At 38.5% G+C, this 576716-nt stretch overlaps 6 protein-coding genes across 7 annotated transcripts; 3 read left to right on the top strand and 3 right to left on the bottom strand.

Moving 5' to 3' along the window:
* Nucleotides 1–402: 402 nt before the first annotated feature.
* Nucleotides 403–5984, top strand: LOC131679668 (uncharacterized). The gene is made up of 2 exons (XM_058960401.1): nt 403–5879; nt 5939–5984. Exons 1-2 carry the CDS (start codon nt 403–405, stop codon nt 5982–5984), a joined length of 5523 nt encoding a protein of 1840 aa, XP_058816384.1.
* Nucleotides 5985–9928: 3944 nt separating this feature from the next.
* LOC131679184 (sphingosine-1-phosphate phosphatase 2-like) lies at nt 9929–11785 on the top strand. Its single transcript, XM_058959835.1, has 5 exons — nt 9929–10476; nt 10541–10694; nt 10751–10847; nt 10906–11078; nt 11134–11785. The coding sequence occupies exons 1-5, from the start codon at nt 10053–10055 to the stop codon at nt 11549–11551; spliced, it is 1266 nt and encodes a 421-aa protein (XP_058815818.1). The 5' UTR covers nt 9929–10052; the 3' UTR covers nt 11552–11785.
* Nucleotides 11786–11958: 173 nt separating this feature from the next.
* On the bottom strand, nt 11959–13613 carry LOC131679186 (glutaminyl-peptide cyclotransferase). The gene is made up of 2 exons (XM_058959837.1): nt 13308–13613; nt 11959–13224 (listed from the first exon to the last, which is right to left on the bottom strand). The coding sequence occupies exons 1-2, from the start codon at nt 13404–13406 to the stop codon at nt 12283–12285; spliced, it is 1041 nt and encodes a 346-aa protein (XP_058815820.1). The 5' UTR covers nt 13407–13613; the 3' UTR covers nt 11959–12282.
* Nucleotides 13614–18330: 4717 nt separating this feature from the next.
* Nucleotides 18331–356635, top strand: LOC131679175 (histone acetyltransferase KAT7). Of its 2 annotated transcripts, none has more exons than XM_058959821.1 (9): nt 18331–18630; nt 18692–18857; nt 18913–19656; nt 19722–20944; nt 21014–21208; nt 102114–102207; nt 302099–302256; nt 314985–315080; nt 355856–356635. In XM_058959821.1, the coding sequence occupies exons 1-9, from the start codon at nt 18613–18615 to the stop codon at nt 355973–355975; spliced, it is 2814 nt and encodes a 937-aa protein (XP_058815804.1). In that variant the 5' UTR covers nt 18331–18612; the 3' UTR covers nt 355976–356635. The 2 variants fall into 2 exon arrangements, with proteins under 2 accessions (XP_058815804.1, XP_058815805.1); XM_058959822.1 differs by having other exon boundaries at nt 18922–19656.
* LOC131679192 (uncharacterized) lies at nt 341036–342227 on the bottom strand. Its single transcript, XM_058959846.1, has 3 exons — nt 342109–342227; nt 341360–341574; nt 341036–341239 (listed from the first exon to the last, which is right to left on the bottom strand). The coding sequence occupies exons 1-3, from the start codon at nt 342202–342204 to the stop codon at nt 341071–341073; spliced, it is 480 nt and encodes a 159-aa protein (XP_058815829.1). The 5' UTR covers nt 342205–342227; the 3' UTR covers nt 341036–341070.
* Nucleotides 356636–362187: 5552 nt separating the features above from the next.
* On the bottom strand, nt 362188–362877 carry LOC131679669 (uncharacterized). Its single transcript, XM_058960402.1, has one exon. It carries the CDS (start codon nt 362875–362877, stop codon nt 362188–362190), a length of 690 nt encoding a protein of 229 aa, XP_058816385.1.
* Nucleotides 362878–576716: the final 213839 nt, after the last annotated feature.

Raw genomic sequence — 576716 nt, forward strand, 5'->3', positions numbered from 1 at the left:
GGCTGAGCAATCACGTTGCAAACCTTTAACTGCATTTTCAACTATTAAATCGCCGGCGTGCGACCAATTATTATTACTAATTACTACTGTTAGGAAATTTGTAAGTACCTCACAGCGAATTTACGAACTAGAATTGAATTTACTTACTTTATTAATAGGCCTAAAAGGGCGTACTGTGAAGCTTTATTGTTGTCGGAGATTAGAAGAAGTTTCGCACTGATTTTGTGAGTAGGATGTGAGTCACTTACTTTAACCGGTTAATCTTACTAATAAAATTCCAGCTTGAAGCTGTGTCCAACTGCTAACAGGACTCTGCGTTTTAACTTCGACTCCGGAACAATTCTTCAAGAAAATCACCCCATAACCTCACTTTCTACTGGTGTGCTGAATCACGGTAGCACGATGGCGGATGAATCAACAGCGACATGTGGTGAAGGTTTCAATTGTGTAGCATGTGACCGTCCCGATGCTTGGTGTGACCTCGTGCAGTGTGAAGATTGCCTAAATTGGTGGCACCAGCGATGCGCCGGAGTCACCGGGTCGATCAAAGATCATCCCTGGTCATGCCGTAATTGTATCCCAGCTAGCAGTGCTGCGTCCAAAAGCACCACCGGTAGTGCAAAAGCAAGAGCACTTACCTTGCAACTAGCCAAGTTGAATGAGATGCGTGACGCGGAGAGGAAGAATCTGGAACTCAAATCGCAATCCGACCTCGCCTACATCCAGCAGAAATACAGTATTTTGGAAGAGAAGCTGGAGCTGGATGCGGAAGACGATCTTCCCAGCGGGAGAAGCCGTATCAGTCGCAAAAATGCCCAGGCGAATGTTGTAGAATGGGTTCGGAAACAAACAGGGCAAGAAGATGGCGCTGTAGGTGTAGAGGATCAACAAGCGGCCGCTCTGCCCGATGAGATGCAATCCTGTAAAGCAAATGAAATGAATCAGTCGCACGACAAGGGCGCGATTCCCAAACACAGTCCGAAGCCACCGCTGTTGGAACGATCGGCAGCGGACAGGCAGAAATCAAATCCGATGCCCTTGATTCCAGAGCTGACGACGCCAAAATTACCGTCTTCGAAACAACTGTTGTTGAAGGGAAATTTGTTTATTCCAAAACCACAGTTAATGGGACAACCTAAACCGCGGTTTCCTCCAACGAAGCTACATCTGCTGGTTCGGGATTCTGTACCTTCAGGTACTCCAAATGTGGCTAAAACTCCACGGGCATCGGGTAAATCCTTGCTAACCACGCCAGGAGAGTCCGATAGCATCGACATCAATGAGGACCAAGATGAAATTCAGCCTTGCCTAAGTGAAGATGGGAACCTTCAGTCGCTAGTACAACAACTTGGACTTGGCCCAGCTGACATTCCCAATATAAAACAACAATATATTCATTGTGCACCCTCTTCCTCGCAATTGGCTGCGAGACAGGTAATGCCCCGTGACCTGCCATCCTTCTCCGGAAATCCTGCCGATTGGCCGGTCTTTATTAGTAACTTTACCACAACTACTCTTGCCTGTGGATACAGTCCCGCGGAAAACCTCATTCGATTGCAAAGATGCCTAAAAGGCCCGGCATTGGAAACCGTTCGCAGCCGTTTACTTCTCCCGGAGTCAGTCCCACACATCATAGAAACCCTTCGTTTACTATACGGTCGTCCTGAACTATTGATAAACGCACTTTTGGCGAAAGTACGATCTGTTCCTGCACCGAAAGCAGAGAAGTTGGAATCCCTGATCGATTTCGGAATAGCGGTTCAAGGCTTGTGCGATCACTTGGAAGCAGCCAATCAACGCGCTCACCTCTCAAACCCATCGTTGCTGCTCGAACTGGTCGACAAGCTGCCCGTACACGTGAGGCTTGATTGGGCCGCATACACACGAGAGGTCGCGGAGGTCAACCTGCAGGACTTTGGGGAGTTTATGTCCGAAGTAGTAAGGAATGCTAGTCGTGTTACACTCTATTCCGGAGTGGTAAAAATATGCGAGGAAAACAGCAAATCAAGGCGAGGGACGCTGAACGTACATACCGACAGTGAGCATCCAAGCAATTCCAGTGTACCGGAGAAGTCGTGCCCAGCGTGCAGTGGTAAAGACCATCGCCTAAAGGATTGCGATCGCTTCAAGTCATACAACGTGGACGGTCGGTGGAAGTTGCTGCAAAATACAGGCATTTGTCGTAATTGTTTAAATTTCCACGGCAGGAGAGCGTGTCGATTGAACAGCGTTTGCGGTGTAGGCGGATGTCATTTTCGTCACCATCCCCTATTACACTCAGGCCCTCGCTCCAACGAACTAATGCAAGGAGAACAATCCACAATACAGTCAGCGAACGCTGAGAATCATGTCCATCGTTGTTCGGAGCAAGCCATTCTCTTCAGAATTGTCCCGATCACACTTCACGGACCTGAAGTGGACATAGAAACTTTCGCGTTTCTGGATGATGGTTCTTCTTTAACACTGATCGAAAGCGCTCTGGTGGAACAGCTAGGGGTAGGTGGTGATCCACAACCACTCTGCCTCAAGTGGACCGGAAACATGTCACGCCTAGAAAAAGCGTCGATGATCGTCCAACTGGCGGTATCGGGCTGCAACACACAACAGTTAGAAATGAAAGACGTGCGCACGGTGAAAAATCTCAACCTTCCACGTCAAACCCTGGACATCGAGCAACTGTCGAGTAAGCATCAACACCTGCGAAACCTACCAATATTCAGTTATTACGACGCGGAGCCACGTATCCTAATAGGAATCAATAATCTAAGGTTGATGGTCCCTCTTCAGGTAAAAGAAGGTGACGTCGGGGAGCCAGTTGCTGTACGCACCAGGTTGGGATGGAGTGTATACGGTGGAACGAAATCTCGCGAAACTATCCCTTCATTGAACTACCATGATTGCCAGTGTTCAACCGACGAAACACTGCACAACATCGTCAAAGACTATTTTGCCAAGGAGGACGTGGGAACTCATCCTCACCATGCGCTAGAGTCGGATGAAGAAAAAAGAGCCCGATACATAATGGAACATAGTACAGTTCGCGTTGGTGATAGGTTCGAGACAGGCTTGATCTGGAGATATGATAACTTCGAATTCCCAGATAGCTTTTCGATGGCGCTGAAGAGACTGGAATGTTTGGAGCGCCGGATGGCCAGAAACCCAGTGCTGAAGGCGAATCTGTTTCGACAAATTAAGGAGTACGAAGACAAAGGTTACTCCAATCGTGTCAGCGAAGCAGAACTGCTAGAAGCCGACCCGAGAAGAGTGTGGTATTTACCACTTGGAGCAATCATACATCCAAGGAAACCGGAAAAGGTCCGGATGATATGGGACGCCTCAGCCAAGGTCGACGGCATATCGTTGAATGAAATGTTGCTGAAAGGTCCTGATCAACTTACTGTGTTACCCGCTGTCCTGTTTCGGTTTCGTCAGTTTTCAATAGCCGTCTCAGCCGATATCGAGGAAATGTTTCACAGAGTCCTAATCCGTCGAGAAGACCGGCACGCTCAACGTTACCTATTCCGCAGCGATCCTTCGAAGCCTCCAGAAGTTTACATTATGAACGTGGCGACGTTCGGTTCGGCATGCTCACCCGCATCCGCCCAATATGTAAAAAACTTGAACGCGTCGGAGTTCGCAGAGTCTCACCCCAGAGCTGTAGAAGGGGTTCTCAAAAGCCACTATGTCGATGACTATCTTGATAGTTTCCCCAATGAACACGAGGCCAAACAAGTTTCCGCGGACGTGCGGATGATCCACACAGCGGGTGGTTTCAACATACGCGGGTGGCGTTCCAATAGTAAGGTAGTTCTCGAACACTTGGATGAACATACTTTGTCGCAGCCTAAATACCTGAACATGGATGGAGCTGTAAACTACACGCGTGTACTCGGTTTACTCTGGCTACCGGAAGAGGACTTGCTTAGTTTTTCGGTGGTACTTCACAAAGATCTGCAGAATCTGATCGATAAAAAAGAATATCCAACGAAACGACTGGTTCTTAGAGTTCTAATGTCATTTTTTGATCCTCTCGGAATGCTGGCTCCTTTCATAATTCAGGGTAAAATCCTACTGCAGCAAATCTGGCGATCAGGAGTTAAGTGGGATGAGCGAATCGATAGCGAAGCGTTCATGCGCTGGCGACAGTGGACTGGGTTATTTCCATTAGTCAACAATGTTCGTATCCCCAGATGTTACTTCGATAGTTCAACCGCGGATCACTACAATCGTATGGAGCTACATATCTTCGTAGACGCGAGTGAAGAAGCCTATGCAGCTGTAGCTTACTTTCGAATCGTGCCGCCGGATGGTGATATCAAGGTGGCATTGGTCGCCGCCAAGACAAAGGTAGCCCCGCTTAAACCAATGTCGATACCACGGCTGGAATTACAGGCTGCAGTACTTGGAATAAGACTGATGAAGTTCATTCTAGAAAGTCATCCGGTGAAAATCGCTAGAAGAGTTCTACATTCAGACTCTAGCACGTTTCTGTCCTGGATCCGGTGCGATCCCCGTCGCTATAAACAGTACGTTGCACTCCGTGTCGCAGAAGTACTCAGCGAGTCTGAGGTCGACGAGTGGCGATGGGTACCGTCGAAAATGAATCCTGCTGACATCGCTACTAAGTGGGGCCACGGACCACCCCTCGATCCAGACCACGAATGGTACCGTGGGTACAAGTTCATGAAACTGCCGGAAACTACGTGGCCGCCGCAACGTGTAGCCATCCCAATAACCGAGGAAGAGATTCGTTCATGCTATACGCATCATGGGATCTCTATTCCAACACCAGTAGTTAACTTCAACAGATTCTCAAGGTGGCCCACGCTGTTGAGAGGACTGGCGTATGTCTTTCGATACGTAAGCAACCTACACCGGCGGATAAAGAAACAAGACACCACTGCAGGATACCTTACGCAGGAAGAGTTGAGGAAGGCAGAAACGCACCTGATTCGCATGACACAGTGGGAAGTCTATTCTGATGAAATGGTGACGCTGCACGGCAATCAACATCTGTCGCCTGAACGCAGGCAGCCATTGGAAAAGAATAGTACATTAAACAAACTTACTCCGGTTTTGGACGAGAACGGCATCCTCCGAGTTGACAGTCGCCTCAATACTGCCAAGAATATCGCCATGGAGACGAAATTCCCGATTATTCTACCGAAAAAGCATCCGCTTGCATACTTGATCGTCGACCACTTTCATCGCCAATATCGGCATGCCAACAGTGAAACCGTTGTCAACGAGGTACGACAGCTGTATAATATCCCGCAACTTCGTCCATTGGTCAAGAACGTTGCTCGAAATTGCCAGGAATGTAAGATAGCAAAATCTATGCCAAGAATACCGCGAATGGCTCCTCTTCCGAATGCACGTCTGGCTTTGTTCACTCGACCCTTCACCTACGTCGGGGTTGACCTGTTCGGTCCGCTGCTGGTAAAACTAGGAAGAAGCAACGTGAAACGGTGGGTGGCATTATATACTTGCTTAACGACAAGAGCTGTACACGTGGAAGTTGTATATAATCTCTCTACTGAGGCGTTCGTGATGAGTATGCGTCGATTTGTGGCTCGTCGCGGAAGCCCTGTTGAGGTATACTCGGATAATGGGACGAACTTCCAAGGTGCGAATCGATTGCTTCAAGAACAGATTCAGAAAATCGCCGAAGGTATGGCAGCCACTTTTACCAATACAACAACCAGATGGGTGTTCAATCCTCCGGGCGCTCCCCACATGGGCGGTGCATGGGAACGTTTGGTGCGATCGATCAAGGTAGCGATGGCGGCGGTCAATTCGTCGGGGCGAAAGCTGGACGACGAAGGACTCCTCACACTTATAGTCGAGGCAGAAAGCATCGTCAATTCGCGTCCGCTGACGTATATGCCGCTAGACTCTGAAGAACAGGAGGCGATCACTCCCAATCACTTTCTGTTAGGCAGCAGCAATGGTGTTCGTCAGCCGGTAGTTGCCACAACAGATGAAGTATCGGCCTTGCGTAATTCGTGGAAACAGATACAATATCAGCTGGACGTCTTCTGGCAGCGTTGGGTACGCGAGTTTCTACCAACACTCACTCGTCGTACGAAATGGTTCGGTGATGTAAAACCAATCGAAGTTGGGGATTTGGTATTCGTTGTCGATGGGACTAGAAGGAATGGTTGGATCAGAGGCCGGGTGCAAGAGGTGCATGCCGGGAAGGATGGACGAATTAGGAAGGCGATTGTTCAAACTCGAAGTGGGCTCATGCGTCGGTCGGTCTCCAACTTAGCAGTTCTCGACGTGAGAAAGGATAGTAAAACTGGTTCAGGAACTGCCGGTGACCAGTATTACGGGGAGGAGACTGTTACGAACCGGGTGCACTGCCCCGGTCAGAGAGAAGCGCCACAGGGGTTCGCTAAACGACCGAGTATGACAGCTGCCAACAATATTCACCGTGATGAGAACAATCTTGAACGTTAAGAAGGAATCAGTCATTCTTCCAATCGCTATTGGCTGAGCAATCACGTTGCAAACCTTTAACTGCATTTTCAACTATTAAATCGCCGGCGTGCGACCAATTATTATTACTAATTACTACTGTTAGGAAATTTGTAAGTACCTCACAGCGAATTTACGAACTAGAATTGAATTTACTTACTTTATTAATAGGCCTAAAAGGGCGTACTGTGAAGCTTTATTGTTGTCGGAGATTAGAAGAAGTTTCGCACTGATTTTGTGAGTAGGATGTGAGTCACTTACTTTAACCGGTTAATCTTACTAATAAAATTCCAGCTTGAAGCTGTGTCCAACTGCTAACAGGACTCTGCGTTTTAACTTCGACTCCGGAACAACAGGACTCTGCGTTTTAACTTCGACTCCGGAACAGATGTGGTTATTACAAAGGACAAATCTGCGGCTAAGGTAGCAGATCCTTTGGATAATCTGATGGCAGGAGATGAGGTGTGGTACAAAAACCACAATCCTCATAACTTTGCTCGATGGATAAAAGCGACGTTTCTAAGACAGATTTCTAAAAATATTTTACAGGTGGAAATTGGAAACGTGCAGGTCAACCCATCGAAGTCAACTTAGGGCGACTAATGCTGACTTACTGGTCCGGCCGAACATCCATTTTCCTGCTTGAACGACAGGAACAGCATATGCTAGCGACGATGAAGACGAAGGTTTTCGAGGATTCCCCGAAAATGAAGATAAAAGAGGGGAGAAAAGGAAAAGTGAAAATGAATTACCGCCAGTTAGGCGATCGAAGAGAATTAGAAAAAGTAAAATAGATCAGAATTGTATACAAATATACAAATAATTTAAATTTTTTGATAGTTGAATAGATTAATGTCAATTCATTTATGTAGAATGGATTAATGTCTGTTCGTTCAAGTAGAATTGATTATTATCAATTCAATCGTGTTTCGTTTAGATTAAATATTTATCTGAAGGGGGAAGAGCTGTTGTATAACGGTATCTTTCTATCCCACTTAGGGAATAAAAAGAATAACAGTGCAATGTTCGAAATCGAGCATTATTAACTTATACATAGGATAATAAATACTTAGTGTGTATTGATCGATTAATCGATCAATACTAGAGATAAAACTAAAAATATATCGAGGCTGGTCCTCTTTTAACGCTGACAGTGAACAAGTGTAGTTCGTCATCCGAAATCCTGTGCCTAGTGAAGTGTAAGTAGGGAATTAGTCCGCTCCGGTTTAGTTAGGTATATAAAACATCGGATCCGTTTTGAGTTCAAAAACTCGAAAGAAAAACTATGCTGAGTGTATGTTTCAACAATAGAAATGTTTCAACAATAGAACTTAAACTCATATCTTGTCGGATTAATAAAACACGTTTAAGAGTTAGGTTGGTAACCAAATTTGTGATATTGGAACGCAGGATTGCAAACAAACAATGCAGCTACAATTTCAAACTTTATTTCTTTTTGTAAAGGTCATCACTTCGCCACTAGTTCCAATATTTCTCGATTCTGTCTAAATTTTACGCCTCCACAATCCCTGCAGATGATTTGGGAATCCGCCGGCAGCCCTATACAGCACACTAATGGCTTATAGGTTTGGATAGCCCAGTACATAGCAAAACGGTGGATGAAAAAAATGCTCTCGTACTAACCACCGGTTTGTTAGAGATACTACAATCGCATAATGGTAGATCATATACTAATCGTGTAATTGATAAGCTTTTTGCTAAGATTAAAACCAATCGGCTTTCAATGGTGTCATCTATGTACTATGCCACTGAGTGGCGAAGAAACCTCTTCATCCCATGGTACATGACGAAAGGCCCGTCGCAAGTACTGTTGTTCCATAGACGTTATTCACCGTGATCGAAGATGGAGGTAGATCATGCCTTTTTAGGATTTTGGACATTCATTGAGTGGAACCCAGTGGTGAATTTTACTAGGGTTTTGACAGCATGTTGATCTAAATTAATGAAGAGATTAATTTATGTTGCTGCTAATGTGACTGAAATAAAAAGACGATACTTTGAGGATACTAACCAAAATTTAACAGTGGACTGGGATAGCAACAAGAGGTTTTCCGCGTACCATCCGGAGATCAGTACAGTATACTGAATGGTTTCTGTATGGATTCCAGTTCAAGAACACCAAGCTATCCTGGCTTAGAGTTGGAATCCATAGAGCAATTATTTAGAATTTCGAACAGATATCCGAATGGTTTGATCATTCTTTTATACTTTATTTTTGATAGATAACATCTTTTATGTGAATTTGTAGAAAATATTCTAGCGCTGGAAAAAACATATAATTTTGTTGTGGCAACCTACGGCACACTTGGATTGAGTGATGATGCCAGTTTAATTTTTTTCGACCTGTTCTACCTGTCACCTGGGACGGAACATGCGAAGACGGTCTTCTTTTCCCTCCCGATATTGATGTTATTTTGCAGGGAAACCCCGCATGTAAAATAATTTCAAGCAAATGCCGATGATAGTGTTGTGCCGATGCGGCATAGATTTCTGCCGATGAGGTATTGATTCGCGCCGAAAATAATAGAGCTCGAACATGACATGAATTATGTTACCATTGTCTGAACTGTGTAAAACAACATTAACCATAACTGTTGTGCAGAATAATAAAATTGCACGTGTCTTCGGTGCAGTTAGCATATTTGTTTGCGTGCATCTACACGCATCTAAGCAACATGTAAAATATGTTTTCTAAATACACCTTGTATACAGCCAGGATATTACGACACTACCCAGACACTGTCCATTCCAAGAAAATAAAAATCGTCAAGAAAGGTCCGGTTCGCATTGACAGGCCATTGCCGGTTCGCGGTGACAGTTACTTTTTTCACTTTGCACGTCCCGTCCCAGCCTGTCACCAGGCAACAGGCAAATTGGGTAGTAAAACTTGTTTTTTCGGTGAGTCAAAAAATGATCACCCGTTTGTATGGTATACCTCGGCGTCAAATACATTTTTTCAAGTTGATGCAAATTTATTATACATTCATAGAGTGATCTACCCCTAGTATCGTACTAAATAAGCTAGCCATGAGTAGCAGATTAGCGTAATACCTGTTATGAGGCAGACGCGAATTATATTGTGTTTGCGCAGAATCAGGTTGATCAAGTACTAGCCATTTTCAGTTCCGAAATCCCGTTATTACATTAATTTGTAATTTGTAATTTATTTATCAGCAGAACGAAAACTTAATAAGTGCGAAAGCGATGCAAAACTCAAAAGTACCCAAATTCAAGTGAGAAGGAGTTATTCTTTGGGTTGTTTTTTCTGTATAGGCCACAAGGTTAACATTTCTTAATTAACTTTTACATTCGACGAGTTTTGAATCGAGCCACAAGCACTAGCCCATCCTACCAATAATCGATATCACATGCTATCGACCAAACTCCCAAAACCTTTTTTGTCTCGAGAACTGTCATGAATGTTGTTTTCGTACGTTTTGATAGGAGTGATCCAGTTTTTCTTGGGATGGTTCGATAAAATTTTGCAGTTCGAGAGTAATCTCAATAAAATTTTAATTCACAAAATTTAAACATAAATCAGAACTTACGCGATGACCGCAACCATCGAGTATCTGAAAAGTCCAGACCTGGTAGTTAAAGTCCAGGAATTTTTTGGTATTGACTATCTGGGACGAACAGGAAAAATCGATCCCGTGAAACACAACGGTTGCGAACAGGAACACATTAAGCAATCGCTGAACACGCATCGTCCAAACAAAACCGTGAATGGGTCAACGGTGACGAAAAATGATGATAGCAGCGCTAGTACTAATTGCGATAAGAAATCACCGGAAGATAGCGGCAAAAGTGAACCTTATCGGGTGACTAACAAATTTTGGTATTACCTGTTCATTATCGGGACCGAACTGGGAGATGAGATCTTTTATGCGACCTTCATTCCGTTATGGTTCTGGAATGTCGACAGTGCTGTTGGGCGAAGGGTCGTTATGGTTTGGTCAGCCATTATGTATGTCGGTAAGAGTTGTTGGGAAGGGAACCGGGTACAGCGGACTACTGATATCCTACCGTCCGTTTGTAGGTCAAACGCTGAAGGATGTGATTAGATGGCCTCGTCCGAGCTATCCTGTCAGTCGGTTGCAGAAAAAGTGGGCCCTCGAATATGGTATGCCTTCTACCCATGCAATGGTATCGGTGGCCATACCATTTTCCGTACTGATTTATACTTACGATAGGTTTGGAGAGTTTGGGATTCCGTGAATGTATCGTAACTAACGTGATTTCGTTCTAGGTACATTTACTCCATGTCAGCTGGGCTGACGTTCGCACTGGTCTGGTGTACCGTCATTTGCGTCAGTAGAGTGTATCTAGGAATGCACAGTGTGCTGGTAAGGCTGTCGATTTATTTTTTTCTTATAAGTTTTATTAAATTTTAACTGATTGCAGGACATCATTGCCGGTTTAGTATTAGTAACAACGCTGATGATACCATTGATTCCAATCGTGGACAAACTAGATTATATCATAGTTACTAGTCACTGGTCGCCAGTTTTTGTGCTGGCCGTTTCAATTATGCTTATAGTATTTTATCCGGACTCCGGCATTTGGACGCCAACTAGGTAATGCATATTATATTTGATCAGAACCCATTCAAAACGAAACATTTCGTTTCAGAGGTGACACCACCCTCACGGTGAGCGTCTGCGCAGGCATTGAAATCGGTGCGTGGTTGCACTATATGCTCGGTGATATTAGTTCGCCGGTCAATCCGCCACCATACGAAATCATTTGGCCTTCCTACGCCATGCTTGGAATGCTGTTGCTTCGTACCGTACTGGGACTATGCTGCATTGTGGCCACCCGTGCCTTTGGAAAATCGATTTCCTACGCATTCGTGTGCTTCCTTCTAGGCCGTGACAAGAACGAACTTCGTCGTTCGGAAAACACGTTGGAAAATAAGAACAAAATTATCGTTGAGCTGTCGTACAAATTCTTCACGTACGGAATGATCGGATTCAACACGCAATACCTGCTGCCGAAAGTGTTCAAACTGCTAAAAATAGGACGACCGGATTTCTACACTGAAGTTTGATTCCGTTCAACAAATAGTACAGTGCGTCGCGGGGAATGACCCTGACTGACTAACATTCCGTAGGATATCAATTTTAGAAACAATTGTCTTAGCAACTGCAGCGAATTGGCTTTGTCAACTCCTGAGAATCTTTGTAGCAGTTCATTCGACCTCCACTCGAACTAAAAGCACAACAACGAATCTAATGATAATCTGTTTGAATAAATGCTTCGCCTCATGTTTCTTATGCGAAAAAAGAAACAAATTTTCTTTGTAATGTTACTTTTAGCGCAATAGTTCGTATGTTTCCTGGTGACTTACCCTTCTTAGACCAGCGGTTTTGAGTGTCGCACTAAGGCCCCTAATCCTTATTTCCCATGTCCATTGTGAGCAAACTTCAAAACATTACAGAACTTACAAGGACCAACTACAAGTAGGACTTAAGAATTTTTATTGCCATGATTTCCAGATGTAAATTTTTATAACATGTTGTCTTGCTTTAAAAATATTAAATTTAATTGCTTAGTTTTAAGTAAAATGGTACATCTGCAGCTTTTTCTCTTTTATAGCACAATCACTTTTTACACTGTACAAAATTGCGTCCATTGCGATAAAAAATAACAAATCCTTTATTTACAAATGGCTGAAGAAATTAAGCACGTCCGTCGCCGATTTAATAGAAGTACTGTACATATTCGCAATCAAACAGCCCATTACAGCTCTCCTCGTTCGATCGCACCATTCCCCCTTAGTCACATATCCAGATGCAAATATTCCGCGATGAACACGCGGAAAACCTTGATCAGGTTCTGCACCGTACTTATATCAACGGCAGTGCCGTCGTCGGACAGCTTGTGCCACACATCGGGAAAGGGAGTGGGGATCAAGTGCAGAATCGGTACATTACGCCGTAGGAATGGGATGTGGTCATCCTCAATGTAGGCGTAGTATGAACGTGGCTGGAAGTAGCGTACCGTTCGTTGGTTTGGCGCTACGCTGCTATACGTGTAGCGATCCATGTGTCCTGCCCGATCCAGACGCTCCTCCACCGAAAGCAACTGAGCATACCAACTTTCGGTGTTTTGGAAGTAACTGTAAAAATTTGGATCCGGCGTTCCGAGTAAATCAAGCAACACCAACATATCAATTCGCTTGAGTTTATCCTCTGCCTCCCAACGCTCTGCCAGATGACGGGCTCCGTAAATAGAGTCCTTTGGACCCCACTGCTGGAATGCTTCTTCACCATCGAAAAAGACCAACTGAAGACTTAGACTGTTATCGGACTTCTTGGCGTTTAGCAGTGACTGCATCGACGAGGCCAAATCCAACATCATGGCACACGGAACCGCCGAGTCGGTTGCCCCAATAAACACTTGATTCTTAAAATATTTGCTGTCGTAGTGACACGCAAGTACCAAAAACCGTTCCGCATTCGGGTTCAAAGTGGCAACAATATTTGAAAATTTTAGCTTTCCGAAAATTGGGGTTTCATCCTCGAATTCATCCAGCTCTACCTGCCAAGCAAGTTTTCGCAAATATTCTACAATAAAGTTCCGTACCTCTTCGTGACCAGCAGTTCCCACAACTCGCTCGACCAGAAGGCGCTTCAGAACATCATTTAAGTTGCTAGTCTTGGAAAGGCTCGATAGCTTTTCAATTGCTGCCAGCGAGATCTCTTTCGGTCGGTGGTTCTCCTGCGGAAAAAAAACGTAAAACAAAATCGTTTCAAGGTTCATCTTTAACCTTCAATGCCGAAAATGTACGAGTAAATACTCACCCTTGCCTGCTTCAAATTGCCATCCGCAAACTTGACTTGGGCTGAAGCCTGCAGAATAATCACCGCTAGAAGAACGCAAACACAGTGTAGTCGTGGCATTTCTGCTTGTTTCGAGCCCTATAACTTATGATACGACTAGTCAAACAATGAAGCGTACTGTTTGGTGATAAAAAATGCTGAATTTCGCAGGTGAGAACTAATGACATTGACTGGTTATTTACATGGGTATGTTTTGATTAGCTAGAGTATAGAAACTCCCTACCACATCTACCACCTGCTGATGAATGAATGACGATGCGAAGAAGAATGATTAAAGTAACGGATGATTTGGGTGGGGAGTGGGCGGTAAACAAAACCATGAATGACAGACCTCTGAAAACAAAGTCCCGTTACTGAAAAACTTTGACTGCGGTTTTCTGTTGAAAAATGGTTCAGTGTTGCCAAGTATTTGGAATCAAAATCTGCCACTTTCGTCCAAAAAAGTTTGAAAAAATCTGGCGTACGTACCCTACAAAATATATATATATTATGGTTATTACTGTTTCTACATCGTTTGTCTCAGAAGTCTTCCAGTAGATTTACAATCAAAGTTCTTGCATCAATTAATATTATTAATCTCTTTGGGATGAGACCAGCACCGTGAAAACTGTTTGCTGCCTGAAGCTACCACCCAGTTAAGGTTGGACAGAGAAAGGGTAAAATTCGCAAACGAAAAAAGCACTTTTTTCCACACCGTATGTCAGATCTTCATAAAAATCAATCAGCAGTACTGTAACAACATTCTACATACGCTGATTGATTTTTATGAAGATCTGACATACGGTGTGGAAAAAACTGCTTTTTTCGTTTGCGAATTTTGCGCATTCTCTGTCCAACCTTAAACTCATTCCGGAACCGGTTCGGATAGAAAAACTCTAGAAAGAGAACTGCGGAGACTCCATTTTGGGTCGATTGGATTCGCGTTTAGCTGTCAAAAAACGAATCCAATCGAACATTGCCTATCCTTATAACATTGGACGTGCTGCCATACAATGCCGGGGCATACGTTGCCAAAAGTGCTGTTTTTTTTCTCCGCAGTTCTCTTACTATGAGTTTTTCTAGGTTCGGATTTCTGAATGGAGTCATTATGGATTCCAAATCAAATGCAACAACCGATTCCGACTCAATCGGTTTCAGAATCGGTTGTTGCATTTGATTTGGAATCCATACTGACTCCATTCAGGATTCCGAATGGTTTGAGCGGGCAGTAGCGCTAGCTACACGCTGAAAAAAAATTAGTAAAAATAAATAAATTTTGGTTTTAAATAACAATTTTCCCGTTTGATATAGTGACAAATAAGATTCAGGTTTGATTTAATCAATTCAGCTTTTTGTTGGTGGCTGCGTCCCCAAATGCGCACCCCACTTTGACAAGTCGTCCGTCCAATGTCAATTTTGACAAATCATCAGTCTTGTCAAATTTGACAAACCGTCCTTCAGATTCAATTTTTTGATCGTGGTAGGCGTTCACTTCTGCTCTCAACTAAAATTGAACGTCAAATATAAATAGTTTTTCAGTTGAAAAACTAAACTGATTTCGGTACGGATCCGCACAATCAACTGCACACTTAATTTAAATTACTGGGTACAGTAAAATTTTGCTGGGGTTTTGAACAGCAAACCGTTCGGTAATCAATTCAGTAAAACAATTTGGTACCGAACTCACCGCAATCCGTTCTATCCAAACGTCAAAAAACACTGGTCAGTCAGCAGTTTCCTCTGATAATGGCGACTTGCCAGATGATTTACTGTACCTGTTTTGTAAGTTTTTGACGAGGTTCGGTAACGTTGGTACAATTTTGCCGAACAATCAGTCAGTATTTTACTGGATAATGTTTATGTACCGACAAAACAGAAGAGCTGATAAATTCAGTGAAAAATATTGCGGGTTTCAGTAAATTATTCGAAAAATTACTGAAAATCGCTAAAAAATGAAAACTATTCCGCAAATTTTTAAACAATTTGCTGACAGCTCCTTAAAAATATCACTTTACTGAGCAAGTCGTCAAAATAAATTACTGAACAAGTTTGGGCTGGATTAGTGTGTGTAGTCCCATTCAACAGCGGCACTTAACTCGAAATGTGGATACAGAACATCTGCTATTCAAAACTATTCGCTACTCGCAATCGGCATACAAAAATCGGTCGACCAATACGGCAATTAATCAGTCTTATCATGTAATTGGGTGATTAGCAAACTGAGTAAAACCAATCAGCGATACTCAATCTGAATAGTGGAGAAAATTTAAAAAAAAACAAGAAATCATCCCACATGAAATGACTAATAATAGCACACGAAACTTGCTTTTAAACTACCCGGAAAAGCATCTTCTAACGATACAGTACCTAAACCTAGACCTAAATAATGTTTGTTCACACCTGATTTTGAATACAAATTTGTAGCAAAATTTAGCACCAAGAATTGACAATTGTCAGCTACAGCTGCATCTGCATTTACCGAAGAAATCGGTAAATGCAGATGCAGCTGCTTTTGCCAAAACAAAAATTATGTGCTTAACATTATGATCATTTATTTTAGCAACCGCAAAGTTAAAAACCATTTGACATAAAGGGCGAACACGAAATTATTGCGACACCGAAAATGTCATGCCAATTTTCTTATAATGTTTAAAATCAAACCTAAATTTTAGGGTAGTTTTATACATATATTTACCTCAAAAATCAAAAGAAAAGTTAATCAATGGAGCCTTGAGTGTAAAATTGAACGCATTTTCGCTTGATGCCCTCCATCAAAGTCTTTACAGTGTCATCCGGTACCAGTTTCTCAGTTTTTTTCCATTTTCTTAACATGTCCTTCTCGTCTTTGACTGTCTTCTTGCTCTTCCGAAGTTCCTGCTTCATCATTGCCCAGTACTGCTCCACCGGGCGCAGCTCCGGACAGCTTGGCGGATTCATGTCCTTTGGAACAAAATGGACAGAATTGGCCTCATACCACTCCAGGACACTTTTAGAATAGTGGCATGATGCCAAATCTGGTCAAAATAGCGGAGCTTCGTCGTGCTGCTGCAAGAACGGCAAAAGGCGCTTCTCGAGGCACTCAGATTTGTAGATCTCGCCATTTACTGTGCCCTTTATCACGAGCACGTCCGCAAGAGCAGATGGGCTGCCAAATGAGATATTTGGAGGCGAAAGTCGACATTTTCTTCTTCTTAAATTTGTCGTCCACATAGAACTTGCTCTTGCCAGCGAAAAACTCCAACCCCGGAATTTGCTTAAAATCGGCTTTTATATACGTTTCGTCGTCCATCACACAGCAGCCATATTTTGTCAGCATCTTCTCATAGAGCTTCCGAGGAATTCCACGAAGATCCGTCCGAAAATCTTTAAAATCGTGACCATATTTGTATTTGGTTAAACTATAGTAAAACCTTATCCAGTATCATCTGTGATATTGTACATGTTGATGGCCATGTTAATTGTTCGAATGTTAAACAGACAATATTTGATATGGTTTCACTAGTAAACAAAACAGTAAATAGACATTATGTGGGATTGTTGAAATATATTATAATGTACAATGACATCCTCTCATGTAAATATTTAGAACATAAAGCTTATTATTTCTATTGCTATCATTTACATAAGGTTGGCCGAAATATTTTTGCAAATTGAGTGAACTACGTGTTACCTGGGATTGAACTATTCTCTGATATTGTAAATATTTACGGCCAATTTCTTCACTGGATGAAAACCGGTTTTCGCTGAAAACCAGTTTTCGGATAGCTGGAGAGCAATTAGTCGAAAACCGGTTTTCAGCGAAAACTTTTCATCCAAGTGAAGAAATTGGCTGTTGGAGTACTTATGCAAATGGTTGCAATAGACATAATAAATTTATGTTCTAAATATTTACAAGAGAAGGGTTCCTAACACATTACAATATATTGCAACAATTTCACATAAAGTCTATGTACTGTATTGTTGATACGCTAAACCATTTCAGATATTGTTTGTTTAACATTCGAACCATTAAAATCCCGAATAGAAATGCACAACAGTATTACAGCATTTTTTATTGTTACATTACAACGAAAAACAATGTTATTCTGGAAAATTTACAATGGAAATATAATCACATTTGTTGTTTCTACATCCAATTTCATTGTAAACCCGATTTTTACATGGAAAAAGGGGGGTCGTTAAGGGATGTAACAATGAAAAAATTGATCTTTTCCCATACATTCTGAAATCAATAACATCGATTTACACTGTTTTTCCGTTGTAGATTTTGGAGGGATGAGGGGCAGCATCATAAGTATATTGATGTTACAACAAAAGTTGTTGTTAACAAATAAAACTGTTGTAAATTCAACGTTTCTACGATCAATTTCGATATTACTTTCTGTTCGGGATGACCATCAACATATACAATATCACATATTGTTACAGTGCTGCACATTGTTCTTTTATAATCCAACCATTCAATTCGTCGTTACTATTCAGCGATGTTGTAGAACCATTGTTATATTCATTGAATTAAATCAAAGTTCAAATTGTAGGAACAATACAAAAGTATTAGCTCTAATGGTTACTATATCCCATAATATAGGTTAATTCTCGACAAACGTATGATTACGGTTTAAAAACCAACTGTCAAAACTCTCTTTGAAAGGAAATTCCGGACAAACCGTTACTGGCTAAACATGGTTCATAGCAGTTAATGAAAGAGAAAACTTTTCTCTTTTGTTTACTACCAACATCTGTGATTGGTGAGTAACGGTTTGTCCGGAATTTCCCTTCAAAGAGAATTTTGACAGTTGGCTTTTAAGCCGTAATCATATGTTTGTCGAGAATTGTTCGGACTATGTGACAAATGGTTTTTAACTATGCGGGAGGTAAGTTCACACTTGGAGAATGTGGTCACCTTTCCATTATTAACTTAGCAATCGTCTTTGAAATTTTCAGTAGCGGGAATTTGTTTACCTGCGCTATAGCCGTCAAATTGTTCGTTTTTGACAGTCTTTCGAGGACGCGTAAACAGAAAAATTGTTTTCGTGCGAGAATTTTGTAAAAGTTGTGTAAAATCGTGAATTTTTATTTTTAATTGTTCTTTTGACTATCAGTATAAAGTGTCGTTGTTCCAGTAAACAACGGTGATTTTGTTTTTTAGAGACAAGGTGTTTAGATAGCGTTTGTATTTTCTCCCGGTTTGTCGGTTCATGTATTGCCTTGTTTTCGGTACTTTTCTCGGTTTTCGTTAGTGTATTTCGTGATTTAGTGTTTGATATTTGTTTAAGCAACAAACAAAATGCCACCTCGTAAAAAGGTAATGTTTCGGAATGATTCAAAATGTCTCTACAATCGATTTCACTTACCTTTTTTTGCAGTCCACAAGCAGCACGGAATCAAGTAGTGCCAGTTCATCGGACTCTAGTTCTAGCGATAGCAGCTCGAGTAACAGCGATTCCGGAAGCTCCAGTAGTGAAAGTGATTCATCTAGTTCGCAGGAGGCACCTACCACACGAACGAGCAACAACAGTTCAAATGCTAATGGTAAGTTGGCGCCAAATGTCGGTCAATTTATAATCTGATCTGCGACTATTTTTAGCTTCTAAAGCGAACGAGAAAGTGATTCGTCGAAGAAATTCGGAAACAGTGGGATCGGCTTCGAAAGCACTCGTTGCTGCTGCTACAGCAGCAGCAAAAGACACAGATAAATCGGGTGCTGTGAAGACAGGTAATCCAAAGCATCACAAAGGTTCCAAACCTTCCGTTTCGTCGAGTGATGAAGATTCCTCGGCTGAAAACAAACCCGCACCGCCTCCCATTGTACAAAAGAAAGTACAGCAGGCTGAAGCAGCCAAGCGCAGAGCACAGGAAAAACAAGCAGCAGTGCATGGAAACATCCCACAAGCGATCGTCCCTCCGATAACCGGTGGCAAGGTTCCCCCTTCGGTCATCAAGCAACAACAGCAGCAGCAACAACACCAGCATGCTCAGGCAAAACAGGTTCCGATCACCAAAGCGGCTGCTAAGGCAAGCCTCGCTGCAAAGGAACCACCACCACCACCGAAATTAAATCCTCCCATTGCCAAAAAAGGACCCAGCCCAGCCCTGACGGCTACGGCTACGAAAGCCAAGAAAAAGAGTATTTTTTCACCGGTTAATTCTTCCGAGTCGGATGACGATAAGGAAAAGGTGGATCAGAAAGATCGGCGCACTTCCAGTTCCAGCTCTATTGGTGTGACCATGGGTGGATCAGCTGGTGGTGGCGGCGGTTCACATGCGAATAAGGATCAGATTACTTCGGCTGGCAAAACGACGAATGCTAATGCAACTCAACAACAAAGAAGTTTGTATTTTGATAATGTGATAAGTTGTTAATATTTTTTGTTCTAACAAAACGAATTTTTTTAGCTCGGGGTCGCCCTCGTAAGACACCTCTAGTAAAGCCACAGGTGAATACTACCGGACCAGTGACCAAACCGGTGGCACAGGTTAAGCCTCAAGTTACCGCCAGTCCAGTGAAAGCGCAACCATCATCAAACAACACTCCACAAAAACCGACCAAGCAGGAAGACGGATCCTCTGCTACGTCTACGTCAACAGATTCATCTTCCTCTGGATCGTCAGATTCAGATTCGGACTCGTCGGAGGATTCGTCGCCATCGGCAGCAGCCGCACAACAGTTAAAGAAAAGCAACAGTACCATGAAGCGCCCGCTGGAACGAACTCCCCAGAAGGTAGACGGTAAAGAAGGTGGCACAGAATCCGAAGGAGAGACTGGGAAGCAAACACGAAAGTTGACCCGATCGTCGAGCACCCGGAAGTCAAAGCATCTGCTTGGGAAAAATGCCTCCGAAACGGAATCGGACGCGGAAAGCGTAAAGCGTTCGGCCTCCAAGAGTCCTGTCAAGAAGGCTCCAATTATTCCGACAAAGGGAAAAGCTAAAAACAGTAGTAAAAAGAAAGATGCCGTGATTAAAGAAGCTCAGATGGAAGAGCCGGAACCGGTAGAGAACCGCTGTCCGTTGATACATTGTGCTACGACTGGTCATCTTGGCGGTCAGTTTGAGAGGCACTTCATTCTGGAAGCTTGTCCTATGTATCACAATATGACATCCCAGCAGACAACGGAATTTTTGTTGGAACGGAAGCGTAAAGAAGAGGAACGGAAGAAAGCCATGCCGGTATACGAGAATTCTAAGAAAATTCAAACGCCGGAGCAGAAAAACTATCTGCAGAAGATTCGGGACATGCGGGTACGGTTCAAACCGAATCCTCCGCCGGTGGGAAAACCGAGACCAATGGCTGAGCGGGATGAAAATGAAATCGATCTGGAACCAATGTTGGAGGGGATAGTGCCGGATTACGACCTACAGCTATTTCGAGAGGCACAAGCGGCGGCAAGTGAGAGTATGGAAACAGAGCTGAAAGAAATGGTGACCGGCAAGGGGACGCGGTTTATTTCGATGGGTCGCCATTGCATGCAGGTGTGGTACCAAAGTCCCTATCCGGATGACGTTGCTCGTTTACCGAAGCTGTATTTGTGTGAATTTTGCCTGAGATATCAAAAGTCCGAAGTGGGAATGAAACGGCATGCTACCAAGTGCGTCTGGCGCCATCCCCCGGGGGATGAGGTAAGTTGCAGTTGCGGAAAATTCCTGACTGATCGGGGAGAGTTTGACGAATTGTATTTCTTTGAATAGATATATCGAAAAGGAAAACTCGGTGTCTGGCAGGTGGACGGTAAACGACACAAACAGTACTGCCAGAATCTTTGTTTGCTGGCCAAATTTTTCCTCGATCATAAAACGTTGTACTACGATGTGGAACCGTTTCTGTTCTACGTCATGACTTTGGCGGACAGCGATGGATGTCATACGGTGGGATACTTCAGTAAGGTAGGTGAAATTTGGATATTTAAAGAGGGATTAACACTGGGAATGATTTTTCAAATTCTGTTTGCTTCTCCACTATGGAGGCGGTTTCAAATGACCAGTGAAATTGACTTCCATAGAAGACATTATAAACGCGTCGTGCTAGGGTCTCAAACCCGTTGCCCATATTTTCGAAAATCTTCGAAAGTGATTTTATCGCTAGAAGCGATAACTTTACAAGCTGATGTAGAAGAGATCTGTTTCGAAATAGCTTATTTTTTCTTTGTGAATTTTTCCCGTGGCCAAAATCCTTATGATGGTCCTAACATGCGTCATAAATACACTAAGGTTTTTTTACACGGGGGATACGTGCCGTGTAAAAAAACCGTGTAAAGACCGCGTTAATTCCGAAAACCGTGTAAAAAAAACCGCGGTAATTCCGGAATCCGTGCAAAAAAACGCGTTAATTTCAAAAACCGTGTAAAAAAATACTGCGTTACGAATCTTGAAGATTGAAGTCGGCACTTCAAGGATATGGGTGTTTTCAGAACAGGATTAACGCCTAGACGCTAAATGTCGATGCCTGACATCATTTTGAAAACTAAGATGGCACCTTTCGGTTAAGTGAAATTCTCTAAAACCCAATCAATATGCTGCCGTTCTACGCATAATTGTCCCATGTTGCTTTTTGGTCATTTTCACTTTTTTTAACCAAACAGTCCTTTTTGATGTATATTTTCAGAAAACACATCCAAATCATAAAGTTTGTTCGAAGACTTCGTGAAAAAATACCAAGTCTGTTTGTCCCATTGTTGATATTCTACGCATAATTGTCCCACTAACAAAAATCCCAAAAAAGTGCGCAATAAAAAAATAATTACGTAGCGTTTAGTTAAGAAGTACATTACGCTAGATGTCGGGCACTGAAAAAATTAATGGAAAAAAAGGATCATTAAAAATGGCAGTGGCAATATTAATCACAGCAGTGAGAACAATCCTGTAAAGCTCTTCATTACTATCGTCGCTTGCATAACATGGCGAACGCATCTAGGATAATGAGCTTATTTTCGCAATGTTTCTATTATCACGCTACCCATTTGAAGCCATTGGTTAGTGCAGCGTTTGCTATCTTTGTTCAACAAACTGGATCAAATGGTAGGGCGACAATTGGAGCACTCGATTGGAACTTTAGTTGCGATCAAACACTAGCATTTCATCGTTTTTAGGCCATTTGTGTTATTAGATTGGTTCTTAAGAACGAAGCAAGGTTGTGAATGCCAAATTAATGCACTCCAACGAGTGTAGGCAGAGTAATTAATGATCTTGTGAGGTACCCTTCTAAATAGTGTAAAAATAGGTACTTTACCCTATGTCCAATTTTGATAAAGCAACAAATCTCCCGAGTAACAGAAAAACTCACGACATACACTTTTGTAAAAAAAAATGAGTTATGAGCATCATTTACATAGATCGTTATGGGACTGATATGCGTAGAACTTTCCGGTTTCCGCTCGATTTCTCGGCATAACAGTCCCACTTAACATTTTTCTTAAAAACTAACGTTAATTGAATCTCTATAATAAAAAACTGGACTGATTATAATGAAAACGATTGCCATGAACGTAATTTTGGACAATAAAGCTTTATTTGTTACACCGTATCCCTCCAGATGGCTAATACAATTTTCATCTTCAATCGCGTTTTTCTCAGTTGCCAGTTTTGCAACATGGGACAATTGGGCGTAGAACGGCAGTATGGGTATTGTCGGAACGGGCTTGATGAGTGTATAATAGAGATCAATGCCCGAAAATATTTTGTAATACATGACTACTTCCGGCATAGGAAAATTTTATATAGCTCAGACAATATGGAATGTGTTGGGACCGGATGACTAAGCAGTTTCCAGATGTCTACATCTGAAGCCATTTTAACATCCAAGATTTCAACTTACCGAAAATACATTTACACTAGCTTTTTTTTACACGGGTGATACATATTGTATAAAAAGTGCAAATCACCGCGATAATTGCGGACTCCGTGTAAAAACCAGTGTTAATGCAACTACAAAATGCGCAATAAACAACGGTTTTGGCGGAAACAATCTATATTCTTTTGAAAGTAAAGAACTTAGAAATTTACAGAATGAGGGATAACGACTGGTCTTGGAGATTCCTTTTGAAAATCAAAATGGCGACTTCAGGTTCAGCGGAATTCTCAATAATCCAGTCAATATTAGTGCTTTCGGAACGGGATTGGCACGTAGATGCCAGAGATCGAAGTCAGATGGCATTTTGAAACCAAAGATGACGATTTCCGATTTTGTGGATAATAAAAAAAACCTATGAGAATTTTCGAAATGGGATTAGGGCGATGTCTGGCCCACAAACCATTGTTTCTTAAACCAAATAATAATTATTTGATCAATTCTAATGGATTGGATTTAGCCCGGTCTGATTAAGTCAAATTCTTGGGTCTAAATTATGACTGAAATCTTACTTTTATGCATAAACACTAAAGAAATTCTGGCAAAACGTAAAAAATATTTGAAAATGGCGAAAGTTATTACGAAAACCACCACCACTGGACCGTTCCAACACCGTTTAGAAAAGAAAAACCAAGTTATTCCACCTAGCAGAGAGATGAGACATTTCTTACACATATCACTGTTGGAGCATTTATTAGTTTGCAGAATTTACGCGAAGTAGGCACACAACAGTTTCTTGTCTGCACGAATAAAACCTTGAATAAACTGAATAAACTATCAAAAATCAATAAAACAAACAAAATAAAAAAGGAAGCGAAAAACGAAAAAAAAAGCTTTAAAATTCATAAAATGAATAAAAAGATTAAAATAAATAAAATTAATGAAATACATAAATCAAATTAGATAAGCGCATTAAATGGAAAATTAGGCAATATTTAAAAATAGTTATAAAACTAATAGAATAAATTAAATTGACTCAAACTAACAAATTGAATAAAATAAATTATCATGAAATGATTCAAATGAATCAAACGAATCAAATGAATCAAACGAATCAAATGAATCAAATGAATCAAATGAATCAAATGAATCAAATAAATCAAATGAATCAAATGAATCAAATGAATCAAATGAATCAAATTAATCAAATTAATCAAATTAATCAAATTAATCAAATTAATCAAATTAATCAAATTAATCAAATTAATCAAATTAATCAAATTAATCAAATTAATCAAATTAATCAAATTAATCAAATTAATCAAATTAATCAAATTAATCAAATTAATCAAATTAATCAAATTAATCACATTAATCAAATTAATCAAATTAATCAAATTAATCAAATTAATCAAATTAATGAAATTAATGAAATTAATCAAATTAATCAAATGAATCAATTGAATCAAATGAATCAAATGAATCAAATGAATCAAATAAATCAAAGGAATCAAGTGGGTCGAATGAATTCAATGAATCCAGTGAATACAATGAATCAAACAAATGAAATGGATAAAATGAATATAATGATTGGAATGAATGAATTGAATAAAATTAATAAAACAAAAAATTAATGAATTGAATAAGATGAAAACAAAGGAATCAAATAAACAAAACGAATAGAATTGGTAAAATGCAGGACAAAATGAATTAAATAAAATTAAGCGATGTTAAAAAGTTATAAATTTATAGAAAAAAATAAATTGTGTGAAATAAATAATTTCGATGAAATCAATAAAACTGAAAAATAGTCAGATTACTAAAATGAAGAAACTGAAACATACATGTTGAACTGGAATAAAAACGAATAGAATGCATAGAATGAAAACAGTGAATAAAATAAGTTACATGAATGACATAAATAAAATGCACGAAAAAGATAAACTGATCAGAAAGAATCCAAATAATGAAACGAATAAAATAGTTAACATGAACCCAAATGAACAAAATTAATAACAATGCTGAATGAAATAAATAATTAACAAGCAATGATCATACACTTAAATTATTCAAATATTCAAAATGAATAAAATAAACAATACGAATGACTTCCATGAAATGAAGAAACTGAAAAAATTGACTATTTAGAATGAAATTAAAAATCATTTTGAATGAAGTAAATGAATAAATAGAATTGTACGAATTTGAGAACCATTGTATCAGAAAGTTATGAATTATTTTTGAAAATCCCATTATCTGAAAAATGGCTAAATAATATAAAATGGACTTTCTAGGGTTTCCATTCTTTTTTGTTTTCATCTTTTCGTTTTCGTTCTTCTTTTCTTGACGGCGTCGTTTAAGATTATCTGGTGATTCTACTTCATTGATCAACCTTAATTAGGCATCAGGAACCTGGAACGTTCAATTTGTTTTGGAATTCAAAGTTTTCTTTTTCGTCACATATTGCACATATATGTATTGCTAAAACTAAGCCCGACCTTAAGCTTACGGATTTATTCTGAAGCTTACATTTTCATTTTTGGCGTTTTTTCGTGCATTGATTTGGTTATTGAGAATTTCACTAAATCGGATGTCGCCATATCGGATTTCAAAACGGCGCCAAACATCGATCTCTAGCACCTACTCATGAAATCCATTCCGGAATTAACCATATTGGTTGAGTTTTAAAGAATTCCGCCAAAGCGAAAGTTACCTACTTGGTTTTCAAAATGGCCACATACATCGATATCTGACGTCCACTCATCAATCCCGTTCCAAAAATACCCATATTGATAGTTTTAGAGAATTCCACTGAAAAGGAAGTCGCCATCTTGGTTTTCAAAATGGCCTTAAACATCGATATCTGACGTCTACTTATCAATCCCGTTCCAAAAATACCCATGTTGATGGGGTTTTAGAGAATTCCATTGAACCGGAAGTCACCATCTTGGTTTTAAAAATAGCCCTAAACATCTATATCTGACGTCCACTCTTCAATCCCGTTCCAAAAATACCCATATTGATGGGGTTTTAGAGAATTTCACTGAACCGGAAGTCGCCATCTTGGTTTTCAAAATGGCCTTAAACATCGATACCTGACGTCTACTTATCAATCCCGTTCCAAAAATACCCATGTTGATGGGGTTTAGAGAATTTCTTTGAACCGGAAGTCGTCATCTTGGTTTTCAAAATGGCCTCAGACACGGCGTCTACTCGTTAATACTGTTCCAAAAGAAACCAAATTGTTGACGTGCTAGAAGGAACCCTTTTCCACTTTTTCAAAAATCTTTAGTCTTTGAATAAAAGCAAAATCTGCGCTAAAAAACTTGATTAAAAATCGTCTAAGACATTTGCCTTCAATAGGACTGCGAATAACCGTGTTAATTGCAAAATCCGTGCAAAAAAAACTTGATCAAAAAACGTCTAAGTCTTTTGCCTTTAAAAGGACTTAGAACATTTTTGCGAAATCCGTGCAAAAAACTTGTTGAGAAATCGTCTAAGTCTTTTGCCTTTAAAAGGACTTAGAATATTTTTGCGAAAAACCGTGCAAAAAAAACCGTACTAATTGCGAAAACCGTGTAAAAAAAGCCGTGTAAAAAAAACCGTGTAATAACAAACCTTAGTGTACTACAATTTTGGCACATTTTGGGATCTTATATAAAGGACCCCGTGATACATTTCTGCGGTTTTTTCGCGTTGGGTCATCATTTTCGTAATCTGTTTGGAAACGGAATAATAAGCTTTAAAAATTTCAGTTCACCTTGTCTGAGCAGCATGGAACCCCGAATAACAGTAATAGAGCTGTGTTGCGTTTCAAAACCCGAACTCCGATGATAACCTTGTTCTTTTGGCAAATGACCTGGCCCGATCAGAAACACATAACAGGAATATTTCAAAACTATAACTCGCATTGTTACTTGTTATAAATTTCTGTTATTTTAACTACTAACGAGACCTAATTTATAACACAATATATTACAAAAAATGTGTTCTGTTATAATCTTGTTATTTCATTCTGATCGGGGGCTGGTGGCATTTCTCGTCTGTCGGCGTTACAGACTCCGAAAAATAAGTTAAATGGTGCCGACATTGCTTGCCAAAAACAGCAAATTCAGCTTCTGTCGCCTCGTCAGGTTCTTCTTTTAGAGGTTGGTTTTGAGCTAAACGTGAAGCGCCTGGAGAAGCAAAGAGTGCCAGATAAGAAGCAAATGGAACTAGAGTAAGAAAAAAAATATCAGCTGTTGAAGTAAACTTTGCGAGAAGAAATCGAAGCTCGAAGTAATAGATACCTGGTTGGCGGAATTGAATCCCGTGCGAAGCAAACATTGCAATGGCTAGAGGATCAATCGGCAGTACAATCGGTTGGTAACAAACAATATGCTGCAGTAGGAGTACTGAATCTGGCAGAGGGTGTTTGTTAGATCACTTGGGTCCAGTTTATCTAATCGCGGGTACGGAAGAGGGAGCAGTAGGATAAATCGATGGCGAGATTAGATAGCCGTAAATCACGCCAGAAAATACTAGTTATAGAAAGTTCTAGCAAAAGTTGCAAAATTACGAGCAAGATGGCAAGTTGGTTAACTTTTCCGCTATTACAAAAGTTTCAAGTGCAACTGCAACTGTGTCAGATTCAACTGCTGCACTACCGTTTTAAGCTTAATTTTCCCATGTTCTGTGGGATTCCTTATATACATGTGACAATTATGCGTAGAACGGCAGTGCACGAATCGACACCTGTTTCTTCTCAACTTCCGAGTGTTTCAGGAAGAGCCGAACCGCAAATGATATGCAATTTACGATCATACGCATACCTGACTCTTCAAGAATCTAAACCAGATTGCTAACTTTGTGCCACCACGTCAGAATTAATGGACCTGTGGCGTAGCCTTGCTGTGAAACTGGTAGCACGGAACGATAAATGTAGGGACAGAGAGAAATGAATCGGCATTCAGAAATAAACAGTCATACAACTAACCCGCGCTTTTATTCGTCCCCGGAAATATTCCGTCCGAAACGTATCAATCCCACAATTGGTGACCCCGACGGTCCCTCGCGAATAATAATTCGACCCGGAAACGACGCGTAACGATAAATAGTAGTTACGATGCAGAACGATCAACAAGAGGCGGCTGCAAATCCCCCGTTACAGTCAAGTTGCCCGATTTTTGCAAATAGGATCCAAGTATGTGGTTCGCCCAGGCCGAATCTCAGTTTGCCCTGGTCGGAGTTGTACTGGATGTGACAAAATTCCATCATATTGTCGCTAAACTCGATCAGTCGGTAATTTGCCACATTGCCGACTAAATCAATGCTCCACCAGCAGAAGATAAATATGACGCGGTTAGAAAGCGTCTAATCTCACGATTCGAGTTGACTGCACAGTCGAAACTGGAAAAATTGCTGGGTTCGTGCGATCTAGACGAGTAGGTAGCGAGTTCGTGCAACTTCCATGCATGCAGGTGCAACAGCGACCGTAATCTACACGAGCTGGTGAAGGATTATTTCACACTCGAGGATTTTGGAACGAAACCAGCGGTCGAACTCGTATCTGCGGAAGACCAACGAGCACTGCTGATATTGCAGCAGACCACAGTACGTTCGGATGAGAGATATGAAACGGAGTTACTGTGGAAGTACGACGATATCGAGTTTCCAGAAAGCTATGGAATGGCACTGCGCAGGCTTGAATGCCTGGAACGTCGGATGGCAAGGAATCCGTCTCTAAGGGAGAATTTAAACCGAGGAGTACCAGGAAAAGGGTTATGCGCACGAAGTTACCGGCGAGAAATTGAAAACAGCTGATCTCAAGCGCGTCTGGTACCTGCCACTGGGAGCAGTAGTAAACCCGAAAAAGCCGGAAAAGGTGCGGCCAATTTGGGATGCGGCAGCTACGGTCAACGGGATTTCGTTCAACTCTATGCTGCTCAAGGGACCAGATCAGTTGGCATCTTTAGCGGGTGTTCTTTCTCGGTTCCGCCAATTTGCCGTGGCGCTTTCAGCAGACTTCAAGGAGATGTTTCACCAAATAAGAATCCGTGAAGTAGACCGACATTCGCAAAGGTTCCTATGGCGTGATGATCCCTCGACTCTTCCTAAGATTTTCGTCATGGATGTAGCCACATTTGGGTCGACCTGTTCCCCAGCGTCAGCGCAGTACGGGAAAAACCGGAATGCAACAGATTTCACGAATGACTTCCCGAAGGCTGCTGAAGATATTGTCGACAACACTTACGTGGATGACTATTTGACCAGCTATGGGACGGAAGCTGAAGCTTGACAGCGGCACAGGTGAAAGCGACAGGTAACAAGCACTTGTTTCTTGACAAGACTAAGCAATACGAGCGTGTATTGGGAATGCTCTGGCTGACTGATGAAGACGCACTCAGTTTCTGCACTCAGCTGAAGGACGACGTTCAGCAGATCATTTACAGCGACTCACGTCCAACGAAAAGGCAAGTTCTACGATGCCTTATGAGCTACTTCGATCCTCTGGGATTGTTGAGCTTTCTTCTGGTACATGGCAAAATATTGCTGCAATACATCTGGCGTGCAGGAATCCAGTGGGATCAGAAGGTGGATGAATCGTACCTGCAACGATGGCTTACCTGGACTACTCTGCTGCAACGGATATCAGACATAAGTATTCCCAGATGTTATTTCCCACGAGCCACGACTGAACACTATCATCGTTTGCAATTACATGTGTTCGTCGATGCGAGCGAAGCCGCATATGCAGCGGTCGCGTACTTCCGTATAATCGACGCGGATGACACTCCCAGATGCACTCTGGTAACTGCGAAAACCAAGGTTGCACCGTTGAAACCTTTGACGATACCGCGATTAGAGCTGCAGGCGGCGGTTCTCGGCGTACGATTGATGCGTTTTGTTCTGGAGTCCCGTACAGTACCAGTAACGGAGCGGTATTTGTGGTCTGATTCATCTACGGTACTGGGGTGGCTAAGAGCGGATCCTCGGAAATACTCCCAGTTCGTGGCTTGTAGAGTCGGAGAGATTTTGACGGCGACCGATGTGAACGAGTGGCGATGGGTGCCATCGAAGCTGAATCCGGCAGATTTAGTGGTTCAAGGGACCTGCGTTTCTGCTGCTATTCGATGACGAGTGGCCGAAGCTGAGAGTGGCTCGGCAGATTGTTAAGGAAGAGTTACGCGCTTGTCACGTTCACTTTCTGCACTACCATCGATGATCGACTATGACCGGTTTTCGAAATGGGAACGAATGCACAGAGCTACCGCGTACGTTTACCGTTACGTCTTCAACTTAAAGCACAAAGTTTACGGCGGCGTGATGAACATAGGGCATCTAACACAAGATGAGCTGCGAAAAGTGAAAGCATTCCTGGTAAGACTAGCACAACAGCAAGCCTACCCGGTGGAACTCGCGGTTCTTTCTCACAACCGTAACGTGTCACAAGCAGAACAGAAAGCTTTAGATAAAAGCAGCCCGTTGTACCGGTTGACGCCGCTCGTTGACAGTGCCGACGTTCTTCGAGTAGATGGGCGAATTGGAGTGGCCAAGCATGTGAGTAAAGATCTCAAATTTCCAGTTATCCTACCGGCAAATCATCGGGTGACGAGTTTGATAGTGGATGCATATCACTGAAAGTTTCAGCATGCAAATTCAGAAAAAGTGGTGAACGAGTTGCGGCAATTTTATTATGTGCCTCGACTCAGAGCGGTTGTTCGGAAGGTTGTGTATCGATGCATCGTTTGCAAGCTACGAAGAGCAGTCCCTAGAATTCCACGGATGGCGTCGCTGCCTCCAGCCCGGCTAGCCAAGTATACCAGGCCATTTACCTATGTCGGACTGGATCTGCTCGGGCCATTGATGGTGAAGATAGGGCGGAGTATCGCCAAACGGAGGATCGCACTGTTTACCTGTCTCACTATTCGAGCGGTACATTGCGAAGTAGTCTACAGCCTTTCGACAGACGCATGCATTAAATCTATTCGACGTTTTGTATGCCGTCGTGGTGCTCCGGCAGAAATACACACAGACAACGGCACCAACTTTCAGGGCGCTAAACGGATACTGATGCAGGAGATCCAGCAGGATATTGCCGCAACATTCACCAGTACGGTAACCTAGTGGATGTTCATCCCTCCTTCGTCGCCCCACATGGGTGGAGCGTGGGAACGCATGGTGCGATCGGTGAAACCGGCGATGATGGGCTCGTACAACTTAGACCGGAAATTGGACGACGAATCACTTCTTACGTTCGTCACAGAAGCCGAAAGCATCGCCAACAGCCGACCGCTAACCTATCTGCCTTTGGATGCGGAAGAAAGTGAAGCGTTGACCCCGAACCACTTTCTGTTGGGGTGCTCAAGCGGTATTCGTAACTCTGCTGTTGAGAATACTAGTAGTGTGCAAGCTGTGAGAAGTTCTTGGCACATGATCAAGCACGAGTTGGATTGTTTCTGGAAGCGGTGGATCAGGCGACATTGACGAAAAGGACGAAGTGGTTCGATGAGGTGAAGGTGGTAGCAGTTGGAGATCTGGTACTATTCGTGGATGATGGAAAGAGGAATAGTTGGATTAGGGGGCGTGTGTTGGAGCTCGTACCTGGGAGCGACGGACAGATCCGGCAAGCCATTGTGATGGTAAAACTGGGACCGGTGGCCAGTGTTACGGGGGGGGGGAGGATGTTACTGCTGGGCCACTGTCTAAAATCTGAGGTCTGCGCATTTAGCGTGTAGGCCGGCGAGGATGTTGCTGCTGCGCGCACTTACCAAAATCTGGGTTATGCGCGTTTAGCGTGTAGGCCGGCTATAAATGTTTCTGCTGGGCGCACTGCCCAAGATCTGGTGTGTGCGCGTTTAGTGTGTAGGCTGGCTAGAAACGTCAAACGTCAGAGAATCTGAAGACACATTGCGAGTTCGGTCGAGAAGATAATAGCTAAATTTATTAGTGCTAATTAAAATATCCTAATTCTACTTAAGTGAGAAAACTAAAATAAAAGCTAAATTTGTTATTCTAGTTTAAAAGCGTAAGTAAAAAATAGTGAATTCATAAAGTTAAAACCTAATGTGTTATTCTAATTAAAACACTTACAGAACTAAAAGTTTGGTTAGGATTTATACCCTGAATTCTCCACGTGAAAAATACCGAAAGTATAGGTAAATTATAAGAGAAATTGTATAACCTAACTAAATTTAATATATTTGCAGTATAAAGCTGCACTGCTCTACACAGACGAAAAGTGCCGCTATTAACCAGTATTTTATTTCCATTCCGCCCCAACAATTATATTGCAGTCGAAGAAAGTGATGTGCCAAAGACGGCTGTCATCACTCCGTTCGGCCTGTTCGAGTTTACTAGGATGCAATTTGGGCTGTACAATGCCAGGCAGACATTCCAGCGTTTCATGCATCGTCTCTTCAGTGATTTGGACTTTGTCGTCGTCTTCGTCGATGACATTTGTATAGCTTCAGCGACAGAAAAAGAGCATCAAGAACACGTGCGAATCGTTTTTCAACGTCTCAGGGAAAACGGACTAGTGCTCAATTTGGATAAGTGTAAGTTCGCCCAAAAAAATGTCGATTTTCTAGGCTATGACATCAGCGAACACGGCATTGAACCTCAAGCGGAACGCGTTCAAGCAGTTGTCGAATATAAACAACCGGAAACGGTGAAAAAGCTTCGTAGATTTCTGGCCTTGTTAAATGGATACAAACGCTTTTTACCCCAAGCGACAACGTTGCAGAAACCTTCTTCAAGATTTAATTCCAGGTAATCGTAAAACTGACACCAGAAAGCTCCTGTGGAACCCGGACGCCATACATTCCTTCTCGCAATGTAAGAAAAACTTGACGCATCAGATTCCGCAGCGGGGGCGGTTTTGCAACAGTATGTAAACAAAGTTTGAAGGCCGTTGGGATTTTATTCGCAAAAACTTTCACCAACAACGGAAATATTCGGTGTTCGGTCGCGAGCTGACGGCCATTAAGCTCGCCGTGAAGTACTTCAGACATCTCGTCGAAGGCAGGAGATTTGTGATATATACCGATCATCGTCCATTAACATACGCTTTGGATTCAAACTCGAATCATCTACCACCGCTATTTGGAATACAGTAGTAGCTTTACCAAAGATATCAGGCATATCAGCGGATAGGATAATTTTGCAGCCGATGCGTTATCCAGAGTAAACACAGTCGGAGCCCCTTCGCCCGTCGATTTCGACCAGATGGCAAAAAATCAAGAAAATGATACCGAATTACATCGCCTCCTGAAAGAAAAAAATCATTCATTAAAGCTAGAGTTAAGACCTGCTTACGGAAGAAAATTAATATACTGTGATGTTTCAGACAATCATCGTATTCGACCCTTCGTGCCGAAACAGCTCTGTTTCCAGGTGCTCCAAAGTATCCACGGGCTCTCTCATCCTGGCATAAGAGCAACGAGAAAACTATTTGCGGAAAGGTACGTATGGCCAGCCATGAATCGAGACGTGACACGTTTCGTGAAAGGTTGCACAAACTGTCAACTGTGGAAGACCTATCGGCACACTACATCAGTCTTCAAGGAATTTGAACTGCCTAAAAGTTGTTTTAAGCACGTGCGTATAGATCTAGTTGGGCCTCTGCCAATCTGCGAAGGAAACCGATATCTACTAACAATGGTAGACCGCTACAGTCGGTGGCCCGAGGCAGTTCACAAGATTGTTTGGGATACTACGCATTCGTACCACTGCCTATCATCCCCAGGCAAAAAGATTCCATCGTACCCTCAAGGCTGCAATCATGTGCATAGACTCCAAGCATTGGAGCACTAAATTACCATTGATTTTGCTGGGTTTACGATCTGCTACTAGAGAAGATGTTAATTGTTCTGTCGCCGAGATGATCTATGGGCAGCCATTACGCATACCAGGAAAATTCCTAGACCCGACGGAGAAGGATGTCTGCCAATCGGAGTATCTGAATATACTACGACGAACGATGCAGCAACTCATGCCAATTAAAACCGACCGCCATTCGAACCATCGTGTCTTCATCCCCAAAGATCTACGGACCTGTAAAAGTGTTTACGTCAGAGTGGATACGGTCAAGCGTTCGCTACAGCGATCTTATGAAGGTCTGTTCGACGTACTCGAGCGCCACGATAAATTTATGGATCTTTTAATCAATGGAAAAAGCAACGAATTTCTATCGACAGAATCAAACCTGACTATGACTAGTTCATCCGTCAAGATTCCTCATCCGAGCAGCTTGTTGCCAAATAAGTTATGTCCCGTGATTTGACGGAATTCTCTGGCGATCCAAAGGAATGGTCGATGTTTCCCAGCAGCTACAGTAACACAAAGAATGCTTGCGGGTTCAACAATGCTGATAATCTTTCCAGACTGCGGCGATGCCTTAAATTTTCTGTACTCATGTCAGTCAGGTATTACCTAATGTTTGTGAAACTCCAGCACCGAGGCCGGAAAAGTTAGAAACGCTGATTGCATTTGGGTTGGCCATTCGATATTTGACTCAGCACCTCATTGTCGCTGCTCAACAATCACATCTTGCCAAACCAGCAAATAGTGGACAAACTTTCAGCTGGCGTCAAGTTTCAATGGTCTCAACACCTACAACACCATCCTGTTGCATCTTTGCAAATTAGGAGCTCAAGGACAAACTTCTCCAATGTGTTCTGGACGGCAAATATGTCTCGGTTAGAATCCAAAATGCTAGTAGTTTCATTGGATGTTTCTGGAATAGAAACTTCGATTCCTAACACAGAACCGAACATGCCAGTCTTCATATCTGCAAATGCAACAAAAATGAAAATCTCAAGACAATGATGAGCGAGTACTTCAATGCGAATTACATGGGAGGAGCGACTAAAACGTCTGGAGCGATGAATGCAGAAGGACGCAACTTTGAGGGATAATCTTCATCGCCAGATCCGCGAGTATCAAAAGAAGGGATATGCCCATCAACTTGCGAATGAAGAACAACTCACGGTCGATGCTAAACGTATGTGGTATCTCCCCGTCAGCGCAGTAACGAACCCCAACAAACCGGGAAAAGTGCACCTCGTGTGGGATGCTGCGGCCCAAGTGGCCGGTATCTCGTTGAATAGCCTTCTTTCACCAGGACCAGATTTGTTAACACATTTGCCTCATGTTTTGTTAGGTTCCCGTCAATAGGCGGTTGCTCTCTTTGGTAACATCAAGGAAATGCACCGCCAGATTGGTAGCATTCAAGTCGACCGCTTTAAATGCAAAGGAGTTTGCGTCACAGTATTCCGAGGCAGCGAACGACATATCAGAATCAGGAATCAGAATATATTGGCCTAAATGGAACTGGATAAGGAACTTCAGTATGCTTCTGAGTTTCAGTCGTCTATGTAAGGAAAGCCTGAAATCGAAATCGCAATTGCGCTACTGCTGGGCAGTTGCATAGTAGATGATATAAGGTTCCATAGTCGGATTCACAAAGATCACATGAAAAAGACTCAGCGCGCTGAATAGTTGCCATGTGATAGTTGAGTTTGCAATGGCCGGTTAAAGCCCTGGTCGGCAGTCAACAACCGTAACGAAGTGCGACGTTGCAATTATTGCAGAGCAGTATCGTGTTCCTCCTGATAACGGCAACTGGGTGGTGGATAGTGCAAAGATGGCGGCAATCCAAGCGATGGGCGGTTTTCCTTTACAAGAAGCCAGAGCAGCAGGATGCTGGACGCATTAACTGACTCGTTAGTCGGGCGAACGCCGCCGGTTGTTATAGAAGGAGATTTTAACGCTTGGGCCGTGGAGTGGGGTAGCAGGCTGACCAAAGCAAGAGGTTACAGCCTATTTGAAGCACTGGCGAAGCTGGACGTAAAGCTCTGCAACGAAGGTTCCGCTAGCACATCCCGTAAAGACTGCCGGGAATCCATCATCGACGTAACATTCTGAAGCGCGTCGCTGATAGATAACATGAATTGGTGAGTTAGTGAGCAGTACACACATAGTGACCACCAAGCGATCCACTACACCATTGGTCGGCGAAATCGTACGGTAACGCCGAGAGTGAGGACTGGCGATCGGAAGTAGAAATTAAAGGACTTCGACAAGGACCTTTTTGTGGAAGCACTTCGTGCTGACAGCGTCACTCTAATTCCGAGTGCCGATGAGCTGTCGGAAACAGTGGCTAGGGCATGCGATGTAACAATGCCGAGGAAAATGGAACCGAGGAACTATCGGCGTCCGGCGTACTGGTGGAATGAAAGGCTAGCACCCTCCGGGCTGTCTGCCTAAAAGCCAGAAGACGCGTTCAGAGAGCAAGATTTTAGGCAGTCAGAGAAGAGTGTAAGGTAACATTCCGGGCGGGCAGGGCCGCTTTCAAACGCACTATCTCGCTAAGCAAGTCCACCTGCTACAAGGAGCTATGCAGAGAAGCAGAGACTAACCTCTGGGGTAATGCTTACTGTGTCGTTATGGTCAGGATCAATGGTAAAATGACGCCAGTCGAAATGTACACCGACAAACTGAAAATTATCGAGACGGGCCTTTTACCGAAGCACGACCCAACCGCATGGCCGCCTACAGCGTACGTTGAACGTGCAAATGGTGCAAATACTGGTGACAATCGAGTTTCCAATGACGAGCTCATTATTGTGGCAAAAGGGCTGAAAGCGAAGAAAGCTGCCGGACCGGAAAGCGAAGAATGCTGACGTTGGGATGGTATCTCCAACGTGGCACTGAAGACTGCGATCCTGGCGTTTCCGGACATGTTCAGGATAGTCCTACAGCAATACCTAGACGATGGCTATTTCCCGCATAGATTGAAGATCCAGAAGCAGGTGTTGCAGCTAAAACCAGGGAAACCACAAGGATATCCAGCATCGTATCGGCTTATATGCCTGCTGCATACTCTCGGTAAGCTCCTGGAAAGGGTCATCCTCAACAGACTGACGACCTACGCTGAAAGTGTGAACGGACTATCGCAGGGGCAGTTCGGGTTACGGAAAGGGATATCGACGGTGGATGCCATCTGCACAGTCATCGCGAACGCGGAGAAAGCATTGAAGCAAAAGAGAAGGGGTAATCGCTACTGCGCCGTGGTAACGATAGACGTGAAGAACGCGTTCAAAAGTGCTACCTGGGGGTGCGATCGCCGTAGCGCTGCACAGAATGTGGGTTCCGGACTATCTGTGCAAGGTTCTGAAAAGTTACTTCCAGATCCGAGTACTGGCCTACGAAACGAACATTGGGCAGAGGTCGATTAGGGTCAGGGCGGAAGTACCCCATGACTCCATACTCGGACCAATGCTCTAGAATATAATATACAACGGAGTGTTAACACTGGAACTGCCCAGGGGAGTTGACATCGTCGGCTTCGCAGATGATGTTGTCCTGACAATAACCGGCGAGACCCTTGTGGAGGTGGAGATGTTGACGGCAGAGACAATAGGCATCATGGAAACCTGGATGGCTAACGTCAAGTTGCAGCTGACACACCACAAAACCGAGGTAGTGCTGGTCAGCAACTGTAAAAAAATCCAGCGTGTCGAGATCAGGGTCCTGGGACAATCAATCCCATCGATGCGTGCACTGAAGCACCTGGGTGTGATAGTCGACGATCGGTTAAATTACGAGGACAACTAACGCATTGACAAGGAATCACGGAGGACCAAGAGGTAACACGAGATATCTCCTGGCGGGTGTCTCATCCTCAATGCTGAGGTATGGCGTACCGGCCTGGGCTGCTGCGCTGAACTCAAAGCGGAACCGGACGAAGTTGACAAGCACGTTTCGCTTAATGGCTATTCGTGTTTCGAGTGCGTACAGAACGATATCGTTGGAGGCGGTATGCGTAATTGCCGGGGCAAAGTGTCCAAACCGATGCAGATACTTCCGGAAGCCCGTGCCCGGACAAAAACTGCATCAAACAGAAGTTCACCTCTCCATGTTTCCTTTGTACTCAAGCAGTTACATTTAGGATGAGTCGGTGGGTTCACCTTCCTTTCTCAGTGTTGTCCCACTCTTAGTGCCACTTAGCCAACGAGTCAGCTCGGACCAATCTCCTTGCATTACGCTGGTTGCATTCCACGTCCTCAGCCAGAGTGATGCAGTAGGGAATGATTCCCTACTGCATCACTCTGGCTGAGGACGTGGAATGCAACCAGCGTAATGCAAGGAGATCGGTCCGAGCTGACTCGTTGGCTAAGTGGCACTAAGAGTGGGACAACACTGAGAAAGGAAGGTGAACCCACCGACTCATCCTAAATGTATCTGCTTGAGTACAAAGGAAACATGGAGAGGTGAACTTCTGTTTAATGCAGTTTTTGTCCGGGCACGGGCTTCCGGAAGTATCTGCATCGGTTTGGACACTTTGCCCGGAGTGTGTGAACGTGCAAGAGACACCGGAACACGTGGTCTTCGAATGCCCTAGGTTCATGGAAGTCCGAAGGGGTATGTCTGATATAACAATGGATAATATCATCGAAGAGATGTGCCACGACGTGCATATCTGGGACGCTGTCAACGGAGTGGTTACGAGTATACTCTCCGAGCTGCGGAGCAAGTGACGAACGGACCAACAAAGTAGCGTCATTGTCTAGAACGTCTCCGTGGAACCACAAATTGGGTCTCGGTAGAAATTCCGCCGCCGGGGAACTCTCCGACGGTGTAGACTGGGTCCACCGCCGGGAATTACTTGAGTAGTACGCGACGTAGCATTGGGTTCGAGTCGTCGGGGCGACAGTGAACCGGACGTCAGGCTTCACCGGAATCGCCGGACCGATCTCGACACACTAGTTTTTTTTTGAAAAAAAATATCAAAATATGCAAAAACGGAGTTTATTATTATGTCGGTCTAAAAAGATTCTGAGAGACAGGGATAATTTCTCAACTATCACAAAAAAAGGTTATGTGGTTTTTGAGGTCACTGATTACGATTCTGATAATAGATTTTGAAAATTCAAAATGGCGGCTACACAATGGCAGCTATTTTTTACGACATTTATGAATTTTGTTTAAATGAGTATAAAACTCGATTTAGAAGAGTTTTTGGGGTCGCTGATTACGATTCTGATGTCAGAATCAGAATCAGCCATCTCGAAAACCCAGTGTAAGACGTTTTAGGCCAATATAAAAAAACATGAAATTTAGCCAAGCACAGTCGCCATATTTGATCCATCATTTTGAATTTTACATTTTCGACGTCAGAATCAGAATCAGCGACCCCGAAAATCTATATAAAGCTAAAAATAACAGTATTACCAGTGAAAAACAAAATCGCGTCGCAAAGGGTTAAACGCTTTCACTTCACGCTTAAGATCCCCAATAGAACATCCATTCTGACCGCATTCATCCGTCCGTTCGATGCTCATAGTAACTGTACGCTTCCGAGCTGTTTTTCAATGTCCCGATGATAGGGTTTTTCAGGTGTTTGCGCCAACTCAATTCGCGACTTTGCTTTTCGGATAACGCCATTTTTTTCCAGTTTTCGAAACACTGACAGCGACAACAATACAGTATAAACAATACACTCTAATCTACTTCTTTCCAAATTTTTTTCAAGAGAATATAGCCACTGGGTTATTTTCTACAGAGTTTTTTGTGATTCAATTTGATGGTGGACAACCTTTAAATCCGAAGTGTACACTCAAAATCGTGGCCCGTGCGAGCATTGAAAAGCCCAACGAATTCATATGCATGCAGTTACATACGCGGGAGACACACATACTCATGTTACCGAACCTTTTAACATACAAACGCTTGAGCTCTGCGCGATAATACAACCCTGCACACAAATGCGAACGTGGAATTGCAATAATCCACGCAAACCTACTCCCGCGATTCCACAAACGTGAACGTTTTACACCTATGAAATTATAAATGCGGTCTTAACTTTGAGGCGCGTTCACATGCGATCCTGAGTCGGTTTCGTCTGGAAGCTCCTACCCTCGGTCCTTGCCTTTTTAGATCGTTTTAAAAAAAACGCTCATATGCGCTAGACAACAAGTTTCAGTGCGACACTCTTCTATAGCGTACACTTAGAATTAAACATCCGACTGATGGTCCCGACGAACATTCAAAAACACTGGCGAATATGGAAATTACCACACGCTTACATAATTGAATTTATATACGCGAAGTGGCATACACATTAGCACACGCGCCAGAATTATGCCCACGCGTTTAAACACGTTAATATACAAACGCTCGAATCCTGCGCGATTGTCGATGCACAATTACCCCCGCTATCTAGAAAACATGAAAACGCTCCGGAGATTAAGGGGTTATATACAAAGTTAAAAGACAATGTATCTAAACTAGTACCGAAGTTAGCACTAGTCAGACTCAAAAAAATTCCAGAAAGTTCACACGGCATATGTGAACGTCTAAGCAACTGATTTATCCTGGATGATGTCCCGGGAAGCAAAAAGCTCTGGTTTTCTGACGGGAGAGCGAAAATGAACTCTTGTCTTATGGCTAGGGAGCCAAACGCCTGGCATTATGCAATATTAATCCCCAAAATGGAAAATTGGATTAAACCAATTTGCGCATTCAGGCCACAAATCCCAACTAAAATTAAGTTATATTTTTTGTGTGCTCCTTAGCCAAAAGACAATCAACAAACCAGAGCTTTTGTTTTTGCTTCCCGAGACATCACTCAGGATAAGTCTGTTGCTTAGACCCCAGCCAACCTTTTTGATGGTATATCTAAGGTGCAACTGAATAATACGTGTTTATATTCTACTAAAAAAGTCGCACAAAAGGCAGAAAATTGGCATATGCGTACCAAGCTGGAGGCGATATACGTACATAGCTATTGAAAATGACGATTTCTGAAAACAATATACACGTAAAGCGCGATAATTTCTAGTATGAAAGTGATTCTAGATATTGTACTAACGATTGGATATGTCAAACAATATCAAATTATACGCGATATCCATAACTAGTATACGATTCCGGAACACGATATACGATTAACTCTGATTCGTCGGTAAAGAAGATTAAAAACTAGAAACAGTTAATAGGCACATCAATCATAGCATAACAAAATACTAGCGAGGTTTGGGGGGGGGGAAACGAATGCTGATTGTGAACCGGTGGATTGCTAAACCCAACCCATAGAGAGGTTCTTCTCGTGTTAAGATGGGATTCGAACTTACGACATTTGGATTGTAGGACAGGACTTACTACACTGAACTATTTTAATTATTATAAGCATGGCAATATTTCATAATCCCCCCTTCCCATAGGTTGACGGGTTTGACAGTATTGCAAACATCATCAAGCAGCACCTGGCAGACAACTGCTTTAAGATGGTTATTGCATTACGCCTCGATAGTGGTGCATCGAGGAGACCGAGAGGGCTTATGGGCCTTTTTTATGTTTTGTGTTTTACTCCGCATCAGCCCAAACTAACAGTTCGCCCACAGCCTGTGCACATTGGCAAGGCAGGCTGATGGATCGCCGTGGATTGGCCTTTTCTGTGGGCTGTGTTTGCAAACATTGTTCAACAGCTTAATGGTAGTGTTTTTTGTTATAGCTCGCAGTAGGGGTCATTGCGTGTTGATTTAAAGGGCGAACACGAAAGTATTGCGACACATTCAACAGGGCATAACTTTTTTACCATTGGGTAAAAATCAACCAAATTTTGCACACTTTCTCATTGATGTGTATTGTTTACATGCTATCAAACTCGAAGTCGTGTTTTTCGATTCAACAAAAATGGAGGTGAACCAACGCGAGTCGAGAGAACAAATTCTTTCCAAACACCTGGAATTTCCTGACCTGTCGCACCGGCAGTTGGGAAAAATGTTGAACATTCAGCATTCAACCGTCTCCAGAGTGTTGAAGCGGTTCCAGGAGCGGTTGACGTTGGACCATGGCAAAGAAGCTGCAAGAAAACCGGGATCGGAGAACAAAAAGACGGAGGGATAGGTGAACCGGATGATTAAAGCAAATCCCAACGTCTCAAGCCATGATTTGGCTAAAAAGATTGGCATGTCGCAGAGCTACATCCAGAATGCAAAGAAGAGAGCTGGACTACATACATACAAGGTACAGAACTTCCCAAACCGCGATGAGCGGCAACAATCGACGGCTAAAACTCGGGCACGGAAGCTCTACGAAAAGATGCTGACAAAATATGGCTGCTGTGTGATGGACGACGAAACGTATATAAAAGCCGATTTTAAGCAAATTCCTGGGTTGGAGTTTTTCACCGGCAAGAGCAAGTTCTATGTGGACGACAAATTTAAGAAGAAAAAAATGTCGAAGTTCGCCTCCAAATATCTCATTTGATAGGCCATCTGCTCTTGCGGACTGAGGAGTGAACCTTTCGTGACAAAGGGCACAGTAAATGGCGAGATCTACAAATCTGAGTGCCTCGAGAAGCGCCTTTTGCCGTTCTTGCAGCAGCACGACGAAGCTCCGCTATTTTGGCCAAATTTGGCATCATACCACTATTCCAAAAGTGTCCTGGAGTGGTATGAGGCCAATTCTGTCCATTTTGTTCCAAAGGACATGAATCCGCCAAACTGTCCGGAGCTGCGCCCGGTGGAGCAGTACTGGGCAATGATGAAGCGGGAACTTCGTAAGAGCAAGAAGACAGTCAAAGACGAGAAGGACATGTTAAGAAAATGGAAAAAAACTGAGAAACTGGTACCGGATGACACTGTAAAGCCTTTGATGGAGGGCATCAAGCGAAAATGCGTTCAATTTTACACTCAAGGCTCCATCGATTAACTTTTCTTTTGATTTTTGAAGTAAATATATGTATAAAACTACCCTAAAATTTTGGTTTGATTTTAAACATTATAAGAAAATTGGTATGACATTTTCGGTGTCGCAATAATTTCGTGTTCGCCCTTTATTGGTCAGCTTCGTCATCGTGCACAGGTCAATAAAATAAATAAAGAAATGTAGAAGTAGAAACCTATTAGTTAGTTTTTAGTACTAGTGTACAATGGTTATGTGCTAGTCGTTTGTCTATCTGTGTGTGTTCGTCTGAGAATTTGTGACAGCTGGATCAGGGAATGGACGTAGAACTGGCACATATGACAGAATAGTTGGTAAATTCAGTGTTCAATATGTACATTCGATTCTATTCATTCGGGAAGGTTGAATTGGTAAATTAAGGTACAATTAGTTTACCGAGGCACGTGAATCATCCATTCCCGGTCAGCATAACATGATGAAATCCTGTTTTTGTTGTAGTTCTATTAGTTTGTTTTTCCTCTACTAACGTATACCAAAAATAATATCGGTCAATTTATACATTCCTAGTTAATCTCTTTGCATCTTATTTCTTTATTCAGCATGTTATGAACCCTTTTATTACTATATCCTGAATTAGATTCATATTAACACTCACTAACACAATTAAATGCATATTCTCTCATATACACTCACAATCTCTCCCATTCCAAACGTACAAACGCTCGTTTGCTTCGCGATAACACAAATCTGGGCACAAACGCGAACATGCAATTGCAATGATCTACACATATTAAAGCAAACCTACCACTCGCGCAATCATGAATCGGTCACGTCCGGAAGTATACCTTCGGTTATAGAAGCCTAGACTCATACCTTTAGTTGGACCAATCAAACAATGTCGCTCATACTCACTAGACAAAACGTTCCACGGCGACATGACCGGGAAATCCAGTGATATGGGGAAACTGACTCTTCTAGCATATAGCACTAAAAATTAAAGGGCGAACACGAAATTATTGCGTCACCGAAAATGTCATGCCAATTTTCTTATAATGTTTAAAATCAAACCAAAATTTTAGGGTAGTTTTATTCATATATTTACTTCAAAAATCAAAAGAAAAGTTAATCGATGGAGCTTTGAGTGTAAAATTGAACGCATTTTCGCTTGATGCCCTCCATCAAAGTCTTTACAGTGTCATCCGGTACCAGTTTCTCAGTTTTTTCCATTTTCTTAACATGTCCTTCTCGTCTTTGACTGTCTTCTTGCTCTTCCGAAGTTCCCGCTTCATCATTGCCCAGTACTGCTCCATCGGGCGCAGCTCCGGACAGTTTGGCGGATCCATGTCCTTTGGAACAAAATGGATAGAATTGGCCTCATACCACTCCAGGACACTTTTAGAATAGTGGCATGATGCCAAATCTGGCCAAAATAGCGGAGCTCCGTCGTGCTGCTGCAAGAACGGCAAAAGGCGCTTCTCGAGGCACTCAGATTTGTAGATCTCGCCATTTACTGTGCCCTTTGTCACGAAAGGCTCACTCCTCAGTCCGCAAGAGCAGATGGCCTGCCAAATGAGATATTTGGAGGCGAACTTCTACATTTTCTTCTTCTTAAATTTGTCGTCCACATAGAACTTGCTCTTGCCGGTGAAAAACTCCAACCCTGGAATTTGCTTAAAATCGGCTTTTATATACGTTTCGTCGTCCATCACACAGCAGCCATATTTTGTCAGCATCTTCTCATAGAGCTTTCGTGCCCGAGTTTTAGCCGTCGATTGTTGCCGCTCATCGCGGTTTGGGAAGTTCTGTACATTGTATGTATGTAGTCCAGCTCTCTTCTTTGCATTCTGGACGTAGCTCTGCGACATGCCGATCTTTTTAGCCAAATCACGGCTTGAGACGTTGGGATTTGCTTTAATCATCCGCTTCACCTTTCCCTCCGTCTTTTTGTTCTCCGGTCCCGGTTTTCTTCCAGCTCCTTTGCCGTGGTCCAACGTCAACCGCTCCTGGAACCGCTTCAACATTCTGGAGATGGTTGAATGGTGAATGTTCAACATTTTTCCCAACTGCCGGTGCGACAGGTCAGGAAATTCCAGGTGTTTGGAAAGAATTTGTTCTCTCGACTCGCGTTGGTTCACCTGCATTTTCGTTGAATCGAAAAACACGACTTCGAGTTTGACAGTACGTAAACAATACACATCACACAGAAAGTGTGCAAAATTTGGTTGATTTTTACCTAATGGTAAAAAAGTTATGCCCTGTTGAATGTGTCGCAATAATTTCGTGTTCGCCCTTTAAGCATCAGACTCACGTTCCGCGAGCAATCATTTTAGACAACATGAGAATATGCGAATGGCTACGCGATTATAACATCGAATTTATGCACGCGAAGATACACACACGCTATCATATAAACACGTTAACATATAAACGCTCGAGCCCTTCGCGATCACACTATCCACGCCAACAAACTGGACTCATGATTAGACTTTACACACAATGTCACACGCAATAATTACAGGTTTTCGTCTGGCAACCGGGGGGAAGTACATCTCAAACGCAGAACTTATCATTTCAATGATGGCCTTGGATCTGCGTTGCCTGTGTCCACCACCCTCGGCCCTAGTTGCCCATAAAGGGATAAAAAAAAATTCGTAATCATATCTTATCTTCATGCAGAGAAACCCTATTCCGATAAACATTCGCCATCTATGCAGCTGACTCATTGCAAAGATATGAGATAAGTCGTAAGTAATTTCGCGAAATCGTTTTGCTTATATGTTGTGATATATTAAGTCGTATCTAACTTTTTTTTAAGTCATTTTGATGTATATTGAAGTCGTACATACGTTTGTGTTGCTTGCTGACTATTCCTGCACATAAGAAAAACCACAATGACTTTATTATGTTGTTATTCAGTCATTGATCGAAGTAAAATACGATCAAATATGAGCAAAAATACGATTTTTAATGATTTAAATATTTGCAGCTATATGAATATAAGTTTTCAGTGCTCTACGACCAACTCCGATCGAACACGATTTAACTAGAACATCAATGCGATTCTAAATCAAATGTTGTATTTAAATCATGTTTCTAGTAATATGCGGTTACAAATCAATTTCTGTGGACTAAATTCGACTGTTGTAACGATTTTGACTCTTTGTAGACATCATTACGAGTCTTTTTGTACATTGTTGTACGATTTGTGGTTTGCTGGGACGTTCACACGTTTGTGCCTTGAATGTGCAAATTGGTTTAATCCGAATTTCCCTTTTGAGAATTAATATTGCACACATGTAGGCTTCTCGGCTTTGTGCGGTCACAGAAACAAAACATTGAACATTGCTATACATATTTTCAACAAAATGGCTAAAAAATTGATTATTTCTATTAATTTGAATGTACAACAAAATATATAAAAGTTCTAAAACTTATACGACTGTTTATCCAAAAGTTAGTTAATGGCAAACCGCCCATCTAAAATAAAAAACGTGTTTAATCCACCTAACAGTGTGATGAGACATTTCTTATAACTCTTATCACTCTCTTCGGATATTATATCGTTTGAGAACATTTAGAGCTTGATGCTTCGCGATGTTTTTGATTACACATACTACATGGGATAGTGGCAGGACTCAGAGAATCGCTCAAATCAGTGCTAGAAATCTCAAACCAAATCAATGGGAAAGCGAAAAAATGGCCCATAAAATAGACATACCAACAAATTATTGTTAATGCTCTGTTAATAAAATATCTATATTGTGGTGGGAAAACTGAATTTTCCTAAAGGGGTTATATATTGTACTGAGCCAAAAAAATCGTTGTTGAATCGATTTGAAGTTTATACTTTACTCATATTTCCAACGCGACTGAGAACTAAGAAATCAACGCTTTTTCTTGAAAAGGGCGATACTAGCAGTGATACCATTCAAAGAAAATCAACAGTGAATATTTCCAGACTTGGTTTTATTTCCTATTTAATAACTATTGTGTTTTTTACATCCTAGATTGCATGATTCAGTGACCGAAACCCAAAACTTCTTAAAGTATTAGAAATTATTAAATTAAAATTTGTTTTTGCTATTGAAATTGACAAAATGATAGTATCGCCCCTTTGGCGATTGTTTACTTTTTCGGTCTCACCTATCATCATTGAAGTATCGCGTGCGAAACTTTAAATAAACAAACAAAAATACAGTTTCGCCCGTTGTATTTTTTGCTGTAGTTTAAGAAAGCAATATCGTAGAATCAAAATTTTTAGGTTAATTTGTTGCGTTTCAAAGCCCTAATTCGCATGTATGAAAAAAGCCTTATGTTTACATTTGTAAGTATCGCCCTTTTCATAAAAAAAGCGTTGAAATGAAATCGCAGCTCCTGATATCACGCTATCTCTGAAGTGCATGCGTGCATAGTTTCAAATTTTACTTCGACATCGACTTTTTCTAAAGGTGACTTCCCAGTAGTATCCTTGATTTGAATTATTATCGCTAATCCTAAAACGAACCGTTTGGGAAAATCATCATCATTACTGGAATTTTCATTTTCACGAAACTTTTCGATAACCTTCCGTCACTTGCGTTAATGCACTGGGTGCACAGTGCTCTGAAAATCTAGCGAAATCGTTTTAGGGCACCAGCGGGTCTGTAAAGAATACTAAAAATTAATTTCTATTCCATAATTTTCAGTTCAGCAATTCGAGAGATCGTGCTCACCGCAAGCCATGAAAAATAGACTACGTTGTGAAGCGATGGTCACTATTTATTAAAAAATCACGTTAAATAAAAAATTAAGCTATTAAAAAATTTCAAATAGTTTATAATTTTCACAAACTTATTAGGAAAAATTGTTTAATAAGCTTTCGTAATATTGTGGACAAAAAAAGCTGAAAATATCAGTATTTTCTCTATCTGCAAACTATAAACCCTTAAGTATACCAATTAATTGGTATACGAATTGGAATAGGTTCGCCAAATTTTGGAAGATGTCTATAAAATAACCCCTTGAAAACTACCTAAAAATTGTTGTAGTTCGATGCAATAAAAAAATCTCCAAAAAAGAATGTACCTATTAATGTGAAACATAGCGAATAACACATACAATAAAGACCCATTTTTATCAATCTCATGGTGTATTTTAGGCTGACAAAATGGGGACATTGACTAAATCGGGCAATTTTTTTCTTTATAATAAACTGAAGCTGTTAAAATATTCTTCTCGTCCCTTGATGTAGTCTGATAACTATTTCTGATTATGATGAACTTTTTATTTTCGCATATTTCGCGATTTACTCGAATTCAGTCTTGTTCGTCTGCTAAAGCCCATCAAGCATATGTTCATATTTGGCTGATAAAATCGGGGTTTCAATGTGTTATAATAGATATTCAGCATTCGAAGAAGTTTCTTGTGAATGAGTGTAGAACGACTTTGTTTCTACTTACTTGAAGTCAGCGGCGTAGCCAGAAATTCGGTTTGGTGAAAATCGATCATACTGTCCAAACGGCATAATTCCGAAACCCCAATTTTCGAAGCTTTAAAATCATGCAGAATTAATTTTTCAGAAAATAGTAACAGAGTTCGTGTCTTTAGCGAATTTGTTGAGACTTTATTGTAGTCATGAATATTAACCTGAGAAAATTCACCATAAATACTTCTTGGACGATATACCGTCAAAATTATTTTATCAAATGATGCGCTGTTTAACGTTTGTAAGACTCATCGAAGATACTAAACCTCCGAAATCGGCGGTTTCAAAATGATGCTATCTTGACCTTAAATTACTGTTTTTGAACATTTGACCTACACATATAATTGGTCATACAACAAAAATCAAATGCTCATCAAAATCGATCAGAACCTGCTAGAATCGAATGGAAATCGTCATTTTTCATAAATTTCTCTCTGCATTTGGAAAGTGTTATACTCGTTTTTAATCATATTACGTTTTCGTCTCAACTCGACGCATTCCCAAAATAAAAACCTGTTTTAATCCACCTAGTGGTGCAATTGTGCTTGTCTCATTTGTCCAGACTACGATGGTTATGTTCAATAAAAGGTGGAAATGAATATTACATGTTCAGTACGATTTGCACATATATACAATGGATCGACAGCCACGATCTTGAGATACTATGTGATACTGAAACATCGCTTGAAACCAGCGGCGGTTCATGGAGAAAGATTCGGGAGGTCCAGGTCCTGCCGAAAATTTTCAACTTGTTAAGATATTTTAAACTAGTTTTAATTTTAAAGTAGCAACCCCTCACTGCATACTCCCTCCGGGCCGGTATGATTGACGATTTTTGGAGTGATTGCATAACCTTTCTATATGAGAAAGGCAAAAATGTACCAAAGTCCAAAGAAGTCAATTTTTGTCAAACATCTCAATGTTTCATGCATTTTAAAATCATTTGGCATCAAAAATACAAATTTGATTTTGAAAATTTTTCATTTCAGTTTATATGGGAATTTGCTGCTAAACTCTTCAACTCGTAACTCCGGAACCGGAAGTCCAATCAATAAAAAAAATTCAATAGCAGCCGATGGGAAGGTTGTACCTTTCATTTGAGACTAACTTTGTGCAAATCGGTTCAGCCATCTCTGAGAAACAGAGGTCACATTTTTTCCACATACACACACATACATACACACACAGACATTTTCCGATCTCGACGAACTCAGTCGATTGGCATATGACACACGGCTCTCCGGGTCGGGATTAGATTGACGAATTTTAGAGTTAATGAGAAAGGCAAAAACATTTTTAGCAAATGTTGAAAGTTATGCATTTTTTTGGTGAGCAGTACTATGTTTCATAGACATTAAATCAATTTTAATTTCGCTTCCTATTAAATAAAGACCCCTATTACAGTACATTTCTACAAAAACGAGCTCAATTTGAAAACAAATCTGAGGATTATGATTGATTACAGAACTCTGGAATTTTCTATTGGAATGTTTTCAGGCAGGAATTTGATATTGATGCTATTAGACAACTGTGAAATCAAGACCAATAGATCAGTTACATATCAGGACCCCATTCCGACAATTTATCAAAAGTCCTCATGATGTTTACAACAACAGGTTATCAATCTACGGATCAGATAATTGTTATTGTAATATTGAATTAAATCAGTCTGCATCAATAAATTTTCAACTTCAATCCAATTTTTTTTGGGTGCGGTGGGAGGGGGGGGGTTGTATGGTGTTAAACCCCAAAACCTTCTCTTGGCTACGCCGTTGCTTGGAGTTATTTATTTCGCTTTTCATTTTCCGATATGTTTCAGATCGATCCGATGGTTGTAAGTTAGAAAAATTGCAGTCAGAAGGTTCGTACAAATCAACATTTTTGCACTGATAAGTTATCAAGTTCCTTCCAGACAACTTGGAAGTGTTCGGTGATTATTTCTAGCGGATGTAGATAGAAAAATGAAATACAAAATTCGTTTTATCGAAATAATGTTTGGCTTATTTAAATGGATTTTTACTATATTGAACAATAAATAGGCGACAAAGAGTAACCCACAAACAACAAGCCATAACTTTTAAAGTATTCAAAATAGATATTTGAAGTCTTCAGTAAAGTTTTTCGCAAAAGTAAGAGCTACAAATTTGCTGAAGACATTTTGATATAATCACTTCCAAGAAAATTTGTGAAAATATCTCACTCATAGGGCGATTAATCAGCAAAAGCACAATACCAAAAGAAAGGGCATTTTACTTCCATTAAATTCTTCGATATACTATTGACCTAAAATAAGCCGTTTTGGCGTTAATAATAGATTACATGTTTTTGGTCATATTTCTGGCAATGGGAAATGATAAAAATCTTTCGTCGGCATTTAATGTTAAATATCTCTTTTGATAATCCTCCGATTTCAACAATCTATAGCTTGTTCGAAAGGTATTCGTTAAAGCTGTCTAAAAACATATAAATTGGCTATCTTGTCAATTTCGGCAGATAATTTAAAAAAAACTGCAAAAAACGCCATTTTTACGCATTCAAACATTCATATCTTAGAAACTAAACATCAGAATCAAAAACAAATTAATAGCGTTCATACTGTTTTTTAGTTCTTTCATTTAAAATTGGTTTGGATAAGATCGGTTCAGCCATTGCTGAGAAACACGAATGAGAATTTGTCCGTTACATACACACACAGACACAGACACACACACACACACACACACACACACACACAGACATTGTCCCAAATCGTCGAGCTGAGTCGATTGGTATATAAGACTCGGCCCTCCAGGCCTCGGAAAAAATCTTGAAAGTTTGAGCGAATTCTATACATTTCTTTTATAAGAAATGTAAAAAGTAAAAAAAAAATAATTAAGTAATATTTATTGATCGGTTTGATTTCACAAAAAAATATTTTCCGTTGGAAAACCCATGTTGACAAAAAAATAATTTTTTGGGGTGTTTAAATTTTTAAACAAGTTTTCTAGATATCACGTTCACCGGAAAAGTAGTTTTAAAAAATTCCATTCCGACATAATCGTGTTTAAAGTTTTGTTCGTCAAGCGCTTATAAATGGAACCACCGCGTTGTGAACGGCTGTGACTTGCAAACTAATGCTCCGATCTCGATGAAATGTCGCTCAGATATTATCGAAGGTATGAAATTTCAGAATATGTAATCAAAGCGATTTTCACGTTTTTGAGCCCCAACTGTGGATATAACCCCTTTCGATCGTTTTTGCACTTATAAGTTTAAAAACGCGGACTCAAGCGCCGCCATATAAACGCTCATTCCCACGCGATCATGAAATATTCACGTACCAACATCTGAACTGTACACTCAATATCGCAATTAGAATGACAGCTCACTGCAATTGGTCTTAAGCAGTTTTTGAGTGGGTGACATTTCCCGTCTCGTTTGCAACTGTAGGGACTGATTCTGACTGGGAGTCTAAAAAGTAAAACATGTCATACTTCGGAAACGATATATGTTTAATGCTCTAGTACAATATATGAGAAAGTCATATTTTTATGTAAAAGTTCTCATGACTCTGAATCGAAAATAGTTTGTTAGTTGGTACGGTATTAATCTAAGGTCTAGTGTTTGCTACCGAAACTTGGATTAAATGAGATGTTTTAAAAATAGTTTAAAACGTTGTAGAGGTAAACCTTCCGGAAGTGCTAAATTCAGTCGAAACCGCCTTAGAGTCGCAGATGGTCACCTAAATGTAGATAATGGCGCGACTGCCGAAGAGTTAACAAAATAACTAATTTTTTCAATTTTACGCGAATGTATCTTTCAAACAACAAAAAAATTAAAGGGTTGTGTACAGGACACGACCACGGTGACATTAAAAATATAGCTTTTTTATCTATCACACATATCGACACACGTTCTTGTTCACTCGCCTGTTTTCATATGTTACAATTTGCTATATACCCTCCCCATTAAAACATAATTTATTGAAGGTCTTTTAACGGTAATCTATTAATTAATCAAGTATCTCACTAGGTGATTGGCATTATTTGGCTGATCCATCTAGTAAAAATAGGCTGGTCTGTCCAGAAAATATATTCAAAAGAAAAGTTCCATATTGAGAGCTGTGATGAGGAAACCCACGCCCGCCAACGGAAATATACAGATTCTCCATAAAATATGAAATTTCATTTTCCATTTAAATTTTCAATAATGTACTAATGAACTTAAGTAAACAATCTTAAGTGTAAGTATTTCTTGATCGATTAGTGGTGGAAAAATGAAATTATTTGATAAATTACATTGTTAGGCAACGTTCGCACTACCAGTTAAAACGGGTTTTTATGCTATCTTGGTGACATTTTTCTTGTTGCTAATTATTAAAACGTGTTATAACTCTCTAGTGTAAACATTGTATTATTAAACCAATTCTGCAGCGTTTTATGTTATATAGGTGTTTTATGTGGTAATAGGACTGACATAATTATATCTTCAGTACAGCGGTTTGTTTCATAATTTAAAACAGATTTATTTTAAAATTTAAATTAGTATACCCAACCGTATTTGTTGTATACCTTAAAACGCAATTAGAACTGTGTTTTAAATACATAGGGTAGGACAGATATTCTGACTGGTTAAACTGGGAAAACAATTTTAAGTCCAGTAACGCTTAAGACATGGCTTGAATTTGAATCGAAAAAGAACACCCGCTTCAACTGCTGCTGGGACGGTAAGTTCTGTTTTAAAATTTTCCGTTGTGTTCAGTACGAAACAAAAGTGTATGAAATTAGAAAACAAAAAGTTCTGCTGGGAATGTGATTGTTTCCGATGCAATTACACTCAGATTTTTCACGCAGGGGATACAGGCCGTGTAAATGAAAACCGCGTAAATTTAAAAAAAAACGCGTTAATGAAAACCGCGTAAATTTCAAAATCCGCGTAAAAAACCTGAGTGTACTCTCCTATATAAAATACTACGCTGCTGAACAGTGCAATAACTACAGAAGCACGTTGTCAGATGCCTTACTGATAAAAAACATATAACCGAAATATGAAACATGAAAACCAATTGGCTCTTTACCCTACGCAGCTACAAAGCGCCGTAAACATGGATTAACAAGTTACAACGCACACGCATGCATAAAAATAAATATATTTTTTTTCAAACGCAACACTCTTAAGCAGCACACACCGTATTGAATTAAATCCAAACCACCCCGCCCACCCACTTTGCAAATCATTCTGTGACACCGTGCTGGTACCCGAAAAATCCGCACACGGCCACCGCTGCCGAAAATGCATAGCGTCTACCGCTTATTGTAGTGCCCAGACGCTGCAGCCATGATCTTACCCGTTCAACATAAGAACAAAAACTGATTCAAACGGGTACGCGTCACCTGTATTTATAAACTAACAGTATATGGTTTAGTCACTTAGGTGCGAGTGTGTGCAAACAGGGTTACCACATATACAGATTATTCTGTATTTTACAGATTTTTCTCGATAATTTACAACCAAGATTCTATATGTACAGATTACAGATTTTTGGCTAAAATACAGATTTTACAGATTTTCAGTGTAGATATGTAGTACTCAGCCTATCAGAAGTTCGGATTCCACTTAAAAGGCACCCTATATAGTTCAGATCTTAAGAAACTACTAAGCCGTGGAACCAAAGTGCCAAATTTTGATATCATTTGTTCTTCAGATAAAGATTAACTAATTTTTCATTGTCAAAATATTATTTTTTTGGAAGCTTCTAGTTAATTTTCGAATACAGATTTTCGGTACAGAATTTTTCTCCCGTGATGCAGATTTCCAGATTTTTTCTCGAAAAAATACAGATTTCAATGTGGCAACCCTGTGTGCAAATGCCAACGTTACCGAAAATCGAAAGCGCTTATTGCATCGCCCGGGGACGATGTTGCTCGTTTGGGATAAGAGCAACAACTGATTTAAACGGACATGCGTTGCTTCTATTTATGACTTTTCGTGTTTCATTGAGCAACTAAGCTGCCCTCTTTTGACGGCTGTGTCTGAGAAATCTGCCTCACGAATGGTATTTTTCCCGTTTTTTGTGAACTTTTTAATTTTACCAATTTCCAAAAGTCTACTTTTATTGGGGAGATATTAAATTATTACCAATATTTAAGTTAGGTGTTTCTGAATCGGTTGGTGTATGAATGATTAAAATCCATCTAGTAATATCGGAGTTATAAGCGTGCAAACCTTACATAGTTTCGTTACATGGGAGATAGTTTAGATTTTAGAATGACACCTAGCCCCAGATAGTGGAGTAAGACATTTTTAATGTCAAAAGATCCGGTGTGTAGAGTTCAATTCACCTGACACGAAATCACATTAACCAGCTAGCTCGTTCCGACCGAGCGAAAAACCGACTGTAGTTTTCGTTATCCTCTTCAAAGTGCACCCCAGTCACACCCATCGAAACATTCTCAGCCAGACCCGAACAGGGGAGCCGTGCATTCAAAAACGTTCCCTGTTCTTATCTACTGAAGAAGGAACCGAAAAATAAATTACATCAAAGCCGACGAGGTCAACGACAAAGCCAGCATCCTTCTGCGAGCAGGGTAGAAGGGAAGGGGAAGGGGGTGTCGAAAAAGCTGTTTCCGCTAGCAGCAAAGAGATGCCTGTTCTGTTCCGTATCTGCGGGGTGGTTGGGTTGGTAGCCCAGCGTAGGAAGGTGTAATAAAAGTCCCGGAACCAGGAAATGGCTTCACACATTGCTGCTTCCTTATGTAGCCAGCGAGCCTCGCCAATGACGGTTGCTCATTCCATCCCGAAAGCCCTGCTACGGAGGTCTTGTGTGTGGCGGCCGCGCGTTACGCAAGATGGGAAAAGCTTAGGCGAGAGGACAGACGGGGAATAGCATTCCAGGATTCGGGTATTGGTTTGCAGCCAGCAAGTTTTCCCGGGCTGACGCGAGGTCGTTGCCAGTTCAGTTCCGTGCGGTTCACCGGATGCTGCTTGCCGCCGGATGCTGGATGTCTTCGGTACTGTGGAGTGCACTGCACTTCCTTCATCCTGGCCTGGGCTGCCGAGAGTAACGTGTGGCGAACGTTGAAGGCTTCCTACAACCGTAGGGGGTTGTTGGGGGGACGGGGGTGAACTGCAGCATGCCATTTACCTTGTGTCGGTTCCTGTATGTTCGATTGGTAGCTGATTGTGACTGAGGCTGTGAGCGTCGATGTTAGTTACCTTTATGTGTACAATGACGCGGTGATGAAATATACCTGTTTCTCGCTAGTTCAGGGTTAGGGGCTTTGAAATTTAATTTTGGAAAGAGACGTTTGGAGCCAAAAACCGGAAATATTGTTTCCTGGTGGATTTGTTTTTACTGAGTTATTTTTTCTTCAAAAAGCTCGAAAAATGGTAAAATTCTATTGGAAACTTTGGAATTTTTATGGTGTCTAGTCTACCATTATTACAATTATTAAATCAAAAATGTTGTAGGTACTCTTCCAAGCACATCAATTTTTAAAATACAAAAGTTTGTATTCGTAAATAAAAAACCCTATTCTATTGAAACTTTCAACTGATTTAAACGGATTTTCCCTATTTTTATCTTATTCGTCCAAACTCCCATTCTAGATCATTGCGATAATTTTGAAATGTTCACGAAGTGCTGTCTGGCCAAATTTTGATGAGGTCTCAGTGGGAGCCGTTCATATTGTTAGTTGTGGAGAAAATCGGGGTTTTCTTCTGCTGGATCACCAGTTTACCACTTTTGCGCAAAAAATACATTTTGAACAAATCTTCGCGATAACTGGAAAAAATTCTGTCACTAAAACTGTTTGACGACGCATTTTGCCGTAGTGTTTTACTTTGCGGCTCAGTTCGATTGCTTAATAAACCGATACGTGAGGAAACCTTCGCGAGTATATTTTGAACTCTACTGCAAGCCGGTCCTAGTTGTGCGGCCAACTCTTTGACACCTTGATGGCACCTTCGGAGAAACAGACGAACGGTTTTTGAACTATTTCAGCAATGCTCACTAAAAAAACTTTAATGATATCGAGTTGATTTGTTCGAGGATTGTAAGGGTTATATTTCTATAACCCTTTATGATTTGATAGAATGATTTTTTCTATACTGTTCGGCCACTTGAAACATATATTTCTGTTAAATTGAGTCTCCGTAGGATTTATTGTTGAAATGGGAAATTTGCTTTACGCCTCGCGGCTCACAGGCGGTCACAGAATCTAGTGCATACACGCTAGCACACGCGAAAAACACGTCAACATACAAACGCTTGAGCTCCTCGCGACCACTCACGCACATCTTCGCTCGCGATCTAGCAAACATTATTACACATCGGTGATAGCGAACACACGCAAATATGTTAGAAAAGCACGTTAGCATACAAACGCTTGAGCCCCTCGCGATTATCCAAGCAACCTACGCCCACGATCTCGCAAACATGATAACACCCCGATGATAACGGGTGTTCAACAAAAAATGCGAATTTTTTCAGTCATGTAGTTAAAAAACAAAAAAATACGAATTCAGTATTTTTTATTGAAAACATAACGTTTATTCTTCAAAAATGAATATTGGAGAAGGGGCCTTGTTCAACCGTACTACGCAACTTAATCGCGCTGCTCTCACAACTGACGTCCATCTTCCGGATTCTGGTGGTCAACTGCTTCGTACCCTTGGCCCGCAAATTATTTTTGCACACTAGGGCACTGAGGGAGCCGAAAAAATCCACAATGGGACGACAAGTTGGTCGGGTTCCTTTGTTTCGGTACGTGCGGTATCTTTTTCTGGTCAAGATACGCCAGCGTCTTCTTGGCGTAATGGGAAGACGCCTTGTCTGGTAAAAAGACGTACTTCCCATCCGTATGATGCTCTTTTAAGAACTGCAGAAGAATTTTCTCTAGACACGCTTCCTTGTACACTTGTTAATTGATGGCCAGACCACTCGGCCTTATCCACGGCTTTAAAATCCCTCTGTCCGATATGGCGTTGTACAGCATATTTTTTTTTCAAATTTATGCTTAAACTTATATTTTACTTCGGGGAAAAATAGTAGCTGGCATTTCCTGGAATTCCGACAGATGATGTCCTGTATCTTGAGGATTCGGTGAATCAAGGTATGGGAGCAGTGATATTTTCGGCCGGCAGCACGCAAACTCGTTCCGTCCTTGTTGTCGAACTGCTCTTTTAACGCTTCCTTCTTCTTCTTCGTCATTATCCTCATTGGACGGCCGCTATCGGCCTTCTGCTGCACGCCAGGATGCCAGGATCCGGTAAACTGTACTCACGGTCACATTCTTGTCTCGAAAGTGGTCTACCGTAAACTTTTTTCCACAATGACCATGCGTTTCGTAAAACACGTTCGCGGAGTGCTTGCTGTAGTATTTGTACAAAGGCTTCTAGTATTTGTAGTGACCACTGGAAATATGGATTGTCCAGATCTACTCCCGTCAGTAAAATTTTATGTCCCACCCACGAAGATTTCGGAACTAGTCTCCTCTTTGAATTCTCCAGCATAGAACTGTATATGGATAGAGTAACCCGATCGACAGATGCTGTCTTAACGAAACATTCTGTGTTTTCTATTTTAATTAGGCATCAGTTTTGAATTAGGTATAATAAACAAAGAGTTTTAAGGTTAGTAAGGTAATCTTTTTTCATAAAATCGTTGGTCGCCGTGATTCCGGCCGAACTGGTTATTGTCCTTATCACGGATATATTTTTTTATTAATTATTGGCAATATTATATCAAAAATTGGGTGTTAAAAATGTTGATAACCATGTACTCTAAGAAACGATAAGGTTTTTCTGTTTTAGATGATCCAAACATGAGAAATCGTTGCGGCCAGAAAAAAAGAACTCCATTTGCTGTACCATTTTTGTCATTAAACTTGGAACAAAATTTCAAATATCTCGAAAACTATCGCATTTTAGAAGATTTTTGTCAAATACATTTTGATTTAAAATGAGAGTTAGAATTATATTCTGTAATAAAATTATAGTTTTGTATGTCAATTAGCATGAAATTTGAAAACATGTATAAAGTTATTGTTAGAAAAACTTTTTTACCGATAAGTTCTCCATCATACAATCACTTTCAAAATGTTTCTTTTCTCGTGAGGTTTTTATTGACAAAATATAAAAAATTAGATTTTTACAATTTAAATTTTTAACACAAATTTTTATTTTTGTGAGAAATGACACAACATTTTTTCCAGTGTATATTTTTTATCGCACATAAATATTTATTCTCTGAAACTCGTCCTCAGAAAGGTTTGCTGTATAAAATACAGTAATCGAAAAAAAAAAATTGAAATTAATGCTCGTAGAAATTTCCACGCCCTTTTAAAAAATTTCTCTTGAGTCAAAATAATCTTATCGATTGTGGAAAATGTTTAGTCTTCCATGCCGATGAAATGTGTAAAGTTTCATAGGAATCTAAAATGGTCGGTCAGGATTTTAATTATTTTCGGACGGATCTTCGTGGAATTCCTCATACAGTAAGATTCCGTTTTTGGCACGTTCCGTTTTTGGCATGCTCCCATTTTGGCACACTCCGATTTTGGCAACAAATGGATTCCGTTTTGGCAACATTCTTGTTGTACATAATAAGTCTCTTAAAACTGCGCAATAAATATTTTTTTATATCAATTGACATCACATTTTACTTTATTTCCAATCATGGAAGTCATATTAACCCTCAAAGGGGCAAATCATTTTTTTTAAATTTTGTTAAAATTGTCTCATAGTTTCAATTCATTACTGTGATAATTTTGAGATGTTTTTCGCAATGTTGTTTTGAAACAGTGTTATGCATTTAAGGGTTAACTATATTGTACACTATACGTGTTGTGTTTAATGATCACAATAAGTATAAAAATGTATTATTTATGTATTATAACTGGTAACAGTGTAACTAGTGTCTGAAGGAATCAATTTTTATAGTAAGACCCAGAGCACTTTAAGAGTCAAGTACAGAGGAATGTACTACACTGCATAATAAGACTAGTTCTGGAGAAAATTTTCAATAGAACCTTAATAACATTGCGAGCCTCTTTCTCTCTGGATTATTACGACGTCAATACAAAACTTGGCACTAAATTTTCAGTACATATCGAAAGCTGACCATGGTGCGTCCCAAAGCCGTATTTGAGAATACAAAACTGATGGCCCCCAAATAGTTTGGTTTAGCTTTGGAACATTTGTTAGTTTTTTGGCGATTTTTTTCAAATGAATGGAATTAGGGTGGTCCTAGTGGTTGAGGTGTTCACAGTATCGACTGTTTAGATGTGTGAATTTTACCTGCGAAATGCCCTACAATATAATAACACAAATTAATTGAAGCAAGTTCGCTAAATAAACAAGGCTATTTATAATGGTTAATCTGTTATGATTTTTTTTTTTTAAAGATTTAAGGTAGGGTGGCTCTTGAAAAATAGGGTTGCTTATATTATCTTTTGATGTGTTAATTTCTCGCAAATGCATTGTTCTAGAGATTTTTTGGAAATTTTATTGGAGCACATTTTCACAGTAGCACTGATGTTTCAATCCCTTTTGTTTGGATAGTTGCAAGTGATTTATACAGGTTTTCTTTAAACCTAACTATCTTCAAACATTGCAATTTGATTTTCAATCTATCAATTCCGACTGGAATATCGACGATTGGTTAGTTATAGAGAATAGAGATGGTCGGGTTTCAATTTTTTCAAACCCGAACCCGACCCGAACCCGAGAGCATGAAAATTTAGAAACCCGAACCCGACCGGAGCCCGAAATTATAAAATTTGAAAAACCCGAACCCGACCCGAGCCCGAACATTTTAAAGCTTAAAAACCCGAACCCGACACGTACCCGAGAATGAAAATTTTGTAAAACCCGAACCCGACCCGACCCGAGAATTTTAAAATTTGAAAACCCGAACCCGACCCGAACCCGAAAGTTTAAAATTTGAGAAGCCCGATCCGAATCCAACTTGCTACGGAGAATCAACCAAAGATCTCGAAGATTTTTAATTCTAGGCACCCGATCTGGACCCTAGGCTCATCAAGTAGAATCACTCGAATCTGAAGTAGCAACATAGGCATTGAGTTATATCTGCATACGGCAAAACAAATCACTGCCGAGTAGAATCCGCATTTATATTTACTATTATTGAACGTCGAATTTGTAATGTTCTGAGAAACTTATAAATCGTCGATATCTTAACCGGAAATTAAGTTAAATCGGTGGCTAACTCATGGGGAAACAGAAAGCTTGTTCACAGTTTCCAACAACCTTGTCCGTCGTCCTTAACCAAAATTTCTGATTTTTTATCAGAAACCATACATTAAGCTATGGCAATTGGCAATTCGTATTCTACAGTTTACATGACGTCATCCACGTTACTGGTTGGTAGGATCAAACCTGTATCCCATCATTAGCGTTAGGACGATCTATGGTGGGGTATCTAAGTTATTTTATGCTTCAGATTATACGGTAAGCGCGCCAGTAAAGATGCTTCGACTTCTCCAATGGAGCTCTTGGAACGACTCCAAACTTTTAAAAATCCGTTAATTGCTTCAACAGAACACACAAAATTTTTGCGATCAATTCCTTAAGTTCGTGGAAATTCATGTATTTTCATGAAGGAATCCGGATCATGCAAACAGCTCATCCCGGGAACAGACAGAAAGTGCTTGTTTCATATATGTACCACTGATTTGATAGTGATGCTATTATACCATCACCATATGAGTGTCATGAACAACGGAACCTGGCGGAAGTGAAGCTAGGTTTAGGTCTGATGGAACAAAGACAGTCTCTAGAAAATAAATTTGGCCTAAACTATCCGCTTTTAAAAAAAATAATGTGCCCTTTTTAAATTTGAGCCTCCATAATGACACCAAAGTACCACCAAATCCTTAATTTTCCGTTATAGTTAATTTAAATTGCAAGCAATCTTTATCATAAACCAATTTGATTATTAAACTTCCGTTAAAGCAGGTACAACCTATTTGTTTCATTTGACCAACTTAACAGTGCTCGCTTAAAGTTTGTTTGGGGTACAAATGTACCACACAAACCCGTTTGCGTTAGTATTTTGTCATGTGTACATAATTAAAATAAATTATTTTATCTCTTTTTCAAAGCAAAATATCGATACATAGAAAGCGAGAAACTTGTGTAAAATTGTATAAGTTCCAGCTCTGCCGAATAATAGTATCTGTTATTTGCAGGCATTGCATTTATCGCTCATATGAGTAAATGCGCCCAAATAGTTTGCTACTGCGACAATAAAAACTCACATTTTCACACGAAAAGTTATTGGCACACACACAACTTCTCCGGATAAATACAACGTGTTATTTCTCCGGATAAATAAAACAGCCGGAGAATGAGTGAATGAGTTTTTCACGGTATCTTTTCTTCGCTCGCTGCTTTCCTGCCGTTATTCCAAAACACGAAAAAACAAGTCTATCATTTTTCTTTGCCGCTTTTCTTTGTAATTAAGTGTATTTTTTAAGTTTTTATTGATTTCCACGAAATTAAAATTTTATCACCTTCTCCGGTGAGAAGGAAAAAGTCAAATAAATTTTATCCGGAAAATCATTCTCATGCTATTTGTGCAGACGGAGAATTTTGCGACTTATCTTATCTCGGAAAAGTTGGACATCGGATAAGCTTCTTTTCGCGTGAGTGAGAGAGAATTACAATGCCTGGTTATTTGATATACAAAGCACTATACCAAAGTAACTAGAAAATGCGCTTGGATTGGTATCGTAATTTTTGCTTTTGCGGATTAAAGAGGCAAAACACATTCATGAATATGATTTGTATATAGTATGCAAAACGCATCATTCGATTTGTTATCTTCTGCAGTCCAGGCTCTGGAACATACTTACTTATATACACGTATAATGCACCGGCTCTACCTGTTCCTTCGACGCCTTCCTGTTTTATCTCCGTTACTGCATATTGCTGTATTTTGAACGTTTGTATTGGCGTTTGGTTTTCAAAAAAGCATCGGAATAAATACGCTTTTTGAGCGGTTTTTGAAAAAAATGTTCAAAAGGAAATTTAAAAGTCTTTACAAGATCGTATAAATGGTCGAAATCGATTTGAAACTACCGGAGTTATAGCAATATGAAGAAAAAGGGAATTTTGACGTATTTTAAAGACTTACTCTATACAAAATGAAATATTACATAATTAAATAGTCAAAACGCGAATATTTTTAAACAGGTTACTTTACGATTGATTTTAGAATAAGACTACCAAATTTATTTATTTATTTATTTATTTATTTATTTATTTATTTATTTATTTATTTATTTATTTATTTATTACTACAAAAAAGACTGTCATGAAATGGTTGGGTTGTTTTGTTCAAAACCCGAACCCGACCCGACCCCGATAATTTGTAATTTGAAAAACCCGAACCCGACCCGAGCCCGAAAGTTCAAAATTTCAAAAACCCGACCCGACCCGAACCCGAGAATTTCAAATTTGAACACCCGGAACCCGACCCGAACCCGAGAAGCTTTAATTTACAGAACCCGAACCCGACCCGAAACCCGTCGGGTTCGGGTCGGGTCCGGGTTTCGGGTCCAAAAACCCGAACCCGACCATCTCTAATAGAGAACAAAATTTATGTTTTTTAACAAAATTGTTCATTAATCTTCACGAAAGAAAAGATAACAATCCCAGGAGCGAATGTCATGATAACATTTATCACACTTTGAAGCTTTTTTTTATTATTGTATATTTTTGAAGATTTAGGAATAAAAAGTTTATTTCTAGATATATTTTTCATAAAAAAATTGTTAAATTCATTTTCTCAAGTATTTTTTAACGTCATGTAGCGCCATCTACATAAGTTATTAAGTATAAATGTCTTCAGTACATGTGTTAAAAATATCAAACAAACAACTTTGCCGAAGAAAGTTTTTTGATAGAACACCTCTGTCAAAAGATAGAACTGATCTAGATCAGTTCCTACTTATCTAGATCAAAACCAAAAGTGTCAAAATAATTATCATTTCCATCTAAGATACTTTTCTAAAGACACCAATCCTCCAGGATATATACCCAAGGCGCTAGAGGTTTTGAGCGTCGAAAGTAGCACGAGCCCCACCGTACGACGTCTGAATTTGATAAAGACATGAATAAAATTGAATTTGCTTATTTTTTCTTTCATCTCATTCCATTTAACATATGATTAAAAATCCTTGAATCATTTTTGAAATCGTGAATTGAAAATCTAAAGTTTAAAAATAGGTTCCATTTTTGGCACGATTCCGGTTTTGGCAACTGAAAAAAATAAAATTGTTGCCAAAAACGGAATCCTACTGTATCTTGAAAACGACAACGTTCTGGAAAATTTTTGGTTGTGAGCATTTTGGTTTGTATTGGCTATTTAGAATCATATTCCATAAGAAAATTGTGCTTTTTGACTGCATATAAAATAAATTATAAAAAATACGTTAGAAGTTTATTGCTTGAAAAACATTTTATTGATAGCTTTTCCATGATACACTAAAATGATCTTTTCATGTTTATAACGATTAAAATTTGATTGTTTATGGAGGTTGAGAAATGCGTATAACTTATGAAAAATGTGCAATTTCACGTATTAAAAAAAAACATAAAATATCTGGAAAACTATAATATTTTTAAACATTTTGATTAAAATCATTTTGATTTGAAATGACATTTAGAATCATTATGCGATAAAATTACAGTTTTGTCAATTAGCATTGAATTTAAAAACATATGAAGTTATAATTAGAAAAAATTGTTTACTGATAGTTTCTTCATTATGCAATTACATTTAAAATGTTTCGTTTCTCTTTAGGCTTTTGTTGACAAACATGGGAAAACATGGGTTTTACTGTACTATAACAGATTTTTTTGTTTTTGTGAAAAATGTCACAAGTTTTTAATTCAGTGTATATTTTTTTCACACAGAAGTTTTCATTTCCTATAACTCTTTCTCGGACACTTTTGCTGTACAAAAGACGGTAATGGAACATTTTTTTTCAAAAATGTTCATGCAAAAACTACTAAGTCCTTTTAAAAAATTGCTGTTGAATTAAATTGATCTGATTGACTGTGAATATTTGGTCGTATAATGTTTTTCAGAGCATTGATACATTTGTATTCATTTTCAACTCCGTAAAATATTTTTTTTTAGATTTTTGATTATCACGATGAGTATGTATTTAAATTTTAAAACCCTTCAACAGAATTTTAAAAATACTAAGTTTTCTAAGGCCAGGCAGGAATATGTTCGAACTTATTCTGCACGACGCACAGAGGAGTAACTGGGGTCAAATCCTGGTCAAAATTATTTGTTGCTGCTTTTGCTATTATTATGCCTTGATATGAACAAAAAAATAGACAATAATTAGTTTTTGGAAAAATTTGGCATCAATCCACCTGCCAGTGCAGAAGTCAATTTTCTATATCCTTTCGAAAACTGGTAGTTATGAGGTGATCTTGGGAAAACATTTGTTTTTTCCAGTTGCACAAGCAATTGATCAGTGGAAAAGGGAGAATAAAAGGGACGCTTGTGCATATTTTCATAGAGATACATTTTGAAAAACATAGTATTTGGCCCTACAGCATTTCGGTGTACCTCAAATTACTTAAAATTTCAATATTTTCAAATCGCTTTGAATTTGTGGATCGGACAAGATTGGAAGAGTTCGAATGTTTTTCGGATAGCTGGAATCTGGTTTTGTAATACTGATTCAGCAACTTTGCCGGATCTCGCTGTATAATGTTACTTTTGACGAATTTCGCGCCAACTCGAACAAATGTTGGCAGCACCCTCTCAGATTTTATCAAAACTTTCTGTACATTAGAACTTTGTCACAAAAAGCCACTTTGCATACTTTGTTTTTCCAAAAATGATTTAGACTGTCTTTTGAAAATGGTCCAGCTTTTTTACCAATTTTTTTTCAAATGGCTGTAGTCTAAAAATGAAAAATCCTACAAAAAAAAATATTGTAGGAGTGATTTTCACAAAATTAGTCACATTTTTGAATAAAAATATTGAAAAAATTCTTCATCGACTCCACCACTGAAAAAAATCGCTTTAAAAAATTTAAAGTCGATTTACAAAAAAACCCATCTTTGATTTGGATGAAATTTTGTTCCAAGATAGGTAATTATTTTCCCTACCTACCGTCAAAAATCAAAGCTGGGCACTTTTAAGGAAAAACGTTAGTTGAAAAAACTTTTCCTTGTCCAAACTGATTTTTTTTGGCGCATTTTTATCGAAAACTTCAAAAGTCATAATTATCTCAAAACCCAATTTCGCAACTGCTAGTTTCCTGATACATGCAAAAAGTATCAGTAACGAATTTGGTATAGACTGGACTGGAACGAAGGGATTCGTTTAACGAATACTTAGCGCACGACCAGACAACATGTTTAATATCGCGATAACCGCCACCACAAGTGCAGAGACCGCTCTCCACGATCTCAATACGCTGTAGATGGGCCTTCTACTTATAATGATTGTACATGACCCGAGATATCACCCGAATGAAGTCATGACCCTTATCCATTCTCTTGGACCAAGGTTTTTTGATACCTTTGGGATAAAATTCTATCGCTCCACGAAATTTGCCAAATTTCGAGTGTCCTCTGAGAAGAAATATTTAAAAACTCGTTGAAGCTATGCGATCTTTCATAAATATAACCTTCTAATGCCTAAATGTCCACGTTCTCATTATCATTCTAATCCAAGTGTCCACCTTCTCATTACCCGGAATGGAGCACTGCGAAATTCAAACTAAGGTAATCTGCTATAATTTTTCAGATAAAGTACTCGAAAACTTCCATGTTTTCCCCAAGAAATACAGAGTGCTTTTCATGCTCCATCAAGTGGGGAGTCTCCTTTAACAGTAACGATGTGGACATGGTCGTTGATAGGTAAATATAAAACCATCAATGTTGGCAGGACAGCCTCTTTTATGATTGCATTCAACACTACTGTCATAATAATTAGCATAACAGCGATGTATAGCTGCCATCATATGACGAACGTTCCGTGTATTACAATCACAGGATGAATCGAATACACAACTTAGGCCTTAGCCACCAGACGAAACATTGTTTCTCTGATGATCTGTCCGTTAATCCGTTGACGGACCGGTGCCAATAATCGCGTTTTTCAGCTTTCTTCAAGTTTTTCATTTGCGTTTGAGCATCGCGTATATTGGAAAAAAAATTCGGGCGATCCGACGTTCAAAAGTTCCTTTCGCGTATAATTCTAAGCAGTCTCTGCCCTCCACAAAGTAGGAGACTGTTCACGGTTATTCTCGTCTGGTACTTGTTTCGTCTGACCTTTAATCGTATAGCAAATGCATTGTGTAAAACCTGGGGGAAAATGTAGGTACTGAAACATAGGGACACTTGGGGTTTTGGATGTACCATATAGAAATTCCTGCGAGTTTCTAAGATTACCGAGACCAGGAACCACTTACTTCGGTTTTATAACAGCACCCTTCAAAGGACACTCTCAGGCCTTTACGAGGAAGCTTAGCAGAGAAAACTGATTTTCCTCTGTCGGGAATTTATAGGATGGCGAACCAGAATTTTCACTGACTGAAGCAAAGGGTTCTTGAAGGAGTGAGTTAAATCTCGCATATAACGATGATGTTAAATGGATTATCTTTGCCCTCATTCAAGTTGATTATGAATATATACCAAATTCGTTACTGACACTTTTTGCATGTATCAGGCAACTAGCAGTTCAGAAATTGGATTCTGAGATGATTATGACTTTCATTGGTTTAGTTTTTGATATAAATACACTGAAAAAACAAATACAGTTTGGACGAGGATTTTTTTTCATATAACTTTTTTTTCCTTAAAAGTGCCCAACTTGAATTTTTGACGGTAGGTAGAAAACATAATTACCTATCTTGGAACAAAATTTCATCCAAATCAAAGATGGTTTTTTTTTGCGGATCGACTTTAAATTTTTAAAATCGATTTTTTCAGTGCAGTCAATGAAGAATTTTTTCAATATTTTCATTAAAAAATTTAACTAATTTTGTGCAAATCACACCTACAACACTTTTTTGTAGGATTTGTCATTTTTAGACTAAAGCCGTTTCAATTAAATTGGTAAAAAAAGTTTGACCCTTTTCAAAAGACAGTCTAGATCATTTTTGGAAAACGAAGTATGCAAAGTCGCTTTTTGTGACAAAGTTCGTATGGACAGAAAGTTTCATTAAAATCTGAGAGGGTGCTGGCAATTCTGAATACGATTTAAGTTCGCGAAGTTCGTCGTTTTTATCATAAATGGAATAAAATGTTAAAAAATGTATTTTTTAAAGTTGGTTCAATACACAGCAACACTACTATTTTCAGTTGGTTTTAGCCTAAAGTTATACAAATGACTGTGTTCAACTACGTTTGTAATAATATTGTCATACTTAAAACAGCCATCATCACTAGAAAACGATATTTCTGGATACATAATTAAAATGATTAAAAAACACTTAAAATATCACAATTTTACGTCCATTCAAAAAAAAATTAACGGTTTTTTAACATGCTCTTAATTTTGCCACGTTATTTAGCAGGCTTTAGAGTATGTAAAAAAAATAACAAAATAGAAAATCGGAAAAAAAGTAAAGGAATTTGTTCTAGCATTTAATTAGCAAGGGACTGGAAGGTGAAGTATATTTTTCAATATTTAGAGCCATAGTACTCAAGGGAGAGCAAGGAGTTGAAGGGAGAAAGTTTTAGAAAAGCGTGGAAGGATCATATATGCAAGCTTAGAGCTCACCGGCGACTTAACCTTTTGTCTGCTACCGTAGGAGTCAGGGTCTTTTGGCATTAGAAATGCGAATCACCTGACTCTACGGCATGTCCGGACAAGCGTAAAGTAACCGACTTGAGTACTATGGCTCTAAATATTGAAAAATATACTTCACCTTCCAGTCCCTTGCTAATTAAATGCCGTAACAACTGTTGACAAATTGACTCAATAGGTCGTTAACAAAAATGGTTAACAAAAAAAATGGTAAAAAAATAGAATTTGTTCTAGTTACTCCTCTGTGCTGCGTGTGATGTGTGATGACTAATCTTATCTCACTCTACATGACTTTTCTCAACCAATTTTGAAAGTCGACTAGGGTTAGGTGAGATGCTCTATTGCCATTAAATGGGAAACTCACGTCATCCCAAGTGACTCTTCCTAGTCGACTGAAAAACGTCACGTAGAGCGAGGTGAGATTAGTCATTTGACGCTACACGCCGTACAGGATAAGGCCGGTTGTGGTTCTGTCCATGGGAAAATCTCGTCTGGATGATTATGATAATATATTTTTATAACAAAGAATCCCAAACCACACTTTCCACGAAAACAGTACAATTCATGGTTAAGATATTTATAAAATACCATCCAACCCCAAAGCATGAAGAATTTTATGGAGACGGAATATGTAGTTTTCTTTGCAAAACACTAAGCGTTTCTTCTAAAAGTTATATTTTATATCAAGTGTTGTCTGAGACTCTCCATGAAAAAATGAATTGAATAAAATCGATGTTTTTAATAATATTTTAACCATAAAATTGAAAGAATATAAATATTTACCAACCAATCTTAAGAAAATTAAAGACATATATAATAAAACGGTCAGTTAACTAAACTTAGAACAAATTGAGCTTCTTATCATTTATCAAATCATTATCTTTTTTCGAAACTCAATTCAATAAACGTAATGGACTCTAAAAATGTTCAAACCCAAAAAGGTTACGGAACCAACCAGACAACTGTACGACCCATCCCAAACAAACACTTGCCGGGGTGAGCCTTCCTGATTCGGTGGAGCCACCCGGTCATTTCATCATGTTGCTCTACTACATCGGTCATCTGCTGAATGAACTCTACCGTGGCGTCGGGGGCACGAGATTGTGACGGTTTCGTTCGGTTGATGGGGGACGTGATTGAGGTGGTGTCGAGATTCGCCTGGACCATTCAACTTGATTTATTTACCGATGGCGTGCCGGTTGTCATTGCATTGGCGTGGAACCGTCAATGCAGTGAGGGCTAAAAAGGGTACTTGTACTGCCACAATTCTCCGGCTAACAGGGTACGGTCGGTGCGCGATGCGAGGCGATGGTAACGAACGGGAGTTCTCGCTCCCGTGACTCGTTGTCGATGTCTGCGTATTCGCACAGACTCATCGTCGACGGGCGCCGGTGTTTTGGTCATTGAACTTTGGTCGGCAGCCAGCATCCCTCCGCGGAACGGTGCTCTCGCTCTCTACGATCAGGTGTGGGGGTCCGACGGGGACGCTAGACAACGGCAAGCGCCACGACAGGACAGATTTCCTAGTTAACGTGGAATTAGGGAGGAGAAACGAATTGTTTGTGTAAAACATTTGCAATTTGGGGAAAGTTTATCGCTTTTTGAAGATAAATTTTGTCACGGGGAGACGTGTGAAATAAAGTTTGTTTTTGTCGCTTGTACTAAATTAGTCTACTCTAGCTAGGGTTAGAGGACATACTTTCTGCGTTTACGATCGGGGAAAATTTATGGACCATTGGCGCGTCTCGCCGAAATGAAAATTTCAATGACCCCAAATGTATATACAACAATAATGTGAATCGGTAACAAATTGTTGACTGTCTTTCTACTTATGTTCTCGAAGGGTGATAGTTTTACGCCAGGGGGGGAGGGGGGGGGGTAGGGAAGATGACTAGACAACGTCACAGAACCCACTAGGGACGGGTTTTGCCAAAGTACGTTTGCGCTCTCACGCATACACATGTCCTGGCATTGCGAAATGAGAGCCAAAATCCTCTTATAGCCACTGTTGTTACAGCAAGGACGTTGGGCAAGGATGAGTTTGGCAAAAAACACAAGGATTCCAGACAGGTCTCCGCGGGGTGCGGTGGAAGCAGCCCGCGACGTCGCGGAAGAATGAATGGGAGAAAGTGCTGCACAGATGAGAGCAAACCAGATGATGGCTAGTGTGTATACATCCTGGAAGGAGTTGTTTGTGTACACTGTACATAACTCCTGCATTATGTAGCATTACGAACACGTTTGCGATTTGATTTTGCTTGTATTGCCAGCCAGCCAGCCAGCCAACAGCCGTGGTAAATTTTTGGCGAGAATGAGAGCAGACGGCCAGACACGCCAACCATAACCATGCATCACGGAACCCGAATGGTGTCGTTGACGTCTGGCGCTAGTTGCGAAGGGAGATGAGAATCAGGATCAGCAGGAGATGATTACGTTTTGATGGTGCGCACGTGGAACTTCGGCAATAGTGTGAGCGCCAATGTAGGTAAACAGCAGTAACACGACGTGGTGTTTTTGTTGCTGATGTCAGTGAGTTCTGTGGCGCGGTTTGTTTATGGGGTGGACATACCCTTCGTAGAGTAGAATTGAGAATGCTCTTTGGTAAATTTGAAAAATCGTCATCAATGTTAGAGCAGTTGAGTAATGCATGTTATCATAACTTACAAGGCTTAATATTCTTCATTCTAAAAATTCAGGTTATAAATAATGGAAGGTTGTTTTTGACCTACATTCTTGATGTTTCACTCCTGTCATTGTTTTATTTTATTCAATGGAAATCTTTCTTGATTTACTTGATGTTCATTGTCCCTTTTTAATCATTTATACGAGACCTCGCAAAAATCTTTTCCAAAACAGCCAAGTAATCAAAACAGTTACATTTTCCGGATCTTGAGTGAGATTTGATTTTAAGGATTTTCCCCTGTTTTTCCGTCTATGGTGTTTGTTTCTGACAACATTCAATGAGCTATTTGTTGCTTAATAGGGCAAGTAGTAGTACTCAAGTTCGAATATACTTCCTGTTTCAAATAAATCGCTTATGGTAACCATAAATTGTTATCTAGTTGTACATCTAATTACACTTTCTTATCATTGGGTCTTACTTCCTATGGGCAGTGTACGTTGATGATGCTGTAGTTGAAGAAAATACCGTTAGTGCATATTACCCAGTAATATGATACTGGTTCCCAGCTTGTTCGTCGTGTCGCCCCTGTCATAGAAGACCCGTCTGGCCTGCCCAGGAATGTTTCAGCAACTCTGTGATCTCCAAGCCGTAACTTTTCAATTAATCTATCCACGGATTCAATTGCTTACTTTCAATTCTATATTCTTATTTTCTAATCGTGAAAGATTCGCGTAGGTTATTGACGATATTTCCTCTTTGAATAATGTCAATACCGAGATAATCTAGCATTTTATCAAGTAACAGCTTCTTAAAATGTTATACTGCAGTAGAATTAAAAAAAATATTATTCGTCTAAAATATGCTATAGGGTCTTGACAATGATATACTAAAAATGGAAGGTGATAATAATATCTAATAGTTCAAATTTTTAATTCTGCCGTAACGCCTCTCACGTTTTTCTCAAAAATGTTACTCGAACGAATTATTTTTGATCGTTTTGATGGAAATTCCTATTACACATTCAGTACGATTAAAACTTATATACAATGGATCGACAGCCACAAACTTAAGGAGCTACGTGTTGACGCTGAAACATTTGAAACCAAGGGCGGATCCAGGGGAGGATCCTGGGTGTCTGGGCCCCACTCCTCTCGTAAAATATAAACTTGTTAAGAAATTTTAAATTAGTTTCAATTCTAAATTAGTTTCAGATTCAAAATCAATTCATATTAAATTTTTCACAGGTTTTTATTAAATTCCATTATTGCGTATTACGTACTGTACAATGTTCATTTCAAAATCGAAATTTCAGACTCCCTACGAAATTTTGTTCAGGATCCGCCCCGCTTGAAACAAAAAAATACAATATTTAATTAATTTAATCAGCATTAGTTCAATGTTGTATTCCGGTCAACGGTTATTTTATTATGCGGAGGTGAGTATGTGAAGGGAATAAATAATGCACAAGCGAACCACCCTACCTTTCAGCGTTTTTTCAGTTACTGCTTATATGGAATCAAGAACCGTCATAGGTGGTCAATGTGGTCAAAGTGTCGTTGGTTAGTCATCATTGATCTAAACTTGCAAATACAAGTAATTTTGACCGATTTTAAAAAGTTTTGCTTCCTTTTGATACCGTCGTGGTACAAGTTTTTGTTGAAAATTGCTCTCTGATGCGCTCTTGAACCCGTAACTCCGGAACTAGAGTTCTGATCGATAAAATTTAATGGAAGCCGATGGGAAGGTTGTAGCTTTAATTTGTGACTAAGTTTTTGCAAATCGGTCCAGCCGACAGTGACATTATAAAATACATACGCACACACATTGTCACTGATATCGCCCGCATACGCTTATTCTACAAACAATCCGATATGAAGAATAGGAAATACTTTCCTTGACGTAAAACATTTCGCACTATCGTAACTAATTGTCCATATTACATGTTATCATTCGGTGGTCTCCAATTCAACAAATACATCGTAGAGCTGAAATAACGAAATCTAGACTAGACTGTTTAATGTTCAAATTGCTTTTGTTCGGAAAACATAGATTACTCTCGGTAGCCGGCTGCCCAGAGTTTAAAAATAAACTCAAAACCTAAACAAGATCTTTTCTTTTTTGAGTGAACGTATACTCAAACACTAACTCAAACAAAGTCTAATGAGGTGTTCGTCCTACCCTTTCCTTTATTCTTTCCCGTGAACGATGGAGATCGGGGTGGCCGGCAATGGGGGCTATCGTGCTGTTGAGGTTTTAATATGGGTTGGATTGGTATGAAATTCTACCTACCATTTCCTTAGCAAGTTTTATTACATAATCAGCAGTCAAACATGATGAAGTTAGTATGTCATCCACCAAAATAAACGTCACGACGGAACTTTCATTTTGGAAAATATTATTTTAAAATGTAATTGAATTTTTCTTTCTTTTGTCATAGCCCGTTTTAAGCAACTTTGCTGTAGACATGTAGTTTATTTTGTCGGAGAGAATCATTGCAAAAAAAAAAAATAATCTATACCATGAATAGCAATTTTTTATTTCGTGATCTAGTGTGCTATACTGCCGTTATAAGCATATTTGTCCCTTGTTCTATGGGATTCCCTATATACATGGGACAATTATGCTTAGAGCGGCAGCATATTATTCAGGAAATTTGAACGTATTAATGTTTTGAATCATTTGGAAAAACAATTCAACCTAGTAGAAGTTCGAAGAAAATAATTGTAAAGTTGAGTCTTCTTTTAGAATTTTTCCATGAAAAATGTTTTCATATTTCAATCAGAAGACGAAAAAGGCAGTTAGTGTCTTCAGTAATGTTTTCTGATGTGAGATTTTCTAAAACTTTGTGGAAGTCATCGACCCTGAATACGAACTTTTTGCAAAAACTTAATAAAAAAATTATAAACGAGCTTTAACCCATATAGTGCAACGATTCTACATATTGTTTGGACGATACCCTGAATAGATCGTTAGGCTATACGATGATTATTAGGGTAGCTCTTTTTTTACAATTTTGTGCGGATTTTTATGATATTTCAGCGGCTTATTAAAAAGTGTGCCATTTCTCTAAAAATTAAAATATCGCAACATACGTCGTTTGCTTGGTTTCTGAAACTCGGCTAAAATTAAAGATTTCCGGCCATGGATCATTGTTTAAAAAAAGCGCCGGTGATAAAATACTGCACAGGTACCTTCTTATAATAAAATAACGTGAAAAAATATTTTTTGGTTCGCAGTTAGTACTATAAATTCTGTTTTACAGAATTGCCTCTTTATTTCATTCACAAAAAATCATGTAGTAAGCCTACGTTTTCGTGCTCCTTGATGATTTTTTCATAAAAAGTATCACTAAAAAACCTACAGAAATGTAAATTTGGGGGAGTGACCAAAGCTTCCAAAGAGAAAAAAGTAGAAATTAAAAAAAACGTATTAAAAATATATAAAAATAAATCTATAAAAAAATTTAAATGACAAGAAAAATATTCAAAAAATAACTATACATTTAAAAATATATATATAAAAATATAAAAAAATCTATAAATATATGAAAAAATGTACGAAAAGCATAAAAAGTGTAAAAAATATTTAAAAATATTAAAAAGATGGAAATGATATTGAAAAAACGGAAGGAATATTAAAAGAATGGAAAGAATATTAAAAAGATGGAAAAAATATTAAAAAGATGGAAAGAATTTTAAAAATATGGAAAGAATATTGAAGGATGTAAATTATATTGAAAAGATGGAAAGAATGTTGAAAAGAAATAGAAAAAATACAAAAAAATTAAAAAAATATCAAAGCCGTGGGAAAAAATATTGAAAATTATGGTGAACATATTAAAAAGATGAAAAAATAACAAAATACAAAAAATAGGAAAAAAATTAGGGAAAAATAAAAAAATAGGAAAAAATTAGGAAAAATTTAGGAAAAAATTAGTAAAAAATTAGAAAAGCATTTGAAAAAAATAAGAAAAAACTTAGGAAATAAAATAATGAAAAAAATTGAGGATAAGATTAGGAAAAAAATAGGAGGATTAGGAAAAAATTAGAAAAAAGTGAGGAAAAAATTGGGAAAAAAGGAAAAAATGAAAAAAAAAACGAGTTTAATCCACCTAACAGTGTGATGAGACATTTCTTATAACACTTAACACTCTCTTAGGATATTATAACGATTGAGAATATTTACAACATGATGTTTCGCGATGTTTTTGATAACACATACTACATGGGGACAGGGACGGATCCAGAATTTTTTTTTTCGGGAGGGGTCTGAAATTTATATTTTGGAATGAATATTGTACATTTCGTAATACGTAATAACCGTATTTAATGAATATCAGTTTTGGTGATCAAATTTGGTTTGGTATGATTTTGAGTCTTAAAACTAATATAAAATTTAAACTAATTTAAAATTTATCAACAATTAAAAAATTTCGGAGGGGGTCCGGACCCCAGAACCCTTGCCCCTGGATCTGCCACTGACATGGGACAGTGGTGGGCCTCTAGAACTGAAATTGCAGCTCTTGAAAATACGCTACCTCAACGCGATTATTTCTATATCGACCTTTTCTGAAAGTGACCTCGTGGTGAGCGCCATATTTCGACTCACAATAGTTAGTAGTTGAAAAAAGGATTTTGATTGGAGTCATTATCACTAATCCTAATGCCTAAGTCTTTGATAATATTTACAAGTACTTTGTAATATTCACACCCTTATTAACAAAAGTGGAATTTTTAAAAGGATCTAATTTTTATTCATGTGCATAAAATATGCATTAGGATCTTAAAAGTTATATGTCCAAATATGAAAGGCGGCAATAACATATGAATACACAAATTTTCAATTTTGCCGCAGCGCTTTTTCTGTATACCCTGAGCTTTAATTGTGTTTTTGTCTAAACCCCATTTTTGCGGTGACCGAAAATAAAACTCAAACAAATATTTTTTCATCGTTCTAAAATTTTCATTGTGTTTTCGAAATTGCTTTCTCCAGCGTCGTACGTAGGATTTCATTTTAATGCACTTTTTTTACAAAAGGAATTTTGTAACGATTTTTATGAAATGTTCAGCGTTGCCATTTTGCGAAAAATCAAACTATTGTCGCTTTCAATCGTTCTAAGGAATCTAAAAAACACACACACACATACACACACACATACATACACACACAGACATTTTCCGATCTCGACGAACTGAGTCGATTGGCATATGATACTCGGCCCTCCCGGTCGGGATTAGATTGACGAATTTTAGAGTGAATGAGAAAGGCAAAAACATTTTAGCAAATGTTGAAAGTTATGCATTTTTTTGGTGAGCTGTTCTATGTTTCATAGACATTAAATCAATTTTAACTTCGCTTCCTATTAAATAAAGACCCTTATTACAGTACATCTCTACAAAAACGAGCTCAATTTGAAAAGAAATCTGAGGATTATGATTGATTACAGAACTCTGGAATTTTCTATTGGAATGTTTTCAGGCAGGATTTTGATATTGATGCAATTAGACAACTGTGAAATCAAGACCAATAGATCAGTTACATATCAGGACCCCATTCCGACAATTTATCAAAAGTCCTCATGATGTTTACAACAACAGGATATCAATGTACGGATCAGATAATTGTTATTGTAGTATTGAATTGAATCAGTCTGCATCAATAAATTTTCAACTTCAATCCAATTTTTTTTGGGTGTGGTGGGGGGGGGGGGCGTTGTATGGTGTTAAACCCCAAAACCTTCTCTTGGCAACGCCATTGCTTGGAGTTATTTATTTCGCTTTTCATTTTCCGATATGTTTCAGATCGATCCGATGGTCATGAGTTAGAAAAATTGCAGTCAGAAGGTTCGCACAAATGAACATTTTTGCACTGATAAGTTATCAAGTTCCTTCCAGACAACTTGGAAGTTTTGGGTGATTATTTCTAGCGGTTGTAGATAGAAAAATGAAATACAAAATTCGTTTTATCGAAATAATGTTTGGCTTATTTCAATGGATTATTGCTATATTGAACAATAAATAGGCGACAAAGAGTAATCCACATACAAGAAGCCATAACTTTTAAAGTATTCAAAATAGATATTTAAAGTCTTCAGTAAAGTTATTCGCAAAAGTAAGAGCTTCAAATTTGCTGAAGACATCGTTTCGATATAATCACTTCCAAGAAAATTTGTGAAAATATCTCACTCATAGGGGGATTAATCAGCAAAAGCACAATACCAAAAGAAAGGGCATATTACCTCCATTAAATTCTCCGAAGATACTATTGACCTAAAATAAGCCGTTTTGGCGTTAAAAATAGATTACATGTTTTTGGTCATATTTCTGGCAATGGGAAATGATAAAAATCTTTCGTCCGCATTTAATGTTAAATATCTCTTTTGATAATAGTCCGATTTCAACAATCTATAGCTTGTTCGAAAGGTATTTGTTAAAGCTATCTAAAAACATATAAATTGTTAATCTATATTGTCAACTTCGGCAAATAATTCCAAGAAACCGCAAAAAACGCCATTTTTACACATTCAAACATTCATATCTTGGAAACTAAACATCAGAATCAAAAACAAATTAATAGCGTTCATACTGTTTTTTAGTTCTTTCATTTACAATTGGTTTGGATAAGATCGGTTCAGCCATTGCTGAGAAACACGAATGAGAATTTGTCCGTTACATACACACACACAGACATTGTCCCAAATCGTCGAGCTGAGTCGATTGGTATATAAGACTCGGCCCTCCGGGCCTCGGAAAAAATCTTGAAAGTTTGAGCGAATTCTATACATTTCTTTTATAAGAAATGTAAAAAAATAAAATACAGCGAAAACCCGTTTTTATCAGTAGCCTTTGTTTATGTTGGGTTGACAAAATGGGGACAATGGCAAAACATATTTGTTTATTTCTTTTTAATAAACCGAAGCTCTAAAAATATTCTTCTTTGATCCCTAGACATAGCCTCATAATACTGGTTGGTCGATAAAATAGGGTAAAAAAACTGATAAAATAGGGTCAAAAAAGGCTGATAAAAATGTTTTCAATTTAAAAGAAAAAAAAGAAAAGAAAAAAAGGAAATGAAATCAAAACAAAAGATAAAAGAAAAGAAAAAAAGAAAAGTATAAAAAAATGAAAAATAAAGAAAAAGAGAGAAAAAAGAGAGAAAAAGAAAAAAGGGAAAAAATCAGGAAAAATTATGAAAAAATTTGGAAGAAAGTAGAAAAAATAAGAAAAAGAATTGAAAAGAATTTGGAGAAAATAAGGAAAAAATTAGGAAAAACATAGGAAATTAATTAGGAAAAAAATAAGGACAAGATAAGGAAAAAATTAGGAGAACATTAGGAAAATGTATGAAAAAAATTGGAAAAATTAGGAAAAAATTGAGAAAAAATAAGGAAAAATGAAAAAAGAAAAAAATTAAAAAAAGAAGAACAGAAATAAATAAAACAAAATTAAAAAAAACAAGCAAGAAAAAAATAAAACAAGAAAAAATAATAAAGCAAGAAAATTTGAAAAATTGAAATAAAAAATGAAATATAAAAAGGAAAAAAATAAAAAAAGGAAAATCAAATTAAAAAAAATGCAAAAAAATAAAAAAAGAATTAAAAAAATCACGAAGAAAAAGAATATACAAAAATGAAAAACTATGAAAAAAGTTATAAGAAAGAAAAAAAAATTAAATAGAAAAAAAAAAAACAAACCAAAAATAGAAAAGACAAAACAAACTGTAAAACTAAAATGCATTAAAAAACAAAAAAAATGAATAAAATATAAAATATATACAATATAAAAAGTATTATCAAACAAAATTTAGAAAATATGTACAGTATCATTGCAAAAAAATAAAATACACATTTAGCTCGACGTCAATCTGTTAGGTTTATTTTTAAAAACATCTATAGGTATAGAATTGTCAAAAGATCAACCATGCGGTGCGCTGGAAATCGAGTCCCAAAAAGATCCGTGATATCAAGCTGAGGGGAATCATAATGTTAATTTGTGGGACATAGACTCAATATTTCGGTTCTGTTTTACCGTTGAATCTTAAATAAAGTATTGGTACTTACATCAAATCAGAGCTATTCTTATAATGAGGCGAGGCTTCTATTCGTCTTTGTTATGGTATAGGAATAGTGAAAAATGAAAGACAATTACATGTCTAGAATGACACCAGGGCTCTGACGATTGACCCTCCCTCTTTCGAGCGATTCCCCAGAAATACTCTAACTCCATATTCTTGGTATTTTTCTGTGTGTAAAAGAAATCACAGAGCATTTTGATACACTAAGAGTCAGCAAATTGTGATAACACCAATCACAGAAACCATCTAGGTGTTGCTATAGAACAATTCAATTTGCTGTGAACTGAACAATAAGAAAAAGTTTGAGATCGTCTGCAATTATAAGTATGCAACTTGGTGGGATCACAAAAATCGTCATTGAAAAACAGCAAAAACAACGAAGGACCTATATTGCTTCCTTGAGAAACACTCTACACGTTGATGAATTTGTATGATACATTATTCCCCGGTTAAACATATAGTGAGCGTTCTACGAGATACGATTTAAGCCGTCAGGTAAAATCAGACGAAGCGCTCAATCGTTCAATCTTTGCCAGTAGGATAGAGTGATCTATTCGGTAAAATGTAACTTTGAGACCCGTATATACGCAATTCATTTTCAATATGTTTAATTCATTGTGCAGTAAATTAGACTAAATTAGTAGTTGTTGATCTTCCAGAGAAAAAACCTGCTTTCTGTGAGAGCAGGAGTCTAGAAGGGTACATTCTAAAACTTACATCACTCATCATATGTTTGTGAATTTCACGTCAGCGTACGATCCGGTGAAACGCAATGAACTGTGACAGTTAAATCTTGAACATGGCTTTCCGATAAAACTGATTAAACTTATTCTTTTGACGCTGGATGGGTCAAAATCAAGCGTCATGTAGCCGGAGAGACATCCGGCTCGTTTGTGACGTTAGATGGATGGAAGCTGGGCGACGCACTCTCTAATTTATTGTTTAATATAGCGTTTGAATGTGCGTAGAAAGATCTGATGTGCGAAGGAACGGAACCATTATCAAGAGATCTCACACGCTTTTTGGATTCGAGTACGACATCGACACCTTTGGCGTTGATCGCAGCGAAATTGAAGAGCCACTTGTTGGTTCAGTGGAAATCGATGGAGTACGGTACATATATACTGAAGCACTAGTGACATGTCATACCGATGTTAGTCGAGAGGTCAAACGGAGTGCTGCGAATAAGGCTCACTATGGTTTGCGTAGTCAGTCCTACAGACGTTTGCGTCCCGTAGCCTACAGACGCACACAAAACTTGTTCCATGCAAATCACTGATACTTCCTATTGCTCTTTACGGTCATGATACATAGCGCTGAAGCAAGCAGGTTATTGAGTGCCCGCTGTGTTTGAGAGAAGAACTCGGCGACACAATAAAAAATGGTGAATTGCACAAAGACGCTGACCACAAGTATACAAACATGTTGACGTTAGAATACTGATTAAACACGCCAGACTTCAGTGGGCTGGACATGTAGTGCGAATGCCGAAAGAGAAATGAGCTAAAGTTAAGCTATATAAAGAATCTGGAAGAGGTCGTCGACTTCGGGGCAGGCGCCGTCCTCGCTGTGAGCAATGGAGATGCGTGCCCATTCAAGGAGACTGGAGAATGGCGGCCCAAGATCGAGTAACCTAGAGATCTAAAATTATGGTTCGGAGTGTTCGGAAAAATATTAGAATATAAAAATCGGAAATAAATTTCAAGCGTAAAAGTCGGACTGAGATTTTTTAGCATAGGAATCGTTTAAAAAGTTCTGAACCATAAAACTCGGACAGGATAAACCTATAAGAACCGGATAAAAATAAATAATTCGTGCGCGGAAGCTTCCGTATATCGCGACGTTCAAGATTAAAAGTCTGCTAAACAAATCTGCTACACTTTTTAGCTCTTTTTATACTGAAGATTTTTCTTATCTGGTTCTTACATGGAAGAGCTCTAGTTCAATTTTTCTGCTTGATGTTTATATCTGATTTTTTTTTATTTTAATATATTTGAGGCGGGTTTTACGAAGTATGTTCTATACGTGTGACTTTTGTTTTCAACCGGCGATATAATGGAATAATTGAAAATTTTAAGACTTTAATGTGTAGTAAATATTACGTCTTTAAATGTAAATAAATTAAAATTATCAAATGTTGTTTTCCTAAAATAAAGCTACAATAGTTGAAAAATTGTATCAGTTTTCTCAGATTTAGTTAATATAAATACAATAAACAGGAGAATATAACAAATGTAATGAATAGGGTGAAAAGAAGATATGGAATCAATAGAATAAATAGGATAAAGTGAATAAATAGAATTAATAGAACAAATAGAATAACTAGAATAATTAAAATAAATCAAATATATAGAATAAATAGAATAAACAGAATAAATAGAATAAATAAACGGAATAAAATTAATAGAATAATGGAATAAATAAAATAAATAGAATAAAAAGACTAAATAAAATTTTGGGGGCGGGTATAGCGCAGTCGATTGTGTTGTATGCAGCTCACCTGGGTTCGATTCCCACCCCGCACAGAGATTTTTATAAATTGATTTTTCTAACCCGAGGGAAATGACCCTATGGTTAAAAAAGCTACAATTAAAAATGAATAGAATGAATGGAATAAATAAGACCATTAAGCATGTATAGAATAAGTAGAATAAAAAGAACAAGTAGAATAAATACAATCAACAGAATAAATAGTATAAATTGCCTAAAAAGAATAAATAGTGTAAATATAATACAATGCAATTAATACAATGTTTACAGTAAAAACAATAAATACATAAACAAAAAATAGAAATAGCATGCAATATATACAATAAAACACAGATTACGCTGTGTTGGAAAGAAATTCAGATTGCCACGTGTTAGTCCTGTAAGCAGACTTCATTCTACGAAAAGAAGACACCGCAAAACAATCACAGTCTACACAAGAGTCCCACTACACACACTAGTAAGTTACGTGCATATGATTTCATTGATCTGCGTCATTTTTTGTGTGGTTTTTTCGTGTTTCTAAACTGCATAAACAAAATAATTTGATTTTTAATACAAATAGTAGCAGCTCAATGTCGACTATTTTTGGACCTCCCATTGAAGTCCATTTCCATTATCCTAAGATAAATCTGACAAATTTTCTCACATTAAATGCTTGCCTAGCATCGCTCAAGGGGTGTCCTACTACCACTCAGCAGTCGACGAGTGCGAATTTAACGAGAGTGAGTGGCCTCCCACTCTGCGATTTCCCTCTCCTTATATACCGACCGACGATTCTACGGTGATGCTGTCATGTCAGCCAGCGCCACCACCTCACCAGTGTTGGTTCGTTGCAAATTTAAAATCCTTCGCTCTCGTCCTTGCTGTTGCGCTTTGCATGTGTGCACCGCCGTCGGGCGGTGTGTCTGGATAGGAGATGTTCAGCGTTTGGTGGCTGATGTTTTCCCACCGCACCGAAAACTCCCTTTCGGCGCTTCCACTAGCTTGAGTTTCGGGTAGGTTCTGCAATGCCATCGTACGCTAGACGTCGTCGTACCTTGTAGCTTCACACGAGGCCCTACCGCGCCCGCCCGCCCCGTTTGCGATTTTGGTTTGCCCATGCCACGTCGTAGTATCGGAAGAGTTATCTTTCTTTTCACCCCATTGAAAAAGGCTACAATGATCCCGGGACGGGGCGCGTCGTTAGTTGGGTTAGTTGCTCTCTGCACTGCCATAGCTACGAGCTGCCCGGGTGTGGCAAGGAGTCAGCGGGTTCGTGGTGGCTTCGGTGAGGTTGATGATGACGACGGCGACGACTACGAGGACGATGACGGCTGTTTGAAATTCGGTCATTGCCCTTTTAATGTGTCGGCCGTCTGCCGCTGGTCCAGGGTCTGGAGAGGACGTCGACGCTTGCCTGCCTCAACCGCCTGCCATGCCGCCGAACCGATTTTTGCCGGCTTCCAGACGGCAGGAGTTTGGGTCACGAAGACATTTCGAGGATGAGGAAGCGTTCGTTTTTCGGCTGTTCCCCGGGAACGTTTCTCGGCGTTTCTATGGTCTCAGGATCCCAGATCCGGGAATGCGTACGCATGTGTCTATGAACCAGGAAATCTAGGCACGGATATATATGTTGCTGTAAATATATATATTTAATAAACGTTGTTGGCTACATGGATAGATTGCCGGGTCCAACCACCATGGAAGCTGTGTTCGTTCGGTTGGATGCTGTGTTCCCGGCTGTTGTGGACCATGGCGCGAGGCAAGGCGAGGAAAAACAGGAACAGAATAATAAAATTTGATGCCGGTTTTTTCCTTCTTCCTTGTGTTTATCCCTGTTCGATTTGGACCCTTCTAACCATAGTTGTTGACGGTGGCGGCACCGGCAACAGCAGCGGCAGCAGCAGCGACCGCTGAGTCTTTCTTTATTGTGAACTCGGGAGTTCTATGCTCTGTGGGTGCGGTGCTCATTCTACTACTGTCTGGCCGGGCTGAGACTATTGCTTCGGCCGGGAAGCTGCAATTCTGGGAGTTTGAGTTATCCTGTCTGGAATCGAATACTCGAATGAAAGATGTACCGCATCTACTTACAACTTCAGATTCCGGGCTTGCCGCTGGAAACCAATCTAACCTCTCTCAAGTGTCTCATTCTGTAATGGCCATTGCGATATAATTGATTGCAATGTCATAATGGATTAAAAGATGCCGGATAGTAGTCGAACGATGGCACCAAGTGGGTAGACTGATTTGATCAAAGTCAAAGGGAGAGTTTTGCGTTGTGCAACAACTCGGATCGCGAGTCCGGTTGTTTAATGTTGTTATTAATGCTGAGGGAGGGAAGTGATAATAATGAATTGGATGGAATCTTTACCACGTTTTGAGCAGATTGTATTCAGATAGTTGGCTGTCAGTAAAGTAGCGAGATGGGGTGGGGGACGGGAGACGGTGACGGTGAACCATGCAAACAATCCAAATTATTTTCGTTTAAGAAAAAGGAAAACTCATTATGAGTAATACCTAACAAATATTTCGACAGCATATTAATTTAAGCATCATATGAATTCTGGAAAATTGCAAGAATAAATTAATCTTCAAGTTGTTGTAATGCCATAATTAATCCATTTTAGCTGTGAAAAGAGATAACGACTGTGATGTAGAAGTTCCGGGTCTATATTTTGGCTTAGCAGTCTACAAGGGGGAGGGGGTAGTTAGGACGAAAAACGTTTTTCCGAGAATTTTAAATGAGCAACTTGAGCTCCGGACTGCCGGTGTTACTTGCTATTTGCACGTCAATGACCGTTTCCAGATTTTTTTGGTTTCGTTAGGCTTGAGTGATAAAATGTCATATTTTATCATGTCATAGTCGATATTTTTTAAAATATTTTTTACATAAGTAAAACTAGCAAAGAAAAAGAATGAAAAGTCACGAAAAAACAAATCGAAGGTAGTAAACAAACCGAAGCTACCACAGAAAACTCGATTTTAGTTGTGAAGAGAATATGAAATAATTCTAAGCGGCCTAAAATGCGCAATAACTGTACCGAAAGCTTTGCTTTGTGTGATGGATACATTAACAGTTCCACACGCGCGTCGTTTGTAGGAGTTCTGTTTCAGAAGTGAATGGCGACGTGGTTTGGCCTCATGTTGTACAACAATATAGCTTTGCCAACCAATGGGTCTCCCGTAACGGCTTTACCGAAAATTAAGTCGACCACATCTTTATCAGCCTAAAATGGAAACGAAGCCTGCTTGATGTGCGCAGTAAACGTAGTGCCGTCATAGCGTCTGATCGGGTCATCGGCGAAAGGAAAGTTGGACGACGGTTCAAGCGCAGAAATCTTTTCATTTGTTTACAGTTGAACATTGTACGCTTTTATCTTAGATCACTATCTCTGAAGTCACTGGTCACTGGTATTAAAGTTTTTAAATAGGATTAATCAGTAATTGAACAAATGTTTATATTTATACCTACTATTTGTACTATTATACTAATGTCACCCTAATTCAAGGCTTTTATTTAATAATTTAATAATGAAAAACCTTTTTATTATCTCGTTATATTGCGGCTGTTTAATGGCCAGCGATTTTCCTTGATCTACCGGTTCAGAGTGTACAGCACTGGTCTCATATGCCTGTCGTCGTTTGGTCGAGTCCCAATCGTAAAAGGTTTCCTAATGTAAGTAGAATCGTAGCACTAGCTCTGCAATGTCCTATAATCGGATGCGAAGTCGTGACTGCACTGAAAGCTGTCAGGAATTAGTTTATTGAAACTATATTCTCAGTAAACTGCTCTTGATGTTCAGTCTCCTGAACAGAGGCTCCGTCGCCTTCAAAAACCTAACTCCGGAAGATGTTAAAGACAAATATTTAGTTGAATAGATTCGCATGCAGTTAGTGGCAGTCTATTACAAAATAGTAATAAGTTACATACTTTACGAAAAACTGTGGTCTCTTGAAACGAGAATACTAAAAAGTTGGCTTTTCTATATTAATTTTCATACACATTTAAATGCAGTGCATAACCAATTGAAGCCAAATTTTGGAAAGGAACCATATATGTTTTTTTTAATGACCTGCTTAATTGAACTAAGATTAACTTTTTCACATACTACTACTATGAATGAGTTTATCCACGTATGTACGACCTCCTTTAAAATGTTGGAAAATACCCATAGAACCTATTTTCCGGAGCTTCATAGATTTCGGATTACGTTAAGTGATGGTCGATATACAACGAAACGTATTAATGATCAGATAACGACGGATATTTAAAACTCGTGAGGCATATGACGGTTCACCAATGTTTCATACTGTCGGAGCAGAGAGTCATATCTAATACCTATTCATCCCAGAACGTGTAAATGTTGAACGATTTTTTTGCATTGCGCATATGTATTTGTTTATGCAATTGGAGATTTAACCTTTAAGCTCATTCACCCTTTGAGCATATGTAGATTCGTGCTACCGTAAACCGGGGTGACTTTGTTCATCGGGGTGACTTTGATCACTCTAAACCTTTTTCGTAGATCGCTTATTAAACCAGAATAGTTTACCGATTCATTTTAATTTGAAACGATTTTTACTTTTAACTTATAAAATACAAAATTGTTATACTTTTTGAGTATATTACAAAGTAGTACAAAAACTACGAAAAACCGAAATTTGACTTTACCTAATTTTTACGAAGCTTCGTAAAGTGTCTATTTTTTATAAAACAAATAATTCTCAGATTTGAGCAAGAGTAATAAATTACAAGCGTTTTTATTTTCCTTTAGATTGGGATGTGCCAAATTTAGTTTTAAGAATTTGTTTATTTAAAATCTTTTTTTTTGTGGAACTAGTTGGCAATTATTTAAAAAAAATTTAAGCTAAAATTCGCATTATTTTTTTAATGTTCAATATTCCAACGTGTTAAAATGGATGAAACTTTTTGTACACTGATAAAGCACTGAAATAAAACATATTTACAGGTTTTAAGGGTTTCCAGAATCTTTTATTCTAGTTGGACACAAATTTTACGAATTCTGGTTACTCTAGTTTTATAGTACCGTAAACCGGGGTGACTTTGATCATCGGGGTGGCTTTGATCACTCGAAACTTTTTTCGTAAATCGCTTATTAAACCAGAATAGTCTACCGAACCATTTTAGCTTGAAATGATTTTTACTCTAAACTTATGAAATACTGGTTTGTTATAATTTTTGAGTATTTTGTTCGGTTTTTGGGTACAAAAACTACAAAAAACCGAAATTTGACTTTATCTTATTTTTACGAAGCTTCATAAAGTGTCTATTTTTATAAAACAAATAAATCTCAGATTTGAGCAAGAGTAATAAATTACAAACGAGATTTTATTTTCCTTTAGATTGGGATGTACCAAATTTACTTTTAAGAGTTTGTTTATTTTAAATACAATTTTTTGTGAAACTAGTTGGCAATTATTTCAAAAATTTTTAAGCTAAAACTCGCAACTTTTTTATTGTTCAATATTCCAACGTGTTAAAATGGATGAAACATTTTGTACATTGATAAAGCACTGAAATAAAACAATTTTTTAAAGGTTTTCAGAATCTTTTATTCTAGTTGGACAGGAATTATACGAATTTTACTTACTCGAATTTTACAGTACATTGAAATACTTTGCATAATACCAATTAACATCTATTTAACAATGAATATCTTTCCAGAATAAGTTTAAACAAACATTTCAATGAAAAACATTCACAACTATAACTTAATGTGGGTGAACATGCAGGTTATCAAAGTCACCCCGGAATACGAAAACGGACTTCAACTTGAAATCATTTTTGGAAAATAGCTGTAAGCGGACAATTTTAGGTAAAATCATCCAATCTTGTTCTCCATACATCAGTACATGGTTTAAAAATATTAAACTTGAAAAAATGTGTTGCGTCTAAAAATAAATAATGATTACTTCGAAAAGTGATCAAGGTCACCTGGGTTTACGGTACTTGAGTATTCAATCAATTCAGAACCTTTCGAAATAACTGCTTCAAATGGTAGGGTGAGCATTTAAATCAGTTCGTTTAACATAATTAGAGGAAATGGATGTTTAATTATGCGTCAAATGTGCCGAAAAATGGACAACTATCATGTCGGTAATATAAATACTCAGATTGGCTTTGATAGCCAAAACATTGTGAGCTGTGAGTTTGGATATAAGGCAAACGGCCCTGTTCGGCCAAACGGCCTTGTTCAGCCAAACGGCCCTGTTCGGCTAAACGGCCCTGTTCGGCCAAATGGCCCTGTTCGACCAAATGGCCCTCTCCAGCTAAATGGCCCTCTCCGGCCAAATGGCCTTTTTCGACCAAATGGCCATGTTCAGCCAAATGGCCCTGTTCGGCCAAATAGCCCTGTTCGGCCAAATGGTCCTTTCCGGCAAAATGGCCCTGTTCGGCCAAATGACCCTGTTCGGCCAAATGGCCCTGTTCGGTCAAATGGCCCTGTTCGGCCAATTGAGTTGGAATCTATTAAAACGGTTACAGTGGGGATGAAATATCAGGTAGAGTGCTTCGATAGATTTTCGGTTGAACGATTTTTTGCATCCTTTTAACGCCTGGTTTGCTGAAAGCCACGAAAGAGTGTAAGTATCTCTTCAGCATCGAATACTGACACCTCTATAAAATTTCGGTGTCCTATTTATTCTCAATATTAACGTCGCTGCCCTAGATATCCTGAATATTTTCACTTATTTCGCTTCGTTTTCGAAAGATTTTTTTTAGAATAACATTTTATATTAGTTATACAATTCTAAATCTACTTTAAAATTGATCAGCATTGTTCATTTGATCAAAGTAAAAATTGTGAAATTCAACAAAATACAATGAAAGATACTACCGTTGAATTCGTCTCAACTTGTTTTGAAAATGTCGAATCGGGGTCCCTATACTGAACGGTTGATTGTTAGTCATGGCAAAAACATTGTCTTGAACGTATATTTTCATAAAACCTTCCTTCAAGTATTATGACACATGGTGGTTTTTATATTTCAAAATATCCTTTCAATTCCGATTCAGTGCTCGTGAAAACAATATTCATACGATTTATTTCCTGAATCTAATAAAATATAAAGATGGTGGAGGTTCCCCATTCAACTAAAACGTATCGCGTGGCTAAGCACCCATCATAAATCACACTTTGCTATTGGCCGATCAGTCGAAGTATATGTAAGTGTAAATTCCAACTATCGCATGTTGAGGAAATAATGAGCTTCCTCTGTCTAAGTGATTCAGTAGAAATCTATATATGACCGAAAATTATTACATTGATACCTCAGACGTGCACCTGAATAGTTATACAAAACCAAATGTAACGACCTCACCTCGCCATTATTGGGTCTAATCCAATTCACACGCAGCCGGCCATCATCAACCTAGATCTTTCTGCACCAGCACTCTGCCGCCATTAGCCGGCTACGACGAGACGATGTCCGTTAGAAGGGCACAGGGCAACAGTCAGTGGCGATGTGCAACTAGCTGAACTAAATAGCACCTTTCACAGCAAGTCAATGGCTTTGAAAACATTTTGAATTATTTATTTCTGAAAAGCTGAGAACCTGTACCTGCTGTGTGTTCTGTGGCCTTCGCGCGAGACTGAGCCCGATTGCGCCCAAATTTACGATCTTCCGCTGGATTTATGGTACAGTCTTGTTGAGATTTTGTAAACTTGTAATTTTGTCTGGTTCAATTTTATCAGTCTGTGTCATTCATAGTTGTAGGTTTAGCTGAACATTGGAATGCTAAACAATAAATGACTTTTTGAAAATTATTGAACAATTCTGATGAGACGAAGTCGAAACTATAATTCCGTAATGTTGTTCTTGTATGCTCCTCTGTATTTTTGCTCTATCTCATAAGCTGCAATCAACTTGCAATTATATGTGCGTAGAAGAAACCAAATTTGCAATGGTTTATAGAATTATAGGATTAAGTGTAAAACGTCTTAGAAATAAATTGCTCAGTTCAAGACCGATTTCGGCCATGGGCGGACCCGTTTACTCGCTGTTTTATTTGGAAGTTTTGACAGCATTCTTTCTACTTCAGGAGTACACAAGAGGTACTAATCAATCACGATCAATAGGTTTTGTGCACTTCACGCACGAAAGTGGTTAGAGCATCAATCTGGCGCTAGCTTAGTCCTGGCACTAATTTATTGTCGGATTCTGATGAGACACACTCGAAACGCAAATTTCATAACTAATATAATTGAACAATTTCTTTCGGCTGATAAAATCGGAACATCACTATGAAGTTGCGTTTGATGCCTAAGCCGAATGTGGTTCTGCTACCTGATTGGCTCATTCTTATATGACAGATGCCTCTAAAGTGAACACAACAACAACTGTAAATTTCGATCTAACAAATGTTGAAATCCAGCGAGATTCAATATGTGTTGTTCCGTGTTAATCCACTCGAACAAACAATCTCCAACTGCTGCCTTCATATGTCACGAGCAATACAGGATTAATATTTATGACCGGTCCGCTATGTTGAAACAATTGAACTCTTCGCAACGTTTTCATTTTTATGAATGAAGCTCACAAATCTTATGAATGAATGCGGGTGGTTTGTCCGACGGGCTGTGACCTACAGCTTGCTATGTATAGTTTTAGTAATTCGTCAGCAAAAACAGTTTCGCTATTTAAGTAGGAGATATGTGAAAGCACTATCTAATTCTGAATTATCTATTCGCGAAAAAAGATCTGAGAAAAAAATATTTTCTTTGCGGTTACTGTATCACATCATTAAGAACATCGTTTTTTTCGGTTTAACTTTAGTAGTGGGTCCGTTATGGTTTAGGCAACACGTATCGGAATTGGGGAGCGTTCATATCTCACTAAATGAACAGTTTTTTAGGCAGTGCTACAGGAATATTAGATTGGTTCGACATATAAAATTTTCCAGCACGACGTTTTTTGAATTCCTTTTGGTGTCCCAAATAACTGTAACTTTTGAAGGCGATTGGTTGATTAAAAATGTGTTTTTTCTCCTACTTTATTAGTTTGTATTTGCTGTACTTCTAGTAGTTTGCAGTTGGTTAGTTCCTAAAATAATATCGGCTGATCTATACGCTTTTACTTAATATGTTTGCATTTTTTATTCTACATTTATTTTTTATTCGGAATGTTATTCTTCCTTTTATTACTATATCTTACATTAGATTTATACTAACGCTAATTCTTAACACAATCAATTGCATATCCTCTCATATACACTCACAATCTCTCTCATTCAAAACATACAAGCGCTCGTGGCTTTCGCAATAACACGAACCTGGTCACAAACGTGAACATGTAATTGAAATCATCCACACATACTTGCGCTCGCGATTTCGCCAACATCAAACACCCCGATGATCAACATAAACACGGTCTCAAGCGCCTATGTTCGCGCGATAATGCATCAATCACGTCCGGAAATCTTAGCAGTCTAGGTCCATGGCGACTTGACTGGGAAGTCTAGTGATATGAAGAAACTACTTCTCTTCTGGCATGTACCTACTATCATTTAAGTATCAGATTCCGCGCTTGATCATTCAAGAATAAACGCGAATATGCGAATGGCCACTATGTTATATAATCTAATTTACCCACGCGAAGTTACATACACGCTAGCGTAAGCGAAAAACACGTTAACATTCAAACGCTTGAGTCCTTCGCGATCATCCACGCACACCTACGCCCGCGATTTCGCAAACAGGATAATACCGAGGTCACTAAGTGAACGTTTTAGCACGTATAAATTTACAAACGCTGTGCCAAGAGTGAGCCTTCAAACGCCCGTGTTTGCGCGATCATGGATCGGTTACGTTTGGAAGTCCCTGCTCTCGGCCCTAACAGCGTAGGTCCATGCCCGAGATGCATTATAGTATAGGTGTGCACATTCGTCATGTTTGAGTGTTTTGGTATGTTGCTAGTGAAATTAATCATGGCGGCCCAGGACCGCGAAGCACATAATCAACAAACCGACCAATCGAAACGAAGCTTGTAAGCACGTGGTAAAAATAAGTATGGCGTCTGGGATCGCAAAAGAGCAAATGTTTACATCACTAACCAATCAGAATGAAGTTTGGGACCACGTGCTTCTGTTTTCTTCTTCATTTCTTCTTGTTTGCCCGAAAAAAGTGACAGCTGATGCACACACAGAAAAAATGTGTACACCTGTATACACCTCGGTCCATGCCTTCAGTTGGACCAATAGAAAGATGACGCTCATATCCACTAGACACCACGTTCCATGGCGACATGACCAGGAACTCTAGTGATATAGAAAAACTCACTCTCTTCTAGCATCTGAACCGTACACCGAAAATTACGCACCAGATTCACGGTCCGCACGCGGTCATCCAAGAACATGAGAATATGCGAATGAACGCACGGTTATAAAATCGAAATTTTACACGCGTTACACAGTTACAAACACGCTAGCACACTCGACATACAGACGCACACGCGATCGAAACACGTTAACGCACAAACGCTCGAGCACTTCGCGATGATACACGCGATTGTGTAGTCCTGAACCGAATCACATTCGAAATTTCGAACCCCTGCAATTGGCCTTAAACAGTGTTTTAGTGGTTGACAGTTCCCGTCTTGTCTGCAATTGTAGTGAGTGATTCTGATGGGGAGCCCCTCCGAGACCCTAGCTCTACAGCTCCAGTAGGACAACTCTAAAATATTACAAAGATCGGTTGACTATATTGAAAGTTTTTGCTAGAAATATAAACAAAAGTCACACTCACACGTGTCATAAGTGAATATTGTTGACAAAATTTGTATTTGTATCGGCGAGATCGAAGGAAAATGAAATTGGTCACGGAATCTAGAAAAAAATCTCAGTAACAAAGCAGAAATTCAAAATTCAGAAAATGTTACTTTGTAGAGTGTAGGTATTTCTATCCTGTTCAGATTGTATGCAGTACTGACAAATGGGAGACTGATTGTCATAAGTACACAGCGTGGTCTGAGCACAGGTAGAGCCAGGTCGCAGGATCACGAAGAAAGGAATACGGTTCTTCCGCCGTATTTTAAGCACTCGAACACCGTTGTTGATGCCTTATAAGAAGTTCCTTTATTTATGATCTCTAATGGAAAGAACTTCTCCGTATTGCGACATGAACTGGCAAATAGTGCTATCCAGTGCTACGAAATTTTAAAATCAGTTACCAATTTCTGCTTGCATTTACCGAAACCGACATTCCGATTCAACGCCTCCCTCATTCATTCACTTTTCAACTGACTGAAATTTCATGCAGAATCGGATGCTTGAGTGCAGAGTAAATATAAATTCATTCACCAACCAAAGCATTCATTTGTTATTATGTCGACAGTTTGATGGCAGAAATTAGCATCTTCTACATTTTAGAGCATAAGTGACCTGCGTAATCTATATCTGGTGCACTTTTGCTCAATAATCTCTTAGAGTTAGCATAGAAACAAAGTTCACTTAGATTCTGAAACCGAACATGTCCGAACCTGAACACGCTGCGTCGGGAGAACGAATGACGAGGGAAACGAATCAAAAATATCATTCATCGCAGCGGATATGAATTGAATTTCGTTTTCTTTCAAGTTCTCGCAGGGATGTCAATTTTTTAAGCTCTGGTGCTATCGAGTGTACGCGACAAACAGATCATATAGTCGTACCTCGATTACGTTATCTTTACAATACACGGGGATCATGACCCTAACATAATCAAACTCTACATAAAGGCGTGTATTGTTAATGGTAATTAATCGTTCGGCTAAGAAATCATTTTTGATGATTTCTATCAGTACACCATCACACACATGGTGAAACTGAATAGAAAGAACATCAGTTTTCTTGAGGCACATTCTATCTCTCAGGAAACGCTCCATTTCTCGTATGGGTGGTTCAACTTTGGAACCACGAAAATCCACTACGGCAGTGCAATGACGCCGCAAAGAAACCACCTCATAACTTTCTCGAAGATACTAAATTTCATAACATGAGAACAATACTACTAACTTTATAATCCTCCAGGTGGTCTCGGGGCATAGGTGCACCGAAAATGCAAATTGGAACGAAACATTATTTACGGCTTTTGTGTCAACCCAGTGAAACGTGCCGTACCGGGAAGAAAAAGTGTCGGGAAGCTGTCAGGTTAATTATGAAAAAAAAATATTCTTTTTATTTGATCCGGCGTTCTTATTATTCACGATTCAGGCAAGCACTTCGAAGTGTGCGGGTTTTTCGAAGGCAAAGGTCCACTCGCGATTTATGTTCCTGATGGGAATGTCGCACCGTTGTTGCTCCATTTGGTCATTGTGATGGCGTACAACCGTGAAATAATAATCCATTAGTGGACTACGAGAAAAAAGCAAAGCTGAACTGGTAGACAACTTGTGGTTCACCCACGACGATATGAGCGGACGAAGAAAAAATGCATGTAAATCAACGGAACAAAAAGACTGCGTGTGTGTAGGAAGCTGACCGAAAGTCATGCACCCAGGGACAAATTGGGAATCATATTTTTTATGTGCTTAAGCAACAGACGAAAACAAGATGAATTATGTTGGCCTCAAGGTGCGACATTTGCGCGACGTGATAGGGTATGATTTACGGCGCGGCCAGCTCGGCTGCGTAGTAGTGTCGTTTCAGGTTTCAGTTTTGTTTTTGGAATCGTGATATATTTATAAATTATAAAATGTGACTCATTTCGAAATAACTAAAAAAAACCCTAAATAATAGGGTAATGTGTCCAGGTCCACCTTTTACAGATACAGTAAATTGAAAAAAATGGCAGAATGGCAGATTGCGTATACCACTTGGTTGGTTTTAATCGCCGAGCAACTTCGCCTTAGCTACTGTCCTAGTAAGAAATTAGGAACTTGAGATGCAATAGGTTTGACGATAGGTTTTGATCTCCTCAAACTACTTTGATGAGACAAAGATATGCTAAAAATCAGTTATGCTAGAATCTTCTCGTGTTGAAGTGAGGGGTCCTTGAAACAGCCAACCCACAGTGGCACCTTTCCATACACGAGTTGTGATAAAATTATAAAAATTGGTATATATTGCTAAAACTTCTTTAGGTTTTATCTAATTTAGGGTCACTGGATTCATTTCAGTTATTAATTTTGAAATTCCATAATTATTTATTTTATTCTTTTTATGTAAACTTATTTGAAGGTAATGGTCGTTAAAATCACGTCATCTGTCAGTAGACATGGTTGTCTAAACTAGTAAAAATCACTATTTTTTCAACAGTATGAAGTTGTTTAGGTGACTTATTTGTAAGAAGATTTCGTCACTGTTCTACTATCTTATGACAAACGCCATTTTGTGGTAAACTAAGTTAGATATGCTACTTGTCTAAAAAAAGGTACAAAGTGGCGTTTACAGAATATTAATATTCTGCTTGGTTACTGAGATATAGCGAGAAAGGCGCTGAGAAATTTTTAATTTTTTTCTTTAAATAACTGTGTCTGGGGATTGGCTTAAATTACCTTGATGTATAAGATATTTTTATATGTGAAACATTCTGAGAAACACAATGGCATAATCATCTTTAAAACAAACATGCACGAATTGTGAGAAAAATGCAATTTATGTTTTGAACTGGAAATATAGCATATTTGGCAACACTGTAACCAAAAATAACATTTTTATATAGCTTTCCTGACTCATTTCCTTCAAAATGCATCTTACCGATTGCTTATAGACCAAATGAAGCCAAAGATATGAATAAAAGTTAATAATTGATGATTTTTATATGGAAAATTTTCCATGCACGATTATGACACGCCATACAAATTTTGTCATCTATACACACCTATGACACGTGTGAGTGCGACTTTTGTTTACATTTATAGTAAAAACTCTCAACATAGTCAACTGATCTTCGTAATATTTGAGGGATTAATACAGAATATATAGAAGCATCAATTGTCTTCCTTGAATTGTTTATACTATTTATAAGTTTCAAGATATTCAACCTCAAACTTTAAAAATCGGTTTTCTCGAAATGTGCAAAATGGCGCTTGTCATAAGATAGCACAACAGCGACGATTTATAATGTATAGGGCGTCTCCATAATGGTATTTTTAGAAATATGCATTTGAATTCTTTGGCGCAAAAATGCGCAAGACGAGGCTTTTATATCTTGAAACTATACTAAATTTTGAGTCAGATTTATGTTGAGTGACCCATGGGCGGCCATCTCAAAAGTTGTAAAGCGTTCAAAGATAAATTAACTAGAGTACGGGCATAGCATAGTTGGTAAATCGATTGCCTTGTACGCAGCTCACCTGGGATCGATTCCCAACCCCACATATAGAGTTAGAGGTATTTCCGAAAGAGATTTCTCTATCACGAAAAGAGGCGAATGATCCTAAGGCTAAAACCTCTATAATCAAAATAAAAAAAAATAATCACTAATATAACATTCAAATTCTTAATTGCGAAAAGCATAAATCTAACACAATCATTATTCTTTCCAAATAAATTAAAACTACTGCAATCGGTAGTATAGTTCTTGAGATAGCGCCATTTAAAGTTGGAAGGGATGGATAAATCATATGTACTGAATTGAATATAAATCCTCGACATCACATGCTTCGACGACATGTTGAAAATCCATTTTCATCCGATTATTGCAAAATTTTGAGATAATTTTATTCGTACTTAGAGAAAAATTAAATAATTATTTGCAAAACATTTACAAGACATTAATTTTTGGTGTTTTGTCACACGTCGTGCCACTGTGCGACCCCATCGATCTCCACTGCTATAGCAGGTACATATACTCTAAATTGCTTCGTAAAACGCTCGCAGCAAGCAATCTGGTTTGCCCGGTCGAGACCACTCACTATAACACGTATCTTAGAAGCTTGTGTCTTTAAAGATATGCTTCGGTCGAAAGCTTAACCTTCCGGCAGTCGCGCTAGTGCACTGAGTGCACGCTGCTCCGAAAATCTAGCGAAACTTTCTTAGAGCAGCAGCAGGTGCTCGTTCAGAAAGCCATTTGCGCGACTTCCAGAGGGTTAAATTCAAACAACTTCAGGATGCAGTTTAAAGCCAACAGCTCCGGAGTACCTTTCAAATTGCAAAACTTGAAACTGTATTTGAAGAGCTTGTATATGCACATAATTCTATCCCCCAGGATAGATGAGCGATTGGTCGATCTTTGTAAAACAGCCATTCGAAAAGTATTAGAGATACGTTACGTCTTTGAAAATTTCCCAGGATGTTTTTAAAAGTTTAGACTCAGTTCGTCGAGATCGGAAAAAGTCTGTATGTGTGTGAATGTGTGTATGTATGTGCGTATGTGTCAAAAAATGTCACTCATTTTTCTCAGAGATGGCTGGACCGGTTTGCCCAAACTCAAATCAAAGGTGCAACCTTCCCATCGGCTGCTATTGATTTTTGTATCGATCGAAATTCTGGTTCCGGAATTACGGGTTTAAGAGTGCGGCCACACAGAAATTTCCCATATAAACTTTAGGAAAAATCAAAAATTGATTTTTTTTGATGCCAAATGTCTTTAAGGGGCATAAAACGTCGAGATTTGATATAAACTCGAATTAAAAATTTGACGAAAATTCACTTTTTTGGATTTTGACGCATTTTTGCCTTTCTCATATAGAAAGGTTATGCAATCACTCTGAAAACCGTCAAGCTAATTTTTTTTTGACAGGCATAAGGTTTCTTTATATAAACAGGGGCGTTCTACTGTTCAAATCCCTTTAAATCACCCCTCAGACCACCACCCCATCTAGTCCACATAGCCCCCCTCCCCCAGTCAACCCCATCATTTTTAAACCACCACTATATCACAAAGCATACCAAATAAGGCTGGGGAGTCGTTCGTTCGTGGGATTTTCGCCCTCCTCACACACCCACCCCCTCATGACAAAATGAGTTAGCAAGCCGATAACATTGAGTTAATACTGATTAGGCTAATTAATTATGATATTTTTTTGCTTCAAGTTTTTCACCGTTGACACGTAGTAGAAAATTATGCTTGGGAGTATCGAAACATCTTTCAATGTGCAACTCCTGATAATTCCAAAGTGTTTATTGATCAATACCGGTGCCGACCAGGACCGAATGTGAATCGCGCAAGGAAAAGAAAGGAATGTTAGTCCGATAAAGGGGACTCCCGGATCGAATTGCAACACGGAAAAAACGCTGTAGTAAATAACCCATTGGATATTCTCTTTTTAAAATTTGGGTAGAAGTAGTGTAGTAGTTGAGCATCGAACGGAAGCAGAAATGTGTTGAGCATGCATTTTCTATTAATGATCAGAATTGTATTGTATGTGTATTGAAAGCGTTTAAGCAGAATCTCAATACTTCGCTCACCGATGTGGCCAAAAAGTTGAATCTGTCCAAGTCTTTCGTTCGGAGAGCCAAGGACCTGAAGGGACTGCATATGTATAAAGTGCAGAAGGCTGCAAATCATGGCGAACGGCAAAATACGGTGGGAAAGTTACGGGTCCGGAAACGGTACACCAAGATGCTGACGAAACCTCATTGTCTCATTATGGATGATGATATATACGTGAAGGCGGACTTCCGGCGGTTTCCGGAACTATTGTTTCTCACCGTCCAGTACAAGTTTGATGTTCCGAAGGAAGTATGGAAGCAGCAACTTTCAATGTTAGTCATTAAATACATGATTTGGCAAGCGATCTACTCTTGTGGCAAGCGGAGTGTGCCGTTCATGGCTACCGGGACTGTAAACGGGGAGATCTACCTCAAGAAATGCTACAGAAGCGTCTGCTTCCTCTTTTGAAGCAGTTGAACCCAAGGACATGAATACCGCCCCCCCCACCCCAATACACCGGAACTAAAATCCATCGAAAAATACTGGGCAATTTTGAAGCATGCACTACGGAAGCATCCCAAGGAGGTCAAATGTGAGAAAGACATGAAGAAAAAGTAGGTTTCCGTACAGAAGAAGCTACAGCCAAATGTTGTAGAGAATTAGTGGATTTAATGGTCAGGTGCGAGCGTACGAGCGAGTTTTTTCCGTGATGGAATTCGATGTGGGACACCTTAGTTACGGAATTTGCGTTTCGTCTTCGTCTCATCAGAATCCGACACTAATTTAGTGACAGGAGTAAGCTAGCGCCGCACAGTGGGGCAGAATGCTATTTTCTACTCTCAAAACCTCTATGGGTATGTATCTTGGATGATTGGTGTGTTCAGAAAAGTATCGTGGATACAAATAAGCATTATTTTGACAACTTTGGTTTTGATCTAGATAAGTAGAAAGTGATCTAGATCAGTTCTATCTTCTGGCACAAGGGTCCTATCGAAAAGTTTTCTTCGGTAAAGTTGTTTGTTTTGATATGCTAAACATATGTTTCAAGGACACTTATACTCTATAATCTTTGTAAATGGCGCTACATGACATTTAAAAAAAATATTCGAAAAAATTATTTTTTGCATTTTTTTTATGAAAAAAATTCCGGAAAATTTTGGTTATTCCTAAATCTTTGAAAACATCCTATAATGAAAAAGTTGTGAAGAGTGATAAATGCTATCATGACATTTAAAGGGTGTTTTCATCATAAATATTGAAAAAATATGGCCCCCCAAAATTTTAATTACCCAGGAAGCGGCAGATAGCGGCAGCTGACATTTTGTTTGTGACTAGTAGAGACCTTTAACTTTATAACCACGAAGAGAAAAATGTGGGGCAATGTGTGGCTTTTTATCTATAGACATTGGAAATAAGGAAAAAATATATAATTCGTATATGAAAGAGTTCCTAGTTTACTTGAGTAGTTTTGAGTGCTCTTAAATATATGTAAATATTTTCTTGTTTTTGAATCCAAATATAATATTTCGGATTTAGAAAAAAATAAAGTAATTCATATAGTAATTTTGTTCTAATATCTGATGTATCTCGTGCTTTCTGCAGTTTGCAAATTGTAGTTCAGACATAAACCAGTGCTTATTCTTTGCAAGAAATGTTTTGTATGAACGATTTAAGTTAATCCAGTTCCGCTACCGTTTTCTTTTAGCATTACCTTTAAGGTTGAACTTTTTCAAAATCTGACCTTTCACCCCAAGATTCGATGTTATGTTCGTTAAGCATTTCAAAAATGGCTTTTATGTTCGTGCGCAACATTTCGTACATTTGACAATTTAACCTGTTTAGAATATATGAACTTGTTCTTATTATTGTTCTTTATCTTATAGTTTATTTCACATAATATTAAACTAGCTCTTGACGTCTACAAAGATTAGTTTTGAACTAGTCACACATAAAATTTCAGCTGCCGCCGCACATTGAGTAATGATGGCGGAATTCGGAAATTGGTAATTTCACCTAACCTAAGTGTCTGTAGATAAAATGCCCCATCTTGCCCCACTTTTTTCTTTTCGTTATTATAAAGTTAAAAGTCTCTACTAAACACGAACAAAATTTCAACTGCCGCCATCTGCCGCTTCGTGGGTAATTAAAATTTTTGTGGGTTACATATATTTATGATAAAAACACCCTTTAAATGTCATGATAACATTTATCACTGTTTACAACTTTTTTAAATATTGTATGTTTTCGAAGATTTAGTAATAACCAAAATTTTGCAGAGATGTTTTCATTCATAATTCGAATATTTGTTTTTTAAATGTCATGTAGAGCCAACTACATAGGTAATAGAATATAAGTGTCTTTGAAACATATGTTTAGCATATCAAAACAAACAACTTTACCGAAGAAAACTTTTTGATAGGACGCCTGTATCAAAAGATAGAACTAATCTAGATCAGTTTCTACTTATCTAGATCAAAACCAAGGTTGTCAAAATAATGCTTATTTTTATCCACGATACTTTGCTGGACACACCAATCATCCAAGATACATACCCAGGGCGCTAGAGGTTTTGAGCGTCGAAAGTAGCATTCTGCCCCACTGTGCGCCAGATTGACGGTAGTTCCAGAAAAAATGAGATGCGTCGAAGTCAAAACGCAAATTTCATAACTAGCTTAGTTATCGATGTTGTGCGCTTCACGTGCAAAGATGGCTTCAAACAATGTTCTTCTTAATGAAGAAAAAGTTGTTTTTGCCTAAATGTTTCTCGACTAAGGGACCATCCATAAATGACGTAGCATTATATGGCAGAGGGGGGGCGTTAGGTATTTTGCGATGATGGGTGACGACAGGGGGGGGGGGGGGCGCAGGGGGTCATGTCATGCGCTACGTAGCTTTTTTAAAGGGGAATAGGGGTTGACCTGATGTCACGACAATCTTACCCGTTTCGCCTAACATTTTTTTTTTTGCGGGTCAAAGGGGGGGGGGCGGGTTACCGTCAAGCTACGTAATTACTAGGGGGTATTTTGAGGTTTGTGACGAAATGCTACGATGGGGGAGGGATGTTTTAAAAATCACTCAAAAATGCTACGTCATGTATGGATGGTCCCTAAGGAGAAACATGCCATAGTGCATATTGCATTGGCCTGCTAAGCCAAACCAGGTTTCGATTTCATCCATTCTCATCAGCTTAACCTTCTGCTACCCAAATTTTTGTTTTACTTAAAAAAGCTATTACAGATTGTTTTTGTAACAAGAAAGTCGAAAAATATATTGCCAGCTCACAAAAGCTACGGATTTTTCAGTTATCCCTCAAAAATGTTCAACATGGCCATTTTACGAGTCAAGATTTTATTGCTAATAATTTTTACTTCTCGATCGTTCACAACATAATTTCACAGCTACAGTAGAGTACTACAAGCTAGCAACTTAAAAATATTTATTTGATTTCTCTAAAAATATAAAAAAGCACAAACATTTTTTAACTAAATTACGCTGCCGTACACATAAAAGTTATTTTTTCTCGTTTTCCTCAAATTTTCAACTTTCAACGTTCAATGTATTCAACATAGTGATTTCAAATTGCAAACAATGTATTTGAATGATTGATGGGGTTGTAGTAAAGGGGTTTTCATAGAAATGACAACATACAATCGTGTTTTGAATATTCTGTAGCGATTTTCCCGTAATCCGCCAAAAGGTGGGGTTCGGCAGCAGAGGGTTAATCAGAACTATTTTTCTTGCCGAACATTGCACAGAACTAGGGGTATACTTAGAAACATCAATAGTGTTCTCTTTTTTTGGGAGCTAGCGTCAATCTGGCGCTAGCTAAGTTCTGTCACTAAGTTAGTGTCGGATTCTGATGAGACGAAGTCGTAAATTCCATAATTTAAGATATTAGTTGGTTTTGATGTCTATTTCCCTTAAGCTGTAATTTTTGAAATGGTTCCAGCAAAATCACTTTTTTCTCAATAACAAAAACAGAAACAAATTACTTCCATGAAATGTTCTAAGTAAAAACACGTCTTAACCCATACGATGTTGCGTTTCGGCTTCGCCTCATCAGAAACCGACACTAACTTATTGTCGGAATAGATTAGCGCCGGCTTGACGCAAATCCCTTAAAACTAAAACACACTATGTGTTTCAATCGAACGACTGATCAAACGTGATGTCCCGTTCGAGCAGAAGTTCTGTTTATGCCGATGAGACAGTGAAGCCGAAACTCATCGGCATAAAAAGAACTTCTGCTCGAACGGGACATCACATTTGATCAGTCGTTCGATTGAAACACATAATGTGTTTTAGTTTTAAGGGATTTGCGTCAAGCCGGCGCTAATCTATTCCGACAATAAGTTAGTGTCGGTTTCTGATAAGGCGAAGCCGAAACCCTCCTGTACAAAGACTGGTTTTTACCAACAAATTTTCACCCTAGTGAGAAATTTTGGTTTTTACCAAATTTTCCTCCTTAGGGTGAAATATAGCATAACGTCTTAACCCGCCGTCCACTATAGTACAACAGAAGAATGACGCGACCAATATTAATCTTAATAATTACACCTCACAGTCTCTTTTAACCAATCTATTTCTATTTTCTTCCCCACAGGAGAAAAATTCCTTCCTGAACTACAACGTGTCCTGCATTCTCACCCTGCCGCCCTATCAGCGGAAAGGCTACGGTCGGCTGTTAATAGATTTCAGTAAGTACATATTGCGAAACGTGTCATTTTAATTTTCTCAATTATGGGCACCACTATGTATGTGTATGTGTGTATGTGTGTGCACGCTGTACCGGGCCCGTCCAATGCCAATTAGAAGCCGATCTACATTGTCGATAAAGATTGTTGATAACTATATAAGTGATCATTTGCAGCACCCTCGTCCCGGATCCTTCTTGCGTGGCTTTTGGTTGCCAATTCGTCGACTCGTAAGGAGATGATGGGCAGGGTAGAGGAACAGGTGCCGTAGCTAAGTGCGTTATGCTGACGAGTAGTTATGGTTTCGAAGAAGGGGCTCGGCTCGTCGTCCAGTGGCAAATTATACACCTGCACTGGTTTCATGCGGTAGAAAAGCATCGAAATCGGAGAAACCGGTTTGCTATCCGGTTGGCTGCCAAAAAAAAAAACTGCGCAGAATTCCAGTGTCCTGTTCGACTGGTCGTGTTGTCATTAAAAAGGGGTTGTTTGCAAACTAGGAATATATAATACACATGTTCGGTTGGTCAGGGGGGCTAATTTATTCAAATGTAAAACATACCTGTCGGTTGGGAGCTTATCATCCATTTTGGGAAGGGCTGGAGTCGTCAATAGGGGTAAAATTGCGTCCCCCTCAGGGGTTGATGACCCAAAAACAACAATCGAAAAAGTAATGCAAATAGTTATCTAACCCTTCAAATCTAAAACAACAGCACGCATGGCCACAAATTTACCATCAGCTACACCGTTGCTAACCCGGCGGTCTTTCACCCGGACAGCGTCGTAGCAATCAAATCTTGCCCGATTCCGAGGGTTGGTTCGTTCCCTTCGCCCGCCCACCCGGGTGTCCCCCGGTCGACAGGATAGGTCTTATTTTGAAATGAAACGCAATTTCTTTCCATCGACACTGTGCTATTTTGCCACGTTCATGTTTGGCCATGCTTCGGAGTCAATTGAGTGCAGATCCTCGGGGCACTCCACTTCTGTCGGTTTGCTAAGATTATTTGGCCAGCTTTACACCGCGCGGCTACCTCGTTTGCATATAAACACAATCACCACCAGCGGAGCAGCGTAGGGTACGTTATTTTCTTTTATCAGTGTCGATGGTTTTGGGTCGTTTTATGTGCGATGAGTCAGTAGCCCTAGTGTATGTGTCGTTGGTTGGGTGAACAAGTTCTGAGGGGCCATGACATCTTCTAGTTCACTGCGTTGGAAGATAAATAGATATTGGACAAGCTGTTTGTTGAGTGGTCGGTTATAACTTTTCCAATTATTAGGGATGTGTATGATTTCATGCTGGTCTGGAGGTTCAGAGGGAAAGATGTTGGTTTCATAAGACACTCGTCGTATGTTCAAGCACCAGTTCGGAAAGGGTAGAATCGTATAACTAACCCTGAAATTGTCCTGTATTGGCCCGACGAGAGGGGGAGGGGTCAGGGGTGGTGGGCAACTGCCCGGGTGCCCAGGTCTATTTCAGGGGCCCGTCTGTTTATCTGATTATAAAATTAGATATGGGTGGAGATTGAAGAAAAATATGAAAACCTCATGCGATAAAAACAGTAATTGTAACATAATTAAATTAATTTCTCTCATTGAAAAAATTAAGCATCAAGAATTTAAAAAATCCTGAAATTTGAACTAACTTTGTGAATACCTTTAACTTTATGTTCATCGCAGAGACTTGGGGTCTTCATAGGAATTTTCCAGAATAATTTTCTGAATCGATTGGACGTAGTGTAAAAAAATCGCCTTACAGTGAGATTGAATCATTCTGGTATAATTTATTACAAATGTTTTATTGCATTTACTCAATCAAGTGGCTGGTAAAGAAGCTGTGATTTATTCGAATCTCCATAAAAAATATTTTAAGTATTAGCAGGAGCATTTAAAGCTTGCATAAAAATGATTAGTCTGTTAATTATTTTAGGTTCCTTCTTAAAATTTTGTTGTAATTGTATTTTTTCGGATAACTTTTTCACTTCTCAGATTTTTTATTTCGATTATAGAGGTTTTAACCTTAAGGTCATTCGCCTCTTCGGGTTAGGAAAATCTCTTATGAAAAATTTCTAACCCTATGTACGGGGTCAGAACTCGAACCCAGGTGCGTTGCGTACAAGGCAACAGATTTATCAACTACGCTAAGCCCACCCCTTATTTCCCAGATTATTTTGAAACAAGCTTTGGGCCACAACAAGGTTAATACAATGCAACACTTCTGCGGAAACTGAGAATAATTTCTGATCAGAACTCGAACAAATAACGACCTATTCATGGGACAATTCATAGGTCAAATGGAAGTAACATACGTGATGAATAGTATCAGAGTGGTTAGATCTTCCTGTCAGGTGAAGTAGATGAGTTTTGACATTGAAAATGTCTTACTGTACTATCTGGGGCTGGGTATTATTCTACACTCTAAAATTAAACGTTTTCACTTCAATAGGACGAATTTCGCGCCAAATCGTATTTAGAGTTGGCAGCATCCTCTTAGATTTTAATGAAACTTTCTGTACATAAAGACATTGTCACAAAAAGCCACTTTGCATACTTTGTTTTTTACCAAAAATAATCTTGACTGTCCTTTGAAAAGGGCCAAACTTTTTTACCTTTTTTCAAATGGCTATAGTCTAAAAATGACAAATCCTACAAAAAATGTTATAGGAGTGATTTTCACAAAATTAGTCAAATTTTCGAATAAAAATATTGAAAAAATTCTTCATTGACTCCTACACTGAAAAACATCGATTTTAAAAATTTAAAGTCGATTTACGAAAAACCCCATTTTTGATTTGAATTAAATTTTGCTCCAAGATAGGTAATTATGTTCCCTACCTACCGTCAAAGATTCAAGTTGGGCACTTTTAAAGAAAAAAAGTTATTTGAAAAAAACTTTTCCTTGTCCAAACTATTTTTTTCTTCAGTGTATTTTTATTGAAAACTAAACCAATGAATGTCATAATCATCTCAGACTCCATTAAAACTTGGTTTGTGAGCAGGGATACCAGGTATATTTTTCAAATGTCTTCCCATTTAAAAAAAATGTCTTCATTTGTCTTCAACGGCAAGGATTCTGTATCGGTTATTGATTTTGAGCCAGAATTCTGCCAGAGATCAATCAGACATCCGAAAAAATTGCCTTCAAAATGAAAAACACGTCTTCACAACATTTGAAATGTCTTCAAAATGAAGACAAATCTTCAAATCTGGCATCTCTGTTTGTGAGAAGATGTTGTCTAATTTAGCAACAAAGCATATTTTTATTAAGGGGTTAACTACTTTTTCATTTTTCATGAAATCGAATTTTTTTATTACTTTATCTGAAAGTACAACTCCTTGAGACTGCTTTTCCAAATTTTTATAGAGATCCGAAGAGATGATTATGACTTTCATTGGTTTAATTTTCGATAAAAATACACTGAAAAAAACTTCAGTTCAAGGAAAAGTTTTTTTTCAAATAACTTTTTTTTTTGTTGAAAGTGCCCAACTTGAATTTTTGACGGTAGGTAGGGAACATAATTACCTATCTTGGAACAAAATTTCATCCAAATCAAAAATGGTTTTTTTTTGTAAATCGACTTTAAATTTTTAAAATCGATTTTTTCAGTGTAGGAGTCAATGAAGAATTTTTTCAATATTTTTATTCAAAAATTTGACTAATTTTGTGAAAATCACACCTACAACATTTTTTGTAGGACTTGTCATTTCTAGACTATAGCCACTATAAAAAAATAGTTTAAAAAAAATTTGGCCCTTTTCAAAAGACTGTCTGGATCATTTTTGGAAAAACAAAGTATGCAAAGTGGCTTGTTGTGACAAAGTCTTCATGTACAGAAAGTTTCATTAAAATTTGAGAGGGTGCTGCCAACATTTGTTCGAGTTGGCGCGAAATTTGTCATAGGGGGCACTAGCGACTCAATTAAATACCACGAGATTATATAGAGGTTCCCCGGTTCTGTTTGAGTCAGTCGATGCTAGCATTCCAATCGAGCAACATTATGGTTGTATCGTCCGGACAGTACAATAAGTGGTAGACGCTATGGCTTTTCTGTAATCCGTACACAGTTAAACCGTGTACAACTTGCACCCGTTTCCTTGCTGTTTATCGTGTTCACGAAAATGGAAATGCGGCCGATTCTAGTCGTGTACACACTGATTAGCATTATGAGTGGGAAAGGTAGGTTGGTAGGGTGATTTTGGATTGAGTTCAACACTGCAGGATGCGACGTGTGTATGCTGCTTGTGAGTTTGAGAAATGGGATAAATTAATTTATTTTTATGTGTGTGTTTTAGGTTGACGGTATGTTTTCGGAGATTTGTAGGTACGTATTAACACACATACGTTACATATTTCGAATATACGTGTTGCGGACTTATCTTGATTAGCATGTTCTGAGAGGCGAGGACTTGTTGGAGATTTATTACTATTAATTCGTGAATTTGCACGCTTTTGAAAAATGCAGCATTCAGAAAATTATTAAGAAAAGTTCTTTCAGAAATTTCAAGTCTTTGCACTTATAGATGATAATTTATTACAGAAATACTAATTTTGAATTCAGACGGCACATTTCAGAAAAGGATGTTCAGACACCGCTAAGAAAAACTCGTTCAGGCGATAATAACCACAAACGCCGCATCCAGTATCTCAAAATGAACAGCATGCATAATAATCGAGGGATCATTTGTACAACTGTACGAGTTCAAACAATTAATGCTATATGAGCGTTAAGACAGCAATAACGATAGCGATAACGAGTTCACGGCAGTTTGGTGGGTTCATGGCATAAAATCCACCGAATTATCCTCATACCACTCCTGTACGGTTTTGGAATAGTGGTAGGACGCCAAATTAGGCCAACACAACTGGTTTTGATCGTGCTGTCTTTATAACGGTAAAAGCTGTAGTAGCGTCGTGTAGAGATCTTGGTCGCGTGTTTTGGCAATACTTTGCTGGTGTTCGTCCAGGTTTGGGAATTTCTACATCTTATACGTTTTCAATCAGGTTCTTTTCTTGGTCCACTAGACGAAACTTTGCGAAACATCTGGTTCCCTAGCAAGTACCGTGTTGAAATATTCGGATTCCGTTTAAAATGAGCAATCAATGCTATGTTGGTTTTCTACATGTTTTTCCTGGTTTTCGTCCAGTTCTTGACTTGTGGTCCACTGTAATCCATTTCAGAAACCTTAGGACCTTTGAAACGGTCGAATGATATATATATATATATATATATATATATATATATATATATATATATATATATATATATATATATATATATATATATATATATATATATATATATATATATATATATATATATATATATATATATATATATATATATATATATATATATATATATATATATATATATATATATATATATATATATATATATATATATATATATATATATATATATATATATATATATATATATATATATATATATATATATATATATATATATATATATATATATATATATATATATATATATATATATATATATATATATATATATATATATATATATATATATATATATATATATATATATATATATATATATCCATCAGTGTTCCTATTCGCTTATTTTTTATTTTATCTATCTCAAATTTATAAAATACCCAAGGTTCAATTAACGCATTAAGCTATATCAAATAAACCATTTGTATAAAAAATGGAATGATTTGAAAGGATGAAACCGTACAATTGTCCTAATCGATATTCAAATAATATCTACCCTTGAGGCCCGTCAGTATTTCAAGTCCCGGGGCCCGTCGCGGCTCTCGACGGCCCTGGTATACTAGGAATTCACTGCGTGGTCTGTCATACAGAATGTCAAGTTTCGCAACGGAATGTAGTACCGAAACCTTGCTTTTCATGATTGTCCATATTTAAGAGTATTTTTGGTTTTTTATTCATATTTACATTCCATCGGTTCCTCTCCAATCTTAGCGCCTGACTGATGCCATCGCGATAACTACACCATCCTAGTTATTAAGCCTTAAGCTACGGACCGCGACTAATGGTATTTTTCCATCTTTTTCTGATCGGCATCGGACTGGGATCGAACCCAGACCGGCTACTGTGATGACGAACAATCACACTTACCACTGAACTACCGGCACCATTTATTATCTCCCAAAGTTTCCAAATTCAATACGTGGTGGCATCCAGCTCTATTAGAGCGGCAATCGATAAACAGTTAGTCTTTGGTATCTTCATCAGACATCACTAGACCATGCTACACCTGGATAAGGCGAACATAATGGAAGGCACTCTTTTTCCCAGGAGAATATTTTTGAAGACGTCTTATTTTCTAAGAACTATCACAAGGATTGGGATGGGCGAAAAATAAATCAAAGGCGTGGAAGAAAATCCTGCCAATTCCAACCACAAGGCAAAAAATTGCCCACCAGTGACGACGAACTACGCTTTTCTGTGGTTTTGTTCCGCTATAAAAAAAACCTTAATATATTTTCCATTTCAATAAGTGGCTCAATTTTTTTTTCAAGCTGTAATCTCAGATTAGCTCGAACTTTTTCTAATTGCCTATGTAGGTGTAGCGAACGCTCACTGCTACTTCGATTATCATGAAAACCGTTTTGATCCAGTCAATGAATACTACAGCTGTTAATGTGGGCTGCATAAATTTTCCTAGATCTTGAACTCTCCAGACATGGACCTTGGGACGCCTTGGAAAACTTTCCCGATGTGTGGCTTGAGTGATGAAAAATAAACAACATTCAAATCGAACAAGTCTCGTGGATGTGTTCTGAAGAAAAAAGCCACTAATTGTAGTACGCGGGGAACAACCCACATACCCATTACGAACACTCTCACTCCGATGGACGGGAAAAAAAGAAGCAAACAAGCACCAGCGAACCACCTAAAGATGATTTCATAATTCATTTAACAGGGCTTACATTAAGCTAGTTAATTAGATAAATAAACACACAAGCACGCAAATTTGCCTGGCCGTTGTCTGTCGGTTTTTGTGTGCAGGCGGGCTTTCACGGGAGCCTTCCACCAGTGTAGTGTGGAGCGCGCATTTGCTTAACGCTGCGATTCCGCAACATATTGGATTCTGATTCCAGACAGTCGGCACCACCTATGCGTACCACCGCCGAGCGTCAACCAACCGTAGCCTCCGTCCGGTAACCGAACATCTCGAGATGCATGGGGCGGGAGTCCACCTTCGTCTTCGACCCGGATGTATGCGGATGTATGATGGGTGCCAGTTTGGTTGAAATAAGTTTATTTGAAAATCGGAAATTGTCGATCCCACGCAGTTTGCGATTCTGAAGAGTCGTGGGGTTATTTTTAATGTCCTATGTATTGAAATTAAAAGGTTTCATTGGGCAAGAAATAGTACGATCCAAAAGTTTCATAACTGCTATAAGCTAGATTGCCTATTTTGTTTCCACAGTTCGCTTTCATCTTATGAACTAGATGGGTGCCTCTAACTCGCATGGTGCACAGTACTTATCCACATAATTTCCCAGGTAATTATCGAAACGTCGAAGTAGAAAATGTTTACCTTGAAGAACAGCTCATGAAATAAAGAATGAAGGAAATTCTAACCCATCCGCTATGAAGCTTCAAAATTATAGTTTGTCAATTTTTTTCAATTGCAATATTTTTTGTGTAATGTGGAGAGTACGCTGATTTCACAACAAATTCATTGATTAATCTGATTTTTTCTCTGGAGTTTTTTTTATCATATAGTTTATTATCTTTATGTCGATATTGATGGGATCATCGAGATAGGGATTAATCGAGATATAGAACAAATTGGTTTTTAGGGACACCTTTCCTTTCCGGACATCATACTGCAGGTTTTGTAGGCGGGGTGAAATACGCTTCCGTGGAAAAACGTTTCGGAAGAAAAAACAAAGTCTGGGGTTAAAATTGCTTACTTAGGGCCGATTTTTTCACCCTCGCTTAACGTTTAAGCCAGGTTTAAACGTACTGGTTTAAAAGTTACGTTAAAAGTTACGCGTGGGTGAAGAAATCGGCTTTTACGGTACATTCTGTCACTTATTCTTGTGTGTTTTATCGTTACGCTGCGCAATTATTATAAATAAGTCCTCGTATTGTTTCAGACACTTAAACACGATCACAGTTCTATGGTGTCCTCAGTAAAGTTGTTTAATAAAATATTTTACATTTTGTAGAGATTTCAGATTGGATCACCCTTAAAGATGAGAAGCAAGTTTTCATTTATACATAAAATATTATCTTTTTCGACAAAGTTGTTGTAAATGTACAAAACCCTTTGCTTTGGACGCCATTGTCTCAATCTGCATTACGGCGGATTGATTTTTCGAACGAATGTGGTTCGATTGAAAATTGCTCACATATATTTTGTAACTCGTTTATTTGACTCGACTCATTGCCGTAACTTAACAGAGCCGCGAGTCTTTTATATATTTACAATATGTAAAAAAAAATGAAAATAAAAAATTAAAAATCTGTTTGAATCCACCTAGTGGTGCAATTGTGCCTTTCTCATTTGTCCAAACTACGATTCCATAGCTGGTTATGTTCAGTTTAATGGTGGAAATGTATATTACATATTCAGTACGATTTGCACATAGTACATACAATGGATCCAGGGCCGGCGGAACACGTGGGTAGTATGGGTAGTACTACCCACTCGAAAATTAGCGAGGGGGGAATTACCCACTCGAAAGTTTGGAACATACCAAAACCTGAGATTAACCACGTGTGTTCTCTATGTACAACAATTTCATATTTTTACTTAGATGCAAATTTTTTTGCTTTGCAATTTAAATTTATTGAAAATATGGGATAACAGTCAGGATTTGTTCGTAATTTGGGATTATTTTTTATATTTATTCTTGGGAAATACATTCTGACACAGCTACATCTTAAAGCAAGGAGTTCGGATCGATCTACAAAAATATTTGCAACTTTATTCAGGTTGTAGTTTGAAATATTTTTAAAGACTAGATATACAATTTGTATGCTTGAACAAAAACAATTATTGGATTAAAAATTGAAACGAGACGAAACACTAGTAGGCATTTTACAGGGAAGACAAAAGACAGACAGAAGGGATTGATTCGAACTTCTGTAGCAAAGACCGTATCAGGGAAAGTGAGGAGAGGGAAAAAACAATGATGAAAAAGAAACTAAACTTGCAGCCTTTCGGCAAGTGGAAGATCATTGTCAAGACAACATTATCCGGATCGCAGACTGGCCTCCTTCGATCCACTTAGGATCAGATTTCCATTTAGTTGTTAGGATGTCAATCAAAGGAGAAGAGGTAACTGCATTTGGATATCTATCGTGTTTAAAAATATGTATATGAGAGACATATAGGAGAGATCGAGGATAGCCAGCACATCTCGGACTGGACCGAGGCCGAAGGGATTCATTTAACGAAGATCTTGAGCTAGAACACTAGGTGCACGACCAGACAACATGTTTAATGTCGCGACAACCGTCACCATAAGCGCAGAGATCTCCCTCCATAACCTCAATACGCTGGAGATGCGTATTCAACGTACAATGATTGGATATGACCAGATAAATCAACCGAAGGAAGCCACGTCTTTCATTCATCCCCTTTAACCAAAGTTTGTTTATATCTTTGAGATTCCTAAACTTCCATTGTCCCGCAAAATTTGCCAATTTTGAGCGTCCTATAACAAGCAATACTCAAAAACTCGTTGAAGCTATGCGATATTTAATAAATATCATATGAAAATTCTCTGCTTACTGGGGACTCTTACAATCAATGTAGTGATGTCGAGTACAATGATAAATCTATCGCGCTTGGCCGTGCTGGTGGAGTAGGCCTTCCTGTCATTTCCACTGTATTCATGATGGTTATATTGAAATTGTTGCGAATATTATGCAGTAAGATAGATCGATTATCATCGTGAAGACAACCCCATGGCATACTGTGAAAGTTGAAGTCTTCTAGAACCAGCTGAGGAGGGGCGATGTGTATGGAAACAATGTCAATAAGTTGTTGCCTTTGATTTGGATTTGACAAGCGACAACTTCAATATCTGATACCGCGCAAAGGCTAATTCGATTGAAATAATAACACATTTTGATCCACGAAAATGCTCCTCCATAGTGTTTTCTGAGCCCTAGCGTTAAAATTGTGGAGAATCTACGTCGGAAGTGAACCAGGTTTTACACAAGGCTTGTCCCATGTGGAATTTTGGAGACCAGGTGCCACTTATTTTGGTTTTGTAACGGCACCCATCGAGGGACATTCTCAGGCCTTCACGAGGAAGGTTAAGGGAGGAAGCTCTTATGAAAATGTATAGGAACATTAAAAGATGTTTCCTCAATGAGGTTGTCAGAATCTTACTCTTTAGTGAACAAGGGAGCGGATCAGGTAGACGAGCCCCGTTAAAAAACAAGTTTAGAAGAACAGATCCGTCGAAAAGCTCGATGAGGCTCATGGAAAATTAGTTGTTTTCTTAAACTCCTCGATTTATGCTGAACGCAATTGCTTGCATAACAGAATTTTGAATGATTGAAGCAAAGGGTTCTGGAAGGAGCCAACCCCATATTTCGCAAAAGGCCCCTCTTGATGACTACACCATGAATCTCTACTTCCCGGGCGGGTAAGCAGACTAAATACTTCTTCGTACGAAAACGTTTTACCGCAGGGAACTGAAAATTAATGCAACGAAATTTAAAAGAATGGAGTAATTGGTACTTAGATGTGGAACACTTGTAGTATCAGTAATCAACGAACACATTTTTGCTCAGCCGCTGATCAAACAGCACGTTAAGGATGTTTCCAAATGGTCACCAGTTATTATCAGAGAATTTTCATTTTGACTTACACACGCCATGTCTGAACTTTCGCCAGTGCGGGTAGAAATTACTCCAAATCTTACTGCCCACTCGGGGAAAAAATGTTCCGCCGGCCCTGAATGGATCGACAGCCACGATTTTGAGATACTATGTGCCGACACTGAAACATCGCTTGAAACCAGCGGCGGATCAAGGAGGAAGATTTGTTAAGAAATTTTAAACTAGTTATAATTTTAAAGTAGCAACCCCTTACTGCATACTCCTACCTAAGCCTATACAAGCCGGGATTAGGTTGACGATTTTTAGAGCGATTGTATAACCTTTCTATATGAAAAAGGCAAAAAATATATTTGAATGTCCTTCGGAATTTTACACACCACTTTCTATTGTGCGTGGAGACCTTTTTCTCGGCAGGAAAACATTTGTCTTCTCGTCTACTGCACCATTAGGTTTATTTACTTTTCTCTTGTCGTTTGCGTCAACGTCATCATCGTTAATGCTGTCTTGATGTTCACATTCAGATGTTTTTTCGTGCCTGTTACACTTACCAGTGATGGTATTGAGAGCTGTGGTTTGGATTGATTTTCCGTAGATGAGTAGCCAGTCGATGCATTCTTCTCAGAAACGAGGTTTTCCGTGGTGTGCCGTCTGGCTACAGTACAGGCTTGTAGAAATCTGCCGCTCGTGGGTGTATAGCGGGGTTTGTTTAATTTTAGTTCCGTTATGTTTGAATTTATAGTCAAGTGGGAGGGAATGGGCCTTTTGATCCACATCCTCACCACAAGGGCACCGTTAAGAATACCCGGGAAGAAGCGTCTCCAAGTGTCAGGTGAAACGAAATGTACACTCAGGTTTTTTCGTGTTTTTTTCTTGCACGGTATTTTTTACGCGGAATTTTGAATTTACGCGGTTTTCATTTACGCGCATTTTTTTGTTTACGCGGTAATCATTAACGAGGTTTCCATCAATGCGGATTCTTAAATTTACGCGTCCATTTTTTACGCAGATTTTGGAATTTACGCGGATTTTGAAATTAACGCGGTTTTAATTTACGCGATATCCATTAACGAGGCTTCCATCAATGCGGATTTTTAAATTTACGCTGTCTTCATTTACGCAGATTTTGAAATTTACGCGGTTTTCATTTACGCGGATTTTTGAATTAACGCGGTATACATTAACGAGGTTTCCACCAACGCGGATTCTTAAATTTACGCGGTCTTCATTTACGTAGTCTGTATCACCCGCGTAAAAAACCTGAGTGTACTTTTCCGAAAACGTAAAAACATAAAAATATGAAATTGAAAAAGGAACCTTGAATGCTTTATATGTTTTTCTACCATTTAATTCCACTATGTTGTGGAAGTAAAAGATAGAAAAACATATAAAGTACGTTCATTCGGCTAAGACTTCCGTTCGCGTATAGATTGTGAACATTAAATGCATAAAAACATGATAAATGTAAAAACACGAAGTATATAAAGAACATAAAAGTCATGGAAACACGAAAAACATAAAAACGCAAAAACACGAAGAACATGAAAAACTAAAAAATATAAAGAACACGGAGAATCCAAAAAATAAAAAAAAACATAGAAAGCATAAACGCCCGAAAAACGTGAATTTCCTGAAAAGACATGAAGAACATTCAAAATATTTAAAACGTTAGAGGCATGAAAACCGTGAAACTTTTCAAAAACATAAAAAAAACTTGAAAAGTATTTGAGGAATTCCACGAAGATCCGTCCGAAAATCTTTAAAATCGTGACCGACCATCTTAGATTCCAATGAAACTTTACACGTTTCACCGTCATGCAAGACTAAATATTTTCCACAGGTAATAAGATTATTTTGACTCAAGAGCAACTTTTCAAAAGGGCGTAAACGTTTCTACGTGTATCAATTTCAATTTTTTTTGTTCGATTACTGTATTTTATACAGCAAAACTATCTGAGAACGAGTTACAGGGAATGAATACTTCTGTCTGAAAAAATATACACTGAAAAAAATGTTGTGTCATTTTTCAATAAAACAAAAATTTATGATAAAAATTTAAATTGCGAAAAAACCCATCTTTTTAAATTTTTTATATTTTGTTACCAAAAACCTAAAGAGAAAAACATTTTGAATGTGATTGCATGATGGAGAAAAAATCGGTAAAAAAGTTTTCCTAACAATAACTTCGTACATGTTTTTAAATTTCATACTAATAGACATACAAAATTGTAATTCTATTACAGAATATAATTCTAAGCACCATTTAAAATCAAAATCCATTTAACAAAAATCTTCCAAAATGCGATAGTTTTCGAGATATTTGAAATTTTGCTCCTTCAAAAACAATTAATTCGTGTAATTATGCTCTTTTTAAAAGTTATTTGCGTTACCCCATCAAAAAATGTCAAAAATTTAATGTTTATCGTTTTAAAGACGTAAAAGCAACTTTTTTAGTGTATTTGGATCCTGGAGAAGCTTTCAATAAAAAAGTTCCTAACAACAACTTTTGACATTTTTTTATAATTCTTACTATTTGCAGTCAAAAATACAATTTTCTTTTTGAATATGATTCTAAACGTCATTTTAAATCGAAATGCTCTTAACAAAATTTTTCTAAAATGTTGTAGTTCTCGAGATATTTTAACTTTTGTTTTAACAACACAATTATTTTGTTTTATTACGACTTTTTCATAAGTTAGTTGCGTTTCTCCATCAACAATAATAGGTTTTTCAAAAGGCCCGTAAACTTTCCTGCAATTTTCTCTTTGACATCAAGGCGATATTGTGAAACATTTTATAGTTACATGAAAACAACCAACATATGATTCAGCTATATAGTTTAATCAACAGACCCTATGGTTGAAATATATTTTGGTTGCTTTCATGTAACTTTCAAATGGTTTACAATATCGCCTTGATGTCAAAGAGAAAGTTGCACGAAAGTTTACGGGCCTTTTGAAAAACCTATTATTGTTGATGGAGAAACGCGACTAACTTATGAAAAGGTCGTAATAAAACAAAATAATTGTGTTGTTAAAACAAAAGTTAAAATATCTCGAGAACTACTACATTTTAGAAAAATTTTGTTAAGAGCATTTCGATTTAAAATGGCGTTTAGAATCATATTCAAAAAGAAAATTGTATTTTTGACTGCAAATAGTAAGAATTATAAAAAAAATGTCAAAAGTTGTTGTTAGGAAAACTTTTTTATTGAAAGCTTCTCCATGATCCAAATACACTAAAAAGGTTGCTTTTACGTCTTTAAAACGATAAACATTAAATTTTTGACATTTTTTGATGGGGTAACGCGAATAACTTTTAAAAAGAGCATAATTACACGAATTAATTGTTTTTGAAGTAGCAAAATTTTAAATATCTCGCAAACTATCGCATTTTGGAAGATTTTTGTTAAATGCATTTTGATTTTAAATGGTGCTTCGAATTATATTCTGTAATAAATTACAATTTTGTATGTCAATTAGTATGAAATTTAAAAACATGTACGAAGTTATTGTTAGAAAAACTTTTTTACAGATTTTTTCTCCATCATGCAATCACAATCAAAATGTTTCTTTTCTCTTTAGGTTTTTGGTAATAAAATATAAAAAATTTAAAAAAATAGGTTTTTTCGCAATTTAAATTTTTATCATAAATTTTTGTTTTTTTGAAAAATGACACATTTTTTTCAGTGTATATTTTTTTCGGACAGAAGTATTCATTCCCTGTAACTTGTTCTCAGATAGTTTTGCTGTATAAAATACAGTAATCGAACAAAAAAATTTTGAAAATCATACACGCAGAAACGTTTACGCCCTTTTGAAAAATTACTCTTGTATCAAAATATTCCAATTGCAAGAGAATATCATGGAGATTCATACAGCGAACACACCTGCAAAGTTTCGTTCGAATCGACGATGGTCATATTTTGCGGTCGGCCGGTTTCTCAAGGAATCCCGAACCGCAAAAAACACGAAAAACATGAATAACATTTAAAACACAAAAAACATGAAAAGCATAGTACACATAGAAACATGACAAAACACAAGAAAGAACATAAACAACATGGGTAACTTGAAACACTTGAAATATATAAAACATGGAAAACACGAAAACATATAAAATACACGTAAAACAAAGAAAACACGTAAAACAACAAAACAAGAAGATCGAAAAAACACGTATATCATAAAACATGGAAATCGTGAAAAACACGAGAAACATAAAATACGTAAAAACATCAAAACTTGAAAGCATAAAAAACAAGAAACACATGATAAACATGAAATCGTAAAAGAACATAAACGAACCAGATGGAAAGCTTGCAAAACACGAAATTCATAAAGAATGCGAAAACCCGAAAAACACAAAAACGTCAAAAACATGAAACACGTGAGAAACATAAAAACATGAAAACGTAAAAAACAGGAATAAAAAAATCATGAATGAGTAAAAATGCGAAAAACAAAAAACATGAAGACATAAAAAACAGGAAAACATGAGAACTACGAAAACACGATGTTTATCGTGAAACACGTAAAATACATTAAACATGAAAACCACGAAAACTTAAAAAACTCGAAAAATAAATAAAAACGAAAAACGTGGATTTGAAGCAACATAAAAAGCATAAAAAAATATAAATCATTTAAGACATTGCAAACATAAAAACCACAAAACACATAAAAAATATGAAACTCGGAAAACATAAAAAACAGGATTAACTTGAAAAACTTCATGGAGCACTTTAAACATGAAAAAACGAAGACATGAAGAACACGAAAAACAACAAAAACATGAAAAAGCATGAAACAGTAAAAACACGAAAACACAAAAGACATAAAAACGCGAAGAACATGAAAAAACACGAAAACGAGAAAAACAGGTAAACGTCAAAACATAAAACGCGTGAAAAAGCTGAAAAACTTGAACTTGCTGCGATTTACTTTTCATTTCATTGTTAACAAATTACTTCAGATGACTCCTAAAATAAGGGCCATTAGCTCAAATTTAGCCAGGTACGACCGATAGATATATCCTTTTCCAGCATATACCAAAGCGGGTCTCGTGTATGACGATCAACGATGAAAATTTGGGAATACAATCTGTAAAATCATGTGTTAATGGAATTTAAGGATTTTTTTTTATATTGTATGGTTAAAGAGTCTTACAAGTCAACTAATGTGTAGCGAATAGAACAAATTTACAAGTATTCGTGGAAAAAAACCTGTTTTAGTCCACCTAGTGGTGCAATAGTGCAATTTATTAAAAGTATGGAAATGTCTATTACGTTCTTACTACATTAAATAAGCATATATAGTTGCACGACTGTCACGAACCTGATAAGAAACATGTTGACGCTGACACAATTAAAACAAACAAAAATATGATATTTAAATAAAGGTTAATCAGCGTGAGTTCAATGTTGTATTCATGTTAACATCTTTTGAAATTCGGGGTAGTTGGGAAGGGAAGGGGTATAATTAGTGGGAGGGGGATCGGGAACCACCTAAACGATTGGTATACGGGGTGGATGAAGGGAATGCAGGTGTGAGGTTGGTCAGAGAGGGGGGGGGGAGAGGTGGATGGGGTTGAAAGGAAGGAGGGTGACGTGTAGAGGGTTCCAATACCGAACTGCATATTATACCTTCCATTTGAGACTAGGTTATTGAAAATTGGTTCAGTCATCATCGAAGTGGCTTTAGTTCTGAAATATGTCCGGAACTAGGGACTTCTGGAATTATCGATAATGGACAATGTGTTCCAATAATCTTTGATTCGCCATCAGTGATCTAGGTCCGCTTCGAAATAATTTGATGTTCATTTCAGTAGACTTTGAACTTATGAGGTATTACGATTGTGCCGGTTTATATGAGAAATTCCTATGTGACCCCCAATAACCAACCTGTAACTCCGAAACCAGATATCAGAACTGAATGAAATTCAACAGCAGTCAATAATTGTATTATACCTTTCATTTCAAGTTTGTAAAAATCGGTTATGAGTTTGCTAGAAAATATGTGCGACATTAGCTTGGAGGAATTCCTCGGGGGCATCAATAACTGTCATAGGTGTCCATTGTGATCAATGCTACTTTGATTGGTCATTAGTGATCAAGACTCGCAAATCCAAGTAATGTTGAACGTATTTGAATATGTACTACATCATTCGGACATCATAGGGTTACCAGTTTATTTGGTCGCACTCTTCACCCCGTAACTCCGGAACCGGAAGTCCGATCAACTAAAAATTCCAAATTTGTGCAAATCGGTTCAGCCATCTCTGAGAAAATTGAGTAACTTTATTCGACACACACATAAATACACACATACATACGCTCGCACACAAACATTTTGCGATCTTGACGAACTGAATCGAATGGTATATGACACTCGGCCTTCCGGGCCTCGATTTTTTGAGTGATTACATAGCCTTTCTTTATATGAGAAAGGCAAAAACTATGAGAATATAATAAAAATTGCAGAATTGAAATGACGTTTTGGAGCAATGGTCGTAGCTTTGTCATTTTTCATTATTTTATGATTTTTTTTGGCAAGCACATAACAATTTGTTTCGACTTAGCTGATTTTTATGAGACTTGGTATACCGTATACTTGATGTAAATTTCAAAACAAATACATTTCACTGAGGAGAAGACCTTTACGTCCTAGCCCAGTACACGTGCTATTGGTAGGGTCCAATCTACCACACGGGGTGCACTGGGGGCGTGTCGGGCTCGAATGGTGACCAGCCATTAATACCGACTAAACTCCATTGGGCTCCGCCATCATTCCTCCCAGGAACTACCTCTCGGTATTACTTCTGGGGGGATGGCTGTACTAAATGTACTCATTCACTCTCACTCACGCGTTTATACGTCCTGTATGAGGCTTACTTGGGTGCTCTCTCAATCGCACTTTGATTCACTCTCAAACACTCCCACATGAGGCTGACTTTTGTGCTCACCTTTTTCGTTCCTTGCGAGGCTGACTTTTGTGCTAGCCTCTACCATACCATGTGAGGCTAACTTTTGTGCTCACCCTTAACATGCCGTGTGAGACTGACTTGGATGCTCACCCTTTCACTCCTCTACCACGCCATGAGGTATCGATAGCTAAGTCCCAACATACTACGCTACGACCCTCCCGTCTTGGCATGAGGCAGTCCACTTATACGCCTATACACTCACTCTTCTGTCTTGCTTCGGGGTGGCTGGGTTTACCCCTTACGCGGTTGCCATTCGCTGCGCCAAACCTGCCTCGGCATGAACAGACCATTCACTCCCTTTTTTGCGCTTGGCCTTTTTCGCTCCAGCTAACCAATCACTAGTTAGCCGTGCCCGTCGTCTGTTGCTCGGTTCGCCAGATTACCTGTAGCCTACTGGCAATCTGGATGGCAGCAGCCGAGACTGCGTTCCACTTCTCCACCGATTGACACATCCGCTGAATAAGGGTATCAGGGGTTGTGTCCCAGCCACAGACGTCAAGCATTGCTCTTCTTTCGACGTCGAACCGATGACATACGAACAGTATGTGTTCGGCAGTTTCGTCTACACCTGGGCAGTCCGGGCAGACTGGGACCTTCGCGTGCCCGAATCAATGGAGGTACTGTCGGAAACAGCCATGGCCTGACAGGAATTGTGTCAGGTGGAAGTGAACTTCCCCATGGGGTCTTCCCACCCAGCTCGATATGCTAGGTATCAGCCGGTGGGTCCACCTTCCTTTCGAGGAGTTGTCCCACTCACGCTGCCATCTGGCGACCGAGGTCACCCTGGTGCGCTCGCGGGTTCCCCTATTTCCACGTAGCTCAAAGCACTCCTCATCTTCCCGAATGACCAGCCCGACTGGCATCATGCTCGCTATCACGCAGGATGCATCGTGTGATACCGTGCGGTAGGCAGATATCACTCTGAGGCACATCACGCGGTAGGTGCTCTCCAGTTTCTGTAGGTAACTGGTTACCCTCAGTGCTCTTGACCATGACGGGCCGCCGTACCTGAGGATAGATACGGCAACGCCTGCCAGTAACCTACGTCTACTGGCGTACACCTTTGAGCTGTTGGACATCATTCTCGATAGAGCCGCAACAGCAGTCGACGCTCTCTTGCATATATAGTCGACATGACTGCCGAAGGTCAGCTTGTCGTCTATAATGACTCCGAGAGACTTCAGACTTCGCTGTGAAGTGATCGCGACATGCATGTTGTGCCGACTTGCGGTTTTTTTTTTTTTTCCAATTCGTTTATTTGATAAGGCAGGTTTGCGTTAGCTTAAAGGTGCCAATTTTGTTTTGTTTTACATTTAAAAATAACTTAAAACTAGGGGATTACATATTGATTAGCTATACATATACACAAGGGGGTAATATAATTTTCGTAAGATTAGGGGGTAATTTAGTTTTTATGGCAATATGGTTTGACGTTTTTAGCAATGAGATTATTGGAGCAAATAATGTTTAACTAAGGGGGAAAATTTATACGACTATCTTAAAAGTAGAAATAATTAGAGGGCGTGATTAAATTTTGTAAAGATTCGGAGACATTAATTAGAGTTATTTTATGTGGTAGTAGAGTTGGGCATTTTCAACGAGATCATATAATATAATAGTTAAAACTAGAAAAGGCAAGAAGAGCTAAATGCTTCATGAAGATATTTGGGGGGGGGGGGGGGGGGGGAGGGGTGTTAATTCTGTGTATAAGAGTCAGGGGAAGTAGGGTGGACAAACATGGCAGGGGGAGAACATTATTTCAGTTTCAGACTTCGGGAGATCAACGGATGGATTACAGAATCAGGGTGGCCTTCATCAGGAAGAATCATGTACTGGGACGCCGGGTGGTCGTTCTTAAGATGGCAGGGGTTTCTCCAGACGATTTCGTAGTGCGGCTCAGATGTTGATCGGCTACATTTCGAGTTGTGCGTGTGATGTTCGTGCTTTAGGTCCCGTGTTTGTTGGCTCATTTGACAGGGATGTTTTGTGTCGCCTTGGAGTCGCATCAAACCATCGTGGGTGTATGGTACAGGTGGAAGAGAGCGTTTCTGAGAATGATAAGGAAAAAGGGGCAGTTAAAGTTGGATATTGATGGTTTTTATGAAGGTGTATATAAGGGACATATAGAGGACATCGCGGCTTGCCAACACATCTCGAACCGGGACGTTGGGTGGTCTTCCTCGGGCCCGGAGGGTGTCCATAAGCCGAGACCTGGCGAAACTGTACTCGGTGCACGCCCAGACTATGTGCTCTATATCGTGATAACCGTCGCCACAAGCGCAGATACCACTCTCCACGAGCCCAATACGTCGGAGATGTGCATCCAGCGTGTAATGGTTCGCCATGAGTCGAGACATCACACGAATGAAGTCACGACCCACATCCAACCCCTTGAACCAAGGTTTCGTCGATACCTTAGGGACTATCGAATGTAGCCACCTTCCTAGCTCCCCATTGCTCCACGAGGTTTGCCAACTTTCGAGGGTTCTCTGATGAGTAATAGTGAAAAATTCGTGGAAGCAAATTGGTCTTTCAAAAACGTCACCTTCAATGGCACCCACCTTAGCTAAGGAGTCCGCCTTCTCATTGCCCGGAATGGAGCAATGAGAAGGGACCCACACCAAGGTAATCTGGAAAGATTTGTCAGATAAAGCACTCAGTAGCTCCCGTATTTTCCCCAAAAAATACGAGGAATGCTTTCCATGTTTCATCGAGCGAATAGCGTCAATAGAACTCAGACTATCCGAGACGATGAAGTAATGGTCTGCGGGTAATGTGTCAATGACTCCAAGGGTATACTGAATAGCAGCTAGTTCTGCGGCGTAAACTGAAGCAGGGTCACTGAGTTTGTAGGAGGCGGTGAACTTTTGATTGAAAATACCGAAGCCAGTGGACCCTTCGAGGTTTGATCCGTCAGTATAAAACATTTTAGAACAGTCGACTTCTCGGAATTTATTATAAAAAATATTTGGAACCACTTGTGGGCGTATGTGGTCCGGAATTCCAATAATCTCATCTTTCATGGATGTGTCGAAGAAAACAGTAGATCCAGAAGTATTTATGAAATGCACACGGTTGGGATTGTAAGAAGAAGGATTAATATTTTGCGCCATGTAGTCAAAGTACAGGGACATAAAACGGGTTTGAGAATTGAGCTCAACAAGCCTTTCGAAATTTTCAATCACCAACGGGTTCAAGATATCGCATCGAATGAGCAATCGATATGAGAGTTCCCAAAATCGATTTTTCAGCGGGAGAACGCCCGACAGGACTTCGAGACTCATCGTATGGGTCGACTGCATGCACCCTAAGGCGATACGCAAACAACGATACTGAATTCTTTCGAGTTTGATGAAATGTATGTTCGCGGCGGATCGAAAGCAGAAGCATCCGTATTCCAGTACCGACAGTATCGTTGTTTGATACAACCTAATTAGGTCTCCTGGGTGGGCACCCCACCACGTTCCGGTTATTGTACGAAGAAAGTTGATCCTTTGTTGGCATTTCTGTTTCAGATACCGAATATGGCATCCCCAAGTACCTTTCGAGTCGAACCAGACCCCTAGATATTTTACTGTGAAGACCTGAGCTATAGTTTGACCCATTAATAGAAGCTGTAGTTGTGCTGGTTCACGCTTCCTAGAAAATACAACTAGCTCAGTTTTCTCCGTGGAGAATTCGATACCCAGCTTAATAGCCCATGCAGACAAATTGTCCAAGGTATTCTGTAATGGTCCTTGTAGATCGACAGCTTTGGGTCCCGTAACAGACACCACGCCATCGTCTGCAAGTTGTCTTAACGTGCAGGAATTGTCAAGACATTCATCAATGTCGTTGACGTAGAAATTGTATAACAGGGGGCTTAGACATGAGCCCTGGGGAAGGCCCATGTAGCTAAATCGTGATGTCGATAAGTCACCATGCGAAAAATGCATGTGCTTTTCCGACAACAAGTTTAGTAAAAAGTTGTTTAAAGTCGCTGAAAGACCATGCTGGTGCAGCTTCTCTGAAAGAATGTTGATAGAAACTGAATCAAAAGCCCCCTTAATATCTAGGAACACTGATGCCATCTGCTCTTTACTAGCATAGGCCATTTGAATTTCGGTTGAGAGCAACGCAAGACAATCATTCGTCCCTTTGCCTTTGCGAAAGCCAAATTGTGTATCTGACAGTAAGCCATTTGCTTCGACCCAATTGTCGAGGCGGGATAGGATCATTTTCTCGAACAACTTTCGGATACAAGATAGCATTGCGATCGGTCGATACGAATTGTGGTCGGAGGCTGGTTTTCCTGGTTTTTGGATGGCGATGACCTTCACTTGCCTCCAATCGTGTGGGACAATGTTAGCCTCAAGAAACTTATTAAATAAGTTCAACAAGCGTCTCTTGGCAGAGTCTGGCAGATTCTTCAACAAGTTGAATTTGATTCTGTCTGGCCCTGGAGATTTATTGTTACACGACAAGAGAGCAAGTGAGAACTCCACCATCGAAAAAGGTGTTTCGTTCGCGTTATCGTGACGGGACGCGGCGCGGTAGATCTTCTGTGCCGGGGCGGAATCCGGACAAACCTTCTTGGCGAAATCGAATATCCAACGGTTTGAATATTCCACGCTCTCATTAGTACTGTTTCGATTTCGCATACGTCGGGCTGTTCCCCAAAGAGTGCTCATCGATGTTTCTCTCGTTAATCCGTCGACGAACCGGCGCCAATAACCGCGTTTTTTGGCTTTCATCAAACTCTTCATTCGCTTGTCTAACGTCGCGTACTGTCGAAAACTAGCGGGTAACCCGTCGTTCCGGAAGGTCTTAAACGCGGCGGCCTTCTCTGCGTACACGTCTGAGCACTCTTTATCCCACCAGGGATTGGGAGAACGTTTTTGTATGTTCGCGCCGGGTACTGGCTTAGTCTGAGCTTGATTCGCGCTGTCGAGAATCAAGCCAGCCAAAAAGCTGTACTCTTCCTCCGGAGGAAGTTCTTGAGTAGATTCGATGTTGTCGGATATCGCGGCAGCATAGCTCTTCCAATCGATATTTCGTGTGAGGTCATACGAAATATTGATTGTTTCCAATGGCCTTGAGCCGTTATTGATTGAGACTACGATCGGCAGATGGTCGCTACCGTGGGGATCAGGGATTACCTTCCACGCGCATTCTAACTTTAGCGAGGTCGAGCAAAGGGATAAATCTAATGCGCTTGGGCGCGCTGGTGGGGGAGGAATCCGTGTCATTTCACCCGTGTTTAGAATTGTCATGTTGAAGTTGTCGCAAATATTGTGAATTAAAGAGGAACGGTTATCATCATAAAGGCAACCCCATTCCGTACCGTGAGAGTTAAAGTCGCCTAAGACTAGTCGCGGTGCAGGCAGGGATTCTATGATGTCATGTAGCCGGCGATGCCCAATCGCGGTGTTGGGGGGAATATATATGGAAGCTATGCAAAGATCTTTGCCTTTGGTTGTTACTTGACAAGCGACAACTTCAATACCTGTTATCGAGGGAAGGTTAATTCTGTAGAAGGAATAGCACTTTTTGATCCCCAAAAGCACTCCTCCATAGGGGGTGTCTCGATCCAGGCGAATAATATTAAAGTCGTGGAAGTTGAGATCTATGTCGGAAGTTAACCAAGTTTCACATAATGCAAATGCATCGCAACTCAAATTATTTATTAAAATTTTGAAGGAATCGATTTTCGGGATGATACTTCTGCAATTCCACTGTAGGACAGTGATCAAATCCGTGACCTCGTTCGATGAGTTAGCCATCGAAGGATACAATCGCTGAAAGGAGGGGCCATTTAGCAGTCAACTGCTTCAAAAATGTTCTTACTGTAGGGAGAAAAGCTAACATAAGACTTTTAATTGGATCAGTTATATTGAAAGTTTTTATTATCCAGTCCACAATGTCCGAGAGTTTGATAATTCCCGTGCCGCGATTATTCTCGAACTGAAACAGAGGAACACTTGGGATTTTTGATGTTCCGGGAAGTGCTGGGAACTCCTTCTCTGAGTTTAATCCTCCGAGACCAGGAGCTAATTGCTTCGGTTTGGTTGCAACACTTCCAATAGATGTGACTTTCTGAGTCCCGTCAAGGAATACCTTCTGGCCTTTACAACGAACTTTAGGAGAGGAAATGTTCCTCCTCTTCCTATAACTTCTAGGCGCCCTAGTAGATGTTCCCTCTTGTGGGTCATCAGCCTCGCCCTCGTTAGGAGGCAAGTGAGCATAGATGTTTGTTGAGGTTGGTGGTGTAGCTTTCTTTAGCATTTCTGCGAAAGAACGTTCGGATCGTCCCGCAAGGGAACGTTTTAGTTTATCCCCGCGTAGTTTGTACGCGGGACATGCCGAGATATCATGCAGATTCTCTGCACAGTAAGGACACTTCTCAGCATTCTTACTGCACGAATCATCTAGATGATTCTCCCCGCATTTTCCACAGCGGGCCTTATTGCTACAATGGGTGGCTGTGTGACCCAATTGTTTACACTTTGTGCAATTCATGACCCGCGGCACAAACAGACGCACAGGCAGACGAACCTTGTGCAAGAGGACGTAATTTGGCAAAGCGGTACCAGCGAAGGTCAACCGATAAGAGTTTGATTGGGGGTACGTTTTTGAACCATCCCCCGCAACTACTACTGAGTGCAAACGCTTGCACTCGAGTATTTTCACTGGCTGAAGTATGCGGTCTCTAAAACGGCCAACCCCGTACTGCAGCAGATCCTCGCATGTCAAACTGTCATCGGTGACAACGCCTTCAGACTGTACTTTTACAGCTGGAATATACACGTGATAGTCCTTCGTAAAGTGCTCGCAGCAAGCAATATCGTTTGCCTGCTTTGAGTTAGTCAGCACGACCCTCAGCCTGTCTGAGCGGACCTTTTTTATTTCGGTCACAGCCGAGAACCGTTCCGTCAGGTCTTTTGAAATCTGTAATAGATTCAGCGATTTTGTTTTGGGCCGAAAGAAGACCACAAAGGGACCGGTCGAGAGCTCTGGATATTGTTTGGGTCGGGGGAGAGCCTTAGGAGTCGACTCGATCTCCATTTGGCCATCCGGGGAGGAAGCCATCGACACCGTCAATGCACGGGGTCAGCACCCGCGCAGACGGGAAAAAGCCGTAAATGTATCAAAAAGGTAGATTTCACTTATCTGTATACTCGTTTCCCACGACGCACCAGTCCAGCTTAAATAGCTGGTTATTGTTCAATCCTCGCTTTACGAACAAAAGGTTGAGGAATGTGGCCTAACGGTTAACACACGCACAAAAGAATAAAAGTCCAAACCTCGAAGAGGCAGAGAATGGCAAAATAACCTTGAACGCGGATTACTGCACTGTTCTTTTTCCAACAGACCGAAAACAAAACACTTCTATCTCGATCGAGCGATGCGTAGAGACTGTGCCGACTTGCGGTTGTTGACGATAACTACCTCCGTCTTATGATGAGCGAGCTCCAGGCCTCTCGCGCTCATCCATTCCTCCACCGTGCTGATCGCGTGTTCTGCGGTTAGTTCTACCTCAGGAATTGACTCCCCGTAGACCTCCAAGGTTACGTCGTCGGCAAAGCCGACGATCTTGACTCCAGGAGGGAACTTCAGTCTCAGAACCCCGTCATACATGAGGTTCCATAGCACCGGGCCTAGGATCGAGCCCTGCGGGACTCCGGCGGTAATCGGAACCCTTTTCTGAGGTGTATAACTCTAAACTGATTCGTTTGATGCTGGTTAGACCAAAGTTCGTCAGAGAAAAATTCGTTTAATCTGTGACAGATCGATTGATGTGCGAAGAAACTGAATGTTTTCTCTCGGTTTAAAAAAGTCCGTGGTTTTATTCACCCGTTTCGTGTAGTGTATCTTAACCATCGGTTTTGAACAACTGTTATAAGACAGGCTTAGTACAGTCAAAACATTCAATTCAACTACAAACTATGAATCAGTTAACGGTTTTTCCATGTAAACCGTGTTATTTTATGACTCAGGTTAGGTTATTCATTTCGTTCGCTTTGAATCTTCTCGTAAACAGTTCCAAATTCAAAGAACACGCCAAGAATTAATATCTATCAAATTGAAAGTTTGGCAACAATTTCTGCGAACGCTTCCTCGAACAAATCGCAGCAATTTGCCAATACGGTCATGCCATTTGGGCAAAAAGTGGCCGGCCGGTTTGGCACGCGAGAAAAATCATGCGGACGTGAAAAGTACCGACCAGAGAAGAAAGTAACATATATCTAGCGGCCGCATAAACTACACGGCGCCCGTCTCCGCGGCCACCACGACATCGATCGGCGAGATTCCCGGATGGTCTGATTATTACTAAAAGGTATATACATATACGGATCCATTGCCTGCTGTAGAGTTGCTTGACTGACTGACTGATTGCATGGCTGCCAATACCTATATGTATGAATGTATGTGCGAGTGCCTTCTGCTAGACGGGATGGAGGGTAGTTGACGTGCAGAGTGCATGCATGAGGTATGGCAAACAATTTTAAGACGAGCCCAGCTCAAACCCAACGCGGTCATTGACTGCTACCGGCCGGCAACATTATTAGCCATCACTATAGTCATCATCATATCATCATCATCATTATCATCATCGGCAGCAGAAACAACGGCAAATCAGAAACAGACGGTCGGGGCTTTTCGACCAAAGGCGCTGGCAAGCTGCTTTCCACTCCAGGCAGGAGGGAATTTCAGTTTTCTCCGCACGTTTCCACGTGCCGACGTCGCATTTTAACGGGAAATTTAAAAATCCAGAATCAAGGCAGAGTAATGGCTATCTGCTGAGACTCTGCGTTCCGCTTTTTTTTGCAAACGTTGATGCAAAACATGCGAAAATTACACAGTCCGGGCTTGCTTAATGAGCTGAGACCGTTTAAAGTGGGCAACAGTTGCTGTTGCTACGGTACCGACAAGAGTTGGTTGGGTTGAAATTACACCGTGGTCTTTAAATGCGAAATAGGTAAACTTTGAAAAAACTGGAAATTGGAGTTATGGCAAATACTTCGGTTTACAGCTCTTTTTGCATCAGTATTAATTATATTTTCTGAGCACTTTCATATTCTACATCGCCTGTTACTCAGAGCAATCGATAAATTTGCCACTAGTTCCGACATTTGCCTTCCTATTCTAATATATACTGACATAGGTCAGCTCCAACATTATCATTGTAGTAAAAAATCCTTGATGAATTCCAAGTGACAACTGTAGTCATTATACAAACACGAAACATGCCATCCTATCCCTTGCCACCGGACTACGATTAAAAGCCAATAACTCAGCTCCCACAATCCGCATCTCTCATTGCGGGCTTGTTGCCGCCCAAGGGCAAAACACTGCCGTGCATCAACGGGTGGCACCGAGCTTCTTCCGCGACCCATCCCAGTCCCAGGTGGGATTTAATGTATAATTAAAATTCAATTTATCGTTCAAGCACTTAATGAAAATTTGTTTTCCCACTCTCGAGTTAAAATTCGTATACCAATTCGACCAATAGGAAATACGTATCGTTCGGCTGTGGTTCTTAGGGCAAGTGGCCAGCAACCCTTCTGCTGGCCATGGCTGCTCTGCGCCACGGACACTGCATAAAGCATAAAGGAAGTGCACGTCATCTGTTGCAAGGCAGGTAGGCTGTATCGTAATAAAAGATAACAGCCCATCCGAGTGCATATTGCAGTGGAAGTTGGCTCCCGCCCGAAAATTCACCTGAACGGCTTTATTCGCCCATATTATCTCGGAAGCTCTTTCATCTAGAAACAACCCATTCGGACCATAGAATCGGGTCTGGGTTGGCTGACGCGACGTCCAGCGTAAAGTTTATTGAACTCTCGGCCAGCTTCGGTTGTCAGCTCGTCCGGTCTGTTGCAAGTTTACACATTCATGCAGGAACAACAAGCAGTAGATATACGTATGTACATACATAGATGCCTAATTGAATTTGCACATTAACTCGTACCCTCCCGGTCCGGCAAAGTTTAACATCACAGAGATGCACCGCCTCACGAAAACGCAGTAATCGGTTCAAAATGGCCAATATAACACACTACTGTTGGCACTGGATATGCGAAATAAGGAGGGACGGGAGAAAGGTGGATAAATTATCGTTATCGTAATCGTCATAAAAGTGGCAACTGGGACGAGGCGTCTTCTGCTGTCTAATTCTCAAATTTCGCCATTCCAGGAATCTCATTGCTATGTATGCACCGACCGACCTGTCGGCGGGTCAGGTAGTGAGATTGTTGTCGGAAGTTTGCTTCAATTCTGGGTACGCTTTATTGCTTTGTTTTCACGATGCCTGGATTCGGATGAAGGCGGTCTGGTAAGAGGTTCGGAGATGGGGCAAAATGGCAGCTGGGCTTTGATGTCACTATGTGTGTGCAAGCATTTTTTCGTAAATTCGTTAGCTGAAGTTTGACAAAAGAGTGGCAAGATGTGTGTTTCCAGAGCTATATGTTATTTAAGTGAATACCTACTAATTCATAATTCTTTAACTTTAGGTTGTTTGACCACCCCTGGTTGCAGCTGCAATTACATAGAAAGTCAATGCAAGACAATATCTGCGAATACGACATTACATGGCTATTGTTACGATCCTACAGACACTAAGAATCTTTTCTGATTGGGACTCTATTTGCTGGAGACCGCCGATTTGTTAATACTAGTGCATTATGTAATGAACAGACCATCATCACAGTGTTAATACTGTAAATGAAATGGCGGTCATAAAAAATAGGAGCGAGAATTTTTTAACGTGAGCAACTTAAGTTTCAATTGCACCATGTTTGCACTCATGAGTTAAAAAAGTGTTCCCTAATTTTGTAGTCAACTTCGAAGTTTGTAGGACTTTCATAAACACGCAAAAACTGATTTGTAGAAGATCTTTTGAAAGTGAAACGGGAAACCGAAATTTCCCAGTATATTTTAGGCAGAACCAATTTGGATCACTTAATAGACCTAATCAAATTTTGGGAAGTTATCTATGTCCTGTATGTATTTTTGTGCTTTATTCATCGTTTGCTGGTCGAATGAGAAGCATGTGGATGCGCGGTCAGACGATGCGTTACGATGGAGGCACTTTGGATTTTCGTCTCCTAGGGGAACATGGGCAGACTTGACCAAGCGCAAAATTCTATTTTCGGCTATGGCGTCTTCTATTCGATTCTTAATTTTTTTTCAAAAATATTTTTATACTTGTTTCGATCCCTTAAGGTAATTTTAAAAGTTTGGAGTGAAAAATCCTTTCCTTGCAAAAAATATTACGTGATTAATAAATTTGCATTAAATAATGCAATTTTTTATCAAACTTTGTATGGACATATCTACTCGACTACTAATTACTATTATTGTACTAATATACCATCTTAATCCTTGTGAAGCAATGAAATGATTTTACATAAACTGGAACATTGGAATAGTTATTACTAGAATTAGCATGACATTGAACGCGATAACTAATGTTGGGGAGACTTGACCAAGATTTTATGGGGAGACTTGACCAAGTGGCGATCAGCTGAAGAAAGATACAAAATTCCTAATATTTATTATGCTTTGGTATCTACTGTTACTGTTAATCACGCCATATAAAAAATCCCACCCCAAACATAAGCCTTTATATTTTAATATTTGTAAACAAAGTTATCAATAGTAGGACTGATTTCGTGACGTGTGAACATGCAATGCAAGCAGTACAGTTAATCCTTAAAAAGAAATGCTTTAAAAAAACAAAATTTATCAAATGCAACTCTTTTATATTTTTACTGCTACCTAAGGATCTCGACAATAGGGGAAAAAATAATTACAGTATGTTTTATGTCATTATTTTTTGTTATGATTTTTCAAAATTCTCTTGGTCAAGACTCCCCGCAATGGGGAGACTCGACCAGAAAAAATGATCACAGAAAAACTTTGGTAACTTTTCAAAAATTAAATTAAAAATTCTGCAAAAAATCATGAACACGCGCAATAACTTCGCGCATTATATCTGAATGACTTTTTTGGGAGATTTATGCAGTTTTAGCTGAAAACCTGGTCAAGTCTCCCCATGTTCCCCTATATATTGTTGTTCACGCTATGTTTGTTAATCAGTCTTATTCTGCATTATGATGAATCGATTTTTAGAATGTATGTGATTTGTATTCTCAATAATGACAACATAATAAATCGGGTGTCAGATTTGATTGCACCACATTCCTTCGAAAAATCACTGTAGAGGAATTCTACGAAGATGCGTCCTTTCAGATTTTCATCTTTAAAATCATGACCGGCCATCTTAGATTCTCATGAAACTTTACACGTTTCATCGGCATGAAAGTCTAAACATTTTCCACAGGCAATGAGATTATTTTGACTCAAGAGCAACTTTTGAAAAGGGCGTAGACGTTTCTACGTGCATTGATTTCAAAATTTGTTTTGCTCGATTACCCTATTTATACAGCAAAACTATCTGAGATGGAGTTACAGAGAATTAATACTTCTGTTCGAAAAAAATATGCACTGAAAAAAAAATTATATTAAAAATTTAAATTGCAAAAACTATTTTTTTATTTTATTATATTTTGTCAACAAAAACCTAAAGAGAAAAGAAACATTGTGAATGTGATTGCATGATTGAGAACTTATCGGCAAAAAGTTTTTCTAACAATAACTTCATACATGTTTCTAAATTTCATACTAATTGACTTACAAAACTGTAATTTTATTGCAGAACATAATTCTAAGCATCATTTAAACTCAAAATGCAATTAATAAAACTCATCCAAAATGCGATAGTTGTCGAAATATTCGGAATTTTGCTCCAACAAAAACAATAAATTCGTGTAATTATGCTCTGTTCAAAAGATATTCGCGTTACCCCATCATAAAATGTCAACAATCTAATGATTATCGTTTTAAAGACATAACCAAAACTTTTTTAGTGTATTTGGATCATGGATAAGCTCTCAATAAAGAAGTTTTCCTAGCAACAACTTTTGGCATATTTTTATAATTAATGTTGTTGTTGGAAATGTTATTGGTATTTTGAAAAATCTATTGTTGTTGATAGAGAAACGCGAATTATTTGTGAAAAGGAAGTAATAGAACAAAACAAGTGTGTTGTTAAAACAAAATTTAAAATATCTCGAGAACTACTACATTTCAGAAATTTTTTGTTATGAGCATTTTGATATAAAATGGCGTTTAGAATCATATTCAAAAATAAAACTGTATTTTTGACTGCAAATGGTATCAATTATAAAAATATATCAAAAGTTGTTGTTTGGAAAACTTTTTTACTTCTCCAAAAGTTTTGAAAAGAGCAATTGCAATTACACAATTTTAATTACACGAATTAATTTTTTTGTTGGAGCAAAATTTCAAATATCTCGACAACTTTCGCATTTTGGAAGATTATGTTATATGCATTTTGATTTTAAATAATGCTTAGAATTAAATTCTGCAATAAGATTACAGTTTTGTATGCCAGTTTGCATAAAATTTAAAAATATATTCGATAGGAAAAGATTTTTTCCTGATAATGCCTTCAGCGTACAACACATTTAATTTTTTTCTTTAAATTTATGCTGACAAAACATAAACAATTTTAAAAATGGTTGTTTTCGCAATTTGGACTTTTAATTGAAATTTTTGGTTTTTTTTTGAAAAAAAAAATTTCAGTTCATATTTTTTTCGGATAGAAATATTCATTCACTGTATCTCGTTCTCAGATAGTTTTACTGTATAAAATACAGTAAACATTCCAAAAAAAAATTGAAATTCATGTACGTAGAACCGTCTTCGCCCGTTTGAAAAAATGCTCTTGTTTCAAAATTTTCCAATTGCCAGAGAAAATCATTAAGATTCATAAACCGAATACACCTGCAAAGTTTCGTTCGAATCGACGAAGGTCATATTGTGCGGTCGGGCGGTTTCTCGTGGAAGCCCTCTGTAGAATAAGGGTTCATTCAAATGCATTCACGACACACTGGTTATGTCCCAGACATTGATGCTGCGTCATTAGGTCGCAAGCCGTTAGTCATTCGGCTGGAAGACATTAGGCCAAATAGTTGTTAGGCCGAATGGTCACTAGGCTGAATTGTCATTAGACCGTGTGGTCATTAGGCCAAATGACCAATATGCCGTCTGGAGAAGTGTGCGTGAGGGCGATGACGAGGTAGACTTTTTTTCTCTCGTTTATTTGACACGGCTTAATGCGTTAGCATAACTGAGCCATGGGTCATTTAAGATTTTTACAATTAATAAAAATTAAAATTAAGTTTCAACTATCCATCGGGCCTTGTTGACGCAGCTTGCTGCTGCGTGTTGAGATCCTCTTCCTTGGGGGTGAAACATTAGGTGCGTTGTTTGCCTCGCCTTGGGAGTCATTTGATCCGCCTTCTCTCGCATTTTCGTTCACGTTCATGTCGTCCATTTGTACTGCATTCATGATACTCACGGTCGGATGTTCTTGATTGGTGGTGTTAGTTGCTGGTTTGGGACATTTGGTGTAATCGTTGTTACTTTGATGTTGGTAATGGCAGTTGGTTTAGTGGTACTGGGTCCGATCGTTGTTGTACTGGTGTTTGTTACTGCCCGGTCCGCAGTCGTTTGCTTACCAACCGGTTGTGGTTTAGCATACGACGACTGTAGACTGGTTTTGGTCGTATCAGGTGGAATTTCTTTAGCAGTCTGTGCGCAAGGTTTTCCGTGGTTGAATCTGCCCAGGGTACGTGACTAGTGTTCGTTGAGAATATTCAATATCTTGAGGTGATTTGCATGTGAAGGTCAAGTAGGAGAGAATAGGTTTTGTCGGATGCATTCTCACCACACGAACGTTGTTGTGGAGTCCTGGGAAGAAGTTCCTCTAAGTATCTTACTTAATACTATTCACCTCTCCGTATTTTGACATGAGTTGTTTGATAGCGCAGGAACTAGTACGTGGTACCAGGTCATGTAGCTTTATTTCAATACTGTCAACATTTAGGGGAACTGCGTCGAAGACGGATACTGTAAGTAAGATGGACAAATTCTGTTTCCTACAAAATGAAAAATTCAGTTGAATGGTACCGTTACTATATGATCCGTCTTGAGCACAGTTCCCCTATAGACGTTGGGATACTGTATAAAATATCATTACATTCGACGACGTGTTGTGAGTTGTTCTGCGAAGCGAATGAGTCTACTTGCCTAATGTATGTATATGGTGGATTTGCACCGCATTAACTTCTGCTACGTTGAGCTTCATGTTAACCTTCAACATTTGCTCCACTCCACGAGTTGATGGTCTTACCGGACATTTCGAATAGTCAACAGCAACACTTTTTTTAATTCACTTAATGTGTTCCAATTGTATCATTCGTATTAAACGTTTTAATGGTATTATGCATATTTTAAATTTTATTGATTCAACCTTTCTCATATGGAAAGGTTATGCAATCGCTCTGATTTTGATTTTTTAACGGAGGCCTGGAGTGCCGAGTCTCTTATACTATTCAACTCAGTTCGTCGACATCGAAAAATATAGGTATGTGTGTGAGCGTATATGTGTATGTGTAAAATAAACTCACATATTTTGCTTAGAGATGGCTAGGTCGATTTGAACAATATTATATTAAAATGAAAGGTATAACTTCGCCATAGGCTATCGTTGAATTTTATTTGGATCAGAGCTCTGGCTCCGGAGTTACTGTTTGAATAGTGCGGTCACACATGAAATTTCCGTATGAACCTGTATCACCTAGCTATTTCAACGACGCAAAGATTAATAAAAATTTCAAATTGGTGGGATTTGTGATTCTGGCACACTGGATGTCTAATTAAACCCTCTTTGAAGACTTTGACTACTTACGATGGAAACGGAAGTTTTAAGGAAGGGACAAAGCCTCTGAATTAAATATAGGGTGAATGTACCAATAGTCGCATACTTAAGGAAAACTTTTGATAAAAAATCGATGAATAGACCTATGTTAATACATTAAACGAAAGCTTTCAGTCCCTTCTTCAGAGGAAAAATATAAAGATGGTTTAGTAACCAATTTATGTATTCAAAATCGCTTGTACCACTATAGGAAAACATGAACCAATAGTAGCGCAATCGCTAATTTTGGTTCCTATTGTTGCAAATCCAATTGCTTTCTTATGGGACTTGCAACTGTTGGTACACTATATCAACTATAGGTGCAAGGGAGCTATTTGAGCAAATTTCAAGGATAACAGTTTTATTGTCGCATAATTTTAGTGCGATGAATCGATAAAATATTTGTTGATGGTTGGTACCTTAGTTAGGCGTATAACCCACTACTGCAACTATTGGTACACCTCAACTATAGGAGCACCCACCCTACACCTTTTTCTCCGGAATGACTAACTTGATGTTTCAAATTTAGTTTCAACTGAAAGGTATAGGTATAGTATCCTTATCATTTGCTGTCGAATTTTATTTAGATCGAAGTTTTGGTCCCGGAGTTATGAGTTAAAGAGTGCAGTTACACATGAAAGAGTACGCTTACACATGAAATTAAATTACTGTACACAATCTCGATTTTGACTACATTCTGATAGTATTTGAACCCATAAGATTTTAAGTATTTGAATCCATGACTTTTCTATTGTCAAATAACAGACCTGAATTGTCAGTTTAAAACTTTGATGTTATGGAGCGCTATACATTCGGGTGCAAACGTTTGTAAAATCGGGGAAAAAACACAAATAGTCTTAGTTTTTTGGAGCTAGCGTCAATCACTAGAATAGTCCTGTCACTATGTTTGCGTCGGATTCTGATGTGACGAAGTTGAAACGGAAATTTCATAACAAATTTACTTTAAGCCGTCCATACGTAGTACATTATTTACTTAATCGGATTAAAATCTTAAATTCGCTCTTGTTCGTATTGAGACTTTTTTGCAGGATGTATGTTTCTGCCAGTTTGCTATTCAAGCGTACCGTAAACCGGGGTGACTTTGATCATCGGGGTGACTTTGATCATCGGGGTGACTTTGATCATCGGGGTGACTTTGATCATCGGGGTGACTTTGATCATCGGGGTGACTTTGATCACTCGAAAAGAATTTCGTAGATCGCCAGAATAGTCACCGGATCATTTTAATTTGAAATGATTTTTACTCTAAACTTATAAAATACTGATTTGTTATACTTTTTGAGTCAGTGCAAATTATTTAAGCTAAAATTCGCAAAAATTTTTTATTGTTCAATATTTCAACGTGTAAAAATGAATGAAACTTTTTGTACATGGATAAAGCACTGAAATAAAGCAATTTTAGCAGCTTTAAAGGTTTCCAGAATCTTTTATTCTAGTTAGACACAAATTATGCGAATTTTGGTTACTCGAATTTTACAGCACATTGAAATACTTTGTATAATACAATAACATCTATTTAACAATGAGTATCTTTCCAGAATTAGTTTAAACAAACATTTGAATGAAAAACATTGACATCAATAACTTAATGTGGGTGAACATGCAGGTTATCAAAGTCACCCCGGAATACGAAAACGGACTTCAACTTCAAATCATTTTTGGAAAAATAGCGTAAGTAAGAGGACAATTTTAGACAAAACCATCCAGTCTTGTTCTCCATACAACAGTAGATGGTTTAAAAATATTAAACTTGAAAAAAAATGTCACCCCGGTTTACGGTACCTAAAAAGTTTAATTGCTTGTTCGGCATGCTGTTTTGTGCCTTTTGTGAAGAAGGCTGAAGGGAGAAACTAGTTCGTTTAAAATGACCACAATATTAGTAGTACGAAATTACTAATTTCGTAGATGCAGCAAACTGTTTCACTGAACATATCAATCCATAGAATCATAGTTAGGATAAGAGAGACATACTTAATTGCATCATTAGGTGGATTAGAACAGGTTTTTTATTTCATTTAATTATTAAATTCAATAATTTATTTCAATTGTTTACTGTAATATTTTATTACTATTGAGTATTAATTTTGTTTATTTTATTTATTTACTCTTCTTTTCTTTTCTTGTACTTATTTTAGTTGTGTTTATCATTGTCTGCATTTCATGCTTTTCATTTATTGGATACATTTGGGGCGTTGTATGCATTTTTCATAATATTCATTTTATTTGTTTATTTATTTAATTCATCTTATTAGTCATTTTATTGGTCTTAATCAATATACGGAAATCTAATTATAAAAGCGAAGATCGCGATATTTGCTGTGCGAATTTGTGCTACAGTTCTCCAAAAGCGAACAGATCCTCAACTGTGGAGAAAGTTCGTGTACATGCTGATATCGGTTCGTTGTATCCAACCACCATACGATGAAACCTTGGTTGAAGCAAGCCAGTAAAGCGTAGAGGTCGTTGCGAAGCGCGGAAGTCAATAAGTGACAGAATCTTCGGAGAGTCGATTTCGGCGTTGATCATCAGCGTAAACCAGTTTGCATCCAAAACCAAGAAGCAAAGTAGCGTCGTTGAAGAATACCACAAACAGTAGTGGCCCCATGTTGCTGCCTTGTGGGACCCTAGATTTGCTCGTAAACTGAGAAGAGACACAAGATCCAAGCTGCACACGTAGGACTCTATCACATAAGTAAGAGCTCAGCCATTTAACAAACCTGCGCTGGGTGCGGACATTTTATTTAGAAATATTCGATGGTCTATTCGGTCAAATGCTGCTTTTAAGTCGGTATACACTGCATCAATTTCTGCCTTTTCCTCCATCTGCGAAATGCAAGTTGACGTGAAGTCCAAAAGGTTAGTGCTTACGGATCGTCCTGGCATAAATCCATGTTGGTCGGTAGAGATGTAGTTTTTGGTGCCCGAAAGTACAACGGTGCTTGTTGTAGTCATTAAACACATTTATTCGTTTAATTTTTATAACTAATTCAGTTCATTTTGCTGATTTGGTCCGTTTCACTATTTTTTTATCAATTTTACGCTTTTGTTTATTTCATTCATGGATTGTATTTTTTTTATTTGATACAAATAAATCATTTAGATCGTCATTCGCTTTTTATTGAATTTATTCAGAATATTCATTTATCAATTTTATTCATTTTACTCATATTAATCTTTCATTCAATTGAAGGTTTTGGTCATATAATTGCTTTAATGTTGTTATTTTAGTCATTTGATTAGTCTAATTCGTATTTTAGTTATATTATTAGTCTTATTCATTATATTACTCTACCCTAGGTTGGTGGGTTTGATACAATGAAAACATCTTCAAGCATATTTGAACATCAGTTTTAAGAACATCTGACAGACAATAGCTTTAAAATGGTTATTGCATTACGCTTCGATAGTGGTGCATCGAGGAAACCGAGAGGGCTTATGGGTTTTATTATTTTTTATATGTGTTTTTATACTTTGCACCACGATCAACCATTGGTCTGTGCACAGAATGCGATTATCGTTAATGGTAAATAAATATCATTTGCTAGCATTTACACGAGTTCAAGTAGTTTAAATTCATGTTACATGTGTTCTTTTCTTCTACTTCATTAGTTCTACTTCTAGTAGATTGTTTTTCCGCTACTCATGTATATTAGCAATGATATCGGTTAATGTATACGCTTCTACTTAATCTGTTTTTCTTTATTCGGCATGTTACATTTCCTTTTTTTACTATATCTTAAATTGGATTTATACTAATACTAACAAACACCATAAATTGGATATATACTCACCATCTTTCTCATTCCAAACGTACAAACGCTGGTGGCCTTCACGACAGCAAAAACTTTGCCACAAACGTGAACATCCAATTGCAATTATTCACACATACTTACACCCGCGATCTCACTTAGAATAAAACACCGCGGCAATTAAGTGAACGTTTGAATACTTTTAAATTTACAAATGCGGATTTAATCATCAATCCACCGCTCTCGACATCATGAATCTGTCACGTCCGGAAGTCTCTACCCTCAGCCCTAGCAATATAGACTGATGTCTCCAAACAAAAAAAAATTCGCTCACACACATTATTCAACGCGCTCCATGGCAACATGACTGGAAACTTACTCTCTTCTAGCATCTGAATTATACACTAAAAATATGTATCATATTCACGGTCCGCGCGATCATCCAAGAATACAGGCGAATATGGAAATGGACACACGGTTATAAAATCGAATGTATACACGCGAAGTTATACACGCGATATAGAAACGCTCACGCGATCGAACATCTTAACATACAAACCCCCGAGCTCTTCGCGATGATGCACAAAGATGAATATATAATCGCGATCATCTACGCGCAAGATTTCGCAAACTCAAAAACGCTTCGATGATTTCGTGAACGCTGTAGCACTTACAATCTGATTAACGCGGTCTCAAGCGCGCACAAATGAACGCTCATTCCCACGCGATCGTAATATCCCTACGCCTGAACATCTGAACCGCATACACTCAAGTTTTTTTTTACGCGGTTTTTTTTTTGCGCGGTATTTTTTTACGCGGTTTTTTTTACGCGGATTTTGAAATTTACGCGGTTTTCATTTACGCGGATTTTGAAATTTACGCGGTTTTCATTTACGCGGTTTTTGAAATTTACGCGGTTTTCATTTACGCGGTTTTTGAAATTTACGCGGTTTTCATTTACGCGGATTTTGGAATTTACGCGGTTTTCATTTACGCGGATTTTGAAATTTACGCGGTTTTCATTTACGCGAATTTTGAAATTTACGCGGTTTTCATTTACGCGGTTTTCATTTACGCGGATTTTGAAATTTACGCGGATTTTGAAATTTACGCGGTTTTCATTTACGCGGATTTTGAAATTTACGCGGTTTTCATTTACGCGGTTTTCATTTACGCGGCTCGTATCCCCCGCGTAAAAAAAAACCTGAGTGTACTCAATATCACGATCAGAATCACGGCCCGCTGTGTTTTAGTGGGCGACTTTTCCCGTCTCGTCGGCAAATGTAGTGAGTAAGTCCTTCCGAGAACCCAGCTTATTTATTTTATTCATTATGTTAATAATTATTATTTTATTTATTTCATTAATGTTGTCCAATTGATTCATTTTTGTCCTGTTCATTTTGTTATTTCATTCATTTTATTAATTTTAATTCTTTTCCTATTAATAAGCATAGGGCGGGTATAGCGTTGTTGGTAAATCGATTGCTTTGTACGCAGCTCACCATTCGATTCGATTCCCAATACCACACATAGGGTTAGTGATTTTTCTAAAGAGATTTTTCTAAATCGAAAATGGGCGAATGGCTGGAAAGTTAAATCTATCAAAATAGAAAAGAAATGTATACATTTTATCCATTTAATTAATTTTAATAATTATTGATTTCATTTATTTTTAAATATTGATTTAATTTATGATACTTTAATTCATTTTATTTTCGCATTCACTTTATTTATTTTATTAGTTTGATTTATGTTAATCATTATAGTCATTTCATGGTTTTAATTACTTTTTCCATTTGTTTTCATTTTCGCATTATTCATTTCGTAATTTTTTTTCTAAATTATTGAATTTAATTCATGTTATTTATTTTCTAGAATGCTAACAACTCTAATACGTAAAACAGCCGTTATGTTTACCTGAGATCTTCTTTCCATTCCATTAAACAACTGCAGTTTCGTGATATGACGACTGTTGGTTTAATTTCATTTAGACCGCATATAACTGTTTGTCCCACGTTATTATTCGTTGTTACGATGAACGATTTCCCCTTCACCAACTTTCTCGCGTTTTTTTGACAATCATCTGTGCGCGAAAACCAATAAAAAAAACTTCAGCAGCAGCAGCAGCAATCGCCATCCATATTTATGAAATGGCCAAAAAATGTGCGCTTTCTTGAATGGAAACTACGCCAATTTCGCAACAGTCATCAACGAACAACTAGTTCCGGAGTTGGGTTCTGATTTGTTGGTTGAATTGATTCCATCAAGCGGCGCGGTCAATGTTTCTTGTCGGTTCCCAATCAAAATTTGCCAGGGTAGTATATAAACGGGCAGGTGGGCAAGCAAGACAAAAAAAATGAGAACAAACCAGAAATGAGTTGTGTAGCGCTCGAGATGCGAGCGAAGCCAAATCTTGATGCGCGGTTAACGTTTTTTTTGTGCAGGAAAAAAAATTGATCGGTTGATTTTCATTACGTTTCTGGGAATATCCGGTTTGAATAGGTAATTCGAAAGAACGAAACATTTTCGAAGGCGATGAATACCGGTCTCCCTGTTCACTGCTAGGTAGATCCGTTCGTTCTGAACTAGGAAGTAGTGCGTAAAACTAAGAAAACTTCGCGAATTTTTTTCGTACAAGTTTTCAATTGTGCTACACCCGAGCGAATCGGGGCCAATAAACTCTGCGAGATGTATAACGAAATAATAGGTTAGTTCAGTGCGCCGCGGTTCATTTTTTTTGCTCTCTCTCCATATTGCTATTGGCATAGCTTAGATTTAGAAGGATTTGCTGCTCGACCGTTGCGATGTGTTCGATGGTTGCTAGCGTGAAATTAGGGATCCATCAGAGAGGTTCCCATCCAGCGTTGGTGATTGGGCCGGGTGCTGCTAGTCGCGAGGCGTGCAGTAGGTAATGGTAGATCAGGTTCGTGTGCTGTTTGGAATTTCCTGCTAAGGTCATGGCGTTGCTGCAGTAAGCCGTTGATTTTTTTGGCGAGTTCTTCGACACTGCTGGTCCGACAATGACCGAAATGTGTGTAACACACACAATCTGCAAAGCAGTGCGAAGAGTGGAGTGAGTTGGATAATGTTGAAGATGCATGAATGTTCTTGAGCAGAGGCCCGTAGTTATTTAAATTTTGGCGGAAAGCATTGACGTCATAAGTGATATTGTGGCTCGTTTCCTCCAGTTTGCGGGTTTTCGTGATTGTTGGTTTTTTTTGCAAACTTCCATAGAAATGGAAGAGGTCAGGGGGCATTGACTGGGGAACGAATTTAAACAAGGTGGTCCAACGGTTAGTTTCACATATGTATGTGTGTTGTACTGCCATTAGCGTTTCCTATGTTATGCTTGGTTCGTTTTATTTGTTTCTTACGATTATTCATTAAGGCTCAAGTTACCTCAAGGCTTGGTAGTATGCGTAAGAAAAATTGTGTTCAGCTTTGCCACCAGATTATCCATTTAAACCTTTTCAAAACTCTAAAAGAAGAATATCAGTCGATTTATTAGATCATCACGATTCAATTCATGCAAAATACCTGCTGGAAAAACCATCGGCATAGCTGGATGGTGCTTTTGAAAAAGTGGCTGTGATTTTTTATCACACTACCACACCGAGCTGGGGTACGCAACACAACTGCGCAATGAAAAAACCACAGCCACTTTTTCAAAAGCACCATTTAGCTAAGCCGATGGTTTTTTCAGCAGGTATTTTGCATGAATTGAATCGTGATGATCTAATAAATCGACTGATATTCTTCTTTTAGAGTTTTAAAAAGGTTTAAATGGATAATCCGGTGGCAAAGCTGAACACAAATTTTCCTACGCACACTACCAAGCGTTCAATTCTAACACATGCTTAAAAAAGGTAACTTGAACCTTAAGAGAAAAGTACGATGTTTAATGTGACGGCTGTGAATAGTAGTGGTAACTCTCGATGTATTTCTTTAGTTTGATAGTGTATTGCACTTTCAATCAATTTCTTGTATTATTATTTTAGCTGTTTGTAATTTTTAGTTTACAATACAATTCTAATTAAATATACGGAGTGTTTGGCATTTCATCCCTTTTTTCATGATTTGATAATTTTCTATTAAGATAGGGTCTTCTATTGCAATTAAGTGACTTTGGCTGCAGAGAAGACTTTAAACATACTTACCAAGTAAATCAATGGAGCTAAACAGATTTTAGAACTATTCACAAACTATGAAGATACCTAATACCTAATGTTTGCGCTGATTTTTCGGAAATCGTTTGTAACACAATTCGCTATAATATTTCGAATCGTGATTTTCTTGGTAACATAACAACCGCTCTAAATATTTGGTTGTAAATTAACAATGTATTCTTTAGGCAGAGGTACGTAGACATACACCGCCTATGATCGCATATCAGTCCCATAAAGATAGGAAATCCCATGGAAAACGGGACAAATATGCGATCAGGGGCAGTATACGGCAAAAGTAGTAAATCATTATGATTGTTAATTTACATTACTTTAGACGAACATTTGTTTGAAAATTATTTGGCATCTTTTACATTTTTGAACATAAGTAAACTGAGTAATGTATGTCTGCTGAATTTTTGCTCGATTATTCCACACATAGTCATCATAGAAACTGACTGCAACTGAAGTTGAATTTGATCCAAAAGTAATTGCATGGCTGCACTCTCTTTCTCTCTCTCTCTCTCTCTGTCTGTGTTCGTATTCGTAGCAACTGTCACGGATGAAACCTATCTTGCCTTTTTATATTCATTTATTATTTGTATCACAAGATCTGAAATTTATCTCAATGACCATCTAATTTGAAGAGCGTGGTGAAATTTTGTAAGTTTTGGAAGATAAAACCATTTTTTTTGGGTTTGAGCTGTCTTCGTATAAATAGTTTGGGCCTTTTAGTGTAGAGTGTAGTGTAGAATCAGATGTAAAAATTTGTTGTCGTGAGAAATTGTATCAATTAATTAGAGGAATTCATCCGTCCGTCCGAAAATCTTTAAAATCGTGTCCAACCATCTTAGATTTCGATTAAACTTTACATGTTCATCGGCAAAAAAGGCTAAACATTTTCCACAGTCAATAAGATTATTTTGCCTCAGGAGTAATTTTTTATAATGGTGTAAAAGTTTTTTCATGAAGCATTTTCGAAAAAAAGTTCTATTACCGTATTTTATACATCAAAACTATCTGAGAGCGAGTTACAGGGAAAAAATACTTCTGTACGAAAAAAATACACACTGAAAATTTTTTTTCACAAAAACAAAAATTCATGTCAAAAATTTAAATTAAAAAAAAATTATATTGTTTGTAAAAGAGAAAAGAAACATTTTGAATGTGATTGCATGATGGAGAACTTATCAACAACAAAGTTTTTCTAACGACAACTTTATATATGTTATTATATGTCATATTAATTGACATACAAAACTGTAATTTTATTAAAGAATATCATTCTAAATATTAATAAAAATGCATTTAACAAAAATATTCCAAAATGCGATAATTGAAATAGTGCTTCAACAAAAACATTTAATTCGTGAAATTACACTCTTCTTAAAAGTTATTCGCGTTACACCATCATAAAATGCCAACAATCGTTTATCGTTTTAAAGACGTAAAAGCAACTTACATGTTGGAAGAGGGGGTTGGTCTATTCCGCATAACGATGTGTTTTGAAAGCATCTACAACTTTCTAGAACATCGAAAAACTGTAAAAAATCGAATAAAAAAGTTACAATAAAAAACACGTTTTAAGGGGGTATTCCAACATGTACTTCAATTTCACCCAACAACTTTTTTCGCTTAACAGATAGCCATTTCGCTACTTCAATAAAGTTTCATAAAATCATTTCGTGTACAAACTTTCCATACATGACTATCAATTTTGGCAACAAATTGCAAAGTTATTTTTTTTACCCTTAAATCAAAATTTACCAACATTATATTAAACTACTTAAAAAATAAAGAAACCTTTCCGAAGATATCAAAGTGCCATAAGCAATAGTTTCGTCGCAAATATCAATGTCCGGCTTTTTTTGAATCCGTCCCACTGTGCGCCGTTTTTGAAAACCAAGATGGCGACTGTCGGTTTGGCGGAATCGGAATCAATACGGGCATTTTAGCGGGGCTGGAGCAGGGTGGCCAGATAGAATTCCTTAATATCGGTAGGGTCATTAAAAGTTTATCGGTAGTTATCGGTAGGCCGGGTTGTTGTCCCAAAAACGTAGTGTTGACATCGTTGACATAGAATTGTAAAATACTGAAAACACAGATCTCAGACCAAATCCTAATCCAACCCAAAAAAAAGGAAAGTTGAGTAGGATATGTCTAAAATCAATAAAAATCGGTAGTTTTCGGTAGGTATAACAAAATATCGGTAGTTTGGTCGTCTGTGAATTGGTAGGGAAGACCAAAATCGGTAGGACTACCGATAAATCGGTAGGTCTGGCCACCCTGGCTGGAGGAATCTACGACAAATATTGATGTCCAAAGCCATTTTCTAATCATCATAGGGACTTCCCGTTTAGCAAAATTCTCGAAAATGAGACCAATGTAGGTATTTTTGAACCGGGCTTGACGAATAAACGCCAAATATCGATGTCTGAGGTCATTTTGAAAAACAAGATTCCGACTAGCAGTGTAGCAAAATCTATCTATATATTATATATATATATATATATATATATATATATATATATATATATATATATATATATATATATATATATATATATATATATATATATATATATATATATATATATATATATATATATATATATATATATATATATATATATATATATATATATATATATATATATATATATATATATATATATATATATATATATATATATATATATATATATATATATATATATATTAAAGTTAATACATATTTATTGCGACTTGTTCAGAAATCCCTTTCCAACGCACAGTGGTTTTTTCGCCAATATAATGCGATCTATTATTTACGCCCAAATCGTTAGATTTGGGTCAATGCACTATGGTCCCAAAGCTGTATTTAAGAAGACAAAACTGTTTGCGCCTAAACCGTTGGTTTTAGATATATAGTATATTCGGCAAACTTTCTTGCCGATTTTTTTATATTAGTTGAATTAGGGTGGTCCTTGTGGTTAGGGTGTTCAAAGTATCAACTTCTTAGATATGTAAAATTCAGCTACAAAGCGTTCTACAAAGTTATAAATCAATCAAATTGAAGCAACTTTTCTGAGGAAACTATGTGGCTATCTCTAATGGTTCATGTGCTGATTTTTGCAATATTTAAGGTAGGGTGGCTCTTTAAAAATTGGTTTTCTATTAATATCTTTTTATGTGTTAAATCGTCGCTAATACTTTGTTCTAGAGGTTTTTAGAACTTTTGTAAATACACATTTTTGCCGAAGCAATGAAGTTTCTATCTCTTTTATTTGCATAGTTACAGGCGATTTTCAAAACAAAAATGGTTTTTTTCAAAGCTATATATCTTTAAACATTGCAAATGGATTTTCAATCTTTTAATTTCATTTGAAAGATCGGAGCTTTTGTAGCTTTTGGTGAAAAAACTGCGGGAGCGTTATTTCTGTAAAATAAATAATTAATTTTTGAAAATAGTGTTTTTTTTCAACAAAAATCGTTCATAACTTTTCAAATAGACGAGATAATAACTTTGTTACTTCAGCAAAAATATTCGTTATACAAAGTTCTAAAAGTGCTGCAAACAAACTATTTACGATAAATCAAAGTATGAAGTGACAAATGAGAAATAGTGATTTTAAGGGATCACGTTTTCAACGTTCAATCTCTTATGGTGAAATCAACTGAGAAATAGTCAATGAGTGTGATAATACCGAATGTCATGGCAATTCTATTGGATTTGTAAACGTTTTTGAAAGAACAATCTACCGTACATCTAAATAGCACAGTGGATTTACAGTAGTGTTAGCTGCAAACTATCGTTAATTCTAAATCGGCCAACAAAAGTTATGTATGCTCACTTAAGTAAATCCTTTTTGGTTTGAACTAGTGCTCAAAATGAGTGCTAGAAAGAAAATGTTTTAGTTCACGTCTTGTTATCTTAATATAAAATCTTGAAACGAGTTTGTTATTCATAGCAGCGGAAATTATTGTATGCTTTTCCAACATTTATGCAATGTTTGATAGAATTAATTATCGACTATAATGACGGCTGTGGGTAAGTTAAGGAAAGATTCACAATTTTTTGTTACTTCAAAAGAAATAAAAGTAAGAGGTCTGAAAATCGCTAACCGCGAACTGATAAAATAAATTCCCTAGCATCTATATAATGCATGATGACGGTACTTGATTTATTGGCCCCGTAATAGATAACTTTTATTTAGAGTTTACTATAGTACGCTATTAACACTATTGTGAATTCACGCTAACATGTAGTTGTTCGGTAAAATGTTGTGTTTTCAAACAGTGTCACATATTCAATAGATTTTCATTATAACACACATTGACTATTTCTCAGTAGATTTTACCATAAGAGATTGAGCGATGTAAACGTGACCTCTTAAAATCACTATTTTTCATTTGTCACTTCATACATTGATTTGTCGTAAATAGTTTGTTTGCAGCACTTTTAGAACTTTGTGTAACGAATATTTTTGCTGAAGTAACAAAGTTATTATCTCGTCTATTTGAAAAGTTATAAACGATTTTTGTTGAAAAATACACCATTTTCAAAAATTAATTATTTATTTTACAGAAATAACGCTCCCGCAGTTTTTTCACCAAAAACTACAAAAGTTTCGATCTTTCAAATGAAATTAAAAGATTGAAAATCCATTTGCAATGTTGGAAGATATAGCTTTGAAAAAAACCATTTTTGTTTTGAAAATCGCCTGTAACTATGCAAACAAAAGAGATAGAAACTTCATTGCTTCGGCAAAAATGTGTATTTACAAAAGTTCTAAAAACCTCTAGAACAAAGTATTAGCGATAAATTAACACATAAAAAGATATTAATAGAAAACCAATTTTCAAAGAGCCACCCCACCTTAAATATTGCAAAAATCATAGCACATGAACCATTAGAGATAGCCACATAGTTTCTTAAGAAAAGTTGCTTCAATTTGATTGATTTATAACTTTGTAGAACATTTTGTAGCTGAATTTTACATATCTAAGAAGTTTATACTTTGAACACCCTAACCACAAGGACCACCCTAATTCAACTAATATAAAAAATTGGTAAGAAAGTACTAACAAAGTTTGCCGAAGATACTATATATCTAAAACCAACGGTTTAGGCGCAAACAGTTTTGTCTTCCTAAATACAGCTTTGGGACCATATTGCAATGATGTCTTCAGAGGAATTTGTGAAGATTACAAGCTCTTTCATATGATGTTATTGTTTTGATGATTAATCTCCCTAAAAGTGAGATATATATATACCAACTTTCTTGCAAGTGAATATATTAAAATTATGTCTTTGGCAAAGTTGTAGAGCACGCTTTTGTCAACAATTTTACTGAAGACACTAAGTCTTCATCTTGAATATCTTCAACATTATTGCTAGTTGTTTGTGAATGAACGCGAATTCATTACTATAACTTTTAAACATCATTCTGACAAGTTCGGTATGTTCTGTAAAAAGATTTAAATTATCAAAATGGACAACTTTCTATATTACAACAACGGCTTATCTCGTGTATATTCTAAATTATGTTGTAATTTTTAAAAAATATTTTTTTTTCAAATGGTGATTGGTTGTTAGCGTGAAAGCGGCTGGGTTGACGTCAATAGTGTTTTCGGACTTTCGGACTTTCGGTCTGTCATTTGCTGCTAAGGTTTTCGTGATTAATCCTCTTATAAGTGAGATTTTTCAACTCATTTTTTTTGGTAAAAAAATAGCTAACGTTTTTGGAAGAGTTATGGAGATTGCTTTCATGAATATTTTTTCTGAATATATGAAGTCTCTTCATGTAATGCCTATGAAGTTATAGCTCGTTATATTTGGATAGCAACAAAAAATATATTTTTTTAAATATCTTTCAATTATCATTCCACAATTTTTATTGACGCATAATTTTTCATATCTCGAGTATTTGCGAATATATTGGACATTTTTTTTTAAAACGACAGTTTTCTTCAAATCGTCTGAAGACAACGAGGGACAAGTGAATTATTTTAAGTTTTATAGTGTTAATGCAGCATTTCTAATTGCAGCTAGAGTTGGCTGCCTGTTTTTGCCCCTTTGAAAGCAATTATTTTTAAAAACTTTGCAAATTTAACCTAAAATTACCCAATAACTTCTAAATCGCAAGAGATAGATCTCTTCTAGAAAATAGGTATCTTGACAAGACGAACAACTTTCTGGAACATGCTGAAGCTTTATCTACGATATTTAAGAAGTTATGTTGAAATAAAGTTTTTAAGGGGCCATTCATAAGCAACAGTCAATAACTTCGAGTGTACTATAAATAGAGATTTTGGGTCTACAGTAGATTTTCGCAAAAACAACTTCTTCAAGGATTTTTATGAACGTGTCCACTGGAAAACAAACTGAGAAAGAATGACCGGAACGGTGAGAATGAAGAAACGGTGAAAATTCACCTTTTAATTGGAAACACTGAGAAAAGATATGTCCTCAAGCAGGAATCGAACCTGCGATCTCCCAGTCTCTAGTTGGGCGCGTTAAGCACTCCGCCATCGAGGAACTGTGATGATGTATCACATATTCAATGTCTCCTATAAGCAGATCGTCACCTCTCCCTCTCATCGATCGGGCCAAATCTCTCTCGTTACCTATTTTTAGGTTACCTAACTCAGTCGCCGCCAGACTTTGGCAGTGGGTAGAAGCTATGGAGAGGGCATGCTGATGTCTGCCTCAAAGCCTATCGGCAGATGCTAACGACAAATCCAGTCGTTGATGGAATTTATACATTCCTTGTTTTGACGTGAGGCTTTGTTTTTTTCCTTTTTCAAGGATTTTTATGAACGCGTCCACTGGAAAACAGACAGAGAAAGAATGACCGTCATTCTTTCTCTGTCTGTTTTCCTGTGGACACGTTCATAAAAATCCTTGAAAAAGGAAAAAAAAACAAAGACTCACGTCAAAACAAGGAATGTATAACTTCTTCAACATTCCTTAAGACTTCATCTTATTTTTCTTACCTTGAAAAAAAAATGTGGCAAATATCTCACTTCAAGAGAAATTAATTACTTTAACTATATCATCAAAATGTAGGTCTTGAATCTTCATAGAACATCCTCGAAGACATCATTGTTGTACGCTTTACCGTTTTCGCGTGAATTTTTTTTGCACGTTTTTGACGAAGAAAACAACTGTGCATCGGTGAAGAAAGTTTTAAAAATCGATCAGATAACTGCTAAAATATAACCGATCAAAGTTGGCGTTTCCCACTTTTTCGGACCCTTTGGTAGTTCGCTTAGGTGACTAAGCTCATTAACTGAAAAATTATTTTTCGTTCAGTAGGAACCCAATCGCATATTATACCTTCCATTTGCGTCTAGGGTAGTAGAAATTGGCCTAGTCATCACCGAAAAACAGATGTGACTTTAGTTTTGGAATGTGTCCGGAATCTCCGGATTTTTTTTAATTCGTTTATTTGACACGGCTTATAGCGGTAGCTTAACGGAGCCGTGGATCTTTCATGTGTTCACAATATGTAAAGAATAAAAATAATATCATCTACTATTGATTATTCGGTGGATCTCGTTCGTACAACTTTTTATTGTGCGTGGAGACCTTCTTTCGCGGCGGGAAAACATTAGTCTGCTCGCCTACTGCGTCATTGGGATTATTTAATTCTTTCCTGCCCTTCACATCACATAGATAAAAGTGTCTTGATACTTGCGATCTGATGTTCTTTCCTGCTTATTGCCCTTACGGGTGACCAGTGTAAATTCGTCGTTATTATTATTAACTTCGTTGGTAGTGGTGCTGGATGCTGATTTGCAGTTATCATTATGGCTTGAATAGCTGCTATAAATTTGGCAACCTCTTGTGGTTCAGGTATTGGTATTGAGAACTCTGTTTTTTGGTTGTTTTGTCGTGCATGCATTCTTCTCTGTATCTTCCGCGCAAGGTTGTCATGATGTGCTGCCTGATCACAATACTTAGGACTTAGGCCCCTCATGCTGTCTGATCACAATACTTCGGACTTAGGCCCTCATTACGTAGCGTAGTTTGCTTAATTGTAGTTCCATGAGTTTTGGATTTTATAGTCAAGTAAGAGGGTACAGACCTTTCAACCCGCATCCCTACAAAAACGCCATTAGGAGTATCCGGGAAGAAATTTCTCCACGTACCAAGTGTAATGGATTCTACTTCTCCGTATTACGACATGCATTCTGCAATTAGCTCTGGTGGGGTACTTGGTGAAAGGACATGTAGTCTTACATCTGTATAATCTTTCTTTTATGTATGGGGGAATTCAAATTCCAACTTTATCACTTTCAGACACGCCAAGTTATTCTGCAAAACGAAACGTTCGGTTTGAGCTACCGTGTCGAATGATATCAATACTGCATTGCGAAGATGATGATACTGAAGATAGGTAACCTCCTTAAGCCTAAGCTCTATCTTCAGAAGATATTCTACTTCACGAAAACTCGGTCGTATTTAACAAAATTTGAAGTCAACGAGCAGAGCAGAGCACCTCAGCTTTCCTCATGATGGGAAAAATAAATGAAATGTTGCCTTTGTTCTCAAGACAATGCACACTAAATCGAGAGGTTGCTAGGTGCTGTTCACTTGTTTCGATTGTACGTTAGACACAGGCGTAAGTAGAAAGTAGACTGACTTCCGGAATTATCGTTAGTGGACTATTTAAAGAATATTTGATTGTGTGATCTAGATCTGCAAATCGAAGTAATTGGATGTCCATTTTATTAGATTTTTAACCCTAGAACGTTGCACATGCGTTTTCCATCCTAGAACGTTGCACTGGGGTACAAATGTACCCCACGGGTTTGATCGCAGTTTTCGCAGGTAAAAATGCAAACAAAAGAAATGTATAATACATCATTTTCTTCGTTTTTTTAATTGCGAGAACAGCTGTGTGAGTGAAAGCACGGAATTTATTGAATCAATGATAGGGTGATGAGCCTTTCTACGCCATGTTTATATTATCACCCTACCCATTTGAAGCAATTGGTTAGAGCAGCGTCTGCCATCTTTGTTCAACGCATTGAGTCAAATGGTAGCGCAGCAATTGGGGCACTCGATTCGAGTTTTCATTGTGCTCAAACAGGAAAATTTCACTGTTTTCAACGCATTTGTGTTATCATCTTGGTTGTTAACAACGAAGCAAAACTATTGACACCAATTTGTACGCATTGCATTGATTGTTGACCGAATGAATTAGTGAAGAACCTTGCTTGGTATGGTGAAAATAGGCACTTTACCCTACATAAATCGATTTGAACAAAATAAAAAGTGAAACGCGGTTTTGACTTTTTCACAAAAATTACTATAACTTTGCGAATTTTTAACCGATTTGAAAAAAATCAAATGATTCTAAAAGTTGAAAGAATGGTCTTGAAACGGTATAAAATGGAATTTTGATATTTTTGAAAAAGTGCAATTATTTTGAAGAGAGTAAGTTTAAAAATCGGGTTTGGAAAAATACCACGAAATGGGGTGGAAATTGAAATGAAAAAAATATTTCTGACCAATAATACATTGGCAACACGCAATGTTACTGTTACAGCAGTTATTGTGCGCAAATTATACTTGCGAGCCATTGCTTTGAAAAACTATAAAAAATAAACAATAAAAATCAGCAAAAATGAGAACGATTTTTTTGTTCCGCTTCAAAATTAAATTAAATTAATTAAATAAATGATTAAAAACCGATTATATAATACTGTTACTTACGTAGTAAAACAACCAGTATTTAAACTGGTATTGTCACGAATCACATTTCCACTGATAGCACGAAACCTGACGAAACACTAACGGCAACCGTACACTGGGGTACAAATGTACCCCACGCCAACTTTGACACCTGCTTCCACGAAGGCTATAAGCAAGCTGGCTATACCATCTTTTCCTACTCTTACTAGGAACTCTAAATTGAATTATGGTTAGGGCCCCATGTCGGTAAATTGCGAAATCTCATTTTCACACAGCTCCAAAGAAGGCGTGGGGTACATTTGTACCCCAGTGCAACGTTCTAGGGTTAACCTCCAAGATAGTGCCTACAATTGTACAGTAGAGCGACAGGAAAAAATGACCCCTATCGGCCCACCCCTGATTCGATTCCTAGTCCCACCAGGAGTATTTGCACCATATTTGAAGCAAATCGGACAAGTCTAGTTACCGGACCAACGTGCTTGAAGTTTGTATGGGATTTTTCGACAATTTACATGGAGAAAACCCACTAATTCGCATTTTTACCGCTATGTGGCACTGTATGTATCGCATTATCACTGTAAGTCATACGTCTCCCAACCTTTGAACGGAACGGATCGTTATATTTCACAGTGGTGTTCGGTGTGTAAATTTTAGTGAGTCAAGGTCATCCTTTGTTCGTTCGTTAGCTGTCGTTCTGCTGGTGCCGAAAGTAAATCCAGCACATTGTTTTCGCTGGTGCGGAACAATCGACGTTGTTTGCAGATAAGTTTTGCTTTATTTTTTTCCCTCGTTTGCTTTCTTTCCTTTTCCCTACTTTTACTCTACCTTGTAATCAAATAATAAGACACATTCCCGTTTATATAACGCTCTGCCCTCGTGCTTAAATGGCCGAGGGCGAAATACCATCTGATGTAATCATGGAAGTCCCTGATCCCCCTAATACTCGCATTGCTCCCCGTATAAAGCAGTACCCAGAAGGTTCCTCTGGGCCATGGGTGGTATATTTTCGGACCGGAGAGAAACCGGTTAATATATTAAAACTTTCTCGAGACCTGACTGCTAATTACCCGGCAGTAGCTCAGATAACACGTGTTCGGGCAAACAAGATACGTGTTCTAGTGAATGATCTCGGCCAGGCAAACGCGATTGCTTGCTGTGAGCGCTTTACACGGGAATTTAAAGCGTACGTGCCTTGTGTGGCCTGTGAAATCGATGGGGTAGTGTCCGAACCGGGCCTGAAATGCGAAGAACTGTTGGAGCACGGGGTTGGCTGCTTTAAGGACCCCTCTCTTGAACAGATTAAGATCTTAGAATGCAAACAATTGTATACCGCAAACACCGAGGGAGGTAAGACTACCTACTCTCTATCAGGCTCGCTTTGGGTGACATTCGCCGGGTCCTCTCTTCCCAACTACATCCTCCTTGACAGGGTTCGCCTACCAGTTCGCCTGTTTGTACCGCGGGTCATGAGCTGCAGCAAATGCAAGCAGTTGGGCCACACAGCCACATATTGTGGAAATAAGAAACGATGCGGCAAATGCGAAGGAGAGCATGAGGATGACTCTTGCGACAAAGAAACTGAAAAGTGTATTTGCTGCGGGGGCCCTTCACATGCTCTTAAATCATGCCCTGCGTACAAGCAGCGCGGGGATAAAATTAAGCGCTCCCTTAAGGAACGCTCAAGGCGTTCTTATGCAGAAATGCTAAAGAATGCTTCGCCATCTGTCCCTTCCGAAAATTCCTTTGCTCTTTTGGCTGGCGTTGAGCAAGAATCTGACGACCCACGAGAGGGAACATCTTTGGTTAACCCAGGGGAATCCAGGAAGAGGAGAAATCCAGCCTCCCCTACATTGCCCCGTAAGGGTGCCAAGGTGTCGTCCACTCAGAGTGCGCCATCTACAACCAATAAATCCAACGGAAGTGATGCACAAAAGCCGAAGCAATTTGCTCCAGGACTTGGAAATATTAATTCTAACAAGGAGTACCCACCACTTCCAGGGACACCAAAAACCCCAAGTGTCCCCTTTTTCAAACAGATACTCAGTCCAGTAGCGGACTAATGAAATTTTCTGACATAGTGGACTTAATTTTCACAGCTTTCAATGTTACTGATCCTCTTAAAAGCCTTCTGATACGTTTTCTCCCTATAGTGCAAACATTTTTGAAGCAATTGACTACTAAATGGCCCCTCCTTGCAGCGATCGTATCCTTCGATGGCTAAGTCATCGAACGAGGTCACCGATTCGATCACTGTTCTACAGTGGAACAGCAGAAGTATCCTCCCGAAAATCGATTCCTTTAAATTTTTACTAAATAGTTTAAAATGTGATGCTTTCGCATTATGTGAAACTTGGTTAACTTCCGATATAAATCTCAACTTCCACGACTTTAATATAATTCGTCTGGATCGAGAAAACCCCTATGGAGGAGTACTTTTGGGGATCAAAAAGTGCTATTCTTTCAACCGAATTAACCTCCCTTCGACACCAGGCATTGAAATTGTCGCTTGTCAAGTTTTAATCAAAGGTAAAGACCTTTGCATTGCTTCCATCTACATTCCTCCTAGAGCCTCGGTAGGGCACCGAACGCTTTGTAATATCACGGAATCCTTACCGGCACCGCGGCTAGTTCTGGGAGACTTTAACTCGCACGGTACGGTATGGGGCTGTCTTCATGATGATAATAGATCAACATTAATCCAAGATCTTTGCGATAATTTCAACATGACCATCTTAAACACGGGAGAAATGACGCGGATTCCTACACCACCAGCACGCGCAAGCGCGTTGGATTTATCGCTTTGCTCGACATCGCTACAGTTAGATTGCATGTGGAAGGTGATCCCTGATCCCCACGGTAGCGATCATTTGCCTATCGTGATTTCAATTGCTAACGGTTCAAGACCATCGAAAACAATCAATGTCTCGTATGACCTCACACGGAACATTGATTGGAAGAGTTACGCGACCGCGATATCCGTTAAAATCGAATCCACTCAAGAACTTCCTCCGGAGGAAGAGTACAGGTTTTTGGCTGGCTTGATTCTCGACAGTGCGAATCAAGCTCAGACTAAACCAGTACCCAGCGCGAATACCCATGGACGGTCTCTCACCCTGTGGTGGGATAAAGAGTGCTCAGAGCTGTACGCGGAAAAGTCCACTGCATATAAGGCCTTCCGGGAAGACGGGTTACTCGCTAGCTATCAACAGTACGCGTCGTTAGAAAGGCGAATGAAGAGTCTAATGAAAGCCAAAAAACGCAGTTATTGGCGCCGGTTCGTCGACGGGTTAACGAGAGAAACAGCGATGAGCACTCTTTGGGGTACGGCTCGACGTATGCGTAATCATAATAGTACCAACGAGAACGTGGAATATTCAAACCGTTGGATATTCGCTTTCGCCAAGAAGATCTGTCCGGACTCTGTCCCGGTACAGAAAACCCGCCGCGTCTTCTCACGATACCGCGAACGAAACACCGTTTTCGATGGTGGAGTTCTCACTTGCTCTCTTATCGTGCAACAATAACGCCCCAGGGTTAGACAGAATCAAATTCAACTTGCTGAAGAATCTGCCTGACACTGCAAAAAGGCGCCTGTTGAATTTATTTAACAAGTTTCTTGAGGGTAACATTGTCCCTTATGAATGGAGGCAAGTGAAGGTCATCGCCATCCAAAAACCAGGAAAACCAGCCTCCGACCACAACTCGTATCGGCCGATTGCAATGCTGTCCTGTATTCGGAAGTTGTTCGAGAAAATGATCATGTTTCGCCTCGACAATTGGGTTGAAGCAAATGGCTTACTGTCAGATACACAATTTGGCTTCCGCAAAGGCAAAGGGACGAACGATTGCCTTGCGTTGCTTTCTACAGAAATCCAAATGGCATATGCTAACAGAGAGCAGATGGCATCAGTCTTCTTGGATATTAAGGGGGCTTTTGACTCAGTTTCTATCAACATTCTGTCAGAGAAGCTGCACCAGCATGGTCTTTCACCAATTTTAAATAACTTTTTGCTAAACCTGTTGTCTGAAAAGCACATGCACTTTTCGCATGGCGATTTAACAACATCGCGATTTAGCTACATGGGTCTTCCCCAGGGCTCATGTCTAAGTCCCCTGCTCTACAATTTTTACGTGAATGACATTGACGATTGTCTTGCCAATTCATGCACCCTAAGGCAACTTGCAGACGACGGGGTGGTCTCTGTTACAGGGCCCAAAGCTGCCGACTTGCAAGGATCATTACAAAATACCTTGGACAATTTGTCTGCTTGGGCTCTTCAGCTGGGTATTGAGTTCTCCACGGAGAAAACTGAGTTGGTTGTTTTTTCTAGGAAGCGTGAGCCGGCGCAACTCCAGCTCCTATTAATGGGTGCAACGATCAACCAGGTTTTCACATTTAAATATCTCGGGGTCTGGTTCGACTCTAAAGGTACCTGGGGATGTCACATTAGGTATCTGAAACAGAAATGCCAACAAAGGATCAATTTTCTCCGAACAATAACTGGAACATGGTGGGGTGCTCACCCAGGAGACCTGATCAGGTTGTACCAAACAACGATATTGTCGGTGATGGAGTACGGGTGTTTCTGTTTCCGCTCCGCTGCGAACATACACTGCATCAAACTGGAGAGAATCCAGTATCGTTGCTTGCGCATTGCCTTGGGTTGCATGCACTCGACCCATACGATGAGTCTTGAAGTGCTGGCGGGCGTTCTTCCGCTAAAAAATCGATTTTGGGAACTCTCATATCGATTGCTCATCCGATGTGACATTCTGAACCCGTTGGTAATTGAAAACTTCGAGAGACTCGTCGAGCTTAATTCTCAAACCCGTTTTATGTCCTTGTACTTCGACTACATGGCACAGAGCATCAATCCTTCTTCGTACAATCCCAACCGTGTCCGTTTCCTAGATACTTCTGATTCTACTGTATTCTTCGACACATCCATGAAGGAAGAGATTCGTGGAATTCCGGACCATATACGCCCGCAGGTGATCCCCAATATATTTTATAATAAATTCCGAGAAGTCGACTGCGACAAAATGTTTTACACTGACGGATCAAATCTCGATGGGTCCACTGGCTTCGGTATCTTCAACAATACTATCACCGCTTCATTCAAGCTCAATGATCCCGCTTCAGTTTACGTCGCAGAGTTAGCTGCAATTCAGTACACCCTTGGGATCATCGACACTCTGCCCACAGATCACTACTTCATCGTTTCGGACAGCCTCAGCTCTATCGAGGCTCTTCGTGCGGTGAAGCCTAAAAAGCAATTACCGTATTTTCTGGGGAAGATACAGGAGTCCTTGTGTACGTTATCTGAAAAATCTTATCAGATTACCTTTGTTTGGGTCCCCTCTCATTGTTCTATCCCGGGCAATGAAAAGGCCGACTCATTAGCAAAGGCGGGCGCATTAAATGGTGACATATACGAAAGACCAGTCTGCTTCAACGAATTTTTTAGTATTTGTCGTCAGAGGACGCTCAACAGTTGGCAAACCTCGTGGAGCAATGGGGAACTTGGACGATGGCTACATTCGATTATCCCAAAGGTATCAACGAAGCCTTGGTTCGGGGGGATGGATGTGGGTCGGGATTTTATTCGTGTAATGTCCCGACTTATGTCCAATCACTACACCATGGATGCGCATTTGCGGCGTATTGGGCTTGCGGAGAGTAGTCTGTGCGCTTGTGACGAGGGCTATCACGACATCGAACACGTTGTCTGGGTGTGCGCCGGGTATTGTGACGCCAGGTCTCAGTTAAAGGAATCCCTTCGGGCCCGAGGTAGACCACCCAATGTACCAGTCCGAGATATGCTGGCAACTCGTGATTTCCCCTATATGTCCCTTATTTATACCTTCATAAAAACGATAAATATCCCAATTTAGCCCCTCTCTTTTATTTCTCGTTTTTAGAGTTTCCTCCTGCCTTGTGGAACCGATCAGCTCCAGAGTGCCACTATGTAACCGCCATCGCCCTTACCACTACGCCTGCATAGAAGGAAACTGAAGCGAGAGCGACTCGAGGTCCGATGACTTTTGAAGGATTCCCCGCGGGTCCGAAGAATACCATCCGCCAATCCGGTACTCGACGACTTACTAGACTGAGGCGCAAATTTGATACGCTGATCTACCCCCCCGCCGTTCGAGCGAAAGTTGCAAGTTTTGCTCTTCTTTCCCTGTCTCTCCCCTGTCCTTGATACAACTGCTGCTACACTGATGCGGAAATAAGCCACCCTTTGAATATCTTGACCAAGCATAAGTTTTAGTTAAAAAATTCAAATTAGTATTCTGTATTCCTAGTTTTAAGATAGCTATAATTTTTACTCTTTATTGAAACTCTTGTCCTCCATCTTGTAAATAGAATTGAATCCCTAGTTTTAAGATTTCTGTGAAATTTCTCATAAATATTTGTTCCCCCCTTTTGTGTACTAAACTATATTGTTAGCTTTAAGATAACCGTAAAATATTTCGTAAAATACTATTACTCCCCCTCTTGTATATCAAAGTGAATCCCTTGTTTTAAATTTTTTCATAAAAAAATCTTTTGGCCCTCTTTTGTATATTGAATCTTATTTCTAGTCTTAAGATAGCTGTAAACTTTCTTTTCCTTTGTAAAAAAAAAAATATTTCAACATTGTAACCTCCTAGTTTTAAGATATCCAAATGTAAAAACAAAAGCATTTGGCACCGCCAAGCTAACGCATTTGTGCCTATCAAATAAACGAAATGAATAAAAAAAATAAATCACTGTAAGTGAAAATAAGAAAGACATTTTAATTGTCTACAACTTTGCCGAAGACTGCTAGTGAATTCGGCTTTGTTTAAGCTTTTAGTGAAGTGATGTCTGAGTCAGTTTTGCATGGGGCCTAGCAGTGCATGGTTGTGTATCAGTACTCGATTTGCGCGAACTAAACATTTTTGTGAAATAACCGTAAGATTTAGCTCTATGGTATATTCTGAAGAATTGTAGTAAATAATACGAGCCATGTTTTGGTTACAACATTTTAGTTCCACATTTCACTATGTAGAGGACGCCAACACTAACTTTTCAACGGAAAGAGATAGAAATTAGGTGTCTTTCACAAAGTTGTAGAACAGGCATTTTCCAATAATTCTTCTGAACATATTGATAGTCTATCTCTTTTCTATGAAAAGTTAGTGTTGGCGCCCTCTATGCGGTCATAGTTGGAACTAAAATCTTCCAACCAAAACATAACTCACATATCAACAATTTCATTTATTTCTTAAAAATGCATAGTATGTGGGAATCGGTTACAGATACACAACCATGCACTGCTAGGCCCCATGCAAAACTGACTAATACATCACTTTGTTAAAAGTTTAATAATTTAATTTAACAAAGCCGGATTCACTAGCATTCTTTGGCAAAGTTGTAGACAATTAAATTATCTTTCTTATTTTCACTTATAGTGATAATACGATACATGCACGGCCACCTAGCGGCAAAAATGAGAGTTAGTGGGTTTTCTCCATGTAAATTGTCGAAAAATCCCATACAAACTTCAGGCACGTTGGTCCGATAGCTAGACTTGTCCGATTTGCTTCAAATTTGGTGCAAGTACTCCTGGTGGGACTAGAAATCGAATCAGGGGTGGGCCGATTGCGTTTTCAAAAATTCATTATTTTCCTGGGCAGTCTATTGTACAGGTTTATATGGGAAAATCCTATATAAGAGTAGTAACCAATCCGTATCTCCAGAACCAAAAGTCAGATCTGAATGATAAAAGAAATTCAATAGCAGTCAACAGAAATATCGTATCTTTCATTTGAGATGAAGATTGTAAAAATTTATCAAGAATTCGATGAGTAAGAAGTATGACATTAACTTAGGAACTTCGCAAGTTTCTTGGGACCATCAAGAACCGTCATATTTGGTGAATGTGGTCAAAACTACTTTGATTGGTCAATAATGAGCTGACCTACTCTGACGAAAAAATCCGGACACCTTTCAACAACGAAGCTTAATTGTTCACCACACTCAGGTAGATGGTTCGCGTAGTGTACGGATTTTTTCGGCACTATTGGTCAGTGTAGTCATAAGTTGCAATCCAAATAATGTTGCTTAAATTTTAATATGTATTGCATCATGATGATGTCAGCATATAAGGGAATTTTCTGTGCGACCGCACTCTTCAACCCGTAACTCGGGAACCGGAAGTCCGATCAACATTCACACACACACACATACACACTGACATTTTGTAATCTCGACGAACTGAACCGGCCCTCCTCGCCTCGGTTAGAAAGGTCAATTTTAGGAGTGATTGCTTAGCTTTTCTTTATATTATGAGAAAAGCAAAAACATCACGCTGTAACAACGTGCTATCTTAAGACTCGGCAAAATCAGCCGCCTTCCGTAGATGGTTGTCGCAGTTGGTTTCAGCTGTTCCCACCTTTGTGCTGCACAGTCATTATTTAGGACTTTATTTTCCGTTTCGCGGATCGCGCAGACATTGTTGCTGGATTCGCGGTACAATCATTTCCCCGGTGGGGGAACAACAGTAATAATCAGTTTAAATAAACAGATAATATTAACGATGTCATTAGCGGATCTGCTTCGCGGCTGGGCACACGCGGTCATTTCACGGTAGTGTCGTTTCTTTTATATTCCAGCTGTAATCAGACTTCGTTACGGAAGCTTTTGTACCTACTGATGTAGGCTGCTTTGTCAGGATGAATGGGCCATGGATCATTGGTTGTTTGAATGGGGCGACCTGCTCGTTTCGTTGTAGTTGCCGGCGGGACAGGGGTCGGACGGTTTTGGAGTATGCTCTGGCGACGAACGGGTGGATCAAAGTCATTGTGTTCATCAATCACTTTCGTTCGGGCGGGCAGCCAACGAGCACAGGCCAGGCTGTACATTATGCGCCCAGCAGCAAAGTGCTCTCCTGGGAGGTGCGATAATGTAGGAGGGTTCTTCCCGCAAATTCTTTGCACCGAAAGAGGTATGCAATTTTGTGCCGGAAAGGTATGTGCATAGACTGCTGGACGGGCGTCGGTTGAAGGTTGATTGATTATATTCTGATGATAAATTATTCGCTTGCATGTTTCACTTTATGATTGAGCGTGAACTTTATCAACTTTGCTTCATTGCAACAACACTGTAGCGATGGAATTAGTTCGTTTATTCACGGTAGTGTTTCAAATAGGGATGATTTTTGATGAACTTCGAGGGTATAATTTGGTCACGAAAATTGACTGCTCACTGTAGTATGTGACACAATACGACGATATTGGAAATAAAAATTCATGTTATTTTTGAAAAAATAGTGGTTAAATTGTCCATAAAATTTTAGATTACCTTGATTTCATAATTCATTTTGATCTGCGCTAAGATTCAATAAAGCCTTGCAAGGGTGCTAAAATTGTGTTAAATAATACTCCCCAAAAAATTTTACATCGAGCGATTAGGAAGTACCATTAACATACGTCTTTCAAAATACTCAAAATTCATTTCCGAAAAATCTCTTGATGACTGAAATTCGTCAACGTGATGTTATTTACAACTAAATATCTAAACATTCAGGTTAATGCAGTTATTACTTGCAATTATTTGCAGCAAAAAAAAACGAAATGCAACTTTAAACTGCAGTAGCAGAGAATCCTTACCAATTTCGCCATATCCCGACACACCCACTAACAACCGTCCGACAATTCTCACACTACCATGCCCCGTGCAACTCATTGTTCCTCGATACATCTACGCTGCACTACTTGAGCGCATGCAGTTGACTAATTGCAAAACTACCCTTCCCCAACGCATTTACGATAGTTCCTCGCAAGTGTGCCACGGACTTGAATGGAACAAAAAAAAACTTCCCACTTTTTTTTAGGTTTTGTTTGGTTTAAGCTGTCATTCACTCACTCACTCACTCGCTATACCACCGCCGAACCGAATTATCCTCGCTGTCACGCGGTCTGGGCGAAAATATGGAAGCGAAAGGAGTGACACATTTGTCGCACCTAAAAGATAGCGCTTGTACAGTTGATGTTTTGCATAATAGTAGTAATCAGGGAGAAAGGTTCAATATAAAAATGCAGTCCCAGTAGCGACCGACCGACGGTAGACATGTTAATGACGAAAGAGGGTAATTATCCCGGGCCTGCTTTGTGGTCGTCCTCGTTCTCATTCTCGTCCTCGTGTCAGCGTCATCATCGCGGCAGCCGAGACGTCTCGTTCTCATTTTTTTGCACTGAATGGCTCTTTTCGAATGATGAATGACACAATTTTCATGTCAAAATTATGTCAATTGAAGATGCTTTAAACACACAGTAGCGATTTTTTGTGGTTTCTTTTGTCAATGTCGGTGGGAAGCGTGTGAATTCGTGCTGCTGGTAGGTCTGCTGATTTTTTTTTGAAATTATTTTTTTTTGTATGAGGCGAACCACTGCGACCAGTATGAGTGAAAATATTGAAATTTTTACTAATTTGAGGTACACCGAAATACTGTAGGGCCAAATACTATGTTTGGAAAAATGTATCCCTATGAAAACCTACACAGTCGTCCCTTCTCCTCTCCCTTTTTCATTGATCATTTATTTATACAAATAGAAAAATAAACGTTTTCACAAAGATCTTCTCGAAATTACTAGTATTCGAAAGGATATTTCTTTATTTGTTTGGTATAATTTCACCTGACATAGATTGTCTTAATGAAAACTTAAAACTAAGGGTTAAAACTAGTCAAAAATTTTAACATTACGAACAACACGAAAATTATCAAGTACTCGTTGACGAAACAAATTAGTCGACACAAGAAATCAGCAAGTTCGTTGAATCGCGAGCAAACGAATCGAAGCGGATCGTGCTGTCCGTACTGTGTATTTCGTGACTCCAGGAACAAGAAGTTACGACGACGAAGTTGTCTCTCAGGAGCGTACAAATTCAGCTGAGTAAGCAGAGCAGAGCTGTCAATATTGCCTGTGAGTAGCTTTGCAGCGAATAATCCCTATGAGGCGATCCTTCGTACCTCCAGCGGCTCGATGTCTAACAGACGACAGCGTTCCTCGTATGGCGGCAAGCTAATTGGGTTTCGCTACGGCAGAAACCGCAAAGCGTACTTTACGAATTTACGTTGAACGCCTTCAATCCTGGCGATCCAGTTTGCATGGTAAGGGCTCCATATTCCACCGAACATCAGCTACATATTAATCTTCGGAGGATTGACAGTTCAAAGGGCCCAGGGTCCGACGGGCTACAACCATCGTTCATCAAGAATTGCTCTTCATCTTTGGCGTTATCAGCGTCTCTATTGTTCAATCGATCTCTTGTTGAAAATGTTTTCCCCACGAAGTGGAAGAAAGCTTTGATAACTCCAATCCACAAAACTGGCAACGTACATGATGTCACCAATTATAGAGGAATTTCAATCTTAAGCTGCCTCCCTAAAATCTTCGAGTGTATGCTGTTAGATGTTATCTACCCCGCGTTAAAACACATCATCACTTTGGACCAGCATGGTTTTGTAAGAAAGCGCTCGACAACTACAAATCTGATGAGCTACGTGTCGTCGCTGATTGATAAATTGGAAAAACGACAACAGATCGATGCGGTGTACATCGACTTCTCGAAACCTTTCGACCGTGTTCCTCATCAGCTTGCTGTGGAAAAGCTAAGGCGGACTGGACTGCCGGACTGGCTGACTAATTGGATCTCCTCGTACCTTGCGAACCATAGCGCCTCGGTGCGACTTGGAACTACACTCTCGGATCCTTTCCACATTTCATCGAGCGTTCCTCAAGGGAGTCATCTCGGACCTCTTCTAATTGTGCTCTTCGTGAATTACCTCTGTAGTGAATTATCGTCTTCTAAAGTCATGTATGCTGATGATCTGAAAATTTACCGGGTAATAACAACTATGGTAGACTGTTGTGCATTGCAAATGGACGTCGATAGGATCATTGACTGGAGCGACAGAAACGGAATGAGTGTGAATATTAAAAAATGCAGCACAATCACTTTTACACGAGTACATACTCCAATTAAGTTCGAATACTCAATGTGTTCTGCTCCTGTAGAACGAGTCGTATTCGTCAAGGTCCTTGGTGTCATTCTCGACTGTAATCTACGCTTTACCGCACATTACTCTTCCGTTACAGCTAAAGCCTACGTTGTACTTGGACTCATCAAACGCAACACTCGTGATTTCAATGATGTGTATTGTCTAAAAACACTATACATTACACTGGTACGCAGTATTCTAGAATATGGCGTTACTATTTGGGCTCCGTATCACACCATACACATTAATCGAATCGAAAGGGTACAGAAGAACTTTATCAGATTTGTACTTCGTCGGTTTCCCTGGCAAAATCGTCACCAGCTTCCTCCATATGAAGATCGCTGTATCCTCATCAATCTCCCTATGCTGCAAAACAGACGGATCTTTCTGCAACGACTTTTCATTTTCGACCTTCTGACAGACAACATAGACTCTCCTGCGCTTCTAGCAAAACTTGACCTGAACGTTCCGGGAAGATCTTTCCAGAGAATTGATTTTTTCCGACGCTCAACACATCGCACGCAGCACGGCCAGAACAATCCTTTGGATGTTTGCTGTCAACGCTTCAACAGTGTCTATCATTTGTTTGATTTTCATATTAGTAAAGAATCGTTTAAATTAAAAATAGGTTTAAGTTAGTATTTAGTCTAAGTCTATGCGATGTAACTTTTTTTAATCGAAGACAATACAATACAATACAATACAAATATTACAGCATTGGGTTCCAGCAATGAACGTACAAGCGAGCAGTACAATGGTTTTAGGCAAAACGGATTACGAAACTCCCTAGCAATTCTACAAATTTTAAAACAGTTTAAGCATTGTCCCATAGAAAATTTCCATGTTATTAATAAAAAACTCCAAATGGCAAATCCGACTTACCCCAACGCAATCCGGAATAACTCCGGTATTTTTGGACCATGGCGGACGATGTTCCAGTAGCATAAACTAGAGGAATATCCGGTTCTTTTGACATATAAATCATCAAAATTAGTCAACTCTGTCAAGAGTTATGAATTTTTGAAAAAAAAAATTCTGCTAAAATCTCAACCCGAGCGTTTAGGTGTTAAAGATGAAACCCAATTGTCGGTTGGCTTTTGACAGGATATCGTCGTAGTGGAGTCTGAAGGTCATTTCACGATCTAAAGAAACGCCAATATCCTTAACGCGTTCTGTCCTTGTAAGAGAGCAGCCACAAATTTGGTAATCATAAATAAAGGGCAGAGTTTTCCGATGGAAGGAAATTATGCTGCATTTTGCAATGCTTAAGCCTATAAAGTTCTTTGTGCACCATTCCTCAAACAGATGCAACATTCTTTGTAACTCCAGGCAGTCGAGAAGGCATTTAATTATTTTGAAACTTTTCGTATCGTCTGCATAAAACAGACGACAGTCCGTTGGTAGTAGCGATGCGACATCGTTTATACAAATTGAAAACTGTAGCGGACCGAGGTTGCTGCCTTGTGGAACTCCGGACCGGTTTGTGAAAGATTCCGAAGTTATCGAACCGATTTGGACCTGTACAGAACGGTTTGTCAGATATGATCTGAACCAAGCAACACCCAACGCTGAGACACCGAGTCGCTGCAATTTTCCTAAGAGTATTCTATGATCCACTCGATCGAATGCTGCTCTGAGATCCATATACGCCGTATCTATCTATCCATGTTCCGTAAACAGTTCGAGCTAAACTGCATATGGTTGGTGGATACAGAGCGCTTTTGGCAAAAGCCATGTTGTTCACTGCCAATATAACTTTTACAGCTGGCGAACAGAGTGTCCTTCACGATTATTTCGAATAACTTGGAGCAGGCACACAGAGAAGTAATTCCACGATAATTAGAGACATTGCGTTTGTCACCTTTTTTTAGAACTGGAAATAAGTGGGGAAAATTTCCAGCGTGCGGGGAACTCACATTGCTGAACCGAGAGTTTAAACAGCCTAGCCAGCGGATTACAGAGAGTGAGTGCACATCACTTTAGCACGGATGACGGTATACCATCAGGGCCAGCAGCAAGGGATAACTTCAATTTTTGCATGGCAGTCGCTACCATGCTTTCAGTTATATGCGGAATACTGTAGTCGAACACGTCACGTGGCATTTCACGAATAGCTTCTTCTATCTGCATCGAAGTGGCGGAACTATCGTGGAATACCTGCTTAAAATGTTCTACGAACAAATTGCACTTCTCGCTTTCGTTGCAGGCAGTTGTATTTTCCAAAAACATGGAGCGAGGCAGGCCAGTTTCCTTTCGCTTTGAGTTGACGAACGAGCAAAAAAGTTTGGGGTTACGACGAAGGTTGTCTTCTGTGCGCTTCACATGTCGATTGTAGAGGTAGTGGTTGTGTGACGATACCGGTTGCTTGTGATGTTCAACTGTTGTTTAAAATAGGACGAACGAGAACAGCAATATTTCCGAAGGGCAGCCGATCGTGCTCGCTTGAGCGCACGTAATCGTTGATTCGACCACGGTGGTTTTTGCGGGGGTGGTTTAGTTGGAACAACACTTAAGACAGCATTCTCCACAATGGCGTTGAAATGCAGGTGGACGATTCAATGAAGTGCCAATTGATGATAGATAACATAGCATTCAATGTGGCGTAATGGGCTCGGCGAAAGTCCAAAGAATTCGTAACAGTAGGCTCTTCATAAACAATTTGAGTGGACATACTAAAGGTAACAGTAAGAGCAGGGGGATCAGCATCGAGATAAATTAAAGGTTCGATGGGCGATGACACGGTAGTGACTGGTAAAGCAGTATCATTTGCAAGAACAAGATCCACTGGCGTTCGTTCCGATTCAATATGGTGCTAATCTGGGTGAATGCTTGTAGGTTGAACCTGTCGATAAGAGCGCAGCTGCCGGCCGGCATAATCGAGAGCAGTGGGTCAATGAACGGTAAATCTCTCTCAGGAAAACGCCATTGCAGTTTTGACTGGTTATAGTCGCCAAATAGAATGGCGGGGGTATGGATACCAAATCGGGATGACACTGACCTCAACGATTCTAACTGATCATTAATACTCACCGCGTCGAATCTTCGGTCTGGTGGCAGGTATATAACGCCGATGCTGAGTGTATTTTGCGGCAAATCAACAATAACCCACAGCTGTTCAAGGCTATTAGAAATGGTTGCGGGATTAATGTAGGAATTCAATTTCAGTGATACTGCCACCAAAACGCCTCCGCCGCGAGTCTTACCGCTGTTCAAGTGGGACTGATCAGTTCTGAATACGGCGTACTGATGTCCAAAAAGTTGCGCAGAAACGATTTGCTTATTCAGCAACGTTTCCGTTAGAACAATTATGTCGTACTTAGCTTCCGAAACGGCCAAAAAGAATAGGTCGATCTTGCTCCTTAATCCGCGCACATTCTGATAATATATGCGGAGGTTGTTAGAAGCAGCACGACTGGAATGCGAGAAATAGTCAGAAACAGCAGGTTCAAAAATATGATTATACTCGCCTGGGATAGCAGGCTGGAAGTCCCCGCTTCCATCTCCGATATAGAAAATTGATCTTTGCACTGGTAGGTGGATATATGCTAAATTGTTCCAAGATCTAGTTAGTGTCTACTTTTAATTCATATTAAGGCATAATTAACAGCAATAGCAGCAGAAAATAATTTTGGCCAGGCTTCAACCCCTGTTACTCCTCTGTGCGCCATTTGCGAATTATCGGGCATTACGTTTCATACTTTCTATCAGATTTTTTACCGCAATTTTCTGAGTTTCGCTAAGCGATTGCCCAATATTAGATGCAATTCTGGCAAAATAAGATGCTATTCTGGCAAGTTTGGAACAAAATTTAAGTAGTTATTTATTGTTCCACCGTTTAGCGAATTTAAAAACGAGCTAGAATACATGACATACAAACGCCCACGCGATAAAAAGAGAGCGCACAATAACATACAGACGCTCAAGCTTTTTGCGATAACACAAACCAGGTCGCATACGCGATCATTCACGTATACCTACGTCCACGATCTCGCAATCATAAAAAAGTACTGGCTTAAGTCAATCATGCGCCAACATCCAAACGCGCATTCATAAGTCATACTCGTCCGGGAGCTCCCACTCTGAAATTAGGAGCCTATGTAGTATACCGGCACAAAATAAAGTTTTTTTTGCAGTTGTGATCATCACAACAAACCTATGTGCGCGATCTTGCAAATATAAGATAATATAAGTCCCTGCGGTTAAGTGAATATTTTAACACCTAAAAATTTATAAACGAAGTCTCAAATGCGATTATACAAACACGCTTACCCATGCGAACCAGAATCGGTCACTTCTGGAAGCCCTTACCCTAGGTGCTAGCAGCCTACTGGAGTAACAATTGAAGTTTTATAGCACGCTACAAGTGCAATCTAAGTTTTACTGGTGTCTATAAAACTAACATAAAACCTCGATTGTTACCCTATGCCTACAATTGGAACATTTCCAAAATAATACGCTGTCTCAAACGTCAACTTACAAACGCTCGTTCTCATGCGATCATAAGTTTTCATGACCCCACCTCGGAACCGTATCACGATTATAATCACGACAATTGGCATTAAGCAGTATTTTAGTGGGTACCCTTCCGAGGCCCAAGCTTTGATTCGTTGGAACGATGGCAAGTGACGTACGTAGGTTTTCACGATAGGTATTTTGATTTTATCGCGAAATGGCATAGATAGTTTTTAACACCTGCATGCCCATGTTTATACTCAACGTTTTCAAACAGCTATGACTTTCTGATTAAATAAGATTTGAACACAAAAATAAGTAAGGCTGATAACTGTGACTATTACCTTTCATTTGAGCATTAACAGTTATTAGAATTATCCACAGAACTGAAGTTATTGCATTTGATCTGATTGGATTCCATTGGAGCAGTGCTGCCAGGAACAGTTTCAGTTAACGTTGAACCATAAAATTTTGTTATACCATCGTTATCTTGAAATATTTTTAAAAAATTTTAAAATCGATTTAGATTGTCTTTGATTACATTTTCATGCAATTGGAACATCTTTCGAACATGCCATAGATTATCCAAATCCGTTCACGAACGACAGAGATATTAAACATTTTATATTTTTATTTCTCACTTAACAAATATTCATAACTAAAACTGAGATTGTTACGTAAAGAGTATTGCTTTACTGGTGTTTTAGGGGCAAAACTAAATCGATTTTAAATATCGTGGTACGAAAACACGTCTACGTGATTCAATTCCGAAATAAATTGGCAATTAACTCAATAATTAAATGAACTATTTCTCAAAACTTAATATATTGTGTCACTTCAAAATCAAAGCATTGTGTAAGTTCACTTCAAAGTTAAAATTTGTCCAAAGTTGATGTATGTCATTGCGTTAAGTCGTGAGGGAGTTGGGGTGGTATATGAATACACAGACCACGACATAATTTACCTTGTAGTGAGATAATAGATTTCTCATATAATTTATTTTCATTTTATACTGGTGTCATCTCTGAGAGAAACTGTGTTTTTAAATTGCAAAACTTCTAATGAAAATTTGACTTCTTTTGCAAGATTTAGGTTATACTGGTCATGTTGCAAAAGTTACCAGTTGCAGTATTTATAATAGGGCTGTAAGGTATCAAAATATCGCATAATATATAAAAATAGTGTCACGACTTTAACCATCATTTACCATATCTCACACATCCCTCCTCATCGCTCCCTTTTCATTTTTTCTCTCTTTCTCTTCATGTTCGTTGTAATTGTAACGACTTACATCTATCTTGCCTTTTCTCTTTCTCTTAGTTGTGTTATAAGACCTTCTACTAATCTAAAATATTTGTCCAAGGTTTTGGAAGACACAACTATTTTTGTCTACTATTCCCGTGTAAATAGTTTCTGAATTTTAGTGAAAAGCAAAGCTAATCGCGGAAACAAATCTAATATTAATATATTATCCCACTTGACAAAGAAAATATTTTTAGTTCTGAGAAAATTTGCAAAATGTTTGTATTATGAGAAAACTATAACTAATTTGTGTTCAAACCCTACTTTTCCCTGACGATGAAAGATTATGCCTTCGAAACGTTGCTCTATGGGAAGGCATTTGACCAAAAATTACATCAACTCCAATTTAATTAATTTCTATACTGAGCGTTTATATACGCTATGATTAAGGAAATCCTTAGATATCTCAGCGAAATATTAGAGTTAACTGGATGGTTGAACATTTCGATAAGAGACATTCGACGAGTGTTTTCTTTTGCTCTAACCATATTCCCGCGTAAATAGTGACTCGAGTGTAGCTAGAAGAGATTAGCTTTTCTGTTTTGGTACTGCAGAAGCAAACAGAACTTCAAAATTTCTGTCTTACTAATTTCCACAATGCCTTCGAAATAGTTCCAAATTTTCTGCATCGTTTTCTCACCAATCGCCGAACTGACTGCAATCCTGCTCAATTCACCTGCCTGTGCGAATGGAAAGCTAACATCCGGCATGCGACCGTGAAGCCAACCCGGTCAGGTTCAGAACCTGCTGCTACTACTGCTGTCTGCGGTACGATGCGATGATGGTGATGATGCTGATGATGTTCATGTTGATGACTGGTGGGTGGCAGGCGGAGTAGGTGCGTTTGACTTGGACTGTTTACTATTTGCAGCCGTAATGCCGCCGCCCGCTGCGCTGCTGACTGTTGTGTGTGCAACAAATTACAAGCACAGTCTTCACATAATAATGCAATGCACAATCGCAACCACTCGCAGTGGTGTTTGTGTATTTACTAGAATAACAAAATCCGATATTTAACTTATGCTTGCCTGCCTGCCGATGGTCGGTGGGGTAGGATCGTGTGTGAGTAAGGAAATGGCAGTGGCTTGATGGTTTTTGCGTGATGCATTCCCTTTCTTCACCCGTTTCCCAGGGACGGGGCAATGTTGTTGAATATATTCCGAAAACTATTTGCAGAATGTTGGTTTTGGTTGTGCATCGAGACGATAATATCGATCGGTTCCAACGGCGAGCGGCAGTGGCAGTGGCAGTCATAGCGGCAACCCTGGGGGCGATGTCCTGACTGTGACCTGGCTTGACCTCGGATTTCCATGTGTACACGAACGGATACACAAACGCATTCCAAGCTGCTTCCTTTGCCGGGTTCAGGGATTCTCCAGTGCACACATACTCGGGATACTCCCATTCAGCGCGGCTAGTGCTCGTTCGCCGTAGTAGTTGTGCACGCAGCCGACGCCGCACGGCGGCGTCGACAATGGCAGCGTCGAGTGCGGCTGCCACCCAAAATTGAGGTTGAGGTTTTAAACGGGGCATCATCCTGCCTGCCTGGCTGTGGTCCTTGCCCTAGCCCGGTTGCTGTGCTACCCAGGCTGTCACTTTTTGTTGCACCAATAGCAAGCTCGTAATGCGATTATGGCTGCTGGAGAGACCATCCATTGTATGCGCTTCTGTTATTTTATGCAAGATTACCATATTTTCCGGGAAAAGATTTACTTTGCATAGTTGGTATTAATATGTGTGGTTAATTTTCTTAGTCTATGCTTTTCGCATTTATTAGACATGTTTGTTCAGCGGTTGAATTGGGCATATTCTCATGGATTCTTAAATAGTCGATTGATTTTTTCGTTAAATGGTTATGAACCTGATCAATTCCATATTTCATCTAGAACATCGTGTCGATTGTAATTTCAACACTTACTTGAATTATATCCAAAATAATAGAGTATAGATTACAGGTTTTAGCTCTGTAATGTCTTCGGGAATTTTACCAGTTGTTTAATCTTTTTTGTATTTTGGTAGTTAAGGTGGTCCCTACGATTTGCGAGTTCATTATAACAGTCAACGATTTCTTACCTCCAGAAAGTTAATCGCGATAATTTAAGGTGTTATATTCCTCACTTTCATCACAATAATAATGCTCTGCGGAATATTCAAATACAGTAAGGGTTCAATTTTCGCATGGTCCAGGTTTGGAGCCATATTTTCTACCAGCTAAATTTAATAGTTACGGAGCATTTAAAGAATTCATTTAATGCTAGCAATGAAATAATTGAAAATAGTTTTTTTAAGAAAGAATCGTAACTTCAGATCAAAAATAGCTATTGAACGGGTTAAAGTCTCGCCTTTTTTATGAAATTTTATGAACGAATGATAATGGGAATTGAACTTTTTTCCTTTTTTTATTTTGATTATAGAGTCATTTGCTTTCCTTGATCTTTCCGGGTTAGAGAAATCTCTTTTGGAAAATTTTCAACCTCATGTGCGAGGATGCGAATCGAACCCAGCTGAGCTGCGTACAAAGCAATCGTTTTACCAACTACGCTACGTCCGTCCCTGGAATTGAACTTACTTAGGTCCGATTTCTTCACTCACCCTAAACTATTCAATTAGGTTTAACGTTCTGTTACATCTGGTTTAAGAGATGAGCGTAACCGAAGACAAGCATAAAATATAAATTAAACCAAAAACAATGGCAAAGCAAAAATTAAAATTCCATTGGTTAGCTAAAGCATCCTATGTTGTTGTAGACACCCAGGATGTAACATGCATTTTGAATAGACTATTTTCTGTCTGTCACGTTTGAAAGCTTTAAGTTTCAAAATCGTTGTATATAGTACTGACACATGGGAGACTGATTGCCATAAGAGCACAGTGTGGTCTGAGAATAGGCAGATCCGGGATTCAGGGAAACAAAAGAAGGAATGGAGAGTTTCAACAGCTTTCATACTACCCCGAACACAGTTTAAAATGCCTTTTTGCGAGAATAAATTGATTTTTAAAAGTTATATAGCAATGATTTTATTACATCAAAGTTATAGTTTTTTTTACTAGTATATCCCTCAGTAAAAAAAGAAGGCGCGAATAATTATAACATAAAAATCAGTCGTCCGCGGCGAAAGAAACCAATACATAATTGTCAATAATAATACTACCAAAGATCATACACGATAAATAATGCTTCCAATTGGTCGATGTTAAGTCAGACCGGACTAAGTCACAAAACAACAAAAAATGAGATAATGATACCACTGGACAAAGAATTTAGTCAGCTACATTCGAATTTTGCTAAATATGAAGTATGTAACAATAAACAAGAAATATGGCAAAAATTAATTTCTAATCATAATGTAAAGGATGTTGCGATTCAAACTTTAAACTCGTTTTTCTCGAAATAAATATTTTGTCACTTATTCCGGTCTGACTTAACACCGACCAATTAGATAAGTATATCGACAAATGTTTACAGACACTAAAAATAGTCGCCTTGCATTATATTGTATTATTTTTGGAATGCTGTGTTTCGCCGGAATAAAGAAAGAAGGAATAATAAAATCGTTCACATGCCGTTTGATTCAATTAAACATAAACTGTCTGTCGGCAGTCCGGAGCTGAAGCTGCTTTTTTACAAACCGAGAATTTTCAAATTAATTCATTAAATTAAATTAGATCAATTCTCGGCAGCCGGCTGCCCAGAGCAACAAATACATGATAACACTTCTGATCACTTATCAAGGTGAATTTAGATTTGTGTAACTCTTTACCCCATCCTACTAACAAAAACTCCTTCCCGTGGCAAACGTGGAGATGTAGGTAGAGGTATACACGGTCTCCATAACAACGTTTGTTACACTAACATTCCTTTCCTTCCCCGGTAATTGTAAGGACGTGGCAGTGGCACCGTTAGTGGCATATCAAAGTATAGAACTCTCGAAATGTGCACATTGAGAATGGATAACTGCTCCCAGGCCCCATTCGTTGATTTTCTGTGCAATTTCGCTTGTACTGGACAATCACGGAGTAGCAACTACGAATTGTACGATCATCATGCTCGTGCAATAAATAACATTTGCTGGCATATATGCGAATTCAACAAGTTTGGTTGCTTGTTACATGTGTTCTTTTCTTCTATTTCATTAGTCTGCTTTGGTTGTACTTCTATTAGCTTGCTTATCCACTGTTCATGTATGCCAAAATAATATCGGTCAAGTTATACTCCTTTACTTAGTCATTTTACACCTTTTTCTATTACCCGGCGTGTTATTTTTCTTTTTTGTACTATATCTTAAATTAGATTCATGCTAACATAATAACTTGCATATTCTCTCATATACATTCACAATTTGTCTCATTTCAAACGTACAAACGCTCGTGACATTCGCGATAACACACACTTGGTCACAAACGCGAACATGCAATCGTAATCATCTACAAATACTTACGCCTGCGATTTCGCCAACCAACATTAAAACACTCCGGTAATTAAGTGAACGTTTTAGCACCTATATATTTACAAACGCGGACTCAAGCATTAACCCACCGCTGACGTGATCATGAATCGATCACGTCCGGAAATTTCTACCCTCGGTCCTAGCATCCAAGGCTCATACCTTCAGGTGGACCAATCAAAAAAATGACACCCATATTACCTATAGACAATACGTTCCATGGCGACATGACCGGGAACTCTAGTTACATGGGGGAACTCTCTTCTAGTTTCTGAACCGTACACTGAATATTAAGCATCAGAATCACGGTTCGCGCTATCATTCAAGAACACACACGAATATGCGAATGGCCACACGGTTATAAAATCGAATTTATCCACGCGAAGTTGCATACACACTAGTAGACGCGACAAACACGTCTCACAAACATGAAAACACCCCGTTGATTGAGTGAACGTTTCAGTACTTATAAACTCATAAACGCGGCGTCAAGCGTGTTCGCGCGATCATGAATCGATTACGTCCGAAAGTTTCTAACTAAATCCACTAAACAAAACATTCTTTAACGACATGTCCGGGAACTTTAGTGATATGGGGAATCTCACTCATCCAGTACGTCAACATACAAACGCTTAAGACCTTCGCGATCATTCACGCACACCAAAGGCCACGGACTCAAAAACACGAAAACACCCCAATGATTAAGCGAAAGATTTAGCACTAATAAACTTATAAACGCTGTCTCAAGCGGGAACCTACAAACGCTTATGTACGCGCGATAATGCATCGGTCACGTCGGGAAATTTCTTCCTTTGCTCTTAGCAGTTTAGCTCCATGCCTTCAGTTGGACCGATAAAAAACGACGCTCGCATGGCGACATGATCAAAAACTCTAGTGATATGGGGAAACTTTGCCCCTTCTAGCATCTGTACCATACACTAAAAATAAACCATCAGATTCACGGTCCGCGCGCGATCATTCAAGAATACATGCGAATATGCGAATGGCCACACGAATATAAAATAGAATTTATGCACGCGAAGTTACAGACACGGTAGCGCAAGCGACGAACACATTACCATTCAAACGCTCGAGACTTTCGCGATCATCCGCGCATCTTGCAAACAGGATAACACCCCAGTGACTAAGTGAACGTTTTTGCAATTATAATTTAACAAATGCGGTCTCAAGAGTGAGCTATTCACGTCCGGAAATTTCTACCCTTGGTCCTAGCCCCATGCCTTCAGTTGAACCAATTTGAAAATGACGCTCATATCCGGGTACTCTAGTGATGTGAATGAACTCACTAGCTCCTAGCATGTGAACCGTAAAGGGGAATTGTGGGAAAAACCGACACTGTGGGTAAAACCGACACCCCACAACTTTTCCTAGAAATCAAATTTTTGTTCATTTCATAATGATACATTATTATTAGTACGTTTATGTAGAGCATTTGAAAAAAAATTGGATTTACGTTAGTGCGCCGAATGTCATAAAAATAAACAAAACGCAGCGTTCATACTCGTCTGGATGTAAAATTTCGTTGGTAGATTTTAAGGTTTTAACCGAACAAAAGCTTTTCAAACCACCCCATTTTTAAGTACCTATTATTATCGGCCTTTCCTATGATCAACTAGGTGCATTGAAGACGAGTTTGAGAAATTCAATATTTTTAATTGCTTTTATAAAAAAATGTGCGCTGTTGAGGTAAAACCGACACCCTTTGGTTAGGGTAAAACCGACACACTGTTAAGATGGTTGTGTTTACTTGCGATTCATTACAATAGGCTGGGGATCTTTGTGACACTTCAATTACACTATTAGCACACTATAGTAACAGCTGAAATACACAGAAATACTTTTATTGTGTTTATTTCTTATAAGTCTCTTTAAAAATCAAAAATTGGAATTTTTGCTTATCGGATTCTATCGAGCTTTTGCTATTTCTGCAAAAAGCTCATCAAACCGAATTTCTAGTGTTCTCGTGGTTTGTCATAGACGAACTTTATCACAATGAGACAATGATATTATGTATACCCCAATAGATCGTTGATAATCAGAGTCCGAAAAATCAAATCTGAAAAAGATAGTTTTACTAAGAAGTGTGTGTGTCACTTATAAGTGAATGAATCCAATTAGCAGAACGTAGAACGCTTGCAACTCTTCTCTTACGAAATAAAATGACGCTGGAGGTTGGAATGATGTGCGCAAGGATTATTTGGAAATACTCATATCAATAAATAATCCTATAACATAAAATACTCTTATTTATAGTACTACGCTTTCGAACTTTCTTCCCCTCACTACATGATGAAGCAATAAAAAGCACATATTTGCATCATACATACTCACACTTTATTAATCACGCATATATCTAATTTTTAATAAAGATAAAGATTTTAATAAAGTGGAGAGAAAATAAATTAAAGGGGGTGTCGATCTTACCCCTATAGGGTGTCGGTTTTACCCGCAGTGCCTACAAAAAGTCACTTTGTTTTCCAAGTTTTACAACCAATAATTTTTAATGAAATAAATTTTTCGAAGCGCTGAAAAAATTAAGTATTGTTAAGAATTTTCTGAATAAGAATTGTGCATTAAAATTATAATTTTATTGGTTTTGTGGCAACTTAGAAAAAGTGTTAAGCTTAAGGTGTCGGTTTTAACCGTAATTCCCCTACTGAAAATTATATATCACACACAATGGCCACACGATTATAAAATAGAACTTATCTACACGTTCTATTTTATAATCGTGTGATCTGACGTTAATCCGACATATGTCTGAGATTCCATCTTATAGCCACCATCAACTTTCACTTTTCTTCGTTTTCCAGACTTTCAAAACAATTCGGCTCACTATCATTCAGTAAGTGAAATGAATGCGGATATATTATTTCAAATACACTCACATTCTCTCCTATTCCAAACGTACAAACACTCGTGGCTTTCGCGATAACACAAACCTGGTCACAAACGCAAACAGTTGACTAGTCCATGTTAGTGTTGAATTGAACTTGGTTCTAAAAAGCAGTCTTCCCAGATGAACATCGTACACAATGTTCGCTCTAGTTATGTGCTCATAATAAACCCACATTTTGTGTACGATCTCGAACACGTTATTTCGTACCAAAACACGTGCACATATTCGCATGCACAACTGAGCCCCATGTACGTACACGGTGTGCGTACACATAGGTTCGTGGCAGCAATTTTCTCACTCTCATCATCACTAGCGTTGACTCTTTTTGTCTTGTGCGAATCATTCTCGTGTACGCACCCGGTGTACGTACACGAATGTTTGAACTAGATTTTGTACATCGTTCATTTGGGTTCGATGTTCGAGGTGAACCTGTACATCGCGACGAAACATGTTCGAGGTTGAACGCGTGCACGAAATTTTGTACACAAGTACAAATTTGACGATGTGCATGGGATGTCTGCTAAAAAGTGATAGCTCTTGATGAGAGAATATCAGCTACCACTGACACTACTGAAATTGTTCAGCTTTGTTTCAAAGTCCTAATAGTTTTCTTATGTATACAGATTGTACCTATTACTGGTAGCTAGCATCTGGACACAACTAAATTATATTTCAACAAGACAAGTTCGTGGGACAAAAATGATTTCATGAATAAAATTCCCAATTATGTGAAATAGTTCACATGGAAATTTCACAACCATGCGCATAGTTGCATGTTAATTGAAATAATTAGGGATACCTTCTAAATAGCACGTAATATAGAATAATATTCTATGAATCAATAATTAGTTCACAAATCCAGGAATACCATGAACCATGAATTAAATCGCAAGAATTGAATGGATTCATGAATAATATTTCGAATTTCGTGAAATTGTCCACGAGAAAATATCCATACTATTTGATTTTGTTAATTTATTCACAACCCCGAAAACCAGATCATGATCAAGATGCAATAAATCAGTTTACGTCCTATAAATGGACTCCGAATGGTGTTCCTAAATCAATGAATAAAATTACGACCCTACCTTTGGTTTATAAATATTTTTTTTTAAGTTGTGAACAAGTTCACGTACAGAAAATCATGTTCATAATGACATAGCGGAAACCGTGACTGAAGTTCACGAATCAAAAACAGATATCCCCACTAATCAGCCGTTAATCAAGTACACCGTGCTGAAGACAAGTATGTCATATCCAAGCAAACTGCACCCTGAACCCCAACAGATATAGTATAGGTTATTACAACCAAAAATTTCAAACTGATGCATATTTTTTTCATAGTGATTTTTAAAAATCTGTGCATCCCACATTTTAAAAATGTGTGTGTGTAGAATTGTGCCTGCTGTTTGATTTTAACATTCACTCTTCAGTTGTGATTATGGCATCTATGCAAGGGGAACAACGCACAGTGGTTCCACTCCTTAAGCTAGACGGTCATAAATATATACAGCGCAAATCATGAATTTTCTTTCAAATTCTCCATTTGCAGGGTTTATTTGTTGTTCGACTGTGATTTCTGCTTAATTATTGGCCTTCTATGTCTTGTATATATAAATCAAATGACTTGGTTTTGAATTATCTGACGACAGACAGATATTTTTCTTGAAAAAGGTTGCCAAAAACGGCCGAAACGTCGGATAATTCAAAACCAAGTCGTTTGATTTATATATACAAGACTTAGAAAGCCAATTATTAAGCTCCATTTGCATATACAAATATACCCATTCGTCTGCACCCTATATTCTTCAAAACCCGATAATTATCATTGAATACACAGGTACTTGTAATATGAATAATTACAGTTCGACATTGTTTTTTTTTTCGGATGGCCGATAGAGTATCGATTTTAACGAAGCACCATATGCATTCTTCTATATACTAAAAAATCAGTACATTATTGACCAAATCAACTATGAAATATTCATACAGAACGATGTAATCGCGAGATAAAAATACGCGTTCGCCGAAATATTTTATTTGCCCATAGGGGCACTGTGCAGCGGAGCAAACTTTTGCTCGCGCATCGCGAAAATCCGAACTACAAGCTAGCGAAATTGTCACCAACATAATAAAAGTGTTCGAAAACCATTCGTCAACAGCCAGGAAGACTGTAGCTTGAGTGAATGCTCTTTCTTAATTCTGTATGAATTGAACTTGCAAAAAAATGGATTTTTTTTTAATAAACTGTTGAACCGGTTTGCACACTTTCTTGTTTGACCATTTTTTAATCGTAACTCGCTTTAGTAGTATTACATGTAAAATATTAGGAAGAAAATTATATAAAAACCATTTTGCGCCTTAAGAGCACGATACGCAAGATCTAGTAAGTGGTGGGACTTCGCCTCATGAGTATCTAACTTAGCACCAGATGTAGGCTAAATCAAATGGCTTAGCAAAACTCGTGTCTGCTAAGAGAACAACTGACCCAGAGTGAGGTGTTTGCTTCACGAACACAGATCGTGTTACGCTTTTGAATTAGGCGTCTATATGGTGTTAAGTCAGTGTCAGATACTGATCAGACAGATTCGATTCGCAATCCATGGCTTGCTAATTGATGTGATGGTTATGAAAGTTATTCCAAATCAAAATAATCTATGTTATATACTTACCCGGTTTTACATTTTGTTTTCTTTTTTAGCCAAATTTATTTGTGTTAATTTTAGTTATAGAAAAACTAGAAAAACTAAATAGAATAGAAAAATAGAAAAACTAGCAGTGAAATGGACATATTAGGCAACTTTTCTATATTCTAATGAATAGGTAATTGAATAACTAAAACCGCATAATAGGTTCAAGTCAGACGTACTTTGAACACAAATGGTGATAGTATTATGGCAAAAAACTCAAATTTTTAACATTATTCGTGACTTCAAAAGTTTCCCAAAAATTAAACAAGTTTATGGCGTCTGGGTAAATAAACACCTTCTGAAAGTTGAAACTCGAGACACGGAAGCTCATTTTATCACTATTTATATTAGTACTAAAACGCAATAACATTAACTATAATCCATAAACACATGACTCGGTTTATCGTGTGTGTGTTGTGTTTTTTACCACCGTTACGATTGCTTTCCAAGGTGATAATGAAGAAATAAATTGCCATTCAAGTTGTTTCCACGAATGACGACGAGGCCTGATAAGCGTGGATTCCGGAAGCCGAAAATTTAATAGTAATTAGAGGCAACAGGCATTAAAACTAGCGTGGCTGGCTATGAGGTAACTCTGCTAACGATCCTAAAGAAGCTTCACGCACTGCAACAAGAAAGCGAATCCCCCTTCGTCTCGTCTCGTTGAGTCATAAACACCACTTGAAGTTCGTCACTGTTTCCCATTTTCTTTCTCGAATTAATGACCCCTCAAAGTCAGCTGCATTAATTGATTTACTGCAGTGGATTACGGTGGAATACTTGACCCAAGGTAACCCCGCAAAATGGTTCGAATTAACGATAACTGTCAAATATCACCGTAAACAGCTCAGCAAGCTCGTAAATTTAGAGCCCGTTCCTTTGGAAGGCTCTAATTAACCACGTAAGAGTGGCCCTTGGTCCGACTGGCGCGAAAACGGGGTTGTACCTGCACGTAGAGATCTGTTTGGGCTCATTCGAATTAAATGGGAGCAGCGAAAACGAGAGAGAGAGAGAAAGAATAAAAAACCGTTCCGTGCAGTGCTTTTATGTATTTTGTTTTTTTTTCTTCCTCATACAATTTCTTGGGCATTTATTTTGGGTCAGCGCTTATTAGCAAGTGCCCGCGGTTAGTTGCCGGTGGTGTAGTTTTTGATACATACAGTGCAGGAGTTGTGAACTTCAGCGGAATTCTAAATTTAAAGGAAGTAAGAGATTAGTGTTCATTCCCATCATTTCTAAGGAAATGTCATTGGAGACTTGAAAATAAGTTGGGTTAGGTAGGATATGGCTTCATCTTTCTAAAGCATGGTTTTTAGTGTTTCGAATTCTTCTCGCCAGTAACTAAGATCGACTTAATACTAACTAGATAAGTTCAATTTGGTGCTGGCATGGTCTTATCTAAATAGCATTAAGTTGGTGTTAGTTACTGACGAGACGAACCCGAAACACTAAAAAAACCAGCTGTTACTTTGTTTTAATTGCCACAAGTTTCTATTTTATCGACTTAGTTGGCTAAGACTAAGGCTCGGTAAATTTAAGACTGAGAGAAGCTACAGCGATGAAATTGAAAGATGGATAGGTATTCTAAAGGGCGAACACGAAATTATTGCGATACCGAAAATGTCATGCCAATTTTCTTATGATGTTTAAAATCAAACCAAAATTTTAGGGTAGTTTTTTACATATATTTACTTCAAAAATCAAAAGAAAAGTTAATCGATGGAGCCTTGAGTGTAAAATTGAACGCATTTTCGCTTGATGCCCTCCATCAAAGTCTTTACAGTGTCATCCGGTACCACGTTTCTCAGTTTTTTTTTCCATTTTCTTAACATGTCCTTCTCGTCTTTGACTGTCTTCTTGCTCTTCCGAAGTTCCCGCTTCATCATTGCCCAGTACTGCTCCACCGGGCGCAGCTCCGGACAGTTTGGCGGATTCATGTCCTTTGGAACAAAATGGACAGAATTGGCCTCATACCACTCCAGGACACTTTTAGAATAGTGGCATGATGCCAAATCTGGCCAAAATAGCGGAGCTTCGTCGTGTTGCTGCAAGAACGGCAAAAGGCGCTTCTAGAGGCACTCAGATTTGTAGATCTCATCATTTACTGTGCCCTTTGTCACGAAAGGCTCACTCCTCAGTCCGCAAGAGCAGATGGCCTGCCAAATGAGATATTTGGAGGCGAACTTCGACTTTTTCTTCTTCTTAAATTTCTCGTCCACATAGAACTTGCTCTTGTCGGTGAAAAACTCCAACCCCGGAATTTGCTTAAAACCGGCTTTTATATACGTTTCGTCGTCCATCACACAGCAGCCATATTTTGTCAGCATCTTCTCGTAGAGCTTCCGTGCCCGAGTTTTAGCCGTCGATTGTTGCCGCTCATCGCGGTTTGGGAAGTTCTGTAGCTTGTATGTATGTAGTCCAGCTCTCTTTGCATTCTGGACGTAGCTCTGCGACATGCCGATCTTTTTAGCCAAATCACGGCTTGAGACGTTGGGATTTGCTTTAATCATCCGCTTCACCTTTCCCTACGTCTTTTTGTTCTCCGGTCCGGTTTTCTTCTAGCTCCTTTGCCGTGGTCCAACGTCAACCGCTCCTGGAACTGCTTCAACACTCTGGAGACGGTTGAATGGTGAATGTTCAACATTTTTCCCAACTGCCGGTGCAACAGGTCAGGAAATTCCAGGTGTTTGGAAAGAATTTGTTCTCTCGACTCGCGTTGGTTCACCTCCATTTTCGTTGAATCGAAAAACAAGTTTGTTGATTGCTGAGTGAACGTCGATTTTTTCCCGTTTCGCTTTGTGCTGTGATTATGCACACGTCGAATCTCATAATAGTTTGTTCATCCCCCTCTTTCTGTTCATGCGATGAATACAATGCCTGATGAGTGGCGTAGTTGAGTAGAGGCTGGCACAATCTAGCTTAGAATTGCTCACACAGCATTTCGTTCGATGGATGAAGCAAATTCTTCCGAAAGCCACGCTCACTGAATCTGGAGGCAGCATTTTCATGCGAATGTGATTTTCGCCACTCGTGAGAATTTTTTTTGAAAGAATGTGTGTTGTGTTTGGCTGCCGGATAAAGAGTCAGTAGATAAAAAGGCTACCAGATGCATAGCGTTCGAACGTGTGCAGATGCCCAGTGATTTGCAAAGAAATTATCGCGCTTCCAATGATGTGTGTGTATTAGACCTCTCCACATTTTGAAAAAGTTTTAAAATTGGCATTGGTCAGCTCAAAATCTTGTTCTAGTTATGAATTTGGATGTTCCTGCCAAAAATTGCTCAAATCGGACATGGTTAGGAGGTGTCTCCAAGCAAAAAACGTATTTTGGCTGTGAATTCATAGTAAGTTTACTAATACTTCAATTTAAAGCATCGTATATCAAAACAAATCAATAGAAATTGTTCCTTGAACATTTCTCCACAGGTTTTATCAGATCAACATAGTGGTTTTCGCAACAATAACACTATTTAGAAGCTTTGTAACAGAAAATTATTCAGCAAAACTATGAAAAAATGCGACAAATTGGCATGTAATTCCCATGAAAACAAATATATCAGAAAACTGAATTGCTGAAAAGATTCATAAATGTATTATATACATTTCGTCCATACATCATATGTACTTATGATCAACGATTTTCTTAGTTTTTGCATATTTAGTAGCTCAATCTCCTGAAATAGTTGCTATCTCGCGTTGGGGTAAATCGACCACGATTTGCACTATTCATCTAAACTTACATCAAATAGATTAGGATTCGACCACTATGATCGGTGGTTGTATCATATTTATCTCAATAACTATTCGGTTCCAGTAGTAGCGTTCATGACTACTAATTGCGAAGTCGTGAGTTCAAGTCTCATCGATTTTTTTTTAATTATTTTTTGTAGTTATATAAACTACAAGAGGACTAAAAATAATGCTTTTTCATTTCTTTACGGCATTACACTGGACTTAAAAATAAAGCAAAAGTCATTAATTTTGTAGCTAATGAAGCCGATAAATGCGATTCAAATGAAAATGTAAATCATAGCAGTCACATTCAAAACGTATGACAATTTTGAAAATGGATGAATCGAACCAATACGTGTGGGCAGTTGGTACCTGTCGGAAAACGTTTCCAAGGGGTCAGTTACCTACAATAAAAAACGTCCTCCTAGTTTTCTTCAATTATCACCGTTTATTAAAAAAAGTGTTATCGAGTCGAGTGTGAAAATAGCAGAGGAAATAGAAGAAATATGGATAAAAATGGGTTATGAAACACAGAGAAATTGGCCAATAAGGAAAAAAATTAAGGATCTATTCGGAATATGGCGTAAGTTATTAAAAAACAAGACAAAAAATGGTACAGGATATGAACTTACCCGATTGCATTGGAATCAGAAGCTCGGTAGAGTGTTTGATGTGTCTAAAAGAACAAACCCAAATACAATGCTGAGTTCAAGCAGCGGTCAAAAAACATTGGAACGAAAACGTAATTAGTAATATATTTCATTGAATGAAGATATATCATATTATTACTGTTCGTAGGAAGTTGTACTTCAATTGCTCAACCCATTGAGCAAGACGACAGCAGCGCAGAGGATTCGACAGACACTGATTTTTGTTGCCAGCCACCCATGAAAAAGAAGTGCTTTCCTTGAAGTTCCACGACACTCGGTTTACTAGACAGGACGATGGTCACCAATAATGCTGCAGCAGCGATTTTGACGGCTAGTGTGGCTGAAATAGGCCTTAAGAACGAGGAGATCTCCTCTAGTGCGTCTACTTTGCGCCGCCATCGAGAAAAAGTATGGTTCTTACTGAGCTGTCGTGATCTCTAAATCTGTTCACTTTAGAACTAATTAGAGAGACCACAGCAGTATGCTAAAGAAGTTGAATATTGATTTTAGTTTTATGTAGTTTCGAGTCCAACATCAGGCGAAAAATAGAAAGGAATTTGTACACCAGGACGCTATTGTCTTGAACATAGACACTAAGCTGATGGCAAGAGGACCGGCCCAAAAAGCAGAAGAAAGGTTGGCAATAACGGTGACAGGAAACGGCAACGAGCAGCTTCTCGGAATTCCCGCAATTCCCAGTGGGTCTGGAAAACATACTGCTGAAGGCGCAGTAAAAAGCCTCGAGGAGTTTGGAGTGGCTGCAAAGATAAAAGCGATTGGCTACGACACAACCGCAGCAAATTCAGGAGTTCATAATGGAGCTGTTAATTTAGAAGAACAGGAGATCGGAAGAAAATTGCTCCATTTCCCCTGCCGGCATCATATATTTGAACTTGTTTTGGAGGCTGTCTTTAGAGAAGCTTTTCATGAAAAACCACACGGTCCAGAAATCGAAATTTTCAGGAGGTTTCAAAAACACTGGCACAACATCACACCCAGCACATTTAGGCCATTATTGAATACCAAGAATGTCGTAAAGTTGAAAGCTCGAATTATTCAGACAGCGGAACAATATCTTCGAACGTTAGTAGTTCGCGCAGATTATAAAGAACTCCTTGAATTAGCCTTGATGGCCATTGGGATTAAGGAATTTAACGGTCGCGTGTTGAAGATCAAAGCTCCCAACCATTGCAGCAGGTCCACCGCCCATAGCACTGGGCTGTCCTCTCATTATAAATTGATCAAGCATTCCCACTAACCATAATCATGAGCCATTGCATGAAGAGTCAAAAAGGATATGGGTGATAGGAATGAAATTGTCGCCATCTTTCGGTCTATAACAGTATAAGGAAATATTTTGCATTCTCTGCAAACTTATGACTAAACGATACTATAGTCACTAGGGTGGGGCAAAATGATCGTTTTTTCAGCACAGCACTTTTTTGGTTCCTTTTGGGGTCCCAAACAACTGTGCAAAATTTGGGGTCGATTGGTGTTGACCCGGCGTAGCGCATTGCGTTTGAAATTTGTATGGAGATTAGTATGGGAAAACCTACATTTTTGCATTTTTAATTCTACAGACTACAATTCTTCCTTTAGTATGCAAACAAATAGATAGAAGTGTAGTCCAGGATATGCTGAACAACTTTGCCGAAGGATGCATGGTGTTAGAATGTCTCTAAGCCAAGTTATAGCTGTTCAAAGTTCGATACATCGAATTAAATGCCAAAAATCATTTTAATTGCCAACACTGCCGGTGTACCAATGGTATTTCATATAGCATTCCAAAATAACATTATATATTTTAGTTTTACCACATTGATATGTTTGGATGAATTATTCAAAAGTCTTAGCTCAATTTCATGAGCGTAGGTAGTTGAGCAATAGGGCGTAGTGAGGGGAGGGACTTTAATATGTAGAAATTCGAACTGAAATGTTGTCAAGTTGGAATGTTCAGATGAATTATTTCAAAACAATTACACAACGTCCTACGCATAATAGTAACGATGAAATAAAACATACTGTATCCCTTTGCCTTGATTTTTATCAATAGAAGTGAACAGCTATAACTTGGCTTAGAGACATTCTAACACCATACATCCTTCGGCAAAGTTGTTCAGCATATCCTGGACTATACTTCTATCTATTTGTTGGCACACTACAGGAAGAATTGTAGTCTGTAGAATTAAAAATGCAAAAATGTAGGTTTTCCCATACTAATCTCCATACAAATTTCAATCGCAATGCGCTACGCCGGGTCAACACCAATCGACCCCAAATTTTGCACAGTTGTTTGGGACCCCAAAAGGAACCAAAAAAGTGCTGTGCTCGGTTGATGTGGCTATGATTACATTTTTCCATATAACAATGCCCCACCCTATTAGTCTTTGTGCTATAGTGTTTTTAAACTGTTCATCAAAACTTTTTTCTTTTTCATATATTTGGCATAGTGTATTGCGTAAGACAGAGTTATTCGGAAATTGAGTCTACAGGTCCAATGCAAACTATCCTAGCAAGTGCAGAGTCGGAAACAGAAATTGAATGTCAAAAAAATATACATTACCGCCATCATCAGTAAAAATTTTTGTAGAACAAAATAACGATGGGGTTATTTTCAATTTCGTAAGCAAATTATAGGTAATTATGGTATGCAACTTTTTTCAACACTAACATATAAATTCTACGTTGCAATACGGGTTCTACAAGGTAGAAGAACCATATTTTAGAATGAATTGATTTTGATGAACCGTATAATTTGAAATATTATAAATTGTATTTAAACTGACATTTTAATGATTTTCACTTAATGTATATGTATTCTATCCAGAGCTGCAAATTTTCACCAGGTTGTTTTGAACTTGAAGGAAGAACAAATCTCAAATCATGCCCTACTATGTTCAATTCGCAGTTATTCGTTTACATCATTCATTCAAACGGCCGAGCTACTCAATCATTTTCCATTCATTTTCGATTTCATTTACCCTGTGAATATCTCTGTACTGGGATATTGATTAGGTTTTTCAAGCAAAACTACTCTGAACATGCTTCTTACTGTTCATGTAGGCTTGTAAACGCAAATTATGTCAACATTTAACCTAAACTGGCCTCTACAGAGCAGATGACAACTTTGATTGGTGAATGAAAAAGCATCAATTTGAAATGAAGACGTACGGTTTGGTTAGGGAAATCCCGCCAACTTGAAAGTGAATGATTAAGGGAGGCTTTGAATTTTGAATCATGGTTGGGTTTGATTGAGTTGAAAGTTGGCATTTGAAAATGAAAATTTGCGCCACTGATTCTATCATTGTAAGCTATTTTGTTAGTGCTTCCATCAAATAGGTCATATATAATCACAGTTCACTATATTACATTAAGTTTAACATTTACAAGTTTTTCTACACATATCCGATCAAAATGAAATAACAGAATTTTATTGCAATGCTATTTTCGTAACAAGTTGAGTTGTAAATGTAGCAAACTTATCGAAAAAGATTTGCATATAAGAGCAATATTGTATCCAATCGGTCCTTGAGAAAGGCCTAGGGGACCTGGGTTAATTCGGACCTAGTAAGCGTTCAATGGCGAATCCAGGGAAAGGGTCCTGGGGGTCCGGACCCCTCCCGAAATTTTTCAACTTGTTGAGAAATTTTAAAATAGTTTCCATTTTTAATTCATTTTAAACTCAAATTCGTTCCGAATTAAATTAGACCACCAAAAATGATTTTAATTAAATGAGGTTATTGTTCAAAGAACATTTCAAAATCGAAGTTTCGAACCCACTCCGATTTTTTTTGATCCAACGGTAATGGTTTATGAGCTATTGATCTGAAATGTGTTCACCGACTTGCTGGACTTATTTTTTGCTGGAAAACCTCATCAATTATCAGATTGTTTCTGACCACTAAAACTTTTCTTTCTTATCGATATGTTAAACATGCATTATAACTGATTAGTCTTTAAACGAGAGAAAGATTGTAATAATCGATTTAGCTGTCTGCGACAACGATATATGTTAAGTAATGTACATATACGAGTAACCACAGATATTTTCTGAATTTTAATGAGGTATTAATTTTATAATATTTATTTTATGGCTGTACGTGTAAAAGATTTTGTCTGAATTTGCAGACTGAATTGGCTGTTCTTTATCTTTTGGATGAAAATAAAAAAAAATGGTTTTTCATTCTTTTTTGTGAGAACGGGTAGTTGGTTAATTGATTACCTTGTACGCAGCTCCCCGCACATAGGGTTAGAGATTTTTCCAAATGAGATTTCTCTAACTCGAAAAGAGGCGAATGACTCTATAATCAAAAAATTAAAAACAATTGTTTTTGTGGAATACATTGAAGACCCGATTGATAGTTGGTAGTTTGATGGGCTTTAGCAGACGAACCGAGCTGATTTCGAGTAAATCCTTACTTGAGTATATTTTTCATTTATTAGAGATCCGAAATTAAATTAAGAAATTATGGACTTTTAACCCTAGAACGGTTTTGTGGGGTACATTTGAACCCCATGGCTATTTGCAATCCCTGTAATTCTGTTACGGTTTATTTTAACTGCAAGTAATCTTTGTCATAAATCATTTTTATTATTAAACTTCTATTATAGCAGGCGATACCTATTCGTTTCACTTGATCAGCTTAACAGTGCCCGTTTAGAGTTTGTCTGGGGTACAAATGTACCCCACAAAACCGTTTACGTTAGTGTTTTGTCATGCGTACATAATTCGGAAAACTGATTATATCTTTTTCTGTAAGCAAAATATCGATACATAGTAAGCGAGAAACTTGTATAAAATAGTGTAAGCTTCAACATTGCTGAACAATAGAATTTGTTATTTAATAAAATAAAGCTACTACAGCAAAGTAACTATAAAATGCGCTTGGATCATTATCGTAATTTTTGCTTTAGCGGATGAAAGAGGCAAAACTCATTCGTAAATATGATTTGTATTTAATACGTATCACGCACTACTCATCATCTTCTGTATCCCAGGGTCTGGAGCGCACTTACTTTATATACACTACAATGCACTGGCTCTACCTATTCCTTTGACGCCTTCCTGTTTTATCACCGTTACTGCATATTGCTGTATCTTTACTGTTTGTGTTAGCGTTTGATGTTCAAAAAATCATCGGAATAAATACACTTCTTGGTTTTGGAACTATTCACTTTTAGTTCAAAAGACAATTTAATAATCTTCACAACGCAGTGTAGAAGGTTAAAATCGGTTATAAACTACCGGAGTTATAGAAATATTTAGGGAAAAATGGGAATTTTGGCATATTTTAAAGATTTATTCTATAAAAATTTTAATATTACATAATAAAATAGACCAAACACAAATATTTTTAAACAGGCTGGTTTACGATTGATTTTAGAACAAAACTATCCAATTTATTTATAAATTGAATAAAAATTCACTTTTAGTTCAAAAGACAATTTAATAATCTTCACAACGCAGTGTAGAAGGTTAAAATCGGTTATAAACTACCGGAGTTATAGAAATATTTAGGGAAAAATGGGAATTTTGGCATATTTTAAAGATTTATTCTATAAAAATTTTAATATTACATAATAAAATAGACCAAACACAAATATTTTTAAACAGGCTGGTTTACGATTGATTTTAGAACAAAACTATCCAATTTATTTATAAATTGAATAAAAATTCACTTTTAGTTCAAAAGACAATTTAATAATCTTCACAACGCAGTGTAGAAGGTTAAAATCGGTTATAAACTACCGGAGTTATAGAAATATTTAGGGAAAAATGGGAATTTTGGCATATTTTAAAGATTTATTCTATAAAAATTTTAATATTACATAATAAAATAGACCAAACACAAATATTTTTAAACAGGCTGGTTTACGATTGATTTTAGAACAAAACTATCCAATTTATTTATAAATTGAATAAAAATTAGACATATTAGAGCGATTTTAGTGCTGGGGTATGAATGTACCCCACAAAACCGTTTACGTATAGAAAACGTCACGAAACCGTTGTAGGGTTAATAAATTGTAATGATCTTTGTTTTCAGTTTACTTCAGGCTCGTAGTTTTCGGACCATGCTTCGCGCGGATTCTCAGACGGAAATCGCCGAAAGTTCTTACGTCTTTTAATTATTCCACAAACAATTTCAAACTTACCTAATTCACGTCCAAAAGAAAAAATAACCTCCCCTTTAGAAGTTTATTCTCCACAACACTATATATAGATTTTTTTCACAGATCGACTTCGACAAATCAAGTTTTTATGAGAAACAAAATTCAGATTACCCAATTGTTGTCACTTTAGCTACTTTATGCTCCATGCGAGACGCTTTTCTTAAATAGACATTGTTGATGGAAAGTATATATAATTTGCATACTTTGAGAAAATTTAATATGGATCCAATCTATTTTTTGTTATTAATTACACCATGATGATTGCCTAAAATGTGCTTTTTGCAAATTTCGTATCTAATGATATCCCAATAAATAGAAGACGAAAGCAATATATAAATCTTCAAATATTCAATTCCGCCGTAACGTCTCTTATGTACACTTCGAGTGTACTGAAAACTTAAACCGCGTTTTTCTCGAAACCATTTTTTAGCTGATCGAAATGTAACTAGAGCAAATGATTTTTTATCGTTTTGAAATTTTCACAGTGCAGTAGGATTTCGTTTTTGGCAACAATTTTATTTTATTCAGTTACCAAAACCGGAACCGTGCCAAAAATAGAACCTTATTTTTAAAGTGTGGATTTTCAATTTACGACTTCTAAAATGTTTCAAGGATGTTTAATATTATGTGAAATGAAATGAGATGAAAGAAAAAATAGCAAATTCAATGTTATTCATGTTTAATCAAATTCAGCCGTCATCCAGTAGAATTCTCGAGATAACGGGCATAGCTCAATCAGTAAATCGATTGCCTTGAGATTTTTCAAAAAAAAAAAAAACCTGTTTTAATCCACCTAGAGGTGCAATTGTGCCTTTCTCATTTCTCCAAACTATGATTTAATAGCTGGTTCATACAATATAACATTATGGAAATGTCTTTCATTCTTATTACACTTGGTAAGTATATATAAGAGCACCTTTTTGCATTCATCGCGGTATCGGTTTGAATCGGAGTTTTCTATGTGATAGCACTCCACAACCCGTTACTCCGGAGCTGGAAGTCGGATGGAGATGGAATTTAATATCAGTTTCCGACAACGCAACACCTTTCATTTGAGACTAAGTTGATCAAATCGTTCTAGACATTTTCGAGAAACCAATATAACAGTTATTCTGAATTTGGATACTTCCGGATCCGTCGATGGTGGCCAGTGTGGCCAAAAAGACTTTGAATGACTGTTGGTGACCTAGATCTACAAATTCAACAGTTGTGTTTACATTTTGGAAAAAATTCACCTTTTTGCATTCATCGCAGAATTCGTTAGAATAGGGATTTGCTGCGTGATCGTACGTATCACCCTGTAATTCAGGAACCAGAACTTGGATCCACACAAAATTCATCAGCAGCTGATGGACCTTTCATTTAAAATCAAGTTTGTCAAAATCGGTTCAGAAAATTCCGAAAAACCGATGTGGACAAATCAACAAATTTTGTTTTGTAACCATACTCTTCAACTCGTAATCCGGAAGAAGATGTCGGTTGAAAATGAAATTCAATAGCAACCTATGGGAATATTATACCTTTCTTTTGAATTTTAGTTTGTAAAAATCGGTTCAGCCATCTCCGAGAAACCGATGTGGACATTTTGTTAACAAATCCGCACATACACACACATACATACATACATACATACATACATACACACAGATATTTTGCGATCTCGGCGAACTGAGTCGAATGTTATATGAGACTCGGCCCTCCGGGCCTCGGTTAGAAAGTCGGTTTTTGGAGCAATTGCATAACCTTTCTATATGAGAAAGGCAAAAGAATAATATTTAATTAGCTTAATCAGCATGAGTTCAATATTATCTTCATGTGATTATATTTTGAAATGTTGGTGGAATGGGTTTGAAAGTGGAGCGAATGGGGAGTTAGTAGAGTGGGAGTGGAGGATGCGTCAGAAATCCTTCATCTTATTTCGGTATACGGGGTGGATGAAGGAAATGCGGGCGTGAGGGAGATCCAAGGGGAGGGGAGTGATGAAGGAGGGAGGTGTAAGGGCAAGGCGGGGGGGGGGGAAGGGCGGCGACGCAATACTGAACTGCATATTTTGCCTTCCATTTGAGACTTGGTTTGAGAAAATCGGTTCAGTCATCACCGAAGAACCGATGTGACTTTAATTGTGGAATATGCCCGGAATTCCGGACTTCCGGAATCGTCGATAGTGGACAATATATTCAAAGAATATTTGATTGGCAATCAGTGATCTAGATCTGCGATTAGAAGTAATTTGGTGACCATTTCAATTGTTTTTAGCCTCTGAGGTATTACGATTGTACCGATTTATATGGGAAATTCCAGTGTATCCTTACTAACACCCCTGTAACTCCGGAAGCAAGAGTCAGAACCGAATGAAATTCAGCAGCAGTCAACGGTATTACTGTATCTTTCATTTGAAATCAAGTTTGTAAAAATCGGTAAAGAATTCGTTGGCGAATGGGTGTGATATTAGCTTAGGAACATGGCGGGTTCCCCGGGGGCGTCATGAACCGTCATAGGTGGCCAATGTGGTCAAAGCTGCTTTGATTGATCATTAGTGATCCAGACCCGCAAACTAGAGTAATGTTACATCAATTTTAATATGTTTTACATCATTTGAACATCACTGTGGTTCCAGTTTATATGGGAATTTGCTGTGTGACCGCACTCTTCAACCCGTAACTCCGGAACCGGAAGTCGGATCAACTAAAAATTCAATAGCAGCTTATGGGAGCGTTAGACCTTTCAGATGAAATTAAGTTTGTGAAAATCGGTTCAGCCATCTCTGAGAAAATTGTGTGAGTTTAAATGACACACACACACATACACACACACACACACATACATACACACACACAGACATTTGCCGATCTCGACGAACTGAATCGAATGGTGTATGACACTCGGCCCTCCGGGCCTCGGTTAAAGAGTCGATTTTTACAGTGATTGCATAGCCTTTCTTTATATGAGAAAGGCAAAAACATTTCTCTAACCCAAAAAGAGGCAAATGGCCTTAAGGTTAAAATATCTACAACCAAAATAAAAAAGTAAAATTCTCACAAACTTCGCGCACTTCTCGGGCGCAATGCCCCTTGTTACGGAGGTGTAACATATCATTTAATCCCAATTGCTTTTATTCGGTCCACTGAACGTCAAAACTCAAACGATTCACTGCATGGTAGTGTTGATTTCACTCTTGGGGCTGTTATCTCTTCTTTCTGAAAATTAATGAACAACTTTGTTTAAAAAACACAGCTCTTTTAAAAAATAATTACATTTATTGATTCTCCATAACAAACCAATCGTTGATCTTTCAAATGCAACTGATAGATTGAAAATCGAATTGCAATGCTTGAAGATATGTAGGCTTGCAAAACAAAACATTCTTGTTGTAAAAATCACTTGCAACTGTTCAAACAAAATGGATTGAAACATCAGTGCTACGGTAAAAATATGCGCCAATGAAAGTTCCAAAAATCTCTAGAACAATGCATTTGAGAGATAAACAACCCGATTTTTCAAGAGCCACCCTACCTCAAATCTTTTTAAAAAAATTATAACAAATTAACCATTATACATCGCCCTGTTTATTCAGCAAACTTGCTCCCATTTAATTGTGTTATTATGGTGTAGGGCATTGTGCAGGTAAACTTCACACATCTAAACATTCGATACTTTGAACACCCTAACCACAAGGACCACCCTAATTCCATTCATTTAAAAAAATCACCAAAAAACTAACAAATTTGCCAAAGACATAAAGATAAAGCTAAAACAAACTATTTGGGTGTTATTAGTTTTGTATTCCTAAATACGGCTTTGGAACGCACTATGGTCCGCTTTCGATATGTAATGAAAATTAAGTGCCAAGTTTTGTAGAGAAGTCGTAATAATCGAAAGAGAAAGAGGCTCGCAATGTTGCTAAGGTTCTATTGAAAATTTTCTCCAGAACTAGTCTTATTATGCATGCATGCGCATTCCTCTGTTCTAGACTCTCAAATTCCAAAGACTCTGGGTCTTATTATAAAAATTGATTCCGTCAGACACTAAATAATTCAGTTATATACTTATTGTAATCATTAAATACAACACGTATAGTGTAAAATTTAGTTAACCCTTAAATGCATAACGCTGCTTTAAAACAACATTGCGAAAACCATCTCAAAATTATCACAGTAATGTATTGAAGCTATGAGACAATTTTCACAAATTTTATAAAAAATTTATTTGCGCCTTTAAGGGTTAATATGACTCCAATCTTTGGAAATAAAGTCAAATGTGATATCAATTGATACAAAAAATATCTATTGTAAATTTTTAAAAGACTTATTAAGTACAACAAGACTGTTTCCAACAACGGAACCCAATTGTTGCCAAAATCGGAGTGTACCAAAAAGGGAGCATGCCAAAAACGGAACGTGCCAAAAACGGAATCATACTGTATTTTCGAAATTGATTTCTCCATCTTGTGATGAAATTACTCGATTAAATTTGTTGTGTTATAAATTCCATTTAACAAGATCTCAATTCATCTATTTATTGCATATTGGTAATCTCTTGCCTTACAATCAATGGAATGCATAAAAATTGACATCAACTGCTTTGCTTCGTTGTTAAGAACCAATATAATAACACAAATGCGTTGAAAACAGTAAAATTCTCGTGTTTGAGCACAATGAAAACTCGAATCGAGTGCCCCTATTGTTGCGCTACCATTTGACTCAATGCGTTGAACAAAGATGGCAGACACTGCTCTAACCAACGGCTTCAAATGGGTGATAATAGAAACATGGCGCAAATAGGCTCATCACGCTACCTCTTTTTTCGCGCTTTATAGTGGTGTAACCCCTTAATTTACAAACCATTGATTTACTTGCGATGTTTTTTCCGCCAAATTAATTCATGATTTATGTTATTGGAATGCCTTGAACACTGCGCTCCATTTCACGACAGACGTGCGCGCTTTCATTTAGTATATCAGGTAATTTTTCACGCAATATTTTGATTCCCGAAGACGGCAGCAGCCCATTAAAATCAGTTCCTTCCTAATCAGGGAAGCGAGGCAGAACACTTTATAGCCACCAGCCGCTAGCAGTATTCCGATGTTCGTTTTCCAAGAGAATCAAGTACGTAGATACTTATAACCAACGCGCACAAGAACAGCAACAGCGCCGGCATCGAAATGGCGTTCACGAATGGCATTCACGCGAAAGCGATTCATTCAATTATTGCGAATTTCATTCTCATGATTCTTAGCTCCGAAAATTCGTGCGAGTGTGGACTCACAGCCTACACGAAAATGGTCTGAGGAGAATGGCATATGAATGAACCTATGCTGTGAGTTAGTTTAGTCTGTCTCCCGTCGCTCTCACTCTCTCGAGCTTGATTTCGGCTCTCGTTTTCAATCTGTTCGATGGTTCTTTCAAGTATTGCCTTTCGATAAATCTAGCACGGAAAGCCATTCGGCCGATGAGTTTAATTCGCATTCAGGCGAATGAAAATTATACAACCTTGGAAAAACACGACTTCGAGTTTGACAGCATGTAAACAATACACATCAATGAGAAAGTATGCAAAATTTGGTTGATTTTTACCCAATGGTAAAAAAGTTATGGCCTGTTGAATGTGTCGCAATAATTTCGTGTTTGCCCTTTAGAGCGAATCAGTTATAGACTTAGAACGGAAAACTAGGACTAGGCTGGCTCATATGGACGTGATCGAAAGGAAATGTGAAGTATCCTCTTCTGCTGGTAGGAGTTGGGACAAGTCTACCGCATGGTCGTTGACAGAACGTAACTCATAATCATGTTGCACCTCCGACACGAGTCTTGTCCATAATTTTTCCTGTTTTGGAATTTTGCAAATATCTTTTAGCTGAAGTACTGGAATAAAAAATCCAGTAAAAAATTATAGCTCAAAAGTAGATATTTTGTTAAATCTATTAATGTTCAACCATTCTTCGAAAAGACTTTGAAATACTGTTTTATGATATTGCTTTTTTAAAATTTGTTTATGTAGCACGACTCGAGATGGACGCTTGTTTACAGTGTATGAATAAAGAAACGATTGGAGTTCTTCAGTTTACTCTCCTCAAATTCTTCCTCAATACGTTCGTCGGTGCTGGTGTTTTATGGTTTACAGTTGGTTGTTCGATGCCGGTGTTTTTTTCATCTTACGAGTTACGGTTGTGAATGTCTTCAATGTTATTTGTTTCTTTCTGGCATGTTGGTTCATAATGACTGGGTACAATAGTTATTTATTGAACATTGGATGATAGTGATGTATGTAGTTGTTGCTGGCGGATCAGTAGGTTGTGGTTTAACTAGAGACGTTGAAGTCGGTGTGTTTTGATTTTATTTAGAGGTCTATCCATTGTGAGCAATTTGTTTACACAATTGCAAAGCCGCTATCTGGTTCTCATAAGTACGCTGCGTTGTCTGAGCATTGGTACGATTCAATGTCGCTGACGATGGCATAGCGAATAGCAATACAGCAACTTTATTGTCAACTGCAGTGATCAATACACCGCCACCTCGATTTGTTTTTCAGCACTGCTTGACTCAGTTGGCGAAGTCAGAGTTTCATTCATTGGATTCATGTTCTGCAGCTCATTTTGGGCAGTAATTGAATGAATTACATTTAATTAATTTAATTCATTTAATTTATTCAATGCATTCTATTCTTTTTATTAGTATTATTCATTTTATTCGTATTATTTATTTTATTCATTTCGTTCATTCATTTTTTTTCAGTTAATATATTTTAGTCTGCTTGTTCTTTTTTCATTATTATTAATTTTGTTCAATCATTTTTTTTATTAATTTCATCCAATTTGTTAATTGGAATCAATTTAATTCACTTTGAACTTTGTAACTTTTTTAATATTCCTAATTTTTCATTTAATGAGCAGAACTAATTTGATTAATTTATTTTTTAATTCAATTTAAATTAATCATTCTACACATTTTATGAGTATGAAAAAAATGAATTTTCATTTTTTGCTCTATTATTTTTTTTATTCGTTGTATTGATTTTTCATAATTTATTCCATTTAGTCGAGATTTTTCTTCGTGTAGGACTAAACACTTATGTTCATGATACCTCTAGTTGGGTGTCTACTTTGCATGAGTTCTGCAAACTAATGGATAATCTAATAGTGATAAGTGTAAAAAATGTCTTATCTCACTTATCTCTTTTAAGTGGATTAAGCCGGTTTTAACATAAATAATTGTATTTGTGAAAAATGTCCAACTTTTTTATTCTATTGTACATTTTTTCACGTAGAATCATTCATTTCCTCTAACTCTTTCTCGGACAGTTTTGCAAGCAAGGTCCAGAACGTTACGCGGAAACGTTCTTCTGAGAGTGCCGTTTCGACGAACTATTCAAACAGCTAATGCCGCTATCACGGGACTACAACGCCTCTTCAATCGTGTGTCGCACTTGTTCGACTTTCATTTGTCTCGAATATCATTGAGAAATCGATTCCTGCAGTTTTTTAGATGTAATTAGTTTAAGTTTCCATCATTGGGGCCGAGTACGGCCTGTTGATGTGCGTGATAAATAAATATCGTACACTTGTACAAAATATGGCAATCGAACTTTTTTTAAAAAAATGCTGCAAGGAAAATCTTCTTTGCCCCTCATTCTCTTGAGTCAAAACGACCTGGCTCTCTGTGGAAAATATTTATTGTTATTGTTTATTAATACATTAACCACAATAAAAAGTAATTGAATATTATTGCAGTCGTCTATCCTGGGCGCACTTTTTCCGCTCCCTGTGCTAATATCCTTTCTCGTTGGTTAGAAATGGTCAGGTTTAACCTCTCCTGGTGTTCCATTTGCCATCTCCTCGCTGGTAATTGTGTCCATGTCGTTCTCGCTAGGGTAGCTTTGATTTTCGCTGTTAGATGTTTGGTGCTTTTTGTGGTTTCGAATGGCTCTGGTGGAGCCGTCTTCTTTTTTGTTTTTTTTTCTCCTAGGTATGTTATCTATTGTCTTTAGAATTTCGTGTAATATTGTTTGTCCGACATTTGTTCTTAGACTGGCTATCTGTGACGTACAGTTGATGTCAAAGGTTGTTTGCTAGTGTTGGTAGTAGTAGACTAATTTCTTTAGTTGTTTCGGCGCATAGCTCACCGTAGTGTACCGTCTGGTTACATAATTGGCACGTGGGCGGCTGCCCAGGGTGTGTATAGAGGAATTCCACGAAGGTCCATCCGAAAATCTCCAAAATCGTGACCGATTAGATTCCGATAAAACTTTACATGTTCAACCGGCATGGAAGACTAAACATTTTCCACAGTCAATAAGATTATTTTGACTCAAGCATAATTTTTTGAAAGGGCGTAAACGTTTCTACGTGCAATAATTTCATTTTTTTTGTTCGATTACACTATTTTATACAGTAAAACTATTTGAGAACGAAATACAGGTAATGAATACTTCTGCACGAAAAAAATATAGACTGAAAAAAATGTTGTGTCATTTTTCACAAAAACAAAATATCATAAAAATTTGTTAGGAAAACTTTTTTATTAAAAGCTTCTCCGTGATCCAAATACACTGAAAAAGCTTCTTTTATGTCTTTAAAACGATAAACATAAGACTTTTGACAATTTATGATGGGGTAACGCGAATAACTTTTAAAAAGAACATAATTACATGAATTAATTGTTTTTGTTGGAGCAAAATTCCAAATATCTCGAAAACTATCGCATTTTGGAAGATATTTGTTAAATGCATTTTGATTTAAAATGATATTTAGAATTATATTCTGTAATAAAATTACAGTTTTGTATGTCAATTAGTATGAAAGTTAAAAACATGTATAAAATTATTGCTAGAAAAACTTTTTTGCTGATAATTTCTCCATCATGAAATTACATTCAAAATGTTTCTTTTCTCTTTAGATTTTTGTTGCCAAAATATAAAAATTAGAAAAAATGGGTTTTTTGCAATTTGAATTTCTGTTTTTGTGAAAATTGTCACATTTTTTTCAGTATATATTTTTTCGTGCAGAAGTATTAATTTCCTGTATTTCGTTCTCCGATAATTTTACTGTATAAAATAGTGTAATCGAACCATTTTTTTTGAAATTATTGCATGTACGCCCTTTTGAAAAAATGCTCTTGTATCAGAATATTGGAATTGACAGAAAAAATCTTGGAGATTCATAAACCGAACACAAATGTAAGGTTTCGTTCGAATCGACGATGGTCATATTTTGCGGTCGGCCGGTTTCTCATGGAATCCCTCTATAGCTTTCGTTTAATGTGGTTAACACCTTGAAATAATCTGCCCTCGAAAGTGAAGTAAAAAGGTATAGGTTGGTTCAACCGCATTCGCACCACCAGAACACCATTGGGAATGCGGAGGAAAAAGTTTCACCAAGTATCATTTGTGATGGATTCCACTTCTTCATACCTCGACATGAATCTTTTATTATAATCCTTACCAGTGCGCGGTGCCAAATCGTGGATGCGAATTTCCGTAAGATCATTGTCCATATACACGGGGATCATGGTTTTGACGTTTTTGCAATCGACATCGTGTTGCATTTTGTTCTTCGCTACGTAGCATTGTGCCTCGGCTAGGAGTTGAACGTTATTAGTACAACATTCCGATCAGAATGAAATAACAAGATTATAACAGAATGCAATTTTCGTAACGTATCGTGTTATAAATTTGGTCTCGTTAGTAGTTAAAATAACAGAAAATTATAACAAGTAACAACGGGAGATATAGTATTGAAATATTCTTGTTATGTGTTTCTGATCGGGATGTCTCGTATGATGTAGTTGTATGTGTGACACTTCTGTAAGCACAAAATGTAGATACATATTTAACCCTCAAACAGGCAAGCTGAAATTGTGGCTTCAAGAAGGCCTAATGAAACCAAAAGACTCTTTTTTGTCGTTTAATCGGTGAGGGAATCGAGAACCCTCGATCGCTGTACTCCATAGATTTGTATTTAAAATTACAAAGTTCATTGAAACTAGAGAACTATTAATAGCCGAGTCTCTGAGACCCCTCGCCTTTTTGAGGGTTAAGTGCAATCCAATCACTGTAAGCCAAGTTATCGGCGAAATAGGGTAACATCGTGACTAATGAGATGAATAAGGTCTCGTCTACCCTATTTAGAACAGAAAGAGAAAAATTACTAAATGAATGCTTGAAACAACGAGAACGCCCTAATAACCATTCAATGAAATCTCATTTTCCGATCAAAGTCAAATTTAACATTTAAATTAAAGCAAATAGAAATCATACAGTTTTGACAGTTGTATCAGGGAATGGATGCAGAACTGGCGTATACGATAGAGTTGTGGCTAATACTTCGGGTGTCCAATTTGTGCATTCTATTCATTCGGGAAGTTCGGATTGGATAAATTAAGGTACAGTTAATTTATAGATGCACGTGAATTATCCATACCTGGTTAGCATAGCATGATGAAACTCTAATAGATTGCAATGGTCATTCATGGTAAATAAACAACATTTGCTGCATTTAGACAAATTAAAGTACTATGCTATATTTCACCCTAAGGAGGAAAATTTGGTAAAAAACCAAAATTTCACTAGGGTGAAAATTTGTTGGTAAAAACCAGTCTTTGTACAGGAGGGCACAAATCCTTATTTCATACTATGTTGTCGGTTTCTGATGAGGCGAAGCCGAAACGCAACATAGTATGAAGTTAAAGTAGTTTAATTGCATGTTACGTGTGTTTTTCTATTCTAATTGATTAGTCGTTTTTTTTTGTATGTACCTCTATTAGTTTGCTTTTCCATTGCTGATGTATACCAAAATACTATCGGTCACTTTATACACTTCTAATCAATCCCTCTGCATCTTTTTTATATTCGGCATGTTATGATTCCTTTTATTACTATATTTTATACTATACTCATATATTCATATAGGTACAAATGTACAAACGCTCGCGACCTTCGCGATAACACACCTGGTCTCAAACGCGATCATGCAATTGCAATCATCTACACATACTTACGCCCGCAATTTCGCCAACATTAAAACACCCCGGTAGTTAAGTAAACGTTGTAGCACTTATAAACTTATAAATGCGGTCTTAAGCATTAACCCACAACTCGCGCGATAATGAAACGGTCACGTCCGGAAGTCTAACCTCGATCCTAGCAGCCTAGACTCATGCGTTCAGCTGGATCAATAAAAAAATTTACTAGACAACACGTTCCATGGTGACATGACCGGGAACTCTAGTGATATGGGGAAACTGACTCTATTCTACCATATGTACCATAAACTAAAAATTAATCATCAGAGCCACGGTCCACGTGCGATCTTTCAAGAATACACACCACATGACTATAAAATCGAAATTATACACGCGAAGTCACATACACGTGACAAACACGTTAACATACAAATGCTTGAGTCTTTCGCGATCATCCAGGGCACCTATACACGCGATCTCGCAAACATGATGACATCCCGGACCCGGTGATAAGGTGAATGTCTCGGATTTTAAAAATTTGCAAGCGCGGTCTCAAGCGTGAACTTAAAAACTCCCGCGCTCGCACGATCATGAATCGGTCACTTTCGGAAGTTTTTTTCTTGGTATCAGCCGACTAGGTTCCATACCTTCAATTGGACCAATTAAAAATAGAATGCTCTCATATCCACAGAACAACACTTTCCATGGCGACGTGAACAGGGGACTCTAGTGATATGGGGTAACTCCCCATATCACTCCCTGTCAGAATGTGATTTGTACATCGAAAACTAAATATCAGAATGACGGTCCGCGAGACCATCGAAGAACGCACGCGATTACAAAATCGAGTTTTGTACGCGCGACAAACCCGTTAACATATGAACTTGAGCCCTTCGCGATCAGCAACGCACACCTACGCCCGCGATCACGTAAACTTGAGAACACCCTGGTAATAAGGTGAACGCTTTAGCACTTACGAAGTTTCAAACGCAGTCTCAAACGTGAACCTACAAACGTCCGTGTTTGCGCGATCATGAATCGGTCAGGTCCGGAAATCATTTCCCTCCGACTTAGCAACTTAGGTCGATACATTCAGTTGGACTAATCAAAAAATGAAGCTCATATCCACTAGACAACACCTTCCACCGCGGCATATCCGGAAGTTTTAGTGATATGAAGATCTCACTTTCTTCTAGCATCTGAACCGTACATCAAAAATTAAGTATTAGATTCACGTTCCGCGCGCGATAATCCAAGAATACATGCGAGTATGCGAAAGGCACACGGTTATAGAATAGAATTTATACACACGAAGTTACATACACGCTTGCACACGTGATATAAAAACGCACACGCGATCGAACACGTTAACGTACAAATGCTCGAGCCCTTCACGATGACACACGCGATCGTAAAGTCTCATATCTGAACCGTACAATGAATATCACATTCAGAATCACGGCTCGCTGCAATTGGTCTTAGGCAGTGTTTTAGTGGGCGACGTTGTCTGTCTCGTCTTCAATTGTAGTGTGTGATTCTGACGGGGAGCCCTTCCGAGAACTTAGCTCAACAGTTCCAGTAGGACAACTAACGAAAAAAGACAACAAATCAAAATCCTATTTTGATCTCAATTGGAGCTTGTAGGCGTAAGTTTCTTTGTTTTATATTTTAAATTTCTTCAAACTAGACGCCGGGGTGTTCGAACCGGCTGGGGTGTCTCCAGACGACTTTATCGTACAATTCAGATACGGATCGGCAACACACAGGGTTGCGCGCATGATGTTTGTACTGCAGGCCCCGGATTGTTTAACATATACGACAAAGTAGTTTCTTATCACCCCCCCTTGAAGTCGCAATAAACCATCGACGGTGTACGGTAGAAACGAAAGAGGGCACTTCCGAGAATAATAAGAAAAAAGGGCTATTAAATCTGTATATTGATGGTTTTTAATAGATTTGGGTCTTGTACTCTGTTTAAGAATATATAATTAGAATAAGGGACAGAGTAAATAAGATCATATTCATTGTAACAATTTCAATACTAATATTTGGTTTCGATTCAAAATTCAAATAGGCATTCAAACATGATTGTTGAATAAATTAGTTATGGAATTTGTGTTTCAACTTCGTCTCATCAGAATCCAACACTAACTTAGCTACAGAACTAAGCTAGCGTAGGATTGATGCTAGCCCCAAAAACAAAAAAAAACAAAATTTTTGTGTTTCTGAGCAACCCCTAGTCCTGCGTGATATCTTGCAAGAAAACAAGTTCTAATTAAGCTAATGAAAATTAATGAAATCGAAATTTGTTTGCTAATGAGATGAAATCGAAATTCAAACTCCATAACTAATTTAGTTAAAGGTTTTGTGCCCTTGAAACGCAAATGTGGTTTATCGCAATTTTCTCCTTAGCGAGAAAAAATAATTTTTACCTTATTTTTTCCACTAAGGAGAAATATAGCATAGTTAACTGAAAAAATATTTACTTAGGATACTGCTGCAATTTGTTTATGTGAAATGTCTTTCTCTTTCTGTCTATCTATCTATCTATTTCAGTGCTACCGCCAAGTCCACGGGCACCCAGAACATACCTCAAAATTAATTGCCGATATCATTATTAAAAGGCATCGGAAGGAATCATGTAATTAATTAATTACCACGATATCTTCTCGCTTTTTACGCGTACGCACAGACCTTTACATTGCGCGTAGACACGGGTCAGACAAGTTTTTTCCCTCTTCGTCGAGCCCTGTTGATACTTTTTTCCCGTTGGGCTCGTTTGATCTTGCCAGCGCTGTAGCGAAGTTGATCCCCCTTAACCCTGAAATGGCTTAAATCCTTTTAATTTAAATTGCATGACAATTTAATATTTTCCGTATCTAATCTTGTTATTCAAACTTTAAAAGAATCGAAACCTTTCAAAAACTAGAAGACCACGTGGCATTCAGCTACGTTCGGTTAAATATGGACACCAAGGGTTAATAAAACGCGCCAGCTCGAAGAAAAAAAACGTCTTCGCGTTTTTTTATGTTCAACCCGCTCCCGGAACGATTCGCGCGAGATAATATAAACATAATAAAAAAAAAACAAGTAACCGTGGAGTATTATTTCCCCGTTGAATGTACCTTAATTAGGTACAAATGTGATTTATAGATTTTTCCCCTCCGAACTGGGAAGTAAGCTTTAATTAATTAGTCATTTGGTTCTGTTCGCATGGCCAACTCTTTCGGCGGTTTGGGGGCCCCGTGATGATCTTTCGACAGGAGGCGCGAGACGGGCTAGGTTGAGTATGTGCCGCCAGCGAAGTTTTGAAGCACCAAAACGTATCCAATCGGTTGATCTCGGGTAACGAATTTCGCTGATTTGGACTGAACAAGCGACTGGTTGAGCTTGCGTCCATTGTTGATCGCTAGCTTGCAGACATTATATTGAGATTTTATGGCACCTCAGGACCAATTAAGAGGCTATCGGCCGTGGTATCAGCAATTATTGCTGATTTTGTTTTCTTTTTTTTGTGTATTTATCTTTCGGGTATTTTGTCCGGGTTGAAGGCTTGTTTGAACATATGAATAGCATTACCGTTTCTTGAAGTGCAGTGAAAATGCACCGTGGTACTAAATATGATGAATAAAAGTTTACTAATTGTGTTTTGTATTTCTTCTACTTGCAGGTAAGCTTCTTCTTAGTATTTTATTCTGGTCCAAAGATTTAATATTCCAAAACTGGTAAATACTACTATCCAGGTAACATGAAAATACAATTTTTAATGTTGGTATATGAGTTCTGTATAGTAAACGAAGTTAGTACGAAGTATAATATCATCATTTGAACTGTTACACGGACTGCGGTTGAACCCACGAAGCATTGATAAAGGAGCTTCCCTGGTACCAATGAGGTTTCATGGTAGTTTTATGGCCACTCATAAAACTTAAAATACACTTGTAGCGTTCTACAGAACTTCAATTGTTAGTTGCGCCTTAAGCTAATAGTTGTCAGTTTTCGGATCCAGAACAGATTTATATTGTTCAATGGGAAGCTTTTTCAACGAGCAGTTAATTATGCTCAACTATTCTTCTTTGTTGAGCAGGTAGCCATTTTTCCCCTCACAAGAAACTGTGAAGAGTTATAGCTAGTGTGATATGGAGCGCGATATTATCGTATTATTAATTATCGTGTCGATAAAGTTCTTGGGATAATTTCAATTTGATTACTCTTCAGTAATTGCATTTTCATTTTCCTGAATTAATTTCTTTTGACTAATGCTCTTCAATTGGTGTCACGCCATAACTAGGGTGACGCGTAGATTTCCAAACAGCATTTCAAATCAAAGCGATTGCTCTATTATACTTTGGATCGCTTTCATCGATTTTCATTACTATTTATTTAATGAGTTTAACAGAAACAAGTATGTACCTCTTCAGGGAAACAATCTAACATTAGGTGGAAAATTCTCTAATTTCATTCACGTTCACCGTAGAGTGTAATGTTGTGACAAAGCACAATGCTCACCACTGCTCTGTGTGAACGGTTTCGTCGATTTAGTTGGGTATAGACTTTTGCATCCTCTACTAAACGCAAAGAATCCTAAAGGACCAGCCATTCTTGCTGTGGAGGATTAGTCGAACTGGCGTTGCACCTCACCATATCAGTAGTATCAATGGGAAGCAAACCGGCGATACGTCGTTGGCCAAAATACAAATTACGTAGTTGTCCGAAATACAAATTTAGCTGGAATTTTAACATTTTATTCAAACTAAACCACTTCACATTATTATGTCTTCCGGAGAGTGTTTATGGTTTGTGGAGCCTATTTATTTTGTTTGAACAGTAGTTAGAGTGGTTTTAATTTGATCAAGATTACAAAATTATCCTTTTGATCATTCTAACTCTACTAGCTATCTTCAGCGAACTATTAATTTTAGAAACGTTTGCTGACGACATGTAAATTTCGTCTTTCATACTTTCATTTTAAAAGATATTTATAATCAAGCCTTAGGGTGTTTTTTCGAAAAACGGTTTTATTTATATAACTTTTGAGGTATTGAAGTGGAATTTGAGTAATCTTTTGATAACCTTAAGATTCTTTTAGCGCTAACCTCACTTGCACTTTTTCGAAAAAAAAACCTATTCTAATCCAATTGTGCCTTTCTCATTTGTCCAAACTACGATTCCATGGCTAATTTTGTTCAATACAATGGTGGAAATGTATATTACATATTCAGTATAATTTGCACATAAATACAATGGTTCGACAGTCACGATTTTGAGATACTATGTGTCGACACCGAAACATCGCTTGAAACCAGCGGCGAATCAACGAGGAAAATCCTGGGAATCCGGACCCTGCCGAAAATTTTCAACTTGTTAAGAAATTTTAAACCCCTCACTGCATACTCCTACCTTAGTTTGTAATAGCTGGTGCAGAGTCCCTAATTTTCTCCTCTTTGGATTTGAAATCCGGATTTTATCAGGTGCCAATTCACCCACGGGATGCCGCTAAGACGGCATTCTCAACCCACAGAGGTAATTTTGAATTCACTAGAATGCCAATGGGACTTAAGAATAGCCCAGCAACATTCCAAAAACTAATGGACACAATTTTATATGGTTTAAAGGGTATCAAAGCCTTCGTATATTTGGACGATGTCATTGTGTTCGGTCGAACAGTAAAGGAACACAACGAAAACTTGGAGAGAATTTTGAAAGCTCTGAGGGAGCACAACCTCAAATTGGAGCCTGGGAAGTGTCATCTTTTCATGGAGAGATTGCAGTATCTTGGACATGTTATCTCAAAGGACGGAATCCGCCCCAATGGAGACAATTTGGAGGCAATCAAGAACATGAATAGACCAAAAACGGCGAAGGAAGTTAGATTCTTTCTTGGAACTGTAAATTTTTATGGCAAATTCATTCGAGATATTGACGCAAAGAGGAAACCTCTAAATGATTTACTTAAGAAGGAAGCAAAGTTTGTGTGGAGTCCGGAATGTGAAAACGCATTCAACGAATTAAGATTACACTTAACCGAGTATAGAATAAACGGCAATTAGGTGGCAGTTACTAGCAAAGCAACAGTATTAATTGATTGATTAATAATAAAAGTGCTCTTAAGTTGCTGCCTTGCGGAATTGCAAATTGTGGTTTCTAGTCGGAAGCAAGCAAAAAACATTGCTGGAAACAAGATCCTTATGAAGGAGTATTGTGTCTACATACCCGCCTACACAGTTGAGATGAATGGCGTAGTCACCGATTGGAATTTGACCTGCGTGGATCGGCTGGAGTGCAGGGTAGGCTGTTCCGGTCCGAGATGGCAATGGCAAACCGCAATTTCAAATTTCACGTCACCACCGTGTTGTGGTAGTGACTCTCACCATAGTCCATGTTTGTTTTCATCATCACCACTGGAGATCTTAAGTTTCAAATTAGACATTTGAAACCAAGAGCGGCTCGAAATCTGGCCCTTTTTGGTAGAGTTGGTACACCCGGCGTCCCGGTTTGTGATGTCTTGACAGTCTGAGGCTGTTTTTGGTGTCGTTGATCTTTTCCATAAAGCTGCGAATTTGATGTTCTTTTTTCACTGTGAGAGTAGTTCGCGCTCTCTCTCTCTCCTGTCCTTGCTACTGTTGCTACCACTGATGTTTGAACAATACCCCCTTACAATGTCTTTTCTTGGGCATAATAGGCACCTCTCACAAAAAAACAAATTTGGATGTGTCTCCCCTAGTTTTAATTCAATTTAATAATTCTATTGATACACTGAATGCTGTGTTTATTGTTTTTTAGAATGTTTGTAATGGCACACCCTTAATTTTAACAAAATGAAATTAATGTCCTCTTGTATATCAAATTGTAGAAGAGTGCCCCAGGTTGGTAATCAAAAAAGCTATGTGCGACTTTTTAGATATTTTTTGACTAGCACATTTTTTCTGGGTTGTGAACCACCGAACAAATTCCACTAAAATACATTAATGTGAAGTAAATTCAATGCAGATTCATAAATTGAGAACCTTACTCCGAGCTTCCAACAAGCAGTAATGTGGTATTAGATGATGAATCCAACATTTTAATTATCCGACACATTCAGGTGAGAGTCAAAATAAATACTCATGAAGTAACTTAAAAATAACATTTAAAATGCACTGACCGCTTTCATGTGTTACAGGCAATGCTGGATCCTTAGGCCGAATTATCATTAGTCCGATTGACCTATAGATTGAAGAGCACATGGCCGAATGAACCATATACAGTAGTTTGATCCAAACACAAGACTTAAACCAATGATCAGTTTTTAATGAAGAGTGAATTTTTCGATATATTTTAAACTTTGAAACTAGATGTTTAGCATTTTTACGTTATCTTTGTATTTGTATTTATATTTGTATAAAAAAGTCCAACTGACAATTTGTCTAAATGAACTAAACTAAACTAAGTTAAACTAAACACAATTAAACTAGTGACAATACACGACGACGAAACAGCGAAGAATTCACGACGAAGTCGAAAATTTCAGCAAACTCGTTGAAGCGACGACTCATTGCTAAAATCGGACTATTGGCAGCGTAGTTAGTGCTGCGCATTTCAGAATGCAGCAGGGCTCGTGGGCGAAGAGAACGGGTAGGCGCGTAGAGGCTGATTTGCGCTAGTAGCTCCGGGTCATCATATTCAGCCAGCAGAATCTTTGACACGAAAGTAGCCTGCGCTGCATGTCTCCGATGCGTTAAAGTATTAAGTCCTAAAAGACGACAACGGTCCTCGTACGGTGGCAGGTTTAACGGATCGTTCTACGGCAATCCACGTAACGCATATCGTATGAATTTACGCTGGACTGCTTCGATCCTAACCCGATCAGAAATTCACATCAAAATATATCAAAATTAGATATTATATCACGAGAAAATATATATCTCAGTTTGATATAAAATATAGCTGGATAGTTGTTAAAATATCAAGTTTTTATACCAAGAAAATGTATCAGTTATATCATATTATATCTCAATCTATTTTAGTATAAAGTATGTTGGTTATATCTTGGTTTGATAAAATAATTATATCACACAGACGGATATTTAAGATATTTTATATCTAAATGAGTAAATATATCTGAAAATATCAGAATTATATCACAAAAATCCATTTTTTAAAATTATTTTTAATTAATAAATCAAATATTTTCTTGTGAAAAATAATTCATTATTCTCAGCGAGCAATTTTGCAAAACGTACATTTTCTTATGTATTTACATTCAAACATATTACAAGACAAGACCACTAGTAATGCGATTTGGAGCACTGTTATAGCTCTGCCAAACTGTCTTGGAAAGATAATATTTTATTGTGCATACTATGTTGAAAAGACACGATATGGTTGATATAAATATGATATATTATTTGACATCATTATTGACGAATCACAACATGATATAATTTTAATTTAATTTTAATTCGTTCCAAACGACATATATCAAAATTATATGGTTATTTGATATAAATATCAAATCGAGAAATAATTTTGATATATTCTTGATATGGTTTTCTGATCGGGAAGGCTCCGCGTTGCTTGATAGGGGCACCAAACGACGTTTGCAAATTCCAACTGCGGGCGCACCAATGAGCAATAAAGAGCCTTGAAACACAGAGGATCCCGAAATTTACAGGAAATTTTGAAAATAAATCCCAGTAATCGATTGGCTTTGTCGATGGACGCAGAGACGTGATGAGTATACGTTAGCTTTTCATCAAAAATGACTCCTAGATCCTTCACGTGGTCAACGCGTTGCAGCTGAGTTCCTGCGATGTTATAGTTGAAGGTAAGCATATTTCTCGTTCGAAAATAGCTGATGACAAAACATTTTGCAACACTAAGGACCATCATGTTTCTTACACACCAGCTATAAAAGGTGTCGATAAGATGCTGTAGCTCACGGCAATCGGCTTCATTTCGTATAACAAGAAAAAATTTTAAGTCGTCGGCAATAAACAGCTTTCCTCCACGCCTTAGAACGAAAACTGCATCATTCACGAACAGTGAAAAAAGCAGTGGACCCAGCGTACTACCTTGAGGAACTCCGGAAGTGTTGATAAAGGATTCTGAAACAATATCGCCAATTTGAACAACGACTTCACGGTGTACAAGGTAGGATCGAAGCCAATGGCAGAATCTAGTAGAACACCCTAGCTTATCAAGCTTTGTTATCAGTATCTCATGATTAACTCTATCAAAAGCTGCCTTTAGATCAGTGTAGATAGTATCCACCTGCAATTTCTTAGACAATTGTTCCGTGCAAAATGACGTGAAGCAGACGAGATTCGTCTCGACCGAACGTCCGGGGAAAAATCCGTGCTGGGATGTACTGATGTAGTGTCGACAAGCAGAAAATAACGCTTCGTTGATGATTGATTCAAATACTTTAGATTCGACTCCAAGCGAAGTGACTCCGCGATAGCTCTCCATGTTGCATCTGTCACCCTTCTTGAATACCGGGAACATTACTTAGCGTTTCCAATCCTCAGGAAACGTTTGCTGCTGAAGCGATAGGTTAAAAATATATGCAAGTGGTGTTATAAGTAAGTCCGAACATTTTTTCAATACAGTTGAAGGTATAGCACTGAAGCCAGGTGCATAAGATGACTTGGTTTTCCGGATTGCAGATATAACCATTTGTTCGGAGACAGTAAACACATCCATATCAACAGCACAAGCAGGAACGTCACGAGAAGCATTTTCGAGTTCGATTGCAGTTGGCGAGTCAGCTGAAAAACACTTGAGAAGAAACTGGCAAACAGCGTACAGTTGTCGTAGCTTCTTCGCCGTCGTAAAGCATCCTTGATGGAAGTCCAGTTTCTTTTCGCTTCGTGTTGACAAATGACCAAAAGCCCTTCGGGTTTCGGCGTAGATTATTCTGCATGCGGTTTACATAGCGTTTATACAGAAACTTGTTGCAACAACGATACTCATCACTGGCAAAAGTGAACATGCGCTTAGAAAGAGGACACCGTCGATTTGTGTACGCACGTAGAGTTTTTGCTCGAGTACGTTTTAGCTTTCGAAGAGTGCTGTTTGACCAGGGCGGCTTGCTAGGAGGCTGACATTTAGGCACTGAGGTCTCAACACAGTTCAGTAGTAGTCGCTTGTAGAGGGCAACTGCAGCATTAATACTCCTTTGGGCATACAGTACACTCCAATTAATTTGCGACAGAGAACTGCGTAGGTTTACAAGATCAGTTTTGCGAAAGTTGAGACGGTTGACAGAAACAGTTTCTACGTACTGAACTGAGTGAATAGTGTCAATTGAGATTTCAAGCGCGGGATGAAAGTTGTCAAGTGGAACAATCACGCTGGATGCTTCATTGACGGAACATACAGGTATAATAGTCTCACTAACAAAGACGAGATCCAGAAAGCGTGACTGGTGATTGGGAATCATGCTTACTTGACTTAATCCGTTGAAAGCAAATCCGTCCAGTAGCATACGACTGGCGATGTTGGTTGTCGCAGCAATCGGGTCAGGGTAAGCGTATCCGTGTCGTGACGGCACCCAAATGAGCCCTGGCTGATTGAAATCACCAAGGACAATCATTACGCCATCCGCGTCAGCTTGTGAAGAAGCGTTATTCACAGCATCAATGTGAAGTTGCATGACATTGCAGTCGAGTCGCTTTTCAGGAGGAATATAGACAGCACCAATATAAAAGTTCCTCGATGGAGTTGTAATTCTAACCCAAACAGCCTCAACACTGGTTAAACTACCTACATCAATCTCACATGAGGCAAATGCGGTGGAAACAGCAATCAAAACTCCTCCTCCACAACCGCGAATACTGTTGCCATTATTTCGGTCCGCGCGGTACACGGTGTAAGCATCGCCGAAAAGCTGCACCGATGTTATCCTCGCATCAAGCCATGTTTCGGTGAAGACGCAACATCGTAGTCACCGTCCACGTCATCAATTTTCGTCTTAAGCCCTCTCGCGTTCTGATAGTAGATCCGCAAACCATCAGCGTCATGTGAGAGGTGTCGTGCTGCATACCAATTTTCAGGACTGCGAGTTCGATGATCAGCATAACCGCGAGTGACGCGGGGAGAGCAGGATGTACTGTTGTCCAGAAGGGGAGCAAGCATATATTCAATAAATTGTCGTTTTTATTATTTCGTTACATCCCGAAATAAAAAAGCTGTTAATTATCTAACAGGGCTGGCTGGATAGAATGTTTCACATTATACACATTTTGAAAAACAGATCATGATAAAAAGAAGGATAATAAGCGACTAATTTTAGTTATTGAAATGCTTTCGAAAAACGCTTTAACTCATTAGTGAAAAGGTTCGGATGAGTGGAGAAATGTGTTTTGAGACGTTTTCATGACGTCGTGACATTTGTTTAGCTTTTTCCGACACTGTTGCGAAACCGCTATCACGGCGCATAATATTGCAGTTGTGGTTGCAGGGGTTGAAGGAAGTCGACAAAAACCTTGGTCTTTATACGATGCAGCGCAAGCAGTCACGATCAGGCCGAAATGGAAAATGTTGCCGAGTTTACCCCCCGAGGTATGCAAATTTTATTCAAACCGAGAAGCTTCAAAAGCTCCGCAGGATAAGCTTCGACTTTTTTCCCACTCTCTGTTAAACATTCGCCTTTTTAGCCTTCGACCTAATGTACATTCGGCATAATGTCCATTGCGCCTATTATCCTGAGGCCAAGTGATCTTCGCTCTAACGGCATTCGATCTAATAGCCGGACACCGTTTCAGGCTATGTTACTGTTACTGGTAAGATCACAGAACGGGCGGAAAAACCGATCACATCGTCCCTTAGGTGCGCATTGGACAATGTTTAATCGTACGTCAAGTTAAGTTTCCTAAAGAAGCTCAATATGTAGGATGAAAATGTCTCTAATCTCTTCGGGATCCTTTTCCGAAGATTATTGAACTTATTCTGGTTCTGGTGAGAGCTGAACAGTCGCATAGTATTTTGTTGGATGTTTCCTCCGACACTATATTGAGCCTTTCCTACCCGATCAGAAAGAAATAACAAAATTATTACAGACTGAGTTACTTTGTTACGATAACAAGTTGTGTTATAACTTTGGTCTCGTTAGTTGGTAAAATAACAGAAAACATAACAGAAATTCTTCTAGTATATATCAAAAATATGACAACCTGTGATAGGCTTCTATCAGAATTATAACAAATTTTGTTAGGTTCTCCCACTGCCAATATAGGTTTTATTACCTATTGTATAGTATCAACGAATTTAGCGTGCAAGTCTAAAAATAGAATAGAATTTAGTTTGCTTGCCTTGCTGATTGGGATATCACAAAAATAACACAGTGAGTAATAAATATCAACATGAGATATAAATTTGATAGCTTTCTGTTATGTCGTTCTGATCGGGTAACTTGATCAAATCAGCTCTCAGAGAGCAATGGACTTTTCATAGAGCTCTAAACACGGCCTGGCTATCTGACAAAATGACGAATTCCTTGTCACTTCCCGATCAGAAACACATAACAGAAATATTTCAAAACTATATCTCGAATTGTTACTTGTTATAACTTTCTGTTATTTTAACTACTAACGAGACCTACTTTATAACACAATATGTTACAAAAAATGCGTTCTGTTATAATCTTGTTATTTCATTCTGCGCCTATTATCCTGAGGCCAAGTGATCTTCGCTCTAACGGCATTCGATCTAATAGCCGGACACCGTTTCAGGCTATGTTACTGTTACTGGTAAGATCACAGAACGGGCGGAAAAACCGATCACATCGTCCCTTAGGTGCGCATTGGACAATGTTTAATCGTACGTCAAGTTAAGTTTCCTAAAGAAGCTCAATATGTAGGATGAAAATGTCTCTAATCTCTTCGGGATCCTTTTCCGAAGATTATTGAACTTATTCTGGTTCTGGCGAGAGCTGAACAGTCGCATAGTATTTTGTTGGATGTTTCCTCCGACACTATATTGAGCCTTTCCTAACTTGATCAAATCAGCTCTCAGAGAGCAATGGACTTTTCATAGAGCTCTAAACACGGCCTGGCTATCTGACAAAATGACGAATTCCTTGTCACTTCCCGATCAGGAACACATAACAGAAATATTTCAAAACTATATCTCGAATTGTTACTTGTTATAACTTTCTGTTATTTTAACTACTAACGAGACCTACTTTATAACACAATATGTTACAAAAAATGCGTTCTGTTATAATCTTGTTATTTCATTCTGATCGGGTTAGGACGCTTCTGAGCAGACGCTGTCTGGCACAGATCCCACTTGCATATACCTCCGCTCAAAAGACTGACAGTGTAGAACTAAGAACTTTGTAGAACCTAAGGTAAGGACCATAGTCCACCGCAGTCTCTTCTCGACCCATCACTATAATATTGTAGGATGTCTTCCGCAAATCAGATGGTACTCGTTTATCCATTACCGATTTGGTCAGGTATTACAACCTCGAATGGAAGATCAAAAACTTGCTTTATCGGCATACTGTTAGCAAATCTATTTACGTGCAACAGTTACGAGACATGGTCTAGGATCCCTGCGGTAAATAATGATAGTGATTATGTATCCATAAGGTATTACGCTTCGCATCCTTTTTAAAATGGACATGCTTGGTTCAAAATTACTTCCAAGGCAATCTTCGGGGACGCTTTCATTGTCCCTGTGATTGCTAGACAAGCCACTCTTTCTACGTTTGATAGTTCCAGATTATCCTTTTTGTGTCCTACACTGGGTCAGCATACACTTGGAGCGTATGCAACTGTAAGTGTAATGGCAGGGCGTCATTTTTGGTTTCAAGACATATTTTTACCCCATGAAAGATCGTTGATTCAGTCTGGCCGCTAATAGTAATGATAGTGTCGTCTCCGTAATCCGTCTCATCAAATCCCAGACCGTCCAGTTCATTCAGCAGTCCGTGTACTACCAGGGACCACAGAAGGGGTGACAGCACTCCTCCTTGAGGTTAACCTACAGTGGTTCTCATGGTTATAGCGACGCTGTCACAGTTTGGTAATACATCATTTCAGTAATCTATTCACCAGTGGAACGCTTGATCTTCTTTGATTCAGTAGCATACTGGATCGGTTCTCACAAATGTCTGTGAAGAGCGATATTAGTTATTGTTTATTTTGCGGGGCATTTTCAACCGTTTTGACGAGATTATGCCATTTCAGGCTACAGGCGAGGATTTTTATTAAATCATTCTATCCATGCAAATGATATAAAAATCATATTCATCGGATAATGAATTTCTCTCTGATGATTTTTGTTTGTTCGTTTTGTTGGTGGTGTTGTTGGCGTTTCCTTCAAGATTTTATTTAGCTCTCTTGCTCCCTTTGTTGCCTTTAGATTGACAATGTTCTCGTAAGAAGTTAGAGTACTTCCATAGCTCTCTCAATAGTTTCATTTCGAATTTAATGGCTTTGATAGCTAGCAGAACGACTTCAGGATTGATTTCTTTTTCCGCTAGTTTTTTACTGCCTGGCGTGGTCACAATAAAAAAATTCTGAAACCAACGTGATAACCACAAAAATAGATGAACTGAAAATAAATACACTTGAATGCAACAAATCTAATCTTATTCCGTTGCACAAATGCGCAATGTCCACAACTGGGTATGATGACATTTTGTCAATTACATGTTGAATGATTTTGCATACATTTTTTGTGCGATGAACGGCATTTTTACCCACCGTCTTCAAGACGCAGTTGGCAAGGGGAAAAATCCCAGCCTCGTGATCAGAACTCCATGCGCACTGGCCGGTGAATCGTGCGAGATCTTCCGGACTACGGCTCCGTTTAGCTGAAGCATTGAACCGAATCAAATAAATGAATTACGGAATTTGCTGGGAACGAGGTAGCCGAGAAAACTTATTTTATTTTCGCGTCATTTTAACGAAGTAGCGTTTTTCTACTTACCTAATTTAAATTTTATCCGAGGAATACATTCCGTATTAAAACATTTTATGCAAGATTTTTAATTTTAAAAAAATAAGATAATGATTGCACTGGATAAACAATTTCTTCAACTATATTCGACTTTTGTCAGATTTAAAATATTTTAAAATAAGCAAGAATAATGGAAAAAAATAGGTTCGAATTATAACGTAAAGGATGCTGCGATTTAAATTTTGAACTCGTTTTTCTCGAAATCAATACAATGTCACTTAGTCCGGTCTAATTTATTACCGACCAACTGAATGTTGTAGCATTTTAGTCGCAAACAGACATCAACAAACAGTCACGGAGAGCGACTAAAATGTTGTGACTGATTGAATCTATAAGGCATTAAATTGGAATTAATGGTTTCGATTACCTGTCTTCCGCAACTCTTTGTTCATGAATTTATGATCGGATTTTTTTCCGTGCAATTATTTCATAAAGTAGTTCTAGGCGGGGTGAACCTGGCCAACCGCACGCTACGGGCCTGCATATTTTTTGGATTTTTAGTTTTTATTATCATTATTCTTCACTTTTTTAAACCCCTTCTGAAATAAAATCTTGGCTACGGGTTTGGGTTGGAGCCTGTGAAATTAAACCGGTTCTGTATTAGAAAAAAAGACCCCTGTTCGGCGCAGGATCCTGACACTAATCCAGTCATAAATATAATACACATTATATCGTTACAAGTATAAAAGTCGTTCGGCAAATATTTTGCCATTCCAATTCTTATTAGAAAAATGTCTGTTTGAAAATGTTCTGTCATCAATTCGCAACATCATCAATTGATATCCGATTCCAAACAAACTATGCTCATTTTCATCAATCGACTTCAATCAGCAACCGCTCGATACAAGTTCGACGAACGAAGGCAACCCATCATCATTTGCCGTGCATAGCCACCCTACCCTCAGAACGTATCTACTCTCTATCTGTCTGTCTACCCCGAAGAATGCTATAAAACTGCGATCTTAATAATAACGATAATAACAATGCATAAATTTACTATATATTATTATTTTTTTCTCACAAAACACTCGATAGTCATTCAAATGACGACCCCTTTTTTGCTCCCTTCTCTGTTCAAGCAACGCTGCTGTACACCATCGCCGTCGAGTCCGAGACCCACAGCCAGACGGTCGCGGTCGTTTGGTTTGGTGACTCTTCGGATAGCTGACTGCTGGTTTCTTCGGCAGTCGGTCGGTGCGATGGGGCTGCTACGTACACTGCGCGGACGCGACGTAGGGCACGCTGTTGATGGTGGCGTAGCTGATTGCGGCTCGACTTTCGCCTGATGGCCAAACGGTCTAGCTAGTCTGTAAGAGCTGTGTGTGTGTGTCCCATCGCATCGTCGCTCGTCAGCCGTGGTTGTCCTAGAGGGTGAGTGCGTAGGAGGGCTGGCTGGCTGTCTGTCGTCGATTACTTTTCCACAAGGGTGTAAGCGATTCCCGCGGCAGCGAGCCGAAACAGTCTCGCCCTCTCCGAGATTCCGTCGGTCGGTGGATCCGCGGATTGGCTGGCAGGATGTCACACTCCAGTATGGCATCGGACCGAAACACTTAAGCTGCGGGTGGTTGCTTTCTTTGATGGTAAATTTGTTGTTTTTCGAACCATTAGGTGATGGAATGGTACGAATTTGGTTTGGAAATATTCTAATAGTAACCAGATCAACGCAAGCAAAACAACAGCAACAATTCTAACGCTCGACATTGTTAGACTGGTTTTATTTGCACCTTGGTTATTGCCCAGACGACAATGTATCAGCTGGTTACATTGGAACCAACGCTTCAGATCAAGCGATTAACCCGCATCACTGCACGACTGAGTGTTAACCTGAAGGATATTTTCGCTTTGTAAAACTAAATAGTGGGTGTAGACGGCCACCAGATATGTACATGTGTAATGCCACCGAAAAAAGGGGTGGCTTTTTGTTAGCCGTGGGCCACACCGCCATGTCGTCCATGTCCCGGCTCTCGCTCAATCGGTATGAATTTATCCGTCTAGACAGCGTGCAGATCTATAATCTGGAAAGTCTCGATTTTCTTTCTTGCTCTCACTCCGAGTGTTGTAATTTGCTTTATATGCTATCGACGGAAGTGTTTTGTATTCTTCGTGCTATGCGAAATGAAATCTAACAAAAGTTAGTTTATGCGTCCTGAAGATGCATCGTCGGTAATCAATTAGCATACGTAAGGGTCATTTAAATCATAGATTGATAAATCGACAGCATGCTTTATGGCATAGACAATTTCGACATTGGGACATGGTCTAACCTTTTAATGTAGAACACCATTTCAGTACTTTGGTAGGAAAACAGTGTGAGATTTTGTACATCAAAAATAATGTCGGTTAATTTATATACTTCTACTTAATCTTCTTGCATCTTTTTTAGTTTAATTAGGCATATTATTTTGTCCTTGTTTTTCTATGTTTACAATTAAATTCATATTAACACTCACTAACACAATCAATTGTGTATTCTCTCTTATATACTTACAATCTCTTCTAAATGTACAAAAGCTCGTAACCTTCGCGATAACACAAGCCTTGTTACGAACGCGAAAACGTAAGTGAAATCATCCACACATACTTACGTCTGCGATCTCGCCAACATTTAAATACCCCGGTTATTAAATGAACGTTTTAGCACATATATATATTTACAAACGCGCTCTCAAGAATTACCCTGCCGTTCGGGCCATCATGACTCGGTTACATCTGGAAACCGCTATCCACGGTCTTTTTAGCCTAGACTCATTCCATCATTTAGACCAATCAAAATGTTACTCATATCTACTAGACAAAACGTTCCATGGTGACAAGACCGTGAACTCTAGTGATATGGGGAACTCTCTTCTAGTATATGAACCTTACACTGAAAATTAAACATCAGATTCTTAGTCCGCACGATCACCCAAGAACGCACACAAATATTCGAATGGACACACGGTTATAAGTTCGAATTCATTCACTGAAAGTTTTATACGCGCTAGTTCACAAACGCCCATGCAACATACAAATGCCCACGTGATCGAACACGTTGACTTACAAACGCCTAAGCCGTTCGCGATGATACACAAAGACGAACATGCAATCGCGATCATCGCACAATCACGCTAGGATAAAAATGCCCCGACAGTTAGGTGATCGCTGTAGCACTTATAATCTGATTATTGCGGTCACATGCACAGTGGGACGAGCTCGGACTTAAGTCCATATATGAATGTTATGCGATATTCTCGGTAGCATTTTTTTCCTATCAGCTGAGCCATTAGAGACATTTTTGCGAGTTTTTAAGTGATTTGAACGTAAAATGAATTTTTGGCAGCTTTTTTAAGGGCGTAATTCAAGTGTTTTTTGCATAAGTTGACCATAGGAACTACATCCACAGTTGGCATCAAGACACGAAGGCGATCGGTCGCATTGCGCGCTAGCAGTTTTCGTTTAGTACGAATTATAAGTTGAAGTTGAGTTGATTAAGGTTTAAGAAGAATAGCCTAGATTGGTGATTAAGCGGTGATAGGAGTATCATTGGATACCAATAGAATAGATATAGATAGTGGAAGAAAGCAAATGATGAAAAAATCATATTGGTCAGGAAGCGAAGCGCCGGACCCGACAGCGAAATGAAAATGGTGGTCGAATGAGAGTGTCGATAGGAGAGAGTGCAAAACGAGAGAGTGGACGGTCTGCCATAAAGAGGGGAAGGGGTGAATGAACTGTCCTGTTGCGACAGACAAGCGAAGAGCGTGATTGTATTAGTGCCGGTTGATGATCGGAGCTGGAAAGAAGTTCGTGCTTATGGTTTGCGTTGTCGAATGAACGACAGCCAGCTGGATAGGAGCAAAGAGAGAAGCAAAAATTAACAGCAGCATATAGAGAGAACCTCAGAGTGGCAAGTTTACGGTGGTGGAAAAAAAAAGTTAACAGCCTTGTGCAGCTGCGTGTATTGATATAGGCTGATCGAAACGGTAAAAATGAAACAGCCTTTTGGCTGTATTAGTGCTAATCTATGAGTGGTGTGTGGTTGATTACGAGGCGGTATGAATGGCAGCAATATGAACTAAATAGAGAGAGAGAGAAGGAAAAAGTGGCAGCAGCATAAGTGTGGAGCAATGCAATGGGTAAGGTATGGTGATAGGAAAAAAAACTGACAGCATTGAGATGCACAGAGTAGTGGAAGCTGTTGACACGAAAAAAAAAGGAACAGGCAGCTGGCTGTATTGGTGACAGTTTATGAGTGAAGTAGAAATGCATTGTGGGTGGCTAGGTATAGGAAGTGAAAAAAACAATTGCAATGAGGTGGAAAGGTGGTGCGTGAGAGAAAAGAGTGGAAAAGTGTGACTGGAAAATATTTAGGAAAATATTTTATAACGATCTCGAATTGATGAAGAAGAAATGGGGATAAATGGAATAAAAGAGAGTTGTCGAGTACATATTAAGGCGATTGACAATTGCAGCAACTAGTAAGGCAACTAAGGTAAGGTTAGCATTAAGTTTCGAAACTAATTATAAACTAAGATATCAAAGACGGAAAAAATGGATAGCCTAAAGGCGAAAATGAATGATTGTCAAACTGTAGCGATGCAATCAATGGACAAGTTTTCGTTTATGGATGCAATGATACATCAATTAAAGACAGTAAACACAGAATTTAATAAAGCTAATTTAAATGTAAATGAATTTTGTTGCTTGATGGGAGATTTTATAGAACGAAATTTAGATCTTTTTTCAAATATTTGGGGAGAAGAACTCACAGACAATGTACATAAAATTTACTCGAGACAAAATGGAATGGAGGTTCAAATAGCTCAAGTAGTTACTGAGTTATTTCGGGTCAAAATTATGTTTTTCTAACAGGATGGTGGGTTGGAAATTTTGCACCCACAATTTTGTAGTAAGACGGACAGATTATTGACGATAAAAATTCTGATTACAAATACGGATGGTAAAGATAAATTTTATAGCATGGTGAGTATGGAGGAAAGCAACGAGGAAAATGTAAAAGAGCAAGAATGGGCAGTAGAGAAAGAAACGACAGGCTCAGTATACAAAGTAAAGGAGTACGGAACGCAAAGGATACTGCAAGTCAAAAGGATATTAGGAGATGGAAACTGTTTAATTAGAGCGGTAATGGATCAAATCAATAAACACAAGGGAGAATACAGATGCGATATGGAAGATATTTTGAAATTCCGGGCTATGATAGCAAATTATATGCTGAGAAATAAAGAAAGATTTGAAATGTACCTAACAGAAAGTTTGCAGGAAGGAGGATTCTTGAACTTCATTGAGCATATCAAACAAGCGGGAATTCATCTTGGACATGAAAGCATGGTAGCTGTTTCGGAAATATTGGATAAACAACTCATTTTGTACCAAACAGATAATCCAACTTTGGCGATAGGCGAGGAGAAGGGCAGGGAAGAAGATATCATGCGAATTTTGTATACAGGAGAAGGGGCTAATAAAAATCACTTCGACAGTATAATTGGCATAGAAGAAGAAAGTGCTAGAGATGAGCGAAATCGTAAGAGAATAAATAAGGAAAATAGAACAAACGAAAAGGGAATTGGAAAGGAGTTCGAAGAGGAAACACTAAACATGGATACACAGGGAAACGGCAGTGAAATCAACCAGGGCAAAATTACAGAAAAAACGATGGAGTCAAATAATAGCGAAGAAGGAAATGGAAGACTGATATTGATAGCATCACTGAATATAAGAGGATGTGCAAAACTGAAGAAGCGTCAAGAGATCGATAATATACTAATCTCCTATAATGTAGACATAGCGGCATTGCAGGAAGTAAATGTTAAAGCCGAAGCGATTTCAACAAAGAACTATGAATGGATGATAGGAGCAAAGGGGCAAAATAAATCTAGAGGACTAGCGATATTGATAAGAAAGGGATCATGTATCGAAATGAAGGAATGGAAAAAGATAGGATTTCAGGGTATATCAGTAAGTCTGTTCGTAAATGGGAAAAAATTATTCTGATAAATGTTCACGGTCCAAATAAGAAAGGATATTTATTTTACTCAAAACTAGGAAAGATAATTGATCAAGCAAATATTAGACCCAATCTCATACTAGTAGGTGATTGGAATGCACAGATAGGGAGAGATTTTGTTACAGCTGAAGATAGTGAGACTGTAGGCACAAAGTTGGAATGTGAAGCGAATAACGAGAACGGAGAGGAATTTAAAATGTTTTTGACGATGCATAAATTAAAGAATATATCTTCAGAGATAGGAATAAACACAGAAATAACATGGAAAAGTGGTAAAAGAGAAAGTCAAATTGATCATATAGTAAAACCAAGAGAAAGCAGCATTAAAATAAGATTTATCAAAGGATATTGGACTAGGTTAGAGACGGACCACAAAATGATAGTAATGGGAATAAGAGCAATCGAGAGATATAATGAACAAAAGAGTAAGAAGAAGATCCAGCTAGATGCGTCAGCACTGAAATACGATAGCATAAAGGAAAAATATCATACAGCATTAAAGAAATATAATGAAAACATGGAAAAAGGGACCAGTGTTAATGTTGATTTCAACACAATAACAGCGAAAATGAAAAAAGCAGCAAATGAGGTTCTAAAATCAGCAAGAGCACCACTAACACCCACAAGGAAAAACGCGCTGAATAGGCTGAGGAGAGCTGTAAATTTAGCAAAAAAACATCCACATATACTGCCATATAGGTGGAAATTGAGAGACAAGAGGATGGAATTTGAAACTGCAGTAAGAAGTCACAATGAAAGGAAAATAAAAAAATTTTACAAAGAGCTTAAAGATTTTGATGTAACAGTAAGAATTAGAAAATCCTACCAGTTTTTAAAGGGGTTCATGAATAGAACGAGATACAGGAAAAATCACATACCTATGAGTCATTGGAATGAAGCGGTGAAAGATAGTCAAGGACCTGAGATCAAGTTGATGGAAGAACAGGATACGTGTCCGATGACGGAACACCAAAAGAGGAAGATATGTTACGTATTATGCAACAGCAATGTAACGGGAAATCAGCAGGAGCAGACGGTATAAGAATGGAGCATCTAAAATACGCAGACGAAGAGACACAGAAAGAAATGGCGGAGGTCTGGAGAAGAGTTTGGATTGAGAATGAACTGCCAGAAGAAATGAAGAAAACTATTCAAGTTCCAATACCTAAGAAACCCTCGGCAAAAGCAGTACAGGATTACAGAAGGATTAGCTTGTGTAATAGTGGATATAAACCATATGCTAAATGGTTAAAGAATCGACTGAGAGACTTTACAGGAGATCCTGACATTAACCAAGCAGCTTTTACAGAAGGAAGGTCAACCGATGATCACATGTTTGTAACGAGAAGGATATTGGAGGAATACTGGAATGCTGGGAGATCGGTAATTGTAGCAGCACTGGACATAAGTAAAGCTTTTGACAATGTTAGCTTGCTAGAGCTAAGGAATATTTTGGCTAAGCTAGATGTACCCTCGCATCTAATCGATAGAGTATTGCAGTGTATCAGAAAAGAAAAAACAAGAGTGCGATGGCAAAGTCAGTATACTGCAGAATGTGAAAGAGGAAAAGGAGTCAAGCAAGGATGCCCACTTTCACCTTTTCTTTTTAACATTGTTATGCAGGATGTGTTGAGAAAAGTCAAGGAACAGATACCAGAACTGAACATGATGGATAAAGGGTCCTTGAAACTACCATTGATTTTGGTTTTTGCGGACGACATTTTAATAATAACTAAAGACAAGAATGAATTAGAGAAGATTCTAAGAGCGATGGAGACACGTCTAAGCGAAGTGGGATTGGAAATAAACAACAACAAGAGCCAAATACTGATGCGACTTCCAAATTCAACAATAACAACACCAGAAACAGTAGTACTAAACGGAAGAATATATGAAGTTAAAACATCCTTGAGATATCTTGGGACATGGTTGACCGACACACTAAATAGGCCTGCGACGACTAAACAAAGATGCGTGAATGCAGCGAAAGTATCCAAAACAGTGATAGAATTCTGCAAGAAATTTAAACCTTCGTGGGAAATCGGAAAACTTATATATAATTCAGTAATAGCACCATCCATTCTGTACGGAACTAAACATTGACCAAAAGAAGCAGAATACAGTTAGGAAGGTATGAGAAACAAATATTAAAGGATATTTGGAACCATTGCAGGAAAACGGACGGTCGAAAATTCAATGTGCGACAAGAACTAAAAGGAAAAACTGTAAATCGTAGAGTACGAGTCAACAGGATAAGTTATTTCGGACACATTCAAAGAAGAACAGAAGGACACCCAATAAAAATGGCGATGAAACTGAAATTCAATCACAAAAAGCATGGTCGGCCGAGTTTTACATGGAAGGATTCATTGGAACAGGATTTTAACAGATATGATGGAATGAACGAAGAAAACTGGAGACAACTAGCAAACGACAGGGAAAAAATTAAAAAAGTAGCGGAAGAAATATATAAGCAGACCGACAGTGAAATTTCGGAAGGAGAGGACAGTACGGAAGAATAATAGTAAGATAACTAACAGACCATTATTATAAAAAGCGGCAATTACGTAAATAGGGAGTTGGCAATTGTCAATCGTCCATTAAAGAGGAATATCAAACTAGAATGAATGAGTTAAAGACCTAAAGGATCAGAAAAATTATAGAAAAGTTTCAAAATCCACCAGGTGGATCGAATTATTAAAAAGTAGTAATGTCACAATATTAAGAAGAGCAGGTTACTAAAAATTTAGTAAATTAGGAATAGAGAAAAATCTTAATCAACTGCATAGCAACCAACACACAGGTAACGAGAAATGCCGATAAAGTCTTGATGTCGGCCAAACTAAATTATAACAATCCTCGGCCACCTGAAGGTAATGAACTAAGTAGCATATTTTCAAATACTATAAAAATGATAACGATGGCCGATGGTTGATATAATAATTAAATAAAAAAAAAAAATTAAAAGATATTAAAAAATAAATAAATATATAAAAATAATGAATGAGAAAAGGGCCAATATAAACAGGGAAACATATTTGAATAAGAACTAAGTAACTAATTTCTTATCCATTTATAAAAAAAAAAAATTAACCAACATAACGATTATAATAATGTTAATAATAATAATAATAATAATAATAATAATAATAATAATAATAATAATAATAATAATAATAATAATAATAATAATAATAATAATAATAATAATAATAATAATAATAATAATAATAATAATAATAATAATAATAATAATAATAATAATAATAATAATAATAATAATAATAATAATAATAATAATAATAATAATATTAATACGAAGAAAGAACGAAAATGATAGTAACGAGAAAGTAGTTAAACATTGAATGATTACTGTGCGGCATAAAATAAAAGTAGAATTTAAATTGAAGTTAGCCAGTAATATCAGCAGACTCGATTGACAATTCGATAATACAACTTAGAAAAATACTTTTTTTTGAAACATTATTGATACTTTTTTTTTTTTTTTGAAACATGATTTTCGGTAGTAGATTAACACAAAAAAATTGAAGTGAGGGAGGTAGGGAGGACGTTACTCTCGTTACTATCATTTTAATACATTAGAATAAATCATGGTCGAGTGGTACACAATTACGAGATCTGAAAAATACATGGACATCGGGTTGGTTCATGGGAGTGATTGGGCTACGATGACAAGCATGATGGATGGAAGCAGCTCTGGAATAAGATAGTACATATTCTATATTCGAAATACTCCATAATAATTTCAAAGTCGGAATTAATACACTGAAATTGTAGAATGTAAATACGATAAATAAGAGGTGAATCTTAAGACACACAACATTACTAGACTTTATTACATAAATTGCTATTAGCGTCCTTTCAATGTTTTACTCATATTACAACAAATTTTGAAATCTCCTTTCCGGTATGCTTGTAATGATATCTATTAACATACTATATGATTATTATTAAAGAATTGAATTATTCAATTATTTATTTTTTTTTCTTCTTTCACTAATTATATATTTATTTCGTTAATTATTCATTTATCGATTATTTAGTTAATTATTGGCTTAACCCAATAAGATAATGAGGAGGGTGCATCAGGACATCATAAAAGTAACTAAAGTGTGAATTATCTATTCGAGTATGACCGTATTGAAATCTGTGAATTATTCATATAACAATTAGGTGATTATTCATGTATTTAATTATTTAATTATTCATTTATTGAATCATTTATTTATCTAACTATTTATCACTTATTTATTTTTGAAGCTTTCTATGTATTTTTTATTTATTCATATAATTATCTATTTTTTTATTCACATATTTATTTATCTATTTGATGATCTGTTAGTTTATTATATTATTTACTTATTTAATAGTTGATATAATACACCTATGTAATATTAGAATATTGATATCATATGAATATCATTTACAGGATCAGGAGGGTATATGAGGACATCATAAAAGCAAATAAACTCCGAACTCCATATTCCTGTATGCCCGTTGTGATATCTTGACAATCCGTTGATTATTTATTTATGTAATCATTTAATTTTTTATTTATTCAGACATTTATTTATTTAACTATGTATGTATTTACTTTTTAATCCACCTATGGTTTTTTTTCGTTATCATTCATGTATTTATTTATTTATTCACATAATTATTTAATTATCTAATTATTTATTAGTTTACTATAGGGTAAGGTGGGGAAAATCCGACCGTGGTTCATAATTATAAACGAAAGACACAAAAACGTGATGAATATAGTATTTGTCGAGTAATTGCTTCGATGCAAATGGGAATATCTTTACGTGCTGCTGCTCATGATTTTGACATGAAAAAATTGACACTGAATTCCATTCTCTTCATGCTAACATTCAAGAACATAACATTCATTGGTTTATGATTGAAAAATCATAAAATTTGGATAATATCTGTACTAAATCAACCAAAAATGTAGGCGGGCGAGTTTACCCCACCATTTTTGAAAACAGCAAAAATGAACGTTTTCGTAAAACGCTTGAATCCCAAAGTTTCCCTGGATGCAAATAAAAAGTTATACATAGAAAGTTGCTTAGAAGTCTAACCTTTAATTTGCTATATAAAACGACTTGATCCGATGTAAAATGAACATTTTACAGCAAAACCATTTATTAGTTCGGATTTGCCCCACCTTACCCTACTATTTAATCATATAATAGTATATTTAATCTATCCATACAGTATTATAATATTGACATCATATGTGTATCGTTTGCAGGGTGAGGAGGGTACATCAGGACATCAGAACAGCAACTAAATTCCGAATTCCTTATTCCTGTAAGACATCTAGAATTCTGTTAATTATCCTTATAACAATTCGTTGATTATTTAATTAATTATTGAATAATTAAATAATTAATTCAACTATTTATTCATTTTTTTTTCTTTTTTATTATTTCTTTTTTTCATTTACTTATTTATTTATTGATTCATATAATTATTAATTGTTTAATGATTACTTATTATTTATTGAACTGTTTATTTAATTTATCCATACAATATTATAATATTGGTATTATATATATGTATATCATTTACGGGACGAGGAGGGTGCATCAGGACATCATTGAAGTTACAACTGGACAATGAAGTGGCAGCCAATCGGAGTCAAGGAGGAAAGGTGGTTGTCGCACGCGACGGCCACAGTTCTCTCCAACAGTTGTAAACAATTTGACGCGTCCTTCTTCAAACAAACCATCCCGTGGAAAGCTTGACAAGTATCGCGAATTTCGTTATTCAATCTGTTGGATCATATTGTTGGAAGGAGACTCTTTGATCCCCGCGGATACTGAGTAGGTGTAATTGCCTACGGGTCCGCCACCCCCCTTTTGGCCCTTTATACAGCGGTATGCTGAACGCAGAATGGTAACGAAATTTGAGAGTACTGTAAAGTGGAGCCGCATGCAGAGCAAGGCTCAAGCTAGGATGGTGGCTACCTACATACATACATACAAGTTGACCATAGGAACTACATCCGGTTATTTTCGTTTTTCAAAGAAATGGTTGATTTTATGCATTGCATTACTTCACCAAAATTATCGGTGTGATAAAATTACATCATAAAATCGCCAAAAATAAGCCACTAGTTACTTTTGTTAGTGTTTAGATAACAGTTTGTCATGAACTTTTATTGAATTCAAACTTCAAATGCGATAACAACAACTACGCCCGTGAATGCCCGCGATCACACTATACTCATTCGAAAGCTTTTAATTTTCCCTTTCAAATGAGTATATGCTAGTTTTGCGAAAACTTGCGATAAGCAGTCATAATTAAAAAAAAATACTGTGAATGGAGACGCATGGTTATTACTGATATTGAATTTTATTAATCACTTTATAGCTAGAATAATGACACGAATACATGCACAACTTTCAAATAGCATTGAGAGCATGATCTACAAGGGTTGTACTAGTGATCAGGACTAAGGAGCTGAGTGGGAAGTATGTTTTTTTAGATGGTAGAGGTATTAAGACTGATTGAAAATCAGCAAATATTTTCAACCATCTGAATTAGATTATAAAAAGTTTCTGGAACTATTTCTTGCTAACTTGCGCAATAACTGTCAAACAGAGTGAACACAGTTGAGTTCTAGTCATTTGGTGAGATTCTTTTGATCTGAATTTGCATAGAACTGATATAGCTTAAGGGTATGCGATATTATCCAAATAAAATAAGACCATTTTTAAATGAACCATATACACGAAAAAAGGGTGTTGGATTTATTTTCATTTATGATATGAAATAAGCAATCCAAGTAATTTAAAACACACCTACGAAAAAAATCGCTAATAATCTTGTTGATTAGTGAATGTAATTACACATTCCACTAAGATGCTCAAAATGTTTGTTTCGAAAATGATAGAAAATGTAGCTTTCATATCAAATAACCCACTAACGAAATAAATATTCCAAAATTAGTCGAACACATCTTATTTGATTCGTAAAAACAAAATAGTCATTTCTGAAGCCCCATAATGAGTTGTCAATTAATTCATTTCAATATGGAAAATAAATTCCAAAATTACTATTGAAAAAAAAAAATCATTATGAAAGACAAAATACTTACCTTTGAGCCACTCTAATAAGTAGTAAAGCTAATTTCTATTTTTATAATTAAAATAGAAATTTAGCGCACAAAAACTTTTTTAATTTTTTTTGCATCTTCACTACAAAATAATTCTTTGAGCCACCCTAACGTATAATGAAAATTTTGTTTACATGTGTTAATATTAAAAACGATTTAGTACACGAAAATTAATATACACAAATTTTAAGAACGACTTCAGAAAAAAAAATATATTTGAGACACTCTAATGAATAGTAAACGCTTATTTTAGAAATGTTTTAATATCAAAAACGAATTCAGCGTACCAAAATTACATAAAATCGTCCTATTTAAACCGATACGGCAAAGTTTGGACTTTAGTCACCCAGTCGTTCCACTGTGATATGGGGTCGTAGTATTCAGACCGTATTTTCGCTGCCGTTAGGTCCGATTCGATGCTGGGCCAACAGTCCTGTCATCGCAATGGTTCGGAGGTTCAATGAGTTTTCAGAACTATTTGATTTCAATCTCACCGCATGTGGATTTAGAAGACGAATTCAATCACACTGGTTTTAGGAAATTTCATTGAGACATTAAATGTTAGATGAATAAATTTTTACAAATGCAAATGCAAATTAGGCCCAAGGCTAAGAAGCCAAATGTTCAACAGTGAGGAGGAAAAGAATCCTGCTGAGCTTTTGGGGAAGCTCGGATATTATTTACTTTGATTGCTTCTCAATTATATAATATTATTGCTTATATCCTTCTTTTAATCATGAGCTGTTCTTTCGAATTATATATATATATATATATATATATATATATATATATATATATATATATATATATATATATATATATATATATATATATATATATATATATATATATATATATATATATATATATATATATATATATATATATATATATATATATATATATATATATAATAAAACATTCTATTCAACCCTATTAGATAATTATCAGCATTATTATTTCGAGATGTAACAAAGTTTAAAAGGCGACAACTTATTGAATATCTGTACATGTACACGTACCATCAGTTTCTACACCACTCTAGTTTTTGTGGAGAAGCTAGTGTAATGCGTCTTTGCCACATAAACAGGGCCAAGGATCCGAAGCAGCGCAAAACCGATATTGGACAGCACACGACTTCAAGCGATGTGACGTAGTAAACTAATTAGTTTTGGCTTGCTTGCAGCCTAAATATAAATAAATATTAATAATGAACAAACTATTTATATTATTTAATTACGCAGCGAAAAAGAGGACGAAAGTATGGTAAACATCTAGTTTCAAAAATCGTTCAAAAAATCGCATAAGTTCACCATTTAAAACTGATCATTGTTTTAAATTTTGTGTTCAATTTCGACTACTTTATTTGGTTCTCTCTTTGGTTTATTCGGCCTTGTGTCTCGGCCTATTGCCCGTTCGACCTAATGACCATTCGACCTAACGACCATTCGACCTAATGACATTCGGCCAAACGCCAATCGGCCTGATGTCCATTCGGCCTAGTGTCCATTCGACCTAATGTCCATTCGGCTAATGTCCTCCGGCCTAGTGACCTTCTGTCAAATGGCTTTCGATCTAATGGCCGGACACTGTCCGAGTTGAGACACACAGTCACCTATTGTGGCAATAAGAAACGGTGTGGCAAATATGGCGGAAAACATGAGGATGATTCCTGCGGTAAAGGATCTGAAAATCTTCCGGTGAACTCCGCATAATCTTCCGGCACGCTCATGCGACGGGATAAACTTAAGCGCTTCCTCCCTTTGCGGAAGCCAAATTGTTTATCTGACAGTAATCCATAATGCTTCCACCCAATTGTCGGGGCTATACCAGATCGTTTTTTCAAACAACTTCCAGATAGAGGTCAGCATTACAATCGGGCGATACGAGCTGTGAACGGAGATTGATTTTCCTGGTTTTTGGATGGCGATCGCAATCGCTTGTATCCAATCGTGTGGGACAATGTTACTCTCAAAAAATGTAATAAATAAATTGGTAGAGTCTGGCAGATTCTTCAACTATTTCCCCTAAGGAGAAAAAATGCCAAAATGTCTACAAAGGGCGAATTTTTGTGATGAATTCACTCTTTGTACGTGAAGGACACAAATCTTAACTTAACAAAATCATGGGTGCGTTTCGACTTCGTCTCCTCAGAAACCGATACTAAAATATTGTCGAAATAGATTAGCGCCGGCTTGACGCTAAATCCCTAAAACGGAAACACAATTCTTTTTTATTTTTTTATTTTGATTATAGAGGTTATAACCTTAGTGCATTCGCCTCTTTGTCGGGTTAGAGAAATCTCTTGAGAAAAATCTCTCGATCAGCTATTCGTTAGTTATTCGGTTTTCTTCTACAAAATCATCCTGCTCACTGAACAGTGGAAGCGGTAACATCGTTGGTTTATGCTTCGGTAAAAGCCTTTCGATAGTGACCATCATCATCTCAGGACACTTTCCAGGTGGTACAATTAGGCCTTTTATCTTCACCATGGCAACTTTGTAGGCGCCTCCCCAAGGATTCGCTTTGGCTTTATGGCAAAGCTCCCCAATGTAGACTTTTTGCTCAGCTTGATTACTTTGTTGAGACAAGTTCTTGAAGCACGTTCCCTTCCTTCAGAGTCATTAGGAGCCCTCTGACTTCTTCTTCAAGCTCGGAGGAAATTTATACTTAGATCTGCTTTCGTTGTATAGCACCATTCGACCATTTTTCGGTTTCCCATTCCTCGGCATAGCATCGCACGCCCTCGTTAGTACTGCCGTTAACTCGCTCGTACTAAGCTGGAAGAGGATGCCCTCATATTTAAGTCCTTCGACGAACACGTCTTTGTGAAAGATCGCCGGTTTCCATCTTCAATCGTATATCTGCTTCCTACGTGATTCAAACTTTTTTCTGTTACCAATGCTGCACCGGATCGCTTGATGGTCGCTATGGGTATCTGCTCACACACTCCCCAGTTCATGTTTCCTATCAGTCCAACGCTGTAGAAAGTGACGTCGATGATGGACTTCCGGTTCTCCCTGCGCGATAAGTGCTGATGGTACCGTCATTCAGCCTACCTTGATCCCTGATGACCTTTGAATACAGTGTCCATCCCGACAATTCTGTTAGTTCCTAGTTCCGGGAACATTTCAAAATTAAAATCTCTTCTGTTCCTTGGAAAAAGCTTATTGGGTTTTCACAAACAGAGTCTGAAATGAAAGATATAGTAGCTTCAAATATTGGTGAAATTTATATGAATCAGTTGAGAATTGATGATGTCCATGACCTGCAGTACAAACAGCTATGCGAACCTTGTCGAACATTGTTAGGAAGAGAATTAGTTTCACTTTTCTCGATTTTTATTGAAAGTATTTGATTGCATTCGAAAATCTTCACCTGTTGAAGTGAAAGTTCCTTGAGGCTGCCAATCGCGTACTTCAACAGATCTTCACACTTCAGACGCTACTCGGAGATAACACCATCGATCTCCGCAGCACTTGCAGGAACGTAGACGCAATAGTTTCGCGTAGAATGCTAGCAGCAAACAATCTGGTTCGCCTGGTTGAGGAATCAGAGGCGGAAGTATCCGTGATTTACACATTATTATCAAGAGCTTCACCATCCTCGATCATTTATACAATAAATAAATATCAAATTCAAAAGTTGGTAAGAGAATAGAATGGAAAGAAAACTGCACCTTATATTGGCTAGCGGCGATCCCTATACTGAAGCGAGGACAACGGACTTCATCCATAGCAATTACCAATCGACGGCGGTGGTCTTTCGTTCACAATATTTCCATGTTTTTGGACACGCTGCAAAAATAATTATACTTATTCTGGGAATAACATTTTTTTGTATACCAATCTAATTTAATTTTTTTTTTCGATAAAATATAGTTATAAGAATATTGTAGCTTTTATTTTAAAAACTGTCTTGAAGGTTGCACATATATGCGAACATTTCGATATCATAATATGTCATTACGGTAAATTTCAAGATAATTTAACGGAAATTTGTTAGATTCCGTCTTATTTCGATCGGTGAGCTCTCGCCTCATCGCATCTACTCATCAATCAATATTCACTCCAAGCAATTCCGAAAAAGTATTGCACACCCTGCTGGAAGGATGAATCATTTACCGTGCCCATTCTATCCTCAAAGTTTTCGATCTATCACCGAATCCTGTATGTGGCTGCGTGAGTCCTCGTAGCTGTAACAGAGAAAGTAGGTACTTTTTCGAGCACCAGCACGAAGAACCGGTGAAATATGTCTGTTTAGCGGTGGTGGTGGGCTGAGTGATACAACATATGAACTAGGATCAACGCTGGCATGGTAGTGGGGCTCGGTAGGAGATGGGGATGGGGCGGATGAATGCCGATGAAAATCATTTGCTAGGGAAAATAGAAATCCTTCCCGGTCGGTTCTGTATTCGACAGGTACACCAAAGGCAAAGCAGCGATCGGAACGGATGATATTGGCATTGTTTGTAACGGTTGGATTGACAAATTTGAATTCGATTTTGTTCGCGTCATGTTTGAAACAGGGTAGAGCCAGGATAATAATTCGAAGGGATGTTTCCTCACGATGTAAAAAGCCGAAATCTGCTTTACGTGAGTGAATGTTGTAGTGAGTGGCATCAATCATGTGAAGCTTATTATTTTGATTGCAAATAGACATTCCTTTGTTCAGTAACTAATTTTCGGCTACAAAGATCGCACCTCACACCATCGGTTGCGCCGGAAACAACATAAACGTTAATTAATCCAAAATCCGTCACCGCGTGTATAACAAGGGGCACTTCCAACCATACGTTACTCATCCTAGCACCTCCGCCAGCATCACGAATCTTCTGCCGAAATAAGCGCCGACGTCTGTAATGATGATACATAATTTATGCTGTACGGCATTGTTATTGTTATGACTAGCGTCGCGGAACTCGACTTTGCAATCAGTCGTCGCTACAGATTAGCGCAGCAATTCGGCCCGTTCCGCATAGGCAAGCGTCTTTCTCGTTCCGACAACGAAGCGACTCTTTCCATAGTCTGGGGAGACTGATTTGTTACAAGGGCAACAATGGAAATTTACGCCCTTAGGTTAGTCCAGCGGAAGATTACATCGGAACGGTAGTTAAATAGAAGGTCCCTCTTCTGCATTCAGGCTGTGCTTTAAATCAGTCGACGCAGTTATAATTTATTATTATCGTGCAAGTTATGATTAATTATTAAAAAAAATCCCTAAAGATGACGAGAGTATCGCTTCGAAACGTTGGTCGCTGATGAGAAGCATTGTTATTGCACAATTTAATTAAGGATAGGTGCCAGCAATTAGTGATAAAAAATTTATTTTGTTGTTTTTACTAATTTTGCCTTTCTGGTGTGTTTAATACATGTGGGTATTAATATATACTCTCATTCAAGCATCTTGTATACGTATGTGTAAACACGTTTTATGTTTTAAACCGTCCTACATGAACGTTTACTCGAGTCCTCTACTTTAGTCTTACCAAAAAATATTCTATCTACAAAGTTTCAGAATAATATTGTGTACAAATCCTACGAAAAAATGCTAGTTCTAAAAGGACGTCTAAGGCCTTAAAAGGGTTTTGTCCTTTTTTGGATTGGTCCCACTGTGCGTTGGCTTCTAATCGCCTATAACGAGCCGCAATAGGTTGATAGGGTCATGCCCATCATTTGGATCCACTTTGTTAGAGATTCACTTGACACAGCGAGGGCCACGCCCTTTACACTCGGTTCGCGGTTAACATATTTTAGTCCCCCCATCCATTCAATTTTTGCCACGAAGCTACACATTGACTTATGGGTTTCTGTTTTTGTCACCTTTTGCCACACGGTTCGAATTTCTAGTAGCGACCTTTTTTTATAGGAGAACTGGTACCGCGGTACTAGGGTCCACATTCAGGCAGATTTTTTTTTTTGGAATACGGTACCTTCTTTGATTCCGAGGTCGGCCACACTTTAGGAATTAATTACTTTCTAGTGGTGTGACTTTTTTATTTCGATTATAGAGGTTGTAACCTTAAGGTCATTCGCCTCTTCAGGTTAGGAAAATCTCTTATGAAAAATTTCTAACCCTATGTGCGGGGTCGGGACTCGAACCCAGGTGCGCTGCGTACAAGGCAATCGATTTACCAACTACGCTACGCCCACCCCAAGTGGTGTGACTTTCTTCGAATTCGATAGTCGATACTAGAAATCATATTTTCAACAATAAATAAACACGGTATTCTTAGTTTGCTAAATTGGATTCTCGCATCTGCACATCTCGAGAACACAATACACTGCACAGCGGCCTGATGCAACCAGTACGGTTTGGCTGTTGCTCTCCTTTGCACTCCGTGGTTTCTTCCTGTTATGTACACAATGTCTTTTGATTACTATTGCCTATTCCGTCCGCGATTCATGTGCCTACTGAATCCAATGTTATTGTGAACTACTTCAGTGTACGTTCTTTTCTAGATAAAGATTGAACAAAACATCGAAAACAGACGTGAATTAGGCCGCAAACTAATTATGTCGGCGCACGGCGAATATCGCGAACTAATTAGAAGTGTAGAGTAGAGTTGCGTTAAGTAGGTTAGTTTTTTTGGCAAGCTTATATGATGATATTTTTGCACCGATTTTGACAAAAAAGCATTCGTTGGAAAGGTTATAGGGTGATGAACACATTTTCGCTATGTTTCTATTCGTTCTACCCATTTGAAGCCGCTGCACTGTGATCCAGAATGCAAATTTGGCAGGAATTTTGAGATATTACTAAAACTAATCAACTTAGCCTTATTAAGAAGTTTTCGTAATTTGTGAGCCCCTTCTTTTTGTTAAAACAACAGTTAGGGTGGTTCTAATTTTACCAAGTTCAAATAAAAACTTTTTAATCATTCTAGCTAGAGCCAAATGACCTTCAGCGAAGTTTTAGAATGACAAATTTTGGACAAGTTTGCCGAAAATATGTAAGATCTATCTGCTATACTTTATCTTTTCCAACAAATTTAAAATCGAAGGTAGGGTGTTTCTTAGAAAAACTGTTTTATATAAACTTTTGCGGTATTGATTTGAAACCGAAGTAATCTTCGGACTACTTTAATATAGTTTTATGGCGAATAATTTTTTTTTTTGGCACGACATATCTAACTAATTTCGTTCAACAGTTATGAGCACTTTTTCGCCAAAACTGGTCTTTTTTTTGAATAACAATATCATTCATTGGGGCAAACAAAAGATAATTCTTTTTCATTTATAAATAAGGTCATGATTAGATTTTTAACTGAGCAAAAAATGGCGAATGCTATATTTTGTAAAATTTCACAAAAGTAATTTAAATTAATCTATTTTTGATATTTTAATTCCTTTATCTTTAGAATAGAAGTTAGAGTTTTGATGTGTTAGAAGAAAATGTTCGTCTTCAAAAACTGTGGAAAACATCTGAAGGCCAGGTTGAAAAAAAAAATGAAAACTGAAAAAGTTATATTAAAAATTTGGTTTTTCATTAAATGACCTTTGTAATATGTTCAAATTATTTTCACGGTGGACAATATAAAAAATATAGTTTCGTTTTCATGATAAAATATTGCTTTTTTCAATTTTTTTTAATTCGATTATAGAGGTTTTAACCTTAAGGTCATTCGCCTCTTCGGGTTAGAAAAATCTCTTATGAAAAATTTCTAACCCTATGTGCGGGGTCGGGACTCGAGCCCAGGTGCGCTGCGTACAAGGCAATCGATTTACCAATACGCTACGCCCACCCCTCTACTTTTCAATTGTTTTAAATAGTGGTTAGGGTAGTTCTATTTTTTTAAATCAGAAAATTAACGTTTTAATGATTCGAGATGCAGTTTCGCTGTCTTCCACAAAATTGAAGAAAATAAAATTTAAAAAAAAAACTTTGTCGAAAACACTCAAACTCTACTTTTAATTTTATAAGAAATTTACCAATTTAATTTATTTAGGGTGTTTCTTAAAAAAACGATTTTTTGTATAACTTTTGCAGTTTTGATTTTTTATTCAAATCACTTTGGAAAAACTTTCAGATAATTTGAAGCAGAGCAATTTGTCTTAATATACGAAGCTCTAGCTTCTCTCGTTAGAAAATTATATATACTTTTTACTAAAAATAAACTATTGTTTGAGTAAATATTGCAAGATATAAAAAATATCCTATTTGCCATTTTTGGTGATACTACAAAACATGCTATTTCATATGACAGTAACGGTATTTAATGTTAAGTGCCCTAATCGAAGATAATGATATCTGAAAAAGTTGTATTTTTATATAAAAGTTCTCATAACTTTGAAACGAAAAAAGCTTAGTAGTTGATGTTTTAACGCAAATTGTGCTCCGCAAAATAATCTTCAAGTTGTCGATAAGGTACTTCAGTGTAAAATAAAAACTACAAAAGTGATAGAAATAAAACCGTTTTTTAGGGAACACCCTAAGGCTTACATTTGGATTTCTCGTGCAATGAAAAATATAAAAGCTACAGCTTGCATGTCTTCAGCAAATTTGTCTAAACTGTGTTGCTCCACAACTTCATCGAAAATAGTAATGCTCTATTTCGAACCGTAAAAAAGTTCAATTTTAAATATTGCAAATATAGAATCAGCCTAGCATCTGTTTAAACAAAAAGAAGGGCATTGCAAAGAACAACAACTTTGCCAAACATATTGCAGGGCCAAGTCTTTCAATTTTACCGAAAAGTTAAAATTCCCGTTAAATTCACATTCTGGACCACTGTGCGTTGGTTAGAGCAACGTCTGCCATCTTCGTTCTACGCATTGAGCCAAATGGTAGCGTAACAATACTCGATTCGAGATTCCGTTGCGCTCAAACACAAGAATTTCGCCGTTTTCAGCGCATTTGTATTGTTATCTTGGTTCTAAACAACGAAGCTAATCTATCGATACCAATTTGTACGCATATCATTGACTGCAGGCCGAGTAATTAATGAAATAGTGAGGCACCCTTCTAAGTATGGTGAAAATATGCACTTTACCCAAGGGCAACGTTTTGGCTGTAATGATTTTATGCCTGGCTAATTTTTTTTTATCTAAATCAAATAAAGCGTAGGTACTTCTTTCGACGTTTTTAAAATCTGGGGGTAAATAAAACAATGTTTACACCTAGAAAATCAGCGCTTCAACTTTTATTTGAAGAGTATGAATACCGCAGATTATTTAAAAATTAGCAACACAATTAATTAATGTAATCCATTGACGTCATTCAAATAAGAAAAAGAGTAAGGGGCACGTTTAAAAATTCATGAAACCGCGCAAGCAAATGTCGAAAAAACATGTTTTGTTCCTGCAAATGACTTCTACGGTGCCCTCGTCGTCACCAGAGTGTGGAATTGAAGTTGTGCACGTTGTGACATGGTTGCTTAGCTGTGCGACGATTATGTTTGCGCTTCGAAGCAGTTTTTTGGATTCCTTTTCCGTCTCTCGATAATTTTTTTTCGATTATCTACTTCAACAATAAATTATTATATTGTTAACTCACGCGCCGCGCTTTCATTGATGACGAGCACTTTCCTTTCACACGAGCACGTAACGTTTCGAACGGAACCCCTTGAATTGTTTAAAGGTTGATCGTATACTGGCGCAATCTTGAACAGATGCAATTGCGTTCTTCATGTCCTCCTCACTTCGTTTTGACGTTTTTCGCACGAAATCACGCACAGTTTTCCTGATCCACGGTAACTGTCGAAATGACAGTCCTCAACGATGTTTTTTTACCGTGTATCTAATTCACGAAACACGAGTGACCTCTGCAATAACATAATAAAGACAATGCCCTATACCTATTGAACCCTCATATCTATTTGACCCCATTCAACTCTACTACAGGTAGCTTTATCCTACACATGGCCTATAGACTGACTTAGTACGAATAAAGACAACATACTGTTTTGAACTGCCTAGTGGATAAGATAGTTCCGACCCTTTTTGGTGAGAAACGGTTCCCTGGTATTGTATCTCTCATTACCGACAGTATCGATAAAATACCGGTACTGGAATGTTTTTACCCAAAAAAGCTACAAAAACCCAGAGCGCCATGAAATATAAGCATGCTTTTGTAAGTTTTTATATGCTCCAATCTACCTTCTTATCTCGCCCAGAGCCATTAATCTCTTATAGCTATCAATAAACCAATCAATCAGTTTCTACTGCTTTGTTGCTTGTCAACTGCACAAACAGTACTGTATTGTTTCTCCGGCTAAGCAATGAAATCAGAAACCCACAGAAATGTGCCTCTACTACGAGAATCACTATTGCGACTAGCTTTTAACAAATTCGTATCAGACCAAATGTGCGCTTGGTGGAACAGTTCTTAAAGGTGATAACGGCGATAATCCTCAACGGAGGTGGCTACATCGTGGGCGTAATGTGGTACTGCCATCGAAGAATTTGTGTGTGAAGAATTTCATGCAACACAAAACTTTCCTTAAAAAAATGTAAAGCTGTTGGTGCCGCTTGATGTGTTGATGGACCGATATAAAGCTCTGGAGTATTGGGGACTCCATACTCAAGATAGATTTGATCATTCGAGTCATCTGCACTGATAGCGCCACAAAACTACAATAAATGAGCGACTCCATTTTATTTGTTGTGGAATATTGTTTTGTTAGCATTCTTGGATTATCGGGAAGTCACAATTAATATATCCGTAACACAAGCAGTACATTTTTGTCCTGCTGAAAAGTAGCTTTATTAATTCAGATTATTCTAATTAATTTGGAAACAAATACAAAGTGTGTTTAGGGCAAAAATGAATTCTTGTAGCGCAAATTCCCGGTTGAAGTGCCGATTGTACGCCACACAGAATTACGAAGATTTCTGCTTGGGATACGGTACACTATCTACCATGCGAATAGAATAGGTTTAATCTCATTTCATGACAATAGACCGGCTCGGTCCTTCAACAAAGAACCGTCAGTGTACCAAACTACGTATTCTTCAAGTTGCCGCTTCATGCAGCCATTCCACGCGAGGAGTATTGGTCTAATAATTGTTGTGTAGATCCACTGAATGTGCTTAGGTTTGAGTCCCCAAGATTTGCCGAAAACCTGCCTACCCTGTCCGAAGGTCATGCAAGTTCCCTTGATTCTGAAATCGAAGAGAGCTGACCAATTTAGTTTTGAGTCAAGAATTACCCCAACGTATATATCTTGATCTGCGGTAATAATTTTAGAGTCAAAAAACTGCAACGGATGAGCTCCGGTTGTAATCCTTCTTTGCGTGAAAAGCAGCATCGATGTTTTATTTGGATTATGAACGTGATTAACATGAAGACACCATTTCTCAACAACACATAAGGCTTGCGGCAGCAAATCAAAAAGTGTGTTAACGCAAATACCGGTGATCATTATATGATGATCAGTGGCGAAACCATATGTCGGAAACCCTAGCTTGGTATGTCATCTCAACAAGCCATCGGCGACAAGGTTCCTTAGAAGTGGTGATAGCCCAACTACGGGCACTCAGTTTCCTTATCTCTACACGTCTTAACGATGAGCACAGATGTCGGATGCTAAGTATTGCGTGTATCCAGTTTGTGCCCTCGATTTTGCTACATGAACAGTTTATTGACAAACTTTGAAAGTTTCTGCTTCCTTACTTTCTCCGGACGGACGGCTGAGTAATAAATATTAAAAAGAACGTGCAGAGTAACATACAAATCCTCGAGTCTTTCGCGATTATACAAACCCAATCGCATACGCGATCATTCATGCATATCTACGCCCACGATTTCACAATCCTAAAAATGTCCCGACGAGTAAGTCAACGTGTTAGAACTTACGAATTCCTAAACTCGATCTCAAGCGCCAATATACAAACGCCCACTCTCGTACGATCATGAATCGTACTTTCTCCGGAACATCAAACTTGTACTAGGCCGTGAAGAACAGTAACCCCGAAAGCTGCCGGAAGTCCCCCTTAACGTAAGTCCATGATGAGACAATAAGGGTTCGTCAGCATATGGAAACATAGTTTTCGGGTCCGTGACTTTCCCACCGTATTTTACCGTTTTTCGTCACGATTTAGAGCCTTCTGCGCTTAGTACGTATGCAGTCCCTCCTGTTTCTTAGCTCTCTGAACGAAAGTCTTGGACAGATTCAACTTTTTGGTCACATCCCTGACCGAAGCATTGGGATTTCGTTTAAACTCTTGTGATCCTGATCACTAAAATAACATCCATCTGTCTGTATATGTTCTTCCGTTCGATGCTCAGACTTTGATAGATCACACACTGTACGATTCCGAGTTGTTTTCCGATGGCCCGATGAGAGAGTTGAGGATTTTCCAGGTGCTTGCGCAAAATCAATTCGCGATGGTGCCATTTTATTCAATTTTTGAAAAACTGACGGCGTCAAAAAAAACAGTGTAAACAATACACTCTACGCTGCTTTCACTCAAATGTTCAAGAGAATATGCCCAATTGGTTGTTTTCTACAGTGTTTCTTCAGTGATGAAATTTGATGTGGGATCCCCACTATTGTAAGGGGTGAATTATGCGAGACAAATTTTAACTTTAGCATTCCCGTCGGAAGTTTGTGTTTATATATTGTTTTACTGTGTTAATAATTAAGATGCTTATTGAAAGTGCAAAGGAACAGATTTCTGATTGTAAAAATATGGTTTTCATCTAATTGAAAATCATTTTTGTTCGGACAGAGTAATGATGGTAAAAAAATTCCGGAAAGCGGTACATCCTAGAGATCAATATTCGGAAAGGAATACATGGAACGAAAAAGGTTGGAAACCACTGGTCTAAAGCTCTGTTATATTTTACGATAATTCCCGCCACGATAATGGATTGTATCCTGTTGCAATACTACAAGTAAGAACTTTTTTCAAGAAGTAGAACTGATGTGATTTCATCTTTTCCTGGAGATTTATACGTAGTGCAACTTTCAATCGCCCATTTTATCGATTCTACGAGCAAGTGCCTAACAATCAGAACTACCTGAAGAGAGCTATCGGGAGCAGTTGTAGGCGATGGCTCCGCACAGCTTGGAAAATGTGTGTCAGAAAGCCAGTTGAGTAACAAATATTATAAAGAACGTGCAGAGTAACATACAAATGCTCGAGTCTTTCTACGCCCACGATTTCACAATCATAAAAATGTCCCGACGATTAAGTCAACGTGTTAGAACTTACGAATTTATAAACTCGATCTCAAGCACCAACATACAAACGCCCACTCTCGCACGATCATGAATCGTGCTTGTCTGGGAGCTCCCACGCTAAAATAAGAACTTTTATACACTAGACAACAAGTCTCAGCGCGCCATCGTTGGAGATACCAGTAAGGATGGGAAAACTCGCTTTTTGCCTTCATCTGAACCGTACACTCAAAATTAAACATCAGCAAATTCAATGAATATGCAAACGACCATACAGTTATATTTACGAATTCAAACACGTGAAGTTATATAAACGCTAACATACGTGACATGGAAATGCCCACGCGATCGACAACATTACCATAGAATCGCTTGTACTCTTCACGATAGTACAAATTCGGCGACGTATGTGTACATGCAATCGCGATATTTCGCGCACACATACACCCACGATCTCGCATTCATAAAAACACTTCCGTGATCAGGATTTTATGTGCAATTATACCAACGCTCGTTTCCATGCGATCATGAATCGGTTACGTCCGGAAACCCCACACTTCGGCTCAGTAGCCTAGCTCGCAACCTTTTACGTATCATGGACTTCTTCGATATCGCCGAAACTTTACATTTGTGTTCGGTTTATGAATCTCCATGATTTTTTTTTTTTTTCAAATTTCAATATTCTGATACCAGAGCAATTTTTCAAAAGGTCGTAGACGTTTCTACGTGCAATAATTTCAATTTTTTTGTTCGATTACACTATTTTATACAGTAAAACTACCTGAGAATGAAATACAGGTAATGAATACTTCTGCACGAAAAAATATATACTGAAAAAAAATGTTGTGTCATTTTTCACAAAAACAAAAATTTATGTTCAAAATTCAAATTGCAAAAACCTCTTTTTTCTTAATTTTTATATTTTGTCAACAAAAATCTAAAGAGAAAAGAAACATTTTGAATGTAATTTCATGATGGAGAAATCATCAGCAAAAAACTTTTTCTAACAATAACTTTATTCCTGTTTCTAAATTTCTTACTAATTGACATACAAAACAGTAATTTTTTTACAGAATATAATTCTAAGTATCATTTTAAATCAAAATAAATTTAACAAATATCTTACAAAATGTGATAGTTTTCGAGATATTTGGAATTTTGCTCCAACAAAAACAATTAATTCATGTAAAAGTTATTCGCGTTACCCTATCACAATTTGTCAAAAGTCTAATGTTTATCGTTTTAAGGACATAAAAGAAGCTTTTTCAGTGTATTTGGATCATGGAGAAGCTTTTAATAAAAAAGTTTTCCTAACAACAACTTTTGACAAATTTGTATAATTCATACTATATGCAGTCAAAAGTGCAATTTTATTTTTGAATATGATTCTAAACGCCATTTTAAATTAAAATGCTCATAACAAAAAATTTCTGAAATGTAGTAGTTCTCGAGATATTTTAAATTAAATTTAAACATGTATAAAGTTATTGTTAGAAATACTTTTTGCTGATAATTTCTTCATCATGAAACCACATTAAAAATGTTTCATTTCATTTTAGATTCCTGTTGAAAAAATATAAAAATTTAGAAAAAATGGTATTCATTATTTGTAACTCGTTCTCAGATAGTTTTGCTGTATAAAATAGTGCAACCGAACAAAAAAAAATTGAAATTGATTCACGTAGAAACGTTTACGCCCTTTTAAAAAATTACGTTTGAGTCAAAATAATCTTATTGACTGTGGAAAATGTTTAGTCTTTCATGCCGGTTGAACCTGTAAAGTTTTATCGGAATCTAAGATGGTCGGTCACGATTTTTGAAGTTTTCGGACGAACCTTGGTGGAATTCCTCATATTTCACACGACTCAATGTGTTAGTATAACTGAGCCGGGGGTCTTTCAGATTTTTACACTATGTAAAAATAAAAGAATAACGCAAAGTTATTGCGCACAGTAGGATCTTGTGGATGCAACTTGCAGCCACGTGTTGAGAACCTTTCTCTTGGCGGTAATGCATTAGCTCTGCTGTCAACCACAACTTGGAATTCAATTTTGTCTCGCTTTATCGTCCATTTCTTGATCGGTTTAGCTCTCATGATGTTCGAAGCCGGAAGTTCGCATTTGTTTCTTGCTCTTACGGGTAGCTGTTGTAAATCCGACTTTATTGACATTTATTGTGCTGGTTGTTTGTTTGGAGACACTAGACCAATCGTTATTTAATAGTTGGCACAGTAATTTAGGTTTGATATACAAAGCGCATCAGTGATTGTTTGGCTCATTGACTGTGCTTAATCAACATCTGTTGAGAAATATTTTTTTTGGTATTGGTTGTCGTAGATTGATTTTACTTAGCGACAACACAACACCTTTGTGTAAGCCGCAGAAAATGTTTTCTCAAGTAGTATTTGTGACGGATTCCACTTCTCCGTATTTTGACATAAATCTTTTATTGTGTACTGATCTAATATCCGGCGCTAGGTTGAGTAGGTACACTTCAATTTTATCGTCATCCATATATTTAGGATCTTAGGATCTTTGCATATTGTTCGAAATGAAGTTTTCTGGCTGGGCTAAACTTTTAAAAGTTATTCATAAACTCACGTGGTGTAACGTGGTGCGATGAAGATTCGTTTTCACTTTTAATAACAGTTCAACGTCGTGTACTGTAGATTTTTTTTTAAAGTCATTCGAAATTATATTGTTCCGCTTAACAGGCGCTTTTATTTTCTGTGTCTGACTCATTTCACTACGCCACCGAGGGCGACTATATAATACCGCATGTTAAGATCAACTTTGTGTGCTATCAATATCTTAATTTCAGTTAGTCGTTAAAAAACTTTAAATTACGATATTCAAGCGGAAAAGCTATTCATCTTAGCGGTCCCCGGTACCTTTTAACGGCCCCTTAAGTGCCCGCAGGTCCCATGTTGAGAATCATTGGCCTAGGTTTATGTTTTCAATTTATGACTCGAAAAAAGCAAACTCATGAAAACATGAAAGTCTCAGGGTGCCATGGCAAAATATTGTAGTCATATGAGAGAACGTACCCTCTCCTTGATCTGAATCACAACCCCTTGCTATCAAATTTAGGTTTAGACAAGGCTCTAGCACCCAAACTGCTATAATTGAATTAGTTGATCTAATAATGAGCGAAGTGGATCGTAAAAACATTGTTGGTGCTCTATTCCTAGACCTTAAAAAAGCATTTGACACTTTGGACCACACAATACTGCTGGCCAAGCTTGAATGTTACGGTATCAGGGGCATTGCTCATTCTGTTATTCATAGTTACCAGACGAATAGAAAGCAATTTGTATCTGTGGATGGTGAACGTAGTAGCTTTGCTCCCATTGGAATCGGTGTCCCTCAAGGTAGTAATATAGGACCTTTGTTATTTCTGTTGTATATTAATGACCTAGGTAACTTGAGGCTTACTGGAACTCCTAGACTGTTTGCTGATGACACAGCTCTGTTTTATCCCAACAATGATGTCAATACTATTATTAACTCGATCGATAACGATCTAAGTGTTCTCGACCAATATTTCAAAGCAAATTTATTATCACTAAACCTTTCCAAAACTAAGTACATGATCTTCCGATCCATACGGAAAACTTTACCAACACATCATCATCCCAAACTTAGAGATTGTACAATTGAAAATGTGAACTGTTTCAAATATTTGGGTATACACTTAGATCCTACGTTATCCTGGACACACCATATAAAATTTGTCGAAAAGCGTGTGGCATCCTCCTGTGGTATTTTGTGGAGAGTTAAAGCGTTTGTTCCCCAGCGAGCTCTGTTGAACTACTACTTTGCATACATTCATTCACAACTTAACTACTTAGTATCGGTATGGGGGCGAGCAGCGAGCTCTCACCTTAAAAAGCTACAAACACTACAAAACAGATCCCTGAAAATTATATTTAATAAACCACTTTTATATTCGACTTTTTTGTTATACTCTGAAAGTGTCCACAATATTTTACCCATAGCCCACTTATGTGACGTACAAACATTATTATTCATACACGACAATCTACATAACTCCATCGCGCAGCATAATATACATTTTACAACTTTAACACATTCTCGTTCAACACGTCGAAGTAGTAACTTGCAACGCATTCGAGCAGCCACAAACCTTGGCCAAAAGCGCATTCTTTTTATTGGCCCTACCAAATTTAATGCACTTCCACTTGACATGCAGAGAATCGACAATCGTACCATCTTCAAGGCTAGATTGAAACAGTACTTTAAACATAGGCTTAACGAAATATTTAATTAATGATATTGTTTTGTAATTTAATGTAAACATCCGTCAGCAGTATTTAACTTTAATTTAATTTATAATGTGGATCCCTTAACAGGAAATCTATTTCCACTGGGATTCCACCTTAGTTAATTATCTTAAACTAATTGCACATCAATAAATGTGTGTCTCAGCTCAGTTTGTTTTATTTGTTTTGTTTGTTTTTGTTGCCATTGCCCATGGGCTGAGACAAGTTGCGTCCACTACCAGGGGGCTCTTGTATGAGTTCTTTGGTGTGAGGGAGTGTGGTGGGCAATTAAAAAAAAAGATAAAAAAAAGATTAAAAAAAAATCGTTTACATACAAACGCTCGAACTTTGCGCGATTATACAACCCTGATTTTTGCCGTTTTTTCCTTACCTTTCAAGAGCTACGAAAAAAATGTTAACACAGGGAACACTTCTCGTAGCAACTTTAAGAATTATTCAAAATTTCAAAAGATTTTGAAAAATTTCGGATAATATGGTCCCCTTCGCAACCCTCTTAATGCAAATTTCTTAAAAATTCCAGGTTTTTACGTGCCACATTAAATCTCCCAAAACTAATTGATTTTACAGGTTTTTTGAGGAGTTGAGGCCCTATTTACGAGTGTGCCAATGAGATAAGACTAGTTATTATCAACTAACCCCAATAAAAGATTTTTTTGAAACCAAAAGACAATTTTTCCGCAGTTCAACATTACATTCTCTAATAAAATCCTTAATTCCTTCGTCAAACGGAGCCATGTTGGTTTAGAGAGACCTTGCTACATCCCCGATTCAATACAATAAGATTACAAGCATCGTGCGGTTTCAATATTGTATCGATTCCATTCACTCCGTCCAATCTCGTTATGCTCGCTATCGGGAACGTTTCTCTAAGCCCCGCAACACTCGTCAGTGTTTTTGTACCCGACCCTTCTCGGTTCGTATCAACCATCGGTCATCCCTCCGTCCGTCCGTCCGTCAACTGTCGGGTTTGTCGGACCGTTATCCTTTGTCACTGACCGCGACTGTGGTGTCTGTGCCTCTCGCGTGTGCCTTCCTGCTGCTGGGCCTCGCTAGATCTATTTTCCGTTCATTACAACTATGTACCGGTTGTTGTCGTTGCTGCTGCCGGGATGCTGCAGTGAACTCTCTACGCTCACCGTGCAGTCACAGTACGATTAAAAATAAAATATTACGAAATTGTGGAGTAATGCAAACACAAAGCGTTACATCGAGAGGAAGGGAATTGGCCATCCGACATTCAACACGATGATGGTGTGTTAATTTCTATTTCTGCATCATTGTATTGGTTTGGGACCGGTTCGTTGTGCCCTGGCAATTTTATTATATTCCGTCCGGACGAAGTTCCACAGCTGTCACCCTCCCGAGCCACGGGACTAGTTTTTGAGGAAGTAGCGAAAAAAAAGTGGACAGTACATAGGAAGTAGCGAGCATCAACCGCTTGTGTGTTCGTACACGTTCCTAGAGGGGAGTCTGCTTCTCAACCCGCAGTTTGGCAAAGTTTGGAGCAAGAATCCTGGAATCGGCGGGAACGAACCGGGAAAGTTCCTAGTTCCGGACCGTATCGCAGCTGGGAGGGTATCGAGTTCAATGAACTGCTCTGGGGTTCGCTCATACCATCCTGTCTGCTATATCGTCTGGTTGACTTTTTGCCTCTCGCTTGATTCAATTTTCCCTCCGCTTTTGCTCTGCCGGCGGACGGATGCTGGCTGGTTGCTAGCACGGAATTCAGAACGGGCCATGGCCGGAAAGGGAGGAACTCGTCGACATGGCGTTGCTTTCTCTTCGCAGTAGAAAACATTGGTTGGGATGATGATGGGGCTGCCTTCGGGCTCTGGTTCCGCCTTCATCAGCTGGCTGCGCTGGGATCCGTGGTGGCCATGTGCTGTGCGATGCCTGGTAGTGCCGATCGTTCGTGGGCCCATTGTTTGGCAGCACTTTCTCACAAAGAAGACATTGCACTGGTGGTGGTTGCAATATTTGTTAAATTTCGATACCAGGCAGGCAGACAACGTATTCAATGGAAATTTTCGGGATGCTGCTAGGAATAGAGGGCTGGTGGATCAATAAACGATGGCTGGTTTCCAAAAAAAAATAGTTTCAATCTTGGAATGGCTAAAGTTTTCCAATGGCAGCCGGAGGAACAGTATCAGGGCATTGACACCGCAGTAAATGTGCTCTTTCCAGTCATGGGTGTTGACGTGTGTAAGCTGGGAAGGCTGTATGTAGAGCCTGGAAACCCGATTGTTTTGGGTAGGGGAGGGAGGAGTGATTTGGTTGTGGTGACGGCGAAGGGAAGGGTTGCGGGAACTGGTATCAGGTATTTTGTGCATCGACTACATTGATGATAGATTGGGGGCATGGCATGGTACTAAATTGTGAGGTTTTCTGTGGCGTTGCCGAGTACCGAGATTTGATTGGCGATTTTTTTGCAGTAGAAGTATTAATTAACTTCGCCGACTAGAAATCAGAATAAATTTACTTTTGGGTCTGAGCATGTAGCATTGCAACAGACTTTTTTGAAATAATGTAATTTTTTTAAATAATGGTTTATAGAAATATTATTTTTATTTGACCATTTATTTTACTAGCTACATTAAACAAATTAAAACATATTCCATCTAGGCAAAAGGACATGCGCCGGAAAATATTTATTTTGTTATTTAGCAGAAAAGAATATTTTCGATAATGGTTATTTCCTTTTCTTAGTTCGTTGATAAATTACATAAATATATAGGTTTACCTCGACGTATACTTGCGCTTCGGTTACCGTACGTACTACCGAATCACTAAATTAAATTTATAACAAAAAATTAATCTTTAATATTTGATGAAGTAATGAAACAATTTTATTAGTCACTTATTAACTCCACATATTAGTGAAACCGACATATACCCGGGTTTTTTTATGCCGCGGATACGTACAGCGTACAAAACTGCGGTAATTGCAAAAACCACGTTAATTTGGAAATCCGCATAAAAAATCGCGTTAATTCGAAAATCCGCGTAAAAAACCGTGTCAAAACCATGTTAATTGGAAAATCCGTGTTGAAAAATCCGCATCAAAAGGTTTGGAACACACTATGCTTTATGTCTCCTTAGTGAAAATAGTTTTGGCAAAAAATTATTTTTTTTTCACCATTAAAGAGAAAATTGTTTTAAAACATCTTTGCGCGTGAAGAGCACAAACCTATAACTAAATTTATTAGGGAATTTGCGTTGCGACTTCGTCTCATCAGAAAACGCTTTTCACGCGCAAAAATTGTTTTAAACAAATTTCTCCTTAATGGAGAAAAAAAAGTTTTTACCAAAATTGTTCACCATTAAGGAGAACTATAGCAGGTTGGTTAACCTTGCATTGGGCCGCTCAGCCAAACCAAATGTTTCGATTTCATTGGTTTTCTTGGGTAGGTTTCGGTAATGCAGTCACAAACGAACTGCGTTGATTGTTTGTTATCTTCACCAACGTTTCAACCCCTGGTTTGGGTCTTTTTCAGGGCCTATTTTATTAAATGACATAGATAGCATATAAACATAAAAAATACCAACACGAAAATCCTACTTAATCGACAAAAATCAACAGTCACAGAACGTTTGGTGTACGGGTACACCAAACGTCCATAGACTTGTAATATTTTTGGAAGTTTTTTTGTAGCACGTATTTCGCAATTAACAAGGTTTTTGCAAAAATATTCAAGTCCTTTTGAATGCAAAAGACAAAAGATTTTCGGAAAGATGGATGAGACGGGTCTGAATTCCTTATGGCCCGCACCTCAACAATATGGGTATTTTCGGAATGAACTTCGAATAGGTCCCAGAAATTGATTTTTGACACCATTTTGGTTTAGCATAGCTCTTTATAACCCATTCAAAATGGATGTCGATGTTTGATGTCATTTTGAAATTCAAGATGGTGGCTTCTGCTTCACCGAAACTCTGTAAGAGCTAATCAATATGGGTCATTCCACGCGAAGTGATCAAAAAAAGATGCAAACATGAAATCGACCTTCACGGATTTGAACCAAATTTGGTGGAATTGTTCATCTAGGGCCAATATATAAAAATCCAAATTTTTGTGTCAATTGAACCACCCCTCGGGTCATGGGAACATCCCCCGTTTTGACAAATTGCAAAAACCCCTGATTTTCTTTTGATCATATCTCCGGTTCTATTGACTCTAGAATCAAACCGCTAGAAGGTTTTTGAAGAAAATGATTCAAAAAATATTATTTTTTGGCTGCCAACTATGCGATTTTTTCAGTTAAATATTAAAAATTAATTTTTCTCTCAATACATATATTTTAATTTTGAAAATTCTAATGCCATCGTATTCCTCAGACATTTTTACATAAGAAACGCTTATAATCTCAATATAATTTGAGCGCATCCTGAGATACACAGTTTTGAAGAGAAAAACTCGCATATTCTCATATTTTTATTGGCTGAAATTGAGAAAATTTTCAAACTGTCATAAAAATCGACCCTGATCTGCTAGAAGCAAACCAAAAAGGTAGTTTTTCATTATTTCTCGTCTACTTCACGAAAAATCATGTTTGAACTCAGAATACTCAAGTTAGTTTTTTTGTGCTGTGCGCTTGCGATTTTATATGGGAAATTACGATTTTTTCCCTTCAAAACGGTGTATCTCAGGATCCGCTCAAATTATATTGAGATTATAAGTGTTTCTTATGTAAAAATGTCTGAGGAACACGATGGTATTAGAATTTTCAAAATTAAAATATATGTATTGAGAAAAAAATTAATTTATAATATTTAACAGAAAAAATCGCATAGTTGACAGCACTGCCGCCAAAAATTAATATTTTTTCTAGACTCCTTGAATCATTTTCTTCAAAAGCCATAGTGTGGTTTGATTCTAGAGTCAATAGAACCGGAGATATGATCAAAAGAAAACTTCCACTTCCGAAAATACTCATATTGATTGGGTTATACAGAATTTTGCTAAACCAGAAGTCGCCATCTTGGATTTCAAAATGGCGTCAAAAATTAATCTCTGGCACGGTTAATCGTCAAGACCGTTCCGAAAATACCCATATTGTTGAGGTGCGGGCCATAAGGAGTCTTTCAGACACGTCTATTCCATCTTTCTGAACATTTTCAAAGTATTTTGCATTCAAAAGGATGTTTTTTTCCGCAAAAATCGTGTTAATTGAGAAATCCATGCGAAAAAAAACTGACACAATTCTTTAAAGTTCTTTGCATTTAAAAGGACTTACAATACGTACTTTTTTCAGAAAAAAGTAAGTCTTTTGCATGTATTCAGAGCATCTGTTATTTACGAAAAAATATTTTAAAACGAAGTGTTACAAAACTACTGTTTATGGAACCAGTTTTTTATTCATGTTTATTTTCCGTCGGCCTCTGTCCGCACTAAGTACCTATCACCGACGCCAGAGAGTTTCAAAAATGATTCCCAACAGCTTTGCTCTAAAATATGTCTCTTAAATTTTTTTTTGCAGAGTTAACTTTGCATTATCACTTTCAGGGGAAATATTCACCAAAATTATATTTTTCTTTATTTTTCAAAAAAAAGGAATGTACGTACTATGGGGGTATACCTGGACCGTAAAATTGCGTAGCTATGGTTATGTTACACTTATACCAGTATACACTGGACGAGACGACGAGTCTTTCTAACGAATCACTGAAACAAAAAAAATAAAGGGTTGCATGTAGAACACGACCACGGTGACATTAAAAATATAGCTTTTTTCACAATCGTGCAATATAATTCGCGAATGAATTTCAATCTATCAAAACTTTCGACTCATTTCAGGGCTGGAGATTTTATAGTCTTCATTAGAAACATGCTACGTCACGTTATAGCTTCTTCTCCTGTTCCCATATGTTACAGATTGGTATAAACAAAATTAAAACCTAGTATATCACCATGCTTTACATTTTTATTATTACAATTAATCAATTATCTCCTCCTCTTGGCATTATTCGATTATAATTAGCAACTCTGTGAAAAATATGCATACTCAGACTGGATAAACTGGGGAAAAATAATTGTGAGTCCAGTAACGTTGAAGACATGACGTGGCATGAATTGAATTACTTAAAACAATATGTTCTAGTTTTAAAATTTATAGTTTCATGTTATGGAAAAAATATGCGTAAAGAAAAATTATGTATCTAAAATTAAACCACACCAGAACATGTCTACGTCGTTACTGGACTCGAAATTATTTTCGCCAATTTCTCGAATCGGAGTTATGCGGAAACGCTATTTATATTCAAACCACATTTTTAAACGCAACGCAAAAAAGCAACAAAGGGAGGGTCAGCGTACACCAGTTTTGAAGTTCGAAGCAAAATTGTTTATAATAGAAAATCTAAATCCTCTGATTGTTTCTGTTCCAATTCCACTTTTAAACTCTTATATTAAACACTACGCTGCTGAATATGCCCTAGGGAATTAGATTGATATAAAATTCTAATGCTTACAAACCTGTTATAATAATAAGAAACCAATCAGTGCTTTATCCTGGTCAGATGGCATTACTTTTGGATTGACTATTAGGAACCGCTATAGATTGGTTTCACCACTTTTTGAATCATACTGAAAATGCTCTTGCATAACTTAATTCCCTCGCTCTTCAAAATCTAACTAACACTTGTCTTTCAGTGGGCGCAAATACAGTTAAGTCCGACCGTGCTTTAGAAATACCTACAGATGCATGTTGTCAGATGCCTTAGTGATAAAAACGCATCACGTACATTCGAAATATGAAAACTGTATGTGTCAACAGGCTCATTACCCTACCCGTATCAACCCGATGCACATATACAATTGGAAAAATAAATTAATTTATGTCATGGCATCTAACACACGTTGAGACTGTGTTGAACTAAATCCAAAAACAAACGCACATTGAAAATCTTCGTGTGTACACGACTCGAAACTATCGCATATCCGTACGCGTAGGATGAAGAGCGCACAATAAAATTTGTACACAGCAACGAAACGGCTGCAAGTTTTAAACGGTTTAACTGTGTGCGAGTTAAAGCCAATGCTGCCGAAAATCCATAGTGTCTACTATGAATTGTCGGCAGTGATGGTATTAACTCGCACATAGTTAAACCTTGTAAAACTTGCACCTATGTCCTTCTGTGTGCAAAGTTTACCGTGCGCTCATCACCCTGCCCGATTTAAAAATTTGCATGTACACGAACGATTATACCGTCCTGACGATATAATGATCATGTTTTTCGTTTTGAAAGCATGCGACGAATTAAGTTTGATTTTTGGTGTTTCGAATTCATCTCGTCAGTAACTAGTACCAACTGGGTGTCTAGTTAGAAGATGTATCTCAACTAGTACCCAAATTAGCACTAGTTAGACACAAAAAATCTAAACAGTTCACACGACACACGTGAACGTCTAAAGCAACTGGCCCCTAGTCCCTAAAGCGACGAATGATTGAAATGGACACACGATAGGGGAGACTGAGGAGACTTGATCCCCGGGGAGATTTGATCCCATCATTGTAACTCAAAGGCGAATCAGAATACATTAATCGAATATACTAGAAAGTTGCGTAGTTTTATCTAAACATAAGTTTCTTTAACACAAAAAAATAAATTGGACATGTGTTACCGATTTTTTACCGATTTAAAGAAAAAATCTCAAAAAGAACTGAGGAAGATTTATTTTCCAAATTTTCAAACTTTTATACAATTGATAAAGTCACCCACTGCATACTATACTTTTGCATACAGAAATACAGGAGAATGTCAATTATATGAATACGCTATGATTGAGCTCATTTTTTTGTTCAACTATATTTGTACTAAAGTTTGCTGAAATATATGCTATGGGTTCACTTGATCCCTTCAAATTCGTGGAGATTTGATCCCCTTCTCCATGCTTCATACACACTACTGAAAATAACCAAATTCACACCAGAACAAGTAGTCATTGTTGCCATAAAATAACAAAAAAAATGTCAAAAATGAACGCTTCATCATACAAAAACTTAACTGCAAATGTTTACTACAGCATACGTAGCAACCATGTATCCCACATTTGACGTTCCTCAACCATAATAACGACAGCTTTCAAATCATTGCACAGAGATTTGGGGAATTCGTAATAAAAATCAGGTAAGAGATGAGTAATATGTAGTAACAAAAATAGTAATATCTAATCACAACAATTCAATCAATACCACAATACATTTATAACATTGAATGGGGTTAGGTACCTATTTGTGCCCTATTAGGGAGGGTACCACATTATTTCATGATTAATTTTATTATTTCAGCTTCTTTGCTTTGTTATTAGGAGCCATTTTTTATTTTTATTTGGATTATGGAGGTTTTAGCCTTAAGGTCATTCGCCTTTTATTAGGAGCCAATATGATAACAAAATTGTCTTGAGAATAGTGAAAATCTTCTGTTTGAGCGCAGCAAAAACTCTAATCGAGTATCCCAATTATCGCAACACCATTTGAGCCAATGAGTTGAGCAAAGATGGCAGACGCTGTTCTAACCAAAGGCTTCAGATTGGTAGGATGATAATAGAAACAGGGTAAAAATAAGCTTATTACCCTACATGCTCTTTTAAACACGTTTTCAAAAAATAATCAAGTGTCCCCAAATTAGGGTCCAGTATAATATTTCCATGTAATTTTTTTATGATTATCAGTCAACCCTAGAAACAAGAAAAAACTACAAAAAATACATTGTTTTTTTATCATTCCACGGAGTAGGATTGAAAAATAAAAACGTGTTTAATCCACCTAACAGTGTGATGAGACATTTCTTATAACTCTTACCACTCTTCGGATATTATATCGTTTGAGAGCATTTAGAACTTGATGCTTCGCGATGTTTTTGATAACACATACTACATGGGATAGTGGCAGGACTCAGAGAATCGCTCAAATCAGCATAGGACAACATCAGTGCTAGAAATCTCAAACCAAATCAATGGGAAAGCGAAAAAATGACCCATAAAATAGACATAGCTACGAATTATTGTTAATGCTCTGTTAATAAGATATCTAAATTGTGGTGGGAAAACTGAATTTTCCTAAAGGGGTTATATATTGTACCGAAACAAAAAAACGAATTTTTTTTTGAATCGATTTGAATTTTATATTTTACTCAAATTTCCAACGCGACTGAGAACTAAGAAATCAACGCTTTTTCTTGAAAAGGGCGATACTGGCAGTGATACCATTCAAAGAAAATCAACAGTGAATATTTCCAGACTTGGTTTTATTTCCTATTTAAGAACTATTGTGTTTTTTGGCATCCTAGATTGCATGATTCAGTGATCGAAACCCAAAACTTCATAAAGTATTTGAAATTATTAAATTAGAATTTGTTGTCCCATCTATCAGCATTGAAGTATTGCCCTTACGTTTTTTTTACAATAACTACCGTTTTACACCACCGATTTCGTCCGGGTTTTTTCAATAGAGATCATTGTTACTATTTACAGCTGGTATCATTTTGATAATCCTAAAAAATACGAAAATAACAGTTTCGCCTCTAAACTGCTAGCAAAAAAAGTATCGCCCTGTTTGTTTGCATGGAGCGTGGAGGACGAAACTTTAACTAAACAAACAAAAATACAGTTTCGCCCGTTGTATTTTTTGCTGTAGTTTAAGAAAGCAATATCGTAGAATCAAAATTTTTAGGTTAATTTGTTGCGTTTCAAAGCCCTCATTCGCATGTAAGAAAAAAGCCCTATATTTACATTTGTAAGTATCGCCCTTTTCACAAAAAAAGCGTTGAAATGAAATCGCAGCTCCTGATATCACGCTATCTCTGAAGTGCATGCGTGCATAGTTTCAAATTTTACTTCGACATCGACTTTTTTTTAAAGGTGACTTCCCAGCAGTATTCTTGATTTGAATTATTATCGCTAATCCTAATGCCAAAGAACAAATAAAAACCTCACGAAAACGAACCGTTTGGGAAAATCATCATCATTACTGGAACTTTCATTTTCACGAAACTTTTCGATAACCTTCCGTCACTTGCGTTAATGCACTGGGTGCACAGTAGGGTGACAGGAAAAAATGACCCCTATCGGCCCACCTCTCCGTCGATTCCTAGTCCCACCAAGAGTACTTGCACCAAATTTGAAGCAAATCGGACAAGTCTAACTACCGGACCAACGGGCCTGAAGTTTGTATGGGAATTTTCAACAATTTACATGGAGAAAACCCACCAGCACGCATTTTCGCCGCTAGGTGGCACTGTATGCATCGTATTATCACTGTAAGTGAAAATAAGAAGGATAATTGAATTGTCTACAACTTAGTCGAAGACTGCAAGTAAATCCGACTTTGTTAAAAGAAGTTATTAAACTTTTAACGAAGGGATGTCTGAGTCAGTTTTGCATGGGGCCTAATAGTGCATGGTTGTGTATCAGTACTCGATTCACACGAACTAAACATTTTTGTGAAATAATCGTTAGGTTTAGCTCAATGGTATGTTGAAAAGAATTATAGTAAATAATACGAGTCATGCTTTGATTAGAAAATTTTAGTTCCACCTGTTACCGCATAGAGGGCGCCAACACAAACTTTTCAACGGAGAGAGATAGAAATTTGGTGTCTTCTACAAAGTTATAGAACAGGCATTTTTCAGTATTTCTTCTGAACATCTTGATACTCTATCTCTCTTCTATGAAAAGTTAGTAGTGGCGCCCTCTATGCTGTTTTCAGGCAGGAATTTGATATTGATGCTATTAGACAACTGTGAAATCAAGACCAATAGATCAGTTACATATCAGGATCCCATTCCGACAATTTATCAAAAGTCCTCATGATGTTTACAACAACAGGTTATCAATCTACGGATCAGATAATTGTTATTGTAATATTGAATTAAATCAGTCTGCATCAATAAATTTTCAACTTCAATCCAATATTTTTTTTGGGTGTGGTGGAGGGGGGAGGGGGGTTGTATGGTGTTAAACCCCAAAACCTACTCTTGGCTACGCCGTTGCTTGGAGTTATTTATTTCGCTTTTCATTTTCCGAAAGGTCTCAGATCGATCCGATGATCATAAGTTAGAAAAATTGCAGTCAGAAGGTTCGCACAAATGAACATTTTTGCACTGATAAGTTATCAAGTTCCTTCCAGACAACTTGGAAGTGTTCGGTGACTATTTCTATCGGTTGTAGATAGAAAAATGAAATACAAAATTCGATTTATCGAAATAATGTTTGGCTTATTTCAATGGATTATTACTATATTGAACAATAAATAGGCGACGACGAGTAATCCACAAACAACAAGCCATAACTTTTAAAGTATTCAAAATAGATATTTGAAGTCTTCAGTAAAGTTATTCGCAAAAGTAAGAGCTACAAATTTGCTGAAGGCATCATTTCGTTATAATCACTTCCAAGAAAATTTTAGAAAATATCTCACTCATAGGGGGATTAATCAGCAAAAGCACAATACCAAAAGAAAGGCCATATTACCTCCATTAAATTCTCCGAAGATACTATTGACCTAAAATAAGCCGTTTTGGCGTTAATAATAGATTATATGTTTTTGGTCATATTTCTGGCAATGGGAAATGATAAAAATCTTTCGTCCGCATTTAAAGTTAAATATCTCTTTTGATAATAGTCCGATTTCAACAATCTATAGCTTGTTCGAAAGGTATTCGTTAAAGCTGTCTAAAAACATATAAATTGTTAATCTATATTGTCAATTCCGGCAGATAATTTAAAAAAACTGCATAAAACGCCATTTTTACGCATTCAAACATTCATATCTTAAAAACTAAACATCAGAATCAAAAACAAATTAATAGCGTTCATACTGTTTTTTCATTCTTTCATTTAAAATTGGTTTGGATAAGATCGGTTCAGCCATTGCTGAGAAACACGAATGAGAATTTGTCCGTTACATACACACACACACACACAGACACACACACACACACACACACACACACAGACATTGTCCCAAATCGTCGAGCTGAGTCGATTGGTATATAAGACTCGGCCCTCCGGGCCTCGGAAAAAATCTTGAAAGTTTGAGCGAATTCTATACATTTCTTTTATAAGAAATGTAAAAAGGGGATCAAGTCTCCTCAGTCTCCCCTAGCTCTATTTATAAACTACTCGTATTTGATTTAGTCATTTAGGTGTGAGTGTGTGCAAATTCCGTCGTTGCCGAAAAACCATAGCGTGTACCGTTTATTGTACCGTATTGTACATCATAGTCATGATGTTGCACGTTTGGAATAAGAGTAATTTTTATTCACGTTTTCTTGATATTTTAGTCATGAGTAGATTAATTTGTGTTCTTGATTTTAAGACGTCTTAGTCACGATTTTCGTAGTTTATTTGCACGTTTTCATGATATTTTATTGTAGAGCTTACTTTCGAAGCTAGTTCACGAACCTATGAATAATATTTCATGATCTTGTCAAATATTTTACTAGCACGAATTCTCAGTCGTGGCTATTGTGCTAGGAATCATTAACCAGTTCACGAGTACATGAAAAATATTTGATGATTTCGTGAATTATTTCACGACCACGTATGGTAAATCGTGGCTGTTTATTATACTAGGAATCATGAACCAGTTCACGAATACATGAATAATATTTGTTGATTTTGTGAACTATTTCTCGAGCACGGATATTGGATCGTGATTAATATACAGGGTGTTTGTTTCATGATTAAGAACCTCTCGAGGGGTGATTGACTGTCATATTTGGAGAAAAAAAATCGTTCCACGCATACCATCAAATCTCAGCCGTCACAGAGTTATTGAACTTTTTGTGTAAAAAACTTATTTATCTTAAAATACCTCTAACTCAAAAAGTATACTTTGTATTTTAAATCTTTTAGTTCCATTGGAAAGGTGAGAATTTCCTATTGAATGGTTTTCCCATATCTTTCAATTAATTAGTTTTAATTGTCTTTTAGTTGTAAAGTAGTTAAAAGTTTATACTGTGTTGCGTTTCGGCTTCGCCTCATCAGAAACCAACACTAACTTATTGTCGGAATAGATTAGCGCCGGCTTGACGCAAATCCCTTAAAACTAAAACACACTTTGTGTTTCAATCGAACGACTGATCAAACGTGATGTCCCGTTCGAGCAGAAGTTCTGTTTATGCCGATGAGACACAGTGAAACCGAAACTTGTCTTGGCTTAGCAGGTCTATGCGAAAGCTAGCATTTCACCCTAAGGAGGAAAATTTGGTAAAAACCAAAATTTCTCGCTAGGGTGAAAATTTGTTGGTAAAAACCAGTCTTTGTACAGCAGGGCACAAATCCTTATTTCATACTGTGTTGCGTTTCGGCTTCGCCTCATCAGAAACCAACACTAACTTATTGTCGGAATAGATTAGCGCCGGCTTGACGCAAATCCCTTAAAACTAAATATAGCAAAAAAATATAGCATAGTAAAAGTTTATGCTTTTTATGAGGTTTTTGTTAATTTTCTCAAAATACATAATGAATTATGATTATAGCAATATCTATTGCCCAAAAGGGCGATTAGGATGATTTATAATTTGTTCTTCAACCTCATATTCCTATTTCTTCCCGTTTCTTTGTAATTTCATTACAAAACTTTTCCTGTAAACGGATTTCAAGTGCTTGAAAGACTAATATAAAAAAATTGCTTTATATAGTTATTTCCAAGGCTTCGTTGGAAAGCTGAGAAAAGTTCTTTTCGATGTATGTATAAATATCTTTTAGTTAAGTGTATTAAATGACTTTTTACTAGAAAAATTACTCAAAATGAATGTTTTACATTTCTTACAAAAGAAATGTATAGGATTCGCTCAAACTTTGAAAACTTTTTCCGAGGCCCGGAGGGCCGAGTCTCATATACCAATCGACTCAGCTCGACAATTTGAGACAATGTCTGTATGTGTGTGTGTGTGTGTATGTACAAAATGTCATGTAATTATCTCAGCAATGGCTGAACCGATCCTAATGAAATTAGTTTCAAATGAAAGGCCTAACGTTGCCATTTGACACCATTATTTTTTATTTTCGACATGTTGTTTACTTTCTGAGATATGGGCGATTTTGTCAAAACACAGCAGGTTTTTTGCAAATAACTTTCGAACAGTACAATATTGTTCCACAAACTGCACATAAATAGAAAGCCTTTCTAACAAGCTATAGATTGTTCAAATCCGTGCACGAGCGGCGGAGATATTAAACATTTTGTATTTTTAGTCCTCGCTTGCCAATTTCTACTAACTAAAAATGAGATTGTTTCATACAGAGTATTGCTTTACTGGTGTTTTAGGGGCAAAACTAAACCGATTTTGAATTTCGGGGTATGAAAACACATCTACGTGATTCAAGGAATTCGATGTTGAGAACATTTTGTGAATTACCTTTATAATAAATTAACTATTTCTCAAAAATCAATATATAAGTTCACTTCAAAGACAAAACAATGTGTTGATAAAGAAACAGTGAGTTCTAGTATTTATTCCTTGGATTAGGCATTGCGTTCAATCATGAGGTAAATGTTGGATGGTATATCAATACACAGATCAACAAGTAATTCACCTAGTAGTGAGATAAAAGATTTCTAATATAATTATACTTGCGGCGTCACCGAAAGCAACTGTATGTTTGAAGCCCAAAAATCTAGCGAAAATTTAGCTCTTTTGCAAGATTTAGGTTGTTGTGGTTATGGCGCAAAAAATACTACTTACATTATTTATGATAAGAATGTAAGAATCAATATATCATAATAATATACCTATAAAAATAATGTCACTGCATTAACCATCATTTGCCATTCCTCACACGCCCCCCCCCCCTCCTCATCTCTCTCGCTCTATCTCTCTCTTTCTTTCTTTCTCTCTCTGTCTCTCTTCTATCGCATCTATCTAGCTATTTCTGTATCCATTTCTAAGTTGTGTGATAAGATCGTCTGCCAATCTGAAATATTTATTAATTGTAATTGCGAAGGTTTGAGAAAACAAAACTATTTTTTGTCTGCTGCTACATCAACTCAAATTGTATTCAGTTGTATTCAAAGCCTGTATCTATACTATAATTAAGGAAATTCATGGCTATATCAGAAAAATATTTGGCTTAACGGGGTAATATGAAAGTTTGACGATGAAAATTTTCAAAAGACATTCCACGTGCGATATTTAAACTATTCGTATCTCTATTGAATTTTGAATGAAACATATGCTCAAAGACTGAAAGCTGAAGCCAACAGGATTGGAATTGCCATCAACGTTTCGAAGACAAAATACATGAGAGTTCTAGAGACGACAATGTGAACCTCCCATCCCGAGTTCGGATTGACGGTGACGAAATCGAGATGTTCGACGAATTCATGTATTTGGGCTCACTGGTAACCGACGACAATGATAACAGCAGAGAAATTCAGAGACGGATCTTAGCGGGAAATCGTGCCTACTTTGGACTCCAGAGGACGCTCCGGTCGAACAAAATTCGCCGCCGCACGAAATTGATTATCTTCAAGACGCTGATTAGATCGGTGGTCCTCTACGGCCACGAGACCTGGGCTATGCTCGTGGAGGACCAACGCGCCCTTGGAGTTTTCAAACGAAAGGTGTTGCGTACCATCTATGGTGGCGTGCAGATGGGAGACGGAACGTTGCGCAGGCGAATGAACTATGAGTTGTATCAGCTGCACATTCGTTGTATTGGTATGAACTTTCATGAAAAATAACGGATCAAAGACCAAAAATATCCACAAATTAGATCCAGGAAAAGAAGTCTCCCAAAGTACCCACTCTCGATGGGGTATGCAACTACAATGTGTCTTCTAACTTATCGTCGTCCATATTTGGATATACTGAGTAGTTTGAACCATTTCTTTTTCACAGTATTGGTCTGTATAGGACTTATTTATCCATATTTTCTGCACGAGAATTCCGAACGAAACAATATGAAAGCTATAAGGATGAATGGAAAGAGACTGCATTGCAATCAACTGAATGTACGGCTTTTATGCTATCGACATAGCCTAGACATTTCACACTATTTACTTCAATGCAAATAAAAACTTTGAAAAATCTACCTGTCTCATTCACGAATCGCATTCTCCCTGTCGTGCTCTGTTCAAGGGGCTTGAAAGCGCATATGACCTTGTCTCACTTATATTCAATTGCGCGTTATAATACTGGACTAGTAAATTCTATTCTGTACATAAATCTTTTTTTCGGGAATATGTGACCAAAAAGTAAACTTCGAATTCCAAAGCAAATTGAACGTTCCAGGTTCCTGATAACTAATTAAGGTCCAACAATAAAGTAGAAACACCAGATAATCTTAAAACGACGCCGTCAAGTAAAGAAGCATGAAAACAAAAAGAATAAAACCAAAAAAAGATGGAAGCCCTAGAAAATCCATTGCATATTTATTAGCCTTTTCTCAGAAGATGGGATTTTTAAAAACATTTCAAAACTTTCTGATGCAATGGTTCTCAAATTTGTACAATCCGGTTTATTCATTTTCTTTATTCAAAAATGTTTTTAGCTTCAAATATATGACCATTTCATTTTAATTAATTATTTCATTCCGCATCTTTTTATTCGTTTTGTTCATCTGCGTTCATTTTACTTATTTTATTCGTTTTATTCTTTGGATTCACTCTGATCAGTTTATTCATTTTGTGCATTTTACTCATATCATTCATTTAACTTATTTCATTCATTGTTCTCATTGTATGCATTTTATTCATTTTTTCCAGTTTATTCATTTTGTTCAGTTTCTTCATTTTAATAATCTGACTACTTTTTCAGTTTTAATAATTTCATCCAAATAATTTATTTGATTCAATTTATTTCTTTATATTAATTTATAACATTTTATCATTGTGCAATTTTTCATTTTAATCAATGCGTTTAATTCTGCTCATTTTCTTCTTTTTATTCATTTTATCACTTCAGCTCATTTTATTTATTTGATTCGTTTGTTTTATTTATGCATTTCATTTATTTTTTTACTTTATTCATTTTGTTCATCCATTCTTTTTACTCATTTGATCCATTTCATTAATTTGATTCATTGTATTCACTGGATGAATTAAATCAATTTGATTCATTTGATTCATTTGATTCATTTGATTCATTTGATTCATTTGATTCATTTGATTCATTTGATTCATTTGATTCATTTGATTCATTTGATTCATTTGATTCATTTGATTCATTTGATTCATTTGATTCATTTGATTCATTTGATTCATTTGATTCATTTGATTCATTTGATTCATTTGATTCATTTGATTCATTTTATTCATATCTTTAATTTTATGCATTTCATGTTCAGTCTTTCGTTTTATTTCATTCAATTTGTTAGTATGAGTCAATTTATTCTATTAATCTTTTAACTATTTCTAAATATAATCTCAATTTTTATGCAATAACCTAATCTAATTTGATTCGTGTAAATTATAATTTTGATTTACATTAATTTTTCTACTCATTTTATGAATTTAAAAACCTATTGTTTCATTTTTTGCTTTACTTTTTTATTTCGATCGTTTTGTTGATTTCTATAATTTATTCAGTTTATTTGAGATTTTATTCGTGCAAGACTAGAAACTGTTTTCATCCCACCTCTAGTTGGGTGCCTACTTCTCGTGAGTTCTGCAAACTTATCCAATAGTGAAATGTGTAAGAAATGTCTCATATCACTGCTTGGTGGATTAAATCGGTTTTTTTTAAGAATTTTGTAATTATTCTAATTATTAATCAACTAAATTTATCATTACTATTGTTACATTTGGTGCCTCTTAACATTTTCTATAACTTGTTATTTGACACTTTATACGCTTTTCATTTCGCTGCAATTTAATAGTTAACACAGCATGACCTCACCACAAATGTAGTGGGTTCGAAATCGTTTTTGCATATGAAACGATAAAAATGATTTTGCTTCGAAACTAAAAGAGATAATTGAATGGAGTCAAAGAAAAAGTTGTAGAACTTGCTGAGATGCATTAATTCCAGGATAATAATGGAGATGTTTATTATTTACTATTTTAAGGAAATAACGAAAATGATAATCTAATTAACTTCTGAAAGAATACTAAATTCACTTAACTGAAAGGTATTATTACATTTTTCTCTGTACAATTTTCCTGGCTATCAAATAAAAATAAGAAAAGGTACAATATATGCCACACTTTTTCAATAAGAGCTAGTATTAGTGAAAATGAGATAAAAACATCCTAGTTCAATAACCCAAATACATGAAAACAAGAAACGATAAGTGTATCATGTCAAAGAACAAATTATGCAGCTCTTCAAGCCTAACAATCTGAATTATTAAAATGGTGATATAAACTATTAAGACTTTCGCGAAATGAACGAAAAATCGATCAAAATTGGTAAATTTTAAATAAATTATTGTGAAAAAGTTCCTTAACCTCATTAGCTGAAACATGTGAGGACATTCAATTCAATGGGAAATTTTTTCACCTATTCAATGGATCTAAAAGATTTGAAATACATAGTATACTTTTTGAGCTAGAGCTATTTTAAGGCAACTAAGTTTTTAACACAGTTTAGTGGTAACGGTTAAGATTTGATGGTATGTGTAGAACGATTTTTTTCTCCAAATATGACAGTCAATCATCCCTCGAGAGGTTCTTAACTATGAACCAAACCTGTATTAAGAATCATGAATTAGTTCACGAGGATTGTACGGATTCATGAATAAAATTCCGAGTTTCGTGAAATAGTTCACGAGAAAGATTTTGTGAACTAATTTTCCTAAATCTATGAATAACTTCATAAGTCAATATTTGGTTTTATTAATAATGTTCTTAAAGTCGTGTACTAGTTTACGTAAAGGAAATCGATTTGGTATTGACATGGCAGAAAACATGGCTTAAGTTCACAAAACAAAAACAATTATTTCCACTAATAAAAGCTTTATGCGGGCGTTACTGAAAGGAAATTGAACATTATTATAAAAGCTAAGATTTTTATTCATGGTCCTGCTTTCGGAGCGTAAAAACGTGGTAGTTCCAGAATTCATGGAACTTTATTTACGATTTTGGGGCCATTTTTTCCGTGTGGTACAACTGTTTATACCTGTTCAGTTATTGGAGTCCATTAGCTGAATAGTCCCATTCTATTGCATTCTATTAAGTACAACGCAAGTGATTACCGATCAAAATCTCGAGCAACTTTTTTCTTGAAACGTATTTAGTAAATGTGTGTGGAAAGTTTTTCTATGTAAAAGATTACCCTGAACGATCCGACGACAATGGAATGCCTAATGTCTGCTAATCGCACCTGAACTCACTGACCTGACTGCATGCATTCTATCAACCTGTCTCGTGTTTTTTTTTCTCGTCTGCCGCTGCCCCCAAGAGGCGATTGAGTGATTAATTAGTCCGATTTTAATCAACTCTTTAAAGAATTATGCAATTTGCATAATTTTTTCATTCCGAGCAAAATTTCTCACAGCACGTTTTTGTTTCGTTCTACTCTCCCTCGCACGCTGCTGGCACCGCCGGCGACGGACATTCGTATTACGTGCCCGAGCCACCGATAGATTGTTGGCTCCGAAAACGGAGCCGACTTCCTGGCATCAAAGCGAACGTGGTTGAACGGATGTGATACTGCATCGTGACCACGAATGTTCAAATTTGCCCGAAATCGATTTCCTTAGGAGTTTGAATGGCTCTTTTTACCCCTCTGTTCATGTGAGACAGGTACTCAGCAGCGCATTTGAATGGTACAATGTATGCGTACCGGTTGAATGGCAACAATGTTTCACCGGATGAGAAAGAACGGCAAAATCGACACCACATTTTGGCCGCTGGCTGGGTTATCGATGACGTGTGTATGCAAATCGCAATCGAAGCGCGCCAATTAAAGCGAGTAGGAAAGCTTTCCGGAATGGCATTAAATAAAATGTTGAGCGTTGAACTCATTAAGATGATCTGAACATGAAGGAAATTTAATTATTTTGACAACTTGCGGTTGGCTTTTCGTTCCCCCGGGAACCATGAGAATGGATAGCGTGTTTCTTTCAATGTCAACTTAATGGATGTCGTGGCCATCGTTTGCCAGGTGTTTTGAATGCTTGTTGCAATCGTAATATTGAAATTAAAGCAATATTGGACTTCTATTTCTTTGTTCTGTTTTGTGTTACAGGTGGAAAAGTTGCATGTCAGATCAGCTCAGCACCGGGGAGGTTTTGGTAATTTTCGATGGAAAATTGAACCTTTCATATCGTATTAAAGTACACGATAAACCATGAGGAATATTTCGAGCAGTTGGATTGTGTAACAGTTTTCCTTTCAAATTGTTTTCGAGTTTTGGCTATTTTTTTCTAATTTAATGGACGTAAAAATTTCCCGAATTTTACAAGTTTTGCTTTTTAAAATTTGTACAATTAATGATCCGAAGCTATATGTTTAACTATTTGATATTTTTTTTATGAAAACGCGTTGACGACATGTTGACCAGTAACGAACACAAAGAGCTCTGCCAGGTCATTCACCCAGAGCAGGTCGGAAATATTCCCACCAGAAGTGTCTTTCATCGACCGATGTGACGGCAATCACTATACCACAACACACCACCAAGAACCCTAGGAAAAATTTCACATCGCGTAGATATCTAAACTTTTGCTGCCATAGTGTAGCTGCTTCTATCCACCTTCCACAAGGCTCGAATTCGACGAAACGCTATTCCCAATTACCGCTGAGTTTTCCATCCATGTTATTGAACTTCAGCAACGAATGTGCATTAGTAAGCGTAAACCCCATTTCGTTAATGCATGTAAAAACATTCGACCTCCACGGGCAAGCAAACTCTTGAGCACATCGGGGGCACAAGTGGAAGCACGGAACATCCGACCGGAACATTCACCGCGTACCCCATTATGTTCAACACGTTTCCCCTTATGGTGGCAGGCCGGGCACCTACCATCATCGTTCCGATGCCAGCGAACGGCATTGGTGTTCGCCAATATTGCACACTCCCCGGACTGGGTAGAGGATGGGAAGAGTTTATTTCAACTATCTTACGACACTATCGCTCGTACCCCGAAAATGTCCTGGATGATTCAAGAGTTTTTTGAACTTTCGATTTCGCTGCATTTGTGATAGTTTCTCTCGGTCGGCGCGCCGGTTCGGTTCTACGACATGCATTGCTGTGTTGGTATGAATGCTGATGACCACAGAGTTTCGCCACTCATACCAGCCAGTGACGCGGAAGTCCTTTAGTGACCCCCAGGAAAAGCTGAGCTGACTAGCGGTAGTTTTGCACCAACGCGTACCTTGATGCAGCAGTGTGGTATGTAGTGCGGAAAATGATGGTATTGGTGTATGTGTGTGTCCCGAATGTCGCACATAGACACACCGGAAGAGTCACTCACCGCAAGAACCTACCCCATCCAGAAATTGGTGCGGTGCGCTAGGAATGGTAGACAGTGTTGGCAGATAGGATGCTGATCAATTCTTTTGGGACATGGAGAATCAGCAAAGAGGCAAGAAATTGTTTTTAGGGTACATACGCCAGAAAATATGAATTTTAGCATTGTGGTTACGACATTTCGCAATAACCGAATTGATAATAGTTTTATGTGGACAACTTTTAAGGGAACCTACAGCTACCCGACGGGGATAAATAGAAGTCATGCAATCGGATAATTTATCCACCTGGATAGTGAAATCAACATTGTTTTTACATTATATAATGAATTTTGGGATCATTTATTGCAAATAAAATGTTTGAAGCAAACTTTCCAGTTTTTAGCAAATTCTTAAATTTTGGAATCGGGGGCTAGCTTTCTGGAATCCAAAGTTCGATTTTTTCTGCATTTGGTTTTCATATACCTATTTGAATTTTAAGTGTTTTTATTTAGAGGAGTAGAAGCTCGATTTTCAAGTTGGACTCTTAGAATGTCGAAAAATTAACCTATTTCTCGAAATCCACATAAAATTATTCTAAGGCAGATTTTTGGAAACAAAAAAAAGTTCTTTGGGGTTTTTTTCATACCATTATTAATAAAATAGGGTAAGGTGGGGCAAATCCGACCGTTGGGTAAACCCGACCCCCCTCTGTTACCGAAAATCAGAAGCACTACGCGAACTAATATCAATGTTGTCGTGTAGAGCATCGAAAATAATCATAATGGTGGTATGACAGCATTTCATCAGTCTACATTGAGATGCTCAAACGGCAAAAGGTGTGTTTTTAGAACTTTTGATTTGACTTTTGTGCATCATTGACTACAGGATATTTCTGATTGTTAAAGTGATTGCATAATAAATGTAAGTGGATTTAAATTCTTTGATTAAAGTCCTACAAAGTGCATAGAAGAATTTAGTTCAACCTTTTTCATATTTTTTTTAATTGCATCGTAATGAAAAATGACGCGGTGGGGCAAATCCGACCACTAAATAGTGGGGTAAATCCGACCGCTTTTTTACTAAGAAAATTTTTATTTTTCAGATTGGAATATATTTTTATTGCTATTATTTATTATTTTTATGTAAAATGGTTCATAATTACAAACGAAAGACACAAAAACATAATGATTGTAGTATTCGTCGAGCAATTGCTCCGATGCAAATGGGAATATCATTACGTGCTAATGCTCGTGATTTTCGCATTCCAAGATTGAAATTGAACTCCATTTTCTTCATGTTACAATTTAATAACACAACATTCATTGATTTATCATTGAAAAACCATAAATTTTGGATAATAGCTGCACTAAATCAACCAAAAACATAGGGGGTCGGGTTTACCCCACCATTTTTGAAAACAGCAAAAATGAGCATTTTTGTAAAAAGCTTGTATCACAAGATATTCCCAAGATCCAAAGGAAATACTGTATATAGAAAGTTGCCCAGGAGTCTAACCTTTAATTTGATATATAAAACGACTTGATCCGATGTAAAATGAGCATTTTACAGCCAAAACCATTTACTAGGTCGGATTTGCCCCACCTTACCCTATGTTTCAATGCAATCTTAGGGCAACTGCGAGCGATTTTGAATATGCAATGAAGATAACTCTCTGCGAACTTTTTATTAAAAGGTATTGTATCTACGTACCAGCTAAGGAAATAGAGATGCATGGCGTAGTCTCCGACACGGGGTTTAATTACGAAGATTTTTTGTCCTTTTTGACCCGAATGCCAGGCTTATTATTAGAATCTTTTTAGGATATTTTAAATGTTATAAAAAAGAAAAACTACTGGTCGTAGTAACCTAGATCAAATCAAATGGTTAGACCGTCCTAACAGAGGTTGGACACTTGACACCATCATAATCCGATTGCTCTGAACGCCTAAAATCGTTTGCCATTTTTTTTTCGAAGCAGCCGCTTAACAATCCCAATATGGTTCTAATACTAATATGACTCAGCGGTTGTAATCCATCTAACGGGGTAATGAGATTTTTCAAATATTACTTAAATGTATTTATTATCCGCATTTGTAGAAACTCTCTTCATGTATGATCTTCAAATCAATCTTTTTTGTCTTTTTGCTTTTTCATACTTTGCACCAGTCCAAACTAACGATCAATTATCAAAGAAGTGTAAAGTAGATGTCTATTAGTGTTAGTGTAGTACTAATTGTAGTTCTTTGTACTGGCGTATAATTTTTATATGCTAGTCATATGTCTATCTATGTATGTGTTCGTCTGAGAGATTGTGGCAGTTGGGTCAGGGAATGGATGCAGAACTGGCGTATATGATAGAATTGTGGGTATTTTATCATCGAACGTGCAATTTTATCCTTCCTAGTTATTCACACACTTTCCGGTGTTCAATTCGAGCATTCGATTCGATTGTTTCGGGAAGATCGGATTGGATAAATTGGGATACGATTCATTTACCGACGCCCGTGAATCATCCTTTCTCGGTCAGTATAGTACGAGAAAACATCTGATGGTAAGCAATAGCATTTCGTTAATGGTAAATAAATATCATTTGCCGGCATTTAGATTAGTTCAAGTGGTGTTACATGTATTATTTCTACATGTTTTGTTCTACTTCACTGATCTACTTTTGTTGTATCAGTTTGCTTTTCCATTACTCATGCACCGTAAACCGGGGTGACATTGATCACTTTTCGAAGTAATCATTGCATATTTTTTGATGCAAAACATTTTTTTCAAGTTTAATATTTTTTAAACCATGTACTGATGTAAGGAGAACAAGATTGGTTGGTTTTACCTAAAATTGTCCGCTTACGGCTATTTTTCGAAAAATGATTTCAAGTTGAAGTCCGTTTTCGTATACCAGGGTGACTTTCATAACCTGCATGTTCACCCACATTAAGTTATTGATGTCAATGTTTTTCATTCAAATGTTTGTTTAAACTAATTTTGGAAAGATACTCATTGTTAAATAGATGTTAATTGGTATTATACAAAGTATTCAATGTACTGTAAAATTCGAGTAATTAAAATTCGTATAATTTGTGTCCAACTAGAATAAAAGATTCTGAAAACCTTTAAAACTGCTAAATTGTTTTATTTCAGTGCTTTATCAATGTACAAAATGTTTCATCCATTTTAACACGTTGAAATATTGAACAATAAAAAAAGTTTTGATTTTAGCTTAAAATAATTTGAAATAATTGCTAACTAGTTTCACAAAAAAATGTATCTAAAATAAACAAACTCTTAAAAGTAAATTTGGTACATCCCACTCTAAAGGAAAATGAAAACTCACTTGTAATTTATTACTCTTGCTCAAATCTGAGATTTATTTGTTTTATAAAAAATAGACACTTTACGAAGCTTTGTAAAAATAAGGTAAATTCAAGTTTCGGTTTTTTGTAGTTTATGTACCTAAAAACCGAACAAAAAACTCAAAAAGTATGACAAACCAGTATTTCATAAGTTTAGAGTAAAAATCATTTCAAATTAAAATGATTCGGTAGACTATTCTGGTTTAATAAGCGAAAAAAGTTTCGAGTGATCAAAGTCACCCCGGTTTACGGTATACCAAAAATAATATCGGACAATTTATTCGCTTCTGCTTAATCTATTTGCATATTTTTATCTTTATTTGGTATGTTGTGTTTCCTTATTTACTATATCTTAAATTAGACTCATACTAACGCTCAATAACACAATCGATTGAATATTCTCATATATACACTAAAAAGCTCTCTCTTTCCAAACGTACACACGCTCGTGGCCTTCGCGATAACACAAACGTAGTCACAAACACGAACATGCAATTGCAATCATCAACACATGCTAACGCCCGCGATCTCGCCAACATCCCTGGTTCATAACGGAACGGCTTAGCAATAATAAATTCACAAACGCGATCTCACGAATCAACACATCGCTCGTGCTGTCATGATTTGATCACGCCCGGAAGTTTTTGCTCTCGGTTCTAGTAGCCTAGACATATGCCTTCAGTAGGACCAATAAAATAATGTTGCTTATATCCACTAGACAACACGTCCCATGGCGACATAACCGGCCACATGATTTACACTGAAAATTAAGAGTGAACCAACAAACGACCGTGTTCGCGCGATCATGAATCGGTTATGTCCGCATGTTCCTACTCTCGGCCCTAGGAGACTAGGTCCATGCCTTCAGTTGAACCAGTAAAAAATTGTCGCTCATAGCCACTAAACAACACGTGAAATGACCGGGAACTCAAGTGATATGAAAGAACTCACTCTCTTCTAGCATATGAATTGTAAAACGAAAATTAGGTATCAGATTCACGGTCTGCGCCCGATCGTCCAAGAGCACACTCGAATAGGCGACTGGACACGCGGTTACAAAATCCAATTTATACACGTTAGCACACGCGGCATACAAACTCATACGCGATCGGACACGTGAACGTACCAACGCTCGAGCCCTTCGCGATAATACACGCGATCGCGAATTCTCTGCGCCAGCACATATCTGGACCGTACATTGAATATCACATTTAGAATCACGACCCGCTGCAATTGGCTTTTAGCAGTGTTTTATTTTGTGACATTTCCTGTCTCGTCTGTAAGTGTAGTGAGTGATTCTGACGGGGAGCCCCTCCGAGAATTTAGCTCTACAGCTTCAGTAGGACAACTATACAAAATGGACGCAATTTTTGAATTTCAAAGTACACTTGAACTTCCAATTGGTTTTCTTATATTTGTGTGTTTTTAATTAGAGCAGTAGAGAAAGCCGATTTTTAAATCGGTTTTAAATATTTTTGAATCCTCTAGAATTGCAAAAAAATGGTCCTATACCGATTATTCGATATCGCTTGAAATAATTCTAAGACCGATTTTTAGAAACGAAAAAAATTCTTTTGATGTTTTAAAAATAATATTGATAAAATAAGATATGTTTTAATTCAAACTTATGGTAGCGTTCTTGAGCAGGTAAGAAAGATTGCGCTCCACGATTTGTTTTGAACATGTGTCATATCCACGTACCAGTCAGGGAAGTAGAGATAGATGACGTAGTCTCCAACATGGGGTTTAGTTACGAAGAATTGCTATCATTGTAAAACCCGACTGTCAGGCTTTACAATATTTTCCAATCTTCAAATTTTTATAAAATTGGTAAATATTGTAAATGAGAAAAACTGATTACCATAGATCTTTCTTATTTCACTTAATGTATTCATTATCTGCAAGTGTAGATGTTCTATTAATTTATGATCTCCAAAAAATTGCGCGTAAGGGGCACAACACCTATAACCCAATTAGTTATGAAATTTGCATTTCGACTTCGTCTCATCAAAACACGACACTAACCTAGTGACATAACTAATCTAGTGCCGGCCTGACGCTAGCTCAAAAAAAAGTAGACACAACTTATGGTTTTGTGTCCTTTACGTGCAAATGTGGCTTTACTCAATTTTCTCCTCGGATTTCACCCAAAATTTTCTCATTAGCGGGACATATTTCATAGTGCACCTTGCAATGGCTTGCTAAGTCAAACTAAATGTTTCGATTTCACCAGTTTTCATCAGCTTAAAATGACCTCCTTTTTTGCGGTATATCGCGCTTGACTAGGGGTTTTCTCAGGAACACAAGATGCGCCTCAATCCGGCACTAGCTTAGTCCTCTCGCTAAGTTAGTGTCGGATTCTGGTTAGACGAAGTCGAAAAGTCGAATTTCCATAACTAATTCCGATTAAAGTGTGAACTAGGAAAATAGCCATTCATATTCCATTGAACAGTTTTTCATAATGACCTCTAACAGAAAGATGCTTTAAGATGTTGGTTGCAATATAGGATAGGGCCTTTTTTATGTTGCATGACATTTCCTACTCTTATCAGCCCAATGGTGTTACTGAATATTACTAATATTCTTTTTCTATATGGTGTATGTTTTTGCCTTTCTTATTTTTTGTTTCAATTATTTTTTTCCGTTTTAGTCACAATATCTAAGGCCTTTCTCGAATATGTACTGTACTTAGTATATGAATCGTACGTTCATCTATCATTTACTGAATGAATGTTTAATTATTGTATTGTTCCTTCCTTCGCTGTTTCTTTCTCAGCAACACTTAAAATAGCTCGAGAATACGCGACATTCAAACGCCTACGCGATAAACAGAACGCGCACAATAACATGCAAACGCTCAATACTTTCGCGATAATACAAATTTGTAATAGCGATCATTCTTGCATACCTACGCCTATGATCTCGCTATCATGAAATCCTCTCGGTGAATAAGTCAACGTGATAGTAATTAAAAATGTATAAACGCTGTCTCAAGCGCCATTATACCCCGCTGTCATGATATCATGAATCGTGCTTGTCCGGGAGCTCCGACTCTAAAATACGGAACTTATATACAACAAACATCCAGTTCCAGGGCGCCACAACTGAGGTCTCCAGCGAGAACGGGGAGCTCACTTTTCCCTTAATCTGGACCGTACACTCAAAATTAAACACCAGAATGACGGTCCGTGCTAACATTCAAGCCCACACGAGTATTCAAACTATTACATGGTTATATAAATGAAATAAAAACCCCTAAGTTATTCCCACGATAGTATCGACGGAATGAAAACGTCTACGCGATCGAACACGCTTGTGCCTTTCGCGATAACACAAATCTGGTCACGCATGTGAATATTGCGTCGCGGTCATCAACGCAAACCAGTGCCCATGATCTCGCAAACAAAGCGTTCCGGTGATCAAGTCATTATGTTTGCATTTACGAATGCATGAACGCAGTCTCAAATACGATTATATCAACGCCCATGCTCACTTCATCATGAATCCGTCACGTCTCATCTAAAAAAACTCAAAATACACTCGAACATACAATTCCAATCATTCACGCAAACCAGCGTCCCTGATCTCGCAAACACCTCTGTGATAAGGTGAATCTTTTAATAACTATGAGTCCATAAACGTACAATTATAGAAACGCACGTTTCCATGCGATCATGAATCCGTCATGTCCAGTCCTAGCGTCGCTCCTAGTGGTTTAAATTCATGCCTTCCGTAGGACCATCGTCAAAAAAACATTTCGCTCATATACACTATACAAGAAGATTCAGGGCGACATGACCGGGAATTCTAGTGATATGGAAGAACTCACTCTCTTCTATCTGAACTGTATACCGAAAATTAAGTATCGAATTCACGGTCCGCGCGCGATCATCCAAGAATATATGCGAATATGCGAAGGGACACACCGTTAACACGTTAACGCATAAACGCTAGATCCCTTCGCGATGATACACGCGATCGTGAAGTCTCTACACCCGCACATATCTGAGCCGTGCAATGAATATCACACTCAGATTCACTGCCCACTGCAATTGTTCTTAAGCGCTGTTTTAGTGGGTGATATTGATTCTGACGTTCTACCATTGGTTAGTGTTTCTACTATTTATGTGGTGTTCGGAGTACTAATGTTTTTTTTCACGCTATAACTCAAACCCAGTCGTAAAAGCCATCATTCACATATCCTTATGCCCACGATCTCGCAATCATATAAACGCCCTGGCGATTGAATCGACGTGGCAGCACTTATGAATTTATAAACGCGGTTCCATGTATCAACCAACAAAAGAGTGCTCACTTTCTACATTCATTTGAACCGTGCATTCAAAATTAAACATGAATGAATGATGGCTTGCGTGAATATTTAAAAAAAACCCACGCGAATATGCGAACGGCTATTAACAAATTTAAGCCCGGGAAGTTACAAATACGCGACATAAAAACACCCACGCGATCAAACACGTTATCATAGAAACGCTTGTGTCCTTAGCGATAATACAATGCTGGTCACGCATGTGATCATGTAACCGCGATCATCTGCTCTCAAGCACGCTCGCAATCTCGCATATATAGAAACGCCTCGGTGATTAAGTCAATATGTTAGCACGTTCGAATTTATAAACTCCATCTGAAGTGCGATTCTCCTAACCCCCTTCTCACGCGAATATAAATCGGTCATGTCCGAATGCCTCTACTTCTGGTCCTAGCAGCCTATATCCATGCCTTCAATCTTGATCTCAAAAAGAAAAAAAAAAAATAAACCCATGTACACTAGAAGTCTTAGGGCGCCAAGCCCGGATATTCTAATCATATGGTCAAGGCTTCTGTCTGTTACGTTACATTTTTACGCATAAGATAAGTCAGCAAAAACAATAAAACCATATTCTATCACAACTGCACATTATTAAGGTCACTAAGCCGCACATTTTTTCTAGAGAAAGTTTTTTCCTATCATGAACCGTTTTCACTTTATTGTCATTTTGATACGTCTGTCACGTTACACAATTTTCGCAGTTAGTTTGGAGGTTACCCGACTAAATAGAAAAAATCTGTTCCGTTGGCCCCCAAATTTGCATGAAAACAGTTTTAAGTTGAAGCTTAGAAAACAAGCAAGAGTTTGAAATATAGTTTTCCTGAAGAAAAATTTTGTTTTCGTTTTTATGGAGTATTCTCAATGATCTGTCACGTTACAGCCAGAATCTGTCACGTTACAGCCAGAATCTGTCACGTTACAGTTCTGCATTTTCATTGAAGCAAGGATATCAAGACAATTGTACACAAATCATCCTTAATCTAGAAACTGAGTATTAACGGGAAATTTCATGTTTATTTTAAAAAAAACATACTGGTTTTGATGAACAAACGTGAAAAACTTTTGAAAAGGTCGTAATTTCACGAAGTAACATATTAAGTCGAAAGATAATCCAAAATAACTTGAAAACATTTGCATTTTGAAGGATAATTTTTCGTGAGCATTTTGAATTGAAAACCCATTCTGAAATACATTCTATAACTGAATTATTTAAAGAAAAAAAAATAAATGAACATTCAAAATTAAAAGAATTATTGAAATATGTTAAAACTTTTTATTGTTATTTTCTTTATGATGTAATTATATTGTTCAGTTTTTTTATTTGCAAATAAATTTTAAACGTGTTATGTTTTTGCGTTTGGCATTTGTGAGCAATTTATTAAAAGGGCGTATTCACTACTAGATATTTTTGTTGAAAAAAAATCAAAATATTTCGAAAAAATTTTCTTGAGAGCATTTTGCTTCGAAGTTATATTTATTATTAATATTGTATAAGAAAACTATATTTATTACTGGCAAATACTAAGAATTTTAGAGAATACTTGAAGTTATAAATGCTTTCTTACTAATAACTTCCTAATAGTGCAATTATAGTTTCATCAGTTTATAGGCTTTCGTTAACAAAAAAAAACATTGTTTTTCTGTAATTGTATTTTCATTTTTTTTGTTTTTTCAGCAATGTATCTGAATTTTTAATTTTTTTTTGAAAAATTTCTCCAAAATATATTCACACAGAACAACTAATTCTCTAGAACTCGCTATCATATAGTTTTGCTGCACAAAAGGCGATTTTCGAACTATATATATTGAAAGTAGTGCATTCAAGATCTCATACGCCCTTTTTAAATATTACTCTTGAATAAAAATTGTTTGTTTAATATTGAAAAATACTTAGTCTCCCATATACATGAAACGTAAAAGGTTTCATCAAAACCAAAGATGGTCACCAATATTGACGCAATTGAATCAAACTTGATAGAATTGCTTTACAGCAGAAAAATTCTGTCACGTTACATAAGATAAACTGTGTTTTCTTAAAAATTAATAAAACTTTAAAGTTTTCACAATACAGTTTCAAAAAGTAGACTCAAAGTAGTAAGAAAAAATGCAGGTTAGACATTGTATGCATGCTGCTGGTGTGGTCCACAAAACTTTTTTGAATTTTTGATCTGTCACGTTACAAGTTATTTGGTTTCCATTACTTCACAACTGAAAATAAGCAATAATCCATATTCATCAAAATTCATTAAGCAATATCATCAAATTTAAATTAGACTACGATAGAAAAATGTGGTTGCAAGCAAAAATTGAAAATATGGATTTTGTTTACCTTTTTATCTCCTTAGGGTCTTTTAGTCATTTTCAGGTCATGCAAGTAGCATCAACAAACTTTCATAAATGACAGACATAATTTTTTTTCTGGGATTACCATTCATATTTTCAAATATTAGAGGTTATATACATACGGAAAACAAACAGTTTGGTTGCCATTTTCGGAGCCTTGACCATATGTGTAAACTCGCTCTCTTCTAGATCTGAACCGTACACTCAATTTCACGGTTCGCGCGTATATTCAATGCGAATATATATATACAATGTATATACAACACGGGTGTACAAGCGAAGTTACATACACACGCATACATGCCCACATTATCAAATCCGTTAACATACAAACGCTCGAGTATTACGCGGTTATAAGGTCCTGGTCACAAACTTGGACATACAATTGCGATCAACCATGCAAAGCTACACTCGCGATTAAGTAAACACAAAAACGCTCTTGTGATCCAGCGAACTTGTTAACACATACAATTTAAAAACGTGATCTCAGGTGCGATTATACAAATGAGTGTCCGTACTATGGAATAATACCATTTCGATTGACGTTAAGAAAGTTCTAGACCTGCAGTGCAGGATGTGTGGCTGCTAGTAAATGTGTAAGGCAATTTAATCTCGAGGAAGTGATGTATATACAACTACACCACGTGCGAAACTGTGTTCTGATAAGGTTTAGAAGCTATAGCTTAACCCTTTATAAGGCAGGGGCATCCATATTGCCACCTTTTCATTGCGTTCATAATGCAGGAATATGAAGTGAGAAGTGAAGGAACAAATAACAAGAGAGAAGGCTATACTGTAGTAATTCCCAAACCAGAACAGCAACAGAAAACTGCCGACGATGGAACTTAACCTAATCACTATACTGCCCAGAAAAATGATGAATTTTTGAAAACTCAATCTGCCCACCCTTGAGTCGATTCCTAGTCCCAACAGGAGTACTTGCACCAAATTTGAAGCAAATCGGACAAGTCTAACTACCGGACCAACGTGCCTGAAGTTTGTATGGGATTTTTCAACAATTTACATGGTGAAAACTCACTAGTTCGCATTTTCGCCAATAGGTGGCACTGTATGCATCGTATTATCACTGTAAGTGAAAATAAGAAAGATAATTTAATTGTCTACAACTTTGTCGAAGACTGCTAGTAAATCCGGCTTTGTTAAAAGAAGTTATTAAACTTTTAACGAAGTGATGTCTGAGTCAGTTTTGCATGGGGCCTAACAGTGCATGGTTGTGAATCAGTACTCGAGTCCCGCGAACTATACATTTTTGTAAAATAATGGTTAGATTTAGCTGAATAGTATGTTCACAAGAATTGTCGTAAATAATACGAGCTATGTTTTGATTAGAAAACTTTAGTTCCACCTGTGACCGCATAGAGGGCGCCACCACTAACTTTTCATAGAATAGAGATAGAGTATCAAGATGTTCGGATGAAATACTGAAAAATGCCTGCTCTATATCTTTGTAGAAGATACCAAATTTCTATCTCTCTCCGTTGAAAAGTTAGTGTTGGCGCGCTCTATGCGGTAACAGGAGGAACTAAAATTTTCTAACCATAGCATGACTCGTATTATTTACTATAATTCTTGTAAACATACCATTGAGCTAAACCTAACGATTATTTCACAAAAATGTTTAGTTCGTGTGAATCCAGTACTGATAGACAACCATGCACTGTTAGGCCCCATGCAAAACTGACTCAGACATCACTTCGTTAAAAGTTTAATAACTTATTTTAACAAATCCAAATTGACCAGCAGTCTTCGACAAAGTTGTAGATAATTAAATTATCTTTCTTATTTTTACTTACAGTGATAATGCGATGTATACAGTGTCACCTAGCGGTGAAAATGCGAGCTGATGGGTGTTCTCCATGTAAATTGTTGAAAATTCCCATACAAACTTCAGGTCCGGTAGTTAGACTTGTCCGATTTGCTTCAAATTTGGTGCAAGTACTCCTGGTGGGACTGGGAATCGACTCAGAGGTGGGCCGATAGGGGTCATTTTTTCCTGTCACTCTACTAATCACGTTATTAAATTCAGCAAACCATGAATAACTACACTCGACCTGCTTTTTTAATTGTTTTATATTTACTTTTTCACTTGATACCTTTATAGGCGAAAATAAATTATTGAAAAAAATCCTCTCAAATACCGATGCGGACCTGCTATAAATAAATAGATAATGTCATTTTTTCATAATTTTTCTTACACATTCTAAAAACCAAATGCGACCTCAGCACACTCAAGTTGTTTTTTGCCAACTGAGTTTACTATTGTGTGCCACATTGGCAACACTGTTCGAAAACCCGCGATATGTGGTACGGGAGGAAATAAACTACCCATGCGAAAGGACCGATTGCAGGGAAACCCCGTACTCTAAAACTGTATGTGCATCCCATCCCCAAAAAGCTGCAGCCGGAACGGCCACGGAAGTATCCATTTTATTAGTGGTGAGAACCGATCTGTCGAAACGTATCCAGGAACAGGAAAAGTCTCTCTCACCAACACCGACAGACGCGATGCGTTTTCAATCTACTCATAGGGAAGGCCATTTATATATGCAAGGATAATAATTTTATTGGTGGGAGAATCGTTTCGCATGTGTACTTCAACACCAACACTGCAGCGAATGGGAGACATATTGAAGTAGTCGTACACAGTCTGTATGTGCTGTGCACACCACAAGCAGCTTGGAGTTGGGGAGTGCCATCGGCTTTCCAGGAAAATCGTGGCGACGCATTAAGGGCGCCACACCAACGCTGCGCATTGTTGCCGTAGGTTAGGGTTTTCCCTGGCTGGTGTCTGGCATTTTCCGCCACCGAAAAAGGCACAACAAAAAAAAGCTCAGCTCGGCTCGGCTGTAGTCGTTCATCACCCTTGTGCACCTTCCCCTGTTCCACCCGGTTTTCCATCATCCCGTCGTCTGTCTGTCTCGATTTTTCCATCCTCTTGTCCTCCTGTTTGCATTGCCTCGTCGCGTCGCGTCGGTCTCGTTTGCCGTGCGCTCCGGGTGATGATCTGGAGGGTCTCTTCAACAGCTCGATGCTCTTTTTGTACAACGACCGGAAAAATCCATAACAGGAATCATCTTCACCCTGACGACAGCCGCTCGGTGCACAGTGGGAACAAATCGGAGAATGGACAAAACTTTTACAATAACCAGTGCAGTGAAATATCCTAAAAGGTCATATTCTAGCAATCTACATGTTATAGAATCAATCTTCCTTCTGTACCGCTGTGCCGAACGATAGGATTTTTTGCTGTAGTCATTCCTTACTCCTCAAACATGGTGCCATCGCCGCACAGAACGCACGCACAATGTGCCCCATTCTTTGTGTGGGGATCTATTAAATTAATGGTCGTTGGCGCGAGGATTCAAGCAGGGGTGACCTGCAGTCGCACTCGCCAAATGTTCGTCTGTGTGATGTAGGCATCTGTCTAGCGAGTCTAGTCTTACTCTTCCACCGACAACTCGTTTTTCTTCTTCTTATTCTTCTTAGCAACCCAATTAGCAGAGCGAGCGTGTCGAGACAGATGTCTGTGAAAATCTTTTTAATTCACGCGTGGTGGGAAAATGTGCTTCCAAGTGGAGAGAATTTATGTGCGTTGGTTCTTCGCTGCAGTAGAACTGATGGGGTACGCCTGGTTGTTTGTTGACATCACACTTGGTGAGGATGTGTAGAGCGATCCATATGTTACTATTCTGTGATATGTGCTGTTTTTTTAAATTAGTTTTATTACTGGCTCATGGGAAAGAGCATGCAAGTGGAATTTTGAATGCTCTATACTTTTAACTTTTTTCGTCCTTTGTAAGTGAATTGGAAAGATCTCACTGTCGTTGATATTACACCTTGTTCAATATTTTCGAAAATTTCCCTCGTGAATTTATAGCTCTCAAATGTCGTGGATATGTTTAGATGGTCTTCAGTGTCAGCTTTTTCTTCGTGTATGCTATAAGGAATGCGCGTCAAGTTGATATACTGTTGCCAGAATTTTTTTTAAGCCAATATATTCTGATTCCTGAATACGTTCATGTGGAATATGGAAATTTCTCTGAACCTTTCTAATGGATTTGTGTACGATATTCTAAGATTTGATATTGTATGATAAGTTTATGATAACAATACTGCACTAGTGTGCTTCGGATCCATTCTAGAGACATTGGTTATTTAGATACAAATGCAAAGCGGTACAGATTCCAAATATATTTTCTCCAATGGAAATATGTTCGCCCTGAAGCTGTCTCACAATATACACTTTCAACTTTATTACTTATTCATAATGCGTGATTACTAGACTGCCCAGAAAAATAATGAATTTTTGAAAACTCAATCGACCCACCCCTGATTCGATTCCTAGTCCCACAAGGAGTACTTGCTCCAAATTTGAAGCAAATCGGACAAGTCTAGCTACCGGACCAACGTGCCTGAAGTTTGTATGGGATTTTTCGAGAATTTACATGGAGAAAACCGACAAACTCGAATTTTTGCCGCTAGGTGACACTGTATGCATCGTATTATCAGTGTAAGTGAAAATAAGAAAGATATTTTAATTATCTACAACTTTGTTGAAGACTGCTAGTGCATCTGGCTTTGTTGAAAGAAGTTATTAAACTTTTAACGAAGTGATGTCTGAGTCAGTTTTGCATGGGGTCTAGAAGTGCATGGTTGTGTATTAGTACTCGATTCCCACGAACTATGCATTTTTGTGAAATAATCGATAGGTTCAACCCAATAGTATGTTCAGAAGAATTATAACACAAAATACGAGTTATGTTTTGGTTGGAAAATCGTAGTTCCAACTGTTACCGAATAGAGGGCGCAAACACTAACTTTTCATAGAAGAGAGATAGAATATCAAGATGTTCGGAAGATTTATTGCAAAATGCCAGTTCTACAACTTTGTGGAAGACACCTAATTTCTATCTCTTTCCGTTAACAAGTTAGTGTTGGCGCCCTCTACGTGGTGAAATAAGGAACTAAAATGTTTTAACCAAAACTTGGCTTGTAATATTTATTACAGTTCTTCTGAACATACAGTTATTTCTCAAAAATGTTTTGTTTGCGCGAATTGAGTACTGATACACAACCATGCACTGATAGGCCCCTTGCAAAACTGACTTAGACATCGCTTCGTTAAAAGTTTAATGACTTCTTTCAACAAATCCGTATGCACTATCAGTCTTCAACAAAGTTGTAGATAATTAAAATATCTTTCTTATTTTCACTTACACTGATAATACGATACATACAGTGCCACCTAGCGGTAAAAATGCGAGTTAGTCGGTTTTCTCCATGTAAATTCTCGAAAAATCCCATACAAACTTCAGGCACGTTATTCCGGTAGCTAGACTTGTCTGATTTGCTTCAAATTTGGAGCAAGTACTCCTGGCGGGACTAGGAATCGACTCAGGGGTGCGCCGATAGGGGTCATTTTTTCCTGTCACTCTAGTGATTACTTATCTTACTTCTTTTCTCTATACATTGATTAAAGTTTCCGATAAAGTCGCATAGAAATTAGAAAGTCATATGATATTTGGTACTTGAAAAACAAAAATTTGGCGCCTTCTACGTGAGTTATTTAAAAAAAATAAAGAAACCATTTCACTACGCTGCAGCATACAGCTGCTAAAAATAAACTTATGAGATTGACGTTATTTTTCAATGCATAGTCGTAGACAATTACTCAACGGTTAGCAATCTTAGAAATTGACTGGTCCAGTCATCTGAACAAACATGTCATCGATATCACGTGTTTCGTTAAAACAAAAATCTCAGAAAAAATCGACTACTCATATCGCATAAATAAATCTGGTCCCATTGTATACTGCACCGAAAATTCTGTGCCGAATGATTTTGTGAGTTGTTGTTCGTTTGGGCTAAATATAAATCGCTATTTGTAAGCACCGTTAACTATGTTGGGTTTGTCCTCATACCTCAGGCCATTACTGTTCGCAGATACGGTCAAATATTTATGTATTTTGGTTTGTCTGCCACGAATTGCTAGACGATGAAATAACATAATTTTGGGTTACCGCTATGCGATCTATGCATGTCGCGTTCGAAAAATGTTTCGAGAAACTGAATGCTCTGAATTAATTTTGATTAGGGGAGCCCGGGGTTAGTTGGCGGTTGGCGTAAGTTGGCGGAATCCCTTTTTCTCTGTTTCTATTAGATATATAGCGCTGCCTCTTCTTATGTAGGTCAAGTTATGTGAAACCCATTATCCAATGTGTTTTGATTTGTTTCGTGGAAGTTGTGGGTGATATTGTGTTTTCGAGCATACCAAGTAAATTTTCTAAATTTTAAATATTTCGCGTTATTTAGGGTGATTTTCAATATATTTCCCGAATGATCATATTTTTCGATAGCGCGTGAAAAGAGTTTTCAGTATCCGTATAGATATTACATCTATCCACAAACCGAAGTTATTTTTTAAATAGTTTTTAATAAAATATGCGGTTGGGGTAAGTTGGCGGTGCCGCACGCGGGGCAAGTTGGCAGTACTATTTACAGCCCAAAAAAGTCATCAAAAATTTTATTTCTGGAATTCACTCCAAAGTAAGAAAATCTTTTTCTTGTGTATCTCGTCATTGCAGGAGGTATTTATTCCGGCTAATCGCATAAAGAATTTCGAAAATTTGCTTTTGAATAGGGAGTACGCGTCAATGTCAAAATACCGGGGTATTGAAACTGAAATATAATAACAGTTGTCGGTTAATATACAGTTTTCCTGAAAATACATTCAGCACGTTCCAAAAGGACCCATCATGTAATCGAATCTCCATTTAATTGCTTAGTTTTTGGAGTATCCACACATACCACAAACTTACCCCGGGGTCGGGGTAAGTTGGCGGGTTTTCCGCGTCACATATTTTTGTCTCTAAAAATGGAGACAATGCATCAAACATTTAAAAAAAAAATCAGGGTTGTTGCCAACAGTCTGCTCTTTCATGCCGCGTGTTCTATTTTGCGAGATTTACCTACATGAAAGCAGTAAAAATTGAAAACTGAAAACACCGCCAACTAGCTCCGGTCTCCCATACATTACTAGCAGACGCGGCTCCTAGGAGGAACGAGGGGCACGTGCGGGCTGATCCCGCCAGAAGTCATCAAATAATAAGTGTTTGTGCTTCACACCACAAAAAATCTTATTTTTCAGATTTGAATGATTCCGTATCCGATTGGTGCTGAATAAACCAAAGAATATTGGTCTTAAGTGTATTTCTTGAGGGACACCAGAAAAAGTTGTAAAATATTTCGAGTGCTTCAACCGTGAATTTGTTCTGTAGAAATACTTATGGTTCCTTTTCGTTACATTTTACGTTTTGTGAATTGATAAAAAAACACTAACAGTAGTGTGTCACTCCTCGAATGAAAGAAATGAAAAGGCGAATCTGCTTCTGTTATGATCCTTGAATTTTGTATTGGACCAGAACACAGTGTTTTAAAACGTTGTTTTCGTGTTGAAAATTAATAGTCTCTGAACGGTTAACTTTAGGAGTTTTGTTTGTTCAGAGAAGTTCTTGCCAATATGATTGCGTATCTACAGGAATATATTGTTCAGTGATTAGTTCACTTATAAGTTATTTATGACATTTGTGTCTTCCGCAAAGTTGTAGAAATGATTACTACGAATGATGTACACAGCGCACCTGGGTTCGGGTCCCGACCCCGCACATAGGGTTAGAAATTTTTCATAAGTTTTTTCTAACCCGAAGAGGCGAATGACCTTAAGGTTAAAACCTCTATAATCGAAATAAAAAAAAATACTACGAATGAAATTGCTGAAGACACCATTTATCCCACTTTAATAGTTTTCGAGTTATGGAACATGTTATATGGGAGACCCCTTAAAACTAGTTTTTTCATGATAACTTTTTTAGTTATTTTGCCACATTCTTGAAATCTTCCACAAAGTTGTTTACAGTGTCGAATCACATATTTTTGCGGAACAAAGTAACTTCCTATCTGTTGTATTTAAAAAAAAATATTCCAAATTTTGCGATATTTTTAGAGTAACTTCCACCTTAAATAAACCATTGAGGAGTAAAAAGAAGCAAACAACATCATAAGGTGCTGAAAGTTATATGCTTTTTACTTTCATATAGTGGCTGACTTGTTTGTCAACTCGATTCTCCCCGAGTGTTATATGTTTAAAACAATATGCCATCGCAGGAGAAAAAAATGAAACATTCAAGTGCACTGCGACAAGCTGCTTCATCTCCTCATGGTGAATACCGTAGGACACATTCATCGTTGGTATACTATGTGCAAAATAAGAAAAGGGATTTTTGATGACATACAAGATCTTAATACGGAACGTGGCCAATCGGGTGTTTGAGAAGCGTGTGTAGTGAAACTTAACTAATCAGTGGATACTGAGAATATGGAAAAAATGACGGAAATTCCACCAGCAGGCTTGTAACAATTTTAATAAGTATTTTGGAATTTATGTATGTCCTTCGTAACATTTATAAAAAAGAAAATATTAACATTTTTAAGGGGGTGAGGTGGGGAAAGGGTTTCAACAAGAAAGGAAATCACACTTTTTGCGATTTTTTTAGAACTTTGCGTGAAGCGATATTTACCAAAACTTTTGTGTATTATAGTGTACACTTCAATAACATTCTGTAATTATTTTATCCAAAAATATCGACAAGCGACTCGGTGATGAAATTTTTTGTAGAACGTCTCTGGAAAAAACACGATTTGCGGTGTTAACTGCCATTCAAAAACTACTTAACCGGTTTATTTCAAATTTTGCATACACATTCTATGTAAAAAATACCTAATACGTTGAGTTCTACAAAAAGCTTCGTCGCCGAGTCGCTTGTAGATATTTTAGCATGAAAAAATTAAAGAATGTTATTGAAAGGTACATTATAGTGCACAAAAACTTTGAATAATTCGCTTTACCCAAATTCGTAAAAAAACGCGAAAAAGTGTCTTTTTCACGCTGAAACTAGGGTTCGCAGTACCGACCCTTTTTGGCGAGACCCGGTACTACGGCACAGAAGCCCTCAGTACCGGTAAAGTACCGGTACTCGAATATTTTTTTTTAAAAAATTCGAAAAAAGCTTCAAAGTGAAATTGAATGCTCAAACTGATGACCTTATTCTCAGATGATTGATTTGTGTTGATCAAAAAACATGTTTATTGTTTTAGTTGATTCGGAATGGCGTGACTCACTTCAGCAGAAAATATTTTTCGAATGCGGCACCTTCTTTTATTTCGAAATCTAGGCCACTTTAAAATTTGCGGTGCGACTTTTGTCGACTGAAGGCAGATGGTAAATGTAAGAAACACTATTAACAACAGTAAATCAAAGCGAGAATGGCAGTAAGTCCGAGCAGGTTGTCGGCATTTCCTCTCTTGATTTTCTGTAAATTGGTTTCGACCTGCATACCAAAGCTCCTTGCTTACCTGTAAACTATGGAGTTTTGCTGAATTTACCGATCACCAATAATTACAAATCGCCCCATTTGGAGTAGTTCGCCAAGTCTAAAATTGTTGGCTATTAAATCGCTGCTCGTTCTTTTATAAATAAAGGTTTAAGAGCAAATCAAAGACATGACTTAGACCATAGTTATATTACGCGCCACCCAGTGAATAATGGAAACCAATCAGAATGTCGCTAATAAAAAAAAATCATAGCAAATTTTTACGACTCTTACGCTAGATGTGAATATGTTGAAATTTAGTACAAGATCGTTAACATTTAATTTGGACAAAATAAAGCAGGAATTTAAACATACCGTTCAGTTCAACGGGAGCTAGTAATGTTTAACTTTTAGAAGCTAATTAATATAATTAAAAGTCATCTTGCAGACCGATATTTTTAAACAGGTCCAGCAAGCGAGTCCAAATATTTTCATAAAAAAATTGTATGGTACCGAAAATACCAGTATTGGTTTTTGTTCAGTACCGGTTTTACGGTACCAAAAATGGGTCGGTATTCCCGGGATTTTCGGTACCGGTACCACAACCCTAGCTGAAACCCTTACCCCCCTTAAACACATTTAAATCTATACGTCGATTCTTGAAAAGAAAACCTTATACATTGCATGTTATCGATGAATGTGTTCTATGTAAGATACATTCCTGCATGCTTAATCCGTAAGATCGTTCAATATTTCTTTAATTTGGGTCACCTTGCATTGATCCATCCCAGGTAATGAAGAAACGAACTCTCTAGCCAAGTCGAGCGCTTTTGAAGGTGGCATCTACGAAAGACCAATCTACTTCAATGAATTTTTCAACATCTCTCGTCAGAGGACGCTAGACAGTTGGCAGACATCGTGGAGCAATGGAGAGTTAGGACGGTGACAAGTTTATTATTCCAAAGATATCAACGAAAACTTGGTTTAGAGAAATGTTAATGGATACGAGTCGTGTGTGTCGTCTCATGTCCAATCACTACGTACTTAACACTCAATCTCTGCGAATAGCGGTATCTGCGCTTGTGGCGACAGTTATCATGATATCGAACATATTGTCTGGGCGTGCGTTGAGTTCTGGTCTGCCAGATGTCAACTATTGGATTTCCTTCGGGCTCGATGAAGATCATTTATTTGGTTTGATTTCATTGTGCGTTGGGAATACGCATGGTCTTGTTTGAGTGGAATGATGACTGTTGAACCATGTATGAGGGCTGGGAATTGACAATTCACAAGAAGAATCGATTACCAGTTACCAGTTTATGGCAGTCATATCAGCACGAAGAATATTAATAATATTAATTGTTCTCATTGTGTTGACCGCTTTCATATACTTTAGAGTAATACATGCACTCTATATTATTGATTATTATGTTAACCTTATTTTTTCCTGAGTTTGACTATTGGATGATATAACCAGGAGTCCCTTCTTTTTTGCATTTGCTGCATTTTCTGGGCACATTATTTTAAATTAAATTCTTTTCATTTCGTTCTTATTGTCTTCAATCTTGTTTTAGTAATTAGCATGAAAAGCCCGTTCGTATGTTATCGATTATTTATTCGACATACAAAGTTAGTCGTAGCACATATCTCAATAGTGCTTGTTTTATACTGTTAAAATGTGCTTCAGTTAACCAAAAAACCAATATATGATTGTCATTGCATATATTTTAATAATAGCAAAGAGTATATACGATAATTCGCTGGGCTTTGGTGATGAGCCTAATGGGCGCGTACTCTTGCTTGGTCGATAAGAGTGGGAGATCCAAGCGAGTGCTGGTTCATTGATCTCTGAATCTCATGACTAATAATCATTCGATCGAGTGCTTTGGCGGACGGCTGATATGGATGTTTCTACTTTCAAATGGGGGAACATGCTGGTTCGGTTGTTCGGGGACTCATTTGATCTTGAGCATAGTGATCGAGTCATTCGATTCGGATCGATGGACTGTCATCTATAAGAGATGATCAGACTGAAGGTGGGTGTTTTTATCTCTTAAATCGCTCTGTCGCTCTGGCTCGTGAAGATGGCGAGTAACACTCGTTTATAACGAATCGGATTCGCTGTTTTCAGAAACAGAGATGACAATCTCTTATGGATGGAACCTTCTCTTAAACATACTGTTCAGCCACTAGTTAATGCTCAACTAGATCAACTTAATAAACTGAAACACGTAGTTTTTGAAGAAATCCAATCCGCGTGAACCACATCACCAAACACCTAAAAGTAGTTTAGATGCATGTAATATCTATTTCTGTGTTATCTATTATCTTATCTATTCTATTATCTATTAATATCTATTTCTTTATCCCTCTCGCAGGAGGATTGACGGTATTGTAAACATCATCAAGCCACAATAGACTCAATAGAAATATCTAAATATAAGGACCCTTCGCTCTTTTTGGTTTCTATTTGCACCAAGCGCTACTACTAGAGGTTAATTAGTTTTTATGTTAATAATCCACCAATCATTATGACGCAAGATTTTATTTATATAAGAAGCCCGCTTCAAGATGTTGATTACAATACGCCTCGATAGTGGTGTATCGAGAAGGCCGGGAGGGCTGATAGGAGCCTTTTTTCTGTTCTTTACCTTTCTTCTATTCATCCGCTCATAAACAACAATCAACTAGTTCATCATTCGTTATCGAGCACTCAGTCGAGATAGAAGTCTTTTGTCATCGGTCCGTACACTCTATAGCGACAGATAGTGTTAATCCGCGTTCAAGGTTATTTACACGCTCTGCGCCTAGTTGAGGTTTCAGTATTTTTTCCCTTCTTTTGTGTTTCTGTTTCTGAGTACCGTTAGCCGGTCAGTGAAGTGAAACAGTGTTCTTCTAGTAAGCCGTCTGGATACCGTTACATACACAAGCTAAGTATTAGTTTTCGTTTCCCCTTCTTGGTTGTCTTAATAACGTGCACTGGGCAATAGGCCCGTGCAAAAATGACTTCCCCTGACGGCGGTTCATCTCAAGGTGAGATGGACGTCGAAATAAAATCGGCTCCCCGGCTCAAGGTATATCCGAGCTCGGCCACCGGGCCATTTGTGATCTTCTTTCGAACCAAAGAAAAAAAGTGTTTGAATCTGTTGCAGATTTCTCGAGTTCTGACGGATCGGTATTCGGCCGTGACAGAAATATCGAAAATTCGGCCTGATAAGCTTCGGGTGGTGGTTAACAGTTCAACTCAGGCAAACGATATTGCTGGATACGAGCCCTTTACGAGGGAGTACAGGGTGTATATTCCAGCTAGCAGGGTTGAAGTCAGTGGGGTCGTTTCCGATTCGAGTCTGAATTGCGAGGACCTGCTAAAATATGGGACTGGCTGTTTCAAAGACCCCATGCTTAAGCCAGTGAAGATACTGGAATGCAAACGTTTGCATTCAGCATCAGTCGCAGCTGACGGGAAGAAAACATACGTCAACTCAGACTCTTATCGGGTGACCTTCGCCGGCTCTGCCCTGCCTAATTACCTCCTTTTTGACAAGGTTCGTCTACCTGTTCGCCTCTTTGTGCCGCGGGTCATGAACTGTACTAATTGCAAACAATTGGGACACACAGCCTCCCATTGTAGCAATAAAGCCCGCTGTGGGAAATGCGGTGGGAATCATGCGGATGATTCCTGTGGTAGAGATGTCGAAAAGTGCCTCTACTGTGGGGGAAACCCACATGATCTCCCTTCATGTCCCGCGTACAAACAGCGCGAGGAAAATCTTAAGCGTTCCCTTCAGGGACGCTCTAAGCGATCTTTTGCAGAAATGCTTAAGATAGCTACGCCACCTGTCTCTACGAACATCTTTACCAACTTGTCTACTGACGAAGGCGACTGTGATGAACCCCAGGAGGGAACATCTTCTGCTGTGCCTAGAAGTAGTAGAAAAAGGAAGAACATTTCCTCTTCCAAGCTTCGTCGTAAAGGCCAGAAGGTGTCTCTTCATGGTCCCCCTAAAATAACTACTCAAGGAAGTACTGGTGCAAAACCGAAGCAAGTCGCTCCCGGTCTCAGTAACCTGAGCTCAGAAAAGGAGTTCCCAGCACTTCCAGGAACATCAAAAACCCCAAGTGTTCCCATATCTCAGCCAGAGAAAGAAAACAGTGCTGGCTTAATAAATTTCTCTGACATTGTGGACCGTATTCTTACAGCGTTAAACATTTTTGACCCCCTTAAAAGTATCTTGATAAGCTTTCTCCCCGCAGTAAAAACATTCTTGATGCAGTTCACTGCGAAATGGCCCCTCCTTTCAGCGATTGTATCCTTCGATGGCTAATTCATCGAACGAGGTCAAGGATTTAATCACTGTTCTACAGTGGAATTGCAGAAGCATTATCCCGAAAATCGATTCGTTTAAAATCTTACTAAATAATTTGAAATGCGATGCATTTGCCCTATGCGAGACATGGCTCACTTCAGAAATAACCCTACACTTCCACGATTTTAATATTATTCGCTTGGATCGAGAAGACTCTTACGGAGGAGTACTTTTGGGGATCAAAAAGTGCTATTCTTTCAATCGGATCGACCTCCCCTCGACACCAGGCATTGAAGTTGTCGCTTGCCAAACCAGAATTAAAGGCAAAGACCTTTGCATTGCTTCCACCTACATCCCCCCTAGAGCCTCAGTTAGCCACCGACGGCTTTGCGATATTGCAGATCTCCTCCCCGCACCGAGGCTAGTTTTAGGTGACTTCAACTCCCACGGCACAGCATGGGGTTGCCTTTATGACGATAATCGATCTACCCTACTCCATGAGCTTTGCGACAACTGCAATATGACCATTTTGAATACGGGTGAAATGACACGGATTCCTGTCCCTCCAGCGCGACCGAGCGCCTTAGATCTGTCCCTCTGCTCCACATCGCTGCGGTTAGATTGCATGTGGAAGGTAGTCTCTGATCCCCACGGCAGCGACCATCTGCCAATCGTAATTAATATTGCTAACGGTTCAGGGCCACCGAATACAATCAATGTTTCGTATGACCTCACACGAAATATTGATTGGAAGAGCTACGCGTCCGCGATATCCGAAAAAGTAGAATCGACACAAGAGCTTCCTCCGGAGGAAGAGTACGGGTTCCTGGCTGGCTTGATTCTCGATACCGCGATTCAAGCTCAGACTAAACGCGTACCAGACGCGAATTCACGCGGGCGTCCTCCCAATCCATGGTGGGACAAAGAGTGCTCAGACGTGTACGCGGAGAAGGCCGCTGCGTATAAGACCTTCCGGGACGACGGGCTGCCAGCTAGCTACCGACAGTACGCGATGGCGGAAACGCTCATGAAGAGTTTGATAAAAGCCAAAAAACGTAGCTACTGGCGCCGGTTCGTCGACGGACTAACGAGAGAAACATCGATGAGCACTCTTTGGAGTACGGCCCGGCGCTTACGAAACCGAAACAGTACCAATGAGAGCGTGGAATATTCAAACCGTTCGATATTCGATTTTGCCAAGAAGGTTTGTCCGGATTCCGCCCCGGCACAGAAGATCTACCGCGCCGCGTCCCCTCACAATAACGCGAACGAAACACCGTTTTCGATGGTGGAGTTCTCACTTGCTCTCTTATCATGTAACAATAAAGCCCCAGGGCCAGACAGAATCAAATTTAACTTGTTAAAGAATCTGCCAGACTCTGCCAAGAGACGCTTGTTGAATTTATTTAATAAGTTTCTTGAGGGTAATATTGTCCCTCATGACTGGAGGCAAGTGAAGGTCATTGCCATTCAAAAACCAGGAAAACCAGCCTCCGACCACAACTCGTATCGACCGATTGCGATGCTGTCCTGTATCCGAAAGTTGTTCGAGAAAATGATCTTGTTTCGCCTCGATAATTGGGTTGAAGCAAATGGCTTACTGTCAGATACACAATTTGGTTTCCGCAAAGGCAAAGGGACGAACGATTGTCTTGCGTTGCTCTCAACAGAAATTCAAATGGCTTATGCTAGCAAAGAGCAGATGGCATCAGTTTTCCTAGATATAAAGGGGGCTTTTGACTCAGTTTCTATCAAAATTCTTTCTGAGAAGCTGCACCAGCATGGTCTTTCACCGACTCTAAACAACTTTTTGCTAAACTTGCTGTCTGAAAAACATATGCATTTTTCGCATGGTGATTTATCGACATCACGAATTAGCTACATGGGTCTTCCCCAGGGCTCATGTCTAAGCCCCCTTCTCTATAACTTTTACGTGAATGACATTGACGAATGTCTTGTCAATTCCTGCACGCTAAGGCAGCTTGCAGATGACGGTGTGGTCTCTATTACAGGTCCCAAAGCCGTCGATCTGCAAGGACCATTGCAAGATACCTTGGACAATTTGTCTGCTTGGGCCCTCCAGCTAGGTATCGAGTTCTCCACGGAGAAAACTGAGCTAGTCGTATTTTCAAGGAAGCGTGAACCAGCGCAACTACAGCTTCAATTAATGGGTCAAACTATTGCTCAGGTTTCAACTTTCAAATATCTCGGGGTCTGGTTCGACTCTAAAGGAACCTGGGGATGTCACATTAGGTATCTGAAACAGAAGTGCCAGCAAAGGATCAACTTTCTCCGTACAATAACCGGAACATGGTGGGGTGCCCACCCAGGAGACCTGATCAGGCTGTACCAAACAACAATATTGTCGGTGATGGAGTACGGGAGTTTCTGTTTCCGCTCCGCTGCGAACATACATTTCATCAAACTAGAGCGAATCCAATATTGTTGTTTGCGTATTGCTTTGGGTTGTATGCACTCGACACATACGATGAGTTTAGAAGTGCTGGCGGGCGTCCTTCCGCTGAAAAATCGATTTTGGGAACTCTCATATCGATTGCTCATCCGATGCGATATCTTGAACCCGTTAGTAATTGCAAATTTCGAAAGGCTTATCGAGCTCAATTCTCAAACCCGATTTATGTCCTTGTACTTCGATTACATGGCACAAAATATCAATCCTTCTTCATACTATCCCAACCGTGTCAATCTCTTTCATGCTTCTGATTCAACTGTTTTCTTCGACACATCCATGAAAGAAGAGATTCGTGGAATCCCGGATCACATACGCCCGCAAGTGATCCCAAGCATCTTTCATAGTAAATTTCGAGAAGTCGACTGCAACAAGATGTTTTACACCGACGGGTCAAGCCTCGACGGCTCCACTGGCTTCGGTATATTCAATCAAAACCTCACCGCCTCATTCAAACTCAATGATCCTGCTTCAGTTTACGTCGCAGAACTTGCTGCTATTCAGTATACCCTTGGGATCATTGATACTTTGCCCACCGATCATTACTTTATTGTCTCGGATAGCCTCAGCTCAATCGAGGCTCTCCGTTCAATGAAACCTAGAAAGCACATTCCATATTTTCTGGGGAAAATCTGGGAGCGCCTGCGTGCTTTGTCTGCAAGATCGTACAAGATTACCTTAGTTTGGGTTCCCTCGCATTGCTCCATTCCAGGTAATGAAGAAGCGGACTCTTTAGCTAAGGCGGGCGCTTTGCGAGGTGACATATATGAAAGACCAATTAGCTTCAGCGAATTTTTCAGTATTACTCATCAGAGAACCCTCGAAAGTTGGCAAACATCATGGAGCAATGGTGAACTGGGAAGGTGGCTACATTCGATAATCCCTAAGGTATCGACGAAACCTTGGTTCAGAGGGATGGATGTGGGTCGGGATTTCATTCGCGTGATGTCTCGGCTCATGTCCAATCACTACACGCTGGACGCACATCTCCGGCGTATTGGGCTCGTGGATAGCGGTATCTGCGCTTGTGGCAACGGTTATCACGAAATCGAACATGTTGTCTGGGCATGTGCCGAGTACTGTTCTGCCAGATCTCAACTATTCGATTCCCTTCGGGCCCGAGGAAGATCACCCAATGTCCCGGTTCGAGATGTACTAGCAAGCCGCGATATTCTCTACATGTCCCTTATATACACGTTCCTCAAAACCATCAATATCCAAATTTAAATGCCCCTATCTTTTCTCTTATCATTCCCAGAAGTGCCCTCTTCCGCCTACCGTACCCCAACGATGGTTTGATACGACTCCAAGACGAGACAAAACATCTGTCGAATGAACCAACAACACGAGATCTACAGTACAACATCACACGCGCAGCGCGGTGTGTTCCCGATCCGTATCTGAGCCGTACTACGAAATCGTCTGGAGGAACCCCTGCCGGCTCGAGGAAAACCGCCCGGCGTCCCAATACTTGATACATCCGTTCGAATCTGTAATCCTGGCCGTTGATTCCTGATGCCGGAAACTGAAGTTTATATCCCCCCCCGTTCAGTCTTGTCCACCCTCTCTCCCATGTCTCTGATACACAGATGTATGTCTTCACCCCCTTCTCCCCTTGAATATCTTCCCAAAACTTATGTGCCCCCCTATCTTCTAGTGTTAGTTGATCAATCCATTCGAATCTGTAATCCTGGCCGTTAATTCCTGATGCCGGAAACTGAAAGTTTATATCTCACCCCCCCCCCCCCCCCCTTCAGCCTTGTCCACCCACCCTCCCATGTCTCTGATACACAGATGTATGACTTCACCCCCTTCTCCCCTGAATATCTTCCCAAAATTTATGTGCCCCCCTATCTTCTAGTTTTAGTTGAACAATATTTAATCTCGTTAAGAAATGCGCAACAGTACCACTACTTTAAAATAGTCCTAATTAATTCCCCTTAATCTTGAACCACTCTTTCTAGTTATCTCTAGTTAATAAGCTTGTAAAATGTTCCGCTTAGTTAATAATTATTTTTTCTACAATCTCCCTTCTAAAAATCATAAAGTGAATTACTATACAAAGAACACACAAATGACCCGTCCCCCAAATCTTACGAATATTATATTATACCCTCTTTTATATGTATAAGTTAGCTGTAGTTTTTTTTTAGTTTTATTATATAAAACAAAATAATATTGAAATGTGTATCCCCCTAGTTTTAAGAAATTCAAAATGTAAAACAATGAAAAAATGGCACCTTTAAGCTAACGCATACGTGCCTTATCAAATAAACAAATTGAAAAAAAAAAAAAAAAACAATCAACTAGTAACAAATAGATAATTGAGAAAGGATGTGCTATGTGTGGTGGTTGGCTATTCAAGTATTAGCAGTGTTTGAAGTACTAATGTGTGTCTTTCATGTGATGATCATAACTTTAGCTGTATCTTGTACCTGTCTAATCTATTGCGTCTCTCATATATTGTCTTTTATCTTTTCTTTTCAAATCCTATACTGCCATTCTACTCCCGCCTTCAGCTGGGTCAGCAAAGATGGTGATAGTGAACGTCTTAACACTCACACATTCTCAAACGCGGTCTCAAGCGGGAACCTACAAAAATGCCCTCGCGCACGCGATTGCGAATCGGTCACGTCCGGAGGTCTACCCTTGATCCCAGAAACTTGGGTCCATGCCTTCAGCTGGACCAATTGGGCAAATACGCATATACCTATTGGGCGGCATGTCTCATGGCGACATGACCGGTAACCTTATCGATATAAGGGATATCACTTTCTGCCAGAATTCTGGCCGCACACCGAAAATTTAATATCAGACTCACGGTTCGCGCGACCATTCAAGAACACACAACACACGCAAATATGTTACAAGTCTCTATCCTCGGTACTAACAGTCTAGGTCCATGTTAATTTAAAAAGAAATAAATAAAATTGAAAAATTAAAAAAAATCGCTCCCATATCCACTAGACAAAACGTTCCATGGCGACATGACCGGGAACTCTAGTGAAATGGGATAACTCACTCCCTGTCAGAATGTGATCCGTACACCGAACTAAATATCAGACTGACGGTCCGCGAATATATCAATGGCCGCAGGGTTTCAAAATCGAATTTATACACGCGAAGTCACATACACGCGAGCACACGCGACAAACACGTCAACATACGAACGCTTAAGCCCTTCGCGATCATCTACGCACACCTATGCCCGCGATCGCGCAAACTTGATAACACTCCGGTAATTATGTGAACGTGTTAGTACTTACAAAGTTACGAACGCGAAACCGCGAACGCGTGCTATCTTGAATCGGTCACGTCCGGAAATCTTTAGCCTTCATTCTAGTAATTTAGGTCCATACATTCAGTTGGACCAATCAAAAAAATAAAGCTCATATCCACTAGACCACACGCTCTACGGCGACATCGCCGGGAACTCGTGATATGGAAGATCTCACTTTCATTTAGCATCTGAGCCGTACACCAAATATAAAGTATTAGATTCACGGTCCGCGCACGATTATCCAAAGAACACACGCGAATATGCGAAATGCACACGGTTATAAAATAGATTTTATGCACGCGAAGTTACATACACGTTAGCACATGCGACATACAAACGTACACGCGATCGAACACGTTAACGTACAAATACTCGAACCCTTCGCGATGATACATGCGATCGCGAGTCCCTACGTCCGTACATACCTGAACCGTACAATGAATATCACATTCAGAATCACAGCCCGCTACAATTGGCCTAATGCAGTGTTTTATTGGGCGACATTGCCTGTCTCGTCTGCAAATTGTAGTATGTGATTCTGACGGGGAGCCCTTCCGAGAACCTAGCTCTACAGCTCCAGTAGGACAACCCTCGGAAAAAAAGCAAAGAGTATATACGATAATAATACTTGTATTACGAAATCTTCAATTCCATAGGTATTATCATATCTATATCAAAAAATATTTCGAGACAGTAAATGTCATCGCTTTTTATTATATAGTATTGTTCTTGGAATATTGTGTCTCGCCAGAATAACGGAACGTGGAACAATAAAATTGTTCACATACTGCTTGATTCAGTTAAACATAAGCAACACTCCCTACTGTCGACTGCCCGGAGCTGAAGTTTCCGTTTTTTACAAACCGAGCATTTCCAAATTAATTCAATAAACGATAAGTCATAAGTTCTCGGCAGCCGGCTGCCCAGAGCAAAAAATACATGATAAAACTGCTGAGAGTTGCATAGATCCTATCACTTATCAAGGTGAATCCAGATTTGTGTAACTCTTTACGCCATTCCACTAACAAAAACTCCTTCCCGTGACAAACGTGGAGATGCAGAAGTATACACAGTCCCCATAATAACGTTTGCTACACTAACATTCCTTTCTTTCCACTAACACTGTAAGGACGTGGCTAGCGCCGTTATTGGCATTTTAAAGTATAGAACTCTCGGACGGATAGCTACTCCCAGGCCCCGTTCGTTGTTTCTCTGTGCAATTTCGCTTGTTCTGGTCAATCACGTAGTAGCAACTACGAATTATACAGTCATTATGCTCATGCGCATGTTCAACATGATTGGTAGTAATGGGGTTTTTCATTGGAAAACTTCGGGGCAGTGGTGTTGCATTTTCTAGCAGAAGAGCAGGCCACTAGACGTGTTTCATTCCCATTTCTGCTAGAAAGCGCAAAAACAGTTCAATCCACTACCCCGGTGTTTTTCAATGAAAAACGACATAAGAAATTTGGAATTACAACACAGCAACAAGATATGTTACTTGGAAAACACTGATGTCAGCTGAGAATGGAAAAATTAAGGGTTAAAACATGTTAGGGGCCATGCACTAATTACGTAAGGCTTTTTTAGAACTCACCTCACCCTTCCCCCCTGATAAGAGTTTGTAAAATTTTGGTGAACTCCCCCTCCCCCCTACGTAAGATCTTATCATGATTTTCGTAATTAAAAAAGCATATAATTAATTAAATAAAAAGATAGCGAAAACGGTACTTAAAGAATTATTACAAGAAAATTAATGACAAAATTCAACTGTAATCATCAGCAATAATTTTATTAGGACCTTAATTTTGCCCAGTAGAAATTTCAGAATAACTGCTGGGAGATATTCAGAAACCCCGCTATATTCGGAAATAGTTCCTTGTGATGTAAAATCTCTCCTGGTGGGAATTAATTCTGAGTTCCAACTGTGACGCTTATCGTACGCGTAGCTCCGATCTTTGACAATCGCATGGCAGAACATTTTCCGGCTACTTTGCGGAAGCGAAAATTTGGAAAAAGGATGTTAGCCTAATAACACGGTAGGGTGTGGAGACTATTGTCGTCCTATTTTTATTATCGCCCTACCCATTTGAAGCCGTTAGTTAGAGCAGCGTCTGCCATCTTTGTTCAGCGCATTGGCTCAAATGGTAGTGCAAAAATAGAAGCATTCAATTCGAGTTTTAGTGGCACTCAAACAGAAGTATTTCCCCATTTTCAGGACATTTTTGTTATTATATTGGTTCTTGGGAACGAAGCAAGGATACTGATGCCAATTTATGCGCATTTCAACGAATATAGGCTGCGTAATTAATAGAATAGTGTGGCACTCTCCCTAATGGGGCCAAAATTAGGTCTTTACCCTATCAACACTTCCAAACTTGTAAGGTATATGGTGACTCGAGTTCCTGAACAGAACAATGTACCATCAAGAGTCAAGAAATTGTTGTAACTGCTCCAACACCATCGACAATTAAGTCGCTCTTCACGCTGCCAGCAATCAATAATATTCCATAACTAATTTAGGAATCATATCCTGCCGGAAAATACTTTTATTCGAGGTCCGCCCTTCCTTGATCATGATGTACAATATATGCTCGTTTTGTGTAATATACATGTTCATAGCAGAAATAAGAAATAGTACCCTTTTCTTATGAAAATAATATTTTCCATATTGATTTCATTTTTCATACTTGTTTTATGATATTACGTAAGAGAGGACAAACCCTCCCTCCCCCTTAGATAAGAATTCGTAAGATGAATTGTAACTCCCCCTCCCCCCCTATTCCCTTACGTAATTAGTGTATGGCCTCTTATAATAATTTGCAACTAGAAAATTGTCATCAAGATAGCGTTAAATCACGTTTTAACTCGTGGTGTCAACCCTTTCCGGAAACGCAGCGATTTTCTAATATATTTGAAATCCATGGTAACGTAATCGTTTTTTTTAATTTCTTCCACTACAGGTTACCTGCTGACCCGAGTGGAGGGTAAAATCGGTTCTCCGGAAAAACCGTTATCCGACCTCGGGCTGATATCGTACCGATCCTACTGGAAGGATGTGCTGCTGGCGTACCTCTGTTCCCGACCCGGGACAACACTGAGCATCAAAGACATCTCCCAGGTGAGTGAAATGGAGAAACACGTACCTAAAGCGATAAAATATGACTTCATCACTATGTGACAGAATATGCAAAACATTGTCAGCCGGCTGGAACAGGTACGAGGTCTCCGTCACAAATGCCGTCCGTTTAGTTAAATATAGCTATCGGACCAGTGCATCGCGATCGCTTTGCATTATTCATGTTATCAATATGCCATATTTCAATATAACATGACCGGGTTTCGGGCGAATGTGTCTAAAAAAAATCGTACCGAGGAGTTCTTGAATTATGGACCTTACGGTGGCGACCACTGAGAAGCGGTGTAAAGGTTTCACGAATGGTTGGAAGAGAATTCGTTATCGATGCTAATTACCACTTTATCACGGCACAGGACGTCACCACCTATTTGCATTTGCTTTGTCGCGCTGTCCGTCGGCTTCAACCGACCAGACCTCTGCGGTGATGACAGATGGCTGTCATGGAGCGTGTCCGTTCTAGTGATTGTCTCTCGGCAGCCCAGAAGCATTATGACAAAATATAAATAAAGTTAAAATTACATTATGATCATCGGACAGCCAGATAATGATGGGCATTCGTCAACTTTTTCAGTGTTTTCTAAAACATTCTACCGGTCACACACTTGGCGATGAAACGACTTTTGGTCATGTACTGGATCCCTTCACGGATGGTCCCGAATTGAGACCTCTTTCGAGGATAATTTTGAATTTACGCGTGATTAATGGGTTGCTCATCGCGATTCATTGGTTCACGTGCTGAGGGAGGCCAAACACTGGTCGGCGGCAGTAAATTGTCTGGAGTTGGTCGTAAAAAATAATGTTTAAATTATTGTACATTAATATCGGCAAGCTATTACTCAAGTTCGCACAGGGTGGTACAGGGTAATTGGCAGATGGCAACACGATTGAACCCGTCGAATATTCGGTGTACCTGAATGCAGTCAGACAGGTGCCACTGCCGCTTCGGATACTTTGGCGCAATTATTGAGGACTTCGGTGTGAAGGCGATACTTCGTCAATATGTATATGTGTGTGTGTAGGTATCAGCGCGGGGCTTAATTTGCATTTCGTGGTTCATTGATGTTGTGATTGTTTGAACCCCTGTTCTTTAATTGTGGAAATACTGGCGATTTAATTGTTCGAGTGTCAACACCATAAGAACATATTGGAAGCAGGAAGAGCAGTATTTTGCAATTGTGGGGATTTTATCAAATCTCAGCAGTGGTGTAGCCACTGCTTTAGAGGGTTAAACATCAGTATATATCTTCTTTTAATAAATTTACTTAATTTTAAAACGATTGTGTGTATGGAATGTTCTGACGAGTACTCTCGTATTGTTTTCAATACTCAATATTTGTTTCCTATTTCCAAATACAAAATCATTTAAAACTTTTCACAAACTGACGAATAATTTACAAACAGCGTATCTGACAGAATGTTCAATTGCTCTTCACTTAAGCACCCAATACACTGAAACGACTTCCGGTTTCGATAAATTCTCTATTACCTCAACAATATGGGTATTTTCGGCACGTGGTTGACTAGTACATGACGAAAATCGATATCTGGAGATTTTTTGAAACCCAAAATGGCGAATTCCGGTTTAAATTTCCATATTGTTAGGGTCGTCGTGAATATTACTCAACCGTAAGTCGCCATCTTGGATTTCAAAATGGTTCCAATTGTTCATTTGCCTGTTGAGAATGATTCTTTTCCGAGTGTATCCAGCTAACGATCATGGGTAGTATACGACGCCAGATCTCCCGGTGGTTTCCTTGGCTTCGGCAGCAATACCAGCTTCTGTACCATCCATATTTTGGGGAAGTTACCTTCATCTAGACACTTCTGCAGCACCATTCTGAGAATGTCCAGGATCGCAGCTTTCAGTACCACGTTTGATATTCCATCAGGGGAGGATTTCTTTGATTTCAATCGCATCGATGCTTTTGCAAGCTCATCGTTGATCACTTTCCGATCGGCCGTGTTTGATCCTTCTTCTTCGTCGTACGGTGTTGGTGGCCAGACAGTTCGATCGTTCTTCGGGAAGAGATCCTCAACGTACCCTCGGTTGGCGTTGATGGGCCCTTCGTTGTCGCCATCACGACACTGTACGCGTTGCGCCAGGGATTAGCGTTTACTTCTCGGCACAGCTCCTTGTGGCAATCTGACTTGCTAAGTTTGATCTCCCGCGGCCCTAGCCTCCCGAGACGCTACCTTGCACTCCTCTCTATTTGGCTGCGATAGTCTCTGAGCCCGCTTTCTGGGTCTGAGACAAGCAGCGCGTAGCGCACTGAGCGTCACGAAGCCTTCGTATGAGCGTTCAACCACTTTTTGAATGGGTACTCTGTCCATAACTTCTATCGCAGCCGTTCCCGATCTATCCACCACCCAGTTTCCGTTATCAAGGGGGATTTGACACGGCTCTGCACTCAAAGCGACGTCACCCTTTGTTTTTGTCCATTACCGTTGGCCTGCGATCGCCTTCTTATAGGCAGGTCATTTGAGGCCACCTGTCTGATGGTCATTTCCGTCCGTTGGAGTGCATAGCATGCTTTCGGCCTTTGCGTGTAGTCTCTCGCAAGATGGCCTGTATCTCCGCATTTCGAATAAATCCCGGAACTATCCGGGTCTTTTGCAAGACCCTGCGAAATGTCCAAAGCCCAAACACTTGAAGTATTTTCCCACTTTTTTATTCACTCGAGTGGCGGCTCTCAATAGGCATCTCGACCATCCAACCGTAACTTTACCTACCTTTACTGCCTTGTCGCTATCTGAGTTCCGTCGTACCCCTTTTTCAGTCGGATCGTTATGTACACCTCGCCCAGGTTTCACCACTGCTTCAGTGCACCTCTCAGGTCGTCTTCCGTCGTGTTCTTGCACATAATCGCCGTCTCCGGGTTTAATGCTTTTAGGGGGGATTAGGGTTCCAGCGTAAAAAATCAGTTTTTTAATCATTTTTTTTAGAAAGATGGGTGAAGCGAATTAATCGAAACTTTTGTACATTATTCTACATCATTTCAATAACATTTTGTAATTTAATCATGCACAAATATCTACAAGCGACTTGGTGATGAAGCTTTTTGTGGAACGTCTCTGGAAAAACACGATTTGCGGTGTTATCTGCCATTCAAAAACTACTTGACCGATTTATTTCAATAATACCTAACCCCTACGTTGAGTTTTTTTGAGGGATAATTTTTCAATTAAGGGGGCTTTTTATTCATAAAATGGCGAATTTTTTCTTGAAACACAGCATCTCACCTTTTTGCGTACGCCCAGTTCTTATCACGTTTTCCCTCAGCTTTGTGTCCTTTCTGACCTTCTTGAGGAGCACTGCACACCTTCTACTCTCGTCGCGTCATTGGCTTTGATGAGTACTGCATCCCTCGTTGGCGCTTTCTGACGAGACGGAGGTTTTTCTTTCTCCTTCTGCTCCACTTTTTTCACTTTCTTAAATTTCTGCTGGTTTTTGTTTATCTCATTCTGTCTAGAATTCCTAGAAGTAACCCTTTTTGATGAGTACTGTATTCCTCAGTACCGGTACTGGAATGTTTTCAAATACAAAATAATACAAAATACAAAAAAAAACAAAGCGACAAAAAATGTTAAAAATATACTTTTATTGGTAAGCTTTTAAATGCTTCAGTCTACCTTCTAATCTCGCCCAAAGCAAAAAAAAAATGCTCTGCTATAGTTATCAATAAATAGCAATCAATTTGTACTGCTTAGTTGCTTATCCACTGCACAAACAGTACAGTATCGTTCCTCCAGCTGAGCAGTGAAACCAGAAAACCACAAAAGTGAAACGTGTTTCTACTACGAGAATCACCATTGCGACTGGCTTTAAACAAATTCGTATTAGACCAAACGTGCGCTTGGTGGAACAGTTCCTAAAGCTGGTAACGGCGATAATCGTCACGGAAGTGGCTACATCGTGGGCATAGTGTGGTACTACCAACGTTCACAGAAGCTTAACCGAGGCTGGGAACATCATTGTGAGCAATTTCATGTAACACAACACGGAACACACCATCGCTTAAGCCAATATTATTGTGTATATCAAGGTACGACGATTTGCCCCGCACACTAACTTGGAGTTCTTTAAAGAAATAATATCGAACTGAAGGAGACTTGAAGTCCATTAATTAAAGAAACTTTTTCACATGTATTTCCTACAGCTCATGTTGTGAGAATTCAGGTAACTAAACATGTCCCTTCTTACCTGGCTTTGGATGCGAATCACATATAATGAAATAACACTGATTACAAACTCAGCTCAGATCCCTATGTGCTCTATTCGGATCGAGCTTAGGTACTAAGTCGGCGTTCGTTCTTTTATATATTAATATTTAACAGTAAAATGCATGTAGGCGTGATTTAGGACCGAAACATATTATTTGGGGATATAGTGAATAATTAGAAACAACCCGAATGTTGCTTACAGGACATTCCAAATAAAAACAAATCAATTGTTATTCTATTCATGTTAGTTCAAAATGCACGAATGAAAGATCGTTGTAATTATTTTCGTATAAATAGTTAAAATATTCAGTTACGTACAACGGGAGTTATATGCGCTAATTTTATAATGCCACCGTGCTGGCTGATGTTTGAAACAGGCTTCTATATGTGCTGAAAGGTTAGGTTAATAATATTGCTCATCAAAAGCTTTGCACAGTACCGAAAATACCGGTACTTATAATTATTCAGTACCGGTATTTCGGTAACAGGAATGGGTCGGTTTTTGCTGGGATATTGCAACGTCCTTCCAACAATTGCGCATCGATTACTCGAAAATGGCCTATCCGATTTTATCAAACCCGAACTTGTAACGTTCAAGTCATGATACGTGTTTATGGCTTTCTCAGTCGGTAAAATTTAGGCAAACGATTGGTTTATAAATTGCTCGATGTTTCAGCCGAAACGTCGGGCAATTTATAAACCAGTCGTTTGCCTAAATTTAACCGACTGAGAAAGCCGTAAACACCTGTTAAAATTCCCGTATCCAGTTGTTACAACACCTAAACATAACCAGTCATGGAATCATAGTATGGTACTAAGCGATCTTTCATAAATATCAACTTCCAATGCCTAAATATCCAGCTTCTATCATTTTAATCCAAGTGTCCGCCTTCTCATTACCCGGAATGCAGTACTGCGAAACTCAAACTAAGGCAATCTGCTATGATTTTTCTGATAAAGTACTTAAAAACTCCCATGTTTTCTCCAGGAAATACAAAGAGTGCTTTCCATGCTCTATCAAACGGAGAGCCTCCTGTAACTGTAACGATGTGGGCATGGTCGTTGATAGGTAAATACAAAACCATCTGTTTTGTAGGGTGAATGCTGGCAGCACGCCTCTTTTATGATTGCAATCACCACTACTGTCATAATAATTAGCATAAAAGCGATACATAGCTGTCATAATATGACGAACGTTCCATGTATTCCAATCACAGGACGAATCAAATACACAACATAGGCCCCAACCACTAGACGAAACATTGTTTCTCCGATGATCCGTCCATTAATCCGTCGACAAACCGATGCCAATAATCGCTTCCATAAAGTTTTTCATTTGCATTTGTAGCATCGCGTATATTGGGAAAAAAATCGGGCGATCCAATGTTCAAAAGTCCCTTTCGCGTACAATTCTAAGCGATCTCTGCCCACCACGAATTAGGAGACTGTTCACGGATGTTCGCGTCGGGTACGCGTTTCGTCTAACCTTTAATCGTAGTGCAAATGCATTGTGTAAAACCTGGGGGAAAATGTAGGGACTGAAATATAGGGATAGGTACTTGGGGTTTTTGATGTCCCATATGGAAATTCCTGCTAGTTTCTAAGATTACCAAGACCAGGAACCACTTCTTTCGGTTTTGTAACAGTACCCTTCAAGGGACACTCTCAGGCCTTTGCGAGGAAGCTTAGAAGAGAAAACTGATTTTCCTCTTTCGGAAATTTATAGGCACATTAGAAGATGTTCCCACAATGGAATGGTCAGACTCTCGCTCTTTAGTGTACAAGGAAACGTAAAAATAAGTCGTTGTCGGTGGCGTAGCGCTCTTTTGCATTTCTTATCGGAGCGTCCCTTAAAATAATGTTTCATTTTGTCCGCACACTGTTTATATGCGGGATATGTGGAGATCATGTCTCTCTACAGCAGTAAAACTTTTCATGATTCTCTCTGCATATTCCACGGCGTGCCTAGTTTCAACAATAAGTCGCTGTATTTAAAAAAGAGCAGATTCGGCGAAAGGTCCGAAATGAGGCTGATGGAAAATAAGTTGTACTCCTTGATTTTTCCTGAACGCCATTGCTTGCGAACCAGAATTTTCACAGGCCGAAGCAAAGGATTCTTGAAGAAGCGAACTCTATACTTTGCAACTAAGACCCCTGTTGGAGACTATACCATCAATTTCTACTTAGCGGGCGAGTACATAGACAAGATACTTATTCGTATGCGGCCAAGTGATATTTAGTTAAATAACGCATACATCGATGATGTTAAATGGCTTATCTTTGACCTCATTCAAGTTTATTATGAATATACAGGTATACCTAGTACGTACACCTTCGCTTCGTTTAGCGTACGTACTATCGAATCACAAAAATAAAATTCAAAATATTACTTTTTATGTTTAATATTTAACGAAACTTCACAAAAATTTGAAATACTTTACTGGACTTTATAGAACTACTGTAGGTAGCACACAACGTTGAAGCTTACAAAATCAAAGGAAAAACAAATTTATGGCAGGTGTAGGTACTATCGAGGCAAAATGTACGTTCTATCGAGGTATACCTATAAATTCGTTACTGATACTTTTTGCATGTATCAGGCAACTAGCAGTTGGGAAATTGGATTCTGAGATGATTATGACTTTCATTGGTTTAGTTTTCGATAAAAATACACTGAAAAAATTCTATTTGGAAAAGTTTTTTTTTCAAATAACTTCTTTTCCTTCAAATAATTTCAAATAACTTGAATTTTTGACGGTAGGTAGGGAACATAATTACCTATCTTGGAATAAAATTTCATCCAAATCAAAGATGTTTTTTTAAAATCGACTTTAAACTTTTTTTTCGATGAAGAATTTTTTCAATATTTTATTCAAAAATTTGACTAATTTTGTGAAAATCACTCCTACAACATTTTTTGTAGGATTTGTCATTTTTAGAATAAAGCCATTTGAAAAAAATTGCTTAAAAAAAGTTTGATTCTTTTCAAAAGACAGTCATTTTTGGAAAAACAAAGTATGCAAAGCGTTTCGGCCGAAACGTCGGGCAATTTATAAACCAGTCGTATGCCTAAATTTTACCGACTGAGAAAGCTGTAAACACCTGTTAAAATTCCCGTATCCAGTCGTTACAACACCTAAACATAACCAGTACGGTGACAATAAAACGACCATTTTTGAAATCACTAATCTACACCCCCTAGCGTCGTTCCAAATCATGAAAAAATGACACTGTCCAAATTTGAGCGAAATCGGTTAACCCTAACCCCTCCCCCAAAGAGCTTAAAGTTTGTATGGGATTTTTGGCCAAAATGTATGGGAAACACTCGCAGTTCACAAAATCGCCGCTAGAGGTCGCTGTAAACTTCAGATCGCTGACCTAGGAAGGAGTTAAGCTTTTGAAGATATGCTGAACAAGTTTATCGAAGACTGCAAGACAATCCAACCAAACGTTAAAGAGTTATTAACGTTTAAAGTTGGATACTGCTGCTTAACATTCGCAAAGGGCGTACTCCGCTTATCTCATGTATGTGAACCACGAGTGAAGGTGGGACAAAGTTAGGAAAAACTCAGATATCTCTGAAACGATGAGAGATAGAAAGTTATGATGTTCCACAAAGTTGTAGAGGAATAAAAGGACTTTTTGGTTTCACTAGAAAGTTTCAGGATTTCTCCGCAAGGTGGCGGTAGTGAGCCAAACAATTTAAAGGGAATACTCCTATCTGTACAACGGTAAGAGATGGAGCATTTGGATGTTCGATTAGGACACTTAACATTAAATACCGTTGTTGTCATATGATATAGCATGCTTTGTAGTATAGATCGCAAAAATGGCAAATACAATATTTTTTACGTCTTGCAATATTTACTCATAAAATAGTTTATTTTTAGTAAAAAGTATATATAACTTTCTAACGAGAGATGCTAGAGGTTCGGGACATTGAGCCAAAATGCTCTCCTTCAAAATATCTGAAAGTTTTTCTAACGTGATCCTTATGAAAAATTAAAACTGCAAAAGTTATATAAAGAAAACCATTTGTTAAGAAACATTCTATTATTTTGGTAAATTTCTTGTAAAATGGAAAATACACGACATAGAGTTCCAGTGTCTTCGACCAAGTTTTTTAAAATTTTATTTTCTGCGAAGCTCTATCTCGAACCATTTAAAAGTTAATTTTAAGATTTAAAAAAATTAGAACTACCCACATTAAAACGCTAGGTTCTATTATTCAAAAGATATAAGAACTTATAATATCAAAAATAGAATTTTTGTAATCAACTTTATGAACTTTTAGAAAATAACGTATTCGTTATTTTTTGCTCAATTATAACTCCTTAGTTATACTTAGTTAATGACCTTAGTTATACTTGAAAAAGAATTATTATTTGTCTGCCCCAATGAGTGATATTGTTATTGTTGGTGAAAAAGTGCTCATAACTCATCAGCAAAAATAGTTACAATATATACGCGAACGGATGTTTCAAAGATTTTCTTCCATTTAATTCCACTATGTTTTTATAGTTAGATGCACTTGCACTTCACTATTTAACAGATACCGGTATTTCGATTACTACTTGTAATCTTCTTCAGTGTTTGTATCAGTCACACAAACACTGAAGAAGATTACAAGTAGTAATCGAAATACCGGTATCTGTTAAATAGTGAAGTGCAAGTGCATCTAACTATAAAAACATAGTGGAATTAAATGGAAGAAAATCTTTGAAAAAAATAGTTAGATATAATAGTTGCCATGAAACAGTTATAAACAGTTGTCATGAAACAAGTTATTTTCCTTAAAGCAATCTTAAAGTTGTCTGTAGACTACTTCACTTTTAAATAAATACCGCAAAAGTTATTTGACTAAAACAGTTTTTCTGATAAACACTAAGAAACACCCCAACCTTCAATTTTAAAATAAAAGTATAAGTTGTAAAATGAAAAGTATGATAGGTAGAGCTCACATGTCTTCAGCAAACAGATTTGTCGTTCTACAACTTCGCTGAAGGTTATTTGGCTCTAGCTGGAATAATTAAAAAGTTATTTTTTTGATCTTGGTACAATTACCCTATCTGTTTTTAACAAAAAGAAGAGGCCCACAAACTACGAAAACTTTTCCAAAGACTTATATGGGCTAAGTTGCTTAGTTTTAGAAAAATCTCAACATTCCTGCTAAATTTACATTCTGGACCACTGTGGAATGGTGATCCTTATTTCTATGACCTCACATGGACTACAAATCTAAAGTATTGATTTGAATTTTTCAGTTTAGAAGTTTTGTGTGGTATCAGATACGACGAAAAATTGACCATCGGGTCTTCAAATGGGCGTAGTATCCTTTGCCTACTACCAAAATATCAGTCTTGTACTCGTATAACCAATATCATTTGAATTGGGTTCGCAGCACATGGCACGTCTTGAGTCGACCAACGAACACCGACGACAACAACATACACTATATTCCTCCGGCGATAGCGAGCAACATGCGCGATGAACTGCATAAAATACCCAGCTGTCGAGACGATCCACCCATGCTAGAAGATCTGCAAAAGCAAAATTCAAATATCTGGTGATGTGGTGATCTGGTGGGCAGGTAGCGCAATTGGCATGTACGCTTTGCTTATTTGCAAAAAAGGGGGATGCTGAATATAATAGAAGCACAGCGCGAATTGGATTGTAGCCTACTTAGGTATTTATACCAGGCTGGCAATATTCTAGCACAATATAGTACTTAAGCCCTGTAGTCCGCGTAAGAAAACAGAATATATTTTGAGCAGCCTATTTCTAAGTTATAAGTGAGGCCAGATTTGATAAAAAAAGTTACTAATTGGCATTCGAATGACCCTAGTAGTTCTCACCTATCACCAAATTATCAGCCCTGTAATCGTGCAACCAATGCCAGTCTAACTGGATTCACAGCGCATTGTGTACGCTTCTTCTGCGAGAGGTAATAAACGAGCACTGACGCGCGGCACTATACACGACATCTCTGAGACAAGAGCGCTCTTAAAGTTAGTCAACAGTTAGTTAAAAAAATTAAAAATTCTATATAAATGAATGCAACAGTAGAAATATAAATGGGGTTACGAAGAAATTTAAGAATATAGGTTTTATCATAGCATGATAGTCTTAAGAAAACTTTGTAACATGTTATGTATAATAAAAGAATCGCTGCACAAGAAATAGGAGTAAAAATTCGAAAAAATTAGAAAACATTCAAAAGGTGTTTTAATATTCATATTCTATGTTGCTTGCACCACTAAGCGGCCTAAATTCTATTTTTACAACGAGACACGAAAGCCTTTTAAATACTATATACCTTCGCAGAACATCAGATTGCATTGTCTCTTGCCATAGTATGGATAGGAGTATTACCTTGAATTAATTTTGATCACTGGCGCCACCATGTGGTAGAATTCTGCATTTTTCAAATGAGAAAAGAAAATATTTTTTGCTGCTCTACAACTTTGTAGAACATCCAAATGCTCCATCTCTTACCGTTGTACAGATAGGAGTATTCCCTTTAAATTGTTTGGCTCACTACCGCCACCTTTCGGAGAAATCCTGAAACTTTCTAGTGAAACCAAAAAGTCCTTTTATTCCTCTACAACTTTGTGGAACATCATAACTTTCTATCTCTCATCGTTTCAGAGATATCTGAGTTTTTCCTAACTTTGTCCCACCTTCACTCGTGGTTCATGAGTACATGAGATAAGCGGAGTACGCCCTTTGCGAATGTTAAGCAGCAGTATCCAACTTTGAACGTTAATAACTCTTTAACGGTTGGTTGGATTGTCTTGCAGTCTTCGACAAACTTGTTCAGCATATCTTCAAAAGCTTAACTCCTTCCTAGGTCAGTGATCGGAAGTTTACAGCGACCTCTAGCGGCGATTTTGTGAAGTGCGAGTGTTTCCCCACACATTTTGGCCAAAAATCCCATACAAACTTTAAGCTCTTTGGGGGAGGGGTTAGGGTTAACCGATTTCGCTCAAATTTGGACAGTGTCATTTTTTCATGATTTGGAACGACGCTAGGGGGTGTAGGTTGCGAAATTTTTTTTTCATATAAATCATTGTCACCCTAATAACCAGTCATGGAATTATAGTTTGGATAAATGAGAAAGATACAATTGCACCACTAGGTGGATTCAAACAGATTTTTTGCAGACAGTTAAATAATCATTTCTGTTTTATACTTCATCTAACGATTATTTGCTGCTTCCGTATTGATATTTGCATATTTTTTATGGATATTTTCATCTTTAGAATACTTTTAAGGTACAGAACTAAAAGAATGACTTCATCCCCCAATAAAACATAAACATATCTACAAAAAAGCGACATTTTCTCAAAACAACAATGTTCACATTTTTTCAAGCGTAAATAGCAAGTTTGTGTTTTTTCAACGAGCTTTACATATTCTAACGATGCATCTCCACGTAGTTCCAGGCTAATGTTCTGACCATCTCGACAAGTGCATTAAAAGGAACACACGCTCTTATCAGCATATTATCGCTTTTTGTACACCGCCTGAAGCGACGAATAATACCCGTTTAAATTGGAGCACCTACAGTGGAACAGGGCAACAAAAAATAAACGTATAATAGGCATCATTACCGAAACAGCGATCCTTCCTTGGATTCCTTATTCTGCTTTCCTCATGCCCACCACCGATCCGTACAGATCATGACCGGTCGGCACAATGATCAAGCCGGAGCCCTTTACGGCACATGTCCGGTCATATTTTCGCTCAGTGACGGGACAAGAAGAAGACCTAAAATGTTTTACAACTTATTACGATCCATTTTTTTCGTGTGTGTGGTATTTCTCGAAATCATGACAGATGGTGATAAATGTGTTGTATTTGTATTACAGTCGGATAGGTGACGCGTGTTTTTTTCAATTTCTACTAGTATTTTTTTTTGTTTAAAAAGTGAAATTCAAAAAACAGCTTATGTATAATGAGACACTTTCGGAAATGTATGTGCACATTCGGAAGACAAGGCTTTCTGAGCAGCTCATAAACTTCCCGTAAAAAAGTACGAAATGGTAAACTGCACGTTGAAATCACGTTGGCAGGTGTGAAAAAGGATGATTGATAATTAAAAATAAGGTACTACTGTATGTGAAGCCGCCGCGACTCGCACTCGGCTGAGCCAAGTATGTGACCTGGCAATTTATGATCCAAACCGACTGTCGAGGGCAACAGATAATTGTTCATTATATCGTAGTAATTTCGGATAATATTGAGATCCCGGCCGATATGAGCGCTACCAGCGTCAGGAGCTGGCAGGAGGCAGCAACCATTCAAGATCCAGCCGGCTCTCCTGTAATAAATAATAACGCCCAATTTCGGATAGTCTCTTCTTGTTTTATCTTTTCCACAGGAATTCAAGTCCCCTGCTTCGTACTGAACTTTGCGCGTTCTTATTTGCACATACACACATGCATACCTTCACTTGCTAACCTCACCAAAAACTTTTATGATTTCAGGAAATGGCTATCAATTCATACGATATCGTCAGCACACTGCAAGCCCTCGGGATGATGAAGTACTGGAAGGGTAAACATATAATACTGAAAAAGCAGGTGGGTAATTTTTGCCGTTTTTCTTTTGCGTTTCCATTTCGATTCCTAACCACGCAGCAGCACGAGACGGAAAGCGCGCGCGCAAACCTATTGCTTCATCGGTTTGATGTACGGTCGTTTTTTTTTTTGGGGCTTTTTCACGTAGACGTACATAGATATCAATATCAGCTTATTCTTGCGCGAGGTCCTAATTTCAACCGTCGAAATGGTGATACCACCAAACAGTGTGCGGTTAGTTTGGGTTCCGTTCCGATCCGTGTCAGTTATCGCATCGGATCCGTGCCGGTATCGAGATCGTTGGCTACCCGTCTCTACACGTCGTAAAGAGGGCAGGTAAACAAAAGGGGTTTCTAGAGTTCGCTTTTTCAATTTATTGCAGCTTTTATGATTATTTATTATGGTGGAGGGTTGCTGCTGGGTCTCAGCGTAAAAGCGATTTTGGAGTTTTTTAGGGTTCAATGAGTGAGTTTAGCAATTTAGGATTACGGATTCGTGATCCAATTACTTTGAGTGCCGTTCGTCATTTTTGGTGTCGATTGGTGTTCCGCAGGGATATTTCGGAAACTTAAGTTAACCTGTAATTTTGATTCTAAATCATACTCATTGCACAAACAATTACCAACCAAATAAACAAAAATGAAAAATGCCCTGATAAAGACTGTATTTCATAAGACCGTTTGAAAATTTGCTATTTTATCGTATGATACGCATATATCTTTGGTCTTCATGTATTTATAGGTAGTTTTACTGTTTATAATATCGATATATTGACGAACATTGCATACATTGGACAGATTTCCTAATTAATTTTTATCTAGTCACAACATGAGGAGATTTCCCTTGTAAGTAGCGGTTTGGCCACTACTCGGATTCTGATTGCCCGGTGGACCCTTCTTGTCAGGGCGGCCTAAGTGGCTCTACAAGAATTTCGGATTTTCGTAACACAACAACAAAAGTAAACAAACAAACAAAATAATAAATTTACAAGCTTTTACTTGCTGCGTCCACTCTTCATTCATTGTTCTACACGCTAATAATTAATCGGCTGCTGCTGACGACGAGCGGTATCTTCCGACCGACCGGGTCAACAACGGCAGCGTTCTCCTTCGGTCGTATCTTCGTTGGCTGCTCCGGCAGCGGTCCTTGTCTTTTAGCTAGGGAAGTGAGCTTGGCGTCTTTGTTGGAACCTCCCTAGTGACGGTGGTGATAAATCACCGGATCATCTACTCGTCGTAGACGATCCTGGAAGTCACCGCAGTGATCTTCCCAAGGGGAACCTTTGTCCGCCCTGCCTCGTTTTCCTTGGCTATTAGCTATAGAGGAGAGCTAGGCTCATTCGGCTTATACTCTATAGCGAGAATGGTCGGCGTTCGGTTCGTTGGGTTTTAGTGAACCAACACCACAAATCACAGTGGACTCAAAATGGCGTTTGTCATAAGATAGCATAACAGCGACGCTTTATGTTTTGTGTTTTTTGAGACTCTGCACCAGCTCTAACTAACGGCCTGTGCACACTGGCCGACTGGCAGATCGACGTGGATTGGCTTTTTGCTGTGGGCCGTGTTTGCAAGCATTGTTGCACAGCTTGATGGCGGTGTTTGTGGGTGCGGCTCCCAGTGCTAACGATCGACTTCGTTATCGTGCACAGGCGAATTAAAAAAATGCAAATATGGAAGCCTATTTGTGGTTGTGCTGTTTTAGTTGTTGTTTTTAGTACTAGTGTGCAATTGTTATGTGGTATGTGTATGTGTTCGTTTGGGTATTTGCTGGGTCAAAGAATCGATGCATAACTGGCGTATACGATAGATTAGCGGGAAACCCTTTCTGAGATTCGTTGGTCACTTTTTACCGGTGCTCAATTCGTGCATTGAAGGCAATTCATTCGGGGTGATCCGATTGGATAAATTAAGGTACAATTAATTTACCGATGCACGTGAATCATCCGTTCCTTGTCAGCGTAGCTTGAAAAAATACTAACAGTATGAAATTGTTGTTAATGGCAAATAAGTATCATTTGCTGGCATTCAGCGCGAGCATCTTTATTGTCAGATAAATTTGTGTGTTTGAAGAACAATCATTAAAAAACGTCTTTTATAGGAAAGCTGCTGTCGACGAGACAGGATGCTTGGTTTCGTGTATTTTGATCAAAGGGTGAATCGAATATACAAAGTAGGCCTTAGCCACCAGACAAAACATTGTTACTCTCGTTAATACGTTGACGAACCGCTGCCAATAACCGCGTTTTTCAGCTTCTGTCGGGTACCTTCGGAACAAAATCGGGCGTTCCGACGTTCAAAAAGTTCATATAGGACCTTTTCGCCTACAGTTCTGAGCGATCTCTGCACATCACGAAATGTTGGGTACTCGTTTCTTCAGACCTTTAACCACAGTGACGAGAATCAAGCCAGCCAAAATCGTGTACGCTTCCACCGGAGGAATTCCTGGTTTTGATTCGATTGTTTCGGATATAGTGGACGTGTAGCTCTTTCAATCAATGGGCATGCTAATTGTAGCGAGGCCGAGTACAATTATAAATCTAACGCGCTTGGCCGCGCTGGTGGAGTAGGAGTTCGTGTCATTTCTACTGTATTCACGATGGTTAGATTGAAATTGCTGCAAATATCACGTAGTAAGATAGATCGGTTATCATCGTGGAGACAACCCCATGGTCTTCTAGAACAAGCTGGGGACATCACATGGAAATTATGCCAATAAGTCTTTGATTCGAACTTGACAAACGACAATTTCAGTACCTGGTACCGAGTAAAGGTCAATCTGATTAAAAGAACAGGTCATTTTGATCCCCAAAAACGCTCATCCATACTGCTTACTCTGCTCTGGCGAATGACTTTAAAATTGTGGAAGTTCTACGTCTGCAGTTAACCCGGTTTTACACAATGCAAATGTATAGTGTAAAACCTGGAAAAATGTGGGGACTGAAATGAAAACTGAAAACAAAAAGTGTCCCCTGATGTCCCATGTGGGATTTCTTTTTTTTTGTTGGAGCAAATCCGGCGGGAGAATTGAAATGAGGCTGATAAAACTACAAGGGGCAGCCCTATGGGGTTGCACGAGCTGTGACAGAAGAAGACAGAAAACTGCAGCCAAAACCGAACTAATAACTGAAATTGTTTAAAATAGCAATGGGACAATCTCAACCTTGAAAAATTGCAAAAACTTTTCGATTGTGTGAGGTAAAAACCCGCACTGGTGAAGCAAATTCAAATTTAAGGCAATATAGTCACATTTCATGCATGGAGCATGCTTTTTATAGTTGTATTTTGCCATTATTGTAACTTTCCTAAAGTAGACATTTGATTGTTGCGAAAGCAGTGGTCTTATTCATCTATCGAAGCACGTATAATATTGTATTAGTAGAATCAAAATAGATAGGCTTAATGGAAATGAATCACGTGGAAAAAGTGAACATAAATAATAAACTTTCGTTGCGCTTTCCATCGATTCGCGCAAATTTATTGCTAAGAAAGTTTTCATTTGCGAGCAACGAAAGCGCAGATTGTTATCATGGACGCATGTAACCGCGTGTACACATTTGCCTCAAGCATTGAACCCAAGTGAACGATTTGAATCAAACAGCTGTATGAGTTTATCGTGTCCGTCCGTCCGTGTCCGAATGGAAGATACGTATTTACCAAGCAAAATTAGTCAACGCTAGTGACGAAGGGGGAAGTGAAAGAGACAACTAGTACCACGATGCTATGTTAACAGTGTTTACATATGTAGCTCGACTATACAAACGATTTTGTGCACGTGTTTTACACGACTTAATGCGTGCGTGATTGCACTTAAAATGTGTGCTTGAAGTGAACAAAGCACAAGGGAAAGCATGCGCACCAAAATTTTGGGATGAAAACTTAGCAAATGAAAGTGCTGAAAACTCAGCAATTTAATTTCAACCATTTGACAGATTCTTTTTGCTGAAAATTCTGCAATTTATTTGTCAAATTAACAGCGCAATCACCGACTTTTCAGTAATCCAGTCCAGATTACTAAAAATTCGGTCACTGTGCTGTCAATTGCTGAATTTTCAGCAAAAAGTATCTGTCAAATGATTGAAATTAAATTACTGAGTTTTCAGCACTTTCCTTTGCCGAGTTTTCATCTCAAAAATTTTGTTGCGTGGTATTTAATCGGACAAACTCAATCGCCTGTTGAACGGAACCGCGCAGCGTACCTCCAGAAAGCACGCAACGAAGTGCTCTGTCTGCAGTTCAACAGGCAACTGAGCTCGCCCGACCAAATCTGTTCCTGAAATAGTCGACGATGACGTCATTCATAAAAGCGTAGCGCGCTAGGTACCTAAATCTGTCGTGCCAGACTTGGGAAGCGCTACTTTTTCTGTGCAAATCCGTGGTATTTGGACTATGTTATACATTATTTAATTTTTTAATGCCATGATATCAAAAATCTTTGTGTTTATCCATTTGAATCTGTTCTTAGAACCATTTCTGGTCGATATGTGCAAAAATTCCGAAAATTTATCGTGAGTTGGCTGAAATATAAGCGTTTAAAACCTGACCACTTTTCGTTATATACCATTTTTGTTGAATTTTCAACGTGCACACCCATATCGAAAACAAAGACGTAGTCCTACGTCAAAAAATTGTTTTCTTTGTTTTCTTATACTCCTCGATTTTAGTTGAACGCAATTGCTTGCAAACCTGAACTTCACTGACTGAAGCAAAGGGTTTTTGACGGAGCCAACGCCATTCTGCGTAAGTAAGGCCTCTGTCGGAGACTACACCATCAAACTCTACTTTCCGTTCGGGTACGTAGTCAAGATAGTTCTTCGTACACGGCTGGGTGTTGTTTGGTTAGATTACGCATATGTCGATGATGTTAAGTAGCTTATCTTTGGTCCGAAAGTAGACCATCCAGAGGCTGGTTGTATTAGATGCATATAATTTGTATCGAAAATTAGACTTATCGGAATTATTTTCGCCATCGAAGAAATATCCAGATCGACCTCCATTGAGTCTGAGTATGTCGGTCGTCGGAGGTACCTTCCCATTAGCCAACACTATCATGCGGGCTTCAGTACCCGCGAAAAAAGATTTTATCGGAGGTAACGAAAAATTAATGCATCGAAATTGAAATGAATGGAGTAATTGGTACATAGTTGTGAAACATTTTTAGAAACAGTAGTCAGCTAACACATTTTCGCTGAGTCGTCGGTCATACAGCCCGTTAATAAAGGGTGTTTCCAAATAGTTATCAGATATTATTCGGGAACTTTTATTTTCACTTACTTACGCCATGTCTCAACTTTCGTCACTATGGACGAATTTCGCGCTAAATCGTATTCAGAGTTAATGGAAATTAATGTTCATGAAACTTTCTGTACATGAGAACTTTGTCACAGAAAGCCGCTTTGCATATTTTGTTTTTTTCAAAAATGATCTAGACTGTCTTTTGAAAAGGGTCAAACTTTTTTTAGCAATTTTTTTCAAATGGTTTTAGTCTAAAAATGACAAATCCTACAAAAATGTTGTAGGAGTGATTTTCACAAAATTAGTCAAATTTTAGAATAAAAATATTGAGAAAATTCTTCATCGACTCCTACACTGAAAAAAAATCGATTTTAAAAATTTAAAGTCGATCTACAAAAAAACCATCTTTGATTTGGATGAAATTTTGCTCCAAGATAGGTAATTATGTTCCCTACCTACCGTCAAAAATTCAAGTTATTTGAAGGAATAAAAGTTATTTGAGAAAACTTTTCCAAGCAGATTTTTTTTAGTGTATTTTTATCGAAAACTAAACCAACGAAAGTCATAATCATCTCAGAATCCAATTTTCCAACTGCTAATTGCCTGATACATGAGTAAAGCCATGTCAAGTGATCCTCGAATTTTTCGCAAAATCACCGATTTTCATGAGGTATATTTTATTGTATAGGGATTATGGTGAATAGCTTTTGGTATAAGTATTTCGTTAAAACTCCCTTTTTTCTTTGAGATATTAACCCTTAAACTTTATTGTATAATAAAATTGTAAATTTTATATCTCAAAAACTACTGAAGATAATTGAATGAATTTTTGTATACCTATAGAATGGTATTAACACTATCTCACAAAAATATATCTATTGTATAATTGAGTAAATAACGGTACTTTGCATCTATTTAAAAATTTCAATTGCATTTTTTCTTGTGTTCTTCACGCTAAAAATTTTCAGAAAGTATGTCAAATTACGCAGCAATCCTTCACCTTCAATAATCTGTATTGATAATTTTTCATTTTTGTTCCTATCCAAAGTTATGGATGATTTTGTAACGGTGTGTTCCTTCAACGCATGGCCCACTTTGATGCAGCCCGCGAACACTTACATATTGGCAACGCCGTACGTCGCGACGTTCTAATGCGCATCGCGTTGGAAGTGTGCATCGCATGACTAACAGAAGCTACATCTCTCGATTGCTGCAAAAGAACATACTTTTCTATAGGGATTAACGAAGATGAATGTTTTCCGAATATTTTGAGATCATTTTATATTTTTTGACCGTTGTGCACAACAAAAATCTTAGTAGTTTAATAAATATTTTCTTATTATAATTTATCGTTACTCACAATTAAACTGTATCGCAAATAACCGAAACTTAACTTATGTAATGAGTTTATGTTATTGCTACCTTCAAAGACACTTTTGTAAGTCAAAGTACGTCTATGTTTTATTCAAATACATTATTTGTCTACAACATTATACAGGAAAGTGGAACAACTTATGACAACAGCATTTTATTTCACATGTTTTTGTTTACTGAATGATCTTACTTGTGTCGTTTTTGCTTGAGGCAGAAACTAACTCAGTTTCAGACCTAACTGCTGTCAAAGCGTTTATTTGATGCCAGTTTCGAACCTAGGTTATGTGCCACTGAGGGACCATTCATGAATTACGTAACGCTTTTAGGGGGGAGGGGGTACAACAAGTTGTGACATGATGTGACATAGGGGGGAGTTATCTAGATCGTTACGTAACATGTTTTCACCGAAGAAGAAAATAATTTCTAGGAATTTGTTACGTAATAGGAGAGGGGGGAGTGGAGAAATTTGTGACAATTTGTTACAACGAGGGAGGCAGAGTCAATTTTGGGCAATTTTTGAGTTACGTAATTTATGAATGGTCACTGAACTGAAAACCGAGTTGTTCCAACCTAAAAAATATTTCGGGTTCGCTCACACCACCGCTGTTTTGCGAGAACCCAACTCAGTTCCATTAAAAACGTTTGTTTGAAGCAACTAACCCGGGTTAGTGCCTAGGTTCTCAATCGAAAACGACATTATAAACAACAATGCGAGCAAACATACCGTGCTACCACTCAGACAGAACCAACTAACAAAAAAGTGGTGAAATATGTCACTTTGTAAAAAATCGTGTCCATGCAGGTTCAAACATGTCCACTGCTCAATAACTCGCGAAAAATATAATAACGCGAAAAAGTATGCAAATCACTCGAAAAACATTTACCCTCAATAATCCGTAAAGAAAAGCTTGTCTTTTTACTCTAATATCAGAGATGGCAATTTTGGACATGAGATACGCTTTTCCAATGCGATGCGCATTAGGACGTGGTGACGTGCGGCGTTGCCAATATGTAAGTGTTCGCGGGCTGCATCAAAGTGAGCCATGCGTTCAAGGAACACACCGTTACAAAATCATCCATAACTTTCGAAAGGAACAAAAATGAAAAATTATCAATACAGATTATTGAAGGTGAAGGATTGCTGCGTAATTTGACATACTTTCTGAAAATTTTTAGCGTGAAGAACACAAGAAAAAATGCAATTGAAATTTTTAAATAGATGCAAAGTACCGTTATTTACTCAATTATACAATAGATATATTTTTGCGAGATAGTGTTAATATCGTTCTATAAGTGTACAAAAATTCATTCAATTATCTTCAGTAGTTTTTGAGATATAAAATTTACAAATTTATTATGCAATAAAGTTTAAGGGTTAACATCTCAAAGAAAAAAGGGTGTTTTAACGAAATACTTATACCAAAAGCTATTCACCATAATCCCTATACAATAAAATATACCTCATGAAAATCGGTGATTTTGCGAAAAATTCGAGGATCACTTGACATGGCTTTACTCACATGCAAAAAATATAAGCAACGAATTTGGTATATATTCATAATTAACTTGAATGAGCGGAAAGATAAGCCATTCAACATCATCGATATATGCGAGATTTAACTAAATATCACTTGACCGTGTACGAATAAGTATTTTGTCTATGTACCCGCCAGCGAAGTAGAGATTGATGGTGTAGTCTCCAACAGGGGCCTTAGTTGCAAAGTATGGAGTTCGCTTCTTCAGGAACCCTTTGCTTCGGCCTGTGAAAATTCTGGTTCGCAAGCAATGGCGTTCAGGAAAAATCAAGGAGTATATTTGCTCTCTAGAATCTGCTCATTTTTAAATTTTGATCTTTTGGACGGGGCTATTCTACCTGTTCACCTTTTTGTGTCGCGAGGCATGAACTGCCGTTGTTAGAAACAATTGAGCCTACTTATTGTAGAAAATAGTCATGCCGTGAAAAATGCGGAGAGAATCATGAAAAGTTTTACTGCTGTGGAGAGACATGATCTCCACATATCCCGCATATAAATTATGTGCGGACAAAATGAAACATTCTTGTAAGGAACTCTCCCATAAGAAATGCAAAAGAGCGCTACGCCACCGACAACGACTAATTTTTACGTTTCCTTGTACACTAAAGAGCGAGAGTCTGCCCATTTCATTGTGGGAACATCTTCTAATGTGCCTTTAAATTTTCGAAAGAGGAAAATCAGTTTTCTCTCCTAAGCTTCCTCGCAAAGGCCTGAGAGTGTCCCTTGAAAAGTGCTGTTACAAAACCGAAATAAGTGGTTCCTGGTCTCGGTAATCTTAGAAACTAGCAGGAATTTCCACATGGGACATAAAAACCCCAAGTATCCTTATATTTCAGTCCCTACATTTTCCCCCATGTTTTACACAATGCATTTGCACGACGATTAAAGATCAGACGAAACGTGTACCCGACGCGAACATCCGTGAACAGTCTCCTACTTCGTGGTGGGAAGAGATTGCTATTGCTTAGAATTGTGCGCGAAAGGGACTTTTGAACGCCGGATCGCTCGATTTTTTCCCAATATACGCGATGCTACAAATGCAAATGAAAAACTTGATGGAAGCTGAAAAACGCGATTATTGGCACCGGTCCGTCGACGGATTAATGGACGGATCATCAGAGAAACAATGTTTCGTTTCGTTTACCTATAAACGACCATGCCCACTTCGTTACAGTTAAAGGAGGCTCTCCGTTTGATGGAGCATGGAAAGCTCTCTTTGTATGTCCTGGAGAAAACATAAGAGTTTTTGAGTACTTTATCTGAAAAATCATAGCAGATTACCTTAGTTTGAGTCTTTTCGCAGTACTGCATTCCGGGTAATGAGAAGGCGGACACTTGGATTAGAATGATAATGAGAAGCTGGATATTTAGGCATGAGAAGTTGATATTTATGAACGAATTTTTAAATATTTCTTCTCAGATAACGCTCAAAAATCCCAAAGGTATCAACAAACCTTGGTCCAAGAGAATGCGTGAGGGTCATGACTTCATTCGGGTGATATATCGAGTCATGTACAATCGTTATAAGTAGAATGCCCATCACCGGCATATTGGGGTCGTGGAGTTGTGGTGGCGGTTATCGCGATATAAACATGTTGTCTGGTCGTGCGCTTAAATGTTCTAGTACCAGATCTCCGTTAAACAAATCCCTTGGGCCTCGTTCCAGTCCAGCCCAAGAAGGCATACCAAATCCTTTACTGATACTTTTTTTTATGTATCAGGCAACTAGCAGTTGGGAAATTGGATTCTGAGATGATTATGACTTTCTTGGTTTAGTTTTCGATAAAATACACTGAAAAAAATTCAGTTTGGACAAGAAAAAGTTTTTTTCAAATAACTTTTTTTCCTTAAAGAGTCCCCAACTTGAATTTTTGACGGTAGGTAGGTGGAGCAAAATTTCATCCCAATCAAAGATGGTTTTTTTTGTAAATCGACTTTAACTTTTTAAGATCGATATTTTTCAGTGTAGGAGTCGATGAAGAATTTTTCAATATTTTTATTCAAAAATTTGACTAATTTTGTGAAAATCACTCCTACAACATTTTTTTGTAGGATTTGTCATTTTTAGACTACAGCCATTTGAAAAAAATTACTAAAAAAAGTTTGGCCCTTTTCAAAAGACATTCTAGATCATTTTTGAAAGAACAAAGTATGCAAAGTGGCTTTTGGTAACAAAGATCCCATGTACATAAAGTTTCATTAAAATCTGAGAGGGTGCTGCCAACATTTGTTCGAGTTGGCGCGAAATTCGTCTAATCACTCCGAATCTTTCTACCGACTTGGGAAAAGAAGTGTTCCGCCGGCCTTGGAGCGAGGGCCACTCTCCCGGTTGAAAGTTATTGCAATACACATTCAAATGAACTTCACTTGGACATCATATTTGAATATATCTAACAATTATTGGAGATTATGAAATAGGCTGTTTCAGTCTTTAAAAAATCAAAACAAGGGTTTCTTACTACCCGACGTTTCGGCCTTTTGGTGATGGCCTTTCTCAAGGGAAATAAAGTTATTGTTTTTTGTCAAAAAGTCTTTATTTCCCTTGAGAAAGGCCATCACCAAAAAGCTGAAACGTCGGGTAGTAGTGTTTGATTTTTTTTTAAAAACTGAGACAGCCGATTTCATAATCTCCAACATAATATCCTAGTCGTGATCTACATAATCATTGAAAAATGAAGTAGGAGGAAAACCCAATTTGTTCCGAAGCGCCATCTGGTGGGCAGATAATCTCCAACAAATAGTACACAAACACGCTCCATAATAAATGGCTACTATGTATAATTTTTTACGGTAATTGGTTCAGCCGTTTAGGAGTCCATAAATCATATACATACAAACATTGACATTTGATGAATATCTAAAATTTGCAACAAGTTACAATTGATTCTTGAGTTAGATTAATACTGCCATAAATGGTCTAATGACGGCCATAATCATTCCAGTAAACATGAATCGGGCTGATGGGGTTTCCAGCGAATGGACCGAATGCACCACTAAACGCACCGCAACGCCTCAAATTCTCCGGTATGATTTATAATATTTATTTTGTTTATTAACTGACTATATCACACCTTTTGCTTGGCTTCCGAATTCCTAACCGATGGCACATATCATGCGTATATGTATACGTATATAAATTCAGAAGCCGATTCCAGTGGGTTTGTAACTCAACATCCAACTTAAAGTGTCTCAAATGGAAAATTTACGGCCAAAGCCATAGCCATAGAATGCTCGACCACAGGTTGAACCTGTACCCCAAAAGAAGGCAGTTTAAATTTACGATCTGGTGTAATTTTCGTACAATTGGTAGGCAGTCTTTTAAGGCTATAATTTTCAGCTGAGCTCGTGGTTTTGCACAAAAATTAAAAATATCACTAACTTGTACCACATAATCATACCCAATTTATGTGTTGCCATTCGGATATAAAATATTCGAGCTGGTTCTATTTTATATTCCGCTAATCCCAATGCGATCCTTTGTTGGCTTCCAACTTTCTGGTTCTTGTTCGTTAACATCGCCAAATTTTGATTGTTGGAGCGCTGATCGACGTCGTTTTTAGATGATTTAACGTTGCATTTGTTTTATCTTTAATCATATATTTTTGGAGCCACAATCGTGCTTGAAATTTGGGTGCTAATGATTTTTGAGTAGAAAGTCATAGTTGTTCATTTTGAGTCATTCGACGGATTTCCAAAGAATATACACTATACTGTATTTCTACCAAAGGAAAAAAAAATATGGGTGACTTCATCTCATCAAACCCGGTGCTAGTTTAGTTCTTATTTTAAGTTTGTGTCGGATTCTGAAGAGACGAAATCGAAACCTAACAATTATAATCGAAATGTTACGTAATTTGCTAAACTGATCGACATAAAAGTGCATGGCTTCAGCATCGTTGCAAAACGCCTATTTCAGGATCGGCACCAAACGGCAGATGTTCATTGTGTTATGCACATATATTTCAGCTCCCGAGAAAATTATGTCAACCCGATTTCACCGCGTGACCGGAGAGATGAACTATAAATGCCACCCCATCGAGCACATGTTCTTCGGTGCTCACGTGGTCGGTGAGAAGTCAAGTGGTTCTTCAGGTCGCAATAAGAAATTCTCCATAACACAATTCAACATATCAGAAAAGAGCATCATTATTGCCACCCCGATGTCGTAGTTCACGTTTCCTGACCGGTCGTTGTCGTCGCTGTGCGAAGAATAAGCAAACGAAACATAACCTTTCGCTCGGTGCGAGGAACGACCATATCCTGTAATGATGTGACTGAGTTTGGCAAACGGTGCTATCAACGTGTGTCACAGTAGCAGTTGAACCGTGATAATGCGTGCGAATGGGAAGCTCTTGACATAACACCTTTGATATCTACGGGGTTGTTTAAAAGATGTTCTGATAATGGGCAACTTGCGAAGCTGTCAAACTGCCAATGTGCCCGGTTACCATCACCCAGTTGCTCGTCATTACCAAACTGTCAAGTTGTGAAATTACTAAGTTATCCTTTCCTTTATCCGGGAAATGCAAATCTTCGTGGACCTCGTCTTAAATAGCGCCTGCAAGCCACATCAAACAAGCAGGTGAACCGGCTAATGTGCGTCGCTTCCGAAATTCCAAAGCATCTCAATCGGCTTAACTGCTGAGCTCGTTATCTTCGTCACCGGGGGAATATATGCCGGGAAGATAATATATTTAATTAGCGACGGCAGGCAACCTGGTACAAAAAAATTAATCCAAAATGTCGAACGCGTGACAGTTTACACATTTTGGTACCTATTATTTACTTACGGCGGAACGTTTTCGAAAATTCCAATTATGACAACACATTGGGTCACACATGTTGCGTGACTTCGACTGACATTAGCTTTTCGCTTGAGGATATAGCAAAGTTAATTTTTGTTTTCTATGCGAGCAAGGAAGAATTTTGGATTTCAGTCTGGTGATGCAAATTCTACAAAATTTCTACAAGGAGGTACCGCGAACAGAGTGCTGAAGAGCTTAGAATAATTACACGGTGTTGCAGTGATTTTTTACTTTTCAAGTGACCCAGTACAGGTTGTAGATCTCATGAAAAGCAACACAAATCAATGTTTGACAAATGTTGTAAGCCTTCAAAATCAATCTCGATTTATAGCAAAAAAAAAACATTTTTCGGGACATTAGCCACTTAGCCACGTTGTTATTTTTTAGTCGATTTTCGATTTTTGCGGTTCTTGAAGGCTGAAAAATAGACCTTTCCAACGGTATGCTATATTATGGTGCTTTGTAACAAATATTGTGCGAAGAATCTTCGAAGTTTCCAACCAGCGGAATTAAATTAGTTACGGAATTTGCGTTACGACTTCGTCTCATCAGAATCTGACACTAATTTAGTGAGAGGACAAAGCTAGCGTCGGATTGACACTATTTGTGTTTCTGAGCAAACCACTAGTCCTGCGTGATGTCCCGCACGAAATGGAGTTCTGATTAAGCTGATGAAAGGTAATGAAATCGGCTTGGTTTTATTTAGCAAGCCAATGCTGTATGAGCTATGCTATATTTCTCCTTGAGGTCGCTGATTACGATTCTGATAACAGAATTTGAAAGTTCACAATGGCGGCTACACAATGGCAACCATTTTTTACGAAATTTGCGAATCTTGTTATAATTAGCTTAAAACTCGATTTACGAGAGTTTTTAGGGTCACTGATTACGATTCTGATGTCAGAATTCGAAAATTCAAAATGGCGTCTACAAAATAACAATTATTTTTTACGAAATCGGGAAATTTTGTTACAGTCAGTATAAAACTCGATTCACGGGGGTTAGATCCGCCTCTTTGAATTTTACATTTTCAACGCCAGAATCAGAATCAGCGACCCCGAACACCCCCCCCCCCCCTTGCACAGTGGGACGAGTCCGGACTTAAGTCCATATATGAAGGTTATGCGATATTCTCACTAGTATTTTTCTCGTATCAGTTGAGCCATCACAGACATTTTTGCGAGATTTTAAGTGATTTGAACGTGAAATGAATTTTTGACAGGTTTTTGAAGGGCATAACTCAAGTGTTTTTTGCATTATTTGACCATAGGAACTACATACGGTTATTTTCGTTTTTCAAAGACACGGTTGATTTTATGCATAGCATTACTTCACCAAAATTATCCGTGTGATAAAATTGCATCGTAAAATCGCCAAAAATAAGTCACTAGTTGGTTTAGTTAGTGTTTAAATAACTGTTTGTCATGATTTTTTTTTTTGAATTCGAACTTCTAATGCGATAACAACAACGACGCCCGTGTATGCCCGCGATCACACTATACTCATTCGAAAGTTTTTAATTTTCTCTTTAAAATTTGTCCATGCTAATTTTGCGAAAACTTGTGATAAGTAGTCAAAATTTAAAAAAAAACTCTGAATGGAGACGCATGGTTATTACTGATATTGAATTTGAATAATCACTTTTTAGCTAGAATAATGACACGAATACATGCACAATTTTCAAATAGCATTGAGATCATGATCTACAAGGGTTTTACTAGTGATCAAGAGTAAGGAGTCGAGTGGGAAGTATGGTTTTTTAGATGGTAAAGGTATTAAGAATGTTTAAAAATCAGTAAATATTTTCAAGCAACTGAAATAATTGAGTGAACACAGTTAAGTTCTAGTCATTTGATGAGACTATTTTGATCCGAATTTGAATAGCACTGATATAGTTTAAGGGTATGCGATATTATCCAAATAAAATAAGACCATTTTAACCACAGTTGAACCACATACGCGAAAAAAGGGGTTTGGATTTCTTTTTATTTAAGATATAAAATAAGTAATCTAAGTAACTTAAAACACACCAGCGAAAAAATATCGCTAACCATCTTGTTGATTAGTGAATGTAATTAAACATTTGACTAAGACGCTCAAAATATTTGTTTTCAAAATGAAAGAAATTGTGTTTCATAACAAGTAACCCATTAATGAATTAAACGTTCCAAAATTAGTCGAACACATTTCATTTGGTTCGTAAAAACAAAATAGTCATTTCTGAAGTCCCATAATGAAATGTCGATCAATTCGTTTCAATATGGAAAATAAATTCCAAAATTTAAAAAAATTATTATAAAACACAAAAGGCTTACTTTTGAGCCACTCTAATAAGCAGTAAAGTTAATTTCTATCTTTTTAACCAAAATAGAAATTCAGCGCACAATAATTTATTTAAAAAAAAAATTGAACCTAGTAATTAGTTTTGAGCCACCCTAATGTATAATGAATTTTTTTAACAAGTGGTAATATCAAAGCACACGAAAATTATATCCACATATTTAAAGAACGATTTCGAAATATATATATATATATATATATATATATATATATATATATATATATATATATATATATATATATATATATATATATATATATATATATATATATATATATATATATATATATATATATATATATATATATATATATATATATATATATATATATATATATATATATATATATATTTGAGACACCCTAATGAATAGTAAATGTTCATTTTTTAAATGTTTTAATATCAAAAATGAATTCAGCGTATCAAAATTACATATAACCGTCCTATTTGAGCCGATATGGCAAAGTTTGGACTTTAGTCCATCTTTTGTTCTAAGTTGTGCCACTGTGCCACAGTCACCATATTGGATCCGCCATATTAAATTTTACATTTTCAACGTCAGAATCAGAATCGGTGACCCCGAAAATCACCTTGTAAGATACTTAGGCCAATATAAAAAAAAACCTGAAATTATCCATGCACAGTCGCCATATTGGATCCGCCATTTTGAATTTTACATTTTCAACGACAGAATCAGAATCAGTGACCCCGAAAACCCCCTTGTAAGACGTTTCAGGCCAATATAAAAAAATTAAATTAAGCCAAGCACAGTCACCATATTGGATCCGCCATTGTGAATTTTACATTTTCGACGTCAGAATAAGAATCAGTGACCCCGAAAACCCCCTTGTAAGACATTTTAGGCCAATATAAAAAAAATAAATTAGCCAAGCACAGTCGTCATGCTAGATCCGGCATTTTGAACTTTACATTTTCGATGTCAGAATCAGAATCAGCGAGCCCGACCCCCTTGGAAGAAGTTTTAAGCCAATATAAAAAAACTTGAAATTTAGCCAAGCACAGTCGCCATATTGGAAACGCCATGTTGAATTTTTCATTTTCGAGGTCAGAATCAGAATCAGTTACCCCGAAAACCCCCCTTGTAAGACGTTTTAGGCCAATATAAAAACATAAAAATTTAGCCAAGCACAGTCGCCATATTGGATCCTCCATTTTGAATTTTACATTTTTTAAGTCAGAATCTGAATCAGTGACCCCGAAAACACCCATTGTAAAACATTTTAGGCAAATATAAAAAAATGAACTTAGACTAGCACAGTTGCCATATTGGATCCGCCATTTTGAATTTTACATTTTCGACATCGGAATCAGAATCAATGACCCCGAAAACACCCCTTGTAAGATGTTTTAGGCCTATGTAAAAACATGAAATTTAGCCAACCACAGTCGTCATATTGGATTTGCCATATTGAGTTTTACATTTTCAACGTCAGAATCAGAATCGGCGACCCCGAAAATGACCTTGTAAGACATTTTAGGCCAATATAAAAAAACCTGAAAATATCCAAGCACAGTCGCCATATTGAATTCACCATTTCGAATTTTGTATTTTCGACGTCAGCATCAGAATCAGTGACCCCGAAAACCCCCTTGTAAGACGTTACAAGCCAATATAAAAAAACATGAAATTTAGCCAAGCACAGTCGCCATATTGAATCCGTCATTTTGAACTTTACATTTTCGACGTCAGAATCAGAATCAGCGACCCCAAAAACATATGACCTGCGTTAAGCCAAAGCGAACTGAGCGCCATAATTTTTTCCTGGTATTTTTAATGAAAAAAATAATTTTTCGATTATTTACCATTATCATAGAAAGTTTAAGGGTACTTATTTGCTATCGATTACTATTTCAGTTCTCAGAAATAAATTGATGTAGGTGTTTATAGTGCTACATTAGCTGCGATAGCGATTTTAATGAAGGTACCTCCAAATGGCGCTTGGTCCTCTTTGGCTTAACACAGGCCATATGTAAAGCTAAAAATAACAGTAGCAGTTAACAATGAAAAAAATCGCATTGCAAAGGGTTACATCCCTGGTGTCAATTGACTCGATTGTTGGAAGATTCGATCGAAGTTAGTTCGCGTTTGACTGTCGCTCATTTCAAGTAAATTCCAGCCGCGTATCATGAACGATACATTCGTGAAATCAGTTGAGGCTAGGTGAAGGCGATGCATGGAGCATTGTACATCAAGACCAGTATACTGAGGAGACAATTTGGCACAATCATTATACGTAGAATGCCCATCTCCGGCATATTGGGGTCGTGGAGTTGTGGTGGCGGTTATCGCGATATTAAACATGTTATTTGGTCGTGCGCTAAGTGTTCTAGTACCAGATCTTCGTTAAACGAATCCCTTCAGCCTCGTTCCAGTCCAGTCCGAGATGCTGTACCAAATTCGTTACTGATACCTTTTGCATGTATCAGGCAACCAGCAGCTGAAAATTTGTATACTGAAATGATTATGACTTTCATTGGTTTAGTTTTCGATAAAAATGCACTGAAAAAAATCAGTTTAGGCAAGGAAAGTTTTTTTCAAATAACTTTTTTCCTTGAAATTGCCCAATTTGGATTTTTGACGGTAGGTAGGGAACATATTTACCTACTTTGGAACAAAATTTCATCCAAATCAAAGATGGGGTTTGTTTGTAAATCGACTTAAAATTTTTAAAATCAATTTTTTCAGTGTAGGAGTCGATGAAATTTTTTTTCAATATTTTTATTCAAAAATTTGACTAATTTTGTGAAAATCACTCCTGTATCGATTTTGTTGGCTATTTTCGGCAAATTTGAGACTAAGAGAAACGAAAGCAATGAAATTGAAAGACGGATAGGTATTCTAGAGCGAATCAGTTATAAACTTAGAACGGAAAACTAGAACTAGGCAGGCTCATATGTTCAGTAACATGATGATGAGTTATGTTTTACCATAGACCATGCGGTAGACTTGGGTGAAACGCCCAACTCCTACTCTGCAGAAAGCAAAAAAATTCTTCACATTTCCTTTCGATCATGCCCATATGAGCCTGCCTAGTTCTAGTTTTCCGTTCTAAGTTTATAACTGATTCGCTCTAGAATACCTATCCGTCTTTCAATTTCATTGCTTTCGTTTCTCTTAGTCTCAAATTTGCCGAAAATAGCCAACAAAATCGATACAGTAGAACCTTGCGGCAATTAAAACATAGTAACATAGAAAATCTCTCCTACAACATTCTTTGTAGGATTTGTCATTTTTAGACTATAACCGTTTGAAGAAAATTGGTAAAAAAAGTTAGACCCTTTTCAAAAGATAGTCTAGATCATTTTTGGAAAAACAAAGTATGCAAAGTGACTTTTTGGCGCAAAGTTCTCATGTACAGAAAGTTTCATTGAAATCTGAGAGGGTGCTGCCAATATTTGTTCGAGTTGGCGCGAAATTCGTCTAAAGGGTGGCGAGTTCCGATTGAGCAAAATTTTACATAACTATATCACTATATCCATCCGATTTCAAAAATACCCATATTGTTGAAGTTATGGAAAATTTATCTCACCCGGAAGTCGCTATCTGTGATTTAAGAATGATTTCCGACACCGATTTCTGTCATCTACTCGTCAACAACATTCCGAAAATACCTAACTTCTAGTAGTAATCAATAGTTAAAAATATGTTAAATTGTATACAACTACTTCTATCTTCATTTATGTAGAAAATTGAGTGATTTCTGTTAAATCTGTATAACATAAATATGTAAGAAATACTTTAAATCATGTAATATATATTTCCAAAACGGAAAAAATGGAATGAACCAATTTGTGCATAAAGCTAATAACACCTAATTTAGTTTCGATTTCATCTCATCAGTACCTACCACCAACTAGTGGTAAGTTTGTTGATGTATCTAAACTATACCAAATTAGCACTAGTAAGACACTAAATCCAAATAGGCACGGCATACATGGCGCCTAAATTAACTGGCAAAACAAATCGAAATGGTGAGTTCAACAACAGCAATATGTGAAAGAATTAACCCAAGAGGCAGGATTCGAACTTGCAATCAGGATTCGAACACCGACCCAATGGACAAACCCTTATACTTTCCTTGGACTATGATGATGTTCCAGGAAGAACACATCGCATTGGTGACAGTGATTGTACCACTGACTCTAAAGCGTGATTACACACAACTACCGTGTTGTGTGGAAGCGGCATGTTTGTGCATTGTGAGTCCCAAGGGTTGCAGATTCGAACTCGGTGATATTTTCACGTAATTGCTTTCGTTTACCTTTTTGTGCGAAAAATATCAAGAAAGTTTGAATGTACGTAAAGGCACAAACTAATAATTTCATTACATCAATCTTATAGTATTTTGGTTGTACATTTTTCAGTGAAATAAACAAGTATAAATTTTTAAAAATGTGTTGATAATTGGCGAAGTTATGTTTTTTTTCCGAAACCATTTTTTATTTGAGATGTTGTGGTGATCACGATTGAAAACCAATAGATCAACTAAAATCCCAAAACTCATAAAATTCCATTAGTATATGAGTATTCCTCGTACCTTAACGATTAGTTGAATAAATTATATTTTTTCCTGCATTCGGGATCGTTTTACATTTCTTATAAAAGAAAATTCTATCAAACTTTCAAGATTTTTTCCGAGGCCCGGAGGGCCGAGTCTTATATACCAATCGACTCAGCTCGACGATTTGGGACAATGTCTGTGTGTGTGTGTCTGTGTGTGTGTGTATGTAACGGACAAATTCTCATTCGTGTTTCTCAGCAATGGCTGAACCCATCTTATCCAAACCAAATTTAAATGAAAGAACTAAAAAACAGTATAGCGTTTATACTGTTTAATTTGTTTTTGATTCTGATGTTTAGTTTCCAAGATATGAATGCTTGAATGCGTAAAAATGGCGCTTTCGCAGTTTTTTTTAATTATCTGCCGAAATTGACAATATAGATTAACAATTTATATGTTTTTAGATAGCTTTAACGAATACCTTTCGAACAAGCTATAGATTGTTGAAATCGGACTATTATCAAAAGAGATATTAAACATTAAATGCGGACGAAAGATTTTTATCATTTTCCATTGCCAGAAATATGACCAAAAACATGTAATCTATTATTAACGCCAAAACGGCTTATTTTAGGTCAATAGTATCTTCGGAGAATATAATGTAGGCAATATGCCCTTTCTTCTGGTATTGTGCTTTTGCTGATTAATCACCCTATGAGTGAGATATTTTCACAAATTTTCTTGGAAGTGATTATATCGAAATAATGTCTTCGGCAAATTTGTAGCTCTTACTTTTGCGAATAACTTTACTGAAGACTTCAAATATCTATTTTGAATACTTTAAAAGTTATGGCTTGTTGTTTGTGGATTACTCTTTGTCGCCTATTTATTGTTCAATATAGTAATAATCCATTGAAATAAGCCAAACAGTATTTCGATAAAACGAATTTTGTATTTCATTTTTGTATCTACAACCGCTAGAAATAATCACCGAACACTTCCAAGTTGTCTGGAAGGAACTTGATAACTTATAACCATCGGATCGGTCTGAAACATATCGGAAAATGAGAAGCGAAATAAATTTCTCCAAGCAACGGCGTAGCCAAGAGAAGGTTTTGGGGTTGACCACCATACAACCATCGCCCCCCCCCCCCCCACCGCACCCAAAAAAAATTGAATTGAAGTTGAAAATTTATTGATGCAGACTGATTTAATTCAATATTACAATAACAATTATCTGATCCGTACATTGATAACCTGTTGTTGCAAACATCATGAGGACTTTTGATAAATTGTCGGAATGGGGTCCTCCTGATATGTAACTGATCTATTGCTCTTGATTTCACAGTTGTCTAATAGCATCAATGTCAAATTCCTGCCTGAAAACATTCCAATAGAAAATTCCAGAGTTCTGTAATCAATCATAATCCTCAGATTTATTTTCAAATTGAGCTCGCTTTTGTAGAGATGTACTGTAATAAGGGTCTTTATTTAATAGGAAGCGAAGTTAAAATTGATTTAATGTCTATGAAACATAGAACTGCTCACCAAAAAAATGCATAACTTTCAACATTTGCCAAAAATGTTTTTGTCTTTCTCATTCACTCTAAAATTCGTCAATCTAATCCCGACCCGGAGGGCCGTGTCATGTGCCAATAGACTGAGTTCGTCGAAAGCGGAAAATGTCTGTGTGTGTATGTGTGTATGTGGAAAAAAATGTGACCTCTGTTTCTCAGAGATGGCCCGATTTGCATAAAGTTAGGCTCAAATGAAAGGTACAACCTTCCCATCGGCTGCTATTGAATTTTTTATTGATTGGACTTCCGGTTCCGGGGTTACGAGTTGAAGAGTGCAATCACGCAGCAAATTCCCATATAAACTGAAATAAAAAATTTTCAAAATCAAATTTGTATTTTTGATGCCAAATGACTTTAAAATGCATGAAACATTGAGATGTTTGACAAAAATTGACTTTTTTAGACTTTGGTACATTTTTGCCTTTCTCATATAGAAAGGTTATGCAATCACTCTAAAAATCGTCAATCATACCGGCCCGAGGGGGGTATGCAGTGAGGGGTTGCTACTTTAAAATCAAAACTAGTTTAAAATTTCTTAATAGGTTTAAAAATTTCGGCAGGACCTAGACCTCCCGGATCTTTCTCCATGATCTGCCGCTGGTTTCAAGCGATGTTTCAGTATCACATAGTATCTCAAGATCGTGGCTGTCGATCCATTGTATGTATGTGCAAATCGTACTGAACATGTAATATTCATTTCCACCATTGTATTGAATATAACCAGCCATGGAATCGTAGTCTGGACAAATGGGACAAGCACAATTGCACTACTAGGTGGATTAAAACAGGTTTTTATTTTGGGAATGCGTCGAGTTGAGACGAAAACGTAATATGATTAATAACGAGGATAACACTTTCCGAATGTAGAGAGAAATTTATGAAAAATAACGATTCCCATTCGATTCTAGAAGGTCTGATCGATTTTGATGAGCATTCGATTTTTGTTGTATGACCAATTATATGTATAGGTCAAATGTTTAAAATCAGTAATTTAAGGTCAAGATAGCATCATTTTGAAACCGCCAACTTCGGAGGTTTAGTATCTTCGATGAGTTTTACAAACGTTAAACAGCGCATCATTTGATAAAATAATTTTGACGGTATATCGTCCAAGAAGTATTTATGATGAATTTTCTCAGGTTAATATTCATGACTACAATAAAGTCTCAACAAATTCGCTAAAGACACGAACTCTGTTACTATTTTCTGAAAAAATAATTCTGCATAATTTCAAAACTTCAAAAATTACGGTTTCGGAATTATGCCGTTTGGACAGTAAGATCGATTTTCACCAAACCCCCACCAAACCGAATTTCTGGCTACGCCGCTGACTTCAAGTAAGTAGAAACAAAATCGTTCTACACTCGTTCACAAGAAACTTCTTCGAATGCTGAATATCTATTATAATACATTGAAACCCCGATTTTATCAACCAAATATGAACATATGTTTGATGGGCTCTAGCAGACGAACCAGACTGAATTCGAGTAAATCCTTTCTTGAGCATGTTTTCCTTATCATGAAGATGGAAATATGCAAAAATAAAAAGTTCATCATAATCAGAAATAGTTATCAGACTACATCAAGGGACGGGAAGAATATTTTAACAGCTTCAGTTTATTATAAAGAAAAAAAATTGCCCGATTTAGTCGATGTCCCCATTTTGTCAGCCTAAAATACACCATGAGACTGATAAAAATGGGTCTTTATTGTATGTATTATTCACTGTGTTTCACATTAATAGGTACATTTCATTTTTGGGGATTTTTTATTGTATCGAACACAACAATTTTTAGGTAATTTTCAAGGGGTTTTTTTATAGACTTCTTCCAAAATTTGGCGAACCTATTCCAATTCGTATACCAATTAATTGGTATACTTAAGGGTTAATATGTTGCAGATAGAGAAAATACCGAAATTTTCAGCTTTTTTCGTACACAATATTACGAAAGATTATTAAACAATTTTTCTTAATAAGTTTGTGAAAATTATAAAGTATTTGAATTTTTTTAATAGTATAATTTTTTTTATTTAACCGTGATTTTTTAATAAATAGTGACCATCGCTTCACAACGTAGTCTATTTTTCATGGCTTGCGGTGAGCACGATCTCTCAAATTGCTGAACTGAAAATTATGGAATAGAAATTAATTTTTAGTATTCTTTACTTTACTCGCCGCGCAGATAGCTCTGAATTAGACCCGCTGGTGCCCTAAGACGATTTCGCTAGATTTTCAGAGCACTGTGCACACAGTGCATTAACGCAAGTGACGGAAGGTTATCGAAAAGATTCGTGAAAATGAAAATTCCAGTAATGATGATGACTTTCCCAAACGGTTCGTTTTCGAGAGGTTTTTATTTGTTCTTTGGCATTAGGATTAGCGATAATAATTCAAATCAAGGATACTACTGGGAAGTCACCTTTAGAAAAAGTCGATGTCGAAGTAAAATTTGGAACTATGCACGGATGCACTTCAGAGATAGCGTGATATCCGGAGCTGTGATTTCATTTCAACCCTTTTTTGTGAAAATGGCGATACTTACAAATGTAAACATAAGGCTTTTTTCATACATGCGAATGAGGGCTTTGAAACGCAACAAATTAACTTAAAAATTTTGATTCTACGATATTGCTTTCTTAAACTACAGCAAAAAATACAATGGGCGAAACTGTATTTTTGTTTGTTTGTTTAAAGTTTCGCCCTCCACGCTCCATGCAAACAAACAGGGCGATACTTTTTTTGCTAGCAGTTTAGAAGCGAAACTGTCATTTTCGTATTTTTTTAGGATTATCAAGCTGATACCAGCTGTAAATAGTAACAATGATCGCTATTGAAAAAACCCGGACGAAATCGGTTGTGTAGAACGGTAGTTATTGTAAAAAAACGTAAGAACGATACTTCAATGCTGATAGGTGGGACCGAAAAAGTAAACGATCGCCAAAGGGGCGATACTATCATTTTGTAATTTTCAATAGCAAAAACAAATTTTAATTTAATAATTTCAAATACTTTATGAAGTTTTGGGTTTCGATCACTGAATCATGCAATCTAGGATATAAAAAACACAATAGTTCTTAAATAGGAAATAAAAGTCTGGAAATATTCACTGTTAATTTTCTTTGAATGGTGTCACTGCTAGTATCGCCCTTTTCAAGAAAAAGCGTTGATTTCTTAGTTCTCAGTCGCGTTGGTAATTTGAGTAAAGTATAAACTTCAAATCGATTCAAAAAAATGCGATTTTTTTGGCTCAGTACAATATATAACCCCTTTAGGAAAATTCAGTTTTCCCACCACAATTTAGATATTTTATTAACAGAGCATTAACAATAATTCGTTGCTATGTCTATTTTATGGGCCATTTTTTCGCTTCCCATTGATTTGATTTGAGATTTCTAGCACTGATGTTGTCCTATGCTGATTTGAGCGATTCTCTGAGTCCTGCCACTTTCCCATGTAGTATGTGTTATCAAAAACATCGCGAAGCATCAAGTTCTAAATGTTCTCAAACGATATAATATCCGAAGAGAATGATAAGAGTTATAAGAAATGTCTCATCACACTGTTAGGTGGATTAAAAGCGCTTTTTTTCTAAAAAAAATCGCTGTTTTAAGCTCTACAAATTGTATTAAAAAATTCTCATCCACAAAACAAAAATTTATCGATAAAAACGGAATCGTTGAGGTACGAGAAAAATTAAGTACGATCAATTGAAAAAAATTGAAGAAAATCGGTTGAGTTGTTTTTCGGCAATCGTGATGACGGAACCATTTTTGGAAAAACGACATTTCGAGAAAATCGAGTTTGAAATTTCACGTAACCAGCTCTTGGTAGACGAAGCGCGTTTCGAAACGCTGTAACTTTCTATCTATTTCTAGAAGCTTTAAAAAAATTGGGAAAATATTCTCAAGGAGTTGTACTTTCAGATAAAGTAATAAAAAAAAATCGATTTTTTGAAAAATAAAATGGTATGTAACCCCTTAACTCACCATTTCCATCTGTTTTCCTTGTTGGATACCGTCTAAAAAAGTCTTAACTAAGGCATGGGCATTTAAGTCAAAGCTCTAAAAAAATGTACTAATAATACCGAGTGATGTCCCGGGAAGCAATGACTGAACCTAACCAGATGGTTAGACTGGTTTGCTGGGTTTTGGCTTGGGATAAATTGGTTCCCTAACCGAAGAACAAGAGTTCGTTTTCGTTTTCTCCTCAGCAAAATCGAGCTTCTATCATTGCTTCCCAGATCATCTCTCGGGACTTGCCAGATACTTTATGCATCATATATGTGATGTGACTGATTGTATTTTGTGTCTACCTAGTGTTATTTGGGTACTAGTTAGTTTAAGCTGGTCCTAAATTGGTACTAGTTACTGACGAGATGAATTCAAAACACAAAAATTAAACTTAATTCTTTTTTAAATGACTTTATGTGATAATACGATGCTTCACATAAAAGTTTTTCAAAAAAATTCCTAATAATGCCAAAATAGGCTCATTATCCTATCAATCTTGTGAGAAGGGTACGCCGATCTGTGAAAGGTTTCGATGGGAAATTAAATTTTTTAAGGCAGTTTAGAAAAATTAATCATATCTGTATTTAATATTTTCAAACAACGGTTTTGTCCACTTCCAAACTGGCTTGTTTCTGAGCCGGTGGTTGCTTATTGGATGAAGATTTCGACGAAAACACTACTATCAGTGCGAGTATAATCAGTATTGCCAAGTGAAAAATTAGTATATGTGACAGCGACACATAAAAACCTTTGGGTGTCAATCTGTGGAGAGAATTAAACATAATGTCAATATGATGCTTCGATTTCGTTGTGAAGATACCCAATAAAACCAAATACTTAGCATAGCTTCTTTTGTACTCAAAACCAAATTGAAGTACTCACATTAGTATTCCATCTGCAGAGAAGATACTCCGGAATTTCGCGATCCGTTCGGCTTTCTCCTGGTTCAGTAAAGCGATAATCGTCGCCTCGCTCAGCTCGATGTGTTCCTGCATCCACAACAAGTAATCTTGTATCCGACGTAAGGCTTCATTTTCTTCTAAATTGTTACTCTGAACAGGATCGAATACTTTGCTTTCTGTTTTCAGTGCTGTCGGCTGGCGTCGGTCGGGAGAAGACATGTTTTAAAATCAGTTCTAGTTTCTAGTTACGTATGGCGTCTATTATTTTTCATGTCAATAAAAGTACGTATGTGTCATCTGGAGTTTGTTTGCATATTTCAGTAAATAATGAAGCGATTTGTGGGCCACGTATGATTTAAAAAAGACACTTGTTCAGTTTCGGTATGCTATCACTACGATTGAAGTTTATGTTACCAACAATGAAAAACATCAATTAATTGGGCATAACTGGGTGCCGTAACATACAGAAACAGATTAAAGCAATGCCGAGGAACAATTTCAATATTTTGTTTTTTTCGTAAACAGAACACGCAGATTTCTTCCACTTGCCATATTGACGAATGTGTGATTGGCGGCGGCTAAAAAATTGTCGTATTTTTGTTTTAGTAACATACAGGCACGCTCATTTATCAAACTGCTACCGGAACTGTAGTAACCAGTTCATGAACATTGCTGAAGCTAAAATCGTTTCATATCTATTATGATAGAAGTGCCCAGCAGTTTACTTACCAACTTCTGAGGGTTGCCATCTAAATAATCATCACATCTTACAAATCTCGCAAACCAAATAACAGAAAACAGTTGGTAGTAGCCCATTAAATTCATACTGCACCTTTCAGTTGAACGAGCGAAACGTTACTAAATGATACAGATGTGTTGATACTTGTGTTCTGTTCCAGAAAAAAATTGTGTGCTACATCGTAACACCTAAGTAAACTCTCATTCGACTACATCACCTATGAGGATGGAAATATCACAATACGTACTTGAAGTTGTTGAATAAAGATCCATTCAGACTATGATCTAATAAGTTTGAATAAATAATTCCATTCTACTAATATACTAACGTAAAATTCATGCATTATATTTGAAATTGTGGAAATTGTATTCGTTAAAATATTGGATTTTGCGATTCTTTTTTTCTTTGGGAGTAATCGATATGAACAGTATGAATGAGAATAAACTATCGACGTTGTATTCTAAACCGGGTTTATAATAAATGGCATATAATATCCTAAAAAACTTGTGTTTAGTTGTGAAAATCGGTTGAAATTTTTTTTCAATTAGGTGCTAATGCACTTAGGTAAACAATCTTTATATTAAGTATTTCTTAATCGATTGATAGCTAAACAAATGAAATTATTTAATGAATTACTGTGTGAATACCATGCAAATCTGACATTTGCGGTATTTTAGAAATAAACCGTATCAAGTTTGAAAAATACAATAAACTGAGTGCATGTTCTGCGTTGTTTTATTCTATATGTTTAAATGTGTAACTAGAACTGAAAACATTGCATCCCCAGTACATTGCCTTACGTACCTACAACCCGCCGAAAACATTTCGACGTGAGAATTTCCCACGTATCGTGAAGCCAATGCCACACAAATACGTAAACATACAAATACGGTAATATGGTATATAATACCGTCCTGCCAGGGCAAAACGTCCTATTTCTATAACCATGACTCCTGAATTATCTGAAACGTACAAAGATGGGTGGGTAATGACATAACCTTAATGAAGTAGGATACACTTAATTTTTCCCCTTCAACCTTGTGCCGTAAACTGTCATCGGAATGTCTAAGTCAGTCGATTGGGATGATTTCCTTTAACATTTACGGGAAAGAAATTCTCTGCGGAAATAGTGTTGGAAAATGAAATGATTTCTTTCATTCTTTTGTAATTGGCAACATTCTTTTAAAATATTGTTGGAATTTTATTGATGAAAAGCTGAAACGAATGGAATGAAAAACCATATGGCACGAAAACGAGCGAGAGAGCTGTAGTAATGCGTATTTGCTTACAGGTTTTGGTTGATGTTGTTCGGTGAAAAAATATAATGAAACTTTTTCCGTTGTTAACGTTTCAGCCTACTCATTCTTCGGCCATCCTCAGAACTATTTATTAATTGCTCAGTCTGCTAGTGATGTGCGCGGGGTTCCTTTATTGTAGAGTAGCGTGTTGCGTTTTGAGATTCCATGTTCAAAATCACTTGACTATGATATTATTGTAACCAAAATAAAATAATATTTGCTTAAACCGTGACCAAAAAGCCATCTCCATCTGTTTATTTATTAAATACAAAAATACAATTAAGTTAACAAGACACATTTTTTTTGTTTCTACAAGACCACTTACATTTAAGCCCGTTCGCTTCTCGCTCGCGGGACTGTCCAAATAAAACTAAATTTAAATTTTTCTCTCACGTTCGTAGCGTCTCTCTTTGCTGACCACGCTTGCCGTGCTGTGTAGACCGCAGTTTGTTGAGAAGCCCGTTGTAAGCATAGGAGAAACTGGCGGCATCACGCTGTAGGTTCACTGCGCTCTCCTCTCTCAATTTTATGTGAAGAACTTCTGCTGTTAGTCTATTGGGCTCGTTGTTGACTCTCTAACACATGTGTTTTGGAGAAATCAAAATGATGCCCCTGTTCCGTCGTGTGTTGAGTTAGACCCGTGCACGACATTCTTGTGCGTATAGAGTTTTTATGTTGTGTTATGCGCTTCTCTAGCGTCTGTGATATCTGCCCAATGTACGCCACAAGGGATACTGTACACTATGTTAATTTGTTGCATCTTAGGTATCTTGTTTTTCAGCATGGTAAAGACGGTACTTTTAATTTTACGATATTAACGTATTCTACATTAAATTGCCAATTATTTCTATATTTGCTATTTTTTTCAAATGAAACCTCAGAAACGTTAGAGTATTCTACTTTAAAAATTGTCATTCAATCAAAATAAGTTTTGTTCGTCTCGTCTCGTCACATAAACGGAAAACTAACAAGCAAGGGGAGACAGGATTCATATATGAGAAACTATTTCACATTTCAGTTCTATGGACGTATTTATTGTTGCTTTTATTCTATCGAGCATTGCAAAAAAACAAATTCTCATTGTGTACGTTGATTAAAAAGTGGAGAAAAACGAATTAATTTTTTATGTGAAGAAAAAAGTTGCTTTGATAGGTTTTTTTTCTAGTTTCGACAAGCAAGGCGATTTGGGTTACAGAGGCCTGCTTTTTTTTGCTTCTTCTGCAGCAGAACGGCATGGTTGTTAGGCAACACTCCACCTTGGGAGCAATGGTCACGCCGGAGAACTCGTTGAACACCTGTGGTCACGTAGGCGAATAACACTGAATGGCTTCAGTGTTATTCGCCTACGTGACCACAGGTGTTCAACGAGTTCTCCGGCAAAGCACCTCCTGTTGTGCACTCGGTTCATTGTAGAGCGTCCACCAAAATGGCGGACCAGCAAGCAAACGAAACGCGATAAATATAAAAAAGGACGAAGCTTTGTTTACTTTCGCACCCAAAAAAGTCGTACACGACTTAACTGTGTGAGGGTTAATGCCACCACAGCCGAAAATCCATAGTGTCTAACGTTTATTGTAGTGTTCCGACGCTATAATCGTGATGTTGCTCGTTTAGCGTACCAGCAGCAAATGATTCGAACAGACACGTGGCATATTTATAAGCTCTCGTCTTTGATTGAGCTGCTTAGGCTCTTCCCATTGCTTAGGCTCTTCCCATTGACAGCTCTACCTGAGAAAACTGCTTCATGAATGGTAATTTCCACTTTTCGGCTGCTAAGCATTGCGTGTATCCAATTCGTGGTATATGAAGGTACTCCATGACCTCGCGCTTTTTCTAAAACGGCTGCAAATGTTGTCAAAAGCGCCTCCTAAGCTTGATTGGTTTTGTGAAAAAACTTTTCCAATATTGTACACGACACTGTGTAAAAGACTTCCCCCGCTGATATGCATCTTGCATTACATGTAGCGGGTGCTCGCCCAAGCTAACATCCCGGGTGTAGTTGTCAATTGAACGTGCTACTGATTTGAGAAGAAAGGAGGCCAGAATAGTCCGTCTAAAGCTCTTTGCCTCCTCATAAGTAACGCGGAATGAGTTTTACAATTATTTCTCGCCATGCTAAAAGAAAGCATGCTGTTGCAAGGCTACGCGAAAGAACTTTTTGTCAAATTATGCTTGAAGTTTTCATTTCCTCTTTGAGGTAGAACTGGAATGATTCCATATTTTCCCGTAGACATCTACGGAGCAAAACTTTCAAGATCACATTTGATCCATTATGTTGTCGCAATTCTACGAGCAATGGCCCAAGAATAAGACCTACCTGAAAAGAACTCAGGGAGCTATCACTGACAGCTCTGTACAGCTTGGAAAGTGTGTGTGTCAAAAAAACAGTTGAGTACTGTATATTCGTCAGATGAGCATTCATTAGTAGTTCTAATCGAACTGTCTTGAAAGTTTTCGATTTCTAATGTAACTTATTTAATCTACTAACCTCATTGAGACTTGAGACGTGTGCTCAGAGGCTTTTCCAACCACCCTGCTCAGAGGATCGAAGAGCATTTCTGTATGCTTTGCGAGCCAACTTTAATGCCTCTAATGTATCTGTGACTGTGATTCCAAGCTCTTCTATATACCTTTTTGAGACTTGCATGCTCGGTTTTTCACCAAGGGATTCCTCTAAAAGTGCGCTTAGCCCGAAGCAGACAAGACTCTTGGTATGTTGCTATTATGAGTGAATTTGTTTTACACGCGACCTCATCCAACTCATCTGGAGATTCAATCGTTGGAAAAGACTAATGAAACCTAGTTGCTAAGCCCTCTTCGTAGAGGTCGCAGTTGATAGATTTGGGATTACGATACGTAACGATATCTAGCGAGACGTTTAAATGATCAAGGATTATGTATTTATGGTCAGATAACTACGGTTGGCCAACTTATAAGCGTAATACCGTCAGAGCAGAGAGTTACAGCTAACACCTCTTCTCTGCGAGATCGTGCAAATGTTGGGCGATTTCCTGCATTAAGTATATGCATAACGGTACTACTTAAGTATTTCATCAAATCAAATCAGTGCCTTTCAAATTGATATCTGAGCTGCCCCAAGTTATGTGGTGGGCATTTGCATCACTACCGATTATGAGTGGAAACCTATTTCTGCCGCAGAATGATACAACCCTTGTGGAATCATCTCAAAATGACGCCAAGTATGCCAAACAATAGATTATTTCCTATCTTATCAGCAGTCATATCGACTGTTACAGCATAAATATCGCGCACATTTCGTATGGATTTGTCTTTTTTATTGAAATTTACGAACACTGAGTTATGTAGCTTTCCAACATAGAAGTGTTCTTTGTGGAAATACGGTTCTTGAACCAAAGCCATTTCGTTTCTGCACAAGGCGGGATAGATTTATAGTTCCTGTACGTTTATGCCACAGATTAACTTGTGCTACTTTAACCATACTCGATCATGATCACAGCACTACACGATTCATCATCAGCACTTATTGTACAGTAACTAGAAGATACCACGTTCGCTTATAATCTTCACGGATCAATTAACCATTCCACGCACAGTAAGTATCCTTTCTGGTTAGAGCTCGAACGTATGCCGGCTGACTTTCGGGGCCAACACCATGCAACCTCGCTACCACCTGATCGGGACGACCAACCAAAAAACGATCCCTTACAACCAATTTCGAACGAAATTGATCACATCCCAACAAGTTTCATGGTCACGGAACGTGATCTCATTAACCAATTGTATCTTTTCTGATGGTTTAATTTGTTTCGGACAACCTATCGAATTATTTAACGTGCGATCAATTTTCATTTTTTTCCCCGCGGTTCTCAGTTTTAGGTGCGTCGACTTCACACGCGAGTTAACTGGCACAAGCGCCCATGGAACCGATTAAAAAACCTTTTCAAAGGACCCATACTTTGCACACCTCATTTTTCACGCGTCCAATCAGCAGCAGCCAGAAGTATTCGGAATCCATGTTGCAATTGCAACAGTTTTTGTACGCTACGCCACACCGCACCGCGCCGCGGTGCATAATAACACGTTGCATGTTGGTAGAATTGCGCGAGCCGCGCGGGAATCTGACAAATTGCACGTTTCGCTGCAAGTGGAGTTTCTGCTGTTGCTCGGACCTGCAAATATATGTACTGCCAAATCATAGTTTTTCATTGTTGCAGGGTGCTTTTTGATTAATTCCTGTTGCCCGCTGATAAGTGCGGTACTGGAAGCGGCCGCAGCGAAGTTTGGAAATAAGAGACGCTTGTTGCTTCAATTTATTCCGGTAATTAAGCAATTAATTCTTACTCGAAGTGGGCAAAACTAATAATAGCGAGGAAGCAAGTTTTCGTTTGATGTTTCAATTAAGTTGTCACGATAGGAGAAAAAAAATGAGCTATTGCGGAGTTCCTTTCGTTTATTCGACAATATTGAATATAAGCCAAAGCAATTTTTAAAAATTTGTAGGGTTTTGAATGTTGTTCTAAAGGTTTGTCGAATAGATTTATCGGATTAAAAGGAATATTTTGGAACTGTAGAAGAGCAAAAAACAGTGAAAACAAAAGTACTACAGTGAAGAATAGAAATGCTTAAAAATCACTGTGCAAAGTATGCTCCCTAAAGTGGATATATTGGATTGAATTAATTTATGTAGCAGAATACAACATCTAACTAAGAAAAGGTGGCTTTTGTGTGTCGAATTCATCTCGTCAGTAACTAGCACCAACTTGTGGCGATAAATCCAAACAATGTTGATATGTTTTATTTAGGATAGCTATCTATGGTAGTCTTTTCATGATGAGTCACCGGCTGAAGCGATGCAAATCTAATACAAATGGTCAGTATGTAATGTTAATTGGAATCAAGAAACAGAAACCAAATTATTCAAATTCTTGACAATGTTTGGAAGTCTAATAATAATATCCACTGCTAGTCAACATGGTAGATCTACATTGAAGATGAAGAACATTTCCTAACGATTTATAATCTGAGTACTTTTTGGTACGACGAACCAGAGCCAATCCTCGTGGATTCCAGCATCACACAGCCCCCTTGAAAAGGTCATAAATATGGTTTTTGCGCCAAATTTCGTAACCAGCAAAATACAATTAAACGGTCTCAAAATCTGGTTTTTATATGGGATCTACCGGACCATGGTGAAGGTGTTTTCATGGCTTGAATCCATTTTAAACACTCATGTCCAACACCATGCACATGAGGGTACTACAGGCTTTTAGTTCGCTCGGGAAGATGTCTGGGGTCAAAAGTCGCGATTGGCTGCCATTTTTAAATCCAAAAAGACGAATTAAGGTTCAAGATGACAAATTTTTCATGGCTAACCGTCAAATGTCGAAAATGAGTGTTTTTTTTGTGTTTGGAAAGAATATATGTGTATGGCATTTTTGTTAATTCTAAGTTAGCGGACCTAAAGTCAAAATAGCTTTTTCATGGCGATTTATTTTAGGAATGCATGGCTTTTGACGTTGGACTACGTCTTTGTTTTCGATATCGGGGTGCACTTTGCAAATTCTACAAAAATGGTATGTAACGAAAAGTAGTCCAATTTTAAAACGCATATAATTGCCATCTCACGATAAATTTTCCAATTTTTTGCGCATATCGCCCCGAAATACTTCTAAGAATAGATTCCAATAGATCTACCCAAAGATTTTTGTTAAAATTTTTAATAATGTACAACCTAGTCAAAATATCGCGCATTTACACACAGAAGATAGCGCTTCCCAAGTCCGGCACGACAGATTTATGTACCTAGCGGGCTACGCTTCTATGAATGACGTCATCATCGACTATTTAAAGAACGGATTTGGCCGGACAAGTTCAGTTGCCTGTTGAACGGCAGGTGGAGCAGATCACTGCGCTATGTGTGTTCACACCCAGCGTAGCTGAGTCAGAAATCCGTTACACTGGCTGTGGAGGCACGCTACTCAGTGCCGTCCAACACGCGACTGAACTGGTCCGTTCAAACACTATGCTTTCTTTTGTGTTGTGCTCATTTCCAGCACACTTTTATATACAATCTCGAATACAACAATTCTTCGTACACAAAATCGCTTGTACATTCGAGCTCCATTTGCAAACACGGTTAACATAGTGTCGTAGTACTAGTTGTCTCTTTTGCTCTACCTATCATCATCAGCGTTGACTATTCATCAGTCCGGGTTTTTTACCACACACAATTGAAAAGTTTTTACAATTTTTAAGAGCTGATCTTGTGCTATAATGATTTAGTTCCAGATAATAGTTCGGTCGCGGTTTTCTGTTTGAAAAGGTGCGTCAGTGGAATCGCTAAAATATCTGAACATTTTTTCAGAACAGCTGAGGGCATTGTTATAGGCTTCGCTTTGGCTGATTGGCAAAAGCCTCAGCGGCACCGACTAGCATGGACTGAAAATGCCACCAACAAAATACACAAAGCCAAAATCTATAATCGCATCTCACTTATATTCTTTTCTCCCTCGATTATATCCTTACAATAATATTCTATGCTTGCTCCCTGCTTGTCCTATTGCTACACGCATACAATGGTCACTTTTCCTACTCACGCACACGATCATCATCTTTACCGGCCGAGCATCACATCGTCCACACGTCATTCCGGTTCACCTCGATTCGCTTCGCATCATAGATTTCGTTCTGGCGGCGATTTCGAGATCGCGGATCTGAATGATCTCGTTCCTTGCTTGGAGTGATCGATATCGGATGCACGACTAAATGTGCACACTCCTTACTCCCGCGCTGGGCGCACCTTAAAAGGAATTTCAAACAAGCAAAAAGGCCCTAAAGGGCAAGCTGTGTTAGCCCTTTCTTACGATATACTTCTTAGGATTCCCTTACCCTCTTGGGGGCGATTGTTTGCTAATGACCGTGAACCGAATTGCCCGTACTTCCTCTTGTCCAACCACCGACATAAAGCTCTCGCACCCTTATTATTTCTTGACGTCAGCGCACTTGCATGAATATGTATCGTCGGAAGCTGAGCGACTGCGAGGGAAATTATCAGTTGTTGGATATTGTGCTCGCTGTCGGTAACGCTTACTAGTCTGTCACTCCCAAATGTGTCCTGCAATCGTCAGCGGTTAGCTTTACAACTTTAATGATTCGAACATAACCTTACTTGGTGACAGAAGCACGGAGTGACGTGATCTGAGTATCCTTTTGGACGATTTCGTTTCCGATCCGATCGGCTCCTTTCAGTTGAGTGTAATTTAAGGTTTGTTGCTCAACCTGTCCAATTAGTGAATCGCCACTATTAGTGCTGCAAGCGTAAGCGGTTAGCAGGGCGATTTCAATAATTTCAACCTAACCTTACTTGATGGCAGAAGCACGTGGTAGCGTGCTCGTTGAATGTCGTTTTCGTTCGTTTGCTGGGCGAACCGATTTATTTATTCGACCTCCGTGTGTTGATTTCGCCGTTACTGCTTTTCTGGAACCGGTCTGCTGTCAGCTTCGGTTTCTAAGCGACGCCGTCGAATAAGGTTCAAATTGGTTTTGCCTGCGTACCGGGAGGTTTGGATAATTGGCTATATGTTAGATTGTGTCTTTAGTGCTTACCAATTCCTTCAAACAACGACGGTCAATACGATTGATGGGACGCAGGTTTTCCCGAGGTGTGCTTGTGCCAAGGACAAAATGTCCACCGTACCAAACGATTTGGCACAACCAAAACTGTACCGGCTACCTTCTACCACCAACACTACACGAATGACGATTTAAGTTTTCCGGTTCTCTTGCCAACCTTTCTCCAAGGTGTGATGCAGAAATTACATTGCTTGTGTTCGTGATGCTGGCTGCGTGCGTTTCATTATTGACGTGTGGCGGGATGCCAGTTTTGCTGATTTTCCGCAGTTTTGAATGTTGCGCTTCTGACTTATTGGACACCAGATGCTATAGATTTTGCTTAATCACTACGTACGTTACAGCATAGCACTTAGTCCTGGAGCATACGACGATTTCGTTTTTTGTATTGCAGAGTGAACCGATTGTTCTGAAATGGTGAATACATCCATATTCACCGCACCAACGGGAACATCACGGGACGCGTAGTCGAGCTCGATGGCAGTTGGCGCATCAGTCGTGAAGACACTCGAGAAGTAACTGGCAAATAGGGAGCACTTTGTCGCCGTCGTAGTCGCTACTTCGCCATTGTAGACCATCCTAGACGGAAGACCCGTTTCCTTCCTCTTCGTATTAACAAACGTTCAGAAGCCCTTCGGATTTCGTCGTAAGTTTTGTTGGATGCGGTTCACATATCCTTTGTACAGCAATTTATTATAACAGCGGTACTCATTACTGGATATTGCGAAAAAGCGCTTGAGAATACGGCATCGTCGATTTGTGTACGCACGTAGAGCTTTGGCACGGATGCGTTTCAGATTCCGAAGCATTGCGTTCGACCAGGGAGGCTTCCTGGGAGGTTGATAATTTGGTACAGATTTTTCAACACAGTCAAGGAGTAGCCGATTATAGAGATCAACTGCAACATCTACATCCACTTGATCAAGTAGTACACTCCAGTCAATCAGCAACAGTGAGCGGCGTAGAGCTACTAGATCAGTTTTGCGAAAATTACGACGATTCACAGCTAAAGCTTCTTCATATAGTGGTGAACTAATGGTGGAAATGGATATTTCTAAAGCGGGATGATAGTTATCCAAAGGAACGATCACACTGGAAGCTTCACTCACAGAACACTCAGGCAAAGCATTCTCATTGACGAAGACAAGGTCAAGAAAATGAGATTGATGGTTGAAAATCGTGCTTACTTGACGTAGTCCGTGAAAAGCCATCCCGTCCAGAAGTAATATATATATATATATATATATATATATATATATATATATATATATATATATATATATATATATATATATATATATATATATATATATATATATATATATATATATATATATATATATATATATATATATATATATATATATATATATATATATATATATATATATATATATATATATATATATATATATATATATATATATATATATATATATATATATATATATATATATATATATATATATATATATATATATATATATATATATATATATATATATATATATATATATATATATATATATATATATATATATATATATATATATATATATATATATATATATATATATATATATATATATATATATATATATATATATATATATATATATATATATATATATATATATATATATATATATATATATATATATATATATATATATATATATATATATATATATATATATATATATATATATATATATATATATATATATATATATATATATATATATATTGTCTTCGAATTAATGAAATTTCGTACAGACTGAAATACTATACTAATTTAAACCTATTTTCAATTTGAACATTTCTCGACTTAAGTTAAAGTCAAAATGATGAAAAACACTATTGAAGAGCTGACAGCAAACATCTAACGGGTTATTCTGGCCGTACTGCGTGCGATGAGTAGAGCGCCGAAGGAAGTCCATTCTCCGCAGAGACCTACCAGGAACGTTGAAGTCCAGCATAGCGAGAAGCAGAGGGCAGTCAATGTTGTCAGCGAGAAGATCGAACACAAAAAGTCGCTGCAGAAAAACTCCTGTTTCGTAGCATAGGCAGGTTGATAAGAGCACAACGATGCTCATACGGTGGTAGTTCAAATCGATTTCGCCAGGGAAGCCGTCGAAGGGCATACCGGACGAAGCTCTTTTGCACCCGTTCTATGCGATTAATGTGTACGGTGTGATACGGGGCCCAAACGATAACTCCATACTCTAGAATACTGCGTACCAGACTGATGTACAGTGCCTTCAGGCAGTAGACGTCGTTGAAATCTTGGGTGTTTCGTTTGATGAGTCCTAGTACTGCATAGGCTTTAGCAGTTACTGCATTGAAATGTTCGATGAAACGTAGCTTACGGTCAAGTATAACACCAAGGTCCTTGATTGATGAAACTCGTTTTACTGGGGCAGTGCTCACTGCATACTCAAACGTAATTGGCGAGAGTATTCGTGTGAATGTGATTATGTTGCATTTCTGAATGTTTATAGTCATTCCGTTTCTATCACACCAACTCATGATCCTATCTATATCCATCTGAAGTGCACAACAATCTACCAGAGTTGTTATGATGCGATAAATTTTCAGATCATCTGCGTACATCACCTTACACGATGTCAATTCGCTGCAAATGTCATTCACAAAGAACACGAAGAGAAGAGGTCCAAGGTGACTCCCTTGAGGTACACCCGATGTGATGTCGAATGGGTCTGAAAGTACAGTTCCAAGTCGCACAGATGCACTGCGGTTTGTAAGGTACGAGAAGATCCAATTGGTCAGCCAGTCCGGAAATCCGATTCGCCTCAACTTTTCAACAGCTAGCTGATGAGGAAGGCGATCGAAGGCTTTAGAGAAATCTACATACACTGCATCAATTTGTTGTCGTTTCTCTAATTTATCAATCAGCGTTGACACATAGCTCATTAAGTTCGTCGTTGTTGAGCGCTTTCTAACAAACCCATGCTGATCTGTAGTGATGATGTGTTTTACTGCAGGGTAGAGAATATCTAACAGCATACTTTCAAAAACTTTTGGGAGGCAGCTCAGGATTGAAATTCCTCTGTAATTTATGACGTCATGGACGTTACCGGCTTTATGAATTGGTGTTATTAAAGCCTCCTTCCACTTGGCGGGAAAAATACTTTCACCGAGAGATCGATTGAAAAGCGTGGATATCGGTACAGCTAACGATGAAGAGCATTCCTTGACGAAACATGGTTGTATTCCGTCCGATCCTGGTCCCTTTGAACCGTCAACACCACGTAGATTGGTGTACACTTCGCGTTCGGTGAAAGATGTTACAGGCAAATTCAAGGAGAACGTCGGCAGACTACTCAGGTACGATTCAGACAAAGGTGGTGGGTTATTCCTTAGCACACTTTGAAAGAAAGACGAGAATAGATTTGCTGACTCCGCAGGTGTCGTTGAGGTCCTGCTGTCAAAATTGCTTCGGCTCGTCCTTCATGTTACTCTCAAGTCGTGAAACGTATGATCGAAAGCAAGATGCATTCAATGATTGAAATTGTCGCTCTAAATCTCGCACAAACGATTTATCATCTTCACCTCTTTTCCGGAAAAATCGTTTACGAGCCTTGCTTAACCGATTTCGCAGATTGCGCAGCTCATCGTTCCATCAGGGGCGTTTATTTGTGCAACGGCGCTTTCGTCTTCTCAGAGGCACGTGTTGCTGAAAAATTAAGTCCAATTCGCGATAAAACCTATCCACAGCCTCGTCGAGAGTACCCAGTGATAATATTTCAATCCAATTGATGTTTGAGATTCTCGCATTTAGCTCGTCATAATCGCATTGATTAAAATCATACCACACATCTACATCGTCAATCACTGGTGAACCGTACAGAGTCTCAATGGTCAAAACAAACGGATGATCCAATTTCATTAGCGGTACGGGTGGTTCTATGACTTCAATATCACTGGCACTACTTACAAAGGCTACATCAAGTAATCTTCCATTGCCATTCGTCAGGTAGTTTACTTGTTGTAAACCAGAAGCGATCATAGTTTCGACTAACAACAGCTCGTGCTCAGAGGATGCATTATTAGGGATAAAGCATCCGATTTCGTCATCAAAAATGATTGCGCTTAAGGTGTCGGACTTGCCCCCGGTTACCCTATATATAGTAGGTTGGACATTGATGGGTTGAACATACTGCCTAATTGACACAAGTAGAATAAAATAAAGCTCCAGCCCCCAAACATAATTAAAAATTAGATACCGTAGGTCCAGTAATTGTGTAAGGAACGTGTGAAACACAATGCATTTTGTTAAATTGGCTCATGTGTCAATTCCTTGCGTGTATTTGGAATTGGCCACATTTATGTTTAACTGCATTCACTGGTAATGAGCAGATCTTTTTTGTTTGTTGTCCCACGGTGTTCAGTAAATTTTTTCAAGCCGTTCTTTAACGATTAGGTTGCAATTACTAAACTTAGGAACGAAGCTTACAACGCGTGCCCGTAAACGTCGAGGAGTTAATTCAATTAACCGCAAAGAAGCACGCAGCTAATCATTTTAACCAATTTGTTCGCTGCAAACCAAGAACTCACAATTGCCCGAAAGCGGTCACGACTGGGTGCTGTAGTCCTTTTCTCTTCTGTTCGCGTTACGCGCAGATCGTTTCAACTTTCCAAGCAGCAGCTGCTGCTGCTACAAATTGTCACATTCTTTTTCTAATAAAGCAGCATCAATTATCTCTACCGTGCACCGGCTGAACTAGCGGAGCTCGCAATTAACACTTGGTCACTCTAAACGTTTCTCATGTTTTATTTTTTTTGTTGTCTTCTTCTCTTCCTTCAGGACGTTCTCGAGGAGTACGAGGAACGGGTCAAGCGACGCGGCAACATACCAAAGATCGATCCCAGCTGCCTCAAGTGGACACCGTTCGTGGCACCGACCCCGACGACGCCAACCTCCTAGCGCCAGTCGTATCACCATCAGTACCATTATCATCATTATCAGCAGAATCCGCACCACCATCACTATTATCACAACAACAATAACAACTACTACAACAACAGTTACGGCGGCAGCAGTGTGACTGTTAACACCAACAACTACAACTATAACAACAACAACAACAACAACAGCAACATAAACATCAACATCCATAACATGACCCATCAAGCGATGATGGCGCATTATCTACCGAACCACTCTTTCCGGGGAGTACTTTAGAATCGAAAAGTGATACCATTGAAATGGATGGTATGCATGCTGGAAAATGCTATTAAATGTCATCGGATGAGCGGATAAACATGTGCACGTTGGAAAAGAAGAACGAAAAGAAACAACGCTGCAAGGAGCAAGGTTAGAGTTATGACACAATTACTTTGGATGAATCGTGAAGAAACGATTATATATTTATTAAGTCTCGTAAATTGTTCAAACGTAGAGTTTTAGTTTATTTTTGAACCGTACAAATTTATCTCTGGTAACGTGTTTTCGGCGTTATGTCAGGAAAATTGTACCGATACTCATTACTGTTACAAAAAAAAAAACACAAATAAGTTATGTTACCTCAGTTCGGATTTTGCTCGATAATATTGGAAGAAATCACAAGTGGTGAAATGGTTTTGAGAGTGTAGTTAAACATAATATTTTAACAAATCGATCCAAAAGCCATCGAAAGTAGAGTTTGGTTTCGATTTAGAGCATTTTCGAACCCCCCTCAAAGAGAACTTTTTTCTCGTACTGCTGAACACCTTGTGCTTTATTCAATTTATCAAAAAAACCCGTTTGTAAATATTACCGTATGCATTGTAAATTTCAACCAACATTTAGTTTATGTGATAGACAAGTATTTATTTAGTTCATAATTGTGACCCTGTGGACTAAAGTGACTGTCCTTGCATTCTCTGTGTAGCAACTATAGTGTGTATTATGTAAGTGTAACGCATAGAAAGTTTTATCAACGACAAATCCTTTCCATTGATCATTGTCTTGAGTCGTGCGTTCTGAAACAGCAGAAACGCACATCCAGCGAATAATGCTGCTATTATTCAATCAACTTTCAAACTTTGAAATAAAATTATGCACCGATTCAAAAGTAAGCAAGCAAAGATTAATTGTTTTTCGTCTGAAAGAACGACCCGTCTTAATTTAAAATTCAATTGCTTCGTACACTCTTCGTTCACCTCGTTGAAGTACAAAACAAAAATCAAAGTCTCACCCCTTCGCAATAGTAGTCGCTCCTTCGATTGTTGTACACTCAAAAAAATTATCACTTCTTTATCATATGCAAAAACATATAAATATTTTCCATAACACTTTTCACGTAAATATTACATGTTTCACACCTAAAAGATTTCATTGTCAATCAAATTAAAATCATCGTTGACTGCACGTATATCTTAAGTGAAATTCAGATGCTTTCCATAGGAATGTCATATACTTTCTAGATGAAATCCGTATTATTTTTATGTGAGTTTCAGTCGATTTTTAGTTGCATTTCCTATAGCATTCAAATACTTTTATTATGTGTTCAAGAAGAGTGGAGGATGTAGAATAAATATGAAGACATTTAATTGATTTGAAATGTATATACTTACTTGAACTACTTATAATGGTATAAAAATTCCGAAATAGAATCGCTGCATATTGTTTCCACCATTGATGCCAACTTTGAAATTTTTTCTCCAGTTTCAGTTGATTCCAATAAAACTGGCAGTTTATTTATTCCCAGATTCTGAAATGTAATTACGTTTTAATGGCATTGTTCTTAATGTATATAATAGATTTAATTTTCATTTAAATACCTTTATCAAACTGTTTGAGAATCTCCGGCTGTAATTCGGATACCTTGTGCTGGTAATACGCCATATTAAATCTGTTCACTTTTTTCACATCGTACATTCACATAATACTCACATGCTTTACATATAACACTTGAAGTATGTGACTATCACTTACAATGTATGTATTGTATACTTGAAAGTTATTGGTACCTTATTTGAAAGTTATCATTGTAGGTATGAATTTTAATTGCTGCACATGAATCTAATATGATTAGTTTTTAACATTTATGTGCTTTTTCACATGAAATATATGTGATTTTTTGGATCAGTGTAGCGATGGATGATGGAACGAATGGAGCTGCTCGTATATGCAGAGGTTTCGGCGAAAACCCCCCGTCTTACCTAGCGGGGTGCGGGTCCGGAGAGAGGAAAAACAATTCGTCGAAGCATCACTGTTTTCTCATTTACTTGGCCACCGACAATTGCCAGCAGCCCTATACCCTGAAAGAACCTACACAGCCTTGCAACAGGAAGGACATCAGCGACCGATGTGCGTCGCGACGTCAATTTCATGGTTCTAAAGTCAAAGTAATCCCCCTTTGCTGTTGCTGCTTAGTTTGGTATATTTATGCATTGTCTATCGAGACGATCGTGTCGTTCGATTCTCAAGGTGGTACGAGGAAAGGATTTTTGAGAGAGATATTTCGCTTTCAGGTAGGTTGCTTACCTGAAAGCGAAATATTTCTCTCAAAAATCCTTTCCTCGTACCGACGTTGGTACGAGTTACTTGTATGTACGACATAGTGCACAGCGGTCCAAAATTTAAATTTAGCAGCAATTTTAATTTTTTTTTGAGAGAGTGGAGCTAGAGTTAGGTTCTCGGAGGGGCTCTCCGCCTGAATCACTCACTACAATTGCAGACTAGACGGGAAATGTAACCCACAAAAACACTGCTTAAGGCCAATTGCAGTGGGCCGCGATTCTGACTGTGATATTCATTATACGGTTCAGATATGTACGGGCGAAGGGACTTTGCGATCGCGTGTATGATCGCAAAGGGCTCGAGCGTTTGTACGTTAACGTGTTCGATCGCGTGTGCGTTTGTATGCTAACGCACGCGAAATACAAATGTATATCATATCAAATCAAATTATACAAATGTATATTATATCGTGAGTATAAATTCTATTTTATAATCGTTTGTCCTTTCGCATATGGTCAAGGCTCCGAAAATGGGAACCACAGGCGAAATTTTTTTTATTAAATTTGGCGTCAAACTATTTTTTCCGTTTGTATATAACCTCTAATATTAAACAAAATGAATTATGAGCCCAGAAAAGAATTCCATGTCTGCCATTTATAAAAGTTTGTTGATGCTTCTTGCATGACCTGAAAATGACTGAATCAGAATATATTGGCTTAAATGGCACGTTCCCCGTATGTAATCGACCAGAAAATGACTGAAAGACCTAAGGAGATAAAAAGGTAAACAAAATCCATATTTTCAACTTTTTGCCTGGAACCACATTTTTCCATCGTAGTCTAATTTAAATTTGATGATATTGCTTGAAAATTTGAGATGAATAAGGAAAAATGCTTATTTTCAATTATGAAGCAATGAAAAACAGATAACTTGTAACGTGACAGATCAAAAATACGAAAAAGTTTTGTGGACCACACCAACAGTTTGCATACAATGTCTAACTTACATTTTTTCTTACTATTTTTTGAAACTGTATTGTGAAAATCTTATATTCATTTTTGAGAAAACACAGTTGTTCTTTTGTAACGTGACAGATGTTTTCTGCTGAAAAGCAATTCCATCAAGTTTGATTCAATTACATCAAAAATGGTGACCATATTCGACTCTGATGAAACTTTTAACGTTTCATCTATGTGGGAGACTAAGTATTTTGAATTTTTAAGCAAGCAATTTTTATTCAAGAGTAATATTTAAAAAGGGCGTATGAGATCTTGAACACGCTGCTTTCAAAATATATTGTTCGAAAATCGCCATTTGTACAGAAAAACTATATGATAGCGAGTTCTAATTCTTCTCTGCGAAAATTTTTTGGTGAAATTTTTCAAAAAGAAAAGACAAAAAAAGTTGAAAAATACAATTACAAAAAACAATGATTCTTTTTGTAAACGCAAGCCTAAAAATAGAAGAAACAGTGATTGCATTATTAAGAAGTTATTAGTAAGAGAGCATTTTTCACAACGACTTTAAGTATGCTTCTAAATTTCCTAATTTTTTCCAGTCATAAATATAATTTTGTTGTACACTATTAATACTAAATATCATTTCGAAGCAAAATGCTCTTAGGAAAATTTTTCCTACGATTGCTTTTTTAAACATCTTTTAGTGAAAATACGCCCTTTTAATAAGTTTCTCACAAATACCAAACGCTAAAAAAACAAAACGCGTTTAAACTTTAATTAAATGAGAAGGTTTAAAATATAATTGCATTGTGGAGAAAATAACAATAAATGATTTTATAACAAAAACTTGAAACATATTTCCAAAATCTTTTAATTTGTAATTTTAATTCAATTTTTTTTTGTGAATAATTTAGTTCTAAAATGTCTTTCAAAATGTTAGTGCAATTCAAAATGCTCATGAAAAATTGTCCTTCAAAATGCAGATGTTTTTAAGTTATTTTAGATTTTCTTTCGACATAAAGTGTTACTTCGTGAAATTACGACCTTTTCATAAGTTATTCACGTTTATTCACCAAAACCAATATGTTTTTCAAAATAAACAAGAGATTTCCCGTTAATACTTAGTTCCCAAATCAAGGATGATTTGTGTACGACTGTCTTGACATTCTTGCGTCAATAAAAACCCAGAACTGTGACGTGACAGATTCTGGTTGTAATGTGACAGATCATACTTCATAAAATCGAAAAAAAAGTTTTTCTTTACGAAAAAATATATTTAAAACTCTCTTTTATTTCCAATCTTCAACTTAAAACTGTGTTTAAGCAAATTTGGGGGCCAATGGAACAGACTTTTTCAATGTAGTCGGGCAACCTCCAAACTCACTGCGAAAATTGTGTAACGTGACAGACGTATCAAAATGACAATAAACCATTCATGAAAGAAAATAACTTTCTGTAGAAAAAATGTGCGGCTTAGTGACCTTAATAATGTGCAATTTTGATATAATCTGATTTTATAGTTTTTGCAGACTTATCTTATGAAATATGCGTAAACTTGTAACGTGACAGACAGAAGCCTTGACCATATTCGCGTGTGTTCTGGGATAGTTGCACGCGGACCGTTAATCTGATACTTAATTTTCGGTGTAAGGTTCAGATGCTGGTAGAAAGTGAGTTCTTCCATATCACTAGACTTCCCGGACATGTCGCCATGGTGTTGTCTAGTGGATATGAGGTATTACATTTTGATTGGTCCAAGTGAATGTATGGACCTAAATTGCTAGGATGGAGGGTAAAGATTTCCGGACGTGACCGATTCATGATCGTGCGAACACGGACGTTTGTGGGTTCGTTTTTGAGACCGTGCTTGAAACGTCGTAGATACTAAAATGTTCATAATTTTACCGGGATGTTATGCTGTTTGCGCGAGCGGGTGGATGATCGTGAAGGGCTTAAGCGTTTGTATGTTAACGTGATTGTCGCGTGTATTCGCGTGTATGTGACTTCGGGTGTTTAAATTCGATTTTGTAACCGTGTTGCCATGCACATATTCGTGTGTGTTCTTGAATGGCCACGTCGACTGTCATTCTGATATTTAGTTTTCGGTGTACGATTCACATTTTGATAGGGAGAGTTACCACATATCACTAGAGCTTCGCGGTCATGCCGCTATGGAACATGTTGTCCATGGAATCTGAGAGCTTTCCATGTTTAAATTGGTCAATGACTTCGACTGCTGGTGGCGAGGATAAAGACTTCCGAAAGTGACAGATGCATGATCACGCGAGCGCAGTTTTTATAGGTTCACGCTTGCGACCGCGTTTGAAAATGTATAAGTTCTGAGAAGTTCATCTCATCACCGGAATGTTATCATGTTTGCGAAATCGTTGTGTTCGCGCGAGTACGGACCATCAGTGGCCACGGGAAACGTAGTCGGATTTCGGAATGTGACAATATTTAAACACGCGGTGCTATACGGCAGAAAAATATACGACCTGATCGTGCGGCGGTCTGGAGCCAAGAGACCGTTTATTTTAATCTTCTTTCTACCTAAGCCTATGAGAGTTGAGATAAATCATATTTCTCTCTTGATCGACACAATGATAAGCACAGACAATATACATCGATAAATTTTAATTGAACTCTACACACGATGAACAGAAAGTCTAGGCCTAGGTTTATATTATGATGTCCCAATTTCCACCATGCTGCCCCCATTGAAATCAATAGATTTCAATTGCTACTCTCTTCGTTATCTACTGGGACCTGAGCAAGGTCGTTATCCTCAATTGGGAGCAGGCACAATTTAGCGATAGGTCGTCTGATCATTTTTCCACCCACACGAACATCGGCCACTCGCACCAAGCCGTCTGGGCCCGGAATGACGTTGTTGATTCTCCCTAGTCTCCACTGCATTGTCGGAAGATTGTCTTCGCGTACGATCACCATAAGTCCCGGTTTAACAGCGAAACGTTTGTGCCATTTATTTCGATTCTGTAGTGTTGTGATATAGTCGTGGGACCAGCGAGCCCAAAAATGCTGTACCATCTGCGTCTGTCGCTGCCAACGAGAAAGTGTCGTTTCCTTGCGGTCGGTGATGTCAGGTTCGGCGATATCGGTCAATGGGCGACCGACCAAGAAATGTCCTGGAGTAAGAGGTTGCGTGTCGGTTGGATCCACTGACATCGGCGTGATTGGCCTCGAGTTAAGCACAGCTTCAATTCGAGTAAGTACTGTACTATATTCCTCGAAGTTCATGTTGGCAGTGCCAGTAATTCGCTTGAGGTGATATTTGGCGCATCGAACCCCGGCCTCCCAGAGGCCGCCAAAATGTGGAGCACTGGGCGGGATCAGATGCCATTCGGTGGCCGTTTTTGAACAGAAATCGTCCAGCTTGTGCTTAAAGAACTGGGGCTGGAACATGTCGTCAATCTCCCGCAACTTGTTTTTGGTACCAGCAAAATTAAGGCCATTATCGGAAAATAATTATGCACGTTTACCTCTGCGTGAGATGAATAGTTGCAAGGCCGCAATGAAGGCATCTGCCGTCATATCCCCAACCAGCTCCAGGTGGATCGCTCTGGTTGCGAAACATAGAAACACCGCCACATACACCTTGTACGTGATCGTTGATCGCTTATTATGCTGACGAATGTAGATCGGCCCGCAGAAGTCTACCCCAGCATTCAGGAATGCAAAGCCGCCTTCCAAACGTGACTTTGGCAAAGAACCCATCATTTGCTGCATTATCACCGGCTTCGCCTTGAAGCAAGTAACACACCGTCTGAGTACCCATCGTACTGTACTGCGGCCATGTACCAACCAAAACCGACGTTGCAGTATGCTAAGCAGCAACTGTTGAGGAGCGTGAAGGGATTCACTGTAGTAAGCTCGAACAACAGCATGTGTGAACGGATGTCGTTAACTCAATGGCATCCACGTCGCATGACGGCTCCAACCGCCAACTCGTAGCCCCTTGAACCGTGATTTGTCTGGGAACACAGAATATGTGATCAGTTGACTATTTTTATGGATATACCTTTCCAGCTTCCAGGCAATCGAAATCCTGCGGGAATGCTTCCTTCTGGACGATTCTCGTCAACGCCATTGTTGCATCATCAAGTTCTTGTATATTCAGATGTCCGTAGCGATGTTCTTTGCGGTCGTCTTGACGAAGATGATCAATAAACCGCAACATTAGCGCCATAACTCGTTGCATTCGGCGATAGTTACTTTCGATGGTGAACAGGGTGAACGTCGTTGGTTCTGTAACTGTGAAATTCATCAAGGGGTTTTTCGTTTCCGGAAGTTGCTCTGGCGGTATGTGTTGGATGCTCGTTGTCCAAGTTTTGTCGTTTTGGGACAGCAAACTTGCTCCCATCCACCAGAGTGTGCATGCTCGGTTTTCGCAAGGCATAAGCCCTCATGATATTACGTCAGCGGGATTATCGTGAGTCCCAATATGTCTCCATTCTATGTTCTTCGTTAGTTCCTGGATTTCAATAACTCGGTTGCTTACGAACGTCATCAGTTTGGTGGGATCAGTTCTTATCCAGGATAGTACTGTGGTGGAATCTGGCCAGAGAGTGATTCTGGAAAAGGTAATATTTAAATTGTGCGTTATGTTAGAAATCAATCGTGCAAGTACAAGCGCTCCGCAAAGTTCAAGGCGCGGTATAGTCAGTTTAGCGTTCTTGAAGGGTGCGATTCGAGACTTTGAGATGAGTAAGGCAACTTTGTAGTGACTGTTGTCGTCGATAGAGCGGATGTAGGCACATGCACCGTAGCCCAAATCGGAGGCATCGCAGAAGCTATGTAGTTCCACCTGACGTGGTGGCTGAGATGGCAATACGCCGCGTTGTATCGCTATTTCTCCCATCTGAACAAGTTGATTGCGGAAAGTTACCCACGATTCAGCATAAGTTTCGGCTAAAACTTCATCCCAGTCAACTTCCAGTTGCCACAATTTCTGTAGTCGCACCTTCGCCGCAAAAATTACTGGACCAAGGAGGCCCAACGGGTCATACAACTTTGCTATATCCGAATACACAGATCGCTTTGTTATAGGTCCTGAGTGGAAACTGATCTCGTGCAATTTGGTCAGGAACACATCCCTACGGGGTTGCCAAGTTAACCCCAACGTGCGTGTAGTTTTCTCGTCCTCAAAAAATGCAATCTGCTCTGAATCGGCGTTCGGTACCGACTGAATTCGGGATGGTTAGAAGCCCATTTATGCAACTTGAACCCTCCAGAAGCCATCATCTGAATGAATTCGTTTGCTCTCATCCTTGCACAATCGCTCCAGCGTCCTCGTGGCCAAAAACGGTGCACAAGCCGTTCCGTATGTAACCGTGGTCAACTGAAAGATCTCCAATGGGTGTCCTTGCACTATTTACCAGAAAATTTGCTGATACTTCCAATCTTCGGGTCTAATTTGGATCTGTCGGAACATCTGAGTTATGTCTGCTGTAAACACTACCTTTGGGACACGAGATCTTAGCACGGTATCAGTCAGTTTCGCTGTAGGACAGGACCAACAAATAAGTGATCATTTAGGGAGGATCCGGTTGTAGTAGTAGCGGATGCGTCGAACACGACTCGCATCTTCGTGGTGGTGCTCGCGGGGTTGTACACCGCGTGATGGGGCATGAAATATCCTGTTGGACAATGCTGCTTCGGTTTGATCATATGACTCTGCTCTTGATAATCGTTCATGAATGTTCGATACTGATCTCGTAGGTTGGAATCATGCAACAATCGCTTCTCCATCTGCACAAATCTTCGCAACGCCATAGTCTGGCTATCTCCGAGCTTTTGAAAAGTTTCTTTTGTTGGGAGACCTACTTCATATCGTCCATCTGGATGTCTCCGGTATGTATCCGAAAAACTTCGCTCTGCTGCTCGTTCTTCTTGAGTCAGTTTACGTGCTTCGGGAAGCGCTTCCATCTCCCAAAATCGATTAATCTGTTCGATTAATGCCTCGTTCGTCATGACTGCACAAAAATTCGTAGAAGTTGACCTTTCTTCTTGCTCGCTTACTACTCCGCCAACAACCCATCCAAAAATCGTTTCTTTGCACCAGAACTTACGATCATTCGTCAACGAAAAAGATTGGCCAGTAAATAATTCGTTGAACACTTGGATTCCCAACAGCATATCGATTCGTCACGATCGATTGAACATAGGATCTGAATTTCGTTTTCTTTCAAGTTCACGCAGAAATGTAATTTTTTTAGGCTCTGCCGGGGTGTTTTGATGTTCACAAGATCGTGAGTGTTAGTATGTGTGGATCAGTGCAATCGCATGTTCGCGTTTGTGACCAAGTTTGTGTTATCGCAAATGCGATGAGTGTTTGTACGTTTGGAATGAGAGAGATTGTGAGTGTATATGAGAGAATATGCAATTGATTGTATGATTCATACTAGAATCTAATTTAAAATGGCATACCTAATGAAGAAAAAAAGAAAGAAATTAAGTAGAAGCGTATAAATTGATCAATGTTATTCAGTAGTGGAAAAGCAAACTACTAGAAATACATCAAACGTGATCCACAGGAGCTAAACATAGACCAACCAGTAAATTCTGCCTGAGCAGGGGCGGGGACGATTCGCTTATAAGAGGCATTGTGGGTAGAACGGTCCACTGTTTGTATTGGGACTGTGGCGGGGATCGCGATACTATTGGGAATCTGTGATGACATCATCACAGTTCCTTGATGGCGGAGTGCACCCAACTAGAGACTGGGAGATCGCAGGGTCGATTCCTGCTTGAGGATATATCTTTTCCCAGTGTGTCCAATGAAAGGTCGATTGTCAAGGGAATATATCAAAAACAGACTAATGAAGTAGAAGAAAAGAACACATGCAACATGCAATCAGATTACTTGACTCGCCTAAATGCCTGCAAATGACACTTATTTACCATTAACGACAGTTGTATTCTGTATTCTGAGTTTTTTCATGCTATGCTCACCGGGAATGGATGATTTACGCGCGTCGGTAAGCTAATCGTACCTTAATTTATCCAATCCGATCTTCCCGAATGAATAGAATCGAATGCACGAATTAAACACCGGTAAAAAGTGACCAATGAATCCTGGGAAGGTATACCTACTGTTCTATCATACACGCCAGTTCTGCATCCATTCCCGACCCATCTGTTACAATTACCCAGACGAACACATACACAATGACCGCCACTGCGAGCCATGCCCACAAACACTGCCATTAAGCTGTTGAACAATGTTTGCAAACAGAGCCCACAGCAAAAGTCAATCCACGGCGACCCGCCAGTTAGCCACGCCAGTGTGCACATGCTGTTGGTTGACCGTTAGTTTGGGCTAGTGTAGAGTATGAAAAAACACAAAACATAATAAAGGCGCATAAACCTTCTCGGTCTCCTCGATGCACCACTATCGAGGCGTAATGCAGTTAACATCTTAAAGCAGTCTGTCAGTGGTTCTTTAAAACTAATGCGCCATTATGATGAATTGTAAATTTGATTGCAATGTGTGTTATTACTATATATAAGCTTACGATGTTGTACATTGAATGTAAGGTTCTTTCAATAAGATCCGTCGAAATCCGTTGAAGTAATAAATAAATAAATAAAAATAAAATAAAAAATGATGATGTTTGCAATTCCGTCAAACCTGTTAATGTAAGGGAGGGAAATTTAGCAGTAATTTTAATTTATTACTAAAACTAAACAACTTAGCCTTATCACGCTTTTGGGAGGGTTTTCATAGTTTGTGAGCACCTGCTTTTCTTTAAACAACGGAGGCCCACACGGAATGTGGGTGTACGAAATCAAATTGCATCACTTTCACATTTGTTTTTTTTTTCATTAGGCATTTTCTATTGAAATATTGGGTAAAATTAGTTAAAATAGTATTGCTTACAATAGATAAGTTTGACTAACAAGTGAGCAACCGTTACGAAAATGGAGTCGGAAGAACATCAGCGGCGTAAACAAATTTTGTGAACGTACCTAGAAAATCGGGATCTCACACACCGTGTCATTTTGTGTAATGCTGGAAATGGTGCAATCTACGGTAAGTCGTGTTTTGAAACGGTACAAAGATCGTTTAACTATCGAAAGGAAGAAAAAAAGTAGCCAGAATGGATTTTCCTATAGTGTGAAGGAATCCCAATAGTTCAGCATAAAACGTAATGAAAAAACTGCATTTAACCAAAACTTCAAAAAACGTGGAGATTTTGACGAACCTTTTCTTGTGATGCAATGTGATTCCATACATCATTCATAGTGGAGTTTTGTTTAACGCCAACCAAAAGGTTGTGTGGCGAACCATTAAAAATAATGAGTCAGATACTACAAAAATCGAGGTACAAGGTCAACTGAAATCTAATGGAGCCATCGTTACCGATGTGTTGAATGGAATCTTTATTATAATCGAACTCCAGCTACTCACAAATATTCCCTGTCGTCTAAATTTTGGAACGCTGTTACCTGTGAGGAACTCCATCTCTTCGATTTCTGCTGCGCTGCAAGAGGTTACCCTTATAATAAATTATCTAAATTTAAATAAATCCTGTGGGCCTTGGGGTCAGCTGACCAAAAACTTTTCTCGAAGCTCTTGTACCTTGCATCTTCAACGAGTGTATTAGCACAGGTTGTTTTCCAGATTGTTCAAAATCTGCTCGTGTCCTACTTATTCACAAAAGAATAAGTAAAGTAGACATAAACAACTACCGACAGGTAACTGGTAAAGTTGTACAGAAACACCTTGCCAAACAAATTAATAAATTCCTCCAAGGACAACCCTTTCTCGAACGTCGATCAACATGGATTTTGACCAGGTTCCAGTACATTAATTGTAGCTTCCAAACTTCTTCTTTTTTATTTACGGTGCAATAGATTCCCGTTTACTAGTTGGAGTCAGTCAGGAAAAACGTGTTAGATCTAACTCTCTGCTCCAACAATATGGCCCATTAGTTGGCTAATAAGATCATGCCAAACGAGTTCAAACCTTAGGTATTATGAATCGCTTATGAATCTTGTCTATTTGACATTTGTTCCATTACATACCATTTCATATCGTAACCCCAAATCTAGCAGCTTCTACAAAAACCTTATTACTCTGAGGGTGTTGATTAAAGTGTCAAAGACAGCGATCCTTATCGGCCCACCTCTGAATCGGCGGCACTGTATATATTAGAAAATTCACTGCCAGCAAAAATAAAAAAAAAAACAATTTCATTGCCTGCAATTTTGCCGAAGAATGTAAATTAATCTTACTTTTTTAGTAAAAGTTTCTAAACTTATTACGAAGTGATGCCTGAATCAGTTTTACATGGGGTCTAGGAACGCTTGGTGGTATATCAATACACGATTTCCACAAACATTTTGTTTTGGCAAAATAATGGTTGGGTTTAGCTGAATACTAGAAGATGATCTGGATTTAATATGAGTCATGTTTTGGTTAGAAATCTGTAGTTTCACGTTTCACCACAAAGTGGCCGCTAGCACTAACTGGATAAAATTTTGACGTCTCCTACAAAGTTATAGAACAGGCATTTTGTAGTAATTCTTCTGAACATGCATATGTTCTATCTCTCTCTTCTCTGAAAAAGTTAAGGATAGCGCCCGCAATTCTATGTGTTTTGGACTCATCTTGGTGTGTTCCGTCCTAGAAAATGGTCTGAGGTCAAATTTGTGGACGCTCCTTAGACAGCTGTTTGCGGCTGTCTACCTTCCTTTTTCAGCACGGACTCGCACAGACAAACGACAGTGGTAGAATTGTTGGCCGGCAGGTGAATGCGGCAGTAAAAACACCTATTTACCTCAATCATGACCTTTATTTCACTCTACTGCATTACACTATTGTTACGGCATTTAATTAGCAAGGGACTGGAAGGTGAAGTATGTTTTTTCAATATTAAGAACCAAAGTACTCAAGGGAGAGCAAGAAGTTGAAGGGAGAAAGTTTAGAAAAGCGTGGAAAGGGTCATATGAGCAAGTTTAGAGTTTATCGGCGACTTAATCCTTTGTCTACTATCGTAGGAGTAAGGATCTTTTGGAATTAGAAATGCGAATCACCTGAGTCTACGGCATGTCCGGACAAGCGTAAGGTATCTTGTTACTTCATGCTGTCGGAACCGACAAAAAGTTACGTCACGGTAAACTTCCACACTAAGCATTTGCGACGGCAGGCAGGCAATTTGTGAGGGACTAAAAAAAACTAGCTCATTCAATGAGTTTCAACGTCGCAAATGCTTAGTATGGAACTTTACCGTGACGTAACTTTTTGTCGGTTCCGACAGCATAAAGCAACAAGTTACTTTACGCTTGTCCGGACATGCCGTAGACTCAGGTGATTCGCATTTCTAATGCCAAAAGATCCTGACTCCTACGGTAGCAGACAAAGGGTCAAGTCGCCGGTAAACTCTAAGCTTGCTCATATGACCCTTTCCACGCTTTTCTAAACTTTCTCCCTTCAACTCCTTGCTCTCCCTTGAGTACTATGGCTCTTAATATTGAAAAAATATACTTCACCTTCCAGTCCCTTGCTAATTAAATGCCGTAACAACAGTTGACAAATTGACTCAATAGGTCGTTAACAAAAAATGGTTAACAAAAAAATGGTAAAAATATATGAATTACATTACTTTATTGAACTCTAACTTTAACACAAGAAACGACAGACTGATCGTGGGCGACCTAGCGCAATGAAGGCTGAATTACGAATAAAAATGAAAACACACAACATTAATCCATACATACGAAATAATATAAAAAACATATGCATAATGTCCTAATATACGAGTGCCGCTGTAGCGAACGATTCGCATCTCTTGTCGGAGTTGATGTTCTGATTCCCAGTTAAGCTCAGCCGGAAATGAACTAGAATTCCGGCTGGTTCCAGTTCGCATTCCGGCTCCAGTGACACAACCGATTCTAGTTAGAATCGGTTGTGTCACTGGAGCCGGAATACGAACTGGAACCAGCCAGAATTCCAGTTCAGTTCCGGCTGAACTTAACTGGGTTACACCTTTTACGGTATTTTTGCCCCTCTTCATTTTTACTATCTTTAGAGAGCTGTCAAATTAGTTGCTAACACTATGAAATGTGGAACTAAAATTTTGTCGCCATAAAATTTATATTTTGTACTAAAATTCTTTCAAACATATTATTCAGCTTACCTCAACCATTTTTTGAAAAAAAAATGGCTAGTGTCGAATTCTGATGAGACGAAGTCGAAATGCAAATTCCATAACTAATTTAGTTATGGGTTTTGTGCTCCTCACGCGCAAAGATGTTTTTAAACAATTTTCTCCTTAATGGAGAAAACACAGTTTTTACCTAAATTGATCTCTACTAGGTCTAAATATAGCATAGTGAAAAAGTCGTTTTTGGGAATCGAATACTGATTCAATCCATACGCTGTTAGACCCCATACAAAACTGATTGTCCATATAACTTCTCCTAACATAGTGGGACTATTTGTAGTCTACGACAAAGTTGTAGGCAACTAAATTATATTCCTTTTGTTTTCTTCGGAGAAAAATCTCTTATGAAAATTTCTAACCCTATGTGCGGGGTCGGGGCTCGAACTCAGGTGCGCTCCGTACAAGGCAATCGATTTACCAACTACGCTACGCCTACCCCCTATTCTCTTCCTTATTTTCACTTGTAGTGATAGTCTGATGCATACATTACCATATAGCGGAAAAAATGCGAACCTTTTGGTTCGAATTCGAAGCAGGGACGATAGGTTTTTAAAGAAATGTGTTTTTTTTCTGAGCAGTCTAGTTAATCTTGTTCTGGGTGTCTCACTTCGAAGCACTTCCCCCACGCAATATTGGAGTAGATAATTAGAGTGCCAATGTGAAAAATCAGCTTTTCGGATATTAACTCTAACCTAATACGTTAAATTTCAAAATTTGATGCGAGAATCTTGTGACTGGTAAAACGCTTTTCAGTGAAAATTCCAAGAAATCATTTTAATAATTTCTAGGAAACCAACAAAACCACTTAATGTTTCATATAACTGACTTTAGCGTCATATCGTGTGGGAAAACAGGTGACTCGCTGTTATTGCTGTCCGTCCGGTGAATCGGTCAAAGGTACGCGAGCATTATTAAGCAGACTGGCTAGACTGATGTTTTCGTAATAACGATATCCCCAAGCGTTCGGTCTAGCGGCGGGTGTGTAAAACATGCACGTTACGTGGATTATTGGCTAGTCATCCGGTGACTTATTAGCTTCATTCCTTCCACGGTTGTTCCCATGTGTCACAGGCGCCACTTTGCTTTATGGCATGAATCATTGGACGGTAATGTCCTGCTGACGAACTAGGTATTACCGGTCGGTCAGACTTGGGTTTAGATTCGGGGAGAGAAAGAAGGCTCTCACCAGCTGAATCATGTTTCTAACCGATTTTTTTGTGATATAGGTTAGGAGAACCGTCCTGGGAAAAAAATTCGTTGTTTTATGCAAGTCAAAATGAAGATGGCCGTCATGGCAAAGGCTTGGATGATAGTCCAAATCAGTCCAGATCCGTATTATCCATATTGTATATCCGACCAGAGTCTGATATTAAATTAAAAACTTTACGAGATGATGTGATTTTTCCTTTTAGTCACTTTAACGGTTAGTAATACACATTAGAGACAATTGTCCTGCGATATGAAATAGAAAACTATTTCTGCTATTAGTGAAATCAATTTGGAAACTCAATCAGATTGGAGGAATTTCTCGTCGAATTCGATAAGCATTGAATGTGATGCGTTTGCAACTAATTGCAAACAAATTATTCGAATTGTGCGTTTCGAATTCCACTTCTAATTAGCTGGCACTCACCAGAAAATCGGAACTTTTGTTTTTGCTTCCAGAGGTATCACTCGGAAACAGACAACTTTTTAGGCGTTCACACAACTTGTGATGATAATAATCCAAAACGCAAAGCCAACTTCATTTATGTATGTTGGATATTGCACTCTCGTGTGCGAATTTGGTTGAACCTTTGCATAAAAAGTCTCTATGTTCCGCAAAGTATATAAGTGCAACTAAATAATAACAAATATTTTTAACATATTTGTCGATCATGTACTGAAAGCATACTAATCTTTATCTATATTTATCTAAAAGTATTGGTTGTTAAGAATGATGTCCCAAATGTTTATAGAGATCCAACCAGTAGAAGCAAAGTTAAAGCGTTTTTCACCTTGCTCCTTTACGAGGGCGTGGTGTATAGTTGACACGCGATTAATTCCAAATCCAGTTTCTCCAAAAACGTCTTTGCGGTGACTTCGATTGTCGGAAAATTCTTGAACTGTTTAAATTTATTCGCAATTTAACTGCCGTGTCCTTGAACGATTCCATTTTTTCTTCCAATTTTTTATATCAGTAAAGTACAGCCGTGCAAAAATGATTTCCCCTGACTTCGCTTCAAGACGAGATGGATGTCGAAACAAAAGCAGCTCCCCGGCTCAAGTTATATCTTTGTTCGTCCACCGGGCCTATGTCTATAAATTTTCTGCACAGTTCTCGGGTCCTGCTGGAACCATTCTCAGCCGTGACGGAAACATCGAAAAAAGTTTTTTAGCAGGTAAATGCTACACGGAAAAAAATCAGTTCATTAAACTCTGAGTGTTTTCAAAAAAAATAATTCGCACAAAAATATACATTACAGTGCTTGGTGGGGTTACTGTCGTTGTTCCCTGGACATGTTTAGTTTTTGTTATGATTCTTATTCATATTTTGATGATACACTGGTTTGTAGTATATCAATTGAAACGATGCTCATAATTTCATGAGCTCAGCCACGATTTTTGTACCTTCTCATCACGTTTCTGTGATATTTTATTCATGAGTTCATTATCGGATTTTCCTGGGAGAGTAGTACGATTTATGTTCATGATTTAATGCTTTAGTTGCGGTATTCGTAATTTATATTCACGTTTTCGTAGTATTTTTTTCACGAGTATAGTGTTTGATTTTCCTGGTAGAGTGGTGTGACTTATGTTCATGATTTCATGCTCTCAGTCACGATTTCCGCAATTTTCCATCACGTTATCGTGATATTTTCGTCACAAGTAGAATGATTTGCGTTCATGATTTCAGGACCATAGTCACGATTTTTGATATTTTAGTCTCGAGTTGTGTAATTTTTTTTTTAATTCGTTTATTTGACACGGCTCAATGCGTTAGCTTAGAGGAGCCATGGGTCTTTTATATATTTACAATATGTAAAAAAAATCAAAATACATTTTATTTTGAGCCTGTTAGATCCCGTGTGCGCAACTTGCTATTACGAGCGGAGATCTTTTTTCGTGTCGGGAAGATGTTCCTTTTCTCGCCAATTTCGGGGTTATCCATTACTCTCTCGTTGTTGTTTACGCCCGTATCAGCATCTTGATTACTGCCTTGATACTCGCGATCAAATGTCGTTCCTGGCTTCTTGCCCTTGCGGGTCACGAATGTGAACACTCCATCCTTGGTGGTAGTTTCTTCACTGGTGGTATTAGTTGTTAAGTTTGAAGTACTTGACGCAGCTTTTACAGTTGTCATTATTGCCTGAACAGTAGCCACAAATTTGGCAACCGTTTGCGGTTCAGGTGATATTGGAGCTTGGGTGTTGGCATTTCTTTCTGCAGGTGAGCTTTCCTCAGCGGTTTCTGGGCAGGATTGTCCGTAGTATGCCATTTACTAAGTGCTTTTCCTGTGACAAGCAACTGGTTGCGTATTTTATGTGGTATATTGTGATTTTATAATATTTTGCAGTATATGTAATATGTACACACAGAAAGGAAGTGTTGGTGAAGGTAGGAGTTTTTCGCTCTTGGCAAGGAGCAACCAACGCATACTCTTTGTTTGAAAATAAAACTTTTGTTTTGAGTACTATTCTTCATTTGCTTAAAAGGGAAACTTTTACTTTGATTATTATTTTTGATTAATTTAAAAGTTTTACTTTCAACCTAATAGTTGGCGTTGGTTGTTTTTTTGCTAGGAGCGGAACACTCTTGTTTTTACCAATATTTTTTTTCTGTGTGTAATCTTATGAACCAGGTATATCGTATTATATTCGATGCATTCATCTTTTTAATTATTTACATTATATTATATTATGTTATATTATATTATATTATATTATATTATATTATATTATATTATATTATATTATATTATATTATATTATATTATATTATATTATATTATATTATATTATATTATATTATATTATATTATATTATATTATATTATATTATATTATATTATATTATATTATATTATATTATATTATATTATATTATATTATATTATATTATATTATATTATATTATATTATATTATATTATATTATATTATATTATATTATATTATATTATATTATATTATATTATATTATATTATATTATATTATATTATATTATATTATATTATATTATATTGTATTATATTGTATTATATTATATTATATTATATTATATTATATTATATTATATTATATTATATTATATTATATTATATTATATGTATTTCTTTTAGGATTCAAGGGGCCTCTTTGGGTGTGTGTGGGGGTGAGCGCTTGGAGGTGTGCGTGGGAGAGGTTGTGTTTGGCTTTGGCACCGGTTTATCCGTGTTGGACCTTTACGGAACTCTAGAGAGGGAGCATCGGTCGATTCGTTGGATTATCGCAATTCGGATTGTGCGTGGTAGATGGTAGGGGAGCGGTTGACCGGGCGGACTGATATTTTTGGGGGGGGGGGGGTGACTGTGGTTTTTTGCCACACTACCACACTGTGCTGGGGCAAGGCAGAGGTGTAGGTTTTACCATGATAGCTTACATGCGGGTTTCGGTTGCGATGAGGAATCGCGGGATGCAGCCAGTTGACTTAGGTTCTTGTATGTATGGTTCAGTGAAACCCGCGAAGTGAAGCAAAAAGAAGCTGCTGCGAGAATAAATAATATCCCATCCTAATAAATATGTAAAATATTTTTATGTTAATCTTTTCCATTATATTCATCCAATACTTTATTTACGTTTATTCATATTATTTTGGTCCATTTATCAAATATCGTTCCATTTTTTTTTATTTAGTCTATAGGAGCCGTCGCATTCTAGGTGTTACTTACGTTTAGTTTAGTTTGTTTGTTAAATTTTTAGTTCAAATAAGTACTTTTTTAATCCATAATAGTATGCAGGTCTCATGTTGATTATATTGCTTGAATTCACCATATTTATATTAGGTTTTCAATGTCTACACTTCATCAGCAGTAAATACACCAGGAGACTAATAAAAACGGGTCTTTATTGTACTGGTATCATTTATTTTCAGCAACACATGGATTGTCTCTATCATCACAATATTATTATATTAATTAAATTCATGGTATACGTTATATTAATTGCTTGTTGTTATATGATATTCATTATGAATCATAATTTCCATTATATACATTATCCTGATAACATGAAATGCTATAAACACACTATATAACAATTGAATACTGGGAAGGGATGGGAGCAACAGGGTATCATACGAATTGAGGACTGGACGAGGGAACGTGGATAGCCAGCCCAAGTCACTTGAAGGAAACTTGTTTTCTTCAGAAGGTCTTATAAGAGTTTGACGCACCCTTCTCAAAACAAACCATCAGGTGGGTAAAGCATGTAAGCGAAATTTTTTACCTTTTGACTGGAATATTATTGTTGGAAGGGACTCTTTTCCTACTTTTTCCCCTGCGGGGTATGCGTAAGTGTCTCTGCTTACGGGCCCGTTCAACCCTTTTTGATTTCCCTTTAGTAACAGCAATAATGTGAAGGTTTCACGATAAAATACTTCGGGGCTACTGTAAGTCTACCCGCATTCACTGGAAAAACCTTGAGCTGATGGTGGTTTCAAATCACATCACACATCACACATCAGGATTGTCCGTAGTATGCCATTTGTTCACAGAACTGGCACGTATTCGTTTGTCTTTGATATGTACAAAGAGTTGGTTGTGTAATGGTATCACCCCCTTCTGTTTTGTACTGCATGGTAAGGTAGGAGGGAATGGGTTGGTCTACCCGCATTCTCACCACAGAGACACCATTTGAAATACCTGGGAAGTAGTTTCTCCATGTGTCCTCCGTAATTGATTTCACTGTTCCGAAATTCGACATGAATTTTTTAATTGCCACTTTGCAAGTAAGTGGAGATAAATCATGTAATTTAACTTCAATATTTCCATTATCCATGTATATAGGGATCTTGATTTTAGGTGTCTTCTACACATTTGTAGAACAGGAATTTCGCAGTAATTCTTCCAAACATCTGAATATTCTATCTCTCTCCGTTGAAAAGTTAGTGTTGTCGCCATCTATGCGGTCACAGGTTGAACTAAAATTTTCTAACCAAAATATAACTCGTATTATGCACTGCAATTCTTCCGAACATACTATTGAGCTAAATCCAACCATTATTCCACAAAAATATTTAGTTTGTTAGAACCTAGTACTGATACACTACCATGCACTGCTATGCCCCATGCAAAACTGACATCACTTCGCTAAAAGTTTAATAATTTCTGTTAACAAAGCCGGATTGACTAGCAGTCTTCGACAAAGTTGTAGAGAATCAAATTGCCTTTTTCTATTTTCACTTACAGTGATAATTCGATGCATACAGTGCCACCTAGCGGTAAAAATGCGAGCTAGTGAGTTTTCTCCATATAAATTGTCGAAAAATCCCATACAATCTTCAGGCAAGTACTCCTGGTGGAACTAGGAATTGACTCAGGGGTGGGCCGATTGAGTTTTCAAAAATTCATTATTTTTCTGGGCAGTCTAGTGTACACGTGTTAATCCCAAATATTTTTACTTGCGACATGGTATAGTGGATATCTTGTTAAATATTAGCTGATCATTGTACAGCCACCTACGATTTGTGCAATCGTATATGCTATGCTATTATTATAATAATAATTTCCGATTTGTTCATAATATTGATTTCATTCATTTTTTTCATTATGTTCATCATTATACCTGACACTTTTCATTGATTGATATCAACACTGCATGATATTTTGATTATATTAGTAACGTGCAGCATGAGCATGTTATTAATTATTTTTTCATTGTTCACGTTATTCCTCTATTTTCAGGGCATATATTAATTATGTCCACTAAATGTTTTGTTTATTATACACATAACAATACATTTTATGTATTTTTATCTATAATTATACATATGGGTCATTCCACGCGAAGTGATCAAAAAAGATGCAAACTTGCATTCGACCTTCACGGATTTGAACTAAATTTGGAGTAATTGTTCAACTAGGGCCAATATATAAAAACCCAATTTTTTCTGTCAATTGAACCACTCCTCAGGCCATGAGAGCACCCCCCCCCGTTTTGACAAATTGCCAAAAACCTTGATTTTCTTTTGATTATATCTCCGGTTCTATTTATTACAGAATCCACCCGAAAAATGTTTTTTGAAGAAAATTGTTCAAGGAGTCTAGAAAAAATAATTACTTTTCGCGGCATTGATGCCAACTATGCGATTTTTTCAGTTAAATATTAAAAGTTATTTTTCTCTCATTACATTTATTTCAATTTTGAAAATTCTAATGCCATCGTGTTCCTCAGATATCTTTACATAAAAAACACTTATTATCTCAATATACGCATCTTAAGATGCACTGTTTTGAAGGGAAGAAATTGCATTTTCTCATATAAAATTTCATTTTTATTGGCCAAAATTGAGAAAATCTTCAAACGATCATAAAAATTGACCCTGATCTGCTAAAAGGAAACCAAAAACGTAGTTTTTCATCATTTCCCGTCTACTTGACGATTAATTATGTGTGAACTCAGAATAAGCAAGTTGGTTTTTTATTGTTGTGCGCTTGCGATTTTATATGGGAAATAGCGTTTTTTTTTGCTTCAAAATATCGCTGATTTGCTATTTTGCTGAAAAAAAAAATGGGATAGTTGGCAGTACTGCCGCCAAAAACTAATATTTTTTCTAAACTCCTTGAACAATTTACTTCAAAACCCATCTTACGGTTTGGTTCTAGAGTAAATAGAACCGGAGATATGTTCAAAAGGAAATCAAGGATTTTGACAATTTGTCAAAACGGGCTGGGGGGGGGGGGGGGGGGGGGTGCCCCCATGGTCCGAGGGGTGATTAAATTGACACAAAAATTTGGGTTTTTATATTTTGGCCCTAGATGAACAATTCCTCCAAATTTGGTTCAAATCCATGAAGGTCGATTACACGTACTTTGATCACTGCGCGTGGAATGACCCATACATAGAATATATGGGAATTGAAAGGGACCATCAAGCCATCTGAATGAAACGATTTGGACAGGAAGAGTGGAGTAACCAGAATCTTGTTACTAACATTTCGTGAACATTGCGCGGGATTTTCTCCCCACCTATTGAGTCTACTTTTTATAACAATGGCTTGCATTGTGATTGGCTTATGTGGTCTTGTTATTGGAAGCAAAATCTTCCGTAGTACATGTAAGCGAAGTCACTTTCCGACCACGCAATTCCTTTATGGCATTTCATACAGTAGCATGTTGAGTATGGTCAGAGAGTAATGCTTGAACACGTCATGCTTGTCGTGTAAAGATTGCTCAGTGCTATGGAGAGTGTTCATGTTACAAAGGTGGTAGTACCACCGCCACCACTACATCTACTGACCACCCCCTTTCAAATGACACCCATACTTAGTATGGTTTTCACTGTTTTGTTGTAACCGGAAGCCACCATATTGGTTTTCGAAAATGGCATCAAAATCACTTTGTGACTATCCCTTTCATGATACCCATATTGATGATAGTTTTCGCTGTTTTGCAGTAACAGGAAACCGCAAACTTGGTTTTCAAAGCTGCATAAATAATCAATTTCGGAGTTCTTCTCACCAATCCCTTTCAAATGACACCTATATTGATGGTAGTTTTCACTGTTTTTTTGAAACCGGAAGCCGCCATCTTGCTTTTCAAAATGGCGTCAATCATCAATTTCCGTCTCCTGCTAACCATCCCCTTTCAAATGACACCCATATTGATGACGGTTTTCACTGTTTCTTTGGAACAGGAAACCGCCATTTTGGTTTTTGAATTGGCGTCAAAAAACCAATTTCCGGCTTTTGCTGGCCGCTAGCGCTTTACAATGACGCCATAATTGGTGGTGGTTTGCACTGCACTGTGATAACCGGAAGCCGCCATCTTGATTTCGAAAATGGCGTCAAAAATCAATTTCTGTCGTCTATTGACCATTCCCTTTCGAATGACACCCACATTGATAATGCTTTTCATTGTTTTGTGGTAACCGGAAATCGCCATCTTTGTTTTCAAAATGGCGTCAATTATCAATTTCCGACCTTTGCTGACCATCCTCTTTCAAATAACACCCATATTGATGGTGGTTTTCACTGTTTTGTGGTAACCGGAAGCCGCCATCTTGGCTTTCAAAATGGCGTCAAATGTCCGTCCGGAAACAGTGCCGGAATAGCCGTAGCTTGAGGGAGCTGTAGAACCGTATGATTGGAAAAACCTCGCATTTCGTATAAAGCTATGAACCCAAATCGCTGGAATGATAGAAAAATATATACATTTTCCTAGGTTCTCCCGGAACAGTTCTCCGGTGGCCAAGATTGGTCCAATTCATGTCTATTGTGAAGGATCAATGGGAAATAGTCATATGTAGCACATTTCAAAACACAATTACTTAAATTTATGGGATGTTTCTTCAAAACTCGTCCGTCACCCCACTGGGATGCCGGATATACCCCACGGGAAATCGGATTAATTCCGGACCAGGTCTACGGATTTGAACGCTACTTGGTACATAGAAACTGGACTAAATTCTATGTCTTTTAAAGCCAGTTCCATCCAATTCGGTCAAAAATTACGAAATGAGAGCAACATTAAAACAACATTTTCAGAAAAAAATTAACCTGGTACTGTAAAGGTTAATCATGCCGTGATTAAGGAGAGGACGTCATAAGTTCAGTCTCAATCCTAGTGCTTTTTGCTTTCCATGAAGATAGTAAATGAAATAAGTAAGTAAATAAAAAAATCACTATTTTCTTAATTAATATGCACGTTATCGTAATATTGTATTTTTGGGCTCTCTTTCGAATTAGACACGTGGAGTAATGTGACTCATGTTCATGTTTAGTTACTATCGAATTTTTCACTTGGAGTAACGTGCCAATATGATTTCGTTCATAAAAATCGTAACTGATTCGCGTTATCTTGTTTTGTGAACTACATCATGAAAACGATTTGTGGTTCTATTGCCTAATCCATGTGCAGTTGTGTTAGTGCGAGATTGAGGTTAAATCGGGTGGAATTTTTGCCAAATAAGGTTAAACAGATGACGATCCGTAGACATCGCGTATACATATACATGTCTATACACATTGCAACTGTGTTGGTGTCCTAGACGTCAAATAGGTCAATAATATATTTTTGGCGCTCAGCGCAGTTTTCGTTTTGTGTCCAGACATCACATTGAACCTTATCAAATGAATAACGATGTTCGAGGTCCTAATAATTTTCTTATATCTGCTGCTCGCATATATTACTAGTTGCCAGAAACTGGACATAACTACATATATGATACTTTATGAAAAAACCCAAATTTTGTGAAAAGGTTCACGTGGACATTTCAAGACAATGTGCAGAGTTGTATTCACAGCTGACGGGAAGAGGCCATATGTCAAATCAGACTCTTTTCGGGTGAGCTTCGCCGGATCTACTCAAACAAAGTCTATTCTTTCAATCGAATCGACCTCCCCTGAAGTTGTCGCTCGCCAAACCTTTGCATTGCTTCCACCTACATCTCCCAGTTGGCCACCGACGGCTTTGCGATATTACGGAACTCTTCCTCGCATCGAGGCTAGTTTTAGCAGATCTTAACTCCTACGGTACGGTAGGGAGTTGTCTTTATGATGATGATCGAACTACCACTCGATCACCCCACGAGCTATGCGACAACTTCAATATGACCATTTTGAACACAGGTGAAATGAGACGGATTCCGGCCCCTCCAGTGCATCCGAGCGCCTTAGACTTGTCCCTTTGCTCGACATCGCTGCGGTTAGATTGCATGTGGAAGGTAGTCGCTGATCCCCACGGCAGCGACCATCTACCAATCGTGATTACTATTGCTAGCGGTTTAGGCCCATCGAACACAATCTATGTTTCGTACGAAATATCGCTAGGAAGAGCTATGCGTCCGTGATATTCCTCCGGAAATGGAGTACGGGTTGTTGGCTGCACACCAAAAAATAATGAAATTTAAACGACATGTAAATCAATACGAATGTAAACAGACAACGATTGAATCAAAAATTTGATTGAAAATTACGTTAAAATCAATTGGAGCATCAAACAGCATACAATTTTGCACTTTCATTCGTGTAATATTACATGTCATTCATTTTACAGCAGTATTCGAGTAAACATACATTGAAGTGCATTGATTTTCTGTTTAAAGAAACTGTAATTTTCAATCCGCGTGTGAAACTATAATAAAATTCGTTGAAGAAAGCACGACAAGTCGTGTGTATTTGAGGTGGAACTTAATTTTACATTTATATTCATGCTCCAAATATGTGCATGAAAATAAACTTAAAATTACAAAATATTTTTTTCTGTGTGGCTTGATTCTCGACACCGCGATTCAAGCTCATACTAAACGCGTACCATACGCGAACTCTGGCGGACGGCCTCCCAACCCATTGTGCGACAAAGAGTGCTCAGACGTGTACGCTGAGAAGGCTGCCGCCTATAAGATCTTTCGGGACGAAGGGGTTACCCCGCAAGTATGTCAGTATGCGACGTTAGACACGAGAATGAAGAGTTGGATAAAAACCAAGAAAAGGAATTACTGGCGCCGGTTCGTTGACGGACTAGGGAGAAAAACATCGATGAGCACTCTTTGGGGCACGGCCCGGCGTATGCGAAACCGAAACATTACTAACGAGAGCGTGGAATATTCAAACCGTTGGATATTCAATTTCCCCAAGAAGGATTGTGCGGATTCCGCCCCGGAAGAGAAAGTCCACCGCGCCGCACCCACCACATTATAGCGCGAACGAAACACCTTTTTCGGTGGTGGAGTTTTCACTTGCTTTCTTGTCAATTAACAAATAAAGTCCCAGGGCCAAAAAGAATCAAATTCAATCTGTTGAAGAATCTGCCAGATTCTGCCACGAGACGCTTGTTGGCATCAAAATTTGATTGGGATCGCTGTTATTATATTTAGTGACTTTGCTGTTGCATAAACACTTTTATTGAAAGAGAAGTGATTCCAACTCCACTGTAGCATGATATTACATGTGCGTTGCGGTTTTCCACAAATTGCTTATGAAATTTATTCTTAATTGAATGTTAGACCTTCATGTTTTATAGTCCTAAATTAGCTACCGATAAAATCTGAACGACACCCTAATTTCGTTCCAGCGACAGATACGCAAATTAAAGTCCATAATTAGGGCTTGTGAGAAAAAAGAAGACGAAAATCAATCAATACCACTGCCGATACGTAATAAGCTTAATATTCCGGAATTTCTACTAAATGCAATATTTATTAATTGAAAAATTTATCGGCAAAGTTTCAAGATGCATTTACGCTCCCCGCTGACCAAAAACATGCTGAGAGCATTTCACCTGGCCTGCTGATAATGAGATAATTTTTATCAATTATCTGAGCGGCGATGTAAAGACGACGACCGTTCCGACGACGACGACGACGACCTACATTGCCTACCGTATATATGCCGGGTCGGCCCATCAGGAGATCGTGTCGTCGGACATATAACTGCAGGTACGAAAGGTCATTGCAGCCATGGACGGCCGGTGTGAAGCGAAAATACGATCGAAAATTGCAAAACGAATACAATCGGCGAAACTGATCATTAAATCCCTCCGTGCAGTTCTTGCGCATACACAGTTTGCTATTCCTGACTGAGTCATGAAGAATCGAGTCAGAAGGATACCACTATTCCCATTGCTGTAGGACAGCACGGAACTACCTGAACTTGAACATCCCGCGATAATGCGGTGACTGATGAATGATTGCTCACACGTTCGGATCGTGCCGAGGAGGGCACACGTCCAGGAATCGGAGGGGGGGGGGGTCAATTTCTTCCTTATGATCACAGCAAAATGAACGGTTTAAACATTTCAATTATGTATCTCCATCGGGCATCGAGTCAAGAACCGAACGGCATCCCACCCAACCAAGTGCAAGGTGCACTCGCCGGAATGGCCGACAGAGAATACCCAAAAGATAAGCGACTGATAATGATAGTAATGATGAATAATATTTCGAAGTTGGTACACGCGAAGCCAAGTAGTACTTACACTATTAAGTTACTGGCTGTGGAATGGCTAATAATAAGATGATATAGACGGTGCCGTCTCAGAAAGAATTTCTTAAAAATCATTCAATTGAATTTAATGACCATATTGCCCTCCAAGTGAAAGCTCTGGTATGCGTAGCCCCGTGCACTCGTTAATTTTTATCGGGGCAGCGATGCCAACTCTATGGATTTACGAATTTCTGCATTTTAACGATCCTAAGATTGCTAAAGATTCCTAAAATCATGTCAGTCTAACCAGCATGCAGCAGGCGCAATATGGCGCATCAAAATGGTCATTGGTGTTTCCGCATGTAGCTTAGGCGTACCATAACGTACCTGCGAGGATTTTGATGTATTCCAAAGTTTATATGATTTCATATGCATTAATTTGGGAAAACTCAGCGATGTTCGCCAAAAAGTGATGTACCTACCCTAGTAACAATTGATTGCGTAGCTATTGACTATGTGGTCGGTTTCGGACGTACAAAAAATAAGTATAAATAGTTATAAAACATGTCACGTACATTATATGTTACTGTTTGTGACAGAGCGCATTTCATGGTTGTCTCCAAACAGACGGTATAAAATTGACATAGATAATAACGTTTTAATTGTAAACCAACTGATCACGATATAAAGCCAAATCGTCGGTCCCGGCGGCGGTTGGTTTACAGTAGTTGTTCCTTTGTTTGTCGACATCACTGTTCGTATGCGTCGATCGTGGAAATATTTGACTGGATTGTATCGCCAGGCCCATCAGTTAATTTCAACGGCGCAGTCCGATGACTCGAGAAATTCTTTCCCCGTTTCATATGTAAAAAATCACACTTAAATAATTTTTGCGTATCGTCTTAGAAAATATTATTAAATTGAATAGAAAATATTATTAAACGATTCCATCGCAACACTTCTCCGCAGTACAGATTCAATGCAACCCTCCGGCAAAGATAGCAGAACCGCCAATGCAAACTTGTGCTGCCTCGTTACAACCTCCACAAAATCCTACCCAATCCGATGCCTCTGCTAGCCGCTCGCCTGTTGCCCTTCATGCAAGTTCGTCCTCTACCAGTAACGTAGTATTCCTCTCAACGGCAGTAGTCCGAATTGCAGATTTGCACGGAAATACACATCTGGCACGAGCTTTTTGGACTGCTGTTCCGAGCGAAATTTACTTAGTGAACGTCTAGCATGAGCATGAGCATGAGCATGATGACCGTACAATTCGTAGTTGCTACTCCGTGATTGACCAGAACAAGCGAAATTGCACAGAGAATCAACGAATGGAGCCTGGGAGTAGCTATCCATCCTCAATGTGCAAGTTTCGAGAGTTCTATACTTTGAAATGCCAATAACGGTGCCGGCCACGTCCTTACAGTCATCGGGAAAGGAAGGGAATGTTAGTGTAACAAACGTTGTTATGGACACCGTGTATACCTCTGCATCTCCACGTTTGCCACGGGAAGGAGTTTTTGTTAGTAGGGTGGGGTATAGAGTTAGACAAAATCTGGATTCACCTTGATAAGTGATACGATTTATGTCATTCAATTGTTATCATGTGTTTATTGATTTGTATTTGTATTTGTATTTGTATTTAAAATTTGTGTTCATCTGACACTAAGTCTTAATGAACTAAACTAAAAATAATTAACCTAATGTAACAGCAAACGGTGACGAAATTGTGATGAATTATAATTGAGGTCAAAGTGCTCGGCAAGCTCGTTGAAGCGACGAACCATCGCCAAAATCGGACTATTAGCAGCGTAGTTGGTGTTTCGCATTTCGATGTGTAGTAATGTCCGAGGGCGAAGAACACGAGTTGGGGCGTAGAGGTTGATTTGTCCAAGGAGATCGGGAACATCATACTCAGCCAACAGAAGCTTTGATATGAAAATGGCCTGCGAAGTATGTCTACGTTCTTGCAAAGTATGTAGTCCTAATAGTCTGCAACGGTTCTCATATGGTGGCAGGTTCAACGGATCATTCCAAGGCAATTGACGTAAAGCATATCGTATAAATTTGCGCTGGACAGCTTCAATCCTTTCACTCCACGTTGCATGATAAGGGCACCAGACGATGTTTGCAAATTCCAACAGCGAGCGCACCAGTGAGCAATATAAAGCCTTGAAACACAGAGGATCCCGGAATTCGCTAGAAATTTTGAACATAAAACCTAGAAGTCGATTTGCTTTGTCGATGGTCGCTGACAGGTGATTGGTATAAGTTAGCCTTTCATCGAGAATAACACCTAGATCTTTTACGTGGTCAACGCGTTGCAGCTGAGTTCCGGCAATGTTGTAGTTAAAATTAAGCATGTCTCTTGTACGATGAAAACTGATGACAAAACATTTCGTAACACAAAGGATCAACATGTTTCTTTGACACCAATTGTAAAATGTATCAATGAGACACTGTAACTCACGGCAATCGGCTTCATTCCTTATCACAAGAAATATCTTCAAGTCATCGGCGAAAAACAGTTTCCCTCCACGCATTAGAACAAAGACCGCATCATTCACGAACAATGAAAATAGTAATGGACCTAGTGTACTACCTTGGGGAACTCCGGAATTATTGCAAAAAGATTCAGACACGTTGTCGCCAATTTGCACGACGCACTCGCGGTGAACAAGGTAGGATCGAAGCCAGTGGCAGAAACTCGAGGTACATCCTAGTTTATCAAGCTTTGCAAGCAGTATCTCATGGTTGACTGTGTCGAAAGCGGCCTTAAGATCTGTGTAGACCGTGTCCACCTGGAGTTTCCTGGATATGTTTTCAATGCAAAACGATGTGAAGCTAACTAAATTCGTCTCAACCGATCGACCAGGGAAGAATCCGTGCTGACAAGGGCTTATGTAATGTTTACTAGCAAAAAACAGCACCTCGTTGATAAGCGCTTCGAAGATTTTCGACTCAACTCTCAGCGAAGTGATTCCCCGGTAGTTCACGATGTTGCTTTTGTCATTTTTCTTGTGAACCGGAAACATAACTGAAAACTTCCAATCATCGGGAAATTTTTGCTGCTGAAGCGACATATTGAAAAGGTGCGTCAGTGGGATCGCTAAGATATCGGAACATTTTTTCAGAACAGCAGACGGCATAGCACTTTGTCCTGGAGCATAAGACGATTTTGTTTTCCGTATTGCAGAGAGAACCGATTGTACTGAAATAGTGAATACATCCATATCCACTGCCCCAATGGGAACATCACGGGTCGCGTTTTCGAGCTCGACGGCAGATGGCACATCAGTCGTGAAGACACTTGAAAAGTAGCTGGCAAATAGGGAGCATTTTTCCGCCGTTGCAGTCGCTACTTCGCCATTGTAGACCATCCTAGACGGAAGACCCGTTTCCTTTCTCTTCGTTTTAACAAAAGCCCAGAATCCCTTCGGATTTCGTCGTAAGTTTTGTTGGATGCGGTTCACATATCCTTTGTACAGCAATTTATTATAACAGCGGTACTCATTACTGGCGAGTGCGAAAAAGCGCTTGAGAATAACCCCGGGTAGCCGGCTGCCGAGAATTTATGGTAGATTTATCGTTTATTGAATTAATTCAGAAGTGCTCGGTTTGTAAAAAAAATGCAACTTCAACTCCGGACAGCCGACCGTCGGGAGTGTTGCTTATATTTAATTGAATCAACCGTCAACGATTTTATTAATCCGTGCTTCTGTAGTACGGCAAAACACGACTTTCCAAGAACATTACGATATAATAAAAAGCGATTACCTTTACTGCCTTTGGTATTTACTATTATAAGAAATGAAATGATAGGTATGTATTAGTTTCGATCTCCATAAATAATTTGATAGGCTGTGAACTCATATGTTATCATTATTCCGCGCGTTGTTATATTTACTGAAGTGGATTTTGAATGGTATAAAAACAGTACTACCTAAGTACCTAAAATGGCCGACTTTATATGTCGAACATACAACCGATGATGCGCGCGTGTTTCTATACTAACAACTAGAACAAGATTATAAGAATGAAAAGAAACTAACTTACTAATACAAACCACAATATGCGAAAATCAATTCCCTTTGGCGGTAATATTCGAGCTTCAACACAACCAGACTTATGACGAAACATGATTAACATGTCAATCAGTAATATACTGCGTTCACCACTCAAAAGTATATAAAAGCACTCAACGCAGTGAGAACAACTATTATAATGAACGTAATCCAACTGACCAAAAGCAAACCAATGAACATGACAGTCGCAAATTTGTAACTGGTTCCTGATCCTTCTCACGAATTCAACTCTCAACCCTCGCATACGATTTAACAGTCATCACTCCATTCAAACAAGACCATGCGTACTCCGCACTTACATCAAACGCCCTGCGAATTAGTTCCTCAATAAGTCCAACAAACACCAAACAAACAAAAATCAATCCGCTCAGTCCAAACAAATGCCAGCCCGACTGGCATCATCCGGCAAACACGCGTTCTCCCACAACGCCCCCAATTCAACGAACACCAAAGACCACACACGACAAGGCACGCACAATCCTGAAAACAACAACCATCATCCGCTTATAAAACAAGATCGGAAAAAACGGTTGCACAACCAAGGCGTCTCATTGTCAAAGGCAGCATTGTCGATGAATCATCTCATAATAAAGCTGATGAAAGACAAAAAAGAACAACAATAGTTGATCGCATCCGCATACTATAAACAAACGTGATAACAAAACATTTGTTTTTCGCGCCGACATCATTGAAGGAAATTGGCAACTGGATTCCGATCTCTCCCACGAACTATCAATTCTCAAGCATACATGGCTGAAGCAATCATCTCACTCAGGCCAGATTATGCACCTTCCGTGTGCACATTTAATGCCTTGGGGACTAGTTCTATAATTGGTCAAACATAGAAACTAGTTCGCTCAATTCAAAAAACGTCGACCCGATCGACATCACCCGCGGACACGCGTTCTCTCACAATGCAAACCAATTTACTGAGTCAGTCTCTAACCCCAACCGCTGTCGAAATGTATGAACTGACAGCGGTTGGGGTCAGAACCCGGCTCAGCCTCAGGTTCAAGCGAAAACGCCATAACATTCGAAACTACATACGACTTAACACGTGCAATTTTGAAGATAATAAAACGAAGATTACCATTTATCCACAATTAAAGCAGAACAGAAAAAATAGTTGCAAAACGAAGTAAAATCTTTGTAATTATAGTTTATAAAGTGCACACTGCACAATGAGCATGAGCATGATGACCATCTTTGCTTCGTTACCCAATTCTTACCACTTGAGCCACTTCAATAAAAAATGGAAGACACTACTTACAAAAATCACAAGAACCCCCAGCCAATCGTGTGCAAGAATGAAATACACGGCAGTCTGCGCAGAAAGAATATGATGAGCCCCACCCCGTTCAATCATTATGAAATCTCTATCAAACAACTAAACAAGAACTCCAAACAACATAAAAAGTTGCCCGAAACACCACCAATGAAGCCGAATGCTACCCATGAAAAAGTTCCTGCGATCGATCGGCACACTCATACGCTATACTGGCGTACGCAATACAACTGTTTACCGTAACCAAATCACGACCACAACGTTAAAAGCAGCACTCAGCTATAGCAATAGGTCAACAGTATAAACACTCATAGTAATAGACTCGCGGATGTAAAAACCGCAAAACTGGCAACTAAAAAAACAAGCGCGTTAAACTGGCATCACCCAAAAATGTGCAAGCTCGAACGTGCTCGACTGTATTCGATCACCTTTTTTTATTAAAATAATTTTTCAAGTGGTTCAATATGTGAATCAAAAGAGAAGTTATACGTTTGATACTGAGCAACAAGAAATTAAGAAAAGCAAACAAAATCCAATTTCTTTAAAAAAAATGCAAATTTGATGAAAAAAAATATAAGTAAAATGCTTTTTATTCAGTTATATAGAACACAATAAATATCTTTCTTAATAACATTGTAAAATACTAACACGAACATGAAAAGTGAAACCTACTGTGAATAACAAAATAATTTTTTTATATAAAATCGCAATACTTGTTCTGCTTATTTGCATTGTATGACGTCATGCTCGTTTGGCTCCGAATTTTGACAGTTTGTTTGGCTCGATAAAAGTACCTTCGCTGGTCTATTACTATGAGTGTCTATAGTCAACAGTTGCTGCAGCAACATCCCCGTATAATCCGAATAATGGCCATCAAATGAATCGAGCGATTCTCCCATGCAAAGGTCTCACGCATACTAAACGGGAGCCAAGCCCAGCACAACCTCTTCCCCTATCACACTGCAAGCGCTTCTCTCACGTACGGGTAGGACCAAATTCTCCAGAACCAAAACACATTTAATTCCAGTAGACAGCCCTGAGAAAGCTTCCCTACCGGCTAAAAAAATCACCAACACACTTTAAAAGCGGGCACGCTAGTACTGCACCAAGGCAGTGTAAAAAAAAGATTCGTCTATTACATTAAAGTTTGAGCGAATGTGGTCAGGGTTTTACCGGTTTCCATCACCTCACAACAAACAATATCTGCACACAATCGCCAAAAATACAAGAACCCCTAAATTTCCTAACAACCGAACCCCACCACCACACTAGCTTTCCAATAAAGATTAGTATGTATGTAGAACATGTTCAACTGCCAAAAAGGCAAAGGAAAAGATTTGATGTGTGGATGCGAGCTCAGTCCGCGGTCCCTAGCCCAGAAACGACAAGAAAACTCACAAGAACCCGGCACCTCGAATAGACACCACAACTGGCCAATTAGGTTCTTTACTGACTCGGTTAACCTCACTTTTCTTGACAGTACGCTTGTACTGTTTACATGGACTTAGAAAAAATTGTGGACGACTAGATACGCTCGAAGTAAATCGCAAAGAAATTTTCTAAGTTCATGTAAACAGTACAAGTGAACTGTCAAAAATGAACACTCAGTTCATTTATGACGTCACCGTAAAGTATTCAATACACGAAAGAAATATCGAGTACAAATTGGAAATACTCTTTCCTATCACCGACATAATTCAAAATAAAAAATTAAAGTAAACTTATCCGTTTGGTGTTTATCTTCCTGCTCCATGCTATCCTGGCGTTCGCACACTTTCTGCGGTAGTTCTCTCACTACTATCACTAACACGAAGATTCAGAACCGGAACACATACACTCTTTCACAAGTTTTGCTCCGAATCTTTTTTTTTCAATAAAACTTATCTTAAATTAAAACTAAACTTTTTCACTATGCACGAGCAGAAACTTGTTACACAATGATTTTAATTATTTTATTTTAACATTTGGCACATGATATTCGTCAATCAATCCTGTATATCACTTAAAATTAAACGATTTTAGAGAGCACTATAATCCACGACTGGTATGTATCAGTGCACCCAGTTCCTCTCTGAAATTTACTTAGTGAACGTCTAGCACAAAAACTCGATCTTCATCGGCGAGATGATCCTCTTTCGTTCCAAGGGGTTAGACCCGCTCTCGCTAATTCCAAACAATCCGCAACGGCAAGAGTATTTTCCCGTTGCACAGATTATTGCATCAATTAAAAATTTCTCATTCTTTCAGAACTCAAACTCATCCTTCCTTCAAATCGTGCACCAGTCGCAGATTGGAAGATTCCTACATCGGTGCATCTAGCTGATCCAAATTTCCACGAGCCCAATCGAATTGACGCTATAATTGGAGCAGAGGTGTACTATCGTTTACTTTCGGATGGTTTCGTTGATCTCGGTCCAAACTTGCCGATTCTCAAGGAAACCGTTTTTGGCTGGATTGTTTCCTGGAAATGTGACACATCCCCCAGCCAACCACTCGCTACCATGCTGGTATGTACTAACGCCGATCTCGAAATGCAAATGTCGAATCCTGTCGGTCCGATAACACACTTTCGGCGGAGGAACGCCAGTGTGAGTCGTATTTCTCGGAAACAACATACCGAGATTCAAACGGACGCTTCGTCGTATCACTGCCCAAAAGGGAAAGCCTTCTCACTAGCCTTGGAGAATCTTATGCTACGGCTTTGCGACGTTATTTGTCATTGGAAAGACGGCTGCTAATAAAGCCGGCTCTTCTGAAAGCGTATACAGCTTTCATTCACGAGTACATTGCACTTGGGCGTATGGTACCAATCGACCCCACAACCGATTCCCTTCCACCTGGGAAAAAAAACCCCCATACCTCATCACTGTATTGAACGACCGGACAGCGTGACAACAAAACTACGAGTCGTTTTCGACGCTTCGTGTGCTAGTGACACTGGACTGTCCCTGAAGGAAACTTTGTTGGTTAGGCCGGTCGTAAAAGATGACCTATATAGTATGCTTCTCCGATTCCGGCTTCAACGTTTCGCTATTGTAGCTGGAGAAAATGTATCGGCAAAGGTGGATACATCCAGCCGATCGACACTTGCAACGTATCTTGTGGCGTGATTCCGCGGACGAAACAGTTCGAGCATTCGAATTATTGACCGTAACCTACGGTACAGCATCAGCACCGTTCCTCGCAACCCGCTGTTTGCAACAACTCGCTGAAGACGGGAAATCGCAACATCCCAAGGCAGCTAAAATCCTGTTTAAAAATTTCTATATTGATGATCTGCTCCGTAGCGTCATGACGTAAGAAGGAGCTGAGCTATGCAATCAGTTGATCGGTCTGCTGCAATCGGCGGGTTTCAAATTGCACAAGTGGGCATCGAACAACCCCGTCATTTTAAACAATATTCTAACAGAATTGCGAGATGACCGAAATGTGCTGGAACTGGATTCTTCGTCATCATCCGTCAAAAGACTAGGGCTTCTGTGGCATCCTGACGAGGACGTCTTTCGCCTTCAGGTACCAAGGTGGACCGTGGACTCGCCTATCACCAAACGGCAGGTGCTGTCCGATGCAGCGCGTTTATTCGATCCCCTCGATTTGGTGGGCCCGCCAGTTCTGCGTTCCAAACTGTTTATGCAAGAGTTGTGGTTGTCCAAGCTTTCCTGGGACACGCCATTAACCGATACGTTTCAAGATACCTGGAAGGAATTTCGCGATGATTTGGAGGCACTGCGGACATTCTCAATTCCACGGTGGGCGATTTCTTACGCGGACCCAGTAACCATCGAACTGCATGGGTTTTGCGATGCATCCGAGCGCGCTTACGGTGCTTGTCTATACGTTCGCACTGTAACCGCTAAAGGATCGACTTCTTCTTTCGAGCAAAGTTTCCGATCGGTCGCGAAGTACTAACGTTTTTCTTCAATTGTTACACATAACCTCTCTTCGGATACAGGCAAAGCGTAAAATTTTTGGAATACGTCAGGCATAGTAACTTTATCATAACATGGCCAAGGACATTTGTTCTGCCTGTGGACAAGAAAATCCACCAACGAGAAGATGTAAAACGGGGAAAAAGAAATCAGCAATTGAATGGGTGTACTGTGATGACTGCAGCGAATGGTTTCACGCAACCTGCGTTCGGATCGGAGCCTCACTTCTAGCAAAGGCAGAAAACTTCTGGTTTTTCTGCGAGAAGTGTGCCGTTAAAGGGTGCCTGATGTGGAAGCAATCTGCGGACAAAACAGACGCATAGATTTCGGAGTTGACATCTCTTATTCAAAAGCTGCAGATAGAGTTGGACACGCTCAGATCCCAGCACAAGAAGTCTATCGATCGTCTCCAGAACAAACTCAGCGAAGCTAAACAACAAGATGAAAAGTGCGTATCGCACTTGCAGGCGCTAACACAAATTGAGGAAAAAATCGAAACCATCCAATTCGGATCTAAGCTGGCAAACATTTGTTCACAGACCGTAAACGGATTTCGTATTTCAATTAACAAAGTTCCTTTTCGCCAAGGGGAGAATGTATGGGAACTCGTGCGAAACTTTCTCAATTTCCTCGATGTTCCTGATGCGATGCTACAAGTAACAAAATGCTTTCGCCTCGACGGTAGAAAATCAAAGTGGACGGATCGAACGCTTACTCCTGCCATCATAGTGGTCTTTGACTCCGTCAAAACAAAAGAGGCAGTGCTTCGGCGTTACTTCGAAAAACATAAAGCAGCGACTCTTTGTACACTGAAATCCAGTTTTTCATTAGAGTACCGCTACACAGTGAACGAAGTCCTGTCCATTCAAGCCTTCAGGATCCGGAACCTCGCGCTTCGACTGAAAATTAAACACCAAATATCCGCTGTGTACGTCAAGAATGATCACGTATCAATCAAACTTCCCGGACATATACGCTACACCCCCGTGAAAGACCTACACCATCTTCTCGCTTTGGTTGGACCCGAACCCGCTGGAAACGAGTCTTCAGTATTTTTCGACGTCGAATCTTCGGGTTTCGCCTCCTCTCAATAATCAATCCCGCCACTATGCCGCTGACGTAACTATCCAAATATGACAAGCAACTATCTAAACAAACTCCGCATTGGACACTTAAATGTTCGAGGATTGGAACGCCACATAGATGGCGTGAAAATCATACTGGATCAGACCACTTATCACTTCTTCGGACTATCAGAAACAAAATTGACAGGATCATCTCCCGTAGGACCTATTCGCATTCCCGGATACAACTTTGTCCGACACTCGCTTCCATCTAAACGCGGACGCGGTGCGAAAACCTGCGGAGGCGTTGGACTGTATATTCGGAAAGGAATCAAAGCTACGACCATCCTGAAATCTGCATTTGATCCCAACCTTCCTATCGCCAATCGTGTTGAGTATCTGGCAGTACGGGTGAAACTCAATGATCTGAGCATCTGCATAGTTGTGCTCTACAACTCAACAGCCAGCAATCAACAATTTGCTCAATGCTACGAACGCCTTCTGCTTGACCTGCAAGACTTCACACCTGACCGTCTGTTTATCGTCGGTGATTTCAACATCAATGTGGCAGCAATACAGCAGAGTCCAAACTTGACGGCTCTCAATCAAATCCATCAGGCTTTTGACTTAGCAGTGCTCCCCACATCAGCAACTCGAATTGCTGAACGGAGCGCAACGACCATAGATCTAATGATCACAAACGCCCCTGATACAATCACGACCTGTCGAACTTCTTGTGCCAGCACAATCTCCGACCATGAAGCGATCTATCTGATCTCGAACGTAAGAGTCCCCAAACCTGAACCACAAAAAGTCAAAATTCGCAATCTACGCCGCATCAATCCGAGACGGCTTCAGGCTGATTTCATCAGTAGAGACAGAACGGACTTTTACCACTGTAGTAACCTAGATGCAAAGACTGAAATGTTATCCACAGAACTGCGAACACTCCTCGACAGTCATGCACCGGAAAAAACTATAACTGTTCGAGATAAGCGCACACCGTGGATCACAAACGAGATCAAAACCAGAGATCTCGCCAACGCACTCTATGCTCGAAATCCCAACAGGCAAAAGGGCGATCCACAGTGGAACGATTATCAACAGAAACGCAGCAGAGCAGCAACCCTCATTTCTTCGGCTAAAAGAAGATATGGACAACGGTACTTCAGTCCTGATCTACCCGCACAGCAGTTGGGAGGGAATCCACAATAACAGCAAAACCAACATCAACTGTGATCTGAACGTCGGCGAACTCAATTAGTTTTTTGCCGAAGGACATCGCCAACTTGGTAACAACAGAGTCCAACCGACACAGACCATACAGATCTCCACCCATCCAAATTCAGCCGCTGAGCCTAACAACGTACAGTTCCATTTTCGTGACGTGGATGCAAGTGAAGTTAATCGGCGTTTGCATGAAATAGAATCCAACGCTGTAGGCAGCGATGGAATTCCCATATCATTCCTGAAACTGCTCTCTCCTTTCTTATTGCTAGTGCTAGTAGAGCTCTTTAACAAAATCATCGCTACTCAAGTTTGCCCCAAGAGCTGGAAGAAGGCTATTGTACATCCGATCCCCAAGAACTCACATCCAACGGAGCCTAAGAATTTCAGACCTATTAGTGTCCTACCAGCGACGTCTAAAATTTTGGAAAAAATACTCCTTGCTCAAATTACCGAATACCTCAACTCTTCAGAACCGCCCATGTTGGCTGTAAATCAGAGTGGTTATCGTAAGCGACATAGTACAATCACTACCCTCGCCAAAGTGACACACGACGCCCTAACTGGGCTCGATGGTCATATGTGTACGGTTATGATCTTGGTGGATTTCTCACTAGCTTTCAATTCGGTGATACATCCTGTACTTCATACCAAGCTGCGCAGTGAATTTAAGTTTTCAGAAGGCGCTTGCAACCTAGTAAAATCTTTCCTTAGTGATCGGAGCCAGATGGTGAAAATAGGTGACAACCTTTCCAGCGAACTAACTCTTCATGACGGAACCCCACAAGGCTCGTGCCTCAGCTCCCTGCTTTTCAGCCTTTACGTGAACAGTCTCCCTGCTGTCCTTCGATGTCAATATCAGCTTTACGCAGATCTACACTACTGGTCGCATTGAGGATAATCATCTACTCATTCAGGCAATCAACAGGGATCTCCTAGCGATTGAACAGTGAGTTAAACGAAATGGACTATTCCCCAACCCCAAAAAAACTCAAGCCATAATCTTCAGTAGAGAAGAACTATCTCCCAATTCGGACAGTGTTTTGTGGCGAAGCGATTCAACTTTCGGAAGCGGTAACTAACCTTGGCCTACAATTTGACACCAAACTTAACTGGACAAAACAAGTAAACGCCATCACTACAAAAATTTTCAACACTGTGAGTGTTTTTCGACGCTTCTCACCAGTTCTTGCTGTGGAAACGAGAAGGAAATTGATCCAAGCAGTAGTGATGCCAATCCTTACCTACGGTGATGTTATTTTTTACCCTGGAATATCGACTGCGCAAAAAATCAGCTACATCGCTGTTTTAAAGCCATCCGTTTCGTTCACGGATTACGATGCAGAGACTCCACGCTAAACATCAGAAATACAATTATGGGATGCGACCTCCATCAATACTTCCAACTTCGAGTCTGTTGTTTCATGTGGCAGGGCGACCACGGACAGCTCCCCGAATATCTACAACAGCATCTGCAGCGAGGAAGAATGGAGCGAGCCAAAACCTTCGTAATTCCTCAACATGCATCGAACACCAGGAGAAGCGTGCTGATAGAAGGTGCTTCTCTGTGTAATCGTCTGCCGCTCGCCGTTAAATCGATGCCTTCAGCAACAAGCTTCAAGAAAGCAGTTAAGAGAATAAGCAACTAATCTATACTTCTACGTTTGTTGTACACCTTGTTTTCCACTGTCATATTATCCTTTATTTTTTCCTTGACCTGAATCAATGTTAATATAACAACAGGTTACCGTGTACAATAGTTGACAATAAATTACAAAATAACAAATTACATTTGCCAATCGCTAAATCGAAGGTGGCACCCGCAAACATTGGAAAGGGCCATTTGTATGATAAAGTGAAGAGCAGTTTTGCAGCTTCCACTCGTGCCTTCTTCTGGACGGATTCAATGATAGTCGTCCATTGGCTAGCCGCATCGCCCAACCGATGGAAAAAGTTTGTAGCTAACCGAGTAGCCGAAATTCAACAGACTACTGCACCCGGAACCTGGGGTCACGTGCCGGGGATCGAAAATCCAGTCGATGCTATTTCACGAGGTATGAGTGCAGCACAACTAATCGATTTCGACAATTGGTGGCAAGGTACGGCGTGACTGAACCAACCGAACAGATTCTGGCCATATATGGTTCGGAAGTCCGACTGCATCTTCGACGCAGGTCAACTAGAAGAGAAACCCGCAACATCACTTCCAATTGTACACGAAGCCTTGAGCATCTTCAAGCTTAAATCATCATTGACCGACCTCGTTCGTATAGTCGGTTATATTCGTCGATTCATCTCTAACGCCAGAGAAAAAGACAGAAGATCCCGTCAGAATGGACTACTCACCACAGTAGAGCTGGAAATGGCTCTCCAAAACCTCGTACGAGTATCACAGCAGGAATCATTCCCCAATGACATTGGAAGTACAAGTCGGGCCAAGTGAAACCAACTTCAAAGCTCAAATCGCTGTCCCCAATTCTCGGCGACGGTATACTACGACGAATGCTGCAATGCAATTCCATACAGTCAAAAACAACCGATGATTCTAGACAGTAAACATCCTTTGACGCTGCTGATAGTACGGCACTACCATGTTAAGTTCTTGCACGCAGGACGTCAGCTGCTGATGGCAGCAATGCGATCAAAATTTTGAAGGCATTCAGTTCAGATTCATTCCTCCACGTTCGTCACATTTCGGTGGTATTTGGGAGGCTGCGGTCAAATCCCTGAAAACGCATCTCTACCGCACACTAAAGAATGCGCTGGTGACCAACGAACAGATGCAGACTGTTTTAACGCAAGTTGAGGCTCGCCTAAACTCTAGGCTTCTCATGCAACTCAGCAATGATCCGGAAGACTTGGTTGTTTTAACGCCAGGACATTTTTTAGTACACCGTCCACTGACTGCTATAGTGGAACCGTCTTACGAAGAAATCCCTACCAATCGTTTGTCGCAGTGGCAGACAATTCAAGAATTCATCTGTCGCCTCTGGAAGCGGTGGTCAAGTGAATACCTGTCAGGACTTCAGCAGCGGACTCGATGGACACGCGAACGAAACGACGTTCACATTGGCACGATGGTGCTAGTCAAAGACGACCATTTGCCAGCAATGAAGTGGCGTTTCGGACGACTAGTGGACGCAACACCCGGACCCGACGAACACGTCCGTGTAGTCAACATCCGCACCAAGGACGGCATTTATCAACGGGTAATTACACGTATCTGCGTTTTGCCGATTCAAGACAACCAGCAATAGTTTTGTTCGAGGTGCCAGAAAACCAGGCAATGTTGGATGGGAGGGGGCCTTATGATCCTCTCACAAGTTAAGTATTAAGTTTCAGAATGAATTTGAATTTTGAGTTGTTCAGTTATAGTTAGAGTAGATAGAATTAGACAACACCATCAAAAAGAGTTAGGCTGAATTGAAACTGAAATTTCAATGGTGGGCGGTATGTTGACGCGCATGCCGCAATTTGTTAGTTTACCTTAAATTAATTACTCAGAGATTTGATCTATCGCTCTCGTTTTGCATATCACAAAGCAGAGGAGATTTTGATTCCCTTTAGCTCTTATCGCTCTGACCTAGGTTTAATAGGACAGGGAGAGTCAGTCGAATAAAACTATCAAAACGTAATACATCGTCTATCGCGGAAAATAAACGTATGCAGTACTTTTTATACAAGTCACAGTAACGAAGCGAGTGTTCACTAACCACGATATCACCACCGATATAGTTCACTTTTTTTTCTCCACCACGATCCGGTGAACCAGTACCCAGCTCGAATAGATACTTTTTTAGAAAAATTATTCAATATATTGCCGCAAAATTTTATAGCTGAGCAACAAACAAACTACTTGAAACACATCAAAAGCAATTTGAAAGCTACAGAATGCATCATTATCACACTGCACAGTGAATGGCAGTGAACACCACAAATCGTGTTCTTCCAGAGACGTTCCACAAAAAGCTTTATCACCAAGTCGCTTGTAGAGATTTTGCATGAAAAAATTACAGAATGTTATTGAAATGATTTAGTATAATGTTCAAAAGTTTGGATCAATTCGCTTCACCCATCTTTCTAAAACAATTTGACAAAAAAAAACTATTTTTTTTATGGTGAAACCCTTACTTTCCCTTAAGTTTCCTCCACAAGCTATCGGCAACAAGGTTCCATAGAAGTGGTGACTGTACACCACCTTGAAGACATCCGCTTATACTCAGTTTCCTTATTTCTACTTGTCTTAACAATGCGCACAGATGTCGGTTGCTAAGCATTGCGTGTATCCAGTTCGTGATATGTGAAGGTACCCCATGACCTCATGCTGCTTCCAAAATGAATTCGAAAAACACGTTGTCAAAAGCACCTTTAATATCGAGAAAAACTTCTAAACTTGATTGCTTTTATGAACATTCTATGCTGTAGACTACACTGTGTAACAGGGTGGTAGTAGACTTCCCCCGCTGATATGCATGCAGCAGGTGCTCGCCCAAGCTAACATCCCGAATGTAGTGGTCGATTAAACGTTCCACTGATTTGAGAAGGAACGAGGTCAGACTGATCGGTCTAAAGCTCTTTGCCTTCTCATAAGTGACTCGGCCACCCTTGGGAATGAATTTTACAGTTATTTCCCGCCACGCTAAAGAAATGTATCCTGTTACAAGACTACAAGTAAGAACTTTTTTCAAAATTTGCTTGAAATGTACATATCGTTTTTGTAGTTGAACTGGAATGATTCCATCTTTTCCCGGAGACTTATACGGAATTAAACTTTCAATAGGCCATTCAATCGATTCGGTTGTCACAATAGTACGAGCAAATGCTCAAGAATCAGAACTACATGAAAAGAACTCAGGGGCAATCATCAGTGAGGGCGCCGTACAGCCTGGAAAGTGTGTGTCAAAAAGACAGTTAAGTACTACATCTTCGTCTAAGGAGTATTCACCATTAGCAATTCCAATCGAGGTGACATGAAAGTCTTTCGATTTCGAAAGTAACTTATTTAATCTACTGGTCTCGTTGAGACTTGAGACATTTGTGCAGCGGCTTTTCCAATCACATCGCTCAGAGTATTGAAGGGCATTTCTGTATGCTTTGCGAGCCAAGCTAAATGCCTCCGACCCGTCGCTGCATCTGCGATTCCAAGTTCTTCCACAACAAATTTTGAGTCGAGCAAGTTTAGTATTCCACCAAGGCGTTCCTCCAGAAGCACGCATAACTCGAAGCGGACAAGCCTCTTGGTATGCTACTACCACTACAGGGATACTGGCCGACAGTTTTTCAAGCAGAAATATATGCCATTCTAGAATGTACCTATGTATGCCTGAAGAGAAGGTACCGGTATCCAAGTATCTGCATTTTCTCAGACAGTCAAGTAGCACTAAATGCCCTAAGGGCTCCTACATGTCGCTCAGAACTAGTATGGGAGTGCTTCCTTGCACTCCGACAATTGGCGGAGAAAAATCAGGTCAATTTGTACTGGGTTCCAGGACATTGTGGGGTTGCAGGGAATGAAAAAGCCGATGATTTAGCAAGAAGAGGGTCTTCCACTAATTTTATCGGACCAGAACCCTTCTATGGAGTCTCATCGTGTGCCCTCAAAATGGAGCTGAAAAAATGGGAGATCACAGCTATAAACAACAATTGGAGTACCATAACTGGACTGCGACAATCAAAGAAATTTATTTCACCTAACGATAAAAAAGCCTGGAGTTGCTTAGATTAAATAAAAAAGAACTATGAATCATCACAGGACTACTTACAGGACACTGTCCGAGTAAATATCATCTTATGAAGATTGGTAAACTTACAAACGATATATGCCGCATCTGCGGATCAGAGAGTGAAACATCACAGCATTTGCTCTGCGAATGCAGTGCACTGATGCAACGCAGACTTAGAGTCCTCGGTAAAGGAACACTGGAGCCTTTTGATATTTGGACTGCAAATCCCAAACAGGTAATAAACTGCATCCGAAGTGTAGTGCCTAGTTGGGAAGAGTGTGTATTTCAATAAAGACAATCATTCATCAATAGTGATATGTCATAGTTGATAGTACACTTAGATTAAGGAAGGGGCATACCACAATAGATCTAAATATTGGTCGCAGTGGTCCGTCTCCAACAAAAAAAATGCTGCTACTATGAGTGTGCTTGTTTTATCCATGACCTCATCCAAGTCACTTGGAGATTCAATCGTCGGAAGATACCCATGAAACCTAGTCGCCAAGTCCTCTTCGTAGAGCTGGTTGGCGATTACGATATGTGACGATATCTAGCGAGACGTTTATATGATCAAAGACGATGCACTTATTATCAGATAACGACGGTTCGAGTTTAGTACGAACCAGTTTGGCAACTCATGCATAATACCGTCATAGCAGAGAGTTACATCTAACACCCCTTCTCTGCAAGCTCGTGCAAATGTTGGACGGTTTCCTGCATTAAGAATGTGCAGATTTGTACTACTTAAGTATTCCATTAATTCGATGTCTCTCAAATTGATATCTGAGCTATCCCAAATTATGTGGTGGGCATGTGCATCACTGCCGATTATGAGGGGAAACCCAATTCTACCACAGTATGATACAACCATTTTGAAATCATCAGAAGGTGATGGTTCATTAGGCGGCAAATATGCCGAACAATAGACATATTTCAATAGCCCTATTCGCATGTATACATGCACGAGGCATTTCACGTGGATTTGTCGTGCCATTTTTGTTGAAGGCTACGAAGAATAGAAGTTTCCTTTATGGAAATACGGTTCTTGAAACAAAGCTTTGCCTTCCTGCACAAGCCGGGATAGTTTCAAAGTTGGTGTACGTTTATACTGAAGATTAATTTGTGCTACTCTAACCGTACTCGATTACAGCACTACACATTTCATCATCAGCAGTTGTTGTACAACAACTAGAAGATACCAAACACGTTGGCTTATAATCGCCTATAGCGAACCCCGAAACAGGTATTAGGGACAAGACTATCATTTGAATCCCACGATTTTCGAGGAAACAAACATCAACTGTGTCAGAGATTCGCGTAACACAGCAAGGGTAAAACCCACGATACTCCGTGCGCGACTGGCATATTTTAGTCTTGTCAGCCATTCAGTCCTTGCATCGGCACGGAGAAACACCTTGACTTGAGGATTCCTGTTTTCAGTCGCCTCTTACGACATGGGAATAGGAACCCAGTGGATCAATTCTTGGTTGAGATACTTCAACCCGCCGGATGCCTCACGGCCTCTAGGCTGGTTTTGTCCGAAGAAAGATAATATACTGTTATCAACCTCCTAGCGCCATCAAAATAACTATATCCGGCTAACACGAAACATCCCCTTCTAGAGTTTCGCGATGATAGAAATTTCAAACTGGCTTGTTCACACGCAGAATCTTTTGCCTCGCATCATCTTCTTTTTCCAGTATACGAACCCTGACCATCTCACCTGACGCAATGAAAAATGATGGGAGCAGGTTTTTTTTTCTTCTAGCAATCCAAAACTAAGAACGGTGGGAACGATCTGTGACAGTACGGCCGAAGGCGTAAGCCGAGACCACCGCACCAACCGCAGACGGTAGAGCAACTTCGACATAATGCATCTGTGGTAGCGCGTGGCGTTAAGCTAGCTAGAGTTAAGCCACCCTCACCGCCTGCCACTGCCGATTGCACCATTAAGAAGCCGATCGTTCTGTGTGAAAGTGCGGTTTACCGTTCACTTGCTTGCTCAACGCAAATTGGCAATTTATTCGTTCAAACCCAACAGCTGCACACAGAATTACACGGGCAGGTACGCAACCTTGATCTCGGATTTTCTCACTTGCCACATAGGATTTTTTTTAACAAAGTAATAATTTGACGGTCATTTAATTCAACATCCAAGCTGTTTGTCCATATTGTGGTTTCCGTTCCTTGCTGATTATCCGGTCGGAAAACAATACATCGGTTAAATGAGCTCAAAACTATCCCGTTTAAAATTTAATTAACAGATTACGACAATTCCATGTCCAAGCCCCTTACATTCTACATTTCTCATGTCAACAACATCCAACCAAACTTGAGAAAAAACATTAATTATGTCCATCACCTGAAGCTTAAGATATGTTTTAGCCACCGACTTTGCGCCTTATTCAATTAAATTGCACAGACAACGGCAACAAAGTTGCCTTTTCATCAAGAACACAGCCGATCATGTCCAGCAGAAACGCTTGAATGCGAAATAGTAAATGTTTAATACAATTTCTTTTCAACTGCTTCTGCACTGGGCGCATTCCTGTTCAGCCATCAGCGACGGCTGGCGGGAGCAACATTGTTGCAAACTTTTGCACTTATTGTTGCGGGGCAACAATCGAGACATGTGCACAACTGCGGCGGTTTACTATTCAAGGTTGGATTTTTAAAACCGGCTCAGCGCTCGATTCCTGAGTACACTTGTGATTTAAGGGTCCGAAAATTGGTGTTTTAGCTTATTAGCACATTGATAAGATGGTTATTTCATTATTCGTTTTTTCCTTTCTCCTACAACCATCGCGGTTGTTTTGTATGAAAAAAATTACGAAAACTTTTGTTCATCAAGCGGCCATTACTTCACACCACAATCTTTCTAGTCCTCAATAGAGGTGAGCATGTTGAATTAAAATCGATTTTGCCAGATCGATCCTTTTAGTTTAAAAAAAAAAATAAAAAAAATCTTTATGGTCATCGATCATTGTTGTGATCGTAAAAGATCGATTGAAAAAATATGGTAATAAATACGAAAACTATTCTAAGATAAACGAAATGAATTCGTGCAACCAACAAAATCATCCGTAATATACGCAAAAACATTTATTAAAATAAACGAATCATATCATTTCTTTCACCAAAATAATGTCGTTATCAACGACACAATCGTGCAATGTACACTAAATAAATAATATTACGAAAACTTTCGTTCATCAAGTGGCCATTTCATCATACCACAACAAAATCGATTATGCCAGATCGGATTTTTAAATTAAAAAAAATCGGTGTTGTCACACATCGATCCCAAAGCATCGAATGAAAAATATACGAGGGTAATAAATGCGAAAAATGCGATCTGCTTAACCCATTCATGCCCATGTTGTTTGTGGTCAACAACGTTTTTAAACAGCTATAACTTTTGATTGAGAAGAGATTTGCTCACAAAAAACAAGTAAGGCTCATTAATGTGATTATTGCCTTTAATTTGAGTATTAACAGTTACAAGGATCAGCTCTAGAACAGAAGTTATTGCAATTAGTCTGATTGGAGACCGATGGACCAGTGCTGCCAGGGACAGTTTACGTTGACGACGGAAAATGATTTTTTCATATATCCTCGTTATGGTGCAATATTATTGAAAACTGATAAAACTTATCAATTTAGACTGCCGATGGCTACGTTTTCCACGTAATTGGACTTTTGTAATTATTCTAGGAGAGTTGTATTGAGCATTAGAAGGTAAAAATTGACCAGCTTCTAGCACTGCCATGGAAGCACATATCTTTATAAAAATAGGCTTTTCGTGTTTCTTGACCCAACCGTTTTCGAAGAAAAAAAGTTTTGAAACCCTACATGCACTAGAAAAAAGTTGGGCATGAAAGGGTTAATTAAAAAACGGTACTGTCAAACATCGATCCTAAAAGATCGAATGCGACCAACGAAATCGTTCGTAATATATACAACCGTTTATTAAACTCAACGAAACATTTCGTTTCATTCCCGAAAAATAATGACGTTATCAACGATAACATTCGTGCAATGTACACTAAATATGTAAAATTTACGAAAACTTCAAGCGACAATTACTTCACACCACAATCTTTCTAGTCCTCTATAGAAGTGAGCAGGTTGAAATAAAATCGATCCTTTTAGTTAAAAAAATCGTTACTGTCAAACATCAATCCTAAAAGATCGATTGAAAAAATAATATGCTAATTGATACGAAAACCTTTCTAACTTGAACGAAATGCATTCGTGCGACTAACGAAATCGTTTGTAATATACATAAACGTTTACTAAAATAGACGAAACATTTCGCTTCATTCACGAAAAATAATGTCGTTATCAACGAAAACATTCGTTCATCATACGGTCTTTTCTTCATACCACAATAAAATCGATTTGGCCATCGATCGCCATGATCGATTTTATTAAATTAAAAAAAAAACGGTGTTGTCAAATATCGATCCCAAAAGATCGAATTAAAAAAATAATTTGCTAATAAATACTTTCCTAAGATGAACGAATGAATTCGTGCGACCAACTAAATCGTTCGTAGTATACTCAAACGTTTATTAAAATAAACAAAACATTTCGTTTCATTCACGAAAAATAATGTCGTTATCACCAATAACATTCGTGCAGTGTATACTAAAGATGTAAAATTTACGAAAGCTTTCGTTGGTCGTCAAATAGTGGGATAACAAAATTCTCACAAGTTTCCTATCTCATGCCTCCACGCGAGTCTAAGTCTATTGATGACATTTGGTCCTTAGACCGGCGACGACTGGGTGCTATCAGCCTTCTGCCGATAGTAGCAGAATGAGAGGGTGCGAACAAATCTATTCGAGAAAACATTGCCGTAAAAATGAATAGTTGATCGGAAATTAGCCCCAATACGACTAATCTGACTAGTGTCGATGATCACGGGCCAATGCGTATTGAAAATTCGCCGCGTCTGTTTTTATGAACCTAATTTCAAGCTCCGTTATTGCTAACAAGCCCGTGCATCAGGTTAACAATCCTTTTTATTTCCCTTCAGTGTTCGTTATTATCACTCTTATATTTGTATTCCAAAAACAATCCGATATGGAAAATAAGAAATACATTCCATGATTTATAACATCTCGCGCTATCTTTGCTTGTAAAATGTGTTATCACTCGGTAGTTTTCAAGCCAATAAATATATCGTAGAGAAGAAGTAACAAATTCCGCCTAAATACTGTTTCAATAAATAGTGATCCGGCCCATTACGCAGATAAGATTAGCTTACCTAGACAACACTCCCACGGTCGGCTGTGTGGAATTCAAATTGCTTTTGTTTAGGGAACATAGTATACTCTCGGTAGCCGGTTGCCCAGAGTTTAAAAAGAACCAAAAACTAAACAAGATCTTCTCTTTTTCGAGCGATCGTGTACTCGAAGACTAACTAAACAACTACCTAATAAAATATGCTTTACAGGTCGCATCGCTTGCTTGGAGCGAATCCTAGATCTGATACCCTTCCAAACTACCAACTCCGCGACACCTATGAAAGAGTCTGATAAATCGTTGTCCTTCCGTTAAGTAGGTGGAGCATCAACACTTCCTGTCTACCTTATCCTTTATCCTTCCCCGTGAACGATGGAGATGGGGGCGGCCGGCAATGATGGCTATCATGCTGTTGAGGTTTTAATGTGGGTCGGATTGGTATGAATTCCTACTTACCATTTCCTAAGCAACTCTTATTAGATAATCAGCAGTCAAACATGATGAAGTCAGTGTGCAATCCGCCAAAATCATCGTCACAACGCAACGCACCACCAATCTGCCATTCTTGTTCATGAAATGAACGAAACCTACTATTTACAATGCACGAAAATACTTCGTTGCAGAAAACGACGAATGAATTCGTGCATTGCATGATCAAATTCATTATATTCACGAATTGATATTATCAGTGTGTCCTTGTCCTTGTATTTGTAGCATCATTTAGTTGACCAATGTCGTATCGGATTGTTAGGTGATCACTACGCATGTAGTCTTCGCAAGCTTTCCTACTCATGTTTGTCACCAGCGAAGGACTGCCAAAGGTTACGTAGATTGTGGGTTCACAGCCACCTCCGCGATGAGTACTGCTTGCGCTCTCTACATAACCTAACATCCATGTTTGCTTGAGCTACCCAATAATAGAAATCGCCTCCAATGACTGCCGGGTCTCTTATTAGGACCTCGTTAACCCTTTCTCGACCATTTTTTTTACTACGGCGTATAGGATTCCAAAGCTATTTTTCCTTAGAACTGTTGACGTCATGACACACGAAAAATTTGATTTAATAAAGATAGGTGCTCCTTTCGCAATGCTAGAAGCTGCTCAATATTTACCTTCCGATCCAGTCTAATTACATGAAAAAGGTAGTTGAATATGGTCTAAATTAGAAAGTTTTATCAGTTTTCAATAATATTACCAGGCTATGAAAACATTCATAAATTTCATTTTCACCATTAACAGAAACTATCCCTGGCAGCACTGCTTCAGCGGAATCCAATCAAATTAATTGTAATAACTTCTGTTCTACTGATAATATTTATATCAGTGAGGGTAATTTGGGGAGAGATGCCGCACATTTCTTAAACCGATCCTGCATCAGAATAAACCATTCAATATTTGATGAAATCATTTTTATCTATTGCGACAAGTTTCTAAAATACTATGAAATGGATTTTTTCATGGAAAAAAATTATCAAATTTCCATGAACATTTAAAAAAATGCTTTTAATCCACCTATCAGTGTGATGAGACATTTCTTATAACTCTTATCACTCTCTTCGGATATTATATCGTTTGGGAGCATTTAGAACTTGATACTTCGCGATGTTTTTGATAACACATACTACATGGGATAGTGGCAGGACTCAGAGAATCGCTAAAATCAGCATAGGACAACATCAGTGCTAGAAATCTTAAACCAAATCAATGGGAAAGCGAACAAATGGCCCTTAAAATAGACATACGAACGAATTATTGCTAATGCTCTGTTAATAAAATATCTAAATTCCTCAATCAATGCATTGTGGTGGGAAAACTGAATTTTCCTAAAGGGGTTATGTATATTGTACTGAGCCAAAAAAATCGATTTTTTTTAATCGATCTGAAGTTTATACTTTACTCAAATTTCCAACGCGACTGAGAACTAAGAAATCAACGCTTTTCTTGAAAAAAGCTATACTAGCAGTGACACCATTCAAAGAAAATCAACAGTGAATATTTCCAGACTTGGTTTTATTTCCTATTTAAGAACTATTGTGTTTTTTACATCCTAGATTGCATGATTCAGTGATCGAAACTCAAAACTTCATGAAGTATTTGAAATTATTAAATTAAAATTTGTGTTTGCTATTGAAATTGACAAAATGATAGTATCGCCCCTTTGGCGATTGTTTACTTTTTCGGTCCCACCTATCAGCATTGAAGTATCGCCCTTGCGTTTTTTTACAATACCAATTTTACAATTGGTGGGGGTTTGGTGAAAATCGATCTTACTGTCCAAACGGCATAATTCCGAAACCGTAATTTTTGAAGTTTTAAAATTATGCAGAATTAATTTTTCAGAAAATAGTAACAGAGCTCGTGTCTTTAGCGAATTTGTTGAGACTTTATTGTAGTCATGAATATTAACCTGAGAAAATTCACCATAAATACTTCTTGGACGATATACCGTCAACATTTTTTTTATTTCAATTATAGAGGTTTTAACCTTAAGGTCATTCGCCTCTTCGGGTTAGAAAAAACTCTTAGGAAAAATTTCTAACCCTATGTGCGGGGTCGGGACTCGAACCCAGGTGCGCTGCGTACAAGGCAATCGATTTACCAATACGCTACGCCCACTCCCCCCCCCCCCCGTCAACATTATTTTATCAAATGATGCGCTGTTTAGCATTTGTAAAACTCATCGAAGATACTAAACCTCCGAAATTGGCGGTTTCAAAATGATGCTATCTTGACCTTAAATTACTGTTTTTGAACATTTGACCTATACATATAATTGGTCATACAACAAAAATCAAATGCTCATCAAAATCGATCAGAAGCTGCTAGAATCGAATGGAAATCGTCATTTTTCATAAATTTCTCTCTACATTCGGAAAGTGTTATCCTCGTTATTAATCATATTATGTTTTCGTCTCAACTCGACGCATTCCCAAAATAAAAACCTGTTTTAATCCACCTAGTGGTGCAATTGTGCTTTTCTCATTTGTCCAGACTACGATTCCGATGGCTGGTTATGTTCAATACAATGGTGGAAATGAATATTACATGTTCAGTACGATTTGCACATACGTACAATGGATCGACAGCCATGATCTTGAGATACTATTTGATACTGAAACATCGCTTGAAACCAGCGGCGGATCATAGAGAAAGATCCGGGAGGTCCGGGTCCTGCCGAAAATTTTCAACTTGTTAAGAAATTTTAAACTAGTTTTAATTTTAAAGTAGCAACCCCTCACTGCATATTCTCTCCGGGCCAGTATGATTGACGATTTTTAGAGTGATTGCATAACCTTTCTATATGAGAAAGGCAAAAATGTACCAAAATCCAAAAAAATCAATTTTTGTCAAACATTATTTTGTTCGAGTTTACATCAAATCTCATTGTTTCATGCATTTTAAAGTCATTTGGCATCAAAAATACAAATTTGATTTTGAAAATTTTTCATTTCAGTTTATATGGGAATTTGCTGTGTGATTGCACTCTTCATTTCGTAACTCCGGAACCGGAAGTCCAATCAATAAAAAAATCAATTGCAGCCCATGGGAAGGTTGTACCTTTCATTTGAGACTAGCTTGCACAAAGAAAATCGATCCGGCCATCTCTGAGAAACAGAGGTCACATTTTTTTCCACATACACACATACACACACAGACATTTTCCGATCTCGACGAACTGAGTCGATTGGCATATGACACTCGGCCCTCCTGGATTAGATTGACGAATTTTAGAGTGAATGAGAAAGGCAAAAACATTTTTAGCAAATGTTGAAAGTTATGCATTTTTTGGTGGGTAGTTCTATGTTTCACAGATATTAAATCAATTTTAACTTCGCTTTCTATAAAATAAAGACCCTTATTACAGTACATCTCTACAAAAGCGAGCTCAACTTGAAAATAATTCTGAGGATTATGATTGATTACAGAACTCTGGAATTTTCTATTGGAATGTTTTCAGGCAGGAATTTGATATTGATGCTATTAGACAACTGTGAAATCAAGACCAATAGATCAGTTACATATCAGGACCACATTCCGACAATTTATCAAAAGTCCTCATGATGTTTACAACAACAGGTTATCAATCTACGGATCAGATAATTGTTATTGTAATATTGAATTAAATCAGTCTGCATCAATAAATTTTCAACTTCAATCCAATTTTTTTTTTGGGTGTGGTGGGGGGGGGGGGGGTTGTATAGTGTTAAACCCCAAAACCTTCTCTTGGCTACGCCATTGCTTGGAGTTATCTATTTCGCTTTTCATTTTCCGATATGTTTCAGATCGATCCGATGGTTATAAGTTAGAAAAATTGCAGTCAGAAGGTTCGCACAAATGAACATTTTTGCACTGATAAGTTATCAAGTTCCTTCCAGACAACTTGGAAGTGTTCGGTGATTATTTCTAGCGGTTGTAGATAGAAAAATGAAATACAAAATTCGTTTTATCGAAATAATGTTTGGCTTATTTCAATGGATTATTACTATATTGAACAATAAATAGACGACAAAGAGTAATCCACAAACACAAGCCATAACTTTTAAAGTATTCAAAATAGATATTTGAAGTCTTCAGTAAAGTTATTCGCAAAAGTAAGAGCTACAAATTTGCTGAAGGCATCATTTTGATATAATCACTTCCAAGAAAATTTGTGAAAATATCTCACTCATAAGGGGATTAATCAGCAAAAGCACAATACCACAAGAAAGGACATATTGCCTCCATTAAATTCTCTGAAGATACTATTGACCTAAAATAAGCCGTTTAGGCGTTAATAATAGATAAAGTGTTTTTGGTCATTTTTCTGGCAATGGGAAGTGATAAAAATCTTTCTTCCGCATTTAATGTAAAATATCTCTTTTGATAATAGTCCGATTTCAACAATCTATAGCTTGTTCGAAAGGTGTTCGTTAAAGCTATCTAAAAACATATAAATTGTTAATATATATTGTCAATTTAGGCAGATAAATTAAAAAAAACTGCAAAAAGCTCCATTTTTACACATTCAAACATTCATATCTTGTAAACTAAACATCAGAATCAAAAACAAATTAATAGCGTTCATACTGTTTTTTAGTTCTTTTAATTTAAATTGGTTTGGAAAAGATCGGTTCAGCCATTGCTGAGAAACACGAATGAGAATTTGTCCGTTACATTCATAATATTATATTACCGTATACAAATAATCCTATATACGAGATATAGAGAGTGCAACATCTCACCCGACGTGGCATCTCTCCCGAAATTATCCTATTTGTATAAATTAATGCTTGTTTTTTCACTTAAGAAAGTGCTATCAAAATACTATAACTTTGATGTATTGAAATTACTTCTTTATGCCTTTACACAAAATCAAACTTTTTTCAAAGTTTTCTCCCAAAAAGGTATATAACCCCTTAAAACAATGAGGTCGTACCTAGATACATGATAGCAATGATAGTCATGATCCCAACCAAACATTTGATGGTAGCGCCATATAATTTTTGGCGTGAACCAGTTTCGTAGATACATAAATAGTTTCATGAATACGAGGTGATTTATTTATCACGCTGAAAGTTTGATCGCGAATGTTCTCTTTATTGTTTTTCTTGTATCAATACAGTAGTTATTCTTCCAACCTCCATCGATCAAGATTTGCTACAGGTAGAATTGCGGGCCTCCAAAAAATAACTTGACCCCGGGGTAGTTTCTCCCGCTGACCTCTTCTCTCGACGGGCCTGGTTATCGGAATATAGACGAATTTCCCGCCAAATCGCATTCAGAGTTGGCAGCACCCTCCCAGATTCTAATGAAACTTTCTGTACATGAAGACGTTGTCACAAAAGCCACTTTGCATATTTTGTTTTTCCAAAAATGGTCTAGACTGTCTATTGAAAAGGGCCAAACTTTATTTACCATTTATTTCAAATGGCTATAGTCTAAAAATGACAAATCCTATAAAAAAATGTTGTAGGAGTGGTTTTCACAAAATTAGTCAAATTTTCGATTAAAAATATTGAAAAAATTCTTCATTGACTTCTACACTGAAAAAAATCGATTTTAAAAATTTAAAGTCGATTTACAAAAAAAAACATTTTTGATTTGGATGAAATTTTGCTCCAAGATAGATAATTATGTTCCCTACCTACCGTCAAAAATTGTCAAGTTGGGCACTTTTGAGGAAAAAAAGTTATTTGAAAAAAACTTTTCCTTGTCCAAACTGATTTTTTTTTCTTCAGTGTATTTTTTATCGAAAATTAAACCAATGAAAATCATCTCAGAATCCAAAAAAACTCAGTCTGTGAGAAGATATTGTCTAATTTAGCAACTAAGAATATTTTTTATTAAGGGGTTACTTTTTCATTTTTCATGATATCGATTTTTTTTTATTATTTTATTTGAAAGTACAACTTCTTGCGAATGTTTTTCTAAATTTTTATAAAGATCCAAAAAAATAGATCGACAGTTACAGCGCTTCCAAGCGCGCTTCGTCTGCCATGAGCAGTGGTAATTTGAAATTTTAAGCTCGATTACTCGAAATGTCGTTTACTAAAAAATCACGATTGCCGAAAAACTACTCAATCAATTTTCTTAATTTTTTCAATTGATTTATTCCTTTTTACATTTCTTATAAAAGAAATGTATAGAATTCGCTCAAACTTTCAAGATTTTTTCCGAGGCCCGGAGGGCCGAGTCTTATATACCAATCGACTCAGCTCGACGATTTGGGACAATGTCTGTGTGTGTGCGTGTGTGTGTGTCTGTGTGTGTGTGTATGTAACGGACAAATTCTCATTCGTGTTTCTCAGCAATTGCTGAACCGATCTTATCCAAACCAATTTTAAATGAAAGAACTAAAAAACAGTATGAACGCTATTAATTTGTTTTTGATTCTGATGTTTAGTTTCCAAGATATGAATGTTTGAATGCGTAAAAATTGCGTTTTTTGCAGTTTTTTTCAATTATCTGCCGAAACTGACATGACAGAATTACAATTAATATGTTTTTAGACAGCTTTAACGAATACCTTTCGAACAAGCTATAGATTGTTGAAATCGGACTATTATCAAAAGAGATATTAAACATTAAATACGGACGAAAGATTTTTATCATTTCCCATTGCCAGAAATATGACCAAAAACATATAATCTATTATTAACGCCAAAACGGCTTATTTTAGGTCAATTGTATCTTCGGATAATTTAATGGAGGTAATATGCCCTTTCTTTTGGTATTGTGCTGTTGCTGATTAATCCCCCTACGAGTGAGATATTTTCACAAATTTTCTTGGAAGTGATTATATCAAAATGATGCCTTCAGCAAATTTGTAGCTCTTACTTTTGCGAATAACTTTACTGAAGACTTCAAATATCTATTTTGAATACTTTAAAAGTTATGGGTTGTTGTTTGTTGCTTACTCTTTGTTGGCTATTTATTGTTCAATATAGTAATAATCCATTGAAATAAGCCAAACATTATTTCGATAAAACGAATTTTTTATTTCATTTTTCTATCTACAACCGCTAGAAATAATCACCGAACACTTCCAAGTTGTCTGGAAGGAACTTGATAACTTATCAGTGTAAAAATGTTCATTTGTGCGAACCTTCTGACTGCAATTTTTCTAACTTATAACCATCGGATCGATCTGAAACATATCGAAAAAAGAAAAGCGAAATAAATAACCCCAAGTAACGGCATAGCCAAGAGAAGGTTTTGGAGTTTAACACCATACAACCCCCCTCCCCCACCACACCCAAAAAAAAAAATTGGATTGAAGTTGAAAATTTATTGATGCAGACTGATTTAATTCAATAATACAATAACAATTATCTGATCCGTAGATTGATAACCTGTTGTTGTAAACATCATGAGGACTTTTGATAAATTGTCGGAATGGGGTCCTGATATGTAACTGATAACTGATTTATTGGTCTTGATTTCACAGTTGTCTAATAGCATCAATATCAAATTCCTGCCTGAAAACATTCCAATAGAAAATTCCAGAGTTCTGTAATCAATAATAATCCTCAGATTTCTTTTCAAATTGAGCTCGCTTTTGTAGAGATGTACTGTAATAAGGGTCTTTATTTAATAGAAAGCGAAGTTAAAATTGATTTAATGTCTATGAAACATAGAACTGCTCACCAAAACATTGCATAACTTTCAACATTTGCTAAAAATGTTCTTGCCTTTCTCATTCACTCTAAAATTCGTCAATCTAATCCCGACCCGGAGGGCCGAGTGTCATATGCCAATCGACTCAGTTCGTCGAGATCGGAAAATGTCTGTGTGTATGTATATGTCTGTATGCGTGTATGTGTATATGTGGAAAAAAAATTGACCTCTGTTTCTCAGAGATGGCTAGACCGATTTGCACAAGGTTAGTCTCAAATGAAAGGTACAACCTTCCCATCGGCTGCTATTAAATTTTCTATTGATTGGACTTCCGGTTCCGGAGTTACGAGTTGAAGAGTGCAATCACACAGCAAATTCCCATATAAACTGAAATGAAAATTTTTCAAAATCAAATTTGTATTTTGGATGCCAAATGACTTTAAAATGCATGAAACATTAAAATGCATGACAAAAATTGACTTTTTTGGACTTTGGATGATACCGGCCCGGAGAGAATATGCAGTGAGGGGTTGCTACTTAAAATTAAAACTAGTTTAAAATTTGTTAACAAGTTGAAAATTTTCGGCAGGACCCGGACCTCCCGGATCTTTCTCCATAATCCGCCGCTGGTTTCAAGCGATGTTTCAGTATCACATAGTATCTCAAGATCGTAGCTGTCGATCCGTTGTATGTATGTGCAAATCGTACTGAACATGTAATATTCATTTCCACCATTGTATTGAACATAACCAGCCATGGAATCGTAGTCTGGACAAATTAGACAAGCACAATTGCACCACTAGGTGGATTAAAACAGGTTTTTATTTTGGGAATGCGTCGAGTTGAGACGAAAACATAATATTATTAATAACGAGGATAACACTTTCCGAATGTAGAGAGAAATTTATGAAAAATGACGATTTCCATTCGACTCTAGCAGGTCCTGATCGATTTTGATGGGCATTTGATTTTTGTTGTATGACCAATTATATGTATAGGTCAAATGTTCAAAAACAGTAATTTAAGGTCAAGATAGCATCATTTTGAAACCGCCAATTTCGGAAGTTTAGTATCTTCAATGAGTTTTACAAACGTTAAACAGCGCATCATTTGATAAAATAATTTTGACGATATATCGTCCAAGAAGTATTTATGGTGAATTTTCTCGGGTTAATATTCATGACAAGTCTCAACAAATTCGCTAAAGACACGAACTCTGTTACTATTTTCTGAAAAATTAATTCTGCATAATTTTATAACTTCAAAAATTACGGTTTCGGAATTATGCCGTTTGGACAGTAAGATCGATTTTCACCAAACCCCCACCAAACCGAATTTCTGGCTACACCGCTGACTTCCAGTAAGTAAAAACAAAGTCGTTCTACACTCGTTCACAAGAAACGTCTTCGAATGCTGAATATCTATTATAATACATTAAAACCCCGATTTTATCAGCCAAATATGAACATCTGTTTGATGGGCTCTAGCAGACGAACAAGACTGAATTCGAGTAAATCCTTTCTTGAGCACGTTTTCCTTATCATGGAGATGGAAATATGTAAAGTAAAAAGTTCATCATAATCAGAAATAGTTATCAGACTACATCAAGGGACGAGAAGAATATTTTAACAGCTTCAGTTTATTATAAAGAAAAAAATTTCCCGATTTAGTCAATGTACCCATTTTGTCAGCCTAAAATACACCATGAGACTGATAAAAATGGGTCTTTATTGCATGTATTATTCACTGTGTTTCACATTAATAGGTATATTTCACTTTTAGGGATTTTTTATTGCATCGAACTACAACAATTTTTAGGTAGTTTTCAAGGGGTTCTTCCAAAATTTGGCGAACCTATTCCAATTCGTATACCAATTAATCGGTATACTTAAGGGTTTATATGTTGCAGATAGAGAAAATACTGAATTTTTTTTTTCCTACACAATATTACGAAAGCAATTTTTCTTAATAAGTTTGTGAAAATTATAAACTATTTGAAATTTTTAAATAGTTTTATTTTTTATTTAACCGTGATTTTTTAATAAATAGTGACCATCGCTTCACAACGTAGTCTATTTTTCATGGCTTGCGGTGAGCACGATCTCTCGAATTGCTGAACTGAAAATTATGGAATAGAAATTAATTTTTAGTATTCTTTACAGATTTAACTAGCCGCGCAGATAGCTCTGAATTAGACCCGCTGGTGCCCTAAGACGATTTCGCTAGATTTTCAGAGCACTGTGCACCCAGTGTATTAACGCAAGTGACGGAAGGTTATCGAAAAGTTTCGCGAAAATGAAAATTTCAGTAATGATGATGATTTTCCCAAACGGTTCGTTTTCGAGAGGTTTTTATTTGTTCTTTGGCATTAGGATTAGCGATAATAATTCAAATCAAGGATACTACTGAGAAGTCACCTTTAGAAAAAGTCGATGTCGAAGTAAAATTTGGAACTATGCACGCATGCACTTCAGAGATAGCGTGATATCAGGAGCTGCGATTTCATTAAATTTTCTTAGTTCTCAGTCGCGTTGGAAATTTGAGTAAAGTATAAACTTCAAATCGATTAAAAAAAAATCGATTTTTTTGGCTCAGTACAATATATAAATTTAGTTTTCCCACCACAATTTAGATATTTAGATATTTTATGGGCCATTTTTTCGCTTTCCCATTGATTTGGTTTGAGATTTCTAGCACTGATGTTGTCCTATGCTGATTTGAGCGATTCTTTGAGTCCTGCCACTATCCCATGTAATATGTGTTATCAAAAACATCGCGAAGCATCACGTTCTAAATGTTCTCAAACGATATAATATCCGAAGAGAGTGATAAGAGTTATAAGAAATGTCTCATCACACTGTTAGGTGGATTAAAAGCGTTTTTATTCATAAATGTTTGTTTCATGGATAAAAATTTTTTAATGCAATTTTTAGAGCTTAAAACAGCGATTTTTTTACTAAAAACGTTCTCGAATGCAGGAAAAAATTATTATTTATTGAACTAATCGTTAAGGTACGAAGAATACTCATATACTAATGGAATTTTTTGAGTTTTGGGATTTTAGATGATCTATTGGTCTCCAATCGTGATCACCGCAAACCTCTTAAATGAAAAAGGGTTTCGGGGAAAAAGCCGTAACTCCGCCAATTATCAATTTATTTTTATAAACTTATGCATGTTTATTTTACTGAAAAATGTACCAAAATATTATAAGTTTGATGTAATGAAATCATTCCTTTATTCCATTACGTAAATTCAAACATTCTTGACATTTTTATCACTAAAGGGTATATAACCCCTTAATCAAGAATCCCATTGAAAAGAGTTAATGTCGTTAAACAAATATTCCATTATTACTTTTTTATTTTCTTGCTTAGTGCTGAGGAAAAATCAGAGAAAGAAATAACCACCACAACATTATGTATTGAATTTTACATAATTATTTATTTATTTTTAAATATTACATTTGTGTTAAAACTATCTTTATGTATGCTATTTTGTATTATTTCTATACAAGGAAAATATTTTTGGTTCATCTTATGAATTAGAATACCTTTTCGTCTCTACTTTGCCCCCAGGAATAGGCACAAAACTGTGGAATTTTTGAGTTCCAGATATTGTTTTGGCGTTATTATACAGCTCTTAGAGTTCTTCTCACATTTTGTTGTTCTGTTCAGTGAATATGAAGCAGAAAATTAATTTTGTGATATTTTTATCAGTTTGTTCAACTGTCCATTTATAAAACTCTCGGGGACTTGTTATTATATTTCCATAGTCGTGAGCAAGACTGGCTCTTTTTGCCATTCGCTTGAGAGTGCCAGCAATAGCATCACAGGGTCCTTTTCCATGGGATGCTGCAACAAACTGCAATTCTGCGCTTAACTCATACTTTGACTGGAATCTACACAAGCTTGCGAAGTTTTTCTTATTTTTGTATTGTGCTGTTGCTCCATCAGACATAAAATAAATTTTAGAAAAGTTTGTCAATTGTTTCATAAAATTAATCAGTTTTGAGAGGAACAAGTGAACTGCAGTCTTCAAGTCTTCCAGTCTTCTTGTCTTCATTCAAGTTATGAATATATACCAAATTCGTTACTGATACTTTTTTCATGTATCAGGCAACTAGCAGCTGGGAAAATGGATTCTGAGATGATTATGACTTTCATTGGTTTAGTTTTCGATAGAAGTACACTGAAGGAAAAAAATTCAGTTTGGACAAGGAAGTTTTTTCAAATAACTTTTTTTTTTTCTCAAGAGTGCCCAACATAAATTTTGGACTGTAGGTAGAGAACTTAATTATCTATCTTGGATCAAAATTTCATCCAAATCAAAAATGTTTTTTTTGTAAATAGACTTTAAATTTTTAAAATCGATTTTTTTCAGTGTAGAAGTCAATGGAGAATTTTTTCAATATTTTTATTTGAAAATTTGACTAATTTTGTGAAAACCACTCCTACAACATTTTTTGTAGGATTTGTCATTTTTAGACTATAGCCATTTGAAAAAAATTGGTAAATGAAGTTTGGCCCTCTTCAAAAGACAGTCTAGACCATCTAGGAAAAACAACATATGCAAAGTGGCTTTTTGTGACAAAGTCTTCATGTACAGAAAGTTTCATTAAAATCTGAGAGGGTGCTGCCAACATTTGTTCGAGTTGGCGTGAAATTCGAAAATATAAATTTATAACTTTACCGAATATAACCAGTACATAATCCTGGAAATTTGCTGCTTGGAACACAGTACAGTATCGACATAGCGAATGAAACTGTTCCAATCCCGTTTTGTGACAGTAGATGTCAGTACCAGAACGTCCCTCCATCAGAGAGTCGTCAGTGTAACAGGTCACTAGCGCTCTCTATATAGCCAGACAACCCCTTGTCTCAAGAGGGAATCCTCACATGGAATGTCTGGTAAGGAAATCTATTGCCAAGATCAGTAGCCTACAGTCTGTATGCACATGATAGTGCTTCGTAGTTTTTAGTTTATGTCAAAATTGTTGTCCTTAGTTGAGTAATAAACAAATTTTCATATTTAAACTAATTTAAATGTTAGAACCTAGAATTAAGACTTTTAAAATGTAAAACAGAGAAATTGGCATCAATAAACTAATACACTGTGCCGTGTCAAGTAAACGAACTCAAGGAAAACTTTATTGATGTTATTCGATTTCGTTTTGCTGATTAATTGCATAGTTATCGTTTTATTTTCTTAGGAAGATAGTAGTACCATAGTTGAATTTTGGATATTTTATTACAACCACGAAACTTGCATACCATTTAGATTTACGGTGACATAAATTGAGGTACTTAGATTGCGTGAAATATCAAGTCGTTCGGCCTTCGGAAATTTATAATCAAAGAAACAGGATGTAGGATGGATCAGCTATCTCATTAGAATCGAATTAAAACATTCAAAATTCCTATTGTTAGTGATAATTTAAACATCATCTAAAATTGTAGTATTTACTAATTCACTAACACGTACTTGCCCCTCCTGAGAGCTTTCAAAGCTCCTGAACAAGTGAGCTAACAATGACAATGACAAAAGAAACTTATCATAAATGTTCAAAAATCACTGCAGCCAAAGAGGAAAAGTAGTTAATAAAAACCACCCCTCTCACACACTGATAGCGCGGCTGTGAAAACTTACAACTCTGCAGCTGCAGCTAGGGCACACTGACTGTTCGTGTAAAAGCTTCGAGCGTCCGAGTGTGGTGGTGTATTGGAGTGTGCCGATTGAACCAAAACCTTTCCCAATACGACGGATGGAAGCAGCTGTTTTATTGCTTTGTCGATTTTCCGATGCACTTCGAGAGAATTTGCTGTTGTGGGTGGTTACCATTTGATGTAGTCGCCTGGTCGTTTATTATTTTTGCGCTTCTCAAAATTCTCAAAAGAATAGTGTGGGTTGATTAGGTTAGCTCCCTGCTTGGTGCGACATGGCAGGGGCACGCGTTACATGAGCGAAATCGAACGCTTTGACACCTTTGAGAAAGGAGTGCTATGGTCAATGGAGCCGCGCGGTTCTCCATTCTTTAGCCGGTGTTTGAACATAAACTTTGTTAAGCAACTAACGAGTATGCGCTTTCGCGTGCACTTTCCGTCGTCTCGATACAGGGTGCAAACTAATACATTCAGTCTCCTGCCGACACCGGCCAGATGGAAAAGCTACAAAAGCTGTATTCTATATGCATTTTCCAGTTGTTTTTTTTTTACATTTTATTGCAACTACAGTGGCACAACGCTGATGCGCCGGGTAAAATGTTCTTTCTCTGTCTACCGTACACACCAGCAAGGGGCAGGGACGCCGGTTGCATTTCGGAATTTCGATACGGCACCGAACCGCTAGGAGAGCCGAAGATTGCACGGCACTAGCTGCTGCATCCGGTCGCCATGTCTTTTCGAACAGTGTGGCGTCTTTTGGTGGCCCAGGCCTTCGAGAAGCGTCCTAGGTCGTCATCGGAATTAAGTTTGCGACATTCTATTATTCGACAGCCGGCGACAGTCAGGGTTGGTCGTGAATTTTGACCTGGCTCTTGGACGTTCTTGACTGTGGTCGCGCTTTTGTTGTTTTCTACGTTTTCTGGTATTTTTTTTACAGAACAGTATGCGTTTTTTTCGAGCTGCTTTTGACTCTTTTGTTGTGGCAATCCACCCAATCCTTCAGGCATTGTTGTTATAAGTAGAATCAAATTTCTGTCCAGTCATTGTGACAAATCCAAGCTCAGTGGAGCCCCCAAATATGGGTTTCCTGCCACGGAACGAAAATTACCAACAGTGATACAGTTCCGAACAACACAGAAAGGATAATGGTTCCACATGGTTCAGTAGTTTCGTATAGTAGTGTCAGAAAAAAAACCTTTTGAACTACTTGATTGATATGAATAGTGTTGAGTTTAAAAGAATCAAAGTTTTTGAGTGGAAGTAATTGAAAGATCGATAATAAATTAATGAGAAAATAAATAGTGTTCAATACAGAGAATCATAATTGTTCAGTGGAGTAATTGTGCCGTGAAGTCAATAATTGAACAACGTAGTAGTATAAAACGTAGAATACAACCAAGTACTCTGATTACCATCTGCTGTGACCAGGTGAGATAAATTATATTTGAATCGATCATATAAACCTTATGTAAAAAAGTGTAATCGAAATTAGATGCAATTTCTTCAACAAAACCAAAATCCTATTGAAACCTTTTGGCTTCGGCCGAAAATTTTGTACCTGTGGAAATAGGTGCGGATACGAGCATGCGCATTTTGACTTGTTAGATGATTTGTAATATGGAGCCAGCAACTAGATGAAGGCATCGATTGCGCATACTGAGGTGGTTGTGGCGTTGCCAGAAATTGCATTCCGTGTGGAAGAAGTTATCGTCGTGATTAGTCCGTATGCTGGCGTATTTCAAAATTCTCTATATATTAAGATACAACTCGGAGATCCTGCATTTCAGTAGCAACTGTTTGGAACAGCTTCTTTTCATTCGAGGCATTTATTGAATCATTGATCGTCGTTTTGCGTCGACATTTATCATAATGATGTTCCAGCTTCCAACGTCTACTTTATTTTTTTAACCTTTAGCTGCTTGAGCTTCAACTTGTGCGACTACCTCTGGCTGCTACTCCGTTATCAATCTGGACTAGCTGAAGTTGCACAGGGAATCAGTAGATAATTATGTTTGGGAGTAGCGAAACATCTTTCAATGTGCAACTCCTGGTAATCCTAAAGCGTTTATTGATCAATACCGGCGCCGGCCAGGCCCGAACGTAGATCGCGGAACGAAAGGGAAGGAATGTTAGTCCGATACTTGCGTTTGCTAGAGGCCGTATATACTACTGCACACTCCACAAGTATCACGGGAGGAGGATATTTGTTAGTATGTATAGAAGTTGGATAGTAGTTCTTCATGGCCGACGCCAGAGAGGTGACTCTACTATATGAACTGGATATCGATCCATCAACTCATGGACCGGAGACCAACGGCTTTACTTCCCTTCCAAAGGAAGATGTGACCACAGATTGTTTCACTGTAGTGAAGAGCAGGTCAATGCGTAACCCGGTATTTCTTATTGTCGAGGCATCGGTATCAGCGTTCTGAAAATATTTGCCCGGTTGGCACGCTCCCCATGCTATTCAGAGATTAGTGCCTTGTCATGTCATTTCATAACATTCCTGATTGGAAGGAGGTGAAAGAAAAAGGTAGGGAAATGAAAAATGACAACACAATACAATCACAACACAAGACAGCAAACAGCCTGGAGTATTAACTCCCGTAGGAATAACAAACTCTACTGATAAAACCTATTGCTGTTTACCACACTGAGTTTGTAACAGTAACATATCCTTGAGTTTCAGCTCCCTGAACGTAGGTTCATCTATATATGAAAAACTACAAGGGATAGCCCTATGGGGTTGCACGAACTGTTGACGTAGGACTACACCACTAATTACAAAATATTGTAATCATATTGTTATTTTATTTGTAACACTAATTTGTAAATAGCAATCGAAATTGTCTTGTTATGGTTCAAGCTCCATGAGATTATTTATATTTATTTAAAGGAAAATGTTCAATTTTAATTCTTCTTTGAATTTCTTGGTGGTCCTGAAAAGGACCGTTTAATGGTTTAATGGCTCTCAAAAGTGCCGTTTGTCACTAGAAAGGAAAGAATGTCACTATAAAGAAAAGAAAGCTCGCCAATATGAATATTATTTAGCATTAATTCTAATTTCCTACCTTGTATGAAAGTACCTTTTCCAACATCCCAGCATGTAGCTTGAGACGCATTATATTTCGTCGCATTCTTGCTCGCCCGATGACGCTGAACTCGTTCAGCCACTGTTTTCGCTTTCTTCGAAGAGTTTTCCATCTGTTGCTCTTTTGTGCGCTTCTATAATCGCGCTTATACTTTGCCGCCATATACTGAGACATCGTTTTACACTGGAAGTATCCTGTCCGTTTGGAGTACACAACTACAATGATTGCGAAAGAGGATATCGCTCTTTATATATTAGCGATCAAATTGTGCGAAAATATACAACAAACTGGACAGAAACATGTTATATTACTGGAAATTAGAGATTTTGGGAACCCTGTCACCTCCAAAAGAGACAGCAAAAAGAACACGCAAAAACTTTTTTCGTTGTTTCACAAATAGGACGGTCTTTCATCAGCAGCGTAGAAGTGATAAACCAAACCGTCCTTTTCAGGACGAATATATGATGGAAAAAAATGAATTAGAAATCTTCTTCTCTTAACTCAATTATTTGTGTGCTTTACTTATACATCATTTTGTGGCCATTATAAGTTTAAAATTGTTTTTCTCAATTTGTTCTGTGCACTTACCGATTTCTCAAAATCGAAATCTTCATCACAGGTCAAACAATTGCCCATTTGGTGTTATGATAAAGGTAGATTACTTAACATTCATCTCGAACATTGTACCCAAGCGAACGGTAAACAGCTGTACAATGCTCGAATCAAACAGCTATGTGAATAAATTGTATCCGTATACGAATGGAAGATACATGCACGTCAAAATGATTCAACGCTAGTGATAATGGGTGGAGCGAAAGGGACAACTAGTACCACGACGCTATATTAACTACAAGCAATTTTGTGCACATATTTTATACGGATTAGTGCGATCGAGGTATACATAAAATGCGTGCTTGAAACGAGCACAACGTAAGGGAAAGCTCAATCGCCAGTTGAACGACATTGCGTAGCGTACCTCCACAGCCAGTGTAGCGGACATATCACCCTGCTACACTATCTATGAAAACATGCTGTGCAGTGTTCTACTTTGCTTGCCATTTAACAGGCAACTGAGCTTGTCTGGCCAAATCCGTTCTTTAAATAGTCGATGATGACGTCATTCATAGAAGCGTAGCGCGCTAGGTACACAAATCGGTCGTGCTGGACTTGGGAAGCGCTATATTCTGTGTGTAAATGCGCGATATTTTGACTAGGTTGTACATTATTTAAATTTTCAATGCCATAATATTAAAAATCTTTAGGTTTATCTATTGGAACCTATTCTTAGAAGTATTTCGGAACGATATGTGCAAAAAATTTGAAAATTTATCGTGAGATGGCTGAATTATATGCGTTTTAAATTGGACCACTTTTCGATACATACCATTTTTGTAGGATTTGAAACGTGCACCCCCATATCGAAAACAAAGACGTAGTCCTACGTCAAAACCAGAAGTTCGAATATACAACTGCTTTACCGCAGGGATATGAAATTCCATAGTCGAATTCACAAAGATCACACGAATAATACTCACCACGCCGAAGAGTAGCCATGTGATAATTGAGTTTGCAATGTCCAATCAGTGCCCTGACTAGAACACTGCAATTGTGCTAGCCAACTAAATGATAGTGGTTGACCTGATTCTAGATCGGCGATGGCAGACGCAGCGCCTGCTCTAGCCAATTCGCCCGCCAATTCATTTCTTATAATACCGAAATGACGGGGTATCCATAAAAGGTAGATAGCATTTGAAATACTAAGTTCTTCGATTGGAATGCGTGATGTGATTAGTAATTTCGATTTCGAATCAGCCGAACTAAGCGCGTTAAACACAGCCTATTTGTCAGAGCAAAAATAAATCATTTTATCACAAATTTCTTGTTAAAGTGTCGATTGAACGCAAAACAGAATCGCGAAATTTTCTGCTTGGAATACGGTACAGTAAGGTGGGGTAAGGTGCGGCAAATCCGATCTAGTAAATGGTTTTGGCTGCAAAATGCTCAAAAATGGTGAAGTAAACTCGATCGCCTATGTTTTTGGTTGATTTAGTACAGAATTTAATGGTTTTACCATTCACTCTGAAAATCGACAAACTAATCACATGTGGAGTTTCATATACCATTCAAATTAGTTCGTCGAGATCGGAAAAAAAATCTGTATGTGTGTGCGTATGAGTGTGTATGTGTGCGTACGTATGTGTGCATGTTTTTTTAGAGAGCAGAAAGAACTTTGAAAAAAGCCCTGAGAAGGCAGCAAAAAATGTATAAAATCCAACATCGCATGGAACGGGATTAGGCTCTTACCCTGAACCTGATTTCTCCCCGGCACTACCTTACGACATGACTTCGGGGAGGGTTTTTTTTATTGCATAGTACCCACTCTAATGCAACTACTTAGTAGTTAGTTGCTTCAGTAGTGTTACAGCCTCACTCCTCGACACACCACCAGTTCACCACCATCTACAGAGACCATGGCAGTCGGAGAGCTAGCTGTGGGTCGAGACTTAGTGCTCGTCTCCTACGAATACAATCTGGGCGGCAACTTCAGATTGTCTAATTCACTGAGCCCTTCGACTTCTTTGTGCCATTCAACCGCAACTCCCTTCACGTACCATTCACTCGTTGAGCTTCCGACTTGTTCGCGAACTAATCGGTCTAGTAATGAGAGATGGCGTTTGGTCACGGATTTCTTACAATAATATTTTATTGCGTCTATTAGTAACGTTTCGAAAGTCTATGCCTTCGAGACCTTCGAAACGTTGGTAATAGACGCAATAAAATATTATTGTAAGAAATCCGTGACCAAACGCCATCTCTCATTACTGAAAACAAAGTGGTCGTTCATCTTTCTAATCGGTCTAGTCTACGAAATTCCCCCGAAACCGAGCCAACCAACCAGGCGTCGAGGTCAGTTCGGCGATTTCGGTGGATGCCCGACGACCCGCGGCTGGTGGTGCCTCGTCGCAGTCTACTCTGCCTAGACCCCGGCGGTGGACCTAGCCTACTCAACGGGCCAGTCAGTAGGTGCTTAGGGCTCATCCAGCGATTCCGGATGGAGCGTCGCTCGTGGTTCCCTGGTGCCGGTATACTCGGTCTAATCCCCGGCGGTAGATCTAGCCTACTCACGATCTACCCAGTGGGGTGTCGAGGTAGGTCCGGCGATTCCGGTGAAGCCTGAAGTCTGGTTCACTGGCGCTCCGACGACCCGAACCCGGTGCTAATTCGCTTACTACTCAACCGGTCCTCGGCGGTGAACCTAGACCACACCGACGAAGAGTTCCCCGGCGTGTGAATTTCTCTCGAATCCCGATTTGTCGTTTCATGGCGACTTTTTAGCTAATAGCGCTACTTTGTTGGTCCATCGCCACTTCCTCTGCAGCTCGGAGAGTATACTCGTAACCACTTTGTTGACGGTATCCCAGCTATGCTCGTCGTGGCATATCTCTTCAACGATATTGTCCAGTGTCACACCAGATATACCTCTACGAAATTTTTCGAGCCTAGGGCATTCGTTCACACACTACGGGTAAAGTGGTGGCGAAGCATGTTCAAACGGATGCAAATACATTCGGAAGCGTTCGTGCCTGAACAAAAACTGCGTCAAATGGAAGTTCATCTCTACATGCTTCCTATGCACCCAAGCCGACACATTTGGAATGAGTCAGTGGGTCCACCCCCCTTTCACCGTGTTATCCCACTCTTGCTGCTACTTAGCCAACGAGTCCGCTCTAACCAGTCTCCTTGCATTACGTGGCTTTCTCCGCTGGTGGCATTCCACGTCCTGAGCCAGAATGATGCAGATGGGGATCATCCCGGCGATAACGCATACTGCCTCCGACGATATTGTTCTGTACGCACTCGCGGCTCGTACGGCCATCAGCGGGAATGTCCTGTTCAACTTTTCACGGTACCGCTTGGTTTTTTCTCGGACGACGATGTTTGGCATGATCCTCGCTATTGCGTTCGTTGCCTTCACCGGCTATTCGCAGGAATAGTCGACGTGGTTGTTGAAGCTCAACCGGTCGTCAATTATCACTCCCAATTGCTTCAGTGCACGTTTTGATGCAACCACGATCCCTCTGACGTCGATCTGCATCTGCTGAACTGCTTTACAATTGTTGTATTCTCCCTAGCGATGAGTGAGTTCTGAACTAATCTGATCCCCGCAAGACAAAACTCAACCTGTCGATGAATTTTGCCAAAGATAGCACCCATCCAAATTATCCTGATCCCGAGAAGTAAAATTTGAAAAAATGCTTGCTCACAAGCGCCGCATGGCGGGTCAATTCCAATTCAGTCTGTCTATAATCGAGTAGCCCTTGATCGCCTCAAGAACTTCGCCAAAACAACATCTTTCGAAGTTACACTCTTGAGATGTATCATAACATACCATGTCCTAAAAGTTTTTGCGCTTACTAGCGCCGCATAGTGAGAGTATTCTAAACTAATCGTTGGGTAATCCTCGACCACTCGAGCAACTTTGTTGAAGATACCACCCTTCGAAACTGCCTTAATGTTGAGATGCAGAAATTGAAAGGAAAAATGTGTGCTCACTAGTGTCACCTAGCGGGTAAATCCAAAATATTCTTTACATTGTCAAAAAGCACTTGTCCTCCTGGAGAACATTACCGAAAACAACGTTTTCCTAAATTGTCAGATTTTAGATCTACAATGTTTTATTCTCATTAGCGCCGCCTAGTGAGCAAGTTCCGAACTAATTTGTTTGCCTTAATTTGTTTTCCACTTTAATGTATCCATAATCGAGTAGCCTTGGACCTCCTCAAGAACTTAACTGAAAACACCATCTTTCTAAGTTATTAGACTTTTGAGACATATCATTATCTACCACATGCCGAAAGCATCTACGCTCACTAGTACCGCATAGCGAGAGTATTCTAAACTATTCTTTTACCGTTAGGCAGTCCTCGACCTCTCGAGCAACTTTGTGGAAGATACCACTCTTCCAAACTGCCTTTATATTGAGATGCAGAAATTGAAAGGAAAAATGTGTGCTCACTAGTGTCATCTAGCGAGTAAAATAGAAATTTTCCTATACATTGTCCAACAGCACTTCGTCGCTGTGCTATCTTATGACAAGCGCCATTTTGCACATTTCGAGAAAAACGATTTTTAAAGTTTGAGATTGAATATCATGACTCTTGTAAATGGTAGAAACAATTCAGAGAAGACAATTGATGCTTCTACCTATTCTGTATTAATCTCTTAAATATTTCGAAGATCGGTTGACTATGTTGCGAGTTTTCACTAAAAATGTAAACAAAAGTCGCACTCACACGTGTCATAGATGTGTATTGATGAAAAAATTTGTATGGCGTGCCATAATCGTGAATGAAAAATTTTCCATAGAAAAAAATCATAAATTTTAAACTTCATATGTTTGGTTTAATTTGGTCTATAAACAATCGGTTAGATGCATTATGAAGGAAATGAGTCAGGGATTCTAGAAAAAATAGTTATTTATGGTTACAGTGTTGCCAAATAGGCAATATTTCCAGTTTAAAAATAAAATTGCGTTTTTCTGCCAATACATGTATTTTTCTTTTGAAAATTATTATGCAATTGTGTTCCTACGACATTTTTACACATAAAAGCAACTAAAACTTCATTATAGCTTGAGCCAGTCCCAAGATACAATGATTTGAAGCAAAAAACTCACAATTTCTAATCACTTTTCTCGCTATATTTCAGTAACCAAGCAAAATTTCAAAATTCTGGAAACGCAAGATGGTAAAGACTCGTTAGATGAGTAATGTGTCATATCCAACTCAGTTTACCCAAAATGGCGATTGTCATAAGATAGCACAACAGCGACGACTTGTCCTCCTGGAGAACGTGGAAAATAGCGTTTTCCTAAATTATCAAACTTTACAAATATATCTATAATGTTAAGAAAGTTAAATTCTCATTAGCGCTGCCTAGTGGACAAGTTCTGAATTAATTTGTTCGCCGTAGGACAGAGCTCGACCTGCCTATGAATATTGCCAAAGACACCACCCTTCCAAATGATGATCTCGAGATACATGATTTGAAAAAAAGCTCACTAGCGCCGACTGGCGGTTCCATTCCAGTTTAATCTATCCATAACCGAGTATCCTTTGACCTCCTCGAGAACTTTGTCGAAAACACCATTTTTCCAAGTTTTTAGACTTTTGAGATATACCATAATCTACCATATGTTGAAAGCTTCTACGCTCACTAGAGCCGCATAGTGAGAGTATTCCAAACTAATCTGTTACCGTTGGGTAGTCCTCGACCTCTCGAGCAACTTTGCTGAAGACAGTACTACTCTATCTAATCACGATGTTGAGATATAGAATTATTTTAACATGTGTTGAATATTTGCATTAGCACTAGCGCCGCCTGGTGGGTAATTGCGAGCTATACTTTCTACCATCCAGAAACTCTGGACTTCTTCTATAAATTTTCCAAAGATCAAAATAATAATTTCAAAATAATCAGGGTCTTGATATATTTGACATTGAATCCATTCGATGACAGTCGAATTTACGACGAGAATTTCGATTTAGTTTCTCTTTCTTCGTAGCACCCCTTGCGGCATAGTTCTCAACTAATTGGATACCCTAATACTAAGTTGTAGGCCCAAGTAAGTACAACAACTTTGCCAAAGAAAGTATGGCGCTACATGTTGACACGGACGAACGGGTATGGGTATCCTACAACGCGGGTACTGCGCAGTAGGAATCCGCGCAGTAGGAAGTCGCGTAGTAGGAGACCCGACTGTACCTCGGTTGGAACCACGGTGAGGTAAGCGATAGCAGTTCTGTATCAGAAGTGAATGGTGACATAGTTTGGCCTCGTGTTGCATGATAATACAATTTTGCCAACAAATTTGGAGCGATTTTTTCTCCAAAACCAAAAGATGGGTGGGTAATGTCTGCGACATAACCGGAGAGATGTAGAATACATAAGGAACACGTTCTTCAAATACGTTGATACTCATTGGAATTTTCGGACAAAAGGTGATTTGGGCGAGGAATATTTCAAATTATTCATTACAAAAATGATGGTGGTCCTGAAAAGGACCGGTTTTGTTGGCGTTGTTGGCCTTGGTGAGGGAGATGGCTAACGATGAAATGAATTGTTAGCATAAGGAAGTCGCATAGTACTGGCCAATGGCAGAACAGATAATAATTAATTCCTGAAAATCAATTTTTCTTTATTCATGTAAATTATACATATTTACAAATCTAATAGAAGATTCCTGGTCATATTTCTGAATCATTAGTGCAAACATTGTGTAATTTGGTTAAGTACAATGAAAGTTACAAACTTTCCAAACTCGACCTTCTGTTCCTTCCGAAATATTGAAATGGGATGTCTATATTAAACCGTTAGTCGTGGTCACAATAAAAAAAAGATGGGTGGGTAATGTCTGTGACATAACAGGAGCGTCGTGATTTCAATTCGAGACGTTAATTTAAATCTAATAATATTCAACAGAATCACGTTTGAATGGGAAATTTTCAAATAATTCTCTATGGTAATAATGGTGGTTCTGAACAGAACCTATGGTTTCGGCGTTGGTGTTGATGGTGATGCGCTGGATCGTTGGATATATTTAGCATGATAGTTACGTGCCTGGCGAACTGTTTTGTAGCCTCGAACAAAACGACACAACTGGCTTCTTCGGGTACCATTACGGCTGAACTTTGTAAGCTTAGCTCGACTTTGAAATCCTGCACAATCTCACGAATCAGACACTGGTAGGGCCATTTTGTTTGCTACTAGCACGGAGCTGCACAAAAAAATCATTTAATGCAGTTAGTTCACGGAGGCTGCCAAAAAGCTCGAATAGAAGCATGCGACTTTAACGTTTCTCTTAAAGACATGCAATTGAAGCAACACTGATCACTAGAGGGATGGTGAGGGAACATGCACATTCGTTTTGGTAATACTGATAATAACAATAGAAAGGAATGAAAAAGCAGTGCACGAAACGAGCGAGAGGATAATTTAAATTTTTGTTCCGTATGCAAGCTACTTCTTTCCACACAACGTATTATGTTGCTTGTTGAAAATTTGTTTGTTTCAGTTTAACTCTCACTAGAACACAATTGATTGGTCCTGAAAAGAACCGTTGTTTTTATTTTAATTTACGCCCACTCCCAGCGAACACTGTGAGCCAGTTTGATTTCTTTTGCGAGAAAGTTACGTACTTGGCGCACTATTTTGTATCCTTAAACAAACCGACCAAGTAGGCATCACTGGCTTCATTACGGCTGAGTTTTGTAAGCGTAGCTCAACTTTGAAGTAATACACAACCCTACGAACCAGACGCTGGAATGTTAGCCAGTGGATTAGTTGCTCCGTTGCCCTTTAGTTGGGGCGAAATACTGGCATGGTGACAGTTCCTGATCGGTAGTTGGTTGCGATGGGCCACCAGTAGCTGGGGCACTTTTGCGGACCGTCATCATTGCCAACTGCTTTCCTCCGGTGGACTGGCTGCTTGCTAGTGCTTGAACGAATACGAATAATGAGAAAAACCGACCGACCAATATTCATATATGAAAACACGAGAAAGCACTACTATCGCTCTCTCACTCGTTTTCGTGCCATTCCTGTGCCTTTCCTTTCCGTTCGGCTACCAATACTAGCATAACCAAAACGAATATTCTGTCTTTCCATCGCCTTCAATCTAGTTGCCAGTGCTAGCAAACTTGCATGTTCAGTTTTTCAATAACAACATTCCAACAATATTTTCAAAGAATGTTGCAGATTTGAAAAGAAGGAAGAAAAAGATTTTCACAAATTTAAATTCTTTTGTGTTATTTGTTAGCGCTGATAAAGGATATTTAGTTTGCTACTAGCAAGGAGCTGCACAAACAAATCGATTTATGCAGTTAATCAACGGAGGCTGCCAAATAGTTCGAATAAAAGCATGCGACTAGTGTACTTTGCACGTTCTATATTTTATCAATACTAGAGAGGATCAATAAAATAATTCAAATTGTAATAGCGACATGCAATTGTGGCAACACTGGCCATGGGATGGTGGGAGAATACGCACATTCGTTTTGGTTATGATGGTATTAACAGCAGAAAGGAATGGAAAAGCAGTGCACGAAAACGAGCGAGAGAGGATACTTTAAATTCTCTTTCTTTCTTTCCACACATCGTATTTCTTATATAGCTTTCTGAAAATTATTTGTTATACACCATAAAATGTAAATTTCAGTTTAACTCTTATTAGAACACAATTAATTGGTCCTGTAAAGAACCGTTTATTGTTTTATTGCGGGAGCATAATTCAGACGCACTCCCCGCGGACACGGTGAGCCAGTTTAATGTATTTGGCCTGAAAGTTATGCGCTTGGCGCACTATTTTGCATTCTCGAACAAACCGACCAAGTAGGCATCGTTGGCTTCTCGGGGAATCATTACGACTGAGCTTTGTAAGCGTAGCTCGACTTTGCAGTCCTGCACAATCTCACGACCCAGACGCTGGAACGATAGCCTACAGATTAGTTGCTCTGTTGCCCTTTAGTTGGGGCGAAATTCTTGCAGGGCGACAGTTCCTGATCGGGTTGCGATGAGTCACCAGCAGCTGGGGCACTTTTTCCGACCGTCGTCATCGCCAACTGCTTTCCTTCGGTGGACTGGCTGCTTGCTAGTGCTTGAACGAATACGAATGATGAGAAAAACCGACCGACAGACATTTATATAATCGCGCTAATATGCACTACTATCGCTTTCTCGCTCGTTCTCGTGCCGTGCATGAGCCTTTCCTTTCCGTCCAGCTTCTAATGGCCTAGCCAAAGGAATATGCGGTCTTTCCCCCACCAACTGCTCTCGTCAAGCAACCCAATGCGAATAATCATAGGAACAAACATGTAGTGGACCTATATATAAAATTTTCATTATTTTATTGTTCGGTTGGTCCACCATAGTGACGGCTCTGTGCGGGATGGGCTGAAAATTTTCACTTTTCCGAGTCGTTTTCGAAAGATTTTTCAAAACACAATTTTTTGTTATTAGTGCATGTAATACATACTTCAAATTTTAATACAGCATAGAGGAACATATTTTCAACAAGTTGGCCTAAAAATCAAATCATTCTGTTAAGTATGATAAAAGTTATTAACGTTCAAAATCTGACGCGGCGCCGCAGCCGATATTTTGAAACGGGACCCCTATATTGAAAGCTTAAATGTATTCTACATTAAAAAAATAGTTTCATGAATAGAAGGTTTATTATTCATTATTTCAGAAACTTGTTCACGATTTTCGTAAAGCGTTCAGTTCACAAAATCTATTGTAAGCAGAAAGCAAAAGATTCTTCATATTTATTTACGATTATGCTTATATGTCATACTCGTCTTTCATTACTCATATCTTTCGTTTCTCTTAGTCATATATTTGCCGAAAAAGCCAACAAAATCGATGCACTAGAAATTTACGGCAATTAAAACATAGTAACATATAATAAAACTGCTTTGTTTTTTTGATAAACTTAAACTTATTTTTAAATGAAAATGTCAATTAGTCATCGTATATTGTAGTACAAGCTTTGAAAACTCTAGCGAAATATTCTTTGAGCATCATTTGGGGAGTTATTCATGTGACTGCCGGAGGGTTAAGTACAGTGACAACGACTGTATACTACAATACTTCAGTTTGTTTTATAGAAATATATTCACAGATTCCAACCAGAAATAAAGTTCTCGTTACAGCTGTTCAAGATAAATGCTTCGTATATCTATATTAAAACCGCATCAACAGTGTTGCCAGCTACCAACTATTTAGATGATTACAAATTTGCTTATATTTTTATGATGCGTACTGTACAAAACTTCATCGTAATCGAGTAAACCTTTTTTCGTTAACCGGCCAAATTTACTAGTTCTCTTTTGCTACCATTTTTCTCCAACATCTCACCTAGTTGGTAACAGTTTAGATCATCCAGCTCTCGGCCGACCGGGCCCCGGTACAACAAGCCCCGGTACAACAAGCCCCGGTTGATAGCTCGATACGGTTTCAATTTGCGATGAGTTTATTTAACACTAATTTTCCGCTTGCACGGTCATGTTGGTTGCTCTGCCTCGCGAGGTTCGCGTGCTAGCCCGGTTCAACTGTTACTTTTTTTACGAATTTTCACCACCCATGGTCGTCAGTTTCCTACCTACCTCTTTTCCTTCGCGGATCAGGAAAAACAGCCGCAACAACGCCGGGCAATGACCTAGATATCTATAAGTGTATTTTCAAGTTTCACCGTTTGTAGATTTCAATTAACTTTGAAATGTCTGACTGGGTGAGCTAAAATTAGCAGCACCATTCGTCAAACATTCACTTGCCTGCTGTGTTTGTGTGTGTGCATGACAGCGAGCTGTCCGTTGCAGTTGTTGCCGCTGCTGGTGCTGCCGCTCGTGCGCGCCGCCGTCAACGTTCAAGCTAGAAATTCTAGACCCGGGACTATCGCTGGTTTGACCGTTGTCGTCGTTTTTTTTGCGGTGTGCCTCGATTATGACATTACTTCTCGTTTTACGCCGTGGGTTGACCTATTTTTCGGAGGAATATTCAAACCCAAAAAGAAAGGAGAAATGAGAGCTTACTTTTACTCGCGCCTACGCTGCACACACCGGATCATTTAAATAATAAAAAAATTACACACACACGTCAATCATCATTCCACCAAAAATGTTATCCAAATGTCAGAAGAGAACGAACGGTTTGGACTCGGCAGTCGCGATGAACGTGACCTTCGCCGTCTTAGGGCGACGGGTTCTGCGGAGTCAGCTCAGGCTGTCTATCCGTTTGGGTCAGCGGCAGCGCGGTGAAACGCACGGATGACGGCCGCGAAGTGCGTGGTTTACGTGCAATTTGGGATAAACTGTTTTTTTTTGCGGATTCAGCCGCTTCGCCTAATCGACCAAAGACGAGGAGAGGTTTCTCTTGTTCGGCGTAAGTTAAACATACTGAAATAAATAAACTTGATTGGAAAAATACGTTTGACCTAGATTTGGTGGAATTTGCGAACAACGTTGAACGCATTTTTTTCGTCGCTTGATCGTGGAATTATGATGGGGAGGGTTTCATCGTGGAATGTGCTGATGAGCTGTTTCGTACGTAAAGGTTATTCCGGTAGCTCTGTGATATGATAGGAAGTTGGCGGTATTCATTGGATGGTTTGATGTGCGATCGAGTGTGAAATGGTTTTTATTGTCATTTTTGTTTTTGACAGTGCACTACATGGGTGTAGTCGTTTTTCATTCAATTTGTTTATTTGATAAGGCATGTCTGCGTTAGCTTAACGGTGCCAAATACTTTATTTTACATTTTAGATGTTGCTTTGTGCCATGTAGTCGAAGTACAAGGACATAAATCGGGTTTGAGAATTAAACTCGACGAGCCTCTCGAAGTTTTGAAGCTCCAACGGGTTCAAAATGTCGCATCGGATGAGTAATCGATATGAGAGTTCCCGCCAGCACTTTGAGACTCATCATATGGGTCGAGTGCATGCAACCCAAGGCAATGCGCAAGCCACGATACTGGATTCTTTACAGTTTGATGAAGTGTATGTTCGCAGCGGAGCGGAAAAACACCCGTACTCCATCACGGACAATATCGTTAATTGGTATAACCTGATCAGGTCTCCTAGGTGGGCACTCCACCATGTTCCAGTTATTGTCCGGAGAAAACTGATCCTTTGATGGCATTTCTGTTTCAGATACGTAATGTGACATCCCAAGGTACCTTTAAAGTCGAATCATACTTCGAGATATTTGAATGTGAAGACCTGATTGATCGTTACACCCATTAATAGAAGCTGTAGTTGCGCCGGCACGCGCTTCCTAGAACAGACGACCAGCTCAGTTTTCTCCGTGGAGAACTCGATACCCAGCTGAAGAGCCCAAGTAGACAAATTGTCCAAAGTCCTTGCAAATCGGCAGCATTGGACCCTGTGACAGAGACCACCCCGTCGTCTGCAAGTTGCCTTAGGGTGCATGAATTGGAAAAGACAATCGTCAATGTCATTCACGTAAAAAATGTAGAGTAGAAGACTTAGACATAAGCCCTGGGGAAGACCCATGTAGCTAAATCGCGATGTTGTTAAATCGCCATTCGAAAAGTGCATGTGCTTTTCACACAACAGGTTTAGCAAAAAGTTATTTAAAATCGGTGAAGGACCATGCTGGTGCAGCTTCTCTGGCAGAATGTTGATAGAAACTGAGTCAAAAGCCTCCTTAATATTCAAGAAAACTGATGCCATCTGCTCTTTGCTAGCATATGCCAATTGGATCTCGGTAGAAAGCAACGCAAGGCAATCGTTCGTCCCTTTGCCTTTGCGAAAGCCAAATTGTGTGTCTAACAGTAAGCCATTTGCTTCAACCCAATTGTCGAGGCGAAACAAGATCATTTTCTCGAACAACTTTCGGACACAGGACAGCATTGCAATCGGACGATAGGAGTTGTGGTCGGAGGCTGGTTTTTGGATGGCGATGACCTTCAGTCAGGAGGGACAATCTTACCGGTACTCCCAAACCTATTTGATGTAGACTCGTGGGAAAAACATTCTAGGAACACTGTTGGTTACTTTGATTACTTTGACAAGACATGCCCAGCGATGCCAGATTTACAGACATGTCTGTATTTTACAGACTTTTGATGGTCTCCTACAGACGTAATCAGAAATCTACAGACTTTTAAAAGAGCAACAGTGTTTAACAAAATCGTACTAGAATAATTTGATCCGAATACGAATGATTCCTTCACAACAGTTTACTAATTTCAAGTTAATTTTAAAGTAATAACCTAGTGTAAATAGGATTTACACAACCATCTACAGACTTTTACACACTTTTTAATTATTCTTATACAGACATTTCACAAAAACATGTGGCATCGCTGGACATGCCAAACAAAAATCTAGCGTTTCATTTGAAAAAGTCGTTTTTCACTAATGTTTACAACATGCTCAACAACAAACTCGGTGTGCAAAAATAAGAAATAAAAATATTCTATAATTTGAGTACTGCGCAACTGGAACTGGTCAAAGTTACAATGTCCAGTCAGTGCTTTGACTAGAATATTGCAACCGACAATATTCAGCAAAGTTTCTTTTGAAGAAGAGGAAATATTTAAAAAATAAAAGATCTGGTGATTTTAGTCCGTCGATAAGGATTTTTTGTACAAATTGCCATCGAGTGTACAGTAAAAAATATTCGTATGAAACACTCATTGCTGTAGAGAGGAGATAAGTTTTGCACAGCCTCTGTTGTATTCAAATTATCATTTAGCTGCTCAATTTTTATAAACTTTTTTTCACTGTCACATATCCACTAATTCAAAAAAAATTGTAACCATTTTTTTGTTATAAAAGATATTTGTAAAACTATAATAACGACCCTAATCAAACTGACAATCTAGTTGAAAATTGGCTTATGATCAGATGTGATTTCGTTTCTTTTGTAACGCAATGCTTATCTATACGTTCTATTCATTTGACACTTCATAAACTGATCTCATTTTATTGTCAAACATGTTATCACAATATTTTCAACTTCGTCTAGCGAGGGTAGATTCATAGACTGTTTTTCATCATCAATCCTTTTTCTGTGTTTTCATTCTCTATTTGATTGTCCATTCTATGACAACTGCTGGCAGTTGTCTTTGTTTAATTTGATAACAGATTTCTCATCCTGATCCTATCTGATCCCGCAGAACTTTTCTTTTTTGTGCTGAAAATAGTCCCGTAAATTTGTTGCAAATCTTTCCAGCAAAAGCTTATCTCGTACTTCGAAAAATCTTTCTCGTGGTACCCCTTCTTACATCGATAAAATTTTATACCGGCTCTCACTGTGTAAGCTGCCTGTATAGCCGCTGTAAGCATTCGACTCGCGGTCTGGATTTTCTCGTTTGTCGCCATTGGTCATTCAACGTCGATCCAGCCATTCCACAGATGCCCTTTTATGATTCCTAACACTTTGTGACTGAAGTAGACCGCCTCGTGAACCTAATACCTTGCTGTGTTTTATTTATCTCTGATTAGCAGCTTATATATATATATATATATATATATATATATATATATATATATATATATATATATATATATATATATATATATATATATATATATATATATATATATATATATATATATATATATATATATATATATATATATATATATATATATATATATATATATATATATATATATATATATATATATATATATATATATATATATATATATATATATATATATATATATATATATATATATATATATATATATATATATATATATATATATATATATATATATATATATATATATATATATATATATATATATATATATATATATATATATATATATACGTTCGTTGAGCTTTTCAACATATTCTTTTGCAGCATCCTGATTCAACAATCACTGTTTGACCAAGCACTCCCAGCACATCATGGTCAGAATCGACGATTTTTGGAAGGTACTAACATCAACGAAGTAACCATTTCTCGAGTACTTTTTCAAATGGACGTATGTAACATTTGGTGGAAACCGAGAAAAACGGGTTTGAAGTTTCTAGCGGAAATTTTTAAATCCTATTTCAAAAATACTGGAGAAATTCCAGCATCGATTTTATATATAACATTGTTTGCCACACCTTTTTATGTAACGTAACATTTCTACACGTTTGATGCGTGTATCATGTAAAAACTGAGAAAATAAATTGATACGCCTTTTCGATGTCTTGACTGTATCATACACCGCTATAATCGTCGTCTTGAAATTTATGTTGTTAGATACGTCAAGTCAGATTAGACTGTTCATAATTTCTGAAAGCAGTTACGTCGATTGGTTTTTACGATTCTTTGGGCGTTATTTTTATCAAATTTGAACATAGTGTTAAATATAAGCAAATATCGGATACTCTTTCAACGTAAGAGATTTTGGGTAAAATCCATGAGAAATGAAAAACATCAGTTTCTTGCGTAAACTTTTAACTCTTATTTCAAACGACTGGCAAAACTTCATGTTGAAATTGAGAAAAAACCATGATACGCCATTTTGATTTCTTGACTGTATCATACACCGTTAGATTCGTTGTTTTGATATATATGTTGTATGATACGTCAGTCGGATTAGACTGTCACTAAATAACGAAAACAGTTACGTCGTTTGGTTTTTACTATTCTTTGAGGAGCGTTAAAATTATTAAATTTGAACATTACAGCAACATGAGCAAATATCTGCCACAGGTACACTAGTTGATTTGCTTGCTCAAAATGCACAGGAATAATATCCGACTTGAATAAGTGACGTTCTCACATTCTCAACAACATAAGTGAGTTTATGATAACTTGAAAACTACCTTCTATATATCCCGGGCATAGCTGGCCGTCATACCGTAGCAACATCAACAATCTTTCCGTTGCACTCTGGACGCACATATTTTTCCGAGAACTTAAAATCAGTTAGATGATGTTGAGTATCGCACCTGTATCCTTCTCGTAGTAAATAATGCGGTGCTTCAGTTTGGCAATAACCATTTTCGATCTTCGGCACGGCACGAGAACAGTAAGTCAGCTTACGAACAAAGTGCATATGTTTCACTATGTGGACACTTATCAGTGGAGAACAAAAATCGTATTACCCGTGCTCGCGGTCATCGGTCTTAGCACCGTACATTCGCTTCAACTCCAGCATGCACTACTTCGGGTACTCGTACGGAAAGTACTGACGTAACTGAACACAAAATACTTTCACTCGCGTTTGTAGAAATGTTCTTGACGTATGTCGACATTGTGAAAAACTGTTTTTCTTCGTTACTTACGTCGAATTTGTGAGAGCGTATGTGTGCTTTCCGTACAGCTGGTCAATTTGACAGTTTCGTCGGTTCGTTTTCAACATGGTGTATGCGTAAAAAATCAGAAGCGTGTGAACATGGAAGTTTCGTCGTTTTGTAAAAGTATCTTAAAACACTTTAAATGAGCGAATGTCATAATTATCTGAAATTAGTAGTGTTTTTGATGGCATTTGAAATCACATACAATGAAAACCAGCTTTGTTTACATTTTGTGACTTACGTCCATTTGAAACAGTATTCGATATTTGTCAAAACCTGGTTGTTTTGAAAACACGTTTCACCATTCGGATGTCTACAGGTGTGTTTCTGAATATTTTGTTGTACTAAGAAAGTATAACACATAGCCATTTCTCTGGCTGCTGCGATATTGACGTTTTTGCTGTCGTTGATGGTTATGGGGAGATTCTCATCTTCAATAACTAGGCGAAAAAATTCTTCTCTACCGACCTTTGCATTTGCCACCACGCTGGTCAGCTTCACGCCATGTTTTATGTACTCTTCGTACGTCATGTTTTACACGTTTGTTGAACTCCCTTTCATATCATCGCATTTGTCGTTCGTTGGCGCGTATACGTTGAATAACTTGATTTTTCTCTTCAATAAGTAACTCAACTCATCATCGCACTCTTACTGAAGACTGCAATATATTTTTCACAAACCATCGCCGGATGCGATCATTTTTACCTTACGACGGTTGCAATCAGTTATTAGACTGAATGTAAAAAAAAATTCTTTGTTGGACAGTATTACAAATTTAGACACTCAAAAAAAACGATTGGCTACATTGCAAATTTCTTCAGAGACAAATCATGTCTGCCTCATGCATAAGTTTCGATTATATACTACTTTTAGTATCTTTATTCACTATTGAATATAGAGTTTTACTACCGACAAATGCATTTTTTTCATTTTTTACCGCATCGGTACCGGTAAATTTGATATAATCCCTTTTCAATTAGCTCACTAGATAAACCGTTTGACAGCGATGAAAGTGCGTCCGCAAGTAAGCGAAACTATGGGTAGATGGCCATGGGATATAATTCAATATTAATTCGTCAAAAGGGCGAAAGTGTTTTTTGTAAACAAACTTGTTTCGCTCATTAGTCTGCTGCAGAGTGGAATTTCATGAAAAATATGGGTTAATGTAAATTTTTACCCTTCGTAGAAGTAATTTCAATTGTTTTCTGCTTTGAAATTATAGTAAATTAAGAGAAACCACCAAAATAAAAGTTTGTTTACAAATCTTATTCGCCCTTTTGCAAATTTAGTATGGAATTTTTATGAAACGTGTTTGCACACTGTAACAAACGAACAACCATGAATGGTCAATTATGTCGGCATGTTTCATTCATTAGTTGAACATAAATCGAAAAAAAAATGCGCATCAAAATTGTTTTTTCATGAAAAAATGTACTGTCGATACATTGGTCCATGTATAAAGTTAATAAAGTTTTGAAATTTATGTCTCAAAGGATTCCATCTTGAATTCTGACCACATTACAACAAAATGCACACAGCGCGCGCTAATTTTGACAAATTCCATAGTGTTGCCGATATGAATGTAAACAAAAGGATACTTTCATAAAACTTTCGGACAGAAAATTTCGATTCAAGGGCCTTTTTGATGGATTCTGCTGACTTGAAGAGCTTTCTTTGGGTGTCACAAAGGGATCAAGGTGAGTGGAGTAGGGGAATTATGGTTAAAACCGACACCTTAAGCTTAACATTTTTTCTAAGTTGCCACAAAACCAATAAAATTATAATTTTTATGCAGAATTCTTCTTTAGAAAATGCTTAACTTAATTTTTTCAGCGCTTCAAAAAATTAATTTCATTAAAAATTATTGGTTGTAAAACTTGGAAAACAAAGTGACTTTTTGTAGGCATTGCGGGTAAAACCGACACACCATAGGGGTAAGATCGACACCCCCTTTAATTCATTTTCGCTCCACTTTATTAAAATCTTTATCTTTATTAAAAATGAGATATATGCGTGATTAATAAAGTGTGAGTATGTATGATGCAAATATGCGCTTTTTATTGCTTCATCATGTAGTGAGGGGAAGAAAGTTCGAAAGCGTAGTACTATAAATAAGAGTATTTTATGCTATAGGATTATTTATTGATATGAGTATTTCCAAATAATTCTTGCGCACATCATTGCAACCTCCTGTGTCATTTTGTTTCGTAAGAGAAGATTTGCAAGCGTTCTACGTTCTGCTAATTGGATTCATTCACTTATATGTGACAAATACACTTCTTAGTAAAACTATCTTTTTCATATTTGATTTTTCGGACTCTGATCATCAACGATCTATTGGGAGCTTTTTGCAGAAATAGCAAAAGCTTCGATAGAATCAGATAAGCAAAAATTCCAAATATTGATTTTTAAAGAGACTTAAACACAATAAACACAATAAAAGTATTTCTGTGTATTTCTGCTAATACTATAGTGTATTAATAGGCTAATTGAAGTGTCACAAGATCCCCAGTATTTTGAAATGCATCGCAGGTATACACAACCATCTTAATATCTTGTCGGTTTTACCCTAACCATAGGGTGTCGGCTTTACCCCAACAGAGCACATTTTTTTATAAAAGCAATTGAAAATATTGGGGTTTTTAATAGCCACAACGACCACGTATGCAGGAGGGCCATAAAAGAGATCTCGGAACTATCGGACCAGCGGCAGTAAAAAGCGACTACGGACGAGCATCTCCAAATCGGTCCTCCGATACGCAGGACCTGCATGGGGGACGGCACTGAAGACGAGGAGGAAAAGATCTCGGCTAAACAGCATGTTCAGGTTCATGGTCCAACGGGTGTCTAGCGTGTATCGAACATTCTCGTCCGAACTAGTCTACATGGATAGCTGGAACGATTTCCGTAAACTTTCTACTCGAAGAAGATAGCGAGTGTTATAGGAACGAGGTCCAGGCATGCAAGTGGCAACATCAGTGGGATAACGCTGTAAACGGTAAATGGACCCATCGACTACTTCCATGTCTGTCGGTGTAGGTGAACAGAGCCCACGGTGAAGTGAACTTCCATATGACGCAATTCTTGTCTGGTTACGGCTGTTTCAAGAAGTATCTGAAAATGATCGGCCACGCGAGATCACCGAATGCCTTTGACTGTCCGCGAATCGAGCACGAGCAAAACACAATGAGAACCATTGTAGGCGAGGACGTCACAATGAACAATGTTGCACAAAGAGCGTGTGCGGACAAAGAAAAGTAGTATGCGGCCGTTCAGATCATATCAGCGTTGCAACGAAGATGCGACAGGAGCAACGACCAGAAACATAGAAGTACAGGGCTTCGTTGTCCTCGAGGCACCGATGAATCGGAAGTTACTCTCGAACCGGAATCGTCGGACCGATCTTGGCACTCGACAAGTCAGTCTGCTGAACAGAGATAAAAGAGATCAGCGGGTCGATGATACGTCGTCGGAACGCTAGTCAACTGAAAGTCACCCACCACCCAGAATCGCAGGACCGACCTCGGGTAGCATCGGTTTAGGAAGATCTTGCATTGCCGAGGAACTCTTCGTCGGATTAGGAAAGGTCCACCGTCACGGCCTATTCCGAGTAGTCCGTACCGAATAGCCGGCTTGAATCATCGGGGCATCAGTTAACCGGATCCTCCACCCAGAATCGCTGGATAGACCTTGGCAGGATTGCATCGAAGCAAGAATAACGCGTTCGTCAACGGTTTTGGGAGACATTCTTTCGTCGGGGACTCTTCGTCGAGGTAGGCTAGCTCCATAGTCCTGTACTACGCGGAGTAGCACCGAACGCTATAAACCACCAGTATAGGGTCTTCGGGGCATCAGTGCATCGTAAGCCACTCTCCAGCCGGAATATCGCTGAGTCGACCACAGCATCGAACTAGTCAACGCAGAGACGAGCACATGTACAATATCATGCCGTGCAGGACTGATATGGCGGAGATGAGAACTAGCACGACCAGCTAGACCTGGAATCAAACGAAGTGCACCGCTTCCCACCTTCCCCTTCCCAAAGAAATAGGGATCAGGCAAATGTCGGACTCCTTGGTGGAGGTTAGAGGAGTAGGGTTCATAGTTTTCTTCTCTGTTCAGAGTCCCTCGCTTTGGCACACGATGCACGAAACCGGTAGTATCGTCTAACTACTGAACGTGTGCTGGGTCAGCGTAAAAGCTTTACCATCAAGTAAAACCGGTTTTAATCCACCTAGTGGTGCAATTGTGCCTTTCTCATTTGTCCAAATTACGATTCCATTGCTGGTTATGTTCAATACAATGATGGAAATGTATATTACATATTCAGTACGATTTGCACATACATACAATGGATCGACAGCCACGAACTTGAGATGCTATGTGTCGACGCTGAAACGCTTGGAACCATAGGCGGATCCAGGAGGTTAGACTCCTCCGAAAATTTTCAACTTGTTAAGAAATTATAAACTTTCAATTTTAAAGTAGTTTCAAACTTGTGGTTATGTTTATGACGACTGGGATGGTTTTATCTGGATGAATTTGAACGGCTGTCTCAGTCAACAAAAAAGCAAAACGAATGTTTTTTTACTGCTCGACGTTTCGGCCTTTGGTGTTGGTCTTTTTCAAGGGAAATACGGTCTCTAGTTTTTTGTTAAGTTAAGTTTTTGTTAAGTTAGCGCACCGCAAAGTAGGACAATGACAACTTAACAAAAAACGAGAGACCATATTTTCCTTGAAAAAGGCCAACACCGAAGGCCGAAACGTCGGGCAGTAAAAAACATCCGTTTTGCTTTTTTGTTGACTGAGACAGCCGTTCAAATTCATCCAGTAGTTTCAAACTTAAAATCATTTCGAACCAAAATTTTCATTGACGTTTAATAAATGCGGTTATTGTGTATCACGTAATGTGTTCATTTTAAAATCGACATTTAAAACCCAATAGGAAATGTTATTCTGGATTCGCCCCAGCTTGAAACAAAAATATAATATTTAATTAGCTTGATCAGCATTAACTCAATGTCGTCTTTCGGCAAACTTATTTTATCATGCGTGTGTGTGAAGGGAATGAATAACCCATAACCAAACCACCTATAAGTCAAAAAAATTGGTTGACGATATTCAGAGTGATGGCATAACCTTCCTATATGAAAAAGGCAAAAATGTCAAATCTCGTCAAAAAAATTTTTCGAGGTTGCATCAAATCTCGACGTTTCAAGCATTTTAAAGTCACTTGGCATCAAAAATACTAATTCGATTTAATTTTCCTTTGCTCCCCCCTTTGAGCATTTTCAGTTCAGTTGATATGGGAATTTGCTGTGTGGCCGCACTCTTCAACCCCTAACTCAGGAAGCAGAAGTTCAATCAAAAAAATCCAATGCCAGTCGATGGGAAGGTTGCACGTTTCATTTGAATCTAAGTTTGTGCAAATCGATCCAGCCATCTCTGAGAAACAGAGGTGACATTTTTTTCCACATACACACAGCCAGACAGCCCGGAGTAAAGTTGGAGAGGAGGAAGCGACTACGGTGCTGAACCCCTTTGCTAAAGGGCGTCTAGCGAGGTCTCCCCCGACAGGGGTTGACAGTGAAGTGACGGGGGCTGTAAACAACAGCACCGAGGGAGCACTAGGTGTGGTAGCAGTTAACACTACCAGCACGCTGGGCGGACCACTACCCGCGATGCGGGCGGTAGTCAAGCAACTTGATAGTGTTATCGAGTTCACGAGCGGAAAACAAAACATTAGTAAGGAGCTAAAACAGAACCTGCTGGTGCTCCGCCAGGCTGTTCGGGTCGCAAGACAAGAACAAGAAGCCTATATGAAGAGGGTGACGGGAAGAGAGAAGGTCTATAGAGGCATCCAAACCGAGGCCTTCTCCTTCATCGGTGGAGCGACGATGGCGCTTTATCGGCCACAAAGCGCTTAATGGAAGGTAAGTCTGCGAAGCGGCCCAGGCAGTCACCTGGTGAAGGTGCTCGGGGTAACGCCAAACGACGTGCAACCAATAAGGCCAAACGTCGTTTGGAAGGTGCGGACCTGGGTGCGAAGGATCCCGCAGGGCGGCGACCCAAGAAGGCGACTTCTCAGTCTAAAAAGGCGAAAGTCGCCAACCGGGTGCAAAGCGTTGAGCAACAAGGTACCAGCCAGCCGGCGCCATCGGCAAAAGATGGCGAATGGCAGCTGGTCAGTAGAAAGCGGAAGTCGAACGCACCTCGACCCGCGAAGAAGAAGAAAGCTAAAGACAGAGGAGAGGCCCTGTTGGTGAAAACCGACGAGGATAGTTATGCTGAGGTCCCTAAATCGATGCGGGCGGCCGAAAGCCTCTCGAAATTAGGACAGGATGTGCGAAGCGTTAGACGCACCAAAGATGGCGAAATGATCTTGGTGCTGAAGCGTGGTGCACAATCCAGCGGAGTGACATATTGGAGGTTGGACCAAAAGGTCTTGGGAAACGGCGCTCAGGGGAGGTCGTTGGGAGTGGAAATGACTCTCCAGTGTAAGCAACTGGATGAGATCACAAACGCAGAGGACGCCGTCTCGGCCGTAAAGGAGCAGTGCGGCGTAGAGATCAATCGGACCTCTGTACGTCTAAGGGAGCGGATGTTTGGCACGCAGGTAGCCTTTTTCAAGCTACCGGTCGCGGAAGCCAAAAAGGTGACCGAAAAAGGTAAGTTGAAGATCGGCTGGTCAGTATGCCCAGTAAGCATACCCCAGCCGCCTTCAGCGGACCGGTGTTTTCGGTGGCTGGAGCCAGGCCACAAGTCATACGACTGTAAGGACCCAGAGAGGAGCAAGTTGTGTCGTCGCTGAAATTCGAGAGGGCACCAACATGCCTTATCTGCGTCAGTAAGAAGCAAGGCCGCAACCACGTTATGGGAGAACCTGTGTGTCCCTTAGGGGAGGCCGGTAAGAAGAAGCTATGAACGTCACACAGTTGAATCTTAACCACTGCGCATCTGCTCAGCAGCTGCTGTGGCAGTCGGTCTCGGAGTGGATGACAGATGTCGCCCTCCTGTCCGACCCGTACAACGTCCCTGCCGATAACGGCAACTGGGTGGCGGACGGGTCTAGGATGACGGCAATCTGTACAACGGTACGGTTCCTCGGTCCGAGAGGTAGTACACTCCTCTACGGTGGGTGTCGCGATTGCCAAGATCAATGGTGTGTTCTATTGTAGCTGCTATGCCCCACCAATGTGGCCTATAGAACAGTTCAACCAGATGATCGACAGACTTTCGTCTGGGCAGTGGAATGGGGCAGCCGCTATACAAATAGTAGGGGCTAAGCGCTACTGGAGGCGCTTGCGAAACTCGACGCAGTGCTAGTCAATGATGGTTCCGCTAGCACATTCCGTAGAAATGGGGTCGAGTCGTGGATTGACGTAACGTTTGTCAGTCCGAGTTTGCTTCCAGACATGGACTGTAGTGTAGACGAGGGCTACACCCATAGTGATCACCTAGCAATGCGCTTTAGGATCAACTATGGTGTGCAGCATCCGAGGGCGGGTAATCCCTGTCAGGTACGCGGGTGTAAGACCAATCACTTCGACAGCGAAGTTTTCACCGCGGCCTTGGGACTGGAGACCAACCGGAGACACCGGAACACGTGGTATTCGAATGCCCTAGGTTCGAGGAAGCTCGTAGGGGTATACCTGGTGTGACAGTTGACAATATCGTCGTAGAGATGTGTCACGACGAACATACCTGAGACGCTGTCAACAGAATGGTTACGAACATACTTTCCGAGCTGCAGACAAAGTGGCGAAGGGATCAACAAGAAGCCACAAATCCGCCGCCGGGGAACCCTCCGACTGTGTCGACTAGGTCCACCGTCGGGGACCAGTTAAGTAGTACGTGACGTAGCACCAAGTTTGGGTTGTCGGAGCGCCTGTGAACCGGACGTCAAGCTTCACCGGAACTGTCGGACCGACCTCGACACCCTACCGGGTAGCTCGTGGGTAGGCTAGATCCACCGCCGGGGACTAGACCGAGTAAACGGAGTGGGGAACTAAATGGCTCACAGAAAGGTGCATCGGTATCGGAAGTATTCAACGACTGGGGAATTCATGGTAGGGTAGATACGCCGCCGTGGACTACCCGACAGAATCGTTACGAAAAGGGGAGCTAAGTGGCTCACGAAACAATCACCGGTACCGAGAGAAATTCCATTGCCGGGGAACTCTTAGTCAGAGTAGGATAATATCCAAGTTGATCTCGATAAAGCTGGGAGCTAAATAGCTCAAGGAAGCAGGTATCGATGTCGAGGGAAATTCCTCCGTCGGGGAACTATCGGTCGAAGTAGGGTGAATTCACCGTCGAGGATTATCCAAGTAGATCATGATAAGGCCGGGAGCTGAATGACTCACGGAAACATGAGCTAAATGGCTCAAGGAATCAGCACCTGAACGGCTCACGGGGACGAGAGCTAAACGGCGACGTAATAGATGGAGACAATTAGCAAGAGAAAATCGAAGCTCATAGGTCGAGCCACTCCATGAACCAAATGAGGCTCCGAGATAGAGTAGAAGACCTTCGTAGAAGTGCGACGAGAACACAACGATCCCCGCACGAAGTAATATGATGATGTAGTTTCGTGGGGAAGAAGGGCATAAAAAGTAAGGATTGTTTTAGTGGGTAGGCACGAAGGTGAGTCGTGAGTGCCGCACAGTGCCAATACACTATAGGCCAGGCTTTTTAAACCTTACTATAAAACACACACACATACAGACATTTTTCGATCTCGCAGAACTGGTATAAGATTGGTATAAGAGATTCGACCATCCGGGCCTCGGTTAAAAGGTCGGAATTTCGAGTGACTACATAACCTTTCTATATGAGAAAGGCAAAACGTTGGTGTCAGCTGCATCGAAAAGGGCTTAATAATCTATTTGGTCACCATATTTATGTGCATCAAAAATAATTCATCCAAATGATGTGATTGATTCGAGTTCCAAATTGGCAAATTTGGGTGTTTAGCCGCTGCTGATATGATTGAAATTGTCAATGAAATAGAAAATAAGTTGAATGTTCTGCCATCGTTACAAATATACAGCAAGCAATTTTGGATTCTATGAAGCTTAACACAGTAGCATCACAATGTATGGAATAAAAATAACCATCGTATCGATGACAAAGATGAAGAAGGAAGCTCCAGTTCACCACATAAATGAAATTCAAGTCCGATCGATAAAGCGGCACGTGTTACCCTCTCTTTCCAGCGACTCGTTTTCCAAGGTCATCCAAGTTTACATAAAAAAGCGAATGAAAATTTTATGTCTCTACCTAATCCTAGAGAGAGAAAACTAGCGTTGCTTGGCGGTTACAGTTTGCCTTGACAAAAACGACCACTGGCTAGGTAACAAATGTTTAGTGCGTGCGCCTGCAAAAGAATGAAGCCATGTCTGGTGTGTCGGCACGCAAACAGGTAGGCCTCATTTGCAAAGGTCATTGACACGTTCATTTAACTGAATTTCGATTTTTTTTTGAAGGTCGAACTAACTATCTATTAGAAGCAATTTACAAGAAAACACGTTATAGTTATTCCTCGCTGGTTGTTGGCAGAACACATACCCAACGTCAGTGACCTGATTAAGTCTAAATTTTTCATTTCAACGATTTGATTGTTATCCTGAAGCCCTGATGCGTTAACGTGAAGTATTTGAATAATTCTTGAGTTTCTTTCCACAATATTAAGCATCGTACTGAACTCTTTGGATGAAATATGCAAATCATAATAAAACCCCCAGCCACAAATCCACCAATAATGACAAACATTCTGCAATAAAATAACCGATGCGACTACGAAGGCTTCTTTGTATTATATGTATAAATATACATGGACAAGAGGATACAGTCGAGTCAAATCCAATTCTCGGTTAATGCCATTCGGTGATTAATGAATATAGCAAAACTGGCATAATGTTGAAAAAAATGCGTCCCCATAATTGACGGTGTCTCGGCGGGTGCGCCGTAGCCTCTTTGCCTGCTTTCCGTGCTGGTTCGGCCAGGCAGGACAGACCAGGATACAACTGGTTGTCTGCAGAACCAACGAACTCACAGGATCTGGATTTGGATCGTGTCGTCAGTCCCTTCTTCGTACGGGTTTCGTACCCGAACCCCAGTTTGCCAGTGTAGGGGCCAATGATCTCTTATGGCGAAGCGGAGCAACAGCAAGTACAAACTGCAACAGTGAATTATAAATTCAGCAAAAGGACAATAAACTGTTAATCCCCTTTCATTTGTTGTTCGAGAGCGTCCGTCGTCGTTTTCATATTTACCAACCGACGTGCGTGGTTCGGTATCGAGTTTCGCCGCCTCCCTTGGACGGATGATATTTATGTATGTACGAACGAGCAGTGTGTACGTACAGTCATACACCAAGGATATCGCGGCAAGGGTTGACGGCACGGCGCTGACTGACGGTGGGGAGCTGGAGCGAGTGTGTTGTGTTTGGATTGTCGTTCAGACTGTCTATAATTTATTTCCTCACCCCTGGGGGATTTCTGTGTCGGTTCGAGTTCGACCGCGGCTGACTTCGTTTGGCAGAAAATGGGGTTGTCATGTTGAAGATCGAATCATGAAACGGCGGGCATCGGAATCGGGGAAGTCTTTTATCGGGAGCAATCTTCACGTTTTTGCCTTATCCACCAATGGGATTTCGCTGGGGATATGAACAATTTTAGAATTTTAATTATTCGTTTGATTTGGTTGATACTGTCATTCCGAATTGTTGGTATCTCTCAAATAACCAACTCGCGGTATGCTGAGGGGTTAGTGTCCACTGGGACTGTTTTCTTTTTCTGGATAAACCCAGCCTGGAGACCATATAGTACCCACGTGGCTTAACCCGATCAAAAAAATCTTCAAAATATTAAATTTAAATAATCCATATTAACAACTGAGTACCAGGATTTTGGTATCCAAAATCGCGGGAATACTAACCTATTGTTAGTATCCAAAAACCGGTTCTAAATAGTATATTCGGTATTACGCAAAGCTTTTGTTGAGGAATTTTTTATTTATTTGATCTTTTTTTCATCTGACCTGCATTGGTCTCCATGAAGTATAATTGGGTGGGGAAAAGCCCATTTGAAGATGAACTTTTGAAGCCACCTTCAAATGCGCGTAAAAACCCCATCTTTTCAAACAAACGTTTACAGATTTAGAATAACACATTACATTAATCTTAATTACACATTAAACAATATTACAATAGCATTACAGAACATATTAAAATTACATATTATGAACTAGGTCAATCTTCTAGGCCTATTTTTAAAACATCACATGATACAGAGAAGTCAAAAAGATCATAAACATTATTAAAAACATTACACATAGCCCTTATGGGTTCGTTCTGTCCATATTCGGTACGCTGGAAATCGAGTCTTAATAAATTCCGTGTTCTCAGGCTTCTAGAAGGAATATTAATATTAATTTGTGAGAGGTTATCTGGGGCATCTATTTGGCCAGTCAGTAGTTTTCCGACGAAAACGGTCCTGGATATATTCCGTCTTTTGGCCAGAGTATCCATATCCAGTAGACGGCAACGATCAATGTATGGTGGCAGCTCCGTCAGGTTGCGCCACGGCAAAGACCTTAAAGCAAAACGAATGAATCTGGCTTGCACTGCTTCAATTCTGTTGAGCCAAATGCTCGTATAAGAAGACCAGATAGACCGAACAAGCGAAAAGTACAGAGCACGCAAACAATATGGATCAGTGAACTCTTTAGCTAGTCTTATAATGAAGCCGAGGCTTCTATTCGCCTTTGGTATGACATGAGAGTAGTGGTTTCTGAAGGACAATTGAGAGTCTAGAAGAACACAAAGGTCTCTGACGACTGACACTCTCTCGAGCGAGTCCCCAGAAACAGTGTAGTTCCAGACTATTGGACTTTTCCTACGTGTGAAAGAAATCACAGAGCATTTAGATACACTAAGAGTCAATAAATTGCGATAATACCAATCACAGAAATTATCTAGGTATCGCTGCAGATCAACACAATCTGCTATGGAACGCACAATGAGAATATACACCCTGGAGGGATCACATAGGAAACGTCATTGAAGAACAGCGAAAACAGCAAAGGTCCTAGGTTGCTTCCTTGAGGCACACCCGACGTGTTGATAAAACTGTATGATTCATTGATTCCCAGTTTCACAAACAGAGCGCGATCTACAAGATATGACTTAAGCGATCTAGTGAAAGCACGCGATGCGCCCAATCGCTCAATCTTTGCCAGTAGGAGAGAGTGGGTCGAACGCTACCTTAAGATCCGTATATACAATGTCTACCTGTGAGCCATCTTCGATATTTTTAATACAATGTGAGGTGAATTGGGCTAAGTTGGTAGTTGTTGATCTACCGGAGAAATAACCATGTTGATCCTTTAATATGTAGGCCTTGGTCTCACGGAATAGTACGTTTCCGACTAGAATCTCAAATAACTTTGATCCAGCGCACAGCGAGGTTATGCCACGATAGTTCGCTACATTCAGCTTATCTCCTTTTTTGAAGACCGGAAACATAGCAGATTTTTGCGGCATATGGGAAACACTGATTGCGATAACGATTGGTTGAAAATTAGTTTCAAGGGTGTACACGATACACTAGCACATTTTATTAGTACAACGGAAGGGATTCCGTCAAGCCCTGCTGATGTTGAGGATTTCAGCTTACCTATTGCAGCTAGAATGTCATCGTCAGAAAACTGAATAGGGGAACATGGGGAGACTTGACCAAGCGCAAAATTCTATTTTTGGCTAAGGCGTCTTCTATTCGATTCTTAAAGTTTTTTCAAAAATATTTTTATATTTGATTAGATCCCTTAAGGTAATTTTAAAAGTTTGTAATGAAAAATCCTTTCCTTACAGAAAATATTACGTGATTAATAAATTTGCATTAAACGATGTAATTTTTTATCAAACTTTGTATTGACATATCTACTCGACTACTAATAACTATTAAAATACTAATATACCATCTTAACCCTTGTGAGGTAGTGAAATGATTTTACATAATTTGGAATATTGGAATAGTTATTACTAGAATTTGCATGACATTGAACGCAATAACTAATGTTGAGGAGACTTGACCAAGATTTTATGGGGAGACTTGACCAAGTGGCAATTAGCTAAAGAAGGATACAACATTCCTGATATTTATTATGTTTTGGTATCTACTGTTAATGTTAATCACGCCATAAAAAATCCCACCTTAAAGATAAGACTTTATATTTTAGTATTAGTAAACAAAAATAGCAATAGTAGGACTGATTTCGTGATGTGTGAACATGCAATGTAAGCTCTACAGTTAATCCTTAAAAAGAAATGCACTAAAAAAATCAAAATTCATCAAATGCAACCCTTTTATATTTTTTACTGCTACCTAAGGATCTCGACAATATGAAAAAAAAATAATTACCGTATGTTTTATGTCATTATTTTTTGTAATGATTTTTCAAAATTCTCTTGGTCAAGTCTCCCCACGCCTTGATCAAGTCTCCCCGCAGTGGGGAGACTTGACCAATAAAAACGATCACAGAAAAATTTTTGTAGCTTTTCAAAAATTAAATTAAAAATTCTGCAAAAAATCATGAAGATGCACAATAACTTTGCACATTATATCTCTATGACTTTTGAGGGATTGAAGGCTTTTTTAGAGATTTATGCAGGTTTAGCTGAAAACTTGGTCAAGTCTACCCATATTCCCCTACTTCCAAAGTTGATCACGTCGCGAGGGATATCATGAAGACCATGTTCCACCTGAGTTGAATCAGCCGTATCAGTTTTGAACACGCTCGAAAAATGTTTCGCAAATAGGTTGCAAATGCCACTAGGAGTGCATGATGTTTCGTTTGCGAGAAACATACTAGAAGGAAGTCCGTTTTCTTTACGTTTTCCGTTCACAAAGGACCAAAACTGTTTTGGGTTACGTTTTAAGTTGAATTGTGTTTGAGCTACGTGTCTGGAGTAGAGAAACCGGTTATACGATTTGTAACTGTTGCTTGCTTCTGAGAATTCTTGTTTGGTAAAGGGGTTTCGTCGGTTTGTGTAATGTCGAAGTGCAGCTGCTTTCTGCCTTTTTAGTTCAAGTAGACGTTGGTTGGACCAAGCGGGTTTGGGGCGAGTACGGGGTGGAGGAACATGCACTTTGAAAAGTTGCTTCATGACGAGCGAAAACTTATCTACAGCAATATTCACATCGGTTGCGTTATTCAGCAAAGTCGCCCAGTCGACTGCCTGCAGTGAATTTTGAAGCCCAGAAGAATCAGTCTTCGAAAAATTGAACTCTCTGTCTTACAGTCAGTCTTCCCAAATGAACACCGAACATCATGTTCGCTCTAGTTCTGTGCTCATCCTGCACCGTCATTTCGTGTGCAAACTCGAACGAGATAATGCGTACCAAAACACGAGCACATGTTCGTCTGCACAACTGAACCCCATGTACGTACGCGGTGTTCGTACACACAGGTTCTTGATACTAGTTTTCTCTTTCTCTCACCCATCATCACTAGCATTGACTCATTCTGTTTTATGTGTGCCTTTCTTATGTACGAACACGGTGTACGTACACGATGTTTAAACCTAAGTTTGCACATCGTTCGCTTGGGTTCGGTGTTCGATGCGAACCTGTACACAAAGGCAAAGCATGTTTGAGGTTGAACGCGTGCACGAAAATTTGTACACGGGTGCAAACTTGTCGATGTTCATGGGAAGACTGCTTACAGTATTTCATCATAAAAGAGCAATTGAGGACAAAGTTGTGTTACTAGAAGAGGGTGATGGTGTGAGTCGATTGTAATTAGCGGCTCGAGCGCTTCCGATACGGTGCAGTTAATTGAAGCGTCCTCATTCACAAACAGAAGGTCTAAAGTGCGGTGTCGCAAGTTAGTTACCGTGCACATTTGTAGCACGTTCAATAACGCCATGCCGTCCAGTAAAGCAATACTCGATCTCGAGAAGCTTGAGTCAGAAGGATCTGGGAAAGCATGACCAGAGTCGGTGCTCTTCCAAAGAAGCCCAGGTTGGTTATAGTCTCTAAATAGTATATGTACAGTCTTTGATTCAATAGAGTTTGCAATATCAAGGGCTGAGTCTATGTGCTTCTGGATAATATCCACATCATCGGCGGAATCAGGAGGAATATATACTACACCTACACAGATATTTGTGTCGTTGGAACGAATATGTACCCAAAGTAGTTCCAGCCCTAGGTTAATATTTGTTGCGCGTTTAGACGAGAGCCGATTAGAGACGGCGATGAGAACACCACCACCTCGTTTTGTTACCTGCATTTATCGGATCGCGATCATTGCGGTAAACCGTGTACCTTGTGCCAAATAATTAAATCGAGTTGATTTGATCATTCAGCCATGTCTCGGTCAGAACAATAACATCATGATCAACGTCTGCAGCAGCAACGAACAGCTCGTCAATTTTTGACCGAAGTCCCCTCACATTGCGATAGTTAATTCGCAGTTGTGCCGGCTGGTAGTTTCCTGGCGGAGGCAGCATCTGTGTGTCCTACTTCGGAAGAACATATACATTCATTACAGTTACCTGGCTAAACAGAAATGGGACTCCTATGTTCTTCGAATTGGCCTGTAGGCGGGAGAGCGAGATCGGAGCAATCAAGTGTGTTGTTTCCAAAAGGTGGCTGTAATCGGAAATTTCTTACAGGGTGCGCAGTATCTCGAATAGCTTCGGGAGGACATATACCCTCCTTGGCTTTACCTGACCAGAAGTGGTCGCTCTCATCAACAGTTCCTTCATTCCCTCGTTGCTGTATGGCGTTATGGGTTGACGTTGATTGCTATGTGGAATAATCGATTCGTAGACGGGCTCTTTGCAGTCTCTTTTGAAACAGCGGGCATTCAGAACCCCAAGATGGGTGGTTGATCTCCAATAGCTCATCGTCACTAAGTTTTTGTAGCAAATTCAGATTGTGACAATTCACGCATTTTGCGTGTTCTTATTGGCATTCCTGTACCTCATGTGCTTCTGCGCATTTTGGGCAGCATCTCTGTTTCTTACACGTGGAGGCTTTATAGCCATACTCGGAGCAGTTGAAGCAGCGTAAGACATCGATGGTTTCGAATACTCTGCACCTCTCCCATCCAATGTTAACGCGTTGTAGTTTGAGCAGGGTATTGAATGTGTTAGGATCCGTTTCCAAAATTGCAGTCATTGGGTTGTATTTCTTTTTCGCATTTTTTAGAATGCACATGATTTTTAGTTCGGCAGAATCAGGAAGACTATTCTGTTTTTTTTAGTTTGTCTGTGAGTTGTTCTTGTACTGTATCTTCAGAAAACCCACAGATTTTAATTCTCGGCCTCAGAGCGGTTTGCACTTCGATATCGTATGATTCCGCTAGTTTCCCTTTTGCGAACAAGGCCATACTAAGCGCATGCTCTTTAGATTCGCATCTAATTGTGACATCACTGCCACTCCGGTTGCGGACCTCCCGTACTGCAAACTTAACGGGATCCAGCTGATCTTGAATTTCGCAAAGGGTAACGTCAGAAGTTTGATCCTTTTCGATTTAAATAGAACAGTTTGTTCATGCTTCGTAATCGCTCTGGTTTTGGGCAGAGGGTCTTTGGCGGAATTAGATAGCACAGTGGTTGGAGTCTGTGGATTTTTTGAACTGCTCGCCGACACTTCAGGTGCTCTACCAAACACGTTTCAAATTACACGCTAGATTGTTTGAATCGGATTTTGCAACTGCTGCGTAAGATTTGGCGAGTGCAACAGTGCCCGGTGTATCATGATTGCCGACCGAACCTCTACACAAAAATCGCTTAGAAGCGATAGCTTCTTCAATCTTTGCAGAGATGCTCGAAGAAAGACGCTTTTCGAGTTGGTCAAACTGCGCCTTTAAAGCATTATGCACTATTTGCTAGAAATCTACCGTTGTGCTTAGCAGAATATTTAAACAATTGAGAAAATAATATTTAAACAATTTATTCGAAAATAGCTACGACAACGAGCCTTTATTAAATTTGTGCACTTAAAACTGGAATGAGTAAAATAACAACGTTTTTGGAATCTCCCATAAGCCACATTCTCATTATTCGACATAATAAGTTTGTGGTCAAGTCAAGCCTGTATTCATTTTCTGGTAAGTATTAATCTATAAAAGAACAAACGCCGACTTAGTACCTTACCCCGATCCAAATAGGGCACGTAAGGATCTGACCTAAGTTTATGATTAGCGTTGTTTGATCATAAGTGATATACCTTCAAATTCAGGTAACAAGAAATAAGTTTCGTAATTTTATTTCTCACAAAACGAACGGTTTGAAATAGACGGGAAAAAGTTTCTTCGCATAATGGACTCGATTTCACCATATTTTGAAAGGATTTAAGGGATTCCGACTTAGTGTGGTACCCCGAATTCTTCGTTATCTATATGGGTCATTCCACGCGAAGTGATCGAAAAAAGATGCAAACCTGAAATCGACTTTCATGGATTTGAACCAAATTTGGATAAAATAAAAAACCCAAATTTTTGTGTCAATTGAACCACCCCTCGGGCTATTGGAGCACGCCAAAACGGTTGCTTTTCTTTTGATCATATCTCCGGTTCCATTTACTCTAGAGTCAAGCCGCAGAATGGTTCTTGGAGAAAATTGTTCAAGGAGTCTAGAAAAAATATAAACTTTTGACGACAGTGCTGCCAACTATACGATTTTTTCAGTTAAATATTAAAGTAATTTTTTCTCTCAATAGGGTAAGGTGGGGCAAATCCGACCTAGTAAAAGGTTTTGGCTGTAAAATGCTCATTTTACATCGGATCAAGTCGTTTTATATACCAAATTGAAGGTTAGACTTCTGGGCAACTTTCTATATAAGGCATTTTATCCGAGTCTTAAGAAAATTTTGAGATACAAGCGTTTTACGAAAATGTTAATTTTTGCTGTTTTCAAAAATGGTGGGGTAAACCCGACCGCCTATGTTTGTTGGTTGATTTAGTACAGATATTACCCAAATTTTATGATTTTTCAATGATAAATCAATGAATGTTATGTTATTTAATTTGTAACATGAAGAAAATGGAATTCAATGTCAATCTGGGGATGTCAAATCCACGATCAGTAGCACGTAAAGATATTCCTATTTGAATCGGAGCAATAGCTTCACGAACACTATTTTCATCACTTTTTTGTGTCTTTCGTTTGTAATTATGAACCAATATGCAAAAAATAAATAAATAAGAACAATAAAAATATATTTCAATTTGATATATAGACATTTTCTTAGCAAAAAAGCGGTCGGATTTACCCCACTATTTAGAGGTCGGATTTGCCCCACCGCATAATTTTTCATTACGATGCAATTAAAAAAAATATGAAAAAAGTTGGACTAAATTCATCTATGTGCTTTGTTGGACTTTAATCAAAGAATTTAAATCCACTTACATTTTTTATGCTATCACTTTAACAATCAGAAATATCTTGAAGTCAATGATGCACAAAAATCAAATCAAAAGTTGTAAAAACACACTTATTGTCGTTTGAGCATCTCAATGTAGACTAATAAAATGCTGTCATGCCACCATTATGATTATTTTCGATGCTCTACACGACAACATTGATATTAGTTCGCGTAGTGCTTCCGATTTTCGATAACAGAGGGGGGTCGGGTTTACCCAACGGTCGGATTTGCCCCACCTTACCCTACATATATTTTTATTTTGAAAATTCTAATGCCAACGCTTATAATTTCAATATAATTTGAGCGCTTCCTGAAATACACCGATTTGAAGGAAAAAAATGCATTTTCTCATATAAAATCGCTAAATAACTAAATTAAATTGGAACAATTTTAAATTCCAATAATGCTAGATTGGCTTTATGTGTAGTATGCCGACGCCAGTGAAAACAACCTATATATCTATCATAGATATGGTAACCCGAAAGAACCCACGGTCTCCTTAACCTAGTTTAGTATACATAAAAATGGCTAATCTAGTCGACGCTTGTTCTAGACCGGCCGGGAGACACTCTTAACCCTAGAACGTTGCTCTGGGGTACAAATGTACCCCACGCCATCTTTGGAGCCGTGTGAAGACAACAATTTGGCATTTACCGACCTGGGACCCTAATCATAATTAAGTTCATAGTAAGAGTAGGAAAATCTGGCAGAGTCAGTTTGTTTTCGGCCTTCGTATAAGCAGGAGTCAAGGTTGGCGTGGGATACATGTGTACCCCAGTGTACGGTTGCCGTTAGTGTTTTGTTCTGTGATTGTGCCTCGTGAGAATACCAATTTAAATACTGGTTGTTTTACTACTTAAGCAACAATTAGTATTATGTAATCATTTTTAATCATTTATTCAATTCAATTAAATTTTGAAGTAGAAAAGAATTTCGTTCTCATTTACGCTGAATTGTTATTTTGTTATTTTATAGTTTTTAAAAATAATGGCTTGTAAGTATAATCTGCGCACAGTAACTACGGTAACAGTAGCGTTGCGTGTTACCAATGTATTACTGGTCTGAAATATTTTTTTTATCTCGATTTCCGACCCATTTCGTGGTATTTTCCAATACTCAATTTTTCGATTTTCAAAAATATCGAAATTCAATTTTATTCCGTTACTAGACCATTCTTACAACTTTTAGAATCATTTTTTTTAAATCGGTTGAAAATTCGCAGTTTTACCAAGGACAAAGACGTTTATGAGTGTCGATATAAGGTCTTTGTTAGGGAAAGTGCTGCGCAAATTTTTGAAAATTGTATATGTATTCCCTATTTTTTACGGATTTTTCAATAGTGTGCTAATAAAATACACAGATAAATTTGATAACAATATTTAGCTGGCAATTTTCTGAATCGATTGTTAGTGAAAACTTTGTCTGATTTCTTTATTTTCCCAATGGATATACAATAATACGGATTATTCAATTGTGTACAGTTGAAATACAAACTTAAATTGGCAATCATTTTTTAAGTTGGACTTCTCTGAATCGATTGGTGTTATCGTTGCAGTTGAAACCTGGAAAATCCAACCAGCGACAATTATTTTTTCTCTTGTTTAGTGCTAATCCATGATGTCGGAAGTAGTGCGCTGTATTGCGCATCATTGTACGAATACAGCGCACTACTTCCGACGTGATTCCATTATGGGATCATCCATAAATGACGTAGCATTATATGGGGGAGGGGGGAGTTTTGTATTTTGTGATGATGTGTGACGACAGGGGGGTAGGGGGTTATGTCATGCTACGTAGCTTTACCCATTTCATCTAACATCGTTTTTTTATTCTTTTAAATTTTTTGCGGGTCAAGAGGGGGGGGGAGGTTTACCGTCAAGCTACGTAATTACCAGGGGGTATTTAGGGGTTTGTGACGAAATGCTACGATGGGGGAGGGAGGTGTTAAAAATCACTCAAAAAATGCTACGTCATTTGTGGATGATCCCTATTTAGAATCAGAGAAAACACGATTGTATTCTAAAGAGAAACTAGGTAAAACTTGATTCATTTCAGTCAAGTATGAAAAACGTTACTCAAATTTGAAAGTATGGCAATAATTATCGACTCGACTAGAATTGAAACTGACATGTATATTAATAATTGGCTGCGATGGCTGTTGAAATAACGGTCAGAAACATAAGATGTCACGACTTTTTTTCCAAAGCAACGTCAAACGAAGCGTTTTCATACAGATGACGTTACAAGAACTTAGAGATAAAATACCTATCGCGGTAACGATGAAAATGGGCACTGCCAAATCGTAATCACTATCCCGACAGCTGGCAATGCGGAATGATAATCTGCTGTTCCGTTAAACCCTGGAGGGGTCGATAATTTCGGCAGCCAACAGTTTGGTGCTACGATGAAGTGAAAATTTCCATTTTCCCAATCAGATTGTGCAGGTACCATGAGAAAAAATTTCCATCAGCCCATACATCACAACGACACCAAATCTCGCACACAATCAACATCCACTTGTAACAATTCGTACTTTTCTCGAATCGTTCTCGGAGGCCGCCAACAGTGCAAAACCGCTCCCGAGCAGTAGACAGGCCTCGAGGGGTGTTTCCGCGGGGGTCTGCAGTGCACGGTTTAGGGCGCGGTGCACCTCGAGGAAAAACGCAGGAAGCAAACCTCGCTCGTAATTCGTATAGGAAGGGACACCCAACAGAAGCAGCCAGCAGCAGCAACAGCAGTACTAGAGTATTATACGTTTTGTTGTGTGCTGTGTAGAAACAATCAGCCGTTTTACTCTCGTGCTCTCGACGATTCTCACACCCGCCCAGAGGCTAGGACCAGGCGATATGAGTGGTGTGTAATTGGAAATAAAAAGCCGCCCGTAGGTATTTGTATTCACTCTGGCGGCCACGACGACGACGACGCAATACACGAGATTCGCGTATGTTATGGGTGCTTTGGCCTCACGTCGCCCTTCAATATAGGGTAGGTTAGGGACCAAGCTAGTGGCCTGAGTGACAATACTATGCACGAGGCAGACACTGAGAAAAATACGTTCAGCCAAATGTAAGGCTACTAAAATAAAAGTGTTAATTTAGTAGTATTGCGAGATCTAACGAACAAAAACACTAGACCGGGAAGCGATCATAACGAGGCATTTTTTTCTGTGTCCTACGACGAAGCTGGCAATAAATTGCGCGTCATATGATTGCAAATTTTGCTTCGAGGGTCGGCGAACATTTGACAAAGAAAAGTAATTTAATTTCGGCTATTCAATCTACTCTATTTAGAAACGAGACCGAGTAAAGCAAACAATCTGAATTATAGGGTAATTTGGTGTGAGTGAACAACGAATGGGGTATAACTAAGAACAGACTCGTTGGTACAGGATGGCTGCACAGTGGAGTGACAAGAAGAAATGACCCACACCAATCCTGAGTCGATTCCTAGTCGTACACTCCTGTCTGCTTTAAATTTGGATTAAATCGAAGACTACATATTATATGTAATCTTCGATTGAATCGAACAAGTCTAGCTACCGGAGCGATGCTCCTAAAGTTAGTATTCGATTTTTCGGCAATTTACGCGGAGAAATCCTACCATTTCGCATTTTTACCACCAATTGGCTCTGAATGCATCAGATTATCACCGCAAGTGAGAATGAGGATGATAGTTTTATTATTTACAATTTTGTCGAAGATTACAGATCAATCTTTATCTCTTGGCTCTTCTCTTGCTTTTCGTCGCCATCTATTACGTCCGCATTTACCTCTCGTCTCAGCGAGCCGTCAATTCGCTCCTAACCTTATCACGACCTACTCGGATACTCGGTGAACTCACCCTATTCCGACTGAGAGTTCCTCGAGAGAGGTACTTCTCCTCACACCGATACCCGCTTTCTTGAGCCATTTAGCTTCCAGCTTTATCGAGATCTATTCGGACATTATCCGGCGGTGAAACTACCCTACTCCAATTGGGAATTTTCCGGCAGGGAAATTTCTCTCGGTAACGATGCCTGTTTCGTGGGCCAATTGCCTCCTATTTTTGTCACGATATAGTCGGATTGTCCAAAGCGGTGAGTCTACCCTATTGTGCTCTCCGGCGGTAAATTTCTCCCGACACTGATATTCGTTTCCGTGAGCCATTGAGTTAGCCACTTTGTCCCGATCTAGCTCTCGACGGTGGACCTAACCTACTCATCGGGCCACTCAGGAGGTGCCAAGATCTGACCAGCGATTCTGGATAGGGCGAAGCTTTTGGTTACGATTTTGGATTCAAGCACCGTATAACCCCATAAAGATACTATGAATATAGTCCGCGCCAAATTTTAAGACCATCAAAATACCATTAAATGGTCTTAAAAACCCGTAAATACACCAGAATATGGTGATTCTAGATATTCCGGACCATGGTGATGGTGTTTACATGGGTTGAACCCATTACATTTATCATCTCAATATAATATGAGCGCATCCTGAGATATATCGTTTTGAAGGGAAAAACTCGCATTTTCTCATATAAAAATCCATTTTTATTGGCCAAAATTGAGAAAATCTTCAAACGGTCATAAAAATCGACCCTGATCTGGTAGAAGCAAACCAAAAACGTAGCTTTTCATCATTTCTCGTCTACTTTACGAGAAATTGTGTTTGAACTCAGAATACTCAAGTTGGTTTTTTGGTGTTGTGCGCTTGCGATTTTATATGGGAAATTGCGGATTTTTCTCTTCAAAACGGTGTATCTCAGGATCCGCTCAAATTATATTGAGATTAGGGACTATTCATAAATTACGTAACGCGAAAATCGCCCAAAATTGACTCCCCCTCCCCCCATGTAACAAATTGCCACAAATTTCTCTACCCCCCTCCCCCATTACGTAACAAATTCCTCGAAAAAAAAATTTATGTTCAGTAATACCATGTTACGTAACGATCTAGCTTACTCCCCCTCCCCATATGTCACAACTTCTCGTACCCCCTCCCCCCTAAACGCGTTACGTAATTTATGAATGGCCCTTATAAGTGTTTTTTATGTAAAAATGTCTGAGGAACACGATGGCATTAGAATTTTCAAAATTGAAATATATGTATTGAGAGAAAAATAACGTTTTAATATTTAACTGAAAAAATCGCATAGTTGGCAGCACTGCCGCCAAAAATTAATATATTCTCTAGATTCAAATTTTCTTCAAAAGCCATCTTGCGGTTTGATTCTAGAGTAAATAGAACCGGAGATATGATCAAAAGAAAATCAAGGGTTTTTACAATTTGCCAAAACAGGGGGTGCTCCCATGACCCGAGGAGTGGTTCAATTGACACAAAAATTTGGGTTTTTATATATTAGCCCTAGATAAACAATTCCTCCAAATTTGGTTGAAATTCGTGAAGGTCGATTACACGTGCTTTGATCACTTCGCGTGGAATGACCCATACTTCAATGCAAATGAATACCTTTTACAGGTGGCCTTATCTCAGTGTACTATTTGAGGAATTCCACAAAGATCCGTCCGAAAACCTTTAAAATCATGACCGATCATCTTAGATTCCGTTTGAACTTTACATATCTCACCGGCATGAAAGACTAAAAATTTTCCACTATCAGTAAGATTATTTTGACTCAAGAGCAATTTTTTAAAAGTAGACATTTTACGTGCTTGAATTTCGATTTTTTTTGTTCGATTACTGTATTTTATATTCCAAAATGCGATAGTTTTCGAGATATTTGGAATTTTGTTCCAACATAAATAGTAAATTCATGTGATTATGTCCTTTTTAAAATTTATTCGTGATACCCCATCATAAAATATCAAAAATCTAATGTTTATCGTTTTAAAGATGTAAAAGAATCTTTTTCAGTGTATATCGAAAACTATCGAATTTTGGAAGATTTTTGGTAAATGCATTTTGATTTAAAACGATATTTAAGATTATATTCTGTAATAAAATTAAAGTTTTGTATGTCAATCAGTATGGAATTTAAAAACATTTATAAAGTTATTGTTGGAAAAACTTTTTTACCGATAAGTTCTCCATCATACAATCATATTCAAAATGTTCCTTTTCTCTTTAGGATTTTATTGACAAAGTATAAAGAAATATAGAAAAAGGTTTTTTTGCAATTTAAATTTTTAACACGTATTTTTGTTTTTATGAAAAATGACACAACATTTTTTTCAGTATATATTTTTTTCGTACAGAAATATTCATCCCCTGTAACTCGTTTTCAGCAAGTTTTGCTGTATAAAATACAGTAATCGAACAAAAAAATTAAATTGATGCACGTAGAAGTGTTTACGCCCTTTTAAAAAATTGCTCTTGTATCAAAACATTGCAATTGTCAGAGAAAATCAAGGAAATTCATAAACCGAACTCAACTTCAAAGTTTCGTTCGAATCGACGATGGTCATATTTTGTGGTCGGTCTGTTTCTCATGGAATTCCTCATTTCCAATTTCGCGTTAAAATACTGGACCTGAAAATTCTATTCTGTTTAAAAATCATTTTTCAGATATCTGTGACCAAAAAGACAACTTCTAATTCCAAGACAAATTCCTGATTTCTATATTTACTGATGACTAATTAAGCCCCTGCAATTACGTAGAAACACTAGATAATCTTAAAACGCCGCACAGTGTCGGTTTGTAAACAGGTTGAATAGAGTCTTCTCAAAATATTTAGTGTTTAGGATGAAAGTTAGATTTTTTACAGAAAAGGTGAAATTGAACATCAATTCTGGAAAAAACTGCATTCAAACCTGTGTTAATCAAATTAATATATCTTTTTAGTTCAGATTCTGATTAGGGTCGAACTGGTTTCATTTGAAAGGTTATTCGTTGGACTTATACTAGCCATTCGATTTGGTCGATACAAGCCATTCTTCTCGCTCAGACATGAAGAACAACAAATAAATCGCGCTTACAATTAAAATTATAATGTTCAAAGTGGCTGTACTTTTTTGAAACAATTCGAAAAGATCGCTTGTAGTTAATTAGACTTGAAAAAAAGTGTACTTTTCGAAAATGTATGTCTTGTTTTGCCCCTTTCTGCTCCGAGGTATGAAAAATTGTGGTTTTTCATGATATGTCTGAAGGAGACGCATGGTAGTGTTTGATTACCCAGGGTTCGTAATAAAATTTAATAATGTATATCAGAATTATCAACAATTGAAAAAAATGTGTATTCTGTTATAAATTCACTACACTAAATTTTTTGAAAAGTAATTTTTAGATATAGTGCACTTTATATTTTTAAATGTTGAATTTTCAAACACCAAAGTGCCAAAATTTTGAGGCGAAAAAAATAAAAATTATTATCGAATATGAATTCGGCGCTACAAAATTACACCAATGTGATGTTTTCATCAAACTCGGGCAACTTTTGAGGTTTTGACCGACTTTTGTATGGAAGGTGATCACTGTGCGCCGTCAAGAAAAGAAGAATGAATGCGTGCTCTTTGAAATGGGTTTTTCACAAATACTTCAGAATATTCTGAAACAATGGTTTCAGAATTTTTGCAATTCGTTTTGTTTATTTACTTCATTTAACGAACTTTGTTAAATTTTGTTCTATATCCTCATTTTTCCAGATCATTCATTTCATGGATTATATTCGTTTTGTTTATTTTTTTCATTTTAAATATTTGATTTATTTTAAATATATGATCATTTCAAAATTTCTTCACAAAAAAAGTAAAACTAATAATTGTAATTTTCACCGTTTATTTGAGCGCTAATAGTTACAAGAAATATCCGTGGAACTGAAGTTATTGCAATTGTTCTGGTTGGATTTCACTAGAGCAGTGCTGCCAGAGACATTTTCAGTTATCGGCGAAAAATTATGTTTTGATATATCCCCGTTGTCTTCAAACATTGTTGGTAACTGATAAATTTTATCAATGTAGACTGCTTTCGGCTATCTTTTCTGCCCAATCGAACTATCGGTTTGTAAAAATTGCAGCTTCTTACACTGTTAGATAAGCATCTATCTTGATCAAAGCAGGTTTTTCGTGTTTCTTTACTCTAACCCTTTAAAGAAAAATGGTTTTGCAACCATAGTTTTCTTCATATTATTTATGTTATTTATTTTAATCATTTTATTAAATTGTTAATTTTTCGCACTTCATATATTTCATTCAGTTTCTTCATTTTATTAATACGGTTTAGTCAGTTCTTTTTATGATTGTATGACAGTTTGTTAACTTGAAACAATTTAATTTACTCTCTTAATTTCATATCTTTTTTAATATTGTCTAATTTTCATTTGAGCTAATTTGATTTATTTTATTAATTTGTTTTTATTAATCATTCTGTCCATTTTATGAATAACTTTTTTTTTGCTTCACAATTATTTAAATTTTTTATTTGTTTTATTATTTTTCTTTAATTTATTCAGTTTATTCGAAGTGTTATTGGTGCAGGACTCGAAACTGTGCTTTGTCACATTTAGTTGTTTGCCAACTTTGCGTGTTTTCGGTAACTAATGAATAATACAACAGTGATATGTATAAGAAATGTCTCATCTCACTGATAGGTGGATTAAATCGTTTTTTTTTTTGTTTTAAAACTCCTCTCCTGGGAAATGATGTGAAGAAGAATTGTGCAAAATTTCAAACTATTGGTCCAAAGGTATTGCGTTATGGTGTTCGGTTCTGTTTGTGTGGTAGTACTTATACTCTGCGTAAATAACTTGAACCAGCTTTTGCTCTTTACCCCATTTAGATTCATTGTTGTGGAAATATTTTCTTTACCAAGAAGATGGGAAAAGACAAATCGTTGAATGCCTGGCTCAATACAGTTGTCATAGCACTAAAATATTTACGTGCATTTTGTATAAGTTAAATCCTCCAAAAAATGGATGGAAGAATGGTATTTCACTTCGATTAAGTATATTGAACTTTGTACAACGTTTACTTTGTATGCCGTAAACAAAAAGTTCAACTTCGCAAGCGAATCGTTCAAACCATCGTAAATCAAAGATACGTTTCGCTCTAAACTATGCTCTCATCACAAACTGCCAATATGTTGCCTTGGAGTGCAGCTTCCAATTCTGCCTATCTGGACGAATCTGGCAATATCCCGAATATCTGGCAAAACGGCTGGAAGATTCCAGATAAATCTGGACCATTGGAAAAGCTGATTATGTGCCACACCGGTGGAGTTTAACAAAGGTTGCAATGAAATTTTAATCTCTCTTTGTATGAGAAAGAAAGTAAGGGTAAAATCATTATTTGTCATCCCTGCCGAAGATGATCAAGATTGGTGACTTTTTCATTTTCAACGATTGCCTTTAAAACATAAATACTCAACCACGCTCAAGAAGGTGACTATAACGAGGTGCGCGCGTGTGTGCAGTCATCAGATCTACATCTGGACAAGGTTCCCCCTGGTCCTGATTTACCACTAAAGAGAGAAACCGCCCGGCAAAGCAAGTGGTAGGTAAACGTTGCATGGTCGGAGATGATGCGTTTTTTTTAACACAAACACTCACGTACGGCTAGAGTTTCATCTGTCCGACTGAAAAAAAAAAAACATTTATATTTTTGTTGATACAGGCACGCTGCAAATTCTCGAATAGGGTTCAACGCGCCACCTCCCGTCGCTATGCCGTCGGTTATCCTGGCCCGATTCGATTCGTTGCTGACGGCGGCGGTGGTCTGCTGTTGCCATTTACCGCCATGGGTTGCTGGACAACTCCCGCCGAGTGGCAGAGTGTGATACGGATTCGTGTGAGTGTTGCCCAGTTCCAGTGAGTCCAGTCCAGACAACGGGAGATACCACAGCACAGCAAAAAGACTTTTTTTCGGACGAATTAAAGCCGCACGAAATGAAGGCAAAGATGAGATGCACATTTTTTTCTGCATCTTCTGCCGAATTCATCGACGACGACGACGACGATGGGCAGGGCGAACGAACTTCGAAATTATGGGATCTTTGAACTTCTGGCGAGGTTGGTGGTACTGGGCAAGGTCACTGCCGGGACGATGCGCGATGTCGTGAAACTGAAGACTGATCGCGCGAGAAACTTGTGTGTGGAGATGTGATTCAAAGCACGTGTCTGGACTGCGGTTGGGATAATGATTGAATGGGGGCTGGTGCCGCGCTGAATCAAGGACATCGGTACGTACCGCGAACGGGTTTGACGCGGCATTCCAGTATTCAAGATAGCGGCATTGTATATTCGGTCGGTGAATTTAACGGGCACAACCATCAGTCTCGCAGTTTTTCTTTGGTGAATTTAAGACGATAAATGTGTTCAACGATGAAGATTAGCGAGAAATTAAATAGAAACTAAATTAAATAGTCTAAATAATGAAAAAAACACATAATTTTGAATTTCGTATTTTTGGTGAATAAAACTGATAAATTCAATTCAAATAAGAATTGAATTTATCAGTTTTATTCACCAAAAATACGAAATTCAAAATTATGTGTTTTTTCATTATTTAGACTTAATTTAGACTAATAATTGGTCGGTGTTAAGTCAGACCGGACTAAGTCGCAAAACGTCAAAAAATGAGATGATGATAGCACTGGATAAAGAATTTCGTCAGCTACATTCGACTTTTGCCAGATTTGAAATATGTAACAATAAACAAGAATTATGACAAAAAATAATTTTCAATCATAATGTAAAGGATTCTGCGATTCAAACTTTAAAATCGTTTTTCTCGAAATCAATATTTTGTCATATAGTCCGGTCTGACTTAACACCGACCAATTCACCCTGTCACTTCTAGTCTTCCGATCTGTACCTATATTTCACATCCTTGATCTAACTTGAATACTATGGCTCAAAATTTTTCAAAACTTTCCCTACGTAGTAATCTCTTGCTAATTGAATGTCGTTAAAAAGTTAGAAAATTTAACTTAGTGATCCGATAGAATACGAGAGGAAGTGGTCTGACACACCGAACGTAACATCATAGCGTAGAAAATCGCAGTTTCTTTTATTCAGGCTTTTCATAGTTCACTTTGCCCATTCAAATCGTTTCTGGTTTAGACATTGAATCACTTTTCCTGCCGCAACCCAAGGAACCAATCATTGTGCATTGCAAAAAAAAACGAATATCTAGGTAAGGAAGAGCGAGACCATCTTTGGCTGATACCAAAAAAGGGGAGTCGCCAAGATGCGCTTCGTTGAGTTTTTGCCGTTCTTGTAAAGTATGTTGAGTTTTTCTTCTGTTTTTTTCTACTATGCTTCAGTCTGAGAGTAATTCGTGCACTTGATTGCTTACTTAATGATAATGCAATTAATGCAAGTTTGATGCCTGCGGGGTGTAGCCTGCGTATTTATTGTATGAAAATCACATAAACAATATGGCGCTGAAATCACTGAATCGGAGTTCTCGATAAATTCGTAAACTCTATATTTATTGTGTTGCCAGGGATGGCGGGCTTGGGAGTTAAGGTTCAAAGAACTTTCGGTGAGCGTCTACACGAATTGAACGATTGATAGTATGCGTTGGAAAAAATGCGTTCAACGTTGTCACCGGTTTATCCATGTAAAGCATTTATTAAACTCTAAAAGAAGAAAATCAGTCGATTTATTAGATTATCAGGATTCAAATCATGCAAAATAGTTGGTAGAAAAACAATTGACCGGGTGGAATGGTGCTTTAGAAAAAGCGGCGGTGATTTTTCGTCACACCACCACACTGTCCTGGGGCACACAACACAACTGCGTAGTGAAAAAAACCAAAGCCACTTTTTCAAAAGCACTATCCCGCCCGGTCAATTGTTTTTACACCAACTATTTTGCCTGATTTTAATCCTGATAATCTAATAAATTGACTGATTTTCTTCTTTTAGAGTTTAATGAATGCTTTATAGGGTAAATCAGCGACAAAGCTGTACACAATTTTACCTACGCATACTACCAAGCGATCAATTCTACCACATGCTCAAAGAAAGTAACTTGAACCTTAAACTACCTAGCTAACAAAATTTGTGGAAAGTTGAAAAATTTTAACTGATGCGTGTCACTACTTTACGAACAAAGCATAGATTGCTGTTTTATTCCTATCAAAAACAAAATTTAAAATTCATGATTTTGTCGCGACTATCTGCTTACCTTTTAATATAAAGCCTCTTTTTAAAAACTTTGGAAGCCAAGTCGGATGCCGTCGTTTGTTGTTGTACTGAATGCATTTAATCAATTCCTTCGCCAATTGTTGCATTTAATTTTGGAGTGTGTATGACCAGCGTTGCCATTATTTATTTTGGAAAATCCACAAATTTCATATCACTGGCTGACGTAAATATCCGCAAAAATCCGCAAGCAATAAAAGCCCATTTTTTCCACTATTAAGGGCTTTTTAAGCTTTTTTACAATCTATTATCGTTTTGTATGTATAACTTTTATTTTTCAATTTTCAAATGTTTGACTGAAAACTTTTTCCACACTCGCCGCTGAATGTGGGAGAAAAGCCACTTTCTCAATGAACTAAAGGAGCTGCGGAAATTCGACCAGACGCATATTTAGTTCTGCGCACCAGAAATTTTCAAAAAGGAGCATTTAAAAAAACATGAATTGGAAATATAAAAATTGAAAATTAAATGATAGAAAAATCACAATTAAAGCCTAATAAATTCCAAAAATAAAAAAACAATGAAGATTAAAAAATAAAAGCATCGAAAAATTAAAAAAACCTGAACTGAAAAATGACCAAAAAGCACAACAATTTAAGGATGCGTCAATCAAATGCAAAGGGGCGGGCATAGCGTATATAATAAATCGTTTGCCTCATTCGCAGCTCACTTGGATTCAATTATCAATCCCGCACATAGAGTTAGAGAGTTTTCTAAAGAGATTTTTCTGTCCTGAAAAAGGAGGCAAATGACCCTAAGGCTAAAACGTCTATATTCGAAATAAAAACAATCTAACTCAGGAACTCACGAATTTAAAAATCAAAGCGCTTCAAAATTTCAAGCTTAATGATTTAAAATTTTAGAAATTAAATATTTTAAAAATCTAAAAACCATGAAATTAAAAAAAGTTATTTGAAACTTCAAAAAGAAAATCATTTCAAAATTCAAAAGTTTAAAAGTTTAAAGGTATCAAAAATTGAAAATTGAAAGATATAAAATTTAAAAAAAAAATTAAAATCTGAGGATTCAAAAATTTGAAAAGTTAAAATTTGAAATCCAGAAATTTAAAAAATTGAAGATTTAAAAATCTAATAAACAATTAAGATATTATTTTTTTTGCAGGTTCAACTGGAAATTTAAAAATTTACAGGCCTGAACATTTAATTTGAAATTTTTGATTTTAAAAATCGACAATTCAAGAAGTTAAACATTTTAAAATTTATATTTTTTAAAATTTGAAGATTTGGTAATTGAAAATTTTGTGATATAAAGATTATATCAAAATTTGAGAATTAAAAAGTTTAAAAACATAAGGTTTAAAGGATTAAACATTGAAAACTTTAAAATTCAATGATTTTAAAGTTCCATTTCTTCTCAAAATTTAAAAATCAGAAATATAAAAATTTGAGAATCCAAGAATTTTGAAATTTAATAAATTGAAAATCAATAAGAAAAATATTCATAAATTCAAAACAAAAAAATTAAATATTCATAAATTTGATTTTAAAGCATTATACTTTCAAAATTATAGACTTTTAAATCTGTAAAGTTTTAAAACTTCAGCGTTTTTGAATTTTAATGCTTAAAAATTTAAAGTAATACTTAGCGAATAGTTGAAACAACGAGAAAAGCGGAATTGATGAAACAATCTCAGTTTATAGTATTTTTTGTCGAACTTCAACACTTGTATTGCATTGTCGTCGATTAAAAAAAAGTTACATCGCACACTAACTTAAACCTATTTTTAATTTGAACGATTCTTTACTAATATTAAAATCAAACAAATGATAGACACTGTTGAAGAGTTGACAGCAAACATCCAAAGGATTATTCTGGCCGTACTGCGTGCAATGTGTGGAGCGTAGAAAAAAATCAATTCTTCGGAAAGATCTTCCAGGAACGTTGAGGTCAAGTTTTACTAGAAGCGAAGGAGAGTCTACGTTGTCTGTCAGAAGGTCGAAAATGAAAAGTCGTTGCAGAAAGATCCGTCTGTTTCGCAACGTAGGGAGATTGATGAGGGTACAGCGATCTTCATATGAAGGAAACTGGAAACGATTTTGCCAGGGTAACCGACGAAGTGCAAACCTGATAAAGTTCTTCTGTACCCGTTCGATACGATTAATATGTATGGTGTGATAAGGAGCCTAAACAGTAACGCCATATTCTAGAATACTGCGTACCAGTGTAATGCATAGTGTTGCGTTTGATGAGTCCAACTCGTGTAAAAGTGATTGTGCTGCATTTTTGAATATTCACACTCATTCCGTTTCTGTCACTCCAGTCAATGATCCTATCGACGTCCATTTGCAATGCACAACAGTCTATCATAGTTGTTATGACACGGTAAATTTTCAGATCATCAGCATACATGGCTTTAGAAGACGATAATTCACTGCAGAGGTTGTTCACAATGAGCACAAATAGAAGAGGTCCTAGATGACTCCCTTGAGGAACGCCAGATGAAATGTGGAAAGGATCCGAGAGTATAGTTCCAAGTTGCACCGAGGCGCTACGGTTCGCAAGGTACGAGAAGATCCAATTAGTCAGCCAGTCCGGCAGTCTAGACCGCCTTAACTGAAACTATTTCGCTGAAATTCAGCAACCAAAATTTACTTTGCCGTTTCGAAATCAATTGTTTACTCGTTCCGGAAATTTCCTAGCTGAGTCAAGTGAGTAGGGGAACATGGGAGACATACCAAGCGCAGAATTCTATTATTGGTTATGACGAATTCTATTAGGTTCCAAAAAAAAATTCAAAAATTTTTCTATGCTTTGTAATTTTAAAAGGCAATTTTAAAAGTTTGGAATAAAAAATCCCTTCCTTATAGAAAATATTCCGTAATTAATAAATTTAAGTTAAATTATGTATTTTTTTTTTTTCAAATTTTGTATAGACATATCCATTCGACTAATAATTACATTCAAAGTACTTATATCACATCTTATTCCTTATAGTGAAACGATTTTACATTAATCGGAACATTGGAATTATTATTACTAAAATTTGCACGACATCGAACGTAAGAACCAATGTTGGGGAGACTTGACCAAGTGACAATAATCTGAAGAAGGATACCAAATTTCTGATATTTACTACGCTGTGGTATCTACTGTTAACGTTAATCACGTCACACAAAAATCCCACCTAAAATACCAGTCTATATATTTTAGTATTAGTAGTCAAAGTTAGCAGTAATATGGATAATTTCGTAACGTGTGAACATGCAATGTAAGCAGTACAGATAATCCTTAAAAGGAAATACATTTAAAAATCGAAATTTATGAAACGCAACCCTTTTATATTTTTTACTGTTACCTGAGGATCTGGACAATATGGAAAAAAAGGATTACAGTATGTTTTATGTCTTTATTTTTTGTCCTGGTTTTTCAATTTTTGCTTGGCCTTGGTCAAGTCTCCCCGCAGTTGACCAGAGAAAACGTTCACAGAAAAACTCTTTTGCAAAAATGATTTAAAAATTCTGCAAAAAAATCATGAGCACGCACATTACCTTTCTACATCATATCTCAATGAGTTTTGAAGGATTGAAAACATTTTAGAGAGTTATGCAGGTTTAGCTGAAAACCTGGTCAAGTCTCCCCATGTTCCCCTATATATCAAAGTCGGTTACATTCCTGTACGCCAATGATTTCAGAATTTAATTTATTAAAATAATATAGTGTACGTATTGTGATTAAACATACAATTTAAAATTGAAAAAACTAAGGCCAACCATTTGATTCATTCATGAAAAATCCGCAAAAAAATCGCAAATGCAGAAAATCCGCTGAAAAATCCGCCACTCTATTTCAAATTGCGGAAAATCCGCAAGATTGCGGAAAAATCCGCAACTATGGCAACGCTGTGTATGACATGCATTAATAACGAAAAACTGTTTTGAAAAATCTTTTGGAAACTATTCGGAAATGGTTAAAATTTCAGCTCATCGCGGTCAGAGCCGTCGATACTGTTCGCCTACCGAACACTTAAATGATGATAGTTTTAAAAATAGGTCTACTATAGATTTATTTCATTATCATTCGTCTAGAACTGTTAAAAGCGATCGGAGCATCTCCTCGAAGGACTGTACAATGCCTACAAGGAAATATGTGTGAGCTGTAAACGGATGGTGGATGAAACAGTTTGTGTCGTTACCTCCTACTAGCAGAGGCAATTATTTCCATTTCTGATGGTTGGAAAGCAGCATACACTACGAAAACCCGGATTTTCAAACACCCGAACGAAGGCAGTGATTGGTTACTGCTAATTTCATGCACCGAGCCGCAAATATTTAACAGAAAGAATTGTGATTTTAGCCAGTTTCTACTAGTCATCCTCATTCAGTGGCGGTGAGAAATTTTAAAATAGTTTCTATTTAATTCGTTATAAACTCAAAATCATTCCCAACCAGATTCGACCACCAAAACTGATTTTAATTAAATGAGGTTATTACATATTACGTATTGTACAATGAAAATTTCAAAATTGATATTTCGGGCTCCCCACAATTTTTTTTTTTGGATCCGCCCCTGACCTTGTTGGATGGCCGGAGACTGAATTTCAACATCTGGAGAGAAGGTGGTTATTAGCATTCAGCCGGCTCCGTGAACGCACTTTAATAATTGGTTTGTACAGCTCCATTCTAGTAACTTGGGCCAATTGGTACGAAAATCTCTCACCCAGAGAATTTTGTTTTTTTTTTGGAAAGCAAATTAAGCCCTTATCAGCGCAATCCAACTATCAATTAAGAATCAAATTTGAAATTTTATAATGTCCTACTCCACTATCTGGGGCTAGGTGTCATTCTAAAATCTAAACTATCTCCCATGTAACGAAACTATGTGAGGTTCGCACGCTTATAACTCCGATATTACTAGATGGATTTTAATCATTCATAGACCAACCGATTCTGAAACACTTAACTTAAATATTGGTAATAATTTAATATCTCTGCAATAAAAGTAGTCTTTTGGAAATAGATAAAATTTAAAAGTTCCCGAAAAAAGGGAAAATTGTCATTCGTGAGGCAGATTTCTCAGGCAGAGCCGTCAATAGGAAGTACCTTAGTGGCTCTATCAAACAAGAAAAGTCATTAATAGAAGCGACGCGTGCCCGTTTAAATCAGTTGTTGCTCTTATCCCATACGAGCAACATCGTCTCCGGACCAGGGTTACCATATTCACAGATTTTTCTGTAAAGTCACAGATTTTTTTCATTTCCACAGACTTGTTAAAAAATTGTGATTTTTCGCAGATTTTTTGGAAATTTACGCAGATGTTCGCAGATTTTTTGGCTGTTTTAGTCATCACAGATGGTAAAAAAATATTTTTTACCGAAACACAGATTTCAATGTGGCATCCCTGCTCCGGGCGATGCAATAAGCGGTATCGATTTTCGGCAAAGTTAGCATTTACACACACTCGCACCTAAGTGACTTAACCATATACGGTTAGTTTATAAATAGAGGTGACGCGCACACGTTTGAATCAGTTTTTGTTCTTATGTCGAACGGGCAAGATCATGGCTGCAGGTCTGGACACTACAATAAGCGGTAGACACTATGCATTTTCGGCAGCGTTGGCCGTGTACGGATTTTTCGGGTACCAGCACGGTGTAACAGAATGATTTGCAAAGTGAGTGGGTGGGGTGTGTTGGATTTATTTCAATAGGCAGGATGCGACTTGTGTGTGCTGCTTGAGAGTGTTGCGTTTAGAAAAAATATTTATTTTCTATGCATGCGTGTGCGTTGTAACTTGTTAATCTATGTTTTCGACGCTTTGTAAATTGGCTTTCATATGTTTCATATTTCGGGTTTTCATATGTTTCATATTTCGGTTATATGTTTTTTTTATAGGTAAACCATCTGACAACGTGCTTCTGTAGTTATTTCTAAAGCACTGTTCAACAGCGTAGTATTTTATATGGGAGAGTATTGCATCGGAAACAATCCCATTATCAGCAGAACTTTTTGTTTTCTAATTTCAAGCACTTTTGATTCGTACTGCACAAAACGGAAAATTTTAAAACAGAACTTGCTGTCCCAGCAGCAGTTTAAGCAGGTTTTCTTTTTCGATTAAAATTCAAGCCATGTCTTAAGCGTTACTGGACTTAAAATTGTTTTCCCAGTTTATCCAGTCAGAGTATCTGTCCTGCCCTATGTAGTTCTAATTCTAAGTTCTAAGCTCTAATCGCGTTTTAAATTATACAACAAAGAAAACGGTTGTGTATACCTATTTAAATTTTACAATAAATTTGTTTTAAATTATGAAACAAACCGATATAATTACGTCAGTCCTATTACTACATAAAACAGCTCTATAACATAAAACGCTACAGAACTGGTTTAATAATACAATGTTTACACTACAAAGTTATAACACGTTATAATAATTAGCAACAAGAAAAATGTCACCAAGATAGCATCAAACCCCATTTTAACTGGTAGTGCGAACGTTGTATAACAATGTAATTTATCAAATAATTTTATTTGCTCGGCCACTAATCGATCAAGAAATACTTAACCTTAAGATTGTTTACCTAAGTTCATTAGTACATTATTGAAAATTTAAATGGAAAGTTAAATTTCATATTTCATGGAGAATCTGTATATTTCCGTTGGCGGGCGTGGGCTTCCTCATCACAGTTCTCAATATGGAGCTTTTCTTTTGAATGTATATTCTGGACAGACTAGCCTATTTTTACTAGATGGATCAGTCAAATAATGCCAATCAGCTAGCGAGTTACTTGATTAATTGTAATAATACATTACCGTTAAATGACCTTCAATAAATTATGTTTTAATGGAGAGGGTGTATAGTAAATTGTAACATATAAAAACAGGCGAGTGAGCAAGAACGTGAGTCGATATGTGTGATAGATAAAATTCATTTGAACGCTCTTGAAAAAAGATACATTTTTAATGTCACCGTGGTCGTGTCCTGTACACAACCCTTTAATTTTTTCTTTAACCAACTATTGTTATTTCCGGCGGGTTGAAATTTGCTTACATATACGGGAAAACCCGATTTTAAATGACCTAACTGAAGCTCGTTTGTGATTTATTCCCGCTAAAAACATGCACCAAACCGCAAATCTTGAACAGTTTTCGTTCGAAACTCCACCTCTTTGATGATGCAAGCAAATTGATTTCGTTCGATGGTCAGCCCATTTGGCTTCGAAAGTAAACTGAACCGAGTGCAAAACCGTGGGTCGTATGTGAGTGGGAAAATAATAAGTGTGTTAGATTCTTGCAGGCTACGCCACACATACGCCCGCTGTGCTTGGATGCGGTAAAGGAGGAAAGCTGATGGAAAAACCAAAATCTTGCTCGTTTTATGCCTGTCTCCAATTTCCTCACGGCCGAATCCACCGTCTGCTGAGATAGGGCTACTACAGCGAGCGTGACGGTGTCGGAGAATCCGTCTAGTTGACAGTCGTAATGGAATATTTCGCCGATGAAATGTTGGAGCTGCAAGAAACGTAGCTCGTGAAAAGAAAGAGACCAAGATTATCCCCCGTCAGCTGCAGCTGGACATTCGAAATGACGAATTGCTGAACAAATTACTCTCCGGCGTTACCAGTGTCCAGGATGGTGTTATTTAACATCCATACCATTCTGCTACCAAAGAAGACCGAAAAGAATTAATTTTTTCTTTGTCGGCAAGTGAAAGATTTGATTTTCCTGCTCTCTCTTTCTCTTCTTCTTCTTCTTCTTCTTCTTCTTCTTCTTCATTGATGTATAATATTTGAATTCAATTACAACTTCGTTGAAAACAACACACACAGCTAAAAAACTCTTTGGGAAAACGCGCACATTTTTAACGTGATATTACATATACACAAGGGTTTGGTTTGTAATGCAGTGTAAAATGAAAATTCCAGTGAAAAATTCTAACTACAATATAATTGATTGGTCCTGAGAAGTACCATTGGTTTGTTTTATTGTGGGAGACTCACTAACGACGGATCCGGCGTGCCAGTTTGTCGTCTTTTTGGCAATTTCGATTACTAGCTTGACATGGATGGTACACTATTTCGTATCCTCAACCAAGTCGACTAGGTAGGCTTTGCTTGCTTCTTGGGGGCTATTACGGCTGAGCTATGGAAGCGTAGAAGTCCGGCGCAATCTCACGAATCAGACACCGGAAGGGGGCAGCTTGATTTTCTCACAAGGCGACAGCTTCTGGTCGGTAGCACTTTTACGGATGGCCTTTGTTGCTAAGTGCTTTCGGAGAGCTTTCTAAGCGGTAGACTTGCGACCAGCCTGTTTGGTATGGGCAATAGCATGAAAAATTCTGCTCTGCTACTGCCGATGCTGGCCGGTAGACCATCGACGGTCAAACGAATGATGAGAAAAACTCACCGATCGTTGTATTGCCGCGCGAATATGCACTACTATCGTTCTCTCACACGTCTTTGTGTCATGTGCCTTTGCATTCTTTTCGGCTACTAATACTAGTATAACTAAACGAATATGTGTCTTTCCCCCCCAACAACCCAGTGACCAGTGTCGCCACACTTGCATTTTCAGCTTTTAATTAATAATATCCCAACAATGTTTTCAACGAGTGTTACGGATTGGAAAAGAAGGAAAATCACTCGGAAATCCGCGTTGTTATGCTAACTGAAGCGCAGTTCAACCGGCATATGCACTACCGAAGTAACAGAAACGACTAACTTTGTAAGATAATTACTTAAACAAGTTTGGAGATAATAAGACCAAAAAAAATAATTTAAAACAATAATGTGCCAATAAAATGGAGCAAATGTAAGAAATACAGAACGAAATATGGTTAAAATTGCAATCAATAATATAGTGCATGTATTACTCCAATGTATATGAAATTACTCAATACAATGAGAAAATTGATTTAAATGGTCTAAAATAAGCCAATGACGATCACAATAATACATATGTTCTTCTCGCTGATGTGAGTGCCGAAAATTTGTATTTGGTTTTCGATTCTTCTCTCAATCCTCATACCTACATGATTAAACACTAGACCTCACCACATTTTGAAAAAGTTTTGAAATATACATGGGTCAGCTCAAATTTTTGTTCTAGGTGTGAATTTAAGAACTTTCGCCAAAAATGGCCTCATTTGGACATGATTTAGAGGTGTCTCCAATCAAAAATCGTGTTTTTGCTATGTTTCCATAGTAACATCACTTACACTCTGATTTAATAGGCCCTACATGCCCACATATCATCAAAGGTTGTTCCTTACACATATCTTAACATGTTTTAACAGGTGAACATAGCTCTAATCGCAGTAGAAAATTTGATAACTGGATTTTCATATAGAAAAGTGTATCAAAACCAAGGAAAATTAGTAGTATTTTTTCTTGGTTTTGAAATTCTTTTCAATAGAAAAATTCAGGTAACCATTTTCCTATTGCGATTAGAGCTATGGTATTTCTAAGGTACAACCTTTGATGATATGTGGGCATGTAGGGCCTATTAAATCAGAGTGTAAGTGATGTTACTATGGAAACATATCAAAAACATGATTTTTGATTGGAGACACCTCTAAATCATGTCCAAATGAGGCCATTTTTGGCGAAAGTTCTTAAATTCACACCCAGAACAATTGAGCTGACCCGTGTATATTTCAAAACTTTTTCAAAATGTGGAGAGGTCTATTAAACACAGATACCATTCCACTCTGACAAGACCTTGCGTATTCCTTACGCGCTCTAAATGCCTAGTGGTTTAGTTACCTAGTTAGTCAAATAAACACTAAACAAACAAAGAAATTAGTTTGCTCAGTCCAAAGAAATGTCAGCTCGTTTGGTCAATGCCACCAAATCAAAGTTTGCATTAAAATAAGATCTTTAGATTAGTTGCATAACCAACATTAAATTTTTAAAGACAGTCAATGAATAACCTAATAAAAATAGATGAGCAAGGACGCGGAAGAAAATAGCTCACCACCGCCAGTATTAAATTGTTTTATAAATCTACCGAGTTACTCTGTCCAGTTAAATTGTATTGGCCAATAGGAATCGGCGCCGAATTGGTCAATATGGCTAGTAGCCGAATTCAATGTTTGATAATCTATATTTATTATGTGTATGGAATAACTTATCTGGATAGATTCCGATTTCGATTTCGGAGATCCAATAGTATTTCTCATTATTGTACTAGAGAAGAAACAATGAAACTAATCCAAAAAATTTTATAGCGTGCATAAAATCCGCAGAAAACTGATATTGATACTACGAAAATTGAACCTGGAGGTTGAGTGGAAATCTTTCGGAAGATGTGGAATACCCGTCAAACTAGTATTTCATGGAACAAATCCTAGAACTCTAAAGTTTTTTTTTCGAAAATATTTGGACTGGCTCATTCAGAAAGATGGTCAGTATATTCGGTTTTTTCGAAGGTATTCTTTTTTCTTTTTCAAATTTTCTTTCAACTATTCAACTCTTCTCACTATTAGTAATCTGTAAACATAATTTACAAATATAGTGAAAAAACAAAAAAAAAAACACTTTGAATAACTAAAATATTCATTGGTCCATTTCTTATGGAGCTATCACCCAGTTTATTTTATTTAGCTTTAAATTATGTTTATAAATTACTATCAGCGAGAATCTATAATTGAAAAAAATGGTCGAAAATGTCTATTTTTGGGTGTATTAAGAATCCCTCGTTGAGGAAGTTTCACCTCCAATATGAACATTTATACTGCATATTGAAGGATATTCATATGAAATTCATGTTTTTTGTGCAAAACAATGGGTATTATTAGATCAGATTTTTTTAGTTGAAAATCTAAAAAGCTGAAAATAGCCATTTTTGACCATTGTGTCGATTACTACAAACTAATTTACCATGACAAAGTTTAAATAAAAAAAGTTTAAAACACTCAATGGAATACACATCAATAACAACTTATTTCGATGTATTTTACAGAACTCAAATCCTGTTTTTTATAATCCGATTGGTGGATTATCGCACGCAAAACTTGTTTTTTGATTACTCTAGTCGTTCTAGTTCGGATTCTAAGTGAAGCCTAGCCAGTTGTTGTTCAACTCATTATAAGATAAAATTATCGATTTGTAAAAAAATCGTTATTATCGGCCACCGATTTTCAAATTTGCCGAAATTAACATACGTCGCCAAAAGTTCTTCAATTTTATTCTGAAGGTTTAATATTAAATGTCGTTTGATACGTCGCATGAATGTTATCAAAAAGTTATCTTGTTTGATTTTATTCCGGATTCACCGGAACCGGCCAACGTGGCTAAATAGGCAATGAAAGAAGAATTCTAAAGGGGGAGTGGGCGTAGCGTAGTTGGTAAATCGATTGCCTTGTACGCAGCGCACCTGGGTTCGAGTCCCGACCCCGCACATAGGGATAGAAATTTTTCATAAGAGATTTTTCTAACCCGAAGAGACGAATGACCTTAAGGTTAAAACCTCTATAATAGAAATAAAAAAAAGAATTCTGAAGGTCTGCAAACCACGTTGTGAAGACCATAGATAGATGTTGTTTGACATATCGCATGATAGAACTCGAAATTTAAAGAATATACTCTGGGCCAAAATCCGGATTCTCCGGTAAACTTGAACAGTTCCCGTTGTCTCATAACGGTTTGATTTGGTCTTAGCAAAGTTTAAGATATAATTATCATTTGCATTGACTTTGTCATCTCTAGAGTCAACTTTCATTGCATCAAAAGAGTATTGATTGGTGAATGTTGATCGCTTTCAACCGGTTCTAGTCCGCAGAGGATATTGGCCAGACCTACTCCAACTCAATCCGGAGTGTTTCCGTTTTTTGGACCAGGGTTTCAGCCGCTGTTTATTTGAACGTCGTCCAAGAGAGATTCACAGTATTGAGACATTCACTGAACTTACTAAAGGCGGCCCTGAGGTTGCCAACAAATTTTTGGTGTAACTAGTACTTGTATTTGCTATTTGCGGTAGTAATAAGCATCCCATTTTGGATTAAACGCAAGGTCAATTTTTGAACCAGAACTCGATTGATAGATATAGCTCATTAATCCAATTTTATCAATTCTGTAATCTAAAAAGAATTTTGAATTTTACTGAACGTGGTGAATTTGGCACCACTTGCATCTGGTGTACTCAACCTGCACAAAACGTTACATAACTTAGGGCTGATTTTTGGAACAACTTGTGTTTTCATTCAACCTTTTGTTATGCAAATTTGCGAGTTTCTTTCGATCGGAAAAGGCCGCCTGAAATTTTGGGTGAATGCGCTAATAACCAAATGTTTTTGCCTTTCTCCTATAGAAAGGCTATGCAATCACTCTGAACACTGGCGGGAAAGTGGTTATGTTCCTGAATTGAATTCACATCTGCTTCTCAGAAATGTCTGACTCGATTTTCACAAAATCAGTCTCAAATGACAGCTGGAATATTCCTATTGAATGCTATTAAATTTCCTTTGAATCGCAGTTCTGGTTTCTGTGTTACGGGTTGAAGTATGCGGCAACATGCGAAATTTCCATATAAACCGGTAATCAATATATGTTTAAATGATGCAAAAATAATTAAAATAAGTTACAAATTGGTTGAAATTGTTGGGCGACACTATTATACCATTCGACTCATTTCGTTGAGTTCGGAAAACGTGTGTATTCGTATGTGTGCATGTCTGTGAGTGACCAACAATTGCGCATCGGTTACTCGGAGATGACCGAACCGATTTTCTCAAAACAAGTCTCAAATGGAAGATATAATAGGTAGTTTGGTGTAGTATCGCCCCCCCCCCCCCCGCCGGTGTATTCAAACAAACTGCACCAATTTTTTAGCGTTTGTTTTGAAGCTTAATCAACGATGTTTCTCGAAATTTAGAAGCCCTGGTGCGTTTTGTTCGTTTGTTATGGTAGTTTAAGTAAAAAAAATGATGTCCCATATTTATAAGTTCACCTGACAAAGGCCTTTCTCATATAGAAAGGATATGCAATCAATCTGAACATCGTCAACCTAATCACGGTCTATCCCCCCATCACACAACATAATTCCCTAAATCCACCTTCACTCATCAATTAAACACCCCTCCCCCCCCCCCCCCCACTGCCCAGAAAATTTTCTAGTTCCTCCTAAATAAACTACCCTAGTAGGTCTGTAAAACCAGTGAAAAATTTGGTTTGAAATGATTTTGAGTTTGAAAACTACTTTGTAATTGAAATAATTTAAAACAAGTTGAAACTTTTTAGCGGGGTCCTGCTGCTGGGATCAAGTGTTTCAGCTACGACACATAGCTTCTCAAGTTCGTGGCTGTCGAGCCATTGTATGTATGTGCAAATCGTACTGAATATGTAATGGACATTTTACGAAAACCATGACCAAATTCCTGAAATTATGAATAATAAACCTCGAATTGATGAAACTATTTGTGTTTTCAAAAACTAGTTCGCCCCGAATATATACATGGCGTTACATTAGAATGTTTGGTTAGGGTACTGTTGTTGTTCTCTGGACATGTTTAGTTTTTGTTGGGTTGCCGACAGTCAAATGATGGTCATGATTTCAAGATTTTTTTTCACGATCCTTGTGATTTCTCAACACGTTGTTGTGCTATCTTATTCATGAGTTTACTATCGCATTTTTCTGTCAGACTAGCTGGATTAAAATTCATGATGTTCATGTTATCCTAATATTTTAGCCATAAATAGAGTAATTCATGTTCATAATTTCAGGATCTTAGTCATGATTTTCGTAACTTCTGTTCATGTTATCGTAATGTTTTATTTTAAAACTTACTTCCAAATTTGACACGAAGAGTAATATGGCTAATGTTCATGATGTCAGCAGTTTTACCATGGTACTCATAAATTCTCTTCGTCTAATTGTGATCTGTTACTTTATGGTAACTACCGATTTTTTTATTCGGGATAACGTGACAATATGAACTGGATCATGAAAATATGACTGATTCGCGATAACTTGTTCTGTGAATTATATCACGCACACTATTTGGGATTCTCAGTGCAGCTTTCGTTTTATATCTAGACATCACTATTAACCTTATCAAACGAATAACGATGTTCGAGGTCCTAATAGTTTTTTATATCTAATGCTCGTGTCTATTACTATGATCGCTAGCATGGACATTTCATAAAACAGTGCATGAAATAAAAATGATTCCACGAATAATTCTCCAAATTTTGCGAAAAAGTTCACAGGAAAATTTCATTATCATGTTGCATGAAATTGTCAATGATTAGCGATATCTTCTAAATATCACCAGTACGCAAAATAGATTGTAAATCATGTACTAGGCATCATGAACCAGTTCACGAATACATTTTAATAATATTTCGTGATTTCGTGAACTATTTCACGAGCACGGATATTGAATCGTGACATATATTAGGAATCATGAACCAGTTCATGAATACATGAAAAATTTTTGATGATTTTGTGAACTTATTCACGAGCACGGATATTGGATCTTGCCTAATATAATAGAGACCATGAATTAGTTCACGATAATTAAATGGATTCATAAATACAATTTTGAATTTCGCAAAATAGTTCATGAGAACATATCCACAATATTTTGATTTTATAAACTAAAGCTCCTATAACTATGAAAATCATCATGAGTCAACCTATGGTTTTATGAATAATGTTCATGAAGTTTTGAACCAGTTCGCGTACTGAAAATCGCATTAGAAATGACTTAGCAGAAACCGTGACTGAAGTTCACGAAACAAAAACAAATAGTTCCACTAAAATAAGTGTTATGCGTTCGTTACTGAAGGGAAATTGAACATAATTATGAAACACATGATTTTTGTTCATGGTCCTGTTTTCACATCGTAAAAACGTTATTGTTCCAGGATTCATGGCACATTATTAACGATTATGGGAACAAATTTTTTCGGGAAGTTTGGATTAATGAGAAAAGTACCGCTAGGTGGATTAAAACAGATTTTTAGTAAATAATAATACTGTTAAAGTAGGTACAATCCTTGCAAATATCGTCACTGAGAAAATGTTTAGTGTTTGTAAGTGCTTGCGTATTCCAGAACACGGAATGCGATGCTATTTTTTCGAATTTGATAAATGATGATTGGGATTGTTAATTACCAAATTTCAAAAAAACAAATCCCAAACGACTTACTACGAGTTTCCGATGATAATTTAGGGAGCCAGTTAGAAGGAAAAACCTAAGTGTATACTACTTTATTGCGGTTATGTCTCTGACATTGCCCACATATCTTTTGTTTTGTGAACTTCAGTCAAAGTTTCCGCCATGTCATTAGGGGAGAGTGGGTACGCTTGATCCCACCTTTGTTTTTTTCTCATAACTATTCAATGAAATAAAAATTTTAACTGCAAAGTTCGCCAGCTTGTAGTCAATTCGTATTGTAAGAGCTATGAATAATGTTTAAATCCGAATATTATATCCTGTCAGTACTATCAACAGTTTTGAAAATCATGTCCAAACGTGTGGTAACTTGATCCCCAGCAAACCAGCAATCGTATATAAAAGTTTACAATAAATTACAAATAATGACAGACTAAATCAAAATTACAAATAGTGCAAGCAAAAATTATGTTTTGTTGTAAGAAGTTCACATAAAATGCAAATCTGTGATCGAAATACAATGTTGACTTGAAGTTATTTATTAGTCCACTACAACTTAAAACAAAATTATACATGCGGAATAATAATGACAATTTTGAAACATTGTATAGAAATTAATTTGCAATTGGATTAATCTGCAAAATCGTTAAAAAAGTCACCTCCTTATAACACTTCGCAAATTCTCTGACAGACTAGTTCAATATTTGAGCAATAAAAAATGGCTTGAGTACAGAATGTAGGTTGTGATTTGACAGGTATAGAAGGTATAATTGGAGTGCCATATTTAGGTTGGATTATGGTATTTTAGATCGTAATCACAAAGCGATAAAAATGATCAAATATAATCGTTGCTTGACATTGTATAAATATATGAGTACATAGCGGCTATGCTGGGAATACGAAGATCTCAGGTTCGAAACTGGAAGTAAATCGTAGCAGGTAATTTTAATAATTGATGTTCCAGTAACTCCAACCTCACCCATGAAAAACATATCTACCAGTGTGGGCGTAACTGTGTCTTATAACAAAATAATGGAAATTTCATCCTGATTTTTTTTATTTTCGCAACATTATTTTAAAAAAATACTTCTTGTTACCACATTGGGGACCTTAAGCTGCATAAAGCTTCATGTGTGATTGTAAAGTTGATCATATATAAACTCAAAATGATAAGCTAGATGATTGTATAATGCTTCTGATGAGATCAAAATTCGTCGTAAATCACATAGTTCTACTATACCGATGTGTTGTACGTATATGGCCTCCACTTCTGTTCACATAGAAGAGATCTGTGCACTGTATACAATCAATTCATATCGTTGAAGAGTACAGTTAATCAAATTGCAACTTATTAAAGTGAATCAAAATGTTGGCTGGGTCCCTTGCCTACTAGGGCTAAAGAAACGAAGCACACTATGAATTATAGGCACGAAAGTTTTGCTAATCACCTGTCCTGACAAATTAATTAATAAACCTAACTTTTTAGATGCAAGACAAACTTTAACCACAGTAGAAAGTTAAGACAAGTATTTGCGGTAAATCAGTGTTGTTTAACTTGCTTTTCAAATCATCAATAACTTATTCCATTTTTATTTGTTTGAAGTAATATTGTAAAACTTGAAGACACCCCTTGATGTTTGAATTTTTTTTCCATAAATCCTTTAAATACTCTTGAAATTTCGTAAACTTTCCAGAAGTTCTAAAGATTTCGATCAAGATCGTAGAATTTTTTGAAGTTCGCAGAATTACCCCGAGTTTGGTTAAAGATGAGTGAATATCGTGAACACTCTTCTGTTTATGTAAAATGTTTGAGTGCATGAAAATTCTCTGAAGTTTGAAGTAATTTCCTAAATTTTATACAACCGGCGAATTGTCATCCTTTAAGATCATTGAGATTCTCTGATGTTTGACCAAAAAAAAACTATGAATGATAGGAATATCGTACAAATTATCTGAAGTTCTAAGGATTTTCTTGTAAGTTAGCAAGCTACCAAAAATTTATAAGACTTTCAAGATACTTGTAGGACGTCCCTAAAGCTCGTAGGATTCTTTTCATACTAGGTAGAATTTCATGATGAATTTATGGTTTACTTAAACTTTGGAATACTTTGCTGGAGTCTGCAGAACTACTCTGAGTAGCACAGAACCCTTGACATAACCTCTCTAAAGTATGCAGAAGTAACATGGAACCCGTGAAACTTCTATAAAATGTGTCACATTTTGTTGAAGCTTACAAAACCAAACGAAAAAAAAATTGTTGGTATGTGTACGTACTATCGAGGCAAAATGTGCGTAGTATCGAGGGTACGTACTAACGAGGGTACGTACTATCGAGGTATACCTGTAATCAGTTCGACGATCACATACAACTGTTCAAAAACTTTGTGAAAAGATCTACGAGATGAGTTTGAACACATATTTTCTAAAATATTATATAACTTTTCCAGACTAAATGTAATACATCAGATTGTTTTTTGAACATCGTAAATGACCAAATATTTCATTTTCTCTTAATATTGTGATAACTTTATGCATATAGATTATGAGATATGACAAGGGAATCAAATATCCCCAAGGATCAAGTGTCCTTACTCTCCCCTACCGAACCGATTTTATGAACGTACAACTATATAAATATTTTTTTTGAAACCAGAGATCGACTTGTTATTTTATTCATAGATTTAGGAACATTGGTCAGAGTCCGACTATATGACGTGAACTGATTCATGATTTATTACATCTTGATCATGACCTGGTTTTCGCAGTTGTGAGTTAGTTCACAAAATCAAAAGTCTGGATATTTTCTCGTTAACTATTTCACAAAACTCAAAATTCTATTCAATAATATCTTCAATCTTCGTGAACTAATTCATGATTCATAATACATGAATCACGATTCAATATGGGCTCGTGGAATACTCCACAAAAACAAACTATTGTTCGTGTATTCTTGAACTGGTTCATGATTCCTAGTACATGATTCACGATCTGTCTTATGTGCGCATGATAATTAGAAGATATTCCTAATCATTTTAGATTTTATGCTACTCTATACATGGTCATGAAATTGAACTATTTCACAAAATTTGGAATATTATTCGTTGAATCGTTTTTGCTTCATGCACTTTTTCGTGATGTATCTTATAATTGTTCAGCTACTAGCGACCAGTAGTAAGTACAGCAGCAGATATGAGAATAGTATTAGAACTTCAAACACCATTATTCGTTCAATAAGGTTGAGTGCTATGTCTGGACATAAAACAAAAACTACTATGAGCAATAAATGATTTACCATTAGAGTCGTGTGACCTACTTTATTAGTAGCAACGCCTTTATTTTGTTATCGTTCACAAAACAAATTCACGGAGTCGTCATAATTTCTTCAATCGAAAATACGAGCTTTTAGTGAAACCCATTTTTAATCCCGTTTACAAAATACTTACCAAATTTTAAAAAATCTGACGATGTCTCACCAAATCATCAACATTATTTATACCCTATATTGTTTGATTTTCTAATAGAGAAAAAGTTGTTTTCCAAGAAACTGTAACTCAGAATTTAGGCAAGATATGCGGACTAGTTTATGGATATTGATGCGCTCTAGAGCTTCCCCCCCCCCTTTCCACAACCCTGCCTTAGACCTTGGACAGTACATGAAGCAAGGCCAGCGACGAGCGTAAACCAATTGACTCACTAGCTAGCTCTGTGTGTGATGTGATCAATTTGGTGGAATGATTATTGTTCTCCGAAGGTTATCCAAAGACGGCAAAGACGGATATCTTACCCTTTCTCCTTTACCGTGCTGTGCTCTACGATGGTGATCCGTTTTGCGAAAACTTTGCTTGAAACATTCGTCCATCCCGGGAGCTGCCGCATGCCGTTTCATTGATGGTGCCAAGGACCGTCTAGACGTTGTCCATTATAGTCAAATTTTATTAACACCATTTGGGGCTGCTCCCTTTTGGCATCAGACACTCTGTATTCTGTGAACCGTTTTCTTTTTCCTTCGGCTATCTCTGACGAGGGTTACCAACCAGACCGGTCGCGAGAAAATGGGGACATTTCCCTTTCTGCGGTTTGAGTTTTCTGTTTGATCCATAAACTAGTCCGCACATACATATCGTTGACAAAACGTTCTGATGTAATCGATTATGTATCAGCTAGACTTTTAATCGAACAACGAGTGATGGGTGATGGCGCGTGAGTTCAGTGTGCTTTCCAAAGAGTATGGTTCGTGTAAACGCAATGCGTCGAATGATGTAAAGTAACTTCCAAGCACAACCATTTTTCACTGACAAATTGATTGAGCTAAAGCTGCTGTATATGATTCTGACATCACCAAGGCCAAGGATGAGAAGGATAAATTCGCAAATATTACAAGAATTTCCTGATCCCTCATTCCGGACGTATGAGTCATAGGAGCCAACAGAGTAAACGAAGGCTATTTCTTTTTATGTGTTACGTACCTAAGTGGCTCGTGTTGATTATTGCTAGACGGTTCCTTTTTGCTTACCCAACGAACGCATTCTCCTGCTCGCACAGCATGGCGATGCAGGGGTAGGGTTCGTCGCGGTGCGGATGTGGGCGGTAAATGGATTGTCCGCACCGCAACCGCAAAAAAATAATAAAACCGCACCGCTTACCGCAACCGCACTTTATTTACCGCACCGCACCGCGCGGTAATGCGGTAAATGCGGTAAAAAATTGAATTTTTAAAAATAGAGTTAAAAAATTGTTCATTTGTGTAACCATATATAATAAAATGTTATACTTATTCACACGAAATTTAGCTTTAAGAGACTCCTCAGAATGTAATGTTTATGAAAAAATCAACTTTTTCATTTTCTATTAATAAAATTCCCTTTCATTTTAAGGCAAACATTATATATTCAAAAACGTTCTACCGTACAAGACCCATCTACCGATCAATTAACAGCGATTTCTACTTCCAACGCTCTTTAAAAAACAATGCTAAAAGGCATTCCAATTCGATCTTCGTTTTCAACTAGAATATTTAATCAACTATCAAGAAAAAATACACAAATTTGTAAATGAATTGGGAGACAGTGCAAAATAGCCGAAAAGCCCAACAATTCTAGAGTGCCATTCACCGATCACTACAAGTAATAGATATCCATTTGCCGAAAATTCTAGGTTTATAATTTTTTATTACCGACAAATTAGCTCCAATCATGTGTTGCAGACTTTGTTCATTCGGTTTGTGTATAATTCACTTAGAAATATTGTCCTTACACAGTTTTATTAACAGTTGGCTTTGAGTTAAGAGAAAAAAGCGGTAAACTGGCAACGGATTTAATGCAGCATTCAAATATAATTATTTGGAAAAATACGAAAAGATGAATAATGAAAATACTATTTCCATATTTCACTTTATTGATAATTTCTAAATTCCGTGCAATATTCGAGTCAAAACAATTTCGCCGTCAAATTGATCGGTAAATGGAGGCCTAGCGGTGGATGGGCTCTGCACGGTACTGCAGTAATAGGAAAACTTTTATTTTAGCAACCCTTCAGTTAATTGAAAAAAAGTGGAATAAAATGTAATAAGAAATTAAGTTGCATATTTTTTTCTTTCAATTTTCATATTTTCAATGTTTTTGACATACGAAAATGAAATGGATGATTTTCGCATTTACGTAGTAAAAACCACCTTTCATTCTTAAAGGAATTTAACAAAAAAAATAAAGTCGAAATACCAGTACTTCTATATAGTAGCGCATATATTCCAATACAGTGAAATAAAAACATATTGTATTTCATCAATAAGAACGACGCCATATTTGACAAAAAAATTGCTCTGTACATTACATCCAATCAGGAGTCCGGTCTCAACCGGTACAGAATTATTGAACATTAGAAAAACTGCAACAAATGTATGATTTGTAGCATACAACAGAAATGATTTTTAAAAATAGGGGATTTTACGGACAAAATATCCCAAAACTCCAACTTCCGCGTTTTTCAAGAAACAGATGTTTTCTCATTCAAAAACTAAGATTACTCCCTTTAAAAATATATGAAGTGTAATTTTCTAAAGGCTAGTTCGAATATTCTAGCATATAATGTATTTTCCTCTAATATTTTCCCAAAGAGCCAATGGCAAAAACTTCAATTGAAATGAACGGGAGTCAAACTATGTGGTATTTGCAAAAAGAGCTTCAAAAAAGTTACAAAATAGTCGTAACTGAAAAATATTAGGACTTAATTTGGTAGAAAATTATAGTAAATTTGAATGGAAATACGCAAAAAAAGCTATTTAACATACTTTTTGAGAAAGAGTCCAATAAAATTGACTGCAGAAAAATTCACATTGACATACGATGTTGGTGAACGAATGATAGAATAATCAAACTAATTGGGACCCCTCCTTATTTTGGACGCTTTCATACATTTGTATCCTTTACTGCCAATTACTCCAAATTCGTTTGGTTTGATGAAGATAATTATATTCTTTGGGTTGTGTTCAAGTCCCAGCATAATTAGTTCATCTCCAATTCCTTTAAATTAGTCAAAATTCACAGTTGATTGAATTGAAAAATTGATATCGAAAGCGATTCATAATTCCACGATTTCCAACAGAAATCAGAAGAAGTGGTGCACTTTTAAATTGGATTTAAGAGTAAAAATTTATTGTTTTTAAATTTAATAATTTTGTCTCTATTTGGATCTTGCATTTTATGTATTTGAAATGGTTAGTTTGTGAAGTTTTTCTTAGAAGTATAAAATAACTAGTCCAAAATATGTCGTAAAAATAATAGCGTCAAAATATTTCGGACACAGCTAGATTTTCTTTCGTAATAGCAGTCTGTTTATCAATTTAGAATAATCAAAATTATCACTTCATCAATTTTTTTTTGCGGTGCGGTAAAACCGCGCGGTAAAAGCTCTTTCCCGCACCGCATCTGCGGGAAAAAGTGTCTCACCGCACCGCAGATTTTGCGGTGCGGGTGCGGTAAATACCACGCGGTTGCGGTAATTACCGCAACCGCGACGAACCCTATGCAGGGGCATGATCTTATAAGTTTGCGATTTTCTTTCATGATATGGCGGCCGTTCTTGGTTGGACTGACTCGAGTCATTGAAATTCTGTGTTTCTTTTTTTTAAGACTGACTCTTAGCAACAATGCATCAATTTTGTGGCCATCGATGCGAAAAGGAAGTTGAAGGAATTCTTTTAGAAAGGATGAGTCACTAATATAGAGGAAGCTTCAGAGCATTTTTTGGTCATATTTATATGCACCGGTTTCCCAGTATATCCAGAATTGGTGTGCGCGGATAGACATTAACACGTTGTGTACATAGACAATAGGCACAAGCGTACTGCAAAAATAAAGTATTTTCCATTATTATAGGGTATTTTGCAAAAAATATCAAAGTAAGCTCAAATAATATCTTATTAGCCGTGCATTTGGATATTTTTATGTTTTCTTAAGTTGCTAACTTTCTAAAGCAGCTCGCATCCTAAGCCGCCACATGGTTCATAAACTCTGTCCAATTTTGCGTTTGGTAGTATCCATCGTAGTATGAAAACGAAAAAAGTTTGTTCATAAATCAATAAAGGAAATGACGATTTCGTAAAACGAGCTAGTTTTGTACACAAGTTATATTTTTTCATTCAATTCGTTTTTTCAATAAGGCACGTTTGCGTTAGCTGAAAGGTGCCGATTTTGTTTTGTTTTACATTTTAAATTACTTAAACCTAGGGGATTACATATTGATTTTTTTTTTAATGATGTCAATATGGTTTGACGTTTTAGCATGGAGATTATTGGAGCAAATAATTTTTACTAAGGAGGACAATTTTTACAACTATGTATCTTAAAAGTAGGAATAATTAGAGGGCATGATTGAATTTTGTGAAAACTCGGAGTGAATTATTAGAGTCTCGGTCCAGTAATATTCCTCCTCTACTTTGAAGACGTCAATTTCACATTACAAGGACCCCGCCTTTCTTTCCCCGACGGCATGAAAATTTTTCAACAAATACGGGATAAAACCGATACCGAGCTTCTTCAGAGGGAACTGAGCAACTTTAGTACGTGGTGTGATCTAAACAGAATGGTTTTAAACCCGAGCAAATGCTCAATCGTTTCGTACACGCGGAAACGCCAACCGACTCAATTTAACTACCATTTCTTCGGCTCGAGCATTCCAAGACACTCTCACATCAAAGATCTCGGAGTCATCATGGATTTGGCACTAACATTCAAACCACATACTTCATACATCGTGGATAAGGCATCACGACAGCTTGGGTGCATCTTCCGAATAGCGAAAAACTTCAGGGACGTATATGGTCAAGGTTCCGAAAATGGCAACCACAGGCGAAATTTTTTTTTTATCGAATTTTGCGTCAAACTGTTTGTTTTCCGTATGTATATAACCTCTAATATTAAAAAATATGAATGGTGAGCCCAGAAAAAAATTCCATGTCTGTTATTTATAAAAGTTTGTTGAAGCTACTTGCATGACCTGAAAATGACTAAAAGACCGTAAGGAGTTAAAAATGTACACAAAATGCATTTTTTCAACTTTTTTTTCCTGGAACCACATTTTTCCATCGTAGTCTAATTTAAATTTGATGATATTGCTTGAAAAATTGAGATGAATATAGATAAATGCTTATTTTCAATTGTGAAATAATGGTTGTTGTTGTATTCGGTCATATCATCGGCTGTTATATTTTCTGCTCTTCGTTTGAGTTGAATGTTATACGAAAACTAAGCGGTGTTCGTAGATTAAATTAATTTACAACGTCTAAACATTGTGGTTTATAGGCGGTGATTAAGAACGTTTAAATAAAAAAGTGTTTTGTGCGATAATTCTCGAACAGTTTCGTTTGCTTACAACTGCCGAGGAGCCATTGTTCATTGGCTATTCGTTTTCGATTGTCCCGTAGCGGTGGAGAATGGAATGCAAAAAATGCTATACGGCGATCGACTGCAAAGCGGACTTGTTTACAATGTGTGGAGGAAGGTGCAGTAAACGGTTCCATGCCAAATGCGTTGGACTAAACGAGGCAAAAATAGATGCTCTTACAAAAAATATAATTTGGTTATGTGATGACTGCTTGGAATCTTTTAACAAAACTTTAACTACTTCACTGCTGGATTCACCGGAATTGAAATTTCCATCAACATGCATGGAGAAGGATATATCTCTCATGAAAACAAAAATTCAAGAGATTCAACAGTCCTTATCTCAAATAGTTCCTAATAAGCAAATGTGTGATCATCACTCAACTCCAGTTTCATCCGTCAATTTGCAAAACACATCAAGCAATGGAGGTCGGATAGCTTCAGTTTGTATACCGCCGCGGAGCCGTTCTTGGGAGAAAAATATAGAATTCTCTCTGTACCTGTCAAACATTGAACCCCATGTAAGTGAAGGCGAAGTTAGTACTTTAGTCTCACAATGTCTTGGCCTTAGTGCGAGTGACACAGTTGAGGTAAAAAAACTTGTGCCCATCTGGAAATCGTGTGACACCATTGACTATGCGTCATTCAGAGTTAGGCTCAACAACAAATGGGAATCGTTTGCTTTGCAAGCCACAACTTGGCCTCGTAACATCCGATGTAGGAAATTTGAAAATCGAATTAACACAACATGGAAACCTGGACGATAAACTTCACTGCACATTTCGGATGGATTGCGGCTTCGGACAACGTGAAATTAAAATATGAAAAATGTTTTGTTTGTTTAATTTATGCAATATGTGAAATATGTTTCTGTGGATATTATCATGTTTATTTTTTCTGTAATGTTGCCACTGTGATTGTAAATTATCTGTTTTACCATGAAGTTTTTTGTTGAAATTAATTTGATGTAATTAGTCTATAAGGAGTCATCATTGGGGCCAAGGGGCCTGTTGGTGTAAATATATACAAATACAAATAAATGGAAACCATAAAACTTGTAACGTGACAGATCAAAAACTCGAAAAAGTTTTGTGGATCACACTAGAAGCATGCATGCAATGTCTAACCTATATTTTTTCTTACTCCTTTGAGTCTACTTTTTGAAATTGTATTGTGAAAACCTTGAAGTTTTATTCATTTTTGAGAAAACACAGTTTATCTTATGTAACGTGACAGATGTTTTCTGCTGTGTAGCAATTCCATCAAGTTTGATTCAATTACGTCAAAAATGGTGACCATCTTCGATTCTAATGAAACCTTTTACGTTTCATTTCATCTTTATGGGAGACTAAATATTTTGCATTATTAAACAAACAATTTTTATTCAAGAGTAATATTCAAAAAGGGCTTATCAGATCTGAATGCACTACTTTCAAAATATATTGTTCGAAAATCGCCATTGGTGCAGCAAAACTATATGATAGCGAGTTCTAGGGAATCAATTATTCTGTGTGAATATTTTTTAATCAAATTTTTCAATAAGAAAACAAAAAAAATGTTAAAAATACAATTCCAAAAAAACAATGATTTTTTAATAGCGAAAACCTAAAATTAAAGAAACTGTAATTACATTATTAGGAAGTTATTAGTAAGGAAGCATTTTTAACTTCATGTATGCTTCTAAATTTCTTAGTATTTGCCAGTCATAATTATAATTTTCTTATATAATACTAATACTAAATATAATTTCGAAGCAAAATGCTCTTAAGAAAGATTTTCCGAAACATTTTGATTTTTTCTTCAACAAAAATATCTAGTGGTGAAAATACGCCCTTTTAATAAATAACTCACAGATACCAAACGCAAAAACATAACACGTTTAAAATTTAATTGCTAATAAAAAATGTTTAAAATATAATTGCATTGTAGAGAAAATAACAATAAGAGGGTTTAAAATATTTCAAAAATTCTTTAAATTTTTAAATTTTAATTTTTTAATTTTGTTTTAATTTTTTTTTCTTTAAATAATTTAATTATAGAATGTATTTCAAACTGGTTTTTCAATTCAAAATTCTCATGAAAAATTGTGCTTCAAAATGCAGATGTTTTTATGTTATTTTAGATTTTTTTCGTCATAATATATTACTTCGTGAAATCACGACCTTTTCATAAGTTATTCACGTTTGTTCATCAAAACCAATATGTTTTTCAAAATAAATATGAAATTTCCCGTTAATATTCAGTTCCCAGACCAAGGATGATTTGTGCACGACTGTCTCGATATGCTTGCTTCAATAAAAATATAGAACTGTAACGTGACAGATTCTAGTTGTAACGTGACAGATCATTGAGAATACTCCATAAAATCGAAAACAAAATTTTTCTTCAGGAAAACTATATTTCAAACTCTTCCTTGTTTTCCAAGCTTCAACTTAAAACTGTGTTGATGCAAATTTGGGGGCCAACGGAACAGCCTTTTTCAATTTAATCGGGCAACCACCAAACTTACTGCGAAAATTGTGTAACGTGACAGACGTATTAAAATGACAATAACACGAAAACCGTTCATGTTAGAAAATAACTTTCTGTAGAAAAAAATGTGCGGTTTAGTGACCTTAATAATGTGCAGTTGGGATAGAATCTGATTTGATCGTTTTTGCTGACTTATCATATGAAATATGCGTAAAAATGTAACGTGACAGACAGAAGCCTTGACCATATTGTCTTAAATTGCTTTAGGGGAGACTGAGGAGACTTGATCCCCGGGGAGACTTGATCCCATCATGGTAACTCAAAGGCGGATCAGAATACATTAATCGAATATACTATAAAGTTGCGTAGTTTTATCTAAACATAAATTTCATTAACACAGAAAAAAGAAATTGGACTTTTGTGTAACCGAATTTTTACCGATTTAAAAAAAAGTCTCAGAAGAACTGAAGAAGATTTATTTTTCAAATTTTCAAACTTTTATAAAATTGATAAAATCACCCACTACATACTCTACTTTTGCATACAGAATTACAGGAGAATGTCAATTATATGAATACGTTATGATTGAGCTGATTCTTTTGTTCAACTATATTTTTACTAAAATTTGCTGAAATAGATGCTATGGGTTCACTTGATCCCTTCAAATTCGTGGAGATTTGATCCCCTTCGCCATACTTCATACACACCACTGAAAATAACCAAATTCACACCAGAACAATTGAAGTCATTGTTGTCATAAAAAAATGTCAAAAATGAACGCTTCATCGTAAAGAAACATAACTGTAATTGTTTACTACAGTATACGCAGCAACCATTCATCCCACATTTGACGTTCCTCAACCATAATAAAGACAGCTTTCAAATAATTGAACGGAGATTTGGGGAATTCGTAAAACAATCAGGTGAGAGATGCGTAATATGTAGTAACAAAAATAACAATACCTAATCATAACAATTTAATCAATACTACAATCCACTTAATAAAATTGAATGGGGTAATGTATCCGTTTTTGTCCTATTAAGAAGGGTACCACATCATTACTACAATAATTTTATTATTTCAGCTTCTTTGATTTGTTATTAAGGTCCATTTTTTTGTTTCGATTATAGAGGTTTTAACGTTAAGGTCATTCGTCTCTTATTAAGAGCCAATATAATAACAAAATTGTTTTGAGAATGGTGAAAATCTTCTGTTTGAGCGCAGCAAAATCTCTAATCGAGTACCCCCATTATCGCAATACCATTTGAGTCAATGCGTTGAGCAAAGATGGCAGACGCTGCTCTAACCAAAGGCTTCAGATGAGTAGGATGATGGTAGAAACAGGGCAAAAATAAGCTTATTACCCTACATGCTCTTTTAAACACGTTTTCATAAAGGAATCAAGTGTCCCCAAATTAGGGATCGAGTCTCCAGTAATCTAAGAATTTTCCATTTTTTTGTTGTTTTCCAGAAATGCTCTTAGCTCATGTCCAGTATAATATTTCCATGTAATTTTTTTATGATTATTAGTCATCCCTAGAAACAATATAAAACTACAAAAAAATACATAGTTTTTTATCATTCCACGGAGTTGGACTGAAAAATAAAAAAGGGGATCAAGTCTCCTCAGTCTCCCCTACTGTGCGTTGGTCCACTCAACGTTAGAATATTGTTCGGCTGTTTGGAATCCGTACTACCAGAACGAGATGGACAGAATCGAGGCTGTTCAACGCAGGTTCATACGCTTCGCCCTTCGTCATCTCCCATGGCGAAACAGATTTCAGCTGCCGAGCTATGAAAACCGTTACCAGCTAATACACCTCGATACACTCAGCATTCGGAGGGACTGCTCTCGAGCCTTGCTCGTCTCGGACTTACTCTCAGTCAGAGTGGATTGCCCTGCAATCCTCGGACGTCTGGATCTTCAAGCCCGCGTTCGAGCTCTACGTAATAACTCTCTTCTGCAAGTTCCGTTCAGGAGAACCAACTATGGTTGCCAGAGCGCAGTTACCGGACTCCAGCGAATTTTGAACAGTGTGGCGACGGCCTTTGACTTCAACCGGACGCGGAATGCGATAAAAGGGAAAATATTGGCAATTTTAAAATGTAATTAGTTTAAGAAACCACCATTAGGGCCAAGGGGCCTGTTGGTGAAGGTAATAAACATAAACATAAACATAAAACTAGAAGAGACAGGAGAGCCACCTCCATGAACATGGCCATAAGGGGCACCTTCTTCCAGCACCACCTCCTGCACCGATACACCTGGAGATCCACCGCAACAAACACAGACGCAAATCGATCATGTTCTGATTGATAGACGGCACTTCTCGGACATTATCGACGGAAGGACCTATCGGGGTGCTAACGTCGACTCGGATCACTATCTGGTGATGGTTAAACTGCGTCCAAAACTATCCGTAGTGAACAGTGTAAGATACCGGCGCCCGCCGCGGTATAACCTGGACCGACTGAGGGAAACCAACGTCGCGACAACATACGCGCAGCATCTTGAAGCAGCGCTGCCACCGGAGGAGGAGCTCATCGATGCTCCCTTTGAGGACTGCTGGACCAGGACTACAGCAGCCATAAGCAGCACTGCGGAGAGCGTCCTGGGATATGTACAGAGGAGTCGACGGAACGATTGGTTCGATGGCGAGTGCCAAGAGATATTAGACAAGAAGAATGCAGCACGCTTAGCGATGTTGCTTCAAGCCACGCGTCAGAACGTGGAGTTTTATCGACGGAAGCGAAAACAGCAGACTCGTCTTTTTCAGGACAAAAAGCGCCGCCTGGAAGAGTCTGAGAGAGAGGAGATGGAGCTGCTGTATCGCTCTCAGGAAACGCGGGCGTTCTTCAAGAAGCTGAATGACTCTCGCAACGGTTTTGTGCCGAAATGTGTAGAGACAAGGAAGGTGGGATCTTGACGGACGAACGTGAGATGGTCGAAAGGTGGAGGCAGTACTACAATGAACATCTGAATGGTGCGCAGGCGGGCAATCCGGCGTTCGAGGAGGACGATTATGTCAGTGTCGCAGCCGACGGCGCCCACTATGAATGAGGTTAACGAGGCTATTCAACAGCTCGAGAAGAGTCGAATGAACCAACAACACGAGATCTACAGTACAACATCACACGCGCAGCGCGGTGTGTTCCCGATCCGTATCTGAGCCGTACTACGAAATCGTCTGGAGGAACCCCTGCCGGCTCGAGGAAAACCGCCCGGCGTCCCAATACTTGATACATCCGTTCGAATCTGTAATCCTGGCCGTTGATTCTGATGCCGGAAACTGAAGTTTATATCCCCCCCCGTTCAGTCTTGTCCACCCTCTCTCCCATGTCTCTGATACACAGATGTATGTCTTCACCCCCTTCTCCCCTTGAATATCTTCCCAAAACTTATGTGCCCCCCTATCTTCTAGTGTCAGTTGATCAATCCATTCGAATCTGTAATCCTGGCCGTTAATTCCTGATGCCGGAAACTGAAAGTTTATATCTCACCCCCCCCTTCAACCTTGTCCACCCACCCTCCCATGTCTCTGATACACAGATGTATGACTTCACCCCCTTCTCCCCTTGAATATCTTCCCAAAATTTATGTGCCCCCCTATCTTCTAGTTTTAGTTGAACAATATTTAATGTCGTTAAGAAATGCGCAACAGTACCACTACTTTAAAATAGTCCTAATTAATTCCCCTTAATCTTGAACCACTCTTTCTAGTTATCTCTAGTTAATAAGCTTGTGAAATGTTCCGCTAAGTTAATAATTATTTTTTCTACAATCTCCCTTCTAAAAATCATAAAGTGAATTACTATACAAAGAACACACAAATGACCCGTCCCCCAAATCTTACGAATATTATATTATACCCTCTTTTATATGTATAAGTTAGCTGTAGTTTTTTTTTTTTAGTTTTATTATATAAAACAAAATAATATTGAAATGTGTATCCCCCTAGTTTTAAGAAATTCAAAATGTAAAACAATGAAAAAATGGCACCTTTAAGCTAACGCATACGTGCCTTATCAAATAAACAAATTGAAAAAAAAACAGCTCGAGAACAACAAGGCAGCTGATAAGGATGGTCTAGGAGCGGAACTCTTCAAGATGGGTCCGGAGAAACTGATGGAATGCATGCACCGAATAATCGAAAGAATCTGGGACAGGGAACAGCTACCGGAGGAGTGGAAGGAAGGGGTCATCACCCCAATATACAAGAAAGACAACAAATTGTACAGTGAAAACTACAGAGCGATCACAGTGACAAATGCCGCTTACAAAGTGCTATCCCAGATTTTGTTCCGGCGCCTACCACCGCTGGTAAATGGATTTGTCGGGAGTTATCAGGCCGGTTTCATCAACGGCAGATCAACAAACGACCAAATCATTACTATACGGCAAATCCTCCAAAAATGCCGTGAATACCAGGTCCCGACACATCATCTGTTCGTCGACTTTAAAGCCACATATATGACACGGTGGACCGTGTGGAGCTATGGAAAGTGATGGACGAGAACGGCTTCCCTGGGAAGCTGACAAGACTGATAAAGGGTACGATGGATGGTGTAAGGTGTTGTGTCAAAATTTCGGGCGGTCTCTCGGGTCCGTTTGAAACACGCAGGGGACTAAGACTAAGACAAGGCGATGGGTTGTCCTGCCTGCTGTTCAATATAGCGCTGGAAAATGTAATGCGAAGAGCGGGTTTCAACATGCGGGGCACGATTTTCACGAGCTTCGGACAGTTCCCGCGCTCTTGTTCGGATTGACACACACGCGGTTCTTACTAAATCATAATCAGCAAAAGCTTTAAGCCGTTGTTAGAGAAATTTGCAATATTTTGAGATCTTCAGCGAATGACTCGCGCAGCAGTCTTCAGCATTAAATACACGTCATTGATGTTAACAGTTATGTGTCCAACAAAAAAAACACCTTTAACAGGCCAACGAGGGTACCCGGGTACCCACAAATCGAAATGCTCATAACTATGGCTTCCTTTAACCGATTTGGACACTTTTAGATATTTTGGATTCAGGAACTCGTCCACTTTTTGATTCTGTACAATAGAATATTGGATCTGGTTTTTGGTGATCCGGATTTTCCGGAGTAATGTTCCAGTACTAGGGTATGATTTGTAAATTTTAATAATGTACTAGCAATATGAGTATCAAAACTCTTCAAATTGTCTCGGAAGTCTGTTTTTTATTGTTTCGGGACCCTATGGCAATTTGAAAAATGGAATTGGAATGGAATGGCCACTCACGGCCCCACGGGAACCTGCTCCGGAATGTCCGTTCCGGGGTCAAGTCACCAAATGGTTCCAAAACCACGAGATACAGCCTACTGATGCAATTCCAAGAATTTTGATACCCATATTGCTAGTATTCTATTGAAGTTCGCAAATAGTACCCCAGCACTGGAACCTGCTTCCGGAAACCCGGATTCCCGGGAACCGAATGAAGTAACCCGATGCACTTTTACCAAGTCCAAAAGTGGATGAGTTACTGAATCCAAAACGGCCAAAAGTATCGAAATCGGTTGGATATTACCTTAGTTACGGTCATTTTAGTTTTGTGGGTACCCGGGTACCCACGTCGGCCTGTTACGTAGTAAAAAAAATTCAGGAGCCCCTCCTCACTCCCACCCTTACTATAACAACAATATTATTAACCCAAAAGCTTGACTTAGTGAAGTTCGAAGATGTCACAAAGTTTCAATTTTCAGCTATGGATAAAACATAGGAATTTAATTAATTGAAACTTAAAAAGGTACCCGGGTACCGCGTCGGACACACAACGGTTAAGCAGAAACATACACGATCCCAAGTAGCTTCCCTGGGCCATTCCCCGCGTAGAAGTAAATGTGGGTGTTTGGAAATCTGCAATGACAACCATTATCGATTTAAACCGAGATGAAGCTTTACCAGATCTTGATTGTTTCATCGAGATCGATGTTTTAATAAGAACATAAATATAAATAATATAATAAGAACAGGATTCCAATATCGTACTTCTTACAATATTCAAAACTAAATCTATTTGTATCTTTGTCGATTTAACACCTCAAACGCAAACATGGCGAAATTTAGACATAGAGAAACATAGCTGGCGGAATTATTTCAGAATTTTAATAGCTATTTTCAAAATTTTGCCAGGAACGAAATCTTTAAGGATATCTGCCAGCTGCCAGATTTTCTACCAAGCGGACATCAGCGCATTCATATGTCATGTTCATATTAATGTCTCATAGTTTCTCTTCTCAATTTCCATATACGAACAAATAGTTGAAAAAAACGAGGTACTATTGAGAGATTAAAATGAGATATCGCATAGCACAATTGATAGATTCGACTGTATCAGCCTTTTTTTTCTCGTGCTTTGCTTGAGAGCGAATTTAAGTTGAAGCTATGGTTGTGGGCGCCGTTACTGCGCCCCAGGCCAGAGCTAATGAAGCAAAGATTTAAGGAAAAAATATAGGGTAAAGACCTAATTTTGGCCCCATTTGGGAGGGTACCACACCATTCTATTAATTACGCAGCCTACACTCGTTAAAATGCGCATAAATTGCTTCATTCCCAAGAACCCATATAATAACAAAAATGTCCTGAAAAAAGGGAAACTATTCTGTTTGAGAACCCCGAAAACTCGAATCGAATGCTCCTATTTTCGCACTACCATTTGAGCTAATACGTTGAACAAAGATGGCAGACGCTGCTCTAACTAACGGCTTCAAATGGGTAGGGCGATAATAGAAATAGGGCGAAAATAGTCTCCACACCCTATTTTAGGTTTTACAGAAGAAAAACCAGGACAAATCAAGCGTTTTGCTTGACACCCCAGGACAGCTGGACAGTCAGTTAATAATCTTGACATGTCCTGGAAACTAGGACGTATAGTCACCCTACTTTTATGCCTTAATCATTAGTTTGTCCAGAGCTGAAATTGTGTATTTTCTACCCAATAATGTTTTCCGCTCTATGTGCGATTACTCATAATAGCTGTCCTTGCATGACATCTGAATATGATATTTCGATGACTAACGCAATTGTTCAACCTTGGCATCAGCATAGCGAATAACTGAATAACATTCTACGTTGAAAATCAACGACATTCCCACTCCACAGCCCACAGCACCAACGGATTGCACAAACATTGCCCACGCGAACGAAACAAACCAAGTCGCAATTTCCCGACCTACGTCAAGCCATTTTCTGCTATCCCAAGACGCAATTTTTCCCCGCATTCGCTTGCTCGAAAATGACGTAACCCTTACCCACCCGACGAAGCCAGAGCCAGAGCCAAACGAACCGACAACCGGCGAATCGTTCCAGAATACTCCAGAGCCCGAAACGCCGGTTTGGATCCGGCATCGACCATTTTTAGTAGTGGCATCTTCTTCGGGGGAAAAAGTACCGGGGCGAGCGTATTTTGCAAGTGAAGCTTTTCGTGCATTTTCGGGTGCATTCACTCACCACGCATGCATCCTTGCATCATCTCGAGAGCGCGAGCAAAGGGAACACATCCGGATCCGGATCCTTCGCGAGATCGGTTTTACGGTGAATGATGGCAGAAGCTTCGAAAGCTTGTCGTTCGACGGGATACACTCGCCGGGAAGGTATACCGCGCGAAAGCACGAAAAATATGAAAAACGATGAGAAAGAGAGAGAGGGAGAGTGATAGTGCCGTCAAAAGTCGTTAGAATAGTGGAGCAAGGTGAAAAACGGCTTCCACGGATTAATCTCCTAGTTTTTCCCGATCGTAAAAAGTTTCGATGCTGCCGTTGCATTATAAGGAAGAATATATAAATAAAGGATACCAATTTTTTGCATTCCCATTCGATGGGATCGATCTGTGATGGTTGCATGCATTTTCCGGTGTTCGCATGTCGCATAATGGTGATTAGTGGTTTTTGGTAATAATTGAAAGTGACTAGTTGTGGGAAAAGGTGACGGATTCCATTGTTGGTAAGTTGGTGCCCAAAACAATTCAATTTGGTCCATGCGTATCCCATATACAACTGGTAAAATTTCAGTTACGCCATATTGTGAAATTCTCTCCATATCCTGAAGCGCAATTCGGAAACACGAATCATCGTTTTTGTTATGGTTATATCTTTTCACTATCGATGCTGTTAATGACGGTTTATTGCATGTGGTAACCGCAGCGTCAGTGACCCTAGCAAATTGCGTCGTAGAAAGTGAGGGTATATTGAGTTTATTTTTGCGGCACGAAACGAATTAAAAAAGAAACTTCTGGCAAAAAATGCTGAAACCCATCGAATGTACTAAGGCTGCGAACCATTTGGCGAAATTTTTAACTTTTGGTTAAAATCTGACACTTCGAAAGTTATTTGGAAAATCTCTGGAGCATGGTCAAAATTGACAGAGCGATAGATAAATTTGACAGCTCAATAGTTAAAATGTTGCCAATGGTGCAGAATAAAAAGGTGGAAACATTTTCTGTACCTAATTGAGGTTGTTAATATTTTTCAAAACAAATGAAGGGATAAAGATGGAATCCATAATGTGTTGTATCAAGATTTGTTTGAGTTATTTCATGATGTGGATGTTTACGTTTCGAGACTATGACTGTCATACTTAACCCTTTCATGCCCAACTTTTTTCTAGTGCATGTAGGGTTTCACAACTATTTTTCTTTAAAAAGGGTTGGGTCATGAAACACGAAAAGCTTATTTTAATGGCAGTGCTAGAAGCTGGTCAATTTTTACCTTCTAATGCTCAATACAATTCTCCTAGAATAATTACAACGATCCAATTACGTGGAGAACGTAGCCAACGACAATCTAAATTGATAAGTTTTATCAGTTTTCAATAATATTGCACCATACCGATGATATATGAAAAAATCATTTTCCGTCGTCAACGTAAACTGTCCCTGGCAGCACTGCTTCATCGGAATCCAATCAGACTAATTGCAATAACTTCAGTTCTAGAGCTGAACCTTGTAACTGTTTGTACTGAAATTAAAGGCAATAATCACATTAATGAGCCTTACTTGTTTTTGTGAGCAAATCTCGCCTCCATCAAAAGTTATAGCTGTTTAAAAACGTTGTTGTCCACTAACAACATGGGCATGAATGGGTTAATGTAATAAAAACTAATTTTAAAATTTCGACAATTGCTCACACCCCTACCAACTTGTGGTCATTGTAGCTGTCAATTCTACATAACTATCCAAATGTCAACTCTTCAAATGGTTCGCTCTCTCTCGGTTAAACTACACGACGTACACGAACTGTCAAATTTTAACTAAAAATTAAAAAAGTCGCCAAATGGTTCACAGCCTAAGAAGAAGCGAGTTAACAAGGCTTTCTGAAATCAATGTCAGCTAGTTTGTGTGTAGGTCGAATGTAACAGTAATGGATTTAACAAAACCGTCTTTAATTAGTCTCATAAAAGAGTAGATACAGAACATTTTTCAAACGTAAATCATGTAATTTCCTAAAAAGTAGGATTGTCGGATGATTACAGCGAAGAAAAATAACAACCGCACTCACACATCGAAAAAAATAGCCACCTGTATCCTTGCTGTATGACGTTCATTTAGGTTTAGCTAATCATAGACGTGCGAAGTCGGCAGCAGAGTAGGAGGAGAGGAGCTACACACTTAGAAAAAATGAAAATATCATTTGGCGTAAACCACATTGCAATGTATTTTCCTTTTTACATTTCTTATAAAAGAAATGTATAGAATTCGCTCAAACTTTCAAGATTTTTTCCGAGGCCCGGAGGGCCGAGTCTTATATACCAATCGACTCAGCTCGACGATTTGGGACAATGTCTATGTGTGTGTGTGTGTGTGTCTGTGTGTGTGTGTGTGTATGTAACGGACAAATTCTCATTCGTGTTTCTCAGCAATGGCTGAACCGATCTTATCCAAACCAATTTTAAATGAAAGAACTAAAAAACAGTATGAACGCTATTAATTTGTTTTTGATTCTGATGTTTAGTTTCCAAGATAAGAATGTTTGAATGCGCAAAAATGGCGTTTTTTGCAGTTTTTTTAAATTATCTGCCGAAATTGACAATGTAGATTAACAATTTATATGTTTTTAGACAGCTTTAACGAATACCTTTCGAACAAGCTATAGATTGTTGAAATCGGACTATTATCAAAAGAGATATTTAACATTAAATGCGGACGAAAGATTTTTATCATTTCCCATAGCCAGAAATATGACCAAAAACATGTAATCTATTATTAACGCCAAAACGGCTTATTTTAGGTCAATAGTATCTTCGGAGAATTTAATGGAGGCAATATGCCCTTTCTTTTGGTATTGTGCTTTTGCTGATTAATCCCCCTACGAGTGAGATATTTTCACAAATTTTTTTGGAAGTGATTATATCGAAATGATGCCTTCAGCAAATTTGTAGCTCTTACTTTTGCGAATAACGTTACTGAAGACTTCAAATATCTATTTTGAATACTTTAAAAGTTATGGCTTGTTGTTTGTTGATTACTCTTTGTCGCTTATTTATTGTTCAATATAGTAATAATCCATTGAAATAAGCCAAACATTATTTCGATAAAACGAATTTTGTATTTCATTTTACTATCTACAACCGCTAGAAATAATCACCGAACACTTCCAAGCTATCTGGAAGGAACTTGATAACTTATCAGTACAAAAATGTTCTGACTGCAATTTTGCTAACTTATAACCATCGGATTGATCTGAAACATATCGGAAAATGAGAAGCGAAATAAATAACTCCAAGCAACGGCGTAGCCAAGAGAAGGTTTTGGGGTTTAAAACCATACAACCCCCCCCCCCCCCCACAACACCCAAAAAAAATTGGATTGAAGTTGAAAATTTATTGATGCAGACTGATTTAATTCAATATTACAATAACAATTATCTGATCCGTAGTTTGATATCCTGTTGTTGTAAACATCATGAGGACTTTTGATAAATTGTCGGAATGGGGTCCTGATATGTAACTGATCTCTTGGTCTTGATTTCACAGTTGTCTAATAGCATCAATATCAAATTCCTGTCTGAAAACATTCCAATAGAAAATTCCAGAGTTCTGTAATCAATCATAATCCTCAGATTTATTTTCAAATTGATCTCGTTTTTGTAGAGATGTACTGTAATAAGGGTCTTTATTTAATAGGAAGCGAAGTTAAAATTGATTTAATTCTATGAAACATAGAACTGCTCAACAAAAAATGCATAAATTTCAACAATTGCTTAAAATGTTTTTGCCTTTCTCATTCACCGGAGGACCGAGTGTCATATGCTAATCGACTCAGTTCGTCGTGTTCGGAAAATGTCTGTGTGTATGTATGTCTGTATGTATGTGTGTGTATGTGTGTGTGTGTATGTGTGTATGTGGAAAAAGTGTGACCTCTGTTAATCAGAGATGGCTGGATCGATTTGCACAAAGTTAGTCTCAAATGAAAGGTACAATCTTCCCATCGGCTGCTATTGAATTTTTTATTGATTGGACTTCCGGTTCCGGAGTTACGAGTTGAAGAGTGCAATCACACAACAAATTCCCATATAAACTGAAATGAAAAATTTTCAAAATCAAATTTGTATTTTTGATGCCAAATGACATTATAATGCATGAAACATTGAGATTTGATGTAAACTCGAAAAAATAACGTTTGACAAAAATTGATTTTTTTGGACTTTGGTACTTATTTGCTCTGTTACTATTTTCTGAAAAATTAATTCTGCATAATTTTAAAACTTCAAAAATTACGGTTTCGGAATTATGCCGTTTAGACATTAAGATCGATTTTCACCAAACCCCCACCAATTGTAAAATTGGTATTGTAAAAAAACGTAAGGGCGATACTTCAATGCTGATAGGTGGGACCGAAAAAGTAAACAATCGTCAAAGGGGCGATACTATCATTTTGTCAATTTCAATAGCAAACACCAATTTTAATTTAATAATTTCAAATACTTCATGAAGTTTTGGGTTTCGATCACTGAATCATGCAATCTAGGATGTAAAAAACACAATAGTTCTAAATTGGAAATAAAACCAAGTCTGGAAATATGCACTGTTGATTTTCTTTGAATGCACTATGAGTCACAAGGGCGATTTTTCGGTACAAAAATCAATAACTCCCAAACCGTTCATTTTAGAGAAATTATGCTGAGAGAATATTTTTGGGGATTAAATTCGCTTTCTTTTAAAGTAAAATGTAGCTAGGGTGGTCCTCTCAAACATTCTTTTCGAAAAATTATTTTTCGAACAAAATGGTATAGCAAGGTACTTACTTCAGCAAAGTTGTAGAAAAATGTTTTTCAGTTAACATTTTCAAATAAATTAAAGTTATAGCACTATCGGTTTTTATGTTATAATTATTTTTATTCTTTAACTTAGGGTGTTTCTGAAAAAGTCAGTTTTTTAACTATAACTTTTTAAATAGTTAGTCTATCTTCATACTCTCTATGAAGCAATTTTAGTACTTTTCATTGCGCATATTTCTGCTGAAGAATGTGAATCGATATCATTTTTCGTTATCGAGTTACGATCATTTTTTTTTAAATAAAAATGATAGTTTTCAATGTCCTCTAACTCAGAAGGTTGCAAAAACTAGCAGCTAAATTTGTACTCTTTTGAAAGTGCATCAAAAATACTATAAAATATTTCAAAATCAAAGTCAGCATTATTGCCCTTCGATGTCAAATATAAACAACAACACCACGAGTCGTGACAGTTTAATTGGTATCAATCTCATTCATGAATCGAATCGCAGTAGCCGACGACTGCTTTGATCAACGCGTGTAGTGCTTTGTATTATTAGTGCTGTTAAAATGGATAAAATAAAGTTGTTCGATCTCTGGAAAGTGGCCAAAGGTGAAAATAAAAATAAAATAAAAGTTGTGTTTGAGGAAATAATGAGATAATTTGATGTGGGACAAAATGAAAAAAATAAGTTCACTCAGAATGCAAAAAAGCTGTAACAATTAAAACATGTAAAAGGTTTGATCAATTTTGGAAAGACAGTAATCGAATTGAGACGAAAGTGCTCGATAAAAATTCGAAATATTTTGAGAAGCCGTTAACAGTTCCTACAAAAGATTCAAACTGCACTTCCTCCCAAACCAGCATTCACAGAAATTCGTCGCTTACTTAGAACAGAATGAAGGGTAATCCTTAATTCATTTGCTTTTTAAGGCAAAATGCGCTACATTTTATATTATGTCAACACTTCCATTACCAACAAGTTTCATGAGCGAACAAGGAGCTGAGGCTCGGAACGATCGACTGAGTCACGGTAGAAATTGTTCAAGAGTCGCGAACATGGAAGATGTTTTCTTTAGAGCAATGGACTCGTCTAATCCGGTTCTTGCAGTTAGAAGATCCCGATACAGTAAACGCACTGAAATAAGTTCAATATTAAATGAGTTAGCACTTTGAGAAAAGAGACACGATTCAGATAACTATAACGACGACGATGCTGATGATGTTGATGATTGTGATTATAATAATTATGAGGATGACGATGATAATAAAGTAGTTACGTAGAATAGTAAAATAAATATCTGTCTGAGCCTAACGTTTTCAATATTTGTGTACATATATTTGACAAGCTCAAAAAATCATTTAACAACTCGACTTTTTGATCTAGTAAAGCAGGTTCTAAATGGCAATGACCAGACCCTTAAAAACAGCCGTATGCTGATGTCATTTAATCATAATGTTGATGTCAACATTTTTCGCTGAATGACAAAAAAGCAAAAGTTGATTTTGAGATATTTTACAGTATTTTTGATGCACTTTCGAAAGAGTACAAATTTAGCTGCTAGTTTTTGCAACCTTCTGAGTTAGAGGTCATTGAAAACTATCATTTTTATTTAAAAAAATGATCGTAATTCGATAACGAAAAATGATATCGATTCACATTCTTCAGCAGAAATATGCGCAATGAAAAGTACTAAAATTGCTTCATAGAGAGTATGAAGATAGACTAACTATTTAAAAAGTTATAGTTAAAAAACTGACTTTTTCAGAAACACTAAAATGACACCCTAAGATAAAGAAGAAAAATAATTATAACATGAAAACCGATAATGCTATAATGCTATAACTTTGATGCATTTGAAAATGTTACTTGAAAAACATTTTTCTACAACTTTGCTGAAGTAAGTACCTTGCTACACCATTTAGTTCTAAACATAATTTTTTCGAAAATAATGTTTGAGAGGACCACCCTAGCTACATTTTGCTTTAAAAGTAAGAATATTTAATTTCCAAAAATATTCTCTCAGACATAATTTCTCTAAAATGAACGGTTTGGAAGTTATTGATTTTTGTACCGAAAAACCGCCCTTGTGACCCATAGTGGAATGGTGGGTTTTTTAAAGAAAAAGCGTTGATTTCTTAATTCTCAGTCGCGTTGGAAATTTGAGTAAAGTATAAACTTCAAATCGATTAAAAAAAAATCGATTTTTTTTGGCTCAGTACAATATACATAACCCCTTTAGAAAAATCAGTTTTCCCACCACAATGCATTGATTGAGGAATTTAGATATTTTATTAACAGAGCATTAGCAATAATTCGTTTGTATGTCTATTTTATGGGCCATTTTTTCGCCTTCCCATTGATTTGGTTTGAGATTTCTAGCACTGATGTTGTCCTATGCTGATTTGAGTGATTCTCTGAGTCCTGCCACTATCCCATGTAGTATGTGTTATCAAAAACATCGCGAAGCATCAAGTTCTAAATGTTCTCAAACGATATAATATCCAAAGAGAGTGATAAGAGTTATAAGAAATGTCTCATCACACTGTTAGGTGGATTAAAAGCGTTTTGAAAATAGAATTTGACCAGAGCTTAAAAAAATTGACATCGCTGCATGAACTTGAAAGAAAACGAAATTCAATTCATGCTCGCTGCGATGAATGAAATTTTTGGTTCGTTTCCTTCGTCATTCGTTCACCCGACGCAGCGCTTTCAGGTACGGGCATGTTCGGTTTCAGAAGCAAAGTGAATTTTATTTCTATGCTGGCTCTGAAAGGGATTATCGTTCAAAAATGCACCAGATATAGATTACGCAGTTCACTTATGCTCGAAAATGTAGAAGATGCTAACTTCTGCCTTCAAACTGTCCACATAATAACAAATGAATGCTTTGGTTGGTGAATGTGTTTATATTTCCTCTCCACTCAAGCATTCGATTCTACATGAAATGTCAGTCAGTTGGAAAGTGAATGAATGAGGGAGGCGTTGAATCTGAATGTCGGTTTCGGTAAATGCAAGCAGAAATAGGTAACTGAATTTCGTAACACTGAATTTGACATGTCACGACATGTAAAATAAAATATTGTGTCTCTTTTGATGGAAAGCTCAGCTGAACAAGTTTGGTAATTGTGATCGACGTATATTTTTACGTGTCCTCCTCCTTTTATGTTCATCTTGCGAGACGTAAATTTTTTTACGAGTGTACTGAATTGGTCGCCCTAATAAAAAATAATTATACATGAACTTTAACCCATATAATGCAACGATTCCACATATTATTTGGATGATACCCTGAACAGGTCGTTAGGTTACGACGACCATCATCAGGTGATGGTTCAGTACGGTGCACGAACACAAATATTCTTTCATATCTTTTATATGCGAGCATTCACACTTGTTCTGCACAGTGCCTCGGCACGACAAGTGTGCATGCTCGTGTATAATTTGCATAAAAGAATATTGGTGTCTCTGCACGGCACTGAACCGTCCTTGTTAAGGTCAGTCCTAAATGAACGTCGTACAGCAAGAAGGATACAGGAGGCCACTGTGTGAGTGCGGTTGTTATTTTTCTTCTCTTCAGCCGAAAAAACAAGAGGATATGAAGAAGAAAAGCATAAACAAATCACGTTGTGGGCCTTTCTGTTGACATAAGTTTTGTTTCGGCTCGGTCATAATTATTTTTAATCGGTATTTTCCACGTTAAAAGTGTCCCAAGTGTTAGAATCGGTTTCATCGTGTGCTAAAGGATGCTCGTTCGGATGTTTATGTTTACTTCAAGGGCCCTGGACGCCATGGTTAATTTTGCAAGTTTAAAACTAATGCATTCACAAGTATCAAATGTTCCCACCTTTCTTTCTCCTCATCTTGCTCGCACACAATGTTCGCTCTGGTTCTGTGCTCATAATAAACCCACACTTCGTGTACGAACTCAGATGCGCTATTTCGTACCAAAACACGTACACATGTTCGCCTGCTCAAGCGAACCCACGTACGTACACGGCGTGCGTACACATAGGTTCGTGGTACCAGTTTTCTCTTTCTCGATCCCATCATCACCAGCGTTGACTCTTTTTGCCCTATGCGAATCGTTCTCATGTACGCACCCAGTGTACGTACACGGATGTTTGAACTATAGTTTGTACATCGTTTGCTCGGGTTCGACGTTCGAGGTGAACCTGTACATCGAGACGAAGAATGTTTGAGGTTGAACGCGTGCACGAAATTTTGTACATAGGTACAAATTTGTCGATGTTCATGGGGAGTCTGATACGGTAGTCAACCTCCTGGTTGGTAGCACTGTTGGGTACGTTTATACACAGCAACACGTACAGGCACGGGGGCAGCAGGGACAGGGGGACAGAAGTTCAGGGGCTTAACGAACCCCTCTCCTACCGGACCTACTGCGAGGGGGGAGGGGGGTCTTGCTAGGATATGGTGGGGCAAGACAATGTTGGGCTTTACTTAATCTGTACCCTAATAAGGATGGGTGACACTTCTCCGAAATGACGAGTGGGCTAATGGTACTGGTTGCCCCCCCCCCCCGTTCCAATAAAACTTTGGTAGGCCTCCAAGTACGTTCGAACCCTGGCACCTTAGCCGGTGGAAGTAGGCTCAGTTGAACCCCCGCAACAGCAGCAGCAGCAAGAGAAGCTCAGGGAGGCCATGTCGAGTACGAGCGGCGACCAACCAACTGGACGCCAAGAAAAGCTAGGGTTTCAGGTCGCACGCCGAAAGCCAAGCATTACCTAAGAACACCAGCCATCTGAGTTACCCATAGTGACAAAATTGAGGCAAAAAATCGAAGAACTCTACGAATTCGTGAAGAGCAAGGACATGCATGGACAGATCATGGATTTAGTGATTGGCATCAGATATGCCCTAGCAGCAGCCGAATGCAAACAGATGGCGCTCCTAGAGAGATCTGACGTCGAAAAAACACTGAAGACCACGGAGACGGAGCCTATGAGACGCCAAGAGGTGACCGGTGCTCCCGTTCTGTGAAATGAGTGAGGGAACCACCAAAAGAGGGGGAGAGACAGAAAAAGCCCAAGAAGGTCACTGATAGATAGCGAAACAGCTGACAATTGCGGAGTGAATGGTGAACTGTGGAAACCATAGAAGCGATGAGGAAAAAACCTTCAGCCGCGCCAGGAGAGTGTGGCGGAGACGATCTAGTCGTCAAAGCAAACGACGCGTCGGTGTGACGTACACTGCGATCCTTAAAAATGTGTGAGAGTATCCCAAGCTGAAGTAGCTGAGAGAAAACGTAGTAAGAACCAGGTGCACTCAAAAAGGTGAGATGCTGTTCGAGCTGGCAGAAGCGGTGGGAGGAGCGAATGAGGGAGCTTTAGTTCAGGAAGCAGTGGTCGAGAGCAGGAATCTGGACGAGATCACAATGGAAGACGAAGTGAGGAGTGCGCTAATAGAGCAATGCAACCTGAAGAAAGAGCAGATGTCAGGTTGAGGAAGGCATACAATGGCACACAGACAGCAGTGATACGCTTATCGCCAACCGCACTCAAAAAGTTTATATCGACCGGTATGATTAAAATCGGTGTGCTCGTTACGGATGATCAACGGTGCAATCGTATGTAGCTGTTAAGCTCCCCATGGTGGACACCCGAGCAGTACAATCGAATGCTGGACGCACCAATCAACTTGTAAGTCGAACGAACGCCAGAGCTCTGTTATAGGAGGCGATTCTAATGCTTGGGCCGTGGAATGGGGTAGCAGGCTGACCAACGCCAGAGGTTAAAGCTTATTGGAAGTCCTGACGCATAGTGACCACCAAGCGATCCACTACACCATTGGGTGGCGTAATTGTACGATAACTCCGAGAGTGAGGACTGGCGAGCGGAAGTGGAAAATAAAGGACTTCGACAAAGAGCTTTTTGTGGAAGCACTTCGTGCTGACAGTGTCATTCTAATTCCGACTGCCGATGAGCTGTTGGAAACAGTAACGAGGGCATGTGACGTAACAATGCCGAGGAAAATAGAGCCGATGAACTGCGGTGTCCGGCATATTGGTGGAACGAAAAGCTCAGCATCCTCCGTGCTGCCTGCTTAAAAGCTAGAAGACGGGCTCAGACAGCAAGATCTGAGGCAGTCAAAGAAGAGTGTAAGGCGACATTCCGGCTGGCTTGGGGCTTTTGAATGCTAGATAGTGCTTAGCACATCTACCAGCTATAAGGAGCTGTGCAGAGAAGAAGACGGTAACCCTTGGGGCAAACCTTGCCGTGCCGTGTTGGCCAAAATCAAGGGTCTAACGATACCAGGTGAAATGTGCGCTGACAAACTGGCCACCTACATCGTATGTTGAGCTGGTGACTATCGCGTAACGTTCACAGCCTACGAGATCTATGGTCTACGAGATGACCATGAAATACATGTCGATTAGGGTCACGGTGGGAGTACCTCAGGGCGCCATACTCGACCCAACGCTCTGGAATATAATATATGTTACTTGGGCGACACCAGATGGGTGCGCACTCCGCTAGCGAATGACGGATCTCAATAGTAGCATGTCTGTAATAACCTACGTACTTGGAACTATTGAGAACCAAAGCTACAGATCCAAAGCCCTGGTAAAGGAGGATGGTTGTGATGATCTGGGCCGCGGTCACCCCGAAAGCAAAAAAAGGTCATAACCCCAAGTCCAAGGCGTGAAGCGACCCGTGTCAAGGGATGAGTGATCGAGGGGGTGAAAAAGATGCTCGATCGTTAACGGAGCCTGTGGGGTACCTGGGCAACCCCCACAGTAAGCGTCCCTTACCACGTTACTGCAAAGCTCTGGCGTGGCGGACCTTTCTTTCTCGCGCTAGTCGTGGGATCAAGCGACCAAAAAACGGAAGTGCCGAACCCCTTTGCTAAAGGTGGTTTGATGAGGTCTCCCCCCAGTGGGGAGAATAGTGGAGCGACGGGGGCTGCATCCGGCAGCACCAGTGGCCCCCCAGCAGTGGTATAAAATAGCCCTACCAACGCGCTGGACGGGCCACTAACCGCGATGCGTAAAGTGGTGAAGCAGCTCGATACTATAATCGAGTTCACTAACGCGAAGCAAAATATCAGCAAGGAGCTGAAACAGAGCCTGCTGGTGCTTTGGAAGGCTGTTCGTGTCGCAAGACAGGAACAGAAGGCTTACGCCAAGAGGGTGCAATGTCGGGAGAAGTCCGACAGAGAAACCCAGACAGTGGCCTCCAAGAGGGAGGGAAGATAGACGGTCGACATAGGTACCCAGACAGGGGCTTTCCCCTTCCCCTTCTATGGAGCAGCCAAGTCGCTCGAAGCGGCGGCTGAGTTCCTCTCGAAGGGCAAGCGCAAAACGACGTCGAACGCGAAGCGTCCTAGAAAGTCACCAGGCGAGTGTGCAAAAAACAACACCAAAAGGAGTGTAACCGTCACGACCAAACGCCGTTTGGTCGAGGTAAACCAGGGCGCAAATGACCCCGCCGCGCAGAAAGAAGGCACCAGCAACTCGGCGCTACCGGGACAGGGGGGCGTAAACCCCTGGACGCTGGTCACTAGGAGGAAGTCGACACCGACACCGGACGCATCTCGGTCCGCGAAGAAGGCCAAGGACAGAGGCGAGGCCTTGTGGTTAAAGACCGACAAGGACAAATATGCCGATATCCTAAAGTCGATGAGGGCGGCCGAAAGCCTCTCGGCCCGCGGGCAAGACGTGCGCAGCATGAGACGCACCAATACAGGCGAAATGCTTCTGGTGCTGCAGCGGGCCTTGGCCTTGGTCCAAGAGGTCCTGGGTGAAGGCGCTCAGGTGAGGTCGTTAGGGGCGGAAATGACTCTCCAGTGTAAGCAACTGGACGACTTCACGACCGCAGACAATGTCGTCCCAGCCGTCAAGGAAAAATGTGACGTAGCAATTGAGCGGGCCTCTGTGCGCTTGAGAGCGGGACCCTCCGGCACGCAAGTAGCCTACCTCAGGCTACTGAAAGCAGATGCAAAAAAGTTATGGTGATAGGTAAACTGAAGATCGGCTGGTCAGTATGTCCAGTTGGCATACCCCAGCAGCTCTTCAGTAGATAGGTGTTATCGGTGCCTTGAGTCCGGCCATAAGTCGCACGAATGTAAGGATACAGACAGGAGCAAACTATGTCGTCGCCGCAGCGACGAGGGGCATAAGAAGCGAGGCTGCACTAAGGCGCATAAATGCCTTATCTGGACCGCTAAGAAGCAAGCCCGTAACCATGCTATGGACGGACCTTCCTGTTCCTTCGGTGAGGCAAATAAGAAGAAGCCGTGAACGTCACTCAGCTAAATCTTAACTATTGTGCAGCAGCCCAACAGCTGTTGTGGCAGTCGGTCTCGGAGTCGAGGATAGATGTCGACCTCCTATCCAACCCGTACAACATCCCTGCCGGCAACGGCAATTGGGTGTCGGACGGGACTGGGATGGTGGCAATCTGTACAACGGGACGGTTCCCAGTTCAAGAGGTAATACACTCCTCCGCCGAGGGTGTTGCGATTGCCAAGATCATTGGTGTGTTCTATTGTAGCTGCTACGCTCCACCAAGGGTGCCAATAGAACAGTTCAACCAGATGATCGACAGGCTCTCGTCAGACCTAGTGGACCGGAAACTGGTAGTCATAGCGGGAGACTTTAACGCTTGGGCAGTAGAGTGGGGCAGCCGCTGTACAAATAGCAGGGGCCAAGCGCTACTGGAGGCGCTTGCGAAACTCGGTACTGTGCTAGCCAATAATGGCTCCGCTAGTACATTCCGTAGAAACGGGGTGGAGGCGTGGATCGACGTAACATTTGCCAGCCCGAGCCTGGTTCCAGGCATGGAATGGAGGATAGACGAGGGCTACAGCCATAGCGATCATTTAGCAATCCGCTTTAGGATCAACTATGGTGTGCACCATCCGAGGGCGGGAGATCCCTGTCAGGTACGCGGGTGGAAGTCCAATCACTTCGACAGCGAAGCTTTCACCGCGGCCCTGGGACTGGAGGCCAACACCGACAGTCTAAGCGGGGATGCGCTGGTAGCCGTTCTAACACGCGCGTGCGACGCCACTATGCCGAGGGAAACCCTGCCAAGAAACGGCAGACGCCCGGTATACTGGTGGAGTGCCGAGCTCTACGATCAGCCTTCCTTAGAGCTAGACGTAGGATGCAAAGAGCCCGCACCGAAGATGCAAGAGAGAACCGCCGTGAAGTGTTTCGAGCTGCGAAATTGGCCCTTGACAAGGCCATTAAAAGCAGCAAGAGAGCGTGTTTCGACAACCTGTGTGAGAGTGCCAACGCGAATTCGTGGGGTGACGCCTACAGAATCGTGATGGCCAAGACCAAAGGGGGCTCTTCACCCCCAGAACGGTCTCCGGACCGTTTGGCGACGATTATTGAAGCACTCTTCCTGTCTCGAGCCACAAGCCCCTGGTCACCTGCACCACGAGACAGAGCGGGCGTGGCCGAAATGGTGGCTCCGGTGACGAATGAAGAACCACTCGCAGTGGCTAATTCCCTAGCAATGAACAAAGCTTCAGGGCCGGATGGAGTTCCAAACAACGCTCTCAAGGCAGCGATCATAGCGAACCCGAACATGTTCAGGTTAGCTATGCAAAGATGCCTTGACGAGTGCCGCTTCCCCGATAGATGGAAAAGGCAGAAATTGGTGGTGTTTCCGAAGCCCGGGAAGCCGCCAGGTGACCCATCGGCGTACAGATCAATCTGTCTGATCGACACGACTGGCAAATTGCTTGAGAGGATCATCCTCAACAGGCTAACCCCGTACTCAGAGGGTACGGACGGCCTGTCAAGCAATCAGTTTGGCTTTCGGAAGGGTAAGTCCACGGTGGACGCTATCAACTCAGTGATAAAGACTGGCGAGATAGCGATCCAAAAAGGCGAGGCATTCGATACTGTGCGTTAGTGTTACTTGACTTGAAGAACGCATTCAACAGTGCAAGCTGGGATGCCATCGCGCTCTCGTTACACCGGCTTAGCCTACCGGTGGGTCTGTACCGGTTCCTGGAAAGCTACTTCCAGAACCGCGTACTGCTATACGAGATCGATGCCGGTCAGAAAAGGGCTCCTATTTCCGCCGGAGTTCCGCAGGGCTCGATCCTAGGCCCGGTGCTATGGAACCTCATGTATGACGGGGTTCTGAGACTGAAGTTCCCTCCTGGGATCAAGATCGTCGGCTTTGCCGACGACATAACCTTGGAGTTCTATGGGGAGTCAATCCCTGATATAGAACTAACTGCAGAATACGCGATAAACACGGTGGAGGAATGGATGAGCGCGAGAGGCCTGGAGCTCGCTCAGCATAAGACGGAGGTAGTTATCGTCAACAACCGCAAGTCGGCACAACATGAAGATATCCATGTGGGAGAAGTCGTGATCACCTCACAGCGGAGTCTGAAGTCTCTCGGAGTCATTATAGATGACAAGCTGACCTCCCGACCAGGAGAAAATAGCTGGGCTATAACCCGAGCATACTATTTTTTAGTATTCATACCAAAACTTGGTATTAATTGATTATTATACCTCATTGAGGTATTAAGCAGGTATTGAAGAAACAGTTTTCAATACCTGCATAATACCTCAATGAGGTATAATACTTTATTTTAGTATTATTTATGCATTCCAGTGATTTTTTTAAATACCAAATCAATACCTTATTGAATACCTCCATAGTGTGAATTTCGTTACTGGAAGGTTGAAAAATGTTTTATTATTATTCAGGTATTATAATAACTCGTTTTATTATCAAATAGCTATTTGTAGAACTTATCTGTGTTATTTTTGTTTGGTATTTTACCTCTTATGTAGAGCTCATTAATACCATATTGTGGTAAACAGTCGTTGGTATTGATACCTAAATTTAGTATTCCGCAGTTATTTTCTTCTGCTCGGGCTGCGGCAGCCACGTCGACTGCACATGCAAGAGAGCGTCGACTGCTGTTGCGGCACTATCGAGGATGATGTCCAATGCGCCAGTAGACGTAGGCTACTGGCAGGCATTGCCGTATCTATCCTCAGGTATGGCGGCCCGTCATGGTCAAGAGCATTGTGGGTAACCAGTTACCTACAGAAACTAGAGAGCACCTACCGCGTGATGTGCCTCAGAGTGATATCTGCTTACCGCACGGTAGCACACGATGCATCCTGCGTGATAGCGAGCATGATGCCAGTCGGGCTGGTCATCCGGGAAGATGAGGAGTGCTTCGAGCTACGTGGAAATAGAGGAGCCCTCGAGCGCACCAGGGTGACCTCGGTCGCCAGATGGCAACGTGAGTGGGATAACTCCTCGAAAGGTAGCTGTACCCACCGGCTGATACCGAACATATCGAGCTGGGTGGGCAGACCCCATGGGAAGTTCACTTCCATCTGACACAATTCCTGTCAGGCCATGGCTGCTTCCGACAATACATCCACAGGTTCGGGCACGCGGAGATCTCCGCCTGCCCTGACTGCCAAGGTGTAGACGAAATTGCCGAACACATACTATTAGTATGTCCTCGATTAGACGTCGAAAGAAGAGCAATGCTTGACGTCTGCGGCTGGGACACAACCCCTGATACCCTTATTCAGCGGATGTGTCAATCGGTGGAGAAGTGGAACGCAGTCTCGACTGTAACCACCCAGATTGCCTCTAGGCTACAGGGAATTTGGCGCACCGAGCAACAGACGACGGACACGACTAACTAGTGATTGGTTAGTTGGAGCGAAAAAGGCCGAGCGCAGAAAAGTGAGTGAATGGTCTGTTCATGCTGAGGCAGGTTTGGCGCAGCGACTGACAACCGCGTAAGGGGTAAACCCAGCTACCACGAAGCAAGGCAGAATAGCGAGTGTATAGGCCTATATTCGGACTGCCTCATGCCAAGATGGGAGGGTCGTAGCGTAGTATGTTGGGACTTAGCTATCGATGCCTCATGGCGTGGCAGAGGAGCGAAAGGGTGAGCATCCAAGTCAGTCTCACATGGTATGTTAGAGGCGAGCACAAAAGTAAGCCTCGCAAGGAACGAAAAAGGTGAGTACAAAAGTCAGCCTCATGTGGAGTGTTAGAGAGTGAATCAAGGTGCGATAGAGAGCACCCAAGTAAGCCTCATACAGGACGTATGAACGCGTGAGCGAGAGTGAATGAGTACATCAAGTACAACCATCCTCCCAGAAGTAATACCGAGAGGTAGCCCTGGGGGGAACAATGGCGGTGCCCAATGGAGTTTAGTCAGTATTACCTAGTCATGGCGACGTCACCATGAGAGCCCGACACACCCCAGTACACCCCGTGTGGTAGCTTGGCATTTACTAATAGCACTATAATACCATACAGCCAACATGTTGCTCGTTTAACATGTGAGCATCGACGGATATAAAACGAACACACGGGATCTATATGAACAACCTCGTCGTATGTAAGCAAACGCTTAGATGCTCCCTTTTGACGGCTCTACCTGAAATAAGCTTGAAAATTTCGCGTTTTCCTCTTCGTTTTCGTGAAATTTTCTGGAAATCCGTTTTTGCTTCATTGTGCGAAATTGAATACAAAACACGTACACAAGTTTCCGATCAGATAGTGCAAAATATCGTGATTTCGTTTAATACAACGGAAGTCGGCGACCACCCCTGGTTGCTACTCCGTTTGTTCAGTCCAGTGATACGAAATTTCAAAATCAGTTACCTATTTCTACTTGCATTTACCGAAACCGATATAAAGATTCAACGCCTCCATCATTCATTCACTTTCCAACTGACTGAAGTTTCATGCAGAATCGAATGCTTGAGTGCAGAGGAAATATAAATTCATTCACCAACTAAAGCATTCATTTGTTATTATGTGGACAGTTTGAAGGCAGAAGTTGGCAGCTTCTACATTTTCGAGCATAAGTGAACTGCGTAATCTATATCTGGTGCACTTTTGCTCAATAATCTCTCTCAGAGCTAGCATAGAAACAAAATTCAATTTCCTTCTGAAACCGAACATGTCCGAACCTGTATGCGCGGCGTCGGGAGAACGAATGACGAGGGAAACGAACCAAACATTTCATTCATCGCAGCGGGCATGAATTGAATTTCGTTTTCTTTCAAGTTCACGTAGGGATATCAATTTTTTTAAGCTCCGGTTCAGTGTAACGGGAATAACTTTAATTTAAAAACTGGGAAAATATCTAAGCGAGAGATTTTTGAAACAGTTCCCCAGTATTGAAACGTTAGAAGTATTCTACTTTAAAAAAAAACTCTTTGTGATACCCTACTGCTCACTATTGTAATGGCATGTAATTACCAAGGGACTGGAAGGTGAAGTACATTTAGATCGATAGTACTCAAGGAAGAGCAAGGAGTTGAAGGAAGAAAGCTTAGACAAGCGTGGAGTAGGGTCATAAGAGCAAGCTTAGAGTTTCCCGGCGACTTAACCCTTTGTCTTTTACCGCAGGAGTCAGGATATTTTGTCATTTGATATGCGAATCACCTGAGTCGGCGGCATGTCCGGACGAGCGTAACGTAACTTTGTACTTTATGCTGTCGGAACCGACATTACCCTACTGCTCAATTGCACTAAAGTATCGCCAAATAGCCGGTGATGCTCTAGTAATTGTTTTATTGCGCAGACATGACATATATCATCTGGGCCTGCAAAGATTGAAGCCTGCATTTTACCAATCGCCAGATATTGATAGAATTCTTCAATTTGCTGCCAGTTTTTCGTTGGAGAGAACACTTCCGAACTTTTCAGAGAATAGTTGGAAAATCTCTTGTGAACTAGAGCTCATACGCCCACTACACGAGCAGAAGAAAATAACTTCAGAATACCAAATTCAGGTATACTGTACCCAGAGTTAAAAATATTCAAATTCATTGAATGAAAATTGATCATATTCAGCCGCATTCATTTTCAATATTCAGTGACGCAGCTGAAAACGTCAAACGAACAAACCGCCCATTCATCTATGCAGATTTTCATTCGGCTCCGATTATTACACGAAGCGACCGTGCAGCAACGAATCAAGCGCATCAAAGTAGGCCCTGGCACAATGTAAGCGATGATGATTTGTTGTTTCATATGCTTTATCGACATTTGAAAACATTTTCCTAAATAATTATCTGAATGAATAAGATGGATAGTTGAATGAATATTTTTTCTATTCTCCGCGAGTCGCAATAAGTTCATTTTCAGCCGTCAAAAAAGAGCTTCGATTATTTTTAACGCTGACTGTACCCAATAATTGAACAACACAATAAGGTATTGAGGCATTGCATAAGAGGTAAAATACCTGAAATAATAACGGAGCCATGTACTACGAATAATTAATTGATAATGAAACGAGTTATGTATTACAATACCTGAATAATAACAAAATCTTTTCAACCTTCCAATAACAAAATTCACTGCATGGAGGTATTTAATAAGGTATTGATTTAATATTTGTAAAAATCACTGGAATACATAAATAATTTCAATGCTTTCGTTTCTCTTAGTCTTAAATTTACCGAAAATAGTCAACAAAATCGAAACACTAGAGCCTAGCGCCAATTAAAACATAGTAACAAACACTAAGAAACCAAAAAGCAACTTCCTAAATGATCGTAAAATGGATGCTATATTTCAAGGATCTCAAAAAAGATTGTTGAACGGTTATAACAATCAGTGCAACGCATTTTATTCCAACTACAACGCAATTACGTCGCCTATAAATCCCTACCCCGACGCGGAACGAGTGACACGACCGCGACCTACGACAACGCGCCGCCAGTTTTTCGATCACAGCGCAACCGGCAACCGAAATCAATGAATGTAAGCTCCACCGTGTCTCGTACCCACCGTACCGTCGACAAACCCGTTCGCGGCTCGTCTGGGTGGGGAGGATTTGCGTCTGTGCAATAGAATTTTCCAATTCAACCGGAGAGTGAGAGAGAGAGAGCAAAAGCTCCAGCAGAACTGTCTGGCGGGTGAGTCCCCTATCCCCGTATTGGTGGCGGCGCTTGGGCTGTGTCCTTGTGGGCACCCCGAACTACCACCTACTGAGATGACGCGATGAAGCCGAAGTTTCCGTGCTCACTCGAGCTATGTGACTGCTGGGTGGCGGCGGCGTCTAGTGGATGTAGTAGACCCCTACTGTTGATTGTATTCAGTTCAACAATTTGCTGTGGTATTACTACGCTATGGTAGTAACACCACAGTAATAATGGTGTGCCGGTCGTCTCGACTATTCGTCTGGCATATGGTGTGAACTTTGCGGTTAAACTTTCGACTTCACCACGTGCGGCAACGGTGATTGCGAGGGTGGACATTCTTATGAAAGGTGAACGATTTTTTTTTTTCAAATCTTTCCTCAGAAAGCAAGTATTGCACTGCTCTGTATCTTGCTAGAAAAGTGATTATAACTAATTAAGCAGAATATATGTAACTTGAATAAGTTAACGTTTCATCTTCAACTCACCACTGTGGCGCCACTCGCTTGACTAGCGTACATTCTGATTCCGATCGATCCGATCGATTTTTTTTTACAAATATGTTTATTTCGATCTGATTAGTACAAGAACATCTTATTATCTAAAAGCAATTACAGGTTAAAAAAACTCCAGTGAAGCTATTGACAGAGTGTTACTAGCATCTAATATAAAATTTACTTAGCTTATACATTTTTTTAGAGCCCTGCTTTTAATCTCTGGACTTATGTTTATAAGTTCTGGAGTAGCTATATATTTGTAAGTTATTCTATGGTTCAGAATATTCTCCAATTTTATCCGAACATGATTCCAAAGGTATTTCACTTTTCTACATACACTAAATTTATGCTCTAGATCTTCTACTATAGTGGGACAGTGTTGACATTTGTCACTATTTATGCGATTTAGTCTATGCAATAGAGCTGCGCTTGGCAGTTTCAGGTTGATTAGTAAGTAGTATGTAGATTTTTCTGCTGATGACAGGATTTTGTTTTGCAGATTTTTCCAAACTTCTGTCCATGGAATGCCTGGATTTTCAGTTATGATCTTTGGTGTTTTTATTCTACTTTTGTAGAGGAAAAGATGCATGCTGAGCGGATCACCCTGACGAACTGAACGTTTTATCGGAAACTCAGCACTTAGATTTCTGTTGATGAGCTATTTTGAGAATGATGCGGACATTATTTTTTCAAGAAGTGATGTCAATCCGGGGTGAAATTGCATGTTTCGCAATACAGATATCAGAAAATTTTGATTTACACGGTCAAAGGTGATCTAAGTCAAATGATATTAGTCTACCGGATTTTCTCCTGAAGTAAATTTCTACCACTTTATCTTTGATTGCGTTTGTAGCTTCAAATATATTTCTTGTAGAATTTGAGCATTTTTGACTGGAGTTCAAAATGTTGTTGTCTTCCATGATTCGTTCCAAACGTTGCTTCAAAATACGTGCAAGAAGCTTATAATCGAAGTTAAGCAAAGATATTGGTCTATACCCTCTAATTGTGCTGTCATCAGATTTTTTCTTACTCAAGACTACTACACCTTCAACGAAAGCTTTTGGAATGTTTTCATTTAGAGCTTCATTAAGAATTAGATTTAGCTGAGGATGTATAATATTGAAAGCCTTCATGAAAAATTCTTTCGGTAGCCCATCGCAGCCTGGGGACTTCCTTGACGCGCTTGATCTGATTGCTATGTAAATTTCCTCGGTAGTAATCTCGTTCATTGATTGGTTATTCGATTCAGAGTCTGCTGGAATATTACAGATTATTGGAAAGCTCGTGTTTGCTTCGACGCTTTCTTGTGCGTATAGACTTTTGAAGAAATCATATATAGGATGTTCGATTTCAGCTGGATTTGTCAAAAACCGATCTTGAGTGTGAATAGAGTGGATAGTGCTGTTGTTCTTATGTGTCACACGATCACCCAGTTGGTATGTTGAAATTTTTCCCCATCGACTAATTTATCGTTCAATCGTTTGTACGTTTTAGAGAATCGGTTTTGTAAAAGCAGCATTTTTCCTTTAACTTTATTGATTTCTTGTTTCATCTCAGGATTTCCATGCAAATTATCATATGCAGCTCTCAGTTTTCTGTATAAATATTCGTTATTAGCATGAAATTCCCTGAACTTTTCATTCGTTTTCCATTTGAAAAAACTTCTAATTTTAGGTTTAGCATATTCTATCCACCATAACATCCAAATTCACGAAAATTCACATCTGTAAGGATATAAGAAGAATGTATAGACTAGAAACCTCGACCATGAGGCTTTCCAAGGTCCGGAAGACAACATCTTGTTTTGAACGCCTTGTGATCGGAGAATGACGTGACAAGGTATTCTGAGGTGCGAAGGTGTGGTATAAGAGACTGAGAGACGTAAATTCTGTCTAGTCGAGAGTTAGATCGAACGAAACTAAAATCCGTTCGATTTCTGTTCAAATGATCCCATGAATCGATTAGTGTAAGCCGATCAATAAGATTTTTTAAGCTTAAGCTTACATTTCTTGTACCTGTTGCATCTTTGGCGGAAACAATGCAGTTAAAATCCTCTCAGGTGCTCCCGGGCTGCGGAGAATTGTGTACCTGATGGTGCGTATATATTGCAAATAGTGACAGAATCACCTACTCTCACGGTTAGGATTCTACTATCTAAGCTACGCTGAACATTGGAATATGGAATATGAGCCATTAAAGCAATCGCAGTACCTCTCTTCGAGCAATCAACGTTAGTAAGAACATTGAAACCTGGTAAAATTAAATGAGCATCTTCGATTTCTTGCAAGAGAATTATATCTAGGCCACAAAGACGTATAAATGAGCTTGCATCTTATTGTCATTTGACACACAGTTTGTGTTTATACTAGCTATGTTATAGGTTTTGAATGGGTAGCACATTGTTTCAACGGAATAGTTTTAGGGAGAGGTTAAAGTTTTCGGGTTTTTTATACGAGTTGATCGTCTCGCAGGTTGAAACGAGACGTTTTCAGTTGAAGAATTAATACTTTCGCATTCAGAGACTTCCATATCCGGGATAGAATTTGCATCTAGACGCACCTTCGATATACCTGAGAGAACGGATTCATTGACGGTGAAGATTTGGTCATCTGATGGACGTTTGTGCCCAGTTTTTTTGCCGGGTTTGTCTGTAGTACATGATGGTTCTGCTTCAGATATATTTATTCCCCTGGAGTGTTCAGTTGGGGACTTCGTCGATTCTGATTTGTTCCACTCGTTTGTCACTCACATTTTCCCCATTTATAAGTTCCGAAGCTGTTGTGAAGAGCTTTGACGGAGACGCTTCCATGGCTGTTGAGTTAGATGATGCTGTATTGTTTCCTGGCTGAGCCGAACGCCGTGCACTTTCGTTTATTTGCATCAGATTCGTTGGCGCAAATTCGGGTAGAAGAGAGTTCTTAGGGGCTTTGAGAACCTGTACAAAGCTGATCGGATGGTTCCTCGCTGCCAACAATCTTTTGTTAAGGTCTTCCTTTTGTCCACGCAGTCTTTTGTTTTCGACGCAGGTCAAACACAGATGTGATAGATTTGTGCAATGTTTGCATGTTTGATGCTGATAACGATATGTAATCAACGTCTACTCTCCTTCGATGGTACAAATGACTTTATATGATGTCTAAGAATCATCTTTGCGATACGACTAATACACCTGACGAGACTCCCTTGAAAGCGAAACTCTCACCCCAAATTTGTTCCTTGATCGAAATGACGTCTCCATATTGCATGAGAATTGCTGCAATCTCACTGTTCCGGATGTTGTCGGACTAGTCATGAAGCTTAACTTCAACTCCTCCATCATCCATCACTAGTCGTACCTTATATTTGATCTTGTTGAACTCTAGTTCATGACGTTCGCTATGTTGATCCACAGCATCTTGGGCCGTTTTGAGGTCGATGCACTTAACGTGCGCGCAATTTCGTGCATGATTCATCTGGAGACGCTTAACTTGGTCGATATTGAGTCCAATTCTCTCATGGACGAATGTGTGGATTTCCTCGAAAGTGGGGCGCTTAGGAAGGTTGCTAAAGTCAACTTTGAACGTATTTTCACGGGATCTTACATATTCCATTGTCTTGATTTGTTTAACTGTCGTCAGTAAGAATGACGAAAAAAAGAAACTATTCCGCACCGAAGTGGGACAAAGAACGATAAAGACAAAGGCAATATATACTACTTGTTGCTTTAACGTGTGATCACGATGAAAGCTTGGACCTGACTATCCCTCTAGTTAAAATCATTTGTGCAGAAGTTCAAACCAACAACTAACCCAAGAAAGCAGAGTTCTCAAATGGTGAACTACATTTTCAAGTCTTTTTTGTAAAGAGGATGTTTTGTGTATCCTCCTTTGCGGAGCAGAGAATAAGGTGCTGGATTCTTAAGTTAGTCGATCCAAGTTTGATTCTCAGATGACTGACACTAATTGTATCATACAGGGATTGCGTCGTTTTTGGCCAATGTCGAAATAATACGCTAGTGTTGATCATTCATCGTATATTTCAAGGATTCGCAGCATCGTAATACTAAAATACATTTGAACTAAAGGCTGTTACGATAAAAAATTGGTCAACTTCAACTTGACGCATTTATTCACCTAGTTGTAGATTCCACGAATCTCATATTTCGCGGATGTGTCGAAGAATACAGTTGAATCAGAAGCATGAAGAAGATTGACACGGTTGGGATAATACGAAAAAGAATTGATGTTTTGTGCCATGTAATCAAAATACAAGAACATAAATCGGATATGAAAATTGCGCTCGACGAGCATCTTCAGATTTGCTATTACTGACGGGTTCAAGATATACCATCGAATGAGCAATCGATATAAGTGAGCCTAAAATGGATTTTTCAGTGGAAGGTCGTCCGCCAGCACTTTTAGACTCATCGTATGGGTCGAGTGCATGCAATCCAAAGCAATACGCAAGCAACAATACTATATTCGCTCCAGTTTGATGAAGTGTATGTACGCTAGGGCATTGCAAAAAAAACTTTTTTTTGAATTCTCAAAGGCCCCCCCTCTTATATTGTGACAGATGTCAAAGTAAGCTCAGATGCCAAATTTCACATCATTTGGACAATTTTAGACCCCCGCCCACTTCGTTTGAAATTTTTTGAAATTGGTACTATAGGAAAATATGAAGGAAAAATACATTAAATGCTATAACTTTTGAAGTAGCAATCAGAAAATTACAATTTATACCTCTTTTGAAAGGAAATAATCTTAGTATTTGAATGAAGACATACTTGTTTCTTGAAAAATACGGGAAAGTGGGGTACTGGGTCTTTTTGGCCCCAAAATCCCCTATTTTTAATGATTTTTCTGCTCCGTGATGCAAATCATACATATTTTGTAGTTTTTCTAATGTGAAAAAATCTCAGAAATCGAACGGAACCCTTTTGACCTTAGTTCGAATACGAGAAGTTGGGGTTATAGGGCTTTTTGTCTGTCATATTAAATTTTATTATTTTCTCATGCATATATCTCTATTATTCTTCAATCAATTTTCATAAAATGTAACTTATTGAACGTGTAAAATTCTGAGGAATAAAACAAAAATAAAAACGTTAAAGGTAAAATTCAGAAACATCAAACTTTTTGATATTTACTCTACAAATCTCATTTTTTTCATTATTTGTCATAATACCTCAACTTCCCCTATTTTTCCAGGAATGAAACTTTTCTCATGTGATCCCTTAGCATATTTTACACTAAAAAAAGTAAATTAAATAAAAATTTTGTTGTTAAATGGAGTTAATATGTGCGATTTTATGATAAAAATGTGAAATCGACACTATATGTCAGATAATTTGATGTTCCTGAATTTTACCGGTAACGAGTCTATTTTTGTTATAATCCTAAGGATTTTCCACGTTCAACAAGGTATAGTTTATGAAAATTGAGTGAAGAACAATAGAGATATATTCACGAGAAAATGATGAAGTTTAATATGAATGTCAAAAGGCCATTTAATCCCAACTTCTCGTATTCGGACTAAGGTCAAAAGGGTTCCGTTCGATTTCTGAGATTTTTTTACATTAGAAAAACTACAAAATATGTATGATTTGCATCACGGAGCAGAAAAATCATTAAAAATAGGGGATTTTGGGGCCAAAATGACCCAGTACCCCACTTTCCCGTATTTTTCTAGAAACAAATATATCTCCATTCAAATACTAAGATTATTTCCTTCCAAAAGAGGTATAAATTGTAATTTTCTGATTGCTACTTCAAAAGTTATAGCATTTAATGTATTTTTCCTCCATATTTTCCCATAGTACCAATTTCAAAAAATTTCAAGCGAAGTGGGCGGGGGTCTAAAATTGTCCAAATGATGTGAAATTTGGCATCTGAGCTTACTTTGACATTTGTCACAATATGAGAGGGGGGGCCTTTGAGAATTCAAAAAAAAATTTTTTTTGCAATGCCCTAATGTACGCAGCGGATCGGAAACAGAAACACCCGTACTCCATCACTGAGAATATCTGTGCACGTATAGACTGATCAGGTCTCCTGGGTGGGCACCCCATCTTGTTCCGATTATTGTATGCAGAAAGTAGATCCGTTGTTGACACTTCTGCTTCAAATACCTAATGTGACACCCTGTGGTACCTTTAGAGTCGAACCATACCCAGAGATATTGGAAAGTTAAAACCTGAGCAATAGTTTGACCCATTAATTGAAGCTGAAGTTGCGCTGGTTCACGCTTCCTTGAAAGTATGACTATCTCAGTTTTCTCCATGGAGAACTCGATACCCAGCTGTAGGACCCAAGCAGATAAATTGTCCGATGGCTTTGGGACCTATAACAGAGACCACACCGTCATCTGCAAGCTTCCTTAGCGTGCAGGAATTGACAAGAAATTCGTCAATGTCATTCACGTGAAAGTTGTAGAGTAAGGGGCTAAAATATGAGCCCTGAGGAAGACCCATGCAGCTAATTCGTGATGTTGATAAATCACCATGCGAAAACTGGATGTGTTTTTCAGACAACAAGTTTAGCAAAAAGTTGTTTTGAGTCGGTGAAAACCCATGCTGGTGCAACTTCTCAAAAAAAATTTTGATAGAAACTGAATCAAAAGCCCCAAGAAAACTGATGCCATCTGCTCTTCGCTAGCATAAGCTATTTGAATCTTCTGCGAAAGCCAAATTGTGTATCTGACGGTAAATCTTTTGCTTCGACCCAATTGTCCTGGTGGGATAGGATCATTTTTTCGAAGAACTGTTGGATACAGGACAGCATTGCAATCGATCGATACGAATTGTGGTCGGAGGCTTCTTTTCCTGGTTTTGAATGGCGATGACTTGCATTTGCATCCAGTCATGCTGGACAATGTTACCCTCAAGAAACTTGTTAAATAAATTCAACAAGCGTCTCTTTGACCGAGTCTGGCAGATTCTTTTACAAGTTAAATTTGATTCTTTCTAGCCCTGAGGCATTATTATTACATGATAAGAGAGCAAGTAAGAACTCTACCATAGAAAAGGTTCTAATTTTACCAAGATCAAAAAATTAACCTTTTAATCATTCTAGCTAGAGCCAAACGACCTTCAGCGAAGTTTTAGAACGACAAAAGTATGCTGAAGACATGTAAGCTCTATCTGTCATAATTTTTATTGTACAACAAATTTAAAGTCGGAGCTTGGGGTGTTTCTTAGAAATACAGTTTTATTCAAATAACTTTTGCTGTATTCATTTAAAACTGAAGTAGTCTTTAGACAACTTTAAGATTGTTTCAAGGCGAATAATTTGTTTCATGGCACCATATATCTAACTATTTCCGTTGAAAAGTGATGAGCACTTTTTCGCCAAAAATGGGGTTTTTTGGAATAACAATATCACTCATTTGGAGCAAATAAAAGATAATTCTTTTTGAACTATAAATAAAGTCATGATTAGAGTTATAATTGAGCAAAAAATGGCGAAAACTATATTTTTTTCAATTTCATGAAATTGATTTAAAAAAATCTATTTTTGAAATATTAAGTGCTTATATCTTCTGAACAATAAAAGCTAGAGTTTTGAAGTATTAGAAGAAAATGTTCGTCTTCAAAAACCCTGAAAATCTGAGGGATAGGTTGGAAAAAAATTAAAACTGAAAAAGTTATATTGAAAATTTGGTTTTTCAGGAATTGACTCTTTGTAATGTGTTTAAATTACTTTCACGGTGTACAATATAAAAAATGTAGTTTCGTTTTCATGATAAAATATTGCACTTTACAATACTTTTCTATTATTTTAAATAGTGGGTAGGACGGTTCTAAATTTTTTAAAATCAGAGAATTCATTTTTTAATGGTTCGAGATAGTTTCGCTGTCTTCCAGAAAATTGAAGAAAATGAAATTTTAAAAAACTTTGTCGTAGACACTGAAACTCTATGTCGTGTACTTTTCATTTTAAAAGAAATTTACCAAAAAAATTTAGGGTGTTTCTTAAAAAATGGTTTTCTTTGTATAACTTTTGCAGTTTTGATTTTTCATTAAGATCAGTTTAGAAATACTTTCAGATATTTCGAAGGAGAACAATTTGTCTTAATATATTCAACCTCTAGCTTCACTCGTTAGAAAGTTATATATACTTTTTACTAAAAATAAAGTATTTTTTGAGTAAATATTGCAAGATATAAAAAAAATCGTATTTGCCAATTTTTGGTGATCTATACTACAAAGCATTCTTTTTCATATGAAAGCAACGGTATTTAATGCTCAGTGCACGAATCGAAGATAATTCTATTTGAAAAAGTTATATTTTTTATATAAAAATTCTTATAACTTTAAAACGAAAAAAGTTAAGTAGTTGGTGTTTTAAAGCAAATAATGCGCCCTTAAATAATCTTCAAGTTGTCTTAAGGGTACTTTAGCGTAAAATAAAAACTTCAAAAGTTATAGAAATAAAACCGTTTTTAAGGAACACCCTAAAGCTTACATTTGAATTTCTCGTGCAATGGAAAGTATAAAAGCTAGAGCTTGTACCTCTTTAGCAAATTTGTCTAAAATGTGTTTTTCTACAACTTCATCGAAGACAGTAAAGCTCTATCTCAAACCGTTAAAAAGTTCTATTTTACCTATTGTTAAATTTAGAACCACCCTAGCATCGGTTTAAACAAAAAGAAGGACCTTGCAAAGTACAACAACTTTGCCAAACGTATTTTAAGGCTGAGTCATTTAATTTTAGCAAAAAGTTAAAATTCCTGCTAAATTCGCATCCTGGACCACTGTGCACTGTTGATTCTTTCCTTTGTAAAAAGATTGTTTTGATTGGGGTAGTGTATCTGGAGCAAAAAATGGAATCTTCGTAACGTTTCACGAGTGCTTTTGTAGTAAATAAATAATAAATGGATTCTGCAGCTAAAATAAAGCAATGTAATTATATTGCACGCTTTCGTTAATTATATTGCACGCTTTTGAAAAAAACATTTTTTATATCACATTGGTCGTGTCCTGTACACAATCCTTTATTATTATTTTTTGTGCAGGAAACACCACAAGATTTGGCTTGCTCTGTACTATGGAGGGTGCTCTTGCTACAACAGACAATAGTAACATACCATCATCATCAAAACATCATTGTTTAATCATTAAGGGACCATTCATAAATTACGTAACACTTTGAGCAGGAATAGGATGAACGACAAAATGTAACAAGTTGTGACATATGGGAGAGGGGGGGGGGGAAAGCTAGAACGTAACGTAACACGTTTTTAGAGCAGAACAAAAATTTTTATAGAATGAGTTACGTACTAGGGGAAGAGGGGATAAAGAAAATTTGTGACAATTCGCTACATGGGGAGGGGATAGAGGAAGTCAATTTTTCGCGTTACATGATTTATGAACATTTGTTTGAGTTATATAGATTTTTATGAAACGGGGCGAGCACAGTGTAGTTCCTACAACGATTGCCTTTTAAGTACCTCGTCTTGGTTAGATTCCCAGCCCTGCATTTGGGGTTAGAGATTTTTCTAATCAGAAAAATAGGCTAAAGCCTCCATAAATGAATTAAAAAATTGATATTTTTGCAATTTTGAGACACACCCCGTATCATGAAAAGTATTAGTAATCACGAGTATCTGCTATCAAGTTTCTTGAAACAAGTTTTAAGCATAATTTTTCAAAAAATTAAATCAAAGTTTATCAAAAAATCAAAGCACACTTTTTCATTTTAATAGACAGTTGAAATGTTTACTGACCATGCATTCCCGTTTAGATTGGGAATCTATCTCCTGACCAAGTCGGTCTGCCAAGCCAAGTCGAAACGCACAATAATAAGTTATTAAAGATATAGGTGATAAGCCTTTCATGTCCAAATTGGTTCTAACCCAACTTTCTCTTTAGACAATAATAAAGCAAGACGTAAACCGGAAAATTGAGGACTAAGTGAAATAAAGTATATAAAACTGTAAGACGCATAGATTTTCAATAGTGAATCAATTATAAACTTAGACTAAATCATTCGCCCAGGACGTCCAACTCCTGACCCGTTTCAAGATGTTGAACGACAAAACTTACAAGATTTCTATATTTTTTATCATTTATCATTCGTTGACACCAAAACATATTAAATAGACCTCATTTGGCAGAACAAAATTTTTGAAGGCCATCGACGACTGTCTCCCAGTCAGCCGGCAGAAATTGTTACAATCAACATAATGAGTTTAACAGCCAACTCAACCAACCAACAGGAAAACCGCCAACTAAACCCAGTGCTAATTAATCAAATAGCGACCGATTAAAAACATTAATGTTAATTTAAGGGACCATGCATAAATGACGTAGCATTTTGGGGGGTAGGGAGGGTATACCAAATTTGTGACGAAGTGTGACGAGGGGGAGGGTAGGGTCAGAAGTTGTGCGACGTAGCATTAAGTTTAAAGCCCATTGTTTAGTGAAAACAATTTATTGATCCTCCATTCCCAAGAGAAATGAATTTAAATTCAAACAAGTTTCTTTTGATGTGGTTATTCATGAGGTAAATTTTTCGATTCACGAAATTACAAGTTCGCAAAAATACGAAAAGATTTTGTATGCGGATTTAACTTGCTACATTAGTTAGCTAATGTTGCTAACTAGTAGACTTAGTTTCGAAGTTGAATTAAATTTTCACTTCGGATTCAACCAAACAAAATTTACTAATTTAGATCAACGTATGATTCTTAGAATCATTGGCAGCTGCACGATTGTGAACTGAAAGAACTTGTCTTCATGCTCCCCTTAACATATAAAATTCAAAACAAAACTATCAACACTATATTTGTCATGAAATGGGCTTATTTTGCACGCAATTTACTGTTATAATGAAAATGTTGATAAAAGTCGTCAAACATTTTGAAAGGACATGTATTTAAAATAATTGAAAAACATATGTAATTTTTTTCATCACCCGGGCGCGTTGCATGGGACGAGGGGGAGGGGGTAGGTAAATGCTACGTTATTTACGAGGGGGAGGTTAGAATTTTGTGACCAAATGCTACGAGAGGGGAGGGAGGGGTCAAAAATCGCCGAAAAAAGCTACGTCATTTGTGTACGGCCCCTAATATCCCTTTCCGTTTCTCGTTCTTGCTCGGCGCAGACTGCAACTGGCACCACACCGCACCTGGGGAAGAGCCTCTCACTTCACGCGACCATTTTTTTTTTTCAAAACCCACCGAAGGTAAGTATCGTTAAAATGTTATTATTAATATCCGCAAATGACTATCGCATTTCGACCCAAATACTTTTGGGGACGGCTCGTTGCTCTTTTTCACTTATTGTGCGGTGAGATCCACTTGTGCCCGCCTTTTTTCCGATCCGTATTCGTCGACCCCCACCACTGACTGCAGACTGTATATGCAGTAGGTTATAAGTACAAGGCTTGCATCCAACCGTCTTCTATACGATCGCAAGATGGAAGTGCATCCACAAAATTTTATGTTCAAACTTGAACCCAGCAAATGCCAAGCACACTGCTCTCTCACAGCCGACGACGATGACTCGCTTGTGCGTCATGGGAAATTGCACCACAGGCGCCTCCCGTTTTTTTTTTTCACCTCGGGATTCTACTGCCCAAGGGACGGAACGGGACGGTGGGTAGACTTCACTTTGTCTATGCCTGCGCTTATGTTGGCCAATATGCATCGAGCGGACCATGGCAGCTTGAAAATGATTTTCTTTTTTTTTCTAATTAAAATTTAACTGTTGGATGGCGAATGAATTTACAGACTGACCGGGAGGCGAACAACACGCGCACTGAAGTGTAGAGCTGCTCGATGTGATTAACCCTGATGGTACGAAGCTGAGCAAATCACGCGGGCGGACGAACGGGTTGTTGGTTATTAGCTATTTTCAAAATGAAAACGTGTGAATTCCTTCGTGAATAAAGAAAAAACTATAAATGTAAAGAAATTTTCTGGGTGTTTTCTGGTGGCTTCCGGAAACTTATTCACCGATTTTTCTAAAAAAATCATTGAAACTACCCCCCAAGAACGGCTATTTTCAAAATCACCCAGAGGAGGACATACGTTGGACGACGTTCCGTTAAACAGACGGCCTACGTTGGACCCGTGTTGAACGATTTTGAAACAATTTTTTGGGCTTATCAGTGGATACTAGGTATTTGAACGGTGTCCGGCAATTAGGCCGAAGCTCGCTAGGTCGAAAGTCATTCGGCCGAATGAACATTACCAAGAAGCCTAACATTTAATAGAGGGAGAAAACGACGCCAAAACATATCATGCGGAGATTGTGGGACTTTTCGACTGGAAAATTTTCGTATCTCGATTAGACGAATCTCTTATTGTTTTTTTAACTGGTTAATGATAATAATTGTTCACATATTTCTAATTTATCCTGTAAGTGAAATTTTCATATCAATACAAGTGTTATTCAAATTGAGGGATTCCATGAGAAACCGGCCGACCGCAAAATATGACCGTCGTCGATTCGAACGAAACTTTGCAGGTGTGTTCGCTGTATGAATCTCCATGATATTCTCTGGCAATTGGAATATTTTGATACAAGAGTAATTTTTCAAAAGGGCGTAAACGTTTCTACGTGAATGAATTTCAAAATTTTTTTGTTCGATTACTGTATTTTATACAGCAAAACTATCTGAGAACAAGTTACAGGGAATGAATACTTCTGTCCGAAAAAAAATATGCACTGAAAAAAATGTTGTGTCATTTTTCAAAAAAACAAAAATTTATGATAAAAATTTAAATTGCAAAAAAACCCATTTTTTAAATTTTTTTATTTTTTGTTACCAAAAACTTAAAGAGAAAAGAAACATTTTGAATGTGATTGCATGATGGAGAAAAAATCGGTAAAAAAGTTTTCCTAACAATAACTTCGCACATGTTTTTAAATTTCATACTAATAGACATACAAAATTGTAATTCTATTACAGAATATAATTCTAAGCACCATTTAGAATCAAAATGCATATAACAAAAAAATTTGCTCCTTCAAAAACAATTAATTCGTGTAATTATGCTCTTTTTAAAAGTTATTCGCGTTACCCCATCAAAAAATGTCAAAAATTTAATGTTTATCGTTTTAAAGACGTAAAATCAACTTTTCTAGTGTATTTGGATCCTGGAGAAGCTTTCAATAAAAAAGTTTTTCTAACAACAACTTTTGACATTTTTTTATAATTCTTACTATTTGCAGTCAAAAATACAATTTTCTTTTTGAATATGATTCTAAACGCCATTTTAAATCGAAATGCTCTTTACAAAAAATTTCTAAAATGTAGTAGTTCTCGAGATATTTTAACTTTTGTTTTAACAACACAATTATTTTGTTTTATTACGACCTTTTCATAAATTAGTCGCGTTTCTCCATCAACAATAATAGGCTTTTCAAAAGGCCCGTAAACTTTCCTGCAACTTTCTCTTTGAAATCAAGGCGATATTGTAAACCATTTGAAAGTTACTACGAAAACAATAATCTTTGATGAGAATAGTGCAAATTAATATTGAAATCAGTTTTAGAAGTCAAAACTTTGATTTTACAGTATTGGGTTCCTTAACAAAAAGCTGTATTGTGGTGACACTTGTAGGATTGTAGAACATATTAAATTAATCAATTAAGGTTTTAACATGGAAAAGCCGATCAAGTGATTTTTAGGTCATATTTACAGAAAATGATCCGATGTCTATGGTATCTTTGACGAAGTTATATAAATCGTAATGTTCTACAACTTTGCCGAAGAAATTTACACCCTAAGGCCCATTCATAAATCACGTAACGCTTTTAGGGGGAGGGGATACGACAAATTTTAACATGTTGTGACATATAGTTAGCTAGAACGTTATGTAACACCTTCTCTATCACCGCGGATCCAGCGCATCCGGTTGCTACCTGCTACTACGTAAACCAAGTCTCCTACTCCTAATGGTCCTGACTCACTGAACCACTTTGTCCTCTGGTTCAGCAAAGGAACGTACCCCTTGACCCAATGTTCCCACATAATGCTGGCCAACTGCTGCGAACGCTGGAATGCTTCTCGAAGTTCTATTACAGGATGAGGTGGGGGAAGATTTACGCTAGGCTGATTTGGGGAGCGTCCCCGCAAAAAGTGATTTGGAATGAGTGGCTCCGATTCGTCAGACTGTTGAAACAGGTACGTTAGCGGACGAGAGATTATCATGTTTTCCACTTCAACCAGTACTGTCTGCAGAATTTCGTCCGTCAACCGTCTTCCACCATCAAGCGCCACGAATGCCTCCTTAACCGACTGAACGAGACGCTCCCACCCTCCTCCCATGTGAGGAGCCAGAGGGATTGAACGTCCTGATCTGCAAAATCTTCCTCGGACAACTCCCACCAGTACTCTGCAAGTATTCCTCGGACAACTCCCACCAGTTCATAGGAAGCCCGTTCCAAGGAAGTTCGTCCCATTGTCTGACAAAAACTCCATCGGCCAACCCGGGCAAATTCTCAAGGGCTCAAACACCATACAACCTCTTAAAAAGACCATAAATATCTGTAAATCTGGACCATGAACATAAGGATACTATGGCCTTCTCGTTTGCTCGTGAACCTCGCCGACCAATGAACCGGTGAATCGTCATCAAGCACGACTGCGTAGTCAGTTCGTTAGTCACCTCCAAGGGCACTGCGCGGGTTACCAAGCAGGTGGACAATACGATCCATCTCTTTCCCGTTCGGCGTCCTACAGTAACATCAAAATATCTACACCTAATAAAGGGGCGAAGATTCGGTGTTAGCTGCTGCACTGGTAGCGGAGCCATTCGTGGAACTCGAAGCCGACTTCGATGGACCTTACACCATACGCAAGACGACGACACCTTCCGGACTACTGCGGAATGTAGAGCAGCTGCTTCAGCTCGTTCTTCACTGCCTACCGATATCCGTGGCCACTCTTCTCGTGACAATTTTGAACAATCAGTTGCGCGATTCTATGCTGATGTGGCAGGATCGTTGGGAAACGCAGATCAAATGACAGCAACTCTACTTTCTCTTCTCTGCCGTCCATTCGAATCAGTCCGATTTCATCAATCAGCGAAGTAAGTTTGTAGAGCGAATTGCTCTTCTCTATCGCCAGCCATTGGCTCACCAGTCGATCCTTATTCCTGACCAGTACCTTCAACTCATCGATGAAGCACTGTACCATCTTCATCAACCACAGTTCCGCCTTCTCGTAGTACTCTGCTCTGTCTGCTTGTTGCTCTTAGCGTCTCATTCGGTAGCCTCTTGCTCTTCCGTCTACAGTTCGAAGCGAGCCTGATTACGCACGCCATCGTCCTCACCAGCACTGTGCACTTAAAAAATCGATTGGCGAGGCTATCGTGGACGCCAACTCTCACATGGTGCAGCATCAAGTGAACCCTAAGTTCCTCCGTGGTGTTAGCTGGAGGTAGTTCTCTCTTCGGCCACTATTCCGCACTGTCGTACAAAAAATGTTGCTTACGTATCCACGGGCTGTTTGGGTATATCTCCAGACCTTTACTCCATTTGATTACGGGATTCGCTAAATCCAATCTCATCGGAACCCATCGCCAATCTATCACCTTAATCAAACTAAGAATTTCGCCAATACGAAAACCCACAAATTGCTTGTAGCGGCGCTGCACTGATCCGACCGAATCCAAGACAGCACCACTTCTCCGTCGATGCAGAACACCACTCTACTTATTGTGAAGTCGTGATTCTTCTCGATCCTTTGCTGTAATAACTGCTGCCAAGAGTTCCAGGCTGCTTCAACGGTGCTACCTTCGCTCGACTCATCACTAGTGAACACACCACCATACCCTGCACGATTGCACGAAAGTATGCCACGCATCCATACGCCGTCTCGCTGGCATCATTTCCAAAATAACTTTGAGGTAGCTTAAACACCGGCACGTCTGCGACAATGTTGGTCCACCGCAACCACTTTCTGAACGACAGTTCATCGATCGCATCACCCCAGTCGCACCCCGTCCGTCAATGATCCTGAACCAGCATTTTTCGAAGAATTGTAACTGGAGTGTGAAATCCTGCTGGATCGAATTACGCCATCACAATACTCCGAACAATTCTTTTCGTTGGACTTCTTCCTCTTGGCAAACCTCTTGGAACGCTTCTTCGATAGTATCCACGCAAAAAGGAGGAGAAAGTATAAATGAAAAAAAAATACTTGAATAATAAAATGAAAAAACCTGTTTTAATCCACCTAGTGGTGCAATTGTGCATTTCTCATTTGTCCAAACTACGATTCCATGGATGGTTATGTTCAATACAATAATGGAAATGTATATTACATATTCAGTACGATTTGCACATACATACAATGGATCGACAGCCAAGATCTTGAGATACTATGTGTCGACACTGAAACATCGCTTGAAACCAGCGGCGGATCAAGGAGGAAGATACGGGGGGTCCGGACCCTACCGAAAATTTTCAACTTGTTAAGAAATTTTAAACTAGTTTGAATTAAAAAGTAGCAACCCCTCATTGCATACTCCTACCTAAGCCTATACAAGCCAAAAAATTAGGTTGACAATTTTTAGAGCGATTGCATAACCGTTCTATATGAGAATGGCAAAAATATGCCAAAGTCCAAAAAAGTTAATTTTCGTTAAATTTTTTTGCGAGATTTCATGAAATCTCAACGTTTTATGCATTTTAAAGTCATTTGGCATTTAAAATGCAAAATCCGATTTTGAAATTTTTCATTTCAGTCTATATGAGAATTTGCTGTGTGGTCGCACTCTTAAACGCGTAACTCCGGAACCGGAAGTCCAATCAACAAAAAATGCCGCCAATGGGCAGACTATACCTTTCATTTGAGGCTAAGTTTGTGCAAATGGGTCCAGCCATCTCTGAGAAAAAGAGGTGACATTTTTTTCCGCATACACACATACACACATACGCACACACACATACACACAGACATTTTCCGATCTCGACGAACTGAGTCGAATGGCATATGACATTCGGCCCTCCGGGCTGGGATTAGGTTGACGATTTTTAGAGTGATTGCATAACCTTTCTATATGAGAAAGGCAAAACAAATTATACATGATTTTACAAAATGGCAAAAAAATAAAAAAAAATCTAAAAACAAGGAAGAAAATAAAAATGCAACAAGGCAAAACAATGGGACTAAAACAGGACTGAATTAAAAATATTAGAGAGAGAAAAGATGACAAATAAGGAAAACTATAGAAATAGAGCAAAGCTTCAATAGGAATAATTGTAAGCAATAGATCTATTGAAAAAATATAGAAAAGAAAACAAAAGTAAATTTGGAATAATATATAAAATAAAAAATATAGAAAAAATAAATACAGAGAACTCGTTCGAAAAAGTTTAGCTTAGTTGACCGCGGTAAGTTTCCAGTAATTGATGAAAGCCTGTTGAAATTTCATGTTGAACCAATAGAGTGATACTTGGGAGTGGTACATCATACAGGAAAAAACCTGTTTTAATCCACCTAGCGGTGCAATTGTGCCTTTCTCATTTCTCTAAACTATGGCACGGAGACTTTTTATGTTCAACATAATCGTGGAAATGTCCATTACATTCTTAGTACACTTTGCACTTATACACAATGGCATGCCAGCCACGAACTTGATGAGCTACGTGTCGACGGTGAAACACTTGAAACAAAAAAATATCATACTTCATTAGCCTAATCAGCATTAGATCAATGTTATCTGCTTGCTAACTCATTTTGTCGTATATTGTTAGTTTTAAGATAACTGTAAATATTTCCTAAAAATTATTACTATTGAATTCCTTGTTTTAAAATTTTTTCATAAAAAAAAAATCTTTCGCCCCCTCTCTTGTATATAGAATCTTATTTCTAGTCTTAAGATAGCTGTAAAATTTTTCTTTTTTAAAAAAATATTTCAACATTGTAACCTCCTAGTTTTAAAATATACAAAATGTAAAAACAAAAGAATTTGGCACCGCCAAGCTAACGCATTTGTGCCTATCAAATAAACGAAATGAATAAAAAAAAACTCATTTTGTCATGCGGGGGTGGGTATGTGAGGAGGGCGAAAGTCCCATGAACGAACGACTCCCCAGCTTAAATTGGTATGCTTTGTAATGTAGTGGTGGTTTAAAGATGATGGGGTTGAAAGGGAGGGGTATGAGGGCTGATTGGGGTGGTGGTCTGAGGGGTGATTTAAGGAGATTTTTAAAGGAGGGGCGCGAACAGTAGAGGGGGGGTGTAACCCCTCTCCGTAAACCATCAACTACGCCCCTGTTAAAATCCAGAAACCCTAAACGAGTCGAAAAAAAAATTAGGTTGACGTTTTTCAGAGTGATTGCATAACCTTTCTATATGAGAAAGGCAAAAATGTGCCAAAATCCAAAAAAGTGAATCGTAGTCAAATTTTTTTTTCGAGTTTGCATCAAATCTCGACGTTTCATGCACCTTGAACACATTTAGCATCAAAAATAAAAATTCAGTTTTTAATTTTTCCTATAGTTTATATGAGAAATTTCTGTGTGGCCGCACTCTGAAACCCGTAATTCCGGAACCAGAATTCCGATCGATCCAAAATTCAATAGCAGCCGATGGGAAGGTTGCACCTTTCATTTGAGACTAAGTTTGGTCAAATCGGTCCAGCCATCTCTGAGAAAAATGAGTGACATTATTTGACACATACGCACATACATACACACACACATACACACACACATACACACACACATACACACACACATACATACATACACACACATACAGACTTTTTCCGATCTCGACGAACTGAGTCGAATGGGATATGACACTCGGCCCTCCGGGCCGGGATTAGGTTGACGTTTTTCAGAGTGATTGCATAACCTTTCTATATGAGAAAGGCAAAAAATTGTTCCCAAAATCGTGAATAATGTGCCATGAATTCTGGAACAATCACGTTTTTACGTTACGAAAACAGGACCATGAACAAAAATCATGTGTTTTATAATTAAGTTCAATTTCCCTTCAGTAACGCCCGCATAACGCTTTCATTAGTGGAAACATTTGTTTTTGTTTTGTGAACTTCAGTCACGGTTTCCGCCATGTCACTACTAAATCGATTTTCTGTACGTGAACTAGTTCACACCCTTATGAATATTATTCATAAAACCAAAGTTTAACTCATGATGTTGTTCAGAGATTTAGGAACGTTAGTTCACAAAATCAAAACATTCTGGATATTTTCTCGTGAACTAGTTCACGAAACTCGAAATTTTAATCATGAATCCGTTTAGTCCTCGTGAATTAATTCCTGATTCCTAATATATTAGTCACGATCCAATATCCGTGCTCGTGAAATAGTTCACAAAATTATGAAATATTTTTCATATATTCGTGAACTGGTTCATGGATCCTAGTATAATAGTCACGACTTACCATTCATGCTCGTGAAATAGTTCACAAAATCATGAAATATTGTTCATGTATTCGTGAACTGGTTCTTAATACCTAACATAATAGTCACAACTTACCATTCGTGATCGTGAAATAGTTCACGAGTGATGTCTTGACAGAAAACATTTCAGTACAACGGTATTTCAGTATCGACAGTTCAGTACAACGGTATTTCAGTATCGACATTGACGCCTTTTGCTAACGGGTAGCATCTGCACCCGAACCGACAAACATCTACTCGTTAAAACGCCTACTTACATCATAGGCCATAGAGACACATTATGGATAGCTGTTCGAATGAGCTATATAAACTTCTTATCATTGTAGCAGCGATCACACGCGGGACAGCATGGAGACGTTACTGTGTGTTCTTCAAGTTTTCTCTGTACTGTGTAGCCAATATCGGCAGACAAAATATTCGATTTTGTTTTGAAAACTTCAGTTACGGTTTCCGCCATGTTGTTCATAGATTTAGGAACGTTAGTTCACAAAATCAAAACATTCTGGATACTTTCATGAAACTCGGAATTTTATTCATGAATCCCTTCAATCCTCGTGAGCTAATTTATTATTCCTAATATATTAGTCACGATCCAATATCCGTGTTCGTGAAGTAGTTCACAAAATGTTGCATTTTTTATGTATTCGTGAACTGGTTCATGATTCCTAGTATAATAGTCACGACGGACCATGCGTGCCCGTGAAATAAATCACAAAATTATAAAATATTTTTCATGTCTACGTGAACCGGTTCGTGAATCCTCATATAATAGTCACGACTTACCATTCATGCTCGTGAAATAGTGATGTCTTGACAGAAAACAAAAACTGCGTTGAGCACCACAAATCGAGTTGGTGCTATAGTTCACAGAATACAACTGCTGATCTCTTGAACATGACTCGCATTACGCAACCTGTCAAATTGAAAAGTAAGCTCTTTAATAAAATATCAGGATAACGTGAACAGAAATTATGAAAATCGTGACCAAGATCTTGAAATCATGAACATAAACCACACTATTAAAACTGTCAAAAATTGTAACTAAGATCCTGAAATCAAGAACATAAAAAACATAAATCTCTACTCGTGACTAAAATATCACGACAACGTAAATAGAAATCACGAAAATCATGAAAAAGTTCCTGAAATTATGAACTTAAATCGCATTACTCGTGACTATGACCCTGAAATCATGAACGTATATCCCGCCAGTCTGACAAAAAAATCTGATGGTAAACTAAAGTAGCACGGTAACGTAATGAGAAATCACGAAAATCGCGAATAAACTCCTGAAATTATGAACATCGTTTGACTGTCGGTTGTTTATTCCCAAATTATGAACAAAAATCATAACAAAAACTAAACATGTCTAGCGAACAACAACAGTAACCCAACGAAAAATTCGAATGTAACGCCATGTATTCAGGAATACGAGTTTTATTATTCACAATTTCAAGAATTTGGTCACGATTTTCGTAAATCGTTCAGTTCATGAAATCATGATCTTTTGTTCATGAATTTATGAACGGATTTTTTTCCGTGTACTCAACGTGCAACCTAAACAGACTATAGTGTGATCAATAACGTAGATGGCCACGCCCATGTAGGTGAATTCTGGGATGGGAAGGAATGTTAGTTCAACACTTGTGACTATTATGACCGAGGAATTCCCTGCATCACGCACAAGTGTCGCAGGATAGGATTGGTGTTAGTAGGCAGGGAAATGAATCAGGATACATCTTGGTAGATATTGTGATTTAGCTAAGTATACACATGCTTTGTCTTTTCATTTTCGATCAAAGTTTTCAGGTGTGCGACCTCCAGTAGAAATATGAATGCCGTTCGAATAAGCATTCTAATAATTAATCTTCCGCGGGGAGTTACATAAAAGGACAAAGCCGCGTAAAATATAATAGAGGTATCTATTCATCTATGGACAATAAGTTCTTAGTAATATGTACGAAAGTCGCTCGCCATCAATTTCCGAAAATTCGAAGCGAGCAATTTGAACTCCGAACATCGGGATTATTGCTTCTTATTAACACTTCAATGGTAATTTCCAAAGTTTGCAGTACAAAGCAAGCGTACAAAAAGTATAAAAGATATCCCAAATGAATGTGAAGAAATTCATTGTGAAATGTTAATAACAAGTTGGCATCACCACTCCCTCTATCAGATACGTTTCCATAATTGCAAACGACATGAAGTTCTGGGGTGTTGAAATGTTTACCACTGTTTAGGAAAGCAAATGTAGTACAAAGCTAGTGTAAGACCTTCAGGAGACCTCAAGAAGTCACGTCAATGTAGATTCGTCGGTAGACGGTTCCAGATTGAATACAAAAAAAGATGGGTGGGTAATGTCAGAGACATAACCGGAGTGAAGTAGAATACACTTTAGACCGGTAAATTCTGCTCTGGAATAAGCAATTTCTATGCGATTTTGTCGACTTTAGCACATTCATAGTTTATTTGGAGTATTTTTGGAATTATCAAGTTGACAATTTGCAACATTCTTTGAAAATATTGTTGAACTTTTATGAATGAAGGCACGCAAACGAGCGTTTGACCGTCGTCCTACTACCAGCATTAGAGAAGTAGCAGATCAGCATTTTTCGCTACATGGCCTGTACCAAACAAACCGCTCGTAAGTCCACCGGAGGAAAGGCTCCCCGCAAGCAGTTGGCAACAACTCCCTGGCAACCCTATACCATCATATGGAGTTTGACAGCGACCGACATATATGGGGCGTTATAGCTATAAAGCCCCAAACAAAGAATTATGTTCGGCACTATGCTCGATATTCAAGCATTCCACACGACGTTTTGCATCTTGTGGGATGATTTAATAATTTAATTTAATCGACATTTTGTAACTAAATACAGCTTCTAATCATTCGGCTCAAAATCAATGTTTTGCCTTTCATGGCAGTGATGCTGGCTGTACAGAGACGTCGTCCTTGACAGGGGCTGGTTGGCAACGAAGGCCATGTAAAAGTGCCCCAGTCACGGTTAGCGTTAAGAAGTCTCATCGCTACCGAACAGAAACAGTCGCCCTGCGAAAAATTCACAGCTATCAGAAATCGAGCGGGCCTAAATTGTGACCCAAAATAAACCACAAACCAACAAGTTGTTTTCAGGACCAGCCAATTATAAAGTATTATTATTATAAATGAAATTTTCCATTGCCTTAAAACCTCCCACCCCCTTTCCTCCCGGCTTGAATAACTATCAATCTTGATGATGCTGTGCGGCGGGGGCACTAGTTTTTATTATAGTGGAAAATTTAGGTTTACGCGTTTTTCCCTAAAGTTTTTTAGCTGTGCTGTTTTCAAGGAAGTTGTAGTTGAATTCAAAATAAAATAGTTTATTTCTGTTGTCAGAGATGGACCTTCCAACGAAAACTAGTCTGGCTCGCTTGGAATCGAATTGTATGGACCAACCACTGCTTTCACAAAATCTGTTATTTTCAGTAATTGAACATTCTACACAACTAGTCACAACTATTTTCAATCAGCGCAAAAATCGATGATTTTCATTCAGTACAATAGCAGATTTTCACTTTTAGAAAAACAGGCAACATTCTGGCCGAAAATTTTGAAACGGAGCACCTATATCGAAATGTTAGAAAACGTTCGATTTTTGTAAATTGAATCATTACACTAACCTGTCTACAAATCACACAAATAACTTTTTTATTTTGTGCCATTCTACTTGAAAGCGACGATATTGTTCACAAGTGGCTCACTTACCATCCAACGCTCTTGGCAAGCCACTTTCTGATGCTTGTAATAAAATTTCAATTCGATTCTTTGTCGATAAATTGATGGCCCTGAAAAGGGCCTTTTCTTTGGGCAGTTTTCGAAATTTACTTGGTGCTGGTGTATATGGTAACAGTTTTGGTGCCATCTGAGACGGCGTGCTTGGCCAACTCTTCTGACAGCAGCAACTGGACGGTGGTTCGAATTTTGCGGGAGATGCTGCAAACGAACTGCTGCATGCTGATGCTGCAAACGAACTGATCGTGAACAACAGCATGCTGAGTTTTTATACCTGACTACAGCACAATGTAAGCTCGTCCTTTTTTGTGTTGTCCTCAATATGTGTTCGTCGTAGCTCCACCCCTTGGTTGGTCGACCACATATTTTTGATAAAGAACAAAATTGAAATTGTGTTTCCAATACGGAGGTTATCGAACACTCAGGGTAAAAAGAGTAATGTAATATGGCACCTTGGTAAAATGTTTGAGAATTGAAACCTTTTTTGAATGCGCCTAGTAAACACGAAACTGTAAACAAACACACAAATGATAACTTTTTATTTTATGTCATTCTACGTGAAATCTACGATATTGTTCACAAGTAGCTCACTTGCCATCGAACGCTCTTGGCAAGCTACTTTCGGATGCTTGTAATAACAAAATTTCAATTCGATTCTTTGTTGATAAATGGCCCGTACCAAACATACCGCTCGTAAGTCCACCGGAGGAAAGCCTCCCCGCAAGCAGTAAGCAACGAAGGCCGTGTAAAAGTGCCCCAGTCACGGTTGGCGTTAGGAAGCCTCATCACTACTGAACAGAAACTGTCGCCCTGCGAGAAATTCACAGCTATCAGCAATCGAGCAGGCCTAAATTGTGACCCAAAATAAACCACAAACCAACAAGTTCTTTTCAGGACCAGCCAATTATATTCCAGTAAGATATAAATGAAATTTTCGTTTTCCATTGCCTTACAACCTCTTTCCTCCCGGCTTGAATTACTATCAATCTTGATGATGCTGTGCGGCTGGGCACAGGCAGTTTCCATTATAGTGAAAAATTTAGGTTTGCGCGTTTTTCCCAAAAGTTTTTTAGCTGTGCTGTTTTCAAGGAAGTTGTAGTTGAATTCATAGTAAAAAAGTTTACTTCTATTGTCAGAGGTGGACCTTCCAACGAAAACTAGTCTGGCTTGGAATCGAATTGTATGGACCAACCACTGCTTTCACAAAATCCGTTATTTTCAGTAATTGTACATTCTACAGAATTAGTCACAACTATTTCCAATCAGCGCAAAAATCGAAGGTTTTCATTCAATACAACAGCAAATTTTCACGTTTGAAAAAACAGGCAGCATTCTGGCCGAAAATTTTGAAACGGAGCCCCTATATCGAAACGTTCGATTTTTGTAAATTGAATCATTACACTAAACTGTCACAAATAACTTTTCATTTTGTGCCATTCTCGTGAAAGCGACGGTATTGTTCACAAGTGGCTCACTTACCATCCAACGCTCTTGACAAGCTGATGCTTGTAATAACAAAACTTCAAATTCATTCTTTGTCGATAAATTGATGGCCCTGAAAAGGGCCTTTTCTTTGGGCAGTGTTCGAAATTTACTTGGTGCTGGTGTATATGGTAACAGTTTTGGTGCCATCGAAGACGGCGTGCTTGGCCAACTCTTCTGACAGCAGCAAACGGACGGCGGTTTGAATTTTGCGGGAGATGCTGCAAACGAACTGCTGCATGCTGATGCTGGAAACGAACTGAGCGTGAGCAACAGCATGCTGAGTTTTTATACCTGACTACAGCACAATGTAAGCTCGTCCTTTTTTGTGTTGTCCTCAATATGTGTTCTTCGAAGCTCCACCCCTTCGTTGGTCGACCACATATTTTTGATAAAGAACAAAATTGAAATTGTGTTTCCAATACGGAGATTATCGAACACTCAGGGTAAAGAGAGTAATGTAATACGGCACCTTTGTAAAATGTTTGAGAATTGAAACCTTTTTTGAATGCGCCTAGTAAAAATTCACTTCACTCCAGTTTGTTTCTGACCATATTTGCAATTTGCGTACTGAAATAAATCATAATTTAGGGTTTAACCCAAATAGCTCTCCAGGGAGAAACAGTCCATGAAACAGAAAATGCAAACTCATTCTTTGAAATGATTTTGGTGGCCCTGAAAAGGGCCTTTTTATAATGATACAAGTGAGTTCTACCTTTTCAACTTCCAAATCCATACAAAGTGCGTCCCTGCCGCTTCAGAGTATAGACGACATTCATTGCGGTTTTGCGCTTGGCGTGTTCAGTGTAGGTCACGGCATCTCGGATGACATTTTTCTGCACACCATCAGCATTCGTAGATTAAATTGGAGATGCATTTTACATCACCACGACGAGCCAGACGCCGACTGGCAGATTTGGTGATTCCCTGGATTTTATCACGAAGAACCTGGCGATGACGCTTGGTATGGGAACGCAAACATGATACCGCTCATTGTACCGTCCGGACGAGCATGTTGCTCGTGTGGTAAGCGAGCACCCACTGATACAAAACAAGCTCGCGTGACCTGTATATATAACATTCCCGTATGTAATGAAACGCTTACATGCTCCTTTTTGACGACTCTGCGTGGGATATGCTGGCAAATTGCGCATTTTCCTCGCTGTTTCCGAAGGATTTTCTGAAAATCCTTGTTTTGGTTTATTTATAGTAGTCGCAGTAATTCCGAAATTTAATACGATATACGTGCACAAATTTCCGATCAGATAGTGAAAAAATATTGCGATTTCGTCCAGTAGAACGGAAGATACTCGCATTTCAAACCTGGGAAAATTTCTCAACTGAAATTTTTGAAACGGGACCCCATATTGAAACGTTAGAAGTATTCTACTTCAAAACTGGCTTATTTTGATACATCTACAGTTTGCTTACCACACTAAAAAAAATTGTGCAATTCGACAACTTCTTCTTAGGCCACTTCAATAAATTTCCTACATGAAAGTTTGTCTTTTAAATACGGGTTTTAAACCATAGATTTGAAAGTTATACCTTGGCGTGGAAGAGCCGGTGTATTAATATATGTTGTTACTTAATGTAGAATTAGACTTTATCCTTTACAGCTATTGCACATCCGCCAGAAGAAACCTAAAGCGAATCAGAAAATATGTCAGTGATTCACTCAGTATTTAGGGATTAGCGTCAAGCCGGCGCTATTCTATTCCGACAAAAAGTTAGTGTCGGTTTCTGATGAGACGAAGTCGAAACGCACCCATGTAATAAATTAAGCATGCTGGGAAAATGGCTGAAGCCCCATAACAAACAATAATAATGTTAATAGTAATTAACGCGAAATTAAATGGTGCCTATTTGGTTTTTTATCCAACTGGTCCCAAGTTGATGCTATGTACTGAAGAGAAGAATTAGAAACACAAAAGCTCAAGTTTATCTAAAGTTAGATGCTGTGTCCTAATATACAAATTAGTTCCATCCGAAATTTGGAAAGAATCCCCCTATACTGAAGGGTTATTCCTTATTCGCAACAAATTATTCGTTTGATGCGAACTTAATTTAAACATTAAAGAATCTAGATATTAATCGATGCATTGTTGGGGATAACCCCATAACAAGGTACATCAGAAATAATAACAATTAAAACTCGGAGGTGTATTTAATGTGCTGCCAACCAACCTAAGATTGCAGATTGTGGAAGCCCACCCAAAACAATACTATCGCTAAATGAATTCCAAACAATACAAGCAAGAAAGAAGTCCCTTGACAGTAAAACATTTGCACGCGTACCAAAGTACAAGGGGTGTGCAGGCAGAACTGCATGGTTCCATCATCATTAGCGTCAGAGCGATCGTTTTATCACTCGCTGTTGATCGTTTCTCAAGTCCCAAGCAACCAGCCACCAACCCTCCCCCTACAAACGACGACGAGTTTCCTTCTAAAAAAAAGCGATCATAATAATGAGGTGCAATAAAAATCGCTGGTGTAACATAACCTCTCATTTCATAAAACGACCAACTTAAATTGAGCAACACAATTTACTGAGGACACTGCACAGAGCGGAATGGCGGAATGAGTCACTTCCGAGACATGACTTCCCATGAGACGGACCGGAAAGCGCTGCAACAGTGTCAATTCTCGCCGAAGACGAAGGCAGGCAGGCATGCAGGCAACAAAACAAATTAAACCAAAATTAAATTAAAATTAATTAACATTATGCAAAAAATTCACAGCAAATTATCAGTCAATTTAATTTTTTGCCATTTTTTCGGGAATCAACCGAACCGCACCACACCGGCCGACCGCGCGCAGTTGACACGAGCTTGAAGAGTCCGCCACCAAGCCAGCTAAAGAAGGAAAGAGTTTGGCACTTGCTCGCTTTGGTTTATGGCCGGACAGTCGCAGTCGGAGTCGTATACGTACATCTTGAGCGGACGATTGTTTGGATTCTTTACATTTTAATCGAAATGATTATGCGCGGTCGATGTGCAGGTGAATAAATCATCAGTGTCATTTGGGGTCGTTCCTCCGCTGTTACGATGCAATCTTGATCGAATTGCTCGCGACGATGGCGAACCAGGGTTGCCCAGTATTTTTCAAGGAAAATCGGAGTCGGACCAGTTCAAAAAAATGCCGAATTCTGAAACTATACAATGACCTCAATTTATAGCTGCGGACATGGTAACTTGTGTATTGAATTTATGATCTCGACAATGAGTCAGAGTCCAACCATAATATCTGTCATTTCATACATGTTGACAGCAGTTAAGATTGGCTTCTGATTGGTTGGATGATCTCATATGCCCTATCTACAAGAAGGAATAAAAACTTGAATGTAATAACTATCGAGAACCGTAAAGAACTCTCTCGTCGGGGCGGGCACAACGTAGTTGGTAAATCAAATGCCTTGTACGCAGCTCACCTGGGTTCGATGCCCAACCCCGCACATAGGGTTAGAATTTTTCCTTGAGAGATTATCCTAACCCGAAAAAAGGCGAATGACCTTAAGGTTCAAACTTCTTTAATCGAAACAAAAATAAAAAAAAACTCTCCCGCGTTCAGAATGCGCCTTTTGACAGAATCCTTTTTAAGCGAAATCCACTGCGAGTTTCGGGAAGGACTATTAACGAACCATATATTTACCAGGCTCTGGGTCAATTGGCCGAATGCCGTTTGGTCGAATGTGTCATTTAACCAAATACCGCTAAGTCGAATGCCTTTTGGTCCGAAATTGGTAGACCGAAAGGGTCAATTGGCCGAATATTATTTGAAGCCGTTAGACAGAATGCAATTTTACCGAATGCCATTTGATCGAATACCACTTGATCGAATGCTATTTGGCTGAACGCCATGTGACCGAACGCCATTTGATTGAATGTCATTTGACCGAATGCCATTTGATCGAACGCCATTTGACCGAATACCATTTGACCGAATGTCATTTGACCGAATGTCATTTGACCGAATGTCATTTGACCGAATGTCATTTGACCGAATGTCATTTGACCGAATATCATTTAACCGAATGCCATTTGACCGAATGCCATTTGACCGAATACCATTTGACCGAATACCATTTGACCGAATACCATTTGACCGAATGCCCTTTGACCGAATGCCATTTGACCGAATGCCCTTTGACCGAATGCCATTTGACCGAATGTCATTTGGCCGAATGCTATTTGACCGAATGCTTTTTGACCGAATGCCATTTGACCGAATGCCATTTGACCGAATGCCATTTGACTGAATGCCATTTGACCGAATGCCATTTGACCGAATACCATTTGCCCAAATGCCATTTGACTGAATGTCATTTGACCGCATGCCGTTTGACCGAATGTCATTTGACCGAATGTCATTTGACCGAAAATTCCATTTGACCGAATGTAATTTGAACGAATGTCAGTTAACTGAATGTAATTTAACCGAATGCCATTTGACCGAACGTCATTTGACCCAAATCCATTTGACCGAACACCATTTGACCAAATGCCATTTCACCGAATACCATTTGACCGAATGCCATTTCACCGAATGGCATTTGACCGAATGTCATTTGACCGAATGTCATTAGACCAAATGTCATTTGACCGAATGCCATTTGATCAAATGCCATTCAATCGAATACCACTTGATCGAATGCCGTTAGACCGAATGTCATTTGACCGAATGCTATTTGACCGGATGCTATTTGACCGAATACCATTTGACCGAATATCATTTGACCGATCGCCTTTTTAATCGTATGATATTTGACCGAAATCCATTTAACCGAATGCCATGTGATCGAATACCACTTGATCGAATGTCATTTGACCGAATAGCATTGGACCGAATGCCATTTGACCGAATGCCATTTCACCGAATGCCATTTGACCGAATGCCATTTGACCGAATGCCATTTGACCGAAATTCATTTGACCGAGTGCCATTTGATCGAGAAGCACTTGATCGAATGCCGTTTGACCGAATGTCATTTGACCAAATGCAATTTGACCGAATGCCATTTGACCGATCGCCTTTTTAATCGAATTTTATTTGATCGAATGTCATTTGATCGAATGCCAGCTGGTCGAATGCAGGTTTGCCAAAGGCAATGTAATAGGATATAACAATTTTATTGATTTTTTTTCTTTTTGGAATGATACATTGTATCGTTTCACTGAACGTATTGTAACGGTGGGTTCAAAATTATATCGAATGGGTTTATTTTGACTGGATGTCATTTGACCGAATGCCATTTGATCAAATCCCAATTTGACCGAATACCACTTGATCGAATGCCGTTAGACCTAATGTCATTTGACAGAATGCCATTTGACCGGATGCCATTTGACCGAATGCCGTTTGAACGAATGTCATTTGACTGATCGCCTTTTAATCGAATGTTATTTGATTGGATGCCATTTGATCGAATGCCAACTGGTCGAATGCAGGTTGGGCAAAGGCAATGTAATAGAATATAAAAATTGTATTGATTTTTTTTCCTTTTTTTATAGATACATTGTATCGTTTCACTGAACGTATTGTAACGGTGGGTTCAAAACTGCTTCAATAATAATGGGATTATTTTGACAATGAAAGTACACAATAATCTACACAGTGTATAACAACATGTTATATTAAATCAAAAATTCAATAGGCTATGGTGAACAGTTCATGACGTTTGTCCTAGCAATGCAAGAGTTTTTGTACTACACTTAGGTTTTAAACTTGAGCATCTATAAATATATAATAAAATAATAAAGTTTCGCAACCAACTTCAAGAAGTTCAAAGCCAGTAGAATGATTCTACTAATTGTGAGATTTTTCGGAAATCTCCGGCGGAATAATAGGAAAATAAATTACTTAAGGTACGAAAAATTACGTCAAAAACTAAGCATGGCATTTGTAGTAGCATGGAAAAAAACATAATATGGAATAGTAGAATGACATTTTGTAGCAGTATGGAAACAAACGGAATACGGAACAGATCAATCTTTAAATTTCTTTCGATTCACTATTTTAGGTCGAGAAATCTAATAAACCAAATAAATTTCAAACCTTGGTCAGTTTGCCTGTCTAAAAAAGGTAAAATTGAAGACATCCATCTCAAAATACGAAAAATATCTTAAGCAATTATATTATACTGGATAACCATTTCTAGAAAACATTATGATTATGAACCCAAAATGAATGTACGTCATCTATCAATACTTCTCTCTTTCCCTCTTTCTGAAAACTGAAGAATCTATCGAGTTATTGCTCAATTTTCCTGTAGATAGATATAAAAGAAATGTACAGAAAGAACAGCTCATGTTCAAAAGAATAAAAACTTCCTATGTCTAAACAGAATGCTTAGACCAATAATAATAAATATTGTAAATACAAAAATAACCAGTTTTCAAGTTAAGCTAAACAAATCACATTCCTTACTAAATAGGTGATATCTATGAATTTCTCTATTACGGTTATTCAGTCATAATGAATGGCTATTTTTATAAGTATTACTTTTGGCCTAATAACTCTTGAACCAAAACCAGTCAGCCCAATGCCATTTGGCCAAACGGCATTCAGCCAAATTGCATTCGGTCAAATGGCATACGGCCGCTCGGACCGTATTCGACCGACCGGCCCTTTCGGCCGGCCAAATAGCGTTCGACCAAACAGCATTCCGCCGAATGAGCGGACACCGTTTTCCCTGTGATAAATACTGAATAAACTTCGGGAATAAAACTTGCGCACTCGTCATCTGATTGTGGCACTCCAGGCAGCGTATGATTCGGTGAAACGAAATAAACTGTGGCAGATAATGCCTTTTCTAAATTCTGATTCAGCTGACGCGTATGACGTTACATGGGGTAGATTTGAACGTCCGACTCCTTAATAACGTTAAAAGGATTGCAGAATGGTGACTAAATAGTGCTGCTGTTTATCTCTGTTTGCTTTTCATATGCCGGAAATTAACACATAAAACGATATTAACAGAAAACCAAATTTTCTAGGGCCACCCTACCTTAAATATTTCAAAAATCATAACACATAAACCATTCGAGAAAGCCATATAGTTTCTTCAGCAAAGTAGCTTTAATTTAGTTGCTTCATAACTATGATGAACATAATGTAGCTGAAATTTGCAAATCTAAAAAGATGATACTTTGAACACCCTAACCACAAGGACTACCCTAATTCAACTAATATAAAAAAATCGGCAAGAAGGCAAGGCCTTAATTGTTCAATTGTTAATAATTTTTTTCATGTGAAAATAGCGCTTTTTTTAAATCGTTCCCATTTCCAAAAAAAGAAAAAAAAATTAATCAATCGTTCAAGGACACCACAGATACATATACTAATGAATTCTTTTTAGTTTTATGCTTTCAGTTGGGCTGTTGGACTGGAATCGTAGTCACGGCAATTATTAATATTTTTTTTATATTCTCAGGGGGATTTTGCAAATTGGACATTGTACCACAGACAAACAGACATAACACTCTAAAATTCACCATCACTCGTGTTGAAAACAATAATTTTATGCATATGTTAGTGTGCAGGAACGCCACACTTTGGGTGGTGGCGTTAGTGTTCATTCTAAGAATTTCGCGCGTAGTGGTCGGGTAAATAGCTGTAAAAATGGATCTCCGGTGCGAGTTTGCGTTGTCAAAATAGAAAAAGTATAACAATCAGAAAATCGTTTGCCGGTTTCCACGCGCTTCTTCCATGTAATATATAAATAGTTTTTCAAATGTTCAATAATGCAATAGATTTGTTTTCAGTTGTGTACTTTTGACGAACTGATGGAATGATCAATCTCGAAGAAATCCAATAGGTAAAAAATAGCCTATTGTGTGCCGATGACTTCCAGTCGATGGCTTGCTATGAATTTCGATGGGAAATTTTGGATTTAGGGCAAAGCATAGGGAATGGCTAGCATAGGGAATGGTGATAGATGCTACTGGAAATCTTGATGAGATGGAGGGCCTAGATTTAATTCAGAACGTTCTGCAGATAAAGCATGTGAATCTAATATTTTGAATAACGTGGATCAATATTTATTTAGTTTTATTTATTATTCCTTTGTATAACTCTCAATTTCATCATAAATAAATATCATAACATAATTAAATTCTCAAACGTCTTTCCCGTCAGATGTAAGTGTATTTTTTGAACACCCTACCCTACATCTACCCTAAAAAACGAAGATTAAGAACTGTAGAAAGACACATACGTTATTTTTCAATCCCTGATTATTCTTTATTTGACATTTGCTTTCGGCAGTAATAGTTAAAGCAGATTTTAATGTACAGATAAATTATAATTGTTACAGTTTAATAAGTACTTTTAGCTTGCGAACAGTAAAGCCATCTTCCTGATCATTGCAAACATCGCATCGTTGGCAAAATTATGCTTTCTGGCAATTTAAGTCCAGAATTATGCGTTGCGGATAAAAATTACAATATCTTGGTCTAGTAAGAGATGATATTTAACAGCACTTGACATGTTGGCTTCAGACGGGAATGCAACGCGATAATGAAAAGTTCAGCGAAGGGAACAAGTATATCTGCTTACTTCCCACTTAAATTAATTCTTAGCTTCGATGGTATAGCATTGCCGCACCAATCGTAAAATATATTTTCGGAAGTGTAACTTTACGTATAAAAAGATTCTCTTTGTGATGATTATACCAAATATTATATATTAACAATATAGTCCGCTCCTGCAAATCCCATACGAATCACAAAGGACATAAATGTAACGATTTTAATTTCAATAAATAATCATTCTGCGATTAGCGTGCGCCGTAGAATGAAATGTCAAACGCGCCCAAGAAGTAGAAGAGCTTTCAAGGCAAATTGTTCATTTCCTAATGTGTTGGTATTTTGTCCGAAACATTGAGTATGCTGCCAAGCCTGCGCAACGTAAGAATCAATAGATGGAAAAAAATAATAATGGAGCTCAGCTTTGAATATTTCGGAGGTTTATCGGTGTAATTTGTTTTTGTTGCTTTGTTTTCATCACCACTAACGAATTCGGTATGGACACTGAAAAAAATCGATGACCGTCCATACCGTAATTTGTTTTTGCACAATCTGCATCTTAAGGATACTATTTCAAACTATACAAATCATGTCCAGCTGCGTTAGAAAAAAGCTATCCCAAGTACATGTAAGCAGAGAAAGAGAATTCCAGCATTTTTGTCTGCCAATTTTTTTTGTTACCTTTTTCCAGTAAACTGTGTCTCTTAATGAACTGGTCAGACTATGCAATGATCGTTATCTCAGGTATTAAAATACGATCATTAGAAAGAACTCAGTAGCTTTCTCCTGCTGGAGAGATAATAAATCCAAAAAAAATTCTCCCTGATCTAGAAATGTTGCCACCTCTGCTATAATGTATTGTATTGTACTGAGAACTGTCATTACGTCCTGCAAAATTTACAGTGTACTAGTAACCTTTTGTGCCATGGTGGCGCTAGTGTGGTGTCTTTTAAGACATGCACAAGTTTTACAATATTTGATTATGCCCAACATACCGATAGCTTTTAAACAAACAAACTTTCACTATGAAACTTTTACCTGGCAACGACGCCCAACGTCGCTATCTTCGACGAGGTGAGTAAAGAAGTTGAGCAGGAATGACGATAGGTAGCGGTAGTGGCAAGTAAAAAGGATTTTATTAATATGATCGATACAAATTTTGTCTTTTTGCTCAATGTGTTATGTCTGTTTGTCTGTGATTGTACTACGCTAGACGCATAACAAGTATTTTATAAAAATATGGCTACATACCTTTACAAAATTTCAAATTTTTCCATTTTTCCATCATCTCAACATATATAACCCCTGGTTATGTTGAATATAATTTGTAACCTGTTAGGGTATCAATTTAGCACTGGGTGGAAATATACCTAATTTTGACTAGGCACTCCGTAAAGTGTACTTGTTTTGGTAACATTTTGCTCGCTTTTGTTTGACTTTTGTGTATAATTAACATAGGGTTTAGTTAGATTACCGCTCTCCTCTTGTGGAAATACGTGTGCACTGGTTATGCTGCTCATCAATGACAACTACGCAACGAGGCCGGTTGATGTTCATTTCCGGTCGAGGTGGAAGGCGGCCATCGTAGTTGTGTTAGAAAATGACGAACCACGGTTGAAGACAGACGTGGATTATTTCGGAAAAGTTTACCGCCGCAATAAAGTGCGAATAAAGTGCACGTGTGTGACGGAAGAGATTCCCGTCGAAAGTGCCAGCACGTGATTCGGTGAAAAGTTTTAGTGGTACAGGATCGCTGTCGGGGATAAACCAAACGAGCGTTGCTCTCCTCTACAGCTAAAAGCCAAGGAGAGGGAAGCAGGTAGGGCAACGGCCTCGCCTGGGAAGAACACTGCGGTGTCTTCCGGAATTCTTTGCAGGGAGTCAAGAATCCGGTGATTCGTCACCACCGTCGCTACGGAGGTTACAACAAATGAGTAAAGCTCACCTCCCTAGCTGAAAAACAAGAACCGCTACCGGAGCAGTCAACGATACCAGCAGAGAAACACGGCCGTCGCAGTCCCGGCTAGTCGGAAAAAAACCTTCGCACTCCCGCCATCATCAGAAGCAAGCTTCATCGGCAGAGTACAGCAAAGAGAAGATTTGGTGGAGTAAAATTCGCCAAATTTAGATTTGTTTGTTTACCTTTTTGTTTGTATACGAAAATCCGAAATTCTTATAGCAGTTCCTAGACCGTCCTGACAAGAAAGGTCCGCCGAGTAAACAAGTACCCGAATAGTGGCAAACCGCTATTTATAAATTGCGGACATGTTTATTACATTCTTAGTATACCTTGAACCTATACAAATACACACCTGCTCGCCAGCCACGAACACGATGGGCTATGTGTCGACGGTGAAACACATCGAACAAAAATAAAATCTTTAATTAGATTTATCAGCATTAGTTCAATATTGTCTTCCTTCTAACTAATTTTGTCATGCTGGGTTGGAAATATGAGAAGGGCGAATAACGCAAAACCCAACCCTATGTTACTATGTTTTAATTGCTGCAAGGTTCTACTGTATCGATTTTGCTGGCTATTTTCGGCAAATTTGAGACTAAGAGAAACGAAAGCAATGAAATTGAAAGACGGATAGGTATTCTAGAGCGAATCAGTTATAAACTTAGAACGGAAAACTAGAACTAGGCAGGCTCATATGGGCATGATCGAAAGGAAATGTGAAGAATTCTTTGCCTTATGCAGAGTAGGAGTTGGGCGTTGCACCCAAGTCTACCGCATGGTCTATGGTAGAACATAACTCATCATCATGTTTTACCGCCGACGCCGGCTTCGTTCGGCGGTATAAAGACGATGGGGTTGTGAGAGGTGGGAGGTATGAGAAATGGGGTGGTGGACTGAGGGGGGGGGGGGGTGTTCTGAGGGTCCTTCAAAGGGGTGTGTGATATCAGTTGGGAGGAGAGGGTTAGCCTTACTCCGTACACCCCTAGCTATGCCCCTGTTAAAATTCAGAAACCCTATCTCACCAAAAAAAAAAGTTGACTGGGATTAAGTCGACGATTTTCAGAGTGACATGACCCTTCTATATGTTCGGTGTTAAGTCAGAACGGACTAAGTCGCAAAACCTTAAAAAATGAGATAATGACAGCACTGCATACATAATTACTTTAGCTACATTCTACTTTTACCAGATTTTTAATATGTTACAATAAGCAAGAATTGTGGCTAAAATTAATTTCAAATTACACGTTTTTCTAGAAATCAGTACAATGTCACTTAGTCCGGTCTGACATAACACCGACCATATGAGAAAGGCAAAAATGTGCCAGAAGTCAAAAAAGTCAATTCTCGTCAACAATTTTTTTCCAGATTACATCAAATCACGACGTTTCATGCATTTTAACGACTTTTGGCTTCAAAAACACAAATCCGATTTTTAAATTTTATATTAACCCTTAAATGCGCAAAAATTATTGTATTAACGTGATATAGCTGTTAGACGATTTTCACAAAATTCTAAAAAAAATTGATTTGCGCCTTTAAGGGTTAAGATTTTAAGTTCCCGCTTATATGGACTCAGCGACCGTCGTACGTGGCCAAGTAAACAAGTAAATTTGTACCAATTTGAATAAGTTTTGCATCATTTTAACATCATAGTGGTTGGAAAATGGAAAATTGTTATGTGGCTGCACTCTTCAACCCATAACTCCAGAACCAGAGTTCCGATCGACACAATAGCAGAATGAGAAGGTGGTACCTTTAATTTAAGACTAAATATATTCAAATCGGTTCAACCATCTCGAACAAAAATGAGTGACATTTTGTGACATATGTACATACACACAATACACATACAGATGCACATATACACAAATATATATATATATATATATATATATATATATATATATATATATATATATATATATATATATATATATATATATATATATATATATATATATATATATATATATATATATATATATATATATATATATATATATATATATATATATATATATATATATATATATATATATATATATATATATATATATATATATATATACAGATTTCGCTGATCTCGGCGAACCAAGTAGAATTGTATATGAAACCCGTCCCTCCGGGCCGAGATTTGGTTGACGTTATTCAGAATGATCGCATAAGCTTTCTATATGAGAAAGAAAAAAAGATTTGCAAATTTTATGTGTAATCTTACTCTTTATCTCATAACTCCGAAATCAGAGCTCCGATTCAAATGAAATTTGACAAAAGCTGGTAAGGATACTATACCTTTCATTTGTAGTTTGTAAAATTCTAGTTAGCCATCCCGTAGAAAAATGTGTAATTTTAATATTAAGATATTTAATATTAATTATTCAGGGATTTTATCACTTCCTCGAAGCTTCCGGTTCCATCGTCGGTGGCCAATGTCGTCAAAAACGGTTTATTTGGGCGTCGGTAAGTCAGAATTGCAAATAGCAGCAATTTAGAAAATTATATTTTATCATTTTTGCGTAATTTAGGTAGCAAAATGATACCGGTTTATATTGGGTGATCGCGTGATCGCACTCTTCAACCCGTAACTTCGGAACCTAAACTCTGATCCAAATAAAATTCGATTATAGGCTACGGCGCTGTTACATCTAAAATTTTAATATAAAATTAATGAAAATAACTTAACCATTTCTGAGAAAATGGGTGCGATTATTTGACATATATACATGTACATACACATACAGATATTTCCAAATCTCGACGAACTGAGTCGATTTGTATAAGCCTCGGTTAAAAAGCCGAACTTCGAACGATTGCATAACTTTTCTACATGAAAAATGCAAAAAGCTTCAGAAAATATCATGTGTCACTGCACTTTGCAGCTCATAACTCCGGGACCAGAACCAGATTCAAGTGAAATTTGACAGCAGTTAATAAAAATACTATACCTTTCACTTGAGTATAAGATTGTGTAAATCGGTCCAGCCATTCTGGAAAAAGAGGTGTGGATTTAATTCAGGAACGTTGTCACTTCCTCGAAGCTTCTGGTTCCATCGTGCTTAGCCAAAAAGTGTAAGTGAAGCGGAATCATAAGTGTCAGCAATTTATGCAATATTTAAATAATTTTTGAGACATATAGTTAGCAAGGTAATACCGGTACATATGAGAATTTAATATGTGACCGCGCTGGTCAACTCATAACTCCGAAACCAGAGTACCAATCCAAATAAAATTTAATAGTGACCTATGGTGATGCTGCAGTTTTCATTTAATTTGAATATAATTAATTGAAACCGGCTCAGCCATCTGAGTGAGTTAACAAAAAACTTACACACACATGCAGACATATCCTGAACTCTACGAACTGAATCGATTGCTGCAAGAGACTCGGCCTTCCGGGCCTCGGTTGATAGGTCGACATTCGAAGTGATTGCGTAATCTTTCTATATGAGAATGGCAAAAATATGGTTTCTAGTCGAAATGTCAAAAAATTTGCTGTTTCTGAATTTAGTTAAGCTAGTATTTTTCAACCAAATAGTGAGGGAATTGAAAAATTGCATAGGGTAAAATAGATCAACTGTGGTCTGAGTCTGGACAAAGCAGACAAAAAATGCATTAAGTACAACGGAAGTTAAGTATAAACGTAAAACATCTTACTTCACTTTTCTGGCCAATATTTTAAAACGGGCTTCTATATTGAAGAAACGCAATCATTCGTCATCAAATATATTTATATAATATTTATATAAATTTTTCAAAAATACCGGTACTAAATATTACCGTTATTTCGGTGTCAATAATGGGTTGGCTTTTCCGGAAGCACCTGTACCAAAATTACCGGTACCACAACACTAGTGTCAATAGCGGTACATCAGTAGGTTCGGGTGCAATCCATGGTGATATTAAATCGTGATATCATTTCAAAATTTAATGATACATTCCTTTTCCTGTGCTGTAAGCAATACACAGTCTACAGAGAAGATTTGTAAAAGGGACGGGCAGGGCATAGCGCATTGGTAAATCGATTGCCTTGTATGCAGCTCACCTTGGTTCGATTCCCAACCCCGCACATTAGGTTAGAAATTATTCCAAAGAGAAATTTCTATCCTGAAAAAGAAGCGGATCTTAAGGTTAAAAGCTCATTAATCAAAAAAAAAAAAAAAAGATTTGTAAAAAAACAGTATTGAAATATGTTGTTGAAATTTTGCTAATATTGCCATAACAATACAAAAACAATTTGAATATCTTGATTCTAGGTTAGAATAAGTTTTAAATTGTTTGACTAATTGCAGAAATAGTTTCACATTTGAGCACCGAGAATAAAAAACGGAGGGGAGAGCATGCTTCATTAAACAAGCATTAAAAATATTAGAATCAATAACTTCAACTTCAAGCGTAAAAATAGAACTGAGGCTCTTCGATATAAGAGTCGAATACAGAAACCTTCAGCACATAAAACTGGACAAAAAATAACTGGCTCTTACATAACTCTCCGAGCTCTCGATCGAAGCAGTTCGTTTTCTGGTGCTGTGCATAAAGTGAACAAGAATAAATTGTCAGTGAAGGTCAACCATTGTTCGAGGCAGTCTTTGTTCGCCGGTGCCCAGGCTGGTGAAGTGAATACCAGAATAGCCGGAATCGCCGCTATATAAGCTAAGTATTTTTTTTTCCTTTCATTTCCCTTTCCCCGATCGATCTCTACTTCTGCCCTTTCCCCTGAATATAAGTTTCATCTCTCGATTACACCACGTGTTATCCTCGTGCCTAAATGGCCGAGGGCGAAGTAACATTGGATGGGAATGATATTCCCATGGATATACCGGATAAACCCGAAATTACTCCCTCCCCTGATTCCCCCAGTCCTCCCCGTATTAAAACATACCCAGCCAGTTCGACTGGACCCTGGGTGGTGTATTTCCGGCCCAACACGAAATCGCCCAATATTCTAGAAATCTCACGGGAGCTGACTGCCAACTACCCGTCCGTGGCTCAGATAACACGTGTTCGAGCTAATAAGATACGCGTTATAGTAAATGACCTCGACCAGGCAAACCAGATTGCTCGCAGCGAGCGTTTTACGAAGCAATTCAAGGTGTATGTGCCTTGTAGAGTTGTGGAGATCGATGGGGTCGTCGCCGAACCGGGTCTAAAGTGCGAAGACCTGTTGAAGTACGGGGTTGGCTGCTTTAAGGACCCTTCACTTCAAAAGGTGAAAATTCTGGAATGCAAGCAATTGTATTCCGCAAAAACTGAAGATGATAAGACAACTTATTCTCCGTCAGACTCGATTCGGGTGACTTTCTCCGGATCTGCTCTTCCCAACTATGTCCTCCTGGATAAGGTTCGCCTACCTGTTCGCCTATTTGTACCGCGGGTAATGAACTGCAGCAATTGCAAGCAACTGGGCCACACAGCCACTTATTGTGGCAATAAAAAACGGTGCGGCAAATGCGAGGGAGAGCATGAGGATGACGCTTGCGGTGGAGAAACTGAGAAGTGTATTTACTGCGGGGGCCCTCCGCATGCTCTTAAGTCATGCCCGGCGTACAAGCAGCGCGGGGATAAAATTAAGCGCTCCCTTAAGGATCGCTCGAGGCACTCTTATGCAGAAATGCTAAAGAATGCTTCGCCATCTGTCCCTTCCGAAAATTCCTTTGCTCTTTTGGCTGGCGTTGAGCAAGAATCTGACGACCCACAAGAGGGAACATCATTGGTTAACCCAGGGGAATCCAGGAAGAGGAGAAATCTAGCCTCCCCTACATTGCCTCGTAAGGGTGCCAAGGTGTCGTCCACTCAGAGTGCGCCAACCGCAATCAATAAATCCAACGGAAGTGATGCACAAAAGCCGAAGCAATTTGCTCCAGGACTTGGAAATATTAATTCTAACAAGGAGTACCCACTACTTCCAGGGACACCAAAAACCCCAAGTGTCCCCTTTTTTCAAACAGATACTCAGTCCAGTAGCGGACTAATGAAATTTTCTGACATAGTGGACTTAATTTTCACAGCTTTCAATGTTACTGATCCTCTTAAAAGCCTTCTGATACGTTTTCTCCCTATAGTGCAAACATTTTTGAAGCAGTTGACTACTAAATGGCCCCTCCTTGCAGCGATCGTATCCTTCGATGGCTAAGTCATCGAACGAGGTCACCGATTCGATCACTGTTCTACAGTGGAACAGCAGAAGTATCCTCCCGAAAATCGATTCCTTTAAATTTTTACTAAATAGTTTAAAATGTGATGCTTTCGCATTATGTGAAACTTGGTTAACTTCCGATATAAATCTCAACTTCCACGACTTTAATATAATTCGTCTGGATCGAGAAAACCCCTATGGAGGAGTACTTTTGGGGATCAAAAAGTGCTATTCTTTCAACCGAATTAACCTCCCTTCGACACCAGGCATTGAAATTGTCGCTTGTCAAGTCTTAATCAAAGGTAAAGACCTTTGCATTGCTTCCATCTACATTCCTCCTAGAGCCTCGGTAGGGCACCGAACGCTTTGTAATATCACGGAATCCTTACCGGCACCGCGGCTAGTTCTGGGAGACTTTAACTCGCACGGTACGGTATGGGGCTGTCTTCATGATGATAATAGATCAACATTAATCCAAGATCTTTGCGATAATTTCAACATGACCATCTTAAACACGGGAGAAATGACGCGGATTCCTACACCACCAGCACGCGCAAGCGCGTTGGATTTATCTCTATGCTCGACTTCGCTACAGTTAGATTGCATGTGGAAGGTGATCCCTGATCCCCACGGTAACGACCATTTGCCTATCGTGATTTCAATTGCTAACGGTTCAAGACCATCGGAAACAATCAATGTATCGTATGACCTCACACGGAACATTGATTGGAAGAGTTACGCGACCGCGATATCCGTTACAATCGAATCCACTCAAGAACTTCCTCCGGAGGAAGAGTACAGGTTTTTGGCTGGCTTGATTCTCGACAGTGCGAATCAAGCTCAGACTAAACCAGTACCCAGCGCGAATACCCATGGACGGTCTCCCACCCTGTGGTGGGATAAAGAGTGCTCAGAGCTGTACGCGGAAAAGTCCACTGCATATAAGGCCTTCCGGGAAGACGGGTTACCCGCTAGCTATCTACAGTACGCGTCGTTAGAAAGGCGAATGAAGAGTCTAATGAAAGCCAAAAAACGTAGTTATTGGCGCCGGTTCGTCGACGGGTTAACGAGAGAAACAGCGATGAGCACTCTTTGGGGTACGGCTCGACGTATGCGTAACCGTAATAGTACCAACGAGAACGTGGAATATTCAAACCGTTGGATATTTGCTTTCGCCAAGAAGATCTGTCCGGACTCTGTCCCGGTACAGAAAACGTACCGCGCCGCGTCTCCTCACGATACCGCGAACGAAACACCGTTTTCGATGGTGGAGTTCTCACTTGCTCTCTTATCATGCAACAATAACGCCCCAGGGTTAGACAGAATCAAATTCAACTTGCTGAAGAATCTACCTGACACTGCAAAAAGGCGCTTGTTGAATTTATTTAACAAGTTTCTTGAGGGTAACATTGTCCCTCATGACTGGAGGCAAGTGAAGGTCATCGCCATCCAAAAACCAGGAAAACCAGCCTCCGACCACAACTCATATCGGCCGATTGCAATGCTGTCCTGTATTCGGAAGTTGTTCGAGAAAATGATCTTGTTTCGCCTCGACAATTGGGTTGAAGCAAATGGCTTACTGTCAGATACACAATTTGGCTTCCGCAAAGGCAAAGGGACGAACGATTGCCTTGCGTTGCTTTCTACAGAAATCCAAATGGCCTATGCTAACAAAGAGCAGATGGCATCAGTCTTCTTGGATATTAAGGGGGCTTTTGACTCAGTTTCTATCAACATTCTGTCAGAGAAGCTGCACCAGCATGGTCTTTCGCCAATTTTAAATAACTTTTTGCTAAACCTGTTGTCTGAAAAGCACATGCACTTTTCGCATGGCGATTTAACAACATCGCGATTTAGCTACATGGGTCTTCCCCAGGGCTCATGTCTAAGTCCCCTGCTCTACAATTTCTACGTGAATGACATTGACGATTGTCTTGCCACTTCATGCACGCTAAGGCAACTTGCAGACGACGGGGTGGTCTCTGTTACAGGGCCCAAAGCTGCCGACTTGCAAGGACCATTACAAAATACCTTGGACAATTTGTCTGCTTGGGCTCTTCAGCTGGGTATTGAGTTCTCCACGGAGAAAACTGAGTTGGTTGTTTTTTCTAGGAAGCGTGAGCCGGCGCAACTCCAGCTTCTATTAATGGGTGCAACGATCAACCAGGTTTTCACATTTAAATATCTCGGGGTCTGGTTCGACTCTAAAGGTACCTGGGGATGTCACATTAGGTATCTGAAACAGAAATGCCAACAAAGGATCAATTTTCTCCGAACAATAACTGGAACATGGTGGGGTGCTCACCCAGGAGACCTGATCAGGTTATACCAAACAACGATATTGTCGGTGATGGAGTACGGGTGTTTCTGTTTCCGCTCCGCTGCGAACATACACTTCATCAAACTGGAGAGAATCCAGTATCGTTGCTTGCGCATTGCCTTGGGTTGCATGCACTCGACCCATACGATGAGTCTCGAAGTGCTGGCGGGCGTTCTTCCGCTAAAAAATCGATTTTGGGAACTCTCATATCGATTGCTCATCCGATGCGACATTCTGAACCCGTTGGTGATTGAAAACTTTGAGAGGCTCGTCGAGCTTAATTCTCAAACCCGATTTATGGCCTTGTACTTCGACTACATGGCACAGAGCATTAATCCTTCTTCATATACTCCCAGCCGTGTTCGTTTCCTAGATACTTCTGATTCTACTGTATTCTTCGACACATCCATGAAGGAAGAGATTCGTGGAATCCCGGACCATATACGCCCGCAAGTGATCCCCAATATATTTTATAATAAATTCCGAGAAGTCGACTGTGACAAAATGTTCTACACTGACGGATCAAATCTCGATGGGTCCACTGGCTTCGGTATCTTCAACAATACTATCACCGCTTCATTCAAGCTCAATGATCCCGCTTCAGTTTACGTCGCAGAGTTAGCTGCAATTCAGTACACCCTTGGGATCATCGACACTCTGCCCACAGATCACTACTTCATCATTTCGGACAGCCTCAGCTCCATCGAGGCTCTTCGTGCGATGAAGCCCAAAAAGCAATTCCCATATTTCCTGGGGAAGATACGGGAGTCCTTGTGTACGTTGTCTGAAAAATCTTATCAAATTACCTTTGTTTGGGTCCCCTCTCATTGCTCTATCCCGGGCAATGAAAAGGCCGACTCATTAGCAAAGGTGGGCGCATTAAATGGTGACATATACGAAAGACCAATCTGCTTCAACGAATTTTTTAGTATTTGTCGTCAGAGGACACTCAACAGTTGGCAAACCTCGTGGAGCAATGGTGAACTTGGACGATGGCTACATTCCATTATCCCAAAGGTATCAACGAAGCCTTGGTTCAGGGGGATGGATGTGGGTCGGGATTTTATTCGTGTAATGTCCCGACTTATGTCCAACCACTACACCTTGGATGCGCATCTGCGGCGTATTGGGCTTGCGGAGAGTAGTCTGTGCGCTTGTGACGAGGGCTATCACGACATCGAGCACGTTGTCTGGGTATGCGCCGGGTACTTGGACGCCAGGTCTCAGTTAAAGGATTCCCTTCGGGCCCGAGGTAGACCACCCAATGTCCCAGTCCGAGATATACTGGCAAATCGTGATTTCCCCTATATGTCCCTTATTTATACTTTCATAAAAACGACAAATATCCCAATTTAGCCCCTCTCTTTTTATTTCTCGTTTTAGAAACTTTCTCTTGCCTTGTGGGACCGATCAGCTCCAGACTGCAACTATGTAACCGCCGTCGCACTTACCACTACGGAAACTGAAGCGAGAGCGACTCAAGGTCCGATGACTTTTGAAGGATTCCCCGCGGGTCCGAAGAATACCATCCGCCAATCCGACCTACTAGACTGAGGCGGTAATCTTTCGCTGATCTCCCGTTTGAGCAAAAGTTGCAAGTTTTGCTCTTCTCTCCCGGTCACCATCTACGCTTTCTCTCCCCTGTCCTTGATACAATTGCTTCTACAGCCCCCCTCTGAATATCTTGACCAAGCATAAGTCTCCGCTAAAAAAGTTCAAATTTGTATTCTGTATTCCTAGTTTTAAGATAGTTGTAATTTTACCTCTTTGTTAAAACTATTGCCCCCCATCTTGTAAATAGAATTGTATCCCTAGTCTGCGAATTTTCTCATAAATATTTGTTCCCCCTTTTGTGTACCAAACTATATTGTTAGTTTTAAGATAACTGTAAATATTTCCTAAAAATTATTACTATTGAATTCCTTGTTTTAAAATTTTTTCATAAAAAAAATCTTTCGCCCCCTCTCTTGTATATAGAATCTTATTTCTAGTCTTAAGATAGCTGTAAAATTTTTCTTTTTTAAAAAAATATTTCAACATTGTAACCTCCTAGTTTTAAAATATACAAAATGTAAAAACAAAAGAATTTGGCACCGCCAAGCTAACGCATTTGTGCCTATCAAATAAACGAAATGAATAAAAAAAAACTGGCTCTTACAAAGTGGTTTTTAGCCAACTTTTAATCTCACTAATCAATTCTTATGCTGAAAGATCTTAGTCCGATTTTTACCCTTGAAGTTTATATCCAACTTTTATATTCAAATATAATTAGAGTCGGTTTCACGACACATGCCTATTTTCCGACTTTAATTTTCGGTCGATCATTCGATATCAAAGACCAAGTTTTTTACCCACGATTGTAAAATTTCAACCGTTAAATTAATCAATGATCAGATTAAATATTATTTCCTACATCAAACCATCCAGATTAGCGTTCAGTTTGACATCAACCATTGCTCGGATTACCGGATAATTTGATGCTGGCAGAAACGAATGGACAATGAAAAAAACACACAAAACAAAGATCATTCATTAGTTTGACTATTTGATCATCCAAGCATACAAAACATCTAAAAATAGATCCAGCTTTCAATTCCGTTTTCTTCCGCGATGGAAGAAGTTAATATGCTCCTCGAACTAACATACCAGATCGGTTCAACTACCGGGAAATCCGTTTTCGTTGCTCAACTACTTCGCTCGCTAGTTTCCAAACTGTGCAAAATTTTGTGGCTGGTGAAGAAAAAAGTTCCTGCTTGATAAATTGCCAAACTATGAGGGGGTTCTCATTGCTTTCGCAAAGTAGAATTGAAGAACGAATGCGATCAAAAAATGGCAGAGCAACACCTGAAAGATCAATTTAAGGTGGGTAACTCGGAAAGAAGAAATAGCGGAGCAAAAAAAAATGCAAAAAACTACTCAAACATAACACTTTGAACACGTCACTCTTGAACCGAGGTGAAGGCCAGCCAATTCATTGTTCAAGTTTTGCAAGTTCAGCAATCGCGAATTTTTTTCCCTTTCATTGCCCGGTGGGTTAAGATCGGTTAGGGGAAGCGAGAGGCGGTATTCGAATTTGGCATGGACATCATCGTTCTCGTATCTATACTATATACACCTATAAGCCACAGGAAAGGAAGCACTCAGAGTCAATTATGATGCTGACCTCGTCGTCGCAGGCAGCCGCTTGTTGAACCGCAACTATCACCGAAAGATGATCGAGCGGAATTTCAACTGAAAAAGTGAATGTTTTCTTTAATTTAAACTGGTCATTTTGTTGAAACCTACTTTTGTTGATTAAACACAACAAAAATAGCTGAAAATTTAATATTATTTGAATACTGGCGATTCTACCATTTCTAACCGGGACATAAATGTTATACTCATTATACCAAAAAAATGATTTCCTTCTCAATCTATAGTTAATTGGAATCAATTCAACATGAAAAAGTGTAATTTAAAGTTGATGTTTATAGAAAAAACCTGTTTTAATCCACCTAGAGGTGCAATTGTGCCTTTCTCATTTCTCCAAACTATGATTTAATAGCTGGTTCGTACAATATAACATTATGGAAATGTCTTTCATTCTTATTACGCTTGGTAAGTATATATAAGAGCACCTTTTTGCATTCATCGCGGTATCGGTTTGAATCGGAGTTTTCTATGTGATCGCACTCCACAACTCTGGCGCCGGAAATCGGATGGAGATGGAATTTAATATCAGTTTCCGGGGACGCAACACCTTTCATTTGAGACTAAGTTGATCAAATCGGTCTAGCCATTTTCGACAAACCAATATAACCGTTATTCTGAATTTGGATGCTTCCGAGTCCGTCGATGGTGGCCAGTGTGGCCAAAGAGACTTTGAATGACTGTTGGTGACCTAGATCTACAAATTCAACAGTTGTGTTTACATTTTGGAAAAAATTTCACCTTTTTACATTCATCGCAGAATTCGTTAGAATCGGGATTTGCTGCGTGATCGTACGCATCACCCTGTAATTCAGAAACCAGAACTCGGATCCACACAAAATTCAAATGCAGCTGATGGACTTTTCATTTAAAATCAAGTTTGCCAAATCGGTTCAGAAAATTCCGAGAAACCGATGTGGACAAATCAACAAATTTTGTTTTGTAACCATACTCTTCTTCTACTTACTCGTAATCCGGAACAAGATGTCGGTTGAAAATGAAATTCAATAGCAACCTATGGGAATATTATACCTTTCATCTGAATCTTAGTTTGTAAAAATCCGTTCAGCCATTTCCGAGAAACCGATGTGGACATTTTGTTAACAAATCTGCACATACACACATACATACATACATGCATACATACACACACACATACACACATACATACACACAGATATTTTGCGATCTCGGCGAACTGAGTCGAATGTTATATGAGACTCGGCCCTCCGGGCCTCGGTTAGAAAGTCGGTTTTTGGAGCAATTGCATAAACTTTCTGTATATAAGAAAGGAAAAATAATAATATTTAAATAGCTTAATCAGCATGAGTTCAATGTTATCTTCATGTGATTATATTTTGAAATGTTGGTGGAATGGGTTTGAAAGTGGAGGGAATGGGTAGAGTGGGAGTGGAGGATGCGTCAGAAATCCTTCATCTTATTTCGGTGTACAGGGTGGATGAAGGAAATGCGGGCGTGAGGGTGGTCCAAGAGGAGGGGAGTGATGAAGGAGGGAGGTGTAAGGGCAAGACGGGGGGGGGGGGGGGGGGGAGGGGCGGCGACGCAATACTCAACTGCATATTTTGCCTTCCATTTGAGACTTGGTTTGAGAAAATCGGTTCAGTCATCACCGAAGAACCGATGTGACTTTAATTGTGGAATATGCCCGGAATTCCGGACTTCCGGAATCGTCGATAGTGGACAATATATTCAAAGAATGTTTGATTGGCAATCAGTGATCCAGATCTGCGATTAGAAGTAATTTGATGATCATTTCAATAGTTTTTAGCCTCTGAGGTATTACGATTGTACCGATTTATATGGGAAATTCCAGTGTATCCTTACTAATACCCCTGTAACTCCGGAAGCAAAAGTCAGAACCGAATGAAATTCAGCAGCAGTCAATGGTATTACTGTATCTTTCATTTGAAATCAAGTTTGTAAAAATCGGTAAAGAATTTGTTGGGGAATGGGTGTGATATTAGCTTAGGAACTTGGCGGGTTCCCCGGGGGCGTTATGAACCGTCATAGGTGGCCAATGTGGTCAAAGCTGCTTTGATTGATCATTAGTGATCCAGACCCGCAAACTAGAGTAATGTTACATCAATTTTAATATGTTTTACATCATTTGAACATCATGGTGGTACCAGTTTATATGGGAATTTGCTGTGTGACCGCACTCTTCAACCCGTAACTCCGGAACCGGAAGTCGGATCAACTAAAAATTCAATAGCAGCTTATGGGAGCGTTATACCTTTCAGATGAAACTAAGTTTGCGAAAATCGGTTCAGCCATCTCTGAGAAAATTGTGTGAGTTTAAATGACACACACACATACACACACACATACACACACATACATACACACACACACAGACATTTGCCGATCTCGACGAACTGAATCGAATGGTGTATGACACCCGGCCCTCCGGGCCTCGGTTAAGAAGTCGATTTTTACAGTGATTGCATAGCCTTTCTTTATATGAGAAAGGCAAAACGCATAATGAACGAGTCCTTAGTTTTTTCTCAATTTGTTTTAGTTTATTAATTCATATGAATTAGATGAATGGGATTCATCGTAACGATGAGACTGAGTTCCCAAGGAAAGTGAGCCATCAAAATTACGGCGAATCTATTTCAAATATGTATTACCAGCACCAAATTGAAATTTCGCCTTTGCCAGTTTGTGGTTGTCAAATATGGGATCAAATATCATTTTCGTTATGCTTTGCCTCTATATCACATGCCCTATAGAAGATTTATCATAAACAGGAGGGACACACTAAGCCCAAAATCAGCCAGAAGCTTCCGCACAAACAAGAGTTTGTATTTAGTTAGTTAGTTATCATAGGACATTATAGTCCAAATGAATTGGGTACGTTTGAGTTAGCCTTCTCCTACCAGGCGCTACCATCAAATGAGCATAAAAATCACTATCTTTTCGTAATCATAATAATCACAGTGAACGCAATATTTGTATTCTGCGTGCAAATATTTACGAAGAGTCACCAAACTCGAAGGCACTGTCAACACGAGAAAAGGTTCGAATCATTGAAGACATTGGTTCATCGAATCCAAATGCTGTTCGATGGAACCTCGGCAATAATAATGATGAGCATGAGCATGATGACCGTACAATTCGTAGTTGCTACTCCGTGATTGACTAGAACAAACGAAATTGCACAAAGAATTAATGAATGGGGCCTGGGAGTAGCTATTTATTCTCAATGTGCAGGTTTCGAGAGTTCTATACATTGCAATGCCAATAACGGTGCCGGCCACGTCCTTACAGTCATCGGGGAAGGAAAGGAATGTTAGTGTAACAAACGTTATTGTGGAGCCCGTAGACGACGCCGGAGGGTTGAGTGGTAAGCGTGACCGCCACTCATTCCAGTTGGCCTGGGTTCAATTCCAGCCGAGGTCGTTGAGATTTTTATGAGGTGAAAAATTCTGTGGTCACGTCTTCCTCCAGAAGGGAAGAGAAGCCGTCGGTTCCCGGTCTATAAGTTTGGCAGATCGATATATCTAGTCCAGATAGTGAAACCACCTCTCTGGCGTCGGTAAAGAAGAAGTGATCCAACTTCTATACTCTTACTAACAAAAATGTCCTTCTCCTGTGAAACTTGTGGAGTGCGTAGTAGTATATACGTCCTCTAGCAAAAGCAAGTACCGGACTAACCATTCCTTCACTTTCCTTCCGCGATCTACGTTCGGGCCTGGCCGGCGCCGGTATTGATCAATAAACACTTTAGGATTACCAGGAGTTGCACATTGAAAGATGTTTCACTACTCCCAAGCATAATTATCTACTTATTCTCTGTGCAACTTCAGCTAGTCCAGATCGATAACGGAGTAGTAGCCAGGGGTGGTCGCACAAGCTCAAGCTCAAACGTTGTTATGGAGACCGTGTATACCTCTGTTTTTGTTATTAGGACGGGTAAAGAGTTACATAAACCTGGATTCACCTTGATAAGTGATACGATCTATGCAACTCTCAGATGTATTATGATGTGTTCATTGCTCTGCGCAGCCAGCTGCCGAGAGTTTATGATAGATTTATCGCTTGTTAAATTAATTTTGAAATGCTCGGTTTGTAAAAAAGTAACTTCAGCTCCGGATTGTCGACAGTCGGGAGTGTTGCTTATGTTTAATTGTATCAAACGGTATGTGAACGATTTGATTATTCCTTGTTTCTTTATGCCGGCGAAATGCGACATTCCAAAAACAATACAATATCATGAAAAAGCGATTACCGAGACATTTGACGAAATAGATATCGTAGTACCTATGTAATTGAAGATTTCGTAATATAAGTATTATTTATCGTGTAAAAACGTTTTTATTCCAAAGCAAATAAAACAACAATTATGTATTGGTTTCTTTCTCAGCGAACAATTGAATAAGGGGCCGATTGTTTTGTTATTCACGCGCGTTTTTAAGCTAACTAAAGCGAATTTTAAACGGCATAAAATAAGCACTTCCGAAATACCTGAAACGACTAGTTTTGTATGACGAATATACAACCGACGACGCCAATTTTACACTAATTACTAGAACTAGTAACTGGGTTCTGATTCTTCTCGCGAACTATCAATACTCAACCCTCATCCATGATTCAACAGTCATCACTTCACTCAAACAAGACCATGCGTATTCCCCACGGACATTAAATACCCAGTGGTTTGGTTTCCTAGTTGGTCAAACAAACAAAGAAATTAGTTTGATCAGTCAAAAGAAATGTCAGCTCGATTAGCATTAACCGGTGGATACGTGTTCCCTTACAATGCCATCAAATCAAAGAATATTTAAAATTACATACGACAAAATATGTGCAATCCGGAATAAAACGAAATGAAAACTAATTAATTATTTGCAATTAAATAGGATCGGAAAAATTAGTTGCTTAACCAAGGATCATTCTCAAAGATAGCACTGTTGATGAATCACCTTATAAAATAGGTGATAAGCTGACCACCGCCTAAACCTCGACAATAATAATGATGTCGAAAATCTAAGCAGGACAGCAATCCAGGTGCAACACATTCTCCGTTTAAAATTTTCACCAAGGTAGTAGCTTGATGAATACTACAGCGACATTCTAAGGTCTCCAGATTGAGCAACTGGCAACGGTCACGATGCGGTGGTAAAATTTGCGGATCACGCCAAAGCAAGTTCCTAAGAGCTAACTGTATGAACCTTCTTTGTACTCTTTCCAATTTTAAACACCAGTTAGGTGATGCGGATTCCAAACCGGCGAGACGAACTCGAAGATTGGTCTGACCAATTCGCTGTATAGAAATTTTAGACAGTACGGACACGTAAAATCCCGTAAAATCTTCGAAATGAATCATGCTTTCGCACTTACATTGGTCATATAGGAATC

The sequence above is a fragment of the Topomyia yanbarensis genome, chromosome 2 (genome assembly GCF_030247195.1).
Source record: "Topomyia yanbarensis strain Yona2022 chromosome 2, ASM3024719v1, whole genome shotgun sequence".
Taxonomy (NCBI): Eukaryota; Metazoa; Arthropoda; class Insecta; order Diptera; family Culicidae; genus Topomyia; species Topomyia yanbarensis.

Bases quoted from the DNA above. Each gene is read 5' to 3' on its own strand.
- LOC131679175 (XM_058959821.1), top strand. The intron at 21,209-102,113 runs GTAGGTGAAATT...TCTTCCCCACAG, and splicing joins CGGTGGGATACTTCAGTAAG to GAGAAAAATTCCTTCCTGAA. The intron at 102,208-302,098 runs GTAAGTACATAT...CTTCCACTACAG, and splicing joins TCGGCTGTTAATAGATTTCA to GTTACCTGCTGACCCGAGTG.
- LOC131679186 (XM_058959837.1), bottom strand. From the start codon at position 13,406: ATGCCACGACTACACTGTGTTTGCGTTCTTCTAGCGGTGATTATTCTG. The intron at 13,225-13,307 runs GTGAGTATTTAC...TTTTTTCCGCAG, and splicing joins GCAATTTGAAGCAGGCAAGG to GAGAACCACCGACCGAAAGA.
- LOC131679668 (XM_058960401.1), top strand. From the start codon at position 403: ATGGCGGATGAATCAACAGCGACATGTGGTGAAGGTTTCAATTGTGTA. The intron at 5,880-5,938 runs GTATATGCCGCT...ACTTTCTGTTAG, and splicing joins GTCAATTCGCGTCCGCTGAC to GCAGCAGCAATGGTGTTCGT.
- LOC131679669 (XM_058960402.1), bottom strand. From the start codon at position 362,877: ATGTTCCAGCCCCAGTTCTTTAAGCACAAGCTGGACGATTTCTGTTCA.
- LOC131679184 (XM_058959835.1), top strand. From the start codon at position 10,053: ATGACCGCAACCATCGAGTATCTGAAAAGTCCAGACCTGGTAGTTAAA. The intron at 10,695-10,750 runs GTTTGGAGAGTT...ATTTCGTTCTAG, and splicing joins CTGATTTATACTTACGATAG to GTACATTTACTCCATGTCAG. The intron at 11,079-11,133 runs GTAATGCATATT...ATTTCGTTTCAG, and splicing joins GGCATTTGGACGCCAACTAG to AGGTGACACCACCCTCACGG.
- LOC131679192 (XM_058959846.1), bottom strand. From the start codon at position 342,204: ATGAATTTAATGGGCTACTACCAACTGTTTTCTGTTATTTGGTTTGCG. The intron at 341,575-342,108 runs GTAAGTAAACTG...GACCGACGCCAG, and splicing joins ATGGCAACCCTCAGAAGTTG to CCGACAGCACTGAAAACAGA. The intron at 341,240-341,359 runs GTGAGTACTTCA...TTCTCTCCACAG, and splicing joins TCTGCAGATGGAATACTAAT to ATTGACACCCAAAGGTTTTT.